The sequence below is a fragment of the Scyliorhinus torazame genome, chromosome 6 (genome assembly GCF_047496885.1).
Source record: "Scyliorhinus torazame isolate Kashiwa2021f chromosome 6, sScyTor2.1, whole genome shotgun sequence".
NCBI lineage: Eukaryota > Metazoa > Chordata > Chondrichthyes > Carcharhiniformes > Scyliorhinidae > Scyliorhinus > Scyliorhinus torazame.
Window position 1 is genome coordinate 77,355,807 of NC_092712.1, and position 576,716 is coordinate 77,932,522.

Genomic DNA, 576,716 nt, shown 5'->3' on the forward strand with positions numbered 1-576,716 from the left:
TCAACAACTCCAACGACGACAGCTGCTTTACCCTGGCAAAAGCTTCTTCTTGCAGTGCTCTCCACCCTCATTCTTGCTGCTTCTTCAGTAGCACGTGCAGTGATGCGAGGATGGTTGTCAGGTTAGGGATGAACTTCACAAAATAATTCATGAGTCCTAACAATGAGCGCAACTCGGTTGTGTTCTCTGGCGTGGGGCTTGTTTAATCAGATGGCTCGCACCTACTCTACTGGGCGCAGGCCATCTCGATCGACACGATACCCTACGTACATGACCTCTTTGATGTAGAAAATGCATTTTCTTCTCTTGAGGTGGCACTTGCTTCGGAAGACTGGTGGAGGGCTTCCTCCAGATTGCTCAGGTGCTCCTTTTCGGTAGCTCTAGTTACCAGACTGCCACTCATGGTAATGATTCTCTGGAAAATAGTGCAAGCCAATGCACTCTGAATGGCAACCTTGTTTATTCATAGAGGCCTCTATGGGTATAAGGGTCGCTGGATTCTTCGTCTAGCTCCAATTGAAGGTATGTATGATTCATACTGAGTTGAGAAAACGATTGTCCTCCAGCCAACTTTGCGTAGAGGTCCTCTATTTGCATGAGCGGTCTCTGTCCAAATGAGATGCCTCGTTTACAATTATCTTATTTTTTAAAAAAAACATTTAGAGTACCCAATTCATTTTTTCCAATTAAGGGGCAATTTAGTGTGGTCAATCCACCTACCCTGCATATCTTTTTGGGTTGTGGGGGCGAAACCCACGCAAACACAGGGAGAATGTGCAAACTCCACACGTACAGCGACCCAGAGCCGGGATTGAACCTGGGACCTCGGCGCCGTGAGACAGCAGGGCTAACCCACTGCGCCACCGTGCTGCCCTGCAATTATCTTATTATCTCCGCACAAGTGGACAGTTTTGTCTGGTTTCAGTCCGAGACTACAGGCGATGCCCAATCCGCAAATAATAATAATAATCGCTTATTGTCACATGTAGGCTTCAATGAAGTTACTGTAAAAAAATTGTCTGACCGGATGATTCCTAGACTTTCCACGCAGTTGGGTTGATCCACTAGCTTTGTCAGCAATGCATTGGGAACTGGGCAGGCCCTGAAATACTTTAGTTAGGCCTCAGGGTCTACGTGTATCCTTGCTATGGCACCGTTGATTTTACCCAGGACCTCCTGGAAAACCTCCGGGTACTTCCCCATGACTTTGTACAGTCCCCCAGTGCCCATCCCGAACGTTTGTTCCAAGTCCAAATGGAGCCTGTGCAGCCAATCCCAGCCCAGCAAACACAGGCCGGGGCCCTGCATTATTATCAAGGGCAGCCTGATGGACTGTTGTCCGTAGGCAACTGGGATCATTGTTGTACCCGCGATGGTTAAGGGTTCCCCCATGTAGGTTTCCAGCCTCGCCTCAGTGTCCTGCAAGTTCAACTGCTGTATTCCTATCCTGATCTTTTCGAACATCTGGCTTCCTATCACTGAGACTGCATCCCCGATGTCAGGCATTGTCGAACTCAGGGGCACGACCCGCGGGTGGGTCATGGGCGGGTGTCGGGAGGGTCGCGGAGCCATCTGTCGCAGCGCTTCCGCTCTCGCAAATCCATGCGCAACAGCCGCAGCAGCCGGCTTTTAATAATGCCGGCTGCAAGCGGCCTTCAACATGGCCACGAACATATAAAAAGAATTTGGCCGCACTGAGCATGCATGCCCGATCATCGGTGTGCATGCGCAGTGCGGCCGCATTTTTTTTTAATAGGATGGCAGCCTTTTTTTTTACAAGTTTGGGGGACCAAAGGGACAATTGGGGTCAAAGGACCCAAAACCATTTCCTCCATTTTTCTCAGCAACAAACAAGGTAAGAGAAAATGGTGAGTTGCACAGGTCAGCCGGCGTGGGCCGTGAAGGTCGGCCTGTGTGGGTCAGGAAGGTCGGCTGTCATGGGTCGCGAAGGTCGGCCGGGGCGGGTCACGAAGGTTGGCCGTTTGGTAAAAATGGGTCGGCGGAAAAAAAGTTTGACAAACACTGCCCTATGTCCAGCTCCATTTCTACCTGGTGGTCATTCACCTGGACAGGGATTTGATGGGGGCAGCCTGGGGTGCGTGATGCAATTTAATTGCGTGCACCATCCTCATTGGGCTACTTACTCTATGTAGAAGGTCCTGGCTCTAGGCAGGGGCCTCACTCGGCCAGGGCGACATGGTTGCTTGTTGACCTGGCATTGCCTGTCTCTGCGGTATCTCTGGTGCCGCACTTTCATGGATCTTCCTCCATTGATTCTGGGGAGGTATCTCACCTGGTTACAGTGGCCCTTGGCCAATTGGCCTGGTCCCGAAGGTATTTGGGCAAGGGCAGTGTCCCAGAGGTCCCCTCCTAGGGGGTGCTGCTCGTCTGAATGGAGAATGTCTTATGCTAATCATCTCCATCCCTGACATCTCTTGGAGTTCCTGGATTCCTTCCTCCATGCTTTCCAGTGAGAGGAAAGCATTTCCAAGGTCCAGTAATGGCTTGGCCGGCAATTTCCGCTTGGTCACGTTGTTGTTTACACCACATACAAGGCGGTCTCGTAGAATCTCGGGTAGGGATGGCCCGTAGTCGCAGTGTTCCGCCAGTTTGCGTAACCATGCTAAAAACTCTGTAACAGACTCCCCTGGGGTTCTCTCGGCCATGTTAAATCCGTATCATTGGAGAGTGACTGATGGCTTGGGATCATAGTGATTTGTCATGAGTGCCACAAATTCCTTGAACATCTTGGAGTCTGGGGCGGCAGAGTACGTTAGGCTCTTTATGATGCTGAAAGTGGGAGCCCCGCGGGGATCAAAAGAATCACCTTCTGGCGATCTTCCCCAGTAATTGTTTTGCCTTGAAGAAACAGGATATACGCTCTATGTTCTGAGCCCAGTCTTCCACACTCACCTCAAACGCGTCGGGTTTACCAAAGAACGGCAGTTTTGAAACAGTGCACATCTTACTCCTTTGCATTGAAAAGCAGCAACCGTCGTCTGAGTGATCAGCAGCGCAGTCTGTAGTTCCGTTTTTGTCCTCGTCACCATTTTGACCAAGAAAGCACAACAGTACCTATACTTCTTCAGGAAACTAAGGAAATTCGGCATGTCCACATTGACTCTTACCAACTTTACAGGTGCACCATAGAAAACATCCTATCTGGCTGCATCGAAGCCCGATGTGGCAACTGTTCGGCCCAAGACCGCAAGAAACTTCAGAGAGTCGTGAACACCGCCCAGTCCATCACACAAATTTGCTTGCCATCCATTGACTCTATCTACACCTCCCGCTGCCTTGGGAAAGCAGGCAGCGTAATCAAAGGCCCCTCCCACCCGGCTTACTCACCTTTCCAAACTTCTTCCATCGGGCAGGAGATACAAAAGTCTGAGAACATGCACTAACTGATTCAAAAACAGCTTCTTCCCCCGTTACCAGCCTCCTAAACGGCCCTCTTATGGACTGATCTGATGAATACTACACTCCTGTATGCTTAACCCAATGCCTGTGTCTACGTATTTACATTTTGTATCTTGTGTTGCCTGATTACGTATTTTCTTTTCATGTACTAAATGACATCTTTGAGCTGCACGCAGAAAAATATTTTTCACTGTACCTTGGTACATGTGACAATAAGAAAATCCAATCCGGTCCAATGAGGAGTCCCAAAAATGAGAGTTAAAAATAATTTATTTCCTACTCACACTAGGAGATACAATAACAAAGTAACAGTTCAAGTCCCAACCGGGGCCACCTAGAAATGGCGGCTTCTTCCTGGGCCGGATTTTATCTTGGGGAATTAATGAGTCCGCTGTTAGGTATCTGCCCCTCAGTGGGGAGTTCGTACTCCACGAGCACCACAAGGAGATCAATCAGGTTGTAGCCGTGGGTCTCGTGGGTGTTATAACATTTCTAAATGGTGAAACGTGGAGGTCAAAGCACATAGATTATTAGAATGTCATGAATAGGTACAGAAAATAATTTAAAATTACATTGTTATGCTGGCCTTTATTTACATTAAAAAAATAAATTTAGGGTACCCAATTCATTTTTTCCAATTAAGCGGTAATTTAGCATGGCCAATCCACCTAGCATGCACATCTATGGGCTGTGGGGGCGAAACCCACGCAAACATGGGGAGAATGTGCAAACTCCACATGGACAGTGACCCAGAGCCGGGATCGAACCTGGGACCTCGGCGCCGTGAGGCAGCAGCATCGTGCTGCCCTATGCTGGCCTTTATATCTAGAAAACCAGAATGCAATGGAGCAAAAGTCATGCTTCAAATATACAAAATGTTCTACATGCAGTTTTAGACCCACACTGTTGGAAGGATATACTGGCCTTGGAGGGAATTATCATCATAGAATTTACAGTGCAGAAGGAGGCCATTCGGCCCATCAAGCCTGCACCAGCTCTTGGAAAGAGCACCCTACCCAAGGTCAACACCTCCACCCTATCCCCATAACCCAGTAACCCCATCCAACACTAAGGGCAATTTTGGACACTAAGGGCAATTTATCATGGCCAATCCACCTAACCTGCACATCTTTTGACTGTGGGAGGAAACCGGAGCACCCGGAGGAAACCCACGCACACACGGGGAGGATGTGCAGACTCCGCACAGACAGTGACCCAAGCCGGAATCGAACCTGGGACCCTGGAGCTGTGAAGCAATTGTGCTATCCACAATGCTACCGTGCTGCCCTGTGGGGGCATAGGGTGACCAGAATAATACCTGGACTCCAAAATATAAAGTGTAAGGAGAAATTGCACGAACATGAGTTGTATTCCCTGGAATTTTGAAGGTTAAGAGGTGATTTGATCAAAATTTTCACAATATTAACAGGGATTAGATAAAGTTGATAGTAAGAAATTATTTATAGGGCAGCACGGTGGCGCAGTGGATTAGCCCTGCTGCATCACGGCGCCGAGGTCCCAGGTTCAATCCTGGCTCTGGGTCACTGTCCGTGTGGAGTTTGCACATTCTCCCCATGTTTGCGTGGGTCTCGCCCCTACAACCCAAAGATGTGCAGGATAGGCAGATTGGCCACGCTAAATTGCCCGTTAATTGGAAAAAATGAATTGGGTACTCTAAATTTATTTTTTAAAAATAAATTATTTATTTATTTATTTAAAAAAAAATATTTTTTATTAAGGTTTTTTAACAACACAATTTTCCCCCTTACAAACAGTAACCCCCCCCCCTCCCGTAACAAAATAACGCAAAATCTCCCTGAGCTAGATATATACATGGCAAGATGGTATATTTACATAGCTTTATACACTGGCTCTTGGTCGCACGTACCGTTTCCCCCCACCCTCCATGCCATCGCCTGCTCGTCCATCCCCTCAAACAATCTCTCATTCCCCCCCCCCCCCCCCAGGGTTGCTGCTGCTGCTGACCGAACTTCAAAATAAATTATTTATGATCGTTGGGGAGTCTAGGACTAGTCTGAAAATTTGAGGAGTGAAATTAGGAAACAGTTCTTGATGCAAAGGATGATAGCGATTTTCATTTTAGAATTGAAATTGATAGATTTTTGTTAACCAAAAGGAGTTTAAAAAAGAAAAAATTTAGAGTGCCCAATTCTTTTTTTTCCAATTAAGGGGCATTTTAGCATAGCCAATTCACCTATCCTGCACAATGGGCAAACTCCACACGGACAGTGACACGGGGCCGGGAATCAAACTTGGGTCTGTTGCTCTTGTTAGCCTTAGTTTTATTAGCTCTAATTCTGTCACCTTTGCTCACGAGTCGCCAGGTATCTTTCTGATCCCGCCACGTGGTTCAAGCTCAAGTTATGATTAATAAGGCAGCACACCGCTTAGTAAGAGTTAAATCAACGATCATTTATTATATACAGCAATAAATACTTATACAATAATCCTACTTCTAGACTACTACCTACCACTACAGGCCAATACTTAACTTTGGAAATGGCCCACCAGATCAGGGAAACGAATGGTCTTTCGAATTGGGTCTGAGCCTGCGGGATTCAAAGGCTGATACAGGTCGATGGCTAGGAGTCTCTATCTGGTAGCGATCGCTGGAGTCAAACTTACGGTTTTCCTTGTCGATGGTTCTTGCGAAGGTTGCGAGCAGGAAGAGCCGATCTGAACTTGGCCCCTATTTTTATAGTTCCCATGGGCTTCCCGCCTCTCGGGGCGGACCTTGACCCTGGTTCCAAGTGATTGGACTTGGTCCCAATCACTGGGTTCGATATGCTCCAATAATGGGGCGATTCCGTGATCGGGGGGTGGTCGTCCACCTTTCTTTGTCTCAGCCACTGCTGGCGCCCAAAAGTATGGATCGGCTTTATGTTGCTAATGTGTAGCAATTGTTCCCGGGGATGGCTGCTTAATATGCAGATGGCTGGGTTGTTGTGCTGTTAATGGCTGCAGGTATCGGTCTGGGCCTATTTCCCCAGAGGCAAATACATTGTTTTACCTGCAGCTGTCCGTTTGAGTCCTTTTGGCTGATTTTCCCATCAGCCTCTTTTGTTCGCCATTTTAGATCGGGGTTTGACCATTCTAATCGGGAATCAGCCATTTTAGACGGCTACATTCCCTCCTAGTGATCCTAACGCGAAGCGTGAAGGATCACATAAATTTTGTTCTTTCCATTCCCTGACCTGGGGGGGGGGGGGGGGGACACCTCATAGATTATCATAGAATTTACAGTGCAGAAGGAGGCCATTCGGCCCATCGAGTCTGCACCGGCTCTTGGAAAGAGCATCCTACCCAAGGTCAACACCTCCACCCTATCCCCATAACCCAGTAACCCCACCCAACACTGAGGGCAATTTTGGACACTAAGGGCAATTTATCATAGCCAATCCACCTAACCTGCACATCTTTGGACTGTGGGAGGAAACCGGAGCACCCGGAGGAAACCCACGCACACACGGGGAGGATGTGCAGACTCCGCACAGACAGTGACCCAAGCCGGAATCGAACCTGGGACCCTGGAGCTGTGAAGCAATTGTGCTATCCACAATGCTACCGTGCTGCCCCTACCTCCTACATGGCCTCTTCTCTGACCCTAGCTATGCACAAATTTTTTTTTTTACCTAAACAATTTTAAGGGCGCTATGTCAGGCAGGGACATGCATTTACAAAATAACAAACTTGGAACCTCTAATTTTACCTAAATACACTATACTCACTAAACATTGCATTATCCTATCTTCCTAAAACATACAACAACAATCACAACATTTAATATACTTTTTCCTGGCTTGGCAGTCAAGCTCAGGATCATACATTTTTTTTTTTGTTCATGAAAAGTTTTGTTCATCTTTTTATTTACAGTAATAACGCAAGTGAATGCTCTTTATTATTTTGTTATAGATCGCGGGGGTCGGGGGTCTGGTCATAACCGAATATAGGGGATCGGATCCGATATACCGGGGTTCGAGCGCGGTACGCCCGCCTTCTCCACAGCAGAGTATCGCCAACGCTAATAGTGCTTCAATCACGTAGGACAGGGAGTACCAGGTTATGAATCTGGCACACCAGGAAGATGCAGTGTCGCTGGTGACTGGGCTCTGGGTACTGCGGGGCAGTGAAACATTAACGGCAGGGAGGTTTGAAGTAATGGGGTCCTCCTTCCCGCGCAACCAAATGTTCACAAAAAACATGTTGAGCACGATGAAGGGAGTTCTCATGGCTGTCCTCTTTCCTTTTCCTTCTTGTGTTCTTTGTTTTCTCCGGTCCTGGAGCCTCTGGAGCTCTGTAAAAACAAGCATAGTATCTGTAACTACCTTGGTTTAATACCCAGTATGTTAGTGTGTCTGTCCTTTGGGGCCAATTATACCCTTATAATTGGTCACTATGTGTGACTAACTCATTTTTTTCATTTCAAAACAAATTTTAGGAAACGGCACACTTCCCAATGACGGACCAGTGCTGATTCACCATCGAAATGTTCCAGGATGTAAATAGCAGATGGCAGCAACCTAAAGGTCGCCTAAACAAATAAAAACTTTTTGAAATGAAAAATGCCAAATGAGGTGCGTATGGGCCCCGACGGGTAAGATTTGGATGGAGTCCCTGGGTAGGACGGCTACCAATACCGTATCTCCCCTACCCGAGCGTGTTTGACCAACGGGGGTGGGTCCCCAGGCAGGGCGGGTCTCACGCCGTTTCTCCACTGCCTGAGCAACCGACAAGAACGGGCAAAAATGTAGTCATCGTGGTGTGGTTGCTACAGTGATTCTATCCTTGAATCACAAGAGCAGCTATGATCGGGCGTCTGGTACCCGAACCGGTATCAGGCAAAGTGTCTGCAGACAAGCTAGTTCCGCTGAACAAGCGTCTGGTCTGCTGACCAGGTATCTGCAGATAAGTTGGTACCGCTGAGCAAGCGGCTGGAAAAAAATTCTCCTGTCGGACGAACAACACAAAACAAACGTACGAACAACATAAAACATCCTGCAGGTTCCATCAGGAAGGACAACACTTCTCCCAAGCGTTTCCTTTAAATATCATGTGGACACCTCAGTTCTCTGTTGCGAACAGGGTCGCAAAGGGATTGCCGGTTTGGGAGTCGGACTCGAGGTCGTCCCCTTCTCCCGGGTGCCAAACTCTGGAGTGGATTAGGGCTGAAAGGGCTGCTTGGTGTGAGTTGGGGTTGCTTTCGGCGTTGCGGACGAGTCTGTAGGAGTTGTCGCGGTGCCAATGAGTTGTGTCGAGTTGTGTGAGGACAAAGTCGGGGTCGTCCGTGTGGTTCGGTGGTCGGTGGTGGGATTTGTTTAGAAAAGTGATCATGAAGGGATCACTGGAGTCGAAATCGGAGTCGCTGGGTGTGGGTCCGGTTGCATGGGGATAGTAGGGAGGCGTGCTGTGGCTATCGTCCGAGTCACAGTCACTGTCTCTGCTGCTGCAGTCTGTGGGCGTTCCGGGGCGGAGTGTAGATTTTGGGGGTGGAGTCGAGGGCGAGTCTGTGGCTGGGCTGGACGTGGTGGGGGTTGGTCGGGTTACGTTGGCTGTGGGCGGGTGTGGTCTGCTGCGTCAAGCATGACGTGGTGGCCGTGGTTTGACTGTGTTCCATAAGCCTTTAACTGGTTAATATGAAACCACGCAGTCTTACTATTTGGGTACTTTATTTTGTATACTGATGGGCTTACCTTATCCGAAATGGAGTACGGACCCGAGTATTTTGGAGACAGGAATGTGCTGGGGTTATATACAGACAACATCACTTGCTGTCCTATATCATACTCCGTTGCATGCACTGCCTTATCAAAACAGGCCTTGCTCTGTTTCTTTTTGGTGCCCAATTTAACTGCGGCTGCTAACTGAGCCGTTTTTACATTAGCAACTAATTGCTCCACGGCTTTCTCGTGGGTGAGTGCCGTTACTTCAGGGCTGGTCAGGTCTAAACCTAACAAGTATTCTGTCCCTTTCATGGGGCGTCCGGTCATGAGAGTGTGTGGGGTGTAACCTGTGGAGGTGGAAACAGTGTGACGCAAAAACATCAGCCAAAAGGGAGGACTGAGTCCCAAGTGGTGTTGTTCTGCTGGACCATTTTTCTGAGGGTGGTTTTTAGGGTCCGATTCATGGGCTCCACTATACCACTCGACTGTGGGTGGTACGTATTGTGGAATTTTTGAGTGATGCCAAATATCGTGAGGATGTTCTGCATGACCCGTCCCGTAAAGTGAGAACCTTGGTCCGATTCAATACTGCGGGGGAGTCCCCATCTTGTAAAGATATGGTGGGTTAGGATCTTGGCTGTGGTTTTTGCGGTGTTGGTGCGGGCTGGAAATGCTTCCACCCACTTTGTAAAAGTGTCTATGACCACCAGAACATATTTATAGCCATTCCTGCAAGGGGGCAATGGACCTATAAAATCAATCTGGAGGTTAGTCCAGGGGCCGTTAACGGGTCGGGTGTGGCTGAGTTGGGCCTTTTTGGCATATCTATCGGGGTTGTTCTGCGCGAAGATAAGGCAATTCTCAATGTAATGGCTTACATCTTCCTTGAGATTTGGCCACCAACAAAGCTGGTTCAGGTGGGCTGTGGTGGGATTGATTCCCTGGTGTCCATGACCATCATGGAATAAACAAATTAATTGGTTCCTATCCTGCTCAGGAACCACATAAAGGGTGTCCTTTAACACCACATCGTCGTGTGTGGTTAGTGTATTTCTGAACCTCTCGTAGGAGGCTGGAAACTTCCCTTTCACAATCTCAGTGAGAGCGCTATCCTGCTTCTGGGCCTCTACTAGATCCTCGATCCTAGTCTGCGTGACCTGAACTGCACTCACTGGCGCACTCACTGGCGCGCTTTCCAGAAATACCCATGCCTGGATCCTGCCTTAGCCAGTGCGTCGGCTTTTACATTTCCAGGGGGGGAGGAACGATGGTGGCTGCGGACCTTTATGATGCCAAATGTCCTGTTCTGAGCTTTTTGTAAAATATGGCGGAGTAATGGGGCTGAGGGGAGTGGTTTCCCATCCGCGGAAACAAATCCTCTTGTTTCCCACAGGGGCAGAAACTCTGTAAGGCTGTTGCAGACATAGAGGCTGTCTGAGTATATGTCTGCTGGGCTGGGGAAGGAATCTGGGTGGTCTACTATGTACGCGATGGCCGCAAGCTCTGCTGCCTGCGTGCCTAAGTGTTCAGGGAGTTTTAATGCTATCTCCTCGAGGGCGCATCCCTGTGCGTCCTCAACATAAATCCCGCAACCTGTTATGCGCTGCCCATCTAAGACTGTGGAAGATCCATCCACATAAATCTTAATGGGGTCACACGTGTCCGGGTGAGGGGGGCTCTGAGATGGATTTGCTAATTTTCTGGGGGGGTGTTTTAGCTATAAAGGGGCCTGCATGTGGAGTGGAGAGATGATTTCACACTCATGGGGGGTTCCGGGGTACTGCAAATTGTCCGCTAAGTATGTGTGAGTTTTTGTCCGTTTTACTGTGATGTCCCGTCCCTGCAAGAGAAGGATCCACCTAGCTGCGCGTATTTGGCTGATGGTACCGTCCTTAAGTCGCCCGTCCAGTAAAAGTTGGGTGGGGGTGTGCTCGGTCAGAATGGTGATGGGGTTCAGTCCGGTAATATATGAAAACTACAGGACTGCCCAGAAAACTGCGAGCAGGTGCCTCTCACAGGCTGAAAATCCCTGCTCCACAGCATCTAAAAGTCGGGAAGCATAGGCTACGGGTCTTAACTAGTCGTGCCGTTCCTGCAGAAGCACGGCTGAAAGGGTGCGGTCTGTGGTCGCTACCTCTATTGCGTAAGGGCAATGCGGGTCTGGAACCTGTAGTGCGGGGGCGGCTATGAGCGCCTGTTTTAATGATTCCACAGCGTCCGTATGCTGCGGAAGCCACTCCCAGGGAGCTCCCTTCTTTAGGAGGTCTGAGAGGGGCGCTGCCATGCTGGCGAAACCGTCTATGTGGTTTCGGCAGTAGCCAACCAGTCCTAAAAACGACCGGAGGGCTGAAACGTTCTGGGGAAGGGGCAATTTAGCGATCGAGTCAATTCTTTTATGCTCGATCTCGCGTTTGCCGTGTGTGATAATTGTACCCAAATATACCACTTTTTCTTCCAATATCTGGGCCTTTTTGGGGTTGACTTTACATCCAATTGACTGTAACAATTCCAGGAGTTCGGACAGAAGCTCAATGTGCTCTTCCTTAGTGTCTGTCTGAAGTAGTAGATCGTCTACATACTGTACCAGACATTCGGGGCGAGAACATTTCGCTAGTCCATTTGCCAGCTGTCAGTGGAAAATGGAGGGGGAGTTGTGGAAGCCTTGTGGCAGGCATGTCCACGTGTACTGCTGCGCTCTGAAAGTGAAGGCAAATTTATACTGGCACGCCTTTGCCAATGGAATGGACCAGAATCCATTACTGACGTCCAAAACCGTGAAATATCGGGAATTGAGTCCCTGTTTGAGCATGGTCTCGGGACTTGTTGCTACGGTGGGGGCTGCTGCGGGGGTGACTTTATTGAGTTCCCGATAATCAATGGTCAAGCGCCATGATCCGTCGGGCTTTCTTACTGGCCAAATCGGGGCATTATTAGTAGAGGCTACCGATCTTAGTACGCCCTGCTCTAATAAGCTTTCTATAACTTTTAGGATTTCTCCCTCTGCTTCTAGGGGTAATCCGTACTGTTTTGGGGGTCTCGGGTCCGGTCCTGTTACTTGTATGGAGCCAGTCATCCGTCCACAGTCGTGCTTGTGGGTCGCGAATGCTGCCCTGTTCTTTTGCAGGACTGCCCTAACCTGCCTGTCCGTGCTGAGTGTGGTGGGGTTGAACCAAAACTCGCCTACTGCGCTAATTTTGTTCATATAGTCCCCTATGTTGATCGTTGCGGGGGCTCTAGTGGACTTCGCCATCTTCCAGACACACTGGTTGACTGGATCGAAGGATAGGTGGTGGGAATTCAGAAAGTCGATTCCCAGAATGTGTTCTGCTGTGTGGGGCAGGTCTACTAAAACGACGGGGTGTTTTGTGGTTATGTTACCAATTTGAATGGGTACAGGGGCTGTGATGTGTCCCTGTTAGGGGCTGTGATGTGTCCCTGTTGTGAGTGGCCTGAAAAGCCGCTGAGGGTGATAGTGGCTGTAGTGGGCCACGTGTCCTGAAAAAGGGTGGAGGAATTTATGGTGGTGCGGGACCCTCCTGTGTCCCAAAGAAACTCGATAGGCTGTCTCCGAATTTTCGCTGCGACTACGGGTCGTCCTGACCTATCCCAAAGGGTATCGCAGACCCAACTGGGGGAGCCCGTACACCGTCAGTCCGTTTTGGTCAAGTCCGTCTGATCCGAACGGGCGGTAACGCTACGGATGGGCTCTGCCTTTTTCTTAGTCAGAGTGCCTGTCTGTTGGGCTCTCTGTGGCTTTTTGGGGCCATTGCCCTCTTTTGCAAAATCTCCCAACTGTCTGCAGGTGTAGCATTCTTGCGATTTGGGTGGGGGGCTGTTCTTTCCCTCATTTACCCAGGCGGGGTTGTGAGGTGTGAATTTTACTGCCTGCATGTCTGCTTTTCCTCTGCGATTTTAGCGGTGGGCCTATTGTGAACAGACTGCTCCCAAACGCGGGACAATCTTTTAACCACCCACTTCTCATTATGAGCCTCCTCCGAGGGATCATAACTATTACAGGCATTCTGTCCTGCCTCCGTGGCATGGGAGATAAGGGTGCGGGTCCATTTGGCCATATTGTCTGGGGACCGTGCCGGTCTACGTCTCCAAAAACGGCTTCGAAGTGAATCCACAGGCGTCCTGCGAACGCTGTGGGGTGCTCAGACTTCTTCTGCCTACACTTATTTAGGCCATCTACGGGGTCACCCCGGTTATACCCGATCACATCCAGGATCGAGGTATGCATTTCTGCAAGGGTGCCTCCTCCTACATTCTGTGGGTTGGGAAGGGCTGCTGCTACCGATGGATCCAAACTTAGAACCATGAGCTTTACATGCTCTCTCTCATCCAGGCCGTTGGGAAGGGCTGCTGCTACCGATGGATCCAAACTTAGAACCATGAGCTTTACATGCTCTCTCTCATCCAGGCCGTACATGGTCGCCTGATGTTTGATGGTGGCAAAGAAATGGTGTGGGTCTGAAGTGGGGAGGAACGGTGTGTTTTTTGCACACGCGTCCTGTAATTGGGTCACTGTGAGGGGGGTGGAATATAGGAATTCCGCCTCGTCTGATGTGGCTGTGCGGTGGGTTGTTACATGGTTCATGGGAGCCTGAACTACCTGCTGTGTGGGGGGGTGGGGGTGCTTTTCTCCTTTGGGGCTTTCCCTGCTCACATGTTCCCTGAACATATCTCTGCGCTGTTTCCTGTAATTCTTCCCAATCAGGGCCGTCTTCGTGGTCTAATTTTTCCCCAAAGGTTTCTTGAAATCCCTTCTGGACAGAAAGCAGTGATTGCAGGTCTGCAATTTGCTTCCGGCACTTTGCATGGTCTATGGTGCTCTGCCTTTGTTCTGTGGTTGCAGCGTGGAGCGCTCTCAAGGCTGCCTTGAGATCACTACATTGTTTCTGTAGCATCTCCACCTGCTTCTTTCTTTACCAGGACTGCACGCTGCGTGTCCTGATAAGCCTTTTCATACTGGGACTGGAAACTACTCAAATGCGCCAGACAAGACTGGTGACCCCGTTTGGCGTCAGCCACCTCTACGTCCTTTGCTGCTAATTCCCGCCTTAATTCCAGATTCTCTTTCTCCAACTCGCATACATCGACTTTACTCATACGATGTATGCCCTCTACTTCTTTGCGGAGCGTCCTGACGACCTCCTCTGTGCCTCGCAATTGTGCCAGACAGGACACAATTGCCATCGGCTTGCGAGCTTTTGCTAAGTTCTTTTTATGGATCTCACTCATGTTCTCCCACCAAGTATGCCCTATACTTCTGGGACTTGAGTCGTCATTATTACAGAAATCATTCCACATGGGCCATCCTTTGCCCTTGAGGTATTTCCGAATTTCCTCTTCCCAAGTGGGGCACTGTCCCACTCTACTGCTGCTGGTCGCTGCGACCGCAAATTCCTCGGGGTTCATGAGGCGTTGCATTGCCTGCATGGCCATCTCTCCTATCCGCTTGCTTCGGTTAAATTTGGAACAGGGGGCTAAGGTGCTGTCGTAGATGCGGGTACGGCTTGCGCTAATTTACGAAAATACAGACTTCCGACAGTTTTGACGCAACAAAATCTATCAGTTTTACCTTATAGCCCTGTTAGTTTTGCATGCAAACACACACTTCCGAATTATGAATTATTAATCAGAGCCGCTTGAACACTTGTGGTTTTTTGTTTCCAATTGGATTCTAATTCAAAATTTCTTGGGTTCTCCCAGAGTGGTTTTCCACTTCTAGATCGGGTCCCACCAGAGTCGCCAAAATGTTGCTCTTGTTAGCCTTAGTTTTATTAGCTCTAATTCTGTCACCTTTGCTCACGAGTCGCCAGGTATCTTTCTGATCCCGCCACGTGGTTCAAGCTCAAGTTATGATTAATAAGGCAGCACCCTGTTTAGTAAGAGCTAAACCAACGATCATTTATTATATACAGCAATAAATGCTTATACAATAATCCTACTTCTAGACTACTACCTACCACTACAGGCCAATACTTAACTTTGGAAATGGCCCACCAGGTCAGGGAAACGAATGGTCTTTCGAATTGGGTCTGAGCCTGCGGGATTCAAAGGCTGATACAGGTCGATGGCTAGGAATCTCTATCTGGTAGCGATCGCTGGAGTCAAACTTACTGTTTTCCTTGTCGATGGTTCTTGCGAAGGTTGCGAGCAGGAAGAGAAGGGTCGATCTGAACTTGGCCCCTATTTTTATAGTTCCCATGGGCTTCCCGCCTCTCGGGGCGGACCTTGACCCTGGTTCCAAGTGATTGGACTTGGTCCCAATCACTGGGTTCGATATGCTCCAATAATGGGGCGATTCCGTGATCGGGGGTCGTCGTCCACCTTTCTTTGTCTCAGCCACTGCTGGCGCCCAAAAGTATGGATCGGTTTTATGTTGCTAATGTGTAGCAATTGTTCCCGGGGATGGCTGCTTAATATGCAGATGGCTGGGTTGTTGTGCTGTTAATGGCTGCAGGTATCGGTCTGGGCCTATTTCCCCAGAGGCAAATACATTGTTTTACCTGCAGCTGTCCGTTTGAGTTCTGTTGGCTGATTTTCCCATCAGCCTCTTTCGTTCGCCATTTTAGATCGGGGTTTGACCTTTCTAATCGGGAATCAGCCATTTTAAACGGCTACAGGTCCTCGCCGCCATGAGACAGCAGTGCTAACCACTGCGCCACCGTGCCACCTCAACCAACAGGATTAAAGCAAAATATTGAAGGCAAAGGTGGGTATATGGAGGTAGGTTGCAGATCAGTCATGATCTTAGATTTGGTAAATTGGCCATGATAAATTGTCCCCTAAGTATCCAAAGGTTAGGTGGGTTTATGGGGATGCGGCTGGGGATTGGGCCTAGGTAGTGTGTTCTTTTGGAAGGTTGGTGCAGACTTGATGGGCCGAATGGCCTCTTTCTGCACTGTAGGGATTCTATGATCATTGAATTCTGCTCCTATTCCTATGTTGCCGGGTGTTTGTTAATGCAAAATCAAATGTGGAGGAAACAATTATCTAATGAAGCTACTTTTAAAAAAGATTGCCTTTATTGGATCTGTAATATTTGAAGTACATTCCTGAGTTACTGCTGATATAACACAAGTACTGTCCCCACTGCTGGATTTAATTTTAGGAGAGGATGGTGGAAATGTTTTGGGTGTCCCTGATTACTTAATTGGTAAAGTGTACTTTATTCAACTTGTTGCTGTGTACCGAGGGAGTCAGAATAGTTTCCTTTGCTAACTGGGTGTTGCTCCGGTGTCGTTAAAAAACAATATTTTGAGATTTCTTTTAGACATTGCAATGAATTTGCCAGAGGTGCTTTTTTTCCCCAAAATCCACAGGGTAATTTTCTTCAATCGGAGCTGCATAAACAAAACCATCACTGTCCCATGCAGTCGTAGCTCCATTTCTGTGGACGGTTGTATGTGATTATATTCAGGTTGACCTCCTGTAAAGCTGTTTCAATATCTTGATAGGCAATTAAAATGTATTAAACTTGAATGACCCTGTTCCTTAGACAAGTTGGGATATGGGCTGTTGTGTTGGGGGCTCTGGATCCGTGGAACAGATACAGGCCAATGCTTAAAATAGTGCAACACTATTTTACTAAGTCAGAAATTGTTTAACATACTTTCACTGTGGGTTAACACGATATTAGATTGAACTAAAGACCTATGCCTTGTCCTAACCAGTCTATGCACTCAGCACATGATGAAGATCTGTGCTGCAGGCTGTGAGCTCTGTCCTACTAGGAAGCTGCAGCTCGAATGAGCGGGAACTCTGATGCCCCCGACTTTATAGTGCATGTGCTCTAACTGGTGATTGGCTGCGGTGTTGTGTGTGTTGATTGGTCCCACTGCGTGTCCATCAGTGTGCGTGTCTGCACCATGATATACTGGTGCATATTATGACATCCCTCCTTTTATATGTGCGGCAATAAATAGTGTATGGTGAGAATGTTCCTAACTACGTGTGGGGTGCGAGAGACATATTTACAGGACTATGCACATGAGAACTAAGCTATTTACATGGGAAGATGCCTGGTCCAGAGAAGCAGTATGCAACAAGAATAACGAGATGAACACTATATACAAACCAGGTAAACGATCAAACAAAGCAACAAAGCAATTCAGAAAGTCTATAAGTCCGCAAAGTTCATAAATTAAGTCTCTGAGGTGGGCGACAAATTCTGGTTGACCGCCTCAAGGATGGGTCGGGAGTCGCCGGTTCAGGAGCGGGCTGGGCTGCGTCAGAGTCAGGGGGATGCAGAGTGACATGGATCTCTGCATAGTCCATGGCAGGGTCAGCAGGAGGGCGAGGCGACAGTGGAGGATCACGTAGCGAGCGTGGAACAAGACGAAGGGCACGTCGATTGCGGCGCAGAATGGAGCCATCCGGTAGACGAACCAGGAACGAGCGGGGGGCCACCTGCCGAAGGACAACAGTGTTTGCAGACCAGCTACCATCCGGAAGATGGATGCGGACGTTGTCATCTGGAGCCAGAGCAGGGAGATCAGCTGCATGGGACTCATGAGCCGCCTTGTGCTGTGCACGAGACAACTGCATCCGGCGAAGGACCAGAACGTGGTCGAGGTCTGGGATATGAATGGACGTCGTCCTCAGGGTATGACCCATGAGTAACTGGGCACCGACAGGCCAGTGGATAGTGGGGCGGAGTGATAGGCCAGCAAGGCGAGGTAGAAATCGGACCCAGCATCGGCAGCTTTGCAGAGGAGCTGTTTGACGATCTGTACTCCCTTCTCCGCTTTGCCGTTGGATTGGGGGTACAGAGGACTGGATGTCACGTGGGCAAAATTGTACCGCCTGGCAAAGTTGGACCATTCCTGGCTGGCGAAGCAGGGGCCATTGTCCGACATAACCGTGAGCGGGATGCCGTGTCGAGCAAAGGTTTCCTTACAGGCACGAATGACTGCAGACGAGGTGATATCGTGCAACCGTATTACCTCCGGGTAATTTGAAAAGTAGTCCACGATCAGGACATAGTCTCTACCCAACGCGTGGAACAGGTCGATGCCCACCTTGGTCCATGGTGACGTGACCAACTCATGGGGCTGCAGGGTCTCAGGTGGTTGGGCCGGCTGGAAGCGCTGACAAGTGGGGCAGTTGAGCACTGTGTTGGCTATGTCTTAATTAATGCCGGGCCAGTACACTGCCTCTCGGGCCCGTCGGCGGCACTTTTCCATACCAAGGTGGCCCTCGTGTTGCTGTTCCAGGACAAGCTGGCGCATGCGATGCGGGATGACAATGCGGTCCAGTTTTAGAAGAACCCCATCTACTACCGCCAGATCATCTCTGACATGATAGAACTGAGGGCATTGGCCCTTGAGCCACCCGTCCGTTAGGTGGTGCATGACACGCTGTAGCAAGGGGTCAGCCGCCGTCTCGCGGCGAATTTGGACGAGGTGTTCATCCGTGGCAGGTAGATTGGAGACCGTGAATGCCACATGGGCGTCAACCTGGCAGACAAATCCCGCTGGGTCACATGGAGTGTTGACTGCCCTGGAGAGAGCGTCAGCAATGATGAGGTCTTTGCCTGGTGTGTATACCAGCTGGAAGTCATATCGCCGGAGCTTGAGAAGAATACGCTGGAGGCGAGACGTCATGTCGTTCAAGTCTTTCTGTATTAAATTGACCAGCGGTCTCGATGGTGAATTGAGGAAGTCCGTATACATAATCGTGAAACCTCACCACACCGGTCAGAAGGCCCAGGCACTCCTTTTCTATCTGCGCGTAGCGCTGCTCCATATGGCATGTGACGCATATGCAACGGGGGCCCATGATGAGGCTTCATCACGTTGAAGGAACACTGCCCCAATGCCGGATTGGCTGGCATCGGTCAAAATTTTGGTCTCCTTTGCTGGATCAAAGAAAGCCAAGACCGGGGCCGTGGTGAGTTTTGTTTTGAGTTCTCTCCATGCCCAGAAATCGGAGGACCGCCTTCTTGTCCTCTGGCATAAGGCACCAACACTATTTTATGAAGTCAGGAATTGTTAAACATACTTTCACTGTGGGTTAACACGATGTTCTATTAAACTAAAGACCTATGCCTTGTCCTAACCAGTCTATGCACTCAGCACATAGTGAATGTTTGTGCTGCAGGCTGTGAGCTGTGTCGTACTAGGAAGCTGCAGCTGGAATGAGCAGGAACTCTGATGCCCCCTGTCTTTATAGTGCGTGTGCTCTCACTGGTGATTGGCATCAGTGTGTGTCTGCACCATGATATACTGGTGTATATTCTGACATGGGCTGGTGTCAGAGGGAATTCTCGCTGCAAAGAGGGTTTGATCCCTTTACCCGTGTATCCATTTACGATATTAATGGCTTACCTCTTCACGGGCAAAAGCAAAGCAACCCTCAGGTCCAACATCAGCGAGTGCGATTTTGTTGTGGGCCGTGTGGGGAGACGACCGTCACGGACCACTGCCCCGCTCCCCCCCCGGGTCTTTTTGTTGTCCGTCTTGCAGGTTCCCCGTCGACGCGCCCTCGCCTCTTGCGGCCGCGAGGCGTCGCTGCCAGGCAACCGCACGCCCCCCCCCCCCCCCCCCCCACGCGAGCTGGAGGACGGGTTGAGCGTCTCGCGGGGGGGCGCACGCGCGCGGCCCGCGAGGCTGAGCGGCGGGAGCGCGCACGCGCGACCAGTGGAAACGAGGCGAGATGTTGTTTGTTCGACGGCAGCAGGGATCGGGATAATGATTCAAAGGGACGGAATCAAATCTGAGAGGGAGCCGTCAGTTTACAGACATTAAACCGGATTTCTAGCAAATTAAAACTCCCCCCACCCACCCCTCCTTCCACGGCTGCTGTCGCCCGGAGCAGGTGCGTGATGGATTTAAAAAAAAAAAAATTATGTTGCTTAAAAGTTTGATTGCTGAAGTGAATTTGCAACAGAAAAGTTAATCTGGTCTCCTTTGTTGTTTTCCTCTCTCCCTGTTAATCATGCGTCGTAAATGCGAGTGATCGCTTTTCCCCGGCTTCCCGTCCGGTTGGGTGTGTGTGTGGGTGGGTGTGAGTGAGGATCGAGGCCGGGACTGAGGCCTCGGTTAAAGCGAAGGAGGAAGCGGCAACCACAAGATAAACCTGAGATTTACTCCGCTTCCTCCTCCCCACAGGTCAGATATATAAATCATGGAGAGATAGCAACAACCGCACCGAGTCGGGCTCCATGCACTGATCGGTTTATTCCACCCTCAACACAACCGTGCCTTCCCTCTCTCCCTCTCTACGTAGCCCTGTCCCCGACAACCCGCAGCACATTCACCCAGCCCCACTCCACCCACCTCTCAGCTCCACCACCAAACATACACGCTTGTTGTAAATCGGCAGATATTATGTTGAGAGGCCGGGGAGAGGAATTCCTAAACCTTCATACACTGGAGTTCCATGCGCATTTCCCTCGCTGTCTTATTATTTCTTCGCCAGGGCTGCAGGGTTTCTCTTTGCTCGTTGTCTTACCCTGAAGCTATATGTGTGTTTATTAGACACATTATTGTACTCCTGAAAAATTGTTAATATTGTGCAGTGTTAATCAGCCACAAGATGTGTGTTGCCGATCATTTTTACACTGGTTTTAAAGACATTGCCCTGCTAAAATACCTGGAAATATTTTTCTGATCAGGAATGAAGTGGGGACAAGTTACGACATGACCCAGGGACACAACAAGAATTTGGTTTCGTTACCTACCCCCCCCCCCCCCCCCTTTCCTGGGAAGTCAGCTGGACAGGGAGCTCCTTATTGTGAACCTCAGTCCCTGGCCAAACGCTGGCATACTTGAAGTGAAATGAAATGAAAATCGCTTATTGTCACAAGTAGGCTTCAAATGAAGTTACTGTGAAAAGCCCCGAGTCGCCACATTCCGGCGCCTGTTTGGGGAGGCTGTTATGGGAATTGAACCCGCGCTGCTGGCCTGCATTGGTCTGCTTTAAAAGCCAGCTATTTAGCCCTGTGCTAAACCAGCCCCTGGACCAACCAACCAACCATACTTGGCCTTTTCTCCCCAAATATTCCATGTTCCTCTGGCTCAAAGAATGTTTTTTTTATGCATTAGTTTCAACTGTCACCGCCCAACCGTGACCATATAGGCTCACCAAACTCCTCTGAGCTCTGAGGTTTTTGCCTCGAAGCTTGGCTTCAATCTCTTGAATCCTCTGGACATCAAGACTATGCTTCTGCACTAGATAACAGGATTGCATTGCAAGACACAGTTATTGTGTGCTCTGATTTTCTGGCTGTTAATTTTGATCAGCTTCAGCCATTTCCCCTGCTCCTACTGTGAAGCAGGGTCTGAGGGTCTCCATACCAGGTGAGCCAGTGTTTGGACTGGTTCTTCTGGTTTGTCTGCTTCAGCTACAGTCTGGTATATCATCCTGGACTGAAGCACATTGCTCTGTTGCTTTTGGATCGTATATTGACTTCTATCTTTGTTGTCATTTTCTGTCCTGAAACGGATTCTGCACACTTCCTGGATCTTCATTCCAGCAGGAATTCCTCCCTCAGTACATCCTGTGATACTCAGCTTCATTCAATACCTGCCACACTTATCACCAAACTTGGACAATGGTTCATCAATGCTCCACACTGATTCCACATCTCATGTCAACTTTAACCTATTATTATGACTTAACTTTGGGCACTTTTCCCCCCATTGTCTCCTCTCTATTCTTTACTCTCTACTTGGGTGTATACGAGCTGGTTAAAACTATGACACCAGCCTATTTAACTTAAGCTCTCCCTGTGTTTATTTGCATTCACACTTTTCTGATGCTGTGGACCTGAGCCCATTGCTTCTATTTCTACTTTATTTCCCACTTCATGTTTTTCTGTCCCTTCAAGACCCAATGCTCCTGTCATTACACCTCCTTACATTTCTCCTCTTTCAGGTACTCAGCTTTCCAAATCCTTAACTCCAACCCCTTGATTTTCCTGCCCTTCCTGTGCTGTCCCAGGCTTGACTTCCTCTTGGGTTAGACTACACCTTTATGTGCCTGTCTTGGCATCCTCCAAAGGCTGCATTGATGCATATACTGCCTCCTCAAAAATAGAAACCCCAACTCGCTCATCCTACACATATTGCTGACCTTCCCCTTCCTGCCCAGTGTGCCAGCTGGGGATTGAACTCCTGTGTCTAGCTGAGTGTTGTGGGCTGCAGAGGCGTGGCTGCAAGGGGATCCGGGTTGGGATCTAAATATCCAAGGATATATGTCCTATCGAAAGGACAGGCAGATGGGTAAAGGGGGCTGAGTTGCATTGTTCGTAAGAAATTAAGTTAAATCGATAGCAAGGAGCGATATAGGATCAAAAGGCATAGAATCTCTCTGGTAGAGTTGACTAATTGCAAAGGTAAAAACCCTGGAGGGAGTTACGTACAGGCCCCCTAGCAGTAATCAGGATGTGAAGCAGAAAATAAATCAGGAGATAGAAAAGGCATGTAAAAAAGGCAATATTACAATAATCATAGGTGACTTCAATATGCAGGTGGACTGGGAAAATCAGGTTGGTAGTGGATCCCAAGAAAAATAATTTGTGGAATGTCTAAGAGATGGTTTTTCGGAGCAGCTTGTGACAGAGCCCACTAGGGAACAGGCAATTCTGGATTTGGTGATGTGTAATGAGGCAGACTTGATTAGGGAACTTAAGGTGAAGGAACCCTTCGGGAGCAGTGACCACAATATGATAGAATTTACCCTGCAGTTTGAGAGGGAGAAGCTGCAATCCGATGTAACGGTATTACAATTAAATAAGGGTAACTACAAAGACATGAAGGAGGTGCTGGCCAGAGTTGATTGGAAAAGGAGTCTAGCAGGGAAGACAGTGGAACAGCAATGGCAGGAGATTTGGGGGGTTATTAGGGAGGCTCAACAGAAATTCATCCCAAGTGGGAGGAAACATGCTAAGGGGAGGACAAGGCATCCATGGCTGACGAGGGATGTCAAGGACAGCATAAAAGCTAAAGAAAAAGCATACAAAGTGGCAAGGAAAAGTGGGAGGCCAGAGGATTGTGAAGCCTTTAAAAGCGAGCAGAGGACAACTAAAAAAGCAATAAGGGGGGAGAAGATGAAGTATGAGTGCAAGCTAGCTAGTAATATAAAGGAAGATAGGAAGAGTTTTTTCAATATAAAGGTAAGAGAGGCAAAAATAGACATTGGACCACTGGAAAATGTGGCTGGAGAAGTAATAATAGGAAACAAAGAAATGGCAGACGAACTGAATAGTTACTTTGCATCAGTCTTCACGGTGGAAGACACCAGTGGGATGCCAGAGCTCCAGAAGAACCAGGGGGCAGAGGTGAGTGCAGTGACCATTACTAAGGAGAAGGTTCTGGGGAAACTGAAAGGTCTGAAGGTGGATAATTCACCTAGACCGGATGGACTACACCCCCAAGGGTCCTAAAAGAGATAGCGAAGGAAATTGTGGAGGCATTGGTGATGATCTTTCAGGAAGCACTGAATGCAGGAAGGGAACCAGAGGACTGGAAAGTGGCTAATGTAACACCACTGTTTAAGAAGGGAGGGATGCAGAAGACGGGAAATTATAGGCCGCTTAGCCTGACTTTGGTCATTGGTAAGATTTTAGAGTCTGTTATTAAAGATGAAATCGCGAAGTACTTGTAAGTGCATGGTAAAATAGGACTGAGTCAGCACGGCTTTGTCAAAGGGAGGTCGTGTCTGACAAGTCTGTCAGAGTTCTTTGAGGAGGTAACAATGAAGTTAGACAAAGGAGAACCAGTGGACGTGATTTATTTAGATTTCCAGAAAGCCTTTGACAAGGTGCCGCATAGGAGACTGTTAAATAAGTTAAAAGCCCATGGTGTTAAGGTAAGATCCTGGCATGGATAGAGGATTGGCTGACTGGCAGAAGGCAGAGAGTGGGGATAAAGGGGTCTTTTTCAGGATGGCAGCCGGTGACTTGTGGTGTGCCTCGGGTCTGTGCTTGGACCACAACTTTTCACGATATACATTAATGATCTGGAAGAAGGAACTGAAGGCACTAAGTTGCTAAGTTTGCAGATGATACAAAGATCTGTAGAGGGATAGGTAGTATTGAGGAAGCAAGGGGGCTGCAGAAGGATTTGGACAAGCTAGGAGAGTGGGCAATGAAGTGGCAAATGAAATACAATGTGCGAAAGTGTGAGGTTATGCACTTTGGAAGGAGGAATTTAGGCATAGACTATTTTATAAATAGGGAAATGTTTAGGAAATCAGAAGTACAAAGGGACTTGGGAGTCCTTGTTCACAATTCTCTTAAGGTTAATGTGCAGGTTCAGTCGGCAGTTAATAAGGCAAATGCAATGTTAGCATTCATGTCAAGAGGGCTCGAATACAAGACCAGAGAGGTACTTCTCAGGCTGTATAAGGTTCTGGTCAGACCCCAGTTGGAGTATTGTGAGCAGGTTTGGGCCCTGTATCTAAGGAAGGATGTGCTGGCCTTGGAATGGGTCCAGAGGAGGTTCACAAGAATGATCCCTGGAATGAAGAACTTGTCATTTGAGGAACGGTTGAGGACTCTGGGTCTGTACTCGTTGGAGTTTAGAATGATGAGCAGGGATCTTATTGAAAGTTGCAGGATACTGTGAGGCCTGGATAGAGTGGACGTGGAGAGGATGTTTCAACTTGTAGGAAAACTAGAACCAGAGGACACCATTTCAGACTAAAGGGACGATCCTTTAAAACAGAGATGAGGAGGAATTTCTTCAGCCAGAGAGTGGTGAATCTGTGGAACTCTTTGCCGCAGAATGCTGTAGGGGCCAAATCACTGAGTGTCTTTAAGACAGAGATAGATAGCTTTTTGATTAATAAGGGGATCAGGGGTTATGGGGAGAAGGCAGGAGAATAGGGATGAGAAAATATCAGCCATGTTTGAATGGCGGAGCAGACTCGATGGGCCGAGTGGCCTAATTCTGCTTCTATGTCTTATGGTGGGTGGGACTGCACAAGCCTGGTTCCATGTTTATCTTTCTAATCGTAGTTAGAGAGTTGCCATTAATAGCTTATCTTCCTATTCCTGCACTGTTGGCTCTGTTACCCCCAAGGATTTATTCTTATCCCCATACAATTTCTCATCTAGCCATTAATAGCTTATCTTCCTATTCCTGCTCTGTTACCCCCAAGGATTTATTCTTATCCCCTTACAATTTCTCATCTACATGCTGTCCCTTGGTGACATCATACGAAAACCACATCTGTTTCCACACCTGACGCCATTTCAGTTCTATCTCACCAATACTATTAATTTTAAAAAATGTTTTAGAGTACCCAATTCATTTTTTCCAATTAAGCGGCAATTTAGCGTGGCCCATTGACCTACCCTGCACATCTTTGGTTTGTGGGGGCGAAACCCACGCAAACACGGGGAGAATGTGCAAACTCCACACGGACAGTGACCCAGAGCCGGGATCGAACCTGGGACCTCGGCGCCATGAGGCAGCAATGCTAACCACTGTGCCACCGTGCTGCCCCACCAATACCATTCATGACTCCCTTCACTGACTCTAAATTGTCACACTGCTTATCCTCCATCCAGTACTGGCTGAGCATATATTTCCCCTATTTAAATATTGGGAAGACCTTCAGTCCCTGCCACGAATTCCATTTTGTCACCGATTCCAGCACTTTCCCCGGCAACTGTCAGAAGCTGAACCACTGTTCACAATGTTGCTTTTATATTTGACCCCAGGATAAGCTTTCAATCACATCTGTGCCTATCACGAAGACCATCTATTTCCACATGTGTAACATCACGCATCTTTGCCCTGCCTCAGCCCTTATGTTGAAACTGTCGTCATGCTTCTCAGGTGAGACTCATCTGATGAAAGAGCTGCGCTCCGAAAGCTAGTGATTCCAAACAAACCAGTTGGACTTTAACCTGGTGTTGTAAGACTTCTTACCGTGCCCACCCCAGTCCAACGTCGGCATCTCCACATCATGGCTACTGGTTGTAGATGCATCTCTCCATGACTGTATTGGTAGGAGTGAACACTGTGGAGACAAAGTTCCGCCACTTTCTTGCTTCACCAGATGGGATAGATTCAGAATAAATAAAAGAAAAGTGGGTATTCATGAAGCGTGGTGGGCCATAAGCAACAGCAGAATTATATTTCACAATCTATTTCAACATGTGAGTACAATAGACAAGGCTGAACCATTTGCAATCATCTTTGGTCAGAAGTATCGGGTGAATGGTCCTCCTTCGCAAGCAGGCTTGTCCACAAGCAGGATAAATTAATTCCTGCCAATTAGGGCTTATCAGTCTGCCCTCAGCCAGCAAAGTGATGGAAGGTGTAGTTGACAGTGCTACCAGGTGGCACTTTGTCACCAATAACCTGCTCAGTGATGCCCAGTTTGGACTCCGCCAGGATCATTTGGCCCCAGAGCTCCTTACAACCTTAAATCAAACATACGCATACATCTGAATTCCGGAAGTGGTGTGAAATTGGTGGTTTTTGATGTCAAGGCAGCATTAGATTGAATGTGGTATCAAGGAGCCCCCATAAAACTGAAATCAATGGAAATTAGGGGGAAAACTCTCCACTTGTTGGAGTCATACCAATATGGGCATGGTTATTGGAGGGCAAACATTTCACCCCCAGGCCTATGCTGCAGGACTTCTGCTGAACAATGTCCTTAGGCCTAACCATAATAAAACAGGACTAGGCCATATGGTTCCTTGAGCCTGCTCCATTATTGAAAAGAAAATGGCTGATATGACCTTGACCACAACTTCACTTTTCTACGATTCCAGACCAGACCCCAACAGTGACTCGGATACTGGACTGAAACCGCAATATTTGTATTTGTATTTGAAAGGCTTTGTGGAAAGAATGATTCGCTCCAGGAATGATTGCATGAAGAAATAGGTGTGGTTATTTTTAAAACAAAACTTTATTATAACTACAATATTAAACTTTTTGACTTCACACCCAAAAAGAATAGCTTACAATTGACACCTTAAACACGACTACTCAATTTCCCAATAAACAACAAGAAAACAAGCATACCGATCTCAATCTACTTTGCTGTGGGAGAATTGTGGTCTCAGCATCAGGCAGATCAAAATTCAACTCTTTCTAAAGTTTCTCAACCATTTGTCTCTCTAATACTTTCAAAATCTCTTTGTCTTTTTGGGCTCCACTCAGCAATGACCTCATCTCCCAAGCTGAAAAACAAATGATCTCTGGAGGCTGCAGGCACTTTAACTCCCCAAGGACTTTCCCAGTCAAACCACAGTCCATTAGTCTAGACTGAAAACAACATTCCTTTGTCAATTTCACCTTATGGCGGCTAAAAATTCTAGAATCATTATCAACGATTTTAGAGCAGAGCACTTAGAAAATAGTGGCAGAATCGGACAGAGTCAGCATGGATTTATGAAGTGGGAATCATGTCTGACAAATCTACTGGAATTCTTGGGGCAGCACGGTAGCATTGTGGATAGCACAATTGCTTCACAGTTCTAGGGTCCCAGGTTCGATTCCGGCTTGGGTCACTGTCTGTGCGGAGTCTGCACATCCTCCCCGTGTGTGTGTGGGTTTCCTCCGGGTGCTCCGGTTTCCTCCCACAGTCCAAAGATGTGCAGGTTAGGTGGATTGGCCATGATAAATTGCCCTTAGTGTCCAAAATTGCCCTTAGTGTTACTGGGTTATGGGGATAGGGTAGAGGTGTTGACCTTGGGTAGGGTGCAGACTCGATGGGCCGAATGGCCTCCTGCCCTGTAAGAGAGTAGTGTGTAAAATTAAAGCGCATGGATTAGGGGTAGTGTATTGAGATGGATATAAAACTGGTTGGCAGACAGAAAACAACAAATTAACGGACCTTTTTCAAATTGGCAGGCAGTCACTCGAGGGGTACTGCAGGGATCGGTGCTAGGACCCCAGCTATTCACAATATGTATTAATGATTTAGATGAGGGAACAAAATATAATATCTCTAAATTTGCAGATGACACCAAGTTGGGTGGGAGGGCGAACTCCTTCAGTGTGATTTGGATGAGTTGAGTAAGTGGACAAATGAATAGCAGATGCAGTATAATTTGGAGAAATGCGAGGTTATCCACTTTGGTAGCAAAAATGAGAAGGCAGACTATTATCTGAATGGCCATAAATTAGGGGAGGGGAATGTACAATGAGACCTGTGTGTCCTCATACACCAGTCACTGAAGGTAAGCATGCAGGTACAGCAGGCAGGAAAGAAGGCAAATGGCATATTGGCTTTCACAGCGTGAGGATTCGAATATAGGAGCAGGGATGTCTTGGAATTATACAGGGCCTTGGTGAGGCCATACCTGGAATATTGTGTGCAGTTTTGGTATCCTTATCTGTGGACCTTGCTCTAGAGGGAGTGCAGCAAAGGTTTACCAGACTGATTCCTGGGATGGCGGGACTGATGTATGAGGAGATATTGTATCGGTTAGGATTGTATTCGCTGGAGTTCAGAAGAATGAGAGGGGATCGCATAGAAATCTATAATGTTCTAATGGGATTAGACAGGGTAGATGCAGGAAGCATGTTCCCGATGGTGGGTGTGTCCAGAACTCGGAGTCACAGTCTGAGGATATGCAGTAGACCATTGAGGACAGAGATATGAGGAGAAATTTCTTCACCTGAGTGTGGTCGGCCTGTGGAATTTGTTACCTCGGGAAGTAGTTGAGGCCAAAACATTGCATGTTTTCAAGAAGCAGTTAGATATAGCACTTAGGGCAATGGGGATCAAAAGATATAGGGGGTGGGGGGGGGGGGGAGTGGTCTTGGGCTATTGAGTTGGATGATCAGCCATGATCATAATGAATGGTGGAGCAGGCTTGAAGGGCCGAATGGCCTCCTATTCTCTATGTTTCGAAAAACACTAAAGTCCTGCAAAACAGAGTTATTTTCAAATAAACACAACCATTGCAGTCAAACGCACTCTACCCTCAGGGTTTTAACCCTTAAATTGCCCAACATTCTTCAAGTTTTCCAGTCATCACATTTGTCCCCCATAACCCTTGACTACCCTATAGTTCAAGAATTTGTCTATCTTCACCTTGACTAGCGCTGCCTATCTTAGCCTTGGTTACTGTTGCCTCTCAGCGCCAGGGACCCGGGTCAATGCCTCTTCGTGTCCAAAAGGTTAGGTTGGGTTACCAGGATAGGGCGGGGGCTCTGTCGGAGGGTCAGCGCAGACTCGATGGGCTGAAGGCCTCCTTCTGCACCATGGCTGTAGGTGCAGGCCAACAGCTGGGTGTTCTGTGGCAAGTGACTCACTGGTTCCCTGAAGCCTTTCCACCATTTACAAGGACAAGTCAGATGGACCTGATGGATTACTGTCTACCTGACTGGATGAGTGCAACTCCAATTTACTCAAGAACTTCAACAGTCAATCCACTTTATTGACACACTTGCCATGACATTAAACAGTCATTCCCTGCACCTCAGATTAACCATGGCTGCAATGTTGGCCATCTACATGAAGCAGTGCAGCAACTCCCAAGTGTTCCCAAACCTGTGATGTCTACCTCCTAGAAGAACAAGGGGAATAGGATATTAGCTCCAAATCACATATCACCTGACATGGATATATAGTACTGTTTCTTCATTATGGGACCAGATTTCTAATAGCACTGCAGACTTACCTTCACCACACAGACTGCAGCAGTACAACATGAAGGCTCACCATCATCTTTTCATGGGCAATCAGAGACGGGCAGCAAATAATGGTCTCGCCAGTAATGCACCCAAACCATGCTTTATTTTATCAAAGAAAGGAAATAGTTTTTTATAAATTTAGAGTACTGTTATGGCCAGGGTTTAGAGAACCCTAAAGTGTATCATGGAGTTCACCTGACCCACAACTTTTAATAGATTGTGGTATGGGGAGCACATGGCCCACTCTACAGGTGTGGTACAGCAGAAATGGAAAAGTATTTTTTTAAAGCAAAACAATGTTTATTCTATGAACTCCAAGTTAACCTTTTTAAAACATACAGTGAACATCTTAGCAACCATTAATTCAAATACAACCCCCAAAGAATACAACACTAAGAAATCCTTTAAGCTTTCCTTTTAACATCCATAAGACTTAAAACACCTTTTACCAGAAGCACATCAGGTAAAGTCACCAGGATCGATTTACAGTCTTTAGATTACAGAGAGAGATTCATACACCTTCTGGCTGTGCCTGTAGCTATCCAGCTCTGAAAACAAAACTAAAACACACCCTGCAGCAAACAGCCTAAAACAAAAGTAAAAACCTGACAGATAACCCAGTTCCACCCACACTCTGACATCACTGCAGTAGTAAACACCCATTTCTTAAAGGTACACTCACTACAGATATTTATATACACACCCATTTATAAGCACCCATTTCTTAAAGGTACTCTCACATGACATCTCCCCCCCCCCCCACGAAAAAAACCCAAACCATCAACTTTGAGATGGTTTCATTTTTCACCTTTTCACCATCCTTTAAGAAATGAACACAGTAAATATACTTTTTTGTTTCAAAAAACAACACACGCAAACAGATATAATAATATAGTCCATTTTTGTTCTTCCTCCAACTGAAATCCTTCTCGATTGACAGTCTCTTTTAACAAGAAGGTCCTTGCATGATCCGTCCATTTCTCAACGCCTCGGCATTTCTCTTTAAAGTTCAATCTGATCAGAGTCCCTTGTAATTCTCCAACACAGGAGCATTGGTTATCACAGCTTTCAGGCCGTCAAATGCCTGTTGAAAGTCCGTTGTCCACTGAAATTTTCGACGTTTCTTCAGCTAGTCCATCTGTGGAGCAATCATGCTACAAAACTTTTGCACAAATGTTCGATCAAATCTACTCATGCCAAGAAATCGCATTATTTCCCTTCGTCTTGAGGGTATCGGAAACTCCTCAATAACTGTTGGTTTCACATTCCGTGTGACCATTTGACCCTGTCCGATTGTATGGCCAAGGAAAGTGACTTGGGCTTTTCCAAATTAACCTTTGGCTAGGTTTATCACCAAACCCGCCTCCTGAAGACGATCGAATAACTCCATCAGATGTTTTAAATGTTCTTTCCATGTCTGGCTGAAAAATTACCAGATCGTCGATGTATGCACAATTGGGTAATCCTGAAACGACTTTGTTAGTTAACCATTGAAATGTGGCTGGAGTGTTTTTCATTCAAATGGCATAACTTTGAATTGGTATATACCATCTAGAGTTATAAAAGCTGAAATCTCCTTCGCCCTTTCGGATAAAGGTACCTGCCAGTAACCTTTAAGTAAATCCAGTTTGGAAATAAAAGCTGATTGTCCCACTTTCTCAATTCAATCCTCCAAACATGGGATAGGATAAGAGTCCGTTCTTGTAACTGCATTAACCTTTCTATAGTCCACACACAACCGTTGGGTACCGTCTGGTTTAGGTATCATCACTATGGGTGAACTCCATTGGCTGCAACCCACTTCAATTATGCCATTTTTAAGCATACTCTCAATCTCTTTGTTAACCTGTGCCAATTTTAAAGGGTTAAGTCTATATGGATGTTGTTTGATTGGAACAGCATTTCCCACATCTACATAATGTATAGCCATTTTAGTACTTCCCAATTTATCTCTACAAACTTGCCCACGTGATATCAATAACTCTTTCAGGTCAGTCCGTTTTTCCTCTGGAAGGTAACTCAACAATTTATCCCAATTTTTAAGAACATCCTAGTTTTCCAATTTAATTTGAGGTATGCCAAATTCACAGTCATCTGGATTTGGTTCGTCACTTTGAGTTAGAATCATTAAAACCTCCTCCTTTTTCTTTCCCTTTCAAAGTACCTTTTAAGCATATTCACATGACACACTCGGTGAGTTTTCCTTCTATCCGGCGTTTTTACCACATAATTTATCTCACTTAATTTCCTTTCAATCTGATAAGGTCCACAAAACCTAGCTTTTAAAGGTTCACCTACCACTGGTAACAATACTAAAACTTTATCTCCACTGGCAAAACTACGAACTTTGGATTTCTTGTCCGCTACCCATTTCATCACATTTTGTGCAACTTTTAAATGCTGTCTAGCCAATTCACTTGCTCTATTTAATCGTTCCCTAAAATTTGACAGGTAATCCAATAAAATGTAATTTCCGATTTCTCACTCACCAATTTTTCTTTAATCAATTTAAGTGGTCCTCTTACCTCATGACCAAAAATTAGTTCAAAAGGACTGATTTTGGTTGACTCATTAGGGGCATCCCTAATTGCAAACAGTACGAATGGAATTCCTTTATTTCAATCCTCTGGATAATCTTGACAATAAGCCCTCAACATTGTCTTTAATGTCTGATGCCACCTTTCTAACGCTCCCTGCGATTCTGGATGGTGCGCAGTTGATTTAAATTGTTTTATTCCTAAGCTATCCATAACTTCTTTGAATAACTTTGAACTAAAATTTGATCCTTGATCCGATTGTATTTCTGTGGGTAGTCCATATCTAGCAAAGAATTTAAGTAACTCCTCCACAATCTTTTTAGCTGTAATATTACGTACTGGAATGGCCTCTGGAAACCTAGTAGACATATCCAATATAGTCAAAAGATATTGATTCCCACTTTTTGTTTTAGGAAGTGGTCCTACGCAATCAATTAGGACCCTTGTTAAAGGTTTCTCAAATGCTGGAATGGGTATTAAGGGCGCTGGTTTTATCACTGCTTGAGGTTTCCCCATCACTTGACATGTGTGACATGATTGACAAAATTTAACTACATCTTTATGGAGTCCAGGCCAATAAAATTTTTTTTGGATTTTAGCTTGCGTTTTCCTTATTCCCAAATGACTTCCCACTGGTACCTCATGTGCAACTCGCAACACATCCTTTCTGTACCCTACCGATAATACTACTTGATGAACTTCTGCCCACTTTTCATCCGCCTGAATATGTGAAGGTCTCCATTTTCTGAGAAAAGACATCACTTTTACGGTAATAACACTCTGGTATCCACTCAGATTCCTCTTCCGTGTATGCTTTCTGATGCATGCGTTTTATTTCTACATCTTTCTGTTGTAACTCCGCCAATTTTCCTGAACTAAAAATATCCGCCTCATCCTCCACTTGTTCTTGTTCTTTTTCAACCACCTGATCAAAAATCGTTTCTGATAATTGCACTTCAGCTTCATCTTCACTCTTTGATTTCTCCTCTTGGCTTAACCTGTGACTTTGCGACCTTGTTACTACACAATCTGGAAAAATCCCAGGATATTCGTTCTTCAACACTTCAGTTGTCTGATTTTCCACTGGCTTATCCACCACAGTAGGCATCACTCCCACCTGCGATCCAGCTATATCATTACCCAAGATAAACTATTCCTGGACAAGATAGTTTCTCTATTACTCCGACTACCACTTCACCACTCTTCACTGGACTTTCCAACCGTACCTTGTATAATGGAAGACTACTCCTCTCACCCTGAATTCCACATATTACCACCTTTCCTGGCAACATTCTTCCCAAACTACATAACTCCTCATCTCTTACCATTAAAGATTGACTAGCTCCCGTATCTCTTAAAATTGTGACTTCTTTACCTGCTCCTCCTGATACACATGAGTAAACTTTACCCACACAAGTACATTTTTAAAGACATCTGGCACCTTCTTATCAATCACCTCTTGATCAGGCTGTACAATCTTTTGCACCTCCTTCGCTTCACTTGGGCTTTCCTTTACCACTTTAACAAATCCCACTGTCTTATCCTGTTTTACCACATCAGCCTTCCCAGTGCTTTTCTTCAACCACCAACACTGTGACTTTACATGGCCTAGTTTATTACAGTGAAAACATTTGAAATTTATTTTCCACCCTTATTATCTCCCATCAGGTACACTCTCCCCTATTATCTCCCATCAGATCACCTTTACCTTTACCACTTGAGTATTTCTCATGTCCCCAGTTTCTATCCCTCACAGGCTGAAACTGATGTCGGACACCAAGCTTTGATTTATGAACTAACTCATAATCATCTGCCATTTCTGCTGCTAACCTCGCAGTTTTAACCCTCTGCTCTTCCACATGAGACCTCACTACATCAGGAATTGAATTTTTAAACTCCTCCAAAAGTATAGTTTCTCTGAGAGCTTCATATGTTTGGTCTATTTTCAAAACCCTTATCCACCTATCAAAATTACTCTGAGCCTTTCAAACTCCATGTATGTTTTACCAAATTCTTTCCTTAAATTTCTAAACCTTTATCTGTAGGCTTCAGGCACTAGTTCATATGCACCTAAGATGGATTTTTTCACCTCTTCATACGTCCCAGATACCTCCTTCGGTAGTGATGCAAACACTTCACTAGCCCTACCTACCAGCTTTGTTTGAATCAGTAATACCCACATGTCCTGTGGCCATTTCATTTGTTTAGCCACCTTCTCAAATGAAATGAAAAAGGCTTCTACCTCCTTCTCATCAAACCTTGGCAATGCTTGGACATATTTAAATAGATTCCCACCAAGCCTTCGACTATGACACTCTTTCTCACTATCCTCATCACTATCATCCAACTGTACGTTTCCCTTTACGTCTGCGAATTTTAACTGACTGTCATGTTTCATGGCCATTTTCTGAAGTTCAAACTTTCTCTCTTTATCTTTTTCCCTGATCTGTATCTCCCTTTCTCTTTCTTTTTCTTCTGCTAGGGCTATTCTTTCTTTTCTTCTTTCTTCTCTCTCTCTTTCTTTTTCCTCTCTATCTCTTTCTTTTTCTTCTCTATCTCTTTCGTATTCATGCCGCTTTAATTCTTTCTCATGTTCCATTTGTTTAATTTGTAACTGAATTTTTGCAATTTCCAGTGATTCAAACTGTATCTCAGGCAACTTTAAATGCTTAGCCACTGCCGTAATGACCTCATCTTTTCGCATTTTGTCAGGTAATGTTAACTGCAATATTTTTGCCAAATCTAACAGTCTGTTTTTAGTCTCTGTCCGTAAGGTACTGTGTGTGACCGTCTCCACCCCCATAAACTTCTGATCCTCTGAAAGAGCCATTGTCCACAACACACTCCCCACTTAAACTAAAATGCCACACCTGGAAAGCAACCATAATATGCTCACCCCTCACTGTCTTTCTAAGTTCACTAAGCCAATCCAATAGATAGACTTTTATCCACATGACAGTACCCAATTTTTTTTCCCAATTAAGGGGCAATTTCGTGTGGTCAATCACCCATGCAGGCACTGGGAAAAAGTGCAAACTCCACACAGACAGAGAAAGGAAATAGCTAAGTTGAATAAATCTTTTGTAAATAACAGGTTACTTCCAAGACAAAAATGTGTATGAGGTAGAGAACGTTTTATTATTTTCAGGGCTGTTATCGTCGCTGGCTTAGGCAGCATTTATTGTCCATTCATAGCTGCCCTTGAAAGAATGGTGGTGAGCCATATTCTTGAACTTCTGTAGTCAATGTGGTGTAGGTACAATGTTATTCGAAGGTTGTTCCAGGATTTTGACACAGCGACAGTGAAGGAATGGTAATAATGTTCCAAGTCAGGATGTGTGTGCCGTGGAGGGGGACTTGCTTGGTGGTATTCCCATGCATCTGCTACCCTTGCTGGTGGGGGGGTGGTAAAGGTTTGGGAGGTACTGTCATAAGAGCCTTGATGAGTTGCTGCAGTGCATCTTGTAGGCTGTACACACTGCTGCAACTATGCATCAGTGGTGGAAGATGTGAATGTTGAATGTGGATGGGTTGACCAAAAAGCGGACTGATTGTTCTGGATCATAATGAGCTTCTTGAGTGTTAGTGGAGCTGCACTCATCCAGGCAAGTGGAGAGTATTCCACCACACTCCTGACTTGTGCCTTCTCAATGGTGGGCAGGGTTTGGAGAGTCAGGAGATGCTTTACTCGCTGCAGCCTCTGACCTGTTCTTGTAGCTACAGTATTTATATGGCTGGTGCAGTTCAATTTCTGGTCAAGAGTAACCCCCAGGATGTTAATGGGGGATTCGGCAATGGTAATGCCATTTGAATGTCAAGGTGATATGGAAATTCTCTCTTGTGAGTTGGTCATTGCCGACCCTTGTATGGCACAAATGTTTCTTGTCGCTTATCAGCCCAAGCTTGCATTTGCAACATGCCTTTCAGAACCTCCTAAAGTGCTTTTGTAAAAATGAAGTACTTTTGAGTTGTAGTCTTTATTGGGGGCAAGGTACTGCCATGGATAGAGGATTGGCTGACTGGCAGAGGGCAGAGAGTGGGGATAAAGGGGTCCTTTTCAGGATGGCAGCCAGTGACAAGTGGTGTTCCACAGGGGTCAGTGTTAGGACCACAGCTATTCACGATATACATTAATGATCTGGAAGAAGGAACTGAGGGTATTATTGCTAAGTTTGTTGATGATACAAAGGTATGTAGAGGGACAGGTTGTGTTGAGGAAGCAGAGAGGCTGCAGGCTCGGAGAGTGGGCAAAGAGGTGGCAGATGGAATACAATGTGGGAAAGTGTGAGGTTATGCACTTTGGCAGGAAGAATAGAGGTATTGACTGTTTTCTAAATGGGGAAAAGGCTTTGGAAATCAAAAGCACAAAAGGACTTAGGAGCCCCAGTTCAGCATTCTCTACAGGTTAACATGCAGGTTCGGTTGGCAGTTAGGAAGGCAAATGCAATGTTAGCATTCAGGTTGAGTGGGCTAGAATACAAGAACAGTGATACTGTTGATGCTGTTTAAAACTCCGCTCAGACCCAATTTGGAATATTGTGCAGTTTTGGGCCCTGGATCTAAGGAAAGATGTGCTGGCTTGGAAGGGGTCCAGAGGAGGTTCACAGGAATGATCCCTGGAATGAAAGACTTGTCATATGAGGAGCAGTTGAGGACTCTGTGTCTGCACTCATTGGAGTGTAAAACGATGAGGGGGGATCTCATTGAAACTTGCAGAATACTGAGGGGCCTAGATAGAATGAACGTGGAGAGGATGTTTCCACTAATAGGAGAAACTAGAACCCAAGGGCACAGCCTCAGTCTGAAGGGCAGATCCTTCAAAGCAGAGATGAAGAGGAATTCCTTCAGCCAGAGGGTGGTGAATCTGTGGAACTCATTGCCGCAGAAGGCTGTGGAGGCCAAATCACTGAGTGCCTTTAAAAGAGAGATCGGTAAGTTCTTGATTAATAAGGGGATCAGGAGTTATGGGAAGAAGGCAGGAGAATGGGGATGAGAAACATATCAGCTATGATTGAATGGCGGAGCAGACTTGATGGGCCGATCGGCCCAATTTTCTTCTTATGTCTTATGGTCTTATGGTAATGTAGGAAAACATGCTGCCGAAGTACACTCAGCAAGTCACCACAAACTGCAATGAGATAATGGCCAGATAATTAATTAGTTTTCGTAATGTAGGTGAGAGATAAATATTGGCCTTAGACACACACCACTAAAAGTAATGACTTCGATTAATAAGGCCATTTAAAATAAATGGAATATAGCATTGAGGTTCCTTTCTAGAGGAATATAATTAAAAACTTGTATTGAACTGTGATTAGACCACATTCGGAGAAATGTGAACAGTCTATTCTCCATATTATAGATAAAGAGCGATTTGGCAATGGAGAAAGTGCAAAATAGATTTACTAGAAAGATGTCAGATTGATCAGGAAAAATCAAACCGGTTATTGGTTCTTTTCTTGCAAAAAGAGATGTCTGAGGAAGTACCTGATATAGCTGTTAAAATTCTGAAAGCGTCTGATGGGGTAGAAACAGAGAAGATATTTCCATTTGCCTGAATGAGTGCAGCTCCAGCAACACTCAAGAAGCTCGACACCATCCAGGACAAAGCAGCCTGCTTGATTTGCACCCCATCCAGATCCTTGAATATTGACTCCCTCTACCTCCGATGCACAATGGCAGCAGTGTGAACAACCCTTTACAAGGTGCACCACAGCAACTCACCAAGGCTCCTTGAACTCCACTTTCTAAACCTGCGACCTTTGCCATCTAGAAAGACAAGGGCAGCAGATGCATACGACCACCAAGTTCCCCTCCAAGCCACACACCATCCTGACTTGGAACTATATCACTGACCCTTCACTGTCACTTACATGGACTGCATCAGTTCAAGAAATAGCTCACCACCATATTCTCGAGGGCAATTAGGGATGAACAACAAATGCTAGCCCATTAAAAAAAATACTTGCAACAGAGACCAGAACTAGGGGTTGTAAATATACAATAATCATTAATAAATCCAGTAGGAAAATCAGGAGAAACCTCTATCCAGAGAGTGGTTAGAATGTGGACCTCACTACTACAAAGAGTAGCTGAACCAACTAACATAGATGTATTTAAGGGGATTCTGGATATTGGACAAATCCATGAGCGAGAAAGTAATAGAGGAATATCGTTGGGTTTGGCTTTATTATCAAGTGCACCAAGGTGCAGTGAAAAGTACTGTTTTAAGACCAAAAGACATAGGAGCAGAAGTAAGGCCATTCGGCCCATCGAGTCCACTCCGCCATTCAATCATGGCTGATTTCAACTCCATTTACCCGCGCTCTCTCCATAGCCCTTAATTCCTCGAGAAATCAAGAATTTATCAACTTCTGTCTTAAAGACACTCAACATCCCGGCCTCCACCGCCCTCTGTGGCAATGAATTCCACAGACCCACCACTCTCTGGCTGAAGAAATTTCTCCTCATCTCTGTTCTAAAGTGACTCCCTTTTATTCTAAGGCTGTGCCCCCGGGTCCTAGTCTCCCCTGCTAATGGAAACAACTTCCCTACATCCACCCTATCTAAGCCATTCATTATCTTGTAAGTTTCTATTAGATCTCCCCTCAACCTCCTAAACTCCAATGAATATAATCCCAGGATCCTCAGACGTTCATCGTATGTTAGGCCTACCATTCCTGGTATCATCCGTGTGAATCTCCGCTGGACCCGCTCCAGTGCCAGTATGTCCTTCCTGAGGTGTGGGGCCCAAAATTGCTCACAGTATTCTAAATGGGGCCTAACTAATACTTTATAAAGCTTCAGAAGTACATCCCTGCTTTTATATTCCAAGCCTCTTGAGATGAATGACAACATTGCATTTGCTTTCTTAATTACGGACTCAACCTGCAAGTTTACCTTTAGAGAATCCTGGACTAGGACTCCCAAGTCCCTTTGCACTTCAGCATTATGAATTTTGTCACCGTTTAGAAAATAGTCCATGCCTCTATTCTTTTTTCCAAAGTGCAAGACCTCGCACTTGCCCACGTTGAATTTCATCAGCCATTTCTTGGACCACTCTCCTAAACTGTCTAAATATTTCTGCAGCCTCCCCACCTCCTCCATACTACCTGCCCCTCCACCTATCTTTGTATCATCGGCAAACTTAGCCAGAATGCCCCCAGTCCCGTCATCTAGATCGTTAATATATAAAGAGAACAGCTGTGGCCCCAACACTGAACCCTGCGGGACACCACTCGTCACCGGTTGCCATTCCGAAAAAGAACCTTTTATCCCAACTCTCTGCCTTCTACCTGACAGCCAGTCGTCAATCCATGTTAGTACCTTGCCTCGAATACCATGGGCCCTTATTTTACTCAGCAGTCTCCCGTGAGGCACCTTATCAAAGGCCTTTTGGAAGTCAAGATAGATAACATCCATTGGCTCTCCTTGGTCTAACCTATTTGTTCTCTCTTCAAAGAACTCTAACAGGTTTGTCAGGCAAGACCTCCCCTTACTAAATCCATGCTGACTTGTCCTAATCCGACCCTGCACTTCCAAGAATTTAGAAATCTCATCCTTAACAATGGATTCTAGAATCTTGCCAACAACCGAGGTTAGGCTAATTGGCCTATAATTTTCCATCTTTTTCCTTGTTCCCTTCTTGAACAGAGGGGTTACAACAGCGATTTTCCAATCCTCTGGGACTTTCCCGGACTCCAGTGACTTTTGAAAGATCATAACTAACGCCTCCACTATTTCTTCAGCTATCTCCTTTAGAACTCTAGGATGTAGTCCATCTGGGCCCGGAGATTTATCAATTTTTAGACCTCTTAGTTTCTCTAGCACTTTCTCCTTTGTGATGGCTACCATATTCAACTCTGCCCCCTGACTCTCCGGAATTGGTGGGATATTACTCATGTCTTCTACTGTGAAGACTGACGCAAAGTACTTATTTAGTTCCTCAGCTATTTCCTTGTCTCCCATCACAAAATTACCAGTGTCATTTTGGAGCGACCCAATGTCAACTTTTGCCTCCCGTTTGTTTTTAATGTATTTAAAGAAACTTTTACTATCATTCCTAATGTTACTGGCTAGCCTACCTTCATATTTGATCCTCTCTTTCCTTATTTCTCTCTTTGTTATCCTCTGTTTGTTTTTGTAGCCTTCCCAATCTTCTGACTTCCCACTACTCTTTGCCACATTATAGGCTTTCTCTTTTGCTTTGATGCATTCCCTAACTTCCTTTGTCAGCCATGGCTGCCTAATCCCCCCTCTGATAACCTTTCTTTTCTTTGGGATGAACCTCTGCACTGTGTCCTCAATTACTCCCAGAAACTCCTGCCATTGCTGTTCTACTGTCTTTCCCACTAGGCTCTGCTCCCAGTCGATTTTCGTCAGTTCCTCCCTCATGCCCCTGTAGTTACCTCAGTTTTGCGCACAGTCCAGACAGATCGACCCATACATGAAAATATGACAGATATGCAATTTAAATACATAGACGCAGATATCAGGTGAAGCATACTGAGTGTAGTATAAGTAGCGAAGATGTGTGGAGAGATCAGTTTAGCCCATAAGAGGGTCATTCAGGAGTCTGGTATCAGCGGGGAAGAAGCTGTTTTTGAAACTGTTGGTGCGTGGTCTCAGACTTTCATATCTCCTGCCCGATGGAAGAGGTTGGAAGAATAGGTGGGAGGGGTCTTTGGTTATGCTGCCCGCTTTCCCAAGGCAGCGGGTGGTGTAGACAGTCAATGGATGGTCGGCGGGTTCGCGTGATGGACTGGGCTATGTTCACGACTCTCTGTAGTTTCTTACGGTCTTGGGCTGAGCAGTTGCCATACCAGACTGTGATGCAGCCAGATAGGATGCATAGAATATGTTGATGGTTCGGTGAAAAAAGCTGGGAGGATCATGTGTCGCAGAAACATTGGAGTGGACCTGAATAGCCTGTCCCTATGTTGTAAGTCCTATGTAAGATTATATGAGAACACTATTGAGAACTCCCAATTCCTTGAATAATATCATCATCATTTATATCCACCGGAGAGAGCAGATCTCAATTTAACGCCTCATCCAAAATACATGGTGATGCATTTTGGTAGGAAGAACACGCAGAGACAATATAAACAGAGGGACCTGGGTGTAAATGTGGATATATCATTCAGGTGGCAGGACGGTGGAAAGAGCAGTTAAAAAAGTATATACTATTCTGGGCTTTTATTAATCGGGGCATAGAGTAGAAGATCAAGGAGGTTATGTTGAACTTGTGTTGAACAGGGGCTGCACGGTAGCACAGTGGTTAGCACAGTTGTTTCACAGCTCCAGGGTCCCAGGTTCGATTCCCGGCTTGAGTCACTATCTGTGCGGAGTCTGCACGATCTCCCCGTGTCTGTTTGGGTTTCCTCCGACAGTCCAAAGATATGCAGGTTAGGTGGATTGGTCATGCTAAATTGCCCTTAGTGTCCAAATAGGTTAGGTGGGGTTACGGGGATAGGGTGGAGGTGTGGGCTTAGGTAGGGTGCTCTTTCCAAGGGCTGGTGCAGACTCGATGGGCCGAATGGTCTCCTTCTGCACTGTAAATTCTATGATTGCACAAGACACTAGTTAGACCTCAGCTGGAATATTGTGTACAGATCTGGGCACCGTATTATAGGAAGAATACGAGCCCATTGGAGAGTGCAGAGGAGGTTTACAAGGATGGTTCCAAGGATGAAACATTTTAGTTGTGAAGATAGATTGGAGAGGGTGGTTTACTGGTTAATAATAATAATCTTTATTGTCACAAGTAGGCTTACATTAACACTGCAATGAAGTTACTGTGAAAAGCCTCTAGTCGCCACATTCCGGCGCCTGTTCGGGTACACGGAGGGAGAGTTCAGAATGTCCAAATTACCTAAAAGCAACTTGTGGGAGGAAACCTAATCACCCAGAGGAAACCCATGTAGACACAGGGAGAACATGTAGACTCTGCACCGACAGTGACCCAAGCCAGGAATTGAACCTGGGACCCTGGCGCTGTGAAGCAACAGTACTAACCACTGTGCTACCGTGCCGCCCAAGTGGCACAGTGGTTAGCACTGCTGCCTCACCACCAGATACCCGGGTTTAATTCCAGCCTTGGGTGACTGTGTGGAGTTTGCACTTTCTCCCTGTGTCTGTGGGTTTCCTTCGGGTGCTCTGATGTCCTCCCACGGTCCAAATAAGTGCAGGTTAGATAGATTGGTCATGCTAAAATTGCCCCTTGTGCCCAGAAATGTGCAGGTTAGGTGGGGTTGTGGGGCTAGGGCAGTGGAGTGGGCCTATGTGGGGTGCTTTTTCAGGGGGTTGGTACAGACTTGATGGGCTGTATGGCCACCTTCTGCACTGCAAGAATTCTATGGTTTTCCTTGGAAAAAGATGTTGATAGAAATGTTCAAAATTATGCGGTGACTGCACAGAGTAGATGGGGAGAAACTGTTCCTGCTCGTAAAAGGATCAAGAGTGAGAGGGCACAGATTTAAAGTGATTTTCAAAAGAAGCAAATGTGATTTAAGAATTTTTTTTTCACATGATGAGTGGTTCAATTCTTGAATGCCTGCCTAGGAGTGTGGTGGGGAGACAGTTCTGTAGAAGAATCATATGAAGTTGAAAATGTAATTGTTTCTCTCTCCGCAGATGCGGCTGCCAGACTTGCTGAGTTTATGCAGCATTTTCTGTTTGCATCTATTGTTGTTTAGTATGTAAGCCTGACCTCTAATGCTGGTTCTCTATTTCTTTCTGACTAGGAAGAATAGTTATGCACACAATTGTATTCACCTAACTTTTTAAACTTAATTTGTTACTATATAAGTGCGCCAGTGTTTGTGTGCAAAATAGAGGCCAAATACAGTTTTGCGTTGATTCTCTAAATTTACGTTACTCCACAAGGCTTGTGTCAAACAAGCAGAAAATCTTTGAGTTATAATTGTAACCTGTAAATATTACAATGTTAAATAGACCATAAGTATAACAGAACAATTGAAAAGCTTAGATGACAAAAACCATAAGTGGATTCCTGAGATGATGTGCCACCTTATATAAACACGATAAAGGCATTTTAAAAAAACAGTACAAAGTATCTGTTTTGTATATTAAAACTTGAAAATAAAATTGCCAGTTACTTTAAGAATAACTACATTTTATAGTGTAAGCAATGTGCGTTGAGAATTTCACAGGACTGACACTTGACCAGGCTTATAAAAATGCCACCTACTTGAAAAATGTGTTTACTGAAATCCAGTACTGTTTAATAATGAGTTACAATATTCTTGCATGTATGTAATGTCATTTTTATTTAAATATCGTCTGAACCTCCTGTTCCTCAATTTTGGACCAAATTTTAATCATGCTGTATTTATCTTTTGTGTACATTGAGTCACAGTGACTCTCTGAGGTAGCTGCTCCTGTTCTTGGCAACCATAAGACCGCTTATTTAAAAAAAAAATCTTCTGCCTCTTGCCACTCCTACCACTGACCCGAGGTGGCCTTTTCTAGTTGATGTGACTAGTTTTTATACCTGCTCATTTCCCTCTGCACCAACACCAAGGAATTGTGATAGTTATGCTCTTGAAATTGACTGGAAACCAGCTATATATTTTTTTTCACTTGAACAACTTAAAGCTAGTTCCTAGCTATGGTGGTGAATACTTCATTGCTTTTCTTTACTGCAGAATGTGAGTCCTGAACTTGCAGCATCTGAGTTGGAAAGAATCTTTAAACCTATAAACTGCATATTCACTTTGTGTTGAATAGTAGTAGATGCTTTCCAGCTCATTCCTAAGTAGCCCCATGCCAAAACTTCTCGGGGTTGTGGAGTATTGATGATTGCTTAGAACCTTTGTTCTCTTTCACCCACCTTCCCTCTATTCCTACCTACAGCCACTGTAATCTCCTGTGCCTTTTAGCGTCCTATTGCTGTATAAACCTGTTCTTCCAAAATTGGGTAGAATCGAATGTAGGCAACAGCGGTCCCACCAGCCTTCTCGAGAGCCTTGCATTGCCAAAGTAAGGGAAAGTGTGATGAATTAAGAGCCAAACTGGGTAGTGGTGGGCCTTCTCCAGTATGAAAGACCCTGGGGGCAGAAATCCCTCCCTCTCAAGTGCTGCTAGTCAATAGGAGACCGACAGCTGTGCATTGCTCGGCAGTATACAAAGGAAGTGGTGGCTGCTATGGGTATTGCACCCACCTGAGGTCCAGGATTGTCAAGGGACTTGGGCCACAGATAAGTGATGGCAGAAGGGTTTACGGCATCAAGGCCAGTGGGATGTCTCACAGTGGGTACCCCTTCTTGTTGTCAGATCCTTCGATCAGGCCTTTGAATGAGGCCCACCCACTGGTAGCCTGCAAGAAACCCCCCAAAAGTTTGTTTTTCAGTCTTCCTGCATGCTGATTTTCCAACCCTCTGTTGAGCGAATATCCATGGCAGATGGCAGTAGGATTAGGCATTTTTCGATTGGCAGCTTGGTAGGAAGATTTTCTCTCCTTAAATTGTCTGTTCTCATCTTTTCTAAGGCTGCCTCAATAAAATATTTGAGTTGCAGCATATGTAGTACACAAGTTGATTATTATGGAGTGAAAATCTGTTCTAAAAATTAATTCATTAAAATATCTTCCTGTAATTCAAATTTTATTTAATCCTGACTAAGCAGTAATTTTAAGATTGTATAAGAAAACCATAATATGTAGCTGCATTGATTTTTAAGTCATCTAACAAGTGCAAAAATGTACGGTGATAAAGGCTTGCAATAAGTATTGACAATGATGTTCAGTATATTGAGGATAAACAGTTGTACTTAATAATATGTCTTCCCCCCCCCCCCCCCCCCCCCCCCCCCCAACTTTAGCGCAACATTGGAAACAAATCATGCGGATTACTGCCAGCTTCGAAAGGTGAATGATAATTTATTTGAGATGGCTGAGAAAGACGGAAAACTAGATGTATCTGTTGTTCCAGGACAGATCAATATTGAGGTGGAGTATGATTATGAGTATGAGGCAAAAGATAGAAAAATTACAATAAGGCAAGGTGAAAGGTATATTTTGCTGAAGAAGACAAATAATGATTGGTGGCAAGTTAAGAAAGAAGATGGCTCAAAGCCGTTTTATCTTCCAGCACAGTATGTTAAAGAACTACCTCGAAAGGCATTAATGCCACCAATGAAACTTGTACCCACTTCAGTTAAAATCAAATCTGCTAGTTTAAATGCAGATGCCAAGCTAATGCAAATGTCCACTGAAAATCTTTCCAAACCACTAGATCACTCCAGCTCTTTCAAGTCCTTTATGGGACAATCTCAGACTTCTGCACAGAACCAGACAAAAAACCAAAGCACAAGCCAAACACAGAACCAGGACCAGGCTTGTGTTCAAGGGATAGGCCACTTGCATTCTGGAGTCCAAAATAGTGCCAAAGCTAGCAACCATAGTCAAGGATTTGGAGAGAGTACATCACAGTATTTAAAAGTTACAAATCCAAATCGAATTTTGGAACAACCACAAGATTTTGAAACCCTGGATGCAGAGAAAATTAAAAATTTGGTTCATGAGCCTTCATATGAATGGGCACAAGAGAATTCGGAAAAGCATCATCAAGACTCTGAATCTGGAGATGAACATAGCAGCAGTTCTACAGAACAATTGCAGGTATGAATTTTATACCATATTAAAGATTATGATAATTTTGCTTTTTTTTTAAAGAAAGGAAGTAGAATTGCAGGGCCTCAGATATTCTTATTGAGGCTTGCTCCTTGTACAAACCTATTCTGGAATTTTTGAGATACTTATTGTCTGTTAGGTTGATCTTTACCCCTGTGCTTCATAAAAAAATATTTTTATTGGAAAATCAAGTTTTTATTGTGATGGAAAATCAAATCACAGTGGTGTATTGTCTGCTATAACCCCTATCGCAGTAACCCTATATTACAACTTGCTCATTCACTAAATGTCAACTCAATTGTTGTTTGAATTATAGTTCTTGAAATTAGAAGTGAAGTTGTATTTGCTTGATAGAATAGCAACATTTAAAGTACAAACAGGTTTTCAAAAATATTGTCAATAAATGTTTTCAGTGATCAAACCTATTCCACCACCAACCAGTAAATATATTCTGATATTGGTTCATGGTTATTGGATTGCAAGAATATATCCAGAAATATACTTTGGGATTTATTTTACAATTCACATCTGACAGCTACCAATTAGGATGCTGAAGTGGTGTAAATTCTGTCATGTTAATGATCTAATCATTTTGATTGTAACCTGCCTTCGTGAATTTTTTCAAATACTGTTCCTGTGAAAAGGTAAATGTATTAGTTCATTGTGTAGATTCATTTAAGATACTAATTTTGAGAAAACCATTCAGAACAGATATGTATTTGAAAGCTCTTGCTTTAAATTAATTATTAGGCTTCATAGATTATCATAGAATTCACAGTGCAGAAGGAGGCCATTCGGCCCATCGAGTCTGCACCGGCTCTTGGAAAGAGCACCCTACCCAAGGTCAACACCGCCACCCTATCCCCATATCCCAGAAACCCCACCCAACACTAAGGGCAATTTTGGACACTAAGGGCAATTTATCATGGCTAATCCACCTAACCTGCACATCTTTGGACTGTGGGAGGAGACCGGAGCACCCGGAGGAAACCCACGCACACACGGGGAGGATGTGCAGACTCCGCACAGACAGTGACCCAAGCCGGATTCGAACCTGGGACCCTGGAGCTGTGAAGCAATTGTGCTATCCACAAGGCTACCGTGCTGCCCTTGCTTGCTAGGCTTGCTTGGCAATGATAAACTTTTGAGGACCAGAGAGTTCACTGAGTGTGGAATGAACACATACTTGATCTCTATGTCCATCAGATTTTAATTTGAGCTGCACTGGCTGAAAGGGAATGGGACCCAGAAGAGGTGGTCGGGACGGGGGTCCCCCCTCTGGGGGACTGGAGGGTGAGGGAGGCGTGGACACGGGACTGGCCCAGAAAAGGAGAGGGCTAGTCGGGGGGGGGGGGGGGGGGGGGGGGGGTGAGAGCCCCTCCAATCCGGCTGATAACGTGGAATGTGAGGGGCCTGAATGGGCCGGTGAAGAGGGCTCGAGTGTTCGCGCACTTAAAGGGACTGAAGGCGGACGTGGCCATGCTCCAAGAGACACATCTGAAGGTGGCGGACCAGGTCAGGTTAAGAAAGGGATGGGTAGGACAGGTATTCCACTCGGGACTGGACGCGAAGAATAGAGGGGTGGCAATATTGGTGGGAAAGCGGGTGTCATTTGAGGCCAAGACTATTGTAGCGGACAATGGAGGGCGATATGTAATGGTGAGCGGTAGGCTGCAAGGGACGTGGGTGGTGTTGGTAAACGTATACGCCCCAAACTGGGATGATGCAGGATTCATGAAGCGCATGTTGGGGCGCATTCCGGACCTGGAGATAGGAGGCCTGATAATGGGAGGGGACTTCAATACAGTGTTGGATCCAGCACTGGACCGTTCCAAATCAAGGACTGGAAAGAGGCCGGCGGCGGCCAAGGTACTTAGGGGGTTTATGGATCAGATGGGGGGAGTGGACCCATGGCGGTTTGCAAGGCCGCAGGCCAGGGAATTTTCTTTCTCCTCCCATGTACACAAAGCCTACTCCCGGATAGATTTCTTTGTTATGGGTAGGGCGCTCATCCCGAGGGTGGAGGGGACGGAGTATTCGGCTATAGCCGTTTCGGACCATGCCCCCCACTGGGTGGAACTGGAGCTGGGAGAGGAGAGGGACCAACGCCCGTTGTGGCGGCTGGATGTGGGACTGCTGGCGGACGAGGTGGTGTGTGGAAAGGTGAGGGGGTGTATCGAAAGGTACTTGGAGGCCAACGACAACGGGGAGGTGCGGGTGGGGGTGGTATGGGAGGCGTTGAAGGCGGTGATCAGGGGAGAGCTAATTTCCATCAGGGCTCATAGGGAGAAGACAGAAGGTATGGAAAGGGAGAGATTAGTGGGGGAGATTTTGAGAGTGGACAGGAGATACGCAGAGGCCCCGGAGGAAAGATTACTTGGGGAAAGACGACGGCTCCAGACGGAGTTTGACCTGTTGACCACAGGGAAGGCGGAGGCACAGTGGAGGAAAGCGCAGGGGGCGACCTACGAGTATGGGGAAAAGGCTAGTCGGATGCTGGCACACCAGCTCCGTAAGAGGATGGCAGCGAGGGAAATAGGGGGAGTCAAAGATGGAAGGGGAGCCACGATTCGGAGTGCGACGAAAATAAACGAGGTATTCAAGGCCTTTTATGAAGAGCTGTACAGATCCCAGCCCCCAGCGGGGGAAGAGGGGATGAGACGATTCCTAGATCAGCTGAGATTCCCGAGGGTGGAGGAGCAAGAGGTGGCTGGTTTGGGGGCACCAATTGGGTTGGAGGAGCTGAGCAAGGGTTTGGGGAGCATGCAGGCGGGGAAGGCCCCGGGACCGGACGGATTCCCGGTGGAGTTCTACAGGAAGTACGCAGACCTGTTGGCCCCGCTACTGGTGAGGACCTTTAATGAGGCAAGAGAGGAGGGGACCCTGCCCCTGACAATGTCGGAAGCGACAATTTCTTCGATCCTAAAGCGGGACAAGGACCCACTGCAATGTGGATCGTACAGGCCGATCTCGCTCCTCAATGTGGATGCAAAGTTGCTGGCAAAAGTGCTGGCTACGAGGATCGAGGACTGTGTCCCGGGGGTAATCCACGAGGACCAGACGGGATTTGTAAAGGGCAGGCAACTAAACACCAATGTGCGGCGGCTCTTAAACGTGATAATGATGCCATCTGAGGAGGGAGAGGCGGAGATAGTGGCAGCTATGGACGCGGAGAAGGCCTTTGACCGAGTAGAGTGGGAGTACCTCTGGGAGGTGCTGTGTAGGTTTGGGTTCGGAGTAGGGTTTATCAATTGGGTTAAGGTCCTTTACAGAGCCCCGATGGCGAGAGTAGTGACGAACCGGCGGAGGTCGGAGTACTTTGGACTGTACCGAGGGACGAAGCAGGGGTGCCCCCTGTCCCCCCTGTTGTTCGCATTGGCGATCGAACCATTGGCCATGTAATTGAGGGAGTCTAATAAATGGAGGGGGGTGGTCCGAGGGGGAGAAGAGCATCGGGTGTCGCTATATGCGGATGACCTGTTGCTGTACGTGGCGGATCCAATGGAGGGGATGGTGGAGGTCATGCAGACTCTAAGGGAGTTTGGGGAGTTTTCGGGCTATAAGCTCAATGTAGGGAAGAGTGAGCTCTTTGTATTACAGGCGGGGGACCAAGAAAGAGGGATAGGGGACCTACCGCTGAGGAGGGCGGAGGGGAGCTTTCGGTATCTGGGGATCCAGATAGCCAGGAGTTGGGGGACCCTACATAAACTGAATCTGACGAGGTTGGTGGAGCAAATGGAGGAGGATTTCAAAAGATGGGACATGTTACCGCTCTCGCTGGCGGGTAGAGTGCAGTCGGTCAAAATGGTGGTCCTTCCGAGGTTTCTGTTTGTGATTCAGTGCCTTCCCATCGTGATCACTAAGGCCTTTTTTAAGAGAGTAGGCAGGAGTATTATGGGGTTTGTGTGGGCGAATAAGACCCCGAGAGTAAGGAGAGGGTTCCTGAAACGCAGTAGGGACCGAGGAGGGTTGGTGCTGCCAAACCTGGGGAGCTACTACTGGGCAGCAAATGTGGCGATGATCCGCAAGTGCGTTATGGAGGGAGAGGGGGCGGCATGGAAGAGGATGGAGATGGCGTCCTGTAAAGGAACGAGCCTGGGGGCGTTGGTGACGGCACCGCTGCCGCTCTCGCCGACAAAGTATACCACGAGCCCGGTGGTGGCGGCAACGCTAAGGATCTGGGGCCAGTGGAGACGGCACCGGGGTGCAATGGGAGCATCGGTGTGGTCCCCGATCAGGGGTAACCACTGGTTTGTCCCGGGAAAGATGGACGGGGGGGTTCCAGAGCTGGCATCGGGCGGGGATTGGAAGAATGGGGGACCTGTTCATCGACGGGACGTTTGCGAGCCTAGGGGCACTGGAGGAGAAGTTAGAGTTACCCCGGGGAAATGCCTTTTGATATATGCAGATGAGGGCTTTTGTGAGGCGACAGGTGAGGCAATTCCCGTTGCTCCCGGCACAAGAAGTTCAAGATAGGGTGATCTCGGGTGTATGGGTCGGGGAGGGCAAGGTGTCGGAAATACACCAGGAGTTGAAAGAAGAGGGGGAAGCGCTGGTAAAAGAGTTGAAGGGTAAATGGGAGGAGGAGCTCGGGGAGGAGATCGAGGAAGCTTTGTGGGCTGATGCCCTAGGTAGGGTTAATTCCTCCTCCTCGTGTGCCAGGCTCAGCCTGATACAATTTAAGGTGGTCCACAGAGCGCACTTGACGGGGGCGAGGTTGAGTAGGTTCTTTGGGGTAGAGGACAGATGTGGAAGGTGCTCAGGGAGCCCGGCGAACCATGTCCATATGTTTTTGTCATGCCCGGCACTGGAGGGGTTCTGGAGAGGAGTGGCGGGAGCAATATCTCAGGTGGTGAAAGTCCGGGTCAAGCCAAGCTGGGGGCTAGCTATATTTGGAGTAGTGGACGAACCGGGAGTGCAGGAGGCGAAAGAGTTCTTGGCCTTTGCGTCCCTAGTAGCCCGGCGAAGGATCTTGCTAATGTGGAAGGAGGCGAAGCCCCCCAGCCTGGAGGCCTGGATAAATGATATGGCTGGGTTCATAAAGTTGGAGAGGATTAAGTTCGCCTTGAGAGGGTCTGCGCAGGGGTTCTACAGGCGGTGGCAACCGTTCCTAAACTATCTCGCGGAGCGTTAGAGGAAGGTCGGTCAGCAGCAGCAGCAACCTTTGGGGGGGGGTGGGGGTGGGGGGGGGGGTGGAGGGGACGTCCTGGGAGAGGGGGGTGGGGGGGGGGAGGGGGGACTGCCTGGGAGGGTGGATGAGCAAGAGATAACATGAAGGGTTGGGGAAACTGGCACGTACGGGTGAGGGCCAGTGTACAAAGCTGTGTAAATATATCATTTTGCCATGTATATATCTTGCTCTGCGCGATTTCTCGGTTTTTTTTTTTGTTACGGGGTGGGGGGTATTGTTTATAAGGGAGAAAAATTGTGTTAAAAAACTTTAATAAATATATTTTAAAAAAAAAAGATTTTAATTTGAGAATTTTTTTAGCAGAGGCTGCAGCAACTCCTCGAGTAGTGAATAAACATTAGAGAAGTAGAGCTATGTGCACATCTGTTGTTTTGCCGTCACGGAATAAGTCGAGTTCCATTTTTATTGTGATATTCAAGAGCTTCTACTGATGCATATGCATCTTAGTCTGCATTTTCTGCTGGTTTGCAGTGAATAGGCAAATTCCATTTTGAGATATTGGGGCTTCTACGTTTGGCTGTTGTATTCTGTGATTGGTACATTGTTTTTTGAATGGCACACACTTGTGTTCTTGGTGATGCATAGTGATTGATCGTTAATGCTTCATGGACCCAAAACTATTAAACAACCATTTAATGCATCAATATCAAATTCCTGACTACGATTTGAGTGTTTAAATCATTTAAAATTCTGATTTGGATGCACAAATGGTTAACTCGTCCAGTTATCTTTCCTCAAATAGACCACTGCAGTGATTGCATAGTGCAGTTAATACAAGAACAATGAATGCAACTTAAGTTAATGTTCTAATTTTTCTTCGAAATAACTTGTCTTTCCTGACATAAAAATATAATGATCTAAGTTTTGTGGTCACCAGCAAACAAGCAGCACTAGCCATTCGTTACATTAGACTTGCTCACAGCATTTGCACTGTTATTAGAAAACAAAAACGATAGTGTTCTCTAAAGGTCTTCTGGAACTTCATGAACAGGGCATGCAAACACTATGTCCAATTTGATTTTTAAAAAAAATTTTAGAGTACCCAATTCATTTTTTTAAATTAAGGGGAAATTTATTGTGGCCAATCCACCTAACCTGCACATCTTTGGGTTGTGGTGGTGAAACCCACGCAGATACGGGGAGAATGTGCAAACTCCACACGGACAGTGACCCAGGGCCGGGATCGAACCTGGGACCTCGGCGCCGTGAGGCAGCAGTGGTAACCACTGCGCCACTGTGCTGCCCCACCAATTTGATTTGTTAAGGAGACAATGTTAAGCAGTGCAGAAACTAAATTAGGAACTGTGAATTTGAACAGTTAATTCAGCGCCAAATATGAGATCAAACTAGAGGGGAAGAAAGATGGGATTAAGAGAGGCTGATCGAAGTCAAGTTTAAAAAAAAATCTATTTTTAAAAAGTCTACAATAATTCAGAGGGAATGAGTCTGTATGCTTTTAAAAAGTTACTTTTCAGGGATCATGAAGTTATTTGGCAATAGTTAAGACTTATCGGACCCATAAAAATTCACTTAGACTTGATGACAAGTACTAATTATTTCGGCCGTGGTTATTGGATATCTATCTTGCAGGTATTCCAACTTTATACCATTGCATATATTTGATTGCAGAGATTCTTGGTGAGGTAGCAATATAGCAAACCTCTGAGGGAGCATGACAACATTTACAGCAGCTTCATAATATTTGCATTTAATTGTTAATCTGAAGTGCTGGAAATTGCTGTCCAATTTATTCCTTATTTATGGTAATGACCTCACTTTAATTTCTACCTTTAACCCTGGTCAAAATGCAAATTAAGTGAAATTCTAGTGAGGTGTCTCTTGGTACACTTCAAAAAAAAATTTAGAGTACCCAATTAATTTTTTCCAATTAAGCGGCAATTTAGCGTGGCCAATCCACCTAGCCTGCACATCTTTTTGGGATGTGGGGGCGAAACCCACGCAAACACTGGGAGAATGTGCAAACTCCACACAGACAGTGACCAAGAGCCGGGATCAAACCTGGGACCTCGGCGCCGTGAGGCAGCAGGGCTAACCCACTGCGCCACCGTGCTGCCCCTCTTGGTACACTTTTAAAAAATTAATAAATTTAGAGTACCCAATTCTTTTTTTCACAATTAGGGGACAATTTAGCGTGGCCAATCCACCTGTCCTGTGCATCTTTGGGTTGTGGGAGTGAGTCCCACATAGACTTGGGGAGAATGTGCAAACTCCACAAGGACAGTGACCTGGGGCCGGAATCGAACCCGGGCCCTCGGTGCCACGAGGCAGCAGTGCTAACCACTGCACCATCGTGCTGTCCATATCTTGGTACACACAAGGTGTAACTGAGCCATATTGACAGGAGTATTGTGGTTCTCCACTGAATTAGCTAATTGCAAGAAGCAAGTTACATGTGGCTTCAATGCTTCTGGCAAAAGGGAGGGGAAAATTAGTTAGGTTCCTGTTTTGCTGGTTCATGTTGGAAACTATGGATGTGGTTGATGGCAAAATAAGAAGCGCTCGTAATTGAATGTGTGCGCGGATGTTTTTTTAAAGAATAAAAATAAATTTAGAGGGACTTCCGGTGGTGGCGATGAGTGAGTGAGCCGCACATTCGGTGGCTCTCACTCCGGTGGGATTTGAGGCCTGGTTCCTGGTTTTGTGGGACTGTGGAGCGCTGGAAAGATGGCCACAGAGGTGCTGAGGAACGGGCAGAGCTGCATGGAACCGCGGGAGAGCAGAAAGCAGCGAAAATGGGAGAGGAAGGGACAAAGGCAAGGTGCAGGGGATGCTGACCCGGGAGCAAAGATGACGGACCTACGGACCTCGGACCCGGCGATCCAGCAAACGCTGGAAAACATGCTGCAGGTGTTAAAAAGCAGTTTTGAGTCGTTGAAGCGGGATAACTTGGACCCACTTCAGAAGGCAGTGGATCAGTTGAACCAGAGATTGGATGCCCAGGACGAAAAAGTTAAGGAGCTGGGAGAGGCGGTAGAGGAGCAGGCGGACGCGCAGCCGATTGCTGTGCTAGAAGTCGATGGGCTGAAGGAGAGACAGAGAAAACTGCTGGACAGCGTGGCGGAGCTGGACAATAGAGTCGGCAGACAAAATCTGAGGATCATCGGCCTCCCGAAGGGGGCTGAGGGAACCGATGCCACAGCGTTTGTGGCTGACCTGTTGATGCAGCTGATGGGGGCTGAAGCCTTTCCGCAACCGCCGGAGCTGGAGGGGGCACACAGAGTACAGGCGAGGCAGATGCGTCTGAGGGGGTCTCCCCCGTCCGATGGTGATCAAGTTCCACAGGTTTGTGGAGAAGGAGCGGGTGTTGCAGTGGGCAAAGAGCGCTAAGAGCAGTACGTGGAATAACAGTGTTCTTCGCATTTATCAGGACCTATTCCTGGAGGTGGCCAGGCGTCGAGCAGCCTTTAAACAAGTTAAGGAGGTGCTATTTAAAAAGCACGTGACGTTTGCTCTGCTCTTCCCAGCTCGTCTTTGGGTCACGCATCAGGGTCAACACCACTACTTCTCCGAGCCCGAAGAAGCGATGGGCTTCGCGAGGGATAGGGGCTGGTCCCGAAAAAAGGACCCACGGACGCAAGCTAGGTTCCGAGAGTTACCGTTTGGGGGGATGCCTACTGTGCCTGGACTGTCGGTCGACTGTTTACTGCTTTAAAGGTGCATGTGTTGTATCCTTTGGGCAGCTTTTGCTTGGGGGGGGGGGGGGGGGGGGAAGAAACAGTTTTTCTGCTGTCGTCGTGCCACCGTGTATGAGCATGCGGAGAAGGCCAGCGGATTGCTAGCGCAGCAACTCAGGAAGAGGGAGGCGGCCAGGGAAATAAGTAGGGTGGTGGACGGGGAGGGGAGCAGAGTGGAGGACCCGTCAGGACTGAATAAGGTGTTTTGGGACTTTTATTGTAAGCTCTACACTGCAGAACCCTCGGAGGAGATGAAACCGTTCCTGGACGGACTAACCTTCCCAAAAGTAGGCGGGGGACTAGTGGGCGGGTTGGGGGCCCCGATTAGAGCGGAGGAGGTACTGGGGGGGCCTAAAGGCCATGCAGTCGGGGAAAGCCCCGGGGCCGGATGGATACCCAGTAGAGTTTTACAAGAAGTCCTCTGAAATAGTGGGACCGGTCGTGACTACGGTTTTTAATGAGGCGAGGGACAGAGGTACCTTGCCGCCGCTGATGTCGCAGACCACCATCTCGCTGATTTTGAAGCGGGACAAGGACCCGGAATCCTGCGGGTCATATAGGCCGATTTCCCTGACCAATGTCGATGCCAAGCTCCTGGCGATTAGAATGGAGGACTGCGTACCGGAGGTGATTGGGGACGATCAGACAGGGTTTGTGAAAGGCAGGCAGCTGACAGCTAACTTGAGAAGATTGCTTAATGTGACCATGATGCCCCCGACGGGCAAGGCGGTGGAGGTGGTGGTGGCAATGGATGCTGAGAAGACTTTCGACCGGGTGGAGTGGGGCTATTTGTGGGAGGTACTCGGACGGTTTGGGTTCGGGACTGGTTAATAGGATCAGACTATTGTACCAGGCCCCAAAAGCTAGCGTAAGGACGAACAGGATAATGTCAGATTATTTCAGGCTACATCGCGGAACCAGACAGGGATGCCCACTCTCCCCGTTGCTGTTCACGCTGGCCATAGAACCGTTAGCGATTGCGCTGAGAGCTGCAAAGGGGTGGAAGAGAATGACTAAAGGGGGAGCGGGGGGGGGGGGGGGGGGGGGGGGGGTGGAGCACAGGGTCTCTCTCTATGCGGATGACCTGCTCCTGTACGTGTCGGACCCACTGGCTGGGATGGAAAATATACTGGAAACATTGAGGAAGTTCGGCCGGTTCTCAGGGTACAAATTAAATATGGCCAAGAGTGAGATGTTTGTAGTGGAGGCAAGGGGCCAGGAGAATAGGCTGAAGTAGCTGCCATTTAGGCTAGTTGGGGAAAGGTTTCGATGGTTGGGGAAAGGTTTCGATACTTGGGACGAGACTGGGGCAGGTTACATAAGTTAAATTTGACTAGAGTGGTGGAACAAATGAAGAGGGAGTTTGGGAGATGTGATGCACTCCCGCTGTCACTTGCAGGGAAGGTGCAGATGGTAAAGATGACAATCCTCTCTAGATTCCTGTTCATCTTCCAGTGCCTCCCGATCTTTATCCCACGGTCCTTCTTCAAAAGGACTGGCAAAATCATCATGAGCTTTGTCTGGGCGGGAAAATCCCCGCGGGTGAGGAAGGCGATGCTTGAAAGGAGCCGCAGCGAGGGGGGACTGGCATTGCCGAACCTGATCAACTACTACTGGGCGGCTAACATAGCCATGATAAGGAAGTGGATGGTGGGTACGGGGGCTATCTGGGAGTGGGTGGAGGCGGCTTCGTGCAGGGGCATCAGTTTGGCAGCCCTGGTCACGGCTCCCCTACCGCTTGCGCCGACCAGGTACTCCACCAGCCCGGTAGTGGGGGCGGCCCTGTGGATTTGAGGCCAGTGGAGAAAGCATGCAGGGGAGGTGGGGGCGTCGGTCTGGGCTCCAATTTATGATAACCATCGATTTGCCCCCGGGAACATGAATGGAGGGTTTCGAGAATGGCAGCGGGCGGGGGTGAGGAGGGTGGGCGATATGTTCCTGAAGGGGAACTTTGCGAGTTTGAGGAATTTGGAGGAGAAAGCTGGGCTGGAAAGAGGAAATGACTTTAGGTACTTACAGGTGCGGGACTTTGTACGCAGACAGGTCCCATCCTTCCCACGTCCCCCGCCAATAGGGATACAGGACAGAACAGTCTCTGGAGGAGAAGGAGGAGAGGGTAGAGTCTCGGATATTTACAAGATGCTCATGAAGGGGGAAGAGTCCCAGACGGAGGAGCTGAAACTCAAATGGGAGGAGGAACTCGGCGGGGAGATGGAGGATGGGGTATGGGCGGGAGCCCTGAGTAGGGTAAACTTAACCGCAACGTGTGCCAGGCTCGGCCTGATTCAGTTTAAGGTTGATCACCGGGCTCACATGACGGTGGCTCAGATGAGCAAATTCTTTGGGGTAGAGGACAAGTGCGCTAGATGCGCGGGAGGACCAGCGAACCACGTCCACATGTTTTGGGCATGCCCTACGTTTAGGGGGTACTGGGAGGGTTTTGCAGGGGTCATGTCCCGGGTGCTGAGAACAAGGGTGGTGATGAGCCCAGAGGTGGCAATTTTCGGGGTTTCGGAGGACCCGGGAGTCCAGGGGGAGAAAGAGGCCGATGTTCTGTCCTTTGCTTCCCTGATAGCCCGGCGGTGAATACTGCTGGCATGGAGGGACTCAAAACCCCCAAAGACCGTACTATGGCTTTCGGACATGTCAAGTTTTCTGGGTATGGAAAAAAAATCAAGTTCGCCTTGAGGGGATCTGTATTGGGGTTCGTCCGAAGCTGGCAACCATTCATCGACTTCTTTGCGGGAGAGTGAGCGTCAGCAGGGGTGGGGGGAGATTAGGGTAGAGTAGGAGGGATAAACAGGCGGGGAGTGTAGGTGGGAGAGGAGCGGGTATGTGCATTATGGTTTGTTGAAATGTTGGTTTTCTGTTGATGTTTGCATATTTCTGCAATCTGTAACTGTTTACAATGCCAAAAAAATACCTCAATAAAATTGTTTGTTAAAAAAAATAAAAATAAAAAATTTAGAGTACCCAATTCATTTTTTTCCCAATTAAGGGGTAATTTAGCGTGGTCAATCCACCTACCCTGCACATCTTTGAGTTGTGGGGGTGAGACCCACACAGATATGGGGAGAATGTGCAAACTCCACACGGACAGTGACCCAGGGCTAGGATCGAATCCCGGTCCTCAGCGCTGTAGGCAGCAGTGCTAACCACTGCACCACCATGCCGCCCATATGTGCGCAGATGTGTATGCACAGGCTGTATATTGATGTTTGTGTGCATGTGTTTGTCTATCTTAGAAATTTTATCTTTTTTTTAATACTGTCAGCCCTTCAGCACTACTGGTTGGGCCATGATTAATGTTGAATAGAGGTCCACTCAATGAGTCAAAAAGGTTAATGCATATCTGACTTTTGTTCTGTGAAACATAAAATATTTGATTTGGTAATTACCTTGACATTAGCTTTGAGGCATTCATAAAGCAGTGGGAAGTAAAATGACATACATTAAAGCCACAAAAATGAAAACTCCATGTACAGATATGTGTATTAAAGCTCAAGACTATCTTGTTGCTTTCACTAAAACGATATCCGGCTGATCATATAGTGGGCTTCATATTAATTGTGCTTAATTGTGTGCAAGAGATGCTGAACTTAAAGAATAAAATCCAAATCATTAGTGCAGTGAATGGTATTATGGTGTGATGCAATATTTAATGTCCACTACATAAATATATCCTTTTGACATTTTACAATGTATTTTCTCATTAGCTGAAGTTTACCTTTTTCCTCATTTTCTCTATATAATTTGCGGCTGCTAAAAGCGGTCTCTGGCCATGTTGGTCTTGAGTCAGTCATTAGAAATCACTTTCCAAGGTAACTTATCCCAAATTGTAGAGGGTTGTCTATGCTTCACTTGTCTATCCTTACAGCTGAGGGTAAGAATTTTGGCATATAGCTGTGATTGAGGATTTGGCAAATGGGTGATGCTCAGTGGAAAGCTACATTCCACCACTTGATTTAGTTTGTTGGATGATGAACTGCCTGAAGTTCTCTGAATCTTAAATATTACATTTAAATTTTGCTATTTGTAACCTTTTCTCTTTTCAAGTATATTTAATTTCAAACAGTAGTCACTAACATAAGTAATTTATTTGGATTTTCCTGTACTTTGAGAAGTGCTTTGGGCACAATGTTTGGTATCTTCTTTGACTGATGTCTGTAAACCATTTAAAAAAAGCATTACTATTACCTTTTCTCACCAATAAAAGCCAAGACTATGTAAATTAAATATGAAATACCGTGGTAAGATGCTTCATCTGACTAAGAATTGACAAAATAGTAAACATAGTATTAACAAAATAAAGGATTTGGATTTGTTTATTGAGTGAAAAGTTTTTTTGCGAGCGGCTTAAACAGATCATTTAGTACATGAAAATAAAAGAAAAAGAAAATACATAAAAGGGCAACACAAGGTCCACAATGCAAATACATGGACACCGGCATCGGGTGAAGGATACAGGAGTGTAATATTAATCAGGTCAGTTCATAAGAAGGTCATTTAGGAGTCTGGTAACAGCGTGGTAGAAGCTGTTTTTGAATCTATTCGTGCGTGTTCTCAGACTTTTGCATCTCCTGCTCGATGGAAGAAGTTGGAAGAGTGATTAAGCCGGGTGGGAGGGTCTTTGATTATGCTGCCCGCTTTCCCCAGGCAGCGGGAGGTGTAGATAGAGTTAATGGATGGGAGGCAGGTTTGTGTGATGGACTGGGCTGTGTTCACAACTCTCTGAAGGTTCTTGCGGTCTTGGGCCGAGCAGTTGCCATACCAGGCTGTGATGCAGCCAGATAGGATGCTTTCTATGGTGCATCTGTAAAAGTTAGTAAGAGTCAGTGTGGACATGCCGAATTTCCTTAGCTTCCTGAGGAAGTATAGGCGCTGTTGTGCATTCTTGGTGGTAGGGCTGACATGGGTGAACCAGGACAGATTTTTGGTGATGTGCACTCCTAGGAATTTTAAGCTGTTAACCATCTCCACCTCGGCTCCGTTGATGCAGACAGGGGTGCATACAGTACTTTGCTTTTTGAAGTCAATGACCAGCTCTTTAGTTTTGCTGGCATTGAGGGATAGATTGTTGTTGTTGCACCACTCCACTCCTGTATTCTGACTCGTCGTTATTCGAGATCCAACCCACTATGGTCGTGTCGTCAGCAAACTTGTAGATGGAGTTGGAATCAAATTTTGCCACACAGTCATGAGTGTACAGTGAGTATAGTAGGGGGCTAAGTACGCAACCTTGTGGGGCTCTGGTATTGAGGACTATTGTGGAGGAGGTGTTTATTCTTACTGATTGTGGTCTGTGGGTCAGAAAGTCGAGGATCCATTTGCAGAGTGAGCAGCCAAGTCCTAGGTTTTTGAGCTTTGCTATGAGCTTGGCTGAGATTATGGTGTTGAAGGCGGAGCTGTAGTCAATAAATAGGAGTCTGATGTGGGAGTCCTTGTTGTCGAGATGCTCTAGGGATGAGTGTAGGGCCAGGGAGATGGCATCTGCTGTGGACCGGTTGCGGCGGTATGCGAATTTCAGTGGATCAAGGCGTTCTTGGAGTATGGAGTTAATGCGCTTCATGACCAATCACTCGAAGCACTTCATTACGTCAAAGTAATTTTAATTCTCTCCAGTGAAATGTGAAATCATAATTTATCTTTGTACCTCTTCTATATCTTTGAAAGTTTGAAGAGTCAAGAGTATAAAACGAGAAAGTAGTTGTCCCCTTCATATTGTAGATTAGCTTTCCAATATGAATTTAAAAGTTGGATGATCTGATAGCTCATAAAATTTATCTACTGTCAGCCAAGCTGCACATATTTTTGTTTCTAGTTTGAGTGAAATTTATTGATCACATTGATGCTATAGTTGGTGTCAGTGTCCCAGGTTAGTGAGGGAACATCGGGTAGTGAATTTGCTCTCTGATCAGCAATAACTTTTGGCGCATGTGTGTATTAGTGTTAGTAAGGACAGGGACATACTCACGACAGAAATTGCTTCTATAAACAATGATGCCTGCTGCAGTTCAGTAGATTGCCAAAATTCAGTACAGAGGCTAATCAATAATGGATGAGTTCCTGGAGGAGTGTCAAGTTGTATTCCAGCAATGTTCTCAAAATATTTAGTCGATACTCATGAGTTAGGGTAACACAATTCAAAATTGAACTTGCTATTAACAAAGTTTAAAATCTGTTTAAATATTTTGATTTGCCAATCATGCATGGGTTCCGGGTTCCTTTTTGATGTCTTTTAAACCAAGGTTTGTGTGATAGAAAATCATCTAATTATTATTGCACATTAGAAGAAAATGGTTGTCTCATGAAAAATACCATGACACCATACTTTATGTATATCTATCAGAGCTGCACCAGGCAAGTATATGCTTGTTATTCAAAGGAATTTCTTTTGAAAGCCGCAACCTAAAGCCAATTCTACAGACTTAGAAAATATTTTCACTTCTGTTCTCTTGCCACTACATGATTTAAGCTACTTATTTTCTGGACTGGAGTCATATTATCGTTTTGTGGGTATTTTCATTTATGTCTATACCTCCACAAGTAAATGTTCTTGGGTATGCCATATTTGAGGAATTACAAACTATTTCAAAGGGATATAAGAGCAGGAGTAGGCTATTTGATCCATCATGCCTGTTCCGCATTCAAACAGATCATGTACAGTGTCTTGCGTAAGACACTAGTGGGGTCTTATCTAGAATACTGCTTCCAATTCTGAGCACCATACTTGAAGGATGTGAAGGCATTGAAGAGAGTAGAGAAGATTCATTGGATTGATTCCAGGGATAGAAAACTAGCATTGTGGAGAGGTTGGGACTGTTTTCCTTGGAGAAAAAACTAAGAGATTTTATTGAGGTATTCAAGATCATGAGGGGTATGGATAAGGTACATGTGAGAAATTGTTCCCACTCGAGAGTATCAAGAGCCACAGGGCACAGATTCAAAATAATTGTCAAAAGGAGGAAAAGTGATGTGGGGAATTTTTTTTTACTCGGGAGTGGTTGGAGTCTGGAATAAACGTGAGATGGAGGTTAAGTTCGATCGAGATATTCAAAAGGGAATTGGCTTGCTATCTAAAAAGAATGTGTAAAATTATGTGTGTGAGCGTTGCGGGGGAGGTGCTAATCACATTCATATGTTTTGGTCCTGTCCAAAGCTAGGGGAGTACTGGAAGGAGGTGTTCAGGGTAATTTCCAAGGTGGTGCGTGTGAAATTGGACCCGGGTCCCTGGGAGGCCATATTCGGGGTGTCGGACCAGCCAGGGTTGGAAACGGGTGCGGAGGCAGATATCATAGCCTTCGCCTCGTTGATTGCCCGTAGGCGGATCCTGCTGGGATGGAGAGCAGCCTCTCCACCCAGTACCCTGGCGTGGCGGGGGGACCTGTTGGAATACTTGCCCCGTGAGAAGGTTAAGTTCGAACTGAGGGGAAGCTCGGAGGGGTTCTACAAGTCATGGGCACTATTTATTATGCACTTTCAAGAACTGGATAACATCGAACATTAGTTTGGTTCGGCGGGGGGGGGGGGGGTGGGGGGGGCTGTCCCTGATTCCTTTTTGTCATTTGTTTATGTAAACATGCGGGCTGATATTTGCGGGTTGGTGGGAGGATGGGAGCGTTGTTACTGTTATGGGGATTGACATATCTGTTGCTGATTATTGTTTATTGTTGATGGGTGTAAATGCGGGAGAAAATGTGAAAAAGGAGGAGAATAAAAATATTTTTAAAAAAAAAGAATGTGTAAGGTTTCAGGGATGAGGCAGGGGAGTAGAACTGGGTAGAATGCTCTTTCAGAGAGCCCGTGGAGACCTGATGGGCTGAATGACCTGCTGCACTGTAATGATTCTGTGTTCTGAGATCATGGCTGATCATTTACATTTTACTTTATTTTCCCAACTAGCAGGATTGTTTGATTTGCTACATTTTATTGAATTCAACTCTGAATCCTTTAAAGGGTACAGAAATAATTATTTGCTTAAAACTGCATTTTTAAATTCTCGTTCGCCCTTAATTTGTCCCCAATATATTTGGATCTCTCTCTTCCTTTCTCTTGCTCTTTCATTCACCTACCTACTTGCTCTCATCTCGCTCCTCACCCCAAGCCTACACTGCTCATTCTGCCCAGTATGACTCCCATCTTCGCTCCCTTAAGGGGTGTAGACTTAAATGTAGTCTGGTGTACAGTTGGTTTAACTTTATACTCGGACGCAGCATGACCACATCAAGCACTCTGTGGCTCAACTCTGCTCTGTTGAAACGACTTTGTATTCCAGGTGTAAGAGATTATTTGTTTTCTTTTTAGTTCTTTTGTTTCCATTTCTTTTAGCTTATTTTATTTTGTTATCTTTTGTCCCTGGACCCATAATCAGAATGTGCCTTTAAGCAGAAGAGTGCTTGCCAGTTCAGTGCGTTTCTAGGTTTTGTGTTTTGGAGAGGAGAATCATAGAATTGACAGTGCAGAAGGAGGCCATTCGGCCCATCTAGTCTGCACCAGTCCTTGGAAAGAGCACCCTACTTTTTTTTATTAAATATTTTATTGAAAATTTTTGGTCAATCAACACAGTACATTGTGCATCCTTTACACAATATTATAACAACACAAATAACAATGACCTATTTTATAAACAAAAAAAAAAAAATGAATAAATAATAAATAACAAAAATGAAAACTAGCCCTAATTGGCAACTGCCTTGTCACAAGTAACACTCTCCAAAAATATAATTTAACAGTCCAATATATAATTATCTGTAGCAACGACCTATACATACTATACAGTATATATTAACAACCCTGAGAGTCCTTCTGATTTCCCCCCCCCCCCACCTGATCCTGGGCTGCTGCTGCTGCCTTCTTTTTCCCATTCCGTCTATCTTTCTGCGAGGTATTCGACGAACGGTTGCCACCGCCTGGTGAACCTTTGAGCCGACCCCCTTAGGACGAACTTAATCCGCTCTAGCTTTATAAACCCCGCCATGTCATTTATCCAGGTCTCCACCCCCGGGGGCTTGGCTTCTTTCCACATTAGCAATATCCTGCGCCGGGCTACTAGGGACGCAAAGGCCAAAACATCGGCCTCTCTCGCCTCCTGCACTCCCGGCTCTTGTGCAACCCCAAATATAGCCAACCCCCAGCTTGGTTCGACCCGGACTCCTACTACTTTTGAAAGCACCTTTGTCACCCCCATCCAAAACCCCTGTAGTGCCGGGCATGACCAAAACATATGGGTATGATTCGCTGGGCTTCTCGAGCACCTCGCACACCTATCCGCCACCCCAAAAAATTTACTGAGCCGTGCTCCAGTCATATGTGCCCTGTGTAATACCTTAAACTGAATCAGGCTTAGCCTGGCACACGAGGACGACGAGTTTACCCTGCTTAGGGCATCTGCCCACAGCCCCTCCTCGATCTCCTCCCCCAGCTCTTCTTCCCATTTCCCTTTTAGTTCATCTACCATAGTCTCCCCTTTGTCCCTCATTTCCCTATATATATCTGACACCTTACCATCCCCCACCCATGTCTTTGAGATCACTCTGTCCTGCACCTCTTGTGTCGGGAGCTGCGGGAATTCCCTCACCTGTTGCCTCGCAAAAGCCCTCAGTTGCATATACCTGAATGCATTCCCTTGGGGCAACCCATATTTCTCGGTCAGCGCTCCCAGACTCGCGAACTTCCCATCCACAAACAGATCTTTCAGTTGCGTTATTCCTGCTCTTTGCCACATTCCATATCCCCCATCCATTCCACCCGGGGCAAACCTATGGTTGTTTCTTATCGGGGACCCCCCAAGGCTCCAGTCTTTCCCCTATGCCGTCTCCACTGCCCCAAATCTTCAGTGTAGCCACCACCACCGGGCTTGTGGTGTAGTTCCTCGGTGAGAACGGCAATGGGGCTGTCACCATAGCCTGTAGGCTAGTCCCCCTACAGGACGCCCTCTCTAATCTCTTCCACGCCGCTCCCTCCTCCTCTCCCATCCACTTACTCACCATTGAAATATTAGAGGCCCAATAATACTCACTTAGGCTCGGTAGTGCCAGCCCCCCCCTATCCCTGCTACGCTGTAAGAATCCCTTCCTCACTCTCGGGGTCTTCCCGGCCCACACACAACCCATGATGCTCTTTTCAATCCTTTTAAAAAAAGCCTTTGTGATCACCACCGGGAGGCAATGAAACACAAAGAGGAATCTCGGGAGGACCACCATCTTAACCGCCTGCACCCTCCCTGCCATTGACAGGGATACCATATCCCATCTCTTGAAATCCTCCTCCATCTGTTCCACCAACCGCGTTAAATTTAACCTATGCAATGTGCCCCAATTCTTAGCTATCTGGATCCCCAGGTAACGAAAGTCCCTTGTTACCTTCCTCAACGGTAGGTCCTCTATTTCTCTACTCTGCTCCCCTGGATGCACCACAAACAACTCACTTTTCCCCATGTTCAATTTATACCCTGAAAAATCCCCAAACTCCCCAAGTATCCGCATTATTTCTGGCATCCCCTCCGCCGGGTCCGCCACGTATAGTAGCAAATCGTCCGCATACAAAGATACCCGGTGCTCTTCTCCTCCCCTAAGTACTCCCCTCCACTTCTTGGAACCCCTCAATGCTATCGCCAGGGGCTCAATCGCCAGTGCAAACAATAATGGGGACAGAGGGCATCCCTGCCTTGTCCCTCTATGGAGCCGAAAATATGCAGATCCCCGTCCATTCGTGACCACGCTCGCCACTGGGGCCCTATACAACAGCTGCACCCATCTAACATACCCCTCTCCAAAACCAAATCTCCTCAACACCTCCCACAAATAATCCCACTCCACTCTATCAAATGCTTTCTCGGCATCCATCGCCACTACTATCTCCGTTTCTCCCTCTGGTGGGGCCATCATCATTACCCCTAACAACCTCCGTATATTCGTGTTCAGCTGTCTCCCCTTCACAAACCCAGTTTGGTCCTCGTGGACCACCCCCGAGACACATTCCTCTATTCTCATTGCCATTACCTTGGCCAGGACCTTGGCATCTACATTTAGGAGGGAAATAGGTCTATAGGACCCGCATTGTAGCGGGTCCTTTTCCTTCTTTAAGAGAAGCGATATCGTTGCTTCAGACATAGTCGGGGGCAGTTGTCCCCTTTCCTTTGCCTCATTAAAGGTCCTCGTCAGTACCGGGGCGAGCAAGTCCACATATTTTCTACAGAATTCGACTGGGAATCCATCCGGTCCCGGGGCCTTTCCCACCTGCATGCTCCTAATTCCTTTCACCACTTCTTCTACCTCGATCTGTGCTCCCAGTCCCACCCTTTCCTGCTCTTCCACCTTGGGAAATTCCAGCCGATCCAAGAAGCCCATCATTCTCTCCCTCCCATCCGGGGGTTGAGCTTCATATAATTTTTTATAAAATGTCTTGAACACTCCATTCACTCTCTCCGCTCCCCGCTCCATCTCTCCTTTCTCATCCCTCACTCCCCCTATTTCCCTCGCTGCTCCCCTTTTCCTCAATTGGTGTGCCAGCAACCTGCTCGCCTTCTCCCCATATTCGTACTGTACACCCTGTGCCTTCCTCCATTGTGCCTCTGCAGTGCCTGTAGTCAGCAAGTCAAATTCTACACGTAGCCTTTGCCTTTCCCTGTACAGTCCCTCCTCCGGTGCTTCCGCATATTGTCTGTCCACCCTCAAAAGTTCTTGCAGCAACCGCTCCCGTTCCTTACTCTCCTGCTTCCCTTTATGTGCCCTTATTGATATCAGCTCCCCTCCAACCACCGCCTTCAACGCCTCCCAGACCACTCCCACCTGGACCTCCCCATTATCATTGAGTTCCAAGTACTTTTCAATGCACCCCCTCACCCTTAGACACACCCCCTCATCTGCCATTAGTCCCATGTCCATTCTCCAGGGTGGGCGCCCTCCTGTTTCCTCCCCTATCTCCAAGTCCACCCAGTGTGGAGCGTGATCCGAAATGGCTACAGCCGTATACTCCGTTCCCCTCACCTTCGGGATCAATGCCCTACCCAGCACAAAAAAGTCTATTCGCGAGTAGACTTTATGGGCATAGGAGAAAAACGAGAACTCCTTACTCCTAGGTCTGCTAAATCTCCACGGGTCTACACCTCCCATCTGCTCCATAAAATCTTTAAGTACCTTGGCTGCTGCCGGCCTCCTTCCAGTCCTGGACTTCGACCTATCCAGCCCTGGTTCCAACACCGTATTAAAATCTCCCCCCATTATCAGCTTTCCCATCTCTAGGTCCGGAATGCGTCCTAGCATCCGCCTCATAAAATTGGCATCATCCCAGTTCGGGGCATATACGTTTACCAAAACCACCGTCTCCCCCTGCAGTTTGCCACTCACCATCACGTATCTGCCCCCGTTATCCGCCACTATAGTCTTTGCCTCGAACATTACCCGCTTCCCCACTAATATAGCCACCCCCCTGTTTTTCGCATCTAGCCCCGAATGGAACACCTGCCCCACCCATCCTTTGCGTTAGCCTAACCTGGTCTATCAGTTTCAGGTGCGTTTCCTGTAACATAACCACATCTGCCTTAAGTTTCTTAAGGTGTGCGAGTACCCGTGCCCTCTTTATCGGCCCGTTCAGCCCTCTCACGTTTCACGTGATCAGCCGAGTTGGGGGGCTTCCTACCCCCCCCCCACCCCCCTTGTCGATTAGCCATCACCTTTTTCCAGCTCCTCACCCGGTTCCCACGCAGCTGTATCTCCCCCAGGCGGTGCCCCCCCGCCCATCCTCTCCCATACCAGCTCCCCCTCTCCCCAGCAGCAGCAACCCAGTAATTCCCCCCCCCCCTGCTAGATCCCCCGCTAGCGTAATTACTCCCCCCATGTTGCTCCCAGAAGTCAGCAAACTCTGGCTGACCTCGGCTTCCCCCCGTGACCTCGGCTCGCACGTGCAACGCCCCCTCCTTCCTGCTTCTCTATTCCCGCCATGATTATCATAGCGCGGGAACCAAGCCCGCGCTTCTCCCTTGGCCCCGCCCCAATGGCCAACGCCCCATCTCCTCCACCTCCCCTCCTCCCCCATCACCACCTGTGGGAGAGAGAAAAGTTACCACATCGCAGGATTAGTACATAAAACCCCTCTTTGCCCCTCACATTCGCCCCACCACTTTGTTCGAACGTTCTTTTTAATAACCCGCTCATTCCAGTTTTTCTTCCACAATAAAAGTCCACGCTTCATCCGCCGTCTCAAAGTAGTGGTGCCTCCCTCGATATGTGACCCACAGTCTTGCCGGTTGCAGCATTCCAAATTTTATCTTTTATGAAGCACCGCCTTGGCCCGATTAAAGCTCGCCCTCCTTCTCGCCACCTCCGCACTCCAGTCTTGATAAACGCGGATCACCGCGTTCTCCCATTTACTGCTCCGAGTTTTCTTTGCCCATCTAAGGACCATTTCTCTATCCTTAAAACGGAGGAATCTCACCACTATGGCTCTGGGAATTTCTCCTGCTCTCGGTCCTCGCGCCATCACTCGGTATGCTCCCTCCACCTCCAACGGACCCGCCGGGGCCTCCGCTCCCATTAACGAGTGCAGCATCGTGCTCACATATGCCCCGACGTCCGCTCCCTCCACACCTTCAGGAAGACCAAGAATCCTCAGGTTGTTCCTCCTTGCGTTGTTTTCCAGTGCCTCCAACCTTTCACACATCGTTTCTGATGTGCCTCCTGCGTCTCCGTCTTCACCACCAGGCCCTGTATATCGTACTCATTCTCGGCTGCCTTTGCCTTCACGACCCGAAGCTCCCGCTCCTGGGTCTTTTGTTCCTCCTTTAGCCCTTCGATCGCCTGTAGTATCGGGGCCAACAGCTCTTTCTTCATTTTCTTTTTGATCTCTTCCACACAGCATTTCAAGAACTCTTGTTGTTCAGGGCCCCATGTTAAACTGCCACCTTCCGACGCCATCTTGGTGTTTTTGCTTGCCTTCCTTGCCGCTGTTCTAAAGGATCCACTGCAATCTGGCCACTCTCTCCTTTTTCCATCCGTATCCAGGTGGGATTCCCTTCTGGTTTACCGCACAGTGTTTTTAGCCGTCAAAATTGCCGTTGGGGCTCCTATCAAGAGCCCAAAAGTCCGTTTCACAGGGAGCTGCCGAAACGTGCGACTCAGCTGGTCATCGCCGCACCGGAAGTCCGAAAGAGCACCCTACTTAAGCCCACGCTCTACCCTATCCCTGTACCCCAGTACCTCCACCTAATCTTTTTTGGACATTAAGGGGCAATTCATCATGGGCAATCCACCTAACCTGCACATCTTTGGACGGTGGAAGAAAACCCACACAGGCACGGGGAGGAAGTGCAAATGCCACTCAGACAGTGACCCGAAGCCAGAATTGAACTCCGGTTCCTGGAGCTGTGAGGCAGCAGTGCTAACCACTATGCTACTGTGCCGCCCCAGAAACTAGACTCCATAGCGGCGAGTAATCGATGCAACTGTTTTTGGAGGAAGTTGATTCGATGGCTAACAGGCAACTGGTGGGTTGACCAGGGACAGTGTCCAGCCTGACAACAGTCAGCGACTAGTTCCTGCCAGATATTATTTTTTCAGAGACAACTTGCCAGAAGCCTCTAGATCCTCTAAGGAAGAGGAGTTCCCTCTCTCTGCTGCCTTTGCCTGCTGTCTCTGTGAGTCTGCAGTGAAGATCATTACAAGCTGAAGGACAAGAAAGTACCCAACTAAAGGCCTAACCTTGAGAAAGAAACTAACTAGAAGACATCCTTCTGAACCTTCTAACATTAGAGGGGAGGGGATGTTAAACAAAGAACAAAGAAAAGTACAGCACAAGAACAGGCCCTTCGGCCCTCCAAGCCTGTGCCGACCATGCTGCCTGTCTAAACTAAAATCTTCTACACTTTCGGGGTCCATGTCCCTCTATTCCCATCCTATTCATGTATTTGTCAAGATGCCCCTTAAACATCACTATCGTCCCTGCTTCCACCACCCCCAACAGATAGGCGGGTGGGTTGGGGGGAGGGGGGCTGTATGTGTTAATGGTTCCTTTTTGTTATTTGTTTATGTTAACATGTGGGCTGCAGTTTGGGGGTTTGGTGGGAGGATGGGATTATTGTTGTTGATATGGGAATTTTGACATTGCATTCATTACTGATTATTTTTTATTGTTGGTGGGTGTAAATTTGGGAGAAAATGTGAAAAAGGAGGAGAATAAAAATATTTTAAAGTATAATTACGTTAATAATAAAAGGTTACTTATCCTTAAGTTTTACAAATCTAGTGACTGGTCAATTTAACTCAACCAAAGTCTGGGGTATTAATATAGAATCTAACTTGGCCTGTGTTGCGACTCCGGGTCAAGTGGAGAATTGACCACGCATTAGCCCATGGTGTCATAACACAGTCATCTTTTATTTTGTTTACCAAACCTCTCTTTCCCTCCCCATCTCCTTTCATCATCACTTGAAACAAGTGTGAGGAGCTCATGGACTTCATTGTCGGCAAGGTGGAGACGATCAATTCAGTTGGCTCTCCTTGCCTAGCAAACTTGATCCTTCTATTCTTGCAATTATCCATCACCAATGCTGCCTACTTCCACTTCATAATATTGCTTGTTTCTGCCTCTACTTCAGCCTCTCTGTTGCAGAAACCTTCAACTATGCTTTTGTTACCTCAAATTTAGCTATTACAATGCTCTCCTTGACGGCCTCCCACCTTCCGTACTTCAAAATCTTAAATTAATCTTCATACATCGTGCCAAGTCCTGTTCGCCATCAATCCTGTGATTACTGGCTTAAACCCACTCCTAATTCAGCAACATATCAGTTTTAAAATTCTCACCCCTCATACAAATCTCTCCAAAACCTTGTGCTTCCCTATCTTTGTAGCCTCTTACAACCCTCCAAGAACTCCATATTCTTTCAATTCTGGTCTCATTGTGCATTCCTGATTTACTTTGCTGCATCATTCTCTCTCTCTCTCACTCTCTCTCCCCACCCCCCCAACCGTGGCCAGTTGTGCCTTCAACCATCCAGGTTGTAAACTTATTGCCTCCTTAAATCTCTTTCCATCTATCCATCTCTGCCTCTTTAAAAAAAAATATTTCTTTATTCTCCTTTTTCGCATTTTCTCCCAAATTTACACCCACCAACAATAAACAATAATCAGTAACAAATATGTCAATCCCCATATCAATAACAACGATCCCATCCTCCCACCAAATCCAAAACATTTGCCCACATGTTCACATAAACAAATGACAAAAAGGAATCAGGAATCACCCATAGCCACCATTAACACCCATCGCCCCCCCCTCCCCCTCCAACCCTCCCACCCACCCCTCCCAACTAATGTTCGATGTTATCCAGTTCTTGAAAGTGCATAATGAATAATGCCCATGAATTGTAGAACCCTTCTGTCCTTCCCCTCAGTTCAAACTTAACCTTCTCAAGAGTCAAGAACTCCCAACAGGCCCCCCCGCCACGCCAGGGCACAGGGTGGAGAGGCTGTCTCCAACCCATCAGGATCCGCCTTCGGGCGATCAATGAGGCGAAGGCTACAACATCTGCCTCCGCACCCGTTCCCAACTCTGGCTGGTCCACCACCCTGAATATGGCCTCCCGGAGTCCGGGTCCAGTTTCCTGTGCACCACTTTAGAAATTACCCTAAAAACCTCCTTCCAGTAATCCTCTAGCTTTGGACAGGACCAAAACATATGAACGTGATTAGCGGGGCCCATCCCACAACGTTCACACACATCTTCTACTCCTCAAAGAATCGGCTCATCCTCAGCCTCCGGGACGTTCTGTATCTCCTTTCTGGCAAAATGTCGAACCTGCATGTATCTAAAACATTCCCCCTGCTCCAGCCCATACTTCGCTTCCAGCTCCTTCGATCCTGCAAACCGACCCCTAAGAAACAAATCTTTCAGTGTCTTAATCCCCTTCTCCTTCCATTTCTGAAAATTTCCATCCCACCTCCCTGGCTCAAATCTGTGGTTCCCCCGAATCGGCATTTCCCTTGACCCTGCCCAAACCCAAAGTGTTGGCGAAACTGCCTCCAAATTCTCAATGAAGCTATTATTACTGGACTCCCTGAGTACTTCCCCGGGGCTATCGGGAGCGGCGCTGTTGCTAGTGCTTTCAATCCCGACCCCCTGCACAAACTCTCCTCCATTCTGACCCACTGGGAATCAACCCCTCTTACCCAGCTCTGCACCTTCTCCACATTCGCCGCCCAGTAGTAATACATCAGGTTCGGAAGACCAAACTCCCTGCCTGCCTTCCCCTCTGTAGTAGCACCTTTCTAACTGGCCACCTTCCCTCCCCATATGAACGATGTAATCCTTCCTTAATCTCTCTGAAAAAAGCCGTTGGCAGGAAAATTGGCAGGAATTGAAAAATAAACAGAAACCTTGGCAACACGTTCATTTTAACCGCCTGTACCCGACCCGCCAGTGACAGAGGGAGACCATCCCACCTTGCCAAATCAGCTTTCACTCTCCCCACCAAACTAGAAATGTTATACCTGCGGAGCCCCCCCCACGCCCGGGCAACCTGCACCCCCAGGTACCTAAAGTGAGTCCCTGCCCCCACACCCGGCCGAGATCATCTCTGCCTCTTACAGATGCTTCACAAAACTCACATCTCTGAAGGTTTTGGTCACCTGGATGAATAGCTTCATATTTGGCTTGATGCTTAATTTGTCTGATTACACTTTTGGGAAATGCTTTTGTACTTTGTTGAACGGGCTATATATTGTGAGTTGTTTTATTGTCAGAACAGAAGGTTGAACTAGGATAATACATTTAAGCATATTTTTCCTTTAGAACTGAATCCCATTCCTTTTGTTAGCTATGAAATGTTAAATGCATTGCTGCTTTGCCGTAGTGCATATTTTGCTGGCCTGGACATGACAGGCCAAATGGCCACCTCCTGTGTTGTAACCATTCGAATTCAGGCATGGTGCTAAGAATCCTAGTGCGACTTCTGGTTGCGGCTATGCCTAGGTAGGTCGCACGTTCGGCAGCTCCCGCCGGGAACGGACTTTTGGGCTCTCTAGAGGGCCCCAACGGCAATTGTTCGACGGCTTCCAGTGTGGGAAGGTGACAGCAAGGTTCCCCCGACATTATATGGATTGGACCAGGAGTGGAGCGGTGAAAAAAGTGACCTTGGAGCAGCGAAAAGTGAGCGGGAGAAAAAACAAGATGGCGGCGGGTGGAGACCAAGCAGCATGGGCGCAGTGGTCGCAGGAGCAGCAGGGGTTTCTTAAATGCTGCTTTGAGGAGCTGAAAACCGAAATGCTGGCGCCAATGAAGGCGGCGATTGAGAAGCTAGTGGAGACCCAGAAGGCCCAAGGGGCGGCGATCCGGGAGGTGCGGCAAAAAGCCTCGGAGAACGAGGACGAGATCTTGGGCCTGCCGGTGAAGGTGGAGGGGCATGAGGCGCTGCACAAGAGGTGGGCGGAAAGATTTGCGGACCTGGAGAATATGTTGAGGAGGAAGAATCTTTGGATTCTGGGTCTCCCTGAAGGAGTGGAGGGGCCCGATGCCGGGGCATATGTGAGCACGATGCTCAATTCGCTGATGGGCGCGGGAGCCTTCCCGAGGCCCCTGGAGCTAGATGGGGCTCACCGGGTCCTAGCAAGGAGACCCAAGGCCAACGAGCCGCCAAGGGCTGTAGTGGTGAGGTTTCACCGCTTTATGGACAGAGAGTGTGTCCTGAGATGGGCCAAGAAAGAGCGGAGCAGCAGGTGGGAGAACACGAAGATCCAAATCTACCAGGACTGGAGTGAAGAGGTGGCTAAGAAGAGAGCTGGTTTCAATCGGGCTAAGGCGGTGCTCCATCGGAAGGGGGTGAAGTTCAGTATGCTGCAGCCAGCGCGATTGTGGGTCACGTTTCAGGATCGGCACCACTATTTCGAAACACCTGATGAGGCATGGAGCTTTATACGGACTGAAAAGTTGGACTCAAATTGAGGGTTTGTTGTGGGGGGATGTTTATTGTGTATATGCCGTTTATTACGTTTAGGGAATATTCCTTTGGTTGGGTGCTGGATGGGGATGGGTGAAGGGATTTGATGGGGAGACTGTGGGAGAGTGTGGGCGCGGTGTTGGAGGGGAAGACCCCCACGAAGGAAGAGGGGGAGTGGAGGCCCGGGGATGGGGAATTGGGGTAAGGCCGCAAAAGGAGCCGCGCCAGAGGGGGGCGGGGCCGGCTCAGGAAAGCGCGGGCTTTTTCCTGCGCGAGGGAAGGACGAGGGGTGGGGGGGGGGGGGGTGCTGGTGATGAACGTACACTGACTGCTAGGGAGGGGGATGGGGGATTCTCACATGGGGGGGAGTCGGTGGAATGGCGGGAGAGGCCGGTGTCAGCAGGAGTCAGCTGACTTACGGGAGTGTTATGGGGGGAGCAAAAGGGCTAGATGTGGATCTAGCCGGGGGGGGGGGGGGGGGGGGGGGTGGTACAGGGTTGCTGCTGCATTGGCCAAAGGGGAGCTGGAAGTAGGAGAGGTAGTCGGGGCGGGGGTCCGCCGTCTGGGGGACTGGAGGGTGCGGGAGGCGCGGGCACGTGGCTGGCCTAGAAAAGGAAATGGCTAGTCGGCCGGGGGGGGGGGGGGGGGGGGGCGATAACTTGGAATGTGAGAGGCCTGAACGGGCCGGTCAAGAGGGCCCGGGTGTTCATGCACTTAAAGGGACTGAAGGCAGACGTGGTTATGCTTCAGGAGACACATTTGAAGGTGGCAGATCAGGTTAGGCTGAGAAAGGGATGGGTAGGGCAAGTATTCCATTCAGGGCTGGATGCGAAGAACAGAGGGGTCGCAATACTGGTAGGGAAGCGGGTGTCGTTTGAGGCAATGAATATTGTAGTGGATAATGGAGGTCGATATGTGATGTTGAGCGGGAGGTTGTAGGGGGTGCGGGTGGTACTGGTAAACGTATATGCCCCGAACTGGGATGATGCCGGATTATGAAACGCATGCTGGATCGGATTCCGGACCTGGAGGTAGGAAGCTTGAAAATGGTGGTTGGGGGGGGGGGGGAGAGGATTTCAACACTGTGCTAGACCCAGCACTGGATCGCTCTAGGTCCAAGTCGGGTAAGAGGCCGGCTGCGGCCAAGGTGCTTAGGGGGTTTATGGACCAGATGGGGGGAGTGGATCCATGGAGGTTTGTCAGGCCCCCTGGCCAGGGACTTTTCATTCTTTTCCCACGTCCATAGAGCCTACTCCCGGATAGATTTTTTTATTTTGAGTAGGGCGCTAATCTCGAAAGTGGAGGGAACGGAGTATTCGGCCATAGCCATCTCAGACAACGCCCCGCACTGGGTGGAGCTGGAGTTAGGAGAGGAGAGGGACCAGCGCCCGCTGTGGCGACTTGATGTGGGATTATTGGCGGATGAGGAGGTGTGCGGGCGGGTGCAGGGTGCATTGAAAGATGTTGGAGGCCAATGACAACGGGGAGGTGCAGGTGGGGGTAGTCTGGGAGGCGCTGAAGGCGGTGGTCAGGGGAGAGTTAATCTCCATTAGGGCCCACAGGGAGAAGAGAGAAGGCAGGGAGAGGTTGGTGGGGGAGATCTTAAGGGTGGACAGGAGATATGCAGAGGCCCCCGAGGAGGGACTACTCAGGGAGCGGCGGAACCTCCAGACGTAGTGCGACCTGTTGACCACAGGGAAAGCAGAGGCACAGAGGAGGAAAGCGCAGGGGGCGACGTATGAGTATGGGGAGAAGGCGAGTCGGATGCTGGCACACCAGCTTCGTAAGAGGGAGGCAGCGAGGGAGATAGGTGGAGTTAAGGATAGCGGGGGGAATACGGTGTGGAGTGCGGTGAGAATAAACAAGGTATTTCGGGACTTCTATGGGGATCTGTACAGATCTGAGCCCCCAGCGGGGGAAGAGGGGATGCGACGATTTTTGGATCAGCTGAGGTTCCCGAGGGTGGAGGAGCAGGAGGTAGCTGGTTTAGGGGCGCCAATTGGGCTGGAGGAGCTGGTTTAAAGGATTGGGGAGCATGCAAGCGGGGAAGGCCCCGGGGCCAGATGGGTTCCCGGTCGAGTTTTACAGGAAATACGTGGACCTGCTAGGCCCGTTGCTAGTGAGGACTTTCAATAAGGCAAGGGAGGGGGGGACTTGCCCCCGACAATGTCCGGGGCGCTGATCTCTCTGATCCTGAAGCGGGACAAGGACCCACTGCAATGTGGGTCGTATAGACCGATCTCGCTCCTCAATGATGATGCTAAGTTGCTGGCAAAGGTGCTGGGTACGAGAATTGAGAACTGTGTCCCGGGGGTGATTCATGAGGACCAGACGGGATTTGTAAAGGGCAGGCAGCTAAACACCAATGTGCGGAGGCTCCTCAATGTGATTATGATGCCCTCGGTGGAGGGAGAAGCGGAGGTAGTGGCAGCTATGGACGCGGAGAAGGCCTTCGACCGGGTGGAGTGGAAGTATCTTTGGGAAGTGCTGCGGAGGTTTGGGTTCGGGGAGGGGTTCATCAGCTGGGTCAGGTTGCTATCTATAACCCCGGTGGCGAGTGTGGCTACGAATCGGTGGAGGTCGGAGTATTTTTGGCTGTACCGAGGGACGAGGCAGGGGTGCCCCCTGTCTCCCTTGTTGTTTGCATTGGCAATTGAGCCTCTGGCCATGGCACTAAGGGAATCCAGGAAATGGAGGGGACTGGTCCGAGGGGGAGAGGAACATCGGGTGTCGCTATATGCGGACGACCTGTTGCTGTATGTGGCAGATCCAGTGGAGGGGATGGCGGAGGTCATGCGGATCCTAAGGGAGTTCGAGGACTTCTCGGGCATAAGCTCAATGTAGGGAAAAGTGAGCTCTTTGTGGTGCGACCAGGGAAAGGGGACAGACGACCTACCGTTGAACGAGGGCGGAAAGGAGCTTTCGGTACTTAGGGGATCCAGGTGGCTGGGAGTTGGGGGGCCCTGCACAAGCTCAATTTGACGCGGTTGGTGGAGCAGATGGAGGAGGATTTCAAAAGATGGATGTGCTGCCACTCTCGCTAGCGGGCAGGGCGCAGTCGGTTAAAATGTTGGTCCTCCGAGGTTTCCCTTTGTGTTCCAGTGTCTTCCCATTATGTTTCCCAATGCCTTTTTCAAACGGGTAGGTAGGAGCATCATGGGTTTCGTGTGGGCAAATAAGACCCCGAGAGTAAAGAGGGTGTTTCTGGAGCGTAGTAGGGACAGGGGGATGCTGGCGCTGCCGAATCTGTGCGGCTATTATTGGGCTGCCAATGTGGCGATGATCCCTAAGTGAGTAATGGAGGAAGAGGGGGCGGCGTGGAAGAGGTTAGAGATGGCGTCCTGTGTGGGCACGAGCCTGAGGGCGCTGGCGACGGCACCGCTGTCGCTCTCGCCGACAAGGTACACCACGAGTCCGGTGGTGGAGGCGACGTTGAAGATCTGGGGGGCAGTGGAGACGACACAGGGGCAAGGTGGGAGCCTCGGTTTGGTCCCCGATTTGGGAGAACCATTGGTTCGTCCCGGGAAGGATGGATGGGGGGTTTCGGAGCTGGCATCGGGCAGGGATTAGGAGAATGGGGGACCTGTTTATAGATGGGACGTTTGCGAGCCTAGGGGCGCTGGAGGAGAAGTTTGGGTTACCCCCGGGAAATGCTTTCAGGTATATGCAAGTGAGGGCGTTTGTGAGGCTGCAGGTGAGGGAATTCCCACTGCTCCCGGCACAGGAGACTCAGGACAAGGTGTTTTCGGGTGTATGGGTTGGAGAAGGCAGGGTTTCGGCGATCTACCAGGAGCTGAAAGAAGAGGAGGAGGCCTCGGTAGAGGAGTTAAAGGGCAAGTGGGAGGAGGAGCTTGGGGAGGAGATAGATGAGGGTCTGTGGGCTGATGCCCTGAGTCTGGTTAATTCTTCCTCCTCTTGCGCCAGGCTCAGCCTAATACAATTCAAGGTTACTCACAGAGCGCATATGACAGGGACGAGGTTGAGTACGTTCTTTGGGGTGGAGGACAGATGTGGGAGGTGCTCGGGAAGCCCGGCGAATCACGTCCACATGTTCTGGTCGTGCTCGGCACTGGATGGGTTTTGGAGGGGTTTCGCGAGGACTATGTCCAAGGAGGTGAAAGTCCAGGTCAAGCCGAGTTGGGGGTTGGCACTATTTGGGGTAACGGACGAGCTGGGAGTGCAGGAGGTGAAAGAGGCCGGTATCCTGGCCTTTGCGTCCCTGGTAGGAGGATCTTGCTATTATGGAAGGACGCGAAGCCCCCCAGTGTGGAAGCCTGGATAAATGACATGGCAGGGTTCATTAAGCTGGAGAGGATAAAGTTTGCCTTACGAGGGTCTGTGCAGGGGTTCTTCAGGCGGTGGCAACCGTTCCTAGAGTATCTCGCGGAGCGTTAGGAGGAGGTCAGCAGCAGCAGCAACCCAAGGGTGAGGGGAGGAGGGGGGGGGGTGTCTCTTTCGGGGGGGGGGGGGGATTCGAGTGGGTGGGGGGGGGCTTCCCTAGGCGTACCTTTGAATGTCATATGGGGGGATTACTGTATATGGGGGGAAACCCAATGTATAAGTTTTGTATAATTTTTGACTGTTGTGTTTGTGTTTCTTTTTGTTATTGGGGGGTGGGGTGTTAAAACTGTTGTTGGAAAATTTGAATAAACATATTAAAAAAAAAAGAATCTTAGTGCAAACCATTTTTTCTGTTTTAAGACTTCCACTATGGTAATTGCAACTTTATTTTTCTTTGTTCTTTTATCATCCTTTTATCATTTTGGGAACCAGATGACAATGCAGGCTGTTCCCTTGTGATCCCACCAAGAACATGAAAGAAAACAAAACAAAACAAAAAAAACAAACATGTGTCACATGTGTCAAACTGTTATATCAAATTCTCTGGCTTAAACAGCTAGAATTTTGACTTGCTGTTGTGGCTGCTATAGAAACATAGAAAATAACAGCATTCGGCCCTCCGATCCTGCTCCGCCATTCATTATGATTATGGCCAAAAAAATAAATTTAGTGTACCCAATTCTTTTTTCCAATTAAGGGGCAATTTACTGTGGCCAATCTACCTATCCTGCTCCCCTTTGCGTTGTGGGGGTGAGACCCACGCATACACGGGGAGAATGTGCAAACTCCACACAGACAGTGACCCGGGGCCGGGATCGCACCCGGGTCCTCAGCGCTGTGAGGCAGCAATGCTAACCACTGCGAGTTAGTCCGAGTCTATTTAGCCTCTCCGCAGAGCTAAAACCCTCCAGATCAGGCAACATCCTGGTAAACCTCCTCTGCGCCCTCTCCAAAGCCTCACATCCTTCTGGTGGCGACCTGAATTATGTACGATATTACAAGTGCGGCCGTACCAAGGTTCTATACAACTGTAGCATGACTTACCAATTTTTATACTCGATGTCCTATCCAATGAAGGCAAGCATTACGTATGCCTTCTTGACTACCTTCTACACTTGTGTTGCCACCTTCAAAGATCTGTGGACCTGCACGCCCAGATCTCTCTGACTTTCTATTTCCTAAGAGTTTTGCCATTTACGGTATATTTCCTCTCTATGTTAGACCTACCAAAATGTATTACCTCACATTTGTCCGGATTAAACTCATTTGCCATTTCTCTGCCCAAGTCTCCAACCTATCTCTGTCCTGCTGTATCCTCTGACAATCCTCAACACTATCTGCCTTTCCAGCAACCTTGGTGTCATCCGCGAACCTTCTAATCAGACCAGCTCCATTTTCCTCCCAAATTGTTTATGTATACTACAAACAACAGAGGCCCAAGTGCAGATCTCTGTGGAAAACCACTAGTCATAACCTTCCATTCAGGAAAAACACCCATCTACTGCTACCCTCTGCCTTCTGTGACCTGAGCCAGTTCTGTATCCATCATGCCACCTCATCTCTGAGGCATCTTGTCAAAGGCTTTACTGAAGTATATGTAAATAACAGCCACCACCCTCCCGTCATCAATCATCTTTGTCACCTTCTCAAAAAACTTGATCAAGTTAGTGAGACACGACCTCCCTTCACAAAACCATGCTGTCTATTGCTAATGTGTCCATTTGTTTCCAAATTGGTATAAATCCTGTCCCTGAGAATTCTTTCCAATAATTCACCTACTACTGAGTTTAAGGAAGATGTGCGGGGTACGTTTTTCACGCAGAGATTGGTGGGTGCCTCGAACACACTGCCAGAGGATGTGGTGGAAGCAGGCAGATTAGCAACATTAAAGAGGCATCTGGAGGATACATGAATAGGGATGAAATAGAGGGATATGGACTGAGTAAGGGCAGAAGGTTTTTTTTTAGTTAGGGCATCATGATTGGCATAGGCTTGAGGACCGAAGGGCCTGTTCCTGTGCTGTACGTTTCTTTGTTCTTTGTTCTATTTCAGTCCTAAATGGGCTAAATTTACACAGTATCCTTAATCCCTGGTTGTGGACTTCCCTGCCCTGGGGACCATCCTTCCTGCATCTACCTTGCCTATTCTTGTTAGAATCTTGTAGGTTTCTATGAGATCCCCCCCCCCCCCCCCCCCCCCACCAATTCTTCTAAACTCTAGCGGATATAATCTGAACCGACTCAATCTCTCCTCACACGTCAGTCCTGCCATCTCAGGAATTGGTCTGGTAAACCTCTACACTCCCTCTGTAGCACGAGCATCCTTCCTATCTTAAATTCCAAGATAGTCTATACGCATATCAATGGGAAGAGGATAACTAGGGAAAAAGTAGTGTCCTGAGGGACCAAGGGGGGAATATGTGGGTGGAGCTAGAGGACATTGGTAGGGCGTTAAATGAATATTTCACATCTGTCTTTACCCAAGGGAATGAGGAGATAGATATGGAACTCGGAGAGAGAGACTGTGAGGTTATTGAGCAAGTTGTCATAGGGAGGGACAAAATATTGGAGTTGTTGGCAGGCTTAAAAGTGGAGAAATCTCCAGGTCCAGACAAATTGTATCCCAGGTTGCTGTGGGAGGCGAGGGAGGAGATTGCAGGCACCCTAATCCAAATTTTTAATTCTTCTCTGGCACGGGAGAGGTGCCAGAGGACTGGGGAACCGCGAACGTGGTCCCGCAATTTAAGAAAGGCAGTAGGATTCCTGTCTTGTGTCACTGTCTTTGCAGAGTCTGCACCTTCTCCCCGTTTCTGCGTGGGTTTCCTCTGGGTGCTCCGGTTTCCTCCCACAAGTCCCGAAAGACATGCTTGTTAGATGAATTGGACATTCTGAATTCTCCCTCAGTGTACCCAAACAGGTGCCGGAGTGTGGGGACTAGGGGATATTCACAGTAACTTCATTGCAGTGTTAATGTAAGCCTACTTGTGACATTAATAAAGATTATTATTATTAGGGATGAGCCAGGGTACTGCAGGCCAGTGAGTCTCACATCAGTGACAGAGATATTTCTGAAGGAGAAAATCTATCTGCACTTGGAGAGGCAAGGTTTGATCAGGAATGGTCAGCATGGCTTTGTCAAAGAGAGGTCATGTCTAACAAACTTGATTGGAATTTTTTGAGCATGTGACTTAAGTGTGTAGATGAGGGTAGTGCAGTAGTTTATATGGATTTCAGCAAAGCATTTGACAAGGTCCCACATGGGAGACTTAGAAAGAAGGCAAATGCACATGGGATGCAGGGGGAACCTGATGAGGTGAATTCAAAGCTGGCTGAGCTGGAGGAAACGGAGGGTGATGACAGACGGCTGCTTCAGTGACTGGAAGCCAGTGTCCAGTGACGTACCACAGGGATCAGTGCTGGGTCCCCTATTATTCGTCTTTTATATAAATGACTCCGATGACTACATGGGTGTAGGATCAGTAAGTTTGCGGATGACACAAAGATAGGTTGGGTGGTGAACAGTGAGACTGAGGGGCTTGAGTTACAGGAAGATATGGACGGGTTGGTCAAATGGGCAGAAAAGTGGCAGATGGAATTTAAGTCTGAAAAGTGAGAGGTGTTACACCTTGAAAGGAGCAATTTGACAAGGAAATATTCAATGAATGGCACCACACTGGGAGGTCCTGAGGAACAAAGAGATATTGGCGTGTTTGTAAATAGATCTCTGAAGGCAGAAGGGCAGGTTAATATGGTGGTGAAAAAGGCACATGGTACACTTGTCTTTATCAATCGTGGCATAGATTACAAAAGCAAGGAAGTCATGCTGGAGTTATATAGAACATTGGTGCGGCCACTGCTGGAGTACTGTGTGCAGTTCTGGCCGCCACATTATAGGAAGGATGTGATTACACTGGAGAGGGTGCAGAGGCGTTTCACCAGGATGTTGCCTGGGATGGAACATTTAAGTTCTGAAAAGAGTTTGGATAGGCTTGGTTTTCGCTGGAGCAGAGAAGACTGTGGGCCAACCTGATTGAGATGTACAAGATTTTGAAGGGCGTGGATAGGGAACAGCTTGAAGAGTCGGTTACGAGGGGATATAAGTTCAAGGGGAGGAGTGGGAGGTTCAGGGAGGATTTGAGGAAAAACGTTTTTACCCAGAGCGTGGTGACGGTCTGGAATGCACTGCCCGGAAGGGTGGTAGAGGCGGGTTGCCTCACAACCTTTAAGAATTACCTCGATGAGCACTTGGTACATCTTAACATTCGAGGCTTTGGGCTAAGTGCTGGCAAATGGGATTAGAATTGGCAGATCAGGTGCCTTTCATGCAGCGGTGCTGACTCGATGGGCTGAATGACCTTTGCTGCATGGTATTTTTCCGTGATTCTTCAGATAAGGAGACCAAAACTGCACAATATTCTAGTCATCCCAGCTCCTGTACCCCCATCCTCTCACTATGAAGGCAGACCATTTGCTTTCTTTACTGCCTGCTGCACCTGCATGCTTCCTTTCAGCGACTGGTGTACAAGGGCACCCAGGCCTTGTTGCACATTCCCCTCTTTCAATCTGTAACCGTGCAGATAACCTGCCTTCCTGTTTTCGCTACCAATGTGGGTAACCTCACATTTATCCACATTATACTGCATCTGCCATGCACTTACTCCCTCACTCAACTTGTCCAAATCACACTGAAACATCTCTGCCTCTATCTGCTCTGTGTATTCAAGAGGATCCATGAAATGATTTAGTAAGGTATTATTCTGTAAAATACTGAGAGTTATAGACTTCTACTTGGATGTTTTATTTTATGTAGATAAATATTGGCCAACAGTAAATCAGTGCTGCTTTGTTACAAGGTCAGTGGTGAAATTGATACATTGCAAACATTGTTACTCTATTTGTCATTACAAACAAGCTTATCCTAAACAAAATAGTTCTGCTGGTGATCCGCAGATGTCAGCTGTACAGATTTGTTTTCTTTACCAATTGAACCTGTTGCAATGCGCCAACCCTCTACTTTATAAGGTACCGAATGTAAAGAGCATTGGACCAGGTAAGCTTTCCCTTGAGCATGTTCCAGAATTCAGCTAGACCATGGTTGCTCTGTATCTCAACTGCCCTTAAGATTAAGTGAAAATGGCAGGAACTTTATTAGGGAGAACTTTGCTGTGTAGAGGATGGCTACAAAGGTGATCGTTTTTTCCATAAATCATTTTCTAGAACTAGTATTTGCCCTTTAAAGGAAAATTGCATTCCCAAAGTGTTTTCCCAGTTGACCAACCTTGCTTCATTGTTCCCATTACCTTAAGTGCAGCTATCCTTTTTGTAAGAAGGCTCCCATTTCTCCCCCAAGAGCAAGTCCCAATCTATAAACATAAAACAAAAAAATCTGAAAGAAACAGAAAAATGGTCGAAAAATGCAATGGATCAGGTCACATCTGTAAGGAAAGAAAAATAATGAAGAATGCAGGACACTTGAAATGTTACTCCTTTGTTTTTTAACAGATGTGCCTGTGTGTTCTGTTGAGTATTTTCTGTTTTGTCTCATTGTACTTCACTCATTTGCAGGTAGGGAAGTTAAATTTAGCACATCAGGATCTCCAACCTTTAATCCTGAAAACAGTTAATTAGCAATAACAAATAATTGTGCATGACGTGCTGAGTGCAAAGTATAGCCCACATGTCTGCCATGACTCCGCTTTCAAGTTGCACTCCAGCGAGTTCTGCACAAAAGCCAGGTCAACACTCCTAGTATCAATACTGAGGAAATGCTGCACTGTTGGAGGTGTTGGCTTTTGGATGATTTTATTTTTCTCCCATTGGGTAAGGTAGCATAATAGTTATGTAACAAAATAATCCAAAGGCCTGGACTAATAACTAATTTGAATTTATTACTGCAGCTGGAGATTTTAAATTCAGTTAATTAAATAGATTTTGAATAAAAATGTTCGTATCAGTAATGGCGACCATGAAGCTACCTGATTGTTATAAAATCCAATTTTGGTCACTAATTTATAGGAACATAGGAGTTAGGAGCAGAAGTATGTAATTCACCCCTTTGCGCCTACTCCACCATTCAATCAGATCATAGATGATCTCTTCCTCACCTCAGATCCACCTCCCTACCTGTCCCGATATCTCTTTAACCCATTTTAAAAATCAGAAATGTATCTATCTCCTTCTTGAAACCATTTAATGACTCCGATTCTACTGCACTATGGGGCAGCAAGTTCCACACATTCACCACCCTCTGCGAGAAGTAGTTCCTCCTCATCTCAGTTCTAAATCTACCGCCTCTCAACCTATATCTGTGACCTCTCGTTCTAGATTTCCCCACAAGGGGGAACATTTGGTCCACGTTTACTTTACAAATCCCTTTTAGTATTTTATATACCTTGATCAGATCCCCTCTCGCCCTTCTAAATTCCAGCGAATATAAACCCAAACTGTTTAATCTCTCATACCCTTTCATCCCCAGAATCAATCTGGTGAATCTCCTGAACTGCCTCCAATGCCATCACATCCTTCCTCAAATAAGGAGATCAAAACTGGACACAATACTCCAGATGTGGTCTCACCAACACCCGTCTATAATTGCAACAACACTTCTCTACTTTTATTCCAGTCATTTTACAATAAACGCTGGTTTAAACCAGGGCTGGTTTAGCTCAGTGCAGCTGGTTTGTGATGCAGAACAAGGCCAGCAGCGCGGGTTCAATTCCCGTACCAGCTGAGAATTCTGAATTCTCTCTGTGCACCCGAACAGGCGCTGGAATGTGGCGATTAGGGGATTTTCACAGTAACTTCATTGCAGTGTTAATGTAAGCCTACTTGTGACAATAAAGATTATTTACATTTACATTTACAATCCATTTGCCTTTTTAATTACATGCTCTACCTGCATACTGACTTTCTGCAATTCATGAACAAAGACACCCAAATCCCTGCCCAGAAGCATCTTGAATCCGCTTTCCATTTCGATAATTTGCCTTTCTATTTTTTCAGCCAAAATGGATAACCTCACACTTATCTACATTAAACTCTATCTGCCAAATTTTGGCCTATCGATATCGGTGTATAAAATCTTTATCTCCTCTTCACTGCCTGCTTTCCTGCCTATTTTAGTATCATCTGCAAATTTTGCTATGTTACACTCTGTCCCTGCTTACAGATTATAGATTATGAACAGTTGCGGTCTGAGGACTGACCCCTGCCAGCCAGAGATGGACCCATTTATCCCGACCCTCTGCTTTCTATCAGTCAGCCTATCCTCAATCCAATCTAGTACTCTACCCCCAGTCCCCTGAGATTTCATCTTCTGGATCAGTCTTTTACGCAGCACCTTGCCAAATGTCTTTCCTTATAGGGAAGGAAATCTGCTGTCTTTAACTGCTCTGCTTCCCTTGTGACTTCAAACCACAACAACGTAGTTGCCTCTCAATTGTCCAGAAAACCACTCCGTTGTATTTTTAAAATGTCGACCAACAATTAGAAAGAGAATAAAACTGGTCAGCGCACTCAGCATTGACCTCGGCACTAGATTCAGATGACTCAGTTGGTAGCACACTTGGCACTGAGACCTGAGCACAAAAATCTAGAATGATACCCCAAGGGATTGTTGACTTGTTGTCTTTTAAACTGAGTCCCTATCTGCTGTCTGAGGTGCAGGGAAGAAATACTATGACGCTATTTCAAAGAAGAGCAGGGGAGTTATCCCCAGTATCCTGACCAATATTTATCACTTAAGGCAATTAAACTGAATATTTGGTCATTACCACATTGCTGTTGCAGGAGCTTGAAGTGCACAACTTTCTGCCACCCTTCCTACATGACAACAGTGACTACACATCAGAAGTACTTAAATGGTTGTAAAACGTTTTGTAAAGAGCACTACATAATTGATATTTTTTTCTACTTTTTAAGGCAAAGTACACCCAGCCTAGTCAATCGGATTATGATTTTCCAAAGTTCCCTACATTCGAGAACAAGCTCAGTGGATTAGAAGTTAGCAAATGTGACGACGCTATTCAAGAAAAGAGAGTGGGAGAAAACACAGACCTACAGGCCCGTTAGCCTGACATCAGTCATCGTGAAAATGCTGAAATCTATTATTAAGAATGTAACTACTAGACAAAAGGAAGCCAGTAGCTGTGGTGTACTCAAAAAGCATGGTGTTGGGGGTAATAGCATTGAAGGATTGATTAATAGACAGGAATCAAAGATTAGTGACATGGCATTTCAAGTTGGTAGGCTGCAACTAAATCGTACTGTTGAACACCACTTAGGGGAAGCACTGAGAGTGGTGCAGAATATGCTCTGGGTGTCCATCAATGGCCATCTCCAAGAATAGCGCCACCACAGACCAAGCTGGCTGGGTCCTAAAGGACATAGCTGCTAGACTGGGATTGGAGCAGGTGGCGAGGGAACCAACAAGAGGGAAAACATAATTGACCTCACCCTCACCAATCTGCCTGCTGCTGATACGTCTGTCATAGAATTTACAATGCAGAAGTAGGCCATTCAGCCCATCGAGTCTGCATGGGCTCTTGGAAAGAGCACCCTACTTAAGCCCATGCCTCCACCCTATCCCTGTAACCCAGTAACCCCAGCTAGCCTTTTTTGGACACTAAGGGCAATTTATGATGGCCAATCCACCTAACCTGCACATTTTTGGACTATGGGAGGAAACCAGAGCACCCGGAGGAAACCCATGCAGACACTGGGAGTACGTGCAGACTCCGTACAGACAGTGACCCAAGCTGGGAATCGAACCTGGGACCCTGGAGCTGTGAAGAAACTGTGCTACCGCGTTGCCCCATGACAGTATACTGTCCACGACAGTATCGGTAGAAGTGACCACCGCACAGTCCTTGTGGAGAAAATGTCTTCACATTGAGGATATCCTGCATCATTTTGTGTGGTACTACCACCATGCTAAATGGGATAGACTTCAAACAGATCTGGCAACTCAAGACTGGGCATCCATGAGGCGCTGTGGGCCATCAGCAGCAGCAGAATTGTGGTCAATCACAATCTGCAACTTAATGGCCTGGCATATCCCCATTCTACCAATACCACCAAGCCAGGGGATCAACCCTGGTTCAATGAAGAGTGTAGGAGAGCATGTCAAGAACAACATCAGGCACACTGAAAAACTGAGGTATCAACATGGTGAAGCTACAACACAGGACTATTTGTGTGCCAAACAGCATAAGCAACAAGTAATAGACAGAGCTAAGCAATTCACAATGAACGCAACAGATCGAAGCTCTGCAATCCTGCCACATCCAGCTGTGAATGGTGGTAGACAGTTGGAACAACTCATTGGAGGAGGAGGCTCCATAAATATCCCCATCCTCAATGATGGAGGAGCCCAGCACATCTGTGCAAAAGACAAGGCCGAGACATTCGCAACAATCTTCAGCCAGAAGTGCCGAGTGGATGATCCATCTCCGTCTCTTCCGGAGGTCCCCAACATCACAGACGTAAGTCTTCAGCCAATATGATTCATTCCACGTGATATCAAGAAACGGCTGAAGGCGCTGGATACTGCAAAAGCTATGGGTCCTGACAATATTTTGGCAATAGTACTGAAGACTGTGTTCCAGAACTTGCTGCACCCCTAGCCAAGCTGTTCCAGTACAACAACACACTGGCATCTACCCGGCAATGTGGAAAATTACCCGGGTATGTCCTGTACACAAGAAACAGGACAAATACAACCCAGCCAATTATCGCCCTATCAATCTACTCTCCATCATCAGCAAAGTGATGGAAGGAGACATCAACAGTGCTATCAAGCGGCACTTATTCAGCAATAACCTGCTCACCGACACTCCGTTTGGGTTCTGCCAGGGTCAATCAGCTCCTGACCTCATTACAGACTTGGTTTAAACATGGGCAAAAGAGCTGAATGCTAGAGGTGTGGCGAGAGTGACAGCCCTTGACATCAAGGCAACATCAAGGATCCCAAGATAAACTGGAGTCAATGGGAATTGGGGGGAAACTGTCTGCTGGTTGGAGTCATACCTGGCACAAAGGAAGATGGTTGTGGTGGTTAGAGATCAATCATCTCAGCTCCAGGGCATCACTGCAAGAGTCCCTTAGGGTAGTGTCCTAGGCCCAACCATCTTCAGTTGCTTCATCGATGACTCCCCTTCCTTCATAAGGTCAGAAGTGGGGATTTTTGCAGATGACTACACAATGTTCAGCAACATCCACAACTCTGATAACGAAGCAGATCATGTTCAAATGTAGCAAGACCTGGACAATATCCAGGCTTGGGCTGACAAGTGGGAAGTTACATTTGCGCCACACAAGTGCCAGGCAATGACCATCTCCTACAAGAGAGGATCTAACCACCTCCCCATGACATTCAATGGCATTACCATCGCTGAATCCCCACAATCATCTACAATTGGGGTTACCATTGGTCAGAAACTGAACTGGGCAAGCAATATTAAAACTGTGGCTACCAGGGCAGGTCAAAGGCTAGAAATCCTACGGCACGTAATACACCCTCTGAGCCCCAAAGCCTGTCCATCATCTACAGGGCACAATCAGGAGTGTAATGGAATACTCTCCACTTGTCTGGATGAGTGCAGCTCCAACAACACTCAAGAAGCTCGACACCATCCAGGATAAAACAGCCTGCTTGATTGCTCCTCCTTCCACAAACATTCAAACCCTCCACCACCGCCAAACAGTGGCAGCCGTACGTGCCATCTACAAGATGCACGGCAGTATCTCACCAAGGTTCCTTTGACAGCACCTACCAAATCCATGACCACTACAATCCAGAAGGACGAGCAGCTGATACCTGGGAACCCCACCACCTGAAGGTTCCCCTCCAAGTCACTCACTACCCTGACATGGAAATATATCGCTGTTCCTTCAACGTCGCTGGGGCAAAATGCTGGAATTCCCTCCCTAACAGCAAAGTGGGTGTACCTACACCTCAAGGACTGCAGCGGTTCAAGAAGGCAGCTCACCACCACCTTCTGAAGGGCAACTAAGTATGGGGAATAAATGCTGGCTTAACCAGCGACGTCCACATCCCGTAAATGAATAAAAAAGAATACTCTACGTGAACCTGAGAGTTGTATGAACTTAGTAAGGAACAGTTCAGCACTTCAGCCAATCAAATTGAAGGATTTTGAATGAGACATGCAGAATCTAAATGAGGAAATATGAATTAGAATGTTCAATTAATTGTAAATTAATATGCCGAAAGTAAATAAGCAAGGGAAAGAAAGATGGAATTGAGAGAGCTAAGACATGGAATGAAAAAGTGAAACATGATTTTAATTTTTAAAATCTCCAATAATTAAAAGCTGAGGTTCGCATTTGTAAAAGTAAATTTTCAGTGCCGTTGAAGTTGTTTTCAGAGTAGTTAAGAGTTCCCACGCCAGTAAACCTTTCAGTCTGCTTAAATGCACAAGTCCTACATTTTTATGTCGTATTTAGTGGGCAACACATAGGTAAGTGTCACAAGTTGATATCCTTCATATGTTTCAAAGAGGAATTTCTCAGTGACCATTGTTGTGAAGCTTGTTGTAGAGTCAATTGGACAACAACCTTCTGATTTCTGTGGTTAATTATGCATTTGCCAGCACCAGATGTTTCTGTCTGATTTACTTCACAATACTTCATTTGTTATTACGAATGCAAAATTTGGCAAGTGTCTTGCTGCAATAATGGCTGAGCTTTAATAGGACTAGCCAACTTCCTGTTCTTCTTCCCCCAGTTAATTTTCCAGGGTTTGAATGATTGATTGATTTATTGTCACATGTACCGAAATACTGTGAAAAGTATTTTTTGTGGCCAAGGGAACGTACACAGTAGATAATCGACAAAGTACATTGGCAAAGTACATCGACAAATTGAACAATTTTAACAGTATCTGTCGCTGCAAGGTCACCTTCCTTGTGTGGTGAGTGGGAGAGAATTGGCTGGAGCACTGGCTCTTAATTTGAGTTTTGTGTTGATATTTTCTCTCTTCCCACCTTGCTTCGTAAAGTTATGCTATTTAAAAAAAAAAAAAAATTTTTGAGTACCTCATAATTTTTTTTCCCAATTAAGGGTTTTACTTTTACTGTGATGCAAATGTTGGGACAGTGTAGTGAATATTGTCCGTCTGTGTGCATTCAGGACCCTGACCTTCCTGTTGCTTGCCATTTTAACAAAAGACCCTGCTCCCAATCCCAGATGTCTGTTCTTGGCCTGCTGCAATGTTCCAGTGAAGCGCAACTCAAACTGGAGGAACAGCTTCTCATCTTCCGGTTAGGCACTCTACAGCCCTCCGGTCTCAACATCGAATTTAACAACTTCAGATGATCAGCCCTACCCCACCTCGACCCATTTGTTTTCATCCCATTTCATTTTAACTGTCTTTTACCATTTCTTTCTTTCTTAATATATATTTAACCCCCCCGCCCATCTTATCCATCTTTCCTTAACCTTTCTCTTCTTTGCTTCCCCTTCCCCCCACATCTACAGTTTGACCGTTCACATCTTTTGTTCTCTCTGGAGACTGCCATTAGCACTCTTTCCCCTTGGTTTCTGTGGCTATTAGCACCCAGTTTCCCTGGGTTTCTATGGCTTTGACTCATTTTTCAATCACACTCCACAGTATAAATATTTCCCACTTTCTCTGTCTGTTAGCTTTGACAAAGAGTCATTGGACTCTAAACGTTAGCTCTTCTCTCTCCCTACAGATGCTGCCAGACCTGCTGAGATTTTCCAGCATTTTCTCTTTCGTTTCAGATTCCAGCATCCGCAGTAATTTGCTTTTATCCAGTAGTAAATATTGTCGTCATTTGCATTTCATCATGATATGCTTTCTTATTTTGGACGTCAGTTTAGATGGGATGTCACTGAACTATGGCCAGATGGTGGAAGGCCAGCAGAATACTCGAAGCTTATTTTTCTTCTACTAACTTGGTTACTCCAGTTTACGAATATAATTAAAGAGTAAATTTTGCCCCATTTTATACTGTTTTTCCTTGCTACTAGTTCGACCCACTTAAGCCCTCACTTCCACCCTAGCCCCGTAACCCAATAACTCCTCCTAACCTTTTTGGACACTAAGGGCAATTTAGCATGGCCAGTCCACCTAACCTGAACGTCTTTGGACTGTGGGAGGAAACCGGAGCACCCGGAGGAAACACACGCAGACACGGGGAGAACGTGCAGACTCCGCACAGACAGTGACCCAGCGGGGAATCGAACCTGGGACCCTGGCGCTGAGAAGCCACAGTGCTAGTCATTTGTGCTACCGTGCTGCCCAGTGCTCTCTAGATTTAAGCAGCCTCGGAGATTAAAACTTGTGACATGAATCTTTTGCCAGTAACTAGTTTATTTTTGGAAATAAAATAATTATTTCTTGTACTGTATTGAATCATGCAAATACTGTAAAGATGCTTAAGTTTAATTGAATTTTGAACTTGATCACTGTAGGCAGAATGAAATAAACACTTTTAATCTGCTCAGCAAGAATGAATAACCTTATTTTGTTTTGAGACTGCTTGGAAAATGAGGCCAGAATTCAGAACAAGTGAAGGAACAATCTTTACACAGAAAATATTAGTGAAAATCCTAATGTAGTAGTATCAATATCAAAAATGTAGATTGACTTCTGTAACACAGAAAATATTCTCTGATCTCAAAGTTGATGATCTGTTTGTTGTGGGGCATTATGCGTTCCAGCATTCCTATGATATTTTTGTTTCATCTCCGACTCCTGCAAGCACTTGTTAATGCTTTTTAGGTTGTGTGAGTGGTGCATCATAGCTCACCCTTTCCTTTTGAGGGGAATGGCCTCTCAGGGGAAATTAGCAACAGCCAAACTCGTGGCACCACAGTTGGTTCTGCTGCAGAGGGTGATAAGTGTGACAGTGCAATAGTTATAGGGGATTCAATTGTAAGGGGAATAGACAGGCGTTTCTATGGCCACAAACGAGACTCCAGGTTGGTATGTTGCCACCAGGGAGTGGTGTTAGGGTTAAGGATGTCTCGGAGTGGGTACAGTACATTCTGGAGGAGGAGGGTGAACAGCCAGTGGTCGTGTTACACGTCGGTACAAAGAACATAGGTAAAAAAAGGGATGAGGTCCTAAAAGCAGAATACAGGGAGCTAGGAAGGAAGTTAAGAAATCGGACCTCGAAGGTAGTGATCTCAGGATTACTACCGGTGCCACGTGCTAGTCAGAGTAGGAATGTCAGGATAGAGAGGATGAATGCGTGGCTGAAGGGATGGTGTCAGGGGGAGGGTTTCAGATTCCTGGGACATTGGGACCGGTTCTGGGGGAGGTGGGACCTGTACAAACTGGACGGGTTACACCTGGGCAGGACTGGAACTGATGTCCTAGGTGGGTTATTTGCCAGAGCGGTTGGGGAGTGTTTAAACTAATGTGGCAGGGGGATGGGAACCGATGCGGGAAGTCGGAAGGTAGTAAAACAGGAACAGAAACAAAAGGCAGTAAGGGGGAAAGTGTAAGGCAGAGAAGCCATAGTCAAAAATCAAAAAGGGCGACAGTACAAGGTACGGTGACTGAGGGGAGCTCAGTGATAGGCCCAGTAATACTAAAAGGAATGAAACGTGAAGTAAAAACATAAATGGAAAGCGACGCGGCAGGTTGTTACTTGAAGATATGGGTTCAACGACAAGGAAAATTAGGAGAAAAGTTAAGAGGAAAAATAACTTAGCAGAGGTTACTGATCAAAGTGTTAAGATTTAAAACAGAGGTATAAAAGCCAACATAAGTGTACTTTACCTGAATGCTCGTAGTATTCGGAATAAGGTAAATGAGTTGATGGCGCAAATCATCGTGAATGATTATGATTTAGTGGCCATTACTGAAACATGGTTAAAGGATGGTCACGACTGGGAGTTAAATATCCAAGGGTATCAAACTTTTCAGAAGGACAGAGTGGATGGTAAGGGTGGTGGTGTAGCTCTGTTATTTAAGGATGACATCCGGGCAAAAGTAAGGGATGACATCAGTGCTATGGAGGATAAGGTTGAATCCATTTGGGTGGAAATGAGGAATAGTAAGGCGAACAAAATCACTGATAGGAGTAGTCTATAGGCCACCAAATAGTAACATTATGGTGGGGCAGGCAATAAACAAAGAAATAACTGATGCATCTAGAAATGGTACAGCAGTTATGGGGGATTTTAATCTACATGTCGATTGGTTTAACCAGGTCGGTCAACGCAGCCTTGAGGATGGGTTTATAGAATGTATCCGCGATAGTTTCCTAGAACAGTATGTAACGGAACCTACGAGGGAACAAGCCGTCCTAGATCTGGTCCTGTGTAATGAAACAGGATTGATTTAATGATCTCATAGTTGGGGATCCTATCGGAAGGAGCGATCACAATATAGTGGAATTTAAAATACAGATGGAAGGTGAGAAAGTAAAATCAAACCCTAGTGTTTTGTGCTTAAACAAAGGAGATTACAATGGGATGAGAGAAGAATTAGCTAAGGTAGACTGGGAGCAAAGACTTTATAGTGAAACAGTTTTTAAAAAAAATTTTTTTTATTAAGGTTTTTTAACAACACAATTTTTCCCCTTACAAACAGTAACCCCCCCCCCCGGTAACAAGATAACGCAAAATCTCCCTGAGCAAGATATATACATGGCAAGATGGTATATTTACATAGCTTTATACACTGGCTCTTGGTCGCACGTACCGTTTCCCCCCCACCCTCCATGCCATCTCCCGCTCGTCCATCCCCTCAAGCAATCTCTCGTTTCTCCCCACCCCCCCCAGGGTTGCTGCTGCTGCTGACCGACCTTCTTCTAACGCTCCGCGAGATATTCTAGGAACGGTTGCCACCGCCTGTAAAACCCCTGTGCAGACCCTCTCAAAGCAAACTTAATTCTCTCCAATTTTATGAACCCCGCCATGTCGTTAATCCAGGCCTCCAGGCTAGGGGGCTTTGCCTCCTTCCACAATAGCAAGACCCTTCGCCGGGCTACTAGGGACGCAAAAGCCAGAATTCCGGCCCCTTTCGCATCCTGCACTCCCGGCTCATCCACTGCTCCAAATATTGCTAGTCCCCAGCTTGGCTTGACCCGGACTTTCACCACCTGGGATATTACTCCCGCCACACCTCTCCAGAACCCCTCCAATGCTGGGCATGACCAAAACATATGGACATGGTTCGCCGGGCTCCCTGAACATCTTTCACATCTATCCTCTACCCCAAAGAACCTACTCAGCCTCGCCCTCGTCAAATGCGCTCTGTGAACCACCTTAAATTGTATCAGACTGAGCCTAGCGCTTCCCCCTCTTTCATCACTTGGTATATTTCCGACACCTTGCCCTCCCCGACCCATACCCCCGAGATCACCCTATCTCAAACTTCTTGTGCCGGGAGCAACGGAAATTCCCTCACCTGTCGCCTCACAAAAGCCCTCACCTGCATATATCTAAATGCATTTCCCGGGGGTAACTCAAATTTCTCCTCCAGTGCCCCTAGGCTCGCAAATGTCCCGTCAACGAACAGCTCCCCCATTCTTCTTATTCCCGCCCGATGCCAGCCTTGGAACCCCCCCGTCCATCTTCCCCGGGACAAACCGGTGGTTACCCCTGATCGGGAACCACACCGATGCTCCCATTGCACCCCTGTGCCTTCTCCACTGGCCCCAGATCCTTAGTGTTGCTGCTTGTGGTGTATTTTGTCGGCGAGAGCGGCAGCGGTGCCATCTCCCGCTCGCCCCCAGGCTTGTTCCTTTACAGGACGCCATCTCCATCCTCTTCCATGCCGCCCCCTCTCCCTCCATGTCCCACTTGCAGATCATCGCCACGTTTGCTGCCCAGTAGTAACTCCCTAGGTTTGGCAAAGCCAACCCTCCTCGGTCCCTGGTGCGTTCCAAGAACCCTCTCCTAACCCTCGGGGCCTTATTTGCCCACACATACCCCATAATATTCCTACCTACTCTCTTGAAAAAGCCCTTGGTGATCACGATGGGGAGGCACTGAAACACGAACAAAACCTCGGAAGGACCACCATTTTGACCGACTGCACCCTACCCGCCAACGAGAGCGGGAGCATGTCCCATCTTTTAAAATCCTCCTCCATTTGCTCCACCACCCTCGTCAAATTCAGTTTATGTACGGCCCCCCAACTTCTGGCTATCTGGATCCCCAGATACCGAAAACTCCTCTCCGCCCTCCTCAGCGGCAGGTCCCCTATCCCTCTTTCTTGGTCCCCTGCCTGCAATACAAAAAGTTCACTCTTCTCTACATTAAGCTTGTAGCCCGAGAACTCTCCAAACTCTTTCTGAGTCTGCATGACCTCCACCAACCCCTCCATTGGGTCCGCTACGTATAGCAGCAGGTCATCCGCATATAGCGATACCCGATGCTCCTCTCCCCCGCGGACTATCCCCCTCCATTTCTGAGACTCCCTAAGTGATATGGCCAAGGGTTCGATCGCCAATGCAAACCACAGGGGGGACAGGGGGCACCCCTGTCTCGTCCCTCGGTACAGCCGAAAGTACTCCGACCTCCGCCGGTTCGTCACTACACTCGCCACCAGGGCGCTGTAAAGGAGCTTAACCCATCTAATAAACCCTCCCCCGAACCCAAACCTGCGCAATACCTCCCAGAGGTACTCACACTCTACTCGGTCAAAGGCTTTTTCCGCGTCCATAGCTGCCACTATCTCCGCCTCTCCCTCCTCCGATGTCATCATTATCACGTTTAAGAGCCGCCGAACATTGGTATTTAACTGCCTGCCCTTTAAGAATCCCGTTTGGTCCTCGTGAATCATCCCCAGGACACAGTCCTCAATCCTAGTGGCCAGTACTTTCGCCAATAGCTTAGCATCCACATTGAGGAGCGAAATCGGCCTGTATGATCCACATTGCAGTGGATCCTTGTCTCGCTTTAGAATCAAGGAGATTGTCGCCTCCGACATTGTCTGGGGCAGGGTTCCCTCCTCTCTCGCCTCGTTGAAGGTCCTCACTAGTAGCGGGGCCAGCAGGTCCACATATTTTCTATTGAACTCCACCGGGAACCCGTCCGGCCCCGGGGCCTTCCCCGCCTGCATGCTCCCCAAACCCTTACTCAACTCCTACAACCCAATTGGTGCTCCCAAACCAACCGCCTCCTGCTCCTCCACCCTCGGGACCCCCAGCTGGTCCAGGAATCGCCTCACCCCCCCCCTTCCCCCCCTGGGGGCTGGGATCTGTACAGCTCTTCATAGAAGTCCTTGAATACCTTATTTATTTTCGTTGCACTTCGAACCGCGGCTCCCCTTCCATCTTTGATTCCCTCTATTTCCCTCGCTGCCGCCCTCTTACGGAGCTGGTGCGCCAGCATCCGACTAACCTTTTCCCCGTACTCGTAAGTCGCCCCTTGCGCCTCCCTCCACTGTGCCTCCGCCTTGCCCGTGGTCAGCAGGTCAAACTCCGTCTGGAGCCGTCGCCTTTCCCCAAGTAATCTTTCCTCCGGGGCCTCTGCGTATCTCCTGTCCACTCGCAAGATCTCCCCCACTAACCTCTCCCTTTCCATTCCCTCTGTCTTCTCCCTATGAGCCCTGATGGAGATCAGCTCTCCCCTGATCACCGCCTTCAACGCCTCCCATACCACCCCCACTCGCACCTCCCCGTTGTCGTTGGCCTCCAAGTACCTTCAATACACCCCCTCACCTTCCCACACACCACCTCATCGGCCAGCAGTCCCACATCCAGCCGCCACAGCGGGCGTTGGTCCCTCTCCTCTCCCAGCTCCAGTTCCACCCAGTGCGGGGCATGGTCCGAAACGGCTATGGCCGAATACTCCGTCCCCTCCACTCTCGGGATGAGCGCCCTGCCCAGAACAAAGAAATCTATCCGGGAGTAAGCCTTATGCACGTGGGAGAAAAAAGAAAATTCCCTGGCCTGCGGTCTTGCAAACCTCCATGGGTCCACTCCCCCCATTTGATCCATAAACCCCCTAAGTACCTTGGCCGCCGCCGGCCTCCTTCCCGTCCTTGATCTGGAGCGGTCCAGTGCTGGGTCCAGCACCGTATTGAAGTCCCCTCCCATTATCAGTCCTCCTCCCTCCAGGTCCGGAATGCGCCCCAACATGCGCTTCATAACTCCCGCATCATCCCAGTTCGGGGCGTATACATTTACCAACACCACCCACGTCCCTTGCAACCTACCACTCACCATCACATATCTCCCTCCATTATCCGCTACAATAGTCTTGGCCTCAAATGACACATGCTTTCCCACCAGAATTGCCACCCCTCTATTTTTTGCGTCCAATCCCGAGTGAAATACCTGTCCTACCCATCCCTTTCTTAACCTGACCTGGTCCACCACCTTCAGGTGTGTCTCTTGGAGCATTGCCACGTCTGCCTTCAGTCCCTTCAAGTGCGCGAACACTCGAGCCCGCTTCACCGGCCCATTCAGGCCCCTCACGTTCCCAGCCGGATTGGAGGGACTCTCAACCCCCCCCCAACCCCACTCCGCCGCGCCGACTAGCAATCTCCTTTTCTGGGCCAGTCCCTTGTCCGCGTCTCCCTCACTCTCCAGTCCCCCAGCCGGGGGACCCCCGTCCCAGCCACCTCTTCTGTGTCCCGTTCTCTTTCGGCCAGTGCAGCAGCAACCCTTTTCCCCCCCCCTTCCCCCCTCCCCCCGCTAGATCCCCGTCTAGCTTTTGTGCTCCTCCCGTAAGTTTGCTGACACCTGCTGACACCGGCTTCCCCCGCCATCCCTTTGACCCCCCCCCCCCCGTGTGGGAATCTCCCAATCAATGTACATTCCTTTGTTCCCCATCCCGCCTTTCTTGCCGCGCGGGGGAAAGACAACCCCACGCTTTCCAAAGCCTGCCCCGCCCCCCATGGCGCAGCTCCTGTCGTGGCCTTGTCCCTCTCCCCCAGCCCATATAGCATTTCCTGCGCGTGGTTGACCCCTTATGTACAACAACCATCATACCTCAACCCTCAAACACCCCCCTCCCACACAAAACCACAATTAGAGTCCAATTTTTCAGCTAGTATAAAGGTCCACGCCTCTTCGGGCGTTTCGAAGTAATGGTGTTGGCTATTATGTGTAACCCACAGTCGCGCTGGCTGCAACATTCCAAATTTCACTCCATTCCGATGCAGCACCGCTTTGGCCCGGTTGAAACCCGCTCTCCGCTTAGCGACCTCCGCGCTCCAGTCCGGGTATATTCTGATCTCCGCATTGTCCCACTTGCTGCTCCGTTCCTTCTTGGCCCATTTCAGGACCCTCTCTCTGTCCGTAAACCGGTGAAATCTCACCACCATCGCCCTTGGCGGCTCTTTTGCCTTGGGCTTCCTCGCTAGCACTTGGTGCGCCCCATCCAGCTCCAGCAATCCTGGGGGGGCCTCCGCACCCATCAGTGTCCCGATCATTGTACCCGCATATGCCGCGGCATCGGCCCCCTCCACTCCTTCTGGGAGACCCAGGATCCTCAAGTTGTTTCTCCTTGATCTGTTCTCCAGGTCTTCGAGTCTTCCCGCCCACGTCTTGTGCAGCGCCTCGTGCCGCTCCACTCTCCGCCAGGCCCACGAGGTCGTCGTCGTTCTCACTCACTTTTTCCTGGATCTCCTGGATCTTCACCTCTTCGGCTTTCTGGGATGCTCCAAGTCTTTCAATCATTGCCAGTATAGGCGCCACCATCTCCTTACGCAGCTCCTCGAAGCAGCACTTGATGAACTCTTTCATCTCCTCGCTGTCCGTGTGCACCGCCATTTTGTTTTTGTCTTCTTTCTTCTCCCGCTGCTCCAGGGCCGCTTTTTTCACCGTTTCGCTGCAGGTCCGATCCATGCAGGTTTGTAGGGGACCTTTCTCCTTCCTTCCCCACGGGTTGGTTTTTTAAAAAAGTACCGTTGGGGCTCCATTAGCCGGCTCAAAAGTCCGTTTTAGCGGGAGCTGCCGAATCGCGCGGCTTAGCTCCGCATCGCCGCAACCTGGAAACTTATAGTGAAACAGTTGAGGAACAGTGGAGAACCTTCCAAGTGATTTTTCACAGTGCTCAGCAAAGGTTTATACCAACAAAAAGGAAGGACAGTAAAAAGAGGGAAAATCGACCATGGATATCTAAGGAAATAAGGGAGAGTATCAAATTGAAGGAAAAAACATACAAAGTAGCAAAGATCAGTGGGAGACTGGAGGACTGGGAAATCTTTAGGGGGCAACAGAAAGCTACTAAAAAAGCTATAAAGAAGAGTAAGATAGATTATGAGAGTAAACTTGCTCAGAATATAAAAACAGATAGTAAAAGTTTCTACAAATACATAAAACAAAAAAGAGTGGCTAAGGTAAATATTGGTCCTTTAGAGGATGAGAAGGGAGATTTAATAATGGGAGATGAGGAAATGGCTGAGGAACTGAACAGGTTTTTTGGGTCGGTCTTCACAGTGGAAGACACAAATAACATGCCAGTGACTGATGGAAGTGAGGCTATGACAGGTGAGGACCTTGAGAGGATTGTTATCACCAAGGCGGTAGTGATGGGCAAGCTAATGGGGCTAAAGGTAGACAAGTCTCCTGGACCTGATGGAATGCATCCCAGAGTGCTAAAAGAGATGGCTAGGGAAATTGCAAAGGCACTAGTGATAATTTACCAAAATTCACTAGACTCTGGGGTGGTCCCGGCGGATTGGAAATTAGCAAACGTGACACCACTGTTTAAAAAGGAGGTAGGCAGAAAGCGGGTAATTATAGGCCAGTGAGCTTAACTTCGGTAGTAGGGAAGATGCTGGAATCTATCATCAAAGAAGAAATAGCGAGGCATCTGGATGGAAATTGTCCCATTGGGCAGACGCAGCATGGGTTCATAAAGGTCAGGTCGTGCCTAACTAATTTCGTGGAATATTTTGAGGACATTAACAGTGCGGTAGATAACGGGGAGCCAATGGATGTGGTATACCTGGATTTCCAGAAAGCCTTTGACAAGGTGCCACACAAAAGGTTGTTGCATAAGATAACGATGCATGGCATTAAGGGGAAAGTAGTAGCATGGATAGAGGATTGGTTAATTAATAGAAAGCAAAGAGTGGGGATTAATGGTTGTTTCTCTGGTTGGCAACCAGTAGCTAGTGGTGTCCCTCAGGGATCAGTGTTGGGCCCACAACTGTTCACAATTAAATAGATGATTTGGAGTTGGGGACCAAGGGCAGTGTGTCCAAGTTTGCAGACGACACTAAGATAAGTGGTAAAGCAAAAAGTGCAGAGGATACTGGAAGTCTGCAGAGGGATTTGGATAGGCTAAGTGAATGGGCTAGGGTCTGGCAGATGGAAGACAATGTTGACAAATGTGAGGTTATCCATTTTGGTAGGAATAACAGCAAAAGGGATTATTATTTAAATGATAAAATATTAAAACATGCTGCTGTGCAGAGAGACCTGGGTGTGCTAGTGCATGAGTCGCAAAAAGTTGGTGTGCAGGTGCAACAGGTGATTAAGAAGGCAAATGGACCCGCCTTTGCGTCCCTGGTAGCCCGGCGAAGGATTCTCCTTCAGTGGAAAGATGCAAGGCCCCCAAGTGTGGAATCCTGGATCAGCGATATGGCAGGGTTCATTAAATTGGTGAGGGTGAAATGCGCCTTGAGAGAGTCGGTACAAGTGTTCTTTAGGCGGTGGCAACCGTTCTTAGACTTTCTGGCAGAACGATAGACATTGGTCAATGGCAGCAGCGGTGGGGGGGGGGTTTACTTTATTTTTGTTTATGTTATTTACACTGGAAGGGTCTGAGGGGGTGTATACTCCTGTTGTCATAAGTCGGGGTGTTAATGTTAACTTATTATTTAGGTACAGGGGGGGGAGGGGTTTGGGGGGTTGCTTTTTTAGATTGTGTTTTGTACTTAACCCTGTTGGGTTCTTTTTTCTTTCTCATTTTGTTATTGATATTTTATGAAAACCTTTAATAAAAATTATTTAATTAAAAAAAAGAAGGCAAATGGAATTTTGTCCTTCAATGCTAGAGGGATGGAGTTTAAGACTAGGGAGGTTCTGCTGCAATTGTATAAGGTGTTAATGAGGCCACACCTGGAGTATTGTGTTCAGTTTTGGTCTCCTTACTTGAGAAAGGACGTACTGGCACTGGAGGGTGTGCAGAGGAGATTCACTAGGTTAATCCCAGAGCTGAAGGGGTTGGATTACGAGGAGAGGTTGAGTAGACTGGGACTGTACTCGTTGGAATTTAGAAGGATGAGGGGGGATCTTATAGAAACATATAAGATTATGAAGGGAATAGATAGGATAGATGCGGGCAGGTTGTTTCCACTGGCGGGTGAAAGCAGAACTAGGGGGCATAGCCTCAAAATAAGGGGAAGTAGATTTAGGACTGAGTTTAGGAGGAACTTCTTCACCCAAAGGGTTGTGAATCTATGGAATTCCTTGCCCAGTGAAGCAGTAGAGGCTCCTTCATTAAATGTTTTTAAGATAAAGATAGATCGTTTTTTGAAGAATAAAGGGATTAAGGGTTATGGTGTTCGGGCCGGAAAGTGGAGCTGAGTCCACAAAAAATCAGCCATGATCTCATTGAATGGTGGAGCAGGCTCGAGGGGCCAGATGGCCTACTCCTGCTCCTAGTTCTTATGTTCTTATTCATGTATTTGTCAAGATGCCCCTTAAATGTCACTATCGCCCTGCTTCCATGACCTCCTCCGGTAGCGAGTTCCAGGCACCCACTACCCTCTGTGTAAAAAAACTTGCCTCGTACATCTACTCTAAACCTTGCCCCTCTCACCTTAAACCTATGCCCCCTAGTAATTGACCCCTCTACCCTGGGGAAAAGCCTCTGACTATCCACTCTGTCTATGCCCCTCATAATTTTGTAGACCTCTATCAGGTCGCCCCTCAACCTCCGTCGTTCCAGTGAGAACAAACCGAGTTTATTCAACCGCTCCTCATAGCTAATGCCCTCCATACCAGGCAACATTCTGGTAAATCTCTTCTGCACCGTCTCTAAAGCCTCCACATCCTTCTGGTAGTGTGGGGACCAGAATTGAACACTATACTCCAAGTGTGGCCTAACTAAGGTTCTATACAGCTACAACATGACTTGCCAATTCTTATACTCAATGCCCCGGCCAATGAAGGCAAGCATGCCGTATGCCTTCTTGACTACCTTCTCCACCTGTGTTGCCCCTTTCAGTCACCTGTGGACCTGTACACCTAGATCTCTCTGACTTTCAATACTCCTACAAGTGGAAACATCCTCTCCATGGCCACCCAATCCAGGCCTCGCAGTATCCTGTAAGTTTCAATAAGATCCTCCCTCATCCTTCTAAACTCCAACGAGTACAGACCCAGAGTCCTCAACGATTCCTCATACAACAAGCTCTTCATTCCAGAGATCATTCTTGTGAACCTCCTCTGGACCTTGTCCAAGGCCAGTACATCCTTCCTAGATACGGGGCCCAAAACTGCTCACAGTACTCCAAATGGGGTCTGACCAGAGCCTTATACCGCCTCAGAAGTACATCCCTGCTCTTGTATTCTAGCCCTCTCAACATGAATGCTAACATTGCATTTGCCTTCCTAATTGCTGACTGAACCTGCACGTTGACGTTAAGAGAATCGTGAACAAGGACTCCCAAGTCCCTTTGTGCTCTGATTTCGTAAGCATCTCCCCATTTAGAAAATAGTCTATGCCTCCATTTCTCTTTCCAAAGTGCATAACCTCACACTTATCCACATTGTATTCCATCTGCCACTTCATTGCCCACTCTCCTAGCCTGCCCAAGTCCTTCTGAAGCCCGTCTGCTTACTCAATGCTACCTGTCCCTCTACAGATCTTTGTGTCATCTGCAAACTTAGCAAAAGAGCCTTCAGTTCCTCCTTCCAGATCATTAATGTATATTTTGAAAAGATGTGGTCCCAGCACCGACCCCTAAGGCACAACACTAGTCACTGGCTACCATCCTGAAAAAGACCCCTTTATCCCCACTCTCCGCCTTCTGGCAGTCAGCCAATCCTCTGTTGATGCCAGGATCTTACCTTTAACACCATGGGATCTTAACTTATTTAAGTCTCCTATGCGACACCTTCTGGAAATCTAAATAAATCACATCCACTGGTTCTCCTTTGTCTTAACTTCCTTATTACATCTTCAAAGAACTCCAACAGATTTGTCAGACATGACCTCCCCTTGACGAAGCTGTGCTTACTCAGTACTATTTTATCGTGCACTTCCAAGTGCTCCGCGATCTCATCTTTAATTATGGACTCTAAAATCTTACCAATGACCGAAGTCAGGCTAACCAGCCTAGAATTTCCCGTTTTCTGCCTCCCTCCCATCTTAAACAGCGGTGTTACATTAGCCACTTTCCAGTGATTCCTGAAAGATCACCACCAATCCCTCCACAATCTCCTCAGTTATGTCTTTCAGAACCCTGGGGTGTAGTTCATCCGGTCCAGGTGATTTATCCACCTTCAGACTTTTCAGTTTCCCCAGAACCTTCTCCTTAGTGACGGTCACTGCACTCGTCTTAGCCCCCTGATTCTCCTGGAGCTCTGGCATCTGACTGGTGTCTTCCACCGTGAAGACTGATGTAAAGTAACTATTCAGTTCCTGTGCCATTTCTTTGTTTCCTATTATTACTTCTCCAGCCAGATTTTCCAGTGGTCCAATGTTTATTTTTGACTAGTACCGGGCTTCTGGAGTACCTGGCCGGCAGGAACGGCAGAGGTGCCGTTAACAGTGCCCCTAAATGGCTTCCGGGTGCGGCGATGACCAGCTGAGTCGCATGTTTCGGCAGCTCCCTGTGAAACGGACTTTTGGGCTCTTGATAGGAGCCCCAACGGCAATTTTAACGGCTGAAAACACCGTGCGGTAAACCAGAAGGGTGTTTCACCCTTGGACACGGATGGAAAAAGGAGAGGAAAGTGGCCGGATTGCAGCGGATCCTTTGGAACAACGGCAAGGAAGGCAAGCAGAAACCAAGATGGCGTCGGAAGGTGGCAGTTTCATATGGGGCCCTGAACAACAAGAGTTTTTGAAACGCTGCGTGGAGGAGATAAAAAAGGAAATGAAGAAAGAGTTGTTGGCCCCGATATTACAGGCGATTGAAGGGCTGAAAGAGGAACCAAAGACCCAGGAGCAGGAGCTTCGGGTCGTGAAGGCGAAAGCAGCAGAGAATGAAAACGACATACAGGGCCTGGTGGTGAAGTCGGAGATACAGGAGGCACACCAGAAACGATCTGTGGAGAGGTTGGAGGCACTGGAAAATAACGCAAGGAGGAACAACTTGAGGATTCTTGGCCTTCCTGAAGGTGTGGAGGGGGCGGACGTCGGGGCATATGTGAGCACGATGCTGCACTCGTTAATGGGAGTGGAGGCCCCGACGGGTCCGTTGGAGGTGGAGGGAGCATACCGAGTTATGGTGCGAGGATCGAGAGCAGGAGAAGCTCCCAGAGCCATAGTGGTGAGATTTCTCCGTTTTAAGGATAGAGAAATGGTCCTTAGATGGGCGAAGAAAACTCGGTGTAGTAAATGGAAGAACGCGGTGATCCGCGTCTATCAAGATTGGAGTGCGGAGGTGGCGAGAAGGAGGGCGAGCTTTAATCGGGCCAAAGCGGTACTTCACAAAAAAAAGATAAAGTTTGGAATGCTGCAACCGGCAAGACTGTGGGTCACATATCAAGGGAGGCACCACTACTTTGAGACGGCGGATGAAGCGTGGACTTTTATTGTAGAAGAAAAATTGGAATGATTGGACTACGAAAATGAACGTTTGGACAAAGTGGCGGGACGAGTGGGGGGGGGGGGGGCGAAGAGGGATTGTATGATTAATCCTGCGGTATGGTAACTTTTCTTTCTCCCACAGGTGGTGATGGGGGGAGGTGGGGAGGGAGAGGAGATGGGGCGTTGGCCATGGGAGGCGGGGCCGAGGGAGAGGCGCGGGCTTGGTTCCCGCGCTATGATAATTATGGCGGGAATAGAGAAGCAGGAAGGAGGGGGCGCCGCACGGGGCGAGCCGTGATCACGGGGGGAAGCCGAGGTCAGCCAGAGTTTGCTGACTTCTGGGAGCAACATGGGGGGAGTAATTACGCTAGCGGGGGGGGGGGGGGGGAGGGGGGAATTACTGGGTTGCTGCTGCTGGGGAAAGGGGGGAGTGGGTGCGGGAAAGGATGGGCGGGGGGGCACCGTCTGGGAGAAATACAGCCGCGTGGGAACTGGGCGAGAAGCTGGAAAAAGATGATGGCTAACCAGCAAGGGGGGGGGGGGGGTGGGAAGCCCCCCAACTCGGCTGATCACGTGGAACGCGAGGGGGCTTAACGGGCCGATAAAGAGGGCACGAGTACTCGCACACCTTAAGAAACTTAAAGCAGATGTGGTCATGTTACAGGAAACGCACCTGAAACTGATAGATCAGGTTAGGTTGCGCAAAGGATGGGTAGGGCAGGTGTTCCATTCGGGGCTGGATGCGAAAAACAGGGGGGTGGCTATATTAGTGGGGAAGCGGGTAATATTCGAGGCAAAGACTATAGTGGCGGATAACGGGGGCAGATACGTGATGGTGAGTGGCAAATTACAGGGAGAGATGGTGGTGTTGGTAAACGTGTATGCCCCGAATTGGGACGATGCCAATTTTATGAGGCGAATGCTAGGACGCATCCCAGACCTAGAGACCGGAAAGCTGATAATGGGGGGAGACTTTAACACGGTGTTGGAACCAAGGCTGGATAGGTCGAAGTCCAGGACTGGTAGGAGGCCGGCAGCAGCCAAGGTGCTTAAGGATTTTATGGAGCAGATGGGAGGGGTGGACCCGTGGAGATTCAGTAGACCTAGGAGTAAGGAGTTCTCGTTTTTCTCCTATGTCCATAAAGTCTATTCACGCATAGACTTTTTTGTGTTGGGTAGGGCATTGATCCCGAGGGTGAGGGGAACGGAATATACGGCTATAGCCATTTCGGATCATGCCCCACACTGGGTAGACTTGGAGATAGGGGAGGAAACAAGAGGGCGTCCACCCTGGAGAATGGACATGGGACTATTGGCGGATGAGGGGGTGTGCTTAAGGGTGAGGGGATGCATTGAAAAGTACTTGGAACTCAATGACAATGGGGAGGTTCAGGTGGGAGTGGTCTGGGAGGCGTTGAAGGCGGTGGTTAGGGGGGAGCTGATATCAATAAGGACACATAAAGGGAAGCAGGAGAGTAAGGAACAGGAGCGGTTGTTGCAAGAACTTTTGAGGGTGGACAGACAGTATGCGGAAGCACCGGAGGAGGGACTGTATAGGGAAAGGCAAAGGCTGCATGTGGAATTTGACTTGCTGACCACAGGCACTGCAGAGGCACAATGGAGGAAGGCGCAGGGTGTACAGTATGAATATGGAGAGAAGGCGAGCAGATTGCTGGCACACCAATTGAGGAAAAGGGGAGCAGCGAGGGAAATAGGGGGGGTGAGAGACGAAGATGGAGAGACGGAGCGGGGAGCGGAGAGAGTGAATGAAGTGTTTAAGACATTTTATAAAAAATTGTATGAAGCTCAACCCCCGGATGGGAGGGAGAGAATGATGGAGTTTTTGGATCGGCTGGAAATTCCCAAGGTGGAAGAGCAGGAAAGGATGGGATTGGGAGCACAGATCACGGTAGAAGAAGTGGTGAAAGGAATTAGGAACATGCAGACGGGAAAGGCCCCGGGACCGGACGGATTCCCAGTTGAATTTTACAGAAAATATTTGGACTTGCTCGCCCCGCTACTGACGAGGACCTTCAACGAGGCAAAGGAAAGGGGACAACTGCCCCCGACTATGTCAGAAGCAACGATATCGCTTCTTTTAAAGAAGGAAAAGGATCCGCTACAATGCGGGTCCTACAGACCAATCTCCCTCCTCAATGTAGATGCCAAGGTCTTGGCCAAGGTAATGGCAATGAGAATAGAGGAATGTGTCCCGGGGGTGGTTCATGAGGACCAAACTGGGTTTGTGAAGGGGAGACAGCTGAACACGAACATACGGAGGTTGTTAGGGGTAATGATGATGGCCCCACCAGAGGGTGAAACGGAGATAGTAGTGGCGATGGATGCCGAGAAAGCATTTGATAGAGTGGAGTGGGATTATCTGTGGGAGGTGTTGAGGAGATTTGGGTTCGGAGAGGGGTATGTTAGATGGGTGCGAGTGTGGTCACGAATGGACGGGGATCGGCGAGTGTGGTCACGAATGGACGGGGATCGGCATATTTTCGGCTCCATAGAGGGACAAGGCAGGGATGTCCTCTGTCCCCATTACTGTTTGCACTGGCGATTGAGCCCCTGGCGATAGCGCTGAGAGGTTCCAAGGGATGGAGGGGAATACTTAGGGGAGGAGAAGAACACCGGGTATCTTTATATGCGGATGATCTGCTACTATATGTGGCGGATCCAGCGGAGGGGATGCCAGAAATAATGCGGATACTTGGGGAGTTTGGGGATTTTTCAGGGTATAAATTGAACATGGGAAAGAGTGAGCTGTTTGTGGTGCATCCAGGGGAGTAGAGTAGAGAAATAGAAGACCTACCGTTGAGGAAGGTAACAAGAGACTTTCGTTACCTGGGGATCCAGATAGCTAAGAATTGGGGCACATTGCACAGGCTAAATTTGACGCGGTTGGTGGAACAGATGGAGGAAGATTTCAAGAGATGGGATATGGTAGCATTGTCAATGGCAGGGAGGGTGCAGGCGGTTAAGATGGTGGTCCTCCCGAGATTCCTTTTTGTGTTTCAGTGTCTCCCGGTGGTGATCACGAAGGCTTTTTTCAAAAGGATAGAAAAGAGTATCATGGGTTTTGTTTGGGCTGGGAAGACTCCGAGAGTGAGGAGGGGATTCTTACAGCGTAGTAGGGATAGAGGGGGGCTGGCACTACCGAGCCTAAGTGAGTATTATTGGGCCGCTAATATTTCAATGGTGAGTAAGTGGATGGGAGAGGAGGAAGGAGCGGCATGGAAGAGATTAGAGAGGGCGTCCTGTAGGGGGACCAGCCTGCAGGCTATGGTGACAGCCCCATTGCCGTTCTCACCAAGGAACTATACCACGAGTCCGGTGGTGGTAGCTACACTGAAGATTTGGGGACAGTGGAGACGACATAGGGGAAAGACCGGAGCACTGGGGGGGTCCCCGATAAGAAACAACCATAGGTTTGCCCCGGGGGGAATGGATGGGGGATATGGAATGTGGCAAAGAGCAGGTATAACGCAACTGAAAGATCTATTTGTGGATGGGAAGTTTGCGAGTCTGGGAGCGCTGACCGAGAAATATGGGTTGCCCCAAGGGAATGCATTCAGGTACATGCAATTGAGGGCTTTTGCGAGGCAACAGGTGAGGGAATTCCCGCAGCTCCCGACACAAGAGGTGCAGGACAGAGTCATCTCAAAGAAATGGGTGGGGGACGGTAAGGTGTCGGATATATATAGGGAAATGAGAGACGAAGGGGAGACTATGATGGACGAACTAAAAGGGAAATGGGAAGAAGAGCTAGGGGAGGAGATTGAGGAGGGGATGTGGGCAGATGCCCTAAACAGGGTAAACTCGTCGTCCTCGTGCGCCAGGCTAAGCCTGATTCAGTTTAAGGTATTACACAGGGCACATATGACTGGAACACGGCTCAGTAAATTTTTTGGGGTGGAGGATAGGTGTGCGAGGTGCTCGAGAAGCCCAGCGAATCATACCCATATGTTTTGGTCATGCCCGGCACTACAGGGGTTTTGGATGGGGGTGACAAAGGTGCTTTCGAAAGTAGTAGGAGTCCGGGTCGAACCAAGCTGGGGGTTGGCTATATTTGGGGTTGCACAAGAGCCGGGAGTGCAGGAGGCGAAAGAGGCCGATGTTTTGGCCTTTGCGTCCCTAGTAGCCCGGCGCAGAATATTGCTAATGTGGAAAGAAGCCAAGCCCCCGGGGGTGGAGACCTGGATAAATGATATGGCGGGGTTCATAAAGTTAGAGCGGATTAAGTTCGTCCTAAGGGGGTCGGCTCAAGGGTTTACTAGGCGGTGGCAACCGTTCGTCGAATATCTTGCGGAAAGATAGATAGGGGAGAACAAAGAAGGCAGCAGCAGCGGCCCAGGACTTGGGGGGGGGGGGGGGGGGGGGGGGGGGAGGGATGGGGGGGGGATGGGGGGGGAGTGTGGCCTGAGACAAGGCAGTTGCCAATTAGGGCTAGTTTTTTTTAATTTTTTATTTAATATTTATTTATTTGTTGTTGTTTTTGTTTAAATTTAAAAAAGGTCATTATTATCTGTATTGTTACAATGTTGTGTAAAGGATGCACAATGTACTGTGTTGGTTGACCAAAAATTTTCAATAAAATATTATTAAAAACAAAAAAAACAGTGCCCCTAAATCCGTGCCCCTAAATCCGTGTCCCTACATGAGTCCACCTGTTCCCACACAGAATCCTCCCCCACTTCCTGACTGTCGCAATATTTGCCGCCCAGTAGTAATTGATAAAATTCGGAAGAGCCAGCACCCCTCCAAAGCCCCCGCTGCAGCAGCACCTTCTTAACCCGCGTGGTTTTACCTGTCCAAACAAATCCTGAGATCACTGCATTCACCTTTTTAAAGAATGCCTTGGGGATAAAAATTGGAAGGCTCTGAAAAACAAACATAAACCTCGGGAGGACCGTCATTTTAACTGTCTGGCCCCGCCCGCCAAGGACAACGGGAGCGGGTCCCACCTCCGAATGTTCCCCCTCAACTATTTTACCAATGGACCCAAATTCCGCATATGCAGCTGCTCCCACTCCCGTCCCACCTTGAAAGCCAAATACCGAAAGCTCATTCCCACCACCTTGAACGGCATCTTGCCCAATATCTTCTCCTGTCCCCTTGACTGAATTGCAAAGACCTCACTCTTACCCATATTCAATTTATACCCTGAAAACCGGCCGAATTCCTCTAATATTTAAATGATCCCTCCAACCATGCCCCCCCCCCCCCCCCCCCCCCGCCCCCGCCCCCCAAGCGGGTCCGATATGTACAAAAGTAGATCATCCGTGTAAAGCGAGACCCTGTACACGGACCCCCCCCCCCCCCCCCCCCAACCCTGCGCGCGTACTGTTCCCTGCCAGACCCTCGACATTCTCCGTGCCATTGCCAGCGGCTCTATAGCCAAGGGAAACAACAGTGGGGAAAGTGGCACCCCTGCATCGTCCCCCTATGTAACCTAATATAGTCTGATCTCACCCAGTTTGTCCGCACACTCGCCACCGGTGCCTGGTACAGCAACCGGACCCAGTCGACAAAGACCTGCCCAAACTCAAACTGCCCCAGGACCTCCCATAAATATTCCCATTCCACCCGATCAAAGACCTTCTCCGTGTCAATGGGCCACCACCATCTCAACCTCGCGCCCGTCTGGAGGCATCATAATCACATTGAGTAATCTCCTAATGTTCGTCGCCAAATGCCTCCCCTTAATGAACCCCTCCTAGTCCTCCCCTATTCCCCCTGGGACGCAGTCTTCGATCCTTGTGGCCAGGATCTTCACCTGTAGTTTAGCATCTACATTTAACAGGCAGATCGGCCTGTATGACCCACAATTTCCCGTGTCCTTATCTCACTTTAAAATGAGAGAGATCGACGCCTGTGACAACATCGGGGGGAGCACTCCCAACTCCTTTGTCCCATTGAGGGCCCTTACCAACCGCGGTCCCAACACCCCTGAGAACATCTTGTAAAATTCCACTGCGTACCCGTCCGGTCCTGGGGTCTTACCTGGTTGCATCGCCTCCACCCCCTCCACTACTTCTGTCAGCCCAATTGGGGCCCCCAGGCCCTCCACCAGCTCCTCATCAACCTTCGTGAACTCCAACCCTTCCAGAAACCGCTTCATCCCCTCTTCCCCGGCTGGGGGTTCCGACTCATACAATTTACTATAAAAGTCCCTATACACCCCGGCCGGGACCGGGACCGTATTCCTACCTGTGTCCTTCACTTTCCCAATCTCTCTCACCGCCACTTGCTTCCTCAACCGGTGCTCTAACATCCTGCTAGTCTTCTCTCCATACTTATACATCGCCCCTCTCACCCGTCTCAACTGCCCTACCACCTTACCCGTAGATAACAGCCCAAATTCCATTTGCAACCTCTGCCATTTCTTTAGCAACCCTTCCTCCGGGGCCTCTGCATATTTCCTGTCCACCTGCAGGATTTCTTCCATTAGCCTTTCCATTTCCGCCCGCTCCGCCTTCTCCCTATGTGCCCGAATCAAAATAAATTCCCCCCTGACCACTGCCTTCAGTGCCTCCCAAACTGTACCTGCCGAAACCTGCCCCTTGTCATTAATCTCTACATAGTCCCGGATGGCCTTCCTCACCCACTCGCACACCTCTTCCTCCGCCAACAGACCCACATCCAGCCTCCATTGCGGGCGCTGCCCCCCCCCCCCCCCCCCCGCCCCGCGCACCTCCCCAGGTCCGCCCTTGGGCGTCAACTGTCATCGATCCTCCTCCACTTTCACTTTAAGGGCCCTACCCATGTCAGCAGTACATCCCTCGCCCCATTTCCCCCACTAACCTTCCACTTAGCCCCCACTGCACTTCTGTGAACTAGCCCGCCCAGCTAGCCTGGCAGCCCCCGCCCATGGTGCCTAACATCCTACCCCCACTGATTTCCCCCCCCCCGGCCAAACATTAGTGCAAACAAACAAAAACAACCCCTCCCCAAGCCCAAACAAAGAGATCAACCCCCCATAGTCCAACAGAGAACAAAAAGCAACCCTGAAGCCGAAAAAGAAATGGCCCCAAATGCAAATTAACAGCAGCACCAAAGCATCTTCACCAAAGTTCAAAGTCCACCTTCTCCGGCCAGTCCATTGTCTCTGACAAATTCTATCGCCTCCTCTGCTGCCCCAAAGTACAGCTCCCGGCATTCGTAGGTCACCCACAGATGTGCTGGATACAGTAGCCCAAACTTCTTCCCTTTCTTGTAGAGGGCCGCCTTGTTAAAACTTGCTCCCCTCTTGGCTAGTTCTGCACCCAGGTCCTGGTACACTCGGACTTCACTGCTGTCCCAGGTGCAGCGCCTTGTCTGCCTGGCCCGCCTCATAATTTGCGCCTTGTCTAGGAAACGGTGCAACCACACCACCATCGCCCTTGATGGCTAGTTCCCCTGGGACTTCCTTATTAGCGCCCGATGTGCTCGATCTCCTCCAAAGGCCGTGCGAATGCACCCTCTCCTAGCAGCTTCTCCAGCATCCTCCCCACAGACATGCCAGTATTGGCTCCTTCACCCTCCCCACAGACACGCCAGTATTGGCTCCTTCACTCCCCTCCGGAAGGCCAATGATCCTTATGTTCTGCCTGCGTGACTGGTTCTCCAGGTCTTCAACCTTCTCCTGGAGCTGCCTTTGCTCATCTCGCATCAGCCCCACCTCCGCTGCCATTGAGGCAAGCTGCTCCTAATGTTCCCCCACCACCACCTCCATCTTCTGGATCGCCTGACCCTGGGCCGCCAGCTTCGTCTCCACGCAGTCGACCACTGCCTTGATCGAATCCACCGCCTGGGCCAGGTCCTCCAGAATCTCCTTGCGTTGCTGGGTGAACTTCTCGTTCATGAAGCTCACCAGCTAGTCCGTCGACCACTGAGCTGGCAGGGCCGCCCACTGCCCCTCCGCCATCTCCATCACTCTAACCGATTGATTCCCTCTTTTTCGACCGCTTCTGGCCCTCCGCTCCATACACCAGTGCATCAATCTCTTCCATTCACTCGCCTGCACCTTTTTGCCTCCTCATATCCACTTATTAACCGGGGAAAAGGTCCGAAAAAACCACCGCAAGAGGGAAAAAAAATAATTGGGTACTCTAAATTAAAAAAATAATTGGGTACTCTAAATTTAAAAAAAAAAGAATCCCAGACATGGTGTTAAACAAGGAGACCCAAAAACCGACAAGTTTTGAACAGGACCAGAACACAATGGGTATGATTTGCTGGACCCCGAGAACACCGAATGCACCTGTCCTCAGAGGATGAAGGTGCTAACGGAAACAACGAGGTCTCCATGTGTAAGAAATCGTGCCTCTGTAGATTCCTAAAAACAAAATCAGACCTCGGGCGTTGGAATTTATTCACCAGCTCTTCAAAGCCAACAAATCTCCACAAACACATCCCTAAACCTCTCGAGCCCCTCCCTCCCCCAGAACCCAAAACGCAAGTCTAAATCCGCTGGCACAAAGCGGTGATTCCCACAGATAGGGGCTGACAACGACATGGAGCTGAGCCTAAATTGCTGCCTGAACTGTCTCCAAACCCTCAGCATTGCCACCACAATCAGGCTCGAGGTCCATTTCGCAGGAGAAAAACAAGCGAGGTAGTTACCAAGGCCCACACACTAGAATCATGACGAGAGCCCGCCTCCATCTGCCCATATGAAATTCGGATCCTCAAACCACCCCAGCACCTTTTCAATATTGGATGCCCCATAATAGAACAAAGATTATGTGAGGCTAAGCCCCCCGCGTGTCTGTCTCTCTCTGTAGAAACGCTCTGCAAGTCCTCGGGGGCCTTACCCGCCCAAATGAAAGCAATAATGAACTTATCGATTCAAACAAAGATTGATTTGTGAAGAAAGATAGGGAGACATTGGAAAAGAACAAAAGCCTTGGAAAGACGTTCATTTTATCCGTTTAAATCCTGCCTGCAAAGGACAGGGGGAGGTTATCCCACATCTGCAAATCAGCTCTAACCCCACTCACCAACCTAGCGTAATTACGTTTATGAAGTGAGGCCTAGTCGTGGGCCACCTGGATTCCCAGATAATGAAAGCTAGATCTGGCAGGACGAAAACCCCAGATCGGCTCTACTTCATGGGTAGCTCACCGGAAAATATTCACTCTTGTCCAGATTCAACTTGTACCCTGAGAAGGAGCTGAAACTCATCAGTAGCTTCATTATCTCATCCATCTTGGAGACTGAGCCCATGATATAAAGAAGCAGATAATCAGCATACAGGGACACCCTATGCTCCCTCCCTTCTCTACTCCATTCCACTCTCCGGAAGACCTCAACACAATAGCCAGTGGTTTGATTGCCAAGGCAAACTGAAGTGGAGACCATGGGCAATCCTGCCTTGCACCCCAACCCACCCAAAAGTAGCCTGTGCTCAAGCCATTTGTACAGACACTAGCGGTGGGAGCCCTAGACAATCCAAGATATGAACTTTGGTCCGAAACCAAACCTCCCCAAAATTTCAAATAGGTACTCCCACTCGACCCTATCAAACACTTTCTCGGCGTCCAGTGAAGCAATCACCTCCTGATCGGTAGCTGGAACGGGGGAAAAGACAATATTTCATAGACTACGTATATTGGCCGAAAGTTGCCAACCCTTAACAAAACCCTGCTGTTCCTCCGCTATCACCCTAGAAGGCATGGCTCCAACCTCTTGCCAAAACCTTACCCAACAACTTAGCATCCACATTTAGCAACAAAATTGGCTGATACAACCCACTCTGTAGGGTACTTATTCTTCTTCAGAATCAAGGAGATGGATACCTGTGCCAATGCAGCTGGCAAAGCCCCACTGGGCCAAGGAATAGTCAAACATGTCCAATATCAGTGGGTCAACTGTCCCGCAAATTTCTTATAAAATTCAAGAGTAAACCCATCTGGGCCTGGGTCTTACCCGACTGCATTGAACCAATACACTTCATCAGCTCCTCAAGACCCAATAGGGATGCCAACTTCTCTCTGCTCTCCCTTCCACCTCCGGGAAGGACAACTCTGCCAAAAATTGCATCATGGGCAACTTCTCAGGGCTCTAATCTGTACAGCCTTTGACAAAACTCTTCAAACACTGCATTAATCTGCATTAGGGCAGAAACCAACCTGCCACCCAAATCCCACACCTGAACAATCTCCCGGGAGGCCATCTTCCACCTTAGCTGATGCGCTAAAAGACGACTGGCCTTCTCCCATGTTCATAAAAAGTCCTCCTCTAGTGTCGCAACTGGCCCACCACCGAACCCGTTGAGAGCAGCTCAAATTACTTCTGCAATCAAATACTGGGAGTCCACTTCTACCAGCTTCTCCTGCTCCACCCTCCCAGATCTATCTCTGTGACTTAAAAGTAATGATCTCTCCCCAAATGACCACCTTAAGGGCCTCCCATAATGTAGAAGAGGAGATAGTCGCTCTTATTGAACCTAATGTACTCCCCAGTGACGGAGGATATGCGCTCACGGAAACTTTTATCTGCAACAGTCCCGTGTCCAGTCTCCACGGCAGGCGTTGGAAGGGACCTGGCTAAATACCAAAACCACAAAATGTGGAGCAAAATGTTCTGAGATGACAATTGCCGAGTGCTCCACAGAAAGAAGTGATATACCCAACACAAAAAAGTCTTATTTGAGAAAAGACCTAGGGGTGGATTCTCCGATTCTGAGGCTATGTCCCCACACCGGCGTGGAAACGGTTGCATTTTAAGCCAGAACCAATGGCGTAAAAGACCACCGATCCTCCATTTGGCTGGGGGCTAGCATGCTGGCAGCGTAGAGCACCCAGCTCTTGCTGCCAATATGGCCTGGAGAATAGCAGGATCCGTGGCCGCACATGTGCACAGCGGCGGCCGCACCGTGCTACATGGTGGAGGCCGCTCGCAGACCCGGCCTGCAAAATAGTGCCCCCCCCCCCCACCTGGCCGGCTCGAAGATCGACCCTTCCCCGAATGTGGCGGCGCTGGATTGAGTCCGCAGCCAACACACCGAGTTCCCGACGGGTGAGACCACGAGAGACCCACACCATCGGGGACTCGGCCGGTCGGGGGCTGAACATCAGGAAGCAGGCCTCGGAGAATGTCCTCAGGCCGTCGGTACATCGTGCGGCGTACTTCGAGAGTACGCTGCTTTGGAGGACTTTGATTCTCCGGCCAATTGCCGAACGCGATTTTGGCGTTGCCGACCGGAGAATCCAGCCCCTGAGGTACATGGGAGAAAAATCCTGATCGCTCTGATGTAAAAACCGCCACAATTAACTCTTCGCCCAGTCCATGCTTCCTCACAAAAGCATTGGCCGCCTCAGGCACGACAAAACTTTCGAGTCACTCTGAGGTGTGCAGGGTAAACCATCTCAAACCGAACTCCACTTTTGAATAACCCTACCTTGTTGAATGCTGCTCACCTTTTGGCAAGCTCTGCTCCTGCATCCTGATAAAAGTTAATGACGTGGTCCTCCCATTTGTAGTCACGGTGATCTTTCGCCCAACTCCAGACTTGTTCCTTCTCAAAAGAACAAAGAACAAAGAAATGTACAGCACAGGAACAGGCCCTTCGGCCCTCCACGCCCGCGCCGACCATGCTGCCCGACTAAACTACAATCTTCTACACTTCCTGGGTCCGTATCCTTCTATTCCCATCCTATTCATGTATTTGTCAAGATGCCCCTTAAATGTCACTATCGTCCCTGCTTCCACCATCTCCTCCGGTAGCGAGTTCCAGGCACCCACTACCCTCTGCGTAAAAAACTTGCCTCGTACATCTACTCTAAACCTTGCCCCTCTCACCTTAAACCTATGCCCCCTAGTAATTGACCCCTCGACCCTGGGGAAAAGCCTCTGACTATCCACTCTGTCTATGCCCCTCATAATTTTGTAGACCTCTATCAGGTCTCCCCTCAACCTCCTTCGTTCCAGTGAGAACAAACCGAGTTTATTCAACTGCTCCTCATAGCTAATGCCCTCCATACCAGGCAACATTCTGGTAAATCTCTTCTGCACCCTCTCTAAAGCCTCCACAGCCTTCTGGTAGTGTGGCGACCAGAATTGAACACTATACTCCAAGTGTGGCCTAACTAAGGTTCTATACAGCTGCAACATGACTTGCCAATTCTTATACTCAATGCCCCGGCCAATGAAGGCAAGCATGCCGTATGCCTTCTTGACTACCTTCTCCACCTGTGTTGCCCCTTTCAATGACCTGTGGACCTGTATTCCTAGATCTCTTTGACTTTTAATACTCTTGAGGGTTCTACCATTCACTGTATATTCCCTACCTGCGTTAGTCCTTCCAAAATGCATTACCTCACATTTGTCCGGATTAAACTCCATCTGCCATCTCTCCGCCCAAGTCTCCAGACAATCTAAATCCTGCTGTATCCTCCGACAGTCCTCATCGCTATCCGCAATTCCACCAACCTTTGTGTCGTCTGCAAACTTACTAATCAGACCAGTTACATTTTCCTCCAAATCATTTATATATACTACAAAGAGCAAAGGTCCCAGCACTGATCCCTGTGGAACACCACTGGTCACAGCCCTCCAATGAGAAAAGCATCCTTCCATTGCTACTCTCTGCCTTCTATGGCCTAGCCAGTTCTGTATCCACCTTGCCAGCTCACCCCTGATCCCGTGCGACTTCACCTTTTGTACTAGTCTACCATGAGGGACCTTGTCAAAGGCCTTACTGAAGTCCATATAGACAACATCCACTGCCCTGCCTGCATCAATCATCTTAGTGACCTCCTCGAAAAACTATCAAGTTAGTGAGACACGACCTCCCCTTCACAAAACCGTGCTGCTTCTCACTAATACGTCCATTTGCTTCCAAATGGGAGTAGATCCTGTCTCGAAGAATTCTCTCCAGTAATTTCCCTACCACTGAAGTAAGGCTCACCGGCCTGTAGTTCCCGGGATTATCCTTGCTACCCTTCTTAAACAGAGGAACAACATTGGCTATTCTCCAGTCCTCCGGGACATCCCCTGAAGACAGCGAGGATCCAAAGATTTCTGTCAAGGCCTCGACAATTTCCTCTCCAGCCTCCTTCAGTATTCTGGGGTAGATCCCATCAGGCCCTGGGGACTTACCTCCCTTAATATTTTTTAAGACACCCAACACCTCGTCTTTTTGGAGCACTGTGGAACCTTACAATAATTCTCCTGGTAACTGTGGAACCTTACAATAATTGCCTGTGGTGGCTCTCCTGGGCGAGGCGTCTGCCGGAGCGAACGTTGGGCCCGATCCAGCTTGGGGCGGGGGGATGGGACGGGGGGCACGGACAAGTGTCCACCCTCCCCCGCCATCTTACTAAACAACTTAGACATATATTCAGTCAGGTTCGAGCCCTTCACTCCCTCCAGCAACCCCACGGCTCTGAAGTTCTACCTCCTGGAGAGATTCTCCAAGTCGTCCACGTGGCACGTAGAGATTTCTTATTCTCAGCCAACATTGCCATCTCAGCCTCCCAAGGGACAACCCGATCCCTGCATCGAAAGAACTGCTACCACCTAGATGGGGATCTAGCGGGGGGGGGATAACTGGGTTGCTGCTGCAGAAATCAAAGAGGAACTGGTAAAAGAAAGGGTGGTCGGGGCTGGAATGCGCCGCCGGGGGAATGGGTGGGTGCGCGGATCCGGGACGTGGGACTGGCCTAGAGAGGGTGATGGCTAGTCGACACGGGAAGGGGGCAGGTAGCCCCCCAGTTCGGCTGATCACGTGGAACGTGAGAGGCCTAAATGGGCCGATTAAAAGGGCCCGAGTGTTCGCGCACTTGAAAGGACTGAGGGCAGACGTGGCTATGCTTCAGGAGACGCACCTGAAGGTGGCGGACCAAGTTAGGTTAAGGAAAGGATGGGTGGGACAGGTGTTCCACTCAGGGCTGGATGCAAAGAACAGAGGGGTGGGGAAACGGGTGTCATTCGAAGCTAGGAACATTGTAGCAGACAGCGGAGGCAGATATGTGATGGTGAGTGGCAGACTGGAGGGAATGGAGGTCGTGTTGGTTAACGTATATGCCCCGAATTGGGATGATGCAGGATTTATGAAGCGGATGCTGGGACGTATCCCGGACCTGGAGGTAGGAAACCTGATAATGGGGGGGGACTTCAACACCGTGTTGGACCCAGGGTTAGATAGATCTAGATCTAGGACCGGAAGAAGGCCGGCAGCGGCCAAGGTGCTTAGGGGGTTTATGGACCAAATGGGGGGAGTGGATCCGTGGCGATTTGTTAGGCCGAAGGCCAAAGAGTTCTCCTCCTTCTCCCATGTTCACAAGGTGTATTCCCGGATAGATTTCTTTGTTTTGGGAAGGTCACTGATCTCGAGGGTGGAAGGAACTGAGTTTCAGATCATGCCCCACACTGGGTGGACCTGGAACTAGGAGAGGAGAGGGAGCAGCGTTCACTCTGGCGACTGGATGTGGGATTACTGGCGGATGAGGGAGTCTGCGGAAGGGTGCGGGGATGTATCGAGAGATACCTGGAGGCCAATGACGACGGGGAGGTCCGAGTGGGAGTAGTATGGGAAGCACTAAAGGTGGTGGTCAGAGGAGAGCTGATCTCCATCAGGGCCAACAAGGGGAAAATAGAGGCCAAGGAAAGGGAAAGACTACGGAGGGAGATTTTGAGGGTAGATAAAGAATACGCGGAGGCCCCGGAGGAAGGACTATACAGGGAGAGGCGACGACTCCAGACGGAGTTCGACCTGTTGACCACAAGGAGGGCGGAGGCACAGTGGAGGAAGGCACAGGGGATGAGATATGAATATGGGGAAAAGGCGAGTCGCCTGTTGGCCCATCAGCTGCGAAAGAGGGCAGCGGCGAGGGAGATAGGGGGAATTAGGGATGAAAAGGGAGCTACGGTGCGGAGAGCAGGGAAGATAAACGAGGTGTTTAAGACCTTTTACGAGAGACTCTCTAGGTCCCAACCCCCAGAGGGAAAAGAGGAGATGCGGCAGTTTTTGGACCAATTAAGGTTCCCGAGGGTGGAGGAGCAGGAGGTGGAAGGCCTGGGGGCGCCGATTGGGGTGGACGAGGTTACCAAGGGGCTGGGGAACATGCAGGCAGGGAAGGCCCCGGGACCAGATGGGTTCCCGGTGGAATTTTATAGAAAATATGTGGACTTGTTGGCCCCGCTGCTGGTAAGGACCTATAACGAGGCTAGAGAAGGGGGGGACCCTACCCCCGACAATGTCGGAGGCGACGATATCGCTAATCTTGAAGCGGGATAAAGATCCGCTGCAGTGCGGGTCCTATAGGCCTATCTCACTGCTAAATGTGGATGCCAAGTTGCTAGCAAAGGTGCTGGCAACGAGGATAGAGGATTGTGTCCCGGGGGTGGTGCACGAAGACCAGACAGGGTTTGTAAAGGGGAGACAACTAAATGTCAACGTGCGACGGCTCTAATGATGCCCCCAGTAGAGGGGGAGGCAGAGATAGTGGCGGCAATGGATGCAGAGAAGGCATTTGATAGGGTGGAGTGGGAGTATCTATGGGAGGTGCTGAGGAGGTTCGGGTTCGGGGACGGGTTTGTCAGCTGGGTTAAACTCCTCTATGGGGCCCCAACGGCAAGTGTGGTCACAGGTCGGCAAAGGTCGGAGTATTTTCGACTATACAGGGGAACAAGACAGGGATGCCCGTTGTCCCCATTACTGTTCGCGTTGGCAATTGAACCACTGGCCATAGCGCTGAGAGACTCCAGAAAATGGAGAGGGGTGATTAGAGGGGGAGAGGAACACCGAGTGTCACTCTACGCGGATGACCTACTGCTGTATGTGACGGACTCAGTGGGGGATGACAGAGGTCATGCAGATATTGAGGGAGTTTGGAGATTTCTCGGGATATAGGCTTAACATGGGAAAGAGTGAGCTTTTTGTGATACGCCCTGGGGACCAGAGTAGAGGGATAGATGGCCTACCGCTAAGGAGAGTGGAAAGAAACTTCCGATACCTGGGGATTCAGATAGCCAGGAGCTGGGGAACCTTACACAGACTTAATCTGACACGACTGGTGGAACAAATGGAAGAGGATTTCAAAAGGTGGGACGTGCAGCCGCTGTCACTGGCGGGCAGAGTGCAGGCAATTAAGATGATGGTCCTCCCGAGGTTCCTATTTGTGTTCCAATATCTCCCTATACTGATCACTAAGGCCTTTTAAAAAAAAAATAGATAGGAGCATCACGAGCTTCGTGTGGGCAGGGAAGGTCCCGAGGGTAAGGAGGGGGTTCCTACAACGTAGTAGAGACAGAGGGGGACTGGCGTTGCCGAACTTGGGCGACTACTACTGGGCCGCCAATGTGGCGATGATTCGTAAATGGATGATAGAGGGAGAGGGAGTGGCGTGGAAAAGATTGGCGATGAAGTCCTGTAAAGGGACGAGTTTAAAAGCGCTGGTGACGGCGCCACTACCGCTCTCACCAAAAATATTTACCACAAACCCAGTGGTGGCGGCAACATTAAGTATCTGGGGGCAATGGAGGCGACAGAGGGGTGTGCTGGGAGCCTCGGTGTGGTCCCCGATCAGGAACAACCATAGGTTTGCCCCAGGGAGGCTGGATGGCGGATTCCAGAGCTGGCATCGGGTAGGAATCAGGAGAGTGGGAGATTTATTTATAGACGGGACGTTTGCGAGCTTGGGCGTGCTTGAGGAAAAGTATAAGCTGCCCCGGGGAAATTTCTTTAGATATATGCAGGTGAGAGCGTTCACGAAACAACTGGCGAGGGAATTTCCGCTGCTCCCGACACAAGGGATCCAGGACAGGGTGCTTTCGGGGTTGTGGGTCGGGGAGGGCAAAGTGTCAGAGATATACCGGGAGATGAGAGAAGAGGAGGAGGAGTTGGTGGGCGAACTGAAGGGAAAATGGGAAGAAGAGCTCGGGGAATAGATTGAGGAGGGTTTGTGGGCTGATGCCCTAAGTAGGGTAAATTCCTCTTCCTCGTGTGCCAGGCTTAGCCTGATCCAATTTAAGGTGCTGCATAGAGCACACATAACGGGAGCAAGGTTGAGCAGGTTCTTCGGAGCGGAGGACAAGTGTGGGAGGTGCAGGGGAAGCCCGGCGAACCACACACATATGTTTTGGTTGTGTCCGGCACTGGAGGGGTATTGGAGGGGAGTGACGGGAGTGATCTCGAAGGTGGTGAAGGTCCGGGTCAAACCAGGCTGGGGGTTAGCTTTATTTGGAGTTGCAGTCGGGAGTGCAGGAGGCGAAAGAGGCCGATGTCGTGGCCTTTGCGTCCCTAGTAGCCCGGCGTAGGATTTTACTCATGTGGAAGAAAGCGAAACCCCCCGGACTGGAGGCCTGGATAAACGATATGGCGGGGTTCATAAAACTGGAGCAGATGAAGTTTGCGCTGAGAGGATCGGCTCAAGGGTTCACCAGGCGGTGGCAACCGTTCCTCGACTACCTAGCGGAACGTTAGAGGGAAGATAGATGACCAGCAGCAGCAACCCAGGGGGAGGGGGGGGGTAAACTTTTGGGGTTTTTGGAGGGGGAGAGGTGGCGGGGGGGAGTATTACTTCGTGTTATCTGGTTAGTTTACCATGTTAGTTACACAATGTTATATTGCAGTTATCATGTTACTTGTATTTTTATTTCTTTGATTTGTAAGGGAAAAAATTGTGTTTGAAAACTTTAATAAAATATATTTTAAAAAAAAGAACTGCCTCCACACCTTGCAACACTGCACCATGCACCTTTACTGTTTTGTCCGTCTTTGCCAGAGCTGATCAAATAGGAGCTAAGGCCTCCTCAGTTGAATTATGGAGGTCCTTGGAGACAGCCTGCCGTTTTTTTGAATTCCTCAGCAAAGATGCCTGTAAGCATGTTGATCGTCAATGAGGTAACCTTTGCTTTGGCAGCGGCTCCGCCATTTTATCAACCGACATGCCTCAAGAGGTTTCTGAATCGGACCACGATTCTTTGCTTGCTGGCCTCTTTGACCTTGATTTCCATGCCGTTTCCACGATATGGGAGCCGTAACCCATTAAATTATTTAAATTATCACCCCAACACCCTTCCAAGAATCGGGCGGGAAAGGTAAAAAACAAGTGCCTGGGCAGGAATGCGTCATGTTCGGCTGCTTTCTACATGCCGCTACCGGAAGTCTGTCTTTGAATATTTTTAAGGTCGAGGTGGTACATAGATCCTTGATAAGTAAGGGAATAAAAGATTATCAAGGTTAGGCGGGAACGTGAAGTTGAGGCTACAATCAGATCAGCAATAATCTCATTGAACAGCGAAGCAGGCTCAAAGGGCTGGGTGGCCTGCTTCTGTTGCTATTTCATCTCTTCGTATGTACCAGATGCTTGGGTTGTTTTTCTGTTGAGAAAAGGTGGCTGACAGGAGCTTTAATAGTGTTTGTAAGATTATGGCAGGTTTAGATAAGGTAGACAAAAGCTGTTCCTGGTAATTCGTTGTACAACAGGCAATGGACACAGCTCTAAGGTTTTGGGTAAGAAATTTAGGCAGAGAAATGAAAAAGAGCTGTTTATGAAGCAAGAGGTAATGGCCCCGCCTCTCTCTACCCCACCATCTCGCCTCACCCCATCCATCGCTCTGCCCCCCAGCCTCACCGCGCCCTGCCGACTTGCTGCCTTGCCCCACCCTGCCGTGCTGTCTTGCCTCACCCTGCTCCGCCGCTTCTTCTTGCCCTACCCTGCCACAAGCTGGAGAAGTAGTGACCGGGTAGCTTGACAGTGCCAGGGAGGGCCTGAGAGCGCCAGTGGTCGCTCCAAAATAGCACTGATCAGGTCATAAGACTCCTAGTCAGACCATTCCCAACACTAAACACGTGCAGGCCCTATTAACTATTAAAGCAGAGTAACAGGGACTTAGTGTGTACATTTACCTCTGGTATCTATTTTTATTGAAAAATTCAATGGAAGTTTAAATGTTCCTCCTCCCCGCTTTATACCTATCATTTTTTAAAATAAATATTTTATTGAAAATTTTTGGTCAACCAACAGAGTACATTGTGCATCCTTTACACAATATTATAACAACACAAATAACAATGACCTATTTTATAAACAAAAAAAAAAAGAAAAAATAATAAATAACAAAATTGAAAACTAACCCTAATTGGCAACTGCCTTATCACAAGTAACACTCTCCAAAAATATAATTTTATATAATTATCTGTCGCAACGACCTATACATATTATACAGTATATATTAACAACCCTGAGAGTCCTTCTGGTTCCTCCTCTCCCCCCCCCCCCCCCCCCACCCCCCCGATCCTGGGCTGCTGCTGCTGCCTTCTTTTTTCCATTCCATCTATCTTTCTGCGAGGTATTCGACGAACGGTTGCCACCGCCTGGTGAACCCTTGAGCCGACCCCCTTAGAACGAACTTAATCCGCTCTAGCTTTATAAACCCTGCCATGTCATTTATCCAGGTCTCCACCCCCGGGGGCTTGGCTTCTTTCCACATTAACAATATCCTGCGCCGGGCTACTAGGGACGCAAAGGCCAAAACATCGGCCTCTCTCGCCTCCTGCACTCCCGGCTCTTGTGCAACCCCAAATATAGCCAACCCCCAGCTTGGTTCGACCCGGACCCCCACTACTTTTGAAAGCACCTTTGTCACCCCCATCCAAAACCCCTGTAGTGCCGGGCATGACCAAAACATATGGGTATGATTCGCTGGGCTTCTCGAGCACCTCGCACACCTATCCTCCACCCCAAAAAATTTAGTGAGCCGTGCTCCAGTCATATGCGCCCTGTGTAATACCTTAAACTGAATCAGGCTTAGCCTGGCACACGAGGACGACGAGTTTACCCTGCTTAGGGCATCTGCCCACAGCCCCTCCTCGATCTCCTCCCCCAGCTCTTCTTCCCATTTCCCTTTTAGTTCATCTACCATAGTCTCCCCTTCGTCCCTCATTTCCCGATATATATCTGACACCTTACCATCCCCCACCCATGTCTTTGAGATCACTCTGTCCTGCACCTCTTGTGTCGGGAGCTGCGGGAATTCCCTCACCTGTTGCCTCGCACAAGCCCTCAGTTGCATATACCTGAATGCATTCCCTTGGGGCAACCCATATTTCTCGGTCAGCGCTCCCAGACTCGCGAACTTCCCATCCACAAACAGATCTTTCAGTTGCGTTATTCCTGCTCTTTGCCACATTCCATATCCCCCATCCATTCCCCCCGGGGCAAACCTATGGTTGTTTCTTATCGGGGACCCCCCCAAGGCTCCAGTCTTTCCCCTATGCCGTCTCCACTGTCCCCAAATCTTCAGTGTAGCCACCACCACCGGGCTTGTGGTGTAGTTCCTCGGTGAGAACGGCAATGGGGCTGTCACCATAGCCTGTAGGCTAGTCCCCCTACAGGACGCCCTCTCTAATCTCTTCCACACCACTCCCTCCTCCTCTCCCATCCACTTACTCACCATTGAAATATTAGCGGCCCTATAATACTCACTTAGGCTCGGTAGTGCCAGCCCCCCCCTATCCCTGCTACGCTGTAAGAATCCCTTCCTCACTCTCGGGGTCTTCCCGGCCCACACAAAACCCATGATGCTCTTTTCAATCCTTTTAAAAAAAGCCTTCGTGATCACCACCGGGAGGCACTGAAACACAAAGAGGAATCTCGGGAGGACCACCATCTTAACCGCCTGCACCCTCCCTGCCAGTGACAAGGATACCATATCCCATCTCTTGAAATCCTCCTCCATTTGTTCCATCAACCGCGTTAAATTTAACCTATGCAATGTGCCCCAATTCTTGGCTATCTGGATCCCCAGGTAACGAAAGTCCCTTGTTACCTTCCTCAACGGTAGGTCCTCTATTTCTCTACTCTGCTCCCCTGGATGCACCACAAACAACTCACTTTTCCCCATGTTCAATTTATACCCTGAAAAATCCCCAAACTCCCCAAGTATCCGCATTATTTCTGGCATCCCCTCCGCCGGGTCTGCCACGTATAGTAGCAAATCGTCCGCATACTAAGATACCCGGTGTTCTTCTCCTCCTCTAAGTACTCCCCTCCACTTCTTGGAACCCCTCAACGCTATCGCCAGGGGCTCAATCGCCAGTGCAAACAATAATGGGGACAGAGGGCATCCCTGCCTTGTCCCTCTATGGAGCCGGAAATATGCAGATCCCCGTCCATTCGTGACCACGCTCGCCATCGGGGCCCTATACAACAGCTGCACCCATCTAACATACCCCTCTCCAAAACCAAATCTCTTCAACACCTCCCACAAATAATCCCACTCCACTCTATCAAATGCTTTCTTGGCATCCATCGCCACTACTATCTCCGTTTCACCCTCTGGTGGGGCCATCATCATTACCCCTAACAGCCTCCGTATATTCGCGTTCAGCTGTCTCCCATTCACAAACCCAGTTTGGTCCTCGTGGACCACCCCCGGGACACATTCCTCTATTCTCATTGCCATTACCTTGGCCAGGATCTTGGCATCTACATTTAGGAGGGAAATAGGTCTATAGGACCCGCATTGTAGCGGGTCCTTTTCCTTCTTTAAGAGAAGCGATATCGTTGCTTCAGACATAGTCGGGGGCAGTTGTCCCCTTTCCTTTGCCTCATTAAAGGTCCTCGTCAATACCGGGGCGAGCAAGTCCACATATTTTCTATAGAATTCGACTGGGAATCCATCTGGTCCCGGGGCCTTTCCCGCCTGCATGCTCCTAATTCCTTTCACCACTTCTTCTACCTCGATCTGTGCTCCCAGTCCCACCCTTTCCTGCTCTTCCACCTTGGGAAATTCCAGCCGATCCAAGAAGCCCATCATTCTCTCCCTCCCACCCGGGGGTTGAGCTTCATATAATTTTTTATAAAATGTCTTGAACACTCCATTCACTCTCTCCGCTCCCCGCTCCATCTCTCCTTCCTCATCCCTCACTCCCCCTATTTCCCTCGCTGCTCCCCTTTTCCTCAATTTGTGTGCCAGCAACCTGCTCGCCTTCTCCCCATATTCGTACTGTACACCCTGTGCCTTCCTCCATTGTGCCTCTGCAGTGCCCATAGTCAGCAAGTCAAATTCTACATGTAGCCTTTGCCTTTCCCTGTACAGTCCCTCCTCCGGTGCTTCCGCATATTGTCTGTCCACCCTCAAAAGTTCTTGCAGCAACCGCTCCCGTTCCTTACTCTCCTGCTTCCCTTTATGTGCCCTTATTGATATCAGCTCCCCTCTAACCACCGCCTTCAACGCCTCCCAGACCACTCCCACCTGGACCTCCCCATTATCATTGAGTTCCAAGTACTTTTCAATGCACCCCTCACCCTTAGACACACCCCCTCATCTGCCATTAGTCCCATGTCCATTCTCCAGGGTGGGCGCCCTCCTGTTTCCTCCCCTATCTCCAAGTCTACCCAGTGTGGAGCGTGATCCGAAATGGCTATAGCCGTATACTCCGTTCCCCTCACCTTCGGGATCAACGCCCTTCCCAGCACAAAAAAGTCTATTCGCGAGTAGACTTTATGGACATAGGAGAAAAACGAGAACTCCTTACTCCTCGGTCTGCTAAATCTCCACGGGTCTACACCTCCCATCTGCTCCATAAAATCTTTAAGTACCTTGGCTGCTGCCGGCCTCCTTCCAGTCCTGGACTTCGACCTATCCAGCCCTGGTTCCAACACCGTATTAAAATCTCCCCCCATTATCAGCTTTCCCATCTCTAGGTCCGGAATGCGTCCTAGCATCCGCCTCATAAAATTGGCATCATCCCAGTTCGGGGCATATACGTTTACCAAAACCACCGTCTCCCCCTGCAGTTTGCCACTCACCATCACGTATCTGCCCCCGTTATCCGCCACTATAGTCTTTGCCTCGAACATTACCCGCTTCCCCACTAATATAACCACCCCCCTGTTTTTCGCATCTAGCCCCGAATGGAACACCTGCCCCACCCATCCTTTGCGTAGCCTAACCTGGTCTGTCAGTTTCAGGTGCGTTTCCTGTAACATAACCACATCTGCCTTAAGTTTCTTAAGGTGTGCGAGTACCCGTGCCCTCTTTATCGGCCCGTTCAGCCCTCTCACGTTCCACGTGATCAGCCGGGTTGGGGGGCTTCCTACCCCCCACCCCCTTGTCGATTAGCCATCCCCTTTTTCCAGCTCCTCACCCGGTTCCCACGCAGCTGTATCTCCCCCAGGCAGTGCCCCCCCGCCCATCCCCTCCCATACCAGCTCCCCCCTCTCCCCAGCAGCAGCAACCCAGTAATTCCCCCCTCCCACCCCCCCCGCTAGATCCCCTGCTAGCGTAATTACTCTCCCCATGTTGCTCCCAGAAGTCAGCAAACTCTGGCCGACCTCGGCTTCCCCCCGTGACCTCGGCTCGCACCGTGCGACACCCCCTCCTTCCTGCTTCTCTATTCCCGCCATGATTATCATAGCGCGGGAACCAAGCCCGCGCTTCTCCCTTGGCCCCGCCCCCAATGGCCAACGCCCCATCTCCTCGACCTCCCCTCCTCCCCCCATCACCACCTGTGGAAGAGAGAAAAGTTACCACATCGCAGGATTAGTACATAAAACTCCTCTTTCCCCCCTTTTTAACCCCCCTCTTCGCCCCCCACATTCGCCCCACCACTTTGTTCAAACGTTCTTTTTAATAACCCGCTCATTCCAGTTTTTCTTCCACAATAAAAGTCCACGCTTCATCCGCCGTCTCAAAGTAGTGGTGCCTCCCTCGATATGTGACCCACAGTCTTGCCGGTTGCAGCATTCCAAATTTTATCTTTTTATGAAGCACCGCCTTGGCCCGATTAAAGCTCGCCCTCCTTCTCGCCACCTCCGCACTCCAGTCTTGATAAACGCGGATCACCGCGTTCTCCCATTTACTGCTCCGAGTTTTCTTTGCTCATCTAAGGACCATTTCTCTATCCTTAAAACGGAGGAATCTCACCACTATGGCTCTGGGAATTTCTCCTGCTCTCGGTCCTCGCGCCATCACTCGGTATGCTCCCTCCACCTCCAACGGACCCGCCGGGGCCTCCACTCCCATTAACGAGTGCAGCATCGTGCTCACATATGCCCCGACGTCCGCTCCCTCCGCACCTTCAGGAAGACCAAGAATCCTCAGGTTGTTCCTCCTTGCGTTGTTCTCCAGTGCCTCCAACCTTTCCACACATCGTTTCTGATGTGCCTCATGCGTCTCCGTCTTCACCACCAGGCCCTGTATGTCGTCCTCATTCTCGGCTGCCTTTGCCTTCACGACCCGAAGCTCCCGCTCCTGGGTCTTTTGTTCCTCCTTTAGCCCTTCGATCGCCTGTAGTATCGGGGCCAACAGCTCTTTCTTCATTTCCTTTTTGAGCTCTTCCACACAGCATTTCAAGAACTCTTGTTGTTCAGGGCCCCATGTTAAACTGCCACCTTCCGACGCCATCTTGGTTTTTGCTTGCCTTCCTTGCCGCTGTTCTAAAGGATCCACTGCAATCCGGCCACTTTCTCCTCCTTTTTTCATCCGTGTCCAGGGGGGATTCCCTTCTGGTTTACAGCACAGTGTTTTTAGCCGTCAGAATTGCCGTTGGGGCTCCTATCAAGAGCCCAAAAGTCCGTTTCACCGGGAACTGCCGAAACGTGCGACTCAGCTGGTCATCGCCGCACCCAGAAGTCCGCTTTATACCTATCATATTTGCTAACGATAACAAGTACTAGAAATTTTAGTTTTAACTTCTACTCTTGAGTAAACATCTTTGATAGTAATTAATTTAATTTGTCTACTAATGCATGCCAGCTGGGTTGATGTGGGAATATCTTTTGTTAATGGTGTTGTTAGTAGCAATTATGATTTGTTCATTCATATGGCCATTAAAACAATGATAGGTGATTGTGGTTTTACTAAAATTATTTCTTTAATGGTATGTTTGATTTACAGATTGGTACTTCACAATCTCCAATCTACCAGTACTAATTAGTTAATTGTACTGCAATTGAGACATGGAATTCCACTCCATTTGTTCTAGATCAGTCATAAAAGCATAACGCAGCATGTAATATGTGGGATACTTGTGTCTACATTGTAATTAATATGTATTAAAATCATTGTATGCTTTAAAGATTTTGGAATTTTTTACTCCCTCCTTATACTGATTCTTTGCAGAATAACATTTGGTGTAGGAGAGCAAGCATGTAAGGAATTAGACTTCAAATCACTCAATTGTTTTCCTCGTGTCCTAGCTTGATTAAATGTTTGCAGTGCACAGCTGCAAGAGCTCAGTGGTATAAGCTGCTTACAAACTGCTAGCGCACTGTCTGAAGAAACTGGAAAATCCGAATTTATGTAGACTAAATGTATCCAGAACAAAAGGTAGACCTAAAAAAAAATTAATGGATTTGGACTTAACAGCAAGTATACTTTTTAAAAAATCACTTGCGGGATGTGGGCGTCACTGGCTAGGCCAGCATTTATTGCCTATATGAAAGCAAATTACTGCGGATGCTGGAATTTGAAACGAAAGAGAAAATGCTCGAAAATCTCAGCAGGTCTGGCAGCATCTGTAGGGAGAGAAAAGAGCTAATGTTTCGAGTCCGATGACACTTTGTCAAAGTGCTGTTAGGAAGGGCATTCCAGGATTTTGACTCTGGACATTTAAGGAACGGAGATATATTGCCTATACCTAGTTGCCCTTGAAAAGATGGTGGTAAACTGCCTTTGTCATAGAATCATAGTCATAGAACAGAGGAAGGCCCTTTGGCCCATCATGTCTGCGCTGGCTATCAAGTATCCATCTTTTTGAATCCCATTTTACAGCATTTAGTCCGTAGCCGCGGTCCTTCTTAACCTGCTGTAGTCCATGAGGTGTAGGTACACCCACAGTGCTGTAAGGAAGGGCATTCCAGGATTTGACTGGACAGTTAAGGAACGGAGATATTTCCAGGTCAGGATGATGAGTGAGTTGGGGGGGGGGGGGGGGAGTCTCCAGGTGGTGGTGTTCCCAGGTATCTGCTGTCCTTGTCCTTCTAGATTGCGGTGGTTCTGGGTTTGGAAGGTGCTGCCTAAGAAACCTCAGTGAGTTCCTGCAATGGATCTTGTGAATAGTACACACTCCGGAGGGAGTGAATGTTTGTGGAAGGAGCAGCAAACAAGTGGGCAAAGGCGGCACAGTGGCGCAGTGACTAGCACTGCTGCCTCACAGCACCGAGGACTCGGGTTCGATCCCGGCCCCAGGTCACTGTCCGTGTGAAGTTTGCACATTCTCCCTGTGTCTGCGTGGATTTCACCCCCACAATCCAAAGGTGTGAAGGGTAAGTGGATTGGCCACGCTAAATTTATTTTTAAAAAGCAATCAATTGGACTGCTTTGTCCTGGATTGTCCATACTCATCGTGTGGATGAGTGCAGCTGTTGTTGGAACTGCATTCATCCACACGAGTGGGGAGAATTCCATCACCAAATTGAATGCCAGTAAGCAGGTTATTCTTGAGTAACTGCAGCTTGATAGCACTATTGACGACCTTTCCATCACTTTGCTGGTGATCGAGAGAAAACTGAAGGAGCGGCAATTAGCCAAGTTGGATTTGTCCTGTTTCTTGTGTACAGGACGTACCTGGGCAATGTTCCACATTGCTGGGTAGATGGCAGTGTTGTAGCTTATGTTGAGAACCATTTTAACCTTAAACATAATCAAGTTTTTGGCACTTCAGTGAATTCTACTGATATTGGCAAGTATAACTAATCATTGATATGGCTTTGTCTTTCTCAAATTGCTTAAAATTATATTTTGGTGGAAATATAAATTATATTTTGGTGGAAATTAAGTTAATATGCAGTTTTAAAACATTTGAACTCTAGTATCTTGAACAACAAAATATTTAACATTTATATAGCACCTTTAAGTAATAAAATGTTCCAAATGCTCTTCACAGAGAGATTATGAAACAAAATACGACACCAAACCACATAATGTGATATTGGGGCCGATTACCAAAAGCTTGGTCAAAGGAAGTAAAGTTTTTAAAAGTATCTTAAAGAAGGAAAGTGCGGTAGAGAGACGGAGAACTTTAGAAAGGGGATTCCAGAGCTTGGGGCCGAAGTGGCTGAAGGCATGACTACCAAGGATGAAATGATTAAAATCAGAGATACTCAACCAGAATTAGAAGAGCGCAGATATCACTGAGTTGTGGGCTGGAAGAGATTAGAGATGGCGAGGGGCCAGGCTATGGAGGGGTTTAAAATCAAGACTGGGAATTTTAAAATCGATGTTGTTTAACCAAAGTCAGTGTAGCTCCGTGAACATGGGTGATAGATGAATGAATTTGGTGCAAGATAGAATAGGGTCAGCAGAGTTTTGAAATTGCAGATCTTTGGCACATGGAATGGCAGACCTGGGATTTCGCACCCATTACTTTCCATGTGGTTAATTTATTAATTTTAGATGTGCAGTGGAAGTATAGTAGAATCTAGGTAATATTGCAAGCAGAGCAACAATGGGGTGAGCACCCTGCACGTATCTCTCCCAAAATTTCATGTTGAATATCTCCAGTCTGGCTTCTGCCCTGCTCACAGGAATGGAATGGTTCAAGCTAAAATTGTGAATGTCCGCCTTTATGGTTTGGTACATTATCTTTCTTCAATCTTTCACTTCTCCACCATATTGAACCATGCCATCATACTGCAAAGTCATCTCCGTTGTCCAGATACTTTGACTATCCTTGCATGATAGTCCTGAACATCCAGAAATAGTTTGCCATTCGGAGATTAATCAACATATGAGCATGTGGCCGAGGAGTGTAGTGGGTTCAAAAGCACCAGAATTATTTAATAAACAATTTGCAATCTCTCTGGCCGGTGGAACTAAGACCAGCTGAATAGTCTCCCTTATCTGCAACTATCTGGTGATTTTGTATAGCATGTGTTGTGTGGCACTACCACCGTGCTCAATGGGATAGACTTCAAACAGATCTAGCAACTCCAGACTGGGCATCCATGAGGCGCTGTGGGCCCTCCACAGCAGCAGAATTGTTTTCAACCACAATCTGCAACCTCATGGCCTGGCATATCCCCCACTCACCCTGGTTCAATGAAGAGTGCAGGAGGGCATGCCAGGAGCAACGTCAGGCATACCGAAAAATGAGATGTCGACCTGGTGAAGCTACAACACAGGACTACATGTGTGCCAAACAGCATAAACAGCAAGTAATAGACAGAGATAAGCGATTCTACAATGAACGCATCAGATCTAAGCTCTGTAGTCCTGCCATGTCCAGCCATGAATGGTGGTGGATAATTAGACAACTCACCGGAGGAGGAGGCTCCACAAATATCCCCATCCTCAATGATGGAGGAGCCCAGCACATCTGTGCACAAGACAAGGCTGAGGCATTCGCAATAAACTTCAGCCAGCAGTGTCGAGTGGTTGATCCATCTCTGTCTTCTCCAGAGGTCCCCAGCATCACAAATGTCAGTCTTAAGCCCATCTGATTCACTCCACGTGATATCAAGAAACGGCTGAAGGCACTGGATACTGCAAAGGCTATGGGCCCTGACAATATCCCGGCAATAGTACTGAACACTTGTGCTCCAGAACTTGCCGCACCCCTAGCCAAGCTGTTCCAGTACAGCTACAACCCTGGCATCTACCCGGCAATGTGGAAAATTGCCCAGGTATGTCCTGTACACCAGAAACAGGACAAATCCAACCCAAGCCAATTACCGCCCTATCAGTCTACTCTCTATCATCAGCAAAATGATAGAAGGAGTCAGCAACAGTGTTATCAAGTGGCATTTACTCAGAAATAACCTGCTCATGGATGCTCAGTTTGGGTTCCGCCAGGGTCACTTAGCTCCTGACCTCATTACAGTCTTGGTTCAAACATGGACCAAAGAGTTAAATGCCAGAGGTGAGATGAGAGTGACAGCCCTTGACATCAAGGCAGCAGTTGACCGAGTACAGCATCAAGGAGCCCGAACTAAGGATCCCAGGTTTGATTCCTGGCTTGGGTCACTGTCTGTGAGGAGTCTGCATGTTCCCCCCGTGTCTTGTGGGTTTCCTCCGGGTGCCTCCCACAATCTAAAGATGTGCAGGTTAGGTGGATTGACCATGCTAAATTGCCCTTAGTCCAAAAAACGTTAGGTGGGGTCACTGGGTTACGGGGATAGTTTGGAAGTGTGGACTTAAATAGGGTGCTCTTTCCAAGAGCCGGTGCTGACTCGATGGGCCGAATGGCCTCCTTCTGCACTGTAATTTCTATGATCTATGATCTAAACCCAAACTGCTTGAGCACTTCCCATTGTTACTTTCTTCTTTCTTACAGCAGCAGTCAATATGTCCAGTGGCTTTTCCCAACAATTCTCTCTCTCAGTGCTACATTGGACCCATAATATCCTTGTGCAAACATTATTCAAATTATGAATGCTATGCCACGGAAGCAAATCTATTGTCTGTCATGTCTGATTCATATGAGTCTGCTTTATACTTCATCCTATTCCTGCTCCATGTTCTTCATTTTCAAGCAACAATCTCTGCTTTTGGCAGAGAAGTCCAAATAGTATTCCGGAAAAAAAAATGTTCTTCTAATCTCCCCTTTAATTATTTTTGCAACAATCTTAGATTAATGTTGAGAGCTGCAGAGAGATCTAGAAGGAATAATGAACTACAATTACAGTCATACATAATGATACCGATTTTGATGAGAGCATTATTATTGCTGTTGACCATATGAAAACCAAACTGGGTTTGAAATATGTATTTTTGGGAGTGATAGGCAGAGATGTATTCCAGAAACATGGGATGAAAGACCACACTAGGTACAGGCAATAATTGGAGAGGACTGAGGGCATGCAGGCAATACTTTAGGGAAAAAAGGAAGCAGTTGAACTGTTGGTAAGTATTGGAACAATGAGGGGTAGGAAAGTGGTCAGGAGTAGAGCTTAGAGGATTATTTGTGAGGGAAATAATTCTCATAGAAGTGAGCCTGATGAGGGCTGTGTTGGAGATGTGAGAAACTTTTATGTTGTTACCACTATTGCCCAGATGTGAGCAATTATGGGACAAACAGTGTTCCGGATGATAGCTTAAGACAGCCACCTCAAATACGGGGAAGTTAGTTACCTCGGTTGAGAGTTGGGAAATACTGAGGCAACTGAGAAGATATCCAAACTCAAGGTTTTGCTGAAATTATGAGCTTTTTACAACTGAATCGGAATGGAGGAGAAAGAAATAGGATAAAGCCTCAAGAAGGTGAATGTAGAGAAGAGTTGAGATTTTCCTTATTCTTCAGGATAGTACTGAAGTAGCGAGACTGGAGTAATGTGATAACTTAGGTTATGGAGAGGAAGATGTTTTTTTTTAACCAGTTAACCCAGACCTGACCGTGTGCTAACTAGTTGATCTGTAGCACATGTACTCTTTGACTGCAATGTTCCTATGTATATACAGAAATGCTTGTCTTTTCATGAGACGTGAGGAAAGATTGTAATCTTCAGGAAATTAAAAGCGAGAAACACTAGTTAAGTACTGGAACAAGTGAGAGATTGTGCGTGCCTGCGTTATTTTTATGGTGATATAATCAAACATCTTTGAACTAATTTTATATGCCTCAGACACTTGTGGAATAGGAATTTGTGAAGCAATGAAACATGCAAGTTTCAACCTGATAAAACTATTACGGGAATGAAAGCATTATGATTATGTTACTAGAATTAATAATCCAGAGATCTGTACTGATGCTTCAGAGACAGGAGTTCAAATCCCACCATGGCAGCTGGGAAATTTAAATGTAATTAATTAAATCTGGAATACAGTCTAGTCCTAGAAATGGTGACAGTGAACCTACAAATGTTTTAAAAATTCACTTGTTCCCAATGACAGAAAACCCGCTGTCCTCACCCTGTTTTTTAAAATAAATTTAGAGTACCCAATTATTTTTTCCAAGTAAGGGGCAATTTAGTGTGGCCAATCCACCTATCCTGCACACCTTTTGGGTTGTGGGGGTGAAACCCACGCAGACATGGGGAGAATGTGCAAATTCCTCATGGACAATGACCCAGGGCCGGGATTCGAACAATGCTAACCACTGTGCCACCGTGCTGCCTGTTCTCACCCTGTTTTGACCTACGAACCGACAGCAATGTATGGTTAACTCCTAACTGCCCTCTAAAATGGCTTAGCACGCCACAATTGGCAAGAAAAGTGATATTTGTATAAAATCGAACGGGCACCACTTGGAAGAAAGACAGAATATAGGAACAGGAGTACGTCATTCAACTTATCGAGCCTCCTCCATCTTTTAGCATGATTTTTATTTTCCAAATTAAGGGGCAATTTAGCATGGCCAATTTACCTACCCTGCCATCTTTTTGGGTTGTGGGGGTGAGATCCACGCAGACATGGGGGAAAATATGCAAACTCCACACGGGCCGGGATCGAACCCGGGTCCTCGGCGCCATGAGGCAGCAGTGCTAACCACTGCGCCACCAAGCCGATCCCTACCTCAATGTTTTTTCATACACTATTCTCATATCCCTTTATGTCATTGGTATTTAGAAATCTGTCAATCTCTATTTTAAACGTACTCGATTACTGTGGTTTGACACGGATGGTCAGCATGGTGACACAGTGGCTAGCACTGCTGCCTCACAGCGCTTGGGTTCTGGGTTCGATTCTGACCTTGGATGACTTGCCTGTGTGGAGTTTGCATATTCTCCCTGTGTCTACATGGGCTTCCTCCCACAGTCCAAAGATGTACAGGTTGGGTGGATTGGCCATGATAAAATTGTCCCTTAGTGTCCAAAGGCTAGGTGGGGTTACAGGTATAGGGTGGAGTGTGGGCCTAGGTAGGGTGCTTGGAAATCTGAATAAAAAGAAGAAATAAACTGTGCACCTGTGAGCTGCTGTGGGCTGTCAGCAGCAGTAGAACTGTATCCAGGCCCAATCTATAACCTTATGCTCCAGCAAATGCCTTATTGTATCATTGTCACAAGCCAGGGGACCAACCTTGTTCAATGAAGAGTGCAGGAGGAAAGGCTAGGAGCAGGGTGGCACAGTGATTAGCCCTGCTGCCTCAGCGCCAGGGACCCGGGTTCAATTCCGGCCTTAGGTGACTGCCTGTGTGGCGTTTGCACTTTCTCCCCATGTCTGTGTGGTTTTCCTCCAGGTGCCTCGGTTTCCTCTCACAGTCCAAAGATAATAATAATAATAATAACCTTTTATTGTCACAAGTGTGGAGTTACTGTCAAAAGCCCCTAGTCCCTCCGGCATCTATTCGGGTAAGCTGGTACGGGAATTGAACCCGTGCTGCTGGCCTTGTTCTGCATATGCAGGTTAGGTAGATTGGTCCTTAGTGTACAGAGATGTTCAGTTTAGGTGGGGTTGTGAAGTTATGGGGATAGGCTGGGGGAGTGGGCATAGGTAGGCTGATCTTTCAGAGGGATGGTGCAGACTCGATAGGCCGAATGGCCTCTTTCTGCACTGTAGGAATTCTATGGTTCTATCCTGATGTGTCAGCCTGGTGAAGCTACTACACAGGACTACTTATTGGCATAACAGCAGAAGCAGCATGTGATAGAGCCAAGAGATTTCACAACTGATTGATAAGATCAAAGTTCTGCAGTCCTGCCATTTCCAGACGTGAATGGTGGTAGACAATTAAACAACTAACTGGAGGCTCCACAAGTATCCTGATCCTCAATGAAGGGGGAATCCAGCGCATTGGCGCAAAAAGCCAGCTTCAGCCAGCAGTCCCAAATGGATGATCTATCTCGGCCCCAATGTCTAACATCACAATTTCTAGTACATTTGTTTTACATCAGCTTATCTTTTTTTTAAAGCAAATTTAGAGTACCCAATTCATTTTTTCCAATTAAGGGGCAATTTAACATGGTCAGTTCACCTACCCAGCACATCTTTGGATTGTGGGGGTGAGGCCCACTCAGACCCGGGAGAATATGCAAACTCCATATGGGCAGTGAGGCAGCAGTGCAAGTTTTTATCATTCTATACCCTACAGAAGTACACAAATTACAAACAACCCCCCACCACCCCCACGCTCTCCACCACCACCCCACACACACACACACAACCACCCCCTACCAAACAAGTAAACCAGGCTCACTGAATCTTATCCAGGCAGCTCCAATAAACCTCAGCCCCTCCCCCAACCTCACTCCTGTTCGCTAGCTGAAACTTTACAGCTAGCTAAGATATCGCCCCACCCAGGATGTATGCTCCAAGAACAAAGAAAATGGCACTCCCCAGCTCCAGAAGAGTAACCAAAGCCCAACAACTCTTAAACTCTCCCCCGGGGCCATATATTCCCCATAGTGTTACCTTGACCACTACCCCCTGACAACTGTAGCCCCCTTAATCCCAAACAAATTACAGCACATCTCATACCAACCCTTCCTAACCATCCCTATTAAAGTCCCAATCAAATCCATTCAGTTAAGTCCAAGTCCCATGTTCCTTGACAAAAGCCTCCGCCTCCTCCAGCGTACTGAAAACATTATCTTTCGACCAAACGGTAACACTCCATCTCGCTGGGTACACCACTCTACTCCTGAATAGCGCTGACTACGCCTTATTGAAAGCTGCTGCTGCTTCTCCAACTCCGCTCCGCCCCATCCCAAAAGCTTGGCGAGAATCTGAGAAAAGTACTCCGTCGTCTTCGGGCCCTCCACATTCTCCGGCAACCCCACGATTCTGAGTTCTGTCTCATCGCCCTCTTTTCCAAGTCATCCACCTTTGCCATCAGAGTCTTACTCCTCTCCTCCACCAGCAACATCCCCGCTTCCAACGAGGTGATTCAATCACCATTCTGCGACAAGGCCTCCTCCACACCCATCCTCTCTGTTCCTTCACCATCTCCGAGGTCTTATTTAGCGCCTCCCAAATCAGGCTAGGTGCCTTCTCAATTGGCCACTAAAGGGTTTCCATCATCACCCTGTGCTCCTCAAAATGCTTTGCAAACTGTTTTTCAAATTGCTGTGCCATCACCACAATCAGCGTTTCCACCTTGATTAGAGCAGCCACACCCAATACTGAATCCACCACCTTCCCTTCTTCTGTGCTTTGCGGGCTTTCTGGCTCTGTCGAAGGATTACCCCCTGTAATATTCTTAACCACTGACCTTCTTCATAGATTTGGACATATTTTCGTTGACAAATGCTTTATCCCAGACGTTGGCCAGTTTTGATAACCAAACTCCCCAGGAACCAGGTTTTAAAAAATGCAAAAATAAAGACCATGGCGGGAGCTACCTTATGTGTGACCATCTCTTACCTGTCGCTACCGGAAGTCCCCCACAAACCTTTATTATTATTGTTAAACTCTTTAACGTCACACTCGAAAATAGCTTACAATTACCCCTAAATACGACTAAATACAGTAAATACAATATCCGTAATTATTATCTCTTCCCAGAGAGACAACAAGAAAGCAAAAACGTAAAACTCTCAATCCCTCCTACATCCCAATGGCACAGGATAATACTTGCTTTCCAGAACAGATTTGGCTTCTGTTAGAACCTCTACAGACTCTGGCTGGGATGTCTTCAAAAAGCTGTTTCAATTGGCTTGTTTCAGCTTCCCCCTTGTCCCCTGACAAGTCTGCACTGTACTAAACATGATTACTTTTTAAAAAACTATTATACTGTGAGAACAAAAGACCTTGTGGTCTAAAGAGTTAGCCAGATCAGAACGCCACTCGAAGCTTTCTCAAAATGTCTGAATGCCTTAGCTCCACCCAGCAATGACATAATCTCCGCAAGCTGAAAACAATTAACTTTCTCGGCTGAAAACACATGAACTCCCCATAGTCAAACAATAGTGCATCAGCCCAGGCTTTACCGATGGTCAATTTTACCGTTGGCTCCTAAAAGCTTTCAGGTCGAACATGACTACTGCAGTCAGACACATTCTAACCCAAGCTTTTAACCCTTAAATTGCCAAATGTTTATAATCCAATATATCTAAAATCCGGCATTCTTCACATAACCCTCACTCTACCATTGCCATCGTGCCAGAGAACCAATCTGGTTTAATGTGGAGTGTAGGACAGCATGCCAGGAGTATCATTAGGCTTCCTTAAAAATGCGGAGCCAACCCTGGTGATGCTAATTTGATGAAGCTACAACATAGGACTACATGAATGCCAAACAGTGAAGTTAGCAGGCTATAAACAGAACTAAGTGACCCACAACAAATGAATCAGATAAAAGCTCTGCACTTCTGCCACATTCAGGCATTAATGGAATTGGACAATTAAACAACAAATGGGAGGATGCTGCTCCATGAAGATACCTGTGCTTAACGATGGCAGAGCTCAGCACAGCATGCGAGTACAAAAGACAAGTCTGGTGTGTTTGCAAGCAATCAACTTCAGGCAGAAGTGCCAAGTGGATGATTCATCTCAAACTCCGATGCATCACAGATGCCAATCATTTGATTCACTCCAAGATAAGTGCATTGGATACAGCAAATGCCTACAGAGTCCAACAATATCCTTGCTGCAGTATTGGAGACTTGTGTTCCAAAACTAGCTCTACTCCTACCCAAGCTGTTCCAGTACAACCACAACACTGGCATCTACATGATAAAGTGGCAAAATGTCGAAGTAGGTTGTGTCCACAACAATCAGGGGAAATCTAATCTGGCTAATTAGCATCCCATCAGTCTACTCAGTTAAGATCCTGAAGACCCCAATGTTTGTTAGGACACCGACAAGAACCCTAAACAATTTTTTTAAATTTGTAAAACTGAGGAAAGGATCCTTCACTCCAGGAGTGATGACTCTTACCAATAGGTATCTTTTATGTTAAAATGAACTTTAATTTAAACACAGAATTAACCACATTACTATCAAAGAAAATAGCTTTACAATTATTAGTTGAACAGTTGTTAATCACAAGGAAAAACTTAAACGTAACATCTAAACCTGCTACAAACTCCAATTAAACAACGCAATACAGTTCGAATGCCACTTATAAATAAAATTAACAACCAGATTACTTGATTAGTTGTGTGGAGACTTTTGGAGAGAAGAGATCCTTTCAGGAGCAGAACCAGTACACTTCTGCTCAACCTGGCAGCATTTGGCTAAACTGCTGTACAACCTAACACCTCCTGTCTTGTCGGACTCAAATCCTATTGCAATATTACAGGCCGCCCTGGCTCTTCCCATTAATTACATCATCTGTATCCCACTAAGATGTCACATGCCTCCTTAGCTACGACTAAATACAGCCCCTCAAATTATCTACTTGCCAGGGAATTTCTAACAATCACAACAATATTCCATTAGCCCAAGTAAATGGTTAGAATCAATCATGATACCTTTTATGACTTCTTAATTACAACTTTAGCAGACACACAGTCTGGATACCGTAACCTGGATTCTTTAATAATATGACTGCAAATGTATACTGTAACCCAGGCTTTTAATAACATTACTGTCATAAATAAAATATACAACAATTTCTATATTCATCACAACTCGCCAGCAAAATGATGAAAGTGTTGTGTTGTTGACAGCGCAATCAAGCGACACTTATCCAACAATGTCCTGCACACTGATGCTTTGTATCCGCTCTAATAACTCAGTTTGTGTCCGCTCTAATAACTCAGCTCCAGAGTGCATTGCTGCCTTGGTCTAAGCATAGATTGAAGAACTGAATGCCAGAGGTGAGTTACTTCCCTTGACATCAAGGCAGCATTGGACTAATGGTACTAAGGAATCGTAGAAAAACTGAAATCACTGTGAATTGGGGGGGGGGGGATCTCCTTGAGGTAATGGGGGGGGGGGGGAGGATCTCCTTGAGGCAATGGGGGGGGGGATCTCCTTGAGGCAATGGGGGTGGGGGGTGGATCTCCTTGAGGCAATTGGGGATGGGAAATGAATTCTAACTTTTCCAGTGCTACTGAAATTCCAAGAACTAATAAAAAAACACTTCAATTTCATTGTGTCCTGGGGCCAGTAAATGTACTGCCCCTATTACAAATCTGCATTGCAAAGTAATTAAAGTTTAGATAAAAGAGCAGAGATTTCCATTTTTTGTTTACTGAACCTCCCCTCCAGAGAGCCTCATATTCTGGAAACATCATATTTGCATTGTTTCTCTTGAGTGTACTTGTTTGCGTATGTAAATATGCAACAAATATATGAAGGCAATCCAGATAGAACCAGCAAAAAAAAAAAAAAACCCTTTTTTTTGATTTAAACATTTTGTCATATTTTATGGGAAACCTTTGTTATGTACCCCAGAATTCTTTTCAATGCAATATTTGGTTTCTGCCACTAGAGGCCCTTGGTGTGTTTTGCAACAAATGTTTGCATACTTGGTATATTCTATAAATGATGTGTTTCTGTTGGTTTGTCTAATTTTGTAGTTTTTTTGTGCACATGCAAAGCATTGGACTTTCAACTACCTTAGCGTATGGACCGGAATTCATTGCACAAAACGACCCAGAATTTAAGATTAATTCGGCATTTCAAACACAAGGCCTGGTTGAGTGGCCTTGCTGAAGTTAAAGGTTGAATTTGAAAGGGCCTTAAATTTAACGCAAGAGAGAATGCCTGTTTTCTCTAATCAATTACCTTTTTTTAGTAGTCTACCAGGCAGTTCTGTTTATTCTCTATTGGGGCCAGTAAATCTACTGTCGCCGTACAGATTTACAGTCCACGGAATTGAACAAAATAACAGATTGCCAAACTCTTTTTTACTGAACTGGTGATGGAGAGTCGTATCTTCTTAGAAACTAGTTTAGCATGATTCATGTTAGTGTAGATAATCACTAGTGTGGTAACCCAATACTTCACAACAGTTTTGTCACATTGGCTAATAATATTGTGCTCCCTTATGCTTAAGCTTAACATGAAGTCCAATCATAATATTCACAGAGTCAGTGAGCTTTGCACACTCCCAGTGCGATAGAGAGGACACATCCAGAGTGAGGTACATCGAAGAGTGAGTTTGGGAGCTCGGAATTTGAAGCTAGATGGGAATTCGAGGCTGGGTGGGAGGGGGTGCTTTTTATCCCTTGAGTTGGTAAACTCAAATTTCCAGTGAGTGGCAATGTCCTGCTGCAGGTGACTACAAGGGAGGGAGCAGATTGGTGATAGGTAAGTAACTTCTATCGCTTATAATACTTTCTTGGTTTCTAATCAGTAGGGGTAGTACAAGGACCAGGAAAGAAGGGCCATAGAGAACTGGATTTAATCTAATATGAAATCCTCTAAAATAGGTACGTGAAGAAAAAGAGATTGGTGAAGGCGAATGTAGGTCCCCTACAGACAGAAACGGGGAATGTATAATAGGGGACAAAGAAATAGTTGAGCAACTTCACAAAAGAGGACACATATCAGATACCAGAAATGTTGGGGAATGCAAGATTTACTGAGAGGGAAGAATTGAGGGAGATCGAAATCCCAGAATACTTAAGGAAGTGGCTCTAGAAATAGTGGATGCATTGGTGGCCATCTTCCACGATTCTATAGACTCTGGAGCAGTACCTACAAATTGGAGGGTAGCTAATGTCACTCCAATATTCAAAAAGGGCGGTAGCGAGAAAACAGGGAATTATAGACCAGTAAACTGTACGTCGGTAGTGGGGAAAATTCTCGAATGCATTATCAAGGATTTTATAGCAGAGCATTTAGAAACCAGTGGTAGGATCAGACAGAGTCAGCATGGATTTATGAAGGTGAAATCGTGCTTGACAAATCTATTGGAATTCTTTGAATATGTAACTAATAGAGTTGACAGGGGGAGCCAGGCAATATGGTATATTTGGACATACAGAAAGCGTTTGACAAAGTCCAGCATAGGAGATTATCATGCAAGATTAAAAGGATTGGGGGAAATGTACTGAGATGGATAGAAAACTGGTTGGCAGAAAGGAAACAAAGAGTGGGAATTAATGAGTCCTTTTTCAAATTGGCAGGTAGTAAGTAGTGGGGTGCCACAGGGATCGGTGCTGGGATCCCAGCTTTTCACAATTTATATTAATGATTTGGCCGAGGGAACAAAATGTAACATTTTAAAGTTTGCAGATGATAGCAAATTGGGTGGGAGCGTGAACTGTGACGAGGATGCAGAGATCCTTCAGCATGATCTGGACGGGTTGGGTGAGTGGACAAATCAATGGCAGATGCAGTATAATTTGGATAAATATGAGGTTATTCACTTTGGAAGCAAAAACAAGAAGTCCGATTACTACCTGAATGCCTGTAAATTGGGAAAGGGAAGTGTGCAGCAGGACCTGGGTGTCCTTGAGCACCAGTCACTGAAAGTAAGCAAGCATGCAGGTGCAGCAGGCAGTAAAGAAGGCAAATGGTTTGTTGACTTTCATTGTGAGAGGTTTCAAGTACAGGAACAGGGATGCGTTTTGCAATTATACAGGGCCTTGGGGCGGCCACACCTAGAATATTGTGTGCAGTTTTGGTTTCCTTTTCTGAGGAAGGATGTTCTTGCTCTCGAGGGAGTGCAGTGAAGTTTTACCAGGCTGTTTCCGGGGATGGTGGGACTGACGTATGAGGAGAGATTGACTAGGTTAGGATTGTTTTCGCTGGAGTTCAGGCGAATGAGGGGGGAATCTCATAGAGACTTATAAAAGTCTATCAGGACTAGATAGGGTGGATGCAGGGAGGATGTTCCCGATGGTGGGTGTGTCCAGAACCAGGGGTCACAGTCTGAGGATTCGGGGTAGACCATTTAAGACCGAGATGAGACATTTCTTCACCCAAAGAGTGGTGAGCCTGTGGAATTCATTACCACAGGAAATAGTTAAAGCTGAGACATTGAATACATTCAAGAGGCTACTAGATATGGCACTTGAGGTGAATGGGATCAAGGGTTATGGGGAGAAAGCAGGATTAGGCTATTGAGTTGGACGATCAGCGATGATCGTGATGAATGGCGGAGCAGGCTCGAAGGGCCAAATAGCCTCCTCCTGCTCCTATCTTCTATGTTTCTATTCATCCCTTCGTGTCCGCCCTGGCTTTCTGAACATTTCAACTAGTGCCATTTTCCTACCACCATTCCGTGGCAGGCAATAGTCGTGATAATAATCTTTATTAGTGTCACAAGTAGGCTTACATTAACACTGCAATGAAGTTACTGTGAAAATCCCCCAGTCGCCACACTCCGGGGCCAGTTCGGATACGGTGAGGAGGAATTCAGAATGTCCAATGCACCTAACAAGCACTTCTTTCGGGAGATGTGGGAGGAAACCGGAGCACCTGGAGGAAACCCACGCAGACACTGGGAGAACGTGCAAACTCTGCACAAACAGTGTCCCAAGCCGGGAATTGAACCCGGGTGTCTGGTGCTGTGAAGTAACAGTGCTAACCATTATGCTACCGTGTTGAAAGTAGGTAAGTACTCAAATTGGCAGGATGTGACTAGTGGTGCCCCATCGAGATCTGTGTTAGGGCCTCAATTGTTCACATTATTCATTGGCAACTTGGATAATGTCATAGAAAGCCATGGGCGGGATTCTCCGACCCCCCGCCGGGGCTGGCGTGACTCCTGTCCCCGCCGTGTCCCGAATTCTCCGCCACCAGAGATTCGGCGGGGGCGGGATTAATGCCGCGCCGGTCGGCCGGCCCACCGCCGGCGATTCTCCGCCCCGCGATGGGCCGAAGTCCCGCCGCTGTCAACCCTCTCCCGCCGGCGTGGATTAAACCACCTACCTTACCGGCGGGAGCAGGCGGCATGGGTGGGCTCCGGGGTCCTGGGGGGGACGCGGGGGCGATCTGGCCCCGGAGGGTGCCCCCACTGTGGCCTGGCCCGCGATCGGGCCTGCGCCGTGGGGGCACTCTTTTTCTTCTTCCTTCGCCATGGTCTTCACCATGGCGGAGGCGGAAGAGACCCCCTCCCCTGCGCATGCGCAGGGATGACGTCAGCAGCCGCTGACGCTCCCGCGCATGCGCGGATTTCCGCCGACCGGCGAAGACCTTTCGGCCCCGGCTGGCGTGGCGCCAAAGGCAATCCACGCCAGCCAGCGGAGCACCAACCACAAGGTGAGGGCTTGGCCCCTAAAGGTGCGGAGACTTCCGCACCTTTGGGGCGGCCCGACGCCGGAGTGGTTCCCGCCACTCCATCACGCCGGGACCCCCCGCCCCGCCAGGTAGGGGAGACTCCCGCCCCATAAATCCAAATTTGCTGATGACACAAAGTTGGATGGCATTGTAGACAGTGTATGACAGCATAAAATTACAAAGGGATATTGATAGACTCGGTGAAAGGCCAAACTGTGGCCGATTGATTTCAATGTAAGCAAGTGTAAGGCTTTCCGTTTTGGACAAAAAAAAGGATAGATCAGAGTACTTTCTAGATGGTATAAAGCTTATTTCAGTGGATTCAGTGCATAGATCTTTAAAATGCCACGAACAAGTGCAGAAAGTAATAAAGAAGACTAATGGAATGCTGCCCCATTATATCTAGAGGACTGGTGTATTCGGATGCAGAAGTTATGCTGCAGCTTTCCAAAACTCTGGTTAAACCCCCCCTTGGAGTACTGCAAGCACCTTAGGAAGGATGTTTTGGCCTTAGAACGAGTGACATGTAGGTTTACAAAAATGATACTTCGGGGGTTAAGTTAAGAGGAGAGATTATATAAATTAGACCTGTTTTCTCTCGAGTTCAGAAGGTTCAGACGTGATCAGATCGAATTTTGCGGGACATTGAAAAGACAGGGTAGATAAAGATAAACTTTCCACTAGAACGGGGGCATAGTCAAGAATCAGGGCTGGACTATACAGGAGAGATGTAAGGAAGCACCTTTTCACGCAAAGGGTGGTAGAGGTTTGGAACTCTCTCCCACAAACAACAATTGAAGCTAGATCAGTTGTTAATTTTAAATCTGAGACAGATACATTTTTGTTAAGCAAAGGTATTAAGGAATTTGGGCCAAATGCAGGTATATGAAAATGAAAATCGCTTATTGTCACAAGTAGGCTTCAATGAAGTTACTGTGAAAAACCCCTAGTCTCCACATTCCGGCGCCGGTTACGGGGCTGTTATATGGAGTTAGGCCATCGATCAACCATGATCTCATTGAATGGTGGAGCAGGCTCAAGGGGCCGAATGGTCTACTCCTGTTCCTATGCAACTCTGCTTATTGTTTCTTCTCAAATAATCATCTAATTCTCCCTTTAATGCCTCGTTTGAACCTCACTCCGTCACACACTCTCAGCTAGTACATTCCAGACCCTAACCATTCGCTGTGTGAAAAAGTTTTTCCTCACAGTACTTTTGCCTCTTTTACTAATTACCTTAAAACTGTTCCCCCAGTTCTCAATCTTTTGGTAAATGGGTACAGTTTCTCCCTATCTACCCTATCCAGGTCCCTCATGAGTTTGAATACTTGTATCAAAATTCCTCTTCCCTTCTTTCTCCCAAAGCAGAGTCCCAATTTCTCCAAACTATCTTCATAACTGACGTTTCTCATCCCTGAAATCATACTCCTAAACCTATTCTGCAATCTCTCCAATGCCTTTACATCTTTTTTCCCCCCACGGGATGTTGACATCACTGGCTGGCCAGCATTTATTGCCCATCTCTGATTGCCCTTGAGAAGGTGATGGTGGGTTGCCTTCTTGAACCACTGCAGTCCATGTGGTGTAGGTAATCTACACAGTGCTGTTAGAGAGAGAATTCCAGGATTTTTGACCCAGTGATATTGAAGGAACGGCAATATATTTTCAAATCAAGATGGTGGGTGCTTGGCAGCTGCTGGTGTTCTCATGTGTCTGCTGCTCTTGTCCTTGTTGGTAGTGGTTGTGCATTTGGAAAGTGCTGCCTATGGAGCTTTGGTGAGTTCCTGCAGTGCATCTCGTAGATGGTACACTCTGTTGCCATTCTTCGTTGATGGTGGAGAGAGTGAATGTTTGTAGAAGGGGTACCAATCAAGGGGGCTGCTTTGTCTCTGATGGTGTTGTTGGAGCGGCACACATCCAGGAAATGGACACTGTTCGATCACACTCTTGACTTTGCCTTCTAGATGGTAGACAGGCTTTGAGGAGTCAGGAGGTGAGTTACTCGCTGCCGGATTCCCAGCCTCTGACCTGTTCATGTAGTCATAGTATTTATACGGCTGGTCCAGATTAGTTTCTGGTTAATGATAACCCCCTCCAGAATGTTGGTGGGGGATTCAGCGATGTTAATGCCATTAAATGTCAAGGGCTGATGGTTTGATTCTCCCTTGTTGGAGATGGCCATTGCTTGGTACTTGTGTGGCACTAATGTTACTTGCCACTTGTCAGCCCAAGCTTGGGTATTGCCCAGGTCTTGCTGCATTTGGACACAGATTGCTTCAGTATGAGGATTCACAAATGGCGCTGAACATTATGCAATCATCAGTGAACATTCCCACTTCTGACCTTATGATGGAAGGAAGGAAATTGATGAAGCAGCTGTTGGTTGGGCCCAGGACCTAAAATGCAGTGTCCAGACTATACGCAGTACTCCAGCTGAGGTCTAACTAGGTCTTATTCAAGTTCAACATAACCTCTTTGCTCTTGTATTCTGTGCTACTACTAATATGGGTGGCACAATAGTACAGTAGTTAGCACTGTTGCTTCACAGCACCGGGGACCCGGGTTCGATTCCTGGCTTGGGTCACTGTTTATGCGGAGTCTGCACGTTCTCACCATGTCTGCGTAGGTTTCCTCCGCGTGCTTCGGTTTCCTCCCACAAGTCTCGAAAGACATGCTTATTAGATGAATTGGACATTCTCAATTCTCCCTCTGTACTCGAACAGGCGCCTGAGTGTGGCGACTAGAGGATTTTCACAGTAACTTAATTGCAGTGTTAACGTAAGCCTACTTTTGACATTAACAAAGGTTATTATTATTTTTTAAAATAATAAATTTAGAGTACCAATTTTTTTTCCAATTAAGGGGCAATTTAGCATGGCCAATCCACCTACCCTGCACATCTTTTGGGTTGTGGGGGTGAGACCCATGCAGACACTGGGAGAATGTGCAAACTCCATATGGACAGTGATCCAGGGCCGGGACCGAACCTGGGACCTTGGCGCTGTGAGGCAGCAGTGCTAACCACTGTGCCACCGTGCCGGCCACATTATTATTATTTTTAGAATTATTATTTTTATTATTATATTAACTGCTCTCTCAACCTGTCCTGCCACCTTTAATGACTTGTGCACATGCACATGTACACCAAGGGCCTTCTGCTTCTCCTGCCTCTTTAGAGTTGTATCTTTTTTACATCCTGTATCTCCATGCTCTTCCTACCAAAATGTATCACCTCACATTTCTCCACATTGAACTTCATCTGCTACCTATCTGCCGCCCATCCCACCAATGAATCCCTTGTCCTTTTGAAGTTTGACACTGCTCTACACAGTTCACTGTGGGCTTCCAGGTTTTGTACTTTAATTTAAAATGTTTCCATTAAGGGGCAATTTAGCATGGCCAATCCACCTACTCTGCACATCTTTGGGTTGTGGGGATGAGACCCACGCAGACACTGGGAGAATATGCAAACTCCACACGGAGAATGACCCAGATCCTCGGGGGCGTGAGCACCATGCCATTGCAAGTTTTGTATCATAAGCAACTTTTGAAATTGTTCCCTGTATACCAAGGTATATCTCATACCATAGAACATAGAAAAATACAGCACAGAACAGGCCCTTCGGCCCACGATGTTGTGCCGAACCTTTGTCCTAGATTAATCATAGATTATCATTGAATTTACAGTGCAGAAGGAGGCCATTCGGCCCACCGAGTTTGCACCGGCCCTTGGAAAGTGCACCCTACCCAAAGTCAACACCTCCACCCAACACTAAGGCCAATTTTGGACACTAAGGGCAATTTATCGTGGCCAATCCACCTAACCTGCACATCTTTGGACTGTGGGAGGAAACCGGAGCACCCGGAGGAAACCCACGCAGACACGGGGAGGATGTGCAGACTCCGCACAGGCAGTGACCCAAGCCGGAATCGAACCTGGGACCCTGGAGCTGTGAAGCAATTGTGCTATCCACAATGCTACCATGCTGCCCTTAAGAGCAAATTAATCTACACTATATCATTTTACCGTAATCCATGTACCTACCCAATAGCTGCTTGAAGGTCCCTAATGTTTCCGACTCAACTACTTCCACAGGCAGTGCATTCCATGCCCCCACTACTCTCTGGGTAAAGAACCTACCTCTGACATCCCCCTATATCTTCCACCATTCACTTTAAATTTATGTCCCCTTGTAATGGTTTGTTCCACCCGGGGAAAAAGTCTCTGACTGTCTACTATATCTATTCCCCTGATCATCTTATAAACCTCTATCAAGTCACCCCTCATCCTTCTCCGTTCTAATGAGAAAAGGTCTAGCACCCTCAACCTTTCCTCGTAAGACCTACTCTCCATTCCAGGCAACATCCTGGTATATCTCCTTTGCACTTTTTCCAAAGCATCTACATCCTTCCTAAAATGAGGCGACCAGAACTGTACACAGTACTCCAAATGTGGCCTTACCAAAGGTTTGTACAGCTGCATCATCACCTCACGGCTCTTAAATTTAATCCCTCTGTTAATGAACGCTAGCACACCATAGGCCTTCTTCACAGCTCTATCCACTTGATTGGCAACTTTCAAAGATGTATGAACATAGACTCCAAGATCTCTCTGTTCCTCCACATTGCCAAGAACTCTACCGTTAATCCTGTATTCCGCATTCATATTTGTCGTTCCAAAATGGACAACCTCACACTTTTCAGGGTTAAACTCCATCTGCCACTTCTCAGCCCAGCTCTGCATCCTATCTATGTCTCTTTGCAGCCGACAACAGCCCTCCTCACTATCCACAACTCCACCAATCTTTGTATCGTCTGCAAATTTACTGACCCACCCTTCAACTCCCTCATCCAAGTCATTAATGAAAATCACAAACAGCAGAGGACCCAGAACTGATCCCTGCGGTACGCCACTGGTAACTGGGATCCAGGCTGAATATTTGCCATCCACCACCACTCTCTGACTTCTATTGGTTAGCCAGTTCGTTATCCAACTGGCCAAATTTCCCACTATCCCATGCCTCCTTACTTTCTGCAGAAGCCTACCATGGGGAACCTTATCAAATGCCTTACTAAAATCCATGTACACTACATCCACTGCTTTACCTTCATCCATATGCTTGGTCACCTCAAAGAATTGAATAAGACTTGTAAGGCAAGACCTACCCCTCACAAATTTGTGCTGACTATCCCTAATCAAGCAGTGTCTTTTCAGATGCTCCGAAATCCTATCCTTCAGTACCCTTTCCATGACTTTGCCTACCACCGAAGTAAGACTAACTGGCCTGTAATTCCCAGGGTTATCCCTAGTCCCTTTTTTGAACAGGGGCACGACATTCGCCACTCCAATCCCCTGGTACCACCCCTGTTGACAGTGAGGACGAAAAGATCATTGCTAACGGCTCTGCAATTTCATCTCTTGCTTCCCATAGAATCCTTGGATATATCCCGTCAGGCCCGGGGGACTTGTCTATCCTCAAGTTTTTCAAAATGCCCAACACATCCTCCTTCCTAACAAGTATTTCCTCGAGCTTACCAGTCTGTTTCACACTGTCCTCTCCAACAATATGGCCCCTCTCATCTGTCAATACAGAAGAAACGTACTCGTTCAAGACCTCTCCTATCTCTTCAGACTCAATACACAATCTCCCGCTACTGTCCTTGATCGGACCTACCCTCGCTCTAGTCATTCTCATATTTCTCACACATGTGTCAAAAGCCTTGGGGTTTTCCTTGATCCTACCCACCAAAGATTGTTCATGCCCTCTCTTAGCTCTCCTAAATCCCTTTCTTCAGTTCCCTCCTGGCTATCTTGTGTCCCTCCAATGCCCTGTCTGAACCTTGTTTCCTCAGCCTTACATAAATCTCCTTTTTCCTCTTAACAAGACATTCAACCTCTCTTGTCAACCATGGTTCCCTCTCTCGACCATCTCTTCCCTGCCTGACAGGGTCATACATATCAAGGACACGTAGTACCTATTCCTTGAACAAGTTCCACATTTCACTTGTGTCCTTCCCTGACAGCCTATGTACCATCTTGAGGAGCTCCACTACAAATCTTCCTCCAGCCTGAAAAACATATCATAGATTATCATAGAATTTACAGTGCAGAAATGAACCATTACTTTCTGCTCCCTATCACCTAGTCATTTTTATATCTATATGACTGCTGCCCATTTTATTCCCTGTGCTAGAACGTTTCTCACAAAGAACTCCTGGGATCTGCTCACCCTTCATTATTTTGCTGTAAGTGTGTAGTCTCGTGAAGCAGGAGCAGAGTTGAGGAATTTGCTGGACACTGTCTGATATCCTCCTTATGACTACACTTGCCTGCAATACCCAACTTGGAAACCTTTGCTTTAGAGTGATCCAAAACTAATTCTATTTCACTTTTCCCATTAGTATATTTCAAATCTTAATCTATATTTCCCATAAAATTTGGATACAGGGCCAGATTTTGCTGTCAAAATAACAATAAACCTAATGGTGCTCACAACTATTTGTGTATATGGTACAGTAACTTCAGCTGAGGTACAGACGTGCAGTGAAATATCAATATCCAAAAGTTGTCATTCTGCTGTTAGCGTCACAAAATTGGAGTTGACATGCACAATGTCATGAAATTACGTTAATTCTATTACTAGATAGGAACTAAATTTACCGCAAAGAATTAAGTTGTGTCATTATTAGAGTAAGTACCTTCATGATAATGTGATAATTGTTAACAAATGCCAATCAATCGCGCTACTGAAAATTAACTATTACAAGTCTGGAGCTTCATTCCTTCAGGGATTTATTGTTGAAAATTTTCAAATGTCAAATTTAAAATGCTTACTTCCACTTGTTTTTTTTCCAATTAAGGGCAGTTTAGCGTGGCCAATCCATCAACCTGCACATCTTGGGTTGTGGGGGTGAGACCCATGCAAACACGGAGAATGTGCAAACTCCACATGGATAGTGCGCCTGGGCAGGGATCGAACCCGGATCCTCAGTGCCGTGAGGTAGCAGTGCTAACCACTGTGCCACCATGCCGCCCCGACTTATTCTTTCTGACACTTCTGTGTGTCTCTCAATCCCAATAGTTTATTTAATCTCTCGCTTATTTCTCTTTCTGTATTTAATATTATACAGGTGGCACGGTAGCACTGTTGCTTCACAGCGTGAAGATCCCAGGTTCGATTGCTGGCTTGGGTCACTGTCTGTGCGGAGTCTGCACTTTCTCCCCATGTCTGGGTGGGTTTCCTCCCGAAAGACGTGTTTGTTAGGTAATTTGGACATTCCGAATTCTCCCTCGGTGTACCCGAACACTGCAGTGTTAATGTAAGCCTACTGAAAATGAAAATCGCTTATTGTCACAAGTAGGCTTCAAATGAAGTTACTGTGAAAAGCCCCTAGTCGCCACATTCCGGCGCCAGACAATGATAAAGATTATTATAATTTGATAATGAATTCACGGACTTTAATTTACACGTCCTTCTGTTTATTTCTGAACCCTTTTAAACTGATTAATTAAAGAGATGCACTATTGGCTACCTGTTTCACTCCGGTCTCAGTTCCCTCAGTGCACTCGCGCTTGCAACAATCTGCGATTATTTTTTAAAATCCTAATTGTGCCTGAACTAGCACAATTAACGGAATTCACCATTCGATGCTCTGCCACAGCAAAATAAGGGTCATTAAGTTGAAGAGGGAGAAGCTGTATTTGCCGATTAGCAATTTATTTTTGTTTTCCTTTTATTAATTTCTGGTGTAGTGTGCAAAACTAATTATCTTGCTTGTCCGTCTTTACAAATATTGTTTCACTTAATGCTGTGCTTAACTTGCGAGTTCAGTTGATTAAGGAATTAAAACAAATGCAGTAACCGCTCTCTTTCTTATCAAGTATATAGTCTAAATAATTAACATTCAGAATAGAAATGTATTATTTCTATACCTCTAGCTACAGTTAGTGGTACGCTCGTTTCTGAGTGTATTGGTTTCGGACGCTATACCTGAGGTCATAATTTAGCTTGGGCACTTCTGTGCAATATGAAGGAACTGCTGAATTTACAATGATGCTTCTTTTGGCCTGTCCTGGCAGTTCCAATGATTCAGATAAATGTGAGGCACAATGTCCTGGACAATGAGCCCTGTTTAATCTGTTTTATGCATTGGTTGGTTATTTGTGGGACATGTTAGCTCAGAATGGCTACTGTGTTTGTCTTTGTAACAAACACCGCACTTGTAATTTAGGGTGCAGTAATATAGGATTCAAGTTACTGGACCAATTGTAATCTAGTCCAGATTCCACCATGACCGTTTGAGAATTTAAATTCAGTTTGAAAAGAAAATCTGAAAATAAAGAAACTTGTATTAGCAAAATTAATTCCATGAAGCTGTTGGATTGTCGTAGAAAGGCTGACAGGCTCACTAATGTACTTTAGGCAAGGGAAATTGCCAGCCATATTTGATCTGGCCTATATATGACGCTGCCCTTTGGTTTAACAAACCACTGTATTGCGTAACTAGAGATAGGTAATGCTGTCACCACCAGCAATGTCCACATCTTCATGGATTATCATAGCATTTTCAGTGCAGAAGGAGGCCATTCGGCCCTTCGAGTCTGCACCGGCTCTTGGAAAGAGCACCCCACACAAGGTCAACACCTCCATCCTATCCCCATAACCCAGTAACCCCACCTAACACTAAGGGCAATTTTGGACACTAAGAGCAATTTAGCATGGCCAATTCACCTAACCTGCACATCTTTGGACTGTGGGAGGAAACCGGAGCACCCGGAGGAAACCCACGCACACACGGGGAGGATGTGCTGACTCCGCACAGACAGTGACCCAAGCCGGAATCGAACTTGGGACTCTGGAGCTGTGAAGCAATTGGGCTATCCACAATGCTACCGTGCTGCCCGTACTCTTGAGAGTACGTTCTTTACCAGTAACAGTAAATTATGGTTGGAGTGCTTAGGAGCACTTGGAGAATTGCTTAGTATTAGGGGAACTTGGATTTGCATAGTGTCTTTCACGACCTCAGGATCTGTCAGCACTCTACAGCCATTTCATAGAATCATAAAGTTTACTGCAAGGAGACAGGCTCTTCAGCCCAAACTGGTCCATACCAACCAAAAAGCCCATCTAAGCTAACCCCATTTGCATGGATTTGGCCCATATCCCTCTAACCTTTCCTATCCATGTGTATGTCCAAATGTCTTTTAAAATGTTGTCAATATCTTTGCCTCAACCACTTCCTCCGGCAGCTCATTCCACATACGTACCACCCCTTGTGTAAAAGAAGTTGCTCCTCTGGTTCCCATTAATTCTTTCCCCTCTTAACTTAAACCTATGCCCTCTGGTTCTCCATTCCCAAACCCTAGGAAAAAGACAGTGCATTCACCCTATCCATTCCTCTCATGATCTTATACACCTCTATAAGATCACCCTTCAGTCTCCTATGCTCCAAAGAAAAAAGTCCTAGCCTGTCCAATCTCTCCCTACAACTCAGTCTCTTGAGTCTTGGCAACATCTTTGTAAATCTCTTCTGCACTCTCTCCAGTTTAATAACATCTTTCCTATAACAAGGTGATCAAAACTGAAGACAATACTCCAGGTGTGACCTCACTAACGTCCTATACAATTCCAACATAACTTCCCAACTTCTAGACTCAATGCCCTGACTGATGAAGGTCAGCATGCCAAAAGCCTTCTTCACTGCCCTATCTACCTGTGACTTCACCTTTAGAGAACCGTGCACCTGAACTCCAAGGTCCTTCTGTTCCATGATACTCCCTAGGGTCCTACCATTCACCGTGAAAGTCCTACCTTGATTTGACTTTCAAGAATGCAACACCTCACACTTATCTGTATTGAACTCCATTTGCCATTTCTCGGCCCACTTTCCCAGTTGATCAAAATACTGCTGCAATTTTTGATAACCTTCCTCACTGTCTACAGTACCACCTATTTTAGTGTCACCTGCATATTTGCTGATCATGCCATGTATATTTTCATCCAAATCATTGATATTGATAACAAACAGCAATGGGCCCAGCACTGACCCCTGGGTCACACCACTAGTCACAGGCCTCCAATCCGACAAGCATCCTTCCACCATTACCCTCTGCTTCCGACCATCAAGCCAATTGTATATCCAGTTTGCCATCTTTCCCTGGATTCCATGTGATCTAACCTTCCAGAACAGCCTACAATGTGGAACTTTGTCAAAGACCTTACTGAAGTCCATATAGACTATCTAATGCCCTGCCCCCCTCAACCTTCCTGGTCACTTCATGAAAGAACTCTAACAAATTTATAAGGCATGATCTCCCATGCACAAAGCTGTGCTGACTACTCCTAATCAAACCCTGTCTTTCCAAATGCCTGTATATCTTATCCCTCAGAATCCTCTCTAGTAACTTGCCCACCACAGATGTTCGGCTTACCAGTCTATAATTCCCAGGCTTTTCTTTGCAGTCCTTTTTAAATAAGGGCACAACATTTGGTACCCTCCAGTTTTCTGGTACCTTCCCCGTGGCTAATGCTGATGCAAATATCTCAGCAAGGGCTCTCGTAATTTCTTCTCTAGCCTCACGCAGTGTTCTTCTATATATCTGGTCAGGGCCAGAAGATTTATCCACCGTCATACATATTAATACGTTCATCACCACCTCTACTGTAATACGAACTGTCCCTAATATATCGCCACCAACCTTCCCAGTTTCCCATGTCTTCATGTCTTTCTCCACGGTAAACACAGAGGAGAAATAATCATTGAGAATCTCACCCATCTCCTGCGGTTCCATGCATTTATGTCGATTTTGGTCCTTAAGGGGTCCTATTCTCTCTCTAGTTATTCTTTTTCCTTTAATATACTTTTTCCCCCCTTTTAAAAAAATAAATTTAGAGTACCCACTTATGTTTTTTCCAATTAAGGGGCAATTTAGCGTGGCCAATCCACCTAACCTGCACATCTTTGTGTTGTGGGGGTGAAACCCACGCAGACACGGGTTTCAGTTATGGCTATAGTATTCCAGTCCCACGTACCTATCCATGCCCTGAGTATTGAATAGTTCCGATTTAACCCGACAGGTTTTCCCCCACTCCCTGCCAGGCTCCTGCCTGTCATACCTATTCAGCTTGCCGTTGCTGAGTAATGCATCTCCTTTCAGCCCTTCATTTGCTTCCCTGCTGCTGAGGATCCCATCCCTCTGCCAATATAGTTTAAATACTTTTGAACCATAAACTTTGTTGTAATGTATGGAAATACAGTACACTGTTAACTCCTTAAACACGGTAGCATAGTGGTTAGCACTATGGCTTCACGGTGCCAGGGTCCCAGGTTAAATTCCCGGCTTGGGTCACTGTCTGTGCAGAGTCTGCACGTTCTCCCCGTGTCTGCATGGGCTTCCTCCGGGTGCTCCGGTTTCCTCCCGCAAGTCCCGAAAGATGTGCTGTCAGGTAATTTTGACATTCTGAATTCTCCCTCTGTGTACCCGAACAGGCGCCGGATGTGGCAGCTAGGGACTTTTCACAGTAACTTCATTGCAGTGTTGATGTAAGCCTACTTGTGACAATAAAGATTATTATTATTATGAATTTGTTTTTGTGATATTGATTTAGGGATAAATATCGGCCAGGATACCAGGGGTAACGCCATTACTCCTCTCCACAACAGCGTGCAACAAGGTTTTATAAAAGGCCATCAGATAATAACCAGATAATCTTTTTGGTTAGTTCATAGGATGCAAGCCTCTGGCTAGGCCAGCATTTATGGTCCACTCCTAATTACCTTTGCAATAGTAGTAGTGAAGGTCTTTTGAACAGCAGCAGTCTATGTGGTGAATGTACATCTACTATGCCGTTAGGCAGGGAGTTGCAAGATTTTGACCTAGCAACAGTGAAAAAAACAACAATATATTTTTTAACAGAATGGCATATGACTTGGAGAGGAATTTTGGAGGTGGTGATGTTCCCATGCGTCTGCTGTTTTTCATCTTCTAGGTAGAGGGCAGGAGTTTGTCCGTTTTCTGTCGATGAAGCTTTGGCAAACTGCTGCTGTGCATCTTGTAGATGGTACACACTGCTGCCACAGTGCACGGGTGGTGGAGGGATTGAATGTTTTGTGTGGTGGATGGGGTACCAGTGAAATTCACTGTCCAATTTTTGATCAGGTGGCAAACCCCAGGAAATTGATGGTGGAGGATTCAGCGATGCTAGTCCAATGAATGCCAGGGGCTGATGGTTAGATTATGTCTTGTTGGAGATGGTCATTGTCTGCACAAAGCATAAATGTTTCTTGCCACAACTCAAGCCGAAATGTTTCTTGCCACAACCCAAGCCTGAACTTTGCCCAGGTCTTGTTACACATGGACAAACATCTTCACTTTTGACCTTATGTTGGAGAGAATGTTATGTTATATTGATGAAGCAGCTAGAACACTACTACCCTGAGGAAATCTTGCAGCACTGACCTCCAATAATGTGGAATAGTCATGCTAAATTTCCCCTTAGTGTCCAAACTTTAGGTGGGGTTATGGGGATAGAGTGGGGGAGTGGGCCTCTTTCAGAGGGTTGGTGCAGACTTGACGGGCCATATGGCCTCCTTCTGCATTGTAGAGATTCTAATCTATGATTCTAAGCATAACTTGTAAGGAGAGTTTTCCTGCTGATTCCCAATGACTTCAGTTTTGCCAGGGCTCCTTGTTGCCAGACTCGGTCAAATGCTACCTTGATGTCAAAGGCAGTCATTGATCCCACCTCCGGAATTCAGCTCTTTCATCCATCATAGAATTCCTACATTGTAGAAGGAGACCATTCAGCCCATCGAGTCTGCACCTTAGAGTTATAGAGTCATAGTTGTTAACAGCATGGAAACAGGCCCTTCGGCCCAGCTGGTCCATGCCGCCCAGTTTCTATCACTAAGCTAGTCCCAATTGCCAACATTTGGCTCATATCCCTTTGTACCCACTCTGCCAACTGTTGTTTAAACAAAAAAATTGTACCCGCCTCTACCACTGCCTCTGGCAGCTCGTTCCAGATACTCACCACCCTCTGTGGAAAAAATGTCCCCTCTGATCTCTTTTGTATCTCTCCCCTCTCACCTTAAACCTATGCCCTCTAATTCTAGACTCCTCTATCTTTAGGAAAATATGTTGACTATCTACCTTATCTATGCTCCTCATTATTTTATAGACCTCCATACGATCATCCCTAAGCCTCCCACTCTCCAGGGAAAAAAGTCCCAGCCTATCCAGCCTCTCCTTATAACTCAGACCATCAAATCTTGGTGTCATCCTCGTAAATCTCTTCTGCACTCTTTCTAGTTTAACAATATCCTTCCCATAATAGGGTGACCAGAACTGAGCACAGTATTCCATGTGTGGTCTTACCAATGTCTTGTACAACTTCAACTAGACGTCCCAACTCCTGTATTCAATATGCTGACCAATAAAACCTAGCATGCTGAATGCCTTCTTCACCACACGGTCCACCTGCGACTCCACCTTCAAGGGGCTATGAACCAGTACCCCTCGATCTCTTTGTTCTGTAACTCTCTCCAACTCCCTACTATTAACTGAGTAGGTCCTGTCCTGATTTGATCTACCAAAATGCATCACCTCACATTTATCCAAATTATACTCCATCTGCCATTCATCGGCCCAATTGGCCAAGATCCTGTTGCAATCTTTTATTACCGCCTTCACTATCCACTATGCCACTAATCTTGGTGTCATCTGCAAACTTACTAACCGTGCCTCCTACATTCTCATCCAAATCATTAATATATATATAAAACAAATAACAGTGGACCCAGCATCGATCCCTTAGGCACACTGCTGGTCACAGGCCTCCAGTTTGAAAAACAACCCTCCACAACCACCCTTTGGCTTCAGTCGCCAAGCCAATTTTGTATCCAATTGGCTACCTCACCCTGGATTCGGTGAGATTTAACCTTTTGCAACAACCTACCATGCAGTTACTGGGTTATGGGGATAGGGTACCTTGTCAAAGGCCTTGCTAAAGTCCATGTAGACAACATCGACTGCACTGCCCTCATCTACCTTCTTGGTTACCCCTTCAAAAAACACTATCAAATTTGTGAGACATGACTTTCCTTACAAAGCCATGCTGACTTTCCCTAATTAGCACTTGTCTGTCTAAATGCCTGTAGATCCTGTCCCTCAGAATACCTTCTAACAATTTACCGACTACAGAAGTAAGGCTAACCGGTCTGTAGTCCCCACGCTTATTCCTACAGCCCTTATTAAACAAGGCACAACAACCTCCACCTGCCCAATCCCAATAATCCCTTAACCTAACCTACACATATTGTTTGGACACTGAGGGGCAATTTAGCATAGCCAATCCACCATGTTTGGACCAGAGCTGTAAAAATATCTGTAACCTAAATGGCCGTGGTGGAATCCAAATTGGGCATCAATGAGTGGGTTATTGCTGAGTATATGCTCCTTTATAGCACTGTTAACAATACCTTCCATCATATTGCTGATGCTTGAGAATAGACTGATGCAGTGGAAAATGTCAAGATTGGATTTATCCTCTTTTTGTGGACTAGGCAAAAGTCTGCAGTGTGACGTAGATGTCAGTGTTGTAGCTACATTAGAACAGCTAGTCCTGTCCAGAGGTGGCGATCTTTGGAATGTTGGAAGAGCCGGAAATCCAGGGGGTGAGAGAGGCTGACGTTTTGGCCTTTTTTGGGAAAATTAAATGTCAGCAGAGGCAGAAATCTTTGTTTTTTAGGCGGGGGGGGGGGGGGGGGGGGTCGCGGCGTTTAGGCCAATTTTTCTTTGTTGGGGGTGTGAGGACAATGTCACGGATGGAAATGTTTTATATGCTATGTTTATGTTGTTATTGTTATTATTATAAAAACTATAAATACCATAATAAAATGTTTTAAAAAAAAAAAACAGCTAGTTCTGCAGGAGACGTCTTTGGTACTGCAGCCAGGGTGTATTCAGGGCTTGTGGCCTTTGTTAAGGAGGTCGTGTGACGTGGTGGTAGCGCCCCTACCTCTGGACCAGAAGGTCTGGGTTCAGGTCCTACATCAGGACTTGTTGGCCACCGAAGGAGTGTTCATAATGCGGTTCAAATGAGCTGATAAACCCAGAATCACAGTGCAGAAAAGGCCCATTGAGTCTGCACCGACACGTGAAAAACACCAAACCTACCTACCTGACCCCATTTACCAACACTTGGCCCATAACCTTGAATGTTATGGCATGCCAAGTGCTCATCCAGGTGCTTATAAAGGATGTGAGGCAACCCGCCTCTACCACCCTCCCAGGCAGCGCATTCCAGATTGCCACCACCCTCTGGGTTTCCCCTCGCATCCCTCTAAAGGTCCTGCCCCATCACCTTGAACTTGTGTCCCTCGTAACTGACCTTTCATCTAGGGGAACAGCTGCTCCCTATCCATCCTGCCCATGCCCCTCATTATCTTGTACATCTTAATCAGGTCACCCCTCAGTCTTCTTTGCTCCAACGAAAATAATCCAAGCCTGCCCAACCTCTCTTCATAACTTAAATGTTCCATCCCAGGCAACCTCCTATTTTGAATCCACAATATCAAGTTGCCCTGTATCCCATTTGCCTTCTTCATAAGTCTTCATGGCCTCCTTCTGCACTGTAAATTCTATGATTCTATGATTCTATGATAAGTCTCCCATGTGGAACCTTCTCAAAGATCATAGAATTTACAGTGCAGAAGGAGGCCATTCGGCCCATCGAGTCTGCACCGGCCGGCTCTTGAAAAGAGCACCCTACCCAAGGTCCACACCTCCACCCTATCCCCATAACCCAGTAACCCCAACCAACACTAAGGGCAATTTTGGACACTAAGGGCAATTTAGCATGGCCAATCCACCTAACCTGCACATCTTTGGACTGTGGGAGGAAACCGTTGCACCCGGAGGAAACACATGCACACACAGGGAGAACATGCAGTCTCCGCACAGACAGTGACCCAAGCCGGGAATCGAACCTGGGACCCTGGAGCTGTGAAGCACAATGCTATCCACAATGCTACCGTGCTGCCCAGGCAGCCCAGGCTTTTCTGAAATCCATATAGACTACATCAATTGCACTACCCTCATCTACACACTTGGTTAAAAATTCAATCAAATTTGTTAGGTATGACCTCCCTCTGACAAAGCCAAGGCTGACTGACCCTGATCAAACCTCTCTAAGTGGAGATATATTCTCTCTTCAGATCTCTCTCCAATAGTTTATTTACCACTGACGTGAGATTCACTGCTCTGTAGTTCCCTTGCTTATCTCTACAACCCTCCTTAAATAGTGGAATCACATTAGCTGTTGTCCAATCCTCTGGCACCTCCCCCGTGGCTAGAGAGGAATTAAAAATTTGGATCAGAGCCTCTGCAATCTCTTGCTTCGCCTCCCACTGCAGCCTGGGACACAATTCATCCAGAGCTGGAGATTTGTCCACTTATAAGCCCGCCAACACTTCCAATACCTTGTCACTCCCTATGTCAATTTGCTCAACAACTTTGCAGACTCTCTCCCCGAGCTCCATTCCTACATCTTCATTTTCTTGGATGAAAACGGATGTGAAGTATTCGTTCAACACCCTACCAGTGTCCTCTGGCTCCACCCACATATTGCCCCCGTAGTCCCTAATGGGCCCTTCTCTTTCCATAAGACCATAAGACATTGTAGCAGAATTGAGCCACTCGGCCCATCGAGTCTGCTCCGCCATTCAAACATGGCTGATGTTTTCTCATCCCCATTCTCCTGCCTTCTCCCCATAACCCCTGATCCCCTTATTAATCAAAAAGCTATCTATCTCTGTCTTAAAGACACTCAGTGATTTGGCCTCCACAACCTTCTGCGGCAAAGAGTTCCACAGATTCACCACCCTCTGGCTGAAGAAATTCCTCCTCATCTCTGTTTTAAAGGATCGTCCCTTTAGCCTGAGATGGTGTCCTCTGGTTCTAGTTTTTCCTACAAGTGGAAACATCCACTCCACTGATGAAATGAGTTCTTTCTGCCCTGCCTGATCTCAATCAAAAGGCTGAGTTTGGATTTAGAAATTCCTTTCGTTTATTTCAAATAGCTTGCAAGCATACACTCCCTCTGATGAAGGCAGGAGACCCATGTTTCTTGAAACTTCCAGAGCGAGTGAGGCAAAGGAAGGCAACACATGTGGTCTTTAGTTTACATTCATGCAGTATCAAGTTCCACATACACGAATACAAGATTCCGATAGGCCCTTTCCTTGACCTGGTTATATAATCTAACTGCCACTGATTCTGATAGGCTCATTACACATTCCTTTCCTTCCTCTGGGCCTCTGCCTCCCAGCATCCTTTGTGGCACCCTTTGTGCAAAGAGCCAGTTCTGATAGCCACCCCTCCCCCTCTCGCCATGCTTTGCCCATCTCTTTGTTCACTCCCTGCAACCCAAATTAATGTCCATAATGCACTATTCTAATTGGTCATCCCAGTCTAATGCTCTTTTCTTTAGTTGAATTCCTCACCACTTCCACTCTATCCAGGCCTCGCAGTATCTTGTAAGTTTCAATAAGAACCCTCTCATCCTTCTAAACTCCAACGAGTACAGACCCAGAGTCCTCAAACGTTCCTCATGCGACAAGTTTTTCATTCCAGGGATCATTCTTATGAACCTCCTCTGGACCCTTTCCAAGGCCAGCACATCCTTCCTTAGATACAGGGCCCAAAACTGCTCACAATACTCCAAATGGGGTCTGACCAGAGTCTTATAGAGCCTCAGAAGTACATCACTGGTCTTGTATTCGAGCCCTCTCGACATGAATGCTAAACATTGCATTTGCCTTCTTAACTGCTGACTGAACCTGCACATTAACCGTAAGAGAATCGTGAACAAGAACTCCCAAGTCCCTTTGTGCTTCTGATTTCCAAAGCATTTCCCCCTTTAGAAAATAGTCTATGCCTAAATTCTTCCTTCCAAAGTCCATAACGTCACACTTTTCCGCATTGTATTTCATTTGTCACTTCATTGCCCACTCTCCTAGCTTGTCCAAGTCCTTCTGCAGCCCCCTTGCTTTCTCAATACTACCTGTCCCTCTACAGATCTTTGTATCATCTGCAAACTTAGTAACAGTGCCTTCAGTACCTTCTTCCAGATCTTTCCCTGGTTATCCTCTTCCCATTGACATACTTATAGAATATCTTGGAATTTTTCATACTTTTACCAGCCAGAGCTTTCTCATATCCCCTCTTTGCTCTCCTAATTGCTTTCTTGAGCTCTAACCTGCACTTTCTGTACTCCACAAATGCTGCCGCTGATTTGCTCCCCTTATACCTGCTAAAATACTCTCTTTTCCTTCTCAGCATATCCTGAATATCTCTGGTCATCCATGGTTCTCTGGTCTTCACTCCTTCCTGTACCTAGGCCCAACCATCTTCAGCTGCTTCATCAATGACTTCCCTTCCATCATAAGGTCAGAAGTGGAGATGTTTGCGGATGACTGCACAATGTTCAGCACCATTCGTGACTCCTCATAATGAAACAGTCAATGTCCAAATGCAGCAAGACCTGGACAATATCCAGGCTTGGGCTGACATGCGGCAAGTTACATTTACGCCAGGCAATGACCATCTCCTATAAGAGAAGATCTAACCGCTGCCCTATGACATTCAATGGCATTACCATCGCTGAATCCCCCACAATCAACATCCTGGGGTTTACTATTGATCAGAAATGTGGCTAGCAGGGCAGGTCCCGGGTCTCTCTTCTCCTGTCAATTTTCCCTCGAGGAGCTGTTCTCAGTCTACCGTGGCCAGATCCCACCTTACTTTATTAAACTCTGCTCTCCTCCCATTCCAAAACCTCTTTTTGCAGCTTGTCTATTTCTTTGCCCATTACAAGCATAAATTGTACCATGTTGTGTTCGCTATCACTAAAATGTCCCACCCCAATCACCTCAACGACCTGACCGGCTTCATCCCAGAATTGGGTCCAGCACTGTTGGACCCTCTCTACATATTTACCTAAAAGGTGCTCCTGTATACATTTTAAGAATACATTTTAAGAAACACTATGACCATCCTAATTAATGTTGGGAAAGTTGAAATCACCTAATAATATATCACCTAATTTTTACACACCTGATTGGAAATATTTCAACCACTTCCTCCACTGTTCCCTAAAGGGAAGAACAGTGTGGGTGTGAAGAAATGCTTAACAAAAATGGTTTTTGTTGTACCCAGTCTCTTCAGCCGTTCACTGTATCACGATGACTTGAAATGGTTGAAAACCGGCATCTGTGTTGCTGGAGAACTCTGGAAGAGGATCTTCTTGGCACTTCTTGTTGAAGATGAATGCATTCACATGCTGAGCTCTTGCCATTATTAAGAACAAAGAAAATTACAGCAGTGGAACAGGCCGTTCGGCCCTCCAAGCCTAAACCGACCATGCTGCCTGTCTGAATTAAAAATCCCTACTCTTCTGGGGATCATATCCCTCTATTGCCATTCTATTCATATATTTCTCAAGATGCCCCTTATGCATGATGGGAGTGTTTGTGGAGCCTTCTCTGGTTAATTGTTTAATTGCCTACCACCATTCAACTGGATGTGGCAGGACTTATGGACCTGTGATTTGATCCATGATCTGATCCGCTGTGCAATATGTTGATTCTGTCTATAGATTGAGGGAACAATATTGTCCAAGAGACTTCCTGTTCTTCAAATAATGTTCTGGGATATTTTATGTCCACCTGAGAGTGCACACACAAGGCCTCAGTTTAATATCTGAAATATGGTGATGCTGATCATGTGACACTCGTTTAGTACTGCGCTACAGGGTCCACCTGGATTATGTGCTCCAATCTCTGCATCGGGGCCTGTACTGTAGCTAGTACGAACCATTTATTTGTGTAAGGGAAATAAATAATAATTCCTTTCGACGAGCAACAACATAAAAGCAGATACTAAACTACAGTACTAGTTTTGTCATCTTTAAAATAATGAGCTGTACTCTCGTAGGTTGGAGATTTTGGTACTGGTATGATCTAACTATACTCGGAGCGTTGTCCTGATTAAATCTTTTTCTAAAGGCCTATAGTTTAGATTGATCCCTCAAAATGCTGATTAGGGTGGTATTATACAATCCTTTGAGTAGCATTTATTTGCTGCAGTGGCATGATGGTGGATTATTGACCATTGCTTCATCAGCACAAATTGTAGAGCAAATTCTTGCCAACTCAGCTGTAATATTGTGCTTACTGAGTTCATTTATATCTGCATTAGTCTCTCGGCACAGTATTTGGAATGGCTTTATTAATTTTATGACAAAGGAGGCCAAAACTAATTTCCTTTTTAAATTGCCAGTGCTCCTTAACCTCTTGCCAAAAAACAAACAAATCGTAGATTTGCTTGATGTGTGGTGGCTGCCCTTTCACTGTTTAAATTTTTTTTTGCATTAAGTATTTCTATTTTACCAAATAGTACAAAAAAATAAAATGTTTACAAATTCACATATACTGAACAAAGAACAGCACAGGTCAGGCCCTTCGGCCTGCCAAACCTGCGCCAATCACGTTTCCTATCTAGACCAACCGCCTGTATCCTTCTATACCCTGTCTGTTCATGTGTCTATCCATGTTAGTCTTGAAGGTCGCTAACGTATCTGCCTCAACCACCTCACTTGGCATGCATTCTAGGCCATCACCACCCTCTGTGTAAAAAAAAAACTTCCCCCGCACATCTCCACTGATCCTATCCCACTCACGTTGAACTTGTGCCCCTTGTAATTGTCATTTCCGCCCTGGGAAAAAGCCTCCCCCGCACCCTCTGTTCACCCTATCTTTTCCCCCTCATAATTTGATAAACTTCTATCAGGTCGCCCCTCAATCTCCGTCTCTCTAGTGAGAACAATCCCAGTTTATTCAATCTCTCCTCATAGCCAATACCCTCCACACCAGGCAACATCCTGGTAAACCGTCTCTGTACTCTCTCCAAAGCCTCCACGTCCTTCTGGTAGTGTGGTGACCAGAATTGGACACAGAATTCCAAATGTGGCCTAACCAATGTTTTATACAATTGTAATATAATTTGCGAGCTTTTATACTCGATACCCCGTCCGATGAAGCCAAGTATGCCAAATGCTTTCTTTACCACCATTTAAACATGTGCTACCACTTTTAAGGATCTGTGGACCTGCTGAGGAAATGGACAGAAAGGCATGGTACTAAAGCATGATGGGTACTTAGGCCAAGTTAGGAGTAAAATTTTATTACAGTAGAATAAGGAGTTAGGTTAGCGGACTTTGTAAAGATCTCTAGCTTATGCTGGGGAAAATGTGCAGCATGCAAGTGGGATTCAAGGCATGATGAGGGGGATGGGTAGTCACTGAGTCGGCCTGTTGGAGAAGATACTGGTAAAAGGGGCCTCAGGGTTAAGGAATGTGGGATGAGCCTATTGGGATCAGTAACTGCAAAGATCACCTTATATGGCCAAGTCAAGGAATGTGGGGAAAACCTATGAAAACTTTACATTTGCCACCATTACCTTATTTGGTTGTGTGTATGTGAAACTTGATGCTACGTGAATGTATATAAAGTAGGGGCTGTTTAGCACAGGGCTAAATCGCTGGCTTTGAAAGCAGACCAAGGCAGGCCAGCAGCACGGTTCGATTCCCGTAACAGCCTCCCCGAACAGGTGCCGGAATGTGGCGACTAGGGGCTTTTCACAGTAACTTCACTAAAGCCTACTTGTGGCAATAAGCAATTATTATTATTAATAATTCTCCTGAGCATAAATGATAGACTCTCATTCAGAGTGGAAACTCTTTAGATCAAATTGTTTGGATGGGGTGGTGTTTGTGCAGTGTGTCCAGGAAGCTTTTCTAACACAATATGTAGATTGTCCGACCAGAGGAGGGGCAATATTGGATTTAGTACTTGGTAATGAACCAGGGCAAGTGATAGATTTGTTAGTGGGGGAGCATTTTGGAGATAGTGACCACAATTCTGTGACTTTCACTTTAGTAATGGAGAGGGATAGGTGCGTGCAACAGGGCAAGGTTTACAATTGGGGGAAGGGTAAATACGATGTTGTCAGACAAGAATTGAAGTGCATAAGTTGGGAACATAGGCTGTCAGGGAAGGACACAAGTGAAATGTGGAACTTGTTCAAGGAACAGGTACTACGTGTCCTTGATATGTATGTCCCTGTCAGGCAGGGAAGAGATGGTCGAGTGAGGGAACCATGGTTGACAAGAGAGGTTGAATGTCTTGTTAAGAGGAAAAAGGAGACTTATGTAAGGCTGAGGAAACAAGGTTCAGAGAGGGCATTGGAGGGATACAAGATAGCCAGGAGGGAACTGAAGAAAGGGATTAGGAGAGCTAAGAGAGGGCATGAACAATCTTTGGTGGGTAGGATCAAGGAAAACCCCAAGGCCTTTTACACATATGTGAGAAATATGAGAATGACTAGAGCGAGGGTAGGTCCGATCAAGGACAGTAGCGGGAGATTGTGTATTGAGTCTGAAGAGATAGGAGAGGTCTTGAACGAGTACTTTTCTTCTGTATTTACAAATGAGAGGGGCAATATTGTTGGAGAGGACAGTGTGAAACAGATTGGTAAGCTCGAGGAAATACTTGTTAGGAAGGAAGATGTGTTGGGCATTTTGAAAAACATGAGGATAGACAAGTCCCCCGGGCCTGACGGGATATATCCAAGGATTCTATGGGAAGCAAGAGATGAAATTGCAGAGCCGTTGGCAATGATCTTTTCGTCCTCACTGTCAACAGGGGTGGTACCAGGGGATTGGAGAGTGGCGAATGTCGTGCCCCTGTTCAAAAAAGGGACTAGGGATAACCCTGGGAATTACAGGCCAGTTAGTCTTACTTCGGTGGTAGGCAAAGTAATGGAAAGGGTACTGAAGGATAGGATTTCTGAGCATCTGGAAAGACACTGCTTGATTAGGGATAGTCAGCACGGATTTGTGAGGGGTAGGTCTTGCCTTACAAGTCTTATTGAGTTCTTTGAGGAGGTGACCAAGCATGGTAAAGCAGTGGATTTGGTTTACATGGATTTTAGTAAGGCATTCAATAAGTTTCCCCATGGTAGGCTTCTGCAGAAAGTAAGGAAGCATGGGATAGTGGGAAATTTGGCCAGTTTCATTTCAGGCTGTTATTAATGGACCTCAGTTTAAAATGATTCATTGTGAACATAAGGAAACATTGTGCCAAGGATGCGGCACGTTTTGTCACCCAGTAGTTTGGACAGGGAGTAGTCATATGAAACCTAGGAGAATGGCAGATACAGAGTATTCAGGTGAGTTGATATTGCATTTAGAACGACAGAAATGGGGAAATGCTTCGGCTCCCAGGGAAATTTGGGGAATTTAGTTTTGTCATGATTGTTTTATGAAATATCAGGCAACACTGATGATTGAAGTTTGTGACCACAAAATAGATTTTGACCATGGCATGGGGTGATAATGACAAATTGTAATTATTGCAGCGAAAACCTAGCTGACGACGAAGTGATTGTGAATGGATGTGCAGGATTGTGGATAAGTGACAAACTTGTGGTACCAATTAGTGAGGGGGTACGTAGTTTAAGAGATGTTGGGATGACCCGGGGACGTAAAATTAGCCTAACAGTATTTAGAGACTTTATCACTACAATGATGCCGTGCCACAGGATAGATCATATCTCCAAACCGCTCGGACAAGGGAAAAATAATGTTGTACTAAATTAATGATTGACCCGGGATATGAATTTGGAAAATATATGAATCGAAATAGACCTGGAGAAAGGGAAGGGGTTTCTGTGGATACATTAAAAACCCCGGACGATGGACAGGCTTTGGGGGGAAAAAAGGAATGTTTGGTTGTGAGTGTCAGGGGATTACTGCACTTACTAGTATTATGTGATGAAGTGGAGTGGGATGTCAGTGAATTAAAACCTGTTAGCAGCATCGATAGGACAGATGATAAAGTGAAAATGTCATGTTCAGAACTTACCTTTCATAAAAATCCTGTCATAATCAGAATTAAAGACATTGAAGTAAAAGCAGTAGCAATACCCAAAATGTATCAGGGAAAGTTTTGACCTGATTGGACCACTGAGAAAGCAAAGGAGGAGGAGTTTGAGATTCTTCGAGTCTCACTCAGGGATGCAACGATAGAAGGAGGAGGCCTAACAGGCCTTAATCGTATGATGTACGTAAATGATCAGGAAAACAAATCAGCTATAAAAAAAAGGAATGGTGGCAATGGAAGTCCTGGAGAGGGCACTTCTAGAATATCCAAACAAGACTAGAAAGATACAAATTAAGAAATAGGGCCCTCTCCACCTTTGACCTGTTCATTTGGTTTTCAGATGAAGCAAAAATAATAAAGACGAAGAACGAGAACTTTGCTCCAGAGGAAGATATTTTAGACAGTATTGGGGGCAACCTGATGATACAATTGGCTACATATTTGAGAGAATTAAATGATAGAGCCCAGAGGAAAACTACGGGTTAGAAGCATATCACAATATTAAGTTATTACTGCCAGTAAAACCTTCGGTCACACATCGCTGACTGGACACATGTCCTGGACATCAGCTGATGGATGACCTGCGGTCTCCACGGGGTGTGTACGACGCGGTGAAGTTACTAAGGGTCTCGGCAGACAGTAGCGACTGACGAGGAACCCTCACATGCTAAATGACAATAGTTTAAGAATTTTGGTAGCTTGATGCCACGGCGGGAAATTTGTAACCATTGCAGCAAACAATACTGCATTGGAGAGTGTAATAGTTATTACAGACGAAATGTCCTGTAAATTGTTAGGAACTGTTATGTATTGATTCAATTGGGTTGTAACCCCAAAGGTTGACGGTATTAAATGTGCAAGTGGTGTTATTGAAGAGTTTTTAAAAAAATAAAACAAACAAATAATGGCAAGTATACACTTCATGCTGTAAGGGAAATGATAACGGACAAAAGGGATTTGAAGAAAACTGAGTTATTGTCTCATGTAAGCCAGGGCTGGCAGACTACATAGTTCAGTACAATGTTAGACGTTAGTGTGAGGAAGTCAGGAATAGAAACAGGATCGATTGAAGCTTCTGAAATTAATGAAGCAAGATAATCAGTGGATAGTAGATGATATCATAATTTACCATTCCAATGAGGTACGGAAAGCACTTTCTAAACAGCCAGTGATGGACAAATGACCCTTTTGGTCACTGATGGACTGAGTGGTGTGCTGTTTCTAAGGGACATGAGGAAACTTCTACGGTGCTGCTACCGCAAGGCAGTCAGATGCTTTGGAGGTAGTGGAACACACGGATATAGCTATTGGGTTACCTCCCTGATCAGCGACAGCTATGGTTCACGGTGATTGGACTTGAGGAAAGAACAATACAAAGAGTCTATCGACACTGGTCTGCGAGATGGATGAATTTACAATTGATTTCCGTGCACAGTTTACAAATCACAACATGTACCCACAAATGACAAGGATCAGAGATATCTGCCAGTCAGTACAACTAGAAGGGGGATATAAACCCTAAAGCAGGATTCAGCTCCGAGTCAGCTCTCATAGCTCGGTCATGGGGTTTTACCTGATGCATGGATTGATAATACTTGTTATTATAATTGTATACTGTATAATCATTGGATGCCTTAATATGTGTTGTAAGATGGCTATGGCTCAGATGATGCCGATAGACTCGGCCCATCACCAATCACCAAGATGACATTCCGTTACTGGCGACCATCAAACCAGAAGGAACCCGGACGGAGAGACAGTGGCTGTAAAAATGTGATGAGGTGTTTATGTACGGAATGTAATGAATTGTGGGACGGTCTTTCAGACCAGGCATCGATACAGGTTATTAACCTGGGGCTGTTTATAACGGACACTGGAAGTTGTATGCCTAACCAAAATCCAAATTTGGACCGAGACAGCAACAGGACTATTGTTGGTCTGGCGAATTGTTAGCACACTTTTTGACCATCAGGGGGAATACGTACCCAAACATTTCTCTACCAATAGCGACCCCCGTGGCAGAGGTGAAAGAAAATATAACATGTCTGTTCTCCACTTGTACTGACCGACAGTGTAGCGTAACCCAGACGTCAGGCCAATGCACCTGTCACAACGCCACCGGCGTCCCGTTGTCGGCAGGTAGCAAAAGGGAATGTTGGTTAGGAGGCGGAATAGTAGTTATCATAGAATGATAAAAGGAGGGAATGAGGAAATGAACAGAAAGGCATGGTACTTGTTGCTAACTTTTGCCTTGGTTTAATTGCTCTGTTTTATCACCTTTGCTCTTGAGTCGCCAGGTATCTTTATGATACCGCCACGTGGTTCAAGTCCGAGTAATGATCAATAATCCAATACACCGCTTAGTAAGATTTAAATCAAAGCACATTTATTATACACAGTAATCACTACTCATGTACAAATTCTACGTCTAAGCTACCTCTACGACTAACAGGCCAATACTTAACTTGGAACTGGCCCACCAGATCAGGGAAACGAATGGCCTTTCGTTCGGGTTCTGAGCCTGCGGGATTCGAAGTTGGTACAGATTGGTAGCTCGGAGCGCCTATCTCGTAGCGAGCGTTGAAGTAAGACTTACTGGATATCAGCGGCGGCTGGACCGGTCGCTGTCAAGGGTTGGTTTGCGTTGCTGAGTGACCCGGTCAAGAAGAACAATTTGAACTTGGGCTTGATTCTTATAGTCCCCAGGGGCTTCCCGCCTTTCAGGGCAGACCCTGTACCTGGTTCCAAGTGATTGGACTTTGTCCCAATCAGTTGGTTCGATTTTCTCCAATGCTGGAGTGGTTCCCTGATTGATGGGCGGTCCTGAGGTGGTCGTTCACCTCCCATTGTGTAGGCTTCTGCTGGCGCCAAAGAGTCTGGTTTTGCTTTATGTGTCTAAATGTTGCTCATTGTTCCCTGGGTTTGCTCATTAATATGCAGATGGCTGGTGTTTTGTTATGCTGATGGTTGTTGGTATCGATCTTGTCTGGCCTTTCCAGAGGTAAATACCCACTCAACCTGCAGCTGCTCGTTTGTGTCCTGTTGGCTGACTTTCCCATCAGCCTTTGCCGTTCGCCATTTTAAATCGGGAGTTAGCCATTCTAAATCGGGAGTTAGCCATTTTAACTGGCTACATACTAAAGCATGATGGGTAGTTAGGCCAAGTTAGGAGTAAAATCTTACTACAGTAGAATAAGGAGTTAGATTAGCAGACTTTGTAATGATCTCTAGCTTATGCTGGGGAAAATGTGCAGCCTGCAAGTGGGATTCAAGGCATGATGAGGGGGATGGGTAGTCACTGAGTCGGCCTGTTGGAGAAGATACTGGTAAAAGGGGCCTCAGGGTTAAGGAATGTGGGATGAGCCTATTGGGATCAGTAACTGCAAAGATAACCTTATATGGCCAGGTCAAGGAATGTGGGGAAAACCTACGAAAAGTTTACATTTGCCACCGTTACCTTGGTCGTGTGTATGTGAAACTTGATGCTACATGAATGTATATGAAAACAAGATGCTTTGTCCCTTTGAACTCACTTGCTCTGGGAATCTCAGGAAGCCTCTTTGTGTCCTGCTTTTATCAGAGTGAGTCTAGCTTGCAAGCTGCTTGGAATAAAATAGATTTTTACCTACAAATCCAACATGGTAATTTTACTGAGACCAGACTGAGGGCAAAAAGAACTCGATTTCTCACTGCATGCCCAGATCTCTGTGCATATGCTCCTGATGGTTCTGCCATTTATTTTATAGCTCCCACCTGAATTGGATCTACCAAAATGCATCACCTTGCATCCGTCCGGGTTAAATTCCATCAGCCATTTCTCCACCCAATTTTGCAGCCTATCTATATCCTGCTGTATTCTCTGACAATCTTCATCACTATGCGCAACTCCTGCAATCTTCATATCATCAGTAAACTTGCTCATCATACCAGCTACGTTTCCTTCCAAGTCATTTATATACATTACAAACAGCAGAGGTCCCAGTACTGATCCCTGCGGAACACCACTAGTTACAGACCTCCATTTGGAAAAACACCCTTCCACTACTACCCACTTCTATGGCCAAGCCAGTTCTGAATCCGTTTACCTAGTTCACCCCTGACCCCATGTGATTTAATCTTTTGCACAAGCCTGCCATGAGGGACCTTGTCAAATGCTTTGCTAAGGTCCATGTAGACAACATCCATAGCCCTTCCCTCGTCAATCATTTTTGTCACCACCTCAAAAAATTCAATTAAATTAGGGAGACATGACCTCCCTCGTACAAAACCATACTGTCCGTCACTAATAAAACCATTCACTTCCAAATGTGCATAGGTCCTATCTCTGAGAATTTTTTCCAACAATTTCACTATCACTGACGTCAAGCTCACTGGCTTATACCCGGGTTATCCTTGCTACCCTTCTTAGGTCCAGTATAGCCCCCTCTCTAGTCAGACGATCCACATATTGTTCAATATGAGGAAAATGAAAGTCTCCCACTACAACAACCCTATTATTTCTACATATATCCAGAATCTGCTTACATATCTGTTCTTCAACTTCCCGTGGGCTGTTGGGAGGCCTGTAATACACTCCCATCATAGTGACTGCCCCCCACAAACCCTGTCTCACCTAAACACCTATATCCCGGAATATTTAGCTGCCAGTCCTGTCCTTTGTTTAATCAAGTCCCCGTTACCGCAACCACACCCAAGTTCCACGCATGAATCAAGCCTCTAAGTTCATCTGTCATACCTGTTATACTCGGTGCATTGAAGCAGATACATTCCAGACCTCCAGGCCCACTGAGTTCGACCTCCTCCAGCCTGCCCTTCCTCTTAGCCAACCTGGCCCTGGTATCATGCTCATCCCCTGTCTCTACACTTGCTGGCTTACTGTTCTGATTCCCCATTTATAAAACCCTGGTTTGGACCTCACTTGGAATATTGTGTCCTGTTCTGGTAGCTCATTATAGGAAGGATATGGATGCTTTGGTGAGGGTGCAGAGGAGATTTACCAGGATACTACCTGGACTGGAGGGCATGTCTTAAGAAAAGTTGAGGGAGCTAGGGCTTTTCTTACTGGAGCGAAGAAGGAAGAGAGGTGACTGGATAGAGGTGTACAAGATGATGAGAGGCATGGATAGAGTGGATAGCCAAAGACTTTTCCCCATGGCGGAAATGTCTGTCATGAGGGGACAGTGATTGGAGGAAGGTATTGGGGAGATGTCAGAGGTCGGTTCTTTACACAGAGAGTGTTGGGTGCATGGAATGCACTGCCAGCGGAGGTGGTGGAGTCAGAGTCATTAGGGACATTTAAGCGACTCTTGGACAGGCATGTGGACAGCAGTAAATTGAAGGGGTGTAGGTTAGGTTGATCTTGGATTAGGATAAGAGGCCGGCACAACATCGTGGGCCAAAGGGCCTGTACTGTGCTGTACTGTTCTATGTTCTATCCCCTCTGCCACATTAGTTTAAACCCACCCGAACCATACTAGCAAACCTCCCATCCAGGATATTGGTGCCTCTCCAGTTCAAGTGTAATCCGTCCTTCTTGTACAGGCCCCACCTTCCCTGGAAGTCATCCCAATAATCCAAAAAACTGAAGCCCACCCTCCTGCACCAGTTCTTTAGCCACATGCTCAACTGCACTCTATCCCTGTTCCTACTCCCGCTAGCACGTGGCACGGGGGGTAACTCTGAGATTACTAACTTAGAGGTCCTGCTTTTTAATCTTCTACCTAACTCCCTAATTTGACATTGCAGGACCTCTCTACTCTTTGTATCCATGATATTCGTGCCAATGTGGACATTGACCACTGTCTGATTTCCTTCCCGTTTTAGGATGCTTTGTACCCTCTCCGAGATATCCAGAACCCGGACACCAGGAAGGCAAACTACCATCCTGGAGTTCTTTTTGCGGCTACAGAAGTGCTTATCTGTGCCCTCAACTATTGAATACTGCATACAATAAAAAATATTAAAAAGAATACAAAATACAAATTCACACAACCCATACCCCCCCCCCCCCGCCAAGCAATCGACGGTGATTAGTTCTTTAAAATATGTAATGAATGGCTGCCACCCTCCAGTAGAATCCCTCGACAAATCCCCTCAAGGTGTATTTGACCTTCTCCAGGTACAGAAACTCCATTAGGTTTCCTAACCATGTCGAGGTGCAGTGTGAGCTTGCAACCTCCACCCCAGCAGAACTCGCCTCCGGGAAATCAACGCAGCAAAGGCAAGAACATCCGCCTCCGTCCCCGTCTGCAGCCCCGGTGAGTCCAACGCCTCAGCTATGGCAACTAGAAAATAGGGCTCCAATTCGACCTTTAGAAACGCCAACATGGTGCTAAAGAAGGGGACTCAAAAGTTTGGGACACACCAGAACATGTGTGTGTGATTGCCCGGGCCTACAGAACATTGCTAACATCCATCATCCGACACCAGGAAAAAAACCCACTCATCTTTGCCTTGGTCATGTGCGTCCTAAACACATCTTGAGCAGGATTAAACCCAGCCTCACACACGAAGACATGGAGTTCACCCAGCTTCCCTGTGAAGGGCCTCACTCCATACCTCGTCATCTACTATGGGCCCCAGTTTTGTCTCTCTCTCTCTCTCTCTCTCCTGTCACCAGTGTGCCCCTTACATGACCCCGCCTCGACCTGCACCCAAGCAGCCTCTGAGTTGCTGCTTCAACCCAGCACTGGCCACTTAATAATAAAAAAGTAAATTAGGCAATGCCAGGCCGCTGATTGTCTGTCTCTCTGTAAAACTGATCTACGGATTCTCTGAGTTACATCCGCCAATATTAAAGCTGGTATCAACTTATTAACCATCCCAAAAAATGATTTAGGGATCCGGAAAGGAAAACATTGGGGAAAAAAAACTCAAACTGTAGAAGAATATTCATTTTGACAGACTGGACCCTATTCCACCAAGGACAGGGGAAGGTTGTCCCACTTATGCTGATCAGACTTTTTAAAAAATATATATATATTTATTAAAGTTTTTTAACACAATTTTTCTCCCTTACAAACAATAACCCCCCCCCCCTCGCACTGCTGCTGCTGACCGACCTTCCTCTAACGCTCCGCGAGATCATCTAGGAACGGTTGCCACCGCCTGTAGAACCCCTGCGCTGACCCTCTCAAGGCAAACTTAATCCTCTCCAGCTTTATGAACCCAGCCTTATCATTTATCCAGGCCTCCAGGCTGGGAGGCTTCGCCTCCTTCCACATTAGCAAGATCCTTCGCCGGGCTACTAGGGACGCAAAGGCCAGAATGCCGGCCTCTTTCGCCTCCTGCACTCCCGGTTCGTCCACTACTCCAAATATTGCTAGCCCCCAGCTTGGCTTGACCCGGACTTTCACCACCTAAGATATTGCTCCCGCCACTCCTCTCCAGAACCCCTCCAGTGCCGGGCATGACCAAAACATATGGACATGGTTCGCCGGGCTCCCTGAGCACCTTCCACATCTGTCCTCTACCCCAAAGAACCTACTCAACCTCGCTCCCGTCAAGTGAGCTCTGTGGACCACCTTAAATTGTATCAGGCTGAGCCTGGCACACGAGGAGGAGGAATTAACCCTACCTAGGGCATCAGCCCACAGACCTTCCTCTATCTCCTCCCCCAGCTCCTCCTCCCATTTACCCTTCAACTCTTCTACCAGCGCTTCCCCCGCTTCTTTCAACTCCTGGTGTATTTCCGACACCTTGCCCTCCCCGACCCATACACCCGAGATCACCCTATCTTGAACTCCTTGTGCCGGGAGCAACGGGAATTCCCTCTCCTGTCGCCTCACAAAAGCCCTCACCTGCATATATCTAAAGGCATTTCCTGGGGGTAACTCGAACTTCTCCTCCAGTGCCCCTAGGCTCGCAAACGTCCCGTCGATGAACAGGTCCCCCATTCTTCCAATCCCCGCCCGATGCCAGCTCTGGGAACCCCCCCCCCCGTCCATCTTCCCCGGGACAATCCGGTGGTTACCACTGATCGGGGACCACACCGCTGCTCCCATTGCACCCCGGTGCCGTCTCCACTGGCCCCAGATCCTTAGCGTTGCCGCCACCACCGGGCTCGTGGTATACTTTGTCGGCGAGAGCGGCAGCGGTGCCGTCACCAACGCCCCCAGGCTCGTTCCTTTACAGGACGCCATCTCCATCCTCTTCCATGCCGCCCCCTCTCCCTCCATAACCCACTTGCGGATCATCGCCACATTTGCTGCCCAGTAGTAGCTCCCCAGGTTTGGCAGCGCCAACCCTCCTCGGTCCCTACTGCGTTCCAGGAACCCTCTCCTTACTCTCGGGGTCTTATTCGCCCACACAAACCCCATAATACTCCTGCCTACTCTCTTAAAAAAGGCCTTAGTGATCACGATGGGAAGGCACTGAAACACAAACAGAAACCTCGGAAGGACCACCATTTTGACCGACTGCACTCTACCCACCAGCGAGAGCGGTAACATGTCCCATCTTTTGAAATCCTCCTCCATTTGCTCCACCAACCTCGTCAGATTCAGTTTATGTAGGGTCCCCCAACTCCTGGCTATCTGGATCCCCAGATACCGAAAACTCCCCTCCGCCCTCCTCAGCGGTAGGTCCCCTATCCCTCTTTCTTGGTCCCCCGCCTGTAATACAAAGAGCTCACTCTTCCCTACATTGAGCTTATAGCCCGAAAACTCCCCAAACTCCCTTAGAGTCTGCATGACCTCCACCATCCCCTCCATTGGATCCGCCACGTACAGCAACAGGTCATCCGCATATAGCGACACCCGATGCTCTTCTCCCCCTCGGACCACCCCCCTCCATTTATTAGACTCCTTCAATGACATGGCCAATGGTTCGATCGCCAATGCGAACAACAGGGGGGACAGGGGGCACCCCTGCCTCGTCCCTCGGTACAGTCGAAAGTACCCCGACCTCTGCCGGTTCATCACCAGACTCGCCATCGGGGCTCTGTAAAGGAGCTTAACCCAATTGATAAACCCTACCCCGAACCCAAACCTACGCAGCACCTCCCAGAGGTACTCCCACTCTACTCGGTCAAAGGCCTTCTCCGCATCCATAGCTGCCACTATCTCCGCCTCTCCCTCCTCCAATGGCATCATTATCACGTTTAAGAGCCGCCGCACATTGGTGTTTTGTTGCCTGCCCTTTACAAATCCCGTCTGGTCCTCGTGGATTACCCCCGGGACACAGTCCTCGATCCTCGTGGCCAGCACTTTTGCCAGCAACTTTGCATCCACATTGAGGAGCGAGATCGGCCTGTACGATCCACATTGCAGTGGGTCCTTGTCCCGCTTTAGGATCAAAGAAATTGTTGCTTCCGACATTGTCGGGGGCAGGGTGCCCTCCTCTCTTGCCTCATTAAAGGTCCTCACCAGGACCAACAGGTCTGCGTACTTCCTGTAGAACTCCACCGGGAATCCGTCCGGTCCCGGGGCCTTCCCTGCCTGCATGCTCCCCAAACCCTTGCTCAGCTCCTCCAACCCAATTGGTGCCCCCAAACCAGCCACCTCTTGCTCCTCCACCCTAGGGAATCTCAGCTGATCTAGGAATCGTCTCATCCCCTCTTCCCCCGCTGGGGGCTGGGATCTGTACAGCTCTTCATAGAAGGCCTTGAATACCTCGTTTATTTTCGTTGCACTCCGAACCGTGGCTCCCCTTCCATCTTTGACTCCCCCTATTTCCCTCGCTGCCATCCTCTTACGGAGCTGGTGTGCCAGCATCCGACTAGCCTTTTCCCCATACTCTTAGGTCGCCCCCTGCGCTTTCCTCCACTGTGCCTCCGCCTTCCCTGTGGTCAACAGGTCAAACACCGTCTGGAGCCGTCGTCTTTCCCCAAGTAATCTTTCCTCCGGGGCCTCTGCGTATCTCCTGTCCACTCTCAAAATCTCCCCCACTACCCTCTCCCTTTCCATACCCTCTGTCTTCTCCCTATGAGCCCTAATGGAAATTAGCTCTCCCCTGATCACCGCCTTCAACGCCTCCCATACCACCCCCACCCGTACCTCCCCGTTGTCGTTGGCCTCCAAGTACCTTTCGATTCACCCCCTCACCTTCCCACACACCACCTCATCCGCCAGCAGTCCCACATCCAGCCGCCACAACGGGCGTTGGTCCCTCTCCTCTCACAGCTCCAGTTCCACCCAGTGGGGGGCATGGTCCGAAACGGCTATAGCCGAATACTCCGTCCCCTCCACCCTCGAGATGAGCGCTCTACCCAGAACAAAGAAATCTATCCGGGAGTAGGCTTTGTGTACATGGGAGAAGAAAGAAAATTCCCTGGCCTGCGGCCTTGCAAACCGCCATGGGTCCACTCCCCCCATCTGATCCATAAACCCCCTAAGTACCTTGGCCGCCGCCGGCCTCTTTCCAGTCCTTGATTTGGAACGGTCCAGTGCTGGATCCAACACTGTATTGAAGTCCCCTCCCATTATCAGGCCTCCTATCTCCAGGTCCGGAATGCGCCCCAACATGCGCTTCATGAATCCTGCATCATCCCAGTTCGGGGCGTATACGTTTACCAATACCACCCACGTCCCTTGCAGCCTACCGCTCACCATTACATATCGCCCTCCATTGTCCGCTACAATAGTCTTGGCCTCAAATGACACCCGCTTTCCCACCAATATTGCCACCCCTCTATTCTTCGCGTCCAGTCTCGAGTGGAATACCTGTCCTACCCATCCCTTTCTTAACCTGACCTCGTCTGCCACCTTCAGATGTGTCTCTTGGAGCATGGCCACGTCCGCCTTCAGTCCCTTTAAGTGCGCGAACACTCGAGCCCTCTTCACCGGCCCATACAGGCCCCTCACATTCACGTTATCAGCCGGATTGGAGGGGCTCTCACCCCCCCCACGTCCCGCCGACTAGCCATCTCCTTTTCTGGGCCAGTCCCGTGTCCACGCCTCCCTCACCCTCCAGTTCCCCAGAAGGGGGACCCCCGTCGCGACCACCTCTTCTGTGTCCCATTCCCTTTCGGCCAGTGCAGCAGCAACCCTTTTCCCCCTGTCTAGCTTTTTTGCTCCCCCCATGTCACTCCCGTAAGTCAGCTGACGCCTGCTGACCCCGGCTTCCCCCGCCGTCCCATTGACCTCCCCGCGTGGGAGTCTCCCAATCCATATGCATTCCTTCGTTCCCCTTCCCGCCTTTCTTCCCGTGCGCGGGAAAAAAACCTGCGCTTTCCAAAGCCTGCTCCGCCCCCTCTGGCGCAGCTCCTGTCGCGGCCTTGTCTCTCTCCCCCAGCCCATGTAACATTTCCTGCGCGTGATTGACCCCCTATATACAACAACCATCACACATCAAACCCCAAAACATCCCCCCCACCCTCACAAACCCTCAGTTAGAGTCCAACTTTTCGGCTTGTACAAAGGTCCACGCCTCTTCAGGCGTTTCGAAGTAATAGTGTTGGCCCTTGTATGTGACCCACAGTCGCGCTGGCTGCAGCATTCCCAATTTCACTTCTTTCCGGTACAACGCCGCTTTGGCCCGGTTGAAACCCGCTCTCCGCTTTGCAACCTCCGTGCTCCAGTCCGGGTATATTCGGATCTCTGCATTGTCCCACTTACTGCTCCGCTCCTTCTTGGCCCATCTCAGGACCCACTCTCTGTCTGTGAACCGGTGGAACCTCACCACCATCGCCCTTGGCGGCACATTTGCCTGGGGCTTCTTCGCCAGCACCCGATGTGCCCCGTTCAACTCCAGCGGCCTCAAAGGGGCCTTCGTGCCCATCATCGCCTCGAGCATCGTGCTTGCGAATGCCCCGGCATCAGCCCCCTCCACTCCCTCAGGGAGACCCAGGATTCGCAGATTCTTTCTCTTCGACCTGTTCTCCAGGTCTTCGAGTCTTCCCGCCCACCTCTTGTGTAGCGCCTCGTTCTGCTCCACTCTCACCGCCAGGCCCACAAGCTCGTCCTCGTTCTGACTGACTCTTTTCTGTACCTCCTGGATCTTAGCTTCGTGGGCCTTCTGCGTGATCCCGAGTCCTTCAATTGCCGAAAGCATAGGCGCCAACATCTCTTTGCGCATCTCCTCGCGCTGCTCCTCGAAGCAGCGCTTGATGAACTCCTGCAGCTCCCCTTTGTCCCTGGCCGCCGCCATTTTGTTTTCTTTCCCTCGCTTCTCCCATTGCTCCAGTGCCGCTCCTTTGGCCGTTACACTTCTGGTCCGTTTCATAGAAGTTGGCAGTGTTTGCTTCACCAGTCTGCCCCCAAAAGTCTATGGAAACTCCTGAAAAAGGTCTGAGAGTCGGCTCCAGACGGGAGCTGCCGAATGCGCGACCTACTCCTCCATGGCCGCCACCAGAAGCCTCGTCCCTGCTTCTTCAATGGCCCTGGTAGATCTTTTCACAGTTGTTCCCTCTGCTGCTAGAATTCACCTTTGATAGAGTCAGGCCAGATTGCAGCTTTAAGCTTGCCCTTCCCCCGCCTGCATGCTGGAAGAGGCCCTCGTCTACTGCTGCAGCTCAAGCCAAATCTTTCACTGTTTCTGCCGGGTCTGGTAGCTAAAAGACACAACACTCCTGGGGGACACTGTCAGGGGAATGCCGCAGCCTCCTTCCCACACCGGGAAATGTCAAACAAATGCCGTGGGGCCCTGTAAAAGAGCCCAAAAGCCCGTTCCAAGCGGGAGCTGCCGAATATGCGACCTAGCTCTGCATAGCCGCACCCGGAAGTCATGCTGATCAGACTTGACCTTACCAGACTGGGGTAGTTCAATTTTTAAAAATATAAATTTAGAGTACTCAATTCTTTTTTTCCAATTATGAGGCAAGTTAAGGTGACCAATTCACCTACCCTGCACATCTTTTCGGGTTGTGGGGGTGAGACCCCCCCCCCCACACACACACACACACACAGGGAGAATGTGCAAACTCCACACAGACAGTGACCCGGGGCTGGGATTGAACTCGGGGCCGTGAGGCAGCAGTGCTAACCACTGCGCCACCGTGCTGCCCCGGTGTAGTTCAATTTAGCTGTGCCCAGTCCTGGGCCACTCAGACACCCAGATATCTGAAGCTTGATCTGGCAAGGCGAATAGGAAGCACCCCCGGGTTGGCCCCCCTCATTGTGTGATCCACCGGAAAATACTCGCTCTTTTCCAGATACAACTTGTATCCTGAAAATTCCACTTTCTCAAAGCCCTTAAAGCCATAGCCAGGGGATCGATCGCCAATACAAAAAGGTGGGGAGACATTTAGGAAGGATGTGGATGTGGAAGCTTTGGAAAAGGTGCAAAGGAGGTTTACCAGGATGTTGCCTGGAATGGAGAGTAGGTCTTACGAGGAAAGGTTGAGGGTGCTAGGCCATTTCTGATTAGAACGGAGAAGGATGAGGGGCGACTTGATAGAGGTTTATAAGATGATCAGGGGAATAGATAGAGTAGACAGTCAGAGACTTTTTCCCCGGGTGGAACAAAGCATTACAAGGGGACATAAATTTAAGGTGAATGGTGGAAGATATAAGGGGGATGTCAGAGGTAGGTTCTTTACCCAGAGAGTAGTGGGGGCATGGAATGCACTGCCTGTGGAAGTAGTTGAGTCGGAAACATTAGGGACCTTCAAGCAGCTATTGGATAGGTACATGGATTACGGTAGAATGATATAGTGTAGATTTATTTGTTCTTAAGGGCAGCACGGCAGCATTGTGGATAGCACAATTGCTTCACCGCTCCAGGGTCCCAGGTTCGATTTCGGCTTGGGTCACTGTGCGGAGTCTGCACATCCTCCCCGTGTGTGCGTGGGTTTCCTCCTGGTGCTCCGGTTTCCTCCCACAGTCCAAAGATGTGCAGGTTAGGTGGATTGGCCGTGATAAATTGCCCTTAGTGTCCAAAATTGCCCTTAGTGTTGGGTGGGGTTTCTGGGTTGTGGGGATAGGGTGGAGGTGTTGACCTTGGGGTAGGGTGCTCTTTCCAAGAGCCGGTGCAGACTTGATGGGCCGGGTGGCCTCCTTCTGCACTGTAAATTCTATGATAATCTATGATTAATCTAGGACAAGGGTTCGGCACAACATCGTGGGCCGAAGGGCCTGTTCTGTGCTGTATTTTTCTATGTTCTATATTGTACATCAATGGTGGTGGGTGTGAATGTTTAAGGCGGTGGATGGGGTGCTACTGGACTGGTTTATCCTGGATGGTGTTAAGATTCTTCAGTGTTGGAGCTGCACTCATCCAGGCAAGAAGAGTATTCCACCACATGCCTGACATTTATCTTAAAGATGTGCAATAAATGCAAGTTGTATTCTTTGCCTTAGCCATTGAACCCCTAGCCTTGACCAGAATGGCACATCTAGACAGTTACAATATAGATTGGAGTTGTCACTGTACACTAATAATGCAATCTTCCTGTGAGGCCTTCTCTACTTAATTCAACCTGTAGAGGTATAGGCTCCCAGCATAAGCACAATTTCTTCACAACAATGCTTTTTCTTCATCCAGGTAGAGCTTCTCTCCATGTTCCTCTGATCATTCTGGATTTTACAAACTTCAAGCATCACACTGAAACTGACTAACATGCCAGAGTGACACTAAGCCTCAAACTGGTGGGAGGTTTGCAACTCTGTGAACTTCCCAGCAGTGAACTTTCTCTCCCTAAATTTCATGGGCAGCGTGTGCCAAGTCATTGTCACTTGATGCATAAAAATGTTCTTCCTCACATCCCCTGCATCTTGCCCAAAACCTCAAATCTGCGTATGGGAACCATTTTCCCCATCTACCTGATCCAAACCCACCATAATCTTATATAACCACTGTCAAATCTATCCTTCTCTTTTGCTCCAGGAGGAACAAACCACTCCAGTGTCTCCAATCTAACCGTGTAACTAAAATTTCCCATCCCTGGAACCACTCTGGTAAATCTCTGCTCCATTTTAAGGTCCCTAACATCCTTCTGAAACTGAAATCTTCATTCTGGAGAAACACCTATTTTAACAACAGCCACCAAGAAAATTGAGTTTTCAATTACCTTTTTAACATTTCATAATAAAAGCTACACAATACCAACAATAAATTTATATACAATAAGAAGGAGATTATTTGGCTCAACATACCTGCACTGTCTCTTTTGGCTCCATTTCCAGACTTTTGTCTATACTGTTTTTGAAAAGTTACTATTCAACTATATATTTGCTTTAATTTTAAAACCTATTGTACATTTTGTACCTATTTCTCGTATTCGACATCCTAACAACCCTCTGTTTAAATCCTCTTTCACATGTTGCATTCAAATTCTTTTTTGTGGCTAGGACCTTTAAAAGCAATCTAATCACCTATGAAACTTGCCTTTGGGGGCATTAGTAACGGCTCCTCTGCTGTTCTCGCCGGCCCAGTACACCACAAGCCCGGTCGTGGCAGCCCTGAGAGTCTGGGGGCAGTGGCGGAAGCATATGGGAGTGGTGAGAGCGTCCGTGTGGGCTCCAATTTGTGGTAATTACCGGTTTGTCCCGGGGAGGCAGAGAGCAGGGATTGAGAGGCTGGGGAATCTATTTATTGATGGGAGCTTTCATGTTTAGGGGATTTGGAGAAGGAGTTTGAATTGCCGGGAGGGAATGGGTTTCGATATTTGCTGATGGATTTTGTGCGAAGGCAGGTTGCTACCTTTCCGCTTATACCACCACAGAGGATACAGGGCAAAGTAGTTTCTAAAACGGGGGTGGGGGAGGGGAAGGTTTCGGATATCTATAAAGAATTTGTGGAGTGGGAGGAAACTCGGATAGGTGAGCGAAAGTGTAAATGGGGAGATGAGCTGGGAGGGGAGGTAGAGGCGGGTCTGTGGGAGGATGCTCTGAGCAGTGTCAACACATCCTCATCATGTGCCAGGCTCAGCCTGATACAATTCAAGGTGGTTCACGGGGCACACATGATGGTGGCCCGGGTGAGCAAGTTTTTTGGGCTAGAGGACAAGTGTGTGAGGTGTGCGGGAGGGCCGGCAAACCATGTCCATATGTTTTGGGCATGCCCGAAGCTTAGGGGATCCTGGCAAGGATTTGCGGATGTCATGTCCACGGTACTAAAAACAAGGGTGGCGCCGAGTCCAGAGGTGGCGATTTTTGGAGTGTCGGAACATCTGGACTTCCAGGGGGCGAGAGAGGCTGACGTTTTGCCCTTTGCCTCCTTGGTAGCCCGGAGATGGATCTTATTTGCGTGGAGGGACTCGAAGCCCCCAAAATCAGGGGTTTGGGTTAGTGACATGGCTGGGTTTCACAGACTTGAGAAAATTAAGTTTGCCCTGAGAGAATCAACGTTAGGGTTCATCCGGAGGTGGCAGCCGTTTATCGACTTTATCGGAGAAAACTAAACTGTCAGCAGATTCAATGGAGGGGGAGGTGTGGGAGTGGGGGGGGGGTTAGGGGGTAGGGGAGTGTTAGGTTATTTTGTGTTTAGAGTAGGCGGGAACATTGGGAAATGGAGGGATGTGTTACTATGTGTATATTTGTATAGTTTATTGTTATAAAATTATAAATATCTTAATAAAATGTTTTAAAAAAACATTTTAGAGACCATATGATATGATTCTTTGGAACTCTCTCGAATTCCGAAAATGTTAACTCAGTTACTCCACAGATGCTGGCTGACATACCTGCCTTTTTTTTGTTGCATTTTTTGCTTTTGTTTACGATTTCCAGCATCCGCAGTACTTTTTTTAAATATAAATATTTTTGGGGGGGGTTTTGAACAAAGTATATTCACCGTTATGTACACAGAATAAGATATATGAAGAGAAGGGCACACACAAACGTACCAAAAAAAATGTAATAATAAAAAAGAAAATAAAGTAACTGGTAAGATATTATGCACCAGCTGAACAGCAGCAACTCTGTACAATTGGCAAAATTATTTACAACACATAAGTAGGCATCAGTTTGGGGGGCGGTGGAGACTGTGGAAGTAGATAAACATTTGGGTACCGGAGAAATAATTACAGAGGGCGATACTCAAATTGGTCTGGTGTTGGTGTTGTCTGCAGTACTCCTTTTAAAGAGCCTTTGCACTTAGCCAATTGTGCATGCACATGAGCACAGGCTGACTGAAGTGCCTGTCAGTAGCCAATGCAATGTGAAAACCTCTTTCGATTTAGCAAATTGTAAGCGCAGCTTTTTCAAAATTTGAAATGGTCAGTCCTCCTGTTGAACTCTGAGTCCCACAAATGCTGGCAAGGAGAATCGGAAATGCTACTTCTAAGGCAATCGAGCTATTCTGTAAAATCTCCCCTCGGCACCCCAATGATCAAAGATTCCCCCACCATGCGATCTCCACCACAATGCCTCTGCTCCCGATCTGCAGCCAGTGCCCTGTTTTTCCCATGCCACCGAGAGCGCTTGAAAGCCAGCCTGTTCAAATTTAAATAAGCCCTGAAGTTAAAATGCCACACTGTTCTACAAACCCCCCCTCCTCCCACCCCTTTGAACTCCTGTCTCATTATTGAGACCAGAGACCCTTTGTAGCATCATCATAATAACATTAACATAGATATGTACATTAAGTTAAATTCTGAATTGTTGCATTATGATTGCATTTTGCAAATGTCAAAGTGCGCAAAATCATCAATCAATTTGTTTCTAAACATGTATTCCGAACATCTGAAATTAAACTTTCATCTCCCTGTATTACTTATAAAAGCAAATTTGTAGAAGAAATTCACTTGAAGTCTGATATATTGTACTTAAAGTCTAATACACCGACTCTCATAAACCTTCTTTCAAGTTCTTGTTTTGCATTGTTAGGGAGGGTGTTGAGATAAAAATCACTAATTAGTCACATGATGGTACACTAACATAAGCCACAGCTTTGTTTCAGAGAGTACATTCAAGCTAGTGTTTCATTGGCTAGGCTTTACTTAAATCTACTGTTTTGCCACGTCATAATTTCCACAGAGCTATTTGGGATGATTATTCTACTTTACCATGTGAATCTGTCATCCACAAAGACATGAGCATGATGCAGTTTTCGACTTTTAGGAGTACCAGCAGAGAGGAGGAGGGGGAGGATGATGTTTTTATCTGTAGTTCACCATTAAAGGTATAGTAAAGTTTTTCTCCAAATTGAGTTATGGCCCAGCAGGATTACATATTTTTGTTTTCCTGTGCAGACTATGATTAAGCTGTTTGGTGTATACCAAGAGTAATTATACAGCAACATTAAAAAAAATATAATCACTATAAAATGATTGCAACTAGCCGATCTGGTTGGTTTCGATATACTCTTATTGCAAATTGAGTCTTTGTATTTTACATTATGAAAAGGAAATAAATGTAGCCTGATGTAATAGCTTGCGCAGTATTTTTGAATTTCAACATTGAAGGACTGGAATTTTTAAAGCTGGATTTAAGTGAGACTAAGTGGTACTGTTCAAATTTTCTTCAAAATTGAGTGACTAACTCTTCATAAATTAACCTAATTCACTTGGTTTATAGAAAACCCTCATCCGGTATTAATTATTGTGATTGTTTAGCTTTGTGATTGTTTAAGCTGATCATCTGACAAAAGTTTAGTGCAAAACCACAGGTATTTTCATAGAATCATCATCATAGAATTTACAGTGCAGAAGGAGGCCATTCGGCCCATCGAGTCTGCACCGGCTCTTTGATAGAGCACCCTACTTAAGCCCACACCTCCACCCTATCCCCGTATCCAATAACTCCACCGGAGCACCCGGAGGAAACCCACGCAGACACGGGGAAAATGTGCAGACTCTGCACAGACAGTGACCCAAGCCGGGAATCGCACCTGGGATCCTGGAGCTGTGAAGCAACTGTGTTAACCACTGTGCTACTGTTCTTACAGGACAGAAAATGGTACAAACCAATACACCATATGTGGTAAATGCTCTGTTAATAAGTCCTGGTGTTTATGCTTTGCTGGCATATATTCTATAAAATATTAGTCAATGTATTCCTTAATACATATGTGACAGGAGCAGTGGTGAGTAGCTTGAAAATTGGCAAAACCAAAAACTACAATACCTCACCGACAGTTGCGTTCAAATGTCTGAAACTGCGCATTGAGTTGGTTTTGATGATTAGCAGCAGAAAATTAGGAATCAGTTGGAAAATGTGATATCATGTTTTTAGCAGAAGTGAAATGTGACTGAATAAATGCTGAGAAGTTTGTGAAGTAAAATTAAATTTGATTCTAAATTATAATGTATTTCTGACCAAAATAGCTTACAAATTAGTGAATCTATCTGATAAAGGGAATTAGAGTAAGTAAAAATATTTGTGCTGCCCATAGATCAGCAATTCTCTTCTTCACACTCCTGCATACCATGTTGTTTTTATTAAATGCTGCTTTTGTTTTTGCTGCACAGTCAACTGCACAGTCAACCGTATTTGTTTATTTATCCTCTGTAACCTCCATAAAGGAAAATGTAATTAAAAAAATTAAAGAATAAAAGAGCTGCAACAAAGAACTAGTTAATTATCAACATCTCCGCTCAAGAGCTTCCTGTCCAAAAATATGGAAATTATGGTAACTGATTTATCTTTTATTTAAAAAAAAATTGTCTTGTGGCCATCTAACCAAATTGCTAAAGTTAAATGCAAACAGCAAAATGCTTAATTTCCTGTTACTTTGCAACAACAGCTTGCAGTTGGTGCACAATTTAAGTTTATTGCCTCAACAATGGGTTACTGATGGCATAAAATGCTGGCACCAAGTGTCATTAGTTAAATTGTCACAGTACCGCAATTGTTCTTATCAAAGACCCAAATAAAATCCAATCTGATAATGACAAAGGTGAACTATCTCTCCTTGCCATTTGCCACTTGTCAGCAGGCTTTGACACATTTGGCCACACCATCCTCTTCCCACGCCTTCGCACTACCGTTCAATTATGTTGAACTGCTCTCACTTGGTTCCATTCTTACCTACCTAGTTGTAGTTAGAGTGTCACCTGCAATGGCTTCCCTTTCTGCTCCCGCATCATTAGTTCTGCTGTCTCTCCTAAGATTTATTTTTAACACTCTCCTATTTCTCCTCTATTTGCTGTTACTTGATAACATTATCTAAAAGCACAGCATATACACTGACAACACGCAACTCTTCCACAACCACTTGGGGGCTGGTTTAGCACAGTGGGCTAAACAGCTAGCTTGTAATGCAGAACAAGGCCAGCAGCGCGGGTTCAATTCTACCGGCCTCCCCGAACAGGTGCCGGAATGTGGGCTAGGGGCTTTCCACAGTAACTTCATTGAAGCCAACTTGTGACAATAAGCGATTATTATTATTATTACTATTATTATTTTGATTCCTCTGCTGTTGCTAAATTATCAAAATGCTTATCCAACATTCAATACTAGATTAGCAGAAATTTCCTTCAATTAAATATTGGGAAGACTGAAGCTATTGCTTTCAGTCCAAACTCCGGCTCCATTCCTCTCCCTGGCAACAGTCTGAGACTAAACCACCCTGTTCACAACCTGGATGTCATACTTGATTGATGCTTTCTGGCTCTTGTTGGCCCCTGGTCAAGCAATGACTTGATTTTTAAAATTGTCATCCTTGTTTTCAAATCTCTGTGGCATTGCCCCTCTCTGCACCTGTAAACTCCTCCGACGCCATCATTCTTTTGAGATATCTCAATTTAACTCTAGCCTCTTGTACATACCCAATTTTTAAAAAAAATCGCCACCATTAAGAACCAGGATAATCAAGTTGAATGAGTGGGCAGATGCACTATAATTTGGATAAATGTGAAGTTATCCGCTTCGGTAGTAAAAACATGAAAGCAAATTATTATCTGAATGGCCATAAAGTACGAGAGGGGGAATGTGCAACGAGACCTGGATATCCTCATTCACCAGTCACTGAAGGAAAGCATGCAGGTGCAGCAGGCAATAAAGAAGGCAAATGGTGTGTTGCCTTCTTAGCAAGAGGATTTGAGTACAGGAACAGGGATGCCTTGCTGCATTTATACAGAGCCTTTGCGAGGCCACACCTGGAGTATTGTGCGCATTTTTGGTCTCCTTATCTGAGAAAGGATGTTCTTGCTATAGAGGAAGCGCAGAGAAGGTTTGCCAGTCTGTTCCCTGGGAAGAAAAGACTGATATATGAGGAAAGATTGTGTCGGATAGGATTGCATTCGCTGGAATTCAGAAGAATGAGGGGGGTTCTCATAGAAACCTATAAAATTCTAACAGGACCAGACAGGGTAGATGCAAGAAGGAAGTTCCCGAAGGTAGGGGTGTCCAGAAAAGGGGTTCATAGTCTGAGGATATGGGGTAGACCATTTAGGACAGAAATTAGGAGAAATGTTTTAACCCAAAGAGTGGTTGCCTGTGGAATTCGCTACCATAGAACTTAGTTGAGGTCAAAGCACTGTTTTCAAGAAGCAGTTATGTATAGCACTTGGGCGAAGGGGATCAATGGATATGGAGGGAAGGCGGGATCAGACTATTTATTGAGTTGGATGATCGGCCATGATAATGAATGGTGGAGCAGGGCCGAATGGCCATCCTATTTTTCTATGATTTCAGTTACCTCTTACCTAAGCTCTGGAACTACTTCACTACACCTCTCTGCTTCTCTACCTTCCTTTCCAACTTTAACACATCTTTTTAACTTGCCTCGTTGACCAAGCTTTTAGTCATCTGATCCAAAAACTCATGTGGCTGTGTCAGATTTTTGTTTTATTATGCGTTTGTGCAACACCTTGAGACTTATCTGATTAAAGATGCTTATATAAATTATTGTTATAAATTCTAGATGGAGTGAATAATAAGTAATTCAAATGGGCTCAGCAGAATTTGGGATCTGTTGTAGGTATTTGATCAACTGCTGCTCAAAAGCTGATTAATCAAACTCAAGGCAATTACGAATTATGGTAAACCCTGGGAACAGATGTTTTAAAAAAAACTAGATGGAGGATGGGAAAGAATTTGTATATTTGTTACAGGACTGCCCCAGGCTTAATGTTGAGGCCACTACTGTTTCTAGCTTACATAATTGTCCAGAATTCAGGAACAACATGTCATACTAGCAAAGGCAATGAAAATAAAGGCCTGAAATTGCAAAATGAGTTGGATAAAACATGATAATTGGTGAAAAAGGACAACGTTTAATGTAAAAATATAAGTTACTGCACACTGGAAGAAAGAAATGAATGGGACAAACACTCCACAAACAGTATCTAAATAAAGAACAGTAAGAAGTCTTACAACACCAGGTTAAAGTCCAACAGGTTTGTTTCAATGTCACTAGCTTTCGGAGCGCTGCTCCTTCCTCAGGTGAATGAAGAGGTATGTTCCAGAAACACATATATAGACAAATTCAAAGATGCGGAGGAGCAGCGCTCCGAAAGCTAGTGACATCGAAACAAACCTGTTGGACTTTAACCTGGTGTTGTAAGACTTCTTACTGTGCTCGCCCCAGTCCAACGCCGGCATCTCCACATCATAAATAAAGAACAATACAGCAAAGGAACAGGCCCTTCAGCCCTCCAAGCCTGTACCGGTCATGATACCACCCTTGGCCGAAACCCCCAGCACATCGTTGTGCTGTGTCCCTCTATACCCATCCTATCGTGTATTTTCGCTATGCCTTTTGAATGCCGTTAACATAGCTGCTTCCTCAACCTCCCCTGGCAGTGCATTCTAGGCACTCACCACCCTCTGTATAAAACAACCTGCCTCGCACATCTCCTCTAAACTTTGCCCCACAGACTGTAAACCTATGCCCTTTAGAGACTGACCCCTCCTCCCTGGGAAAGAGTGCCTGCCCATCCACTCTTTCCATGCCTCTCATAATCTTGCAGACCTCTATCAGGTAGCCCCTCAACCTCCGTTGTTCTAATGAAAACAGTCCGAGTCTATTCAGCCTCTCCGCATGACTAACACCCTCCAGACCAGGCAACATCCTGGAAAACCTTCTCTCAACCCTCTCCAAAGCCTCCACATCCTTCTGGTAATGTGGCGACTAGTTACGCCACCGCCCAGTCCCACTTCCCATCCTAAGCTGCAATAGCACCCCTGCAAAGGGTGAAGACTATCCCAGCCGAGCCTCTGGGCCAGTCTCCCTGCGTTGTGCTCCTACCTCCAGATCTTGGGCATTGCGCTCTCCCCTTGGCAGGCAGCTCCGGCATCAGAGCATGGCGGTGGCTAATCCAGAGTGCAGTACCCAGGGTCGGGGCGAGATTGCAAACAAAGTAAAATCGAAAATGGCGACAGAAATAAAAAAACAACATGCCCTAAAGAATAAAGTTCAAATTAAACTGCTTTCAACGGGACAATTTAGCGAGCACTTAATGGCCTTCTTAGTTTATTTAGCTGTTGTTCTCTGTATGAAGTATTGTAGAATTTGCTATTCACACCTATCTTTTACTGTTCCTGCAATAAGAGAATGCCGGTTTGTCTGAGAAGCGTTTTGTTATAATCAGCTTCCTAGTGAAAACTAAATAGATGATTGTCGTTTGCTGATTACGTTTCTGTCCTGGTCTTGCCAATAATCTTAGTTGTTTATGTGAAAGCGTCTCAATATTTTATAACCTTGAGAGTTCACGAACTATATTGGCTGAAAGGATGGTGAGGTATCTTCAAGTTAGTTGAATTTGATCACAAAAGTAACTCCAGTTAGGCGAGTATTGTTTGTAGATTTAATGTTGACAGCAGGAATCAAAATTCAATTAATTTTACGTGCAGTTATGCAGTGACATAGTTCAAGAAAAAAATGCACCTATAATGGCAGAAATTAACAGCCACTCCGTCTCTTGAAATACATAAAACAATCATCTGCAGGGGCCCATAGCACAAATATGTTACTGTGAAAATAACCTTATTAAAAGTTTACAGAGATGAGGAAGGGTGAGGGCGTAGAATGGCAGGAATGGAATTTAAAACGGTCAGATTGAGAGGTTGATGTAAATCAGCAGGGGATAGACTCACCCGGCCTTGGTATGGAATATCTTGTAGAATGAACGGAAGTTTATTGAAAATTGGAGTTTGGCCAGGAGTGCATTAGTAATAAACCTGGACGTAACAGGTTATGGATGATGGTCTTTGTTGGAAGTTGATGTTCTCTTCTGGAAAATATAATGGAGTCAGATAGAATGTCATGGTTGTAAACAATATAGTTCATCCTAAAACAGCTATGGAGGGTGAGGGAGCCATGGGGTTGGTACAGAGTTTCTGATGAAAGTTGGATTTTAATTTGATCTTCTGAGTGATTGGTGGAAAGTACATCTCATCCAAGACTAGTGTAATTTAGACGTGCCTAAATTAATTTTGGAGCAGAATGGTGCATATCTCCCTTCACTCCACTTCATTCAGCTGTCAGGTTGAGCCCTGCATTTAGTGTTTGTGCAAATATATCCATGTATTCAGGAAAGCAATGTCAGCTTTGAGGTTAATGAATTTGTTTATGTTAAAGCAACCATCGTAACTGTATATTTATAGAGTATTATTATGAAAGGAACTATATTAGTTGGGTAATTTTTGATATAAAGCTTAAATTCAGTACAAAAACAGCCAATCAAGGCAAAAAGATTGGCTGACTTGACTTGGATGGGGAGTAGCAGCAAACGTTTAGATCCTCTTTTTAGACTGGCCCATAACTTCCTGGTTTCCCCAGCATCGCATTTAGGGGGTACCCCAATGATGCGGTGGGGAATCGATTTAGGTCCTCGAAAGTTTCCGTGCAAGGGTTTAACCGGCAATCGCCCAGATGTGCTAACTTCCTCTGGGTAATTGTGCTGGGCTGGGAACCACCGACAAAAGCAATTTAAATCACTAACTTTGGATTGTTCTACCAGTTTTACCCTGATAGTTATCTCTGAAAGAGTTAGGGGAAAAAAAATCACTTCTAACTCCAGAGTAACTAAACCCAGGCCCAGCCTCGCATGGAATCACCTTCAACCTACACCCGCCCTCCCCACCCGACCTCGTGCCATAAAAAGAGGGCTTTTATTTTACTCCTCTGCTGCCCAGTTACTTCACACCGATGCAGTTAGGGGACCCCTTTGCTGCTCCTGTTTCACCCAGCCTGAGTGAGGAAGGTTGGGTGAGATGGGGGCTTTGGAATCCCAGCGTTGGTAAGTTCGTCAAGAGTGGCATTCGAACAGAGATTGCCACTCTGAGGAAGTTATGGGCCCAGATTTACCTTTTATCTTTGGTAACCTGTTTGTGCTCATTCAGATGACAGAAGTTAGTCAAGCTGACCATTTTGTTCCACTTTTGCTTGCACCACAATTAGGTTAGTCATAGCTGGTCAGAACGAAAACGTACTACAGATTTATTAAGGCAAAAATGATTTACTGCATCCATTCATGTTAAGTATTTATTCTACTCAATGTTGAAACATGGGTCAACACAGTGGTTAGCACTGCTGCCTTACAGCACCATGGACCCGGGTTCAATTCCTGCCTTCAGTAACTGTGTGGAGTTTGCACGTTCTCCCTTTGTCTGCGTGGGTTTCCTCTGGGTGCTCCGGTTACCTCCCGCAGTCCAAAGGTGCGCAGGTTAGGTGGATTGGCTATGCTAAATTTCCCCTTGGTGTCCAGGAATGTGCATGTTAGGTTACAGAGATGGGTGGGGTGGGCTGGGGAGTTGGCCCAGATAGCATGTTCTTTCGGAAGGTCAGTGCAAACTTGATGGGCCGAATGGTGATTCTATGAAAACACTTCACATGGATTCAGGAAAAAATTGATGCTGATCCAAAGAAGGAAGGACCATTAGAAGGGTTGCGGTTTGCAGACTGTGGAGGGTTGGAAGCCAGAAGAATATTGGAGTAACCAAGCCTGGAGGCGACAAAGACATGTATAAGGTTTCAGATTTTTTTCCTGAAGTTTGGGTTAATGTACAGTGTTACATAAAATTTACAGCACAGAAACAGGCCATTTCGCCCAACTGGTCCATATTGGAGTTTAGCCTCCATATGAGTCTCTGTCTCTCACCCAACTTCATCTAACCCTATCAGCTAGCCTTCTATTCAATTTTCCTCATGTATGAATATAGCATGCTTTTATCTGTGGTAATTTTATTCTGATGGAAATTAATTTTAAAGACCTCAAACATTTTCCCTCTATATCCAAAACCCTAGTGTTTAAAGAAGGTTGGACATCTCTCATTTTGCTTAAGCACAGGGAGAAGGTGATGGCGAAGTGGTATTGTCCCTGGACTAGCAATCCAGAGACCCAGGTCCCGGGTTCGAATCCCACCATGGCAGATGGTGATATTTGAATTCAATAAAAAACAAAAAATCTGTATTTAAAAGTCTAATGATGAACATGAAACCATTGTCGATTGTCGTAAAAACCCATATGGTTCACTAATGTCCTTCAGGGACGGAACTCTGCTTTTCATACCTGGTCTGGTCTACATGTGACTCCAGACCCACACAGTGATGCAGCTGACTCTTAACTGCCCCTGAGCAAGCCAAACAAACAAGGACAAGTACGAATTTAAAAAAAAAATAGTGTGAAATTGTAAATCTCCCCTCATTTGCTTTGCTCCTTAAATAATTCCATTATCAGCCTTTGCAGCTAACTAACCTTAGTTTCTTTAAATTGAGAATTAAGCTTGCCTATTTAAATGCATTCTTTCTATAATAATAATAATAATTATTATCATCACAAGTAGGCTTGTGATAGGCTTGCAGTAGGCACTGCAATGAAATTAAAAGCCCTTATACGCCACATTCCGGTGCCGGTTCGGAATGTCCAAATTGCCTAACAGCACGCCCTTCTGGACTTGGGGGAGGAATCCGGAGAACCCGGAACAAACCCACGCATACATAGGGAGAACGGGCAGACTCGGCGCAGACAGTGACCTATGCCGGGAATTGACCCTGGGACCCTGACGCTGTGAAGCAATGCTAACCATTGTGCTACCGTGCCGCCCTTGCAGCTATTCCCCTTAGTAGAAAGGCTGTTTACGAGGGGACGCGAGTTCAAGGTGAGGGGCGGGAGGTCAGGGAGGATTTAAGGAAAAACCTTTTTACCCAGAGGGTGGTGACAGCCTGGAACACACTGCCTGGGAGGGTGGTAGAGACAGGTTGCCTCACATCCTTGAAAAAGTACTGGATGAGCATTTGACACGTCTTAACATTCGAGGCAGTGCTGGCAAATGGGATTAGAATTGGCAGATCAGGTACATTTCATGTGGCGTTGCAAACTCGATGGGCCAAAGGGTCTTTTCTGCACTGTATTTTTCTGTGAGCTGATGTTCTTCATGTTCAAATCTCACCATGGCATCATTCCACCCTATCGTTGAAATCTCCTTCAGCCCAATAGTCCTTCAAGCAGTCTGCTCCTTCAACATTGTTCTCATGTATAGCCTACTTCTTTTGGGAGTCCGTGTAGGTCAATAAGCATAGGAATTGCTAGAATAATATCGAACATTAAAGAAAATGGTTTTGTTTGTTTGAGGGCAATCATTTGAGTGCCAGTATATTGCTCCATGATTTCCTCGGGTTAGTATCCAACGCCAAACACCTTCAGTTTGATTATCAATGACCTCATCACATAATAGGTTAGAAGTGGAGATGTTTGTTGATGACTACACAATATTTAACTTAATTTGTAATTCCTCAGATAATGCAGCATGATCTGAGCAAGATCCAGGCGTACAAATTTTGAACTTGTGCCTTGTACTCCAAAGTCTGGGTCCATTAATATATATCAGGAAAAATAAAGATCCCAACGCTGACCCTGGGGAACTTCACTATAAATTTTCCTCCGGCCTGGAAAACATCTATTAATTGCACTTTCTGTCACCCAGCTAGTTTCTTTTTTTAAAATAAATTTAGAGTACCCAATTCTTTTTTTTCCCATTAAGGGGCAATTTAGATCATAGATCATAGAATTTACAGTGCAGAAGGAGGCCATTTGGCCCATCGAGTCTGCACTTGCTCTTGGAAAGAGCACCCTACCCAAGGTCAACACCTCCACCAATTTTGGACACCAAGGGCAATTTAGCATGGCCAATCCACCTAACCCGCACATCTTTGGACTGTGGGAGGAAACCGGAGCACCCGGAGGAAACCCACAAGACACGGGGAGAACATGCAGACTCCGCACAGACAGTGACCCAAGCCGGGAATCAAACCTGGGATCCTGGAGCTGTGAAGCAACTGTGTAGATGGTGGAAGGGCTCGGGGGGAGGGGGGGTCAGGTGGCGAGTTGCTCGCCATAGGTTTCCTAGTCTCTGATCTGCCCTGATAGCCACACTATTAATGTGGCTAGCCCAGGTCAGTTTCTAATCAATGGTAACCCCCAAGCTGTTGATTGTGGGAGATTCAGCCATGGTAATGCCATTGAATGTTATGGGGCACTGGTTACATCCTCTCTTGTAGGAGATATTCATCGCCTAGCACTTGTGTGGCACGAATGTAACTAGCCATTTGTCAACCCAAGCTTGGATATTGTCCAGTTCTTGCTGCATTTGGACATGGACTGCTTCATTATCTGAAGAGTCACGAATGATGCTGAACATTGTGCAGTGATCCGCAAACATCCCCACTTCCGATCTTATGGCGGATGGGAGGGTCATTGATGAAGCAGCTGAAGATGTTGGGCCTAGGACACTACCCTAAAGAACTCCTGCAGTGATGCCCTGGAGCTGAGATGATCTCCAACCACCACCACCATCTTCCTTTGTGTCAGGTATGAGTACAACCAGCAGAGAGTTTCCCCTGATTCCCATTGACTCCATTTTAGTTTGGGCTCCTTGATGCCGTACTCGGTCAACTGCTGCCTTGATGTCAAGGGCTGTCACTCTCATCTCACCTCTGGCATTCAACTCTTTGGTCCATGTTTGAACCAAGACTGTAATGAGGTCAGGAGCTAAGTGACCCTGGCGGAACCCAAACTGAGCATCCATGAGCAGGTTATTTCTGAGTAAATGCCACTTGATAACACTGTTGCTGACTCCTTCTATCATTTTGCTGATGATAGAGAGTAGACTGATAGGGCGGTAATTGGCTTGGGTTGGATTTGTCCTGTTTCTTGTGTACAGGACATACCTGGGCAATTTTCCACATTGCCGGGTAGATGCCAGTGTTGTAGCTGTACTGGAACAGCTTGGCTAGGGGTGCGGCAAGTTCTGGAGCACAAGTGTTCAGTACTATTGCCGGGATATTGTCAGGGCCCATAGCCTTTGCAGTATCCAGTGCCTTCAGCCGTTTCTTGATATCACGTGGAGTGAATCATATTGTGACATCTGTGATGCTGGGGACCTCTGGAGAAGACAGAGATGGATCAACCACTCGACACTGCTGGCTGAAGTTTATTGCGAATGCCTCAGCCTTGTCTTGTGCACAGATGTGCTGGGCTCCTCCATCGTTGAGGATGGGGATATTTGTGGAGCCTCCTCCCCCGGTGAGTTGTTTAATTATCCACCACCATTCATGGCTGGACATGGCAGGACTACAGAGCTTAGATCTGATGCGTTCATTGTAGAATCGCTTATCTATGTCTATTCCTTCCAGTCCACACTTGCCCGCCTTCTGCTGCCAGTGCTGCATTCACCGAAACGTTGCAGCAGCAGACTGGGGCACACTTTCAAGCTTCCGGCGGTTGGAAACCACTGCAAGAGGACTCAATTGACATTTACAGCAGGATTTTCCCTGCTGGTGTTAATGCTGGTGTTGGGAAAATTGTGTTCGAGGCTAATGTGCACAGAACACCACAACCCTTCTGACACACACCCGCGGGTCTTAACCCACACTTTGAAAAACCCTGCTGTAGATGACAGGAATGTAGCCTGAACAGAATGCAGTCAAGTATTTTTCTCTTCACAAAGTGCTTAGTCATTGTCTTAAATTGTCTTGATATTTGTGAGACATGGTATAAATGCATATTTATTTTCTATTATTGAGTATTCTCTTGGTTTCATTCTAAATTATTGATTCTAAGCCAGATTTCTCTGTGGATATTGTAGCATTGGTAGAATTGCAACATGGTTTTCAGTTTACATTTGTGTGGCAATAAACTGCAGGTTTACTATCTGGCGGTTTATTGAAATGTTAAGCAATTTTTGATGTTTCACTAGTAAAATACTGGTACTGAAATATCAATTTTGTTAAAAAATTGAATCTCTTGGACCTCAATCTCAATGTGCAATTGTTTAAGTTTGACATATATAGCTACACTACAGAATGACAATAAAAAGACTTGGGGTAATTTAACTGTTTTTTCACCACCATGATTCTCCCCCTATAACTTTTCAAACTTAACGTTTTCATTGCAACATTTGGTGTTGTGTCACTGAAGTTGTCAAGATGCTAGTTGATGAAGCAGAAAAGGAAGTTTTAATTGTGTGGTTTTAATGCTGCAATTGAATTCTTCTAAAAATGTAACTTTCCCAATGTCCTTTTGAAAGCTATATACACACTGGTCTGAAGATGTTCTTCATGTGTTCCTATCCCTCCGTTGCCTCACTACTACCTATCACTGGAATCTCCTCCAGCCCCACTTCCCTCCAAGAAGTCTGAGTTTCGCTAACTTTGTTCTCTTGTCTCGCTCTGTCATTGGCGGGTCGGGCAGCACGGTAGCACAAGTGAATAGCACTGGCTTCACAGCGCCAGGGTCCCAGGTTCGATTCCCTGTGTGTGCGTGGGTTTCCTCCGTGTGCTCCGGTTTCCTCCCACGGTCCAAAGACGTGCAGGTTAGGTGGATTGGCCATGCTAAATTGCCCTTAGTGTCCAAAATGGTTAGGAGGGGTTATTGGGTTACGGGGATAGGGTGGAAGTGAGGGCTTAAGTGGGTCGGTGCAGACTCGATGGGTCGAATGGCCGCCTTCTGCACTGTATGCTCTGTGTTCTGTGAATGTGCTGCCGCGATTCCTGTTTATTTTTCAATGCCTGCCGATTTTCCTGCCAAAGGCATTTTTTAGAGAGATTGAAGGAATGATTACTCGTTCATATGGGGAGGGAAGGTGGCCAGAATGAAAAAGGTGCTACTACAGAGAGGAAGACAGGCAGGGGGTTTGGGTTTTCCGAACCTGATGTATTATTACTGGGCAGCGAATGTGGAGAAGGTACGGAGCTGGGTCAGAGGGGTTGACTCCCAATGGGTCAGAATGGAAGAGAGTTTGGTTAGGGGATTAGGATCGAAGGCGCTAGCAACTGCGCAGCTCCCCACGGCCCCGGGGAGATACATGGGGAGTCCGGTAGTAATAGCTTCGTTGAGAATTTGGAGGCAGTTTCGACACACTTCGGGTTGGGGGCAGGGTCAAGGGAATTGCCGATTCGGGGGAACCATAGATTTGGGTCAGGGAAGTGGGATGGAAATTTTCGGAGATGGGTGGAGAAAGGAATTGAAACACTAAAAGATTTATTTCTTGGGGGTCGTTTTGCGGGATTGAAGGAGCTGGGAGCGAAGTATGGGCTGAAGCAGGGGGAAATATTTAGACACGTGCAGGTTCAAGACTTTGCCAGAAAGGAGATACAGAGCTTCCCAGTAGAGCCGGCTTCTACATTGCTGGAGAAGGTGCTGACGACAAGGGGACTGGAGAAGCAGGTAGTATCGGTGGTTTACGGGGCTATTTTGGAGGAGGAGAAAGTGGTGTATAGAGCGCACCGTACAAGGGCGAGAATGAGCCGGCTCTTAAACCACGTTCGTATGTTTTGGTCCTGTCCAAAGCTGGAGGATTACTGGAAGGAGGTGTTTAGGGTAATCTCTAAAGTGGTGCACGTGAAACTGGACCCGGGCCCTCGGGAAGACATGTTCGGGGTGTCAGACCAGCCGTGGTTGGAAACAGGCGTGGAGGCAGATGTTGTAGCCTTCGCCGCGTTAATCGCCTGAAGGCGGATCCTGTTAGGGTGGAGATCAACCTCTCCACCCTGTGCCCTGGCCTGGCAGGGGGACCTGCTGGAATTCTTAATGCTTGAAAAGGTCAAATTTGAACTGAGGGGAAGGATGGAGGGGTTCTACAATTCATGGGTGTTATTCATTCTGCACTTTCGAGAATTGGATCACATCGAACATGAGCGATTGGGGCTGGGAGAGTTGGGGGTAGGGGAACTGTATGTGTTAATGGTGACTATGGGTGATTCCTGATACTTTTTGTCATTTGTTTATGTTAACATGCGGGCCAATGTCTGGGGTTTGGTGGGAGGATGGGATTGTTGTTATTGATATGGGGATTGACATTACATTCATTACTGATTATTGTTTATTGTTGGGTGTAAATTTGGGAGAAAATGTGAAAAAGGAGAATAAATTTAAAAAAAGCTTTGTTCTCTTGTACACATCCGATACTTCATTTGTGCTACCATGCTAGCTGTGCCTTCATCCATCTCTGAAACGTCACCCCTCTGCATCAATACTCTCATCTTTGAAGGTACTCTTTAAAATCTACCTCTTCGATCAAGCTTGTCATCACCCATCCGCCTTATCCCCCCTTTGATTCATCGGTTTTTGCCTGGTTTCACTCTATGAATAATTTAGAATGTTTACATGATGTTAAATGTGCTATATAAATGCTAGTCCTTGTATAAGGAACTTTGAGGTATTAGCCAAGCAGATTTGAAATGTGTGATGTTAAGTAATGGGTTAAGAGTTAAGTAATGGGTTACGAGACATTGCAATTAGTTGTCTCATTTATGTTAAGTATCCAATGATTGACACTGATATGTAAAGGGCTTCAGGTGGCCCTTGTGTCAGGTGATGCGTTGTTAGAGTTTTGTGCAGAGGCTGTGGAAGTGAAATAAATGGTGTTTGGTGAAAAGGAACAGGACTTTTGACTCTTCATACAACGGTAACTAAAACGTCTAACATGTGATGCAATTAATGAAGAAACACAATCCAGAAAATGACATTTATATAATTTTAAAATGCCCCTCCATAAATTTAGAATGAAACCCGTGTCATTATCTGTAGTTAAAGTGGTGTACACCATTGCATTTACAGATTTGGACAAACTGCTTAAATTGGGTGTCACATTGGAGGTCTGTTTTACTCACTGCGGACAATCTACTGAGCTAGTTCCTTTTCCAAGATCATCTGTTTCTGGTAATGGCATTGACTGGTTATAGATTCCAGGCTGATTAAATAAAATCCACTTCCTGCAATTGGTTTTCTGTGTTTTGGAACATTAAAAGCTCCCCGTGACGTGTCAGGAATTATGTAATATTATTACGATACTTAAGAATATAATTTAGACTTTAAAAAAATCATATTTAAAGCGATGACCTATTGTGTCTTATTTGTTAGTGGTTATGGCTTAACACAGGCATTTTCAAAGTTGGGGTCGCGACCCGCGGGTAGGTCGCGAGCGGCTGTCGGGTCGGTGCGGAGCCGTCCGTCGCGGTGCTCCCGATTGCCGGCTGTGAGCGACCTTCAAAATGGCAATCGCGCCCAAAGCACGTGATGTTGACGTTCGGGGGGGCGTGACCTGCTGTCTGCCTCCATTCAGGCAGGAAGATTACATAGATATTTTATGAAATCTTCAGCATCTCCAATTGCGCAAATTCGTGGACAACAGCCGCAGCAGCCGGCTTTTAACAATGCTGTCTGCGAGTGGCCTTCAAAATGGCTGCGACCGGAACTTCCGGGTGCGGCGATGACCAGCTGAGTCGCACGTTTCGGCAGCTCCCTGTGAAACGGACTTTTGGGCTCTTGATAGGAGCCCCAACGGCAATTTTAACGGCTGAAAACACCGTGCGGTAAACCTGAAGGGTGTTCCCCCTGGACACGGATGGAAAAAGGAGAGGAAAGTGGCCGGATTGCAGCGGATCCTTTGGAGCAGCGGCAAGGAAGGCAAGCAGAAACCAAGATGGCGTCGGAAGGTGGCAGTTTCATATGGGGCCCTGAACAACAAGAGTTTTTGAAACGCTGCGTGGAGGAGATAAAAAAGGAAATGAAGAAAGAGTTGTTGGCCCCGATATTACAGGCGATTGAAGGGCTGAAAGAGGAACAAAAGACCCAGGAGCAGGAGCTTCGGGTCGTGAAGGCGAAAGCAGCAGAGAATGAAAACGATATACAGGGCCTGGTGGTGAAGTCGGAGATACAGGAGGCACACCAGAAACGATCTGTGGAGAGGTTGGAGGCACTGGAAAATAACGCAAGGAGGAACAACTTGAGGATTCTTGGCCTTCCTGAAGGTGTGGAGGGGGCGGACGTCGGGGCATATGTGAGCACGATGCTGCACTCGTTAATGGGAGTGGAGGCCCCGACGGGTCCGTTGGAGGTGGAGGGAGCATACCGAGTTATGGTGCGAGGATCGAGAGCAGGAGAAGCTCCCAGAGCCATAGTGGTGAGATTTCTCCGTTTTAAGAATAGAGAAATGGTCCTTAGATGGGCGAAGAAAACTCGGTGTAGTAAATGGGAGAACGCGGTGATCCGCGTCTATCAAGATTGGAGTGCGGAGGTGGCGAGAAGGAGGGCGAGCTTTAATCGGGCCAAAGCGGTACTTCACAAAAAAAAGATAAAGTTTGGAATGCTGCAACCGGCAAGACTGTGGGTCACATATCAAGGGAGGCACCACTACTTTGAGACGGCGGATGAAGCGTGGACTTTTATTGTAGAAGAAAAATTGGAATGATTGGACTACGAAAATGAACGTTTGGACAAAGTGGTGGGACAAGTAGGGGGGGGGCGAAGAGGGATTGTATGATTAATCCTGCGGTATGGTAACTTTTCTTTCTCCCACAGGTGGTGATGGGGGGAGGTGGGGAGGGAGAGGAGATGGGGCGTTGGCCATGGGAGGCGGGGACGAGGGAGAGGCGCGGGCTTGGTTCCCGCGCTATGATAATTATGGCGGGAATAGAGAAGCAGGAAGGAGGGGGCACCGCACGGGGCGAGCCGTGATCACGGGGGGAAGCCGAGTCAGCCAGAGTTTGCTGACTTCTGGGAGCAACATGGGGGGAGTAATTACGCTAGCGGGGGACTAGCGGGGGGGGGGGGGGGAGGGAGGGGGGAATTACTGGGTTGCTGCTGCTGGGGAAAGGGGGGAGTGGGTATGGGAAAGAATGGGCGGGGGGGCACCGTCTGGGAGAAATACAGCTGCGTGGGAACTGGGCGAGAAGCTGGAAAAAGATGATGGCTAACCGGCAAGGGGGGGGGGTGGGGGGTGGGAAGCCCCCCAACTCGGCTGATCACGTGGAACGTGAGGGGGCTTAACGGGCCGATAGAGAGGGCACAAGTACTCGCACACCTTAAGAAACTTAAAGCAGATGTGGTCATGTTACAGGAAACGCACCTGAAACTGATAGATCAGGTTAGGTTGCGCAAAGGATGGGTAGGGCAGGTGTTCCATTCGGGGCTGGATGCGAAAAACAGGGGGGTGGCTATATTAGTGGGGAAGCGGGTAATGTTCGAGGCAAAGACTATAGTGGCGGATAACGGGGGCAGATACGTGATGGTGAGTGGCAAATTACAGGGAGAGATGGTGGTGTTGGTAAATGTGTATGCCCCGAATTGGGACGATGCCAATTTTATGAGGCGAATGCTAGGACGCATCCCAGACCTAGAGACTGGAAAGCTGATAATGGGGGGAGACTTTAACACGGTGTTGGAACCAAGGCTGGATAGGTCGAAGTCCAGGACTGGTAGGAGGCCGGCAGCAGCCAAGGTGCTTAAGGATTTTATGGAGCAGATGGGAGGGGTGGACCCGTGGAGATTCAGTAGACCTCGGAGTAAGGAGTTCTCGTTTTTCTCCTATGTCCATAAAGTCTATTCACGCCTAGACTTTTTTGTGTTGGGTAGGGCATTGATCCCGAGGGTGAGGGGAACGGAATATACGGCTATAGCCATTTCGGATCATGCCCCACACTGGGTAGACTTGGAGATAGGGGAGGAAACAAGAGGGCGTCCACCCTGGAGAATGGACATGGGACTAATGGCGGATGAGGGGGTGTGCTTAAGGGTGAGGGGATGCATTGAAAAGTACTTGGAACTCAATGACAATGGGGAGGTTCAGGTGGGAGTGGTCTGGGAGGCGTTGAAGGCGGTGGTTAGGGGGGAGCTGATATCAATAAGGACACATAAAGGGAAGCAGGAGAGTAAGGAACGGGAGCGGTTGTTGCAAGAACTTTTGAGGGTGGACAGACAGTATGCGGAAGCACCGGAGGAGGGACTGTATAGGGAAAGGCAAAGGCTGCATGTGGAATTTGACTTGCTGACCACAGGCACTGCAGAGGCACAATGGAGGAAGGCGCAGGGTGTACAGTATGAATATGGAGAGAAGGCGAGCAGATTGCTGGCACACCAATTGAGGAAAAGGGGAGCAGCGAGGGAAATAGGGGGGGTGAGAGACGAAGATGGAGAGGGGGAGCGGAGAGAGTGAATGAAGTGTTTAAGACATTTTATAAAAAATTGTATGAAGCTCAACCCCCGGATGGGAGGGAGAGAATGATGGAGTTTTTGGATCGGCTGGAAATTCCCAAGGTGGAAGAGCAGGAAAGGATGGGATTGGGAGCACAGATCACGGTAGAAGAAGTGGTGAAAGGAATTAGGAACATGCAGACGGGAAAGGCCCCGGGACCGGACGGATTCCCAGTTGAATTTTACAGAAAATATTTGGACTTGCTCGCCCCGCTACTGACGAGGACCTTTAACGAGGCAAAGGAAAGGGGACAACTGCCCCCGACTATGTCTGAAGCAACGATATCGCTTCTCTTAAAGAAGGAAAAGGATCCGCTACAATGCGGGTCCTACAGACCAATCTCCCTCCTCAATGTAGATGCCAAGGTCTTGGCCAAGGTAATGGCAATGAGAATAGAGGAATGTGTCCCGGGGGTGGTTCATGAGGACCAAACTGGGTTTGTGAAGGGGAGACAGCTGAACACGAACATACGGAGGTTGTTAGGGGTAATGATGATGGCCCCACCAGAGGGTGAAACGGAGATAGTAGTGGCGATGGATGCCGAGAAAGCATTTGATAGAGTGGAGTGGGATTATCTGTGGGAGGTGTTGAGGAGATTTGGGTTCGGAGAGGGGTATGTTAGATGGGTGCAGCTGTTGTATAGGGCCCCAGTGGCGAGTGTGGTCACGAATGGACGGGGATCGGCATATTTTCGGCTCCATAGAGGGACAAGGCAGGGATGTCCTCTGTCCCCATTACTGTTTGCACTGGCGATTGAGCCCCTGGCGATAGCGCTGAGAGGTTCCAAGGGATGGAGGGGAATACTTAGGGGAGGAGAAGAACACCGGGTATCTTTATATGCGGATGATCTGCTACTATATGTGGCGGATCCAGCGGAGGGGATGCCAGAAATAATGCGGATACTTGGGGAGTTTGGGGATTTTTCAGGGTATAAATTGAACATGGGGAAAAGTGAGTTGTTTGTGGTGCATCCAGGGGAGCAGAGTAGAGAAATAGAGGACCTACCGTTGAGGAAGGTAACAAGAGACTTTCGTTACCTGGGGATCCAGATAGCTAAGAATTGGGGCACATTGCACAGGCTAAATTTGACGCGGTTGGTGGAACAAATGGAGGAGGATTTCAAGAGATGGGATATGGTATCCTTGTCACTGGCAGGGAGGGTGCAGGCGGTTAAGATGGTGGTCCTCCCGAGATTCCTCTTTGTGTTTCAGTGTCTCCCGGTGGTGATCACGAAGGCTTTTTTCAAAAGGATAGAAAAGAGTATCGTGGGTTTTGTTTGGGCCGGGAAGACTCCGAGAGTGAGGAAGGGATTCTTACAGCGTAGTAGGGATAGGGGGGGGGCTGGCACTACCGAGCCTAAGTGAGTATTATTGGGCCGCTAATATTTCAATGGTGAGTAAGTGGATGGGAGAGGAGGAAGGAGCGGCGTGGAAGAGGTTAGAGAGGGCGTCCTGTAGGGGGACCAGCCTGCAGGCTATGGTGACAGCCCCATTGCCGTTCTCACCAAGGAACTATACCACGAGTCCGGTGGTGGTAGCTACACTGAAGATTTGGGGACAGTGGAGACGACATAGGGGAAAGACCGGAGCACTGGGGGGGTCCCCGATAAGAAACAACCATAGGTTTGCCCCGGGGGGAATGGATGGGGGATATGGAATGTGGCAAAGAGCAGGTATAACGCAATTGAAAGATCTATTTGTGGATGGGAAGTTTGCGAGTCTGGGAGCGCTGACCGAGAAATATGGGTTGCCCCAAGGGAATGCATTCAGGTACATGCAATTGAGGGCTTTTGCGAGGCAACAGGTGAGGGAATTCCCACAGCTCCCGACACAAGAGGTGCAGGACAGAGTCATCTCAAAGAAATGGGTGGGGGACGGTAAGGTGTCGGATATATATAGGGAAATGAGAGACGAAGGGGAGACTATGATGGACGAACTAAAAGGGAAATGGGAAGAAGAGCTAGGGGAGGAGATTGAGGAGGGGATGTGGGCAGATGCCCTAAACAGGGTAAACTCGTCGTCCTCGTGCGCCAGGCTAAGCCTGATTCAGTTTAAGGTATTACACAGGGCACATATGACTGGAACACGGCTCAGTAAATTTTTTGGGGTGGAGGATAGGTGTGCGAGGTGCTCGAGAAGCCCAGCGAATCATACCCATATGTTTTGGTCATGCCCGGCACTACAGGGGTTTTGGATGGGGGTGACAAAGGTGCTTTCGAAAGTAGTAGGAGTCCGGGTCGAACCAAGCTGGGGGTTGGCTATATTTGGGGTTGCATAAGAGCCGGGAGTGCAGGAGGCGAAAGAGGCCGATGTTTTGGCCTTTGCGTCCCTAGTAGCCCGGCGCAGAATATTGCTAATGTGGAAAGAAGCCAAGCCCCCGGGGGTGGAGACCTGGATAAATGATATGGCGGGGTTCATAAAGTTAGAGCGGATTAAGTTCGACCTAAGGGGGTCGGCTCAAGGGTTTACTAGGCGGTGGCAACCGTTCGTCGAATATCTTGCGGAAAGATAGATAGGGGAGAACAAAGAAGGCAGCAGCAGCGGCCCAGGACTTGGGGGGGGGGGGGGGGGGGGGGAGATGGGGGGGGGGGGGGGGGTGGCATGAGACAAGGCAGTTGCCAATTAGGGCTAGTTTTTATTTTTTGTTATTTAATATTTGTTTATTTGTTGTTGTTTTTGTTTAAATTTAAAAAGGTCATTATTATCTGTATTGTTACAATGTTGTGTAAAGGATGCACAATGTACTGTGTTGGTTGACCAAAAATTTTCAATAAAATATTATTTAAAAAAAGAAATGGCTGCGACCATATAAAAAAAAATGCGGCCGCATTGCGCATGCGTGCCCGCTCATCGGTGTGCATGCGCAGAGATGTGCCACAGCCCAAAGATGTGCAGGGTAGGTGGATTAGCCACGCTAAATTGCCCCTTAATTGGAAAAAATGAATTGGATCCTCTAAATTTATTTTAAAGATGCGTGATTTAAATTAAAGCGCTGACTTCGATAGTTGAACTGTTGGTTTGGAGATTCTTGATTTTGCAGGTTAGCTGAAAGGTCCGGCTTCAACTGTGGCTTTGCACATTTGACTTGCTTCCAGCAATCCAAGAGAGCGAGACCTTTTACCAGGGCTACCCAGTTGATGTTCTTCAGCTGTTCTTTTAAGTTACATTTTGGAGAGGGCAGCTGAAGCAAGGAGATACAGCACCTTCTGGAAAGAAAAGGCTGACCGTGACCCTCATGTTTTACCACTGGAATCTTGGCTGCACTGCCATAAGTCCCTAACTATATAAATGAAAGGCTCTCACCTTCAGCTCTGCCATAATCAATATGCCACTGTCATCAGTATTTTTGACCCATCCCTTGGCTCCGATGAAAATACTGAGGAAAAGGTTCTATTCTAATCTAGGTGAAATCCTCACTGCCATCCTCTCTGGGGGGCCTTTGATGCCAGGGTTGGCTGTAACTGATGTCTGGAGCAGAACCACTGAGAAAAACTGGACGGGAAAAGCCTTTGGAAAAAGCATCCTCCTGCTAACAAAGTATGCTCAGCATGACTTCATTATAACAAACAACAGAAGGACAAATACAAAAGCACATGGAGGCATCCTAGATAAAAGCACTGTTACCCCCTGGGTTATGTCATTGTCCGAGTCAAAGATCTAAGTGGTGTCTGTATCACTTTATCCACATGGAAAACTGGCACTTGCTGAACAGATCATTGACTAGTTTGATTGGTGATGAACATCCACCTAGCACCAAGAGGAAGGTGATCAGTATCTTAGTCCTAAAACAGCCCAATCACGAGAGGAATTCCAAGTCCAGCTCACAACCAGCCTGGAAAATCGTCACACATCCAACCCAATTTCAGAGGTGCAGGATCAGATAAAATCAGCTGTACTAGACTCCTGCTCAGACCATTGGGTTCGAGCATTGTCGTCACCAGGGTTGGTTCAACAAAGATGTTGCTGAAATATGTGACCTGGAACAAAAATAAGTAACCTTCATTGTCTGGCAGAACAACTCAAGATCACAAGTCGAGCAGGCAGCGAAAGGTCAAGTGGTGCGAAGAGAGAGCCTGGCAGATATAATATGCTGATTGTCATGGAGTGCAAAGCTTTTTTGAAGCCAGCCGAGCCATCCATATATAAAGGTCAAATGGACAAAATACCTTTCGCTCACAGGATGGTGTGTCTTTTTAAGGATGACGGTGCCACCTGTCAACACTGGAAAGAGCATTTTCAACAACTCTTTAACTATGAATCCACAGTGGCAGCTGATATTCTCTCGGCAGGGTTTTTCAAAGTCAGGGTCGCGACCTGCAGGTGCATTCGGGTAGGGATCGGGAGGGTCCCGCCATTCCCTCGGTGGTTCCGATCGTTAGAGGAGCGCCCAACAGCTGCTACTGGCTTTTACATCGAGAATTGCCGCTGCTGTTGCCTTTTAAATGGAGATATATTAGGAGGTGTGGAGCCTTCCGGCCAGAAGCAGCAGCAGAGAGCAGGTCACGCACCCTGCATGTAAAATTGATATGAAGTGCTGTCCAGGTATGCTTTTGGCACCAAAGTAGGGAGCAGGGTTGTTTTCGATTGCAGCTGCTGGCAAGCAAGAACTCTGAAGGTCAATGGTTATTTTAAAACTAAGAAACGGCAGAGTCTCTCATAGGCAGATTGCCTATTGACCAGAATCTCACAACTGAGTCTGCTGGAGAGAGCTGCTCAGGAGAGTACAGGGCAGGACAGAGCAGTGGTGGTGTTTGAGCTCCAGCGCCTCTGGTTAACGCCCTGAAAAAATAAACTTAACTTCGAACAAAGAAGTCTAAAGATGATTTCTTAAGTTATGGTTTGTCAATTGTGACAATGCGAATAAGGAGGCAAAGCCCATATGTGTTAAATGCAGGGAAGTACTGGCAAATGAGAGAAGTTTCAGAATTTGAAATCAACGATCAACTGCCCTCTGGTGTGAGTATCAAATATTGCCAAGATGGAAAACTCTGTCCCAAAACTAAACTAACCACATGTGTGATCTTCAGTTTGCGGACGACTGCAGTGTTGTTGCCGACTCGGCACAAAATTTATAAACCACTCTTAATCTCTTCAATTCTGCATGCAGAAGACCTGCTGAAACAAAGCTCATATATAAACCCCAAACTGGTTAAATATTCCACCTCCCATATATGATGGAATATGTTGACACCTTCCCATACACACTAACAAGATTCAAAAACAGCTTCATTCCCGCTGTTATGACTCTCCTATGGACTGATCTGATCTCTTCACATATCTTCTTACCGAGTAGTATTTCACTCCTGTATGCTTCACCCGATGCCTGTGTCTATGTACTTACATTGTGTATTTTATATTTACCCTATTATGTATTTTCTTTTCATGTACGGAATGATCTATCTGAGCTGCACTTAGAACAATACTTTCCACTGTCCCTCGGTACACATGACAATAAACCAATCCAATCCACCTCTGAAAAGGCCACTATTGACGAGGAGATCCAACACCAGATTCTGCTGCGTCAGCCCATCCATCTACAAACTATGCAGCGAACATTTGGCAACAAAACCTTCCCCAAGTCAACTATAAGACCATAAGACATAGGAGCAGAAGTAGGTTATTCAGCCCATCAGGTCAGCTGCGCCATTCAATGAGATAATGACTGATCTGATATGATGATGGTCAACTCCACTTTCCCCCCATAATCCCATAATCCTCGATTCCTTTACTGATTAAAAATTTGTCTATCTCAGTCTTGAACATACTTAATGACCCAGCCTCTACAGCTCTCTGCGGTAAAAAAATTCCACAGATACACTACCCTCGGAGAGAAGAAATACCTCCTCATCTCTGTCTTCAATAACCCCTTACTTTGAGATTATACCCTTTGGTCCTAGACTCTCCCACAAAGGGAAACTTCCTCTCATCATCTATCCTGTCAAGCCCCCTGAGAATCCTTAGTCTCAATAAGGTTGCCTCTCATTCTTCTAAATTCCAATGAGTACAGGCCCAACCTACTTAGCCTTTCCTCATAAGAAAATCTCTCCAAACCCAGAACCAACCAAGTGAACTTTCTCTAGAGTGCACCTATGCCAGTATATTTTTCTTTCGACGAGGGGCCCAGAATTGTTCACAGTATTCCATTTGTGGTCTAATTAGTACCCTGTATAATGTTAGCAATATTTACCTATTTTTAAGCTCCATTTCTGTTGACTTAAAGACCAACATTCCATTTGCCTTCCTTATTACGTGCTGAATTTTCATGCGCTTTTTGTGATTTATGCACAAGGACTAGTGACCTTCGTGAAGCCAGCTCCATAAGCATTCAGGCAAACTCATGCAAAATCAACTGTGACAGACTGGACACTGTCTGGGTGGCCGAATAGAGTCTACCCACCAGATACCAATAGCCAACATTCTAGGGGAGGATAAAGAAAATACCACATAGACACAAGCGCTCCTTAAAGATCATTAGCACTAACATTAATGACTGGATGAGCTTGTTACCAATCATTCAAAATGGTGACAGCTTTTCCATCAAGATGCATCATGCTTTGAGTCTAAACGGCTGAATGGTGCAGCAGAACGGTGGCAGAGAAGGAAAGAAAAGGAAGCAAATCCTGCACACTGAATCCCACTATCTCGTGGGATTTCCGGCCCCATGTGTCCAAAAATCTGTGACTTGAGAATTGATCTGTTCATTTACAACATGGAGACCCATGGCAGAAACACATGTCTCTGAGTAGATGTGATTCTCTAGTTGAGAGACCAGCGGATCTGCCATTCAGTGAAATTTGGTGATGAGGCAGAAAGTGAAATGCCATTTTTGTGAAACAGCAACTTTTGGCTAGCCTTGTTTAATTATTCACATCTGCCTCTTGCTTGAAGTTGCCATATTTGCATATAAATAAAGTCAGCGATATGACAAAATCTGTAGTTTGTGCCACATGCTTATCAGACTCTAGAAAATCATTGCTCAATATTGTAATATTGTACTGGGGCTGGTTTAGCACAGTGGGCTAAATAGCTGGCTTGTAATGCAGAACAAGGCAGCAGCGCAGGTCCAATTTCCGTACCGGCCTCCCCGAACAGGCGCCGGAATGTGGCGACTAGGGGCTTTCACAGTAACTTCATTGAAGCCTACTTGTGACAAAAAGTGATTATTATTATTAATACATGGCCATCTTCTTTGGAAAAAAAATCAACTGGCCAGGTCAGCAAATCCACAATAAACTTTTTTTTTTTTGTTGTCCAGCACTGGGGGGGTTGTTTTGTAGTTCCTTGCCTGGATTTATAATGTGTAGTGCCACAGAGAGGGAAGGTGTACTATCCTTCACTATATTGAGGTCCTAACCTGAGCCACCAGAAGTGGAACCTGGAACATCACCCAAAAGCTGAAACAGATATTGGACAAGGTTACTTATCTGGTGGTAGTTCAATTTTTAACGTAGTGAGAAGTATGACTTGCCACTATCATTACAATACTGCTGATGGTTAATTGAAGTGATGTTGAGATCAGGAAAATTACTTAACAATCAATTTGAAAAAAAGACTATGGCTGTTTCTCTTCCCCCCCCCCCCCACTCCCAATTCCTTTTTATAGATCCAAATAGGGTCAGTTATCAAGCTAGACAGATAATTCAGAGTGTTTACTAATAGTTATTGCTTTTATTTTTGCAGACAGTTCCACCTGCAAGACCAGAATCTCCAGTGTATGCAAATTTGCAGGAATTGAAAATAACTCTAGCGAACATGCCGCCAATTCCCACTAGCTCTCCCATGCAAATCCACGGTGAATGGGAGGTACATAAAGATGCAACAGGACGCACATACTATTACAACAAGGGAACACAAGAAAGAAGCTGGAAACCCCCTCGATGGACAAGAGACTCTGTAAATAAAGAACCTGATAACCAGGGGGATTCTATAAACCATGGAGTAAGTACTTGCATTTGTAAACAAGATTTAATAATAGATAATACTACGGATTCTACAAAATTCCTATTATTGTTGAGGACAAAATAGCAATTTGTTTGTTGTCTTAACTAGTATCTTAGCTAAGAGAGTGACATATTACTTTTAAGAGTAGTAATACCAGTTCAGAGTTGGGGCAAAATGAAGTACTACCTACTCGGCATGCTCTTATAAGATTGGGGCAAAGTGCACCTGTGTCACATTGTCTTCTTCTTCGGCTCGCTGCCTCGAAAAATCTTAAGTGCGATTCCCAATATTGTACTGATTTGGTAGAATTTTGGAATGGGAGTCCACCTGCACTAGCAACAGGATTTATACAACCTCAAGTCCATTCAAAACCCTTACAGCTGACAGAGCAGACATTATCTATCTGGTGAAAGGGTTGCAGCACCCACTGCAGCAGCTAGGCCCCATTTCTTAAATTTCTCCTGAATAAATTGAATAACAATTACAGAACTTTTTTTGAAAAGAAATACTGTTGAATAATTTTACTAATTAAATAATTCATAAGGTCTTCATTTAAAATGGAAATCTTGAAACCAACAAGCAAGTTTATATGACCTACAAACCTGAGCTGCAGTTGTATACTGAATTAGAAGTTTTATGTAATTAATATCAAGTGCAATGCAAATATTAAGTGATAATTGATGACTGAGTTTGTTAAGTTAAAATAGCAACTGTTAAGAAATTGAACTGTGTATTAAGTAAAACAATCTATAAAATCATCTCCAACTTTGTGGTAATTACAGATTGCTGTTCAATGGATAGGAGACAATGGGTGTGGCTTGGGTGGGTGACCGCTTGGAAACGGTTTTCCTCGGAGATTAGTGCAGGTCCATTTTGTTTTTCAGCCTTTGTTTCTTAGTCTCTGTTTGTCTCATTCTGGATTTTGTGATCAGAACAAAGGAACAGCGCTAGCCGTTCATTAAGCTTACACTTGCCCACAGGTTTTTGCACTAAAAGGTTTTTTAAATAAAGTCAGCATCATAGAATCCATACAATGCCATTCGGCCCATCGAGTCTGCCCAGTCCTTGGAAAGAGCACCCTACTTAAGCCCACACCTCCACCCTATCCCCATATCCCTACCTAACCTTTTGGACACTAAGGGGCAATTTAGCATGACCGATCCACCTAACCTGCACATCTTTGGACTGTGGGAGGAAACCGGAGCATTCAGAGGAAACCCATGCAGACATGGGAAAAAGTGCAAACTCAACACAGACAGTCCTGAGACCAGAATTGAACCAGGATCCCTGGAGCTATGAGGCAGCAGTGCTAACTACTGTGCCACCGTGCCGCCCTAACCTCTAAAGGGGATCTGGACAATTGCTTCTTAACCAATCCTATTGAACAATTCATAAAGATACACAAGAGTCTAAGCTGGAAATGTAAACTAGAATAGTAATGTAATTTCAATGCCAAATTACATATATAAAGCAATATGAAGAGGGGAAAGAAAGCTAAACAAAAAAAACATTTTAAAAAATTTGAATTTTAAACATTTCCAATGACAATTAAAATATGAAGAACTGAATGCTTCAAACTTGTAAAAATTAATTTTCAGTGCTAGAGAAGTTGTTTGGATATAATTAAGACCAGTCATAGAATTAAAAATTCACTGCACTTGAACAAAAAAGCTATAATTTTTTCTTGCATGCTAAGTAGATATCAATCATGTAATTACCCCAATTTCATATCATTGCATATGTTGAATGCCAAGTTTTTGGGTGAGATTTGCAAGGCTAAGGGGAAAAGGAAAGGGTGGGAAGTGATACTAGGTGCATTGCTTTTCCAGAGAGGCAACATGGACATGATGGACCAAATACTAACCCCTCTAGAACCATGAGCACTGATGCCCTTCTCTGTCAAATCTTCTGGGTCTATGTATGTATATGTGATTTGGGCATACACATAGGTGTACACCAATAGGGCACAGTAGTGGTTATTATACTGGACTAGCAACCCAGATATGAAGAGCTTGTTGTATGAGGAATTGTTGAGGACTCGACAAAGTTTGATCCTGTCTATCTATTCTCCATCTCAATCATGACCCCACCCCCCCACCCCCAAGTATCCTCTGCTCCAAGGAAACCAACTCCAGCGCCCCCCCCCCCCCAAGTATCCTCTGCTCCAAGGAAAACAACTCCAGCCTATCCAATCTCTCTTCATAACCAAAACTCTCCAGCCCAGGCACCATCCTAGTAAATCTCCTCTGCTCCCTTTCTTGTGGTATCACATCCCTCCTATAATGTGGATTCCATAACTGCACACAATACTCTAGCTGTGGCCTAACCAACGTTTTGCACAGTTCCAGCTCCCTACTCTAAGCCTCAGCTAATAAAGGCAGGTATATCATATGCCTTCTTTGCCACTGTATCCACCTGCCCTGCTGCCTTAAGGGACCAGTTATTATACTGGACTAGCAACTCCGGTATGAAGAGCTTGTTGTATGAGGAACGGTTGAGGACTCTGGGTCTGTACTCGTTGGAGTTTAGAAGGATGAGGTCATCAAGGTCCCTCCGATCATCGGTGCTACCTAGGGTCCTGCCGTTTATCATGTATTCCCTTGCCTTGTTTGTCCTGCCCAAGTGCATCACCTCACACTCATCCGGATTTAATTCCATTTGCCACAGATCAGCCCATCTGACCAGGCCATCTAAATCCTCCTGTAATCATTATTTACCACCCCACCAATTTTCGTAACATCCGTGAACCTACTGATCAACCTCCTACATCCGTGTCTAAATCATTTATATAAACCACAAACAGCAAGGGCCCCAACACTGATCCCTGCGGAACCCGACTGGATACAGGCTTCCAGTCATAAAAACATTCCTTGACCATCACCCTCTGCTTTCTGCCACTCAGCCAACTTTGGATACAATTTGCCAAATTTCCTTGGATCCCATGGACTCTTATCTTCTTTATCAGTCTCCCATGTGCGACCTTATCGAAAGCCTTACTGAAGCCCAAGTAGACTAGGTCAAATGCATTGCCCTCATCTACACACCTGGTCACCTCTTCGAAAAATTCAATCATATTGGTCAGACATGACCTCCCCTTAACAAAATCATGCTGACTGTTATTGATTAATCCTTGCCTCTTCAAATGCAGATGAATTTGGGGTCTCCGAATTGCTTGCAATAGTTTTCCCACCACTGAGGTTAGACTAACTGGCCTGTAGTTTCCTGATTTATCCTTTCCTCCGTTCTTAAGTAATGGTACCATATTGGCTATCATCCAGTCCTCCGGCACATCTCCTGTGGCCAGAGAGGAATTGAATATTGTCAGCGCCCCTGCTATTTCCTCCCTTCCTTCACTCAACAGCCTGGGATACATTCCATCTGGCCCTGGAGACTTGTCTGTTTTTTAAAATTTAGAAAACGCAATTATTTTTTTCCAATTAAGCGGTAATTAAGCTAACATGGTCAATCTACATACCCTGCACACCTTTGGGTTATGGGGCAGACACAAGGAAAATGAGCAAACTCCATACAGACAGTGACCTGGGGCCGGGATCGAACCCGGGTCCTCAGCACCGTAGGCAGCAGTGCTAACTACTGCGCCACAGTGCTACCCAGATTTGTCTTGTTTTAAGCAAGACCGACCACTCAGGGCCTTCTCTCAGACTGTTAATTTATTTGATGTTAGCATAAGCCTTCTCCCTGATTTGTTTAAAAAAAAATTTTTTTTTAGAGTACCCAATTAATTTTTTCCCAATTTAAGGGACAATTTAGCGTGGTCAATCCAACTCCACTGCACATCTTAGGGTTGTGGGGGTGAAACCCACGCAAACACGGGGAGAATGTGTAAACTCCACACAGTGACCCAGGGCGGGATCGAACCTGGGACCTCGGTGCCATGAGGCAGCAATGCTAACCACTGCGCCATCATTCTCCCTGATTTCTATCCCCAGAGTGGCTCTTTCACTCGTGAACACTGACACAAAATATCCATTTAGAACCCTACCCAGATCCTCCGGCTCCATAATCAAATTACCATTGTGGTCCTTAATGGGCCCTACTCTTTCCTTAGTTATCCTTTTACCCATAGAATCATAGAATTTACAGTGCAGAAGGAGGCCATTCAGCCCATCGAGTCTGCATCGGCCCTTGGAAAGAGCACCCCACCTAAGCCCACACCATCACTCCCATCCCTGTAACCCAGTAACCCCACCCAACCTTTTTGGACACTAAGAGCAATTTAACATGGCCAATCCACCTAACCTGCACATCTTTGGACTGTGGGAGGAAACCGGAGCACCAGGAGGAAACCCACGCAAACAGGTGGTGCAGACTCCACACAGACAGTGACCCAAGCCGGGAATCGAACCTGGGACCCTGGAGCTGTGAAGCAACTGTGCTAACCACTATGCTACCGTGCTGCCCCACTTGTAATATACTTGTAAAACAACTTGGGATGTTCCTTTATTTTACCTGCCAGTATCCTTTCATGTCCCATTTTTCTCTCCTAATTTCCTCTTTAAGTTCCCTATTGCGCATTCTATATGCCTCTCGGGCTTCTGCTGCTTTGAACCCTGGATTTCTGCCAAAAGCCTCCCCTTTTCTTCCTATTCAATGCTGTGTTCAAGGGCTGGTTGAGCACACTGGGCTAAATTGCTGGCTTTGAAAGCAGACCAAGGCAGTCCAGCAGCACGGTAATTCCCGTAACAGCCTCCCCGAACAGGCGCCGGAATGTGGCGACTAGGGGCTTTTCACTGTAACTTCATTGAAGCCTACTTGTGACAATAAGCAATTTTCATTTCATTTCATTTGAAGCCTACTTGTGACAATAAGCGATTTTCATTTCATTTCATTTGAAGCCTACTTGTGACAATAAGCGATTTTCATTATACCCCTCGATATCCTGGGTTCACTTGATTTGTTGGTCCCACCCTTTTTCTTGATTGGAACTGCACACTACCTATTTTCTTCTTGAATGCGTTCCACTGTTTTGTCACAGATTTACCTAAAAGTATTTGCTCCCAGTCCACTCTGGCCAAATCATATCTGATCTTTAAAAAAAAGCAATTTAGAGTACCCAATTATTTTTGTTGTCCAATTAAGGGGCAATTTAGCATGGCCAATCCACCTAAGCTGTACATCTTTGGGTTGTGGGGGTGAAATCCATGCAAACACGGGGAGAATGTGCAAACTCCACACGGACAGTGACCCAGGGCAGGGATCGAACCCGGGTCCTCAGCACTGTAGGCAGCAGTGCTAACCACCGTGCAGCCCATGAATCATATCTGATCTTATGAAATGAAAATCAGCCTTGCCCCAGTTTAGAACTTTGATATCGGGTCCATCCTTGCCCGTATCCATAAAATATCTTGAATCTAACATTGTTATGATTGCTGACTGGAAACTGCTCCCCCACTGATACTTCAACCACTTGCCCAGTTTCATTACTAAGTCCAGGACCCCCCCTCTCTCTTGTAGGACCTTCTTATGTGGGGTGGGGCAAGTGTAGGTGAAAGTGAAATTTAATGTACGGAAGTGAAGTGAGGGCTTCATTTTCTGAGGAAAATCAACGATTAGAGCATGAAAAAATACTGAGATTGAAAATTAGACACATCAAAAAGATGTGTTGCATTATTTGTTTTAATATAGACCCACAAAGTATAAAAGCAGAGGCCGAAGATCATTCTTTCATCGATACTCTGCATTGCAAAATTTCTACTGAAGTTTTGTTTAAAGTCTATAATTATCCTGCTCACTCCAGAAAGGCTGCAATTCAAAGCCTCTTTAAAAAAGAAATGCAGAGTTCGGAATAATTGACAGAATAGGATTCTGAGGGGACCTGACAGGGTGGATATGGAAGGGATGTCTCCCCTCGTGGGAGAATCTAGAACTAGGGCCCACTGTTTAAAAATAAGTTGTTGCCTATTTAAGACCGAGATGAGAGAATTTTATTTTTCAAGGATTGTGAGAATTTTGCAAGTCTCTTACATCAAAAGGTGGTTAGTCTTTGAATATCTTTAAGGCAGAAGTAGATAGATTCTTGATAAGCAAGGGGGTGAAAGGTTATCGGCGGTAGACAAGAATGTGAAGTTGAGATTAAAATTCGATCAGCCGTGAATGTATTGAATGGCGGATCAGTCCTGAGACGCTGAGTGGCCCACTTTCCCTAATTCTTACGTTCATATTTGTCAAAACGTGCATATTGCACTTCGAGATATATTATTGTTTCCTATTGCTGAAGTAATTTATGTGATCTGCTTCTGTGACTGTGTTTCTATGATTGTAGATTAAAAGAATGAACTGTGTTACATTAAACTGAAGAACTTTGCTCATGAGAGCTTGGTGTTTCAGTGCAAATTACAAAAATTCTAAACAAAAAGGAACAAAACATGCAGCGATAGAATCCTTTTTGTAACAAGGTAGCATATGGTTTATTATTGCTGGAGAGCGCGGGGAAGCCCAGCAAATCATGTCCACATGTTTTGGGCATGCCCGAAGCTTAGAGGGTTTCGGCAGGGTTTTGCTAAGGCAATGTCCACGGTGCTAAAAACATGGGTGGTGCCGAGTCCGGAGGTAGCGACGTTTGGAGTGTTGGAAGATCCGGGAGTTCAGGGAGCGAAAGAGGCCGACGTTCTGGCCTTTGCCTCCCTGGTAGCCCGGAGACGGATCTTATTAATGTGGAGGGACTTGAAGCTCCCGAGTGTAGAGACCTGGGTTAGTGACATGGCTGGGTTTCTCAGTCTCGAGAAAATAAAGTTTGCCTTAAGAGGGTCAATGTTAGGGTTCTTCCGGAGGTGGCAGCCGTTCGTCGACTTTCTCGGGGAAAATTAAAATGTCAGCAGATGCAGCATTCCAAGGAGGGGGGTGGGGTGGGGCGGATTGTTGTTGTTTGGTTGAGGTGTGTGAAGATTGGGCTGTGGGGGGGAAATGTTCATTTTGCCATGTGGATGTTATTGTTGGAGAGGTTTCTTCATAAATAGATTGTATTTTAGTTGTGTGTGGCTCTCAGTCTTGAAAAGTTTAATTTGAATCTAAAAGCTCAGAGTATAGTATTCTGCAGCTTCAGAAATTGAATCCAGGTGGCGGTGAGCATTTTACATCATAAACTCTTTCTGAACATTTGAAGTTATAATTGATTCAAGTTAAAATACTGGTCATGAAAGTATCAGTTACTTACCTATTTTAATGCTTCACATATTCACCTGGAATTCCTTTCTGTATTTTTGAAAGTTTTCTGAAATTGTTGAACCAACTGTTGAGTCGGGAGAGCCTCAAAGTACCCAATCATAAGAATGGGCAGCACGGTAGCATTGTGGATAGCACAATTGCTTCACAGCTCCAGGGTCCCAGGTTCGATTCCGGCTTGGGTCACTGTCTGTGCGGAGTCTGCACATCCTCCCCGTGTGTGCGTGGGTTTCCTCCGGGTGCTCCGGTTTCCTCCCACAGTCCAAAGATGTGCAGGTTAGGTGGATTGGCCATGATAAATTGCCCTTAGTGTCCAAAATTGCCCTTAGTGTTGGGTGGGGTTACTGGGTTATGGGGATAGGGTGGAGGTGTTGACCTTGGGTAGTGTGCTCTTTCCAAGAGCCGGTGCAGACTCGATGGGCCGAATGGCCTCCGTCTGCACTGTAAATTCTATGATAAGAAGAGGTGTATCTCGAACTTTCCCTGAGCTTAATTAGAGCCATGTGGGAGGCCCAGGTCATAGAGGTCAGCGTGCAACAGGGAATTAAAATGAGCAGTGACTGGAAGTTCAGACACACATTTGTGAACTGAATGGAGGTGGTCCACAAAGCGATTACCCAATTGCATTTGAAACCAATAGAGGCGACTGCAACATGCGCAGCGAATGCAGTATAGAAAATTGAAGTAAGTACAAGGAAATGGCTGATTCACCTCTGGGCCTTATATGGTGGGAATGGAGAAGGTAAAATCGGCAGATATTGCATCTCCTGCATTTGTGTGGGAAGAGGAGTGGTTGTTGATTTGTTATGCTCTAGGTGTAGCATAAGCGGCTTCCTTGTGGTGCACTTGACAAAGGAAGGTTCAGACGTGGAGATAACTTCAACACGTTTATTTTTTAAAAATATATATATTTTATTGACATTTTTCAAACAGAGATTTTCCGTTTTTACAACATAATAAAGGAATATGCATTAAATGTTACTTAAATAATATATTAAACTACCAACAAATGAAAAAAGAGATAAGCAAAAAGCAAATATCAACAACTGGCAAAAAACAAAAACACAGGATAATACCCCCCCCCCCCCCAGTTGCTGCTGCTGTCCTTTCTGTTTTTCCATTATTGTTCCGCGAGATAGTCAAGGAACGGTTGCCACCGCCTGGTAAACCCCTGAGCCGATCCTCTTAACGCATATTTTATTCGCTCCAGTCTTATGAACCCTGCCATGTCGTTTATCCAGGCCTCCACGCCCGGGGGCTTCGCTTCTTTCCACATAAGTAAAATCCTTCGCCGGGCTACTAGGGATGCAAAGGTCAGAACGTCGGCCTCTTTCCCCTCCTGCACTCCCGGTTCTTCTGCAACCCCAAATATAGCTAACCCCCAGCTTGGTTTGACCCGGACCCCCACCACCTTTGAGACCACTCTTGCCACACCCTCCCAGAACTCATGCAGTGCCGGACACGACCAGAACATGTGGGTGTGGTTCGCCGAGCTTCCCGAGCACCTCCCACACTTATCCTCCACCCCAAAAAACCTGCTCAGTCTTGCTCCCGTCATATGCGCCCTGTGTAGAACCTTAAATTGAATCAGGCTAAGCCTGGCACATGAGGACGATGAATTTACCCTGCTTAGGGCATCTGCCCACAGCCCCTCCTCAATCTCTTCCCCCAGCTCCTCTTCCCATTTTCCCTTCAGCTCCTCTACCATCGTCTCCCCCTCGTCTCTCATCTCCCTGTATATTTCCGACACTTTACCTTCTCCAACCCATGCCCCCGAAATCACTCTATCCTGGATCCCTTGCGTCGGGAGTTGCGGAAATTCCCTCACCTGTTGCCTCGTAAATGCCCTCACTTGCATGTATCGGAAAGCATTCCCTGGTGGCAACTTATGTTTTTCTTCCAATGCTCCCAAACTCGCAAACGTCCCGTCCACAAACAGGTCCTTCAGCTTCCTAATTCCTGCTCGCTGCCAACATTGAAATCCCCCATCTATCCTCCCCAGGACGAACCTGTGGTTATTCCTTATCGGGGACCACACCGAGGCACCCGTCACTCCCCTGTGTCGTCTCCACTGCCCCCAGATCTTCAAGGTCGCCACCACCACTGGATTTGTGGTGTACCTTTTCAGGGAGAACGGTAGCGGCGCCGTCGCCAGCGCTTTCAGGCTTGTTCCCTTACAGGACGCCATCTCCAGCCTTTTCCACGCCGCACCTTCCTCTTCCCTCATCCACTTACGGACCATCGACACATTGGCGGCCCAATAGTAGTCACTCAGACTCGGCAGTGCCAATCCCCCTCTGTCCCTACTGCGCTGCAGGAACCCCCGCTTTACCCTCGGGGTCTTTCCCGCCCATACAAAGCTCGTAATGCTCCTATCTATTTTTTTAAAAAAGGCCTTAGTAATCAGGATGGGGACGCACTGAAACACGAAGCGAAACCTCGGGAGGACCACCATCTTGACTGCCTGTACTCTGCCCGCCAATGACAGGGGCATCATATCCCACCTCTTAAAGTCCTCCTCCATCTGCTCTACCAGTCGCGTCATGTTAAGTTTGTGTAGGGTTCCCCAGTTCCTGGCCACCTGAATCCCCAGGTATCGAAAATTCCCTGTCACTCTCCTCAGCGGCAAAGCATCTATCCCCCTGCCCTGTTCCCCGGGGTGCATCACAAAAAGTTCGCTCTTTCCCATATTTAATTTATATCCCGAGAACTCTCCAAACTCCCTGAGTATCTGCATTACCCCTGGCATCCCCTCTACTGGGTCCGCCACATATAGCAGTAAATCGTCTGCATACAGTGACACTCGATGTTCCTCGCCCCCTCTAAGCACCCCCCTCCACTTCTTAGAGTCCCTCAGCGCTATGGCCAATGGCTCAATTGCCAACGTGAACAGTAACGGGGACAGGGGGCACCCCTGTCTTGTACCCCTATGTAATCCGAAGTACCCCGATCTTTGCCTATTTGTAAAAACGCTTGCCACCGGGGCCCCATACAGGAGTCTAACCCATCTAATGAACCCCTCCCCGAACCCAAATCTCTTCAGCACCTCCCACAATAGTCCCACTCCACTCTATCGAATGCCTTCTCTGCATCCATCGCCACCACTATCTCTGCCTTCCCCTCCGGTGGGGGCATCATCATCACCCCCAGCGACCTTCGTATATTGGCGTTCAATTGTCTCCCTTTAACAAACCCTGTCTGGTCGTCATGTACCACCCCTGGGACACACTCTATCCTTGTCGCCATCACTTTGGCCAGCAGTTTGGCGTCTACGTTTAGGAGGGAGATGGGCCTGTATGACCCGCACTGCAGCGGGTCTTTGTCTCGTTTCAGAATTAACGATATCGTCACCTCCGACATTGTCGGGGGTAGTGTCCCCCTTTCCTTAGCCTCATTGAAGGTTCTCGCCAGAAGCGGGGCCAGCAGGTCCATATACGTCCTGTAAAATTCCACCAGGAACCCATCCGGTCCCGGGGCCTTCCCTGCTTGCATATTCCCAATTCCTTTGATCACCTCCTCCACCTCAATCTGCGCCCCAAGACCTGCCACCTCCTGCTCCTCCACCCTCGGGAACTCCAGCTGGTCCAAAAAGTGTATCATTCCCTCTTTCCCCTCCGGGGGTTGGGACTTATACAGCCTCTCATAAAATGTCTTGAACACCTCGTTCACTTTCCCTGCTCTCTGCTCCATCTTTCCCGTTTCGTCCCTAACTCCTCCGATCTCTCTCGCCGCCCCCCTCTTTCGAAGTTGTTGGGCCAGCAGCCGGCTCGCCTTTTCCCCATATTCATATTATATTCCCTGTGCCTTCCTCCACTGCGTCTCCGCCTTTCCCGTGGTCAGCAGGTCAAACTCCGTCTGTAGTCTTCGTCTTTCCCTGTATAGCCCTTCATCCGGGGCCTCCGCATACTGCCTATCCACCCTCAGAATTTCCCCAACCAATCTCTCTCTTTCTTTACCCTCTTGTTTCCCCTTGTGGGCTCTAATGGAAATCAGCTCTCCTCTAATCACCGCCTTCAGCGCTTCCCATACTACCCCCACCTGGACCTCCCCACCATCATTGACCTCCAGGTATCTTTCGATGCATCCCCTCACCCTTCCGCATACCCCCTCGTCCGCCAGTAGTCCCATGTCTAATCTCCAAAGTGGGCGCTGCTCCTTTTCCTCTCCTAGATCCAGATCCACCCAATGTGGGGCGTGATCTGAAACGGCTATTGCCGAGTACTCCGTTCCTGCCACTTTCGGGATCAGCGCCCTTCCCAAGACAAAAAAGTCTATCCGGGAGTATACTTTATGGACGTGGGAGAAGAAGGAAAACTCTTTCCCCATCGGACTAGCAAATCTCCACGGATCTACCCCTCCCATCTGCTCCATAAATCCCTTAAACACCTTGGCCGCTGCCGGCCTTCTCCCGGTCCTGGATCTGGACCGGTCCAGCTCTGGGTCCAGCACTGTGTTAAAATCCCCCCCCCCCCATTACGAAGCTTCCCGCCTCCAGGTCCGGGATACGTCCCAGCATTCGCTTCATGAATCCCGCATCATCCCAGTTCGGGGCATATACGTTCACCAGCACCACCGCCTCACCTTGCAATCTGCCACTCACCATCACATACCTGCCCCCACTATCCACCACTATGGTCTTAGCCTCAAACGATACCCGTTTCCCCACCAGTATTGCCACCCCTCTGTTTTTCGCATCTAACCCTGAGTGGAATACCTGTCCCACCCATCCTTTCCTCAGTCTAACCCGATCCGCCAATTTCAGCTGCGTCTCCTGGAGCATAACCACATCCGCCTTCAGTCTTTTAAGTGCGCGCAAACACCCTTGCCCTCTTAATCGGCCCATTTAAACCTCTCTCATTCCACGTAATCAGCCGGGTTGGGGGGCCATTTACCCCCCCCCCCCCCCCCCCCCCCCTCGTCGACTAGCCATCCCCTTTTTTAAGCCAGCTCCTCACCCAGGTCCCACGTACCCGTCTGTCCCCCAGCTGGCGCCCTCCTGTCCCGACCACCTTGTCTCGTATCAGCTCCCCCTTACCCTCAGCAGCAGCAACCCAGTTAATCCCCCCCCCCTCCCCCCGCTAGATTCCCCTCTAGCTTGATTGCTCCCCCCATATTGCTTCCGGGAGTCAGCTAACTCTGGCTGACCTCGGCTTCCTCCGTTTATCCTTTGACCTCCCTGCGTGTGAGGCCCCCTTCCTTCCTGCGCCCTTTTTCCCGCCTCAATTTCCAGAGCGCGGGAAAAAACCCGCGCTTCCCTCTCGGCCCCGCCCCTAATGGCGCAGTTCCATCATTCCCCTTCCCTGTCCCCTTTTCCACCGGCGCCCACATTTCTTCATGTCCCCCCCTCAGGGGGGGGGGGGACGACTCCCCGTCCAACATTCTTACGTATTAGCCCTCACCTCTCCCCACTTTACATTTCTGTACCACCACCTCGCTACCTCTCTCCAGACATCAATTTCTCACGTCTAGTCCAATTTCTCTTCCTGAATGAATGTCCATGCCTCCTCCGCCGTCTCAAAGTAGTGGTGTTTGCCCTGGTGTGTGACCCACAATCCTGCCGGCTGCAGCATCCCAAATTTGACTTTCTTCCTATGGAGCACCGCCGTGGCCCGATTGAAGCTCGCCCTCCTTCTCGCCACCTCCGCACTCCAATCTTGATAATACGCGTATCACTGCGTTCTCCCACTTGCTGCTCCGTGTCCTCTTAGCCCAACTCAGGACCATCTCCCTGTCCCTGTAGCGATGGAACCTCACCACTATTGCTCGTGTTGTTTCCCCTGCCTTTGGTCTTCTCACGAGGACCCGGTACGCTCCCTCCACTTCCAGGGGGCCCGTTGGGGCCTCAGCTCCCATTAGAGTATGGAACATCGTACTCACATACGCCCCAGCATCAGCCCCCTCTGTCCCTTCAGGGAGGCCTAAAATCCTTAGATTCTTCCTCCTCGAGCTGTTCTCCAGGTCTTCCAGCCTTTCTATGCACCTCTTATGTAGTGCCTCGTGCGTCTCCGTTTTTACCACCAGGCCCTGTATCTCATCTTCGTTCTCTGCTGCCTTTGCCTTCACTCCACGGAGTTCCATCGCCTGGACCTTTTGTGTTTCCTTCAATCCCTCGATTGCCAGTAACATCGGCGCCAGCACCTCTTTCTTGAGCTCCTCCACACATCGTCGGAGGCACTCCTGCTGTTCCGGGCCCCATACCATCTGGGCTCCCTTGGCCGCCATCTTGCTTCTCCCTTCTCTTCCCTGCCGCTGCTCCAGAGGATCCTCCGCAATCTGGACACTGCTGTCACTCCTTTCCATCCACACCCGGGAGGACTTCTTCCTTTGTCACCTCACACTGGGTTTGGCCGTAAAAATTTTCCGTTGGGGCTCCCGATAAGAGCCCAAAAGTCCGTTGAAACGGGAGGTGCCGAAACGTGCGGCTTAGCTGGTCATTGCCGCAACCGGAAGTCTCTTCAACACGTTTATTAAACTATTTACACTTCTGTTACTCTGGTTCGACACTGCTGCTAATCCTACTATAGCTACCCAGACTGACTAACCAGTTGCTGCAATCCACGTGGTGGGAGTGATATTGAATCAACCCTGTGTCTGTACTCACTGACTGTCTCCACTGGAAAGAGGCAGATCATGTGTGTGGTGTCCTTTATATATGGGTTGGTAAAATGCCCTCCTGTGGTCGTGTCACCTCTGTGTGTATCGTGAATGTCCATTGGTCGTGTCCTATCTAACTGATCTATTGGTTGAGCGTGTGTGTGTGTGTGTGTGTGAGATGTGTCTGGTGCTCCCTCTAGTGTCTAGCTAGCCTACATGTATTTACATTAACCCCCCGTGTACCCACAGTGATGCACATCACCACAGTTGTTGAGGGTGATTGAGGAGTGTACCAGAGTGTCACAGAAGGAACTGAGCCTCATGATTGCACAAAGGGGAGGAAGAAGATGATGTGCTTGCTGTAGGCATTTGTGAGTTCAGCATATATGTGTAGTACACAATACTGGGAACTTCAAAATGGTGTGATGCTTTCATAGTAGTGAAATTCCTCAGTATTTCTACTCTTTAAGATATTTTATAATTTATAGGCAGTCTGAAGAATTGTCACTTTTTACTGATTGTATAACTAGATTTAATTATAAAGAAATACAAAATATGCACTCAAGCTATATGAATTCTAAATTACATTTTACATAAGCGTTTATATTTTTATAATTGCATTTAATGCAGTAGACACACCAATTGATTGAAGTGCACATATTGGTTACATGGTTGAGTAAGCCTATGTGGCATTATGAGAACTGTTGTATCTTGATGATGTTTTAAGTCATAGATGATTGCGGAGATTCAACAGTATAGGTTGTTTGCAGTGTTCTGTATTTAAGCTTAGCATTGGATAGATATATGAAATATATCTGTTAACTAGAATATCGTTATGTGCTGAAACGTGCACGATTTAAGAATCAGAAACCACTGAGTACGTAAAAATGTAAAAGATTATTGAAAGCTTTATCTTAAGGCTCTCTGTGAGTGCTATGTGGTAATGAGTCGCAACCTCGAACACGGTCCAAGGATTGATCCTAGCTCTCTACTGCGTTAGCTGCTTTGGGGGGGGGGGGGGGGGGGGGGGAAGGGAAATGTAAAGCTATGGACAGTATAATGGTTAATGGAGATCAAGGCAGCAGGTTACGTGACAGGTTATTATGTAGAGATATGGGTTCAAAGACTAGGAAAATTAGGAGAAAGGGTAAGAGGAAAAATAATTTGCGAAAAGTTACTGATCAAGGTGTTAGGATTCATAACACAGACATAAAAAACAGCATAAGTGTACTTTACCTGAATGCTCATAGTATACGAAATAAGGTAAATGAGTTGATGGCGCAAATCATCGTGAATGACTATGATTTAGTGGCCATTACTGAAACATGGTTAAAAGATGGTCACGACTGGGATTTAAATATCCAAGGATATCAGACTATACGAAAGGATAGAATGGACGGTAAGGGCGGTGGTGTAGCTTTGTTGTTTAAGGATGGCATCCAGGGAATAGTAAGGGATGATATTGGTGCTATGGAGGACAAGGTTGAATCAATTTGGGTGGAAATCAGGAATAGTAAGGCGAAAAGGTCACCGATAGGAGTAGTCTATAGGCCACCAAATAGTAACAGGATGGTAGGGCAGGCAATAAGCAAAGAAATAACGGATGCATGTAGAAATGGTACAGCGGTTATCATGGGAGATTTTAATCTGCATATCGATTGGTTTAACCAGGTTGGTAAAGGCAGCCTTGAGGAGGAGTTTATAGAATGTGCCTGGGATAATTTCCTGGAACAGTATGTAATGGAACCTACAAGGGAACAAGCGGTCCTAGATCTGGTCCTGTGTAATGAGGCAGGATTGATTAATGATCTCATAGTTCGGGATCCTCTTGGAAGGAGCGACCACAATATGGTGGAATTTAAAATACAGTTGGAGGATGACAAGGTAAAATCAAACACTAGTGTTTTGTGCTTAAACAAAGGCGATTACAATGGGATGAGAGAAGAACTAGCTAAGGTAGACTGGGAGCAAAGACTTCATGGTGAAGCAGTTGAGGAACAGTGGAGAACCTTCCGAGCGATCTTTCACAGTGTTCAGAAAAGGTTCATACCGACAAAAAAGAAAGACGGTAAAAAGGGGAAAAACCGACGGTGGATATCTAATGGGGTGAGGGAGAGTATCAAATTGAAGGAAAAAACATACAAAGTGGCAAAAATTAGTGGGAGACTAGAGGACTGGGAAGTCTTTAGGGGACAACAGAAAGCTACTAAAAAAGCCATAAAGAAGAGTAAGGTAGACTATGAAAGTAAACTGGCTCAGAACATAAAAGCAGATAGTAAAAGCTTCTACAAATATATAAGACAAAAAAGAGTGGCTAAGGTAAATATTGGTCCTTTGGAAGACGAGAAGGGAGATTTAATAATAGGAGACGGGGAAATGGCTGAGGAGCTGAACAGGTTTTTTGAGTCAGTCTTCACAGTGGAGGACACAAATAACATGCCAGTGACTGATGGAAATAAAGATATGATAGGTGAGGACCTTGAGATGATTGTAATCACTAAGGAGGCAGTATTGGGCAAGCTAATGGGGCTAAAGGTAGACAAGTCTCCTGGCCCTGATGGGATGCATCCCAGAGTGTTAAAAGTGATGGCTAGGGAAATTGTAAACGCACTAGTGATAATTTATCAAAATTCACTAGCACTAGACTCTGGGGTGGTCCCAGAGGATTGGAAAGTAGCAAATGTGACACCACTGTTTAAAAAAGGAGGTCGGCAGAAAGCGGGTAATTATAGGCCGGTAAGCTTAACTTCGGTAGTAGGGAAGATGCTGGAATCTATCATTAAGGAGGAAATAGCGGGGCACCTGGCGGGAAATTGTCCCATTGGGCAGACGCAGCATGGGTTCACAAAGGATAGGTCGTGTCTGACTAATTTGGTAGAATTTTTTGAGGACGTTACCAGTGCAGTAGATAACGGGGAGCCGATGGATGTGGTATATCTGGATTTCCAGAAAGCTTTTGACAAGGTGCCACACAAAAGGTTTCTACATAAACTAAAGATGCATGGCATTGAGGGTAAAGTGGTTGCATGGGTAGAGGATTGGTTAACTAACAGAAAGCAGAGAGTGGGAATAAAAGGGTGTTTCTCTGGTTGGCAACCTGTAACTAGTGGGGTCCCTCAAGGATCAGTGTTGGGCCCGCAGTTGTTCACAATTTACATAGACGATTTGGAGTTGGGGACCAAGTGCAATGTGTCAAAGTTTGCAGACGACACTAAGATGAGTGGTAAAGCAAAAAGTGCAGAGGATACCGGAAGTCTGCAGAAGGATTTGGATAGGTTTGGTGAATGGGCTAGGGTCTGGCAGATGGAATTCAATGTTGCCAAGTGTGGGGCTATCCATTTTGGGAGGAATAACAGCAGAATGGATTATTATTTAAACGGTAAGATGTTAAAATATGCTGCGGTGCAGAGGGACCTGGGTGTGCTGGTGAATGAGTCGCAAAAAGTTTGTGTGCAGGTGCAACAGGTGATTAAGAAGGCTATCGAGTTTTGTCTTTCATTGCTAGAGGGATGGAGTTTAAGACTAGTGAGGTTATGCTGCAATTGTATAGAGTGTTGGTGAGGCCGCATCTGGAGTATTGTGTTCAGTTTTGGTCTCCTTACCTGAGAAAGGACATATTGGCATTGGAGGGAGTGCAGAGGAGATTCACTAGGTTGATCCCAGAGTTGAGGGGATTAGATTATGACGAGAGGTTGAGTAGACTGGGACTGTACTCATTGGAGTTTAGAAGGATGCGGGGGGATCTTATTGAGACATATAAAATTATGAAGGGAATAGATAGGATAGATGTGGGTAGGTTGTTTCCACTGGTCGGGGAAAGCAGAACTAGGGGGCATAGCCTCAAAATAAGGAAAGGTAGATTTAGGACGGAGTGTAGGAGGAACTTCTTCACCCAGAGGGTTGTGAATCTCTGGAATTCCTTGCCCAGTGAAGCAGTTGAGGCTCCTTCTTTAAACGTTTTTAAGAAAAAGATAGATGCCTTTCTAAAGAATAAAGGGTTCGGGGATATGGTGTACGGGCCGGAGAGTGGAGGCTGAGTCCACAAAGATCAGCCATGATCTCATTAAATGGCGGAGCAGGCTCGAGGGGCCAGATGGCCTACTCCTGTTCCTAGTTCTTATGTTCTTATGTTTAGCTGTCCTGGGGACGTAAAGGGAAATAACAACTCGATCCTGCTTGCAGGTGCTATTGAGTGACCTCTTGAAAAATGTATGTGATCATAAAAGTCAGATAAGGACAGGATTATGCTCACAGTTGAGTAGCCTGAAACACTGTCCATAGGAAGAGAGGAGTATGCTTTCAATCCCTCAAACCTGTTTACCATTTTTTGAGATTATGACTGACCAGTACCTTAACTTCATCCATCTGTCTTTCCTCCATATCCTTGTATACTTTTGTTTCAGAAAAACCTATTGATCTCAGATTTAATATTATTAACTGAACCTGCATGTGTTGCATTTTATAGAAGAGTATCCCCTAATTCCACTACCCATTGTGTAAAGAAGTGTTTCCTGAGTAGCCTGGTTCTGATTGTAAGGTTGTGTTCTCTCGTCCTAGATTCCTGCACCACTAAACTCTCTCTACCCTAGCAATCGTTTTGAAAATCCTAAAATCTCAATCAAATCGTCCCTTAAACGTTATTCCTAGATATTGCTAGCCACTGCCTTCCAATTCATGTACATACTCATGATCCCTACTCTGTCTTCTACCATCTAACCAATCTTCTAATTAGGTCAGTAATTTTCTGAAAAGAGAGACATGCTGTTGAAGCTTTTTGTCTTGCAATCATCAGGATGGATGGAAGAATGCCAAATTTCAAAGGGAACAGCGATGTAGACTATATGAGAAAAGGGGTGCTCATTGGTCGGCAATAAGACCAATCCTACATTGGAGCTGTAGGAATTTCTGCATATATTGACCAATGAAGTTATGCTTGCAAGAGATGGTAGCAGAGATTCCATTAACACATTTCTCAACTAGCAAGTCAAAGAAAAGAAGCTTGGTAGGCTACTCCATTTCACAGGTAAATTTGTGTAAGGGCTGGAGTACATTAAGGTGTGTAAGGAGATTCTTACATGCAACTGCAAATTCTGTTATAGCAATCATGTCATCTACGTATTAGTAATAGGCAAAAGTTAGAGGAGCCTTAATGGCAAACCCGTAAATAGCCTCGACCCATTTGCTTCCCGTGCAAGCTTGACAATGAAATGGGGCATGTTAAAGCTATCCTGGGAACAATGGCTACCCAGTCTATCGCACATATGAGTAATGTGGTGCAATGCCAGGTACATATGTCCCAACGGCTGGCAGATCGTATCAAACGGCATTTCCCTTTGGTTGTTCACAATAGGCAGAGTACTAACTGTGCTCCACTAAACCATGCGTTCAAAACTCAGAATATGCTGTCTAATGTTTAATGTGATTGGGCAGCATTCGCTGAACAATGTTGAGTGTGCCATGAATTATGCTACCAACCAATTTAAGATTAACCGTCGGGCTCGCAATGTTAGCCCACTTATCTTTGCTAAAAGTTAATATGCAGGGACGAGTCCTCTGCAGAAATTGCACTTTTATTGAATAAATAAAAGCATTGAAGACAATAGCACCCTGTTGCATTTACCCTGGCGATGCCAAGACCAACAAAGATGAGTTGCCAACCAGCCAGCACCCCTCTTCTCATGCAGTATAAATTATTGTTCCCGTTAAAATTTGGCATTTAAAAAATATTTGTTCATGGGATGTGTGAATATTGTTGGCCAGGCCAGTATTCATTGCTTCCCTAATTGCCCTTGAGAATGTGATGGTGTGCTGTCTTATTGAACCACTGCAGTCCATATGGCGCAGGCACACTCGGGATGCTATTAGGAATGAAGTTCCAGGATTTTCACTTAGTTCCAAGTCAGGGTAGTGTGTGACTCAGAGAGGAACGTGAAGGCGACGAGTTCCCATGCATCTGCTGCCTCTGTCCTTCTAGATGGTGAAGGTTACAAATTTGGAAAGTGCTATCGAAGGAACCTCGGTGAGGCATCCTTTACATCTGCCTTGATAAGTGGAAAATGAAAAGCTTGTCTCTTTTTTTTCAGCATTACCCAAGACTTCCTTCAGTTCCATGAGCTATAATTTTAGCTGTGAGGCCTTTATCGGGAACATCATCAAATGCCTTCTGAGTGCCCATATAAACTATATGTGTAAACATTTGAGTTGATGTTTCAGTTTTTAAAACAATTAAGCATTTGTCATTTTAAATAAAAATACAGACAACAGTAAACCTAAAAAAAACAATCTAGCTGTGCAAGCCTGCCCTCCAGCGGCTAACTGTCACCAATTCCATGAAATGCAATATAAACGTTGCCATTCACCTTGTCTGGCATGGAAACCGCCCACGCTCCGAAACCCTAACCTGAATGATCACCCGAGCAGCCTCCTGCTGCATTAGCATGTGAACCAAGAGATGGCTGGCCATCTCCCCATTCTCGCACCACCCCCCTCAAAAGCCTTAGACAGAAGGTCAAACTGCATTTGCAGCTTTTCCCTGCATGCCAAGTGTTCCGGTGTCAGGACACTTGCAAGATCTCATCAACAAACATCTGGCGCTCCTTCCTAGCCTCCCTGTCCACTTGTGCCTTATATGATATGATCTCTCCACTATCACCGCCTTCAATGCCTCTCACAAAATTGAGGGTGAGACCATCCCATTCTCATTGAACTCCACATATTCCCTTGTGGCTCTTGAAACCCTCCTTCAGAAGCCCATATCCTGCAAAATCCCTACGTTCAACCTCCATCCCATGCGCTGCGTCCAGCCTGCCTCCAACACCAGGTCTACCAAATGTGGAGCATGGTCATGGATAACCAGAGCCAGATATTACAGATACCCAGGAGAAGTATCTACCCATGACAATCTATCCTCGACTACACCTTGTGGACTGGGGAAGAAAACAAGAACTCCTCACCCCCAGGGTGCATAAAGCGCCTTGGGTACATACTCCCTGTCTCCTCCATGAATGCAGACAGCACCTTCGCCATCCGGAAGGGGCCAACAACTTTGGCTGGAGTGATCCTACTACCAAAGCCTGAGTGGTCCCGCACCCGCACCTGCAAGTGGGTCTCTTATAAAAACCACATCGGCCACCAAACGCTTTAAATGAACGAAAACTCTCACCCTTTCACAGGCCCTCCCAGGCCCACATGTTCTAGGTGATTAGCTTTGTTGGGGGTCTTTCATCATTCCACTGCCCCCCCACCTTCGAGTCGACCGTTATCACCATGACGAGTCATCCCTTCATTGCAAATTCCTAGGTCCCAGGTCCACCTAAGATGGCTACCAGCCCCACCTAAAGGAAGGGACAAAGAAAAGCCTCTGGTCACTGTTAGCTCTCTGCCCCACCCCACCCTGAGTTTGCAGACTACCTGCCGCCTCGGCTCACTCCTCCTCCCGACTAAACGAAACAAACTCGACTCAATATGCCTCACAAAAAACTGGTCCAAAAAGTCTCAACCCCTACGCTAACTCCACTAGTGTACTCCTTATCACTCCCCACCCATGGGCCCCGCCCACAAAGACAACAGAAAGCAAAGACACAATCACCCCCCCCCCTCCCCCCCACAACCGACATCCAGAGATTTAACACCCTATCCTATTAACATCTTCAAAAAACCCATCCTGTCTTTTGCAGCTAAGCTAAATTGCCCCTTAGTGTCCAAAGGTTACTGGGTTATGAAGGTAGGGTGGAGGTGTGCGCTTAAGTACAGTCCTCTTTCCAAGGCTGGTGCAGACTCAATGGGCTGAATGGCCTCCTTCTGCACTGTAAATGGTATGATTCTCAAATCCTCATCGGCCTTCCTCAGACCAGTCCCAATCCTTTCTCCTTGTTGAAGGCCCCTGCCTGCTCCAACGTGTCAAAGTAATGGTCTTTCGAGTCCATCGTGACTCTCAATCTCGCTGGATACACCACCGTGAATCACGCTCCTTTGTTGCAGAACACCGCCGTTGCCTTGCTGAAGGCCCCATGCCTCTTTGCTAGCTCGGTCCTGATGTCTTGATAGATCCGCACTGTGTTGTCCGTCCCAGTCAATATTGCAGTTCTTCTTGGCCCACTCCAGGCCCCTTCCTCTGAAAGATATGGAACCGAATAATCGCTGCCGTGGTGGTTCATTTGCCTGCAGCTTCTGCCGGAGTGCCCAGTGACCTCTATGCAACTCTGGGGGGCGAACACTTAATTCTACCCCCCCCTTCCCCCAAACAAGCCTAGAGAACATCTCCGAGAAGTACTTGGTTGGCCTTGGTCCGCCACTCCCTCCGGCAACCCCACCAACCTGAGATTTAATCGCCTCGACCTTTCCAAGTCCCCAACTGTTGCCTTCAGGCCCTTGTTGCTCTCTGCCATGAGCAGCGACTCTGCTTCCAACGAGGCGAGCTGCTCCTCATGCCACGATAAGGCCTCCTCCATGCCGATTCTTGTGCAAGCATAGTGATTTAAAGGAGCTTGTTTGCAATGAAAGAAACGGGAACCATGTTTGCAATAGGAACAGGAATAGACCAATGAGCTCCTTAAGCCTGTTTTGCCAGTTACAGATAATGACTGATCTGCAGCCTAACTCCATGTTCCCAACTTTGTTCTACTGATAGCTCTTTAATACATTTGGCTAACAAAAATCTATCACGGATGGAACAGGGTACTTTCTTGTGCTTCTAGTACTTTCTGGTGAAAAGCTAGAAACTGACAATCCAAGGAAACTTTGGGAGTCAAGGTACACATCATTAAAATTTCACGAATAGGTATAGAAAATAATCAAAACATTAATAGAATAATGGCATTTATATCTAGAGAAATACAAGACAAGGGGTTAGTGTTATTCTTCAGCTATGTATAGCTCTAATTGGAGCACACCTGGAATAGTAAGCACTGTTCTGGGCATTACACCATAGAAAGATGTATTGGCCTTGGAAGGAATGCAATGTAGATTTAATAGAATGGTACCTGGTTAAACCGAGGAGAGATTGCATAAACTAGGATTGTATTCCCTGGAATTTAGATGGCTAAAGGGCGATTTGATTGACTTTTTCAAGATTTTAGGGGGAACAGAGGCATAGTTGGGGAGTCTTAAGGTTAGGAGACATAGGGCGGGATTCTCTGGCTGCGTCTGCCTGGCGACCAGAGAATAGCCCCCCCCTCCCAGGTAAATGGATTTCTCTGTTGTACGCGGCTCGCCCATGCCGTTCTTGCGGCGGGTGGGGCGTGAGAATCCAGTCCATAGTCTAAAAATTCGAGCCAGGTCTTTCAGGAGTGAATTAGGAAACACTTTGAACTTTGGAACTTTCTCTCTTCCCTGTGTTTCTTGGCATGTTTTGGGAGAACTCAAAATGAAGCGTTTGCTGCATTTCTCGTACCTTTAAATTAAGGGGATATTTTCATGTCAACGGGAAATCTGTATCTACTTCTGTACTTTTTCAGTAATAACAATTCTCAAATGCCTGAAGCTTACATAATCAGACACATAAAGCACAACATGTTCCTTCTCTAAATGCTTCCAGCATCACATCACAGAAGAGAACTACCGCAGCATTTACTCCAGCCATTCAGATAATCAGTTTGATTTACCTCCACGTGGTTGGTCAGAAGAAATGGATGAGCGTGGCCAAACTTTGTATGTCAATGAATATACTGACGAAAAGGTACTTTGATTTCTTCTCTTCAGTTGATTTGATCTTTAGTTGTCTACTTTTACTGTATTAATTAGAAGGATTGGGGACAAGCAATAATTTACAGTGTTTGATATAAAGAGCTTTGTATGTCCTTCGTAAGTTTCTGTTCGACTTGTAGGCTTCAAGAAGTTGAGCAGATTTGTTATAGTTTAGTAATGTCATTAGAACAGTAATTTATATTGTTAAAATTAAATATTTTCTTATGAGAATGTAGCCACATTTTTAGAGAAAGTAATATGCCTCCACCATCCAAGGAAATACTAAAATCTTTGACAGTCTCTTATCACTACTGTGAGAAACACCTCATTTCTCATACTACTGCAGTTGATGGCTTAACTGATTTAGCTTGGTATTGATGATTTACGCTATCCCAATTTCACTATTTCTGTTCGGCGTAAAGAATTTGGAGTAAAGCTTTTGTGGAACATAGACACGTGCAAAGTAGCAGCATTTTCAATTTCCTATTTATTGTAATATTAAGACAATGCTGAATCCTTTGAACAGATGCACCAGAGTATAAAACAATGTCTTTGTTTACAGTGGATGAAACATATTGATGATCAAGGCCGACCATATTACTATCGCACAGATGGATCCAAATCTGAATGGGAATTACCACAGGTATGTGTGTCGCCGTCTCAATTGCTGAGCGATGATTGAGGCCTTAATCCTGATTGTGCGCACCTGGCTGAATGAGTTTGGAGTTTCAGGTGACACTAAGCAGTTGTTACAGTCCTTATCTTGTTTGATTGGTCCTTGGTTCAGCCAAGGGATTCATGGGTATATTTATTGGTATATTTTGAATATTTACTGAGTGCTTCGTATGATCTGTCTTAAAGAAAGTAGTGACATTAGCAATCAAAGTGTAGCTGCAGAGCAGGTGTGGATTGGCTTTTTGGCGACCATCTTAGGGGAGGAGGAAAGAATCAGTTATTTATCATTTATATATATCTGAATGTTCTCAGGGAGATGTTAGATTGCGGATACAATTTCCGACTGGGTAAAGATGAATCCTGAAAATGACTAAGTTGAATGTTGACATCAACAGTTTTACATTTTAAAACAATATTTCACATGGAGAATGCACATCCAATTATGGGTAATGGTGTCAGCCTTGGCTCAATTGAAGCACTCAGTTTCTAAGTCAAGAGGACCTGGATTTAAGCTCAAGACTTGAGCACATAAGTGGGCTGACACTTGTGTGGTACAGATGGAATGCTGCACATTTGGAGGTGAAGTCTTTCAAGCAGGACATTAAATTGCTTTCCCCTCCGCTGCCTCAGCTGGACCTAAAGGATCCCACTGCATTATATGAAGAAGAGCAGGGATATTTTCCCAGTGTCCTGGCCAACCGTTATCCATCAACCAACATTACTGAAAATATTTGGTCTTTTATCTCATTGCTGTTTTGTGAAATGTACTTTGTGCAAATTAGAGGCTGCATTATTCAAAAAATTTACACTTCAAATTATTTAATTGATTATGATGTGATGAAAGCCACTTTAAATCAAGTTCTTTATTTCTAATGGCGCTGAAGACTGGGAGATATCATTCATGATCAAAATGTTCTGAAGAAGTCAATGAACTAGATTTAGTGGACTGCTTTATCCTTTCAGGCACTTTAATGTAGCAATAACCGTAGAAACAGTCACCACTATTTTCTTAGCTAGGTTTTTAACTCGATCACTGCATTAGCATGTGTAAATGTCATATTAAAACGGTGTTATCAAATTAACATTTTAACATAGTTGAAAATATTGTATATTTCAATCCTGAAAGCCCATCATTTAAAATTTTTTTTAAAAAATAAATAAATTTAGAGTACCCAATTCATTTTTTCCAATTAAGGGACAATTTTGCAGGGCCAATCCACCTAGCCTGCACATCTTTGGGTTGTGGGGGCGAAACCCACGCAAACACGGGGAGAATGTGCAAACTCCACAAGGACAGTGACCCAGAGCCGGGATCGAACCTGGGACCTCGGCGTCGTGAGGCAGCAGTGCTAACCCACTGTGCCACCGTGCTGCCCTTTGAAAGCCCATCATTAATGTGAAATGAATAGTTTTAATGTTGAAACGTATATTTTTTTTACATTTAAGAAACTAAAGCAGAAGGTTACTTTTTGAACATTGATCATATTTATTCCGAGACTTTCTCCTCATTGAATCTGATTTATTTAGCTAAATGCTTCTTTTTAAACCAAGAATTCTTCTTAGAAGCATATTTAGATCAGAAGTACCTGTATTAAAATTGTGTATTATGTCCACCTTATATTCAGAATGTTAAATTTGAGGAAGTTTTGGAAATTAAATTAAAACCATATTGCCAACTCCTAAAATCCTTTTTCCTCACTCCTCCCATCTTCATTGAACCCCAAAATTCCCAGGAGGGTGTCGTGTTTGCTAGGATATTTCAGAAACGTAGGATATGTGCTTGAGGTTTCCAATGATATACTAACCGCTATAAACAGAGAACAGGGCTATCTCCTACATTATTGTAAGAGCCTTTCCTGTTTGTTTCCTTTGTTCTCCTTTCTTTTCTTTTTATTATTTTGTTTCATGACCCATAATCGGGATGTGCCTTTAAGCAGAGCACTCAAAGTGAAACAGCCTGCTTCCCAAGACACTGCATTCCCAGGTTTTGTATTTTGGAAAGGACAAACCAGACTCTTCGGCATGAGTGGATCTAAGAAACCAGCTTTGGAGGGAGTTGGTTCGATTGGTTAATTGGCAACCGGTGGGTTGGCCAGGGACAGTGTTCTGCCTGTCAACAGTCAATGATTGGTTCCTGCGTGATGCTTTCTGAGAGAACATAGCAGAAGTGTTTAGACCCTGGAAGTGAAAGGAACTAACTACCTCTCTTTCTTTCTCTCTCTCTCTCCTCTCTCTCTTTCTCTCTGTCTCCTCTCTCTGTCTCTCCTCTCTCTCTCGCTCCTCTCTCTCTTTCTCTCTCTCTCTCTCTCCTGCTTGCTGAAGTGAAATACTGCTCTATTGTTCTGAAAGCAGTGCATGTGTGTGCGTGCATGCGTTTTAAAGTTGCAAACCGAGTGACTGCAGTTTATTGGGCTCAATCAAGGACCTTGAGTATTTTAAATAAAATCTAATTTCACCTGTTTTGCGACTCCAGGTCAAGTGACCATGCTTTAGCCCAGGGTGTTGTGATATTATAATAGTATGCACCATACTTCAAAAGTATCTGATTGGATGTAAGGTGCTTTGGGATGTTGTTGCTCTCTTTGGTTATTTCTAAATATGGCAGTCAATATGGTTGCCTTCCTTCATTCTAATTACTTTTACTTTAGAGTCGCCAGGTATCTTTCGATGCCACAAGGTTCAAACCCGAATACTGGTCAAAGAGTCGGTACACCAGTTAGTTAGTTCAAAGTCAATACTATTTATTTACATACACAGCAATATATACTCATGCACGAAACACTACAGACTAAACTATCACTACTGCTAAAGCCTATACTTAGCTTCGGGCGCCCACTCAGTCAGAGGAACAATGGCCGTTGTTCGGTTCTGAGGCTGCTGGGGTCGAAGTGGTAGAGGGGAACAGCTAAGGTCGTCCATCTGGTAGCGAGCGTTGACCTCGGACTTACTTGCTTCTGGTGTAGCTGGTGGAAGGGTCTCTCCACTGTGAGAGCCGATTCCAAGAGAGTGATTCTCTCTTGGGGCCTTCTTATACCCGAAGGGGGCTTCGCACGCTTTTGGGCAGGCCTTGAACTTGGCCCCAATCAATTGGGCCATTTCTTGATCTTTCGCATTGATCCTGACCAATAAAGGGGTGGGTGCCCTGATGGCTGGGCGTGTCCTAGGTGGCCGTTGGCCTGCTTTGTTTTCTGCTTTTGGTTTGGGGAACTGGCACTGCGAGGTCTAGGGCCAGATCGGTTACTTTAGTATCTTCCTTTGTTCCCAGAGATGGGCCATCCATATGCTAATGGGCCTACAGTTTCAGTCTCGTCTGGGAGCTGTTTCTCCAATATGCAGACAGGCTCATATTGTCTATTTTTCCCTGCAATCTTTGCAAATGTCCATTTTGTATTCTGGAAGTGGCCATCCCAGATGGCTACCATGTCCTGAAGTTGTGGAAAGCATTATAGGAATGCAAATTTTACATTTTTTTTCAAGTGCAAGAAGTTCTTGGATTTTTTTAAGATCATCCAAGCAGCTGTTTTACATCTCCACATCTTTCTCCTCCTTTCCACCTCTTCCAGAACCACTGACCACTTTCTCCCATCTGTTAGTCAGCTGTAAGTAGATCATATGCTAAGTATTAATTAGGTAGTGTTAGTAGAGAAACGAATAACCTGTTGAAAGTGATTTGTGCCTGCCCAATATAAAGGAAGATAGTTGTAGGTTGCACAGCTTAAGCCAAAAATGTGTTAGAGTGAACGGGTAATACAGTGAAGTGAGTAAACAACAACAACTTATATAACACCGTTAACATATTAAAATGCTTCACAGAGGGTGGCAAGGTGGCACAGTGGTTAGCACTGCTGCCTTACACGCCCACGACCCGGGTTCGATCCCGGTCCTGGGTCACTGTCCAAATTATCCCCGTGTCTGCATGGTCTCACCTCCCACAACCCAAAAACGTGCTTGGTAGGTGAATTGGCCATGCTAAATTGCCCCTTAATTGGGAAAAAAAAATAATTGGGTACTCTAAATTAAAAAAAACTCTTCACAGAACCTTGATAAACCAGAATTTGACACAAAGCCACATGTGGCATTATTGCAGCAGATGACCAAAAACTTGGTCAAAGAAATAGATTTTAAGGAGTGTCTTAAACATGGAAAGAGCGAAAGACAGGTAGAAAGGTTAAGGGTCAGAATTCCAGAACTCAGTGTCTAGGCAGCTGTCGGCAGAGGCACCAATGATGGATAAATTAAAATTGGGGAAGGCGTAAGAGACCAGAAATCAATGAGCAGAAATCTCAGAGACTTGTGGGGCTGGGGGAGATTACAGTGATAAGAAAGGATGAGGCTTTGGAGGGACTTGCAAACAAGTATGAAAATTTTTAAATCAAGGCGTTGCTTAACCAAGAGCTAATGTAGACCAGTGAGCATAGGGTTGTGCTGGGTGAACAGAGCTTGCTGCAAGTAAGGAAGAAATTTGGAAGATCTCAGGTTTACGTAAAGTACAATATGGACACTGACCAGGATTGAGTTGGAATGATGAGGTCAAGAGTAACAATGGTATAAATGAGAGTTTCAGCTGCAGCTGAGCTGGGATAAAGGCAGAGATGGGAAATGTTATGGACATGTGAATAGGTAGCCTTATTGGTGGTGTGGATATGTGGTCAGCAGGGACAAAGTTGCGAACAGCTTGATTCAGCCTCAGGCAATTGCCAGAAAGAGGGATGGAGCCAGTAGCTAGGAACAAGAGCAATGGCGTCAGTCTTTCCCATGTTCATTTTTTAGGAAATATCTGCTCATCTAATGTTGGATACTGGACAAGCAGACTGATAATTTCAGTTAAAGACTCTTAAAATGTGTAGTTGGTGAGAATGAAAATTACGTGCAAAGGGAGAAAGGAGATGATAACTAAGACGCTCAATAGGTCAGTAGATTATTCGCAAATAATACGTCAAAATCGAACAAACAAAATCTAAAAATGTCAACACAGGAAGGAATATTGTTGTGATGTTCCTACAAGATGTGAGAATTTCAGACACAAGGTGGTGACCCAAGCAAACACATTGGCATGAAGTGTCACCAACATTCATTGCTTAAGCTTGAAATCTCAAGTGGAAATTTTGCTGGAGACAATTTGACAGGTCAGGCAACTTTTAGAACGAGTGCTTGAGAGTTTTAAATAAAGAAAGGAGAAAGCAGTGGAGGAGGGTTGTTGAGTGGGGAAAAGCAGAAAGGAAAAATTAAAACAGATGTGCCCAGGCAATTTATGCCTTCAAATAGATTTGCATCTCTAGCTTTCTGTAGCAAAATGTGGACCACGGACAAGCCAATTAAATAAATGTGAATGGCAACAACAAGCAAGACAGCACAGACTGGTAAATTAGCAGCATGCACTTATGTATTGTTACTTCCTAAGTGCAAGATTAAACAATGTATTCCATAGAATGAAAACATAGAAAATAGGAGCAGGAGGAGGCCATTTGGCCTTTGAGTCTGCTCTGCCAAAGCCGACCAGTCTCTGGGTGGCGACATTTCTCCTCATCACAGTCCAAAATGGTCTACCTCGTGTCCTCAGACTGACCCTTGGTTCTGTACACCCACAATCATTGGGAACAAACTTCTTGCATCTACCCTGTCTGCCTTGTTAGAATCTTGTAAGTTTCTATGAGACCCCACCCCTCGTATGTCAGATCTGCCACCCCAAAATCCAATCTGGTAAACCTTCTCTGCACTCCCGCTAGAGCAAGAACATCCTTCCTCAGATAAGGAGTCAAAAACTGGACACACTATTCCAGGTGTGGCATCACCATGGCCCGGTATAATTGCAGCAAGACATCCTTGCTCCTGCACTCTATTCCTCTCGCAATGAAGGTAAAAGGTACCATTTGCCGCCTTTACCGCCCGCAACATCTGCATGCTTACCTTGTGCAAGGCAAGCAATAGCAACCAGTCATCATGGTCCACATGGGAGTATATGATGTTGGTGAAGAAAGGTCTGTAGTCCTTTAAGATGAATTTAGGAGTCCAATAATCAAGCTTTGAAGAGGATTTCTCACGATTACTTCCCGAGTATAAGAGGAGCACAGGAAATTTAAAGAAAGGGGATTCCACTTTGGCAACACTCTTGGGATTGAGGGATATTCAACAAAGATCATCAACATCGAACACAGAGGATACTAATTTTCTAGCAAAATAGTTAAATAGGGATGAGTATTAGGTAGGCAGCTGGGAAAGTAAAACCAGCCAGAATAAGGTGGAGAAGTAGGCTGCAAGTGTTGGGCACACTGGATAAGTGGGGCTTGTTCAAGGATCAGCTACTAAGTGTTCTTGATAAGTATGTACCGGTCAGGCAGGGAGGAAGGCGTCGAGCGAGAGAACCGTGGTTTACCAAGGAAGTGGAATCTCTTGTTAAGAGGAAGAAGGAGGCCTATGTGAAGATGAGGTGTGAAGTTTCAGTTGGGGCGATGGATAGTTACAAGGTAGTGAGGAAGGATCTAAAGAGAGAGCTAAGACGAGCAAGGAGGGGACATGAGAAGTATTTGGCAGGAAGGATCAAGGAAAACCCAAAAGCTTTCTATGGGTATGTCAGGAATAAGCGAATGACTAGGGAAAGAGTAGGACCAGTCAAGGACAGGGATGGGAAATTGTGTGTGGAGTCTGAAGAGATAGGCGAGATACTAAATGAATATTTTTCGTCAGTGTTCACTCAGGAAAAAGATAATGTTATGGAGGAGAATGCTGAGCCCCAGGCTAATAGAATAGATGGCATTGAGGTACGTAGGGAAGAGGTGTTGGCAATTCTGGACAGGCTGAAAATAGATAAGTCCCCGGGACCTGATGGGATTTATCCTAGGATTCTCTGGGAGGCCAGGGAAGAGATTGCTGGACCTTTGGCTTTGATTTTTATGTCATCATTGGCTACAGGAATAGTGCCAGAGGACAGGAGGACAGCAAATGTGGTCCCTTTGTTCAAAAAGGGGAGCAGAGACAACCCCGGCAACTATAGACCGGTGAGCCTCACGTCTGTAGTGGCTAAAGTCTTGGAGGGGATTATAAGAGACAAGATTTATAATCATCTAGATAGGAATAATATGATCAGGGATAGTCAGCATGGCTTTGTGAAGGGTAGGTCATGCCTCACAAACCTTATTGAGTTCTTTGAGAAGGTGACTGAACAGGTAGATGAGGGTAGAGCAGTTGATGTGGTGTATATGGATTTCAGCAAAGCGTTTGATAAGGTTCCCCACGGTAGGCTATTGCAGAAAATGCGGAGGCTGGGGATTGAGGGTGATTTAGAGATGTGGATCAGAAATTGGCTAGCTGAAATAAGACAGAGGGTGGTGGTTGATGGGGAATGTTCAGAATGGAGTACAGTCACAAGTGGAGTACCACAAGGATCTGTTCTGGGGCCGTTGCTGTTTGTCATTTTTATCAATGACCTAGAGGAAGGCGCAGAAGGGTGGGTGAGTAAATTTGCAGACGATACTAAAGTCGGTGGTGTTGTCGATAGTGTGGAAGGATGTAGCAGGTTACAGAGGGATATAGATAAGCTGCAGAGCTGGGCTGAGAGGTGGCAAATGGAGTTTAATGTAGAGAAGTGAGAGGTGATTCACTTTGGAAGGAATAACAGGAATGCGGAATATTTGGCTAATGGTAAAGTTCTTGAAAGTGTGGATGAGCAGAGGGATCTAGGTGTCCATGTACATAGATCCCTGAAAGTTGCCACCCAGGTTGATAGGGTTGTGAAGAAGGCCTATGGAGTGTTGGCCTTTATTGGTAGAGGGATTGAGTTCCGGAGTCGGGAGGTCATGTTGCAGCTGTACAGAACTCTGGTACTGCCGCATTTGGAGTATTGCGTACAGTTCTGGTCACCGCATTACAGGAAGGACGTGGAGGCTTTGGGGCGGGTGCAGAGGAGATTTACCAGGATGTTGCCTGGTATGGAGGGAAAATCTTATGAGGAAAGGCTGATGGACTTGAGGTTGTTTGCGTTGGAGAGAAGAAGGTTAAGAGGAGACTTAATAGAGGCATACAAAATGATCAGGGGGTTGGATAGGGTGGACAGTGAGAGCCTTCTCCCGCGGATGGAAATGGCTGGCACGAGGGGACATAACTTTAAACTGAGTGGTAATAGATATAGGACAGAGGTCAGAGGTAGGTTCTTTACGCAAAGAGTAGTGAGGCCGTGGAATGCCCTACCTGCTACAGTAGTGAACTCGCCAACATTAAGGGCATTTAAAAGTTTATTGGATAAACATATGGATGATAATGGCATAGTGTAGGTTAGATGGCTTTTGTTTCGGTGCAACATCGTGGGCCGAAGGACCTGTACTGCGCTGTATTGTTCTATGTTCTATGTTCTATGTTCTAGAACTGGCCAACATAAAATCAAGAAGTAAATGTGGGTAATATTTGTGTTGAAAAATACTTAACAATATTTTAGCAAGGTATGGAATAGTATAAAGTATTGTTGACTGATTATAAATGGGGGGGGGGGGAAGAGTTGGAGCTTGGTTATGCCATATTGCTGCCTCTGAAATCAGATCTTTGGCTCGTTGCCTGCTGATGCTTCATCTTAAGCTGTTTATTTGTCAGTGGTGTTTTGCCCTTTGTCTTTCGCTTGGGGGAGGGGGGGAAGGGGCAGGACGAGGTGGCAGGGCCCGAGTGTACCTCAGTTGGAACAGGAATTGAACCCACACCCCTGGCACTACCCTAAACTGCATGCTAGCTATCTAGCCAACTGAGCTAATGGGCAGCACAAAGCACAGTGGATAGCACTGTTGCTTCACAGCTCCAGGGTCCCAGGTTCGATTACCGGCTTGGGTTACTGTCTGTGTGGGATCTGCACGTTCTCCCTGTGTCTGGGTGGGTTTCCTCCGGGTGCTCCGGTTTCCTCCCACAAGTCCCGAAAGACGTGCTGTTAGGTAAATTGGACATTCTGAATTTCCGCTCTGTGTATCCGGACAGGCGCCGGAATGTGGCGACTAGGGGCTTTTCACAGTAACTTCATTGCAGTGTTAATGTAAGCCTACTTATGACAATAAAGAGTATTATATCATTATATTATAATCAGTCCCTGAAAGTTCATGGGCAACATGGACCAAATAAGTCATGGTAAAGTGGGAAAGGGAGTAATGGTCTTTTATGCAGAAAAAAATTATGAGAAACACAAAATTGCAAGCAACAGAAAGATCTGGACTTTTCTTTACAAACATTTTATTGAGGCATTTATAACAATAAAATATATAAATACAAATGTAAACATAGTTCAGTGCGTAACACATCCTTCCATCTCCCACTGTTCCTGCCTAGTCTAAACAGAAAACAGCATAACTCCACCCCCCCACCCCCCCTAACGTTGATCCTCTCGGCAAACTTCATTTTCTCAAGTCTGAGAACCCAGCCATGTCGCTAGCCCATACCCCTGATTTCAGGGGCTTCAAGTCCCTCAACACTAGTAATATCCATCTCCGGGCTACCAAGGAGGCAAAGGCCAAAACGTCAGCCTCTCTTGTTCCCTGGACTCCCAGGTCTTATGACATTCCAAAAATCGGTACCTCTGGATTCGGCGCCACCCTAGTTTTTAGTGCCGTGGACATGACATCCGCAAATCCCTGCCAGAATCCCCTAAGATTTGGGCATGCCCAAAACATGTGGACATGGTTTGCAGGCCCTTCTGCACACCTCACGCACCTGTCCTCCACCACAAAAAAAACCTGTTCATCCGGACCACCGTCGTGTGTGCCCAGTGAACCAACTTGAATTGTATCAGGCTGAGCCTGGCACATGGCTGAGTCTGCTCAGAGCATCCTCCCACAGGCTCACCTCTAACTCCTCACCCAGCTCATCTTCCTATTTACATTTTATCTCACCTATCTGGGTTTCCTCCCACTCCATAATTTCTTTATAGATTTCCAATACCTTCCCCTCCCCCACCCCTCCCCCACCTTGTCCTGTATCCCCTGCGGAGGTAGAAGCGGAAAGGTCGAAACCTGCCTTCCCACAACATCCTTCACCTGCAGATACCGAAACCCATTCCCTCCTTGCAATTCAAACTCCTCCTCCAAATCCTCCAAACAGGGTAAGCTCCCATCAATAAATAGATCTCCCAGCCTTTCAATTCCTGCTCTCTGCCACCTCCGAAACCCCCATCCATCCTCCTCGGGACAAACCGGTGATTACCACAAATTAGAGCTCACATCAACGCTCCCTCCACTCCCATATGCTTCAGCCACTACCACAGGGCTTGTGGAGTACCGGGCCGACGTGAACGCCAGAGGAGCCGTTATCAATGCCCCCAAACTTGTGCCCTTACATGAGGCCACCTCCACCCACTCCCACACCGACCCCTCCCCTACTACCCACTTCCTAATCATGGCTATGTTTGCCTCCCAGTAGTAGTTCCTAAAGTTCAACAGTGCCAGCCCCCCCTCCCCGGCTCTACTCCAACAATACTTTCTTTACTCGCAGAGTTTTACCCACCCACATAAACCCAGATACACCCTGTTCACCCGCTTAAGAAAGGCCTTTGGTATAAAAATAGGGAGGCACTGGAAAACAAACCAAAATCTCGGGAGGACTGCCATTTTTACAGTCTGTACCTTCCCTACCAGTGAAAACAGGAGCATGTCCCACCTCCGAAAGCCCTCCTTCATTTGTTCAACTAAACGGGCCAGATTTAATTCATGTTGCTGCTCCCAACCCCGTGCCACCTGAATACCCAAGTAACGAAAACTCCCTCCCACCACTTTAAACGGCAACTCCCCAGTATCCTCTCCTGCCCCCTTAACTGGATCACAAAAACCTTGCTTTTACCTATATTCAATTTGTTCCCCGAGAACTGGCCAAATTCCCCTAAGATCCGCATAATCTCCCCCCGGAGATTTGTCTGTATGACCCACATTGCTCTGGGTCCTTCTCCTGTTTCAGGATCAATGAAATCGAATGTGACATTGTTGGGGGAAGAACACCCCGCTCCCCTGCTTCATTAAATGCCCTCACCAGCAACTGGCCCAGCATCCCAGAAAACCTCTTGTAAAATTCCACTGGGTAGCCGTCCGGTCCCGGGGTCTTGCCTGACTGCATGGCCTCCAAACCAATGCTACTGCAATCCTGATCGGGGTTCCCAACAACTCCACCAACCCTTTCTCCACCTTCGGAAACTTCAACTCTTCCAAAAACTGCCTCATCCCCTCCATCCCAGCTGGGGGCTCCGACTCATACAGCCGATTGTAAATCTCCCTGACCGCCTCCCCTTTCCTTAGCTGGTGTGCTAGTATCCTACTGGCCTTCTCACCATACTCGTATACCGCCCCCTTCACCTTCCTCAACTTCCCCAACGCCTTCCCTGGCGATATTAGACCAAACTCCATCTGCAGCTTCTGCCACTCCTTCAACAGCCCTGCCTCCAGGGTTTCAGAATATCTTCTGTCCACCTGGAGTATTTCCCTAACCAGCCTATCCATCTCTGCCCGTTCTACCTTCTCCCTATGAGCCTGTATCGAAATTAGCTCCCCCCGAACCACTGCCTTCAGCCTTCCCATACCGTTGCTGCCAAAACTTTCCCCGTATCATTTATCTTCAAATAATTCTGGTTGGCTTCCTTCACCCGTTTGCACACACCCTCATCCGCTAACAGTCCTACATCCAATCTCCATTGCGGGCGCTGACTCCCCCCTTCCTTGCTCAACCGTAAATCCATCCAGTGTGGGGCATGGTCCGACACAACAATCGGCGAGTACTCAGCATCCACCACCACCACCAGCAAAGCCCTGTTCAAAATGAAAAATCAATCCGGGAGTACACTTTGTGAACGTGGGAGAAAAAAGAAAACACCCTCGCTCATGGCCGTCTGAACCTCCACAGATCTACCCCCCAAATCTGTTCCATAAACCCCTTTAGCTCCTTCGCCGCGGCTGGCACCCTCCCTGTCCTTGAACTCGACTGATCCAACCTTGAATCAATGACCGTATTAAAGCGCACCCCATGATTAACCTATGCGAGTCCAGGTCCGGAATCTTCCCCAATACCCGCCTCATAAACTCCACATCGTCCCAATTTGGTGCGCAAATATTCACTAATACCACTGGCATCCTTCCCCTCCAGCTTCCCACTCACCATGACATACCTACCCCTTGAGTCCGCCACTCTAGTCCCTACCTGAAATGACACCCGCTTATTGATCAAGATTGCAACCCCCCTAGTTTTAGAGTCTAACCCCGAATGAAATACCTGCCCAACCCACCCTTCCTCAGCCTAGTCTGATCCACTACCCTCAGGTGTGTCTCCTGTAGCATTGACACGTCCGCCTTCAACCTCTTTAAATGTACAAACACACAAGCCCTCTTGACCGGCCAATTCAGCCCTCTCACGTTCCATGTGGTCAACCTGGTCAGGGGGCACGAAAGAAGAAACACAAAGAAGAAAATTCCACCCACCATCCCCCCACAAGAACAAAGTTTACCCGCATGCAAAACTGAGCAACAGCCCAAACATTTGTACAAAAACACCACATACACAGCACAAAAAGAAATGTAGCAGCATAGGCACAGAATTACTCGCACCCAGGTTCAATTTTTAAAGTGTGTCTTCTTCAATGCCAGGAACATCCGGAATAAGGTGGGTGAATTTGAGGCATGGGTTGGGACATGGGACTTCGATGTTGTGGCCATTTCGGAGACATGAATAGAGCAGGGACAGGAATGGTTGTTGCAGGTGCCGAGGTTTAGATATTTCAGTAAGCTCAGGGAAGGTGGTAAAAGAGGGGGAGGGGTGGCATTGTTAGTCAAGGACAGTATTACGGTGGCAGGAAGGACGTTTGATGAGGACTCGTCTACTGAGGTAGTATGGGCTGAGGTTAGAAACAGGAAAGGAGAGGTCACCCTGTTAGGGGTTTTCTATAGGCCTCCGAAAAGTTCCAGAGATGTAGAGGGAAGGATTGCAAAGATGCTTCTGCATAGGAGCGAAAGCAACAGGGTAGTTGCTATGGGGGACTTTAACTTTCCAAATATTGACTGGAAACACTATAGTTCGAGTACTTTAGATGGGTCCGTTTTTGTGCAATGTGTGCAGGAGGGTTTCCTGACACAGTATGTAGATAGGCCAACGAGAGGCGAGGCCATTTTGGATTTGGTACTGGATAATGAACCAGGACAGGTGTTAGGTTTGGAGGTAGGTGAGCACTTTGGTGATAGTGACCACAATTCGATTACGTTTACTTTAGTGATGGAAAGGGATAGGTATATACCGCAGGGCAAGAGTTATATCTGGTGGAAAGGCAATTATGATGCGATGAGGCAAGACTTAGGATGCATCGGATGGAGAGGAAAACTGCAGGGGATGGGCACAATGGAAATGTGGAGCTTGTTCAAGGAACAGCTACTGTGTGTCCTTGATAAGTATGTACCTGTAAGGCAGGGAGGAAGTGGTCAAGCAGTCAACCGTGGTTTACTAAAGCAGCCGAAACACTTGTCAAGAGGAAGAAGGAGGCTTATGTAAAGATGAGACATGAAGGTTCAGTTATGGCGCTCGAGAGTTACAAGTTAGCTAGGAAGGACCTAAAGAGAGAGCTAAGAAGAGCCAGGAGGGGACATGAGAAGTCTTTGGCAGGTAGGATCAAGGATAACCCTAAAGCTTTCTATAGATATGTCAGGAATAAAAGAATGACTAGGGTAAGAGTAGGGCCAGTCAAGGACAGTAGCGGGAAGTTGTGCCTGGAGTCCGAGGAGATAGGAGAGATGCTAAATGAATATGTTTCGTCAGTATTCACACAGGAAAAAGATAATATTGTCGAAGAGAATACTGAGATTCCGGCTACTAGTCTAGAAGGGCTTGAGGTTCGCAAGGAGGAGGTGTTAGCAATTCTGGAAAGTGTGAAAATAGATAAGTCCCCTGGGCCGCATGGGATTTATCCTAGGATTCTCTGGGAAGCTAGGGATGAGATTGCTGAGCCTTTGGCTTTGATCTTTAAGTCATCTTTGTCTACAGGAATGGTGCCAGAAGACTGGAGGATAGCAAATGTTGTCCCCTTGTGCAAGAAGGGAAGTAGAGACAACCCCGGTAACTATAGACCAGTGAGCCTTACTTCTGTTGTGGGCAAAATCTTGGATAGGTTTATAAGAGATAGGATGTATAATCATCTGGAAAGGAATAATTTGATTCGAGATAGTCAACACGGTTTTGTGAAAGGTAGGTCGTGCCTCACAAACCTTATTGAGTTCTTTGAGAAGGTGACCAAACAGGTGGATGAGGATAAAGCAGTTGATGTGGTGTATATGGATTTCAGTAAAGCATTTGATAAGGTTCCCCACGGTACGCTACTGCAGAAAATACGTAGGCATGGGATTCAGGGTGATTTAGCAGTTTGGATCAGAAATTGGCTAGCTGGAAGAAGACAAAGGGTGGTGGTTGATGGGAAATGTTCAGACTGGAGTCCAGTTACTAGTGGTGTACCACAAGGATCTGTTTTGGGGCCACTGCTGTTTGTAATTTTTAGAAATGACCTGGAGGAGGGCGTAGAAGGGTGGGTGAGTAAATTTGCAGATGACACTAAAGTCAGTGGAGTTGTGGACAGTGCGGAAGGATGTTACAAGTTACAGAGGGACACAGATAAGCTGCAGCGCTGGGCTGAGAGCTGGCAAATGGAGTTTAATGCAGAAAAGTGTGAGGTGATTCATTTTGGAAGGAAATACAGGAAGACAGAGTACTGGGCTAATGGTAAGATTCTTGGCAGTGTGGATGAGTAGAGAGATCTCGGTGTCCATGTACATAGATCCCTGAAAGTTGCCACCCAGGTTGAGAGGGTTGTTAAGAAGGCGTACGGTGTGTTAGCTTTTATTGGTAGAGGGATTGAGTTTCGGAGCCAAGAGGTCATGTTGCAGCTGTACAAAACTCTGGTGCGGCCGCATTTGGAGTATTGCGTGCAATTCTGGTCGCCGCATTATAGGAAGGATGTGGAAGCATTGGAAAGGGTGCAGAGGAGATTTACCAGAATGTTAACTGGTATGGAGGGAAGATCTTCTGAGGAAAGGCTGAGGGACTTGAGGCTGCTTTCGTTAGAGAGAAGAAGGTTAAGAGGTGACTTAATTGAGGCATACAAGATGATCAGAGGATTAGATAGGGTGGACAGTGAGAGCTTTTTTCCTCGGATGGTGATGTCTAGCACGAGGGGACATAGCTTTAAATTGAGGTGAGATAGATATAGGACAGATGTCAGAGGTAGGTTCTTTACTCAGAGAGTAGTAAGGGCGTGGAATGCCCTGCCTGCAACAGTAGCGGACTCGCCAACACTAAGGGCATTCAAGTGGTCATTGGATAGACATATGGATGATAAGGGAATAGTGTAGATGGGCTTTAGAGTGGTTTCACAGGTCGGCGCAACATTGAGGGCCGAAGGGCCTGTACTGCGCTGTAATGTTCTATGTTCAATGTCCTCCACAAACCCTGTCCTTAACAAAGTTCATTGACTCATCTGGCGATCCGAAATGAAGTTCTTGACCCTCGTATGTGACCCACAAACGAGCTGGGTAAGGCATGCCAAACTTCACCCCCTTCTTGAAGAGGGCCGTTTTAATTTTGTTGAAGCTCGCCCTTTTGGCCAGTTCCGCACCCAAGACCTGGTAAATACGCAGCTCGTTATTTTCCAATTTGCAGCTCCTCGTCTGCCTGGCCCACCTCAACATCTGTTCCTTGTCCAGGAACCGGTGCATTCGTACCAGCATCGCCCTCGGCGGCTCATTCATGCGCGGCTTCCTCGCAAGCGCTCTGTGCACCCTGTCCACATCCAAGGGTCCTTCCCCCAGCAGCCTCTCGAACATATGCGCCACATATGCCCCTGCGTCCGATCTCTCGATGCCCTCCGGAAGGCCAACGATCCTCCCATCTTTTCCTGCAGCCTTTTCTGGTGGTCCCTCATCAACTCCATCTCCGCCGCCATCGCGGTTAGCTGGTCCTCGTGCTCAGCCACCGCCTCTTCCACCTTCTGGATCGCCTGGCCCTGGGCTTCCAATCTTTGCTCCATCTAGTCAATCCCTGTCTTAATCGGGTCCAGGCACTTACATCTTTGCTTGGCAAAGCTCTCCTCAAGGCATTCCACCAGCTGCTCCGTTAACCACTGGGCCAGCAATCCCTGTCCCTGGGCCTCCGCCATGCTTTCCTGTCCTGCAGACTCCACTCCCTTCTTTGTGCAACAATCTCTCCTTTGCAGACCACTTCTGGTTCACGACTCCATAAACTGGTGGGGGATTCTTCTCCTCTCCCTCACCATTCTCCAATTTTACCGATCAAATCCCCCATAATTCGAGGGAAAAGGTCCCAAAGGTCCACCTCGAGCGTGAGCTACCAAACAAGCGACCTCTCACTCCATGGCCACCACCGGAAGTCCAGAAAGATCTAGACTTAATAGCATTAACAGAAGCTGGTTGAAAACTAGACTGGAATGGGGAATGAATATTTGGAATGAAGTATGTTTGGGAAGGATTGAAAAGACGAGAAAGGAAGTTAAATAGCACAATTTGTAAAAGAAGCTGATTCTAATTTATTGATGAGGGTTTACGTCTTGCTACCAAGGCCCACTCCCCTGCCCTATCCCTATAATGGCACCTAACTCGCACATCTTTAGACTGTGGGAGGAAACTGGATCATCTGGAGGAAACCCATGCCGTCACTGGAGAATGCACAAACTCCACAGTCACCCAAGACTGGAATCGAATCTGGACCCCTGGCACTGTGAGGCAGCAGTGCTAACCAATGTGCCGTCCTGGGAGAAATGAGCCCCAGAGCTGCAAATAGAATTGCCGCCATCACTTGTTGAATCCGAAACCTCCATCTCTCACCCTATCCTGATCCCTGGAAACTGTGTTTGGGGGTGAGGGGCACTAACTGCCATTTGTCTCTGTGACCGCCCGGCTCCAGCTGTTGCTGCCGCTCGAAAATGCGGTGTTCAAAATCCATTCTCTTCCCAATAAACCCCCCCACCCCCCCCAGCATAGCAACAATCCCTAGGTGTTAGCATTTTAGTTTTAAGCACAAAAGAATATTTGATTGAAAGCCACTGTGGAAAGATGTTTCCTTTCCCTTGCATCTGCGCCGAATTTTGGGGCCGAATATCAAATTCAACGACAGCCAGGTGACCCATTTGATTTGTCATCAATCACTGGTCACGGGTTTGCTTGACAGGGAGCAAATTTTTCCATCATTGACAGTTTTTTAAAACTTTCAACATATTGAAATAAAGTAGCATTTCCACAGCATGTTTTCCTTTTTGGTGCTTTAAATGAGGTGTGTTCTATACAATTGGAAAGTCTGCTGAAAAGCAATTCCGAGTGAGCAGTATGCACTTCTCATGCCGTGAGGGACGGTGCAAACACTGCAAACAAGGAGTTGTTGAACTGCTTTGTGAAAATTGAAGCATTGTAAAACTAGACTGGTATGGGGAAAGGAATTGGGTAGCTTGCCGGAATTTACAGTGCAGAAGGAGGCCATTCGGCCCATCGAGTTCACCCTACCCAAGGTCAACACCTCCACCCTATCCCCATAACCCAGTAACCCCACCCAACACTAAGGGCAATTTTGGACACTAAGGGCAATTTATCATGGCCAATCCACCTAACCTGCACATCTTTGGACTGTGGGAGGAAACCGGAGCACCCGGAGGAAACCCACGCACACACGGGGAGGATGTGCAGACTCCACACAGACAGTGACCCAAGCCGGAATCGAACCTGGGACCCTGGAGCTGTGAAGCAATTGTGCTATCCACAATGCTACCGTGCTGCCCCTGAATCTTTGATTTTGAAAAGATGCAAGATGCTGCAGTTAGTTTATTCCTGGATTGTACAGGAGAAGATACAAGCACTCAGAGCCCAAGACACAGAGCACCCAGTGAACCCCCCCCCCCCCCCCCCCCCCCCCACCCCACCAAAGGATTGATCATTTATTAACGTGGAATACCTCCAGTATCCCTCATGAGTAATTATTTTTCATGTGTGACCCTGCACAGTGAACTTTTATAGATAGGAGGACATGACTGTCATGTTCGATCCTGTCCTCACTCACTGCTGACCAATTCAATGCACCAGGGATTACAGGACAGTGATTAAGAACAAAATTAGATGATTTGCTTTCACTGCCTTGTCTGGGCAAGTAAATTTTAGTGTCCCAAACACTGCCTTGACTCAAACAAACGTGCCGTGAATCCCAAAGGTCGGCCGACGTGGTCCCGAAGGTTGGTCAGTTGGCAAAAGTGTGTCCAAGGAGAAAAAGTTTGAAAAACACTAGGTGAGCGGCTTCCAACCAGTAAGATCTGCAAATGACAACATAGGATTCTGCAAATTTGCATGGGCAGACAGATATCGGCCGCCTTCTTGCATTGGCAGGAGACATTATTTCTGTATTCAAGGTCACTGTTTACAAATATCCCACTCATTTTTGAAAGTACATTATCGACCAGTCCTGCCATCTTCAAAGATTCATAACCTGTCATTTCAAGGATTCATAAATATGTATTCCCACGTTCATCCATCCTTGCTCCTCCTGCAAAATAGTGCTATTTGGTTTATACTGCCTATCTATATGTTTCTCCAAAATCATATCACTTCACACTCCCTGTAGATCACGGTGTATAAGTTGATCAGGCATACAAGACAACCCCATTTTTTAGCACCAAAAATCATGCTTTTGCATTCACTGCATATAAGTCGACCCCACTTTTCAGCTACAAAATGTTTTACTTGCATTAGTCGTCGGCCTGGTACTTGGAATGCATGTTTTACTTCGGCTCATGGACCATGCAGGCGATACGGGCGGTGTAGCAAGATAGAGGTTGGAGCTCAAGATGCCCACACAGAGCAGACCACTCATTGTATAGCAAGTGGCGATGAGGCGGTGGAGTAGTATTGTCACTGGACTAGTAATCCAAAGACCCAGGGTAATTCTCTGGGGTCCTGAGTTTGAATCCTACCACAGCAGATGGTAAAATTTGAATTCATTAAAAATCTGGAATTAAAAAGAGCAGTTTTGAGTCGTTGAAGCGGGATAACATGGACCCACTTCAGAAGGCAGTGGATCAGCTGAACCAGAGACTGGATGCCCAGGACGAAAAGGTTAAGAAGCTGGGGGAGGCGGTGGAGGAGCAGGCGGACGCGCAGACGATTGCTGCGCTAGAAGGCGAAGGGTCGAAGGAGAGACAGAGAAGACTGCTGGACAGAGTAGAGGAGCTGGAAAATAGAGCCCGTAGACAAAATCTGAGGATCATCGGCCTCCCGGAGGGAGCTGATGCCACAGCGTTCGTGGCGGACCTGTTGATGCAGCTGAAGCCTGTCCGCGAGCGCCGGAGCTGGAGGGGGCACACAGAGAACAGGCGAGGCAGGTGCGTCCAGGGGGGGGGGGGCCCTGTCCGATGGTGATTAGGTTTCACAGGTTTGTGGAGAAGGAGCGGGTGCTGCAGTGGGCAAAGAGCGCTAAGAGCAGCACGTGGAATAACCGTGTGCGTGGTCTTTTTCCTTTTTTCTGTTGTTTTCTTTCTCTCCTTTTTTTTTTTCTTTTCTTCTGTTTTGGTGGGTACCTTTTGTTGGGCTCTGAGTGCGCTGGAGCCTGTATTGTAACAAAAGGGTGGCCGGTCAGCAATGGGGATTTAAGATTTTGGTTGGGGGCTTTTATTTCATTTATGTCTATTGTTTTTATGTTTGTTTCCGATGGGGGATTTACAGGTACTGGGTTATTGCGGTGTTATGTATAAATATTTTTTTTGTGCTCAGAAAGGGACGTGGGTTAACACTTTTCTGTGTACACAGCTGGAACTGTATTGCCCCCCAACCAGGCTGATCACATGGAATGTCAGGGGACTAAATGGGCCAGTTAAAAGGACACATGTGTTCGCGCATTTGCGGGCTCTGAAGACGGGCGTAATTATGTTGCAGGAGACACATCTGAAAGTGTCTGACCAGACTAGGCTAAGGAAGGGCTGGATCAGCCAGGTCTTCCACTCGGACTTGGATTCTAATCCAGTGGGGTAGCAATTATGATCAATAAGTGGGTTCAATTTGAGGCGGAGGGCGTAATCGCAGACGGCGGGAGCAGATTCCTTATGGTAAGGGGCAAGCTGGAGGGGAGAAGAGTGGTGCTGGTGAACATATATGCGCCGAACTGGGAAGACGGTGACTTTATCAAAAGAGTGCTGGGGAAGATCCCGGAACTAGACTCACGTAAGTTGATAATGGGGGGAGGGACTTTAATACGGTCCTTGACCGGGGCTGGACTGGTCATGTCCCAGAATGGGCAGACTCCCAGCAATGGCAAGGGAGCTGAAAGGGTTCATGGAGCAAATGGGGGCTGTGGGCCCATGGAGAGCCAGACAGCCGACGGGCAGGGGCTACTCGTTTTATTCGCATGTTCATAAAGTATATTCGAGGATTGATTTTTTTATCGTGAGCAGGGACTGTGTCGGGGAGGTAAAGAATACGGAATACTCGGCAATCACTATATCGGACCATGCCCCGCACTGCGTGGACCTGCAGGTCGGGGGGGGGGGGGCGAATTACCAACGCCCGCAATGGAGGTTAGATGTAAGACTGTTGTCGGAGGAGGGGATATGTGAGAGACTTCGGAAGTGTATGCAAAATTACTTGCAGGTGAACGATACGGGGGAGGTTTCAGCAGCGACCCTGTGGGAGGCGCTGAAGGCAGTAGTGAGGGGGGAGCTGACCACAATTCGGGCTCACAGGGTCAGGGCGACAGAGCAGAAATGGACAGATTGGTTAGGGAAATTCACCGGATAGACGAGGAGCATGCGGGGTCCCCGGGTGAGGACCTACTTAGGGAGAGACAGAGATTGCAGACGGAACTGGGGGTACTATCCACGAGTAGGGCCGTGGAACAACTTAGGAAGGCGAGGGGAGTGATGTATGAGCATGGGGAGAAAGCCAGTAGATTGCTAGCGCAGCAACTCAGGAAGAGGGAGGCGGCCAGGGAAATAAGTAGAGTGGTTGATGGGGAGGGGAGCAGAGTGGAGGACCCGGTAGGACTGAATAAGGTATTTTGGGACTTCTACAGTAAGCTGTACACTTCAGAACTCCCGGAAGAGATGAAAAGGTTCCTGGATGGACTAACCTTCCCAAAAGTAGGCAGGGGACTAGTGGACGGGCTGGGGGCCCCGATTAGAGCGGAGGAGGTATTGGGGGGGCCTAAAGGCCATGCAGTTGGGGAAAGCCCCGGGACCGGATGGATACCCAGTAGAGTTTTACAAGAAGTTCTCAGAGATAGTGGGACCGGTCCTGACAAGGGTTTTTAATGAGGCAAGGGACAGAGGGACCCTGCCACTGACGATGTCGCAAGCCACCATCTCGTTGATACTGAAGCGGGACAAGGACCTGGAATCCTGCGGGTCAATACAGGCCAATCTCCCTGATCAATGTGGATGCCAAGCTCCTGGCAATTAGAATTGAGGACTGCGTACCGGAGGTGATTGGGGACGATCAGACAGGGTTTGTGAAAGGCAGGCAGCTGACAGCTAACTTGAGAAGATTGCTTAATGTGACCATGATGCCCCCGACGGGCAAGGAGGTGGAGGTAGTGGTGGCAATGGACTACTACTGGGTGGCTAATATAGCCATGATGAGGAAGTGGATGGTGGGTACGGGGTCTATCTGGGAGCGAGTGGAGGTGGCTTTGTGCAGGGGCACCAGTTTGGCAGCCCTGGTCATGGCTCCCCTACCGCTGTCGCCGGCCAGGTACTCCACCAGCCCGGTAATGGGGGCGGCCCTGCGGATATGGGGCCAGTGGAGGAGGCATGTGGGGGGGGGTGCGTCTGTCTGGGCTCCAATATGTGATAACCATCGATTCGCCCCCGGGAACATGGATGGAGTGTTTCGAACATGGCGGCGGGTGGGGTGGGGAGGGTGGGCGATATGTTCCTGGAGGGGAGCTTTGCGAGTTTGAGGGGCTTGGAGGAGAAATTTGGGCTGGTATGGGGAAATGACTTTAGGTACTTACGGATGCGGGACTTTCTACGCAGACAGGTCCCATCCTTCCCACGCCTCCCGCCAATAGGGATCCAGGACAGAATAGTCTCTAGAGGAGAAGGAGGAGAGGGTAGAGTCTCGGATGTCTACAGGGTGCTCATGAAGCGGGAAGAGTCCCAGACGGAGGAACTGAAACTCAAATGGGAGGAGAGTTTGGCGGGGAGATGGAGGACGGGCTGTGGGCGGAAGCTCTGAGTAGGGTAAACTCAACCGCAACATGTGCCAGGCTCGGCCTGATTCAATTTAAGGTCGTTCACCGGGCCCACATGACGGTAGCTCGGATGAGCAAATTCTTTGGGGTAGAGGACAAGTGCGCTAGATGCGCGGGAGGACCAGCGAACCATGTTCACATGTTTTGGGCATGTCCTAAGCTTAGAGGGTACTGGGAGGGATTTGCGGGGGTCATGTCCCAGATGCTGAAAATAAGGGTGGCGATGAGTTCAGGGGTGGCAATTTTCGGGGTTTCAGAAGACCCGGGAGTCCAGGGGAGAAAGAGGCAGATGTTCTGGCCTTTGCTTTCCTAATAGCCCGGCGGCGAATACTGCTGGCATGGAGGGACTCAAAACCCCCGAAGACCGAACTATGGCTTTCGGACATGTCAAGTTTTCTGGGTATGGAAAAAATTAAGTTCACCTTTAGGGGATCTGTACTGGGGTTTGCCCGAAGGTGGCAACCATTCATCGACTTCTTCGCGGGAGGTGAACGTCAGCAGGGGGAGGGGGGAGGGCGGAGATTAGAGTAGAGTGGGAGGGATAAATAGGCGGGTAGTGTCTAGGGGAGAGGAGCGGGCATGTCAGTATGGTTTGATTGAAGTATTGATATTATATTGATGTTTGCACATTTCTGTTATCTGTAACTGTTTACAATGCCAAAACATACCTCAATAAAATTGTTTGTTAAAAAAAAAAATTAAAAATCTGGAAATAAGAGCCCAATGATGACCATGAAACCATTCCCGATTGTCAGAAAAACCCATCTGGTTCACTAATGTCCTTCAGGGAAAGGTGTCTGCCGTCCTAATTCGGTCTGGCCTACATGCGATTCCAGATCCACACAGTGATCCACACGGAAATGGCCTAGCGAGCCACTCAGTTTAAGGGCAATTAGTTTCCAGCACTTTATCAGACAGCAGCAAAAACATGAGTACCCATTAAGTCATATTGGCACCATGAATGAAGCGCCATGAATTTCAATATGCACAGTGACCCAACTGTGAAGTACAATGAAAGTGACAGAGAATAAGAAGATCAACTTTCCTGCATGAGTTTTTGTGCCCACGTAACAATGGTTGGATGGATGTGCATTTATAGATCGATAATGTGTGGAGCAGACATCCTGGTGTTCGACGTAAGTAGTTCAACTTATTAGTGTGGGATATATTCAAATCCCAAATAACTGATGAGATCAAGAGGTGCCTATGAAGAATAAACACCCACATTGTAGTTGTACCAGAGGGTCTGATGTCCATAGTTCAACCTTTGAATGCATGCCTCGACAAGCCATTCAAGGAGCATTGTTCAAGCTGAATGGAACAGTGAAGGTTCTTTTCTCCGTCAACCACCCAAAGAGTGGAAATATGCATGCTGTCCTACTTGATGTTTTATGTGGTTTTTGTTATCAAATTGTGGGATCCTATTAGTTCACAAAGTTTCAGATAATTCAAAAAATGCAGAATATCCAATTTGATGGATGGAGAAAATGATTTTGTGAAGGGATGATTCTGAAAGCAAAATCACCAAATCTGACTTGAGTAGTCAAAGTGACTCGGAATGGATTAAATGAACTCTGCCAAAGACCGTGAATTTGGTAGTTTTAAAATGCTTTAATTGTGGATATGGTTGTCTTTGCGCAATTGCTTAATTCAATAAACTGTGCCACATTAACTTAAGATGAATTACCAGGTTTTTTTTCACATTGGCGACCAGTCACACCTGCATCAGCAGTTCCCATAGTGTACTCAGCATGAAAGACACAGGATTCAAAGGTCGACTTATAAGCCGTGATCTACAGTTACATTGTACGTGACAGTCTGTTCACGTCTGCAACGACCTTGCTCACAACTCATTGCATGGTCAAGTCTTGTATAACCTACCAACTTCAAAATTGTACTCCCTATACCCAGATCCAGGTTATTTATATACAACAAGAAATGCAATGGTCTGCACATATTTTTCTGCATTCAGACAAGCATTCATTCATCATTACTCTCTGCTTTCTGTCACTTAGTCAATTACATACCCAAGTTACCACCATTGCTTTAATACCACATATTTATTTGTTCTGAATAAGTCTGTTATGCAGTACGTTATGTCCTTATGGACAATAGCTAATGCACTCCATTCACCATTCCTCTCTTACAGTTACAGGGCAGCACGGTAGCATTGTGGATAGCACAATTGCTTCACAGCTTCAGGGTCCCAGGTTCGATTCCGGCTTGGGTCACTGGCTGTGCGGAGTCTGCACATCCTCCCCGTGTGTGCGTGGGTTTCCTCCGGGTGCTCCGGTTTCCCCCCACAGTCCAAAGATGCGCAGGTTAGGTGGATTGGCCATGATAAATTGCCCTTAAGTGTCCAAAATTGCCCTTAGTGTTAGGTGGGGTTACTGGGTTATGGGGATAGGGTGGAGGTGTTGACCTTGGGTAGGGTGCTCTTTCCAAGAGCCGGTGCAGACTTGACGGGACAAATGGCCTCCTTCTGCACTGTAAATTCTATAAAAAACTTACTCAGGTTATCATAGAATTTCCAGTGCAGAAGGAGGCCATTCGGCCCATCGAGTCTGCACCAGCCCTTACAAAGAGCATCCTAATCAAGCCCATGTCTCTACCCTATCCCTGTAACCCCACTTAACCTTTTTGGATGCTAAGAGCAATTTAGCATGGCCAATCCACCTAACCCGCACATCTTTGGACTGTGGGAGGAAACCGGAGCACCCGGAGGAAACCCACGAAGACATGGGGAGAACATGCAGACTCCGCACAGACAGTGACCCAAGCCGGGAATCGAACCTGGGACCCTGGAGCCACTATGCTACCGCGCTGCCACGACACGATTAGTCAGACACGATTTGCCGTTAACAAATCCATGCTGACTGTCCTGTATTAACATAATCTTTATTAATGTCACAAATAGGCTTACATTAACACTGCAATGAAGTTACTGTGAAAATCCCTTAGTCGCCACACTTCAGCCCCTGTGCGGGTACACTGGGAGAATTCAGAATGTCCAATTCACCTAACAAGAACATCTTTCGGGTCTTGTGGGAGGAAACCAGAGCACCCGGAGGAAACCCACGCAGTGACGGGGAGTGGTGCAGACTCTACACAGACAGCAACCCAAGCTGGGAATCGAACCCAGGTCCCTCGTGCTGTGAAGCAACAGTGCTAGCCACTGTGCTACCGTGCCTCTCCGTGACTTTATTTTGTCCTTAATAGTTGTGTAGTTTAATTGGTCTGTAGTTTTATGTTTATTCCTCTTGCCTTTTTTGAATATGGGTGTTACATTCACAATCCTCCAGTTCTCTGGTACCACTCCAGAATTGAATTATTATGGCCAAACATGCTGCTCCGCAACCTGGACACCTGGACTGGGTGAGTAGTTGACATTGATCTGTTTAATACCTTATTTCCATCTACTTGTGCCCTATCCAGTATGTCTCCTCATTTGCACCCTTGGCCACTGCAACATTACCATCGACCTTTTCTTTTGTGAAGACGATCTGAAGTACTCATTTCAGCATCTGTCCTGTCTTCTGCCTCCACAAGATTTCATTTTTCCTCCTACTCCACTCTATCATTTATCTTTTTACTTTGAACATGTTTATTAGTTTTGGGTTCCTTTTTATGTTATCCACTAATCTTTTCTCATACTCTTTGCCTTTCTTATTTTCTTTTACAGTGTGCCCTTGCACACACTATTCTGCCAGGTTTGTGATCATCCTGCCTTTTCTAGTTTTATTGTCAATGCTGAATTTTCCTATGTTTTTGAGATGCTGGATGAAAATTTGAGTAGGGGGGGGAAGACTTGTGAGCAGATTGCCATGTTCACACCAAATGTTATGGATACTGCAGACAGGTCCTCTTACTAAATGTTATCCCAGTATATTTGTTTCACTGTAATGGAAGCATGTAGGGCTACATGGAGGAGCTCTGTCATTATTTCAAAATATATATTTAAAACTTGTACAAAATAATGTAACCACAATTCTTCAAAACACTTCAGTAACAATGCAAAAGTTACATTGTTATTACTGAAATGCAGCTAATTTTAAATAAAACTCATTAAAATATATGTTTCAAGCTATTCATACAGGAGCTAGAGCACATTTTTCCTTGTGCGTATGTCTGTACACTATTTGTGGTGAAGTCATTGAAAATAATGTAATTTCTGAGTTAATCACATAAAAGGAGATGCACAAGGAAGTGAAAGTAGGAAATTTAAGTTACAATAGATTTACATTGGAAAAGCAATGAGTGAATGCATTCAGTGGCAGAATTCCAGAGCAAACTAGAATGAGACTTCCTGGAAGAGCGGCCCCACTCCACATCACACTCCGAGTCCAGTAGGGAGATTTCGGAATGTTTTATACTTTTTTTCTTTTAACTAACTTGTATTTTTCAAACTTGTATGTTTTGATGGCCAATGTGAGATTACTAAATTTTAGTCTAAAATTGCAGCTACTATAATTTATTGCCGTATATGAACTACTTAGCTTACAAAAATATTAGATAAACAATGTTAGCAAATCTCTGATGCTAGACTAAAGCCATTTGATCCCTAAATGTGATATTTCTTTTAGCCTTTTCGAGGTGCCCTGGTGCTGTTATTTTGAGGACATTCTGGGCTACTGCAGCTGTATAGTACCTAAGTTAGGCCACACTTGGAATATAATGATCAATTCTGGTCGCCACACTACCAGAAGGATGTGGAGGCTTTGGAGAGGGTACAGAAGAGATTTACAATAATGTTGCCTGGTATGAAGGGCATTAGCTATGAGGAGAGGTTGACTAAATTTGGTTTGTTCTCACTGGAACGACAGAGACTGAGGAGCGATCTGACAGAAGTCTTATCAGATTATGAAGGGCATGGATAGTCAGAAGCTTTTTCCCAGGGTGGGCACAAACTGGCAACTGAATTTCATATGTTACAATTACTATACTTTGAAATTTGTTAAAAAGCTTTGGACATCCTGAAAGGAGCGATATAAATGCAAGTTTTTCTCTTGTTTCTTAATTCTTTAATAATTTAGTTTGCATTACTAGGGGACATAGGTTTATGGTGCAAGGGGCAAAGTTTAGAGGAGATGTGCGAGGGAAGTCTTTTTACACAGAGGGTAGTGGATGCCTGGAAGTCTCTGCTGGAGGAAGTGGTGGAAGCAGAAACGATAGTGACGTTTAAGGGACGCCTGACAAATACATTAATAGGATGGGAATAGAGCGATATGAGTCCTGGAAGTGTAAACGGTTTTAGGTTAGACGGGCAGCATGGTCGGCGCAGGCATGGAGGTCCAAAGGGCTTGTTCCAGTGGTGTATGTTTCTTTGTTCTTCTTCCAATCCTGTTCCAGTATGTCTGGACTGCTTGCACAAAGGAGATGTGCATAAAGAAGCCTGGGATTAGCTGCATTTTTGGCTTGCAGAGTTTCCCTAATGGCCATCTTGGTGTCCGTTGGTCAGTTGCGGTTAAGGATTCCATTGTTAAGCTAATAGATGCGTAAACGAACAGGTGTTTCCTGGCTTTCAACACCCTTTTCCTGTGCATCAGCCTCTTATGATTTTTAGAATGTAGTTCAGATTATTGCTGCAGCTCAAAGGCTTGACAGTACACAATACGAATGGAAAAAGCCCCGTTTAGGAAATCCTTTGGAGACTCCAGTTGTTTCTAAGGTGCAAACTAAATTATTAAAGAATTAAGAAACAAGAGAAAAACTTGCATTTATATCGCTCCTTTCAGGATGTCCAAAGCTTTTTAACAAATTTCAAAGTATAGTAATTGTAACATATGAAATTCAGTAGCCAGTTTGTGCCCATCATGCAACCCCTCCCCCTTCTCCCTCTTTCTCTCTCTCTCCCCCCCCCCCCCCCCCCCAAAAAAGAAATTGCTCAGTATCAGGTTGCACAATGAAATCTGTCAGGGAACGTGGTGTTCACCATCCCCTGCCACATGTAAAATAAATGGTGGGGGCAGGATAAGGCACTTAAATGGCCATTAATTGGCTACTTAAGGGTCTTACTTTCCCAAGGTGGACGGGAACCCGATGTCACCTTCAACTGCAGTAAACTGGGAGACAGATCGTGGATGGATCGATAGTGGGGGACAGTAAAATTCTGATCCTGGACAACATTCAGGCTTGCGCTGACAAGTGAAAAGGGAAGCCACGCAACTACCAGGCAATGATCATTTCCAAAAAGAGAGAATCTAACCCTCTCCTCTTGATGTTCAGCAGCCTTACCATGCTGAATCCCCACTATCAGCATTTTGGGAGTTACCATTGACCACAAACAACTGGACCAGCCATATAACTATTGTGGCTACAAGGATGGATCAGAGGCTGGGAGTTCAGCACGAGTAACTGACCTCATTACTCCCAAAAACATGTTCAACATCTACAAAGCACAATTCAGGAGTATGATGAAATATTCTTCAGTTGGCCTGGTTGAGTGTTGCTCACTTTCAAGAAACTTGACAAAATCCAGGAAAAATCAGCTGGCTTGATCAATACTCATTCTCCACCTTCAATATTCACTTCCTCCACCACTAATACACAGTGGCAAGTGTGTGCTAACCACAAGATGCACTGCAGCAACACACCAAGACTTCTTCAACAGCACCTTTTAAACCCGTGACCTCTACCACCAAGGAAAAAGGCAGCAGATGCATGGGAACACCACCACCTGCAAGTCACACACCATCCTAATTTGATACTGTATCATTGTTCTTTCACTGTCGCTGGGTCACAATACCTAAAACTGCCTTCCTAGCAGAACTGGAACTGTGGGTGTACCTACCCATGGACTGCAGCGATTCAAGATTGCAGCCCACCACCACCTTATCCAGGGCAATGAGGGATGAGCGACACCAGGGAAACCTCCATCCCATGAAAGAATTTTTAAAAATTTTGATCACTTGCATTGAGAGATCAGGAACTTGTTTTGTAAGAAAGCAAAGTTTGTGTCCTAACATTCACCTGAAATGACACTATAATGCAGATTTTAAAAACAATTATTTTCTTTGTTTACAGTTTTTTACTCTATTCTTTTTAAGTTAAAATTCTTAGTTTACCTGTAATTTCAACAATGTTTTTGCTGTGTGGAAAAAGTAATGACATTTAGCTCTGTGTACGAGTGCCACCCAGTGGCAGGAAAACGACTCTTCATATAATTTTCTTAGAATGGAAAACAGCTAGTTCAAAGGAATCCTCACCATGATTAACCTGCCTCTAGCAAGTGAAAAATGAAATGAAATGAAAATTGCTTATTGTCACAAGTAGGCTTCAAATGAAGTTACTGTGAAAAGACCCTAGTCGCCACATTCCGGCGCCTGTTCGGGGAGGCTGATACGGGAATTGAACCGTGCTGCTGGTCTGCCTTGGTCTGCTTTCAAAGCCAGTGATTTAGCCCTGTGCTAAACAGCCCTAAAAAACACTTACCCACTTCAGCTCCCGGGGAAAAACAAATCATTCTTCCTTTATGGGCTGGCACGGTCGCACAGTGGTTGGCATTGTTGCTTCAACAGCACCAGGGTCCCAGATTCGATTCCGGCTTGGGCACTGTCTGTGCGGAGTCTGCATGTTCTCCCTGTGTCTGTGTGGATTTCATCCGGGTGTTTGGGTTTCCTCCCACAAGTCCCGAAAGACATCCTGTTAGGTGAATTGGACATTCTGAATTCTCCTGTGTACCCGAACAGGCGCTGGATTGTGACGACTAGGGCCTTTTCACAGTAACTTCATTGCACTGTTAATGTAAGCCTACTTGTGCCAATAAAGATTATTATATATTTGCTCAATATTTAATTGAAACATTAAGATGTATTTTATCTCTTGTGCAAAAATGTGGTTAGCATAGGAACAGAAGGTACTGAAGGTGAAGGTGGTTCCGAGTCCAGAATAGGCAGTGTTTGGAGTTTCGGAAGACCCGGGAGTCCAGGGAGTGAGAGACGTTAATGTTCTGGCCTTTGCCTCTGGTAGCCTGGAGACGGGCCCTGTTGGGGTGGAGGGACTCAGAGCCACGGAGAACCGGGGTGTGGGTGAGCAAGCTCGTGGATTCCCTTAGGCTGGAGAAAATAAAGTTCCCCTTAAGGGGATCGATGGAAAGGTTCGCCCGGAAATGGAAATCATTCCAGGACAGCTAAGTCAGTGGGGTGGGGGGGTTTGGGGTTAACAAGAAAAGGGGGGGGGGGATTATGGTAGGGAGAGCGGGCTGCGGTTGTTGGTTATTTATTTAGATATGATCTGATCTCCTGTTTGTTATCTTTTTTGATCTTGGTTGTGGTTGTGTTTGATGTTCATTTATAAATGCCTCAATAAAAATATTTATTAAAAAAACTTAGGGAACAGAAGAAGGTGATTCTGTCCCTCAAACCCATTGCACCATTGTTAGATGGCTAAATGATCTGAACTGCAACTACACGACCCAGTATGTTTATATGGAACACTACTTGTTTCATCCTGCTAATCAGGGAATGTTCTCGGTCTCCTATCTCTCGACCAGTTACTAACCTATGCTGCAAAGTTATTTCCCCATTATTTGTACTGACTTTATCTCATACCAAATACTTGTTTGAATACTTCCCACTATTTGCCTAGAAGTTTACCCATTAAGCTATTATTTGACGAATGAAAATTATGTTGATTTGTATGCATTGTACAGTTTTGAAGGCAGGATAAGTAAAACCTGTGTATTTCGGGATATGCTAAAAAAAATAAAAATTAATATTTTTTGCCTCTTTAGATCATAGCACTGTAGTGGGCAATGTACAACAAATTGAGTTTTAATTATAAAATACCATATTTTGTATTTTTGATAACTGGAAACATGAACTGTGGGTACCTGAAGTAAACTTTATTTATCTTGTGAATTAATAACACAAATTAATTTGTGTTTACTGCCAAGTCCGTCTTCATGATGGAATGATGCAACTGGGCTCAAAGAAGGAGACATTTACTATACATGCTATGCTACATTACAGGTCCTGAAAACCAAACTGTCAAAGTTTGGCTTTGCCCGAGACTAACAGCTGTATTTAATTGTGATCTTTCTGGTATTCCTTTGATTTAAATTTATACCGCAAAACATAGAACATAGAACAATACAGCGCAGTACAGGCCCTTCGGCCCTCGATGTTGCGCCGACCTGTGAAACCACTCTAAAGCCCATCTACACTATTCCCTTATCGTCTATAGGTCTATTCAATGACCATTTGAATGCCCTTAGTGTTGGCAAGTCCACTACTGTTGCAGGCAGGGCATTCCACGCCCTTACTACTCTCTGAGTAAAGAACCTACCTCTGACATCTGTCTTATATCTATCTCCCCTCAATTTAAAGCTATGTCCCCTCGTGCTCGACATCACCATCTGAGGAAGAAGGCTCTCACTGTCCACCCTATCCAATCTTCTGATCATCTTGTATGCCTCAATTAAGTCACCTCTTAACCTTCTTCTCTCTGACGAAAACAGCCTCAAGTCCCTCAGCCTTCTCTCATAAGATCTTCCCTCCATACCAGGCAACATTCTGGTAAATCTCCTCTGCACCCTTTCCAATGCTTCCACATCCTTCCTATAATGCGGCGACCAGAATTGCACGCTATACTCCAAATGCGGCCGCACCAGAGTTTTGTACAGCTGCAACATGACCTCATGGCTCCGAAACTCAATCCCTCTACCAATAAAAGCTAACGCACCGTATGCCTTCTTAACAACCCTCTCAACCTGGGTGGCAACTTTCAGGGATCTATGTACATGGACACCGAGATCTCTCTGCTCATCCACACTGCCAAGAATCTTACCATTAGCCCAGTACTCAGTCTTCCTGTTATTCCTTCCAAAATGAATCACCTCACACTTTTCTGCATTAAACTCCGTTTGCCATCTCTCTGCCCAGCGCTGCAGCTTATCTATGTCCCTCTGTAACTTGTAACATCCTTCCGCACTGTCCACAACTCCACCGACTTTAGTGTCATCTGCAAATTTAGTCACCCATCCATCTACCCCCTCCTCCAGGTCATTTATAAAAATGACAAACAGCAGTGGCCCCAAAACAGAGCCTTGTGGTACACCACTAGTAACTGGACTCCAGTCTGAACATTTCCCATCAACCACCACCCTTTGTCTTCTTCCAGCTAGCCAATTTCTGATCCAAACTGCTAAATCACCCTCCGTATTTTCTGCAGTAGCCTACCGTGGGGAACCTTATCAAACGCTTTACTGAAATCCATATACACCACATCAACTGCTTTACCCTCATCCACCTGTTTGGTCACCTTTTCAAAGAACTCAATAAGGTTTGTGAGGCACGACCTACCCTTCACATACCCTTTGACTATCTCTAATCAAATTATTCCTTTCCAGATGATTATACATCCTATCTCTTATAAACCTTTCCAAGATTTTGCCCACAAACAATGTGGGTATAGTTTTTTTGGTTTTTGATAGTATATTTCTGCCTCAGTAGATAGTTGACAACTGGGACTGAAAGGAACACTCAGTGAATATCTAATTTCTCTCTGTTTATATTATGAACATTAATCCAACTTGAGCATTAATATGTAGAACACTTGAAGTATTTTTGTTGGTTAAATGCAAGGTAAGGTAAATAAAGTTCTGTAATTTAGTAAGATTTATGGTGTTTATTTTTCCGTTCTGTTTTATTTCTTGAGAAATCTTATCAATAGTTTATAGTCGAAGAAGCGTGGCCTGCCAAGGTGCTACCTGGTCATATATTAAAGTGATCTAGAGAATAAGAATAAGATGACTCCTATATTTGGTGAGAGCAAAGAGGTTTATTCAGCCAAATCATAGTGCAGTACTAATTTTAGTGTAATATCAACTTTTTTTGGTCAGACGCAATGTGCTTGCCTATAGAAGCTGGTTGTTTTTTTGGACATGAGAAAAAGTGTCCGGAGAAGCTTAAATTTAATTCATCTTTGTTTCTTTGGGCCAAAGAGGTATTGCACATTGGACCACTGATGTGTAGCAGAATGGAACAATATATTGGATTCAGTCTGCCACACAGCTGTGTTCTGTGCATCAATGTCTTTGTGCACGAGAGTGACTGCAGAGCCTCGATTGCATACCTTTAAAGTTAATTCAGAGAATTAATAATTCTCTCAACTTGTCAATGACACCACAACTATAGTTTCATAGGATACAAGATGACTAGCAGAGAAAACTGTGGAAAATTACTTCACAAACTAGTATAAACCTTTGAGAATTAAACATGTGCTTGAATGGATAAGTAAATTTGGATCTTATGTGATTATCGTATTTGACATTAAGGCAGGTGTACAGTGAGAATTATGAAGTTCTGTTACCTTTAACGTAGGCACCTGAAATTATAAAACTAAAATGTAATTTGGAAATGTAGATTTGAAAGGCATGTTAATCTTTTGGGATATTTGGGATATAAGATAATTGAAATGCATGTCACTTAATGGAAACTAGTTATTTCAGTCATAGTTTATACCTGTGCAAAATAATTTTAACATTGATAGTGTAGACATCAACATAAGAGATCGCTGCATAGTATAATGACTTCACTGTGAGTAACCTCTTCCTCTCTCTCTCTGTTTTGACATCAGAGTGCAGTACAGTTCTGTTTCTTTCAATACAGTTTGTGGCACTCTGCTGCGTGTCATGACTCTTGTACATTTATATTTACAATGCACATTTCATGTCGAACGTCTGGTGCATACAGCCAAAGGGGTTTTCCACTGTTTCCAGCTCTTTGGAAACTTAGACTGTGGCCTTTTCCCATTGAGCTTGTGTTGCCCCAAGCTTTAGTGCATTCCTGATTTGAAAAATACCAATCATTAGAATTCATTTCTGTTTAACTCACAAAGTGACAGTTCTTCTATATCCTTTTAGAACACAAATTTGTGTGGTCTAACCAACATTCTTTCAATAATGGGGCCCAGAAGTACACACAGCGCTCCCCATTATTTCAAATTGATGATACCTTCCTTGCTTTTGTACATAATTCGAGGGGCTGGTTTAGCACACTGGGCTAAATAGCTGGCTTGTAATGCAGAACAAGGCAGCAGCGCAAGTTCAATTTCCATACCAGCCTCCCCGAACAGGCGGCGGAATGTGCCGACTCGGGGCTTTTCACAGTAATTTGCAGACGATACAAAGATTGGTGGAGTTGTGGATAGTGAGGAGGGCTGTTGTCGGCTGCAAAGAGACATAGATAGGATGCAGAGCTGGGCTGAGAAGTGGCAGATGGAGTTTAACCCTGAAAAGTGTGAGGTTTTCCATTTTGGAAGGACAAATATGAATGCGGAATACAGGGTTAACGGTAGAGTTCTTGGCAATGTGGAGGAGCAGAGAGATCTTGGGGTCTATGTTCATACATCTTTGAAAGTTGCCACTCAAGTGGATAGAGCTGTGAAGAAGGCCTATGGTGTGCTAGCATTCATTAACAGAGGGATTGAATTTAAGAGCCGTGAGGTGATGATGCAGCTGTACAAAACTTTGGTAAGGCCACATTTGGAGTACTGTGTACAGTTCTGGTCGCCTCATTTTAGGAAGGATGTGGAAGCTTTGGAGAGGGTGCAAAGGCGATTTACCAGGATGTTGCCTGGAATGGAGAGTAGGTCTTACGAGGAAAGGTTGAGGATGCTCGGCCTTTCCTCATTAGAACGGAGAAGGATGAGGGGTGACTTGATAGAGATTTATAAGATGATCCGGGGAATAGATAAGAGTAGACAGTCAGAGACTTTTTCCCCGGGTGGACAAACCATTACAAGGGGACATAAATTTAAAGTGAACGGTGGAAGATATAGGGGGGATGTCAGAGGTAGGTTCTTTACCCAGAGAGTAGTGGGGGCATGGAATGCACTGCCTGTGGAAGTAGTTGAGTCAGAAACATTAGGGACCTTCAAGCAGCTATTGGATAGGTACATGGATTATGGTAAAATGATATAGTGTAGATTTATTTGTTCTTAAGGGCAGCACGGTAGCATTTTGGATAGCACAATTGCTTCACAGCTCCAGGGTCCCAGGTTCGATTCCGGCTTGGGTCACTGTCTGTGCGGAGTCTGCACATCCTCCCCGTGTGTGCGTGGGTTTCCTCCGGGTGCTCCGGTTTCCTCCCACAGTCCAAAGATGTGCAGGTTAGGTGGATTGGCCATGATAAATTGCCCTTCGTGTCCAAAGTTGCCCTTAGTGTTGGGTGGAGGTGTTGACTTTGGGTAGGGTGCTCTTTCCAAGAGCCGGTGCAGACTCAATGGGCCGAATGGCCTCCTTCTGCACTGTAAATTCAATGATAATCTATGATTAATCTAGGACAAAGGTTCGGCACAACATCGTGGGCCGAAGGGCCTGTTCTGTGCTGTATTTCTGTAGGTTCTATGTTCACCGTTTGTGACCTTTTCTAACCAAACTGATTTTTGAACCCACTCTTAAAAGTCAAGCTCTTTCATTATTCTTTTCTACTGCCCCTCCCCAAATACCCTGTTATACAACTTAAATTCACCTCGATGAACAGGGATATCCACTGCTTGCTGAAGTCTATGTCTGAGGCGTTCAAGTCAGGCGACCCTGACCTCTACAAGAAAGCCAGATATGATCTAAAGAAATCCATCAAAGATGCCAAAGGACAGTACCCGACCAAGCTCGAGTCCCAGGCTAGCCACATGGATCCCCGCCGTCTATGGCAAGGTCTGCAAGACATAACGAGCTACAAGATGAAGGCATGTAAAATCGTCGGCTCCAACGCACCCCTCCCTGATGAGCTCAGCGCATTCTATGCCCGCTTTGAGCAAGAGGTCAGCGAGAGCGAGCCCTCCACCCCAGAAGCCGTGGATGAACTTGTATCGGAGATCATCACTGCAGACGTCAGAGCAGCCTTCTCGAAGGTCAACCCAAGGAAAGCCACAGGCCCGGATAGGGCATCCGGACGAGCACTCAGGTCTTGCGCGGATCAGGTAGCGGGGGTATTCGCAGACATCTTCAACCTCCCTTTACAACAATCTGAGGTCAAGAAGACAACCATCATCCCTGTACCAAAAAAAAGTCAAGCAGGACAGTTCCGGGTGCGGCGATGACCAGCTAAGTCGCACGTTTCGGCAGCTCCCGGTGGAAAGGACTTTTGGGCTCTTAATAGGAGCCCCAACGGCAATTTTAACGGCTAAAAACACTGTGCGGTAAACCAGAAGGGAATCCCCCCTGGACACGGATGGAAAAAGGAGAGGAAAGTGGCCGGATTGCGGTGGATCCTCTAGAGCAGCGGCCAGGAAGGCAGGCACAAAGCAAGATGGCGTCGGAAGGAGGCAGTTTAATATGGGGCCCTGACCAACAAGAGTTCCTGCGGCGTTGCGTGGAAGAACTTAAAAAGGAGATGAAGAAGGAGCTGTTGGCCCTGATATTACAGGCGATTGAAGGGCTAAAGGAGGAGCAAAAGACCCAGGAGCAGGAGCTTCGGGTCGTGAAGGCAAAGGCTGCTGAGAATGAGGACGACATACAGGGCCTGGTGGTGAAGACAGAGATGCACGAGGCACAACACAAAAGGTGTGTGGAAAGGCTGGAGGTGCTGGAGAATAATGCGAGGAGGAAGAATTAAGGATTCTTGGTCTTCCCGAAGGTGCAGAAGGGGCGGACGTCGGGGCATATGTGAGCACGATGCTGCACTCGTTAATGGGATCGGAGGCCCCGACGGGCCCGTTGGAGGTGGAGGGAGCCTATCGAGTTATGGCGCGAAGACCGAGGGCTGGAGAAATTCCTCGAGCCATAGTGGTGAGATTTCTCCGATATAAGGACAGAGAGATGGTCCTCAGATGGGCAAAGAAAACTCAGAGCAGTAGGTGGAGAACGCGGTGATCCGCGTATATCAAGATTGAGTGCGGAGGTGGCGAGAAGGAGGGCAAGCTTTAATCGGGCCAAGGCGGTGCTGCACAAAAGGAAGGTTAAATTTGGAATGCTGCAGCCGGCAAGACTGTGGGTCACACATCAAGGGAAACACCACTACTTTGAAACGGCAGAAGAGGCGTGGACATTTGTTGTCGAGGAGAAACTGGAATAAGCGGGCTAGAAAAAGAACGTTTGGGACAAAGTGGTGGGGCGAATATGTGGGGTGAAGAGGGGGAAGAGATGATTTCCAAGTTGTTAATCCTGCGACCCTGTAACTTTTCTCTCTCCCCCATGTCGTGGGGGAGGGGGGAGGGAGGATGAGGAGCTGGGGGCGCCGGCCATTGGGGGAGGGGCCAAATGGTAAGCGCGGGCTTTGTTCCCGCGCTATGGTAATCATGGCGGGAACAGGGAAGCAGGAAGGAGGGGGCCTCGCACAGTGGGAGCCGAGGTCACGGGGGGAAGCCGAGGTCGGCCAGATTTTGCTGACTTCTGGGAGCAACATGGGGGGGTGCAATTACGCTAGTGAGGGATCTGGGTGGGGGGTGGTTAACTGGGTTGCTGCTGCTGGGGAGAAGGGGGAGCTGGTATGGGGTGGGGTGGGGTGGTCGGGGCGGGATGGCGCCGTTGGGGGAGATACGGCTACATGGGAACCGGGTGAGGAGCTGGATTGAAAAAGGAGATGGCTAGTCGACAAGGGGGGGGGGGGGGGGGGGGGTAGGGGGTAAAGAGCCCCCCAACCCGGCTGATCACGTGGAATGTGAGAGGGCTGAATGTGCCGATAAAGAGGGCACGGGTACTCGCACACCTAAAGAAACTTAAGGCAGATGTGGTTATGCTGCAGGAGACGCATCTGAAACTGATAGACCAGGTCAGACTACGCAAAGGATGGGTGGGGCAGGTGTTTCATTCGGGGCTAGACGCAAAAACGGGGAGGTGGCTATACTAGTGGGGAAGCGGGTAATGTTTGAGGCAAAGACCATAGTGGCGGATAGTGGGGCAGATACGTGATGGTGAGTGGCAAATTGCAAGGGGAGGCGGTGGTCTTAGTGAACGTATATGCCCCGAACTGGGATGATGCCAACTTTATGAGGCGTATGTTAGGACGTATCCCGGACCTAGAGGTGGGGAAGTTGGTAATGGGTGGAGATTTTAATATGGTGCTGGACCAGGGCTGGACAGATCGAGGTCCAGGAACGGAAGGAGGCCGGCTGCAGCTAGGGTGCTTAAGGACTTTATGGAGCAGATGGGAGGAGTAGACCCCTGGAGTTTAGTAGACCTAGGAGTAAGGAGTTTTCGTTTTTTCTCCTATGTCCACAAAGTTTATTCACGGATAGACTTTTTTGTTTTGGGAAGGGCACTGATCCCGAAGGTGACGGGGACGGAGTACACGGCTATAGCTATTTCGGATCACGCTCCACATTGGGTGGACCTGAGATAGGGGAGGAAAAAGAACAGCGTCCACCCTGGAGAATGGACATGGGATTATTGGCAGATGAGGGTGCTGTGTTTAAGGGTGAGGGGTGTATTGAAAGGTACTTGGAAATCAATGATAATGGGGAGGTTCAGGTGGGAGTGGTCTGGGAGGCGCTGAAGGCAGTGGTTAGAGGGGAGCTGATATCTATTAGGGCACATAAAGGAAAGCAGGAGGGTAGGGAAAGGGAACGGTTGTTGAAAGAACTTCTGAGGGTGGACAGACAATATGCGGAGGCACCGGAGGAGGGACTGTACAGGGAAAGGCAAAGGCTACATGTAGAATTTGACTTGTTGACTACGGTAATGCAGAGCACAATGGAGGAAGGCACAGGGTGTACAGTACGAATATGGGGAGAAGGCGAGCAGGTTGCTGGCCCACCAACTGAGGAAAAGGGGAGCAGCGAGGGAGATAGGGGGGGTGAGAGATGCGGAGGGAGAGATGGAGCGGGGAGAGCAGAGAGAGTGAATGGAGTTTTCAAGGCATTTTATGAAAGATTATATGAAGCTCAGCCCCCGGATGGGAAGGAGAGAATGATGTGCTTTCTGGATCAGCTGGAATTTCCGAAGGTGGAGGAGCAGGAGAGGGCTGGACTGGGAGCACAGATTGAGACGGAGGAAGTAGTGAAAGGATTGGGAGCATGCAGGCGGGGAAGGCCCCGGGACCAGACGCCCAGTTGAATTCTATAGGAAATATATGACTTGCTGGCCCCGCTACTGATGAGAACCTTTAATGAGGCGAGGGAAAGGGGGCAGCTGCCCCCGACTATGTCAGAGGCAACGATATCGCTCCTCCTAAAGAAGGAAAAAGACCCGCTGCAATGCGGGTCCTATAGGCCTATTTCCTCCTGAATGTGGACGCTAAGATTCTGGCCAAGGTAATGGCAACGAGGATAGAGGATTGTGTCCCGGGGGTGGTTCATGAGGACCAGACTGGGTTGTGAAGGGAAGACAGCTGAATACAAATATATGGAGGCTGCTAGGGGTAATGATGATGCCCCCACCAGAGGGGGAAGCGGAGATAGTGGTGGCGATGGATGCCGAGAAAGCATTTGATAGAGTGGAGTGGGATTATTTGTGGGAGGTGCTGAGGAGATTTGCTTGGAGATGGGTATATCAGATGGGTACAGTTGCTGTATAGGGCCCCGATGGCGAGCATGGTCACGAATGGACGGGGGTCTGATTATTTTCGGCTCCATAGAGCGACGAGGCAGGGATGTCCTCTGTCCCCGTTATTGTTTGCACTGGCGATTGAGCCCCTGGCCATAGCATTGAGGGGTTCCAGGAAGTGGAGGGGAGTACTCAGGGAGGAGAAGAACACCGGGTATCTCTGTATGCGGATGATTTGTTGCTATATGTGGCGGACCCGGCGGAGGGGATGCCAGAGATAATGCGGATACTTGGGGAGTTTGGGGATTTTTCAGGGTATAAATTGAACATGGGGAAAAGTGAGTTGTTTGTGGTGCATCCAGGGGAGCAGAGCAGAGAAATAGAGGATTTACCGTTGAGGAAGGTAACAAGGGACTTTCGGTACTTGGGGATCCAGATAGCCAAGAATTGGGGTACATTACAAAGGCTTAATTTAACGCGGTTGGTGCAACAGATGGAGGAGGACTTTAAGAGATTGGGACATGGTGTCCCTGTCACTGGCAGGTAGGGTGCAGGCGGTTAAAATGGTGGTCCTCCCGAGATTCCTTTTTGTGTTTCAGTGCCTCCCGGTGGTGGTCACGAAGGCTTTTTTCAAAAGAATCGAGAAGAGTATTATGAGTTTTGTGTGGGCCGGGAAGACCCGAGAGTGAGGAGGGGATTTTTGCAGCGTAGTAGGGACGGGGGGGCTGGCACTACCGAGCCTAAGTGAGTACTACTGGGCCGCCAATATTTCAATGGTGTGCAAGTGGATAGGAGATGAGGAGGGAGCGGCGTGGAAGAGATTGGAGAGGGCGTCCTGCAGGGGACTAGCCTACAAGCTATGGTGACGGCACCGTTGCCGTTCTCACCGAAGAAATACACCACAAGCCCGGTGGTGGTGGCTACATTGAAAATTTGGGGGCAGTGGAGACGGCATAGGGAAAGACGGGAGCCTCGGTGCGGTCCCCGATAAGAAATAACCATAGGTTTGTTCCGGGGAGAATGGATGGGGATTTGGAGCATGGCAAAAGAGCAGGGGTAGCACAATTGAGAGATCTGTCCGTAGATGGGACGTTTGCGAGTCTGGGAGCGGTGACGGAAAAATATGGGTGCCCCAAGGAATGCATTTCGGTAAATGCAACTGAGGGCTTTTGCGAGGCAACAGGTGAGGGAATTCCCGCAGCTCCGACGCAGGTGGTGCAGGATAGAGTGATCTCAGAGACGTGGGTGGGGGATGGTAAGTTGTCGGACATATATAGGGAAATGAGGGACGAGGGGAGATCATGGTAGATGAGCTGAAAGGGAATGGGAAGAAGAGCTGGGGGAGGAGATTGAGGAGGGGCTGTGGGCTGATGCCCTACGTAGGGTAAACTCATCGTCCTCGTGTGCCAGGCTAAGCCTGATACAATTTAAGGTGTTACACAGGGCGCATATGACTGGAGCACGGCTCAGTAAATTTTGGGGTTAGAGGATAGGTGTGCGAGATGCTCGAGAAGCCCAGCGAATCACACCACATGTTCTGGTCATGCCCGGCACTACAGGGGTTTTGGGTGGGGGTGGCAAAGGTGCTTTCGAAGGTGGTGGGGGTCCAGGTCGAACCAAGCTGGGGGTTGGCTATATTTGGGGTTGCAGAAGAGCCGGGAGTGCAGGAGGCGAGAGAGGCTGATGTTTTGGCCTTTGCGTCCCTAGGAACCCGGCGCAGGATATGTTAATGTGGAAGGAAGCCAAACCCCCGAGTGTGGAGACCTGGATAAACGACATGGCAGGGTTTATAAAGTTAGAACGGATTAAGTTCGTACTAAGGGGTTCGGCTCAAGGGTTCACCAGGCGGTGGCAACCGTTCGTCGACTACCTCACAGAAAGATAGAGGGAATGGAAAAGAAGAAGACAACAGCAGCAACCCAGGGGGGTGGGGGGGGAGGGGGGGGGGGGGGGGGGAGGGGGGGGGGGGGGGGGAGGGGGGGGGGGAGGGGGGGGGGAGGGGGGGGGGGAGGGGGGAGGAATCGGACGGACTCTCAGGGATGTTATTGTATATGTATAAGCACTTGTTTTAGGTAATGTATATTGGACTGTTGATTGTAATCTTTGGAGAGTATTTATTTTTGACGAGGCAGTTGCCATTTAGTTTGTTTTTGTTTCTGTTCATATATTATTTATTTATTTGTTTAAAACTGGCCACTGTTATTTATATTGCTTTATTGTTGTGTAAAAGAAACACTACGTACTGTTATGTTTGGCCAAAAAATCTTGAATAAAATATATACATTTTTTTAAAAGTCAAGCAGCGTGCCTTAATGACTATCGTCCAGTGGCTCTGACATCCATCATCATAGAATCATAGAATTTACAGTACAGAAGGAGGCCATTCGGCCCATCGAGTCTGCACCGGCTCTTGAAAGAGCACCTACCCAGGCCCACATCTCCACCCTATCCCCATAACCCAGTAACCCCACCCAACACTAAGGGCAATTTTGGACACTAAGTGCAATTTAGCATGGCCAATCCACCTAACCACATCATTGGACTGTGGGAGGAAACCGGAGCAACCCGGAGGAAACCCACGCAGACATGGGGAGAACGTGCAGACTCCGCACAGACAGTGACCCAAGCCAGGAATCGAACCTGGGACCCTGGAGCTGTGAAGCAATTGTGCTGACCACTATGCTACCGTGCTGCCGCATGAGGTGCTTCGAAAAGGTTAGTCATGGCTCAAATCAACTCCAGCCTCCCGGATTGCCTTGATCCACTACAGTTCGCCTACCGCAGCAACAGGTCCACAGCAGAAGCCATCTCCATGGCCCTGCACTCTACCCTGGAACACGTAGATAACAAAGACACCTATGTCAGACTCCTATTTATCGACTACAGCGCAGCCTTCAACACCATAATTCCTACGAAACTCATCTCCAAACGCCTTGGCCTCGGCTCCTCCCTCTGCGACTGGAACCTGAACTTTCTAACCCACAGGCCACAATCAGTAAAGATAAACAACAACACCTCCTCCACGAGCATCTTCAACACCGGTGCCCCACAAGGCTGTGTCCTCAGCCCCCTACTATACTCCTTATACACCTATGACTGTGTGGCCAAATTCCCCTCCAACTCGATTTTCAAATTTGCTGATGACACCACCGTAGTGGGTCGGATTTCAAACAATGACGAGACAGAGTACAGGAATGAGATAGAGAATCTGGTGAACTGGTGCGACGACAATAAGCTCTCCCTCAATGTCAACAAAATGAAGGCGATTGTCATCGACTTCAGGAAGCGTAGTGGAGTACATGCCCCTGTCTACATCAATGGGTACGAAGTAGAAAAGGTCGAGAGCTTCAAGTTTTTAGGTGTACAGATCAACAGCATGTCCTGGTCCCCCCATGCCAAAACTATAGTTAAGAAAGCCCACCAATGACTCTACTTTCTCAGAAGACAAAGGAAATTTGGCATGTCAGCTACGACCCTCACCAACTTCTACAGATGCACCATAGAAAGCATTCGTTCTGGTTGTATCACAGCTTGGTATGGAGCCTGCTCTGCCCAAGTCCGCAGGAAACTACAAAAGGTTGTAAATATAGCCCAGTCCATCACGCAAACCAGCCTCCCATCCATTGACTCTATCTATAATTCCCGCTGCCTCAGAAAGGCAACCAGCATAATTAAGGACCCCCACGTACCCCGGACATACTCTCTTCCACCTTCTTCCGTCAGGAAATAGATACCAAAGTTTGAGGTCACGTACCAACCGACTCAAGAACAACTTCTTCCCTACTGTCATCAGACTTTTGAATGGACCTACCTCGTATTAAGTTGATCTTTCCTTGACACCTTGCTATAACTGTAACATATTCTGCAGTCTCCTTCCTTCCCTCGAATTGGTACGCATTGTTTGTACAGCATGCAAGGAACAATACTTTCCACTGTATACTAATACATGTGACAATAATAAATCAAATCAAAATTAGATTTGATTGTCACATGTACTGAGGTACAGTGAAAAGTATTGTTCTGCGTACAGTACAGGAGATCGCTCCATAAATGAATATATAGTGCAATTTATAAATACACAATGTAAATACAGAAAAATAAGACACCGGGTGAAGCATATGGAATATAGTGCTAGAGCTGTAGAGAAGAAGGGTAGGAAGATCAGTTCAGTCCATAAGAGGGCCATTTAGGAGTCTGGTATCAGCGGGGAAGAAGCTGTTTTGAAATCTATTGGTGTGTGTTCTAAAACTTTTGTATCTTCCGCCCGATGGAAGAGAGAATCACCGGGGTGGGAGGGGACTTTGATTATGCTGCCCGCTTTCTAAAAGCAGCAGAGGTGTAGACAGAGTCAGTGGATTGGAGGTGGAGGCGGACTGGGCTGTGTTCACAGTTCTCTGTAGTTTCTTACGGCCTTGGGCTGAACAGTTGCCATACCAAGCTGTGATGCAGCCAGATAGGATGCTTTCTATGGTACATAGAAATTGACGAGAGTTATTGTGGACGTGCCAAATTTCCTTAGTTTCCTGAGGAAGTAAAGGCGCTGTGTTGTGCTTTCTTGGTCGTAATATCAAAGTGGGTGGACCAGGATAGATTGGTGGTGATGTTTACACCTAGGAACTTGAAGCTGGCAACCATCTCCACCTCGGCAATATTGAGACAGGGGCGTGTATGAGACTTCGCTTTCTGAAGTCGATGATCAGCTCCTTTGTTTTGTTGACATTGAGGGAGAGATTGTTGACATTGCACCATGCCACTAAGTTCTCTATCTCACTCCTGTATTCTGACTCATCGTTGTTTGAGATCCGACCCTCTATGGTTGTGTCATCAGCAAATTTGTAGATGGAGTTGGAGCTGAATTTTGCCCCATAGTCATACGTGTATAAGGAGTATAGTAGGGGGCTAAGAACACAGCGTTGGGGACACTGGTATTGAGGATTATCATGGAAGAGGTGTTGTTGCTTATCCTTACTGATTGTGGTCTGTTGGTCAGGAAGTCGAAGATCCAGTTGCAGAGGGAGGAGCCGAGTCCTAGATTTTGGAGTTTGGATATGAGCTTGGTTGGGATTATGGTGTTGAAGGCGGAACTGAGGAGTCTGATGTAGGTGTTCTTGTTTTTGAGATGCTCCAGGGATGTAGTGTAGGGCCAGGGAGATAGCGTCTGCTGTGGACCGGTTGTTGCAGTGGATCGAGGGAATCTAGAAGGTTGGAGTTGATGTGTCGCATGGCTAACCTCCCTAAGCACTTCATAATAATAGATGTCAGGGCCACCAGGTGGTAGTCGCTAAGGCATGTTGCCAGGTTCTTCTTTGGCACTGGTATGGTGGTGGTCTTCTTGAAGCAAGTGGGAACCTCAGAACGGAGTAGGGAGAGGTTAAAGATGTCTGTGAACACACCCACCAGCTGGTCCACGCAGGAACCAAGTGCAAAACTGGGAATTCTGTCAGGACCCATTGCTTTCCGTGGATTCACTTTCGAGAAGGCCAATTTTACAAAACCAAACAACATTGACCTTAAAATGCATGCACTGGCTAGTATTATGCAGCAATTTATCATTGGAGAGCGTAAGACTAACAATCCATTGTATGAATCAAAGAAACAGCTTAGTGAGCAAACTGTCAAAGTAATTTGGCAGAACGCCTCATTGTCAGAACCTTCAAGCAAGCACCAAAGCCAAGCTTGGCTGGTGGTGAATAAGGCCCTTCATGTCATATCATTCCTTCATACTGAAAGTCTCACTGCCTCCGCATGCTGCCCCCGAGGCTGCTATGGTGGGGAGGAGACAGTCATCTACCTCCTTCTGGAATCAGCCTTTGCACAGCAAGTCTGCGAAGTGATTCAGTGGTTTTTGTCTTCATCCCGTGCAGCTCTACTCTATGGGTTGTTTGCAGAAACATGCACTGAGATAAATATCACCTGCTGCTGGAGGACTATTAATTCAGTGAAAGGTGCTCTTTGGACTGCCCTAAACTTGCTTGTCTGCAAGTGTAAAGAGCTATCCATGAAGGAGTCTTGCAGACTGGCATACTCCAGGTCCGCAACTATACTGAAGAACGCATGAAAGCTTGAGTCAGCTGCTAGAAAGGCTCCATAGGAAAGGCCGCTGCCAAGACTCTCCAGGCTGTAAATATAACCTATATTTGTCCAAACCGAGTGCCACATCCTGTACTGAAAGAAACTGATCTATTTGGCACTTCACGTAATGTACCTTTACAAATTTTATGAATAAAGTATATTTTTGGGTGAATAAAGCTCAAATGATATTGTTTTATACATTTTTATGTAAACATTGACTGATTTAACCCAGTGTCCACTTGCCCATATTTGCTGATGAAACTCGGTGGAGGATTCAAAGATTCCCATTTTTTAACACTTTGAGTCACATGCCCACCAATAATTTCCTGCTCACCAATTCAAGTGCTGCACAGCAAAGTTCCTGCTCTTCAGGGAGAGGAGTGCAGGGAAGACGCGCAAAGAACCAGATGTGTGCAAATTATCATCTGCTTCATGTGAATGGAATTCTTTAAGTTGTTTCCAAGGCCTACATTTGAACTGTTAGTTTGAGACTCCTTGAAAAAAGCTAAAGGCTATGTGTGAACTGATATTTCCTTTTAGGAACAAAAGCAAAATGATATGCTGTAAAACTGATGATTTGTACCCTGCTTGAAACAATTTTGTTCACAGGAAGAGAAATGTACTTTGTAAGCAGTATATGTCATATATTTGATTTTTTTAAAAAAGAAACCTAGTTGAAGGACCATGACGTATTAAACAAAACACTAGCCTACATTCCAACTTACACGATCAGTGTCTATTTGTCCACATTTGCCCTTGGATTCAAATATCCCATTCTCTGCAGGGGTTGCCATAAAAAACATAGTAGTCGATTTTGTAATATGAGTACCCCAGCCATTTCCATTTGACTCCCTCGCTCAGCAGGACAGATGGAAGCAAGGACCTTGAGGCCAGACTTATTTTGCATTAAAGCTATAAATAAAGAAGGGTTACAACTTAAAAGTTAAATTGTTGCTTGTGATTAAATGTGCATTAGTGAGATTTTAGTGTTCCAGAGAAGGATCATTGTAACTATTGCAGCAAATGAGGTGAAACATTGGAATCTCTGCTCTCATTATTTGCATCTCAGCTGCTGGAAACGGAAGTCTGTACTGAATTTATCAAAGGCAGAGGAAAAATGCCTAGTGATGGTGAAGTCTCCCTTGGTCCCTTGAGTATTAACACAGCATGATTCAAGACTTCAAGCAGCAGAGGAAGGGATATTAAGACAATGCTGTCAGTGTCCTCTGTTTCAACTGATCTTTGAGCGCATGCACAAAGCATTCTGCAAGTGTCGGATGGAGGACAAAGGGAAGTGGATACAGTGCCCGCAGCCTACACAAGATTGATTCCTGTTCAGGGCTCTTTCTTGCTGTAGGGATGTCTGTCTTCCCACAAGATGTAACTACCTTTTGGACACTGAACACACAAATATGGCAAAAGAGGTTTAAGGTACAACAACAATCTGACATCTTGCTGTACCTTCAGTATAATCATTTGATTCATGGCCCAGTATTGAAGGACATTCTTGAGTTAACAGTTTTCTACCAGTGCCAAATTTACTAAAGATGTTAGTTTTTGCTAGTTTTATTAAATTTCATGTTTTCATTGTTTTTGTGTTAATAGTATAACATCTCAGCAAAGCAACAAGAAGTCGTTGGTAAAAGTAGAAGCTTGGACAGAAAGCCAACTGAGCCTTTAGTATTGACAAATTGGAGACATAGCACATATGGAGTTGGGCAATTGGACCTTGAAAAGGTAGGAAATTGCATCTTAATCTGCACCCTGTTAAATATGTGGGAATTTCTTATGGTCAGTGCCTAAAACTGCTGTTCCTAACATGAATGGTTAATTCATAATGCTGATTCATTTTAAAGTAATTACATTAATGTATGCTTATTTATTGCCAAGTTTGCTGGCATTACAATAGCAACTGCACTTTGTGAAGCACTTTGAGGTGGTGTCAATAAGCCTACATAAATGGATCATCTTCATTTTTTCTGTGATTTGGGCAGAAATATAAAAGCAAGATATTGCAGATGGTAGAAATTTGAGGTAATAACAGAAAACACTAGAAATACCCCCCTCCCTCCCAGTACTGCCCCAACTGAAAACGCAGCTGCCCTAAGCTAGGGGCAGCCTTAATTAATTTCAAGTGCAGCTTCTATCCCTCTATGGGAGAAAGTCCCACACTAGAGAGTAACCTTCCAACCTGATTGTCAGGCAGCTCTGTAGCCCCAACAGCATGAGGATCAAGTTGTGGCCTCTGCTGGGAAAAGAAGTGTCATGGATACTGGACTTCCGGTAAGACTGGGGGTTTTGAATGTTTTTGAGACCATGGGGAGTTGCAATCTTGTGGAGGGGTGCCTCCGATGGGCACAGAAAACCCCCAAAAGGAGATAGAACCCTCTTCCTGCCCACCAGCAGCCCATATAGTGAAAACTGATGGGCTTCCTGCCTTGCCTGCACATTCTTAGAGGCAAAGACGGGATAAGACCCTTAAGTGGCCATTAACAGCCACTTAAGGGCTTCATTAGGTCCAGGGGTAGGTGGGCTGCCTGCTACCACCCCTGCCCACCAACATGGGAGTCAGTAGATATGGGTAGCAGGCAGTGGATAGGCCACCTATTTGATTTACAAACCCACACTCCCCATCCCCCCCTTCAAATATGCCGGCGGGGCACTGTTGCTTCACAGCTCCCGGGTCCCAGGTTCGATTCCCGGCTTGGGTCGTTGTCTGTGTGGATTCACACACATTTCAGGTCAATAACTTTTTGTGAGAGCTTAGAGAGATCATTGATCTGAAACATTAACTTTTGTTACTCTCTTTACAAACACTATCAGACGTGTGTTTCCAGCATTTTCAACTTAGTATTCATTGTTTTCTATTCTACTTTCCTTTGCAACAAAATATTAAATAAGTTAACTTGTTTAAAACTGAGATTAACCTTGATTGTAGGTAGATACAATTTTTACATTCTCCAAAATACAGTGCTGGATATATAAAATGAAAATGGCCTCACGACAGATGAGATAGAGTTTCATTGAACACCAAAGCACACAAACATGGCAGAGCAAAGCCATGGACTGAATGGAATATTATTCCACCTCTGCACAATTGAGTATCCGTAATAAACTAAGTTTGTTTTTTGCCCAACCACAATTTTAACAGGAGTGTTAAGCCTTTGAAATTTGTCATAATGGCAATATGGCATATGTAAAGTGGTACACTGGAAGGTCATATGAAGAAGCAGCATAGAGAGAGGACGTTCAGTTCATTATATCCGTGCCGGCTTTTTGAAAGAGCTATCCAGTTCATCCCATTCTTCTTTCCTTTCCCCAGAGCCCTGCAGATTTTTCCCCGTCAAGTATTCATTTAGTTCTGCTTCAAAGTTATTGAATCTGCTTCCACCATTCTTTCAAGTAGTATATTCCAGGTCATAACTCGCTACTTAAAAAAAAATCTCTTCCCCTTGCCTCTCATTCTTTTGCTAATTTTCTTAAGTCTGACCCGTTTGCCACAAAAACAATTTCTGTTATCGAAATCCTACATTATTTTGAACACCTCTGTTAAATCTCCCTTTAATCTTCTCTGGTATAAGAAGAGCAATTCCAGCTTCCCTGGTGTCTCATCCCTGGTAACAATCTAGTAAATCTCTACTTTCTCTGACAGCTTTTCGAAAGTATGGTAGCCAGAATTAGACACAATCCAGCTGAGGCTTAGTAAGCGATTCATAAAGGTTTTAACATAATTTTTTTTACTTTTGTATTCTTTCTATACCTTTATTTATAAAGCCAAAGATCCCAATTGCTTTCTTCCTAAGGCACCTTGTCAGCTTGTCCTGCACCTTCATAGATTTGTGTACTTACACTCCCCCCCCCCCCCCCCCCCCCCAACCCCATACGTACCTCTGTTCCTGCTCACCTCCGTATCCCCCTCCCACCAAGAAACCAACCATTAAAATTGAATGTGATTTTTCTCATATTGATTTGAGCAATGTATCTGAAATTGAATCTGCTCTTATCTGCTGGGCTCTCAGGGGAGACGGAAAAAGCATTTTAACTGTTCTGTTCACAAACAGTACTTTGTGGTTCAAATGGACCACATTCAATTCAGAAAATGGATTTAGATATTTAAACTCTCAATATTCAGGTGAAATAAATTCATTTGGGAAATCTAACAAAAGTGCATGGACTATTTGAAATCGGTATATAATAACAGAAATTAAGTATTTACTTCAACAAAAAATGTACATTCCTTTATCACTTTTATCATATTTTAGTCTCTAGCCATTATAGTGCTATTCTAATTTTTAATATAATAGTTACTTTGTATAATTTTAATTGTTCAAATAACTTAAATGTAATTTGTGCCTTAGTCAACTCTATTTTCACTTCATGTTTAATTGATTTGAAATGTTATACAAAAATGGAAAGCATTGGTGAGAACTCACATAGGTATGACATTTGTGGACTTTCAGATATATTGCCTCCAGTTATAGTGTAGACAAAATCACACATGCAAAACTGAACATCATTTTCTGGGCTGCCTATTGTTCTAATAAAAATATTAGTGTTTCAGCATCTATGGTGCACACCTGCAGTTTTGTGATTTTAGGCAAAGAAGTGCATATCGACTTAGCGTTTCATTGAAGTCACCCAATATAAGATACATTCTGAATTAGAAAGCTGGTTTATAATGACTGGCTGGGCACCAAGTTGTAGTACTCAAAAGTAGAAGCAAGGTGCACAGAGGACTGGGAGAGGCAGAATTATAAATAATACAGAATAGGTGGGAACATATAAAACACAAAGATGTCTAAATATTAACTTAGAGTGCATATATGTAAATGCATGGAGAATAGTTAATAAAGTTGGTGACTTGCAGATGCAAATAACCATGTACAAATATGATGTTGTGACGATAACTGAGACTTGGTTCAAAAAAGGCAAGAGTTTAGATGCTGAATATTTCTGGCTACTGAGTATTTAGAAATTATGAAGATGACAAAATTGTATTGGGGGGTAGCGGTTTTGTAGAAGGAAATATTGCAGTGCTGGAAAGAGAATATCTTTGAGGCATCAAAGCCAGTATCTATTTGCTTGGAGTTAAAAAAACAATAAAGTAGCTATTGTACTACTTTGGTGTTCTTTATAAAGGATAAAGATAAAGGAATGGATTTGTAAAAAAATTACTGGGAGGTACAAGAACTATGACGTAGTGGGGGTGGCACAGTGGGTAGAACTGCTGCCTCGCAGCGCCAGGGACTCTGGTTCAATTCAGGCCTTGGGTGACTGTGGAGTTTGTTATTCTCCCTGTGTCTGCATGTGTTTCCTCCGGATGCTCGGGTTTCCTCCCGCAGTCCTAAGATATGCAGGTTCGGAGGATTGCCATGATAAATTGCCCCTTAGTGTCCAGGGATGTGCAGGTTAGGTTACAGGGTTAGGGGTATAGGGCAGACTGGATCAGTGCAGACTCGATGGGCATAATCTGCACTGGGGGATTCTACAATAATGATAATGCAAGATCTTAAATGTCTCAGTGTTAAATGGAGCAATGATTGTGTTAAGGAGAAGTTTCTTGATCCGTATGTTTCCTGCCCAATAAGGAAGAAGACATTGCGGGTTTAGTGCTGGGGAAGGAAGTAGGTCAAATGAAGAACATGGCAGTTGGGAATCATCTTGCAAATATTGCACAGAGTACCACAAAGTTCAGGTCAGTTACGGAGAAGGACAAGCAGCAGTCCAAAGTCAAAGTACTTTTTAAAAAAAAATTATTTCACAGGAATGAAAGTCACAAGCAAGTCCAGTATTTGTTGCTATCCCTAAATTGCCCTTCTGAAGGTGTTGATGAGCCACTGCCTTGAAAGTTGCAGCCCACCCAGTGTAGGTACTCCCACAAAAAAAGGGTCTTCCAAGTTTTTGACCCAGCAACAATTAAGTAAACTAGTTTCAGGCCAGGATGGTATGTGGCTTCGAAGGGAACTTGCAGGCAGTTCTGTTCCCATGTATCAGCTGCCTTGTCCTCGGTGATAGAGTTTGGGGGTTCGGAAGGTGCTATCAAAGGAGTCTTTGTGACTTGCTGCCATGTAGCTTGTAGATGGTACACTCTGCTGCCACTGGTGCCAGTGGTAGGCCATAGTGAATGTTTAAAGTGGTGGATGAGGTGCCAGTCAAGTGAACTGTTTTGATCTGGATGGCACTGAGCTTCATGAGTGTTGTTAGAACTTCACTTATCCAGGCAAGTGGAGAGTATCCATCACAGTCCTGACTTCTGTGTGTAGATGGCAGACAGGCTTTGACGAGCCAGGAAGTGAGTTACTTATTGCAGCATTTCCAACCTCTGACCTGCTTTTGTACCCACAGTATGTAAGTGACCAGCCCAGTTAAGTTCCTGGTGAATGATAATCCCTCAGGATGTTAATGGTGAAGGATTCAGTGATAGCAATGCCATTGACTGTCATGGGAAGATGGTTAGATTCCCTCTCTTTTGGAGATGGTCATTGCCTTGCACGTGTGTGGCACGAATGTTACTACCATTTAGCACCCCAAGTCTGAATGTTGTCAAAGCCTTGCTGCATATGGGCACTGTCAAGTGAGAGTACCTTTAAGAAATGGGTGTTTATAAATGGGTGTATATATAAATATCTGTAGTGAGAGTACCTTTAAGAATACTACTGCAGTGTAGTCAGAGAGTGGGTGGAGCTGGGGTGTCTGTCAGCTTTTTACTTTCGTTTTTGAGCCGGCTGCAGGATGTGTTTTAGTTTCGTGTTTAATGTTGGTGCTGAACCCAGACCAAGCAGGGGTACTGCTGTTCTCTCTGCCATCAGAAGACTATCTCTTGATCATTTGGTGAATTCAGAATTATAAATGTTTTCAGTAGTGACTTTAACCTGATGTGCTTCTGATAAAGGTTTTGTTTTTAAGTCGTATGGATGTTAAAGAGGAAAGCTTAAAGGTTTACTTCGTGTTCTAGTCTTTGAGGGTTGTATTTGAATTAATGGTTGCTAACATGTTCACTGTATGTTTTAAAAAGGTTAACTTGAGTTCATAGAATAAACATTGTTTTGCTTTAAAAAATACTTTTCCATTTCTGCTGTACCACACCTGTAGAGTGGGCCGTGTGCTCCCCATACCACAATCTAGTAAAAGTTGTGGGTCAGGTGAACTCCATGATACACTTTGGGGTTCTCTAACCCTGGCCCATAACAAATTGGGGGCTCGAGGGGGATATCTGTTGGATTGGCTTTGTGAACTTAAGGACAGTGAGGGGTGAGCATATTGTGGGTACTTTTCAGGTGTGGTATTTTAGTTTAAGTGGGGAGTGTGTTGTGGACAATGGCTCTTTCAGAGGCTCTGAAATTTTTGGGGATGGAGACGGTCACACGCAGTTCCTTACAGACAGAGACTAAAAGCAGACTGTTGGATTTGGCAAAAACGTTGCAGTTAACATTACCTGACAAAATGCGAAAAGATGAGGTCATTATGGCAGTGGCTAAGCATTTAAAGTTGCCTGAGATACAGTTTGACTCATTGGAAATGGCAAAACTTCAGTTGCAAATTAAACAAATGGAACATGAGAAAGAATTAAAGTAGCTTGAATATGAGAGAGAGGAAAGAGAGAGAGATGAAAAAGAGAGAGAAGAAAGGAAAACAGAAAGAATAGCCCTAGCAGAAAAAAAGAAAGAGAAAGGGAGATACAGATCAGGAAAAAAGATAAAGAGAGAGAGTTTGAACTTCAGAAAATGGCCATGAAACATGACAGTCAGTTAAAATTGGCAGACGTAAAGGGAACCATACAGTTGGTGGATAGTGATGAGGATAGTGAGCAAGAGCGTCATAGTCGAAAGCTTGGTGGGGTTCTATTTAAATATGTCCAAGCATTGCCAAGGTTTGATGAGAAGGAAGTCAAAGCCTTTTTCATTTTATTTGAGAAGGTGGCTAAACAAATGAAATGGCCACAGGACATGTGGGTATTACTGATTCAAGCAAAGCTGGTAGGTAGGGCTAGTGAAGTATATGCATCACTATCAGAGGAGGTATCTGAGTCATATGAGGAGGTGAAAAAATCCATCTTAGGTGCATATGAACTAGTGCCTGACGCCTACAGACAAAGGTTTAGAAATTTAAGGAAAGAATTTGGTCAAACATTCCTGGAGTTTGAAAGGATCAAACAGAGTAATCTTGATAGGTGGATAAGGGCTTTGAAAATAGACCAAACGGATGAAGCTCTCAGAGAAATTATACCTTTGGAGGAGTTTAAAAATTCAATTCCTGATGTAGTGAGAACTCGTGTGGAAGAGCAGAGGGTTAAAACTGCGAGATTAGCAACAGAAATGGCAGGTGATTATGACTTAGTTCATAAATCAAAGCTTGGTTTCCAACATCAGTTTCAGCCTGTGAGGGATAGAAACTGGGGACATGAGAAATACTCAAGTGGTAAAGGTGATCTGATGGGAGATAATAAAGAGAGTGTACCTCAGATTACAAAAGAAATCCAGGACTTCCGGTGGCGACTATGAGGGAGTAAGTTGCATACTTGGTGGCTCCCGCTCTGGCCGGGCTTTTGGACCTTTTTTTTTTGGACCTTTGATTTCTGATTTTGAAAGTGCGGGCATTTAAGCACTGGATCCACAGCAGTGCATGGAACGGAGAACCCCAAGGGATCGTAAGGGAAGAAATAGAAAGATAAGCAAGGGCTGGGTAGAAGTGGCTGCTGAAGCTAAGATGGCTGAGGTTCGGACCACTGCTGCGACGGCCCAGCCATCGATGGAGGAGCTGATGCAGGTCATCCAAGAAGGCTTCGCCAGACAGAAACGAGATTGTCTCGATCCAATAAAGGAGTTGGTCGATCGGATGGAATGTAGGCTGGATGCCCAGGATAGGAAGATCCAGAAGTTGGAGAAAGCGCTGGCGGACCAGGAGGAGCACTAAACGGTGGTCGAGCTGGAGGTGGGGATGCTGAAGGATCAGCAGAAAAGGCTGTTAGAAAAGGTGGAAGAGCTGGAGAACAGTGCGTGCCGGCAGAACTTAAGAATTGTCGGTCTCCCTGAGGGGGCTGATGCTGGTGCTTTTGTGGTACAGTGCTGCAAGTGGGACATTAGCATATTGCGTATCTATCAGCCATCCCACCGGAGTGTGGAGGTGGCCAGAAGGAGGGCAGGCTTCAGGCAAGTGAAGGAGATCCTGTTCAAGAAGAAAGCGAAATTCGGGCTCCTCTACCCAGCGCGCCTCTGGGTCACTCATGAGGGCCAGCACCATTACTTCGAGCCAACCGAAGAGGCGATGGATTTTGCCAAGAAGAAGGGTCTGGCGCGGTATCTTTCTCCTTTTTTTTTTTGAATGATGTATATGAGGCTTGATTGTTGCCTTTTTTTTGTCTTTGAAGTTTGGGTGAAGATGGGGGAGTAAAAGATATTCGTTTTTTGTTGGGTTTTTCGGTGTTTTGATGGGGATGGATGGTGGTTTTTTATTTTTATTTTGTACTTTTAAGTTGTATTATTGAGGGGTTTCCTTGTGGGGGTCTCGGTCTCTCTTGGGCTGTCTCCTATGGTAATTAGGAGATGGTTCGGTTTTGGTTTGATGGAGGAAGCGGTTTCGATGGGCGGGGGTTTCGATGGTGCCCCCCATCCAGGCCAATCACCTGGAACGTTAAAGGGCTGAATGGGCCGGTCAAGAGGGCCCGTGTGTTTGTGCACCTGAGGGCTCTGAAGGCGGACGTGGTGATGTTGCAGGAGACACACCCGAGAGTGGCGGATCAAGTTAGGCTGAGGAAGGGCTGGGTCAGTCAGGTCTTCCATTCGGGGCTGGATACTAAGACGAGAGGGGTGGCGGCGATCGTAATTAATAAGCTGGGGTGCAATTCCAGGCGGGCAGTATAGTTTCGGACGGGGGGGCCATTATGTTCTGGTGAACGGAAAGCTGGAGGGGAGGAAGGTGGTATTGGTTAATGTCTATGCGCTGAACTGGGATGATGTTGAATTCATCAAGTGGGTGCTGGGGAAGATACCTGATCTGGACTTGCACAAGCTGGTGGTGGGAGAGGATTTTAATACAGTTATCGACCCTGGTCTGGACCGGTCGTGCTCGACAATGGGGAGGGTGCCAGCGATGGCAAAAGAGCTGATACGGTTCATGGAGCAGATGGGGGGGATTGACCCATGGAGGTTTAGGCAGCTGACGGTTAGGGAGTTTTCTTTCTACTCGGATGTACATAAAGTGTATTCCCAGATCGATTTTTTTCATTTTGAGTAGGGAGCTGCTGGCGGGGTGGTGGACACGGGGTACTCGGCCATCACTATCTCGGACTATGCCCCATACTGGGTGGAACTGCAGGCCAATGAGGAGAGCTTCCAACGCCCGCAGTGGCAATTGGTCGTGGGCTTGTTGCCGGACGAGGCGGTGTGCGAGAGAGTAGGGAAGTGCATGCAGGACTACCTACAAGTCAACGACACAGGGGAAGTCTCAGTAGCGGTGGTTTGGGAGGCGCTGAAGGCAGTGGTGAGAGGGGAGTTGATTTCAATCCGAGCTCATAGAGACAGGACGGACAGGGCAGAGACGGACCGATTGATCAAGGAGATCCGATGGGTAGACAGGAGGTATGCGGTGACCCGAGGGGCGGAACTGTTAAGGGAGCGTCGGAGGCTACAGGCTGAGTTTGGGGTACTGTCTACGGGCAAGGCAACGGAGCAACTTAGAAAGGCGAGGGGAATGCTGTATGAATATGGAGAGAAGGCCAGCAGAATGCTGGCACAGCAGTTGAGGAAGAGGGAGGCGGCCAGGGGAATTGATAAGGTGGTCGAAGGAGATGGGCACCTGGTAGGGGACTCAGCTGGGCTAAACAGGGCATTTAGGGACTTTTATAGCGGACTCTATCGCTCTGAACCCCCAACGGGGCCCGAGGTGATGAAACGCTTTCTGGACGGGTTGACTTTCCCAAGGATGGGTAGGGAGCTGGTGGGCGGGTTGGGGGCTCCGATTAGGGCCGAAGAAATATCTGAGGGCTTGAAGGCGATGCAGTCGGGTAAAGCTCCAGGGCCAGACGGGTTCCCGGTGGAATTTTACAAGAAATTTTCGGGGATTTTAGGGCCGTTGCTCGTTAAGGTTTTTAACAAGGCGAGGGATAGAGGGTGCTGCCCCCGACGATGTCACAGGCCCCATCTCGTTAATATTGAAGCGGGGCAAGAACCCGGAGCTATGTGGGTCCTAGAAGCCGATCTTGTTGCTTAATGTGGACGCTAAGTTGCTGGCCAAGGTGTTGGCCTCCAGGATTGAAGATTGTGTGCCGGAGGTGATTATGGAGGACCAAACCGGATTTGTCAAGGGTAGGCAGTTGGTAGCCAATATAAGAAGGCTGCTTAATGTGATTATAATGCCCCCGGAGAGAAGGAAAGTTGAGGTAGTTGTGGCCATGGATGCGGAGAAGGCGTTTGACCGGGTAGAGTGGGACTATCTATGGGAGGTGCTGGGACGGTTTGGGTTTGGCAGGGGCTTTATCGACTGGGTCAGGCTGTTGTACCAGACCCCGGAAGCCAGTGTAAGGACGAATAAGACGACCTCGGACTATTTTTGGCTGCACCGGGAGACAAGACAGGGATGTCCCCTGTCTCACTGCTGTTTGCGTTAGCCTTAGAGCCGCTGGCAATTGCTCTGAGAGCTTCTAGGGGCTGGAAAGGGCTGGTTATGGGGGGTGGAGCATAGGGTATCTCTGTATGCGGATGACTTACTCCTATATGTAGCAGATCCAGGGGCAGGGATGAGGGAGATTATGGCGATTCTGGGGGAATTCGGCCAGTTTCCGGGATACAAATTGAATATGACGAAGAGTGAGATGTTTGTAGTCCAGGCAAGAGGTCAGGAGGGCCAGCTGAGGGAGTTACCATTCAGGTTAGTGGGAGACAATTTTAGATATCTTGGGATACAAGTGGCGTGCGACTGGGGCCAGTTACACAGGTTGAACTTGTCCCGGCTGGTTGAGCAGATGAGGGGCGTGTTTCGGAGATGGGATGCGCTCCTGCTGTCACTGGCGGAGAGGGTGCAATCGGTTAAGATGACGATATTGCCGAGATTTTTATTTGTGTTCCAATGCCTCCCAATTTTCATCCCGCGGTCCTTTTTTAAGAGGATCAACAAATTATTTTGGGCTTTGTTTGGGCGGGTAAGTCCCCATGTGTGAAAAAAGTGATGCTCGAGACGAATCGGGGGGAGGGCAGGCTGGCCCTGCCAAATTTTAGTAATTATTACTGGGTGGCCAATATTGCGATGATAAGGAAGTGGGTAGTGGGGACGGGGGCGGCTTGGGAGCGGATGGAGGTCGCCTCATGCAGGGGCACCAGCTTGGGGGCGCTGATAACGGCACCGTTGCCGTTCCAGCCGGTGAGATATTCTACCAGTCCTGTGGTGGTGGCGGCCATGAGGATCTGGGGTCAGTGGAGGAGGTACGATGGGGCAGTGGGTGCATCGGTTTGGTCCCCAATATGTAACAACCATCGGTTCGCTCCTGGGAGCCTAGATGGGTGTTTTCGGGTATGGCAAAGGGCGAGAATTGAGAAGATGGGGGACCTGTTTCTGGAAGGGAGCTTCCCAAGCTTGAGGGTGCTGGAGGAGAAGTTCGGGCTGTCAGCAGGGAATGATTTTAGATATCTTCAGGTGCAGGACTTTCTGCGCAGGCAGGTATCATCCCTCACACTCCTGCCACGAAGAGGGATTCAAGATAGGGTAGTGTCTAGGGGATGGGTGGGGGAGGGGAGTGTCTCGGACATGTACAAAGAATTAATGGGGGCGGAGGAGACGCATATAGAAGAGCTGAAGCGTACGTGGGAGGAGGAACTGGGGGGTGAGATGGAAGACGACCTATGAGCGGTGGTGCTGAGCAGGGTCAACGTGACCGCTACATGCGCAAGGCTCAGCTTGATCCAATTTAAGGTGGTGCACCGGGCGCACATGACAGCGGCCCGGATGAGTAGGTTTTTTGGGGTGGAAGCCAAGTGTGTCAGGTGTGCGGGTGGACCAGCGAACCATGTCCACATGTTCTGGGCATGCCCAAAAATTAGGGGATATTGGCAGGGATTCACGGATGTCATGTCCAGAGTATTGAAGACAAGGGTGGAAATGAGTCCCGGGGTAGCGATCTTTGAGGTGTTGGAAGTCCCGGGTGTCCAGGAGGAGAGAGAGGCGGATGTTCTGGCCTTTTCCTCCTTTGTAGCCCGGCGACGGATATTACTGGCTTGGAGGGAGTCTACGCCTCCGAAGTCAGAGGCTTGGTTAACCGACATGGCGAGCGTTCTCGGCCTGGAAAAGATCAAGTTCACCTTGAGAGGGTCGATGTCAGGGTTCGTCCGGAGGTGGGAACCATTCATTGACTTCTTTGCGGAGAATTAATCGTCAGCTGGGGTGGGGTTAGGGTAATATAGAGTAGGGGGTTAAATAGGCGGTCTTGGAGGGACGGATGTTGGTGGTTGCTTTTTGATTACTGTTCTTTGTACTCGATTGTTTTTGTACTGTGGTTGTTTGTTATGCCAAAAGTACCTCATTAAAATTTGTTTGTTTAAAGTAAAAGAAATCCAGGAGGGTGGAAAAGAAATGAAAAGTTTCAAATGTTTTCACTGTAATAAACTAGACCATGTAAAGTCACAGTGTTGGTGATTGAAGAAAAGCACTGGGAAGGCTGATGTGGATAAGATAGTGGGGTTTGTTAAAGTGGTAAAGGAAAGCCCAAGTGAAGCGAAGGAGGTACAAAAGATTATACAGACTGATCAAGAGGTGATTGATAAGAAGGTGCCAAATCTCTTTAAAGAATTTACTTGTGTGGGTAAAGTTTACTCATGTGTATCAGGGGGAGCAGGTAAAGAAGTCACAATTTTAAGAGATACGGGAGCTAGTCAATCTTTAATGGTAAGAGATGAGGAGTTATGTAGTTTGGGAAGAATGTTGCCAGAAAAGGTGGTAATATGTGGAATTCAGGATGAGAGGAGGAGTGTTCAATTATATAAGGTCAGGTTGGAAAGTCCAGTGAAGAGTGGAGAAGTGGTAGTCGGAGTAATAGAGAAACTATCTTGTCCAGGAATACAATTTATCTTGGGTAATGATAAAGCTGGATCACAGGTGGGAGTGATGCCTACTGTGATTGATAAGCCAGTGGAGAATCAGACAACTGAAGTGTTGAATGACGAATATCCTGGGATTTTTCCGGATTGTGTAGTAACAAGGTCGCAACGTCACAGGTTAAGACAAGAAGAGAAATCAAAGAGTGAAGATGACGTTGAAGTGCAATTGTCAGAAACAATTTTTGATCAGATGGTTGAAAAAGAACAAGAACTGGTGGAGGATGAGGCGGATATTTTTAGTTCAGGAAAATTGGCGGAGTTACAACAAAAAGATATAGAAATAAAACGGATGTATCAGAAAGCATACATGGAAGAGGAATCTGAGTGTATACCAGAGTGTTATTCCCGTAAAAGTGATGTCTTGATGAGAAAATGGAAACCTTCACATATGCAGGCGGATGAAGAGTAGGCAGAAGTTCATCAAGTAGTATTGCCTCTAGGGTATAGAAAGGAGGTGTTGCGAGTTCCACATGAGGTACCAGTGGGAGGTCATTTGAGAATAAGGAAAACTCAAGCTAAAATCCAAAAAACATTTTTGTTGGCCTGGACTACATAAAAATGTAGTTAAATTTTGTCAATCATGTCTCACATGTCAAGTGATGGGGAAACCTCGAGCAGTGATAAAACCAGCGCCCTTAATATCCATTCCAGCATTTGAGGAACCTTTTACAAGGGTCCTAATTGATTGCGTAGGACCGCTTCCAAAAACGAAAAGTGGGAATCAATATCTTTTGACTATAATGGATGCGTTTACTAGGTTTCCAGAGGCCATTCCAGTCGGTAATATTACAGCTAAAAAGATTGTGGGGGAGTTACTTAAATTCTTTACTAGATATGGATTACCCACAGAAATACAATCGGATCAAGGATCCAATTTTACCTCAAGGTTATTCAAAGAAGTTATGGATAGTTTAGGAATAAAACAATTTAAATCAACTGCGTACCATCCAGAATCGCAGGGAGCGTTAGAAAGGTGGCATCGCTTAGGAATAAAACAATTTAAGTCAACTGTGTACCATCCAGAATCGCAGGGAGCGTTAGAAAGGTGGCATCAGACATTAAAGACAATGTTGAGGGCTTATTGTCACGATTATCCAGAGGATTGGGATAAAGGAATTCCATTCGAACTGTTTGCAATTAGGGATGCACCTAATGAGTCAACCAAATTTAGTCCTTTTGAGCTAATCTTTGGTCATGAGATAAGAGGACCACTTAAATTGATTAAGGAAAAATTGGTGAGTGAGAAATCAGAACTTACATTATTGGATTACGTGTCAAATTTTAGGGAACGATTAAATTGGCTAGACAACATTTAAAAGTTGCACAACATGTGATGAAACGGGTAACGGACAAGAATCCAAAGTTCGTAGTTTTGCCAGTGGAGATAACTTTTAGTGTTGTTACCAGTGGTAGGTGAACCTTTAAAAGTAAGGTTTTGTGGACCTTATCAGATTGAAAGAAAATTAAGTGAGGTGAATTATGTGGTAAAAACACCAGATAGAAGGAAGACTCACCGAGTGTGTCATGTGAATATGCTTAAAAGGTACTTTGAAAGGGAAGGAGAGAAAAAGGAGGAGGTTTTAATGATTCTAACTCAAAGTGACGAACCAAATCCGGGTGACTGTGAATTTGACATACCTCAAATTAAATTGGAAAACGAGAATGTTCTTAAAAATTGGGATAAATTGTTATTTCAGAAGAAAAACGAACTGACCTGAAAGAGTTATTGATATCACATGGGAATGTTTGTGGAGATAAATTGGGAAGTACTAAAATGGCTACACATGATGTAGATGTGGGAAATGCTGTTCCAATCAAACAACATTCATACAGACTTAACCCTTTAAAATTGGCACAGGTTAATAAAGAGATTGAGAGTATGCTTAAAAATGGCATAATTGAAGTGGGTTACAGCCAATGGAGCTCACCCATAGTGATGGTACCTAAACCAGACATTACCCAACGGTTGTATGTGGACTATAGAAAGGTTAATGCAGTTACAAGAACGGACTCTTATCCTATCCCACGTTTGGAGGATTGCATTGAGAAAGTGGGACAATCAGCTTTTATTTCCAAACTGGATTTACTTAAAGGTTACTGGCAGGTATCTTTATCCGAAAAGGCGAAGGAGATTTCAGCTTTTGTGACTCCAGATGGTATATACCAATTCAAAGTTATGCCATTTGGCATGAAAAACGCCCCAGCCACATTTCAATGATTAACTAACAAAGTCGTTTCAGGATTACCCAATTGTGTGGTTTACATCGACGATCTGATAACTTTCAGCCAGACATGGACAAAACATTTGAAACATCTGATGGAATTATTCGATCGACTTCAGGAGGTAGGTTTGGTGATAAACCTAGCCAAAAGTGAATTTGGAAAAGCCCAAGTCACTTTCCTTGGCCATACAATCGGACAGGGTCGAATGGTCACACGGGGTGTGAAACCAAGACGAAGGCAAATAATGCGATTTCTTGACATGAGTGGATTTGATCGAACATTTGTGCAAATGTTTTGTCGCGTGATTGCTCCACTGATGGACTTGCTGAAGAAGCGTAACAAATTCCAGTGGACAGCGGCGTGTCAACAGGCATTTGACTGCCTGAAAGCTATAATAACCAATGCTCCTGTGTTGGAGAATTACAAGGGACTCTGTGATCAGATTGAACTAAAGTATCTGACTTTAAAGAGAAATGCCGAGGCGTAGAGAAATGCATGGATCGTGCAGAGACCTTCTTGTTCAAAAACTTGAGAAAGGACGTACTGGCACTGGAGGGTGTGCAGAGGAGATTCACTAGGTTAATCCCAGAGCTGAAGGGGTTGGATTACGAGGAGAGGTTGAGTAGACTGGGACTGTACTCGTTGGAATTTAGAAGGATGAGGGGGGATCTTATAGAAACATATAAGATTATGAAGGGAATAGATAGGATAGATGCGGGCAGGTTGTTTCCACTGGCGGATTAAAGCAGAACTAGGGGGCATAGCCTCAAAATAAGGGGAAGTAGTTTTAGGACTGAGTTTAGGAGGAACTTCTTCACCCAAAGGGTTGTAAATCTATGGAATTCCTTGCCCAGTGAAGCAGTAGAGGCTCCTTCATTAAATGTTTTTAAGATAAAGATAGATAGTTTTTTGAAGAATAAAAGGATTAAGGATTATGGTGTTCGGCCCGGAAAGTGGAGCTGAGTCAACAAACAAAGAACAAAGAAATGTACAGCACAGGAACAGGCCCTTCGGCCCTCCAAGCCCGTGCCGACCATACTGCCCGACTAAACTACAATCTTCTACACTTCCTGGGTCCGTATCCTTCTATTCCCATCCTATTCATATATTTGTCAAGATGCCCCTTAAATGTCCCTATCGTCCCTGCCTCCACTACCTCCTCCGGTAGTGAGTTCCAGGCACCCACTACCCTCTGCGTAAAAAACTTGCCTCGTACATCTACTCTAAACTTTGCCCCTCTCACCTTAAACCTATGCCCCCTAGTAATTGACCCCTCTACCCTGGGGAAAAGCCTCTGACTATCCACTCTGTCTATGCCCCTCATAATTTTGTATACCTCTATCAGGTCGCCCCTCAACCTCCTTCGTTCCAGTGAGAACAAACCGAGTTTATTCAATCGCTCCTCATAGCTTATGCCCTCCATACCAGGCAACATTCTGGTAAATCTCTTCTGCACCCTCTCTAAAGCCTCCACATCCTTCTGGTAGTGTGGCGACCAGAATTGAACACTATACTCCAAGTGTGGCCTAACTAAGGTTCTATACAGCTGCAACATGACTTGCCAATTCTTATACTCAATGCCCCGGCCAATGAAGGCAAGCATGCCGTATGCCTTCTTGACTACCTTCTCCACCTGTGTAGCCCCTTTCAGTGATCTGTGGACCTGTACTCCTAGATCTCTTTGACTTTCAATACTCTTGAGGGTTCTACCATTCACTGTATATTCCCTACCTGCATTAGCCCTTCCAAAATGCATTACCTCACATTTGTCCAGGTTAAACTCCATCTGCCATCTCTCCGCCCAAGTCTCCAGACAATCTAAATCCTGCTGTATCCTCAGACAGTCCTCATCGCTATCCGCAATTCCACCAACCTTTGTGTCGTCTGCAAACTTACTAATCAGACCAGTTACATTTTCCTCCAAATCATTTATATATACTACAAAGAGCAAAGGTCCCAGCACTGATCCCTGTGGAACACCACTGGTCACAGCCCTCCAATTAGAAAAGCATCCCTCCATTGCTACCCTCTGCCTTCTATGGCCTAGCCAGTTCTGTATCCACCTTGCCAGTTCACCCCTGATCCCGTGTGACTTCACCTTTTGTACTAGTCTACCATGAGGGACCTTGTCAAAGGCCTTACTGAAGTCCATATAGACAACATCTACTGCCCTACCTGCATCAATCATCTTAGTGACCTCCTCGAAAAACTCTATCAAGTTAGTGAGACACGACCTCCCCTTCACAAAACCGTGCTGCCTCTCACTAATACGTCCATTTGCTTCCAAATGGGAGTAGATCCTGTCTCGAAGAATTCTCTCCAGTAATTTCCCTACCACTGAAGTAAGGCTCACCGGCCTGTAGTTCCCGGGATTATCCCTGCCACCCTTCTTAAACAGAGGAACAACATTGGCTATTCTCCAGTCCTCCGGGACATCCCCTGAAGACAGCGAGGATCCAAAGATTTCTGTCAAGGCCTCAGCAATTTCCTCTCCAGCCTCCTTCAGTATTCTGGGGTAGATCCCATCCGGCCCTGGGGACTTATCTACCTTAATATTTTTTAAGACACCCAACACCTCGTCTTTTTGGATCACAATGTGACCCAGGCTATCTACACCCCCTTCTCCAGACTCAACATCTACCAATTCCTTCTCTTTGGTGAATACTGATGCAAAGTATTCATTTAGTACCTCGCCCATTTCCTCTGGCTCCACACATAGATTCCCTTGCCTATCCTTCAGTGGGCCAACCCTTTCCCTGGCTACCCTCTTGCTTTTTATGTAAGTGTAAAAAGCCTTGGGATTTTCCTTAACCCTATTTGCCAATGACTTTTCATGACCCCTTCTAGCCCTCCTGACTCCCTGCTTAAGTTCCTTCCTACTTTCCTTATATGCCACACAGGCTTCGTCTGTTCCCAGCCTTTTAGCCCTGACAAATACCTCCTTTTTCTTTTTGACGAGGCCTACAATATCATTCGTCATCCAAGGTTCCCGAAAATTGCCGTATTTATCTTTCTTCCTCACAGGAACATGCCTGTCCTGTATTCCTATCAACTGACACTTGAAAGCCTCCCACATGTCAGATGTTGATTTGCCCTCAAACATCCGCCCCCAATCTATGTTCTTCAGTTCCCGCCTAATATTGTTATAATTAGCCTTCCCCCAATTTAGCACATTCATCCTCGGACCACTCTTATCCTTGTCCACCAGTACTTTAAAACTTACTGAATTGTGGTCACTGTTACCGAAATGCTCCCCTACTGAAACATCTACCACCTGGCCGGGCTCATTCCCCAATACCAGGTCCATTACCGCCTCTTCCCTAGTTGGACTGTTTACATATTGTTTTAAGAAGCCCTCCTGGATGCTCCTTACAAACTCTGCCCCGTCTAAGCCCCTAGCACTAAGTGAGTCCCAGTCAATATTGGGGAAGTTGAAGTCTCCCATCACCACAACCCTGTTGTTTTTACTCTTTTCCAAAATCTGTCTACCTATCTGCTCCTCTATCTCCCGCTGGCTGTTGGGAGGCCTGTAGTATACCCCCAACATTGTGACTGCACCCTTCTTATTCCTGATCTCTACCCATATAGCCTCACTGCCCTCTGAGGTGTCCTCTCGCTGTATAGCTGTGATACTCTCCTGAACAAGTAGCGCAACTCCGCCTCCCCTTTTACATCCCCCTCTATCCCGCCTGAAACATCTAAATCCTGGAACGTTTAGCTGCCAATCCTGCCCTTCCCTCAACCAGGTCTCTGTAATGGCAACAACATCATAGTTCCAAGTAGTAATCCAAGCTCTAAGTTCATCTGCCTTACCCGTAATGCTCCTTGCATTAAAACATATGCACTTCAGGCCACCAGACCCGCTGTGTTCAGCAACTTCTCCCCGTCTGCTCTGCCTCAGAGCCACACTGTCCCTATTCCCTAGTTCTCCCTCAACGCTCTCACATTCTGACCTATTGCTCCCGTGCCCACCCCCCTGCCATACTAGTTTAAACCCTCCCGTGTGACACTAGCAAATCTCGCGGCCAGGATATTTATGCCTCTCCGGTTTAGATGCAACCCGTCCATCTTATACAGGTCACACCTGCCCCGGAAGAGCTCCCAGTGGTCCAGATAACAGAAACCCTCCCTCCTACACCAGCTGTTTAGCCACGTGTTTGTCTGCTCTATCTTTCTATTTCTAGCCTCACTGGCACGTGGCACAGGGAGTAATCCCGAGATTACAACCCTCGAGGTCCTGTCTTTTAACTTTCTGCCTAGCTCCCTGAACTCCTGCTGCAGGACCTCATGCCCCTTCCTGCCTATGTCGTTAGTACCAATATGTACAACGACCTCTACCTGTTTGCCCTCCCCCTTCAGGATTCCCTCTACCCGTTCGGAGACATCCTGGACCCTGGCACCAGGGAGGCAACATACCATCCTGGAGTCTCTTTCACGTCCACAGAAGCGCCTATCTGTTCCCCTGACTATAGAGTCCCCTATAACTATTACTCTTCTGCGCTTTGACCCTCCCTTCTGAACATCAGAGCCAGCCGTGGTGCCACTGCTCTGGCTGCTGCTGTTTTCCCCTGATAGGCTATCCCCCCCGACAGTATCCAAAGGGGTATATCTGTTCGAGAGGGGGACAACCACAGGGGATTCCTGCACTGACTGCCTGCCCTTTCTGGTGGTCACCCGTTTCTCTGCCTGCACCTTGGGTGTGACCACACTTGCATAACTGCGATCTATGACGCTTTCCGCCACCTGCATGCTCCTAAGTGCATCCAATTGCTGCTCCAACCGAACCATGCGGTCTGTGAGGAGCTGCAGTTGGGTGCACTTTCTGCAGATGAAGCCATCCGGGACGCTGGAAGCCTCCCGGACCTGCCACATCTCACAGTCAGAGCACAGCGCCCCTCTAAAGTCCACAAAAGATCAGCCATGATCTCATTGAATGGTGGAGCAGGCTCGAGGGGCCAGATGCTCCGAGAACTCCTGCTCTGAGTTCTTATGTTCTTATGTTCTAAAGAGACTGTCAATCGAGAAGGATTTCAGTTGGAGGAAGAAGAACAAAACAAAATGGACTATATTATTATACCTGTTTGCGTGTGTTGTTTTTTGAAACAAAAAAGTATATTTACTGTGTGCGTTTCTTAAAGGATAGTGAAAAGGTGAAAAATGAAACCATCTTGAAGTTGATGGGGGTTTTTTTCTGGGGGGGGGGGGAGCTGTCATATGAGGGTACCTTTAAGAAATGGGTGTTTATAAATGGGTGTGTATATAAATATCTGTAGTGAGAGTACCTTTAAGAAATGGGTGTTTACTACTGCAGTGATGTCAGACAGTGGGTGGAGCTGGGCTGTCTGTCAGCTTTTTACTTTCGTTTTTGAGCAGGCTGCAGGGTGTGTTTTAGTTTCGTTTTTAGTGTTGGAGCTGAACCCAGACCAAGCAGGTGCACTGTTGATCTCTCTGCCATCAAAAGACTATCTCTTGATCATTTGGTGAATTCAGAATTATAAATGTTTTCAGAAGTGACTTTAACCTGATGTGCTTCTGATAAAGGTTTTGTTTTTAAGTCGTTATGGATGTTAAAAAGGAAAGCTTATAGGTTTACTTAGTGTTCTAGTCTTTGAGGGTTGTATTTGAATTAATGGTTGCTAAGATGTTCACTGTATGTCTTAAAAAGGTTAACGTGAGTTCATAGAATAAACATTGTTTTGCTTTAAAAAATACTTTTCCATTTCTGCTGTACCACACCTGTAGAGTGGGCCGTGTGCTCCCCATACCACAATCTAGTAAAAGTTGTGGGTCAGGTGAACTCCATGATACATTTTGGGGTTCTCTAAACCCTGGCCCATAACAAGCACAGACTGCTTTAGTATCTGAGAAGTTCAAAATGGTACGAAACACTGTACAAACATCAGTAAACATCCTCACTTCTGAACTTATGATGGAGGGAAGGTAATTGATTAAGCAGCCAAAAGTGGTTGCGCCTAGAATGCCCAACTGAGGAACTCCTGCAGTGATGTCCTGAGACTGTGATGATTGGCCTCCAACAACTAGGACTGTTTGCTTTGCGCAAGATATGGTGGCCGCTTTAGCTCTGTTGGCTGGACAGCTGGTTCATTATGCAGAGCGAGGCCAACAGCGCAGGTTCAATTCCTGTACCAGCTGAGGTTATTCATGAAGGTCCACCATCTCAAACTTGTCCCTCGCCTGAGGTGTGGTGATTCGCAGGTTAAATCACCATCAGTCAGCTCTCTCTCTCTCTCAAAGGGGAAAAACAGCTTCTGGTCATCTGGGACTATGGCGACTTTACTAGATATGATTACAACCAGTGGGGAGTTTTTCCCCCCGATTCCCAATGACTTCAGTTTTGCTTGGACACTTTGAAGTCACATTCTGTACAAATGCTGCCTTGATGTTAAGGGCAGCCATTCACACCTTGTATCTTGAATTTGGTTCTTTTGTCCATGTTTGGTCCCATGCTAGGGAATGGGGTCAGGCGGCAAGTGGCCCTGGCGGAACCCAAACTGAGCATCAGTGAGCAGGTTATTACTGCTTGATGATGCAATCAATGACACCTTGCATCATTTTACTGATGATCGACTGATGTGATGGTAATTGGCCAGATTGAACTTGACCTTTTGTGGCCAGTACATACTTGAACATTTTCCACATTGCTGGATAGAGGTCAGTGTCTAGCTGTACTTGAAACAGCTTGGTTAGTTCCAGGTCTTCAGTACTACTTATGAGATGTTGTCAGGGTCCACATCCTTTGCTATATTGAGTGCCTTCAGCTATTTCTTGAAATCACATGGAATGAATTGAATTGGCTGAAGACTGCTATCTGAGATATTTGGGAACCTCGAGAGGAGACCAAGATGGACTATTCACTTAGCACTTCAGGATAAAGATGGTTGCGCAAAGCTTCAGCCTTGTCTTTTGCAGTGAAGTGCTGCCCCCCCCCCCCCCCCCCCCCCAAACAATCATTGAGGATAGGGACATTTGTGGACTCTATTCCTCTGATTAGTTATTTAATTGCCCCCCACCATTCATAACTGGATACGGCAGGCCAGAGTTTTGATCATACCTGTCGGTGTGGGATCACTTAGCTCTGTCCATCGAATGCGGCTTCTACTATTTAAAATGCATGTAACCCCAGAGGCACATAGTGCCTAGGCACAGGGCCCTGACCATTGCGGGGACCTCGTGCCGGCCAGTGTCTCTGGGCACCAATCAGAGCCTGATAACTCTGCATTTACTGATGGGCTCAAGGCCTATCATCAGGCAATGCAGAGCGACATTACATTCTGGTTGAGTCGAGTCACCTTAGAGTGGGAAAACAAACTGATCTGAACGTTGAGGCGCAGGCAGGCAAGGAATGAAAGGTGATTAGGTTAGGAGAGAGAGGGGCAAAGGCAGAAAATCCTGTGTTTTACTTTTGTGGAAAAAGGCGCAGCCAGCAGGTTTGCCTATAATGATGGGGGGAGAGAGATGGTGGTTTTATTAGGCTCTGCTGCTGTTGAGGCTCACAGCACCTCATGGATGCCCAAATTTGAGCATGTAGGTCTGTTTTGAATCTATTCCACTTTGCACAATGGTAATACCAGACAAAACAATGGGCTGGATGCCCAAAGTGAACTCAGGACTTCGCCTCCACAAGGACTATGTTGTGGTCATTTCTACCTATATTATAATGCGCAGATACGACTGTGACAGATAGATCAGTGGTGTACTTTAGGGATCAGTTTTGGTACTGCAATTGTTTACAATTTACATAGATGATCAGGAGTTGGGGACCAACTGTAATGTGTCAAAGTTTGTAGATGGCACTAAGATGAGTGGTAGAGCAAAGTGTGCCGAGGACACAAAGTTTGCCGAGGGATTAGCACAGTGGACTAAACAGCTGGTTTGTAATGCAGAACATTGCCAGCAGTGTGGGTTCAATTCCCGTACCTGGAATGTGGCGACTAGGGGCTTTTCACAGTAACTTCATTGAAGCCTACTTGTGACAATAAGCGATTATTTTTATTATTATTATTAATAGTTTAAGTGAGTGGGCAAGGGTCTGGCAGATGGAGTACAATATTGGTAAATGTGAGGTCACCCATTTTGGTAGAAATAACAGCAAAATAGACTATTATTTAAATGGTTAAAACAAATTGCAGCATGCTGCTATGCAAAGGGACTTATAGAACATAGAACAATACAGCGCAGTACAGGCCCTTCGGCCCACGATGTTGCACCGAAACAAAAGCCATCTAACCTACACTATGCCATTATCATCCATATGTTTATCCAATAAACTTTTAAATGCCCTCAATGTTGGCGAGTTCACTACTGTAGCAGTTAGGGCATTCCACGGCCTCACTACTCTTTGCGTAAAGAACCTACCTCTGACCTCTGTCCTATATCTATTACCCCTCAGTTTAAAGTTATGTCCCCTCGTGCCAGCCATATCCATCCGCGGGAGAAGGCTCTCACTGTCCACCCTATCCAACCCCCTGATCATTTTGTGTGCCTCTATTAAGTCTCCTCTTCACCTTCTTCTCTCCAACGAAAACAACCTCAAGTCCATCAGCCTTTCCTCATAAGATTTTCCCTCCATACCAGGCAACATCCTGGTAAATCTCCTCTGCACCCGCTCCAAAGCCTCCACGTCCTTCCTGTATTGCGGTGACCAGAACTGTACGCAATACTCCAAATGCGGCCGTACCAGAGTTCTGTACAGCTGCAACATGACCTCCCGACTCCGGAACTCAATCCCTCTACCAATAAAGGCCAACACTCCATAGGCCTTCTTCACAACCCTATCAACCTGGGTGGCAACTTTCAGGGATCTATGTACATGGACACCTAGATCCCTCTGCTCATCCACACTTTCAAGAACTTTACCATTAGCCAAATATTCCGCATTCCTGTTATTCCTTCCAAAGTGAATCACCTCACACTTCTCTACATTAAACTCCATTTGCCACCTCTCAGCCCAGCCCTGCAGCTTATCTATATCCCTCTGTAACCTGCTACATCCTTCCACACTATCGACAACACCACCGACTTTAGTATCGTCTGCAAATTTACTCACCCACCCTTCTGCGCCTTCCTCTAGGTCATTGATAAAAATGACAAACAGCAACGGCCCCAGAACAGATCCTTGTGGTACTCCACTTGTGACTGTACTCCATTCTGAACATTTCCCATCAACCACCACCCTCTGTCTTCTTTCAGCTAGCCAATTTCTGATCCACATCTCTAAATCACCCTCAATCCCCAGCCTCCGTATTTTTTGCAATAGCCTACCGTGGGAAACCTTATCAAATGCTTTGCTGAAATCCATATACACCACATCAACTGCTCTACCCTCGTCTACCTGTTCAGTCACCTTCTCAAAGAACTCGATAAGGTTTGTGAGGCATGACCTACCCTTCACAAAGCCATGCTGACTATCCCTGATCATATTATTCCTATCTAGATGATTATAAATCTAGTCTCTTATAATCCCCTCCAAGACTTTACCCACTACAGACGTGAGGCTCACCGGTCTATAGTTGCCGGGGTTGTCTCTGCTCCCCTTTTTGAACAAAGGGACCACATTTGCTGTTCTCCAGTCCTCTGGCACTATTCCTGTAGCCAATGATGACATAAAAATCAAAGCCAAAGGTCCAGCAATCTCTTCCCTGGCCTCCCAGAGAATCCTAGGATAAATCCCATCAGGTCCCGGGGACTTATCTATTTTCAGCCTGTCCAGAATTGCCAACTCTTCTTCCCTACGTACCTCAATGCCATCTATTCTATTAGCCTGGGGCTCAGCATTCTCCTCCACAACATTATCTTTTTCCTGAGTGAATACTGACAAAAAATATTCATTTAGTATCTCGCCTACCTCTTCAGACTCCACACACAATTTCCCATCCCTGTCCTTGACTGGTCCTACTCTTTCCCTAGTCATTCGCTTATTCCTGACATACCTATAGAAAGCTTTTGGGTTTTCCTTGATCCTTCCTGCCAAATACTTCTCATGTCCCCTCCTTGCTCGTCTTAGCTCTCTCTTTAGATCCTTCCTCGCTACCTTGTAACTATCCATCGCCCCAACCGAAACTTCACACTTCATCTTCACATAGGCCTCCTTCTTCCTCTTAACAAGAGATTCCACTTCCTTGGTAAACCACGGTTCCCTCGCTCGACGCCTTCCTCCCTGTCTGACCGGTACATACTTATCAAGAACACGCAGTAGCTGATCCTTGAACAAGCCCCACTTATCCAGTGTGCCCAACACTTGCAGCCTACTTCTCCACCTTATCCCCCCCAAGTCACGTCTAATGGCATCATAATTGCCCTTCCCCCAGCTATAACTCTTGCCCTGCGGTGTATACTTATCCCTTTCCATCATTAACGTAAACGTCACCGAATTGTGGTCACTGTCCCCAAAGTGCTCTCCTACCTCCAAATCCAACACCTGGCCTGGTTCATTACCCAAAACCAAATCCAACGTGGCCTCGCCTCTTGTTGGCCTGTCAACATATTGTTTCAGGAAACCCTCCTGCACACACTGTACAAAAAACGACCCATCTATTGTACTCGAACTATATCTTTTCCAGTCAATATTTGGAAAGTTAAAGTCTCCCATAATAACTACCCTGTTACTTTCGCTCATATCCAGAATCATCTTCGCCATCCTTTCCTCTACATCCCTAGAACTATTAGGAGGCCTATAAAAAACTCCCAACAGGGTGACCTCTCCTTTCCTGTTTCTAACTTCAGCCCATACTACCTCAGAAGAAGAGTCCCCATCTAGCATCCTCTCCGCCACCGTAATACTGCTCTTGACTAGCAGCGCCACACCTCCCCCTCTTTTGCCTCCTTCTCTGAGCTTACTAAAACACCTTAACCCCGGAACCTGCAACATCCATTCCTGTCCCTGCTCTATCCGTGTCTCCGAAATGGCCACAACATCGAAGTCCCAGGTACCAACCCATGCTGCCAGTTCCCCTACCTTGTTTCGTATACTCCTGGCATTGAAGTAGACACACTTCAAACCACCTACCTGAACACTGGCCCCCTCCTGCGACGTCAAATCTGTGCTCCTGACCTCTATACTCTCATTCTCCCTTACCCTAAAACTACAATCCAGGTTCCCATGCCCCTGCTGCATTAGTTTAAACCCCCCCAAAGAGCACTAACAAATCTCCCCCCCAGGATATTTGTGCCCCTCAGGTTCAGATGTAGACCATCCTGTCTGTAGAGGTCCCACCTTCCCCAGAAAGAGCCCCAGTTATCCAGAAATCTGAATCCCTCCCGCCTGCACCATCCCTGTAGCCACGTGTTTAAATGCTCTCTCTCCCTATTCCTCATCTCACTATCACGTGGCACGGGCAACAACCCAGAGATAACAACTCTGTTTGTTCTAGTTCTGAGCTTCCATCCTAGCTCCCTGAAAGCCTGCCTGACATCCTTGTCCCCTTTCCTACCTATGTCGTTAGTGCCAATGTGGACCACGACTTGGGGCTGCTCCCCCTCCCCCCTAAGGACCCGGAAAACACGATCCGAGACATCACGTACCCTTGCACCTGGGAGGCAACATACCAAACGTGAGTCTCTCACGCTCCCACAAAATCTCCTATCTGTGCCCCTGACTGTAGAGTCCCCAATTACTAATGCTCTGCTCCTCTCCCCCCTTCCCTTCTGAGCAACAGGGACAGACTCCGTGCCAGAGGCCCGTACCCCATGGCTTACCCCTGGTAAGTCCCCCCCCCCACAAGTATCCAAAGCGGTATACTTGTTTCTCAGGGGAACGACCGCAGGGGATCCCTGCACTGACTGCTTTTTCCCAGTCCCTCTTACAGTTACCCACCTATCTCCAATCTTTGGTGTAACTAATTCCCTGAAGCTGCTATCTATGACCCCTTCTGCCTCCCGAATGATCCGAAGTTCTTCCAACTCCAGCTCCAGTTCCCTAACTCGGTCTTGGAGGAGCTGGAGATGGCAGCACTTCCTGCAGGTAAAATCAGCAGGGACACTAACTGCATCCCTCACCTCAAACATCCTGCAGGAGGAACATTGCACTCCCTTCCCTGCCATTCCTCTTACTTTCTACCAAGATCTGGCTAACAACTAAATTAAATTTTTATAAAAATAATAATAATATAATAAAATATGGTACCTACCTCAGACCAATGGGTTTCCTCTCCACCAGAATTTATTGGTGAGGGTCTTCCCAGACGTCCGCGGGTCGACTTCCTGTTCCCGCCTAAAAAACTAATTTAAAAAAAAAAGAAAAATTCTCAGCTCCTGCTGAAATTGACTAACCAGCCAGCTCCACTCCCGCCGAAATCGACTGGCCTGCCCCTGCAAAGACAAGTGCTTTTAAAGGTTGACTTACCTCCCAGCAGCCACTTCCGCAATGCTCCCGCTGAAACTGACTCACCAGCTGTTCTCACGCCGAAATCGACTGGCCTGCCCCTGCAAAGACAAGTGCTTTTAAAGGACAGACTTACCTCCCAGCAACCACTCCCGCAATGCTCCCGCTGAAACTGACTCACCAGCTGTTCTCCCACCGAAATCGACTTGAGTGTCCTTGATTAATAAGGGGATCAGAGGTTATGGGGAGAAGACAGGAGAATGGGGATGAGAAAATAACAGCCATGATTGAATGGCAGAGCAGACTCGATGGGCCGAGTGGCCTAATTCTGCTCCTATGTCTTATGGTGCATGGATCACAAAAAGTTGGTTTGCAGGTGCAGCAGATAATTAAGAAGGAATTTTGTCCTTCATTGCAAGTGGGATGGGGTTTAAAAACTGAGAGGTTATGTTGCAGCTGTATAGGGTGCTGGTGAGGCCACAGCTGGAGTACAGTGGACAGTTTTGATCTCCTTAGTTGAGAAAGGATATACTGGCACTGGAGGGGGTGCAGACACTAGGTTGATTCTGGAGTTGAGAGGATTGGCTTATAAGGAGAGACTGAGTAGACTGGGATTATACTTATTGGAATTTAGAGGAATGAGGGGGGATCTTATAGAAACATAGAAAATTATGAAGGGAATAGATAAAATAGAAGCTAGAAGGTTATTTCCACTGGTGGGTGAAACGAGAACTAGGGGGCAGAGCCTCAAAATAAGGGGGAGTGGCTGAGTTGAGGAGGAACCTCTTGTGAATTTGTGGAATTCCCTGCCCAGTGAAGCAGTTGAGGCTACCTCTTTGAATGTCTTTAAGGTAAAGATAGATAGATTTTTGAACAGTAAAGGAATTAAGAGTTATGGTGAGCGGGCGGATAAGTGGAGCTGAGTCCACAAAAAGATCAGCCATGATCTTATTGTATGGCGGAGCAAGCTCGAGGGGCCGATTGTCTGCTCCTGCTCCTAGTCCTATGTTTTTCTGATTGGCATGTGAGAGCCAGTAGGTTTTTGTTTTTGTTGTTTCCTTCAGCACCTGCTGATAATCTGATGGTAGAGTTATCATTACTGCGACTAACTTTTAATTGCAGTCATAGAAATTTATTGAATTAAAATTCCATCATCTACTGTGGTGGGATTTGAATTTGTATCCCCAAAGCATTATCAGGACCTGTGGATTTCTAGTCCACTAACAACAGGAGGAAGGCTAATTTCAGTGGGTTGAGGACTGATTTGTCTTGGATTTATCAAAGATTGGAAAACAGAAATGAAATGGCGCGATGGGTTATTATAGCTTGAGCAGTCCAGATTCATTCCACAAGGAAGAAATGGAGAACAACCAAAGCCAGAGCTCCCTGGATGACAAAGCAGTTAAAAAATAGAATGAAGCAAAAAATGCTAGACAGATATCAATTTGATATACAAGTGTAAAACTAGAATCTATAGAGAAGTAAAAAAAGGGGCAAAGAGGAGCAAAACAACAATACAAGAATGGACTGGCAGTAATTAACAGTAAAAGAGTTGTCGGACGAGCTGTGTGGCCTCTTAAGGTCGTATATATAGGCTATTCAGCTTAACATTGGTAGTAGGGAAAATTATGTCCTACTAAACATCTAGAAACCAAAAATATAATGATATATAGGCAACATTGATCCCAGGAGAGAATTTATTAGGTGAAATATATCTATATTTCAAAAGCCTTTGATAATGTAACAATTGCACAATAAACTAATAAGGCATGCAAAGTAGCAGAATGAATAGCTAGCTGACTGGTTAAAAATCAGAAAGCAAGGAGGCTACAGGGTCGCAATGCTCATTTGCAAAAGGCGGGAATTGAGGTCCCATGATGATTAGTGTTCGGGCAACTGTTCACAATTCATAGTAGCAGTTTAGACTTTGGAATCAAAAACACAATTTAAATTTGCAGGCGACAACAAATTGTGAGGGATAATGAACACTGAGGAGGCTGCAACAGACTGCAAGAAGATATTAATAAACTTATTGGCAAGTGAATTTCACCATAGATACATGTGAGGTATTAAACTTAAGTAAATGAGAATTCAAGTGAGATATAGAAACAAAGGGATCTGGGAAAACAAATGCACAAATCACAAAAAGTTGTGCCACAGGACAATGAGGCTATAACAATCATAAACAAAGCGGCAGAGTTTATTTTTCGAGGGGTATAATTGAAAGTAGAGGTGCTATGCTCAACTTGTATTGAACTTTGGCTGGACACCATATTATAAAAATGATATAGAAGCACTAGAGAAGATGCAAAAAATGGCTTACAAGGATCTCACCAGAACTGTGAGGTTAAACCCATTAGGTGAATGGATGGATGAATAGGCTGCATCTCTCGTGAAAAGAGAAGACTGGGGAGTGACAGCTACAGTAACTGTAAAAAACCTATAGTGTTATAAAGTAAATCAATACTGTAATACCATAATTTGAAGTTATGATGAGAAAAAGTGGCTTTTCTTTTTCACCAATGGTATTTCACCAATAAGTATTTTATACCTGTGACATTGTAATGGAGTATTTTTTTCACAAAATGGTAGACTAAATAATTCATTATTACAAATCATTTAAAAATTTATAAATTGATAAGACCAAGCTGGGAAATGTTGAAAGCAAAATGCTGTTACTTCAGTAATTACTAAGGTAGTTATCAATCCTATATTTGTTTATTTAACAATGATCCAAATTCTTTTTGAATTTTTAAATCAGTATTGCCATAGCAAATTGAGGATATGTCAATAACCAATGCATCTTGATTTTCCCAGTTCACTGCAAAAAAGCACAAACGTAATTCCTCTGAACATCTCTGTGCTCCACCATCATTGCTTTTACAGCATCCCGATCAAGTTAGTATTTCATTGTAATCTAAATTATCCTGAAGCACACTTTAGTGCAAATATATCTATTAAGTTTGTATTAATTATATTTTTTGATGAGTGTTAGTCTTAATGAGTTTGTCAGCTTTTCTGTTTGATCTGGCATTTACATTGTGATTGGATCATTTTCATTATGATTTGGTGTGAATGAATTACAGTATTCTGACTTGCAATTCATTACAATATATATGTTTTGCAAAAGTATTTCAGTTTAAATTTCTTGCTAGGGAAGGTATTGGCCAACTAAGTCATAATTAAGCCAGTGTTTTTATTATCAGTGAAGTAGATGTGTCACTGATATAGCAATTATATACGTTTGGAGCTGAACATACGAGAGATTGGTAAAGGTAATAGACACGATGCATTTAAAAGCATTTTATTTAAAAATTGAATTGATGTATATCCCTCCAAATTCTGACCACATTCTGTTGAAACTTCGAGAATTTCAGCAGGTTCTGAGCTGTGATGTAGTTATGGAACATTTGTGTACTATTCCAATGAATTGTGCTGGAGCGTGTAGAAGTTAATCATTGTCCAGGTTGTACTGCATTATGTGTACAGTACTGAAGTTGCTAACTTATATTTTAGAAGACTTTTTGAAGTTGTGTTGATTCATTCCTGGTTTAATTACTTTAAAAAAAAAAAAAAAAAAATTTAGAGTACCCGATTTTTTCTCTCCAATTAATGGGCAATGTAGCGTAGCCAATTCACCTGGCCTACACATCTTTTTGGGTTGTGGGGGTGAGACCCACGGGGAGAATGTGCAAATTCCACATGGACAGAGACCCTGGGCCGGGATTGAACCTCGATCCTCGGCGCCATGAGGCAGCTGTGCTAACCATTGCGGCGCCGTGCTGTCCTGGTTGATTTACTAAATAATGATTGTGCATTTTTCTTTTTGTCCACAATAAGCATAGTAAAGTAATTTTCAAATTCCAGTGGGGGGGGGAAGAAATCCTATCTAACTCATTATTCCCACACAATTGCATTATAATTTTGTTTACAGTGATTTGTTTAGAAAATAATTGCACTTAGAATGAATTACACAGTGAATTAGCATTTATTCCTGTATTGTAATTTTAAGCAATCATACAAGTAAAAATGCTCTGGAGTAGAATGTCATGTTTTATGATCCAATTTTCTTTTAACTTTGTAACTTGGGGGCAGCACGGTGGCACAGTGGCTAGCACTGCTGGCTCATGGCACCGAGGTCCCAGGTTCGATCCCGGCTCTCGGTCACTGTCCGTGTGAAGTTTGCACATTCTCCCCATGTTTGCTTGGGTTTTGTCCCCAGAACCCAAAGATGTGCAGGGTAGGTGGATTGGCCATGCTAAATTGCCCCTTAATTGGCAAAAATTAATTGAGTACTCTTAAAAAATTTTTTAAAACCTTATAACTTGCAATTATTGCATCAAAGGACTTGATTGAAATTTGTCTCTCAGATGGTGATCCCTCCCCTCTCAATGAGGCCTTCGATCGTAGCTATTTATTTCCTGCATAAGGCATTGCATCAAGAGCATTTCAGTCTTTATCATGTTAGAATTTACTTTCAAAGTAATTGAATTACCATTACTCCAGTTCCCTGTGCCATTTGTTCTGACTGCAACCATGGTACACTACGTTTTTGACCTCTTTGTAGTATTTAGCATGGTCAATTACCCCAACTTCTTCCATCATCCCTCTCTGTGATTCACCTCTGCAGCACTGTCTTCAATTGTTTGCATCTCCACCTGTCCAGTACAGCCATTATATTATTTTTTTTTCCTGCAGTTGCACTGTGTGGGTGCCGTTTATCTTATTCTTTATTCCAACCATAGTTACGTTGACGCCACCCAGGCACTACCTCTGCTGCTAACCAAATTATATTGCCACCACTTCGGTGTGATTGTCTGTCAGCATCAAATAGGGGAAGAGAAGATTTCTCCAATATTATCATCAAGGCTGAAGTCATTCTGTTCAGCTCCAGCTGAAAAGCTTTGAACAAAAATACCTGTTCCATCCCCCTTCTTAGATGTGTGGTAATTCTGAACCCAATAATGTGGACTCTTTGTATCATACTTTGACCCTAAGCTAAGCTTCTAATCCCAACATTATCCACCAATGCTGTAGAAACCTTACCCACAAGTTTGGCACTTCCAAGTTTCCTTGTGCCACATCCAATTTCAGGTTGCATGAACTACAATTCACGCAATATGGAGTGCAAACTTTTCAAAGTTTTGCTTTTTTATCATTCCTGCTGTCAGCAACCTTCAATGTTTTGGTTTAGTCCAATAGCCAAATTTAAAATCCTTTTCACTTGCCTACGTTCCTCCATAGCGTCTTGCTTCCTACTTCCAAAACCACCTTCACCGCGCATGTTAAGACATGCTCTTTGTTTGAACAACGCAAACACTGCCTCCAATTTTCTCTCCAGTCATTCGTCTTATCTGCAATCGTTGGAACTCTTTACAGGCTGCTTTTTACCTGTCTCCATTCTCAAGAAAATCCTTATTTCTTTAGTAAATTCTAACATGATAAGATTAGAAGCTTAGCTTAGGGTCAAAATATGATACAAAGAGTCCACACCATTGGGTTCAGAATTACCACACATCTAAGAAGGGGGATGGAACAGGTATTCACCAATTTAGCAAAACTTCTGATAATCTCCCTGAATTTGTTTCCTATCAGTGTTCTGTGTCCAAATGTTAGGTGTTGTGGGGTTACAGGGATAGGGCGGGGGAATAGGAGTATGTAGGGTGCTCGTTCAGAGGGCCGGAGTAGATTTGATGGGCCGAATGGCCTCCTGCACTGTAGGGGTTCTATGATTCATACCTTGTAGATTATGGACAGGCATTTTATACTCAGGTGGTGAGTCACCCATTGTGGAATACTCATCCTCTGATCTTCTATTGGCAGATAGAGTATTTGTTTGGCTGATCCAGTTACAGTTCTGATCAGTAGTGACACTCCCAGGATGTTGGTGGAAGATTTGATGATACTAAGCCCACTGAATGTTAAAACAATGAATTGTCTCTTGGAGAAATGCCACAAATGTTACTTGCCTCCTAGCAGCCCATATCTAAATGGTGAATTGGTCTTGCTGAACGAGGGCAGAGTTTGTTCCAGTACCAGACTCAGAGCAATGAGGTTTATTCTTAATTGTCCTTTGTAGTCCAGTGGTCCAGGTTAATGTTCTCGGGACAAAGTTCATATCCTACCATGACAGCTGTTGGATTTTAAAATCAATTACTAAATCCGGAATTGAAAGTTCATCTCCGTAATAGAAAGGATGAAACTATCATGGATTGTTGTAAAAATCCAGCTGGTTCAATAATGTCCTTTAGGGAAGAAAGTCCTGCAACCTTACTTGGTCTGGCCTACATGTGACTCCAGCAATATGGTTGACTCTTAACTGCCCTCTGAAATGGCCTAGCAAGCCACTCTGTTCAACAAATGGGCAACAAAAGCTGACCTTGCCAGTGATGCTCATATCCAGTTTTCCCATTCTTTGTGTTTCTCCATCTTCCAAACAGTGTTTAAAGAGCAGACAAAGCAGACGCAATTTTAAAAATCTGAACATAAGGATCTTATCTAGTCCAGGAGAGGCAACATTCTTGCACCTGAGTAGCCCTTGTTGAAAACCTTTGGGTGTGAAGTTTATGGTCTTCAATTGGTCAGCTGTATGTAGAGAGGTAACCGAGACTTGATCCAAATCCTCGATAGTACAAACTGTTGAATAAAAATCACTAAATATCTGAGCACATTGTTGGGGATTATCAGTGACTCTCCCAGTTACTGGATTACATAGTGGACCAATAAGGTTTTTAACTTTCTGTTTGGACTTCACATAGTTCCTAATTACTGTCCCCAATTTCTGCAACTTTAATTAACTGAATTTAAATTCCCCAGCTGTCGTGATGGGATTTGAACTTGTATGTCTCCAGATAATTAGTCTCAGTCTCTGGATTACTACACCATAAACATATCTAGTGCCAGCATACTTGCTTACATTATCTGCCATTGATAAATAATGCCAAACTAATAATTTAAAATCACGCCTAATTGTATTAACAGTTAGGGCTCTTAAGTGTGAATAGACACAAAGTTATAAGCATTGGTGTGAAGATTACTTGGGGCTGGTTTAGCACACTGGGCTAAATCGCTGGCTTTGAAAGCAGACCAAGGCAGGCCAGCAGCACGGTTCAATTCCCGTACCAGCCTCCCCGAACAGGCGCCGGAATGTGGTGACTGGGGGCTTTTCACAGTAACTTCATTTGAAGCCTACTTGTGACAATAAGCGATTTTCATTTCATTACTTGACTTATGCTTGACCCTTAGGAAATAAATCAAAAGCAGGATAATGACAGTTATTTGAACATGGCTGGTTGTTGGATTCACTAGATATGGTTCTGTTCGTAAATCATTGTAAAGGATTGTCAATTTTAGTCCTTTGCTTATAACCTTGGTTTTATCTTTAATGTTAACATACTTCCATAACGATTATGAAAATTTGCTGTGTACTTAGCAGCCCTTACTGTATGACTGGATCTTGTTTTAAATTATTAGTTTGACATCAAGAATAATAATCTCTATTGTCACAAGTAGGCTTCCATTAACACTGCAATGAAGCTATTGTGAAAAGCCCCTAGTCGCCACATTCCGGCGCCTGTTCGGGTACACAGAGGGAGAATTCAGAATGTCCAAATTACCCAACAGCACGTCTTTGGGGACTTGTGGGAGGAAACCAGAGAAAACCCACGCAGACACAGGGTGAACGTGCAGACTCCGCACAGACAGTGACCCAAGCCGGGAATCGAACCTGGGACCAGGTGCTGTGAAGCAACAGTGCTAACCGCCCTGCTACCGTACTGCCATTATGAATTAATACTTTTTTATTCATTCACAGGATGTGGGCGTCGCTGGCTTGGTCAAGATTATTGCCCATCCCTAATTACCCTTGATAAGGTGATGACCTTCTTGAACCACTGCAGTTCATGTAACTGGTAGGCAGTGACGAGTGGCATTGCCACTGGACTAGTAATCCAGAAACCCGGGTTCAAATCCCACCATGGCAGATGGTGAAATTTCAATTCAATAAAAATCTGGAATTAAAAGTCTAATGATGACTATGAAACCATTGTCGATTGTTTTAAAAACCCATCAGTTTCGCTAATGTCCTTTAGGGAAGGAAATCTGTCCTTACCTTGTTTGGCCTTCATGTGACTCCAGACCTACAGCAATGTATTACAATTAAATAAGGGTAGACATGAGGGAGGAGCTGGCCAGTTAATTGAAAAATGAGCCTAGCAAGGAAGGCATTGGAACAGCAATAGCAGGCGTTTTGGGGGTTATTTGGGAGGCACAAAAGAAATACATCCCAAGGAGGAGGAAACATGCTAAGGGGAGGACAAGGCATCCATGGCTGACGAGGGAAGTCAAGGACAGCATAAAAGTAAAAGAAAAAGCATACAAAGTGGCAAGGATAAGTGGGAAGCTAGAGGATTGGGAAGCCTTTAAAAGCGAGCAGAGGACAACTAAAAAAGCAATAAGGTGGGGAGAAGATAAGTATGAGTGCAAGTTAGCTCGTAATATAAAGAAAGATAGGAAGAGTTTTTCAATATCTAAAAGGTAAGAGAGAGGCAAAATAGACATTGGACCACTGGAAAATGTGGCTGGAGAAGTAATAATAGGAAACAAAGATATGGCAGACAAACTGAATAGTTACTTTGCATCAGTCTTCACGGTGGAAGACACCAGTGGGCTGCCAGAGCTCCAGGAGAACCAGAGGGCAGAGGTGAGTGCAGTGACCATTACTAAGGAGAAGGTTCTGGGGAAAATGAAAGGTCTGAAGGTGGATAAATCACCTGGACCGGATGGACAACACACCAGGGTCTAAAAGAGATAGCTGAGGAGATTGTGGAGGCATTGGTGATGATCTTTCCGGTATCACTGGAGGCAGGAAGGGTCCCAGAGGATTGGAAAGTGGCTAATGTAACACCCCTGTTTAAGAAGGGAGGGAGACGAGTCTTCCGGTGGTGCTCGCGAGCAGAGTGGCTGCGTCGAGAAGAGGCTGCCGCCGGTCCGCGATATTTCAGACTTTTTTGGGGGTTTCCCCGTGGTTCTTTCTTCCCGGGTTTCTTCGGCCTTTGGGGCCTGAGGGACGGGCGTCGGGTCGGTCCGGTTTGGAGCCGGTGCGGAGCCCCGCGGGAGTGACCGGCGGCCAGAGCGGGAGGCATCGCTCCAGAGGTCAGGTGCGTGGGCGGAGCTTGACACGAGGCGAGGCAATTGAGGTGGCAGGCCCGAGTCCAGAACGCGATGTGGAGGGGGACTAGAGCACATTGGGTGGCTCCCACTGAAAATGGATCTTTGAGGAGTTTGAAGTCCGGTCCCCGGGGCAAGAGATATTTTGATTTCGGAATTTTTGGAAAAAATGTTAGAAAATAATTATTTATATATTTTCGGATTGAAGAAAGAAAGAAAAAATAATAAGTCATTAGAGGATGCGAAAAGCAGCTAGGAAGAAGGAAGAAAGCCCGGGTTTGCCGTTGAATGAGAAGGCCAGCAAAAGCGCTGACAAGATGGCGGATGCCGGACCGCATGGTGGGACCGCACTACTTACGGTGGAAAAGGTGACCGAGGTGATGGCGGTGGAGCTGGAAAAGCAGTTTCCGAGGCATATGGAGGCTTTGAGGAAGGAGATGGCGGTCGCATTGAAATCATTGGTGGAGGAGGCAATCGCTCCTCCCCTTGGGGGAGAGTGAGGGTAGCTGTGGCAAAGACATCGGCCGAGGTGAGAGAGCAGGGCGAGAAGATGAAGGAAGTGGAAGAGGCCGTGTCGCAGCACAGCGACCAGCTCACCTCGATGGCAGACGAGTTGCAGAGAGTGGTGGAGGTCAACAGAGGACTCCGAGCAAAGCTCGAGGACTTGGAGAACTGCTCGAGACGGCACAATCTGAGAATTGCGAGCTTGCCCGAAAGGACCGAGGGCCCAAGGCCAACAGAGTACTTCGCTAAGAAGTTGGTGGAGCTGATGGGGGAGGGTGAGAACTCCTCCCGGTACGAGCTGGATCAAGCTCATCGGTCATTAAGGCCGAAGCCCAAGGTGAATGAGCCGCCAAGAGCAGTAATTATCTGCTTCTATAAGTACTGCATGAAGGAGAAGGTGTTAAGCTGGGCGAAGCAGAAGCACGAGGTGCAGTGGGATGGTGCTGGAGTTCGGATCTATCAGGACTTGACGGTGGAGTTGGCAAAAAGACGAGCGCCATTCGGGCGAGTGAAGGCGGCACTGTACAAAAAGGGGGGCGATTTGGTATGGTATATCCGGCGAAGCTGAGGGTGACGTATGATGCCAAAGACTTATTTTGAGATAGTGGAGGCGGCTGAGCGATTCGTGAGGGCGGAAGGCTTGGGACAGACGTGAGGAGCAGAGCTGGAAGAGAGACTGTGGACTGTGATTGGGGAGCTGGAAAATGTATAAATGTCATAACTTTCTTTTCACTGACATGTATTGTAATTTACTTCTCTTCACATTGTTACAGAGTTCAAGTTATTGGTTGGGTTGATTGGCATTCTGTGTTGCGACGGTTATATCTTATTTTAGTGAATTGTATGGGTTTGATTGTTTTTGTTTTTTTTCTTTCTCTGGGACTGGGTGGGAGGGGACAGTATATCTTGGGGAGGGGAGCCACCCGCACTAGCTAACTAAAGTCGGCTAGTGAATGGAGGTGAGAGGAAGGCTGCGGACATTGGAGCCTGGTTAGCAGGTTTTGATGGGCCTACAAGGCGAGCGAGGATGGGGGAAGGGATTGATGCTGGAAGATGTTTTTTTTGAGAGGAAATGTGGGGGGGTTTTGGGAGAGGGGGAAGGGGTTTGATGTTAATAATGGATAGGGGTGGATCAGGCTCATGGGGCAGGGCCTGGTGGTATGATGATGGTGGATAAGAAGGGTGTGGGGGGGGGTGAGAGACTCCCAGTTCGGATAGTCACGTGGAATGTGAGGGGGTTAGGAGGTCCGGTCAAGAGGTGCTTGCGCATCTTAAAAGTTTGAAAGATCTAGCAATGCTGCAGGAGACTCACTTGAGGGTGAAAGACCAGGTGAGACTTAAAAAGGGCTGGGTTAGTCAGGTGTTTCACTCTGGACTTGACGGAAGGGCTCGAGGGGTAGCGGTAATGGTCAGCAAAAGAGTACGCTTCCAGATGGAGAAGGTGGTGGCAGATCAGGGGGGTAGATATGTGATTGTGACAGGGGCGCTGGAGGGAGGTTAGTGGCGCTGTTAAGTGTATACGGCCCTAATTGGGATGATGTGGGATTCGCGGGGAAGGTGTTTGGCCGCGCTCGCTGGTCCCATTGGGGGGGGTCGAAGGCGTTAGCTGGGCTGATGGTGGAAATGGGAGGTGTGGACCCGTGGAGGTTTCTGCACCCGAGGGAGCGGGAGTACTCGTTTTTGTCAGCAGTCCATAAAGTAAATTCGCGGATCGACTTTTTCGTGGTGGGGAAGGCTTTGCTGGCTGGGGCTAAGAGGTCGGAATACTCGGCAATTGCAGTGTCAGATCATGCTCCGCATTGGGTGGATATGGTGCTGGAGAAGGGGGTAGCACAGAGGCCGGGGTGGAAATTAGATGTGGGACTTTTGGGGGACCAAGTATTCTGTGACAAAATTGAAACGGTAATTAAGGAATATGTAGGTTTCAACTGTACGGGTGAGGTGTCGAAGGCGGTCGTCTGGGAGGCTCTAAAGACGGTGGTGAGTGGGGGAGGTGATTTTGTTTTAAGGCCAGGGTGGACAAAGAGGAGAGGTTGGAGCGGCAGAGGGTAATAGATGAGATGTTGGAGGTAGATAGGAGTTATGCAGAGGATGGGGAGCCAGCAAAGCTAGAAAAGAGGAAGGAACTACAGGCGAGCTTTGACCGACTGTCCACCAGGAAGGCGGTGCGCCAACTGAGACGAGCAAGGGTGCAGTTTACAAACATGGAGATAAGAACATGTTAGCAGGTCAGCTCCGGAGGGAAGCAGCGGCAAGGGAAATTGTGCAGGTGAGGGATAGGGCAGGGAAGTTGGTGGTGGCTCCGGATCTGATTAACAAGATTTTTGAGGAATTTTATGAGAGGTTGTACAGGTCAGAGCCACCTGGGGGAGGCCGTGAGATGCAGGAATTTCTCGGTGGGTTGGAGTACCCGAGGCTAGGGGAGGGGGACAGGGCTACATTAGAAGGAGCAATAGTGGAGCAGGAGATAAAGGATGCGATTGGGAGGATGCAGTCGGGGGAGGTGACAGGGCCGGATGGGTTTCTGGTGGAATATTATAAAAAATTCAAGGATAAGCTGGCACCCCTGATGGTGGGGATGTTTGAAGAGGCGCGAGGGAAGGGGGTGTTGCCACAAATTTTGGGGCAGGCATTGATTTCCCTGTTGCTAAAAAAAGATAAGGATCCGACGGAGTGTGGGTCGTATAGCACATATCACTTCTGAATGTGGACGCAAAAGTATTGGCGAAGGTAATGGCGGGTAGGCTGGACGAGTGCCTCCCGAAGGTGATAGGTGAAGATCAGACGGGGTTCGTGAAAGGGAGGCAGCTCTTTTCGAACATTAGGAGGGTATTGAACGTCGTTATGGCACCGGCAGAGGGGAAGGAAACAGAGGTGGTTGTGGCATTGGACGCTGAGAATGCGTTCGACTGGGTAGAATGGGGGTACTTGATGGCAGTTCTGGAGCAGTTTGGGATTGGACCAAGATTTGTGAACTGGGTAAAGCTATTATATAAGGAGCCGAGGGCGAGTGTCCGCACAAACAACATCAGCTCGAGATACTTTTCTCTCCACCATGGGACTAGTCAGGGATGTCCTATGTCCCCCCTGCTGTTTGCACTCGCGATTGAGCCGTTGGCCATCGCATTAAGAAGTTCGGGGGTATGGAAAGGAATAGTGCAGGAGCAATAGAGCATAGGGTGTCCTTGTATGCCGATGACTTGCTGTTATACGTGTCGGAACCGAGTGTGTCGATAGGGGGAATATTGGAGCTGCTTCGGGTGTTTGGGTCTTTCTCGGGATACAAACTATATCTCAACAAGAGTGAGTATTTTGTGGCGTCTCGGCCAGGGGTGGGGGCCGGGGTGCCATTCCGTAGGGCAGGGACTCACTTTAGGTACCTGGGGGTGCAGGTTGCCCGGGAGTGGGGCGGGGGGGGGCTCCACAGGTACAACATTTCTAGTTTGGTGGGGAGAGTGAAAGCTGATCTGGACAGTCTCCCTCTGTCACTGGCAGGTCGGGTACAGGTGGTTAAAATGAACGTGTTGCCGCGATTTCTGTTTATTTTTCAATGCCTGACGATTTTCCTGCCAAAGGCTTTTTTCAGAGAGATTGAGGGAAGGATTACGTCGTTCATATGGGGAGGGAAGGTAGCCAGAGTTAGAAAGGTGCTACTGCAGAGGGGAAGGCAGGGGGTTTGGGTCTTCTGAACTTGATGTATTGCTACTGGGCGGCGAATGTGGAGAAGGTGCGGAGCTGGGTCAGAGGGGTTGATTCCCAGTGGGTCAGAATGGAGGAGAGTTTGTGCAGGGGGTCGGGATTGAAAGCACTAGCAACAGCGCCGCTCCTGATAGCCCCGGGGAAATACTCAGGGAGTCTGGTAATAATAGCTTCATTGAGAATTTGGAGGCAGTTTCGCCAACACTTCGGGTTCGGGGCAGGGTCAAGGGAAATGCCGATTTGGGGGAACCACAGATTTGAGCCAGGGAGGTGGGATGGAAATTTTCGGAAATGGGAGGAGAAGGGGATTAAGACACTGAAAGATTTGTTTCTTGGGGGTCGGTTTGCAGGATTGAAGGAGCTGGAAGCGAAGTATGTGCTGGAGCAGGGGGAAATGTTTAGATACATGCAGATTCGAGACTTTACCAGAAAGGAGATGCAGAGCTTCCCGGAGGAGCCGGCCTCCACATTGCTGGAGGAGGTGCTGACGACAGGGGGACTGGAGAAGGGGTTAGTGTCAGCGGCTTACAGAGCTATTTTGGAATAGGAGAAGGCACCACAGGAAGGGATCAAAGCAAAGTGGGAGGAAGAGTTGGGAGAGGATATGGAGGAGGGGTTCTGTTGTGAGGTGTTCCAGAGAGTGAATGCCTCCACCTTGTGCGCGAGGTTGGGGCTGATACAGCTGAAGGTGGTATACAGAGGACACCTCACGAGGGCGAGGATGAGCCGATTCTTTGAAGGAGTAGAAGATGTGTGTGAACGTTACGGTGGGGGGGGGGGGGGGGGGGGGAGGGGGGGGGGGGGGAGGGGGGGGGGGGGGAGGGGGGGGGGGGCGGGGGGGGGGGTGGCGCTAATTACGTTCATAAGTTTTGGTCCTGTCCAAAGCTAGAGGATTACTGGAAGGAGGTTTTTAGGGTAATTTCTAAAGTGGTGCTCGTGAAACTGGACCCGGGCCCCCAGGTGGTCATATTCGGGGTGTCGGACCAGCCAGGGTTGGAAACGGGTGCGGAGGCAGATGTTGTAGCCTTCGCCTCGTTGATCGCCCGAAGGCGGATCCTGATGGGTTGGAGGGCAGCCTCTCCACCCTGGCGTGGCGGGGGGACTTGTTGGAATTCTTGACTCTTGAGAAGGTTAAATTTGAACTGAGGGGCAGGATGGAGAGGTTCTACCATTCATGGGCATTATTCATCATGCACTTTCAAGAACTGGATAACATCGAACATTAGTTGGGGAGCGGGGGGGGCGGTGTGTGTTGATGGTGACTATGGGTGATTCCTGATTCCTTTTTGTTATTTGTTTGCGAGAACATGCGGGCCAATGTCTGGGGTTTGGTGGGAGGATGGGATCGTTGTTATTGATATGGGGATTGACATATTTGTTACTGATTATTGTTTATTGTTGGTGGGTGTAAATTTAGGAGAAAATGTGAAAGAGGATTGTCTGTGCGGAGTCCGCACTGTCTGTGCGGAGTCTGCACATCCTCCACGTGTGTGCGTGGGTTTCCTCCGGGTGCTCCGGTTTCCTCCCACAGTCCAAAGATGTGCAGGTTAGGTGGATTGGCCATGCTAAATTGCTCTTAGTGTCCAAAATTGCCCTTAGTGTTGGGTGGGGTTACTGGGCTATGGGGATAGGGTGGTGGTGTGGATCTTTGGTAGGGTGCTCTTTCCAAGAGCCGGTGCAGACTCGATGGGCCGAATGGCCTCCTTCTGCACTGTAAATTCTATGAAATCAGGAGGAGAATAAAGAATTTTTTTTTTTTTTTTTAAAGAAGGGAGGGAGGCAGAAGATGGGAAATTATAGGCCGGTTGCCTGACTTCGGTCATTGGTAAGATTTTAGAGTCCGTTATTGAAGATGAGATCGCGGAGTACTTGGAAGTGCATGATAAAATAGGACTGAGTCAGCGCGGCTTCGTCAAGGGGAGGTAGGTCATGTCTGACAATTCTGTTAATAGTTCTTTGAGGAAGTAACAAGGAAGTTAGACAAAGGAGAACCAGTGGACGTGATTTATTTAGATTTCCAGAAGGCCTTTGACAATTTGCCGCGTAGGAGACTGTTAAATAAGTTGAGAGCCCATGGTGTTACGGGTAAGATCCTGGCATGGATAGAGGATTGGCTGACTGGCAGAAGGCAGAGAGTGGGGATAAAGGGGTCTTTTTCAGGATGGCAACCGGTGACTAGTGGTGTACCTCGGGTCTGTGCTGGGACCACAACTTTTCACAATATACATTAATGATCTGGAGGAAGGAACTGAAGGCACTGTTGCTAAGTTTGCAGATGGATCTGTACTCATTGGAGTTTAGAAGGATGAGGGGGGGATCTTATTGAAACTTACAGGATACTACGAGGCCTGGATAGAGTGGACATGGAGAGGATGTTTCCACTTGTAGGAGAAACTAGAACCAGAGGACACCATCTCAGACTAAAGGGACGATCCTTTAAAACAGAGACGAGGAGGAATTTCTTCAGCCAGAGGGTGGTGAATCTGTGGAACTCTTTGCCACAGAAGGCTGTGGAGGCCAAATCACTGAGTGTCTTTCAGACAGAGATAGATAGGTTTTTGATCAATAAGGGGATCAGGGATTATGGTGAGAAGGCAGGAGAATGGGGATGAGAAAAATATCAACCATGATTGAATGGCGGAGCAGGCTCGATGGGCCGAGTGACCTAATTATGCTCCTATGTCATATGGTCTTATGTGGTTGTCTCTGAAATGCCCTCTGTCCAGCAAACCCACTGTTAAGGACAGTTAGAGATGGGCAATAAATGCTGGCTCATCCAGCGGCACCCCCATCCCCCAAATGAATAAAAAAATAATCCGCAGCTGTTAGGAAAGGAGTTCCAGGATTTTGAAATTTGAAATAACATTGAAATAATGTTTAGTGCTGTTTATGGTTTGATTCTCACGCTCTTTCTTTAAGCCAGTTACAATGTTACAATATTTTCTGTCTTTTTAGGAGCCTACAACTAGTCCAAAGTTAACCCACAACAACAACAATGAACCACCCTCATCGCCAAAGTATTCACAGTCTTCACCGACTGTAAGTATACGTCCAGTAGCAAAAAAAGACTTTCTATTAAAATGAGTTTAAATGTCAGTTGAAAGAAATTAATTATTAGTTCTCGTGAATGGCAATGAATTGACCTAATTAGAAATTATTTAATCAATTCCATTGCCTATTGTGTCATGCAATGCACAACAAATTTGTATTCTTTCACTAAATTTTCAGGTTTCAGAAAAATATGGATTACTTTATGCAACAAAGATCACTGAAAATGGCAAAAAAGTTAGGTGAGTATATCAGACACAGGGCACTTGTTTGAAATAGTTTAGTATTTTCTACTAAAATGGTAAACATGATATGTTAAATGAAAAACTGATTAAGCACTAGTTATGAATGGAGAATGGTATGTTTCCAATTTGTTACCTGACTCAACCAGCCAATTTTCAATTATAACGTTTTAATTAATGGTCTATTTGCCACTTTCTAGCAAGGTGATATTGAAAATATATACCTCAAGGCAATTTCAACTAAATTGTACAATTTTAATCACGTTGCAAAAACAGAGACACGTGTTTAAAATAAGCATATGGGATCATTGGCCTTGTAAACAATGGCATTGGAAAGAATTTGAACTCCAAAGGATGCTTCAAAAGTTTAAAAGAAAATAATTTATATTGTCAAACTCACCTTCAACCCATCCATTTTCAGATTTATTGGAGGTGAGTCAAAGGTTACTAAACAGCTCTTAACAGAAGCCTTCAGAAGGTTGTGCGCCTCCCTTTTAATAGGATTTTGTTTTAAATCCATAGAGACATTGGCTGGGATTCTCCCCTACCCGGCGGGGCGGGGGGGTTACCGGCGGGATGGAGTGGCGGGAACCACTCCGGCGTCGAGCCGCCCCAAAGGTGCCAAGCCCTCACCGTGAGAGGCTAGGCGCACGCCGGTGTGGTTTCTACTGGCTGGCGTGGAAGGCCTTTGGCACCACGCCAGCGGGGCCGAAAGGACTTCGCCAGTCGGCGGAAGTCTGCGAATACGCGGGAGCGTCAGCAGCTGCTGACGTCATCCCCGCGCATGCATAGGGTGGGGTGTCTCTTGCGTGTCAATCATGGTGAAGGCTGTAGCCGAGGCGGAGGGAAAAGAGTGCCCCCACGGCACAGGCCCGCTCGCGGATCGGTGGGCCCCGATCGCAGGCCGGGCCACCGTGGGGGCCCCGGGGCCAGATCGCCCCGTGCCCCCCCCAGGACCACGGAGCCCGCCCGCGCCACCTAGTCCCGCCGGTAAGAGAGGTGATTTGATTCTCGCCGGCGGGACAGGCATTCCAGCAGCGGGACTTCGGCCCATCGCGGGCCGGAGAATCACCTGGGGGGGACCGGCGCGGCGCGATTCCCGCCCCCACCAAATATACGGTTCCGGAGAATTCGGCAGCCGCCAGGGGCGGGATTCACGCCAGCCCCCGGCGATTTTCCAACACGGCGGGGGGGGTCGGAGAATCCCGCCCCTTGTTTCCCAGAAGGTATACAGCACTGCGTATGGACCAAAGGGAGTGTTTCCTTTAGCTCAGATCACGTGATTTACTTCCACCCACCTGTCAATCAACCTAACTGTAGGTAGCAGAGGGTAGTAAACCTGCTGGAAAAGATTTAAAAGACATCCTGAGGTTAATTTCAACAAACTATCCAGGAAACCCAAACCTATTTTTTTCTCATTCTCATTCTCCCAGGTTTTGATTCAGTCAGACAGACGTGCAAATTCAAGGTTGTTCATGGAGCCCAAAGCAGAAGGGAATAGTGATGTGTATGCAGCTGCAGTGATAACAGAATGTTGGGTACATATAGGGGTGACACGTTCAGACTATAGCCTGTACAGAGTTTGTTATCTTGGTTGCCTGAAGTTGCTGATGCTGGGACTATCACCAAGGAAAGGTGGGATCAAGAATAAGAGAAAGATTGAAATATAATGCCCAAGAGCTTGCGAATTGTCATGGCAGTTGTATGTCACACTATTCTTGATGTGGAGATGCCGGCGTTGGACTGGGGTGGGCACAGTAAGAAGTCTTACAACACCAGGTTAAAGTCCAACAGGTTTGTTTCGAGTCATTAGCTTTCAGAGCTGCGTTCCGAAAGCTAGTGATTCCAAACAAACCTGTTGGACTTTAACCTGGTGTTGTAAGACTTCTTATGTGCACACTTTGACTGATGGAAATAAAGATATGATAGGACCTTGAGATGATTGTAATCACTAAGGAGGCAGTATTGGGCAAGCTAATGGGGCTAAAGGTAGACAAGTCTCCTGGCCCTGATGGGATGCATCCCAGAGTGTTAAAAGAGATGGCTAGGGAAATTGTGAACGCACTAGTGATAATTTATCAAAATTCACTAGATTCTGGGGTGGTCCCAGAGGATTGGAAAGTAGCAAACGTGACACCACTGTTTAAAAAAGGAGGTCGGCAGAATGCGGGTAATTATAGGCCGGTAAGCTTAACTTCGGTTGTAGGAAAAATGCTGGAATCTATCATTAAGAAGGAAATAGCGGGGCACCTGGAGGGAAATTGTCCCATTGGGCAGACGCAGCATGGGTTCACAAAGGGTAGGTCGTGTCTGACTAATTTGGTAGAATTTTTTGAGGACGTTACCAGTGCAGTAGATAACGGGGAGCCAATGGATGTGGTATATCTGGATTTCCAGAAAGCTTTTGACAAGGTGCCACTCAAAAGGTTGCTGCATAAACTAAAGATGCATGGAATTGAGGGTAAAGTGGTAGCATGGGTAAAGGATTGGTTAACTAACAGAAAGCAGAGAGTGGGGATAAATGGGTGTTTCTCTGGTTGGCAACCTGTAACTAGTGGGGTCCCTCAAGGATCAGTGTTGGGCCCGCAGTTGTTCACAATTTACATAGACGATTTGGAGTTGGGGACCAAGTGCAATGTGTCAAAGTTTGCAGACGACACTAAGATGAGTGGTAAAGCAAAAAGTGCAGAGGATACCGGAAGTCTGCAGAAGGATTTGGATAGGTTAGGTGAATGGGCTAGGGTCTGGCAGATGGAATTCAATGTTGCCAAGTGTGAGGCTATCCATTTTGGGAGGAATAACAGCAGAATGGATTATTATTTAAACGGTAAGATGTTAAAACATGCTGCTGTGCAGAGGGACCTGGGTGTGCTGGTGCACAAGTCACAAAAAGTTGGTGTGCAGGTGCAACAGATGATTAAGAAGGCTAATCGAGTTTTGTCTTTCATTGCTAGAGAGATGGAGTTCAAGACTAGTGAGGTTATGCTGCAATTGTATAGGGTGTTGGTAAGGCCGCATCTGGAGTAGTGTGTTCAGTTTTGGTCTCCTTACCTGAGAAAGGACATATTGGCACTGGAGGGAGTGCAGAGGAGATTCACTAGGTTGATCCCAGAATTGAGGGGATTAGATTATGACGAGAGGTTGAGTAGACTGGGACTGTACTCATTGGAGTTTAGAAGGATGCGGGGGGATCTTATTGAGACATATAAAATTATGAAGGGAATAGATAGGATAGATGCGGGCAGGTTGTTTCCACTGGTCGGGGAAAGCAGAACTAGGGGGCATAGCCTCAAAATAAGGGAGGTAGATTTAGGACGGAGTGTAGGAGGAACTTCTTCACTCAGAGGGTTGTGAATCTCTGGAATTCCTTGCCCAGTGAAGCAGTTGAGGCTCCTTCTTTAAACGTTTTTAAGAAAAAGATAGATGCCTTTCTAAAGAATAAAGGGATTCTGAGATATGGTGTACGGGCCGGAGAGTGGAGGCTGAGTCCACAAAGATCAGCCATGATCTCATTAAATGGCGGAGCAGGCTCGAGGGGCCAGATGGCCTACTCCTGTTCCTAGTTCTTATGTTCTTACTTTTCTTGATGGAACCAAGCTGTCATTTTCAGTTAAATAATTAAATCTGCAATGGTGCAGGTGTAGTTTAATCACAAGGATTGTGCTCTCAGTTTCTGAAACATGACTGAAAAGACACTAGCATCACATAATTGTAGGCTCAACATTATAATTATGGAAAGAGTTGGAATAGTTTTATAGAAATTGAAATATTACAACTATTTGAAGTTGAATAAAAATGATTATTCACTATATTTGATGTCGTTAGCGTAGTAATTATTAATTTGATTCTGTGTGAGCTTGCAACTCAAAATTAATGTACGTTAGTATTTCTAATTCAAAGAAAGTTATTAAAGTTGTGCTTTGAATATTTATATTTGAAATTAATGCTATTTAACTATATTTTGTCAGAACAATTCTTCCTTTTATAATGGGTATCTTTTAATCAATTTACCTAATAGGAAAAACTGGACATCATCTTGGACAGTCTTGCAAGGGTCATCTCTGCTATTTGCCAAAAATCAAGGCAGTGGAAGTGGCTGGGTAATAAATGTTTCTATCATGTTTTATAATGTAGTTCATACACTTTGTCCTGCCACGACAGTAATAATGCTTGGAGTAATTTTATTGCGGTGTTTATGAACTGCTCAGATCACAGCCCGATAACCAGAATGAAGGAATGCAACATTAATGCATTATACACATGTGCTCAACATGAAAATCACAATAAACTAGTAAATGCAAATAACTACTTCTAACATTTAAATGTATATTTCTTTTTGACCATTTGTTGCATAAATGTAAGCAGTTACATTGGTATATTATATTGTAATTTTTAAAGAATCTTTTAAAATATGTTACTCCTGATGCAATGACCAATTTGTTAAAAGGTGGATGTTAAGTTTTCATTACTTTGGATTGTGCCCAATGGGCTCTGTAGATAAGTAATAATTCTTTGCAGTTATTGTTTTCTGGAATTTTCATTCACGCTCCTAAAATATGCATTATTATGTGGTATTTTTTACAAGGAAATTAAATTTAGTATTGTTTTATCTTTATGTATGTAATTCGAATTAAGGTTATCAAGATGCCAGTCAGAAATTTAGTTTCAAATTATAAATGGTAATCATCATTTCATTTTAGTTGTAACTGGTACCCACATTGAACTATTGCTGGTCTTTTGTGTTGCCATACCAGTGCGGAGGGTTATTTATTTTGGTAAGTGATGTCTTATTGTGCAGTTAAGGGCTTAATTGCATTCCTTTTGTATGCTTATTATACTTCATTTACTTTGGTGCAGGGAAGAAGTGAAGGTGGAAATAATGCAAAAGAATGCTAACATCTTTCATAAATAAGAAAGTGGTGTATATTTTACTGTCTCAGATCTGTTGACTGCAAATGGCACATCTACAATTTAGCGAATATTCTGTTTACTGAATTATATGTTTGAACATGTAGAGTTACTCTTAATATGTATTTTTAATGATCAGTATTGGACCAACAGTCAATCAATACCATCACAAAAGATATTGACAGGCATTCATATTGTTGCTGCTTGTGGGGGGCACAATGCTTGTGTAATGATAGTCATTGTATTTCAAAGATACCTCATTGTGTGATGGTTTGAAACGTTTTAAAGACAAAATGCACTCTAAAATTGGAATGTTTTCAAAGATGAGTAGTATGGTTATGTCACTAATATACTTGTGTTTTTAAAAATTTTTACCCTGTCTCATCGTGTTACGAAGAAATTCAACTTATTCAGATCAGCTTGTAAAAACCTAGAATATGAAATATTGAAGAAAATTATTCTTAACACGTATAAATAAGCATAAAGATGCAAGATTTATTTTGAAGTGGTCACAGCTAATTTTCCTCCTTTGATGTACCCCAGAGGTTTGGAATTATTTTCTTTGAAATCGCTTTTTAAATTTTAAATGAATCTATTTGCAGACTTAGCATACCAGCACTAGCACCAAAAAACAAAAAATGCAAGAAGGATCCCCTGAGTTTTTATTACCAGAATTGTGCATCATTTTCTTTGCTCTCAGAAAAACAACATCCAGGATTCCACTAAGGAGCCCTGTAATATATCTATACCTTGCAAACCTGGAAATACTCGTCTCCAGAATTACTTTCTCTTTTAACATTTGAGAAAATAATTGAGTAACCACTTTTATGATCCCACTGTCGCTTCTCCTGATTTTAAATCAATAAAGCCACATTGTTTTGTACGATTGCCTGAAAAAATAGTGTTTTATCCATGTGGAGTTTTAAATAGTGTTTGTTTTTTCAGATTGGCAGGAAGTGGATAATTTTGTGCCCCAGGCTTCTCTGCTGGGGCGACTTCTGTTTTCCATTTACATAAAAGATTTGCAGAAAACAAATAATCTTGGTTTAGTCATGATACCAAAATAGGGTGTCGTGACAAACTAAGAAAAAATGCAGAAGTTGGGAGTTGCATTTTAACACAGAAAAATATGAAGCTTAAGTTTCTGGATAATACTCTATATTAAGCAATTATACCCTAAATGGTAAAACCCAACAGATTACAGGATCAGAAATCCAGGGAGGCAGAAATATAGGTGGGAATGCAAGACCATAGCAAGCCTTAAAGATTTTGAGTGTTGCACATAGCAATATTAGATATTACATAGCATGTACAACACAGAAACAGTCAATTATGCCCAACTCGTCTGTGCCATTGTTTTTGCTCTTGACAAGCCTCCCCCTACCCCTACTTAATTTAACCCGATGGGCATATCCTCTGATTTGATTTGATTTGTTTTATTGTCACGTGTACTGAGGTATAGTGAAAAGTATTGTGTTGTGTACAGTCCAGACAGATCGTTCCATACATAAAAAAAACATAGGACATACATAAATACACAATGGAAATACATAGGCACAGGCATCGGGTGAAGCATACGGAGTGTAGTACTACTCAGTAGAGAAGATGTGTGAAGAGGTCAGTTCAGTCCACAAGAGGGTCATTCAGGAGTCTGGTAACAGCAGGGAATAAGCTGTTTTTGAATCTATTGGTGCATGTTCTCAGACCTTTATATCTCCTGCCGGATGGAAGAGGCTGGAAGAGAGAATAACCTGGGTGGGAGGGATCTTTGATTATGCTACCCGCTTTCCCAAGGCAGCGGGAGATGTAGACAGAGTCAATGGATGGGCGGCGCTTTTGTGTGATGGATTGGGCTGTGTTCATGACTCTTGTCTGATTTGTTTCTTCCCTTTACTTATCTTGTTGCCGCTTAAGTGCACCTGTGCTATTCATTTTAACTACTCCATATGATGACAAGTTCCACATTCTAACCATTTTTGATTAGAGATTTCTCATTATTCCTTGTGATAGTGTTAGTGACTATCTGATGATATTCATGTCTTCTCGCCCACAAGAAGCAACATATTTTCTACATTTACTGTATAAAACCCCTTCATTGTTTTAATTTTAAGACCCCTACGAGGTCATCCCTCAGCCTTCTCTTTTCTAGAGAAAAGAGATCCAACCTGTTCAGCCTTTTCCGATAGTTATAACCTCTCAGTTTTGGTATAAACCTTGTAAATCATTTTTATACCTTCTCCAGTGCCATATACGTTTTGTATATGGAGACCAAAGATATGCACGTTTACTCAGAGTAGTTTAAGCAAGGTTCTGTATATTTTTAACATATCCTTTTGGTTTTCAATTAGAGCAAGGAACTGATATTTGTACAAAGCAGTGTTTAGAGCACAGTTGAACTACTTGCAGTTTTGAGTATTAGAATATTAAAGCTATGAAAAGAATACAATGAAAATTCATTAAATGGGTACCAGGACAGTTTCGAGAAATGAGAGAAGACTTGAAATATTGAAATTATAATTTTTTTCATGAAGATCAACAAATTTTTGAGATTTGTTTGAGGTTATCAAAATTGGCTACTGTAGAGTTTAACGATACTTCATTGTTAATCGTGGCCACTTTCACCCAATATGGCCTCTTGCCTGAGATTTGTATTTCATACAAGAAGAAATTGTTTCCAAAATATTACTGAATGATGGTGGCATTGAAATTCAGTTTGTGTCATATTACTTTTATATAGACTTGTTATTGGCATAGGAATATTGTACAGTGTCAGGTGCCTGAAGCGACACACTCTTCACTGAAGAGAATGTTGGTGTGCAATCATGAATTCACGATTATCAACAGGCACAAATGCCAATATTGCCCAATAAATGCACAGAGATCATGCTCCTTACTCAGCCTGAAACAACAAGTGTCAGCAACAATGATGGACCCAGTCCTGGAGCTATTTAAATTCCACCCAAAAGGTCAGCTGATGATCTTTTTACTTGCTTGTGTTCCAGGTTGGTGCAATTATTGTAATGAGTTGTTGGAGAATTGTGAAGGTTTCTGCTGACCAGAGGTTGAGAGAATTGCATAGCCTTTGATATGTATGGTGGCAGAATGAAAGGCCAATTGCTCTGCAACATGAACAAAGTCATCAAAGGAGAAGAGAAAGAGGGGGGCCTCAGCCAGGCAAGAGGGAAAAAAAGATTTTTCTTGGATGGTCATACCCAAAGAGGGATTCCATTGGGATAAGCAAGGAGCAGTTCCTCAAGGCTTCATTTTACAAAGAAGGTAGTTGCGTCACCTCCTTCACAAAGACCTGGCCCTCCCAGAAGCAGTGAAGGCCACCATTGTTTCCTTCTGTACAGCCAATTCCTTTTAGTCAGCAGCTGGCAACATTAGCAAGATCTCCGGTTGACATCCATCAAATTATCCAGGAGTTGACCAAGGCAATCTATAAGAGAAGAGGAGATTTAATATTCTTTCCCCCGAGGAAAGAAGACCATGATGAAGGCAAGTGGATTCATTAGCATTGTAAGCTATTTGATGGTGCAGGTGACACATTCATGGTTGTTGTTCGCATTTGTGAATAACCATTTCCCAGGAAGCAACAAGTGTTTCATCCTTCAATGGTCAGCGCTACTGATGGAGTTTGGGTCTGCAAGTCAAACAACAAGATTGCTACCGGAGACGGGGGAACATCCCCTCAATACATAGCTCCTGACCCCCTTTCACCATCCCAACATGCCAGGCTAGAAGGCCTTCAGTGAGAGCCATGTATCCACACCTAACACTGTAGAACAAACCATCAGTCTGCTGAAGCAGAGACACGGCTGCTAAGATCATTTACGGGGATCTCTGCATTACACATCCAGAGGGCCTCTGTTTGTGGTAGTGTCTTGCATGTTCCCTAATGGTGCTATTATGAGAGCCCAGCCACTAACTCCTGAGATCCTTGGGAGGAAGAGGAAGTAAAGGAGGAGGAGCAGGAATAGTGAAGACTACATGTATCGGCTGCAGCGAGACATAATGAAAGGTACTGCATGGTGAGGTTTTGCTTCAGTTTTTAAAAAAAATCATTTTATTCGCCTCATGTTCATCAATAAACAGCCAAAGACAAAACACACCAAAACAAATACAATAACAATCCCCCACACACAAACCGTACCCCGCTCAATATACAGATCAAAACATCCCCCCCCCCGCACATCGAGCCCTTCTGCCCCCCCTCCCAGAATCCTCCCATCCACTTCCTCCCGAAAACACCACACCCAGTATTGGTCCCCTCCCCCAACTTTTCACACTTCCTAGGCACATCGAAACCTTTTTCTACCAGACCCTGATGGGTGCAACCCCTCCCCCAACCACACACCTGTTCACTGGCCAGCTTGAGCTAGCCAGTGTGGAAATCGTTGCCCAGGCCTCGCACCCCTCCAATCCCCTCCCCTCTGCCCGGTCCCAGAAAAACAAAGAAATCCCCTTCAACACACAACCGCAGTGTAAACACACAAACCCCAAAGAACCATCATTGCAAAAGAAATTCCCAACTCTTACCTTGTCCATACGGGCAACTTCAACTCATTTAGCACATAAAACATGCAGTGGAAAATAGAACTACACTCCTCCACCCCCCCTACTCTCAGTCCGAGTCCAATCCTCAGTCCTATTTCACACTTCTGCCCCAGCCCTTCTGCCTTCAAAAACGCCTCCGCCGCTTCCACCGTCTCGAAAGAAAGGTCTTTGGAGTTGTAGGTCACCCTCAACTTAGCTGGATACACTACGCTGAACCACACCCTGCTGTTATACAGTGCCATCTTCACTCACCCGAAGGTTTCCCGCCTCCTCGCCAACTCCACCATAAAGTCCTGGTATATACATATACCAGCTCCAGCCTACTGCACCTCCCGCTTCTGGTTTGCCCAACTCAGGACCTTCTCCTTCACGCGGTACCTACAGAAACAAATAATCGCTGCTCTTGGCGGCTCATTCGCCTTTGGTTTAGGCCTCCATGCCCTATGACCCCAAACCAGTTTGTACCGAGAGGGATCTTCCCCCTCCGCCAACATCTTGGCAAAATACTCCATCGGCCTCGGGCCTTCCATCCCTTCAGGCAGGCGCACGATCCTCAGATTTTGCCATCTAGATCTGTTTTCCAGGCCCTCTACTTTGGCTTGCAGACCCTTGTTGGCCTCCACCACCCTCTGCAGCTCCTCACCCATCGAGGTGAGTTGATCATTGTGTTGCGACAATGCCTCTTCCACTCCCTTGAGTTTCTCATCCTGCTCCTGCACCTCGGCCGATGTCCTCGACACCGCCACCTTCACCGGGGCAATCGCCTCCTCCACCAGCATCTTCAATGCTGCCATCATATCCTTCCTCGTCACCTCCATGTGCTTTGCGAACTGTTTTTCAAGTTCCACAACCATCACCTCGGTCATCTTTTCTGCCGTGAGCAGTGCGGCCCTGCCCAGCGACCCAGCCTCCGCCATCCTTCCAGTTGCCTAGCCGACCCTTCCGCTCGACAGCGGACCTTCATTCACCCCCTTCTGCACGGCAGCTTTCCTTTGGGTTTTGGACATCTTTCTTATGTCTTCCTGTACTTATTTAACAAAGAATTGCCCCTTGGACCGGGCATTAAATTCTAAAAAATCAAGAAAGCACAACAGCGCCTATACTTTTCTCAGGAAACTAAGGAAATTTGACATGTCCACATTGAGTCTTACCAATTTTTACAGATGTAACATAGAAAGCATCCTATCTGGCTGCATCACAGCCTGGTATGGCAACTGCTCTGCTCAAGACCGCAAGAAACTACAGAGATTCGTGAACAAAACCCAGTCCATCACGCGAACCCGCCTCCCATCCATTGACTCTGTCTACATCAGCTCGGCTAGCTCAGTTGGTGGAGCATGGGACTCGTAATCACCGGGTCGTGAGTTCGAACCCTACATTGGGCGTTTCCATATTATTTAGGGCAGCACGGTAGCACAAATGGATAGCACTGTGGCTTCACAGCACCAGGGTCCCAGGTTCGATTCCCCGCTGGGTCACTGTCTGTGCAGAATCTGCACGTTCTCCCCGTGTCTGCGTGGGTTCCTCCGGGTGCTCCGGTTTCCTCCCACAGTCCAAAGACATGCAGGGTAGGTGGATTGGCCATGATAAATTGCCCTTAGTGACCAAAAAGGTTAGGAGAGGTTATTGGGTTACGCGGATAGGGTGGAAGTGAGGGCTTAAGTGGGTCGGTGCAGACTCGATGGGCCGAATGGCCTCCTTCTGCACTGTATGTTCTATCTCCCACTGCCTTGGGAAAGCGGGCAGCATAATCAAAGACCCCTCCCACCTGGCTTACTCACTCTTCCAACTTCCATCCGGCACAGATACAAAAGTCTGAGAACAAGCACCAACAGATTCAAAAACAGCTTCTTCCCCGCTGTTACCAGACTACAAAATGACCCTCTTATGAACTGATCTGATCTCTTCACACACCTTCTCTACTGAGTAGTACTTGTGTCTATGTATTTACATTGTGTAGTTATATATGGCCTATGTTTTTTTTTCATGTATGGGATGATCTGTCAGGACTGTACACAGAACAATACTTTTCACTGTACCTCGGTACATGTGACAATAAATTAATCCAATCCAAGTCAAAATGCAAATTTTAAAATTGGTACCCTAACTTTAAGTGGTTTCAGATCAGGTAACTTGGGGATTTCCTGGTGCTAATTTTGTCGGGTGCTTTGTGAATGGTGGCTGTGCATGTAGTGAAAACTTCTGATTCACATTGTCAATGTTCAAGTATATTCGTGGCCTTTCCCTTGCCTCATCCTATCTCTGTAATATCCTTCATTCATGAAACTCCACCCAAATCTATGTTACTACTTCTGTGACTCTGCATCTACTCCTTCCATTACCGCATCATTTGGATTATTCCTTTAACCGCTTAAGGTCCATACTCTGGAATCACCTTCTCAAACTGTCTACCTCCTTTAAGGCCACCTTAAAACCCACATCTTTGAGCAGCCTATTGCTCAGCCTTCTCAACTATTCGAAGTGAAGTGCCTTGGGATGTTTTTCTCCATTTATAGGCATCATATAAATGGAAGTTATTATTAGGGGGTTATAGAGTGGCACAGCGGCACGGCGGTTAGTACGGCGGCCTCAAAGCGCCAGGGACCCAGGTTCAATTCCGGACTCGGGTGCTCTGGTTTCCTCCCACAGTCCAAAAATGTGCAGGTTAGGTGGATTGGCCATGCTAAATTGCCCCTTAGTGTCCAAAATGTTAGGTGTGGTTACTGGGTTATGGGGATAGGGTGGGGACTTGGGCTAGATAGGCTCCACTTTCCAAGGGTTGGTGCAGACTTGATGGGCCGAATGGCCTCTTTCTGTACTGCAGGGATTCTATGATTATATGGTTTGGGTTAGTTCGTTCATAATCAAACTAACCAACATGGATGCAGCTCAAGTCTTTCCAGTCACTCCAAATTTCACCCAAAACGTTTGCAGAGAGCAAAGCTGGTACAGCAATCAGCTGTGAATTTTTTAGAAACATAATTATCTTTATTATTGTCACAAATAGGCTTACATTAACACTGCAATGAAGTTACTGTGAAAATGGAAAATAAGCAGTCATGCTGCTTAATTTTCTTTGAGAATTTTTAGATAAGTGCAAAAACTATTATTATTTATTTTTAAAACAGCAGATAACATCAATTGATGTTGTAAGTAAAGACTGTAGTACCAACAAATTCAGTGGGTCAAAGACTTTCTGAGGTACCTTGCACAACTATCTATGTCAAGGTGGCAAACCTAGAATTAATTGTAGAGGAGAAAAACTCTTTATTTTTGTAATGGGCACTGGAACTAGAGACTAATTTTCTTTCCTGCATTGCATAATTGAAGTAACAGCTTCCCCATGATATGACAATAATAAATTAGTTGAGCTTTATTAAAAATTGGTTTTGCCAAAGTAACATTGAAGCTACTAAAGAGGATCTGTTTACCCATATGTAGCTGACAGATTGTATAGTTTAAAGACTTGGCATTACTGAACCTACAATAACTAATGTGTGACAAATTTTAACTATCACTTAAATGTTTGGAAAATCATATATTGTTGCAAAATAATATGGATATTGTAGTTGTCTATTTGCAAAATATATTGTTGCAACTGTATTGTGAATTTCATTTGTGACTTCCATTTGTGACTTCACTTTTCTTCCTTCTTTCCACCAAGTCATTCTACCATTGGAGCTCAGTTCCAGAGCTCCTACGTTCTCTTCTTGCCACGTGGAAAAGTGCTGTCAAGTGTCGGCCTGCAGTCACCTATGTAAACTGTCCAACTGCCACTGTATGTTCTTTCCGCATGCACTGTGACATAGTTTAAAAATGGATAACTACATTTCATCAGCATTTCATTGTCTGCAGTAATTTGGGATGTGTTTAGCTAGAAAATCTCATCTGCTTTGCTGTCTTCTTGCATGCTTCTGGGATGTTTAAGCCTTTTGTGGTACCATTCTAGACATTTTTTATTCATTTCTGGGATGTGGGCGGTGCTGGTTAGACCAGCATTTATTGGCCATTTCTAGTTGCCGTTGAGAAGATGATGGTGGGCTGTCTTGAACTACTACAGTCCCTAAGCTGTAAGTACACCCACAGAGCTGTTAGCTAGGGAGTTCCAGGACATTTACCCAGCAACAGTGCAGGAACGGCAATATGTTTCTCAGTCGGGATGGTGAGTGACTTGAAGGGGAACCTCCAGGAGGTGCTGTTCCCAGTTATCTGCTGCTCTTCTCCTTCTAGATGATAGTTGTCATGATTTGGAAGGTGTTCTAAGGAACCTTGGTGTGTTCATGCAGTGCATCTTGTAGATGGTACACATGGCTGCCACTGTTCGTCGGTGGTGGAGGGATTGAATGTTTGTGGAAGGGGTAGCAATCAAGCGGGCTGCTTTGTCCTTTTTGGTGTCAAGCCTCTTGAGTGTTATTGGAGCTGCACTGATCCAGGCAAGTGGAGAGTATTCCTTTACACTTCTGACTTGTGCCTTGTAGATGATGGACAGATTTTGGGGAGTCAAAAGCTGAATTACTCGCTGCAAGACTCCTAACCTTTGACCTGCTCTGGTAGCCACAGTGTTTATATGGCTAGCCCTGTTCAATTTCTGATCCATGTTGATGGTGAGGAATTCAGCGATGGGATTGCCATTGAATGTCATGGGGTCATGGTTAGATCCTCTCTTGTTGGAGATGCCCTTTACCATATCTAGGGGATCAAAGGAAATGAGAGTAAGGCGGGATCATGATCATAATGAATTGCGGAGCAGGCTCAATGTGCCAAATGGCCATCTCCTGCTCTTATTTTTTATGTTTCTATGTTTGCTGTACTTTTCCAATGTTAAAATTTCTGGACAAATGTTTTAATAAACAGGCCTTTTAACATCACTTACATGTATAGAGTTACTATAATCTCTGCTTCATTACATTGCGATGGAACTTACTTTTTGTCTCCTCCTGCAGCCAGAAAAACAAATGGTCATATTACCATCTTTTATGGGAATGCTTGATGCTTTGTGGCTGTCATTAGTCTTGATCTGTAATCTGTATTAGAATATAGTTCTGATGGTGAGATCTGTGTTAATCCTGATGGTACTGCATTCTTCATCACCATCAAAAATGGAATTCTCATCAAGATCAAGCTAATTTGATTATTAATTGTATTCAACTATGAATAATCACCATGAAAAATTCTACCTGGCTTTTTGAAGTAGGAGTTCGCTTTCCATTTTGGAGTTGTTGTCCAACTTTAAAATACATTTAACTTTATTAAAAAAATTATCAGAAATGTAAACAGTAGAATGAATAATTAAATTCTTGTTTTGCATAAGCAGAGAACAACAGTGTAGGAATATGGATGGTACGTTGTACCTTGTTTATTCTGCTTGGCAATTGTCGTCATGTCATGAAAAGGAGAAAAAAACACCCAATAATTTTTGCCGAAGCCCCCCTCTGCTTTCAAAATCTCCATTCAATGTAATTGGATCTTTTCAGTGACCACTGCATACGACACTTGCCTGCATTGAGTTTTATACCATACAACATTCAGAAAAGGGAAATTGTTCAAATTCAGCACACTGGTTGGACAGCACTTTTACTCCAAAACTATTCTGGTTATCAGATTCCTATCAATGGAAAGAGACCTTGCTATATAGTTTTGAAACGTGCACCTCAAATAAGAAATCATGAGTAAGGGAATATTCTTAAGAGTATTTCGGGAACGATGCACCGAACAAAAATAGTGTTCAATGCCAAACTGTAAGCTTAGAGAGAGTTTATTTCCAGATTTTGGATTGATAGTTGATGCATTCATGCCCAATACTGTATTCTGGAAAGTGCTCAAGAGAATTCAGGGCACCAACTGGAGCTCATTATTTAAAACCTCATCTTAATATCCCATATCATCCAAAGCACCAAATTCAATTAAGGTTAACAATGACTCTTGAGGTCCAACGATGGGGAGCAACTTCAGGCTGCTTTGAAAGCAAAAAATTCTTTGGTCTGGGCATTGCTGGTTGGGGTGACAAACTCCTTTTTTCAGATGCTGGGGTTGTGCGGAGAAGGTGCATCCACAATGATGTTTGGTAGGGATCTTGAACTAGTGAGATGGAGGAAGGAGGGGATTGAGGAGAGAGGGAGGCATGGTGGCACAGCGGTTAGCACTGTTGCCTCACAGTGCCAGGGCCCAGGGTTTGATTCTGACCGTGGACGACTGTCTGTATGGAGTTTGCACATTCTCCCTATGTCTGCATGGGTTTCCTCCCACAGTCCAAAGATGTGCAGGTTAGATGGCTTATCCATACTAAATTAATCCTTAGTGTCCAAAGGCTAGGTGAGGTATGAGGAAAGGGTCTAGGTGGGATGCATTTGGAGGGTCGGTTCAGACCCAAAGGGCTGAATGGCCTCCTGCACTGTAGGGATTCTATGATTGGAACAGTGATATATGTCCAAGCCACTTGGTGGTGATGGTGTTTCCATGCATCTGCTGCACTTGTCTTCCTACCTTACGGGCATCGTGGGATTTGGCACATACTGCCAGAGTTCTTCCACTTGTTCTTTTGAGGGCAGTCAATTTCACCTCACCTCACCTCTTGAACACAGATTTGCATTCATGGTTGGACCAAGGTTGTAACGAAGCCAGGAGTCTTTGATACACAAACTGAGATTTGATAAGCAGGTTTAATGAGTAAATATAACTTAGAAGGACCCTTCCATATCTTCATTGTTTTTGAGAATGGACTGAGAGGACAGTCCACAGGATTTGGGCAGCACGGTAGCACAAGTGGCTAACACTGTGGCTTCACAGCGCCAGGGTCCCAGGTTCGATTCCCCACTGGGCCACTGTCTGTGCGGAGTCTGCACGTTCTCCCCGTGTGTACGTGGGTTTCCTCCGGGTGCTCCGGTTTCCTCCCACAGTCCAAAGACGTGCAGGTTAGGTGGATTGGCCATGATAAATTGCCGTTAGTGACCAAAAGTGTTAGGAGGGGTTATTGGGTTGTGGGGATGGGGTGGAAGTGAGGGCTTAAGTGGGTCGGTGCGGACTCGGTGGGCCGAATGGCCTCCTTCGGCACATCTTTGGGTTGCGGGGGTGAAACCCACGCAGACACGGGGAGAATGTGCAAACTCCACACAGACAGTGACCCGGGGCAGGGATTGAACCCAGTCCTCAGCACCATAGGCAGCAGTGCTAACCACTGTGCCACCTTGCCGCCCAGGATTTGCCAAAGTAATTATTTTGGATTTCTTTCCATTAAAGGCTGCACATCTGCTTTATTTTAAATATTTTTATTTATAACTAACAGGACATCGAAATCAATAACATAACCAATGTTACACAGTATAATATAATGAAACTATCATGTATTGAAAAAATTCATCGAGTGCACTTTTGCCCTTTAGGGAAGGAAATACGTCATTCTTACCTGGTCTGGTCAACATGTAACCCGAGACCCACAGCAATGTGGTTGACACTTATTTAACCTCCTGAAATGGCCTGACAACTTCTACAGAAAAGTTGAAAAGAAATCACGAGATGGTCTTCAGTGATTCAAGAAGGCAATTAGGGAAGGGCAACAAACCCTGGCCTTGCCAGCAACACCCATAATCCATGAAATAAGAAAAATCCTAATATTCAGTGATGCTCACTGATGCTGTTTTTGTTTTACCAGAACCATTCAGCTCCAAATTCCATTAATCTTAATCCAAACATGGATATCAGACTGAGTGCAAAGGGAGAGGTGAGAAAAGCTGTTCTTGACATCACCAAGACAGCATTTGAGTAACAATCACACCAATGAGACTTAACAAAACTAAGGTTAGCGGCAAACCTGTCAGTGGCTAGATTCAAACATGGCACAAATGAGGATGATTGTGGTTGTCAGCAACCAATCATCACAGCCCCAGGACATTGTTGCCGGACTTTTTCAGGGCAGCATCTTTGACACACCCATCCTCTGATTCATCAATGACTCCCTCTGTCATAAAGTCAAGAAATGAGCATCTTCGCTGATTCCAGTATTTCAATGTTTTCAAGTCCTGGGGTGATAAAGAAACTTATGCCAGCCTGCAGCAGAATCTGGACAATACATTTGCTGACAAGTGATGGGTAACATACAAGTGCCAGGCAATAACACTCCTAACAAAAAAGGCAAGTCCAACTATTCTACCCCCAAATTTCATGACTGACTCACACTCTTCAGACAACTTTAGAAGAATGACGGTCATCAGTCACATCAACACCATGGATGGGAGTGGGCCAGAGGTTGAATACTCTGAAAGTCACTCACTTTCTGACCCAACAACTCCTTTACTCCAGATCCACAGCAATGTGGTTGACTCTCAAATGCCCTCTGTGGGCAGTTGGGGATGGGTAATAAATGCCCACATTCCATAAAATTAATTTAAAAAAAAGAAGGCACCAGCACGGGTGTGCAGTAATACCCACCACTTGCTAGATGGCTGCAGTTGGAAAACTCAACTTGGAGCTATCCATTTGGTCAGTGCTTTGAGTGTTGGGTATCGGCCCCCTCTACCACCAATATACTATGGCTGTAATACATATGATCTACAGAAAACAGTTTAGCAACTCGCCATGGATACCTCAACAGCAGCTCCTAGTCCACAAACCCATTCACCCAGAAGAACACGAACAGCAATGTCATGAGAAAACAATCATCTTCAGGTTCCTCCAAGTCACAAATCATCCTAATATGGACATACATCATCTTTCCCTCACTGTTGTTGAGTCAAAGTCCTGGGCCAGGACTCATGAAGTATGTTAACTTCATGATTTCAAAATCTTCCTGATGAAGTTTTGGATTCAGTCATAGCATTACTTGTGGATTCTGGGTCTCCTTATGTAATTGGCTGCCCATCTGGTGACCCTTCATTTTTTTTTTCTTATCCAGCGATCACTGGTGCTTTTCCCAATAAGTGAGCATTTACCCAGTGCATTGTCATCCACTTTTTTCATTTAAAAACTAGGGATCTAACCCCATCATTCACATCAACCTCCCTCATAGTGACTCTGGTGATTCCCTAGTGAAATGACAGCAGTCCCTATTTATACTTGGAGTTTGAAATTATCTTGAAAAATATGATATTCTTAGGATCATAGCGCCCCTACAGTGCCGAAGGAGGCTGTTCGGTCCATTGGGTCTGCACTGACCCACCGAAAGAGGTCCACTCTCCCACCTTATCCCCGTAACCCCATCTAACCACTGGATACTAAGGGGCAATTTAGCATAGCCAGTCCACCTAACCTGCACATCTTTGGACTGTGGAAGGAAACCAGTGGAAACCCACCTAGACACTGGGAGAATGTGCAAACTCCCCACAGACAGTCACCCAGGTCCGGAATCGAACCCGGGTCCCTGGCACTGAGGCAGCAGTGCTAACCATTGTGCCAATTAAAATAGGTAATTAAATAGTAATTTATGAGTTGTAGTCAGGAGCACATATTTGATAGAAATCACATTCTATAGGACTCGATGATGCATTTTGAACTGTATATTAAAAATTCAGTTTTAATTTAGTTAAAAGGTAGATGTACGTAACTAGTGTTTTTTCAGAAAATATTTTTTTGTCGGGCAGACTGATTCTGGAGCTTCCAGAGTCTATGTGGGTGATAATTATAGCATTGCAGCTGCATGAACCTCCGATTATAATAATCATAAACATGATAACAGAACATGTTGATGGAACTTTGGAAGCAGCTTTAACATTTACAATCTCAAGCCCATTGACTTGCGTTGGTAACTACTGCTTCATTGTCTTTTGGCAATTCGAAGCCCCTACTTGAGCCATTTTGACTAGAGATGATACCATTGTCCAGAATTTAATGCTTGAAGTGCACATGCTGAAAAGAACTAGTTCAGTTATAATGTCGTGCAGAACTCAGATTGTGAAATGCATGGTGGAATTTTTGGCAAAGTACTTGAGGGTGATCAACAGCCAGAAAATGCTGCCTTGTGAAGAGGTCAATGACTTCAGAAAGGGAGGAGACAAGATTGGTGAAAATATAAACAGATTCATGTTTTAATGATTATTTGTTACAGTTTCAATTTTTGACATTTTTAGAAATTTGGTGGCAACCAATCCAAACCTGAGTACACCGTGGATCTAAAAGGAGCTACTATAGAATGGGCTTCAAAAGACAAATCCAGTAAGAAGAATGTGATTGAGGTAAATATTTGAGTTTATCAATGCAGTTTTCTGTTCCATGTTCCAAGCACTAACCATCCACTGACATTTTATTTCTACTTTGTTGCTTTGATCGTTGCTACTGTCTAACTTTTTTTAAATGTGGAGATGCTGGCATTGGACTGGGGTGAGCACAGTAAGAAGTTTTATAACACCAGGTTAAAGTCCAACAGGTTTGTTTCACCGCACCGACCTCCTCAGAAGACAAACGTGGGACACAACCGACAGAGTACCCTTCGTCATCCAGTACTTCCCTAGAGCAGAGAAACTACGACATCTTCGTCGCAGCCTCCAACACGTCATCGATGAAGACGAACATCTTGCCCAGGTCATCCCCACACCCCCACTACTTGCCTTCAAACAACCGCGCAACCTCAAACAAACCATTGTTTGCAGCAAACTACCCAGCTATCAGAACAGCGCCCACGACACCACACAGCCCTGCCATGGCAATCTCTGCAAGACGTGCCAGATCATCGACATGGGTACCACCATTACACGTGAGAACACCCACCAGGTACGCGGTACATACTCGTGCGACTTGGCCAACGTTGTCTACCTCATAGGCTGCAGGAAAGGATGTCCCAAAGCGTGGTACATTGGCGAGACCATGCAGGACCTGCGACAACGGATGAACGGACATCGCGCAACAATCGCCAGGCAGGAATGTTCCCTTCCAGTCGGGGAATACTTCAGCAGTCAAGGGCATTCAGCCTCTGATCTTCGGGTAAGCGTTCTCTAAGGCAGCCTTCAGGACACGTGACAACGCAGAATCGCCGAGCAGAAATGTATAGCCAAGTTCCGCACACATGAGTACGACCACAACCGGGACCTTGGATTCATGTCACATTACATTCACCCCCCCAACCATCTGGCCTGGACTTGCAAAATCCTACCAACTGTCCTGGCTTGAGACAATTCACACCTCTTTAACCTGGGATTACCCCTCTCTGTGTATCTGTAAAAACTTAATTACCTGCAAATGCTCGCATTCAAAGTATCGTCTTGCATCTTTGACTTTGTCTATATATATGTTTCTGGAACCTACCTCTTCATTCACCTGAGGAAGGAGCAGTGCTCCGAAAGCTCGTGTTTTGAAACAAACCTGGTGGACTTTAACCTGGTGTTGTAAAACTTCTTACTGTAACTTTTTAATGAATGCACTTGATTATATGATAGCAATCAAGGTAAGTGATGCAAACCCAGATTAATTACTTTTTCTACTATTCTTCGCTATTTTGCAATACATCCCTGATCACTGTTTTAATTCGTTTCTGACACTTGTCAAATAAGTTACGCAGCTCTCAGATGGAGGGCTCGGGGATCTGAGACTTAATCCAGATAAATTGGCAAGTAAACATTTCCTTGTCGTATTAAATTACTTTGAACGGCGTCAGTCTCAGTTCCCAGTGGCTTTGAAACCATGATTTAGAAAATGGCTGTCACGGACAACTCTGACTAATGTACCAAATTAGATGATATATACCAAGGCAATGTAGGGTGCTCTTTTATCTCTGGTGATTGAGATTATGGAGCTTAATGATTGAGACAGAAAGCTTTGCATCAAATTTGTAACGTGAAACTGTGTAAAGTTCAAAGCGGTTGTCATTGTTTGAACTGGTAGTTTCCAGAAATGCTTCAGAGGCAGCATCACATGTTGTGCAAAACAAAATTATGGATGTTGACTCGCCTGCCATTTAACAAAGGTCTATGAAAAAGTGCCTTCACAAAGAAAGGTAGAAACATCAAGGTAAACCAGCTGATTAAGAAGAGAGCAATGGCAGAATATTCCATACTGAGCAATTAACAAGCTTAAACTTCATTATATACAAACCCAGAATAAATTAATGACGTGTTCTCTGTTCAAGTTTTCCCAAAGGCAACACAACATTCAAATGTTGCCTTTAGTGAGTGGCATTGTGATGCGTGTATTTCTTTGAGTACAAAGAAGCAGAATTTTAAGCCTTGGATATGGGTGGGGGAGGCAGTATTGAAATCTGGATTTTTAAAATCTTCAAAAGGGACAACAGTGGGTGAACTCTGCGTTGTGTTATGCTTCTTTGTGTAGCATAAGCTGCTTCCTTGATGTATGCTTTGACAAGGAAGGTCCAGACTTTGTAATGAGTTCAATATGTTTATTGAACTATTAATACAGTTCTTAAATGAGTTTGACTCTCCTGCTAATCTAACTGTAGTAACTCAGTCTAACTAAACCAGTCTGCTCTAAGCCACGTGCTGGGTGTGTTGCTTCTGATCAACCCTGATGTACTCTCTAGTTGTGGTCTGTGGAAAGAGACAGAGCATGTGTGCCCTGTCCTTTTATATGGGTTGTGTAATGCCCCCTTGTGGTAATGCCACCTCTGGGTGTCTTGATTACCCATTGGTTGTGTCCTGTTGTAATGACCCATTGGTTGTATGTCTGCATGTCATGACATCTCTGGTGCTCCCTCTAGTGGTTACTTAGTTGTAGTGTATTTACATTAACCCCTTGTGTATATACAGTGATGCATATCACCACACTCTACACTCAATATGGTAGAGCAGTGTTTTTCAAACTTTTCCCGGGGTGACTTTCGGGACCCATGATGGACAACCTTCACGACCCACCATTTTTGCTTACCTTTAATGCAACAGGTGAGCCTGCTTGGTCCTCACAATCTCACTTGCTTTGTCATTCAGTGTTGCATTCTGCTAAGGATTTAAGCTGGTGATTAAAGTTCTCGCTATGTCCTTTGAAAAAATTAAGAGGTTTCCCATCGAACCTTTAGTTTAGTCTTCAAATGCCTTTGAAGTTTTGAGGGTTTCAAACTTTCATTTACCAGTCCTTCCCTGCATATAACACACCTGGGCTTTGCATTCTGATTTGTATCGGTGCAGTTAACAAAGCTATACCTCAAGAAATCATCTTTACACTACTTTGTTCCCAATTTCAGTTTCTTTTTGGGCTGTCCACCAGAGGCTCTGGACCTCTGTATACAGCTCACACTAACCCTTTTCGATACCAGATGGACTTGAGCTTTTTAAATGTAGTTAACTGCTAAATGCCCCATTGGCAATCTGGGCTCCATTTGCTCTCCAACAGAGGAAAATTAAATATGGGAGAGGGGATGAGATGGCCATAGGTGATTCACATGGCTTTGGAGGAAGTGCTGGAGCCAATGTAACAGAGAACTATGCCTCCTGCAGACCTGGTGTGGAACTGAACTATCATTAATTCCACAACACCCCCTCCCCCGGCCGAGGGTGCAACTACGCCAGCCTCTTCAGGCTATGCAGGGATTTGCTGCAGTTTCTGATCAAGATGCAGAGCTGCGAGCAAGGCGGCCTGGCTTGGCCTCCCAGTAGGCGGAGGCTGTGTCATCCTTGGGACAGGCTGGTCCTAGAGCTCGGGAAAAGGGCGTGCATTCAAACAGTCGTAAGGGTTAAAAATTTTAGGCTTAATCTGTAAAACAAGGCAGCCGAAGACATAACGTTATTTTTGCAAGCGATAGGCTGGTTATGAATAAACAGGAACCAACACATTTCATTTATTTTCAAAATCTTGCTGTTTTCCAGCTCAAAACACGTCAAGGAACAGAACTACTAATTCAGTTGGACAATGACAATCTCATCAATGAATGGTATAAAGCTCTTGAGGAGACTATTGATAGTCAGGTGCGTATTGAGATTGAACATTTTGCTTTCCACCTCTTCATTTTTGACACCGGTAATAATTTTTATTTTACTGATTTACTGACAAGCATTTCACAACATACCTGGGATGCAACATACTTAGTACAAAGGATGATAGTTTGGGTTGTTAGAGGTCAATCATCCCAGTCCCAGGACATCACTGCAGGAGTTCATCCGGGTAATGTCCTTGGCTTCATCAATAAACTTTCCTCCATCATAAGGTCAGAAGTGGGGATGTTCGCTGATAATTGCACAATGTTCGGCACTATTTGCGACTCCTCTGATACTGAAGCAGTTCATGCCTATATGCAGCAAGACCTGGAGATCATTCAGGCTTGGGCTGGTAAGTGACAAGTTGGGCAGGATTCTCCGGTCGCCGACGCTGAAATCGTGTTCGACGATCAGCCGGAGAATCAAAGTTAGTGTTGAAATCGGGGCGGTGCCGTTTTTGCGATGCTCCGCCCCCCCCTCAAAAGACCGTATCAACGGCCTCAGGACATTGCCTGAGGCCCTACCCCCGATGCTCCCCCCCCCCCCCAATCAGCGAAGTTCCCGACAGTGTCGGTCTCTCATAGTATTAGGTGTCGGGAACTCGGCGTGGCGGCTGCGGACTCAGTCCAGCACCGCCACAGTTGGGGGAGGGCTGGCCAAATTGGGGGGGCTGTATTTGGCAGGCTGGGTCCGCGTGCAGCCGGCGCCATGTTGCACAGCGCAGCCACTGCAGGCCACCGCCACGCGCAGCCACGGACCAGGCAATTCTCTGGCCGTATCGGCAGCTTGAGCCAGGTGCTCTACACTGCTTGCATGCTAGCCCCCAGACAAACGGAGGATCGGTGGCCATTTTGCACCGAATTTTCAGTCTTAAAAGGCCACTGTTCCCACGCTGGAGTCAGGACATAGCCTGAGAATCCAGACCATTATATTTGTGTCACACAAATGACAGGCAATGACCACCAAACAAAAGAGAATCCAACCATCTCCCTTTGACATCCAGTGGCATTGCCATCACTGAATCCCCCCACTATCAACATCCTGGGGGTAACATTGACCAGAAACACAACTGGACTAACCAAATTAATACTGTGGATAAAAGAGTTGGTCAGAAGCTACTGCAGAGAATAACTCACTTCTTGACACCCCAAAACCTGTCTATCATCCATAAAATCCACAAGACACAAATCAGGAGTGCGATGGAATGCTGTCCACTTGCCTGGATGAGTGCAACAACCAACAATACTCAACAATAGAGATTCAGCACCATCCAGGACAAAGCAGCCCGCTTGATTAGCACTCCATCCACCACCTTCAACATTTACTCACCACGGCTCTTTCAACAGCACCTCCCAAACCTGTGACCTCTACCAGCTAGAAGGACATGGGCAGCAGATTCATGGGAACACCACCACCTGCAAATACCCCTCTAAGTCACACAACATTAAGACTTGGAACTATATTGACATTCCTTTGCTGTTGTTGGGTCAAAATCTTGGAGCTCCCTCACTAACAGCACTGTGGGTACACCTACACCACATGGGCTGCAATGGTTCAAGAAGGTGGCTCAGCACCACCAGCTCAAACGCACTTAGGGATGAACAATAAAAATGCTGGCCTAGAAAGCTGCCCCCCCCCCCCCCCCACCCCCAACCCCAGAAAGAATGAAAAATAAACAACTGGTTTTAATCTCACAACTATTTTCATTACAGACAGTGGAGTCTGATGAAGCTGCTGAAGATGATACTCCAGAGTCCCCTGGAATTGAAAAGCATGATAAGGATAAAACTAATAAAGACTTAAAGAAATCACGCCGTAAGTCATAAAATCAGAATAATTTCACAAAGTTAGCCTAAATATATGTGTATGTTATTGTTTTGGTCTACGAGATAAAGATGTGATTGATTCTCACTTAACTTCCCTGCAAGCACAACTTTTGCAACAGCTTAAAAAAGATAATTGGTGTTGAACTTGCTCTTTAGAATTTTAAGACCGGTGACTAGCAGACAAAAGTATTTTATATACAAGTGCAAACAGCTTAATACCCATACATCATTGCTCCATTTAAACTGCATTATTCATTTGGGAATGAGTTATGTAGATTAGTGCTTAGCATGTCCTGTATGTAAAGCGCATTATTTCAGGTAAGAGAACTTGCCAATTTTCTGTTGGTAAAGGTGCAATGGCCTGCTGTGATATAAATTCTTCAATGACAATACAGGAAAACCTTATTAAGGATCAACGTTTGCTATCTTTGCTCCTTCTTGACCATACCATGGTGATTTCACTTGTGCCGGTTTTTAGATAGGTGCTCTGTTATATATAACATTCTGAACAGAAGATGGATGTCATGTACTCCTGGCAGATATTTTTCCCCCTATTCATTCATTAGGGTATCAGCAGTCAGAACAATGTTTTTCTGATTGGAAGAAATAAATGTCCAAAATAACAACTACCTATGTGTAAAAACGCATTGTTCTTCTGAGGATAATAGCAAATGTTTCTTGATGCATTGTTGGCACTAATTCAATCTTGAGGTTGATGCAATTGCTATTTTTGGTCAATTTGTATGTTATTCATTATCAAACATCCAGCACTATAGATGAAAGTAAATTAAAAATATTTCCCGGTACATAATTAAAGCCTTATTTTTTTTCCTCCCCGCAAGTAACATTAAATCCATAATTACTCGGGAAAGCAGAGTATGTTTTGTGGACGCTGGCACTGGTGAACATCAGAGCAGAAGAACCCTTTATTAAACCAAGGAGGCTGTCAGCCACAAATCCACCCTCAAAACTGAGGCTTTCAAGGTCACGGGAAACCTTAGGTTCATGCTATGAACTCTTTGACGACATCACCAACATCTAACAGTTCAAAGTATACCAATATATCAGAGAGGTCAAAAACAATATCTACACTTTTTAGTTGGGATTAACAGCATCCTGAGATCGTGAAAGGCAATTTTTCATTCTATTCCCAGAGAAAAGCAGGATGAAAGAGTACTGGGTTTCCCAATCTCATGGCAGGAGCTCCTCTGGTGCAAGCCATTTACTCACACTTTGGCTTGTGCTCCCTATCAGCAACATGATGCCTTCATTAATTAAAAATGAATCGTCAGTGTGCAGTTGATGCATTGTGCAGGCCTATATCAGCAGTGGTTATGACTCATTCATAGAATTTACAGTGCAGACGGAGACCATTCGGCCCATTGAATCTGCACCGGCCCTTGGAAAGAGCACCCTACCGAAGCCCACACCTCCACCTTATCGCCACACTTCCAACCTATCCCAGTAACCCCACCTAACCTTTTTGGACATGAAGGGCAATTTAGCATAGCCAATCCACCTAACGTGCACATCTTTGGACTGTGGGAGAAAACCGGAACACCCAGAGGAAACCCACCCGAACACGAGGAAAACGTGCAGACTCCGCACAGACAGTAACCCAAGCCGGGATCGAACTTGGGACCCTGGAGCTGTGAAGCAACAATGCTAACCACTGTGCTACCGTGCTGCCCCATTCTATGATAGTTCTCTATTCCACAACCAGGCTGCCAAGTTACAGGATAGCTATTGGACATCACAAGAACACGAGATGGGGTGTAGATCATACAGCCCATTGAGCCTGCTCCGCCATTTAGTAGAATCATGATTGATCTTGGCCTCCTGCTCTACTTTCTGACCTGCTCCCCATACTCTTTGATTCTTGCTGGAAAAAATGTTTTTGTCGTCAAAGCTTTTCACCTTGCACTCATGGGTGGCACGATAGCACAGCGGTTAGCACTGTTGCTTCACAGCTCCAGGGTCCAAGGTTCGATTCCCGGCTTGGGTCACTGTCAGTGTGGAGTCTGCACATTCTCCCCATGCCTGCGTGGGTTTCCTCCGGGTGCTCCGGTTTCCTCCCAAAGTCCAAAGATGTGCAGGATATGTGGATTAGCCATGCAAAATTACCCCTTAGTGTCCAAAATGTTAAGTGGGTGATAGAATCAACTATTTCTTGATAGATCTGATAGGTAAAAAGGATATTTTAATGTAAATATTAAGATCCAGTTTTAATACCCATTTTAAAATGAGGATTTCAGCACTCATAACCTCAGGTCATGACAAAACACATAGCTTCAACAGAGATACAAAAAACCTGATACATGCATAAACTAATTGGAGATAAAAACAACATTTTCACTAAGCAAGATGAAAAAGCTATTGTTCTAATAAACATATTTTCAAAGTCAGTTTGACATTAAGAAATGAGCTGTACCAGTAATCTAGATCACGGTCGAAGTCAGCACCATAGCAACATGAAGGCACCATTGTTCATAATGTGGATAAAGCAAAGTCAGCAGAAAACCAGTAGAAACTAGTCTTGATAATAGCACAGAATCGCATTCCATAACATACACAAATATGCAAACACAAAACATTCAGAACTTATGTTGCACATTAAGGATTGACAGCTAACCATCGAATCAAATGTATTTGATTCTCACCCAAACCAATTAGGACGACATAGAGGTGTAGACACATGACTAAAGACTGATAAGATTCTCCTTAAATATGAGGGTCCGTACGGCCATATTTATCCAGGACCATCCTATACTTTGATCTAACTACTCGCTATCTTTATTTTTCATATTTTCACTTTTCCACTCTAACTCTTGAAGTAAATGCAAGCTGTTTTACCGTAAGCAAGAAACCATTTCTGTATTATTTTGAAAGTTAAACTGTGTATAAGTTACTTCTCTTTAAGTCCTTTTGCTAGCCGGACTTTATTGAGAATAGATTTAAGTTTCTCTCAATTGTAATCAAGTAGAGGCAATAAAGATTCTTGTTTGCACCCGAGAAGCTTAACTCAAACTTCTACTGAGTTTAGTGTCGCAAGACTTCACTAGATCCGCATGGTAGATCTCTTCAGTGGGGTTATGGGGATATGGTGGAGGGCGTGGGCTTAAGTAGGGTGCTCTTTCCAAGGACTGGTGCAGACTCGATGGGCCGAATGGCCTTTTTCTGCATTGTAAATTCTATGATTCTATGAAGCAGGACAAATCCAACCCAGCCAATTACTGCCCCATCAGCCTACTCTCAATCATCAGCAAAGTGATGGAATATGTCATTGACAGTGCTGTCAAGTGACACTTACTCAGCAATAACCTGCTGACGACCACTCAGCGTGAGTTCAGCCAGGGCCACTCAGCTCCTGACCTTATTACAGCCTTGGTTAAAATATGAACGAAATAGCTGAATTCCAGAGGTAAGGTGACAGTGACTACCCTTGACATCAAGCATCTGACTGAGTGTAACATCAAGGAGCCCCTGCAAAATTAGAGTCAATGGGAATCGGGCTCATTCGCGCTACACAAGTGCCAGGAAATGACCATCTCCAACATGAGAGAATCTAACCATTTCCCATTGACATTTAATGGCTTGAGTCCCCCACTGTCAACATCCTGGGGGTTACCATGGACCAGAAACTCAACTGGACAAGCCAAATAAATACTGTGGCTCCAAGAACAGGTCGGAGGCTTGGAATCCCGTCGAACGTAACTCACCTCCTGACTCCCCAAAGCCTATCCAACATCTGAAAGGCACAAGTCTGGAATGTGATGGAATACTCTCCACTTGTCCAACAATACTCAAAAGCTCGACAATATCCAGGACAAAGCAGTCTGCTTAATTGGCACCCCTTCCACAAGCATTCACTTCCTCCATCACCAACAAACAGTAGCAGTCGAGTGTACCATCTACAGCACGGTAGCACAGTGGTTAGCACAGTTGCTTCACAGCTCCAGGGTTCCAGGTTCGATTCCCTGCTGGATCACTGTCTGTGCGGAGTCTGCACATTCTCCCCGTGTCTGCGTGGGTTTCCTCCGGGTGCTCCGGTTTCCTCCCACAGTCCAAAGATGTGCAGGTTAGGTGGATTGGCCATGATAAGTTAAAGTCTAAAAAGGTTAGGTTGGGTTACGGGGATGGGGTGGAGGCGTGGGCTTAAGTGGGGTGCTCTTTCCAAGAGCTGGTGCAGACTCGATGGGCGGAATGACCTACTTCCGCACTGTAAATTCTATTATTCTATGATGATTCTAACCTCCCCAAAGCTCCATGGACAGCACCTTCCAAACCCACGCCACCACTATTTAGAAGATCAAGGGCAGCAGACACATGGGAACTCCACCACCTGTAAATTCCCTTGCAAGTCAAGATGGTGAGTGACTGGGAAGGGAACTTACAGGTTCCTTCACTCGCTGGGTCAAAATCCTGGAACTCCCTCCACAACATGGGGCAGCACGATACCACAGTGGTTAGCACAGTTGCTTCACAGCTCCAGGGTCCAAGGTTTGATTCCCGGCTTGGGTCACTGTCTATGCGGAGTCTGCACATTCTCCCCGTGTTTGCGTGGGTTTCCTCCGGGTGCTCCGATTTCCGCCCACAGTCCAAAGATGTGCAGGTTAGGTGGATTGGCTATGCTAAATTGCCCTTTGTGTCCAAAAAGGTTAGGTGGGCTACTGGGTTACGGGGATTGGTTGGAAGTGTGGGGATAAGGTGGATGTGTGAGCATAGGTAGGGTGTTCTTTCCAAGGGACGGTGCAGACTCGATGGGCCAAATGGCCTCCTTCTGCACTGTAAATTCTATGATTCTATGAACAGCACTGTGAATGTTTCTGCATCTCAGGACTGAAACAGTTCAAGAAGGCAGCTTACCATCACCTTTTCGAAAGCAACAAGGGATGGGCAATAAATGCTGGGCGTGGCCAGCGATGCCCACATTGCATCAAAGAATTTTTTTTTGAAAGTAGCTCAGTTGAAAACACTACCACTTGTTGGCTGTTAGTGCCTGATGAATTAGAAGCACTTGGAAAATCTATTACATTATTTCCCTCTGTGTTAAAGACAAAAATATACACTACCATTAACAAAAATATAGACTTGCATTTCTGTGTCACTTTTCATGACTTTAGAACATTCAAAGCACTTTTAATAAACGGCAGCCAACTTGTGCACAGAAAGGTCCCACAAACGGCAATATAATAATTTAAAAATTTTTTTTTAGAGTGCCCAATTAATTTTTTCCAATTAAGGGCCAATTTAGCGTGGCCAATCAATCCATCTACCCAGCACATCTTTGGATGGTGGGGGTGAAACCCACGCAAACATGAAGAGAATATCCATACGGACAGTGACCCAGAGGTGGGATCGAACCTGGGACCTCGGTGCCATGAGGCAGCAGTGCTAACCACTGCACCACCGTGCTGCCCCTAATGGCAATGCAATAATGACCAAATAATGTATTTGATTATGTAAACTTTCTTCTTTCGAATAGTTCCACAGGATCTTTTAAATCCACCTAAGAGAGCAGGTAGAGCCTCAACTTAAGGTCCCATCTGAAAGATGGCACCTCTGATAGTGAGCATTTACTCAGCCTACATTGGTGAGTCAGCCTAACCCTCTGACTCAGGTGAAAATATTACCAACTGAGCCATGACTGACACAATTACCAGTCATCCCATATTTTATCATTCTCTTATGAAAACAAATTCAATTTTACAGTCATTTCTCAATGGGATTTAATCATTTTGTAGTTTTACTGACTTTGTAATTTAATTTTTTTTTGTTTCTGTTCGTTACAGCAATAAAATCTAGTAGTATAGATAATGCAGATCAAAAAAAGACAAAAACAAAATTGAAGAAGTTCTTGACCAGAAGACCAACGCTCCAAGCAGTCCGAGACAAAGGCTATATAAAAGGTAAGAAAAATTATGTACCATAGCTTTCTTGAAAGCATAGTACCAGTACATTGAATTTCTGAGTATGAGTGAAAGAAGCCCAGTTGTTTTGTTGCAAATGTTTGAGTGATAAATTAATTTACGTTTGTTTTAAAAGTTAATATTTGTATTGTTGTCTCTAATGCATACATGCAAATAATCTGTTCTCCCCCTTCTCTCAATAAAGTTCTCGCAAGGTCATAATCTTCCATATATATCTAAGCAGACAGCAACTCTTTTAACAGGTCTCTGCCAAAGCTGCTATTTAACAAACCACAAAGAAGTGCATAATGTTTCCCTGCAATTCTCTTCCTCTGACCCCCTGTATAAGATCAAGGGAATTCACCAGAGTGAACAGAGTAATTCATGTCCTTCCTGTTAGTGGCAGTGTCGTTTTCTACTGAACTAAATATGTTTAAACGTGAAACTTTTGAAACGCAAATTTTTTAAGCAGACATCCACAATTTGAAATTGAAGAAAAAGCATTTTATTCAGTTAATTAGTATTTCTTGTTGAAAAACTGCAGGCTGCATGACGTATTTAATCTTTTAATTTCACTGTATTAAACGCAGTATTGTTGGTCAATCTGAACATTGGATTGTAGAATCAGAGTGGTTACAACACCGAAGGCCTGTCGTGTCTGTTTTGGCTCTGTAAGAACAACTTGCCCAATGCCACTCAGCCACCTTTACCCGGTAGCCCTGCACATTCTTTCTTTTTCAGATAATGATCCAATTCCCTTTCGGGTGTCTCAATTGAACCTGCCTCCACCACACAGTCCAGTTGCACATTCCAAATCGTAATCACTAGTTATATAAAAATGTTTTTCCTCATTGGCTTCTTTTGTCAATTACCTTTAATCTGTGCCCTCTGGTTCGATTTCCTTCCAGCAGTCAGAAGAATTTGTCTCGGATTTTCTGTGGTACCATGTAAGGGGAGGACGCTCACGAGGTGGCTCCCAATGGAAAGCTGATTTTTTTTTTGCCCTCTTCTGGCGCCACAAACCACTTACTTTTCTAAAACCCCATAATTTAGTGAAATATAGTTTCTACCTTCTGGAGATGCCCAGGAGAGACAAAACTAAGAAGGATTCAGACCCTAATCTGTCAACAGATTCTGAAACCTCAAAAATACGATGGCTGGGGTAGGTTTTCCTTTTCCGACCACTCAACTAATGGCCGAGGATCTCTTTAGCATTTTGACAAGCAAACAAGAGAAACGGTGTCACAGTTTTGCGATAGATCTGAAAAAATCGATTGAAGAGGACTTGGGGCCCCATTTTGTTGGCCTTAGAAAGCATGAATTAGACCGTTCAGGCTCATGGAGGTGGCATTAACAGACCACAGTGATCGGATCACCAGTCTAGAAGCCGATCTTACTTCGGTGGTCGAATATAATAAGTCATTGAAGGCCATACTGAGTGACCTGGAAAATAGATCCAGGATGCAGAACAATATTTGTATTGTGGGATTGTCGAAGAGGATGGAGGGCAGCACCCCATCTGAATATTTTTCAGGCATATTTTGCAAGATGGTAGGTGAGGTTGCTTCAATCTGGAGATTTGCCTCGTGGGGGTATCATACGATTTCATAGCTTCAAGGAAAAGGAACAGGGAATTTCGGGTGCGGCGATGGCCAGCTAAGTCGCACGTTTCGGCACCTCCCGTTTTAACGGACTTTTGGGCTCTTGTCGGGAGCCCCAACGGCAATTTTCGAAGGCTAAACCCACTGTGAGGCGACATAGAAGGGAGTCCCCCCCGGATGTGAATGGACAGAAGAGATAATAGTGGCCAGATTGCGGAGGATCCTCTGGAGCAGCGGCAAAGAAGGGAAGTGAGAAGCAAGATGGCGGTGGAGGGAGGCCAGTTGGTATGGGGCCTGGAACAGCAGGAGTTCCTCCGGCGATGTGTGGAGGAGCTCAAGAAAGAGGTGCTGGCGCCGATGCTGCAGGCGATTGAGGGGTTAAAGGAGGCGCAGAAGACCCAAGAGATGGAGCTCCGTGGAGTGAAGGCAAAAGCTGCTGAAAACGAGGACGAGATACAGGGCTTGGTGGTGAAGACGGAGACGCACGAGGCACTGCATAAGAGGTGTATGGAGAGACTGGAAAATAGCTCGAGGAGGAAGAACTTAAGAATCTTGGGTCTTACCGAAGGGGCAGAGGGAGCCAACGTAGGGGCGTATGTGAGCACGATGCTTCATACCCTAATGGGAGCTGAGGCCCCGACGGGCCCCCTGGAAGTGGAGGGAGCGTATCGAGTCCTCGTGAGAAGACCAAAGGCAGGAGAAATACCTCGAGCAATAGTGGTGAGGTTCCACCGCTACAAGGACAGGGAGATGGTCCTGAGATGGGCGAAAAAGACACGGAGCAGCAGGTGGGAGAACGCGGTGATCCGCGTGTATCAGGATTGGAGTGCGGAGGTGGCGAGAAGGAGGGCGAGTTTCAATCGGGCCAAGGCGGTGCTCCACAAGAGGAAAGTGAAGTTCGGAATGTTGCAGCCGGCAAGACTGTGGGTTACATACCAGGGTAAACACCACTACTTCGAGACGGCAGAAGAGGCGTGGACATTTATTGAAGAGGAGAAGTTGGACTAGATTGGAGAAAGAGTGTTTGAAATGAAGTAGTGAGGTGGTGGTAAGGGACTGTGAATCAGATGGGGGAAAATGTTCTTTCCCCTCGAAGGGGGGGGGGGACACGAAGAAATGTGGGCGCCGGTGGGGAAGGGGAGGGGGAAGGAGAGAGGGAGCTGCGCCATCAGGGGCGGGGCCGAGAGGCTTTGTTCCCGCGCTATGGAAATTGTGGCGGTAAAAGGGGGCGCAGGAAGGAGGGGGCCTCACATAATGGGAGGCTAAGGATAAACAGGGGAAGCCGAGGTCAGCCAGAGTTTGCTGACTTCCGGAAGCAATATGGGGGGAGCAACTAAGCTAGAGAGGGATCTAGCGGGGGGGGGGGGGGAACAGGGTTGCTGCTGCTAAGGTGAAGGGGGAGCTGTTACGGGATGGGATGGGAGGGCGCCGTCGGGGGGATAAGCGGGTGCGTGGGAACCGGGTGAGGAGCTGGTCTAAAAAAGGGGATGGCTAGTCGACGAGGGGGGGAGGGGCAAAGAGCCCCCCAACCCGGTTGATCACGTGGAACGTGAGAGGGTTGAATGGGCCAATTAAGAGGGCAAGGGTACTTGCGCACCTAAAGAAGCTAAAGGCAGACGTGCTCATGCTTCAGGAGACGCACCTGAAACTGACGGATCAGGTCAGATTAAGAAAAGGATGGGTGGGACAGGTATTCCACTCGGGCTTGGATGTGAAAAATAGAGGGGTGGCAATACTGGTGGGGAAACGGGTATTGTTTGAGGCGAAGACCATAATGGCGGACAGTGGGGGTAGATACGTGATGGTGAGTGGCAGATTGCAAGGTGAGGCGGTGGTGCTGGTGAATGTATGTGCCCCGAACTGGGATGACGTGAACTTTATGTAGCGTATGTTGGGGCGCATCCCGGACCTGGAGATGGGAAAGTTGGTAATGGGGGGGGACTTCAACACGGTGCTGGACCCAGGGCTGGACCGGTCCAGATCTAGGACCGGGAGGAGGCCAGCAGTGGCCAAGGTGCTTAAGGGCTTTATGGAGCAGATGGGAGGAGTGGATCCCTGGAGATTTACTAGGCCAAGGCGTAAAGAGTTTTCCTTCTTCTCCCATGTCCACAAAGTGTACTCCCGGATAGACTTCTTTGTCCTGGGAAGGGCGCTGATCCCGAAGGTGGCAGGAACGGAGTATTTGGCTATAGCCATTTCAGATCATGCCCCACATTGGGTAGATCTGGAAGTAGGAGAGGAAAAGGAACAGCGCCCACTCTGGAGATTAGATATGGGACTGTTGGCGGACGAGGGGGTATGTGTAAGGGTGAGGGGATGTATTGAAAGGTACCTAGAGATTAATGATGACGGAGAGGTCCAGGTGGGAGTGGTCTGGGAGGTGCTGAAGGCGGTGGTTAGAGGGGAGCTGATCTCCATAAGGGCCCATAAGGGGAAACAAGAGGGTAAAGAAAGGGAGAGATTGTTGAGGGAGATTTTGAGGGTGGATAGGCAATATGCGGAGGCTCCAGATGAAGGGCTATACAGGGAAAGACTGAGATTGCACACGGACTTTGACTTGTTGACCACGGGTAAGGCGGAGGCACAATGGAGGAAGGCACAGAGAGTGCAGTATGAATATGGAGAGAAGGCGAGCCGGCTGCTGGCCCAACAACGTAGGAAGAGGGGGGCGGCGAGAGAGATCGGAGGGGCTAGAGACGAGGAGGGAAAGATGGAACTGGGAGCGGAGAGGGTGAACGGGGTGTTTAAGGTATTTTACGAGAGGCTATATAAGGCTCAACCCCCGGAAGGGAAAGAGGGAATGATGCGTTTCCTAGACCAGCTGGAGTTCCCGAAGGTTGAGGAACAGGAGATGACAGGACTGGGAGCGCAGATTTAGGTGGAAATGGTGGTAAAAGGAATTGGGAACATGCAGGCAGGGAAGGCCCCGGGACCGGATGGGTTCCCGGTGGAGTTCTATAGGAAATACGTGGACCTGCTGGCCCCACTTCTGACGAGAACCTTTAATGAGGCTAGGGAAAGGGGGATACTACCCCCGACGATGTCGGAGGCGACGATATCGCTGATCCTGAAAAGAGACAAAGACCCGCTGCAGTGCGGGTCATACAGGCCTATTTCCCTCTTGAACGTCGATGCCACGTTTTTGGCCAAGGTGATGGCGACGAGGATAGAGGACTGTGTCCCTGGGGTGGTGCATGATGATCAAACGGGGTTTGATAAAGGGAGGCAATTGAATGCTAATATACGGAGGCTGCTGGGGGTGATGATGATGCCCCCACCGGAGGGGGAGGCGGTGATCGTGGTGGCGATGGATGCAGAGAAAGCATTTGATAGAGTGGAGTGGGACTACCTGTGGGAAGTACTGAGGAGATTTGGATTTGGAGAGGGGTTCATTAGATGGGTTCAGCTCCTGTACAGGGCCACGGTGGCAAGTGTGATTCCAAATAGGCAACGATCTGACCACCTCCGACTATATAGGGGTACAAGACAGGGATGTCCCCTGTCCCCGTTACTGTTTGCGTTGGCAATTGAGCCACTGGCCATAGCGCTGAGGGGCTCTAGGAAGTGGAGGGGGGTACTTAGAGGAGGAGAAGAGCATCGGGTGTCATTATACGCGGATGATTTGTTGTTGTATGTCGCGGACCCAGTGGAGGGAATCCCTGAGATAATGCAGACACTCAGGGGTTTGGAGAATTTTCAGGATATAAATTGAATATGGGGAAGAGTGAACTGTTTGTGATGCACCCCGGGGAACAGGGCAGGGGAATAGACGATTTACCGTTGAGGAGGGTAACAAGGGAGTTCCGGTATTTAGGGATCCAGGTGGCCAGGAACTGGGGAACCTTGCATAAGCTTAACTTGGCACGACTGGTAGAGCAGATGGAAGAGGACTTTAGGAGGTGGGACATGGCGCCCCTGTCATTGGCGGGCAGGGTGCAGGCGGTTAAAATGGTGGTCCTTCCGAGGTTTCTTTTTGTGTTCCAGTGCCTCCCTGTACTGATTACAAAGGCCTTTTTTAAGAAGGTGGACAAGAGTATTATGAGCTTTGTGTGGGCTGGAAAGACCCCAAGAGTAAAGAGGGGGTTCCTGCAGCGCAGTAGGGACAGAGGGGGACTGGCACTGCTGAGTCTAAGTGATTATTATTGGGCCGCCAACGTGTCAATGATATGTAAGTGGATGAGGGAAGGGGAAGGAGCGGCGTGGAAAAGACTGGAGATGGCGTCCTGTAGGGGAACTAGTCTAAAAGCGCTGGCGATGGCGCCGTTACCGTTCTCCCCGAAAAAATACACCACAAACCCAGTGGTGGTGGCAACTCTGAAAATTTGGGGGCAGTGGAGACGACATTAGGGAGTGACGGGTGCCTCAGTGTGGTCCCCGATAAGGAACAACCATAGGTTCGTCCCGGGAAGGATAGATGGGGGATTTAAATCTTGGCAGCGAGCAGGAATTGCGAAATTGAAGGACATGTTCTTAGACAGGACGTTCGCGAGTCTGGGAGCACTGACAGAAAAATATGGGTTGCCACCTGGGAATGCATTTCGCTACATGCAAGTGAGGGCATTTGTGAGGCAACAGGTGAGGGAATTTCTGCAGCTCCCAGCGCAAGAGATCCAAGACAGAGTGATTTCGGGGGCATGGGTGGGTGATGGTAGGGTGTCAGATATATATATCGGGAAATGAGAGACGAGGGGGAGACGATGGTAGAGGAGCTGAAGGGAAAATGGGAGGAGGAGCTGGGGGAAGAGATTGAGGAGGGGCTGTGGGCAGATGCCCTAAGTAGGGTAAACTCTTCGTCCTCGTGTGCCAGGCTCAGCCTGATACAATTCAAGGTTCTACACAGGGCGCATATGACTGGAGCAAGGCTGAGTAGATTTTTTGGAGTGGAGGATATGTGCGGGAGATGCGCGGGAAGCCCGGCGAACCACACCCACATGTTTTGGTCATGTCCGGTATTGCATGGGTTCTGGGTGGGTGTGGCAAAAGTGATTTCAAAGGTGGTGGGGGTCCGGGTCGAACCAGGCTGGGGGTTGGCTATATTTGGCGTTGCAGACGAGCCGGGAGTGCAGGAGGCGAGAGAGGCCGATGTTTTGGCCTTTGCGTCCCTAGTAGCCCGGCGAAGTATTCTACTTATGTGGAAAGAAACTAAGCCCCCGGGTGTGGAGGCCTGGATCAATGACATGGCAGGGTTCATAAAATTGGAGCGGATAAAGTACGCACTAAGAGGTTTGGCTCAAGGGTTCACCAGGCGGTGGCAACCGTTCCTCGACTATCGCAGAGCGATAAGCGATAAGGGAAAATAGGAAAGGTAGCAGCAGCAACCCAGGGGGAGGGGGGGTGGGGGGCGGGCAGAGGGCTCATTTGGGTCCTCAGGGGTTTTATGTGTGTGTTTATATATTAGTTATTTATATTAGATGTTACGAAGTTACTATTTTAGTTACTATTTCTGTTGTTTCTTATTTTGTTGTTGGCAGTTGCCGTTAGTATATTATTTATTTTTTAAAAACGATCAATGTATATATTATTACAAAGTTGTAAAATGGGAAATTTTTGTTTGATTGAAAAACTTTAATAAAATATATTTATTAAAAAAAAAGGAAAAGGAACAGGTCCTTCACTGGGCCAGAGAGCATCAAGATATCAAATGGGAGTGCTATTCCATCAGGCTGTACCAAGGTCTGAGTGTGTGCGGACCTAGTAAAACAAAGAGCTGCCTTCAACAAAATGAAAGCCACCTTGTATAGAAATGAAGTAAGATTTGGAATGGCCTGACTGGGTTACTGTTCGGGAAAGGACCACTTTCATGTCGGAAGATGCAGACTCCTTTGTTCAAAAGCTCAAATTGGGCACTGGTTAATCTATTTTATGGCCCTGTGGACGGGCACTTCATATTTTATGTGTTTTCATTTTCGGGGTTTGGGTGTGCTCACAACAGGTTTGGTTTTGAGGGTTTTCTGCTATTCAGTCTTTTTGTGATCAGTTTATTGTTCTCTTCCTCTTTTAATCATTGTTGTTGGGTGTGATAATTGAACATTAATGTGGCGTTGTAAACTAGATGCGGTTTTACTTTCCAGTTAACAAAGGGGTTAGTTAATGGAAGTGGAGATAGATGGCTTTCTGCAGCTCTTCACAATAGTCTGTCAGAATGAGCATAGAGTATATAGTTAGTTATGTTTTGTCAACTGTAGGTTTTGGGGTAGGGTATTTTTACTGTTTCAAGATGCCATCGTTGAGGTGCGTGCCAGAGCTTGGGGGGGGTTACTGTTAGTTTGCAGACGGTGTCTGTGGGTTCCCCTTGGTCGAGTCATAATAATAATCGCTTATTGTCACAAGTAGGCTTCAATGAAGTTACTGTGAAAAGCCTCTAGTCACCACATTCCAGCGCCTGTTTGGGGAGGCCGGTACAGGAATTGAAACCGCACTACTGGCCTTGTTCTGCATTACAAGCCAGCTATTTAGCCCACTGTGCTAAACCAGCCCCTAATAATTGCTTATTGTCATAAGTAGGCGTCAATGAAGTTACTGTGAAAAGCACCTAGTCGCCACATTCGATGGCGACTAGGTGACCTACCACCTAGGCGTCTGTTCGGGGAGGCCAGTACGGGAATTGAACCCGTGCTGCTGCCTTGTTCTGCATTACAAGCCAGCTATTTAACCCACTGTGCGAAACCACCTTACTTGGTTTGGCCATCTTGGGTGGATTTATTTACTTTACCTTTCAGTGTTTGGTATTTCTCTTGTTTGGTATTTCTCTTTGTCTGACAAATCCGACTGTCTCTGGACTAAGGAATGATGTGAGACCTGCAATTCATTTGGTTACTTGGAATGTTTGGGGTCTCAATGGTCCAGTAAAACGGTCGAATGCATTTGCCCATCTTATGAGCCTAAACTCCGATGTTGTCTTCTTGCAGGAAATCCACTTACGTGGCAAGGACCATACCAGGTTACAAAAGGGTTGGGTCAGGCAGGCTGTTCACTGCAGCTTTAATAGCAGGACAGGGCGGCACACTGGTTGTCACTGCTGCCGAGGACCCAGGTTCGACCCCGGCCCCGGGTCACAGTCTGTGTGGAGTTTGCACATTCTACCTGTGTCTGCGTGGGTCTCACCCCCACAACCCAAAGATGTGCAAGGTAGATGGATTGGCCACGCTAAATTGGCCCTTCATTATAAAAATTAAATAAAATAAAATAATGGCAGGGGCAGGGCAATTTTAATTAATAAGAGAGTTCAATTCTGCTCTTCTCAGATTATAGCCGACCCCAATGGTCGTTATATTATTGTTTGTGGTTCCCTGGTGAACACTGCAATAGTCATGGTTAACATTTATGCCCCTAACTGGCATGATAATTTTATCAATTCTCTTTTAAACTCTCCCCAACCTTGGCTCACACCAGCTGATTTTAGGAGGTGACTTGAACTGCATTTTGGACCGTTAAATCAAGATTATTCCAAATCTGAACCTCTTTTCCCATCTGGGATGGCCAGGGCTTTGTCCTCTTTTATGGCACAGAAGGGCGGATGGATCCCTGATGCTTTTTGCACCTGAACGATAAGGATTTTTCTATTTTTTTCACATGTCCATCATGCGTATTTCCGCACTGCCTTTTTTATTTTTGATAGGGCTCTCCTCCGTTCGGCGGTTGCGGCTGAATCCTCAGCGATTGTTATCTCCAGCCACGCCTCAAATTTGTTGATCTATGGTTAAGAGCCTGGCCCTGCCCAACTAGACTAGACACTACTCTGCTGTCAGACAATAAATTTTATGAGCGTTTGTCTACCTCCTTTGCAGATTATATTAAGCTAATCAAGTCAGACTCAATCTCTCCCTCCATGCTTTGGGAGGCTCTTAAGGTCGTCATTAGGGGTGAAATTATTTCCTATAGGGCGTATATGCTGAAGACGGCAAAGTTGGAGCAGCAGGGGACTTCCGGTGGCGCCCTCGAGGAAGCAGGTCGCAGGTCGGATCGCTCCCGCCCGCGATGGGCAAACGGACCTGTTTTGCAGGATTTCTTCGGGACCTGGCGGCCTGAATCGGTGGAGGAGGCGAAAAGAAGAGGTTTTCCTCAAGGGGTATGGACAGTCGGACCAGAAGTGGTCAAGTGGAGCGGCGAAGTTCGAAGCAGGAGCAGCGAGGACCTCTGACCGGGCGGCGAAGCATGGCGGCCAGCAGGGAACAGGGAGCGGAGGCTCACTGGCCAAGGGAGCAGCAGATGGAGTTTTTCCGGAGCTACTTCACCAACTTGAAGAGGGACACGTTGGACCCGATGAGGGCAGTGATGGATCGAATGGTCGAGGCACAGGCGGTCCAAGAGAAGGCGCTCAGGGAGGCCGAGGTGAAGCTCTCCACCCAGGCAGACACAGTAACGGAGCTGGAGCACGAGGTAGAGGAGCTGAACGCCCGCCAGAGGAGGATACAGGAGCAGCTTGAAGAGCTGGGGAACAGAGCCAGGAGGCAGAACCTGAGGATCGTGGGCCACCCCGAGGACTGTGAGGGATCGGATGCGGGCGTATACATGATGGGTATGCTCAAGGCGCTGATGGGACCGGAAGCCTTCCCTCGACCCCTGGAGTTGGATAGAGCCCCCGCAAGGAAGCCCAGGAAGGAGGGACCGACCGAGGCCCTTGGTGGTTTGCTTTCACCGGCTTGCCGACAGGGATCGGGTGCAGCGATGGGCCAAGGCGGTGAGGAGCAGCAGATGGGAGAACTGCGAGGTGCGCACCTACCAGGACTTGGGAGTGGAACTGGCCAAGAGGCGTGCAGGATTCATCAAGGTAAAGGCAGCCCTCTTCAAAAAGCAGGTGAGATTTGGAATGCTGTATCCTGCGAAGCTTTGGGTGACGTTTGAGGAACTTCGTTACTACTTCGAGACACCAGAACAGGTTTGGACCTTTATTAAAGAGAGGAAGCTGGACTTGAACTAACGGACATTTGGTTTGTTTTTCAGTGCTCTACAGTGGCGGCGGTATGTTAACCCAACTTGTTTTGACTAGGAATGGACTTTTATTAAAAGAAGAAGCTGGACTTGAACTAAAGGACTCTGGGCTCACAGAGCTGTTGTGTGGCGGCAGTCCGTTAAATTATCCTGGACTGTAATGTTTTATTTAAGATTGTATTCAGCCTGGACAGAGAACGGGGACTGGAGGGCGCACTGCTTAGGGTCTGTTTGGGAGCTTGCAACGGGGTGGGGGGGCCTGCAAAGGGGGTCCCGCGCTTGGTATCTTTTGGCGGGAGACCGGGGCCTCTGATAGGGGGATGGGCTAGGGGCTGGGTAAGGGACTTGAAAGGGCACGGGGAGATACAATCAGGTTAATGGGTCTTTGGTGTGTGGGGGGAGGGCACGAACATCCGGGCGGGAGACAGCCCGGCTCTAAGGGCAGGGGTCAGCGTAGTTAGCGTAGATCGGGGGGCACCAGCGAGAGTAGGAGAAGGGGCGGGCTAGGGCCAAGCGCGGGGCGGACCTGGCAGGTCAGGCCTCGGGGAAGGGGGGGGGGGGGGGTGGGGGGTTGGGGGGGGGCAGCCAGGAGGGAGAGCAGAGAAGACTTAAGAGGGGGGGTGGGGGGATCAGAAATCCCGGGGGAGATAGTCGCTTGCAGGGAATAGCATAGGAAACCGACAGCAGCAGCACCCCGGGGGGGAGGGGAAGTGGGGGGGGGGTTAGAGCCACATTAGGTTAGTTGAACACGTGGGGCATGGGTAAATAGAGCTGGTTGGGGAAGTGCTTTATTAATATGTTTATTCTCCCCCACTGTTCGTTTTCAATATGTTAAGGCTTTTGTATATGGCCTTTTTTCTCTGTAAATGTTACAAATCTGTTTTAAATAAAAAATTTCAAAAAATAAATAAATAAATAAGTTGGAGCTGCAGAGTATGGTGGACTCCACCCTAGAGCTGGACCACCAATACTCACGTGATCAAATTCCGGAGCTACTGGCAAACAGGAAAATATTACAGGCCCAATTCGAGCTTGTATCCGCTGGCAAGGCCGTGCATCAGTTACATTTTGTGAGCATGGGGAGAAGGCTAATCATCTTCTGGCTCATCAATTCAAACCGCAAGCAGCCTCACGTGAGATGCCTAGGATATGCAATAAGAGCAGCAATCTTGTTTCCGCCCCTCTCCAAGTCAACGCAGCGTTTAGATCTTATTACTGCAACCTGTAGAAGTCTGAGACCCCTGCAAATAAATCGATCATGGCTGACTTTTTGAGTGGTCTGCACATCCCAACTGTTGAAGTGGCCAAGAGCTGTGATTTAGACTCCCCATTACGCCCGGATGAGATTTTAAAATGTATTGGGCCCCCGACCCTGATGACTTCCCAATCAAGTTACAAAACATTATCGGAATAGCACCTACCCTTATTATTGGATATGTTTAATGACACTCAGGGTTTAATGTCTGTTTTTATGTTTAATGCTTAGGGGTTCATTGCCTCCCACCCACACTCGAGCCTCTATTTCTTTGCTCCTTAAGTGGAGCTGGGACCCAGCCAAGTGTGGTTCATGCTGACCCATCTCACTTTTAAACACAGACGTTAAGCTGCTGGCTAAGGTCCTGGTGCTCCGGCTAGACAAAGAACAGTACAGCACAGGAACAGGCCCTTCAGCCCTCCAAGCCTGCGCCGATTACGTGTCCTATCTAGACCAACCGTCTGTATCCTTCTATACCCCATCTGTTCATGTGTCTATATAGATAAGTCTTAAAGTACATCCTCAACCACCTCACTTGGCAGTGTATTCCAGGCCACCACCACCATCTGTGTAAAAACACTTCCCCAGCACATCTCCAATGAACCTATCCCCCCTCACCTTGAACTTGTGCCCACTTGTAATTGTAATTTCCACCTTGGGAAAAAGCCTCCAACTGTTCACCCTATCTATACCCCTCATAATTTTATAAACTTCTATCAGGTCGCCCCTCAGCGTCTATCTCTCTAGGGAGAACAATCCCAGTTTATTCAATCTCTCCTCATAGCTAATACCCTCCATACCAGCCAACATCCTGGTAAACCTTTTCTGTACTCTCTCGAAAACCTCCACATCCTTCTGGTAGAGTGGTGACCAGAATTGGACACAGTATTCCAAATGCGGCCTAACCAATGTTTTATATCACTAACATAATTTGCGAACTTTTATACTCGATGCTCCGTCCGATGAAGGCAAGCATGCCATATGTTTTCTTTACCACCATTTCTACCTGAGCTGCCACTTTTAAGGATCTGTGGACCTGCATGCCCAGATCTCTGTGTCAATGTCTTGATGGTTCTGCCATTTATTTTATAGCTCTCGCCTGAATTGGATCTACCAAAATACATCACCTCGCATTTGTCCGGGTTAAATTCCATCTGCCATTTCTCCGTCCAATTTTGCAGTCTATCTTTATCCTGCTCTGACAATCTTCATCATTATTCGCAACTCCTGCAATCTTAGTATCATCCGCAAACTTGCTAATCAGACCAGCTATGTTTTCTTCCAAGCCATTCATATATATTACAAACAGCAGAGCCAATACTGATCCCTGCGGATCACCACAGGTTGCAGACCTATATTTGGAAAATCACCCTTCCACTGCTACCCTCTGTCTCCTATGGCCAAGCCAGTTCTGAATCCATCTAACCAGTTCACCCCTGACCCCATGTGATCTAATCTTTTGCACCAGCCTGCCATGAGGGACCTTGTCAAATGCTTTACCAAAGTCCATGTAGACAACATCCACAGCCCTTCCCTCGCCAATCATTTTTGTCACCTCTTCAAAAAAATCAATTAAATTAGTGTGACATGACCTCCGTCATACAAAATCATGCTGTCTGTCACTAATAAGACCATTAACTTCCTATCTCTGAGAATCTTATCCAACAATTTCACTATCACTGACGTCAAGCTCACTGGCCGACAATTACCCATGTTATCCTTGCTACCCTTAACCAACGGGAAAATATTGGCCATCCTCCAATCCTCTGGGACCTCACCTGTGACCAACGAGGAAACAATTTCTGTTCAGAGGCCCAGCGATTTCATCTCTTGTCTTCCTCAGTAATGCCATCTTGCCCTGGAGTTCTGTCTGCCTTCGAGGTATAATTATCGGCCGCTATGCGTCACCTATTAAACATTATTGCTTCTCCCTCGCCAGCACTCGAGCCCGAGGTTATAGTATTTCTGGACGCTGAGAAAGCATTTGATAGGGTGGAATTGGAATGTTGATTTGAGATTCTCGGGAAATTTGGTTTCAGCCATAAATTTGCCTCCTGGATTCGCCTGTTGCCAGCGTTCGCACGAACATTCTACACTCATATTACTTCCCCTTGGGAAGGAGTACCAGAAAGGGCTGTCCTCTCCCCACTTTTGTTTGCCTTGGCAATAGAGCCTCTCTATAGCGTTGAGGGCTCTGATAAACGGAGGAGTATTTGTTGGGATGAGGTGAAGCATCGGGTATGACTTTATGCAGATTACCTACTTGTACAGATCCAATTCCCTCCATAGATAGCATACTGAAGACACTTAATACATTTGGCCCCTTTTCTGGTTATAAATTAAATTTAGGCAAGAATGAGTCTCTTCTGGTGAACCCCCCTCCCCACCTCCCCGGTTGAAGAGCTCAGTTTAGTTCATTCCCTTTCTGCCTTTTCAATATCAATTTCCATTATTTGGGGGTCCAGGTGGCTATGATCACTTCATACTTTAAATTACTCAAACCTGATCAATAATGTCAGAGCGGGTCTATAAAGGTGTAACAACCTCCCTCTGTCTATGGCGGGTAGGATCCAAACGATAAAAATGAATGTATTTCTAGGTTTTTATTTTTCTTTCAAAATATCCCCATCTTTTTGCCCAAATAATTTGGGTAATAAATTGATTTCTGTTTTCATTTGAGCGGGTAAGAGTCCCAGAGTCCACAGTGTTCTGTTCCAGAGAGACAGGCGGACGGGAGGCTTGGCTTTCCTAAATTTTTTGTTCTACTATTAAGCTGCTCACATTCAAAAAATCTTGGAGTGGATTAGTGACCCCGACTCAATTTGGGGCAGAATGTAGGCTCGCTCTACTCTTCGTGCCATAATTACTGCACCACCGCTCATCTCTCCTGCTACATTTTACTCAAATCCAGTTGTGGTCTCCTCCCTCAGGATTTCATTCTTTTCAGATTTGTAACTTTTCCTGTATGGTTTTTCCTTCCTTTCCTTTGGCCCCGCCTCGTGCTGAAGAAGATTTTACTCATGGCTCAACCCGGTGAAGGGTCTATTTCGGCCTTAATGGCGAGATTCTCTCGTCTGATCCCTCCCCATTAGACCATAAGACATAGGAGCGGACGTAAGGCCATTCGTCCCATCGAGTCCACTCCACCATTCAATTATGGCTGATTTCAACTCCATTTACCCGCTCTCTCTCCATAACCCTTAATTCCTCGAGAAATCAAGAATTTGTCAACTTCTGTCTTAAAGACACTCAACGTCCCGGCCTCCACCGCCCTCTGTGGCAACAAATTCCACAGACCCACCACTCTCTGGCTGAAGAAATTTCTCCTCATCTCTGTTCTAAAGTGACTCCCTTTTATTCTAAGGCTGTGCCCCCGGGTCCTAGTCTCCCCCGCTAATGGAAACAACTTCCCTACGTCCACCCTATCTAAGCCATTCATTATCTTGTAAGTTTCTATTAGATCTCCCCTCAACCTCCTAAACTAATGAATATAATCCCAGGATCCTCAGACGTTCATCGTATGTTAGGCCGACCATTCCTGGGATCATCCGTGTGAATCTCTGCTGGACCCGCTCCAGTGCCAGTATGTCCTTCCTGAGGTGTGGGGCCCAAAATTGCTCACAGTATTCTAAATGGGGCCTAACTAATGCTTCATAAAGCTTCAGAAGTACATCCCTGCTTTTATATTCCAAGCCTCTTGAGATAAATGACAACATTGCATTTGCTTTCTTAATTACGGACTCAACCTGCAAGTTTACCTTTAGAGAATCCTGGACTAGGACTCCCAAGTCCCTTTGCACTTCAGCATTATGAATTTTGTCACCGTTTAGAAAATAGTCCACGCTTCTATTCTTTTTTCCAAAGTGCAAGACCTCGCACTTGCCCACGTTGAATTTCATAAGCCATTTCTTGGACCACTCTCCTAAACTGTCTAAATATTTCTGCAGCCTCCCCACCTCCTCCATACTACCTGCCCCTCCACCTATCTTTGTATCATCGGCAAATTTAGCCAGAATGCCTCCAGTCCCGTCATCTAGATCGTTAATGTATAAAGAGAACAGCTGTGGCCCCAACACTGAACCCTGCGGGACACCACTCGTCACCGGTTGCCTTCTGAAATAGAACCTTTTATCCCAACTCTCTGTCTTCTGCCTGACAGCCAATCGTCAATCCATGTTAGTACCTTGCCTCGAATACCATGGGCCCTTATTTTACTCAGCAGTCTCCCGTGAGGCACCTTATCAAAGGCCTTTTGGAAGTCAAGATAGATAACATCCATTGGCTCTCCTTGGTCTAACCTATTTGTTATCCCTTCAAAGAACTCTAACAGGTTTGTCAGGCACGTCCTCCCCTCACTAAATCCATGCTGACTTGTCCTAATCCGACCCTGCACTTCCAAGAATTTAGAAATCTCATCCTGAACAATGGATTCTAGAATCTTGCCAACAACCAAGGTTAGGCTAATTGGCCTATAATTTTCCGTCTTTTTCCTTGTTCCCTTCTTGAACAGGGGGGTTACAACAGCGATTTTCCAATCCTCTGGGACTTTCCCTGACTCCAGTGACTTTTGAAAGATCATAACTAACGCATCCACTATTTCTTCAGCTATCTCCTTTAGAACTCTAGGATGTAGCCCATCTGGGCCCGGAGATTTATCAATTTTTAGACCTCTTAGTTTCTCTAGCACTTTCTCCTTTGTGATGGCTACCATATTCAACTCTGCCGCCTGACTCTCCTGAATTGTTGGGATATTACTCGTCTTCTACTGTGAAGACCGACGCAAAGTACTTATTTAGTTCCTCAGCTATATCCTTGTCTCCCATCACTAGATTACCAGCGTCATTTTGGAGCGGCCCAATGTCTACTTTTGCCTCCCGTTTGTTTTTAATATATTTAAAGAAACTTTTACTATCATTCCTAATGTTACTGGCTTGCCTACCTTCATATTTGATCCTCTCTTTCCTTATTTCTCTCTTTGTTATCCTCTGTTTGTTTTTGTAGCCTTCCCAATCTTCTGACTTCCCACTATTTGCCACATTATAGGCTTTCTCTTTTGCTTTGATGCATTCCCTAACTTCCTTTGTCAGCCATGGCTGCCTAATCCCCCCTCTGATAACCTTTCTTTTCTTTGGGATGAACCTCTGTACCGTGTCCTCAATTACTCCCAGAAACTCCTGCCATTGCTGTTTTACTGTCTTTCCCACAAGGCTCTGCTCCCAGTCGATTTTCGTCAGTTCCTCCCTCATGCCCCTGTAGTTACCTTTATTTAACTGTAACACCTTTACATCTGATTCTACTTTCTTTCAAATTGGAGATTGAATTCTACCATATTATGATCACTGCCTCCTAAGTGTTCCCTGACTTTAAGATCTTTAATCAAGTCTGGCTCATTACATAACACTAAGTCCAGAATGGCTTGTTCCCTCGTGGGCTCCATCACAAGCTGTTCCAAAAAGCCCTCCTGTAAACATTCAATGAATTCCCTTTCCTTGGGTCCACTGGCAGCATTATTTGCCCAGCGCACCTGCATATTGAAGTCCCCCATGATCACTGTGACCTTGCCTTTCTGACATGCACTTTCTATTTTGTGGTGCATTTTGTGCCCCTGGTCCTGACCACTGTTAGGAGGCCTGTACATAACTCCCATTATGGTTTTTTTGCCTTTGTGGTTCCTTAATTCTATCCACACAGACTCCACATCATCTGACCCTATGTCGTTTAGTGCTATTGATTTAATTTCATTCCTAATTAAGAAGGCAACCCCGCCCCCTCTGCCTACCTCTCTGTCTTTTCGATAGGTTGTGAATCCCTGGATGTTTAAATGCCAGTCCTGAACCACCTGCAACCACGTCTCTGTGATGCCTACCACATCATACCTGCCAGTCACAATCTGGGCCACAAGCTCATCTACCTTGTTCCGTACATTGCGCGCATTTAAATATAGCACCTTTAATTCTCTATTGGCTGTCCCTTTTTGTTTTCTTAGTGTGGTGGACCTTGGTTTACTGAGCCTTTCCATACACTGTGTCATATTTTGTGGGATGGGGACTATCGTAACCTCTCCTGAGTTCTGTCTTTTCATGCGTTTTTGTATTCCTAAGCAGCTACGCTTCCCACTGATTACTTCACCTCTTGGTTCCCTGACTCCACCCCCCCCCCCCCCCCCCCCAATCTCTAGTTTAAAGTCCTATTGACCACCCTATTTACTATTTTCGCCAGAACACTGGTCCCAGCTCGGTTCAGGTGGAGACCATCCCAAAGGTATAGGTCCCCCCTGTCCCAAAACTGATGCCAGTGTCCCATGAAAAGAAACCCCTCTTTCCCACACCACTCTTTCAGCCACGTGTTAACTTCCCTTATTCTTGCCTCCCTATGCCAATTTGCACGTGGCTCGGGCAGTAATCCGGAGATTATGACCCTTGAGAACCTGTTTTTTAAATTTGAATCCTAGCTCTTTATAATCTCTAAACAGGTCCTCTTTCCTAGACTTGCCTATGGTGTTGGTACCGACATGGACCACAACAACTGGATCCTCCCCCTCCCTCTCCAGTATCCTTTCAAGCCCGTCAGAGATGTCCCGCACCCTAGCACCGGGTAGGCAACATACCATGCAGGACTCTTTATCCTGCTCACAAAGGATACTATCTATCCCCCTGATAATAGAATCCCCTACAACTACAACTTGCCTATTTACTCCCTCCCCTTGAATGGCCTGCTGAACCATGGTGCCTTGGTCAGCTGACTCATCCTTCCTGCAGCCCTGTTCGCCATCCACACAGGGAGCAAGTGCCTCATACCTGTTGGACAGGATCAAGGGCTGAGGCTCCTGAGTTCCTGACTGCTGGTTCCCTTTATCTGCCTGACTTGCAGTCACACCCTGCTGTCCCTGGCCACTGGCAGGATTTAAACTACTTATTCTGACAGGTGTGACTGCCACCTGAAACACAGTGTCCAGGTAAGTCTCCCCCTCCCGGATGTGCCTCAGTGTTTGAAGCTCAGACTCCAGCTCATCAACTCTGAGCCAGAGCTCTTCGAGCAGCCAACACTTACTGCAGATGTGGTCGCTGCAGCTCGCAATGGGATCTGCCAGCTCCCACATCAAGCAGCTCAAGCACATCACCTGACCAGCCATCTCTAATTAATTAATTAGTTTAATTTAAGTTTACGAGTTTAGCTGTGTTTTTTTAAAATTTGGGGCAGATTTGCTATCAACCAATCAGATCACAGCTTCCCTCTGATGTCATTTTTGGGGGAAAAACTGGAAAACAGGAAGTTACCATTAGGTTTATATACTCACAGAGACTGCTCCTCCTCCTCCGAACGGCTCCCGAAATTAGGCCAGAAGAAAGAGAACAAAACAGTAGGGAAAAAGCACCTTCTCCCACTCTTCACCGAAACAGCTTACCTGTTATTCACTCCCCTTCTCAGCAAGCACTCACTCAGCAACCTCTGCGCCCTGCACGATAACACCTGAGGGAAAGAAAAACTACTTACCAGTCACCAGCCAATCCCTTACCTGCAGGCTGTGGCGTCACGGTTCAACTTCTTTCTACTTCTACCTGACCTCGAGCCTTCCTCTTGACCTTTACAGCGGTTGGGTTTTTTTTGGTTGGAGGAGGGGGTAGGGAGGGAAACACTGAAGAACTGTTTCGGATTTAAGTTTCACTTGACAACAGCTCCTCCACAAACTACCTTCAAGTTAGGGTGACCACGACGGAGGTATGCAAATTTCCCTTGCAACACCAATCAGCAGCTCCGCTCTACTGCCCTCTGCTGGATGCTTGTCTTCACTCGAACAGCTAGGGTCTCTAGCTTAGGTACACCTTCAAGTTAGGGTGACCACGACGGAGGTATGCAAATTTCCCTTGCAACACCAATCAGTAGCTCCACTCTCCTGCCCTCTGCTGGATGCTTGTCTTCACTCGAACAGCTAGGGTCTCTAGCTTAGGTACACCTTCAGGTTAGGGTGACCACGACGGAGGTATGCAAATTTCCCTTGCAACACCAATCAACAGCTCCGCTCTACTGCCCTCTGCTGGATCAAATTGGATCTTTGGATGGGGTAAGATGGGAGAGGGAGGTGTGTCCTCTGCTTACTGATGAGGCTTGGAGGGAGGTCCTCTACAGGGTCAACTCCATGTCCTCTTGCATCTGATTGAATTTAATCCAGTTCAAAGTACTACACAAGACGCACTTGATCGTGGCAAGGATAAGTGGGTTTTCCCAAATGTGGAGGACTAGTGTGATCGTTGTTCACTTTCCACACACACATTTTAGTTCTGTCCCAAACTTGTCAGTTTCTGGGTTTCCTTTTTCAACACTATATTGGAGATTCTTCAGATAGTTCTAGAGCCATGTCCATTGGCAACCACATTTGGGGTCTCAGACTCACCTGCATTTCACTCTGGGGTAGGGGCGGATGTTGTCACCTTTGCCTTCCTGGTGAATATTGCTTAGCTGGAAGTCTTCTGCGATGAGAGGGTTGCCTGTGAATTTTCATTGTACCGCCCCCAATGCGGTATCCTTCCTTCAATATGGAAAGCAAAATGGCACATGGAATTCCAGTTGTGTCCTCACTGAAGCCCTGTAGAATTCTAGCATGACTTCCTTATTCTTGCACTCCAATCCCCTTGCAATCAATGCTTCCCTATCACTGAAATTAAACTTATTAGATTGAAGTACTGGGCTTATTTTTTTTTTTGAACAAAATTGTAACATTGCAATTCTCCGGTCATCTGGCGTCGCCTCTGAATCTAAGAAAGACTGGAAAGTCATGGCCAGTGCCGCCTCAAATTCCACACTCACTCCCCTTCATCTGAATCACTAAATAAAGAATTCTTTTTTTTTCAAGAGAAATCTTGACGTAAAAGCATTTTGGCAAAGAATCGCAGTTGCAAAGGGACTCATTAAGAAAATAATTAAATTCCTGGTTTGCATAAAATCTGAATACACAACATGGTATTTAAAGAAGTATTGGCCCAGATTTTGCAACCAATGGCAAATGAACAGCACTTGCATTCATTGCACTTAGTGGTCCACAGACTTTGGCATTTTATGCTGTGATTTGTGGTTATCAGACAGCAGCACATTCTACAGAGGATCTGGGGCCATAGAATCCCTACAGTGCAGAAGGAGGCCATTCAGTCCATCGGGTCTGCATGGGTCCTCCGAAAAGAGATCATAAGGCACAGAAAGAAAACGTGAAAAAGAAAACATTTTTTAAAAAATGTTCAATAATTGTTAAAACCTGAAAGGATGGGTTGCCATATTTATAAAAGTACATTTTCAGTTCTAGATACGTTTCTCAATTAAGTATTCCATGTATTAAAAATAATTTACACTTGAATAGACAAGACCTAACTTTTTCTGCTGTATTTAGTTGGTGAGTACCCAAATATCACCATTCAGATATTATGTTGCATTTCTTGGAAAGGTGCATGTACAGTGAAGCTTGACAAGAAACAGGGCAACGTGAACAGCAACTTCCTGAATTCTACAGTTAACTATGCATCTGCGATTGTCTTAAGTTTCCTGATTTACCCCTTAATTACAATGATCACTGTTGGTCTGACTATTATCCTTAACAGAAAATCTGGAACATTATGCAAAAGCATAATTAGTTTACCTGTAACTTTTTTTATGCAGATCAAGTGTTTGGATGCAATCTCAGTAGTCTTTGTCAGAGAGAGAACACAACTGTACCACAATTTGTGATGACATGTATTGATCACGTGGAGAAAGAAGGTATGAAATTCTAAGACTTGATTTGGTAAAAGACTACTGTGACATATATTTGTGAAATCTTTTCTATATAACCGGAATTGTTTGCTTATTCAAAATAATGGTACAAAATGGCAACACGATACTGGCCAGGCTTCTCCTTTTCAGAGAAACTAAATGCTGATGCCTGAACTGATTTGCGTGAGCTCTACGACCCTGAAAGCGGCGCCAGTCCTGGAGTGATTCAGCTCATCCTAATGGGCTAGCACATGTGCCACGTGGAACTAGTGCAAGAAGATGGCACTTGTTCCGCTAGAGCACGCCCACCCCTTTGATGGGTCAGCTTGGGCAGAGGATGCCTAGGGGGGTGGCCTGGGGAGACATCCTTACAGCCCATGGCGCTAACAGTGGGCAATCAGGCATGCGCAACCGCATAGCTGCCTTGCAGGCTATGGTAATGGTGGGACGTGCCTGTCCACCCCCACCCCAAGGCACTCCTGGCCACCCACCCGCTACTTCCCCTAGCCCTGGCAGAAGCCCCTGGCCAGCGGCACAACTGTCGGCACACGATAGCGTTATTGGGCACTTCATACCTCCTCTCTCTCCCTCAGCAGCCACGGCACATGTTCATAGAATCATAGAACTTACAGTGCAGAAGGAGGCCATTCGGCCCATCGAGTCTGCACTGGCCCTTGGAAAGAGCACCCTACTTAAAGCCAGGCTTCCACCCTATCCCCGTATCCCCACTTAACCTTTTGGATACTAAGGGGCAATTTAGCATGAGCAATCCACCTAACTTGCGGGCGGCACAGTAGCACAGTGGTTAGTACTATTTCTTCTGTGGAGTCTGCACGTTGCCCCTGTGTCACTGTCTGTGTGGAGTCTGCACGTTCTCCCTGTGTCTGCGTGGGTTTCCTCCGGGTACTCCGGTTTCTTCCCACAGTCCAAAGATGTGCAGGGTAGGTGGATTGGCCATGCTAAATTGCCCTTTGTGTCCAAAGCGGTTAGGTGGAGTTACTGGGTTATGGAGATAGGGTGGAAGTGTGGCTTAAGTATGGTGCTCTTTCCAAGAGCTGGTGCAGACTTGATGGTCTCCTTCTGCACTGTAAATTCTATGATCTTTGTGACTGTGGGAGGAAACCGGAGCACCCGGAGGAAACCAGAGCAGACACGGCGAGAAAGTGCAAACTCCACATAGGCAAGTAACCTGAGGAAGTCCGGGACCCTGGAGCTGTGAGGCAGCAATGAACCCTGCCATTGGTAATTCCTCCTGGCACAGCATCGCTGGGGGCCTGGAAATTGCCAGGTCAGGCCCATTAATGATATGCCAGTGATGTTCACTGTACAATTTGCATTCATGCCGCCGTTGAGGTAACAGAGCAAGGCATTCTGTTGGGCGCCCGGTGCCGCCCTCAATTCAACTGACGTGCGATTCTCCGTCCAAGCGCGCGCTTCAACGGTTCTGGCGTCGGTGGACGGAGAATCCCGCCTACTGTTTCTAGCTATCAATAACTCAGTGCTTCTTTTAATTTTGGTATAAATGTCAATTAATCACATTTTGCTGCAATAAATCGTTTTTGAATGAAAATATAAGTTCTGGCAACATTGGACGATAACATTTTGCAATTCAGATCCATTAGTCTAGGAGTTTCTGGTTGTTGATACTTTTTCCTGTTCTTACACTGTTCCATATTATGTCATCAGGCTTAAACATTGATGGTCTGTATAGGGTGAGTGGCAACCTGGCTGTTATACAAAAACTTCGCTTTGCAGTCAACCATGGTAAGTCATGTTATTAACCATGTGCATATATTTTTAAATGATTATGTATAAAGTTTGCAGTAGAGCATATAGTAATAGTACATTTGGTTAAGCACACCTTCAAGTTCAGATCTTGAATTCAAATATAAATCTTGAATGTGCGTGAAATGCAAAGGGCATGGTTAGTAGCCTGCTTCTAGGTCTCTGCTAATGATTCTCTTGATCCAGCCATTGAGGTGTGAAACAACTCCTCACACTTATGTGCCTTCTGATTTTTATTTTCTTCTTTATATGGAGCACCTAGTTTTAAACTTGAGAACCTTGTTAAGATCAAAAATATAGCACATAGAATCATGGATATAAACCTGTATAACAAGGCACCATGATGTTGGTCGTATTTTTACTTTTTAAACTTATTTCCACTTCGTATTCCAGAGCTGCAGGCTAAGAAAATTTACTCATGAGCAGAATTGGATGTAACTAACTGTACCACTTAAGTGAGGAAGAAATTGGGAGTTGATAGCAATTTCTTTATATCAAGAAAAAAATACCCAATTTATATATGTGAACCGTAGGATACTGGATTGGCATATTAACAAAAAAATAATTCCGATCACCTAATTGATCCAGATTTTTCTTCAGGGTACCCACATTTTTTTTTAAATGAAAATATAAGTTCTGGCAACATTGGACTTCAGTTCTCAAAATGTGGATATGCTGACACACTGAACTTCTCCTTCATGAACTTTTGCTGTGCTAATAATGATGGTTCCAGAGTGGTGTTTGGGAAGGGGCTTTGAAAATGTTGACATGTGTCCAGGTCATGGTTATATCCAACTTGAAAGTGAACATGTTACATCTAGGTGCAGTTTTGTACTTTCTGGTTGTAGTGGACATAGGGAGGGAGGTTCTGCTCAAAACCACTTGATCAATTGTTGCATTGCATCCTGGAGATTGCGGATACTGCAGTTTCCCTCCGTCATAGCATTAGAACTGGGGATGTTCACTGATGAACGCATGATGTTCAATTCCAGTCGCAACTCCTCCTTAAATGAGTCAATCCATGCCTGCATGCAGCAAGCCTGGAAAACATCTTGGTCTGAAAAGTGGGAGCTGCTCAAGTGCCAGGCAATGATCATCCACCCTTCGCATACAGTAGAATTATAATCACTGAATCTTCCCTGTCAACATCCTGGAGGTGACCATTGACCAGAAACTTAAATAGGAACATAGAAATTTGGAGCAGAAGTATGCAATTCAGCCCTTCGAGCTGGTTCTGACATTCAACCAAGAGTTGTTCAGGGTCTAGGCATTCTATGGTGATTGAGTGGCCTCCTGACTCCTCAAATCCAAATCTTTAATGCACTACTCGTGAGAAGGTTCGATAATATGCAGATTGCTTTGAGTCACTAAGTTCATGGAAGATAAATGCTTTTCTCTTGGTGAAGATAGTCATTAACTGGCATCTAAGTAGCACGAATGTCTGGATCTTATCCAGTTTCTGCCGTATGTTAACCTGCGCTACTTCATTATTGAAGGACTTTTGAACGAACTTAGAATTGTAGAATACTTAGTGAACAATCTGACATGGATAGAGTGGATGGACAGGCACTGTTTCCCAGGGTCCCAGGGGTCAGTCACCAGGGGGCATAGATTTAAGGTCTGTGGGGCAAAGTTTAGAGAGGATGTGCGAGGCAGACTTTTTACGCAGAGGGTGGTGAGTGCCTGAAACGTATTGCCATGGGAGGTTGTGGAAGCAGATACATTAATGGTGTTCAAAAGGCATCTTGACAAACACATGGACAGGATGGGTATAGAGGGATACGGCACAAGGAGGTGCTGAGGATTTTGGCAAAGGTTGGTGTCATGACCGGTACAGGCTTGGATCGCCGAAGGGCCTGTTCCTGTGCTGTATTGTTCTTCGTTCTTTTAACTTTATGATGGAGAGAATGTTAGTGATGAATCACAGAAAATGTATGGGCTAACAAAGCTTCCCTAAAATTGTCCTGTGGCTGCAATGATTGACCTCCAATAACCACTATTATTGATCTAATCTTCCCACATTTGTTCTGTTGAATGGATAATTCTAGCCTCCAAATGAGGAGAGCCTGACTGAGTGAAAAGGGATGGTGATCAAAGGAAAACCCACCAGTTCAGATTCATAAATTGAAATCTACAAAATATGATCAACTTTTAAACAAAATATATGGTACCATGCCACATTGCAACATTTAATAGATTTTTTCTGCTCAAATTTTCAAAACCAATAAATTACTGAATAAGTGGCGAATATTTTTCTAACCATTGGATAGCGATAATAGCGACGGAGAGATTCCTAAACAAAACCATTTCTAACATGGCTTAATCAATGTAATTTTATTTTTTGGAGAGTTATGTGCTGAGTTCATGGTTATTTTCTATTAAACTTTATTGATAGGAAGGAAATGTGTTTTTAAACATCTTGACGAAAGAAAGCTATTTAACACAAAATCAGCAATTCATGCATCAGCGTGCATTTGTATTTGTACAAATTGTGATTTGTGCTGAATCTCAAAGATATAAGACTTTCAATTCCTATTAAGGCCCGAGTAGAACTGAGGTGGATTGTCTGACTAGGAACCAGAAAATGGTGCGGGGGAAGAAACCTGTTCCACTGGTAATCTTCGCTTATTTTCTATGTGGTGTGGCTATTTTCCAGTTTTGGAGATGGGGGAGATGGTTGAGAGGTGTTGTGTGTTTCTAAGACCCCAAAGTTTTTTTGGGGGGGGAAGTTGATCCTTGAAGATATTGGTTATCTACAATTGTGACCGATGGCTCCCTGAGAAACTGAATAATGGAAAGAAACATAACCTCTCTTCTGCTTCTACTGGGCCCTTATATGGCCAGAGTAGCGTTCTGCCAATCCGATTCCAGGCTTGTGTTGGAGTGGGGACTCTTGCTGTCATAATATGCCTGTTCTGAGGATGAAAATGATCCTGTCCCCATAATTTAAGATTATCTCTGTGTTAGTAACTGCAGGTGGTTAAAAGTCCCACACTTGTAGTGTAAGAGCAAGGACAACCACATTTCTAGCCTGCAGTGTTTACCATTGCCTGCCATTGTATGTGCTGTGCTTATGATTTTCCCTATCCGAGTCTTCCAGTGGCAGCCATTTGGTGGCTCCGTCTCGAGGTGGAATTGTTTGGTCCTTTTCGCCCGATATAGGATGTGTTTGCTAGTGCAAAGTGCATGAACAGTGAAAAATAGGAATTCTCCTCCTGTAGGGTCTGTTTATGGCTTATGGAGCAGGAGTGTAACGATCAAGGGGCAGCAGTTGGGCCAGGAGGACTTTTGAAGTGCGACAGAGGGAAAGATGTCTCTGGGGCGTCGATGCCTGCCCAGTCTACAGAGCAATTGAATGCCAAGTTCCAACAGCAGAGGCAAGAGGCCTCGGAGGACCTGGCTACGGTGGTGGAGCCTATCTGGGTGACTATTGAGAGAATGGAGCAAAGGCTGGAGGCACAGAGTTGAGCCTTCCAGAAGCTGAGGAGTTGGTGGTGGATCATGAGGAACTGTTGACCTTGTTGGAAGCAGAGATGGTGCTCCTGGTGGAGGGCCAGAAGCGGCTAAGGGAGGAGGTGGAGGATCTGGAGAATTGCTCCAGGAGGCAGAATCTCCAGATTGTGAGGCTGCCTGAAGGGATTGCGGGAACGCTGGCCGCAAAGTATGTCGCAGATATGTTCGAGACGTTGGTGGGGAGGGGGGGGTCTTTGATTGTCCTCCCCAGGTGGATCGAGCACACAGGGTGTTGAAGAGGAGACCGAATGCAGAGGAGCAGCCAAGGGTGATGGTGGTGCGGTTGCAACGTTTTCTGGATAAAGAGAAGATTCTGCAGCGGGCGAAGGAGACGTGGTGCATATCTATCAGGAATTGAGTGCAGAGTTGGCCAAGTGGTGGGCTGGGTTCAATAAGGTTAAGTCGGCACTCTACAAGAAAGGAGTGAAGTTCGGGGTGTTGTACCCTGCTCGTCTGTGGGTCATGCACCAGACTCAGGAATTTTATTTTGATACGCCAGAGGAGGCGAGTAACTTTGAGAGACCATGGACTGGGAGACTTGTACAGGGAATGCGGGTGTGAATGCCGTGTGGTTTGTTGTATTTACTGCATTTGGGTGTGGATTGTGTTCAACTGTACTTGGGAAATTGTGGGTGAGGATTGATGGGGGTAAGGGGGGGCTAGGCGGTTGCCTCGGGTGGGGGCCACCATGCTAGCAGGTCGGGTAGTTAACAGGAGTGAAGTGGGGGGGGGGGGGGGGGGAGACGATCTGTGGAGGGAATGGGGAAGGGATGTGGAATGGGTTGGTTTTCTTTTTCTTTGCCTATGGGGAAAGAATGCTGACTTGGGTGGAGTTGGTGTGGCACAGTTGGTTAAAGGGAGATGACAGCGGACATCTTGGGGAGGCCCAGAGGGTGAGTGAGGTGTGGAGCTGGTTAAAGAGGGGCTATGGCTGATGGGGAGAGGAGGGTCGCCGCCCCCTGATAACAGTTGATTAACAGAACGTTCTGGGATCAAATGGTCAGATTAAGAAGTCGTGTTTTCACGCATTTAAGGAGCTTGATGGCAGACCTTGGGTTTCTTCAGGATACACATTTGACCGGGGGTGGGGTAGCGCACTGGTGTTGATGTTGATAATAAGAGGTTGGCTTTTGAGGTGGGGGTTTATAGTGACAGACCCGGAGGGTAGATTTGTGATGGTGAGTGGGAGGTTGCAGCCCATGGTGTTGGTGAATGTGTATCCAAATTGGGATGATGTAGAGTTTTTGAGGCGGGTTTTGGCAAAGATTCCAGACCTGGACACACACTGGCTGATTATGGGGGTGGTATTTAATACGGTGCTGGACCCGAAGTTGGACTGATCGTTTCCCATGTCCCTGAACATGTCGACCATGGCCAAGGAGGTGTTATGGTTCATGGAACGCATGGGAAGGGCAGGCCGGTGGCAGTTTGACAGAGCGAGGGCAAAGGAACTTTCGTACTTCTCGCACATCTGCCCGTGTACTCCCAGATTGATTTCTTTGTCTTGGACAAGACGCTGTTGGCGAGGGTGGTTGGATCGGAGTATTCGGTGATCGTGGTGTCTGACCACGTGCCGCGTTGGGTGGATTTGCAGGTTGCAAGGGGGAGTCCCCAACAGCCGCATTGGAGGTTGGATGTGGGGTTAATGGCGGAAAAGGAGATTTGCGAATAGGTAAGGGTGGCTATCTGGAACTATGTGGAGCAGAATAAGATGGTTGAGGTTTCCGCCTTCACGTTCTGGGAGGCGTGAAGAGAGGGTTTATCTCAATCCGGGCACACGAGAGGATGGAGCGGGCTGAGAGATTGACATTTGTGGAGGCCATTCTGAGGATTAACTGGAGGCACTCGGCAGTGCCTGAGAAGGTGCTGGTGAAGGAGAGACAGAAGCTCCAGGTGGAGTTTGGGCCAGGGGGGTAGTATATGAATATCAGGAGAAAGCCAGCAAGATGCTTGCGCATCAACTGAGGAGGCAGACGGCGGCTAAGGAAATTGGGGGGGATGAGAGATGGCAGCAGTACAGTGGTATCAGAACCGGCAGCGGTAAATGGGGTGTTTGAAGCTTTTTACCAGAAATTGTTCAGTTCAGAGCCTCTGGTGGGGGATTACGGTATGAGGCGGTTTTTGGATGAACTGGAGTTCCCGAGCGTGGCGGAGGACAAGGTGCAGTGACTGGGGTCCACGATCGGGCTGAAGAAGGTAATGAATTGTGTTGGGTCAGTGCAGACTGGGAAAGCCCTGGGTCCAGATGGGTTCCCAGCCGAGTTCTACAAGAAGTTTGGGTCAGAGCTGGGGCCTTGTTAGTCGATATGTATAATGAGTCAATAGTGACGGGAGAGCATTGTATGCGAACGATGATCTGTATATTTCGGTCCCGGTCGGGAGTTGTGATGGGATCGTGGGGATTTTGGGGGAATTTGGCCTCTTTTCGGTGTATATCATATTGCATGGGGAAAAGTGAGATATTCCCAATTAATGTCCGGGGACAGGGGAGGAGTTTGGGGAGGCTGATGCTTCGGCTGGTAGGAGTGCGTTTTTGCTACCTTGGGATACAAGCGGCGCAGTGTTGGGCGCAGCTGCATAAGTTGAATTTGGCGTGGTTGGCAGGAGGGAATGAAGGCGGACTTTAAGAAGTGAGATGTGCTGCCATTTTCGTTGGCTGCTCGGGTCCAGACGGTAAAGATGATGGTGTCTTCAAAGTTTTTGTTTGTGTTTCAGAACCACCCGATTCTTGTGCTCGCGTCGTTTTTTACAAAGGTTAATGGGATGATTTTGAGGGACACGAGGGCGGATAAGGGGCCACGGGCCAGGAGTGTGTTCTTGGAGAGGTACTTACCGGGGCTGGGGATGAGGGGTGGTGCGGTTAGCGTGGCTGAACTTGCAAAACTATTATTGGGCAGCAAACATTTCAATGGATAAAAGCAAATTACTGCGGATACTGGAATCTGAAACCAAAGAGAAAATGCTGGAAAATCTCAGCAGGTCTGGCAGCATCTGTAGGGAGAGAAAAGAGCTAACCTTTTGAGTCCGATGACTCTTTGTCAAAGCTAAAAGACAGAGAAAGTGGGAAATATTTATACTGTGGAGTGAGAATGAAAGATGAATCATAGCCACAGAAACCCAGGGAAACGGTGCTAATAGCCACAGAAACCAAGGGGAAAGAGTGCTAAAGGCAGTCCCCAGAGAGAACAAAAGGTGTGAAAGCCAAACAGCAGAGAAACTAACATCAGAGGGTAAACTGTGGCAGATGTAGATGTGGGGGATGGGGAAGGGGGAATCAAAGGCGAGAAAGGATAAGGATAAGGAAAAGTGGATAAGATGTGGGGGTGGTGGTAAATATATATAAAGAAAGACAAGAAAGAAAGAAATGGTAAAAGACAGTTAAAATGAAATGGGATGAAAACAAATGGGTCGTGGTGGGTAAGAGCTAATCATCTGAAGTTGTTGAATTCGATGTTGAGATCGGAAGGCTGTAGCGTGCCTAACCGGAAGATGAGATGTTGTTCAAAGAACAAAGAACAAAGAAATGTACAGCACAGGAACAGGCCCTTCGGCCCTCCAAGCCCGTGCCGACCATGCTGCCCGACTAAACTACAATCTTCTACACTTCCTGGGTCCGTATCCCTCTATTCCCATCCTATTCATGTATTTGTCAAGGTGCCTCTTAAATGTCACTATCGTCCCTGCTTCCACCACCTCCTCCGGTAGCGAGTTCCAGGCACCCACTACCCTCTGCGTAAAAAACTTGCCTCGTACATCTACTCTAAACCTTGCCCCTCTCACCTTAAACCTATGCCCCCTAGTAATTGACCCCTCTACCCTGGGGAAAAGCCTCTGACTATCCACTCTGTCTATGCCCCTCATAATTTTGTAGACCTCTATCAGGTCTCCCCTCAACCTCCTTCGTTCCAGTGAGAACAAACCGAGTTTATTCAACCGCTCCTCATAGCTAATGCCCTCCATACCAGGCAACATTCTGGTTAATCTCTTCTGCACCCTCTCTAAAGCCTCCACATCCTTCTGGTAGTGTGGTGACCAGAATTGAACACTATGCTCCAAGTGTGGCCTAACTAAGGTTCTATACAGCTGCAACATGACTTGCCAATTCTTACACTCAATGCCCCGGCCAATGAAGGCAAGCATGCCGTATGCCTTCTTGACTACCTTCTCCACCTGTGTTGCCCCTTTCAATGTTCCTCCAGTTTGCGTTGAACTTCACTGGAACATTGCAGCAGGCCAAGAACAAACGTGTCAGCATGGGAGCAGGGTCTTGTGTTAAAATGGCAAGCAACGGGAAGGTCAGGGTCCTGAATGTGCACAATCCGAAGGTGCTCAGCAAAGCGAGCACCCAGTATTCGTTTGGTCTCTCCGATATAGAGGCGACCACATTGGGAGCAGCGAATGCAATAGACCAGATTGAAAGAGGTGCAAGTGCAACGCTACTTAACCTGGAATGCGTGTTTTGCGCCTGGGATGTTAAGCATTTCAATGGTTAAGAAATGGGCCGTGGAAGAGCGGTCGGTGTGGGGTGGATTGAAGCAGCGTCGTGTAAAGGGATCAGTTTGAGGGAACTGTTGCTAGCACCACTTCCGTCCTTGCCGGCAAGGTGCTCCATGAGCCGAGTGGTGGTATCAGCGTTGAACCAGTGCCGGCAACATTTTGCACAAATCATAGGTTTTTCCTGGTGGGAGATGTGAGATTCCGGGGGTGGCGGTAGGTGAGGATAGAATACTTTAGGGATTTATTTGTTGGAAGGATGTTTGCTGGAGGGGACATATCAGTTGCCGAAGGGGAATGGGTTCAGGTATCTGTAGGTTAGGGACTTCATGAGGAAGGAGGTGCCTTTGTTTCCAGTGCTACCACCCCTGGAGCTGCCATAGGTCCATGGTTTTGGGCGTGTCCAAGGTTGAGGGGGTTTTGGATGGGATTTGCAGATATAATGTTGAAGATTCTGGGATAACGGTAGCTCCGAGTCCGGTGGTGGCAATATTTGGAGTATCGGAGGATCTGGGAGTGCAGGTGGGTAGCGAGTCCATTATATTGCCCTTTGCGTCCCTGGTAGCCCGGAGACAGGTTTTGTTGTGCTGGCGGGTCTCGGAGCTGCTGAGTGCAGGGGTATGGGTGAGCGATTTGGCAGAGTTCCTGCCAGTAGAGAAAATCAAGTTTGCCATCAGAGGTGGAGAGGAGGGGTTCATAGAACATAGAACATACAGTGCAGAAGGAGGCCATTCGGCCCATCGAGTCTGTACCGACCCACTTCAGCCCTCTCTTCAACCCTATCCCAATAACCCCTCCTAACCTTTTTGGACACTAAGGGCAATTTAGCATGGCCAATCCACCTAACCTGCATGTCTTTGGATTGTGGGAAGAAACCGGAGCACCCGGAGGAAACCTACGCAGACACGGGGAGAACGTGCAGACTCCGCACAGACAATGACCCAGCAGAATCGAACCTGGGACCCTGGCGCTGTGAAGCCAAAGTGCTAACCGCTATGCTACCATGCTGCCCTCGAGGTGGAAGCTGTTCACCGGCGTCTTTAAGGAGTATTGAGTAGGGGGGGCTTATTTTTCTGTTTGGACTGGGGGTTCTGGGTTAGAAGTTAAAAAAGTGGGGGCAGGCGCTGAGGTGCAGCAGGTTAGTCGGGGGGGGCGTTGTTAAGGATGTTTTGGCTGCTTGCTGTTGCCGTGGTTGGTTTTTGGTGTTTTTCTTCTTTCTATTTTTATATATTTGAAAATGCCTCCAATGAAATGTTTTTTCAAAAAAATGATTTTCTCGATCCAATTTCCTGTTTCTCTCTTTCCTCCACCCACAATCATGCTATCTTTCATACCTTTACTGGTACTTTTAATGGGCGGCACGGTAGTGCAGTGGTTACTACTGTTGATTCACAGTGCTTGGGATCCGGGCTCGATTCCCGGCTTGGGTCACTGTGCGAGTCTGCACGTTCTCCCCGTGTTTGCGTGGCTTTCCTCCAAGTGCACCAGTTTCCTCCCACAAGCCCCGAAAGACACGCTTGTTAAGTGAATTGGACATTCTGAATTCTCCCTCAGTGTACTCGAACAGGTGCCGGAGTGTTGCGACTAGGGGATTTTCACAGTAACTTCATTGCAGTGTTAATGTAAGCCTACTTGTGACACTAATAAAGATTATTATTATTATTGTTAATCCACCAGAGGCATTTATGTAATTGAACTATTAGATCTTTGTCCTAGCAAATGGCTAAAACCCAATCCACTCGTGTGAATTTCCCCATTCTTCATTATCATCTTTATGATCAAGTCAGATTGTTATTTCTCTCCTGGTTCTAGGAGGACTTTATGCTTAATTCAGTTTGCCCAAATGTAGTTCCCCATTGAACCTTAACAAATAGCATTCTGACTCAAATTTGATCACATGGTTCATAGATGAAAAGATGAAGTGCGTAAAAAGTATTACTTCGTTCTCATCAATGCACTTTTGAAACACAGTAGTTATGAAATACAGATTTGTTGCTTAAATCTTTAACAGACTAATCAATTATGCCTTCCTTACAGATGAGAAGCTGGACTTGAATGACAGTAAATGGGAGGATATCAATGTTATTACTGGGGCTCTCAAAATGTTTTTCAGAGAATTGCCAGAACCTCTCTTCACATATCATCTCTTTAATGACTTTATCAATGCAATCAGTAAGTAAAAATCACATGAATATTGTTTTAATCTCATTTTTAAAACTTGCTAGTTTACAGAAATTTATGGTAATTTGATGTAGTGTGTCAGCTCACTCTATTGTCACCTCTGAGACTCACTCCAGGACTTGAGCACAACAATCTGGGCAAACCTTCCACTAATATAATGAGGGAATGCTGCACAAACAGGGTGCAGTAGGTGGAGATGTTAAACCGAGACAACGGCGGAATTAATGATGACTAATGCTGTTAGGTGGATACAAAAGATCTCGTAGTATCATTTAGAATAAGAGACATTGCAATGACAGACCAATATTTATCCCATAATCAGCATCACAAAAACAGGTTATCTGGTCATCGTCATGTTGTTTGCGAGAGTTTGTTGTACACAGATTGGTTGCTGTGTTTGCTAAATTTTCACTTTGGAAAAAGTACTTCAATAGCTGTAAAGCTGTTTCGGTATCCAGCGGTGGTGAAAAGTGATATATAAATGCAATTCTTTTTTAAATGTATTCTTCCTGAAGCATTCACTATTAATCAATATTTAAGTAATCCATTTACAGTGACCGAATGGAAAAAGGAAATCCACATTTTGTGTTTTTTTTTACTTTGTACTTCTGATAAGGAGCCTGGCTCACCAAGAAAACAAAGGACATTTTTACATGGTTTTCCAACTAAGTCCAAAGATGTGTAGGTAGTAGTATTGGCCAGTCTAAATTGTCCCTTAGTGTCCAATGGTTAGGTGGCGTTATGGGGTTACAGGGATAGGATGGGGGAGTGGGCCTAGGTATGGTGCTCTTTAAAGGGTTGGTGCAAACCCAATGGGCTGAATGGCCTCTTGCACTGTAGGGATTCTATGATAAGTTGTGTGTGGTTTGTACCTGAATCTCTTTTTTGTTTGTTTTTATTAAGGCATTTGTATATACATCAAACACAACCACAACCAAAAAGAGAGCAAACAGGAATTCACATAGCAAATAAATATCCATCACTCCACTGTCCACCTTGCCTGCCGCTCCCTCCATCTCCCCTCGTCCTGTTTTAACCCCAACACCCACCCACTGCTGACTTCTTAACTATTCTTGAAGTAATTGATGAACGGTTTCCATCTCCGGGCAAACCCCTCCACAGTCCCCCTCAAGGCGAACGTGCTCTTTTCCAACCTGAGGAATTCTGCGAGGTCGCTCACCCACACCCCCGGTTTTGGCGGCCCTGAGTCTCTCTATTCCAGCAAGGCGGCCCTGACTCTCTCTATTCCAGCAAGATCCGTCTCCGGGCTACCAGGAAGGTGAAGGCCAAAATGCCGGCCTCTCTTGCCCCCTGGTCTCCCGGGTCTTCCGACACTCCAAAGATTTCCACTTCTGGACTGGGGACCACCTTCACACTCAATACGTCAGACATAATGTCAGCAAACCCCCGCCATAATTCCTGCAGTTTTGGAAAGCCCCAAAACATGTGGACATGGTTCACCGCCCACCTGCGCAGTGCGCCCATACCTATCCTCCACCATCTCAAAAACCTACTCATCCTGGCCAAGATCATATGTGCCCTGTAGACTACCTTGAATTGAATAATTGTGTTCACTCTCCTCAAAGCTTTCCCCCACAGCCCAGCCTCCAACTCCCTCCCAAGCGTTTACTCCCATTTGCGCTTGACTGCTATCGGGGCGACCTCCCAGTCCATTAGTTATTTGTAGATCTTCGACACTCTGCCCTCACCCACCCCTGTTTTCGACACCACCTTGTCCTGCAACCCTGGGGGCAGCAGGTTGTGAAAGAGTGGCACCTGCATCCTCACATAGTCCTTCACCTGCAAGTACGGAACCCATTCCCGCTGGGCAGTGCATATTCCTCTACCAGCCCCTCCAAGCTCGAAAAGCTGCCCGCAAAGAATAGGTACCGAAATCGCTCAATCCCCGCCCACCGCCACCCCTGGAACCTTGCATCCAGCCCACCTGGAGTGAACCTATGATTCCCACAGATCTGTGCCCAAAGCGAGGCCGCCTTCAGCCTCAGGTGCTGCCGCCACTGTCCCCACACCCTCAGGGCCGCTCCCACCACCGGACTTATGGAGTACCAGGTTGGCAAGAATGGAAAAGGCCCCTAACAATGTGCCTAAGCTGGAGTCCTTGCAAGAGGCTGTCTCCATCCGCTCCCATACCGACCCCACTCCCACTTCCTCACCATGGCTATATTTGCTGCCCAATAATAGTTGATCAAATTTGGCAGGGGCAGCCCCCCCCCCCCCCCCCCCCCCCCCCCCCACGATCCGCTCTAGAAACACCTTCTTCACCTGTGAGGCTTTACCCGCCCACACAAACCCAGAGATCAGCGCATTAAACTTCCCAAAAAAAGCATTTGGAATAAAAAGCGAGAGGTTCTGGAACACAAATTAAAAACCTTGGGTATACTGCCATCTTCACGGACTGCACCCGCCCCGTCAACGACAGTGGGAGCACATCCCACCTCTTAAAATCCCCCTTCATTTGCTCCAGCAGTCGTGCCAAATTCAATTTATGTAGCTGCTCCACCTGCATGCCGAGATACCTGAAACTCGCCCCCACTACCTTGAACTACTGGTAGAACCATTGCTAATGGTTCTATCGCCAAGGCAAAAAGTAGCGTGGAGAGTGGGCATCCCTGCCTCGTCCCACAATACAGGTTGAAATATCCCAAACTCACCCAGTTCGTGCATACATTCGCAGCCGATGTACCTGAATTACTAAACATGCCCCTAACAGGCAACACTTCAAATCAGGAAATTGCCCCTAATGTCGAAGGACATCACACTGACCTGATAAAGCATTTGTCACCACTATGAAGGGGCAAATTTATCTCATTGCACAAAACCATTTATCACCATATCTACTATCCAAATAAAGGAAGAACCATTATTATTCCAACTCATTGCTCTGAGAATTTTAATGCAAAATTGAAGTGATGGGGAAGTAAGTTGAACGAGAAATTGGTAAGTGAGTGAAAAATCACTCACACTAGTTATAATGCATTATGATCTCTGCAGTTTGATTGTTGTAGATATTAGTTTGAAAACAATCATAGAATCATCGAATTTACAATGCAGAAGGAGGCCATTCAGCCCATCGAGTCTGCCCTGGCCCTTGGAAAGAGCACCCTACTTTTTATTTTACAAATTTAGAGTACCCAATTATTTTCTTTCCAATTAAGGGGCAATTTAGCGTTGCCAGTCCACCTAACCTGCACATCTTTCAGTTATGGGGGTGAAACCCACGCAGACCCGGGGAGAATATGCAAACTCCACACGGACAGTGACATGGGGCCGAGATTCGAACCCGGGTCCTCAACTCCGTAGTCCCAGTGCTAACCACTGCACCACATGCTGCCCCAAGAGCACCCTACTTAAACCCACGCCTCCACCCTATCCCCTAGTAACCCCACCTAACCTTTTTGGATACTAAAGGGCAATTTAGTATGGCCAATCCACCTAAGCAGCACATCTTTGGACTGTGGGAGGAAACTGGAGCCACCCAGAGGAAACCCATGCATACACAGAGAGAAAGTGCAAACTCCACACAGGCACCCAAGGCCAGAATTGAACCCGAGTCTCTGGAGCTTTGAGGCAGCAGTGTTAACCACTGTGCCACCGTGGAAATGGATGTTTAATGGAAAGTTCATGTCAATGAAAGTTAAAGGGAAAACATTCTTGGCAGAAATTATACCTGGTCCACATTCAGATGTTCATAGTTGCTGAAAATCAGCCATTCTAGCACCAGGTCGTTGCTGCAGGAATCAGTTATCCTTTATGCTGCTTCAATGGCCTTTCCTGGCGTACAGACAACTAACTCTGCATTGGTGACTGGCAGTTCCACAGTGTTCCTTTCACAGGTGCTCCAATAATGTGACATCACACACCAATCCATAGCAGGACCTGGACAACATCCAGGCTTATAGAGTCCTACAGCACAGAATATGCCCTTCGGCCCATCGCGTCTGCGCCAGTCAAAAACAACCACCGTAATCCCATTTTCCAGCATGTGGTCATAGCCTTGTGTACCTTGGGATCGAAAGTGCACATCTAAATACTACTTAATTATTATGAGGATCTCTACCACTGTCCCTTCAGGCAACGAGGTCCAAACTCTCGCCAACCTCGGGGGGGGGGGGGGGGGGGGAGGAGGGGAGGAGGTTCTTCCCCACATCCCCTCTAAATCTCCTGCCATTTGCTTTAAATCAATGCCCCCTGGTCATTGATCCCTCCACCAAGGGGAAAAGTTTCTTCCTGTCTATCTATGCCTGTCATAATTTAAACATTTCCATCATGTCACCCCCTCAGTCTCCTCTGTTCCAAGGAAAACAACCCAAGTCTGTCCAATCTCTCTCCATAACTAAAACTCTCCAGCCCAGGCAATATCCTGGTAAATCTCCTCTGCATCCTTTCTGGTGCCATCACATCCTCCTATAATGTGGATTCCAGAACTGCGCACAATACTCTAGCTGTGGCCTAACCAACGTGCTGACAAATGACAGCTAACATTCATGCTACAAGATTGTGAGATAATGACCATCGCAATGAGTCCCAACCCACCCTTCAACCACACCGCAGTCTTCCACCATCAACATCCTGAGCTCATTGTTAACCAGAAACTTAACAGATTCAGTTTAGAAGTCTAACAGAAGACTTACTGGGCTGTTGCTACCAAAGAAATATTTACGAAGCTCACATCATGCAGGATAAAGTAGCTTGCTTCATCTGTTCCCTCTCCACTGAACTCTATGTCAGCCCTCCTTCACTGAATGAAAAAATGAAATGAAAATCGCTTATTGTCACAAGTAGGCTTCAAATGAAGTGACTGTGAAAAGCCCCTAGTCGCCACATTCCGGCGCCTGTTCGGGAGGCTGTTACGGGAATTGAACCGTGCTGCTGGCCTGTCTTGGTCTGCTTTCAAAGCCTGCGATTTAGCCCTGTGCTAAACCAGCCCCGGCTCACCGCATCCTATAGATAGCACATTTTATAACAAATTATCAACAATACTTCGGTCTCTACTAACAAGGAAGTGATTATCATATTTATCATAAAATTTTCCTTCAAGTTGCACATCATCCTAATTAGATGGTTATTGACATTGCTTCTTTATCACTGGGTCAAAATGGTAGACTTCCCTTCCTATAACCATTATCAACAGAACCAAATTAATGGTGACTTTCTTAAACCAATGTGGTATTGCCATGTTGTGCACACCCCAAGGACAGAGTTTTTAAAAACTTGCGTTATTATAATTACTTTCTTGGACTTCCGGGTGCGGCGATGACCAGCTGAGTCGCACGTTTCGGCAGCTCCCTGTGAAACGGACTTTTGGGCTCTTGATAGGAGCCCCAACGGCAATTTTAACGGCTGAAAACACCGTGCGGTAAACCAGAAGGGTGTTCCCCCTGGACACGGATGGAAAAAGGAGAGGAAAGTGGCCGGATTGCAGCGGATCCTTTGGAACAACGGCAAGGAAGGCAAGCAGAAACCAAGATGGCGTCGGAAGGTGGCAGTTTCATATGGGGCCCTGAACAACAAGAGTTTTTGAAACGCTGCGTGGAGGAGATAAAAAAGGAAATGAAGAAAGAGTTGTTGGCCCCGATATTACAGGCGATTGAAGGGCTGAAAGAGGAACAAAAGACCCAGGAGCAGGAGCTTCGGGTCGTGAAGGCGAAAGCAGCAGAGAATGAAAACGATATACAGGGCCTGGTGGTGAAGTCGGAGATACAGGAGGCACACCAGAAACGATCTGTGGAGAGGTTGGAGGCACTGGAAAATAACGCAAGGAGGAACAACTTGAGGATTCTTGGCCTTCCTGAAGGTGTGGAGGGGGCGGACGTCGGGGCATATGTGAGCACGATGCTGCACTCGTTAATGGGAGTGGAGGCCCCGACGGGTCCGTTGGAGGTGGAGGGAGCATACCGAGTTATGGTGCGAGGATCGAGAGCAGGAGAAGCTCCCAGAGCCATAGTGGTGAGATTTCTCCGTTTTAAGGATAGAGAAATGGTCCTTAGATGGGCGAAGAAAACTCGGTGTAGTAAATGGGAGAACGCGGTGATCCGCGTCTATCAAGATTGGAGTGTGGAGGTGGCGAGAAGGAGGGCGAGCTTTAATCGGGCCAAAGCGGTACTTCACAAAAAAAGATAAAGTTTGGAATGCTGCAACCGGCAAGACTGTGGGTCACATATCAAGGGAGGCACCACTACTTTGAGACGGCGGATGAAGCGTGGACTTTTATTGTAGAAGAAAAATTGGAATGATTGGACTACGAAAATGAACGTTTGGACAAAGTGGTGGGACGAGTGGGGGGGGGGGCGAAGAGGGATTGTATCATTAATCCTGCGGTATGGTAACTTTTCTTTCTCCCACAGGTGGTGATGGGGGGAGGTGGGGAGGGAGAGGAGATGGGGCGTTGGCCATGGGAGGCGGGGCCGAGGGAGAGGCACGGGCTTGGTTCCCGCGCTATGATAATTATGGCGGGAATAGAGAAGCAGGAAGGAGGGGGCGCCGCACGGGGCGAGCCGTGATCACGGGGGGAAGCCGAGGTCAGCCAGAGTTTGCTGACTTCTGGGAGCAACATGGGGGAAGTAATTACGCTAGCGGGGGGTCTAGCGGGGGGGGGGGAGGGGGGAATTACTGGGTTGCTGCTGCTGGGGAAAGGGGGGAGTGGGTACGGGAAAGGATGGGCGGGGGGGGCACCGTCTGGGAGAAATACAGCTGCGTGGGAACTGGGCGAGAAGCTGGAAAAAGATGATGGCTAACCGGCAAGGGGGGGGGGGGTGGGAAGCCCCCCAACTCGGCTGATCACGTGGAACGTGAGGGGGCTTAACGGGCCGATAAAGAGGGCACGAGTACTCGCACACCTTAAGAAACTTAAAGCAGATGTGGTCATGTTACAGGAAACGCACCTGAAACTGATAGATCAGGTTAGGTTGCGCAAAGGATGGGTAGGGCAGGTGTTCCATTCGGGGCTGGATGCGAAAAACAGGGGGGTGGCTATATTAGTGGGGAAGCGGGCAATGTTCGAGGCAAAGACTATAGTGGCGGATAACTGGGGCAGATACGTGATGGTGAGTGGCAAATTACAGGGAGAGATGGTGGTGTTGGTAAACGTGTATGCCCTGAATTGGGACGATGCCAATTTTATGAGGCGAATGCTCGGACGCATCCCAGACCTAGAGACCGGAAAGCTGATAATGGGGGGAGACTTTAACACGGTGTTGGAACCAAGGCTGGATAGGTCGAAGTCCAGGACTGGTAGGAGGCCGGCAGCAGCCAAGGTGCTTAAGGATTTTATGGAGCAGATGGGAGGGGTGGACCCGTGGAGATTCGGTAGACCTAGGAGTAAGGAGTTCTCGTTTTTCTCCTATGTCCATAAAGTCTATTCACGCATAGACTTTTTTGTGTTGGGTAGGGCATTGATCCCGAGGGTGAGGGGAACGGAATATACGGCTATAGCCATTTCGGATCATGCCCCACACTGGGTAGACTTGGAGATAGGGGAGGAAACAAGAGGGCGTCCACCCTGGAGAATGGACATGGGACTAATGGCGGATGAGGGGGTGTGCTTAAGGGTGAGGGGATGCATTGAAAAGTACTTGGAACTCAATGACAATGGGGAGGTTCAGGTGGGAGTGGTCTGGGAGGCGTTGAAGGCGGTGGTTAGGGGGGAGCTGATATCAATAAGGACACATAAAGGGAAGCAGGAGAGTAAGCAACGGGAGCGATTGTTGCAAGAACTTTTGAGGGTGGACAGACAGTATGCGGAAGCACCGGAGGAGGGACTGTATAGGGAAAGGCAAAGGCTGCATGTGGAATTTGACTTGCTGACCACAGGCACTGCAGAGGCACAATGGAGGAAGGCACAGGGTGTACAGTATGAATATGGAGAGAAGGCGAGCAGATTGCTGGCACACCAATTGAGGAAAAGGGGAGCAGCGAGGGAAATAGGGGGGGTGAGAGACGAAGATGGAGAGACGGAGCGGGGAGCGGAGAGAGTGAATGAAGTGTTTAAGACATTTTATAAAAAATTGTATGAAGCTCAACCCCCGGATGGGAGGGAGAGAATGATGGAGTTTTTGGATCGGCTGGAAATTCCCAAGGTGGAAGAGCAGGAAAGGATGGGATTGGGAGCACAGATCACGGTAGAAGAAGTGGTGAAAGGAATTAGGAACATGCAGACGGGAAAGGCCCCGGGACCGGACGGATTCCCAGTTGAATTTTACAGAAAATATTTGGACTTGCTCGCCCCGCTACTGACGAGGACCTTTAACGAGGCAAAGGAAAGGGGACAACTGCCCCCGACTATGTCAGAAGCAACGATATCGCTTCTTTTAAAGAAGGAAAAGGATCCGCTACAATGCGGGTCCTACAGACCAATCTCCCTCCTCAATGTAGATGCCAAGGTCTTGGCCAAGGTAATGGCAATGAGAATAGAGGAATGTGTCCCGGGGGTGGTTCATGAGGACCAAACTGGGTTTGTGAAGGGGAGACAGCTGAACACGAACATACGGAGGTTGTTAGGGGTAATGATGATGGCCCCACCAGAGGGTGAAACGGAGATAGTAGTGGCGATGGATGCCGAGAAAGCATTTGATAGAGTGGAGTGGGATTATCTGTGGGAGGTGTTGAGGAGATTTGGGTTCGGAGAGGGGTATGTTAGATGGGTGCAGCTGTTGTATAGGGCCCCAGTGGCGAGTGTGGTCACGAATGGACGGGGATCGGCATATTTTCGGCTCCATAGAGGGACAAGGCAGGGATGTCCTCTGTCCCCATTACTGTTTGCACTGGCGATTGAGCCCCTGGCGATAGCGCTGAGAGGTTCCAAGGGATGGAGGGGAATACTTAGGGGAGGAGAAGAACACCGGGTATCTTTATATGCGGATGATCTGCTACTATATGTGGCGGATCCAGCGGAGGGGATGCCAGAAATAATGCGGATACTTGGGGAGTTTGGGGATTTTTCAGGGTATAAATTGAACATGGGAAAGAGTGAGCTGTTTGTGGTGCATCCAGGGGAGCAGAGTAGAGAAATAGAAGACCTACCGTTGAGGAAGGTAACAAGAGACTTTCGTTACCTGGGGATCCAGATAGCTAAGAATTGGGGCACATTGCACAGGCTAAATTTGACGCGGTTGGTGGAACAGATGGAGGAAGATTTCAAGAGATGGGATATGGTAGCATTGTCAATGGCAGGGAGGGTGCAGGCGGTTAAGATGGTGGTCCTCCCGAGATTCCTCTTTGTGTTTCAGTGTCTCCCGGTGGTGATCACGAAGGCTTTTTTCAAAAGGATAGAAAAGAGTATCATGGGTTTTGTTTGGGCCGGGAAGACTCCGAGAGTGAGGAAGGGATTCTTACAGCGTAGTAGGGATAGGGGGGGGCTGGCACTACCGAGCCTAAGTGAGTATTATTGGGCCGCTAATATTTCAATGGTGAGTAAGTGGATGGGAGAGGAGGAAGGAGCGGCGTGGAAGAGATTAGAGAGGGCGTCCTGTAGGGGGACCAGCCTGCAGGCTATGGTGACAGCCCCATTGCCGTTCTCACCAAGGAACTATACCACGAGTCCGGTGGTGGTAGCTACACTGAAGATTTGGGGACAGTGGAGACGACATAGGGGAAAGACCGGAGCACTGGGGGGGTCCCCGATAAGAAACAACCATAGGTTTGCCCCGGGGGGAATGGATGGGGGATATGGAATGTGGCAAAGAGCAGGTATAACGCAATTGAAAGATCTATTTGTGGATGGGAAGTTTGCGAGTCTGGGAGCGCTGACCGAGAAATATGGGTTGCCCCAAGGGAATGCATTCAGGTACATGCAATTGAGGGCTTTTGCGAGGCAACAGGTGAGGGAATTCCCGCAGCTCCCGACACAAGAGGTGCAGGACAGAGTCATCTCAAAGAAATGGGTGGGGGACGGTAAGGTGTCGGATATATATAGGGAAATGAGAGACGAAAGGGAGACTATGATGGACGAACTAAAAGGGAAATGGGAAGAAGAGCTAGGGGAGGAGATTGAGGAGGGGATGTGGGCAGATGCCCTAAACAGGGTAAACTCGTCGTCCTCGTGCGCCAGGCTAAGCCTGATTCAGTTTAAGGTATTACACAGGGCACATATGACTGGAACACGGCTCAGTAAATTTTTTGGGGTGGAGGATAGGTGTGCGAGGTGCTCGAGAAGCCCAGCGAATCATACCCATATGTTTTGGTCATGCCCGGCACTACAGGGGTTTTGGATGGGGGTGACAAAGGTGCTTTCGAAAGTAGTAGGAGTCCGGGTCGAACCAAGCTGGGGGTTGGCTATATTTGGGGTTGCACAAGAGCCGGGAGTGCAGGAGGCGAAAGAGGCCGATGTTTTGGCCTTTGCGTCCCTAGTAGCCCGGCGCAGAATATTGCTAATGTGGAAAGAAGCCAAGCCCCCGGGGGTGGAGACCTGGATAAATGATATGGCGGGGTTCATAAAGTTAGAGCGGATTAAGTTCGTCCTAAGGGGGTCGGCTCAAGGGTTTACTAGGCGGTGGCAACCGTTCGTCGAATATCTTGCGGAAAGATAGATAGGGGAGAACATAGAAGGCAGCAGCAGCGGCCCAGGACTTGGGGGGGGGGGGGGGAATGGGGGGGATGGGGGGGGGTGTGGCCTGAGACAAGGCAGTTGCCAATTAGGGCTAGTTTTTATTTTTTGTTATTTAATATTTATTTATTTGTTGTTGTTTTTGTTTAAATTTAAAAAGCTCATTATTATCCGTATTGTTACAATGTTGTGTAAAGGATGCACAATGTACTGTGTTGGTTGACCAAAAATTTTCAATAAAATATTATTTTTTTAAAAAATAATTACTTTCTTGTCTTTAAGATGACAAAAGATGCTTCACAGGCAATTAATTACTTTGGAAGTATAATCATTTGTTATGTAAGTAAAAACCTGATTGCCACATAGCAAGGGCTCACAACTGGCAATTATCAGTTTAAGATTTGGTTAACGGAGAATTCTTCGAATGCTGAGGAAATTCTTTTTTTTTAAAGAATAAAGAAATAAAGGGTTATGGTGTTTGGGCTGGAAAGTGGAGCTGAGTCCACAAAAGATCAGCCATGATCTCATTGAATGGCGGAGCAGGCTCGAAGGGCCTACTCCTGCTCCTCGTGTTTATGTTCTTATGTTCTGAACTTGTATATCCCCTGAACATAAAAGGGGCCTAGGTTTAACACCTCAAAAGCACCTCTAACAATGTAATACCATGGTCTCAACATGGTACTAAGTGTCAGTCTAAATTATATACTTAATTATATGTTAAATTCTTGGAATGGGACTTGGCCGAAAACCTTATGACTTGGAGGTTAGTGTATATCAAATAACTCCGTTGACAGTGCCAAAAAAGCATTTTCTGTTTTTTTTAATCAATATTGGCTCTACATTTGAATGAAAATTCACTCCCTTGAATTGTTCTTGCCTGTTTTGTATTTAGATGGTATGAGCTCTCAGTACAATGGTCTGCATCGCTGCCCATTTATATATTAGTGGTTTGCGTACTTGTGCTATAATAGGATTTAATTGACTCACTAATATATACATTCTTAAGCTTTCCATATTCTATAGTAACAGAGCGAACATGTAATTGATGGCATAGTAGAAGCTGTCCACTCGTGTATAGGGAGTACTAATAAATGTATTCCATACACTGCCTCCAGAAGATGTGAAAAATCCTCGCACCTGAGCTCCCCCATAACTCAAAGATCCATCACTACATTAGGACGTTGTGCGTAGTGTCATGGGAGTGTCCGTTTAAGAAATGTTTTTGTCTTATCCCATGGCTTCAGTGATGTCATTGTGTGGGTGGAGCTGGGCTGTGGTTCTGTGGGTTTTACTTTTGCTTTGAGTTTGGACTGGTTTTGAACTGCACAGGTTGAAAGAAGTGTCTCTATCTTCATTTTAAAAGCTGTTTTCCAGACTACTTGGTAACTTAAAAGAAATAATTACTTTCTGGAAGGAATTCAAACCTGCTGTTTGAAAAGATGAACAGAGTATCAATAGCAAGTCTTGTACCAGTAAGAATGCCATTTGCTGGGCCACGCCTGTGAAAAATGGTTTCTGGTTTTACTTGGATTTTGTTATTGAATTGGAACAGTTATGGGGGAATTCATTCAGGGTTATACATAAATTACTGTAGCTGTGTGGGGTCTTTATGGTTGTAGTTGATAAAAATTCTTACTGTTATACTAACTAAATTCATAGAATGAAGCTTGTTTTTTGATTAAAAGTGCCAAAGAACTCTTTTTTTTTAAAAATAATTTTTTATTAAGGTTTTCATAAACTATCAGTAACAAAATCTGGAGAAGCAACCCTCCATACCCCCCTCCCCCCTGTACATAGATAATAAATTAACATTAACACCCCGACTTAACACAACAGGTATATACACCCCCTTAGACCCTTCAGTGTAAATAACAAAATCAAAAATAAAGTACCCCCCCCCCCCCGAGTTGCTGCTGCCATTGACCAATGTCTGCCGTTCTGCCAGGAAGTCTAAGAACGGTTGTCACCGCCTAAAGAACCCTTGTACCGACCCCCTCAAGGCGGATTTCACCCTCTCCAATTTAATGAACCCCGCCAAATCGCTGATCCAGGATTCCACGCTTGGGGGCCTCGCATCCTTCCACTGAAGAATCGCTGGCTTTGAAAGCAGACCAAGATAGGCCAGCAGCACGGTTCAATTCCCGTAACAGCCTCCCCGAACAGGTGCCGGAATGTGGCGACTAGGGGCTTTTCACAGTAACTTCATTTGAAGCCTACTTGTGACAACAAGCGATTTTCATTTCATTTCATTTCCTTCGCCGGGCTACCAGGGACGCAAAGGCCAGAATACCGGCCTCTTTCGCCTCCTGCACTCCCGGCTCCTCTGCCACCCCAAATATTGCGAGCATATGGGTGTGATTTGCTGGGCTCCCTGAGCACCTAACATACCTGTCCTCACCCCCAAAAAACCAGCTCATCTTTGTCCCAGTCATGAGTGCCCTGTGCAGCACCTTAACTGTATGAGGCTGAGCCTCATGCATGATGAGGAAGAGTTCAGCCTCCCTAGGGCATCTGCCCACATCCCTTCCTCAATCTCCTCTCCCAACTCCTCCTCCCACTTACCTTTCACCTCCACCACCGAGGCCTCCTCCTCCTCCTGCATCACCTGGTAAGTTTCCGAGATCTTCCCCACTCCCACCCACTCCCCCGAGAGCACCCTGTCCTGTACTGTGTGTGGCAGTAGTCGCGGGAATTCCACCACCTTACCTGTAAGTACCTGAAGGTGTTACCCGGGGGGAGCCCGTACTTCTCCTCCAACTCACCCAGGCTCGCGAACTTCCCGTCCACAAACAGGTCCCCCAACATTAGTATCCCTGCCCTGTGCCACCCCGAAGACCCTCCACCTGTTCTCCCTGGGGCGAACTGGTGGTTCCCTTGTATTGGGGTCCACGCCGAGGCCCCAACTTCTCCCCCTATGCCACCTCCACTGCCCCCAAATTTTGAGGGCAGCCGCCACCACCGGGCTCGTGGTATACCTCCTTGGAGGGAGCGGCAGCGGCGCCGTTGCCAGCGCCCCCAGACTCGTACCCACACAAGACGCCGTCTCCAGCCTCTTCCATGCAACCCCCTCCATCACTCACTTGCGCACCATCGTCGCATTGGCGGCCCAGTAGTACCCACAGAGGTTGGGCAGCGCCAGTCCCCCCCTATCTCTACTCCGCTCCAGGAACACCCTTCTCACACTCTGAGTCCCTCGCGCCCACACAACCCCATTTTATTCCTGTTAACCCGCCTAAAAAAAGCCTTCGGGATAAACACGGGGAGGCACTGGAACAGGAGCAAAAACCTTGGGAGCACCGTCATTTTGATTGACTGCACCCTACCCGCCAAGGACAGCGGCAACGCGTCCCACCTCTTGAACTCCTCCTCCATTTGCTCCACCAGCCTTGTAAAATTAAGCCTATGCAGGGCCCCCCAGCTCCTGGCCACCTGGACCCCCAAATACCTGAATCTCCTCTCTGCCCTTTTTAGTGGGAGCTCGCCAATCCCCTTCTCCTGGTCCCCTGGTTGAACCACGAACAACTCGCTCTTCCCCATATTGCGCTTGTACCCCGAAAAGTCCCCGAATTCCCTAAGGATCCTCATTACCTCCGGCATTCCTCCCACCGGGTCCGCCACATACAGCAGCAGGTCGTCCGCATAGAGCGACACCCTATGCTCCTCCCCACCCCGCACCAACCCCGTCCAGTTCCTTGACTCCCTCAGTGCTATAGCCAGGGGTTCAATCGCCAGTGCGAAGAGCAGGGGGGACAGGAGACACCCCTGTCTCGTCCCTCGGTGCAACCGAAAGTACTCGGACCTCCTCCTGTTTGTGGCCACACTCGCCATCGGGACCCCATACAACAGCCTAACCCACCTTACAAACCCCTCCCCAAACCTGAACCTCTTCAGCACCTCCCACAGGTACCCCCACTCTACCCTATCGAAGACTTTCTCAGCGTCCATCGCCACCACTATCTCCGCCTCCCCCTCCCTCTCCGGCATCATGATAACGTTCAAAAGCCTCCGCACATTCGCGTTCAACTGCCTCCCCTTCACAAACCCCACCTGGTCTTCGTGGATGATCTGCGGAACACATTCCTCAATCCTCGTGGCTAAGACATTCGCCAGCACCTTGGCATCTACATTTAGCAAGACTCACATTGCAGGGGATCTTTGTCCCGCTTCAGGATCAAGGAGATCAGTGCCCGGGACATCGTCGGGGGCAAAGCCCCCCCCCTCCCTAGCCTCATTTAAAAAAAAATATATATATATTTATTAAAGTTTTTTAACACAGTTTTTCACCCTTACAAACAATAACCCCCCCCCTCGTAACAAAATAAGAAGAAATCGCGCAGAGCAAGATATATACATGGTGAAAACGATATGTTACATAGCTTTGTACACTGGCTCTCTCCCGCACGTGCCAATTTCCCCGATCCTTCATGTTTTCTCTTGCTCATCCACCCTCCCAGGCAAGCCCCCATTTCCCCCCCCCCCCCCCTCACAGAACGTGTCCCCCCCCCCCAGGTTGCTGCTGCTGCTGACCGACCTTCCTCTAACGCTCCGCGAGATAGTCCATGAACGGTTGCCACCGCCTGTAGAACCCCTGTGCAGACCCTCTCAAGGCAAACTTAATCCTCTCCAGCTTTATGAACCCAGCCATGTCGTTTATCCAGGCCTCCACGCTGGGGAGCTTCGCCTCCTTCCACATTAGCAAGACCCTTCGCCTCCCTTGCCTCATTGAAGGTCCTGACTAGCAACAAGCCCAACAGGTCCATATATTTTTTATAGAATTCGACCGGGAAACCGTCTGGTCCCGGTGCCTTCCCCGCCTGCATGCTTCCTATTCCTTTGGTCAGCTCCTCCAGCACAATCGGGGCCCCCAATCCCGCCACCAGTCCCTCTTCCACCTTTGGAAACCTCAATTGGTCCAGGAAGCGGCCCACCCCTCCCTCCTCCCGTGGGGGCTCGGATCGGTACAATTCCTCGTAAAAGTCCCTGAAGACCCCATTGATGCCAACCCCACTCCGCACCACACTCCCTCTCCTGTCCGTAACTCCCCCGATCTCCCTAGCTGCGTCCCGCTTCCGAAGCTGATGATACAGCATCCTGCTTGCCTTTTCCCCATACTCGTAGACCGCCCCCTGGGCCTTATCCACTGCGCCTCCGCCTTCCTGGTGATCACCAGGTCGAATTCGGCCTGGAGGCTATGCCTCTTCCTCAACAATCCTTTCCCGGGCACCTCCGCATACCTCCTGTCTACCCTCGCCATCTCCCCCACCAGCCTCTCCCTCTCCTACCCCCCCCCCCCCCCCGCTCCTTGTGGGCGCTAATGGAGATCAGCTCTCCCCTCACCACCGCCTTCAGCGCCTCCCATACCATCCCCACTCAGACGTTGGTCTCCAAGTACCTCTCTATACTTCCTCGGACCCGCTCGCTCACCTCGTCCGCCAACAGCCCCACCTCCAAGCGTCACAGTGGGCGCTGGTCCCTCTCCTCCCCCATCTCCAAGTCCACCCAATGCGGGGCATGGTCCGAAATGGCTATTGCTGAATACTCAGTATCCTCTACTCTCGCTATCAGCGCCCTACTCAAAATGAAAAAGTCGATTCGGGAATAAGCCTTATGGACATGTGAGAAGAATGAAAATTCCCTAGCCCCTGCCCGGCCTTGCAAATCTCCAAGGGTCCACCCCTCCCATCTGGTCCATAAACCCCCTCAGCACTCTAGCCGCCGCCGGCTTCCTACCCGTCCTAGACCTGGAGCGATCCAGTGCCGGATCCAGCACCATGTTAAAGTCTCCCCCCATTATCAGGCCCCCACTTCCAAGTCTGGGATCCGACCCAACATACGCCGCATAAAACCCGCATCGTCCCAATTCGGGGCATACACATTGACCAGTACCACCCTCTCTCCCTGCAACTTACCACTGACCATTACGTACCTACCGCTAATATCTGCCACAATGCTCCCTCCAAGATCGCCACCCCTCGGTTTTTGGCAGCCAGCCCCGAGTAAAAAACACCTGACCTACCCACCTTTTCCTCAATCTTACCTGGTCTGCCACCTTCAGGTGAGTCTCCTGGAGCATAACCACATCCGCCTTGAGCCCCTTCAGGTGCGCGAACACGCGGGCCCGCTTAACCGGCCCATTCAGTCCCCTTACATTCCAGGTTATCAGCCGGATCAGGGGGCTACCCTCCCCCGCCGACTAGCCATGACCCCCTCCTCGGCCAGCCACGCGCCCACACCCGGCCCGTTCCCCACAGCGGCATACCCTCGTCTCAACCCCCCCCACTCGCTCCAGCTCCCCCTTGACCATAGCAGCAGCCACTCGACCCCCCCCCCCACCCGCGGCTAGGACCCATCCTAGCTGATTTACTCCCCCCATTGCCCTTCCGCAAGTCTGCTGACCCTGGCCACTCCCGCCTTTCCTTCGACTCCTCCCATTGTGTGACACACCCTCCTCTCCCATTCCCCATCCATAGGCTCGCCCCCTCCCCCTTCCATTCTAAGCACGGGAAACAATCCTCGCTTCCCCGCCCTGGCCCCGCCCCCTCCAGTCTTCAGCGCGGGAAAAAGCCCGCGCTTTCCATCTACCGGGCCCCGCCACCTCTGACGCAGCTCCTTTTACAGGCCCGGTCCCCTCACCCCCGACTCGGGCCTCCCCCTCCCCCACGGGGCCCCATCTCACCGCCGTCCACCACCCCTGTTCCGTTTACCTACCCCCCTCCAAGAGCCCCCCCCCCCGACCAACCCAACCAAAACAGTGCCCAACCTGCCCCAACCACCCTCACCGACCCGAAAGAGAAAAACACAGAGAAAAAAAAACCAGGAGCAAAGCAAAGCCCCCCCCCCCCCCCCCCCCCCCCCCCCAAAAAAATAAAAATAACATATCAACCACAGTCCCCAATCGCCCATCCCGACCCTCAATCTGTGTCCAACTTTTCGGCCTGAACAAAGGCCCACGCCTCCTCCGGAGACTCAAAAAAATGGTGCCGGTCCTTGTAGGTAACCCACAGTCGCGCCGGCTGCAACATGCCAAACTTCACATCCTTCCTGTGCAGCACCACCTTCGCTCGATTGTACCCGGCCCTCCTCTTCGCCACCTCCGCACTCCAGTCCTGGTATATTCGAACCTCCGCGTTCTCCCACCTGCTGCTCCTCTCCTTCTTGGCCCACCTGAGCACACACTCCCGATCGACGAACCGATGGAACCGCACCAGCACCGCCCGCGGAGGCTCGTTAGCCTTGGGCCTCCTTGCCAGCACTGTATGGGCTCCTTCCAGCTCCAGGGGCCCCTGGAAGGACCCCGCTCCCATCAGCGAGTTCGACATGGTGACCACATAGGCCCCCACATCCAGCCCCTCCGGGAGGCCCAAAATCCGCAGATTCTTCCGCCTCGACCGATTCTCCATCTCCGAACCGCTCCTGCCATTTCTTGTGGAGCGCCTCGTCCGCCTCCACCTTTACCGCCAGGCCTAAGATCTCGTCCTCGTTGTCGGAGATCTTTTGTCGAGCCTCACGGATCGCCACTCCCTGGGCCGTCTGTGTCTCCAGCAGCTTATCAATAGAAGCCTTCATCTGCTCTAGCAGGCCCGCTTTAATCTCTCTGAAGCAGCGCTGAATACCCTCCTGCTACTCCTCCGCCCACTGCATGCACGCTGCCTGGTCTCCGCCCACCGCCATTTTGTTCTTCTTCCCTCACACCTTCTTCGGATCCACCACCACCTTTTTAGTCGCCCCGCTCCTAGTAGAAGCCATATACTATCGGGGAGCTGTTATAAACTCCTTCCCACACCAGGAAATGTCGAAAAAGATCCATTGGGGGCCCTGAAAAGAGCCCAAAAGTCCGTTTTTGCGGGAGCCGCCGAATGTGCGACTTAGCTCTGCATAGCCGCAACCGGAAGTCCGCCTAAGAACTCTGTTGAATAACACCTGAAGGGCAGGCGCTTGTGCTCATCGTAACCAAAATCAATAAACAGTTATAGGTCAGGTGAACTCCTTAATATACTTAGGAGTTTCCTAAACCCTGGCCCATAACTATAGGAAGATGGTTTCAAAGTACAGATTCAGTCATTTACATAGAACATAGAACATAGAACAATACAGCGCAGTACAGGCCCTTCGGCCCACGATGTTGCACCGAAACAAAAGCCATCTAACCTACACTATGCCATTATCATCCATATGTTTATCCAATAAACTTTTAAATGCCCTCAATGTTGGCGAGTTCACTACTGAAGCAGGTAGGGCATTCCACGGCCTCACTACTCTTTGCGTAAAGAACCTACCTCTGACCTCTGTCCTATATCTATTACCCCTCAGTTTAAAGTTATGTCCCCTCGTGCCAGCCATTTCCATCCGCGGGAGAAGGCTCTCACTGTCCACCCTATCCAACCCCCTGATCATTTTGTATGCCTCTATTAAGTCTCCTCTTAGCCTTCTTCTCTCCAACGAAAACAACCTCAAGTCCGTCAGCCTTTCCTCATAAGATTTTCCCTCCATACCAGGCAACATCCTGGTAAATCTCCTCTGCACCCGCTCCAAAGCCTCCACGTCCTTCCTATAATGCGGTGACCAGAACTGTACGCAATACTCCAAATGCGGCCGGACCAGAGTTCTGTACAGCTGCAACATGACCTCTCGACTCCGGAACTCAATCCCTCTACCAATAAAGGCCAACACTCCATAGGCCTTCTTCACAACCCTATCAACCTGGGTGGCAACTTTCAGGGATCTATGTACATGGACACCTAGATCCCTCTGCTCAGCCACACTTTCAAGAACTTTACCATTAGCCAAATATTCCGCATTCCTGTTATTCCTTCCAAAGTGAATCACCTCACACTTCTCTACATTAAACTCCATTTGCCACCTCTCAGCCCAGCTCTGCAGCTTATCTATATCCCTCTGTAACCTGCTACATCCTTCCACACTATCGACAACACCACCGACTTTAGTATCATCTGCAAATTTACTCACCCACCCTTCTGTGCCTTCCTCTAGGTCATTGATAAAAATGACAAACAGCAACGGCCCCAGAACAGATCCTTGTGGTACTCCACTTGTGACTGTACTCCATTCTGAACATTTCCCATCAACCACCACCCTCTGTCTTCTTTCAGCTAGCCAATTTCTGATCCACATCTCTAAATCACCCTCAATCCCCAGCCTCCGTATTTTTTGCAATAGCCTACCGTGGGGAACCTTATCAAACGCTTTGCTGAAATCCATATACACCACATCAACTGCTCTACCCTCGTCTACCTGTTCAGTCACCTTCTCAAAGAACTCAATAAGGTTTGTGAGGCATGACCTACCCTTCACAAAGCCATGCTGACTATCCCTGATCATATCATTCCTATCTAGATGATTATAAATCTTGTCCCTTATAATCCCCTCCAAGACTTTACCCACTACAGACGTGAGGCTCACCGGTCTATAGTTGCCGGGGTTGTCTCTGCTCCCCTTTTTGAACAAAGGGACCACATTTGCTGTCCTCCAGTCCTCTGGCACTATTCCTGTAGCCAATGATGACATAAAAATCAAAGCCAAAGGTCCAGCAATCTCTTCCCTGGCCTCCCATAGAATCCTAGGATAAATCCCATCAGGTCCCGGGGACTTATCTATTTTCAGCCTGTCCAGAATTGCCAACACCTCTTCCCTACGTACCTCAATGCCATCTATTCTATTAGCCTGGGGCTCAGCATTCTCCTCCACAACATTATCTTTTTCCTGAGTGAATACTGACGAAAAATATTCATTTAGTATCTCGCCTATCTCTTCAGACTCCACACACAATTTCCCATCCCTGTCCTTGACTGGTCCTACTCTTTCCCTAGTCATCCGCTTATTCCTGACATACCTATAGAAAGCTTTTGGGTTTTCCTTGATCCTTCCTGCCAAATACTTCTCATGTCCCCTCCTTGCTCGTCTTAGCTCTCTCTTTAGATCCTTCCTCGCTACCTTGTAACTATCCATCGCCCCAACCGAAACTTCACACTTCATCTTCACATAGGCCTCCTTCTTCCTCTTAACAAGAGATTCCACTTCCCTGGTAAACCACGGTTCCCTCGCTCGACGCCTTCCTCCCTGTCTGACCGGTACATACTTATCAAGAACACGCAGTAGCTGATCCTTGAACAAGCCCCACTTATCCAGTGTGCCCAACACTTGCAGCCTACTTCTCCACCTTATCCCCCCCAAGTCACGTCTAATGGCATCATAATTGCCCTTCCCCCAGCTATAACTCTTGCCCTGCGGTGTATACTTATCCCTTTCCATCATTAACGTAAACGTCACCGAATTGTGGTCACTGTCCCCAAAGTGCTCTCCTACCTCCAAATCCAACACCTGGCCTGGTTCATTACCCAAAACCAAATCCAACGTGGCCTCGCCTCTTGTTGGCCTGTCAACATATTGTTTCAGGAAACCCTCCTGCACACACTGTACAAAAAACGACCCATCTATTGTACTCGAACTATATCTTTTCCAGTCAATATTTGGAAAGTTAAAGTCTCCCATAATAACTACCCTGTTACTTTCGCTCATATCCAGAATCATCTTCGCCATCCTTTCCTCTACAGTGCTGTCAGTGTAGATAGAAACTCCACATTGTTTCATAGATGTCCTCAAAATTTAGCCAGTCTCTTTCAAATCAATGATCTGCTTCTTTAAATATGATTAGATGCAAGGTTTTTTCCTCAATGGCAACAGTGGGCACAATTCAACTAAATGGGAATGAAGTCCCATAGCGAGCGTGTTTACCTGCCTGTTTTCTGGAGCTCGCAGCACCGAGAAACACATGGCTATACAACACTACTCGCGTTACATAAGGGGCTTCAGCGGGTAATGAGCTGCCGAGGCCGTTCATAGCCCCGTATTTTACACCGAGAAGCTTCGCTCGTTTGAACCCCTCAGTATAGCGAGTGATCGGGACGTCATTTCTAAATGGTGTCCTGATCTCCGAGGCCCCTGACACCCCCCCCCCAAGCCCCAACGTACTATTGGAGGGTCCCCCGCATTCCTCCAACACCCGTGCAGGGCACCCCTGGCCCAATCACCAGCGTGCACAATGGCAGATTGGCGCCTTGGTGGTGCCAACCTGGCACCCTGGTAGTACCCCTGCCAGCTGGCAGTGCCACCTGGGCACCTTGGCAGTGTCAGGCTGGTACCCGGGTAGCACTGCCAATGGCGTTCCGACTGGTCCCGTTTGTGGGGACCAGTATCAAACGGCGCTCGCCCGATATCTCTGAGGCGAAGGGGATAGATCCGAACACCATGTGTGCCTCGGGAAACTACAGATTACAGTGAGACTAGCTATCTTGCTCTCATATGCAAATTGCATAACATCTCGCAAAATCGCGTTAGGTCTCGCAAGGCGCTGCAGCGGTAAGCTGCTTTTCAGGCCCAGCGTGGCTGTTGGATCACGCCCAATGTAAGTTTTGTGGTATCTATTGTGGGAAAAATGATCTGGAATTCCTGGCCTCTTGACCATTTTAATCGCTCCACCATTGTTGGACATATTTTTCAGGTGCCCAGGCCCTAATCTCTAGAATTCCCTCCAAACACCTCTTATCCTTATATCGTATATCCTTACATCTCATATTTCTCCTCTAAGGATCCCCTTAAAACCAGCCTCTTTGACCAATCTTTTGGTCATCTGATCGAATATCTGGGGCTGGTTTAGCTCAGTGGGCTAAACAGCTGGTTTGTGATGCAGAACAGGGCCAGCAGCACGGGTTCAATTCCCGTACCAGCTGAGAATTCTGAATTCTCCCTCTATATATAAATGATTTGGAGGAAAATGTAACTGGTCTGATTAGTAAGTTTGCAGACGACACAAAGGTTGGTGGAATTGCGGATAGCGATGAGGACTGTCAGAGGATACAGCAGGATTTAGATTGTTTGGAGACTTGGGCGGAGAGATGGCAGATGGAGTTTAATCCGGACAAATGGGAGGTAATGCATTTTGGAAGGTCTAATGCAGGTAGGGAATATACAGTGAATGGTAGAACCCTCAAGAGTATTGAAAGTCAAAGAGATCTAGATGTACAGGTCCACAGGTCACTGAAAGGGGCAACACAGGTTGAGAAGGTAGTCAAGAAGGCATACGGCATGCTTGCCTTCATTGGCCGGGGCATTGAGTATAAGAATTGGCAAGTCATGTTGCAGCTGTATGGAACCTTAGTTAGGCCACACTTGGAGTATAGTGTTCAATTCTGGTCGCCACACTACCAGAAGGATGTGGAGGCTTTAGAGAGGGTGCAGAAGAGATTTACCAGAATGTTGCCTGGTATGGAGGGCATTAGCTATGAGGAGCGGTTGAATAAACTCGGTTTGTTCTCACTGGAACGAAGGAGGTTGAGGGGCGACCTGATAGAGGTCTACAAAATTATGAGGGGCATAGACAGAGTGGATAGTCAGAGGCTTTTCCCTGGGGTAGAGGGGTCAATTACTAGGGGGCATAGGTTTAAGGTGAGAGGGGCAAGGTTTAGAGTAGATGTACGAGGCACGTTTTTTACGCAGAGGGTAGTGGGTGCCTGGAACTCGCTACCGGAGGATGTGGTGGAAGCAGGGACGACAGTGACATTTACGGGGCATCTTGACAAATACATGAATAGGATGGGAATAGAGGGATACGGACCCAGGAAGTGTAGAAGATTGTAGTTTAGTCGTGCAGCATGGTCGGCACGGGCTTGGAGGGCCGAAGGGCCTGTTCCTGTGCTGTACATTTCTTTGTTCTTTGTTTGTTCTTTGTTCTGTGTACCCGAATAGGCACCGGAATGTGGTGACTAGGTGCTTTTCACAGTAACTTCATTGCAGCGTTAACGTAAGCCTACTTGTGACAATAAAGGTTATTTTATTTAATATCTCCTTATGTGGTCTAGTATCCGATATTCTTAGACTGGTTACGTTTTCTTTCATAATGCTCCTGTGAAGCACCTTGGTACATTTTATTGTGTTAAAGATGCTTTGTAAGGCAAGTTGTTGTTGAGGGGTGAATATTACAGGAAAAGATAGTAATATCAACAGGCTAAGATCAGCAAAGGATCCATATATTGCACAAGTTATTGAAATATTGAAAATGATTAGACAATTGATATGAAATGTGAGGTAGAATTTCCTGGGGTTCTCTCAATTTCATGCCACAAATTCAGCAGAATGCCTACAGAAAAAATTGAAGTGGCCCCTTTCAGCTCTTTTCACTCTAGGTTGACCACTATGCTGATATGAGACATCAAGAGAACCTCTCTCTCTGTCTCTCCCTCCTCCCCGCCCCCCCCCCCTTTAGAAAAGCTGCATATTTAAACCTGGAATATCCTATCTGTTTTGAGGTAACAATAAACATTGGATTTCTTCCCAATTTGTTTCCTTTCTATTGCCACCTTGATTGAGAGAAGCAATGTTAGTACAGAATGGGAGTTGTATGAGACTTTTCTGGTCTGCATGGTTTAACTACTTAGATTGTCTATGCCAGTCCTTTTCAAACTCAGGGTTATGGCCCGTGGTCGGGAGGGTCACAGAGCGTTCGATTGGGATATTCCCGATCGCGGGAAGAAGTGCCCAACAACCGCGACCAGCTTTCAAGAACGCTGGCTGTCCAGTGCATGCATGCTCCCTCGGCTAAATATAGTAGTGCGCAGGCCCTAAGCCCAGCGGGGCAGACTACCTGCGACATCAGCGCGCTGTTCCAGGTCAGTTGTCTTCCCGCCAGAATCGGCGGCAGAGAGCAGGTCATGCGCCAGGTGCACTGATGTGACGTACTCTGGACGCGAAATTACTGAGGAGAGCATCATCGATTTTGTAGCTACCAGCAAGCAAGCAACAGGACTGCATGAAGAACGGAAGATGGATCTTTTTGGACTAAGGAAGAGAGGGCCAGAGACATAAACAGGCCAGGATCTCATAACTGAATCTGCTGGAGAGAACTTCGCAGGACAGTCCACGCCAGGACAAAGCAGTGCTGGTGTGAGCTCCAGGAACTCTGATGACCAACCCATACAGAAATGTAATATTGCATGATAAAGCAAATGCGCTGAGCACCCAGATTCGATCCCAGTCCCGGGCCACGTGTGTGTGGAGTTTGCACATTCTCCCCGTGCCTGCATGGGTTTCACCCCACAATCCAAAAGTGGGCAGGTTAGGTGGATTGGCCACACTAAATTGCCCCTTAATTGAATCGGTGGGGTCAGGTGATCAGGGGGTGGAGATCAGTAAAGGTGGCGGAGGAGGTGGTGGGGTGATTCAAGGGGGTGTGATCAGTAAGCTAGTTACCCAGGAATTCGAAGTAATTTCAAGTGTTCTAACATTTCCTGGGTAACTATAACCGTAAGACAGTTGGAATCATCCAAAGTTTGTATTTTAAATCATACTTTCAGATAGTTCCGATTGCAGGCCAATTTCCCAACAGAAATTTGAACTTCCCTGCCAATTGCCAGACAAACATTACTTGGGAACTTCTGAAAAAAGTGCATCTTTGGTGTATCTGCCAGTTAAGACGCCCTGAAACCAGGAAGTGTAACTTATTGGTGAACTTAAAAAAGACAATTCTACATTTTCATTCAACAACAGTTCTCATTTATATAGTCCTTTTAGAGGTATGTTCAGAGGTATTTCACAGGAATCATTATTAAGTAAAATTTAACACCGCATCCAAAATAGGCAGCTCGAACACTGCAGCACTCCCTCAATATTGCACCTGGGCCTCTGCCTAGACTTTGGTGCTCAAATCCTGGAGTGAGAATTAAACCCACCGCCTTTTAATCAAGGGGAGGGCGGGAGGGGCAAAATTGCAACCAACTCATAGAATTTACAGTGCAGAAGGAGGTCCCTCGGCCCATCGAGTTTGCACCGGCTCCTGGAAAGAGCACCCCACCTAAGCCCATGCCTCCACCCCATCCTCACAACCCAGCAACCCCACCTAACTTTTTAGACACTAAGGACAATTTATGTTGGCCAATCCACCTAACCTGCACATCTTTGGACTGTGGAAGGAAACCGGAGCACCCAGAGGAAACCCACGCAGACACAGGGAGAACGTGCAGACTCCGCACAGACAGTGCTAGCCGGGAACCGAACCTGGGACCCTGGAGCTGTGAAGCAGCTGTGCTAACCACTGTGCTACGCCTTATATGAATTGTATGAATTGAACCATGGCGATCAAATATAACCCCTCTCCCACTAATTCTACCCCAAAAATCCTTGAATTTGTTTTATGATGTTAAAATTACAAACCACTGTCCACCAAAATTACCACCTTTACTTCCATCCATTTCAGCCAGCATATTTAGAACCATAGAATTTCGACAGTGCAGAAGGAGGCCATTCAGCCCATCGAGTCTGCACCAACACTCTGAAAGAGCACCCTTTCTAGGCCCACTCGCCCGTCCTATCCCATAACTGTACGTGCCCAATCCACTTAAACCTGCACATCTTTGTACTGTGGGATGAAACTGGAGCACTCAGAGTAAACCCACGCAGACAAAGGGGGAGAGTGCAAATTCCACACAATCAACCATGGCGGAAATTGAACCTGGGTTCCTGGCTCTGATGCAGCAGTGCTAACCACCTTAAAACCCTCACCGAGCCAGAGTTTCAGCTCAGGCTCCCAAGATGTTAACTATCAATCTTATCTATGCCCCTCATTATTTTATAGACCTCTATAAGATCACCCCTAAACATCCTACGCAGCAGGGGGAAAAGTCCCAGTCTTTCCAGCCTCTCCTTATAACTCAAACCATCAAGCCCTGTTAGCATCCTAATAAATCCTTTCTGCATTCTTTCTCGTTTAATAATATCCTTTCTATAACAGGGTGACCAGACCTGTACACAGTATTCCAAGTGTGGCCTTGCTAATGTCCTTATACAATTTCTTTTTTTAAACAAACAATTTTATTGAGGTATTTTTGGCATTGTAAGCATTATACATTAGTGTGCAAATATCAATTACAAAAACATAGTGCAAATAAAAGTTCCTCTCTAGCAAATAGACCCACCTATTCTTCCCTCCTACTCTACACTATTCTACCCCCCCCCCCCCCCCCCCCCCCAGCTGACGATTAGTTCCCCGTGAAGAAGTCGATGAACGGCTGCCACCTCCGGGCGAACCCTGATAGTGATCCTCGTAAGGCAAACTTGATTTTTTCCAAGCCGAGAAAACTTGCCATGTCCGACAGCCATACTTCGGTCTTTGGGGGATTTGAGTCCCTCCAGGCCAACAGTATTCGTCCCCAGGCTACCAGGGAAGCAAAGGCCACAACGCCGGCCTCTATCCCTTCCTGGATTCCCGGGTCCTCCGACACCCCAAAAATCGCCACCTCTGGACTCATCGCCACCCTTGTTTTCAATACCTGGGACATGACATCCGCAAATCCCTGCCAGTACCCCCTGAGTTTTGGGCATGCCCAGAACATGTGGACATGGTTCGCTGGTCCTCCCGCACATCTAGCACACTTGTCCTCCAGTCCAAAGAATTTACTCATCCGAGCCATCGTCATGTGGGCCCGGTGAACTACCTTGAACTGAATCAGGCCGAGCCTGGCACATGTTGCGGTTGCATTTACCCTCCTCCGATCGTCTGCCCATACGCCTCCCTCCAACTCCCCACCAAGCTCCTCCTCCCACTTGAATTTCAGTTCCTCAGTCCCTGTGTCCTCCGCTCCCATAAACTCCTTATAAATATCCGAGACTGTCCCCTCTCCTACGTCTCCCCTGGAAACTACCCTGTCCTGGATCCAGTTTGGTGGAAGGCGTGGAAAGGACAGGACCTGTCTACGTACGAAATCCCGCGCCTGCAAGTACCGAAAGTCATTTACCCTTGCCAGCCCGAACTTCTCCTCCAGTGCCCTCGTGCTCGCGAAGCACCCTTCCAGGAACAAGTCACCCATCCTTCCCATCCCCGCTCTCTGCCACGCTCAAAACACGCCGTCCATCTTGCCCGGGACAAATCGGTGGTTGTCGCATATTGGGGACCAGACCGCGCTCCCACTTCCCCCACATGCTTCCTCCGTTGGCCCCAAATCCGCAGAGCCGCCACCACTATAGACTGGTGGAGTACCTGGCCGGCGGGAGCGGCAGAGGAGCCGTGACCAGGGCTGCCAAGCTGGAGCCCCTGCACAAAGCAGCCTCCCGCTCCCAAACCGACCCCGTACCCACCATCCATTTCCTTATCATGGCTATGTTAGCCGCTCAGTAGTAGTTGCTGAGGTTCGGCAATGCCAATCCTCCCTCGCTACGATTCCGTTCCAGCATCCCCATCTTTACCCGCGGGGATTTCCCCGCCCAAACAAATCCCAGGATGATTTTATTGATCCTTTTAAAGAAGGACCGCGGAATGAAAATAGAGAGACACTGAAAAATAAACAGGAATCTCGGGAGGATCGTCATCTTCACCGTCTGTACTCTCCACGCTAGTGACAGCGGGAGCGCATCCCATCTCCGAAACTCGCTCCTCATTTGCTCCACCAGCCTAGACAAGTTCAACTTATGCATCCTGCCCCAGTCCCACGCCACTTGTATCCCTAAATACCTGAAACTTTCCCCAACCAGCCTAAACAGTAGCTCCCTCAGCCTATTCTCCTGACCCCTCGCCTGCACCACAAACATCTCGCTCTTTGCCATGTTCAACTTGTACCCGAAAACCGGCCAAATTCCCCGAGGTTTTCCATAACCCCATCCATCCCTGCCACTGGATCCGGCACGTACAAAAGCAGGTAATCCGCGTAGAGCGAGACCTTGTGTTCTACCCCCCCCCCCCCTGACCATTCCCTTTCATCCCCTTGCCGCTCTCAGAGCAATTGCCAGCGGTTCTATGGCCAACGCAAACAGAGGGGGCATCCCTGTCTTGTCCCACGGTATAGTCGAAAATACTCAGATGTCGTCCTGTTCGTCCTTACACTAGCCTCCGGGGCCTGATATAGCAGTCTAACCCAGTCCACAAAGTCTTCCCCAAACCCAAACCGTCCCAGCACCTCCCCGTAATAGTCCCACTCCACCCGGTCAAAAGCCTTTTCGGCATCCATTGCCACCACTACCTCCACATCTCTGCCCTCCGGGGGCATCATAATCACATTGAGTAGCCTTCTTAGGTTGGCTCCAGCTGCCTGCCCTTTACAAACCCCATTTGGTCCTCCACAATCACGTCCGGTACACAGTCTTCGATTCTGGACGCCAGGATCTTGGCCAGTAGTTTAGCGTCAACATTAATCAAGGAGATTGGCCTATAGGACCCACAGGCTTCCGGATCTTTATCCCGTTTTAATATCAGCGAGATGGGGCTTGCGACATCGTCGGGGGTAACACCCCATTGTCCCTCGCCTCATTAAACACCCTAACCAGCACAGGCCCCACTATCCCCGAGAACTGTTTGTAGAACTCCACTGGATACCCGTCCAGCCCCGGGGTTTTACCCGACTGCATGGCCTTCAGGCCCCCCATTACTTCTAATCGGGGCCCCCAGCCCCTCTACCATCCCCCTGCCCACCTTTGGGAAGGTCAGCCCATCTAAGGAGCGCCTCATCCCCTCCGGCCCTGTGGGGGGTTCCGAGCTTGCTGTAAAAGTCCCTGAATACCCTGTTCAATCCTGCCGGGCCTCCAACCCGGTTCCCTGCCCTGTCCACTACCGTCCCTATTCCCTGGCCGCCTCCCTCTTCCTAAGTTGCTGTGCAAGCATTCTGCTGGCTTTCTCCCCATACACATACACCGCTCCCCTTGCCATTCTGAGCTGCTCTAGGGCCTTCCCAATGGATAGCGCCCCCAGCAGTCTCCGTCGTTCCCTAAGTAGCTCTGCCCTCGGGGACTCCTCATATTCCCTGTCCGTCCATTTCATCTCCTGAACCAGTCTGTCCATCTCCTCCCTGTCCGTTCTGTCCCTATGGGCTCGGATTGAGATCAGTTCCCCTCTCACCACCGCCTTCAGCGCCTCCCAAAGCACCGCTGCTGAGACTTCCCCTGTATCGTTGACCTGCAGGTAGTTCTGCATGCATTTCCCCACTCTCTCACACACACCCTCATCGGCCAACAATCCCACCTCTAACCTCCATTGTGGGCGCTGGTAACTTTCTTTGCAGACCTGCAGGTCGATCCAATGTGGAGCATGGTCCGAAATAGTGATCGCCGAGTATTCTGTATCCCTCACCCCCTCCAAAAAGTCCCTACTCATAATAAAGAAGTCAATACGAGAATAAACCTTGTAAACATGTGAATAGAAGGAGAATTCCTTCCCCGTCGGCCGACTGATTCTCCAGGGGTCCCCCCCCCCCCACCCATCCTCCCCATTTGTTCCATGAACCCCCTCAGTTCCTTTGCCATTGCCGGGACCCTGCCCGTTCTGGAGCACGACCGATCCAGGTCAGGATCAAGGACTGTATTAAAGTCCCCACCCATAATCAGCTTGTGCGAATCCAAGTCGTGGATTTTCCCCAGCAGCCTTTTGATGAAATCTACATCATCCCAGTTTGGAGGGTAAACATTCACTAGGACCACCCTCACCCCCTCAAGCTTACCCCGGACCATGAGAAATCTACCACCCCCATCCTCAACTGTGCTGTCCGCCTCAAATTGAACCCATTTGTTAATCATGATCGCGGCCCCACTGGTCTTAGCGTCGTGCCCCGAATGGAAGGCCTGGCTAACCCAGCCCTTCTGTAATCTAATCTGGTCAGCCACTTTCAAATGTGTCTCATGCAGCAACATTACATCCGCCTTCAGAGCCCGTAAGTGCGCGAACACACGTGCCCTCTTGACCGGCCCGTTTAACCCTCGAACATTCCAGGTGATCAGCCTGGTTGGAGGGCACCATGCCCCACCCCCACCCCCCCTCCCCCTACGGCGATCAGCCATTCCCCTTCTTGGGCCCACCCCCTGCCCATGAGCCGTGCCTCCCCTGGTCCGCCTCTTGGCAGCTACCATCCCCGACCTCTTCCCTGTTACCTGGTTCAGTTCCCTCCCTCGTCAGCAGATCATCATTCTCTCTCTCCCCCCCCCCCCCCCCCCCCCCCCCCCCCAGCAACAACCCCCTGTAACCTAACCCCTGCCATATACTGGCTGTATACACCCCCCCCCCCCCACCTCGCTCCCGTTGCCTAGCTCAAAGCAGCTAGCCTGGTGACTCAACTCCGGCGCCACCATGTCTCCCACCTATTGTCCCCCGCCCATCAACACCACTTCCCCAGAGCAGCCCTGTTCGAGCAATCGCTCTGGGACCGAAACAGGGAGAAAACAAACAAGAACAAAGCTCGCCCCCACAATAGTGCAATTCAAACTGTGTAATGAGGTGGGCGTTACCACCCACCCCCCCTCCCAACATTACCAGAAAAATAGCAAAAATAACCCGTACAGCCCCCCAGCACCCAATAACTTAACCTTTAACTATGACTTTGGCTTTAACTTTAAAACTTGCAAACAGGCAGAAACAAACACAAGAACACCCCAAATTCTAAGTAAAAGAACATGCCGAACGACATCGCTAACACGAAGGGCAATCCACAAACAAATGCAAACATCCCTTGAACACTAACTTGAGTCAATGGGACCAGTCCATGCCCCTTAGCGAAGTCCATTGCTTCCTCCGGGTCATCAAAATAATGCTGCTGTTCCCGGTATGTGACCCAAAGCCGCGCCGGAAAAAGTAGCCCGAACTTGACCTTTTTAAACAGGATCTCTTTAATTTGCCTGTAGGCTGCCCTCCTTCTGGCCACCTCCTGGCTCAGATCCTGATAGATCCGCAGGACACTGTTGTTCCATAAGCAGCTCTTCGTGTTCTTGGCCCACTGTAGGACCCGCTCCTTGTCCACGAGCCTATGGAATCTGACCACCATCGCCTGGGGGCCCCCCTCCCCTCGTGGCTGCCTCGCCTGCACTCTGTGTGCCCTGTCCAGCTCCAACGGACGCGGGAAGAAACCATCCCCACCAGCTTCTGCGGCATGCCTGTCACATATGCCGTGGCATCCACTCCCTCGGCCCCCTCTGGGAGCCCAATGATTCTCAGACTCTACCGGCGAGACCTATTTCCCAGGTCCTCCAGCCTGTCCATCAGCCTTAATTGTTGCTCCTTCAACATTCTAATTTCCACGTCCGCTATCGTTTGGAAATCCGCCTGCTCCGTCTTCTCCAATGCCTGAACCATCTTATCCTGGGTGTCCAGCCTTTGGTCCAGTCGCTCACTGAAGCGGTTCCAAATTATCCCGCTTCAGTACTGCAAAGCTCTCCTTCATGACCCTCAGCATGTTGTCCAGTGCTGTCTGGACCGTCCATTCCGAGGTCCGGTGGTCGGCCATCTTTCCTCCCACTTGAACTTCCACACCACCTTTGTTCAGCCCCTTCTTCGCCTGTTTTCGCTCCCTTCTACTCCTTAAGTCCATACAACTCTGTATGGATCCAGATCTACAGTGCTCAAAAGTTCAAAAAAGTTAGGGGGCAAGGTCTGAAAGTCTGACCGGAGCGAGAGCCCCCAAATGCGCGACTTACTCCCTCATAGCCGCCACCGGAAGTCGCCGTCCTTGTACAATTTCAACAAGACGTCCCAACTCCTGTATTCAGTGTCCTGACCTGTGAAACCAAGCATGCCGAATGCCGCCTTCACCACCCTGTCCGCCTTTGACTCTACTTTCAAGGTGCTATGAACCTGTACTCCTTTGTCATTGATATAAACTGCCCTTTTTTCTTTTTAAAAAAAAATACTTTTATTAAGTTATTTGAAAATGTTTATAAAAATGGCATAGACAGTGGCATCAACATGGTATAATAAACATTTCCCCCCATTCTTCACACACCCCAACCATACAACAGCAATCTGCCGCCCCCACCTCCCCCCTGGAATCCTGCATCTGCTGCCATTTTAATTTTCCCTGAGAAAGTCGACGAACGGCTGCCACCTCCGGGTGAACCCTAGCATTGACCCTCTTCAGGCGAACTTTATTTTCTCGAGACTGAGAAACCCAGCCATGTCACTAACCCAGGTCTCTACACTCGGGGGGGCTTCGAATCCCTCCAGATTAACAAGATCAGTCTCCGGGCTACCAGGGAGGCAAAGACCAAGACGTCAGCCTCTTTCGCCCCCTGAACTCCCGGCTCTTCCGACACTCCAAAGATCGCTACCTCCGGACTCGGCACCACCTGTGTTTTTAGCACCATGGACATTGCCTTAGCAAAACCCTGCCAAAACCCTCTAAGCTTCGGGCATGCCCAAAACATGTGGACATGATTTGCTGGGCTTCCCACGCATCTCGCACACCTATCATCTACCCCGAAAAACCTGCTCAACCTAGCCGTTGTCATGTGTGCCCGGTGGGCTACCTTAAATTGTATCAGGCTGAGTCTGGCACATGAAGAGGAGGTATTAACCCTGCTTAGGGCATCTGCCATAGACCCGCCTCTATCTCGCCTCCTAGCTCGTCTTCCCACTCGCCTTTAACCTCCTCCACTGGAGTGTCCACCGCCTCCGAAAGCTCCTGGTAAATATCTGAAACCTTCCCCTCCCCCACCCAGGTACTGGAGACTACTCTATCCTGTATCCCCCGTGGCGGCAGCAGCGGAAAGGCCGGCACCTGTTATCTCAGGAAGTCTCGCACCTGCAAATACCTAAACCCGTTCCCTGCTGGCAATTCAAATTTATCCTCCAAAGCTTTCAAGCTGGGGAAGCTCCCATCTATAAATAGATCCCCCATCCTTCTAATTCCTGCCCTTTGCCAACTCTGGAACCCACCATCTAGCCTACCCGGTACAAAACTCTGATTATTATAAATCGGGATCCAAACTGATGCTCCCTCCACTCTCTTATATCTCCTCCACTGCCCCCAGATTCTCAGAGCCGCCACCACCACCGGACTTGTGGAGTATCGGGCCGGCGAGAACGGAAGAGGTGCCATTATGAGTCCTCCCAAACTGGTGTCTTTGCATGACGCCGCCTCCATCCGCTCCGATGCTGACCCCTCCCCCCACTACCCACTTCCTAATCATGGCTATATTAGCCGCCCAGTAGTAATTGCAGAAGATCGGCAGCGCCAGCCCACCCTCCCCCCGACTGCGCTCCAGTAACACTTTCTTCACTTGTGGGGTTTTACCCGCCCACACAAAGCCCGAAATAACCTTATTCACCAGCTTGAAAAATGCCTTAGGGATGAAGATGGGGCCACTGAAAGACAAACAGAAATCTATAGAGGACCGTCATTTTCACGGTCTGTACCCTCCCCGCCAGTGAAAGCGGGAGCTTGTCCCATCTCTTAAAGTCTCCTTCCATTTGTTCTACCAACCGGGATAGGTTTAACTTGTGCAGTGCCTCCCATTCCCGGGCCACCTAGATTCCCAGATATCGAAAGCTCTTCCCTACCATTCTAAGCCGCAGCTCTCCCAGTCTCTTCTCCTGTCCTCTTGCCTGAATCGCGAACATCTCGCTTTTCCTCATGTTCAATTTATACCCTGAAAAATTGTCAAATTCCCCCAGGATTCGCATTACTTCCCCATCCCCTCCAATGGGTGTGAAATATACAAGAGCAGGTCATCTGCGTAAAGCAAGACCCCCCCCCCCCCCCCAGCTCAACGCAGCCCTTTCCAGTTTCTAGAAGCTCTTAACGCCATGGCCAATGGCTCTATGGCCAGAGCAAACAGTAACGGGGAGAGGGGGCACCCTTGCCTCGACCCTCAATGTAGTTTGAAGCACCCCGACCTCAGCCGGTTCGTACACACACTCGCTACTGGTGCCTGATAGAGCAACCGCACCTGGTCAATAAAGCCCTCACCAAACCCAAACCTTCCAGCGCCTCCCACAAGTAATTTCACTCCACCCGATCAAAAGCCTTCTCCGCATCCATTGCTACCAACACCTCCACCTCCTCTCCTTCTGAAGGCATCATAATAACATTTAAAATCCTTTGAACATGGCCTTGAGTTGCTTGAACAAAGAACAAAGAAAATTACAGCACAGGAACAGGCCCTTCGGCCCTTCCAGCCTGCGCCGATCTTTATCGAAACCTGTCTTCTATTTTCCAAGGATCTACATCCCTCTGTTCCCCGCCCGTTCATATATCTGTCTAGATGGATCATAAATGATGCTATCGTGCCCGCCTCTACCACCTCCGCTAGCAAAGCGTTCCAGGCACCCACCACCCTCTGCATAAAAAACTTTCCACGCACATCTCCCTTAAACTTTCCCCCTCTCACCTTGAAATCATGACCCCTTGTAATTGACACACCCACTCTTGGAAAAAGCTTGTTGCTATCCACCCTGTCCATACCTCATAATTTTGTAGACCTCAATCAGGTCCCCCCTCAACCTCCGTCTTTCCAACGAAAACAATCCTAATCTACTTAACCATTCTTCATAGCTAGCACCCTCCATACCAGGCAACATCCTGGTGAACCTCCTCTGCACCCTCTCTAAAGCATCCACGTCCTTCTGGTAATGTGGCGACCAGAACTGCACACAGTATTCCAAATGTGGCCTAACCAAAGTCCTATACAACTGTAACATGACCTGCCGACTCTTGTACTCAATACCCCATCCGATGAAGGCATGCATTCTGTATGCCATCTTGACCACTCTATCGACCTGCGTTGCCACCTTTAGGGTACAATGGACCTGAACTCCCAGATCTCTCTGTACATCAATTTTCCCCAGGACTCTTCCATTGACCGCATAGTCCGCTCTTGAATTAGATCTTCCAAAATGCATCACCTCGCATTTGCCTGGATTGAACTCCATCTGCCATTTCTCTGCCCAACTCTCAAATCTATCTATATTTTGCTGTATTCTCTGACAGTCCTCCTCGCTATCTGCAACTCCACCAATCTTAGTATCATCTGCAACCTTGCTAATCAGACCACCTATACCTTCGTCCAGATCATTTATGTATATCACAAACAACAGTGGTCCGAGCACGGATCCCTGTGGAACACCACTAATCACCTTTCTCCATTTTGAGACACTCCCTTCCACCACTATTCTCTATCTCCTGTTGCCCAGCCAGTTCTTTATCCATCTAGCTAGTACACCCTGAACCCCATACGACTTCACTTTTCCATCAACCTGCCATGGGAAACTTTATTAAACGCCTTACTGTATATGACATCTACAGCCCTTCCCTCATCAATTAACTTTGTCACTTTCTCAAAGAATTCTATTAGGTTTGTAAGACATGACCTTCCCTGCACAAAACCATGCTGCCTATCACTGATAAGTCTATTTTCTTCCAAATGTGAATAGATCCTATCCCCCAGTATCTTCTCCAACAATTTGCCTACCACTGACGTCAAGCTCACAAAGAACAAAGAAATGTACAGCACAGGAACAGGCCCTTCGGCCCTCCAAGCCCGTGCCGACCATGCTGCCCGACTAAACTACAATCTTCTACACTTCCTGGGTCCGTATCCTTCTATTCCCATCCTATTCATATATTTGTCAAGATGCCCCTTAAATGTCCCTATCGTCCCTGCTTCCACTACCTCCTCCGGTAGCGGGTTCCAGGCACCCACTACCCTCTGCGTAAAAAACTTGCCTCGTACATCTACTCTAAACCTTGCCCCTCTCACCTTAAACCTATGCCCCCTAGTAATTGACCCCTCTACCCTGGGGAAAAGCCTCTGACTATCCACTCTGTCTATGCCCCTCATAATTTTGTATACCTCTATCAGGTCTCCCCTCAACCTCCTTCGTTCCAGTGAGAACAAACCGAGTTTATTCAACCGCTCCTCATAGCTAATGCCCTCCATACCAGGCAACATTCTGGTAAATCTCTTCTGCACCCTCTCTAAAGCCTCCACATCCTTCTGGTAGTGTGGCGACCAGAATTGAACACTATACTCCAAGTGTGGCCTAACTAAGGTTCTATACAGCTGCAACATGACTTGCCAATTCTTATACTCAATGCCCCGGCCAATGAAGGCAAGCATGCCGTATGCCTTCTTGACTACCTTCTCCACCTGTGTTGCCCCTTTCAATGACCTGTGGACCTGTACTCCTAGATCTCTTTGACTTTCAATACTCTTGAGGGTTCTACCATTCACTGTATATTCCCTACCTGCATTAGACCTTCCAAAATGCATTACCTCACATTTGTCCGGATTAAACTCCATCTGCCATCTCTCCGCCCAAGTCTCCAGACAATCGAAATCCTGCTGTATCCTCCGACAGTCCTCATCGCTATCTGCAATTCCACCAACCTTTGTGTCGTCTGCAAACTTACTAATCAGACCAGTTACATTTTCCTCCAAATCATTTATATATACTACAAAGAGCAAAGGTCCCAGCACTGATCCCTGTGGAACACCACTGGTCACAGCCCTCCAATTAGAAAAGCATCCCTCCATTGCTACTCTCTGCCTTCTATGGCCTAGCCAGTTCTGTATCCACCTTGCCAGCTCACCCCTGATCCCGTGTGACTTCACCTTTTGTACTAGTCTACCATGAGGGACCTTGTCAAAGGCCTTACTGAAGTCCATATAGACAACATCTACTGCCCTACCTGCATCAATCATCTTAGTGACCTCCTCGAAAAACTCTATCAAGTTAGTGAGACACGACCTCCCCTTCACAAAACCGTGCTGCCTCTCACTAATACGTCCATTTGCTTCCAAATGGGAGTAGATCCTGTCTCGAAGAATTCTCTCCAGTAATTTCCCTACCACTGAAGTAAGGCTCACCGGCCTGTAGTTCCCGGGATTATCCTTGCTACCCTTCTAAAACAAAGGGACAACATTAGCAATTCTCCAGTCCTCCGGGACCTCACCCGTGCTCAAGGATGCTGCAAAGATATCTGTTAAGGCCCCAGCTATTTCGTCCGTCGCTTCCTTCAGTAACCTGGGATATATCCCATCCGGACCTGGGGACTTGTCCACCTTAACGCCTTTTAGAATACCCAAAACTTCCCCCTTATGCCGACTTGACCTAGAGTATTTAAACATCCATCCCTAGCCTCAACATCCATCATGTCCCTCTCCTTGGTGAATACCGATGCAAAGTACTCATTAAGAATCTCATCCATTTCCTCTGACTCCACGCATAAATTCCCTCTTTTGTCTTTGAGTGGGCCAATCCTTTCTCTAGTTACCCTCTTGCTCCTTGTATACGAATAAAAGGCTTTGGGATTTTCCTTAACCCTGTTAGCCAAAGATATTTCATGACCCCTTTTAGCCCTCTTTATTGCGCGTTTGAGATTTGTCCAACTTTCCCGATATTCCTCCAAAGCTTTTTCGGTTTTAAGTCGCCTAGATCTTATGTATGCTTCCTTTTTCATCTTAGCTAGTCTCACAATTCCACCCGTCATCCATGGTTCCCTAATCTTGCCATTTCTATCCCTCATTTTCACAGGGACATGTCTGTCCTGCACTCTAATCAACCTTTCCTTAAAAGATTCCCACATTTCAAATGTGGATTTACCCTTAAACAGCTCCCAATCCACATTCCCTAGCTCCTGCCAAATTTTGTTATACTTGGCCTTTCCCCAATTTAGCACTCTTCCTTTAGGACCACTCTCGTCTTTGTCCATGAGTATTCTAAAACTTACGGAATTGTGATCGCTATTCCCAAAGTAATCACCGACTGAAACTTCAACCACCTGGCCGGTATCATTCCCCAATACCAGGTGCAGTATGGCCCCTTCCCGAGTTGGACTATTTACATACTGCTCTAAAAAACTCTCCTGGATGCTCCTTACAAATTCTGCTCCATCTACGCCTCCAACACTACCTGAGTCCCATTCAATGTTGGGGAAGTTAAAATCTCCCATCACGACCACCCTATTGCTCCTACATTTTTCTATAATCTGTCTACATATTTGTACCTCTACTTCACGCTCACTTTTGGGAGGCCTGTAGTAAAGTCCCAACAATGTTACTGCACCCTTCCTATTTCTTAGCTCTACCCATATTGCCTCAGTGCTCGAATCCTCCATCGTGCCCTCCTTAATCACAGCTGTGATATCATCTCTGACCAGCAATCCAACTTCTCCACCCCTTTTACCTTCCTCTCTATCCCTCCTGAAGCACCTATACCCTGGGATATTTAGTTGCCAGTCTTGCCCTTCCCTCAACCAAGTCTCAGTAATACCAATAACATCATATTCCCAGGTACTAATCCATGCCCTACGTTTATCTGCCTTACCTGCTACACTTCTCGCATTGAAACAAATGCACCTCAGACCACCTGTCCCTTTGTGTTCATAATCTCTTCCGTGTCGACTCTTCCCCTTAGTCACATTGAGTTTATTATCTAGTACCTTACTGGCTTTAGTTGCTGCCTCTTTACTGACCTCTAACTTCCTAATCTGGTTCCCATCCCCCTGCCACATTAGTTTAAAACCTCCCCAACAGTGTTAGCAAAAGCACCCCCTAGGACATTGGTTCCAGTCCTGCCCAGATGTAGACCATCCAATTTGTAATGGTCCCACCGCCCCCAGAACCGGTTCCAATGTCCCAAAAATCTGAACCCCTCCCTATTGCACCAGCTTTCAAGCCACATATTCATCCTGACTTTACAAATCCCGTCTGGTCTTCCCCTATCACCCCCGGGACACAGTCCTCTATCCTTGTGGCCAGTATCCTAGCCAGCAGTTTGGCGTCCACATTCAGTAGAGAAAACTGCCTGTATAACTTGCATTGCTCCGGATCCTTCTCCCGTTTCAGGATCAATGAAATCGAGGTCTGCGACATTGTTGGGGGGATGACTCCCTTCTCTCTTGCTTCATTAAATGTCCTCACCAGCAGTGGGCTCAATGTCTCTGAAAACTTCTTATGGAATTCCACCGGGGCCTTGCCCGCCTGCATGCCCTCCAGCCCTTTGATTATTTCCTCAATCTCAATTGGGGCTCCCAGCCCTTCCACCAGATCCTCATCTACCCTCGGGAACCTCAACTGATCAAAAAACTGCCTCGTCACCTCCACCCCAGCCGGGGGTTCCGACTCATATAATTTACTATAGAAGTCCTTAAACACCTCGTTCACCTTCGCTGGGTCCAGGACAGTATTCCTGCCTCTACTCTTTACTTTACCTATCTCCCTGGCCACCTCCCTTTTCCTGAGCTGATGCGCCAACATTCTGCTTGCCTTTTCCCCGTACTCATAAATCACCCCCCTTGCCTTCCTCAACTGTTCCACCGCTTTCCCTGTGGTCAACAGCCCAAACTCTGCCTGTAACCTCCGCCGCTCCCTCAGTAGCCCCACGTCCGGGGTCTCCGAGTACCTCCTGTCCACCTGGAGTATCTCCTCCATTAATCTATCCCTCTCAACCCGTTCCGCCTTTTCTCTGTGGGCCCGTATCGAGATTAATTCCCCTCTGAAGCCTTCAGAGCTTCCCAAACCGTCGCTGTGGAGTCCTTCCCCGTATCATTTGTTTCCAGGTAGTTCTGGATGGACTTGTTAACCCGCCCACAGATCGCTTCGAGCGCTAGCAACCCCACATCCAGTCTCCACACCGGGCGTTGCCCTCTCTCCATAGTAACCCGTAGATCCACCCAATGCGGGGCATGATCCGACTCTGCGATTGTCGAGTACTCAGTATCCACCACCTCCGGAATGAGCACCCTGCTCAGAACAAAAAAGTTGATGCGAGAGTATACCTTGTGGACATGTGAGATAAAGGAAACGATTTCGCCCTTTGCCGTGCAAACCTCCGTGGGTCTACTCCCCCCATTTGTTCCATAAACCCCTTCAATTCCTTTGCCGCAGTCGGCCTCCTTCCAGTCCTGCATTCCTGTCCAATTCCGGATCAATGACTGTTAAAGTCTCCTCCCATGATCAGGTTACGTGACTCTAAGTCTGGGAACTTACCTCAAACCCGCCTCATAAATTCCACATCGTCCCAATTCAGAGCATATATGTTCACGAGTACCACCCGCTGGAGTACCCCTCCAGCTTCCCACTTACTATTATGTACCTACCCCCCTTGTCTGACACAGTTCTCCCTGCCTCGAATGCCACTCGTTTGCTGATCAAGATCGCTACCCCCCTGGTCTTTGAGTCCAGCCCTGAGTGGAACACTTGGCTAACCCACCACTTTCTCAATCTCGTCAGGTCTGTAACCTTTAGGTGTGTCTCTTGTAGCATTGCCACACTCGCCTTCGGTCCCCTCAAATGCGCAAACACGAGAGCCCTCTTGACCGGCCCACTCAGCCTTTTGACGTTCCATGTTATCAGCCTGCTCGGGGAGCTTCCAGCCCCTCCCCCCCGCCCCTGCTGACTAGCCATCACCCTTTTTTGGCCAGCCTCTACCTCATGCCCTCCGCCTCCTCGAGCCCCCCCTCGGGCAGTTGCCGTTCCCGACCTCACATTTGTTGCCTATTAACAGTTCCTCCCCTGTCAGCAACGCACATCCCCCTTCCCCCCCCCCCCCCCCCCCCCCCCAGCAACAACACTAGAAACCCAACCCCCCCAAGTCGAGCTCCAGCTTCACACCTGCTCAGCCCCCCCACTGCGCTTCCGAGAGTCAGCTGACCCGTGCTGACTTGATAGCGCCCACCCCTGGCACCAAGCAGTCTGTCTCCCCATTGTTTCTCTCCCCTCTCCCCCCACATGGGCAAACATTTTAAAAGCATCACATTCCCCAGTAAATAAACATCAGAAAAAACAGTGAAGAAACAGCCACTTTAGAAAAGTAATCACCCAAAAAGCAGAATCAACCCCAAAGCCCATCCCCCCTCTAACCAGCTCCCTGCAAGACAAAATTATACAACCCAACACAACAAATCGCCGCCACTCCAAAGCTTCAGTGTCTTTGTATTCGCCTCCAGCCTCTTTTCTTTAATAAAAGTCCATACTTCGTCTGGTGTTTCAAAGTAGAAGTCCCGTTCCTCATGTGTGACCCACAGACGGGCTGGGTACAACATCCCAAACTTCACCCCCTTCTTAAAGAGGGCTGTTTTTGCCCGATTAAACCCAGCTCGCCTCTTGGTCAGCTCTGCGCCCAGGTCCTGATAAATGCACAGCTCACAGTTCTCCCATTTGCTGCTCCGTTCCTTCTTGGCCCACCGCAGAACGTGTTCCTTGTCCAGGAAATGGTGAAAGCATGCCACCATGGCTCTCAGAGGCTTGTTCGCTTGGGGCTTCTTCGCGAGGGCTCTGTGCGCTCTATCCACTTCCAGGGGCCAAGGGAACGCCTCAGCCCCCATCAACCTCTCCAGCATGTCCGTCACATAAATCCTCGCATCCGATCACTCACTGCCTTCAGGGAGGCTGACAATTCTAAGATTCTGCCTCCTGGACCTGTTCCCCAGGTCCTCCAGCTTCTCCTGCATTCTTTTCTGGCGGTCGTTCATCATCTCCACCTTGGTCTCCAGCACGGTCATATACTCCTCGTGCTCGGACACCTTTTTCTCCACCTCCTGGATCGCTCTCCCGTGGGTCTCTTGATTCTGCACAACTTGATCAATCGAAGCCTTAATCGGATCCAGTGTGTCCTTCTTCAGCTTGGCGAAGCAATCTTCGAAAAACTTCAGCTGCTCCGTCGACCACTGTGCCATCTCCCCGCGGCCCTGCTTCTCCGCCATGCTTTTTCGTGTTACCAGCTCTGCTCGCGTCTTCCTTATAGGACTTTGTCTTCTCACACGGCCACTTCTGGTCCAATTCTCCATACAGTCTCACTCTTCACCAGTTTATCCCATAAAATCCAGAAGAAAACGGAGGAAAACGGTCCAAACATCTGTCACAGGTGGGAGCTATCAAATGTGCGACCTACTCCATGGCAGCCGCGGAGAGTCTCCAAACTGCCCTTTTTTCAACAGCTTGTAGTGCACAGTTCAGCCACAGAGTGGCATTTGCAACATTCCAATATTTTTGACCATCTCTCGGGTGTTCCACCAGGCAATCTGTTTTAGACAGCAGCAAAGTTATAATTTCTTACACTGTTCACCTTTGAATCTGATCGATGGAGAAAATTATAAAAATCTAAGTCAATATTAAAAGAACCTCAGGGAAATGATAACAAAATTAAGCCAGAAAAGATTCATTGCTTGTTTTATGCAGTTTAATTCACCATTCAGATTTTCCACTGCTTTCTTTTCACTTACCGTAGAACATAATTTAACCAAGAGGAGAGGATGATTTCAAACTCCAAATCCTGTGCCACCCATTTTCTTTTCAAGGATGAACTGATTCTGTCAATTGGCCAGTAGATGTATTTGGAGAAATATATATTGTATCAAAAATGTAATTCAGTTAATTTCTGCCTTCCAAGAAAGGAAATTACTTGCATATATAATATATAATGTTTTTCATGTGCTCAGATGGTTTTACTGCCAGTTATGTATCCAAAATCCTCGAGGCTAATTGCGTTTTGGATTTCAGATAATTTTGCTTTTCAAATAGTGCATATAGAGCTAGGCCTACTTACATTGTGGGCGGCATGACACGGTCCCACTGCTGCCTCATAACCCTAGGGTCCCGGGTTCAATTCTGGCCTCGTGATGACTGTCTGTGTGGAGTTTGCTCTTTCTCCCCGTGTCTGCGTGGGTTTCCTCTGGGTGCTCCGGTTTCTTCCCACAGTCCAAAGATGTGCAAGTTAGGTGGATTGGCCATGCTACATTACCCCTTATTTTGCAAAAGGATAGGTGGGGTTACTGGTTTACGGGGATAGGGTGGAGGCACAGGGTGCTCTTTCCAAGGGCCGGTGCAGACCCGATAGGCCGAATGGCCTCCTTCTACACCATAAATTCTATGATTACAACAGCCTAAGTCCAGGTTAGCAATAGTGTAAAGTAAATAAAATGGCTAGAAAAGTAAAATGTATTATGGAATAATAAATACACAGGGTACCTGTAATAAATTGCACCCGTGGCGCCATCTGTGATTCTGCTTGTAGGAGTGGGTTCAAAGTGCCAATGTGCAGACCAGACATCCTGCGCTAAAGGTTAGGTGCAGTCAGTGAAGTTTGTGTTTGCTTGGATCATGTCAGCTTGGGTCAAGGACTTGCTAAAGGTTGATGAGGTTCAAAAAAGTGCAATTTTTGGACCTGTTTGGTTTTTAGAGGTGTTCGATTTTTGGATTTACGAATCAAAGATACTCAACCTGTACTTTCAAAGTTCAGTGTCATAGTGATGTAGGCAAATACAGCCAATCCAATTGGAAACGAGATAACAGACCAAACGGCTTGTTACTGGTGTTGTTGTTTGAGAGATCAGTATTAGCTAGGACACTGAAAAGAATTTCATTGCTGCCTTTGGGATCTTATAAATACATCTGAGCAAGGAATTTAAAGCTAGTGGAAGGTGGCACCTCTGGCAGGGCCCAGTTATTTCCACCTCGATCATGTCATAAGGAATTGCTGTTGGCTGATGGTTGCATTGATCAACTCTATTTACAATTATTTACATTATTTAAGTTTTCTGTGCAGACATGCTGCAAAAGCTGAACAACTTCCAGGCTTGTACTGATGTGAAACAGGTAGCATTCGCACCACACCATATCAAGCAATGATTATCTTGAACAAGGGCATAACCACCTCCCTTGGGATTCAGTGGTGTTACCTTCAGCAAATTTTCGACTATCAACGTCCTAGAGGGCACCATTGACCAAATATCAGCTACATAAATGCTGTGGCTACTGGAATAGGTTGGAGACCATGCATTTTCTGGTCAGTGGCTCACGTGACTATCACCTGGAAGGCCGAAATTCAGTGTGCGATAGAACACTCTCTACTTGCCAGGATAGGTGCAGCTCCAGCAACACTAGATAAACTCAAAACTATCCAGGACAAAAAAAAGCATTTGACCTGTACTCCATCCACTGGTTAAAACATCGCCTTCCTCTACCATTGGCGAGCCGCAACTGCAGTCTAATGTGTCTATAGGATGTACCTGATGCAATTTTCCAAGATTCCTTTGACAGCATCTCTTAAACCCATGATTTCTATCACCCAAGAAGGAAAAGTGCATCATCTGTATGGGAGCATCATCACTTCCAAGTTCCACTGCAAGTCACACATCAGTATTTCTTCATTCTTATTGGTTCAAAATCCTTTGATGTCCTCCTTAAAAATAGAATTGTGCAAGTGCCTTCACCACTGCAAACAGCAGCGAATCAAGAAGAAGGCCCGTTACCACTTTCCAAGGTCAACTGGTGATGAACCAGAATGCCAATCTTATCAGTGGCATCCACATCCTGAGAATGCATTTTGGGGGGGAAACTGCTAACTATAATCTTTGTTTTTTTAATCTTGGCTGTTCCTGCCAGCAGCCAAATACTGTATAAAATCTAACAGATGACACAGTTAGTTTGTTGAACAAAGTGCTAGAAATACAAAGCAAGTAAGTAAACATCTGTGAAGAGAAAAATCAAGGTAATCTTTTAAGAGTTGCTGTTTATTTAGTTAAGTTTATCTCTGTTGATACTATAATAACCATTGATAACAACTAGTGATTAAAAAAGAATGACATAATTCCTAGATCTACAAAACCACTTTTACTTAAGAGCTAGATAACATTCTGGCCCAGTCAGATCACTGATTAATGTATTAAGTGAGTTTTGTTGCCGAAGATAATTTGTGTTTTGTATATTCATGCACACATATAAAGCAGCAAACATAAAACCAATTTTATTTGATTTGGTTTTCAGAAATTCCAGACTACAAGAACCGTATTCAGGGTATTACTGAGCTAATCAGGCTATTACCTAAACCGAACCATGACACTATGCAAGTGCTATTCAAGCACCTTGTCAAGTAAGTGTGAATTACTTTGTACCTGTGATGAGTTTTCTCAAGGCAGAGCATAACTGTGATCAAAAATAAATATTGTGCATAACATGTTGACCATGTTTGATGACAGTGGCATAGTGGTATTGTCACTGGACTAGTAATCCAGGCAATGCTCTGGGACCCATACTCACCATAGTTAGAATTGACTTTGATAAATACATGCAACTCCAGATCCACAGCAATCTAAAATGCTCTGTGAAATGGTCTAGCAAGCCACTCGGTTAAGGGCAATTAAGGATGGGGAATAAATGCTGGACCAGCCAGTGACACCTACATCCCGTGAATTAATAGAACAAAAATCCATAAATGTAAAACTCCTTTTGCACGCTGAGTTTTGTCATGTTATTTTCTCAATCAGATTTCCTTAGGGGTTGGGGGGGGGGGGGTGCATCTTGTGGTATGCCCATTGGTTAGAATTGTTTCTGCAAGTTTAGGTTTATAAATGTTTTGTCCACTAAGTTGCTGGCAGTGTGAGCTGGTTGGGGGGAACCGAGTTTAATATTTGACATTTTGAAAATCTCTAAAAACAATTCACAAGTAAATGCAAAAGATGTCACATTTATAATTTATTGGTTGATTGACAGTTAACAAATATCCCAAAACGGTACTTTAGTAGTTATTAGACTTTTTTCTCTGACAGGTTTAATGGGCAAATAATGTACAAATGCAGCAACTTCATGAAAATTAGATGGCTGTTAAAAGCAAGATGATGTGTTCACAAAGCAAACGACAGCAGCAAAATCATCTCCCAACTCTGATCATAATTCATGGGGTACTTTTTTAATATATGTTCACGGGACATGGGTGTTGCTGGCTGTGCCAGCATTTATTGTCCATCTGTAATTGCCTTTGAGGGAGCAGTTAAGAGTCAACCACATTGCTGTGGACCCGGAGTCACATGTAGGCCAGACCAGGTAAGGATGGCAGATTTCCTTCCCAAAAGGACATTAGTGAACCAGATGTGTTTTAACGACAATCAAAATGGTATCATGGTCATCTTTAGACTTTTAATTCCAGATTTTTATTGAATTCAAATTTCACCATCTGCCCAGAGTATTACCCTGGGTTTCTGGTTTACTAGTCCAGTGACAATACCACTACATCACTGTCTCCCTGCAAGTTGCTGGCCAATTTGTGCATTAATAATGCACATCCTTTCTTGTTCCCAGCAAAATCTGACCCAATATTATTCATAATATAAGCCACATTCTTACTCAATAACTTGATACTGATGTAGAACCCAAGTTATGCTCAGTATTGATGATACACTGCTTCAGTTATTAGAATTTATTTTCAAGACATTTGGTACTCATTGAGATAATAGTGATGGAATAGGAGACATTTTGTCGATTCAGGCACCCATTTTCGACATAAGACACTCTCAGGTCAGCCATAGAATCATAGAATTTACAGTGCAGAAGGAGACCATTCAGCCCATAGAGTCTGCACCGGCCCTTGGAAAGAGCACCCTACTTAAGCCCCACACCTCCACCCTATCCCCGTATGTTATTTTAGCAAAACGGAATGAGCAGTTTTCCTACAGAACAGATCTAGCGAACTAAAATATAACATTTACATCACAAATTTTAAAATGGACAGCGTGTCTATTCTCAATTGATCAGTTTGGTCTTATAAAGTAGCAGCCTTCCCTTCTGAATAAAACTGTTACAGGCCCATCCTTTGCTATCTTATATAGTACATGTATAATACAGAGTAAAGTTCCTTTTATACTATGCCCAACAATGTGCCTTACATTCTACCTCAAAAGAGGAGCATGCACTGATGTAACACTTTGACACCGATTTATAATAATATAATAATAGTCATTATTGTCACAAGTAGGCTTAAATTATTCTTTAGTATTGGAGCTGTGGCAGTGCTTACAGCCCATCAAAACAAAAAGTGAAATTAATTTATCTGATATGGTAACCTAGTATTGGTCTGTGTGGCAGCCACTTCCATTGTTATAAATAAGAAAAACGGCAAGGCATGAATTACTGAAAATGCACAACAGATCAAAGGCATTTGAAAAAGCAACGGTTAACAATTGGGGTGCTTTTATTCCCTCAGTAAATGGAACATGTTATTGGACAAGTTATTAGTAATTGCATATTGTTTGATTTTGTAGGTGTCTGTTTCTTGAACTTTTTAAAACTTTTCTCTCCAGAGTTATTGCCCGTTCTGAAGTAAACCGAATGACCAGTCAAAGTGTTGCCATAGTATTTGGCCCCACCCTCCTGAGGCCAGAAAAGGAGACGGGAAATATTGCAGTCCACATGGTATACCAGAATCAGATTGTGGAGTTGATCTTATCAGAGTATGATACCATATTTGGAAGAAGTTGAAAAAAAAATGAGCAAGTGAAATGCAAACCTACCAAAACCCACCATGAGGAAAAAAAAGATTATATTTTAAGTGTTTTTGTTTTGTACCTTGAGTCAACCAGAAAATGGTAAACTTTGCACTTGTCTTCCTCTGGTTTTTAAAAGGATCTGTTTTTTTCAGTGGTTATCAATCTTGAAAGCAGATGGCACTGCTGCAGATGTTTTGCATAAAATGTAATACAGATAGATGCAGGGAAGCATATCAATTGGTTATAACGAAGAGTAGAGACTTAAATATACTGTAGTATATACACTGGGTTCTTTTGAAACAATATTTGCCTGAGGAACTTGGCAGTACTCTTCTGTACATGTGTAGATATCTTTAGGAAATTTCTATTTCCTGCACATAGTTAGCAAACTTCTCTTGCAGCCTTTTCTGCTGTTTGGTATAGCTGAAGTCCTAATACTGTATATTGTTGCTGAGTCCACACAAAAGCGTGGCCAGGTTTTGTGTAATTTATTTTTTACAGGTTTACTCGAAAGGCAAGAGCTAAAGTATTAATGTTGATTCTTCCTGGTTGATAAATATGGACTATAAGCAATCCTGCACTTGCTGTTCCCTCAAACCTACTGTTAATACAGGGGTCATATGATCACACACTGTGTTTCAGAACACTAGTGATGTACAGATAAATAGAGTATAATACGTTAAAATAACACGCTCTCAAACAATGTATATATAATCGTGTATAGTTCCTTAACAAAGTATGTTTTTCATACAGTAACATTTTCTAATCATATTTTGCCAACTTGTAATATTCAATTGCTGGTCAGTGGACCAGCTAAGATCAATACTAAGAGCTTTTTCGGGGTATTTTATGACAGGCAACACGGGGGGCTATTCTTGGGTATACTAAGAAGCTGCGGCACTTTTTAGCTATTGGTAATTTTGATGCAGGGCAAATCTTAACCATTTGTATTTCAAATGGTACTGGAAAGTATTGTGTAGGCTTGTGCTTTCTAGGTGCACTACAACAAAAGCTGTTTATTTAAAATGTACAGACAAAATTTGAAAAGAAAATCTGCATAGCAATTTATTGTACAATAAGTGCTAACATTTGATAAAATGTCATGTGTGCACTGATTGGTATTAAAGCAGATTTACTTGATGCTCAATTGAATTTTTCCATTTTACTGATGTGGACTGGTTGTATAAACAGGTTTCTTTCGGATACTACCTGTTTCTGGGAACATGATCTGAAGATTTCTTTTGAATGTATTTTTTTAAACTAACTGCTGTATGGCGATATGCTATGTCTAATCAAAAATTAAAACAAAATTATGAAAAATCTCTCTGTTTATTTTTGAATTCTGAATAAACTTGCAAGTATTTTGATGCAGTGGTGTAATGGTTCTGGTAAGATCATAAGAAATAAGAGAAGGACCAGCCATTCAGCCCATCGGGCATGTTCCAACATTCAGTAACATCTTGGCTAATCTGATTGTGGCCATAACTACACTCACCTGCCTGCCCCCCGCCCCACTTGACATCCCTTGTCAATCAGAAATCTGTCTAACCTGGCCTTGAATATATTTAATGATCTAGCCTGAACTGCTCTCAGGGATGAGAATGTCAAAGATTAAAGACCTCTTGAGAGGGGGAAAAAACTCATCTCTGACTTAAATTGACAACCCTGCATTTTTAAATTGTGCCCCTAGCTCTAGATTCCCTCACAAGGGAAAACATCATCTCAGTATCTATCCTGTCAAGCCCCCTATGAATCATATATGTTTCACTTCTCGTTCTTAAAGACTCGAATAATTATAGGCCAAAACTGTTCAACCTTTTGTCAGAAGACAACCCCTTCTTCCCAAGAATGAACTTAGTGAGCCTCCTCAGAACTGCTTCCATTGCAAATTTATTGCTCTCTAAGTAAGGAGACCAAAACTGTATATAGTACTTCAGGTGTACTCTCACACATGTGCTGTACAGCTGCAGCAAGATATCCCTACTTTTATATTCCGCCCCTCGCAATAAAGGCCAACATTCCATTTACTATCCTAATTGCTTGCTCTACCTGCATGCTAACGTTTTGTGATTCATGTAGCAGGACATTCGCATCCATCCCTTAGGCTTCTGCAATTTCCTTATTTAAATAATATTTGACGTTTTTGTCCTTCTGTCAAAGTGGATAACCTGACATTTTCCCACATTATACTCCATATGCAAAATTATTGTCCACTCACTTAAAAGATACCACTTTACAAATTCTTTGTATCCTCCTCACAACTTCCTTTCTTACCTATCTTCGATTCGCAAATTTGGCTACAATACAATCAATCCCTTCATAGATTATCGTAGATTATCATAGAATTTACAGTGCAGTTACTTCATCCAAGTCATTAATATAAATTGTAAATTATTGAGACCCCAGCACTGATCTCTGTGGTACCCCACTCATTACAGTTTGCCAACCTGAAAATGAATCATTTATCCCAACTCTGTTTTTTGTGACTTAACCAATCCTCTATCCATGTTAATTTGGAGAGCAGATGCAAACACGATGGGCTTGAATTACCTCCTGCGCCGTAACAATACTGCGATTGTAATATGTCACCCCCTACATCACAAGCTCTTATTTTGTGCAGTAACCTTTACAGTTTGTCAAACTGAAAAGTAGCCATTTATCCTGACAATTAAGAAAACACACTAAATGCTGAACCCTCTAGTGATGCCCACATCGATGAACAAATGAAAAAAGCAGCTTGAAGTAAGAAACTGTTTTTGTTAAAATGTCCAAAGATAAATCAGCCTAGACTATCCTATAACAAGTATTTTAAACAAAAGGTGCTCTGCTTCGATTTCCTTTTTTCAAAGAATATTTAAAGTAGAAAATGGTTTTGGAAAGCATTAATAATTTGTCATTCACCACTTAAATATACTTGTAAACAAATAAACCAAGGGAAACAATGAATACAAGAAAGCTGATATCATTTGGAACTGACAATTGTATATGCAATAAACAAAGTGTGAAATAATATTAGTCCACCTGCCTGCTGGAATTTGAAGTCTGGGTAGGAAAATAGTTAATTTTAAATGGATATTTTGTATTTATTCAGGAAGTTGCATAATTCAGATGTTAGATTTACAAGTACAAAAATAGGATCAAGGCTGTATGCAATGACAAACAGTATATATAATCCATAAGTCTTAAAGGAGGTGAGAATTAAAATTGGGGAAGTTTTAACTGATATTTTTCTATGTTGCTGAAACTGAGGAATTTCTCAGGATTGTAAAGATTAACTTTTTAAAAAGAAATTCAAAATCCTGAAAGAATAAAGTCCTATAGTTCAAAACAAATACATTTTACTGTACAGGTAACAAGTAAAGTAAACACTAAATCCTCAACTAAACTTCCTCAACCAAACCTTTTCTTTTCCACTATAATCCCTGCAGAAAGTCTTTGGTTACTTATAAGGGTTTTGAAGGTTCTCTGCTTTCTGGGGACCAACTCCAAACTTTTCCACAGCTGCCTTGTAAGGTCTGGGACTTTTCAGCTCAAGCCTGAGCTTCACTCGCAATCCGACACTGTGACATAAACAAAAAATTAGAAACGCCCTGATTTCTAATAATAGCTCCATTCTCCTGTTGCACTGCTCTTGGCAAATTCTGAACTCTGCCTCTGAACTCGGGATAACACATACAGCTAAACCCAGACAAAGGACCTCCTCCTTGTACAACCTATCTCCAGAGCAATGTGGCGTAGTTGGGATGGTCCCAACAGTAATGTAAATTATCTTTTACCTTCAAAACAACCTGATGACGCGATGACCCAAATGATTAATTTATATCCCGAATAGAGTTAATGGCCTTTTTTCCAGACTTGCTGATTCCACTTAAAACCCATTGTTTACAAGCTGCATTTAGCTTCTTTGATCTGGGAACTGCATGAATAATTTAAATCGCTTACTAAGAAAGCTGTAACCATTCTATCCTTACCTAAAGCTCAGGGACGGGGTAATCATTTGTTTTGTTTTCTCATTTCTAACTGACTATAAATAAACACAGGTTACCCTTAAAACTGTAATTATCCCAGGTTTGTTTGAATTGCACTTGCTTCTGGGTTGTTTACCAGTTTCTCAATCAGATGTTTCCATTTATCTAACATTTTAATTCCTATTTTAAAGTTATACTTCTAAAACAATTGAATTGTGAAATTAGATATTTAAAAGTAATGGTTTTGTAGAAATGTAACTAGTGGACTTGTGCTGCATTCAATGCCACAAAGGTCAGCACTTGAGACACCATAAATGCTTCAGTACCCATGAACAATTGAAACAAGCGCATGGCACATCTTGGATCTTTTGACTCCACAAAAAACAGGTCAGCACCAGTGATGCATTTACTTGCCGCATTCTGTAAAATTTATCTCTGTCTTTGTTGCTGACCTCTTCTAAAGAAAACTTATTTTTACATCATACAGGCATTGGATAACTGTTCATATCTTGAAAATGTATTTCTATTATATAGTTTGTTTCATTTTGCTTCTGCACTTCACAAACATCTAGTTTTTTAAAAACTTCAAAGTTTGGGGACCTTATTCAGGTTTTTGACCTGAAGCAGTCTCCAGGTTTCAGTTGGATTTGGATTTGTTTATTGTTACATGTACTGAGGGACAGTGAAAAGTATTTTTCTACGTGCAGCTCAAACAGATCATTTAGTACATGAAAAGAAAATACGTAATAGGGCAACACAAGGTACACAATGTAAATACATAGACACCGGCATCAGGTGAAGCATACATGATTGTAGCATTAATCAGATCAGTCCATACGAGGGTCATTTAGGAATCTGGTAACAGCGGGGAAGAAGCTGTTTTTGAATCTGTGTGTTCTCAGACTTTTGTATCTTCTGCCCGATGGAAGAAGTTGTAAGAATGAGTAAGCTGTAGTTTCTTCTGGTCTTGGGCTGAGCAATTGCCATAGCAGGCTGTGATGCAGCCAGATAGGATGCTTTCTATGCTATATCTGTAAAAGTTGGTAAGAGTCAATGTGGACGTGCCGAATTTCCTTAGTCTCCCGAGGAAGTATAGATGCTGTGCTTTCTTGGTCATAGTGTTGACATGGGTGGACCAGGACCAGGACAGATTTTTGGTGATGCGCACACCTAGGAATTTGAAGCTGTCAACCATCTCCACCTCGGCTCTGTTGATGCAGGGGTGTGTACAGTACTTTGCTTTCTGAAGTCAATGACCAGCTCTTTAGTTTTACTGGCATTGAGGGATAGATTGTTGTTGTTACACCACTCCACTAGGTTCTCTTATCTCCCGCCTGTATTCTGACTCGTCGTTGTTCAAGATCCAACTCACTATAGTCGTGGCATCAGCAAACTTGTAGACGGAATTTTGCCACGCAGTCGTGTGTGTATAGGGAGTATAGTAGGGGGCTAAGTACACAGCCTTGCGAGGCCCCAGTATTGAGGACTATCGTGGAGGAAGTGTTTATTCTTACTGATTGTGGTCTATGGGTCAGAAAGTCGAGGATCCAGTTGCGGAGTGACGAGCCAAGTCGTAGGTTTTGGAGCTTTGATATGAGTTTGGCTGGGATTATAGTGTTGGAGGCGGAGCTGTAGTCAATAAATAGGAGTCTGATGTCAGAGTCGTTGTTGTCGAGGTGCTCCAGGATTCAGTTTAGGGCCAGGGAGATGGCATCTGCTGTGGACTGGTTGTGCCTGTATGCGAATTGCAGTGGATCTAGGCATTCTGGGAGTATGGAGTTGATTTGCCTCATGACCAACCTCTCGATCCACTTCATTGCAATCGATGTCAGGGCCATCGGACGGTAGTCATTGAGGCACGTTGCCTGGTTCTTCTTTGGCACTGTTACGATAGTGGTCTTCTTGAAGCAGATGGAGACCTCGGAACAGAGTAGGGAGAGGTTGAAGATGTCCGCGAACACATCTGCCAGTGGGTCCAAGGAGGATCTGAGTGCACGACCGGGGACCCCGTCCGGATCCGTTGTCTTCTGAGGGTTCACTTTCAGGAAGACCGATCTGACTTCAGCAGCTGTGATGGTGGGTATGGGCGTGACCGGGGCTGCTGGGGCAGTCGACAGCGGTTTGATGGTTTCCTGCTCGAACCGAGCATAGAATGCATTAGGTTCACCGGGAAGGGGTGCGCTGCTGCCGGAGATGCTGCTCGGCTTAAGCTTTGTAGCCCATTATTTTGTTTAGATCTTGCCACAACCGACAAGAGTCTAATGCTAGTCTGCGACTCTAGCTTGGTCTGATATTGTCTCTTGGCATCCAATTGCAAGATTGCTTGTTTATCTCAACACTCGCCAACTAACCATGCTGCTCATGTCATTCCAGGTTTATAATATTGGTCCTGATTTAAAATCCTAGGACAGAATTGTAGTTCCCATACAGACACCTAACATACTTTCACCAGACTCCGCTCTATTATTTTAATGCAGGCGTTTACCCATTTAAAATGAATAAGTTAATGTCTATGTTTATACCACAGAGAAATTTGTTACCAGAGCATTTGTACAAGAACAACGCTAATTGTAAACTCTGCTCCTTCATTCCAGACTTGTTTCTAAAGTGATGGTTTTACTTCCCTCTATGTTGACCCAGCTTCTTTGAAAATGCTACCTTCACAAATTAGAATTCCAAGTGAAGCACGCATCGCTGCTGCAGCCAATCAATCAGAGAGTCACACGACAATCAATCAGGTTCAAAGGTCAAAGCTTCACTCTTCAATAACAGAAGAGCTAGACGCTTGCAAATCACATGTCATGGCAATTCTCAAAGTTTAACAGGTTGTGGGGAAGTCTTGAAGAACAATCAGAATGTACTAAAGCAAAGGTAATAATATTTAACAATTGCTAGCTTTTTGGAAGCATTATTGACATGAGGATTGTCACCCTATGAAGTGCATTTGGACATTTTCTACTATGATGCTATATAGATAACAGTAGAGGTGAAGAAAGAAAATGTTGTTGACATGTTGATGCTTACATCATAAAGTTTGTGACAAGGCGCCATGCTCAAATTCGAAGTCATGAAATAGGAGGTGATGTGTGTCATGATATGAAACATGCAACCAATGAACACTCAGAATAGGACACAACCAGTGGACAGTCAGGACACTCAGAGGTGGCATCACCACAAGGGGACGTGACAAACACTATAAAAGGGATGAGGCACTCACACCCTGCCTCTTTCCACAGACAGACATCTAGAGAGTTAGACAGGGTTAATCAGCAGCATCACACCCCAGCACGTGGCTTAGAGCAAGCTGGTACAGTTAGACTGAGTTACTACAGTTAGACTAACAGAGAGTCAAACTCATTTGAGAACTGTGTTAATAGTTCAATCAGCACGTTGAACTCATTTCAGAGTCTGGAGCATCCTTTAGTTAAGACTGCATCAAGTAGCAGCCTGTGTTATCCGAAGCAGCATAACACAACATGATACCAGGAGTGACTGTTCAATCTATTTAGTTCAACTCAGCAAGATCCGTGACAACCAGCTACTGCATACAGGCACAATGGACAAGATTCAGGCTCCTCATCAGTTCAGGACGACTGGCAATCTTAGTGCCAACTGGCGATCATTCAAGCAGAAATTTCAACTATATGTGGAAGCATCCGACCTCAATGGCGTGACCGATGCGTGGAAGATAGTTCTTCTACTCACCACTGCGGGTGACCATGCGATAGAGATATTCAACTCCTTTCACTTTTCCGAAGAGCAGGACAAAACGAAGTACCAAACCATCCTGAACAAATTCGACAGCCACTGCGAGGTGGACACCAACAAAACCTTTGAGCGCTACATCTTCAAGCAGGGGAAGCAAGGTAAAGACGAATCCTTCACCTCCTATCTAACTAACCTTAGACTTCTAGCGCAATCCTGCAACTTCGGTGATATCTTTGATCAGGGACCAAATTGTTTTTGGAGTTCACTCTGATCCTCTGTGAGAGCAATTGTTGAAAATCAAGCACATGACCCTGCCAGTCGCGATTGAAACGTGTACTCTGCATGAGCACTCTAAAAATCGTTATTTACAAAACAAAACGGTAGAAAGTGAAAAACAAGCCTCCCACGAGGTGGAGTGTGTCAGGCCATCTCCTAGATGCAGCACCTCCACATTGATGAAAGCGGCCATTTTGCGCCCTCTTCCCGGGGCCCGACACATGTGAAATGCGATCAGGAACACGAAACGGCCGAAAATCGCACTGCGCAGGGGCAGACGTCCGAGAACTGCAACAACGCACTGAGCGTCGTGACATGTGCGAACTGCAGCACCTCCCATTTTTTTAAAAACTGCCCTGCAAGAGGCAAAGTCTGTTTAAACTGTGGGAAACCAAACCACTATGCAGCCCTATGCAGATCTGCACCACCAGTCAGGAGCCAGCGCTCCCAATTCCGGCAGCGGCGCATCAGAAATGTGCAACATCGAATGCATGACTCTGATCCAGGCACTGCGGCGGACCCAGATGATGAATACCTGGACAACACTTACCGAGTGGGCCTTATTATGAAGTGCGAATACGCCACACCGGATACATCGCAAGTCCAATCAATCCTAGCCATGGATTCCAAGGACGAATGGCATGCAGTGATGTAGGTCAACCACTGCCCCATCCAGTTCAAGCTGAACACAGGTGCATCCGCCAACCTGATTTCGCAGGTGGACTTCAAGAGAATCAAGAAGCCCCCCACAATCCTTCCAGCTGCCTGCAAACTCCTGGACTACAATGGAAACGCAATCAAGGCACTGGGGTCCTGCCATCTGCAGGTGTCCAGCCGACACACACAAGCAAGCTTACGCTTCAAGATTGTTAAACCAGACAGGGCGTCCCTGCTAGGTGCACACGCCTGCACGCAACTGAACCTCATTCAAAGGGTCTACACCACAATGCCGTCCCATTCGGATCTTCAGGCCAGCATCGACGACATCCTAACCCAGTTCCCAGATGTATTTAGCGGGATGGGCACGCTGCCGTACGAGTACAAGATTCTACTGCGGCCTGATGCCAAGCCCGTGGTCCACGCACCACAACAAGTCCCTGCTCCACTGAGAGAGCGCCTGAAGGCAGAGTTCACAAGTCTACAACATAAAGGCATCATCTCCAAGATCATTGAACCAACCGACTGGGTCAGCTCGATGGTGTGCGTAAAGTAACCTTCGGGGTACCTACACATCTGCATTGACCCCAAGGATCTAAACAAAAACATTATGCGGGAGCATTACCCCATTCCGAAGAGGGAAGAAATCAGGAGTGAGATGGCACATGCGCGCTTCTTCACAAAATTGGATGCATCCCAAGGAATTTGGCAAATCCAACTTGAAGAATCCAGCAGAAGGCTCTGCACCTTCAGCATGCCTTTTGGCAGGTTCTGCTACAGCCGAATGCCATTTGGCATCATCTCGGCATCAGAGATTTTCCATCGCATCATGGAACAGATGATGGAGGGAATAGAAGGGGTTTGTGTCTACGTTGGCGATATCATAATCTGGTCCACAACCCCAGAGGAACATGTGTCATGACTCAAGAAAGTATTCCGACGCATACATGAACATGGCCACCAGCTAAACAGGTCCAAGAGTTGTTTTGGGACATCCACGCTGAAGTTCCTGGGCGATCAGATTTTGCAACACGGTGTGCGCCTGGACACAGACAAAATTAAAGCCATCGAGGCAATGAAAGTCCTCGAGGACAAGAAGACAGTACTGCGCTTCCTGGGAATGGTCAATTTCCTTCGTAAGTTCATCCCGAATTTGGCCACACACACCATGGCCCTACGCAACCTGGTGAAAAAAATCAACCGCCTTTGAGTGGAAGGTGGAGCACCGAACAGAGTGGCTGAAACTGAAAGCCAAGCTCATCACTGCACCCGTCCTTGCATTCTTTGACCCAGACCGAGAGACCAAGATATCCACAGATGCAAGTCAGGATGGCATTGGGGTGGTGTTGCTTCAAAGAGACGACACGTCATCCTGGGTACCAGTAGCATACGCCTCATGGGCAATGACACCCACTGAGACCAGATATGCGCAGATTGAGAAGGAGTGTTTAGGTCTTCTCACTGGCATCCTCAAATTTCATGATTATGTCTATGGCTTGCCAACATTTACTGTTGAGACGGATCATAGGCCTCTGGTCCACATCATCCAAAATGACCTGAACGACATGACGCCTCGTTTGCAGAGAATTCTGCTCAAACTCCGGAGTATGATTTCAATTTGGTGTACACACCTGGCAAGGAGCTCACCATCACCGATGCACTGTCCCACTCCGTCACCTCGCCCAGTGAACCACTGGAGATCATCCAGCACATTGAATTGCAGGTACAACTGTGTGCAAGCACTCTCCCGGCAACAGATGAGATGATCGTTCTCATCCGAGAAGAGACGGCCAAAGAGTTGCAGCGAGTCATCCACAACCTCAGCAATGGCTGGCAGAAAGGGCAATGCCCTCAATTCTACAACATCAAGGACGACCTGACGCTGATCGGCATCCTGCTCAAGCTGGACAGGATAGTCATTCCTCTACGTCTCCAGAGCATGGTGCTGCGGCAGATTCATGAGGGACACCTGGGCGTAGAAAAGTGCAGGCGCAGGGCCCGGCAAGCTGTCTACTGTCCCGGCATCAACCAGGACATCACGGAGATGGTCCTCAACTGCGAAACCTCTGAGGTTCCAACCAGCGCAAAGAAAGGAGACGCTCCAACCACATGACCTAGAGACCTCCCCGTGGTCCAAAGTTGGCATTGACCTATTCCACGCGAATGGTCGCGACTATATCTTAATCATCGATTACTTTTCGAACTATCCTAAGGTGCTGAAGCTGCCAGACCTCGCCTCACGGACCGTCATCAAAGCGTGTAAAGAGACATTCTCACGGCATGGCATCCCGAACACCGTCATGAGCGACATTGGCTCATGGTTCCACAGAATGGTCCACGTTTGCCAAGAGCTACAATTTCAGGCATGTCACCTCCAGTCCTCACTATCCGCAGTCCAATGGCAAAGTCGAAAAAGGGGTGCACATCGTTAAGCAGCTCATCCTCAAGGCCTCTGACTCCGCTTCCGACATACACCTTGCACTACTTGTGTACCGGGCGACTCCCTTGTCCACTGGCATGTCGCCAGCTCAACTGCTGATGAACAGGGACCTGCGGACGACGCTTCCAGCCATACACCTGCCCAACCTTGATCACCTCCCGGTGCTGCAGAAGATGCAGCAGCTTCGCGACAGCCAGAAGCAGGGCTATGATGCACATGCCACCGATCTGGACGTGCTATCCCCGGCAGACACGGTCAGGATCAAGATACCGGATGGTGGGTGGTCTGCTCCGGCTGTCGTTGTTCGACAGGCCGCACCCAGATCCTATGTCATACGTATGGCTGATGGCTCCATTGTGCGAAGGAATCGAAGGGCACTGCGAAAAGATGCTTGCCCACAACCACTTTCCCCTCCATTTCCACATGTCGAATTGCCACCTCCAGACACCTCGAACCACGAGGCCACCAGTCGTGCCTCCCACTCGCCTGTCAAGACATCATCATCCCCTCCACCACCTCTCAGGCAGTCGACGAGGATCAGACACCAGCCTCATAGACTGGACTTATGAGCATTTGTTTTGTTTGTTCTGTTCTGTATTCCTCAGTCAGTAACATTAGACAGACACATTCACGTGTACAATATACATCTACAAAAAAAGAGGGAGATGTCATGATATGCAACATGATATGCAAACATGCAACCAATGAACATTCAGAATAGAACACAGCCAATGGGCAGTCAGGACACTCAGAGGTGGCATTACCACAAGGGGGCATGACATAAACACTATAAAAGGGATGAGGCACTCACACCCTGCCTCTTTCCACAGACAGACATCTACAGCAGGCATTGTCAAACCCGGGGGCGTGACCCACGGGTGGGTCACGGGTGGGTGTCGGGAGGGTCGCGGAGCCGTACATCGCGGCACTCCCGATCGCGCAAATCTGCGCGCAACAGCCGCAGCAGCTGGCTGTTAATAACGCTGGCTGCAAGCGGCCTTCAAAATGGCCACAATCATGTAAAACAAATACGGCCGCACTGCGCATGCGTGCCCGATCATCGGTGTGCATGCGCAGTGCGGCAGCTTTTTTTTTTAAACGGTCGCAATTTTTTGTTTTGCAAGTTCAGGGGGGTTTTAGTCATTTATTTTCTTCATTTCATTTTTATTTATTTTATTCATTTCATTTTCTTTTTCTTTACAAGTTTGGGGGGGATTTATTTGACAAAATTTTACAGGATAAAAATGCAGAACTTTGGACAGATGGAGACTCAATACTTTCCAACACCGGAAGGCTTCACCTTCATCTAACAGGTTCCATTGGAGGAGTGTGTACGAGAGCCAAAGGGACCCAAAACCATTTCCTCCATTTTTGTCAGCAGCAAACAAGGTAAGAGAAAATGGTGGGTCGCGCAGGGCGGCCGGCGTGGGTCGCGAAGATCGGCCGGGTTGTGTCCCGAAGGTTGACCGGTTGGTAAAAATGGGTCCCCGTTAAAAAAAATTTGAAGATCACTGATCTAGAGAGTTAGACAGGGTTGATCAGCATCATCACACCCCAGCATGTGGCTTAGAGCAAGCTAGTACAATTAGACTGAGTTACTACAGTTAGATTAGCAGAGAGTCGATCTTATTTGAGAACTGTGTTAATAGTTCAATAAACATGTTGAACTCATTTCAGAGTCTGGAGCATCCTTTAGTTAAGACTGCATCAAGTAGCAGCCTGTGTTATCCGAGGCAGCACAACACAACAATGTGTTACACAAGCTGGATCATTGACCTTAAAATAAAATGGTGTAAATGGTTCAGTTTGCTGCACTTTTGAAGAGAAAAATGATTGAGAGATGTGCTGAACAGACTGATGAGTGGGTTTGATCCTGGATAAAGAATAGATTTTTGTTACAAAATGCCCTTTAAAATGTAAAAAATGCTTAAAGCCCATTTCCATAGGAATCTAAAAAATGTACAACACTGAAGGATGTCATTAAGCCCATCATCTCTGTGTCAGGTTATCCTGCCTAATTCCATTTTCCAGCTCTTGATCCCATAGCCTTACAGGTTACAGCACTTAAAGTGTATATCCTGCTGTATTTTAAATATGATGAAAGGTTTTGCCTGTACTACAGGCAGATAGTGCCAGGCCACACCCAACCTCTGGATGAAGAATGTTTCTCAACTCCCTCTAATCTTTCTCCTATGTTCTTTAAATCTATGCCCCCTAGTTATTGACCTTTCTGCAAAAGAAAATGAATCTTCCCTAGTCAATCTATCTAGGCCACATAATTTTACACACTGCAATTAAATCTCCCTCCAACATTCTTGCAAATCTCTCTACCCTCTCGTGCAGGGTTTTCCCAAACGTTTCCAGCCACACAACCATTTTGATCTCCCAAGAGTACCAGCATTGTATGACTGTCTGTGTGGAGTTTGCACTTTTCCCCCATGTCAATGTGGGTTGCCTCAGGGTTGCTCCAGTTTCCTCCTCCCACAGTCCAAAGATGTATAGGTTAGGTGAAGTGGTCATGCTAAATTGCCCCTTAGTGTGACAAAGATGTATAGGCTAGGTGGAATGGTCATGCTAAATTGCCCCTTAGTGTGACAAAGATGTATAGGCTAGGTGGAATGGTCATGCTAAATTGCCCCTTAGTGTGACAAAGATGTATAGGCTAGGTGGAATGGTCATGCTAAATTACCCCTTAGTGTGACAAAGATGTATAGGCTAGGTGGAATGGTCATGCTAAATTGCCCCATAGTGTGACAAAGATGTGCAGGTTAGGTGAGGTTACGGGGATAGGGCTGGGGTGTGGGACTAGGTAGAGTGCTCTTTCAGAGGGTCGGTGCAGAATTGATGGGCTGAATGGCACTGTAGCAATTCTATGATTCTATGTGTGCTTGTAACTTAACTGCCATGATGTGGTGATGCCAGCGTTGGACTGGGGTGAGCACAGAAAGAAGTCTTACAACACCAGGTTAAAGTCCCAACAGGTTTGTTTCAAACACTAGTTTTCGGAGCACTACTCCTTCCTCAGGTGAATGAAGAGGTATGTTCCAGAAACATATATATAGACAAATTCAAAGATGCAAGACAATGCTTAGAATGTGAGCATTTGCAGGTAATTAAGTCTTTCAGATTCAGAGATAGGGGTAACCCCAGGTTAAAGAGGTGTGAATTGTCTCAAGGCAGGACAGTTGGTAGGATTCCACAAGCCCAGGCCAGATGGTGGAGGATGAATGTAATGCGACATGAATCCCAGTTCCCGGTTGAGGCCGTACTCGTGTGCGGAACTTGGCGATAAATTTCTGCTCGGTGATTCTGCGTTGTCGCGCGTCCTGAAGGCCGCCTTGGAGAACGCTTACCCGAAGATCAGAGGCTGAATGCCCTTGACTGCTGAAGTGTTCCCCGACTGGAAGGGAACATTCCTGCCTGGTGATTATCGCGCGATGTCCGTTCATTCATTGTCGCAGCGTCTGCATGGTCTCGCCAATGTACCACTCTTCCGGACATCTTTTCCTGCAGCGTATGAGGTAGACAACGTTGGCCGAGTCGCACGAGTATGTACCACGTACTTGGTGGGTGGTGTTCTCACGTGTAATGGTGGTATCCATGTCGATGATCTGGCACGTCTTGCAGAGATTGCCGTGGCAGGGTTGTGTGGTGTCGTGGTCGCTGTTCTGAAGGCTGGATAGTTTGCTGCAAACAATGGTTTGTTTGAGGTTGCGCGGTTGTTTGAAGGCAAGTAGTGGGGGTGTGGGGATGACCTTGGCAAGATGTTCATCTTCATCAATGACGTGTTGAAGGCTGCGAAGAAGATGTCGTAGTTTCTCCGCTCCGGGAAAGTACTGGACGGCGAAGGGTACTCTGTCGGTTGTGTCCCGTGTTTGTCTCACGCCACAGCAAAAAACCGCACCGACCTCCTCAGAAGACAAACACGGGACACAACCGGCAGAGTACCCTTCGTCGTCCAATACTTTCTCGGAGCGGAGAAACTACGACATCTTCTTTGCAGCCTTCAACACGTCATCGATGAAGATGAATATCTTTCCAAGGTCATCCCCACACCCCCACTACTTGCCTTCAAACAACCACGTCCTCAAACAAACCATTGTTTGCAGCAAACTACCCAGCCTTCAGAACAGCGACCACGACACCACACAATCCTGCCATGGCAATCTCTGCAAGACGTGCCAGATCATCGACATGGATACCACCATTACACGTGAGAACACCGCCCACCAGGTACGCGGGACATACTAGTGTGACTCGGCCAACGTTGTCTACCTCATACGCTGCAGGAAAGGGTGTCCCGAAGTGTGGTACATTGGCGAGACCATGCAGACACTGCGACAACGAATGAACGGACATCGCGTGACAATCACCAGGCAGGAATGTTCCCTTCCAGTCGGGGAACACTTCAGCAATCAAGGGCATTCAGCCTCTGATCTTTGGGTAAGCGTTCTCCAAGGCGGTCTTCAGGACGCGCAACAACGCAGAATCACCGAGCAGAAACTTATAGCCAAGTTCCGCACACATGAGTGCGGCCTCAACCGGGACCTTGGATTCATGTTGCATTACATTCATCCCCCACCATCTGGCCTGGGCTTGCGAAATCCTACCAACTGTCCTGGCTTGAGACAATTCACACCTCTTTAACCTGGGGTTACCCCTATCTCTGAATCTGAAAGACTTAATTACCTGCAAATACTCGCATACTAAGCATTGTCTTGCATCTTTGAATTTGTCTATATATATGTTTCTGGAACATACCTCTTCATTCACCTGAGGAAGGCGCAGTGCTCCGAAAGCTAGTGTTTGAAACAAACCTGTGGACTTTAACCTGGTGTTGTAAGACTTCTTACTGTGACGAAACCAGTACAGTTCTACCATAACCACCCTGTCCTCATAACTACCCTATTCTTACATTCTATGTGTTGGCTTATATAGGAAAGTATTCCTAATCGTCTACCTGTTCCATTTTCCAAGGACCTGTGGACATGTACTCTGCCCTCTACATTTCCCCCATTTTATTATGCTTTACCAAATTCAATACTTCACAATTAGATGGATTAAATTCCATTGGTACTTTATAACCCATCTGAACAATCCGTTTTTAACTTCCTGCTGTTTATTGTTTTCTTGCACAGTTCATTTTATAACATCTGCAAACTGTTTAATCATGCCCCAATATAAATATAATGAAAAACAAGGATCTGGTGTGGATCCCCACTGGAAACAGCATTCCAGTCACAAAAATATCAGTTGACCATTACCCTTTGCTCCCTGATACTGAACTTTTACTTTGGACCCGACTTGAGAATTTCCCTCCAATTTCATGCACTTTTACTTTTCTGACCAGTCCACCATGGTGGGACCTTATCCTAAGCCTCACTGAATTCCGTGTACACTACATCAAATGTGCTACCTGTCATCGACCCTCCTTGTTACCTCCTCAAAAATTAAATTAAGTTACTCAGACCTTCCCTTAACAAATCCATGCTAAGAAGACTTACAACACCAGGTTAAAGTCCAACAGGTTTGTTTCGAATCATTAGCTTTCAGAGCGCAGCTCCTTCATAAGGTGACTGCCCATCGATACCTTTCTAAATGATGACTTACAATGTCTCTTTTTTTTCTATAATTTGTCCACTATCCAAGGTTAGGCTGAATTTTTCAAATTCATTCTTTGGATGTGGGAGTTGCTGGATAGGCCAGTATTTATTGCCCATTCTTTTTCTTTAAATATATTTTATTCCAAATATTATTGAATTCTTACATACAAAGGCTTAACTATATCATACAGTTTGTCATTTTTATTTTAACAAAATAACAGCAACAACCCTAAATTCCCTATCGCCCTGGAGAGTTGAAATTCCTCTAGACTCGCCAACCTACCTTCCACAAACAAATCCCTGAACCTCGCAACCCCTTTTCTCCTTCATATCCTATACATTGCGCCCAGCCCTGACGGTGCAAACCTACGATTATCACAGATTGGTGACTGTAAAGACAAAACCTTCAGTCCAAAATGTTGTCTAAACTGGTTCCAAATTCTGAAAGATGCCATTACCACCGGGCTCATCAAGTCTGGCCGTGGAGAACAAAAGAGGGGCCATAACCAAAGCCCTTAGACATGACCCTATGCAAGAGGATTCGACCGCACCCGGCTCCTCAAACCATCTTCACACTTTCCCAATGTTCGCTAATAGAGCATCAGGTTTGGTAGTGCCAACCCACCTGATTGTTGCCCTCTCTGCAGAAAAGCTCTTCTAATCCTGGGAGTCTTTCCCGCCCAAACAAAGGCAGAGATTAGTCTGTCAACCTTAGCGAAAGAAGATTTTAAGGGGAAGATCAGAGTACTCTGGAACACGAATTGAAACCCCGGTAAAGCTTTCATTTTGACCGTATACTCCACCAGCCAAGGTTAATGGGAGGGAATCCCACCTCTTCAGGTCCCCCTTCACCTCTTCCACCAGACTGGTCAAGTTCAACTTATGCAACAGTCCAATCGTGTGCCACCTGAATCCCCAAACACCTAAACTGCATCTTGGCCAGTTTAAAAGGCAGCCTCCCAGATCTGTCCTCTTCCCCAGGGAATTTACTGGGAACATCTCACTCGTGCTCATATTCAATCTACACCCTGAAAAGGATCCACATTTTTCCAACAGTTTCATAATTCCTCCCATACCTGTGAGAGGATCAGAAACATACAACAACAAATCGTCCGTGTGAAGGGACACTCCTATGTTGCTCATCAGCCCCCCCCCCCCCACCCCCCATACCTTTCCATTCCCCTGACGATATAAGAACAATGACCAATGGTTCAATCGCTTGCTCGAACAATAGTGGACACAGCGGGCATCCCTGTCTCGTGCCCCTGTGGAGTCGGAAATGTCCTGAGTTCTCAGCATTGGTCCGGACACTCGCCATGGGGGAATTGTATAGCAGTTTCACCCAGAAAATAAAAGTAGGACAAAACCCAAATTGTCCCAATACCTTGAAGAGGTAGCTCCACTCCACGCGGTCAAAGGCCTTCTCCGATCCATGGCGATGATTACCTCCGGCACCTGCTCCACGAGGGCAACATGACCATATTCAAAATCCTCCTGATGTTGGACAACAAGTCTAATAAATCCTGTCTCGTCCTCAGAGATCACTTCTGGTAAGCACCCCTCCAAACGTTTCGGCAAAACGTTAGCTGGTATTTTTGCGTCCGTGTTTCATAGTGAAATAGGCCAATAAGACCCACACTGAAGGGGATCTTTGTCCTTTTTCGGGATTAGAGAAATCGAGACCTACATCAGCTTTGCAGGCAGCATCCCTCTCAGCAGAGAGTCGTTGAACATTCCCAGTAAATGCAGCGCCAACAAGACCGTGAACTGTTTGTAACATTTGGCCGGTAAACCATCCGGCCCTGGTGTTTTCCCCAATTGTTTGGAACAAATACTGTCCATAACTTCCTCCAACCTCAACGGTGCCTCCAGCCCCTCCCTCTTCACCATTTCTACCACTGGGAAGTCCAATCGGCCCAAAAATTGCTCCATCTCCGAGCCATCCTCCGGCAGATCAGATCTACATAGCCCTCGATAAAAAACCTCAAAAGCTTCATTAATCTTATCTGGGGAAGTAACCAGCTTTCCACCTTCATCTTTAACCTGAACTATTTTCTGTGTTGCTTCCTGCTGTCTCAATTGGTGAGCAAATAATTGGCTGGCTTTATACCCGTACTCATAAATTATCCCTCACAAACGGCGAAGTTGGCTCACCGCATTCCCCGTTGATTCAAGCTCAAAATTCATTTGTAGCCTCTTTTTCTCTGCCAACAACTCAGTCGTAGAGGCAGTGGAGTACTGCCGATCCAACTCTAAGATTAAATCTGCCAACCTCTGCCTTTCAGCCCTGCCAGCCTTAACTTGGGCCTTGTACGATATTATTTCTCCTCTGATCACCGCCTTCAATGTTTCCCAGAACGTGGAAGGCGAGACCTCTCCATTCTGGTTGGAATCTATGTAATTCCCTATGGTCAAAGCCACCCCTTCACAAAACCCCTTATCTGCTAGGAGTGATGTGTCCAACCTCCATGGTGGGCGCTGGGCTCATCCCGTCTCTAATCGCATATTCACATAGTGTGGAGCATGGTCCGATATTACTATCACTAAGTACCCCCAGGAGTAACGCCTTTCCCACGATGAAAAAAATCTATTCTAGAGTAGAGCCAATGCACGCAAGAAGTGGAAAACTCCCTCTCCCTTGGGTGACTAAATCTCCATGGATTCACCCACACACCTACCCCACACCCACCCCACCCCCATCTGTTCAACACCCTTTTGATAAAATCTGCATCATCCCAGTTTGGTGCATAAATGTTCACTAATACAACTGGTGCACCCGCCAGCACCTCACTCACCATAACATATGCCCCCCACCCCCCCCCTAGGGTCTTTCAAAATGCTAGTTGCTGTAAATGCCATCATCTTATAGTTCAAAATTGCAACTCCTCTCAACCTTGAATCAAAATTTGAGTGAAACACCTGCCCCACCCACCCTTTCCTCAGTCTTTTCTGATCCCTAATTCGAAAATGTGGCTCCTGTAAGAAGAGTACCTCTGCGTTCAAACTCCTCACATGAGTAAACACCAGAGACCTATTAACCAGACTGTTGTGTTCTGTGACCTTGCCGTTGGAATGATGTACGCACAACATCTGTTTGCTTAACTAGAACAATGATTTATTGATGAACACAGGGAAAGATGACAAACAGAATACTATACAGACAAAGTTACCATGTGAGTCCGGTGAACTCTCCTAGAACTATCCTATGTGCGACTGTCCTGTTGTATGCCTTACTACCAACTGACGAGTGACTCACATCACCTGACCGATGTCTGATGCCACCAGCTGGTTGGCGGTCACATTACTAACTATGTAAAGTACTATTCACGGGCATATTACCACATCCCCCTTCCTCTGGAGATGTTAACACATATATATATACATATACAAAAACATGATTTGTATTATTGTTTAACGCGTGGTACATGTAGATACAGATTCAACTGTGCTTCAATCAACATGATACGCCTGATGAATGTGCCCCTGATGCACAGCTCATTCTGCATCTTTGGCAGCATCACCCTGCTGATGATCTGGGCTCTTGTCAGCTTTCCTATGTCGCTTTTGCTTCTGGAAGACTGGTTTCCGTGCAGGACGTTTGTGCCTTAGCCATTTGACGCAATGCCTCCTGAAGGACAGTATCCTTTCTGACCATGCCTGCGCCACCAGCTTCTTTCATGTTTTTACGCGATGTCTTTTGCTGCTCTCTGGCCTATCGGCCACATTGCTGATGTCGCCTTGTTTGGTGTCATAGGTGGGACTCGCAGTATCCCTCACTCTCCTCCTCTTCCTCTTTTCTTTGTGAGAGTGATTTTGTGACTGATTTTGCAACTGCTCTTTTTTTGCTATGGTAGTACCTGTCATGCCAGTGGCCTGCGCCATGGGAACCGTTATTTGCAGGTTGTCTGCTGAGACATCTCATGTTGGCATACTTCTGAGGGACTGTGCAGTCGTAGTCAAGTCTGCATCTTCAGTGGCTACTGCAGATCCTCGCACTCTGGTGTCTGGGTTGGATCCACATCCCCAACATTGTGTGCTGCCTCTACATCCAGTGTTTGAGCCCCAGGGGATGGCTCCTTGTCACTCGAAATGACAATATTTAGGTCATCTTTTCTTGAAGAACCAAGTAATGGCTCGTTCTCGTCTTGCAATATGATATATGTATCATCTGTCCTTGTGGAGCTGCATGCAGATACAGCCATCTGCTTCTCTAACTCATCTTTCGGTAGAATGGCCTCGAGTATTGGGGAGTCCACTATCCGATCATTTCATAGACTTGAGATGATTCACTGGATGCCTCTGGAGCCAGTTTTTCCAGAATGGGTATTTTATCTTCCGTGATGAGTTTGTTCACAGTTGAGTTGTTTTCACCCGAAGGGTCACTTTCAGTCTCTGCAGACGACACCTTCGAGCTTTCACACTTCTTGGTACCCTGTGCAGGCTGGGAGTCCCTTGAGATCACCTCATCATTCCCGCTAAACCACCAGAATAGCGCTTCACAGGCTTCCTGATCTAGTTTACTGTCACTCCCGTGAAGCAGCCTGACTAGCGTTTCATTGTCGTTCTCATCTGGCTCACCCTCCGAGCCTTTACTTTCTTCCTCGCATTCATGGTCTTTGTAAGTATCATCGCAGTATTCATCATCGGAGTCACTATCATCTGCAAAGGCTTCTCCTGTAAAGTACGACATTGAACATGGAATTGTGTGTTCATGCAGAAGGCGACCAATTTCCAAGTCAGCAGCAAGTCTTCCCGCAGAACCTTTATTTAACATTCCATGCTGTGAAGCCTCAGGAGGACTGAAGAAATTGAAGAATGAGTCATTTGGTACAGTTTTCGTACCTGTTTTATGAGTACTCCGACCTTGTGCTTCGTCTTAATGGTTTTCAGTGTGACAAATATTTTTCTTTCTTCCAGTCGATCTGGCACCCTGTGCAATCCGTGACTTCTGGTTCATCAAAGAATGTGAACTCATACTTGTCAGGCCGTGACTCCATCTGGTATACTTTCATAATTACCTCATTTATAAAATACTAATGTGGCTCAAATGTAAACTCCAGAGTGAAGCTCATTAGCTGTTCAAGCTCTGAACATTAAACGTTCACATCTTGTAGATGCTTTAATATCGGCTCATCATGCTCCTGTATCTCGCCACTGAGTAAATACACCTTCTTGAAGACTGTTAACCAGAAGTCTGGAATTCTCTTTGGCTCTTCCATCTCTTCATCTGATTTGTCGTCCTCCGCCTGGACTTTCGCTTGTTTCTCATCGAATAACTGCGCCAGCATATCTCGTTGAGAGTCGCAGTAATCGTCTGGTCACTCGCTGTCTGGAAGGAACATTCAGCCGCTCAACCAAGTTCAGGGCCTCACACGGATCCGCTCCTATGATGGACTCGCTTTTCGTGCCCACAAGGGAAAATGGTAATATGTGAGTTGTGTCATGCACTCATAATTCGAATTCACATACACCCAGCGCCTCAATCTCCTTCCCACCATTGTGTATTGGCAGTCCCGATTGATCGACAACTTTCGGTTTAACGTGCAGCCCGTGCAAATCGGATAGACTGAGGAGGCTGGCCTTCGTTCCGATGTCGAGTCCGCATTTTATAAATGTGTGATTCATCAACACTAGAGTTGTCCATCTGCTTTCGGTGGCATCAGGTTTGTCATCACTATGTCACAATTGTTCAGAAAGACTTCTTCACTTTTAATGGTCAGACCCATCTTGTCCTTGGTTGACATGAGATCAATGAAGAACAGTTCTTCTGTTGAATACTACAACTGCGTTGACTGATCTGATTTGGTCCACTGTAGGATGCAAAAAGTATTGAATCGCAAAATGATTTGTATGGCCACACCTAGAGCACACTTTTCCATATGCTGGACATTGCCGTGCCACATGTCGATTGTCACATTTCTGGCATAAGATGGCGGACGCGGTTGGCCGCTTAAAATGGCTGCCCTCACTGAGACCACATTTTTTTATTGAACTGCGTCACAGTGCTGATGGCGCTGCCACCTTCCATGTTGCCGCCAAAATGTTTCAAACTGAGTATACAGATCTGTTGTGCAGCCAGCACACTAGTATGGCAAATCTTAATAGCATTTTCTAATTTCAGATCTTCCCGTAACAATCTCTCACGGAGCTTATCATTCGATATCCCAAACACTATTTGGTCGCGGATCATCGATGAGTTTAGGTTACTGAGATTGCAGGACTGAGCCTTCAGCTTCAAGTCGGTTACAAAGGTTTCAAAAGATTTGCCTTGGTTTCTGGGTACGCGTACGAGAAATGTATCTTTCAAATGTTTCATTTTTTTTCGGACAGCAATGCCGATCAAAGTACTTTGTCACCTCATCGTAGCTCTTGCTTTCCTCTTCGCTATCAAAAGCGAAGGTTTTGTGGGCTTTGATTGCTTGTGGACCTGCTACCGTGAGCAGGCTGTGCCTGCAGGCCAAGGGCTGAAACATAGAGTTTAAACTGTTGTTTGAAAACGCGCTAGTTGACTTCTGGTGGCTGCCATGGAGGAGTAGGTCGCACGTTCGATAGCTCCCGCCTGAAACGGACTTTCAGACCATTTTTCCTGGATTTTTGTGGACTTTATGAAATAAATCGGTGGAGTGAGCAATGGTAAGGAGGATTTCCCCCCGATGTATGGATAGCTGGACCAGAAGGGGCCGTGTGAAACGAATTAATCCCGATAGAGGGAAGCGAGTGGAGCTGGCAGTGCGGCGAAGCATGGCAGGCGGCAAGGACCAGGGAGCGGCGGCTCACTGGCCGAAGGAGCAGCAGAAGGATGTTTTTCAAGAGTTGCTTTGCCGAGCTACAAAGGGGTACGTTTGACCCGATGAAAGCGTCGATCGACCAAATGGTCGCGACTCAGGCGGCCCTGGGGAAAGCAATTCAGGAGATCGAGTTAAAACCCTCCAACCAAGGGGACAAGATAACTGTACTGGAGCACAAGGTGGAGGTGCTAGATGACTGTCACAAGAATATGCAGGAGGAGCTGGAGAGCAGGACCAGGAGGCAGAATTTAAGAATCGTTGGCCTTCCTGAAGGTATTGAGGGACCAGATGCGGGAGCGTATGTGTCGGGTATGCTGGAGTCGTTGATGGGAGTGGGGGCTTTCCCTCGACCCCTGGAGCTGGACGGAGCGCACAGAGCCCTCGCAAGGAAGTTCAAGGTGAATGACCCGCCGAGGGCCATGGTGGTTCGTTTTCACCGTTTTTCAGATAAGGAGCGCGGCTTGCGCTGGGCGAAGAAGGAACGGAGCAGCAAGTGGGAAAGCAGTGAGGTGCGCATCTATCAGGGCCTGGGAGCAGAGCTGGCCAAGAGACGTGCGGGGTTCAACCGGGCAAAGGCGACCCTCTTTAAGAAGGGGGTGAAGTTTGGGGTGTTATACCCAGCGAGGCTGTGGGTAACGCATGAGGATCGACACGACTATTTCGAGTCGCCAGATGATGTTTGGTTTGGGTTTGGTGAGGACTTTATTCAGTGGGTGCGATTGCTGTACCAGGCGCCTGTGGTGAAAGTGCGTACGAACCGGTTTAGGTCGGAGTATTTTAAATTGCACCGGGGGACGAGGCAAGGTTGTCCACTCTCCCCATTATTATTTGCTCTAGCCATTGAGCCGCGGCCATGGCGTTGAGAGCTTCAAGGAACTGGCAGGGGCTGGTCCGGGGGGGGTGGGGGGGGGGGGAGGTGGAGCACCGTGTCTCACTCTACGCGGATGATCTCCTCCTGTATATTTCGGACCCACTGGAGGGGATGGGGAGGTCATGCGGATCTTGAGGGAATTTGGCAGTTTCTCGGGGTATATAAACTGAACGTGGGGAAGAGCGAGCCGTTTGTGATCCAGGCTAAAGGGCAGGAGAAGAGACTGAGGGAGCTGCCGCTGAGGAGGGTAGAGAAGAGCTTTCGTTACCTGGGTATACAGGTGGCTCGGAAATGGGATTCGTTGCATAAGCTTAATTTGACCCGGCTGGTGGAACAAACGGAAGGGGACTTAAAAGATGGGACATGCTCCCACTGTCACTGGCGGGGAGGGTACAGGCCGTGAAAATGACGGTCCTCCCCAGATTTCTATTTGTATTCCAGTGCCTTCCCATCTTCATCCCGGAGGCCTTTTCAAGCGGATGAATAAGATCATCCTGGGATTTGTGTGGGCGAACAAGACCCCGCGAGTGAAGAGAGTGCTGCTGGAACGCAGTCGGGGGGAGGGTGGGCTGGCGCTGCCGAACGTTTGTAACTACTGGGCGCCCAACATTGCCATGATCAGGAAGTGGGTATTGGGGGAGGGGTCGGCATGGGAGCAGCTGGAGGCGGCATCATGTAAAGGCACCAGTTTGGGAGCGCTGGTAGCGGCGCCTCTGTCGTTCTTGCCGGCCCACTACTCCACAAGTCCAGTGGTGGTGGCGACACTGAAGATCTGGGGGCAGCGGAGGAGACACAAGAGGGTGGAGGGAGCGTCGGTCTGGACCCCGATATGTAATAACCACAGGTTCCTGTCGGGTAGGATGGACGGCGGGTTCCAGAGCCGGCAGAGGGCAGGTATCAAAAGGATGGGTGACCTGTTGATAGATGGGAGCTTCCCCAACCTGCAGGCGCTGGAGGACAAATTTAAACTGCCGCCAGGGTATGGCTTTAGATATTTACAAGTGCGGGCCTTCCTGAGAAAAAAGGTGGTGGCCTTCCCGCTTCTGCCGCCACGGGGGATACAGGACAGAATAGTTTCCGGTACCTGGGTGGGGGAGGGGAAGGTGTCGGACATCTACCAGGAACTGCTGGAAGCGGAGGAAACCCCGGTGGAGGAGCTTAAGGGCAAATGGGAGGAGGAGTTAGGAGGAGAGTTAGAGCCGGGACTATGGGTGGAAGCCCTAAGTAGGGTCAATTCCTCCTCATCATGTGCTAGGCTCAGTTTAGTCCAGTTTATGGTGGCCCACCGGGCACACATGACGGTAGCGAGGATGAGTAAGTTTTTCAGGGTAGAAGGCAGATGTGCGAGGTGTGCGGGAAGCCCAGCAAACCATGTCCATATGTTTTGGGCATGCCCGAAGCTTGAGATCTGGCAGTGGTTTGCCAGGGCAATGTCCACAGTGCTAGGTACGCGGGTGGTGCCGAGTCCAGAGGTGGCGATCTTTGAAGTGTCAGAAGACCCAGGAGTTCAGGGAGTGAAAGAGACCGACGTTCTGGCCTTTGCCTCTCTGGGAGCCCGGAGACGGATCCTGTTATTGTGGAGGGACTCGAAGCCCCCGAGTATAGAGACTTGGGTCAGTGACATGGCTGGGTTTCTCAGCCTTGAGAAATAAAGTTTGCCTGAAGAGGATCAATGCTAGGGTTCTCCCGGAGTTGGCAGTCGTTCGTCGACTTTCTTGGAGAAATTTAAAATGTCGGCAGCAGCAGCTTTCCGAGGGGGGGGGGGGGGGGGGGGTAAGTGTTGTTTTATGTTATTTCATGTGGTCTGTGAAGATAGAGCCGATTGGGGAAATGTCTATTTTTTCACCAAGTTAATGTTTAATGTTTACTGTTCTTTTTCTGTTATTGTTATACGCGCTAGTTTTCGTCTATGTTACCCAAGACTTGAAGCTGGTGGGGTGCTTTTAAACCTTCCATCCCAAACTTCGCCATGTGTTGCATTGAGTTGCCAATAGCCATAGTTCACCAGGTCGGTGGTGAACTTTTTCATTCTTCGGCCTGTTTCGCCTCATCTTTTCTGCTGTTACCTTTAAATGTTCAACACTCCTGGTAACATGTTGCGGTCCGTGTCCTTGCCATTGCAATGATGTACGCAAAACATCTGGTTGCTTAACTAGAACGATGATTTATTGATGAACACGTGGAAAAATAACAAACAGAATACTATCCAGACAAAGTTACTATGCGAGTTTGGTGAACTCTCCTGGAGCTCCCCTATGTGCGACTGTCCTGTTGTATGCCTGACTACCAACTGACGAGTGTCCCACGTCATGTGACCGATGTCTGATGCCACCAGCTGGTTGGAGGTCGCATTACTAACTATGTACAGTATTATTCACAAGGATATCACCACACGGACCATTAAATCCCCTAAAGATCCATGTCATCAACTTAGTGGGAGAGGCTCCGGAGCCTTCCTCTAGTAGAGTCAGCCATTTCCCCTCTGTGAGGACCTCCAACTGGGCCCCGACCTACCTTGAATCCAGGCCCACACAAGATGGACACCACCTCCACCCCAAGTCGGCTCTTACATAAAGAGACCCTTGTCACCAGCATGTTATCTACCCCCCACCTTCCAACTATCCCCCCCTCGGCTCTCTACCCAACAACTCCCTCCCCCTTCCTTCACCCTTCCAAACATCTGCCAACCAGTCCTTCCAGCTCAAATAGGCACCCATTCCCTCCCCTTCCCAACACAGAAAACCCAACCACCTTAAACCCATTACCTCACCCAACAAACAAAACCGAAACCACTCCCACCACAAGCATCTAGCCACCCCCCCCCGCCCCCCTTTGCTTCTGTTAACTAGCAAAACCACTAGTCAGGAGGCCCCTGTCCAGCAAGTCCGAAAGAGAAAAAAAACAAAGGCAAATCCCAACCAGAAAGAGCCAGGCACCCACTTAACCCAGTCCCTCATACAAACCAAAAGTACACATTAGGCAAAACAATAAATAAATAAAGAGTCCACACCCCTAATTGACCAATTAATCTACTCCATACAATCATGTGCGAGAAGAACAACATTGAACCCCAAATAGCTAAAAGACAAACAGTGACAGGAACTATATACATGAACATGCAAAATTTTAAAAACTTAAAACATTCTGTAACCACATACAAATCTCTCCTAGTCCACTCCTCCTCACAAAGTCATTTGCTTCCTCCGGTGTAGTAAAGTAATGGTCCTTGTTTTTAAACATGACCCACAGTCGAGCTGGGGACACCATTCTGAATTACGCCTCTTTTTTGTCAATCGCCGCCTTGGCCTTGTTGAACCCAGCTCGTTGCTTTGCCAGTTCCACCCCAATGACCTGGTAAATTTGAACACCGTGCCCTTCTCAATACCTTTTTTTTGTGGCCTTTGTCCATTTCAAGATCCGCTCTTTATTGAAAAATCTACGAAGGTGGACGATGACTGCCCGTGGTGGATCGTTGGATTTCAGTTTCTATCTTCGTGACCGGTGGGCCCAGTCCACTTCGGGAGGGCTAGCAAAGACCCACTCCTCCACCAATTTCCCAAGCATCTTCGCCACAAATTCTGTAGCATTCGTGCCTTCGATGCCCTCCGATAGCCCAACAATACGCAGATGTTGGAGCCTGGACCTGTTCTCCTGGTCTTTAACCTTGACTTCTAAAACCTTTTGGGTCTCCGCCATCAACTTAACCTCAGCCTCCAAAGAGATAATCCGGTCGCTATGATCCGAGACCACCACCTCCATCTCATGGATCCTCATGCCTTGTGCCTCCATCCACTACTCTACTCTCTCCAAGGTTAACCGAAGGGGGGGCCACCACTTACTCAATTGCTCTAGAAACATCTTTCACCATCAACTTCCTTTGTTTATGGAATCCATAAGGAATTCCATCAATTTCTCCATTGGCTCCAGGGTAGGCATTGATGATCCGGAGGGCTACACCATGTTTTTCTTCCCTCACCCCAAGGTGCTGCCTTTTCAGGTGAGGAGCTTTGAAGGGTCTTCTGCCTGGTTTTACCCCTGCCAGCGTTCCACATCGGAGGAGAGACGGGTAGGTACAAATTTGCTTCCCTTTTTTAAAAAATGTATACACGTAAAACGGGTGATAGGGGCCAAAAACATGTCACTGAATGAGAGCCGCCTTGTGCACGACCACTCACCGCATCGCCGCAACCGGAAGTCTTATTGCCCATTCTTAATTGCCCTTGAGACAGTGGTAGTGAGCTGCCTTCTTGAACAGCTGCAGTCCATGAGATGTAGATAAACCCACAGTGCTGTTAGGGAGGGAGTTCCCTGTATTTATTTGTTCTATCCATTTCGCCTTTTGTAAACAATGGTAGCAGCCCTTCAGTAGCACCAAGATATTGTAACTACCCCAGGTTTTAACGACTAGAATGCAATAAGCACAAGCCACGTGTTCCCATGGAAATGAGATGGTAGAATACATTTTCATGCTTTTTGTTGCCCTGGATGGGTAATTAGTTACCGACATCAAAAGCAGCTAGACATGTGCTGATCCCCCCCCCCCCCCCCCCCCGCCCCCCGAGATTGGAGTGCTTGTAAGTACTCCCTTTCTCTTAAACTCTCCCAATATTCCTTAGGGCAGAGGACTGGCTGCTGTTTTTCAGGACTGCCTCTGATTATCTTCTCATTCCTATTTGCCGATGAGGAAGACTTTCTCCATGGGTGTGACTGGGTCATGTTAGTGGTTTGGCCCACCCGGATTTTGGCACCTTCAGACTTGCGAAGGCAGATGCACTTAGGATCCAGTTGCTGGGAGTGCGGCTGCCAGGAAAAACAGCCCCCTTGTGTTCTTGTACACCTCCTAATAGCAGGATAGCGAACAATATTCAAGGCTACGCTGACAGATGCTTCTCAGCTGCTTATTTTAACTGTACTCCTTAGGCTAGTAATTATGTAGAGTGCCTTTTAGAGGAGAGCTGTTCAATTTGTTTTGTGGAATAGGTGGTCACTACACTTTTGAGGAGATTGACTATGGTTCCATAATAGTCTGGCACTTCTATTATTGTGAATAATGTTTATTTCTCATTATCCTGCTTGTGAAGATAATTAAACTTTCAGCTATTGGCAAGAATAAATATATTGTAACCAGTCTATTTTAGATATTTCTTAGAATATTGAGGCCGGAGTAGTGGCAGTTTCTGAATTCTGCCAAATAATCTGGTGGACTAATATCTTCATATATGTTTCAACTTTTGGGATAAAATCTAGTCAAGGGGTTATGAAAACAAAAGCCGGACTGTCTACACATGAACCGGACTAGGACGCATGACCTTGCAAGGAGATTTACTAGTGTTGTTGGGTGGGTTTAAACTAGATTGGCAGGGGGGATGGGAACCTGAGGGCAGATTCAGACAGGATGAATTCAGAGCAGGGAGCGGAAGACAGAAAATCAGTGAGTGACTGCAAGACAGAAGAAGCAACGGTTAAAAAGTGTAGGGCACGGGAATTTGGCAGTTAAAAGATATATATTTAGACGTACAGCAAACCAAGCAGATGGACTGAGGTCAAAGATAGACAAATAATAATCTTTATTGTCACAAGTTGGCTTACATTAACACTGCAATGAAGTTACTGTGAAAATCCCCAAGTCGCCACATTCCGGCGCCTGTTCGGGGACACAGAGAATTCGGAATGTCCAATTCACCTAACTAGCACGTCTTTCGGGCCAAATGATTATAGACCAGTCAGTCTGCCTTCAGTGATGAACAAATTATTAGAATCAATTCTGAGAATCAGGATAAACTTGTCAATTAGAAATATATAGAAAATATATCAGAGGATATATCAGGGATATCCAGCATGGTTTTGTTGAGGGAAAGTTGTGCATTATTAACTTAATTGAATTTATTGAAAAAGGAACGAGGAGGGATTAATGAGGATAGTGCGGTGGATGTGGTTTACCTAGATTTTAATGAGGCATTTGACAAGGTGCCACATGGCAGACTGGCTAGAAAAATAAATCCCATTGGGGACAGCGGAATGTGGCAGGTTGGATGCAAAATTGGCTCTGTGACAGGAAACAAACGGGAATGATCAACATATGTTTTAGTGCATAGAAAGCGGTTTGCAGTGGTGTTCCACAGGGCTCAGTATTGGGTCCCCTGTTCTTCGTGGTATATGTAAATGATTTGGATTAAATGTGAGAGGCATGGTTGGCAAATGTGCGGGTGACACAGTTGATGGTGAGGAGGGTAGCCATGGACTGCAGAATGATATCAATCGTTTGATTGAGTGGGCGGAAAAGTGGCAAATGGAATTCGATCCGGGGAAGTGTGAGGTCTTACATTTTGGGAGGGCAAACAAAGCGAGGGAATACAGTAAGAGGGAGGATATTGAGAGGAAGTGAGAGACCTTAAGAGTGCATGTCCACCGGTTCCTGAAGGTTATTGGACAGGTAGATATGGTGGTAAAGAAAGCATATGGAATGCTTAATTATTGCATGAGGTATAATACAAAAACAGGGATGTAATGCTGGTTAGGCCACAGCAGGAGTTTTGTATACGGCTCTGGTCACCACATTACAGGAGGGACATCATTGCTCTGGAGAGAGCACAGAAGAGATTTACTAAAGTGTTGCCAGGGCTGGAAAACTGCAACCATAGGCTAGGGTTGTTTTCCTTAGGACAGAGGAGGCTGAGGGGGTGACTTAATTGAAGTGAACAAAATTATGAGGAGCCTCGATAAAGAAGACAGGGAAAACATGTATCCCCTAACGGACACATTGGTTACCAGGGGCACAGATTTAAGGTGATTGGTAGAAGCAATATTAGGAAAAGCTTTTTCATCCAGAGGAGAGTGGATGTCTAGAATTCACTGTCTGGATTGGTGGTTGAGTCAAAAAACCCTCAAGTCCTTTATCTGCACCTGACATGCTGTAACCAGCAAGGCTGCGGACCAGGAGCTGGAAGGTGGGATTAGAATTGGCGGGGAAACTGTCTGAAAACAATGGGCTCAATAGCCTCTCTCTGCTGTAACATTTATATGGTTCTATGTGGCAATTACTCAAATTATCTGGAGAATCATGTGCCACAAATATTATGGTCACAGTAAGCAACACCCATCTCACTAATCCCCAAAATACAATTCAATATGTAAAGTTACAAAACAGCCCCACCAACACCCATTCAACCCTTGATAACAAAAAAGATAGACAGAAAACCCAAACAATCCCCACCCATCTTTGAACAAACATCCCTCAATCCTTACAAAATACATAAATACATTACAGTTATTTCAACCCCAGGCCATTTCTTTGGACAAACACCTCAGCTTTCATGGATAGTGATCCTTATTTTCGTAGGTCACCCGGAGGCGTGCTGTAAAGCACGGCAAACTGAACTTTGCTACGGTACAGTGCTGCCTTGGCCTTATTGAAAGTTGCACGCCACCTGGTCAGCTCCGCTCGAACATCCTGGTAGATTCTCATCTCGTGTCCTTCCCATCTGCTATTCCGATGCTCTTTCGCCCACCACAAAACTCTTTCTTTATCCTGGTAGCTGTAGAAACGCACCATAATCGCACGTGGTGACTCACCAGCACGGGGCTTCATGACCTGCGGGCATGATTTAGCTCAAGATGGTCTGCCCTTTCCCTTTTCCCCACCATCTTCCAGAACAACTGCTCCATAAACAGATCAGGTGTGAGCTGGCAAGGTGGATACAGAACTGGCTAGGTCATAGAAGGCAGAGAGTAGCAATGGAAGGATGCTTTTCTGATTGGAGGGCTGTGACCAGTGATGTTCCGCAGGGATCAGTGCTGGGACCTTTGCTGTTTGTAGTATATATAAATGATTTGGAGGAAAATGTAACTGGTCTGATTAGTAAGTTTGCAGACGACACAAAGGTTGGTGGAATTGCGGATAGCGATGAGGACTGTCAGAGGATACAGCAGGATTTAGATTGTTTAGAGACTTGGGCGGAGAGATGGCAGATGGAGTTTAATCCGGACAAATGTGAGGTAATGCATTTTGGAAGGTCTAATATAAGTAGGGAATATATAGTGAATGGTAGAACCCTCAAGAGTATTGACAGTCAGCGAGATCTAGGTGTACAGGTCCACAAGTCACTGAAAGGGGAAACCCAGGTGGAGAAGGTAGTCAAGAAGGCATACGGCATGCTTGCCTTCATTGGCCGGGGCATTGAGTATAAAAATTGGCAAGTCACGTTGTAACTGTATAGAACCTTAGTTAGGCCACATTTGAGTATAGTGTTCAATTCTGGTTGCCACACTACCAGAAGAATGTGGAGGCTTTAGAGAGGGTGCAGAAGAGATTTATCAGGATGTTGCCTGGTATGGAGGGCATTAGCAATGAGGAGAGGTTGAATAAACTTGGTTTGTTCTCACTGGAATGAAGGAGGTTGAGGGGCGACCTGATAATGGTCTACAAAATTATGAGGGGCATAGACAGAATGGATAGAGACTTTTTCCCAGGGTAGAGGAGTCAAATACTAGGGGGCATAGGTTTAAGGTGCGAGGGGTGTGGTGGTATGCATTAGGGGTAGTACGGTACCTTGTGATGCCGAGAGGCTATTGGTGGATAGACGTCGGGTCCCGATTGGATCAGCCGCCTACTGGCTCCACCCAGTAAAGCGGAGTATAAGAGCCCGGGTTCTCCCAGCAGCCGCATTCTGTAACTGTGCTGCTGGGGAACAAGTCTGCGTAATAAAGCCATCGATTGACTCCTTCTCATCTCATCTCGTGAGTGATTGATTGTGCTACAAGGGGCAAGGTTTAGAGGAGATGCACAAGGCAAGTTTTTTTACACAGAGGGTAGTGGGTGCCTGGAACCCGCTACTGGAGGAGGTGATGGAAGCAGGGACGATAGGGACGTTTAAGGGGCATCTTGACAATTACATGAATAGGATGGGAATAGAGGGATACGGACCCAGGAAGTGTAGAAGATTGTAGTTTGGTCGGGCAGCATGGTCAGCACGGGCTTGGAGGACCGAAGGGCCTGTTCCTGTGCTGTACTTTTCTTCGTTCTTTGTTAAACATTGTCAGATTAGGGCCCTACAGCCCCTCTGGCAACCCAACCACTCAGATTCTGCGTTCCCGACTGATTTTCCAGGGCGTCCATCTTAGCCCTCAAACCCTTGTTGTCGGCCTTGCCCACCTCCAGAGATTCTATCTGGTTGCTCTGTCTCAACAGAACAATCCCCACCTCCTGCAGACCCGCACCCAGTTGCTTCAACACCTCGTCCATCTTAGCCAGAGCCCCTCGAATCGAGGAAACCACTGCCTCGATAGCCTTATCTAGGTCTCCCCAGACCTCTCGGTGCCGTTTCTGCAGTTCCACAGCTAAGATTTGCCAGTTAGTGGAGTGGCCCCTGACACTACAGTCACCTCCGCCATTTTTGTCATTACCACGGCACTCTTACCAAAGCTTCCACCTTTGAAGCTGTTTCTTCTTCTGTTGCCTAGTTCTGTACTGATTACCCATCCCCTTACTGTGAGACACTCAATCTGTCGATCTCAACAAATTTCAGTCCAAATTTCCATTGCTGGTTGGGTTACAAAAACTTAAACAATGATCTCCGGCGAGATCCACATCATGTGCAACCATTCTGATACATGCACCCCCCCACCCTCCCCCGAAAGTTCCCTCACTGTTTTCATTAAGCCAACATAAAATCTTCTAAGATTAGTTACATTATTAGAAGATACTTTAAACTCAATTTAAAACATGTAGTGTTGTAGTTTCTGCTTCTTTGGTGTGCGTAAATTTGATTATCAAATTTATGCTCATCAGTATTGGGATGCACCAGTTTGGAAACTTTCTTGGTTTCAGACTGTCTTGATAACTTACTGCTTGGTGTTTGCTTGTAATCTAATTTATTAATGCATGTGACTGAAATTCTATTGCAAATGAAAGACTTGCACTTTTGCTAACTCGTTCGGTGTGGCAAGATTTACATTTGCTGCTTAGGCTTCGCAAGCACCTTTTCCCAAATCCGAAAGTTGAGTTATTTGGGGCAGCTCTAGAAGTGTGACAGGAGTAGCCAGATGACTATGCCATTGAGTCCCAAAGCAGGACTCAGCCTCTCCGAGGAGAGGGCTGAAGATTAAAATGAGCTCTGTTATTTCCAATCATCTCAGAATTCAAAACTACAATCCTGGACTGCTGTGATGAACGGTTACTGCCTTATCATCATGTAAGGTGATGTCCCCTTTAAGACCGGGCTTGGAACCCTGGGGACTCCGCCTCTGGCTCCGCCCATCTGTGAGCCATATATAAAGGGCTGCCTCATGGGCTGTGTAGCAGTCAGCACTTATCTCAGCTCTAATAGTTCTTAGTCTAATAAAGCCTTCTTTACAGTTTAATCTCTAAGCGTCGTTATTGAGGGTACCTCAACTGCCTTGGAGCAGTTTTATAACTTACTGTGCCAATATTGTCCTCCTTTTCCCATTCAGTCTAACGTAAGATTTCTAAAGTTGTGCTGGAATAGAAGCTTATTATAATACAGCCTCGCTTACTGCAAAAGCAAATAAATAAATTTGCGAGGAAATAATTAGAAATACATTGATGTAAGGTACAGGACTTGTACTGTCCATTTTAGAGTAGGAGAAATTCCTCAAGAATTGCCTTAAATAGATTCAGTGGTCAGATTGAATAGGTCACTAGCATGGTGGATAGGGACTGAATGGACGTGGTGCATATGGACTTCCAGAGGCTATTTGGATTGAGGCTGTTCACAACAACAAGGTGAGTTTATATAGCATCTTTCACATTGCAAAATATCCCAAGGTGCTTCGTAGGAGTATTACCAAACAAAACTTGACATCGAGCCAAGAAGGAACTTTATTAAGCCAGAAGATCAAAACCTTAATCCTTAAGAGTTTTTAAGGAGAGTCTTTAAGAAAGAAAGGTACAAAGGTTAAGAGAGGAAATTCCAGAGCTTGGGGCCTGGGTAACTGAAGAGCACACGGTGGAGCGATTCAAATCAAGAAGGTTCAAAAGGCCACAATTGCAGAATCACAAGTTATCTTGGAGTGTGGAACTGGGGAAAAACAGAGGTAGGGAAGGACAGGGTCACTGAGGGATTTGTAAACAAGGACTTGAATTTTCAGATAAATGTGTTACTTAAACAGGAGTCAATGTAGGTAAGCGAGCACAGAAGCGATGAGTGAATGGAACCTGGGTGGGTTAGGATGCAGGCAACAGTTTTGGACGATCTCAAGTTTGAAAGGGTAGAGAATGGATGGCTGATCAGGATTATGTTGGCATAGTTAAGTTTAAAGGTTATAAAGGTATAAAGAGTTGGTGGTCAGACTGAACAGGTCACAGCTTCTCACTGCCTGAGGAAGTGTTTCTTCATTTTGCCTTTGGTTCTTTGCCCATCACTTTAGACTTTTGTCAAAGAATGCAAGAAATAGGAGCAGGAGTGGACTATATGGCCCATCGAGCCTGCTCCACCGTTAAATGTTCAATTCCCGCTTTAGTTACTCTCTGTGCGAGTCTGCACGTTCTCCCCTTGTCTGCGTGGGTTTCCTCCGGGTGCGCCGGTTTCCTCCCACAAGTCCTGAAAGACGTGCTGTTAGGTAATTTGGCAATTTTGAATTCTCCCTCCATGTACCCGAACAGACGCCGGAATGTGGCGACTAGGGACTTTTCACAGTAACTTCATTGCAGTGTTTTTTAAACTAAATTTAGAATACCCAATTAAGGGGCAATTTAGCGTGGCCAATCCACCTACCCTGCACACCTTTGGGTTGTGGGGGCGAAACCCACACAAACACGGTGACAATGTGCAAAACCCACACTCCAGAGCCGGGATCTAACCTGGGACCTCGGCGCCGTGAGACAGCAGTGCTAACCACTGCGCCACCGTGCTGCCCTTCATTGCAGTGTTAATGTAAGCCTATTTGTGACAATAAAAAAATAATAATAATAAATATGATCATGGGGTGGTAGTCACCACTGTTGTATTCTATTGTATATACTGCACTGCATACGAGGGTATTACAAAGAACAAAGAAATGTACAGCACAGGAACAGGCCCTTCAGCCCTCCAAGCCCGTGCCGACCATGCTGCCCGACTAAACTACAATCTTCTACACTTCCTGGGTCCGTATCCCTCTATTCCCATCCTATTCATGTATTTGTCAAGATGCCCCTTAAATGTCACTATCGTCCCTGCTTCCACCACCACCTCCGGTAGCGAGTTCCAGGCACCCACTACCCTCTGTGTAAAAAAACTTGCCTCGTACATCTACTCTAAACCTTGCCCCTCTCACCTTAAACCTATGCCCCCTAGCAATTGACCCCTCTATCCCGGGGAAAAGCCTCTGACTATCCACTCTGTCTATGCCCCTCATAATTTTGTAGACCTCTATCAGGTCACCCCTCAACCTCCTTCGTTCCAGTGAAAACAAACCGAGTTTATTCAACCGCTCCTCATAGCTAATGCCCTCCATACCAGGCAACATTCTGGTAAATCTCATGAGGATCCAAAGATTTCTGTCAAGGCCTCAGCAATTTCCTCTCCAGCCTCCTTCAGTATTCTGGGGTAGATCCCATCAGGCCCTGGGGACTTATCTACCTTAATATTTTTTAAGACACCCAACACCTCGTCTTTTTGGATCTCAATGTGACCCAGGCTATCTACACACCCTTCTCCAGACTCAACATCTACCAATTTCTTCTCTTTGGTGAATACTGATGCAAAGTATTCATTTAGTACCGCGCCCATTTCCTCTGGCTCCACACATAGATTCCCTTGCCTATCCTTCAGTGGGCCAACCCTTTCCCTGGCTGCCCTCTTGCTTTTTATGTACGTGTAAAAAGCCTTGGAATTTTCCTTAACCCTATTTGCCAATGACTTTTCGTGACCCCTTCTAGCCCTCCTGACTCCTTGCTTAAGTTCCTTCCTACTTTCCTTATATTCCACACAGGCTTTGTCTGTTCCCAGCCTTTTAGCCCTGACAAATGCCTCCTTTTTCTTTTTGACGAGGCCTACAATATCTCTGTTATCCAAGGTTCCCGAAAATTGCCGTATTTATCCTTCTTCCTCACAGGAACATGCCGGTCCTGAATTCCTTTCAACTGACACTTGAAAGCCTCCCACACGTCAGACGTTGATTTGCCCTCAAACATCCGCCCCCAATCTATGTTCTTCAGTTCCCGCCTAATATTGTTATAATTAGCCTTCCCCCAATTTAGCACATTCATCCTAGGACCACTCTTATCCTTGTCCACCAGCACTTTAAAACTTACTAAATTGTGGTCACTGTTCCCGAAATGCTCCCCAACTGAAACTTCTACCACCTGGCCGGGCTCATTCCCCAATACCAGGTCCAGTACCGCCCCTTCCCTAGTTGGACTGTCTACATATTGTTTTAAGAAGCCCTCCTGGATGCTCCTTACAAACTCCGCCCCGTCTAAGCCCCTGGCACTAAGTGAGTCCCAGTCAATATTGGGGAAGTTGAAGTCTCCCATCACCACAACCCTGTTGTTTTTACTCTTTTCCAAAATCTGTCTACCTATCTGCTCCTCTATCTCCCGCTGGCTGTTGGGAGGCCTGTAGTAAACCCCCAACATTGTGACTGCACCCTTCTTATTCCTGATCTCTACCCATATAGCCTCACTGCCCTCTGAGGTGTCCTCCCGCAGTACAGCTGTGATATTCTCCCTAACTAGTAGCGCAACTCCACCACCCCTTTTACATCCCCCTCTATCCCGCCTGAAACATCTAAATCCTGGAACGTTTAGCTGCCAATCCTGCCCTTCCCTCAACCAGGTCTCTGTAATGGCAACAACATCATAGTTCCAAGTACTAATCCAAGCTCTAAGTTCATCTGCCTTACCCGTAATACTTCTTGCATTAAAACATATGCACTTCAGGCCACCAGACCCGCTGTGTTCAGCACCTTCTCCCTGTCTGCTCTGCCTCAGAGCCCCACTGTCCCTATTCCCTAGTTCTCCCTCATTGCTCTCACCTTCTGACCTATTGCTCCCGTGCCCACCCCCCTGCCATACTAGTTTAAACTCTCCCGTGTGACACTAGCAAACCTCGCGGCCAGGATATTTATGCCTCTCCGGTTTAGATGCAACCCGTCCTTCTTATACAGGTCACACCTGCCCCGGAAGAGCTCCCAGTGGTCCAGATAACGAAACCCTCCCTCCTACACCAGCTGTTTAGCCACGTGTTTAGCTGCTCTATCTTCCTATTTCTAGCCTCACTGGCACGTGGCACAGGGAGTAATCCCGAGATTACAACCCTAGAGGTCCTGTCTTTTAACTTTCTGCCTAGCTCCCTGAACTCCTGCTGCAGGACCTCATGCCCCTTCCTGCCTACGTCATTAGTACCAATATGTACAACGACCTCTGCCTGTTTGCCCTCCCCCTTCAGGATGCCCTCTACCTGTTCGGAGACATCCTGGACCCTGGCACCAGGGAGGCAACATACCATCCTGGAGTCTCTTTCACGTCCACAGAAGCGCCTATCTGTGCCCCTGACTATAGAGTCCCCTATTACTATTGCTCTTCTGCGCTTTGACCCTCCCTTCTGAACATCAGAGCTAGCCGTGGTGCCACTGCTCTGGCTGCTGCTGTTTTCCCCTGATGGGCTATCCCCCCCGACAGTATCCAAAGGGGTATACCTGTTCGAGAGGGGGACAACCACAGGGGATTCCTGCACCGAATGCCTGCCCTTTCTGGTGGTCACCCATTTCTCTGCCTGCACCTTGGGTGTGACCACATTTATATAACTGCTATCTATGACGCTTTCCGCCACCTGCATGCTCCTAGGTGCATCCAATTGCTGCTCCAACCGAACCATGCGGTCTGTGAGAAGCTCCAGTTGGGTGCACTTTCTGCAGATGAAGCCATCCGGGACGCTGGAAGCCTCCCGGACCTGCCACATCTCACAGTCAGAGCACTGCACCCCTCTAACTGACATTGCGTCAATTAATTAAAATTAAAAGTTTAACATTTAAAAATTTTTTTTTTTGAAAGTTACTGTTAACTATCTGTTTCCTAGCACTAGATTTCTAACATAAATGTGAAAGCTAAATATAGTACTTTCTGATCTCTGGCTTAGATACCCCTCTAAATTATAATTAAGTAATTATGTTTAATTAGTTACCAATGCTTAAGTTTTTTAATTTAGTGTAGATTCCCAACCAGCCACTCAGGTCACAGCTTTTCTGTGATGTCACTTCAGTTTCTCCCCTCCCCCCACACACACACAATTTGAAAAAGGTCTAAAAGTAAAAATGAGTAAAAATCACTTACCTACCTTCTTACCTTCTGAGTGTCTTAGATGTTCTCAGGTTCTCTCCCTGACAGAGACTGCTCCTCCTCCTCCGAACGGCTCCCGGTAAGGCCCCTGTACTACAGGTACGGGGGTAGATCCCTGCCTGCTGGCTCCGCCCAGTAGGCGGAGTATAAGTATGTGCTCTCTCCAAACTGCAGCCATTTCGGCAGCAGCTCTAGGAGGCCACACATCTCTGTGTAATAAAGCCTCGATTACTCTCTACTCTTGTCTCGTCGTAATTGATAGTGCATCACATGGCTAATCTTGGACTTCAACTCCATTTCCCGCCCACTCCCCAAATCCCTTAATTCCCTCAGAGACCAGACATCTGTCTTTCCGGGCATTAAACATCCTCCTGTCAATCCCAGCATTAAATGTCTTTAAATCCCAGCTTGTGGTGAGGGTTTTGGCCAAGGGTGGTATCATGACTGGTACAGGCTTGGAGGGCCAACGGGCTTGTTGCTGTGTTGTATTGTTCTTTGTTGACAATTACAGCCTCTCCAATCCATGTAACTTGAAGTCCCATATCCCTGGAACCATGTTTGTAAACCCTTTCTTCAGTCTTTACATTCTTCCTAAAATTGGGCGGCATGGTAGCACAGTGGTCCCAGGTTCGATTCCTGACTTAGGTCGCTGTCTGTGCGGAGTCTGCACGTTCTCCCTGTGTCTGCGTGGGTTTCCTCCGGGTGCTCTGGTTTCCTACCACAAGTCCCGAAAGACGTGCTGCTAGGTGAATTGGACATTCTGAATTCTCCCTCAGTGTACCCGAACAGGCGGGGGAATGTGGCGACTAGGGGCTTTTTCACAGTAACTTCATTGCAGTGTTAATGTAAGCCTACTTGTGACAATAAAGATTATTATTATATGGCACCTAAATTGGACAAACGTTCTAGTAGAATCCAAACCAATGTTTTATAAAGTTCTTGCTTTTGTACCCCATGCCACCTTATATAAAGTCTGTCTTTTTAACCACTGTCGCAGTGGTCAATTTAAGAATAAAGTCAGATCTGTTAATTGTATGTCAATTGTAGTTAGCTATGTATAGGTGGAGGGCATTGAAACCAAAGAGAAAATGCTGGAAAATCTCAACACATCTGGCAGCATCTGTAGGGAGAGAAAAGAGCTAATGTTTTGACTCCAGACAAGAGACTCCACAGTATAAATATTTCCCACTTGCTCTGTCTTTTATCTTTGACAAAGTGTCATCTGGACTCGAAACGATCTTCAAAATAAAATCAGGAAGGGCACCTCTAACAAAGCGAAAGTTTACCGAGATACGAGTTTATCACATAGATGTACAAGTTTTCCTGAAACCATGGGAGTTGAAATTTAACACTTAGTTCAAACACACTTACCAAGACCCAGGTGAATTTATCCAGCAGCAGAGGATCTAGGAGGATCAGAAAACACCTCTGGAGGTGAAGACACATCATGCTGGCTGCTCCGAAGGCTAACACCATCTTTTAAGAGGAAGCAAGACAACTTGATAATCCATGCCAGTTCAGAAGGACAAGGTCAGGAAACATCTGCAAACATTGCTCAATACAGGAGTGTAGTTTTCAATCCAATCTATAGAATGGCTATCGAATGCTGTTAATTTATTATTGCCAAATTACTGTGGCATGACTGATTCTATAAACTTAACCTGATTAAATTGTTTGAAGTTTAAATGTTACTTGCTATGATTCTAGAATTAATAAATAATTGGTAACTCATGACTTTGTTCCCTGATTTTTTTGATAATTGGTCGTAAAGGGTTAACTTATGTCTTTGAGGTATTTAATAGATTAGTAATGCGAATGCTAATATAATCCGAACTGGTTATGTAAGACATAACTAACTGCAGGCAGCATTAATTCTTGGCTATAAGCTGGGTGGTAACCCGCACTCCTCCAAGGGTTCTTGTCAATTGAGGAGTCGTTTGGTGCCCTTGACGAACATGCTTGTTAGGATATTGATCTCTGTGTTTTTATAGTATGTCTGAATAGAAAGAGCCTTTTGCTAAAGTATATTTTGATGTCACTCACACAGTAACGGAGAACAAGTGTTTGCTTAGTGCAGTCTGTTCAGTACCTGGGCAATAAACGTTCTCTGCAAAACAAAATCCCGCTGGTGTAATGATTTGGTCTCTAATCAAGCTCTTGTATTTGTCCCATTATTTATGTAAGATTAAGTAGCTTTTCTATCACTCTGATTAGAGCTTATTTGAACCTCAATTAAGCCATCAGTCAGACTTTACAGAGAACTGAGAAAATGACTATCTTTTCATTACGATCACCACCTTTCCTTTCTTTTAAACAAACCAGGAAAACAATTGGTTACAATAGGGCTGCTTGGTGGAACCTAACCAATCAGCACAGTCATAATAGATAAATACTACCAGGCTCCCAGAGGTGTTAAGGCACAAAGTAATTACTGTTCCTGACAGCTGAAAACAGCAGGGATTCCATTTCCTAGTATATCATAGTCCTCCATGATTGCTGGCACAGAGAGCCACTGATTATAAGTAAACATTAATTATCCCCTGCCACTAATATGATAAGTTAGGATGCAATGTTATTCCACTTAAACAATTTACCTGTATTCTTTATACCTACATGGCTGTAGTTCCCAAATGTTTTAACTCGACTGATGTACATACTCGGTTGTCTAACCACCATTTGTTTTGGACTCCTTTGCCTTGGAAGATTCCACCAATATAATATATTTTTAGACCAAAACCAGCTATCTATTTTGTTAATATTTTTCAGAAAATGCAAGGTATTATTCTATGGCGTTTGTGAAAGTTAAATATATCAGAGACCTTCCCCGCCCCCCCCCCCCCTCCCCCAAGCCAATCTTTTGTAGCTTTTTAGATTAGAAAGCTGATGTACAATTCAGCAAATCACAGCAGTACAAAACCAATAGGATTATAACATTTAAAACAGACAAGCTTATTCTCATTGCAAAATCATCATTTAGTTTCCAAAAATATTGTGTATAGATGTTTCTGTTGTCACAATAGCCTAATAATAATAATCTTTATTATTGCCACAAGTAGGCTTGCATTAAAACTGCAATGAAGTTACTGTGAAGATCCCCTAGTCAGCACACTCCGACGCCTGTTTGGGTACACTGAGAGAGAATTCAGAATGTCCAAACTACCCAACAGCACGTCTTTCAGGACTTGTGGGAGGAAACCAGAGCACCCGGAGGAAACCCACGCAGACATGGGGAAAATGTATAAACTGCACACAGACAGTGACCCAATCAGGGAATCGAACCTGGGACTCTGACGCTGTGAAGCAACTGTGCTACCATGCCGCCCCACTGAGTTTGAGTAGTATTATTGTAATTAAAAGAATGCGGATTAGTCCAAGCCACCTTGACATTTGGGAGTTCGTCAAACTATCCCATACCCGTTAATATCCTTAACCTCACTAAAATCTATCAGTCTGAGTTTTATAATTTGAAATCTCCTTTCACTTAATGAGAAATAGTTTCGGGTGGCATGGTGGAGCAGTGGTTAGTACTGCTTCCTCACGTTGCCGAGTACCCGAGTTTGATCCCTGCCCCAGGTCACTGTCCGTGTGAAGTTTGCACATTCTCCTCGTGTTTGCGTGGGTCTCACCCACAAAACCCAAAGATGTGCAGGTTAGGTGGATTGGCCACGCTAAATTTCCCCTTAATTGGGAGAAAAAATAGATTTAAGCTCATTGGCAAAAGAATCAGAAGTGAGATTAAGTGAATATTTTTCATGCAGTTAGTTGTTATGATCTGGAATGCACTGTTTGAAAATGTGGCGGAAACATAATCAATTGCAATAGTCACAAGATAATTGAATAAATACTTGAAATGGAAATACTACAGGGCTCTGGGGAACAGCAAAGGGGTGGGATGAGAAAAATATCAGCCATGATTGAATGGTGGAGCAGACTCGATGGGCCGAGTGGCCTAATTCTGCTCCTATGTCTTATGGTCTTATGGGACTAATTGAATGTTTTTTTCAAAGGGCTGGCATAGGCATGATGGCTTGAATGGCTACCTCCTGTACTATATAATTCCATGACGCATTTGATTCATCATAGGAGGGCTGTGCCAATGACCAGGTATCACTTAGTGGGCAAAGTTTTTAAAAAATATATTTTAATTCTCCTTTTTCACATTTTCTCCCAGATTTACACCCAACAATAAACAATAATGAGTAGCGGATGTAATGGCAATCCCTATATCAAAGTGGGCAAAGTCTTTAACATTGTAATTCACATCTTGCAGTGACAGCTCCAGATTTTTCCTCATTCAAGAATGTTTTGCATTCCAGTACCACATTAGTCACTTGACCACTGCTGCCTTTATTGTCTAAATTCAGATTTAGTGGGCTACTTTTAATTTTCAATTTGCATCACTTTACTTTAAACAGGAACACATAAATATATATTTTCATATCGAACCCAAGGGTAGTAAATTTTAATACTGTCACCAACAGTACAAAAATATAACCTAAAGTAGCCATTAAGTTGTTAAATATATTGTGCTTTGCATTTTTTATGTATTTCGTAGCACTGTGAAAATAAAGATACACATAATTAAATAAATATTTATGAAGTGCTTGTAATGTTGAAATGTCTCTGTTTTCACTTCATATTATTTTTGAAGTGAAATAACTGTCATGTAGACAGCAAATTAATTGAAATTACTGTTGATAACAGAGAGCAGATCTCTCCAGCCACGTTTTATTTTAATACAGATGGTCTGAATGAGCTCTGCTTATCTTTTTTGGCAAACTATTCAACCACCTATCACAACATTAAAGATGGACAGAGTTCTGAACATTATGTTTTAATCACTGCGTAAATAGACACAAAATAAACATTAATGGATGCATGTTTGTAACCTCCGACATAAGTTCCCCATGGATATGTGCACGTCCATATTCACAGAGTAAAGAAAGCCAGCCATATCTGTGACTTTCTGTCAAAATTGTGTCCAGGTTGCTAGACCTTGTAGCTTAGAGAACATTGCAAGCAGATTGGCATGAGCATTTTGAGGTTATTTCTGCTATTTTTTCCCTCCTGTTGTACTTGGGTTGCTAGAAGCTTTTAGATTCTGTAATTTTTCAATGGCTACCACACAGCAACACATCAGGCTTCTCCATGGGAATTCCCTTTTGCTTGTGTGTTATTTGGGGGAAAAATGCAAATGTAGTGGTGTAAGTCGACACCAGAGGCATTCTGTACTCACCTGCTGATACCCAAATACCAGAACCTGCAGGCAGTGTTGCACATACATGTTTCAGAGGGGTAGAATGAGTGATGGTTTGTATGTACAGTGCTGGTATGTTTGGAAGTAAGGAGGCCTGAGTCAGCTTTCTGTAGAATGTACAAGAAACAAGGGATGTAAATGCCAATGTACCATTCCTATATAGCTTTCAGCAGGATGTAATAGGAGATTCTTCACTTTTGCCACTGAATAAATAAGGAAATAGAATGAGAAGCAAGAGTAGCAAAAGATTATCCAAGTCCTCCTAATTCTCCACTTACACATGCTCTGCGGCCTCTTTCCCAAGATTTTAGAGGTCGGCTTGGCTACGGGTTAGAGGATGATCATTAGAGGGTTTCCTTTTTGAGTGTTCCTCACTCTATTAGTGTCAACGTTCCCCAAAAAGAGTTGAAGAAGTTACCAATTGGTAAGCTGACCTGCAGTGAATTCTAAGAAACTGCATGAAATCTATATTAAGCGTGATAAGTAACTGCAGGTTCTAGTGTTTGGGTATTAGCAGATAAGTGCAGACTTACCTCGCTATATTTGTCCTCATCTTCCCAAAAGCAACACACTAGCAAAAGGGAATTCCTGTGGAGAAACACAAACTGTTGCTGTGAGGTGGCAGTTGAAAAATAACTGTTAAAAGCTTACCTCTGCACAATACAGCTTTAAACAAAGAGTTCAGATTGATATAGATGGAAGCATTATTTTGAACTGAATGTTGATTCTTATATATGTGGGTTAATATTGTTGTGTGGTTGCCCGGGGTTGATTTAGCTCAGTTGGCTGGATATCTGGCTTATGCTGACGAGCGAGGCCAACAGCATTGGTTCAAATCATGTACCGGCTGAGGTTATTCATGAAGGCCCACCTTCTGATCCTTGTCCCTCACCTGATGTGTGGTGACCCTCGGGTTAAATCATCGCCAGTCAGCTCGCCCCCTCAGAGGGAAAAGCAGCCGATGATCATCTGGAACTATGGTGGCTTTACTTTTACTTGCTGTTGCATGGCCCCTTTAAGAGTCGAGTCACATGATAGGCCAACACATCATCAGCTACTTCACGAGCTTAGAGTCAAACTAGACCTAGCCTTTGCACCGTTAACAGCCATCTAATAAACCTCTGATTGTTATGTTCAACCCACATGCTTCAGCAATTACTTTCTTTTATCCTGCAAGTATAGTATGCAACAGGATAAATTAAACTGGCGACGAGGAACGGATCAGAAAAAAATATTTTTCGAAATGAAACAGATATTGAAGTTGTAGACGGTCTACATTGAGGCAATCAACAGTAAGTCAGTCATTGCACCTTACATTTAGCAACCCACACCTGGCATCGGAACGGGTATGGGTTGGGGCACGCATTCAAAGGAAAGGTTTGTTTTGAATTTAAACTGACAACCCAAGAAGTTCAGGCTGCAGAAATCGCCATGTGCAATATGGTAAAACACAGAGATAGAGAGAGCAAATAAATTTTTTAAAATTGGGCATCACTAGCTGATACAATTGGCTATTCACCATATTTAAAATAGACTATTAATAGAAGGGAAGTTGTGAGAACATTCTGATATCGCTGAAAAATGGTGGGAAAATTTGGTGCCATGGGTCCATTTGGAAAGACTCAGAAAACTGGAAATCATTCACGAAGAGTTTCCACGATTATATCCAGCCAATTTCAGACGTTATTCAGGTCCCTGTTTAGTACAATTTGAAGCAAAACTTTTAATTTGCTCAATTCTGGTCTAAAACCCAGTGGTAAAACTTATCAAGAATTGGTTAAAATATTAGAAGACCATTATAGAATTTACAGTGCAGAAGGAGGGTTTTCGGCCCATTGAGTCTGCACCAGCCCTTGGAAAGAGCACCCTACTAAAACCCATGCCTCCATCCTATCCCGTAACCCAGTAACCCCACCTAACCCCAATTTAGCACAGCCAATTCTCCTAACCTGCACATCTTTGGATTGTGGGAGTGTGGTAGTATGTATTAGGGGTCATGTGGGACTGGAAGCCCTAATGTCATTGGCTGACAGATCCCGGGTCCTGGTTGGCCGTTGACCTCTAGCTCCGCCCTGAAGGCGGAGTATAAGAAGCCGGAGTCCTCCCCCGCAGGCCATTCTACTATCGAGCTGTGGGGGAACAGACACGCTTAATAAAGCCTCATCGACTTCACTCTATTCGTCTCACGGAGTCTTTGTGCGCTACAATTTATTAAGCGTGCCTAAAAAGGACTATGGAGCTCAGGATCATCCCGGAATGCCTGAGGATTAGCCCCCACGCAGTGAACGCGGCAGCAGCCTTCAAGCACTGGCAGACTTGTTTCGAGGCCTACCTCAGAACGGCCACCGGCCGGGTCATAGAAGACCAAAAACTACAGGTCCTGCACTCGAGGGTGAGCACGGAGATTTTCTCCCTCATCGAAGACGCGGAGGATTTCCAGACGGCGTTCGCAGCACTGAAAAGTCTCTATGTCCGCCCAGTTAACCAAATCTACGCTCGCTACCAGCTCGCGACGAGACGGCAAGGTCCCGGAGAATCGATGGACGAATTCTACGCCGCGCTGCTGATTTTGGGACGAGCCTGCAGCTGCCCTTCGGTGAACGCAAATGAACACACGGACATGTTAATGCGCGATGCTTTTGTGGCAGGTATGAATTCCTCCCAAATCCGCCAAAGACTTCTAGAAAGAGAGTCGCTAGGACTCTCAGAGTCCCGGGCCCTAGCAGCCTCCCTAGACGTGGCCGCGCGTAATACCCGCGCCTACGGCCCTGACCGCGCGGCAGCCCATTGGGCTCCGTACGTACCCGTCGCGACAAACCCACCCCCCCCGGACACCCCACAGGCTTGCGCGGTCCAAACGCCAAGTCGCACCGGGGGCGCCCGCTGCTATTTCTGCGGCCAGGCGAAACACCCCCGGCAGCGCTGCCCGGCCCGCGCAGCAATCTGCAAGAGCTGCGGGGAAAAGGGCCATTTCGCGGTTGTGTGCCGGTCCCGCGAGGTCGCCGCTGTCCCGGGAGAACAGGGAGCCCTGCAAGCCGTTTACGCTCCCCAACCCCCCCAGCGCCCCATGGACGACCCGCAGGCGCAGCCGCTCTGGGTCCCGACCACCGCGGTCCCGGGAGAACAGGGAGCCCTGCACGCCGCTTACGCTCCCCAAACCCCCCCCCCCGCGCCCCATGTATGACCCGCCGGCGCTACCACTTTGGCTCCCGACCACCGCTCTCCCCGGAGAAAAGGGAGTTCTGCGCGTCTCTAACGCCCCCCAAACCCCCCCCCCCCGCGCCCCACGTCTGACCCGCCGGCGCTACCAACTTGGGTCCCGACCACCGCTGTCCCCAGAGATGAGGGAGCCCCGCGCGGTCCTAACGCTCCCCAACCCCCCCAGCGCCCCATGTGCGACCCGCAGACGCCGCCATTTTGGGTCCCGGCCACCACGAGGGGAGGAAGGGCGCCGCCATCTTGGACAACCCCAGACCTGTACGACGCGTGGGGGCGGCCATTTTGTCCACCCCCGCCGCCATCTTGTGACCCCCCCAGCCATGTGCGATGTATGGGGGCAGCCATTTTGTTCATCCCCGACGCCATCTTGGACGGCAACAACGGACCCCACTCCACTACTACAACCACGTCTCGCTTCAATTACGCTCGATCAAGCTCGGCCCCGGACACTCCAGACGACGACGACAACGGTGCTAATAAACGGCCACGAGACACCATGCCTAGTCGACTCCGGGAGCACGGAGAGCTTTATCCACCCCGACACGGTAAGACGCTGTTCCTTGACCACCTATCCCAGCGCACAAAAGATTTCCCTAGCTGCAGGATCCCACTCCGTACAGATCCAAGGTTTCTGCATAGTTACCCTAACGGTGCAGGGGAGGGAGTTCAAAAACTACAAACTACACGTCCTTCCCCAACTCTGCGCCCCCACTTTACTGGGATTAGATTTCCAGTGCAATCTACAGAGCCTTACGTTCAAATTCGGCGGCCCAATACCCCCACTCACTATCTGCGGCCTCGCAACCCTCAAGGTGCAACCCCCGTCCTTGTTTGCGAACCTCACCCCGGATTGCAAACCCGTCGCCACTAGGAGCAGATGGTACAGCGCCCAGGACCGGACCTTCATTCGGTCCGAAGTCCAGCGGCTACTAAAGGAAGGCATAATCCAGGCCAGCAACAGTCCCTGGAGAGCACAGGTGGTAGTAGTGAAGACAGGGGAGAAACAAAGGATGGTCATAGACTATAGCCAGACCATCAACAGGTACACACAACTAGACGCGTACCCTCTCCCCCGCATATCCGACATGGTCAATCGGATTGCCCAATATAAAGTCTTCTCCACCGTGGACCTCAAGTCCGCCTACCATCAGCTCCCCATCCGCCCAAGTGACCGCAAGTACACAGCCTTCGAGGCAGACGGGCGATTATACCATTTCCTAAGGGTCCCATTTGGCGTCACAAACGGGGTCTCGGTCTTCCAACGGGAGATTGACCGAATGGTTGATCAACATGGGTTGCGGGCCACGTTCCCGTATCTCGACAATGTAACCATCTGCGGCCACGACCAGCAGGACCACGACGCCAACCTCCAAAAATTCCTCCAGACCGCCAAAGCCTTGAACTTCACGTACAACGAGGACAAGTGCGTTTTTAGCACCAACCGGCTAGCCATTCTGGACTACGTAGTGCGCAATGGGATAATAGGCCCCGACCCCGAACGTATGCGCGCCCTCATGGAATTTCCCCTCCCGCACTGCTCAAAAGCCCTGAAACGCTGCCTGGAGTTTTTTTCATACTACGCCCAGTGGGTCCCCCAGTACGCAGACAAGGCCCGCCCCCTAATACAGACCACGACCTTCCCTCTGTCGACAGAGGCTTGCCAGGCCTTCAGCCGCATCAAAGCGGATATCGCAAAGGCCACGATGCGCGCCATCGACGAGTCCCTCCCCTTCCAGGTCGAGAGCGACGCCTCCGACGTAGCTCTAGCGGCCACCCTTAACCAAGCGGGCAGACCCGTGGCCTTTTTCTCTCGAACCCTCCACGCTTCAGAAATCCGCCACTCCTCAGTGGAAAAGGAAGCCCAAGCCATAGTGGAAGCTGTGCGACATTGGAGGCATTACCTGGCCGGCAGGAGATTCACTCTCCTCACCGACCAACGGTCGGTAGCCTTCATGTTCGATAATGCACTGCGGGGCAAAATCAAAAACGACAAGATCTTAAGGTGGAGGATCGAGCTCTCCACCTTCAACTACGAGATCTTGTATCGTCCCGGAAAGCTGAACGAGCCGTCCGATGCCCTATCCCGCGGCACATGTGCCAACGCACAAATTAACCGCCTCCAAACCCTCCACGAGGACCTCTGCCACCCAGGGGTCACTCAGTTTTTCCACTTTATCAAGTCCCGCAATCTCCCATACTCTTTAGAGGAGGTCCGTACAGTCACAAGGGACTGCCACATCTGCGCGGAATGCAAACCGCATTTTTTCAGGCCGGATGGTGCGCACCTGATTAAGGCTTCCCGCCCCTTTGAACGCCTTAGTCTCGATTTCAAAGGGCCCCTCCCCTCCACCGACCGCAACACATACTTTCTTAATGTGGTGGACGAATACTCCCGCTTCCCATTCGCCATTCCCTGCTCTGACATGACCGCGGCCACAGTCATTAAAGCCCTGAACACCATCTTCACACTGTTCGGTTGCCCCGCATACGTCCACAGCGACAGGGGGTCCTCTTTCATGAGTGACGAGCTGCGCCAGTTCCTGCTCAGCAAGGGTATAGCCTCAAGCAGGACGACCAGCTACAACCCCCGGGGGAACAGGCAAGTAGAGAGGGAGAACGGCACGGTCTGGAAGACCGTCCTACTGGCCCTACGGTCCAGGGACCTCCCAGTTTCACGGTGGCAGGAGGTCCTCCCGGATGCTCTCCACTCCATCCGGTCGCTATTATGTACGAGCACTAATCAAACGCCTCATGAGCGTCTCCTTGTCTTCCCTAGGAGGTCCTCCTCTGGAACGTCGCTGCCGACCTGGCTGGCGGCCCCAGGACCCATCTTGCTCCGAAGGCATGTGCGGGCACACAAGGCGGACCCGTTGGTCGAAAGGGTACACCTCCTCCACGCGAACCCGCAGTACGCTTACGTGGAGTACCCCGACGGCCGACAGGACACGGTCTCCCTGCGGGATCTGGCACCCGCCGGCAACACACACACCCCCCCGACACCATTCACCCAACCCCCCCCCTTCCTGCCACCGCCGCACCCCGCGACCGCCCCCTTCCCAGGAGGATCAGTCCTCCTCCCAGGCCCGGCCAGGAATAAAGCCCAAGCTGAAACTGTAAGGCTCCCGGAGACGACAACACCGAAACAAGCACCACCACCACCACCGAGGCCGAGGCGATCGACGCGGACGACCAGACCGCCCGACCGACTCGTGACGTCGATCTAAATCAATATATGGACTTTTCACAAGAACATTTTGCTTTTCTCCCGATACCTTCTGTAAATAGTTGAAACAGGACAAAATTGTACATACTGTATTGCCATGTGAATGTTTTCCTCCCAGGACCAGCCCTGTAAACCCTTACCACCATGCGAAGCATCACCCCGCCGGGTTCATTTTTGACAAGGGGTGAATGTGGTAGTATGTATTAGGGGTCATGTGGGACTGGAAGCCCTAATGTCATTGGCTGACAGATCCCGGGTCCTGGTTGGCCGCTGACCTCTAGCTCCGCCCTGAAGGCGGAGAAGAAGAAGCCGGAGTCCTCCCCCACAGGCCATTCTACTATCGAGCTGCGGGGGAACAGACACGCTTAATAAAGCCTCATCGACTTCATTCTATTCGTCTCACGGAGTCTTTGTGCGCTACAGGGAGGAAACCCAAGCAGACACGGGAAGAAAGTGTAAACTCCACACAGTCACCCGAGGCCAGAATTGAACCCGGGACCTTATAGCTGTGAGGCAGCAGTGCTAACCACTGTGTAACGTGTCGCCCTATTATGCACCAAAGCCATTAATTATCGTGGAGAAGTTTTGGTTTCACCGAAGAAATTAGCTAGAGGGGGTAAGCAATGCATTGTTGATTGCAACTCTCATGCACCATGCGGAGTTTTGCAAATTTGGTGACTCAGTTGATGATACCATTAGCGATCGCTTGGTTTGTGGGTTGAGAAATGAGGCCATTCACGGATTATTAAGGAAACTAAATATAAATTTGAAAACTGCATTAGATATTGCCATTTCAATGAAGCTTGCTGCAAAAGAGACTTCTTGGCTCAGAGCAGGCACAGGGATCCATAAACTGGCTGCTGCCCAGAACATGTCTATACAGCAACAGGTGTGTCATTGCTGGGCAAAGACGGGCGTTCACAGGCAGATTGCTGGAGCAAGGATAGCCAGTGCAAACATGGTGGCAGAATTGGCTGCACAGCAAGAGCTGGCTGATGTAAAACAGTCTCTCCAGATAAGGGTGATCAGGAACAAACACAGAACACTTCTAAGAGAAGAAACAAGAGGAGAACTGAAATTGAATGTACTATCTGAACAAGGTGAATCGCATTGGTTCTGGGTCATTCCAAAACTGAATGGATAACCTGTAAAAATGGAGCTCAATATGGGGGCTGCCGCCTCCTTAATTCCTGAGACCATTTATGAACAGAAATGGAATCACCTACCATTGAAGCCAGCAGATGTGGTCATGAGGATCTACACTGAGGAAATAGTGCCTGTAAGAGGATGCATCGCAGTCAAAGTAGAGTTAAGTGGGCAAACCGCGAAGCTGCCACTTCATGTGGTCCGAAGAAGTTTTCCAGCTCTCTGGGTACTCTTGATGGGAAAAGATCAATTTAAACTGGAGTCCATTAAATAACTTACTTGATTCAAAGACGGATTTACAGACCATCCAAGAAAAATACAGCAGTGCATTCAAGGACACAATGGGGTCCTTGTAAAAGATCAAGCAAAATAGCCAGCTATGTCTCTTTAGGCTAGAGCAGTATTCTGTACGTTGAAAGGTAGTATCCGAACTAACGAGACTTGTGGAGCCAGGAGCCTTAAAACCTGTCACTATCAGTGACTGAGCAACCACTATTGCGTCCCTAATGAAGCAAGATGGAACAATTTGCATCTGTGGAGATTTTAAAACAACCATCAATCCGGTACCTTGTGCAAATCAATACCTGTTACCATTGATTGAGGATTTATTTTCTGGTCAAGCGGGAGAACAAAATCTCAGCAAGATCAACCTATCGCAGACTTACCTACAAAGAATGTTGCAGCTGAATTTCAACACCTGCTCACTATTGTCACACATAAAGGCCTTTTCCAATACAAGGTTACCTTCTGGATTAACGTCAGCATCTGCTTTATTTCAATGGTCCATGGACCAGATCCTTAGTGGTTTTCATGGGGTACAGTGTTATCTTGCTGATATACTAATTACTAGCACCAATGAACCAGACAGACCACTTACGTAACTTAGAAACCACATTGAAATGCCTTCAGATGCATGGTCTTTGTGTGAGGAAAAATAAATGTGATTTCTTTCAAACATCACTCCAATATGTAGGCCATGCAATTGATAGTAAAGGTTTACACAAGGCACGCAAGAAGATGGAAGTTATAGTGGTGGTTCCACAACCAATGAATCTAACACAGTTATGATCATCCCTAAGGTTCATTAACTACTATGGGAAATCTGTCCCAAATCTAGAAACCCTGCTCAAACCGTTAGATACTTTATTGTGCCTGAAACAAACTTGGCAATGGACCGAAAGAGAAAATGCTGGAAAATGTCCACAGGTCTGGCAGCATCTACAGGGAGAGAAAAGAGCTAATGTTTCGAGTCCGATGACTCTTTGTCAAAGCTTGGCAATGGACACTAGAATGCAAAAAGCATACCAGTCAGCTAAATGAGCACTGAGGAAATCAGAAGTGTTGGTACATTTCACCCCAATATTACCATTATAACCTGCTTGCGATGCTTCGCTGAACAGCGCTGGAGCAGTGGTGTCACGTGCACTACCTTCAGGGGAAGAAAGACCAATAACTTTTGCGTCATTTACCTTAACATGTGCTGAATCAAACCACGCTCAGTTAGAGAAGGAAGCACGGAGTATTAATTTTGGTGTGAGAAAATTTCACCAATACCCATATGGTCGTCACTTCATGTTGTTGACGGATCACAGGCCCTTAGCAGCTATTTCTGGGCCACATGAAGGTATTCCTTCATTGGCAGCAAGTAAACTCCAACAATGGCCTTTGATTTGATCTGCACAATCATATGAGATCAAATACTGTCAATCAGAAAGCCATGACAATGTTGATGCAATGTCATGTTTGCCTTTGCCAGGGCAGCACGGTGGCGCAGTGCTGAGCACTGCTGCCTCACGGCGCCGAGGTCCCAGGTTCGATCCCGGCTCTGGGTCACTGTCCATGTGGAGTTTGCACATTCTCCCCGTGTCTGCGTGGGTTTCGCTCCCACAACCCAAAGATGTGCAGGGTAGGTGGATTGGCCATGCTAAATTGCCCCTTAATTGGAAAAAATGAATTGGGTACTCTAGATTTATAAAAATAATAAAAAATAAAAAAATGTTTGCCTTTGCCTGCAGGTTAGATAACACCCAGTAATGAAAATATCTTCTATTGTGCACAGATAGAACACATTGCAGTGACTGGAGCTCGGGTCCAATAACGTACTACCATAAATGATCCCGTGATGGGAAAGTACTGGACAGGGTGTTAAAGTGAAGGATAGCGTGAACGCATCCTGAATTAAAGCCATATATTTCCAGGGAACTCGAGTTGACAGTACAAGGTGGATTTCTGTTGTGGGGGATGAGAGTAATAATTCCTCCAAATTTGTGGCAAAGAGTATTGGAACAATTACAGGAAGAATACCCAGGTATAGTTCGAATGAAAGAGCTCACACAAAGCTACCTGTGGTGGTCAGGAATTGATGCCCCAGATAGTGGAAAAAGCTGGACTGTGCCAGTCATGTGTATGGCTAAGGAACGCACGCCATTGTCCCCATTACATCCATGGGAGTGGCCTAAAATGCCTTGGCAACGTCTACACATTGACTTTGCTGATTCATACGAGGTGCACTTGTTCATAGTTGATGCACTTTCCAAGCGACCTGATGTGATCACGATTATCAGAGATTATCATAGATTATCATAGAATTTACAGTGCAGAAGGAGGCCATTCGGCCCATCGAGTCTGCACTGGCTCTTGGAAAGAGCACCCTACCCAAGGTCAACACCGCCACCCTATCCCCATAACCCAGTAACCCCACCCAACACTAAGGGCAATTTTAGACACTAAGGGCAATTTATCATGGCCAATCCACCTAACCTGCACATCTTTGGACTGTGGGAGGAAACCGGAGCACCCGGAGGAAACCCACGCACACACGGGGAGGATGTGCAGACTCCGCACAGACAGTGACCCAAGCTGGAATCGAACCTGGGACCCTGGAGCTGTGAAGCAATTGTGCTATCCACAAGGCTACCGTGCTGCCCCACGATGAAATCAATGATCGCAGATGAAAAGCTTGATGAGATTTTCGCCAGATTTGACAAACTAGAACAAATAGTGAGCGACAATGGTCCACAGTTTGCGGCTCAGGAGTTTGAGGATTACTAAAAGATGAGTGGTATTCAACATATAAAATCAGCACCTTATCACCCATCCACGAGCGGTTTAGCCAAAATGTTTGTTCAGTCTTTGAAGCATGCACTGAAAGCTTCTAAGCAGCAAGGTTCCTTACCTCGCCCGCTTAGCCAGTTTCTTGGCGATGTATTACAACACCACACAGAGGGTAGAGGGTGCCTGGAACTCGCTGCCGGAGGAAGTGGTGGAAGCAGGGACGATAGTGACGTTTAAGGGGCATCTTGACAAATACATGAATAGGATGGGAATAGAGTGATACGGAGCCCGGAAGTGTAGAATATTTTAGTTTAGACGGGCAGCATGGTCGGCGCTGGCTTGGAGGGCCGAAGGGCCTGTTCCTGTGCTGTACATTTCTTTGTTCTTTGTTCACACATGTGACTACACAGAGTTCCCTAGCTTTATTACTAATGAAGAGGAATCTGAGAACGACCTTTGATTTACTCTTACTCAGGAGATGACAGAGATGGTAGAGCACAATCAGCAGGCACAGATGAGAAGAGAAGGTAATTGACGAAGGAGAGCAAGTGTTGGCACGCAGCTATACCACCAGAGAGAGTGGGTTCCTGCAACTGTATTGGCTCAAACTGGTTCAATCTCTTCTATCATACAAACAAGAGATGAGTTAGCGAGGAGACGGCACAGATCAGCTGCTATGTACACGTATCGATGTGCCAGTGCCACGTATAACAGGATTACCTCAAGTGGAAACACCATCCACACAACCATATCATGTGACTGTAACTACTGGTCAATCCACTGAAGCAAAGATTGCTGAAAAGTCCCCTGCTGCATACTAGTCGTCTTCTGCTAGAGACTGTAACACTTTCCAGGGTCATCCACAGAAGAACCTAAGAATACACTAGGGTCAAAAATAATCAAATCCCTGAAATACGCAGGCAACCCGTGTGGAATAGACGCCCACCAGGTCATTTTTACTATTGATTGTATTACCACGTTGTAATAAGTGAATGCCTGCCCTTGTATATAACTGTAATTGAGTATGTAAAAATACTATACTTATTCGTTGAGTTGGACCTCGTGGGAGGGATGTTATATATGTGGGTTGATATTGTTGTGCTGTTCCATGGTCCCTTTAAGAGTTGAGTCTGGTGATAGTCCTTGATGTCATCAGCTACTTCATGGGCTTAGAGTCAGTCTAGACCTAGACTTTGTACAGTTAACGGTCTAATAAACTTCTGTTAATTATTGTGTTCAACCCACGTGCTTCAGCAATTCCTTTCTTTTTCTTTTATCCTGCAAGTACACAATATTGATCAACATCTGCAAAGTGCACCATGCTGCAAATTGGACATTCGGTGTAAGATTTGTAAGTGGTGTTACACATTTCAGAACTTGTAAGTGCCTCAAATGATTAACATACGGTATTAATGGAAGGTAATGGTGGATTCACCTATCTTGGTTTACCAGGCAAGGTAATTAAAACTTTGCTTCCTGGCATGCTGTGTGGTGGAAGTAGCATTGGTGGTGTTCTTTGTGATTCTTGTTATCAGGATGGAGGTCATAGTGTTCACAAAGACCACAGAAGCTAAATTCATTAACAAAGCTAACTTTTATTTACACGGTAGCACAAGTGGATAGCACTGTGGCTTCACAGCGCCAGGGTCCCAGGTTCGATCCCCTGCTGGGTCACTGCCTGGGCGGAGTCTGCAAGTTCTCCCCGTATCTGCGCGGGTTTCCTCCGGGCACTTCCTCCCACAGTCCAAACACGTGCAGGTTAAGTGGATTGGCCATGATAAATTGCCCTTAGTGACCAAAAATGTTAGGAGGGGTTATTGGATTATGGGAATACTGTGGAAGTGAGGGCTTAAGTGGGTCTGTGCAGACTCGATGGGCCGAATGGCCTCCTTCTGCACTGTATGTTGTATGTTCTATGTCTCATGTTATTTCCTGTTAAACTGTGTACTTAAATTAAGCTCGACTGCTTACTCCTATAGTAAACAATAATTATAGTAATCTACACTCTACTAACACTAGTCTCTCCTCTAGCTCTAACTGCACTCTTATCCTCTCTAGATCTCTCCTGTGCACTCTCTAGCCTTCCCTCTCCCAGAAGTCTAAGAGTCAGTGCTTTATGTAGTACTGCATCTAGCTCCATCTGGTGGCTAATTGTAACATGACATTAACTCTTTGTATATTGAAAATTTCTATAATGTCACAGCAATCACAGTCTCATTTTACCTGAATTGCTTTTCTTGGAGTCATGTGGCACTGATTGCCAAAGAAAGTCCCTTTTTCTCAGCCTCAGTTTCTCAGAAGCAGAGTTTTTTTTAAAAAACTCAGATCGACAAATTTTGTATTTCCAAAGAGTTTTTCTGCCTTCCCAATTGGGACTCTATCAGGCTCTTGCAGCTCTCAAATCCTGAAGCAGTTCCTGATTTCCCACCTATCACAAGATGAACACCTTGGGATTTTATATTGGATGCTCATCCTTATTATATTGAGGTTGACCCAAATACAGGCAGGATCAGCAGTGGCGGGAAAAAAAGGTCAGAATCAATATCTCAATGATAGGGTGGGAACTCCGTGTAATTGAAATACTGGTTAAAATGTGCTATTGCAATTTTAAATACATAGATTTTTATTCTTTGGTGGAATATGGGCATTGCTGACAAAGTCAGCATTTGTTGCCCATCCCGAATTGCCTTTGAACTGAATGGCTTGCTAGGCCATTGCAGAGGGCAGCCAAGAGTCAACCACATTACAGTGGATCTGAAGTCACATGTCACAGGCCAGGTAAGGGCAGCAGTTTTCCTTCCGTGAAGGGCATTAATGAACGAGATGGTTTTTTACAACAATTGGTAATAGTTTCTTGGTCACCGTTACTAGTTTTCTCTTCCATATTTTAAGAATTGAAGTTAAATTCCATGTGCGGGATTCTCCCAGCCCCGTGCTGGGCCGGAGAATTCCCGCAACCGCGCCACGCCGCCCCGACGCTGGCACGCGATTCTCCGGCCCGGATGGGCCGAGCGGCCGCTCTGAAAAGGCAGAGTTCCGCCGGCGCCGTCCACACCTGGTGGGAACTCTGCGCGCAGGGTCGGAGGGTGGCCTCCGATGGGGACTGACCCGCGATCGGGGCCCACACATCAGCGGGCCGGCCTCTCGCTCCCCGGGCCTATTTTCTTACGCGCCGGCCCCTGAACTCCCAAGCCATGTTGCGTCGGGGCCGACACGTTGAGGGTTGGCGCCGGCACCACTGCGCATGTCCTCGTAGACGCCGGCGCCACTACACATGCGCGGGTTGGCGCGGCGCACAGTTCGCGCCAGATGGGAGGCTGGAGCGGAGAGAACCGCTCCAGTGCCGTGCTGGTCCCCTGTAGGGGCCAGAATCGGTACTCCCAGCGGTCCGTTCACGCCGTCGTGAAACGCAATGGCGTTTCCGACGGCGTGAACACTCTGCCGCCGAATGGGAGAATCCCGCCCCATAGGTTTCCATGATGGGATTTGAACCTAGATCCCAGAGCGTTAGTCTGGGCCTCTGGATGGATTATTAATGGCATTCCCACAATGCCACTAACTCCCCATAATCTCTATTTGCTACTTTCAAAGTATTTTTAACACATTGTAATAGACAACGTGACGTCTTAGTTTGACACATTAGAAATACAAGCTCCATTTAATACTTTATTTTGCAGGATAATAGTGAATTTACAGCACTTTATGTATTTGACCATATGGTTACTCTTTTCAATTCTTAGTCCTGTGTCAGGATATAGAAATATTAGGGAGTCTGGACTTTTGGTAAATCCATAAATGAAAGCAAGTGTAAATGCCACAGATGGTATTTTTCTCAAAGCATTCCACCCATGAGCAGCACAGTAGTACAGTTGCTTCACAGCTCCAGGGTCCCAGGTTCGATTCCCGGCTTGGGTCACGTTCTCCCCGTGTCTGCGTAGGTTTCCTTCGGAAAGTCCCGAAAGACACGCTGTTAGGTCATTTGGACTTTCTGAATTCTCCCTCCGTGTACCCGAACAGACGGCGGAGTGTGGCGACTAGGGGCTTGTCATAGTAACTTCATTACAGTGTATACTGAGTGCAGTCCACATTTAAAGTTATGAATAGGACATGCCTTCATTGGGTATGACACAACAGTCCCAGTATCAGATGTGGCGAGCTCCACCATAAAACTTCCTCCAACCCGAAAAACATCTATTCAGCCCTGCTCAATGTTTCTGTCACTCAACCAATTTTGTATCCATGTTGCTACTTTCCCTTTTATTGCATGAGCTCCAACTTTTCTCACAGGTCTGTGGTAAGGCACTGTATCAAATGTCTTTTGGAAGTCCATGTACACCACATCAACAGCACTGCCCTCATCAACCCTCTCTTTTTACCTCTCATCTACCTCGCATCTGTCATAAACACACTTTTTCTTTTCTTATCTTGATTTCTATATCGTTTACCCGGGAGTTCTAGCTTTATTTGCCCAACTTTCCCTTTTGGGGGAATAAACCTCGCCTGTGCCCAAACCTGTCACAATCTTGTACACTTCTTTCAAATTTCCCTTCAATCATCTTTTCTCCAAGGAGACCTAAAATCCCTCCTCTCTAGAACCATTATGGCAAATCTCTTCAGCACCCTCTTAAGGAATGTCACACCATTCCTAAAATGCAGTGGCCAGAATTGGATGCAATACTCTAGTTGGGGCTGAAGCAGAGCTTTAGAATGGTTAGCACTGATGCCTCATAGCGCCAGGGACCCGGGTTCAATTCCAGCCTTGGGTCACTGGTGCTTGTACGTTCTCCCCGTGTCTGTGTGGTATTCCTCCGGGTGCTCCACAGTCCAACGATGTGCAGGTTAGGTGGATGGGCGATGACAAATTGCACCTTAGTGTCCAGGGATGTGCAGGTTAGGTTATGAGGTTATGGGGATCGGGCATGGTGGACGGGGGAGTGGACATGGGCAGAGTGCTCATTTGAAGGGTTGGTGCAGACTCGATGGACTGAAATTCCATGATTCCGTTTGGCCCTCTATCCAGCCACCGCTCCACGCCCCTCCCTGCACCCCCCTCCCCCCCCGGATGACAAAGAGTCATCCTGACTCGAAACGTTAGCTCCCTTCTCTCTCCACAGATGCTGTCAGACCTGCTGAGATTGTCCAGTGTTTTCTGCTTTTGATTCAAATCCCAGCATCCACAGTAATTTGCTTCTATTTTTCCATCTTTTGTACTGAATATCTCTATTTATAAAAATCGAAGATCCCACATGCTTTGCTAACCACTCAAAGAACAAAGAAAAGTACAACACAGGAACATGCTCTTCGACCCTCCAATCCTGTGCCAACCATGCTGCCCGTCTAACCCTTAAACGTCACTATCGTACCTGCTTCCACCACCTCCTCCGGCAGTGAGATCCAAGCACCCACTGGATGTAAAACATTTCCCTCGCACATCTCCTCTTTCAATACGTTCTGCCATCTTCAAAGGACTGAGAATGCAGAACTGCAATTGTCCCTCACTTAGAATTGCTACTGGGGTGACAAGCTATTGTGTGTTGTAAGGCTATTATTTCCAGGTTGAATGTGTTATATATTAATAGCAACAATAGGCGCATGGTAGGACGGTGGTTAGCACAGTTTCTTCACAATTCCAGGGTCCCAGGTTCGATTCCCGGCTTGGGTCACTGTCTGTGCGGAGTCTGCACGTTCTCCCCGTGTCTCCGTGGGTTTCCTCCGGACGTCCCGGTTTCCTCCCACAAGTCCCGAAAGACATGCTGTTAGGTGACTTGGACGTTCTGAATACTCCCTCTGTGCACCCGAACAGGCGCCATAGTGTGGCGACTAGGGGCTTTTCACAGAAACTTCATTGCAGTATTAATGTAAGCCTACTTGCGACAATAATGAAGGTTATAGTTATGAGAGGTGTACCATACAGCAGAATGATTCAGACTGTAACAAGTCAAATTCCAAGGTTTGCCAGCCTCAGGCATGTTTGTTAAATCAGCATGTCATCGCATTGAGGTTTTAAAAACCTTTATACCTGAGCTGTGCAGGGGCTCCCTCAGAATATGCAGCTTAATTTCTGTAATGCAAACTGAATGTGAAGTTGAAATTCACCAACAACTAAACTTTGTTTGGGGGGTGCGAACCTGCTGAATCTATAATTGCTAATAAGTGGCTTCACTTTATATAACTCATCCTGTGTTGCCCTGCTGTGCTCTCGCCAATTGCATGTCATGAAAGGTTTGTGTGAATTAAAATTTCGGAGATCAGAATTCCTGAAAAACAATTCAAGTGAACAGCTATCTTTGGTGATCTCTGTCACGTTAAAGAAATTATTGAAAATATAACAATCTTAAAGGCTTATAAATTAAATGGATAAAATGAATTGTCTTTTGACACGAATAACCAATGGTTATCCAATCCCGCTAAGTGTTCATTTATTAAATTAATATCCCTGTTCTTATATTCGGTGGAGCAGTTAATTGTGCAGTTCTGTTAAATAGGGAAGGGCATGAGTTTGCTTCTGGAGGATCATACTCCTGCATACACTCAAGTATTTTAATAATAGAATGTCTGTATTCTATAAAATATTCATTTTGATCCCCCACTGAGATACCTTCCACAATCTGCACCAGCAAAAGAAAGTTCAGCCCATGAGACTGAAAGGAAAAAAAAAAATCAAACTTTCACGCAAATAAATGGACCAAGTTATATTTCAGCATCAATTCGCACCTCTGCATTGCTTTCATTGTCAGTGCTTGCAGGTCAGGTACAATTAGAAGTTTCAATGTGCTTCAGATCTTAATAAATTTGGTTGGAATTCATCAGAACTCACTTGCAGAATCCGAAGTTTTGACTTGGGCTATTGAAAGGGGTGTAACACATTCAGCATTGAGCTGAATGGAATTTTTGACATTCTTGCCAAAGAATGACTTTGATTTTTGATTCAGAGCAGTTGTCATATAGATTAAGTCCTTCGATATTAAAGATCAAATGGCGGTAGAGAAAAAAGAATGGCTAACTGTTGGAAAGTGAATAGATGTTTCTTGGACTAATTTGATGTAACTGAGCAGCTTTCTGCCAGGGGTCCATGTCTCCTCTTTGTCTTGTGTCTGAGCATTGACTTTAGTAACTTCAGATTTTAGTTACATCCTTCATTTTCTTTGCAGCAATTAATGTTGGTGATATGGGTGATTATGTTGGTATCAGGGGGTGGGTGGGGTTGTGGGGGGGGGAGAGCTGAGTTTATGTTTTACGCATAGACCTTTTGTGCGTTCCAGCAGCGTTATCTACCTTGTGGCTATGAATTATTTTTCCTCTTTTTGGAGCTGGCAGACCTGCGATGTTCCATATTTTCTTAATTTTTGTTTACATTTCCAGATGTTTTTCTTCCATCCACTCACCATTTTACTTTCTATGGATCTCTCCTTTATCTTTTTACACATTCTTTCAGTCTTTGAATATCTTTCTGCACTAGCATAATGGGTGCGATTTAATAGAAACCAGAGTCCCATTGTGGATGTGTTTAATGGGGTGCTTCCCAGTGCTAGAAGTGCTGAGAGCGGCCCCAATATTAAACGGGACACTGTTCTTTTTTTGAGGAAGGACCCGCCAAGGTCGCACTTACCTCCATTTCCTGCACTGAGGATTTCAGATTTCAGCTCACCAGTGCAGCAAGAGATCGGGGTGACATTTCTCTTCTCTCCACTCCCCAACACAACCCCCGGACCCCCCAAAGCAACCCCCAGCCCCCCCCCCCCCCACACAATGCCCAAACTTACCGATTAGGGGATCCTCACCACACCTCATAAGGGCAGGGCACCCCCAGGCCTGATCCCTGGCAGGGGCAAGATGCCAGCCTGGGACTGCCATGGGTGCCAGGCTGGCACTGCCAAGGTGCCCAGGTGGTATCAGCGGTAAGCGGGTATCGCCCGGCCAGAGGCCAACCACCCAGGTGCCTCCGATCAACTGGAAGATTCTGCATCCCTGGACTCCATGTGTGACCCATGGCTGACGCCATCTTGGATGGGGCCCCAGGCCCCCAGCACAGCCGACTGCACGCTGCCTGACCAGAACTGTCCTTTACTGCAGCTGGCCTCGGTGACACTGGACCAGAGTCGGCCCCGGACGCTTGCAAAAGCTACAACGACGATCTCCATCAATGGCCACGCGACGTCGTGCTAGGTCGACTCTGGGAGCACGGAAAGCTTTGTTCACCCCGACACGGTAAGGCGCTGTCCTCTTGTCACCCATCCCGTAAACCAAAGGACCTCCCTGGCCTCCGGGTCACACGCAGTGGAGATAAAGGGGTTCTGCCTAGCGAACCTCGCTGTCCAAGGCAGGGAATTCCACAATTTCCACCTGTACGTCCTGCCGCACCTCTGCGCAGCCACCCTCCTTGGGCTGGATTTCCAGTGCCACCTGCAAAGCCTGTCTTTTAAATTTGGCGGCCCTATGCCCCCCGTTACTGTCTGCGGCCTCGCGACCCTTAAGGTCGACCCGCCTTCCCTGTTTGCGAACCTCACCCCGGATTGCAAATCCGTCGCCACCAGGAGCAGACGGTACAGTGCGCAGGACCGGACCTTCATCAGGTCGGAAGTCCAAAGGCTGCTGAGGGAAGGGGTCATCGAAGCGAGGAACAGTCCCTGGAGAGCTCAAGTAGTGGTGGTAAAGACCGGGGAGAAACAAAGGATGGTCATTGACTACAGCCAGACCATCACCAGGTTTACGCAGCTGGATGCGTACCCTCTCCCCCGTATAGCCGACCTGGTGAACCAGGATTGCGCAATACAAGGTTTTCTCCACGGTGGATCTCAAGCCTGCCTACCACCAGCTACCCCTCCGTAATGGTGACCGCCAGTACACTGCCTTCGAAGCAGGTGGGCGCCTCTATCACTTTTTAAGGGTTCCCTTCGGGGTCACGAACAGGGTCTCGGTCTTCCAACGTCAGATGGACCGAATGGTTGACCTGTACGGCTTACGCGCAACATCCCCGTATCTTGATAACGCCACCATCTGCGGCCATGACCAGCAGGACCACGACACCAACCTCCGCAAGTTTCTCCAGACCGCGAAAATCCTTAACCTGACATACAATAAGGATAAATGCGTGTTTAGCACCGACCATCTAGCCATTCTAGGCTACATAGTGCGAAGTGGAGTCATAGGCCCCGACCCTGAACGCATGCGCCCCCTCATGGAATTCCCCCTCCCTCACTGCCCCAAGCCCCTAAAGCGCTGCCTCGGGTTCTTCAGCTATTATGCACAGTGGGTCCCCAATTACGCAGACAAGGCTCGACCCCTGATCCAGTCCACTACCTTCCCCCTGTTGACGGAGGCCCGCCAGGCCTTCAGCCGCATCAAGGTAGACATTGCAAAAGCCACGATGCGCCCCATCGACGAGTCCCTCCCGTTCCAGGTCGAGAGCGATGCGTCCGACGTAGCTCTGGCGGCCACCCTCAATCAAGCGGGCAGGCCTGTGGCTTTCTTCTCCCGTACCCTCCATGCTTCCGAAATCCACCACTCCTCGGTCGAAAAGGAGGCCCAGGCCATAGTAGAAGCTGTGTGACACTGGAGGTATTACCTGGCCGGCAGGAGATTCACTCCCCTCACGGACCAACGGTCGGTTGCCTTCATGTTCGATAATGCAAGATTAAGAACAAGATCTATAGGGGGGCAAGCACGCGCAGGGAATGTTATATGGGCTGGGGACGAGAGACAAGGCCGCAACAGAAGCTGCGTCAGGGGGGCGGGGCAGGCTCTGGAAAGCACGGGGTTTTTCTCCCGCTCGCGGGAAGAAAGGTGGGAGGGGAAGCGCAGGAACGTCTACTGATGGGGAGATTCCCACACGGGGGGGGTCAAAGGGATGGCGGGGGAAGCCCGTGTCAGCAGGCGTCAGCTGACTTACGGGAGTGATATGGGGGGAGCAAAAAAGCTAGACAGGGGTCTAGCGGAGGGGGGGAGGGGGGGGGGGGAAACAGGGTTGTTGCTGCACTGGCCGAAAGGGAATGGGATACAGAAGAGGTGGCCGGGACGGAGGTGAGGGAGACGCGGACATGGGACTGGCCCAGAAAAGGAGATGGCTAGTCGGCGGGGGGGGGGGTGTGGTTAGAGCCCCTCCAATCCGGCTGATAACGTGGAACGTGAGGGTCCTGAATGGACCGGTGAAGAGGGCTCGAGTGTTCGCGCACTTGAAGGGACTGAAGGCAGACGTGGCTATGCTCAGAGAGACACACCTGAAGGTGGCGGACCAGGTCAGGTTAAGAAGGTGATGGGTAGGACAGGTATTTCACTCGGGATTGGACGCGGAAAACAGAGGGGTGGCAATTCTGGTGGGAAAACATGTGTCATTTGAGGCCAAGACTATCATAGCGGACAATGGAGGCAGATACGTGATGGTGAGTGGTAGGTTGCAAGGGATGTGGGTGGTGTTGGTAAATGTATACGCCCCGAACTGGGATGATGCTGGATTTATGAAGCGCATGTTGGGGCGCATTCCGGACCTGGAGGTAGGAGGACTGATAATGGGAGGGGACTTTAACACAGTGCTGGACCCAGCACTGGACCGCTCCAGATCAAGGACGGGAAAGAGGCCGGCGGCGGTCAGGGTGCTCAGGGGGTTTATGGATCAGATGGGGGGAGTGGACCATGGAGGTTTGCAAGACCGCAGGCCAGGGAATTCTCGTTCTTCTCCCACGTGCACAAGGCATACTCCCGGATAGACTTCTTTGTGCTGGGCAGGGCGCTCATCCCGAGGGTGGAGGGGACGGACTATTCGGCCATAGCCGTTTCGGACCATGCCCCGCACTGGGTGGAAGTGGGGCTGGGAGAGGAGAGGGGCCAACGCCCGCTGTGGCGGTTGGATGTGGGACTGTTGGCAGATGAGGTGGTGTGTGGGAAGGTGAGGGGGTGTATCGAAAGGTACTTGGAGGCCAACGACAACGGGGAGGTGCGAGTGGGGGTGGTATGGGAGGCGTTGAAGGCGGTGATCAGGGGAGAGCTAATCTCCATCAGGGCTCATAGGGAGAAGATAGAGGGAATGGAAAGGGAGAGGTTAGTGGGGGAGATTTTGCGAGTGGACAGGAGATACGCAGAGGCCCCGGAGGAAAGATTACTTGGGGAAAGGCGACGGCTCCAGACGGAGTTTGACCTGTTGACCACGTGGAAGGCGGAGGCACAGTGGAGGAAGGCGCAGGGGGCGACCTACGAGTACGGGGCAAAGGCCAGTCGGATGCTGGCACACCAGCTCCGTAAGAGGGCGGCAGCGAGGGAAATAGGAGGAGTCAAAGATGGTGGGGGAGCCATGGCCCAGAGTGCAATGGAAATAAACAAGGTATTCAAGGCCTTCTATGAAGAGCTGTACAGATCCCAGCCCCCAGGGGGAGAAGAGGGGATGGTAAGATTCCTGGACCAACTGCGGTTCCCGAGGGTGGAGGAGCAAGAGGTGGCTAGTTTGGGGGCACCAATTGGGTTGGAGGAGCTGAGTAAGGGTTTGGGGAGCATGCAGGCGGGGAAGGCCCCGGGGCCGGACGGGTTCCCGGTGGAGTTCTATAGAAAGTATGCAGACCTGTTGGCCCCGCTACTAGTGAGGACCTTTAACGAGGCAAGAGAGGAGGGGTCCCTGCCCCCGACAATGTCGGAGGCGACAATTTCCTTGATCCTGAAGCGAGACAAGGACCCACTGCAATGTGGATCGTACAGGCCGATTTCGCTCCTAAATGTGGACACTAAGCTATTGGCAAAAGTGCTGGCCACGAGGATTGAGGACTGTGTCCCGGGGGTGATACATGAGGACCAGACGGGATTTGTAAAGGGCAGGCAATTAAATACGAATGTGCGGCGGCTCTTAAACGTGATAATGATGCCATCGGAGGAGGGTGAGGTGGAGATGGTGGCAGCCACGGACATGGAAAAGGCCTTTGACCGAGTTGAGTGGGAGTACCTCTGGGAGGTGTTGCGTAGGTTTGGCTTTGGGGGAGGGTTTATTAGCTGGGTTAAGCTCCTTTACAGCGCCCCGATGGCGAGTGTGGTGACGAACTGGCGGAGGTCGGAGTACCTTCGGCTGTACTGAGGGACGAGGCAGGGGTGCCCTCTGTCCCCCCTGTTGTTTGCATTGGCGATCGAACCCTTGGCCATATCACTGAGGGAGTCTAATAAATGGAGGGGGGTGGTCCGCGGGGGGAAGAGCATCGGGTGTCGCTATACGCGGATGACCTGCTGCTGTATGTGGCGGACCCAATGGAGGGGATGGTGGAGGTCATGCAGACTCTAAGGGAGTTTGGGGAGTTCTCGGGCTATAAGCTCAATGTAGGGAAGAGCGAGCTTTGTGTATTACAGGCAGGGGACCAAGAAAGAGGGATAGAGGACCTACCGTTGAGGAGGGCGGAGGGGAGTTTTCGGTATCTAGGGATCCAGATAGCCAGGAGCTGGGGGGCCCTACACAAACTGAATCTGACCAAATGGAGGTGGACTTCAAAAGATGGGACATGTTGCCGCTCTCGTTGGCGGGTGGAGTGCAGTCGGTAAAAATGGTGGTCCTTCCGAGGTTTTTGTTCGTGTTTCAGTGCCTCCCCATCATGATCACCAAAGGCTTTTTCAAGAGAGTAGGTAGGAGTATTATGGGGTTTGTGTGGGCGAACAAAACCCCGAGGGTAAGGAGAGGGTTCCTGGAGCGCAGTAGGGACCGAGGAGGGCTGGCGCTGCCAAACCTTGGGAGCTACTACTGGGCAGCAAACGTGGCGATGATCCGTAAGTGGGTTATGGAGGGGGAGGGGGTGGCATGGAAGAGGATGGAGACGGCGTCCTGTAAAGGAACGAGCTTGGGGGCGCTGGTGACGGCACCGTTGCCGCTCTCGCCATCAAAGTACACCACGAGCCCAGTGGTGGCGGCAACGTTAAGGATCTGGGGCCAGTGGAGACGGCACCGGGGTGCAGTGGGAGCCTCGGTGTGGTCCCCGATCAGGGGTAACCACCGGTTTGTCCCAGGGAAGATGGACGGGGGGTTCCAGGGCTGGCACCGGGCGGGGATTAGAAAAATGGGGGACCTGTTCATCGACGGGACATTTGCGAGCCTAGGGGCACTGGAGGAGAAGTTTGAGCTACCCCCGGGAAATGCATTCAGATATATGCAGGTGAGGGCTTTTGTGAGGCGACAGGTCAGGGAATTCCCGCTGCTCCCGACACAGGAAATTCAAGACAGGGTGATCTCGGGGGTATGGGTCGGGGAGGGCAAGGTTTCGGCAATACACCAAGAGATGAAAGAAGAGGGGGAAGCGCTAGCAGAAGAGTTGAAGGGTAAATGGGAGGAGGAGCTGGGGGAGGAGATCGAGGAAGGTCTGTGGGCTGATGCCCTAGGTAGGGTTAATTCCTCCTCGTGTGCCAGGCTCAGCCTGATACAATTTAAGGTGGTTCACAGAGCGCACTTGACGGGGGCGAGGTTGAGTAGGTTCTTTGGGGTAGAGGACAGATGTGGAAGGTGTTCAGGGAGTCCGGCGAACCATGTCCATGTGTTTTGGTCATGCCCGGCACTGGAGGGGTTCTGGAGAGGAGTGCGGGAGCAATATCTCAGGTGGTGAAAGTCCGGGTCAAGCCAAGCTGGGGGCTAGCTATATTTGGAGTAGTGGACGAGCCGGGAGTGCAGGAGGCGAAAGAGGCGAACGAGAGATTGCTTGAGGGGACGGACGAGCGGACGAGAACATGGAGGGTGGGGGAAACTGGCACGAACGGGCGAGAACCAGTGTATAAAGCTCTGTAAATATATCATCTTACCTTGTATATATCTTGCTCAGGGCGATTTTGTGTTATTTTGTTCCGGGGGGAGGGGGGGGGGGTGGTTGGGGGGGGGGGGGGGGGGGGCGGCGGGGGGGGGTTATTGTTTGTAAGGGGAAACATTTGTTTTGTTTTGTTAAAAATCTTTAATAAATATATTTTTAAAAATAGAACAACAAGATCTTGCGGTGGAGGATCGAACACTCCACCTACAATTGCGAGATCTTGTACCGTCCCGGGAAGCTGAATGAGCCTCCTGATGCCCTGTCCCGCGGCACTTGTGCCAATGCACAAGTGGACCGCCTCCGAGCCCTCCACGAGGACCTCTGCCACCCGGGGGTCACTCGTTTCTTTCATTTTATCAAGACCCGCAACCTGCCCTACTCCATCGAGGAGGTCAGGACAGTCACCAGAAACTGCCACATCTGCGCGGAGTGCAAACCGCACTTCTACCGGCCAGAGCGGGCGCACCTGATAAAGGCTTCCCGTCCCTTTGTACGCCTCAGCATGGATTTCAAAGGCCCCCTCCCCTCCACCAACCGCAACACGTACTTCCTGAACGTGATTGACGAGTACTCCCGGTTCCCATTCGCCATCCCCTGCCCAGACATGACCACACCCACCGTCATCAAGGCCCTCCAGGGTATCTTTACACTGTTCGGTTTCCCCGCCTACATTCACAGTGATAGGGGGTCCCCCTTTAAGAGCGACGAACTGCGTCAATTCCTGCTCAGCAAAGGCATCGCCTCGAGCAGGACGACCAGTTACAACCCCCGGGGAAACGGGCCGGTTGAGAGGGAGAACGGAACGGTCTGGAAGAACGGAACGGTCTGGAAGACCGTCCTGCTGGCCCTACGGTCTAGGAATCTCCCAGTCTCCCGCTGGCAGGACGTCCTCCCGGTGGCCCTTCACTCCATCCGGTCGCAGCTCTGTACTACCACAAATCAGACACCTCATGAACGTCTCCTTGTTTTCCCCAGGAAGTCCTCCTCCGGCACCTCGCTCCCAACCTGGCTAGCGACACCCATCCTGCTTCGGAGACATGTGAGGGCGCACAAGTCAGACCCGTTGGTTGAGAGGGTCCACCTGCTGCACGCTAACCCCCAGTACGCCTATGTAGCGTTCCCTGACGGCCGCTAAGACACGGTGTCCCTTCGGCCCCACGTGCACCCGCACCATTGCCCCCACCCCCACCCTCCCCGCAGCACCTGACCGGAGGGTCAGTACTCCCGCCGCCCCTACCTAGGCCCGAACAAGCACTGACCACCCCTACAGGCGCCCCTTCCCCCTGCCCACTTTTTGCCCCAACAGCGCCACCTAGGGGTGGCGAAGCTGCCTGGGAGGACGACATCACGTTCCCGGAGTCGCAACCGCCGGGGCCCCATCAGGATCACCGCCGAAGCCCAGACGCTCCAGAAGGATGACCAGGCCACCCGATCGACTGATTGCTGCACCATGAACACTTTGCTATTACCCTCGACATCACGGCACTTCCATACCTGGTCCGACCATGTGAAATGTGACATTAACACTGGCCGTGCCCGCCGGGTTCTTTTTTAACAGGGGGTGGTAATACCAGGTATTGCGGTACCTGAGAGGTGGATGACCATTGGCTAGACCCAGGAGTCTACCATTGGCTGATGTACATAGCTCCGCCCTGAGAGGCAGAGTACAAGAACCGATGACGTCCCAGCAGCCTTCACTTTCTGTATCGAAGCTGCTGGGGAACAGGTCTAGCAGATTAAAGCCTATTAGTTATGACTCACCTTGTCTCGAGAGTAATTGATTGCGCATCACTACTCACTTGAATATGCAAATCTGGGCCTCGCCCATTATGGGCGGGATCCAAATCGTGTCATCGCCCGAGATTCCGTTAGATCGCATGAGGCGTAACGAGCCAGGTAAATCTTGCGAGACGCCTGTCGCGTGATTTACCAGTCGCATCATGTCCTGAGCCGGGTGCGGCTATGAGATTGCGCCCACTAATTCTGAGCAATAGTCACTGACCTGAAATGCTAACTGTTTCCCTCTCCATCATTGCCGACTGACCGACTGCGTAGTTCCAGTGTTTTCTGTGTTTATTTCCGATTTCCAGCCCCCACATTATTTTGCTTTTTTAATCGCTCATTTCATTTAACTGTCGACGTTAGGCATTTCCCAGCTCGTTGAATCCATTAACTTCCTTTGTAATTGGAGCATCTGTCCCTTCTCTCACACTCCCCTCCCCTTTCTCCGGTTCAATGCTCAAACAGGGGATAATCGGTATCGCACAGAGGGCAACTCCAAGGTGAGTCAGTTGTTCCTGATTTTTACCTCCACAGATTAATGCGGCCCCCGCCCCCATTTATAGATAATTTTACTCTACGTGGTTGCTTAGTTTGGTAATATGGAGTTAGAGGAAAATGGCTGCTTTGGTCCATGCACATCCAACTTGTTGCGTCCCTTCAGAACTTAGACTAACGTGGATCAGTCCTAATACATGTTGGTGTGCTGCACTCGTGCCCAGCTTGAGCATCCAAACAGCCCTGATTTCAAGGCATATGGTCAGTAATTCTTCACATCCCCGAGCGGCTGCAGGTTGTTGTGAGTAACCTTGTTAAATCATTACTTTCTCAGGCAAATTATTTTCATGTATTAATTTGTACGTTGGACCATTTACTTCTTGCAACACTCTGTTTCAGGAATGCACAGGCAATTTGATTTATTAAAACATTTTGAATGGCCATATGGCTGCTATTCAACCATGGATGATTGCAGCAAAGCCTGACCGTGTCCTCACACAAGCACTTACAGCAAACATCAATTCAACCCTGGGCCTCCCTATCTCTGGGGCACAAAGGTCAATTCTACACCAGCTGAGGCCTCCTTGTCCTGTTCAACATTTCCTCCATTTATTTTTGTCACTTTAACTTGCATTGATCTTTTCGCCAATGACAACAAATGGAAGGAAATTAGCAGCTATTTATATGTGTGTATATATATATATATATATATGTGTGTGTGTGTGTGTGTGTAAGGTTCAGCTATTCAGTCTCTTAACCAGCTGTGGTATGATATGTAAACCTCTTTTCTGTATAGATTATTGTGTAAAGGGAAATTATGTTGCTGTGGAGATTAATTCAATCCAAGCAGAATCAATGTAGATTAATTTGAATTTTACACAATAAAAATAGTGCTGACAGAAAGACTTCTTGATGTAGTTTCCTTACAAACGCACCACTCCATGGCAGCTGGGAAATTTGGATTCAGGTAATTAAATAAATCTAAAATAAAAAGTTTGGCTCAGTAGTGGTCAGATTGTCATCAAACCCCATCTGGTTCACTGGTGGCCTTTTAGGTAAGGGAATCTGCCGTATTTTCCAGGTCTGGCCTATTGTGGGCGTAGACCCACAGCGATGTGGTTCATTCCAAACTCCCCTTTGAAATGGCCCAACAAACTATTCAGTGGACAGAAAGGGGGTTCGCCATCACCTCAAGAGTAATTAAGGATGGCCAATAAATGCTGGCCTTGCCAGTAATGTCCGCATCCCATGAATGAATAACATGTTAGATCCCATGGCAACAAGCATGATGTCAGATACTGATCAATACATAGGTGTTTTCCTCTTTTTTAACACATCAACCTGCTCGGAGCCAAAGTTTCATGCAGAACCAAAAAGTGTCAAACCTACATAACAATTACCTCATTACAAAATCCTGCGTCATCTCCATGACAATTTCACAGAGAACGGCATTCATAATGACATCACCTATTCTTCATTGGTGAGATGGACAGATTTAGAAAGACAATTTGGCCAAGCATGGAAAGATAAAGTTCCTTTCTGGGATTCTTATCCAACAGAGCCCCTGCAAACTCAATTTCACTGGATTAGAACAAACAATGAACAAAGAATAATACAGCACAAGAACAGGCCGTTCGGCCCTCCAAGCCTGTACCAGTCATGATACCAACCTTTGCCAAAACCCTCAGCACTTCCTTGTGCCGTATCCCTCTATACCCATCCTATCCATGTTTGTCAAGATGCCTTTTGAACGCCGTTAATGGATCTGCCTCCACAGCCTCCCCTGGCAATGCGTTCCAGGCACTCGCCACCCTCTGCGTAAAAAACCTGCCTCGCACATCTCGTCTAAACTTTGCCCCATGGGCCTTATACCTATGCCCTCTGATAACTGACCCCTCCATTCTGGGAAAGAGTGCCTGCCCACCCATTCTATCCATGCCCCTCATAATCTTGTAGACCTCTATCAGGTCACCCCTCAACCTCCATCTTTCTCATGAAAACAATCCGAGTCTATTCAGCCTTGCCACATAGCTAACACACTCTAGACCAGGCAACATCCTGGTAAACCACCTCTGCACCCTCTCCAAAACTTTCACATCCTTCTGGTAGTGTGGCGACCAGAATTGTGCACAATATTCCAAGTGCGACCTTACCAAGGTTATATACAACTGTAGCATGACTTGCCAGTGGGGCAGCACTGTAGCACAAGTGGATAGCACTGTGGCTTCACAGATCCAGTGTCCCAGGTTCGATACCCCGCTGGGTCACTGTCTGTGCAGAGTCTGCACGTTCACCCTGTGTCTGCGTGGATTTCCTCCGGGAGCTCTGGTTTCCTCCCACAGTCCAAAGATATGCAGGTTAGGTGGATTGGCCATGATAAAATTGCCTTTAGTGACAAAAAAAAAAGGTTAGGAGGGGTTACGGGGATAGGGTGGAAGTGAGGGCTTAAGTGGGCCAGAGCAGACCCGATGGGCCAAATGGCCTCCTTCTGCACTATGTTCAATGCTTTTATACTCTGCTCCGTCCAATGAAGGCAAGCATTCCATATGCTTTCTTGACTACCTTGTCCACTTGTGTTGCCACCTTCAAAGATCTGTGGACCTGCACACACAGATCTCTCTGAACTTCTATATTCCTAAGAGTTTTACCATTTACGGTATATTTCCCCTCTATGTTAGACATACCAAAATGCATCACCTCACATTTGTCCAGATTAAACTCCATTTGCCATTTCTCTGCCCAAGTCTCCAACCGATGGATGTCCTGCTGTATCCTCTGACAATCCTCAACACTATCTGCCACTCCACCAACCTTGGTGTGATCTGTGAACTTACTAATCAGACCAGCTACATTTTCCTCCAAATTGTTTATGTACATCACAAACAACAGAGGCCCCAGCACAGATCCCTGTGGAACACCACTAGTCACAACCTTCCATTCAGAAAAACACCCATCTACTGCTACCCTTTGCCTTCTGTGACCGAGCCAGTTCAGTGTCCATCTTACCACCTCACCTCTGATCCCGTGTGACTTCAGCTTTTTGTACCAGTCTGCCATGAGGCACCTTGTCAAAGGCTTTACTGAAGTCCATGTAAACAACATCCACCGCCCTCCCCTCATCAGTCATCTTTGTTACCTCCTCAAAAAGCTCGATCAAGTTAGTGAGGCACGACCTCCCCTTCACAAAACCATGCTGTCTATCGCTTATGAGTCCATTTGTTTCCAAATGGATATAAATTCTGTCCCTGAGAATTCTCTCCAATAATTTACCTACTACCGACATGAGGCTCACCGGCCTATAGTTCCCAGGATTATCCCTGCGACCTTTCTTAAACAGCGGCACCACTTTAGCTATTCTCCAGTCCTCCGGGATCTTACCTGTAGCCAATGAGGATACAAAGATGTCAGTCAAGGCTCTTGCTTCCCTCAGTATTCTGGGATAAATCCCATCTGGCCCAGGAGACTTATCTACTTTAATATCTTTTACAAGACCCAATACCACCTCCTTTTCGATGTTAACATGATCCAGACTGTCCACACACGCTACCCAGGAATCATCTTCCACAAAGTCCCTTTCTTTAGTGATCATTGATGCAAAGTATTCATTTAGTACCTTGGCCATTTCCTCTGGCTCAACACATAGATTCCCCCCACTGTCCTTAAGTGGTCCAATCCTTTCCCTGGCCACCCTCATGCCTTTTACTTATGAATAAAAAGCTTTGGGATTCACCTTAATCCTAGTTGCCAAGGACTTTTCATGACCCCCCCTCCTAGCCCTCCTAATTTCCCGCTTCAGTACTTTCCTATTTTCTTTATTCGCCTCAAGGATTTCAACGTTCTCACCCTTCTAGACCGTACAAAAGTCTATTTTTTCCTTTTGATGAGGTTCACAATATCCCTCCAAGGCTCCCTAAACATCCTATCCTTATCCTTTATTCTCTTTGGAAGTGACTTTCCTGACTCCTAATCAACTGCCGCTTGCAAGACTCCCACATGTCCGATATTGATTTACTATCCAACAGACGCACCCAATCCAAATTCTTCAATTCCTGTCTAATGTTATCGTAATTTGCCTTTCCCCAGTTTAGCACCTTAACGCGAAGATTACCCTCATCCCTGTCCAAAAGTACCCTAAAACCTACGGAATTGTGGCCACTACTCCCAAATTGTTCCCCTCATGAAACCTCAACCATCTGTCCAGGCTCATTCCCCAATCCCAGATCCAGTACTGCCCCTTCCCTAGTTGCACTATCTACATATTGCTTCCTGGATACACCTTACAAGAAGGCTTCCTGGATACACCTTACAAACTATGCCCAATCCAAACCCCTCGCACTAAGAGAGTCCCAGTCCCCTACCACAACAACCCTGTTACTTTTGCACCTATCCAAAATCTCTCTACCTATCTGCTCCTCTATCTCTTGCTGGCAGTTGCGGGATCGGTAATAAACGCCCAACATTGAGATTGCCCCCTTCCTGTTCCTGAGCTCTACTCAGATTGCCTCATTGTATGAGTCCTCCAAGGTATCCTCCAGCAGTGCGGCTATAATATTCTCCTTAACCAGTAACGTTTCTCCCCCACCCCTTTTACATCCCCCTCTATCTCTCCAGAAGCATCTATATCCTCAAACGTTCAGCTGCCAATCCTGCCCCTCCTTTAACCATGTTTCTGATTAGGAATCATCCAAATTGCACATTTCAAAGCAGCAGAAAATCTCTGGAAAGAGGTCAAGTGAGTTACTAAGGATGCAGAAACATCCCAAAAATTAGATCAGCAGCCCCAATGATGGATTTGTGTAGAAATGGCAGGCAGATGGAGTTATTTGAGGCCAATTGGAAGGCGCGGAGCTCCACCCACCAAAAAATGTCAAGGCCAACTCTTCAGAACTACTATCACCTTTCACGTGAACACCTTGACAATAATTGTTGTGAACAAGAGGGAAATTCTCAGGGCGTTAGCACGTGATGGTGACGGGTGGGGTGTGGCTGTGGAATCAAGCAGTGTTGTCCTGGCAGAGTCAGGAGAGGAATCTCAGTTGGGGCAATGAGCCAGTAATGGACACCAATGCCTGAATTTTCCTTTATATTCTCCAGTGGATTTGCTGAGAAATATATCTTTGGGAAACTTCAGTCTGTCTTATAAAGGATAAAGTCTTGAAACAAGGCCAGCCATGTCAACGAAGGCAGGATGGGGCTGAGGCCTTTCCTGCTTCCCTGGCCCATAATGGATTCTGCATGAGACTGGAGGCTGCTGTGCCCAGTTAAATGAAGTGTATCAGTCTCCAGATAGATGGATACCAGTGGTCCACAATGGCTGAGGGTGGCTTTGGAGCTACATCCCGAGGGGCTGAGATACCTCATCCTATTTCCAGTTCTCTTCAGCTTTGGCAAAGAGTCACCCAGACTCAAAATATTATCTCCATTCTCTCTCCACATTTGTGCAGCATTTTCTGTTTTTGTTAGCTATGGACCCTGGTTGCTCAGATAGTCTTGGAGCACCGGTGTATCACAAAAAGAACCAGAAATTGAGAAGGTTGGAGTATTCATCTCAGAAGCAAAATGCTCTATCTCAGATATCCAAAAAATGTGGCTAGGGAGCAGAAACCCAAACTGTGGCCGCGATTCTTCAGGCCTGGTCAATGTGTGCACAATTCCATTATGCCCGCTAAATTCTGAAAAAGGCCATAATGGGTTTGCGCCAGGGATATCTTCCCTGCCTCTCTACCAGTGACATGGACCTGATTTCCATTATTTTAAATATATTTAAATATAATTAAATGGCTTTCTAACGTACGTCTAGCTCCGTGTAGCAAGGAGCGATATAGGATCAGAAGGCATAGAATCTCTGTGGGTAGAGTTGAGGAATCGCAAAGGGAAAAAGACCCTGATGGAAGTTATGTATAGGCCCCCTAGCAGTAGTCAGGATGTGGGGCAGAAATAAATCAGGAGATAGAGAAAGCATGTAAAAAAGGCAATATCACAATAATCATGGGGGACTTCAATATGCACGTAGTACTAAAAATTGGAAAAATATGACATTTGAAACATGAAAGTAACACTGAGAATGCCTGAGACTTTTAATGAAAGGCAGGAGTCCAACAAGGGGTTAACAGCAGCAGCTTGTTTGAAATGCAGACAGCTTCACAGACGTAAAGGAAAACAGCTAGGAACAATTCATTCGGATTTAAAAGTTAAAAAGTAATTTGATCGACTTAAATTCTTAAGTTATATGAAAGGGGACAGTATTTCACAATTCTTTAAGCAATGAATTATTTTACTGAACAATTAAGAAAAACGGCCAGAATCTAAGGTTTAAAATAAGGGACAACTGTTAAGCGTGAAAACTTGCCGACACCAGTAATAAGATGAGACAACTGATTTACAAATAAAGAAACCCATAAGGTGATAAGGTTACACTATAACACACACCATTTTGACGTTAAAACCTTTTAGAAAATGGCCAAGCCAGATAAGGATAGAGTCAAAGGGGGTAACCTGAACCTGACATTAGCTTAACCCAAAGATGCCCCGGGTTAAGACTGAAAAAATCATTAAAAAAGACATAAATCTGAAAGGTGACTGACAAAGACACAGACAAATTTATTGCATGTCAAGCAAAGTGAGAAAGTTCAAAGAAAGTAATGGCGAGCTGATGGAATGAAGCTGCGCTGTTGCAAGGTGCCACGCTTCTAATCGATAGAAACTAGTTTTCAACTGTCAGGCTCAAGCAGCAGAAGGGAGCCATTTGTGAAGGTCAGGCTGCACAAATTGCTATAAAAACCCTGAAAAGTGAGCAGAAAATCACATTGTCCCTCTGTGATGGGACAAGCAGCATCTGAAGACCGAGCAACCCAGAGAAGCGAACAGAAGACCAAAAGTTAAAGAAAAACGATCGCCAAGATAGACTTGAAAGTCTTACAACTGGTCCGAACAAGAAAAGATCTTTTTCCTTTCTGTAAAAGTAGTTTTTATCTTTTTAACTTGAAAATAAAGTTAAGTTTAAATTGATAACCTGAAAGAGTGGTTATTATTATTATTAGAAAGTTTACTTTACTCTACTTGGCAAGCCGGACCCGTGTGTAAGCTACTGAGTGGTAAGTAGACGAAGATATGGATTATACCGGGGGATAACTTGAAATAATAGTTTGACCTGATTGGCATCCACCCAAGTCTGCCTAAGAGTCAGGGAAAACAAGGGAATTCCTGGATCACCATTTAGAATTTCAGCGTTCTATCGACTATAGTGGGAATTCTAAGAATAGTTGTGAGGTCTTTACTTCAACGTGGACTGGGAAAATCAGGTTGGTAGTGGATCCCAAGAAAAGGAATTTGTGGAATGTTTAAGAGATTTTTTTTTGCTGCAGCTTGTGGTAGAGCCCACTAGGGAACAGGCAATTCTGGATTTGGTGATGTTTAATGAGGTAGACTTGATTAGGGTTCTTAAGGTGAAGGAACCCTAAAGGAGCAGTGACACAATATGATAGAATTTACCCTGCAGTTTGAGAGAACTTACCCTGCAGTTTGAGAGGGAGAAGCTGGAATCAAATGTAACGGTATTACAATTAAATAAGGGTAACTACAAAGACATGAAGGAGGTGCTGGCCAGAGCTGATTGGAAAAGGAGATTAGCAGGGAAGACAGTGGAACAGCAATGGCAGGAGTCTTGGGGTTATTCAGGAGGCACAGCAGAAATTCATCCCAAGGAGGAGGAAACATGTTAAGGGGAGGACAAGGCATCCATGGCTGACGAGGGAATTCAAGAACAGCATAAAAGCAAAAGAAAAAGCATACAAAGTGGCAAGGATTAATGGGAAGCCAGAGGATTGGGAATCATTTAAAAGTGAACAGAGGGCAACTAAAAATGCAATAAGGGGAGAGAAGATGAAATATGAGCGCAAGTTAGCTAGTAATATAAAAGAAGATAGGAAGAGTTTCTTTCAATATATAAAAGGTACGAGAGGGGCAAAAATAGACATGGGACCACTGGAAAACGTGGCTGGAGAAGTAATAACAGGAAACAAAGAAATTGCAGATGGGAGCAGAGAGGGTAGCATTGTGGATAGCACAATTGCTTCACAGCACCAGGGTCCCAGGTTCGATTCCCGGCTTGGGTCACTGTCTGTGCGGAGTCTGCACGTTCTCCCCGTGTGTTCGTGGGTTTCCTCCGGGTGCTCCGATTCCCTCCCACAGTCCAAAGATGTGCAGGTTAGGTGGATTGGCCATGCTAAATTGCCCATAGTGTCCAAAATTGCCCTTAGTGTTGGGTGGGGTTACTGGGTTATGGGGATAGGGTGGAGGTGTGGACCTTGGGTAGGGTGCTCTTTCCAAGAGCCGGTGCAGACTCGATGGGCTGAATGGCCTCCTTCTGCACTGTAAATTCTATGAAAAATTCTATGAACTGAATAGTTACTTTGCATCAGTCTTCACGGTGGAAGATACCAGTGGGATACCAGAGCTCCAGGAGAACCAGAGGGCAGAGGTGAGTGCAGTGATCATTACTAAGGAGAAGGTTCTGGGGAAACTGAAAGGTCTGAAGATGAATAAGTCACCTGGACCGGATGGACTACACCCTGATGCTCGATCAATAACTCCTGAAGCGAGATTGGAGACAATTGAAGGCTATGTGAAATTAAAAGAAAATCGCTTATTGTCACAAGTAGGCTTCAAATGAAGTTACTGTGAAAAGCCCCTAGCCGCCACATTCCGACACCTGTTCGGGGAGGCTGGTACGGGAATTGAACTGTGCTGCTGGCCTGCCTTGGTCTGCTTTCAAAGCCAGCGATTTAGCCCAGTGTGCTAAACGAGCCCCTCCCTAGATGTTTCCCCCAGCAGCGCAGCTACAGAATGCAGCTGCCGGGGAGACACGGGCTCTTATACTCCGCCTTACTGGGCGGAACCAGCAGGCAAGCTTCACCAATGAAATAGCAGTGTCAGGTACCTCCCACACCAATGGTCTTACAGCATTATTCAGGGTACCGTAATACCCCTAATACCGATTACCACATTCACCCCCTGTTAAAAAAAGAGTCCGGCGAGGGTGGTGGTCTCGCGTTACACAGTGGTAGAGGTGTAGGTTATGGTGGTACCCGGTATACATTAGCACAGTGTTTTGCCTCGTTACATGTCTAGTTACAGTAATTATTTACTGTCATAATGAAGCAATTAGTTGATCGGGGGCCCTGGTCCTCCTCTGCGATCGTCGTAGCTTCGGCGGTGATCAGGCACCGGATCGGGCATCCGTGGCTCCGGGTGCGTGGCTTTGGTTTCTTCAGCAGCTTCATCACCCCTAGATGTGAACGGTGGGAGGACCGATCCACCTGGGAAGGGGGCGGCTGTGGGGTGCGCCGGTGGGAAGGAGGGTGGGGTCGGTGATGGAGGTGTGGGTGGGGATCCAGTGGGCGCCAGGTCCCGTAGGGAGACTGTATCCTGTCGGCCGTCGGGGTACGCCACGTAGGCGTACTGAGGGTTAGCGTGGAGGAGGTGGATCCTCTCGACCAATGGGTCCGACTTGTGCGCCTGCACGTGTTTGCGGAGCAGGATGGGTCCAGGAGCTGCCAGCCAGGTTGGGAGTGAGGTCCCGGAGGAGGACTTCCTAGGGAAGACAAGGAGACGTTCGTGAGGGGTTTGGTTGGTCGTGGTACACAGCAGTGATCGGATAGAGTGGAGAGGACCTCCTGCCAGCGGGAGACTGGGAGATTTCTGGACCATAGGGCCAGTAGGACAGTCTTCCAGACCGTTCCGTTCTCCCTCTCCACCTGCCCGTTTCCCCAGGGGTTGTAACTGGTTGTCCTGCTTGAGGCAATGCCCTTGCTGAGCAGGAATTGACCAAGTTCATGAAGGAGGACCCCCTATCGCTGTGTATGTAGGCGGGGAACCCAAACAGCATGAAGATACTGTGGAGGGCTTTTATGACGGTGGCTGCGGTCATGTCGGGGCAGGGGATGGCGAATGGGAACCGGGAGTACTCGTCAACCACGTTCAGGAAGTACGTGTTGCGGTCGGTGGAGGGGAGGGGGCCCTTTGAAGTCCATACTGAGGCGTTCAAAGGGACGGGAAGCCTTTATCAGGTGCGCTTTCTCTGGCCTGTAGAAGTGCGGCTTGCACTCCGTGCAGATTTGGCAATTCCTGGTGGCTGTCCTGACCTCCTCGATGGAGTAGGGCAGGTTGCGGGTCTTAATGAAATGGAAGAATCGGGTGACCCCTGGGTGGCAGAGGTCCTCGTGGAGGGCCCGGAGGTGGTCCACTTGTGCGTTGGCAAATGTGCCGTGGGATAGGGCATCAGGAGGCTCATTTAGCTTCCCGGGACGATACAAGATCTCATAGGTGTAGGTGGAGAGCTCAATCCACCATCGTAAGATCTTATCGTTAGAACATAGAACATAGAACGATACAGCGCAGTACAGGCCCTTCGGCCCACGATGTTGCACCGACATGGGAAGTCAAAAAACAAAAGCCATCTAACCTACACTATGCCATTATCATCCATATGCTTATCCGATAAACTTTTAAATGCCCTCAATGTTGGCGAGTTCACTACTGTTGCAGGTAGGGCATTCCACGGCCTCACCACTCTTTGCGTTCTTTATCTTGCCCCGCTGTGCATTATCGAACATGAAAGCAACCGACCGTTGGTCAGTGAGGAGAGTGAATCTCCTGCCGGCCAGGTAATGCCTCCAGTGCCGCACAGCTTCTACTATGGCTTGGGCCTCCTTTTCAAATGAGGAATGTGGGATTTCTGAAGCATGAAGAGTGTGTGAGAAGAAGGCCACGGGTCTGCCCGCTTGATTGAGGGTGGCCGCCAGAGGTATGTCGGATGCGTCGCTCTCGACTTGAAAGGGGAGGGATTCGTCGATTGCGTGCATCGTGGCCTTTGTGATGTCCACTTTGATGCGGCTGAAAGCCTGGCGAGCCTCTGCCGACAGGGGAAAAACTGTGGATTAAATTAGTGGGTGGGCCTTGTCCACATAGTTGGGGGCCCACTGGGCACAATACGAAAAAAATCCCAGGCAGCGTTTCAGGGCTGCTAAATGAGCCTCCTGATACACTATCCCGTGACACATGTGCCAACGCACAAGTGGACCGCCTCCGGGCCCTCCACGAGGACCTCTGCCACCCAGGGGTCACCCGATTCTTCCATTTCATTAAGACCCGCAACCTGCCCTACTCCATCGAGGAGGTCAGAACCGCCACCAGGAATTGCCAAATCTGCGCGGAGTGCAAGCTGCACTGCTACAGGCCAGAGAAAGCGCACCTGATAAAGGCTTCCCGTCCCTTTGAACGCCTCAGTATGGACTTCAAAGGGCCCCCTCCCCTCCACCGACCGCAACACGTACTTCCTGAACGTGGTTGACGAGTACTCCCGGTTCCCATTCGCCATCCCCAGCCCCGACATGACCGCAGCCACCATCATAAAAGCTCTCCACAGTATCTTCACGCTGTTTGGGTTCCCCGCCTACATACACAGCGATAGGGTGTCCTCCTTCATGAGCGACGAACTGTGCCAATTCCTGCTCAGCAAGGGCATTGCCTCGAGCAGGACGACCAGTTACAACCCCCGGGGACACGGGCAGGTGGCGAGGGAGAACGGAACGGTCTGGAAGACCGTCCAACTGGCCCTACGGTCCAGGAATCTCCCAGTCTCCCTCTGGCAGGAGGTCCTCCCGGATGCTCTCCACTCCATCCGGTCACTGCTGTGTACCACGACCAACCTCACGAACGTCTCCTTATCTTTCCTAGGAAGTCCTTCACCTGGCTGGCAGCTCCTGCACCCATCCTGCTCCGCAAACATGTGCGGGCGCACAAGTCGGACCCATTGGTCGAGAAGGTCCACCTCCTTCATGCTAACCCTCAATATGCCTACATGGCGTACCCCGACGGCCGACAGGATACGGTCTCCCTACGGGACCTGGCGCCCGCCGGATCCCCACCCACACCCCACCACCGACCCCACCCTCCTTCCCACCGGCGCACCCCACAGCCGCCCCCTTCCCAGGTGGATCGGTCCTTCCACCGGTCCCATCTAAGGGTGATGAAGAAGCCAAAGCCACGCTCCCGGAGCCACGGATGCCCGAGCTGGCGCCTGCATCACCGCCGAAGCTACAACGATCGCAGAGGAGGACCAGGGCCCCCGATCGACTAATTACTTCATTATGACTGTAAATAAATACTGTAAATAGTTGCAACTTGTAACGAGGTAAAACACTGTACTAATGTTTACCGGGTGCCACCATAGCCTACACCTCTACCACTGTATAACGCGAGACCACCACCCCAGCCGGACTCTTTTTTTAACAAGGTGTGAATGTGGTATTTGGTATAAGGGGTATTACAGTACCCTGGGTAATGCTGTAAGACCATTGTTGTGGGAGGTACCTGAGACTGCTTTATCATTGGTGGAGTCTGCCTGCTGGGTCCGCCCAGTAAGGCGGAGTATATGTGCCTGTGTCTCCCCAGCGCTGCATTCTGTACCTGTTCTGCTGGGGGAAACATCTAGTACAATAAAGCCTTCAATTGTCTCCAATCTCCATTCTGGAGTTATTGATCGAGCATCAGAAGGCAAATGTAATGTTAGCATTCATGTCAAGAAGGCTAGAATACAAGAGCAGGGATGTACTTGTGAGGCTGTATAATGCTCTGGACAGAACCCATTTGGAGTATTGTGAGCAATTTTGGAAGAGGGCGGAGAATGCCCCTCGATGCTTCTGTGGGGGGGGGGGGGCTCATACCCTAGCTTGTGCGGGGGGCCCTCCGTGGCCGTGGGGCTGTGGGAGGGAGTTCAGTGTTCTCGCTGATCAGGGTTGTAGCCATCTGGGATGGCCACTTCCCGATTACAAAATGGACACTTTGCAAAGATTGCAGGAAAATGGACAATACTGAGAAAACAAGCAGGTTCAGAGCTAGTCTGTATATTGGAGCAGCAGCTCCCAGACAAGACCAAAACTGGAGGCCCATTAGCATACTAATGGCCCATCTCCGGGAACACAAGAGTAACATTTGAGTAACCGATACTAAGGCAGACACCCCGGCACCAGAGGAGACCAGAACGAAGCAGGCCAACGACCATCTAGGACACGCCCAGCCATCAGGGCACCCACCCCTTTATTGGAAGAGATCAATATGAATGATCAAGAAACGACCCAATTGATTGGGGCCAAGTTCATGGCCTGCCCAAAAGAGCGCCAAGCCCCTTTGGGTATAAGAAGGAGCCCCCAAGAGAGAATCGTTCTCTTGGACCCAGCTCTCACCGAGGGGAGACCTGTCCACCAGCTGCACCAGAAACAAGTAAGTCCAACGTCAACACAAGCTACCAGACAGGCGTCAAAAGAACAAACAAAGAACAAAGAAATGTACAGCATAGGAACAGGCCCTTCGGCCCTCCAAGCCCGTGCCGACCATGCTGCCCTTAGCTGTTATCCCGTACCAGTTCCATCCCAGCAGCCTTAGAACAGAACGGCCATTGTTCCTCTGACTGAGTGGGCGCCCGAAGCTAAGTATAGGCTTTAGCAGTAGTGATAGTTTAGTCTATAGTATTTGTGCATGAGTATATTTAACTGTGTTTGTAAATAAATAAGCATTTGGCTTTGAACTAACTAACTGGTGTATCGAGTCTTTGATCAGTATTCGGTTTGAACCTTGTGGCGGTATCGAAAGATACCTGGCGACTCTAAAGCAAACGTAATTAGAATTAAGGAAGGCGACCATATTGACCGCCATATTCAGAGCCAATGAAAGAGAGCAACATTTAGCAACATTTACTGGCGACCTCTGACGGGACTCGACCTAGAAGTGGCCTAGTCACTCCGAGAGAACCCAAATTTGAATTGGAATCCAATTAGAAACAGAAAAACCACAAGTGTAAGAACAATACTGATCAAACCTCCGAGATTCCGAAGTTTGTTAATGCATGCGTACTATCAGGGATATAAGGTAAACCTGAGAGATTTTGTTGCGTAAAACCGTCGGGAGTTTTGTAGGCCGGAAATTAGCGTAAGCCGTACCCGTGTTTACATCACCACTTTATCACCCCCTGTTCCAAATTCAGTTGAGAACCCAGAGACAGAGAGAAAATGGCAATGATGGCAATGGAACGCCTTATGAACCCCCAAGAATTCGAGGTCGCAGCGACCAGTAGAGTAGCGTCCCCTATGGGAAGAAGAGATCAGAAAATATCTCAAAGGGAAAAGGTGACCCCTTTGGAGTGAATTCTGTGTCAATGACGAAACAGGTCCCGGGAGTATAGGACATACTTGCTGGGAGAACCTGTCAGAGATTCATAAGAAGCGCTTGGGGAAAGCTCGCAAGCCGATGGCAATCGTGTCCTGCTTGGCACAATTGCGAGGCACAGAGGAGGTCGTTAGGATGCTCCTTAGAGAGATTGAGGAGAGAGACAGAAATAGTGAGGGAGATGTGAGCGAATTTGAGAAGGAGAATAAGGAGTTAAGAGAACAGTTAGCAGCGAGGGACAGAGAGGTGGATGATGCCAAGAGGGCACACCAGTCTTGTCTCGCCCATTTGAGTAGTTTTCAGACCCAGTACGATAAGGCCTACCAGGACACGCAATGCGCGGTCTTGGTAAGACAAGAAACTGAGCAACAGGCAGAGCAGTTGCAGAAACAGTGCAACGACTTAAAAGCAGCCCTACGAGCGCTCTACACTTCCACGACGGAACAAAGGCAGAGCTCCATAGATCACGCAAATTGCCGGAAACAAATTGCAGAATTGCAATCTCTGCTTTCTGTCCAGAATGGGTTTCAAAGTATGTTTGGACCCCAGTTAGACCAGGAAAATGGCCCCGATTGGCAGGAGTTAAATGAAACTGCCCACAGATACGTACATGGGACATGTACGCAAGAAAAACCCCAGAAAAGGAAAGCACTGCAACCCCCGACTGAACAGGCAGAACACACCCCCATGAACCCTGTAACCACACTCCGCAGGGCTGCAGCAGAAGGAAACGCAGATTTCCAATATACAACCCTGTTAACCGTGACCCAATTACGGGACGCGTGTGGAATAATTACACCGTTCATTACCACATCAGACCCCCACCAGTTTTTCGCTAGAGTTAAACAGCAGGCTACCATGTACGGCCTGGACGAAAAGGAGCAAGTGAAGCTCACAGTTGTAAGCCTCGACCCTTCAGTCGTTCAGCCCTTCCCGACCCACAGAATGTAGGAGGAGGCACACTCCAAGAAATGCACACAGCAATCCTGGATGCGATCAGCTATAACAGCGGAGACTCCGTAGAAGGCCTAAACAAGTGTAGGCAAAAGAAAACAGAGCACCCCACAGCATTTGCTGGACGCTTGTGGATACATTTCACAGCAGTATTCGGAATGCTAGCCAGCGCCCATTTGTCCGCGGATAATATGGCCAAATGGACTTGAATCCTAGTCTCTCATGCGACAGAGGCAGGACAGAGAGCTTGCGCAAATTACGACCCCTCAGGCCAGGGCCACAACGAGAAATGGGTTTTGAAAAGATTGTCCCGCACTTGGGAACAATCCGTCCAAGGCAAAACCGCATTTGCAAAACCAGAGGAAGAGCAGGCAGACATGAATCCGGTCAGGACGCACCAGGACCCCGCATTGGTAAATGAGGGCAGGAACAGCCCACCGCAACCCAAATCCCATGAATGCTACAACTGTGGACAATTAGGACACTATGCACGAGAGTGCAACGTGCCCCAGAAACAGCAGAAACCCCAACAGAAAGGCACCCTGAATAAGAATAGGGCAAAGCCAATCCATAGCGTTACCGCCCGTTCAGAGAACGCAGACATGAACGGCACCGACTGACGGAGTTCGGGCTCCCCAACTTGGGTCTGCAACACCCTTTGGAACAAGTCCGGTGGACCGATCGTAGCAGGCAAAGTCCGGGGACACCCCGTAGAATTTCTTTGGGACACAGGAGGATCCCGCACCACACTCAATTCCTCCATGATGTTTCAGCGAGACACGTGACCCACAACAGACACCATCACACTCATCGGCTTTACAGGTCATTTACAACAAGGACACATCACAGCCCCCGTAGCGATACAAATAGGGAACATTATGACTAAACATCCCGTAGTTTTGGTCGATCTACCCCAGACAGCTGAACACATCCTAGGAATCGATTTTATGAGCTCCCATAACATCTCTTTTGATCTGGTTAATAAATGTGTTTGGAAAATGGCAAAGGCAGCACGAGCCCCCGCCACACTCACAGTTGGAGACTGTGCGAACAGAATTAGCGCAGTACGAGACTTCTGGTTCGACCCTCGAGCCATTAGTCAGGACAAACAAGTTAGGGAAGTCATGCAGCAACACAACGCAGCATTTTCACAGCACAAGCACGACTGTGGCAAGATCACTGGCTTGGTGAACATCACAGGTCCCGACCCCAGACCCCAAAAGCAGTACGGTTTTCCCCAAGAAGCAGAGGGAGAAATCTCAAAAGTAATACAGAGTCTGCTTGATCAAGGCGTACTCCGATCAGTAGCCTCCACAAATAATGCACCAATTTGGCCCGTCAGGAAACCCGATGGATCATGGCGACTGACCATTGATTACCGGGAGCTGAACAAAGTAACCTCAGTAGCAGCCCCCACTGTAGCCACAAGTCCCGAGACCATGCTTAAACAGGGACTCCAGTCAAAAGAAATGTTGGTTTTGGACATTAGCAACGGCTTTTGGTCTATTCCATTGGCTAAAACGTGCCAGTACAATTTCGCCTTTATATTCCAGGGACAATAATATACTAGGACGTGCCTTCCACAAGGCTTCCACAACTCCCCCTCCATTTTCCACCGACAGCTGGCAAATGGACTAGCAAAATTTTCCCGACCCGATTGTCTGGTCCAGTATGTAGATGACTTGCTACTACAGACAGACACAAAGGGAGAGCACATTTCGCTTCTCGCCGAACTCCTAGGACTCCTAAAACAGATTGGATGTAAAGTCAACCCCAAGAAGGCCCAGATTTTGCAGGAAAAAGTGATTTACTTGGGTACAGTAATCACTCATGGTAAACGCGAGATCGAGCAAAAAGAGAATTGACTCAATCGTCAAATTGCCCCTTCCCCATAACGTAACAGCCCTCCGGTCATTTTTAGGACTGGTTGGCTACTGCAGAAACCATATCGACGGTTTCGCCACAAAAGCAGCGCCCCTATCCGACCTTCTCAAGAAACAGGCACCTTGGGAATGGCTTCCACAGCACACGGATGCCGTAGATTACAGGTCCCAGATCCACTTTCCCCGTACGCAATTGAAGTAGCAAGCACTGACCGAACCCTTTCGGCCGTGCTCCTCCAGGAACGCCATGACCAATTACGCCCCGTGGCATACACCTCACGCGTGTTAGATCCTGTCGAGCAAGGATTTTCTGCCTGCGAAAGGCACCTACTCACAGTTTTTTGGGCAGCGCAGTATTTCGTCTACATTACAGGACTCAACCCCATCACCATTCTTACTGAACACACCCCAACACAGCTATTATTAGGCGGTCGATTTAAAGATGGCACAGTCAGCCAAATCCGCGCAGCCCGTTGGACTCTTCTTTTACCGGGACGGGACATTACAGTTAAAAGATCCAAGACCTACACTTTCCTAGCCGATAATTTGCAATATGCAGGTACCCCACATGAGTGTGAGATCATCACCACAAAACACAACACAGGCCCATTTATACCTAAATCAGCTCCCAGGAAAGCAGGTAATACACCCCAGAGACCCCAGCCCACAGACACGTGCGCACCCCTGAAAATATATGTGGATGGCTCCTCCACAGTTTTGAATGGAAAGAGAATCACCGGTTGCGGCATTTATATAGAGGACGCTCAGGGACGCTCCCTTGACGAGATGTCATTAAAGTTGCCAGGCTCGCAGGCAGCAGAACTGGCAGCCATAGTGTACATTGTAGACCACCCTGTCTCGTTTCCGACCCCTGCGGACATCTATTTGGACAGTTTATATGTCTGTAATAGTTTAACAGAATTCCTACCCTTGTGGGAAGCTAGAGGATTTGTTTCCGCAGACGGAAAGCCCCTACCCTCAGCCCCATTACTCCAGCATATCCTAGAGACAGCTAAAGATAGGAGATATGGTACAATTAAGGTTCGCAGTCATGACCGTTCTTCCCCCCCGATAATGTTAAAGCAGACGCCCTAGCGAAGGCAGGTTCCAGACATGGTTACTTTTGGAACTCCCCGAGAGCACCCCAGTACACGCGGTTCAGGTCTCACAGACCAAGATTCAGGATCTAGCGAAAGCCCAAAAGGAAGATGAAAAGCTCAGGGAAGTTTTAAAAGGAACCTTCCCAGCCCCGTACGATAAGTTTAAAAACACAATCACCACACATGACGGTGTGATTTTGAAAGACGGCATTTATGTAGTTCCCAGCCAGGACAGGAACCAGATTATTTGTCAGTTCCATGATAATCATGGACACCAAGGCATCTGCTGGTGGCCTGATTTAAAAGCCGATGTTACTCACTACATTGAAAATTGCTTGATCTGTGCCCAGAACAATCCGGACAGATGTGCAAGACAGGCTCAGCTTAGTCACACCCGCCCCGTTAATGGCCCCTGGACGAATTTGCAGATAAACTACATAGGACCCCTACCCCCCTGCAGAAATGGTTATAAGTATGTGTTGGTGGTCATCGACACCTTCACAAAATGGGTGGAAGCTTTTCCATCCAGAACGAATACGGCCAAAACAACAGCTAAAATCCTAACACAGCACATCTTTACAAGATGGGACCTCCCACGCAGTATAGAGTCTGATCAAGGCTCCCATTTTACAAGACGATTAATGAAGAACGTACTCACAATTTTCGGAATCAGGCAGAAAGTTCACATATCCTAGCACCCCCAGTCAAGCGGCATTGTAGAGAGGATGAACAGAACTCTAAAAGCCACCCTCAGGAAAATGGTACAACAGAACAACAGCACCTGGGATTCATTTCTCCCATTTGCATTGATGTTCTTAAGAAACACGGTATCCACGTCCACAGGACCCCCCCCCCCCCCCCCCCCCCCCACACCCTCATGACCGGACGCCCCATGAAAGGGACAGAGTATTTATTAGGACTGGATTTGGCCAGCCCCGCAGTCACTGCCCTCACGCATGAAAATGCTGTACAACAGCTTATTGAAAATATAAAGGCAGCCCAGCCCGCAGCAGCTGTGAGACTTGGGGCCAGGAGGGAACAAAGCAAGGCTTGTTTCGATAAAACAGTACACACCACTGAGTTTGTAGTAGGGCAGCAAGTGATGCTTTCCCTATACAACTCCAGTTCATTCCTTTCCCACAAATTTTCCGGACTCCATTTCAGCCCCTCGGTATACAAGATCACATATCCCAATGGCAAGTCTGCGTGGTTTCACATAAACCAGCTCAAGGCTTATGGCTCGCAGAACAACCATTCACACCACATCTTGCTCGCGGCAGCAGACGAGCACGCCCCGCCCACAGATGATGTATTCCTACCCTCCCCCAGCCAGTCCAGCCCGTCCTCAGACACATCTTCAACTCCACCCCCAGAGGCACGGCTCCGCCTCTCCCTTCCTTCAACCAGCAGCAACGGCGACAGTGATAGTGATAGCAATGACGACAGCCACAGCACACCACGTTATGATTATACCCCTGTACCAGGCCCCACTCCCAGCGAATCCGAGCATGATTCCAGCGACCCCTTCGAAGTCACATACATCAAAGCCCCTGACCCAGACCCACCGCCCGACGATTACGGATTACAACCTAGCAGCTCCAAATTCGACACACGATTCTGGCACCGCAACAATTCGTTCAGGCTCATCCGGAATGATGAGATGGACCCCAATTCACCCCAAGTAGCTGTAGCCAAACTACTCCAGTCAAGAGTATGGCAGGCAGGAGAAGATGATGACATAGAGTCTGACTCCCACCAAACGAATCCCTTTGCGACCCTGTTCGCTACTGAGCAATGAGGTGTCCACATGATGGTAAAAAGGAACCGATGGAGAGGTACGGTGTCCTTTCTGATGGAACCTGCACCATGTTGTTGTATGTTTGTTCGTTTAATGTACATGTTTGTTGTTTGTGAATTTGAAAGTTTTTCATAGCCCCACGCCACCACTCTTTTGACGCCCAATGGCTGTTAATGGAACAAGTTTGTCAACAGACAACCGTTCAGAGGAACTAGTTTGTCGGCAGACACCGCTACTCTTCTGATTCGATCATGTAGCCACCTGGGTTGGCCACTTCCCGACTTAAAATGGAGAACTGCAAAGGCTGAAGGGAAATTCAGCCAACACAGGCAAAGACTAGCAAATACAGAAATCATGTATATTGTAACCCGCAAAACAACCAGACAGCACTGAAACCAGCAGCCATCTGCATTGTAATGAGCGATTCCAAGGCACAATGGCAACAGTTAAGGTGAATAAAGCCAAGCCAGACTCTTCAGCGCCAGCAGGAGCCAAGACAAAGGAAGGCTAACGGACACTTAGGGACCGCCCAGCGATCAGGGAACCGCTCCAGCATTGGAGAAATCGATCCAAGTGATCGGACCGTAGTCCAATCACTTGGAACCAGGTACGGGGACCGCCCCGAAGGGCAGGAAGCCCCTGGGGACTATAAAGTAAAGCCCCCAAGTTCAAATCGTCCTTCTTTGGCAGGGTCACTCAGCAGCTTGAATCAACCCGTGAGAATGAACTGTCTCAGCTGCCGCCAACCAAGTAAGTCTCAAGTCAACGCTCGCTATGAGATAGGCGCTCCTAGCTACAAGTCCATACCAGCTTTTGAATCCTGCAGACTCAGAACCCGAACGAAAGGCCATTTGTTCCCCTGACCTGGTGGGCCAGTCCGAAGCTAAGTATTGGCCTTTTAGTGATAGGAAAAGCCTAGAAAGTAGAGTTTATGCATGAGTAGCGATTTACTGTGTATAATAAATGTGTTTTAAAAAAATATATATTTTTATTCTCCTCCTTTTTCACATTTTCTCCCACATTTACACCCATCAACAATAAACAATAATCAGCAAGATATGTCAATCCCCATAATAACAACGATCCCATCCGCCCACCAACCCCCAAACATCAGCCTGCATGTTTACATAAACAAATGACAAAAAGGAATCAGGGATTACCCGTAGTCACCCTTAATCTACACAGCCCCCCCCCCCCAACTAATGTTCGATGTTATCCAGTTCTTGAAAGTACTTAATAAATAGTGCCCAGGACTTGTAGAACCCCTCCGAGCTTCCCCTCAGTTCGAACTTAACCTTCTCAAGGGTCAAGTATTCCAACAGGCCCCCCCACCACGCCAGGGCACTGGGTGGAGAGGCTGCTCTCCATCCCAGCAGGACCCGCCTTCGGACGATCAACGAGGCGAAGGCTATGATATCTGCCTCCGCACCCGTTTCCAACCCTGGCTGATCCAACACCCCGAATATGGCCTCCTGGGGACCCGGGTCCAGTTTCACGTGCACCACCTTGGAAATTACACGAAACACCTCCTTCCAGTACTCCCCTAGCTTTGGACAGGACCAAAACATATGAACGTGATTAGTGGGGCCCCCCCCGCAACGCTCACACACATCATCTACTCCTTCAAAAAATCGGCTCATCCTCGCCCTCGTGAGCTGTGCTCTATATACCACCTTCAGCTGTATCAGCCCCAACCTCGCACATGAGGTGGAGGCATTCACTCTCCGGAGCACCTCACACCAGACCCCCTACTCTATAACCTCTCCCAGCTCTTACTCCCACATTGCTTTGATCCCTTCCAGTGGTGCCTTATCCTCTTCCAGAGTAGCTCCGTACACCGCTGACACTGCCCCCTTCTCCAGTCCCCCTTGTCGTCAACACCTCCTCCAGCAATGTGGAGGCCGGTTCCTCTGGAAGCTCTGTATCTCCTTCCTGGCAAAATCCCGAACCTGCATGTACCTAAACACTTCTCCCTGCTCTAGCCATACTTTGCTTCCAGCTCCCTCAATCCTGCAAACCAACCCCGAAGAAACAAATCTTTCAGCGTCTTAATCCCGTTCTCTTCCCATTTCCGAAAACTTCCATCCCACCTCCCTGGCTCAAATCTGTGGTTCCCCCGAATTGGCATTTCCCTTGACCCTAACCCCAACCCGAAGTGTTGGCGAAACTGTCTCCAGATTTTCAATGAAGCTATTATTACCGGACTCCCTGAATATTTCCCCGGAGCTATCGGGAGCGGTGCTGTTGCAAGTGCCTTCAGCCCCGACCCCCTGCACAAACTCTCCTCCATTCTGACCACTGAGAATCAACCCCTCTGACCCAGCTCCGCACTTTCTCCACGTTCGCTGCCCAGTAGTAGTACAACAGGTTCGGGAGACCCAAAACCCCTGCCTGCCTTCCCCTCTGTAGCAGCACCTTTCTCACTCTGGCCACCTTCCCTCCCCATATGAATGAGGTAATCCTTCCCTCAATCTCCTGAAAAATGACTTTGGCAGGAAAATCGGTAGGCATTGAAAAATAAACAGGAATCGCGGCAACACATTCATTTTAACCGCCTGTACCCGACCTGCCAGTGACAGAGGAAGGCCATCCCATCTTGCCAGATCGGCTTTCACTCTCCCCCACCAAACTAGTGATGTTGTACCTGCGAAGCCTCCCCCATTCCCGGACAACCTGCACCCCCAGATACCTAAAATGAGTCCCAGCTCTACGGAATGGCAGCCCCCCCCACCCCTGCCCCCACCCCCCCCCCGGCCGAGACACCACAAAATACTCACTCTTGTCCAGGTTCAACTTGTACCCCCGAGAAAGACCCAAATACCCACAGTAGCTCCAATGTTCCTCCTATCGACGCACTCGGCTCCGACACATACAGCAGCAAGTCGTCGGCATATAAGGACACCCTATGCTCTATCCGCACCCCCCCCCCCCCCCCCCCGCACTATTCACCTTTCCATGCTCCTGAACTTCTCAATGCTCAATCGCAAGTGCAAACAGTAGGGGGACATAGGACATCCCTGTCTCGTCTCACGGTGGAGAGAAATGTATCTCAAACTGATATTATTTGTGCGGACACTCGCACTTATATAATAGCTTTACCCAGTTCACAAACCTTGGTCCAATCCCAAACCGCTCCAGCACCACCATCAGGTATAATAAATGTGTTTTGGATTTGAATCTTACTAATTGGTGTGTCAAGTTATTGATCATTACTTGAACTTGAACCTCGTGGCGGTATCATAAAGATACCTGGCGACTCTAGAGCAAAGGTTAAACAAACAGAGCAAATTACGAATTAAGAGCCAACCAAAAGTTAGCAACAATCACGAAGGGCAGCCCCCCATGACGGCCACATTCTTACCCGTTCTTGCTGGTCACTCAGGCAGTGGAGAAACGGCACTGGTCCCCGCCCTGCCTGAGGACCCCCCTCTGGTCAGCTACACTCGGGTAGAGCACAAACGGCACTGGTCACCGTCCTACCCGGGGAATCCACCCATTTCTTACCTGCCGTGGCCCATACGTACCCCATTTTGGCACTTTCAGTTTGAAATTCTTTTGTTTGTTTCTGGCGACCCTCTAGGTTGCTTCCGTATGCTATTTACATCCTCAAACACTTGGATGGTAGATCGCACAGGCTGCGAGACGGCTCGCACTGTGTCAGTATTTTTCTCAGATGTCTTGTCCAAACATTCGGTTTAAAAAAAAATGAGGGAGTCACAGGTGGTGACCAATTATAATGGGTAATTGGCATCAAAGGACAGACAGACAGACATTCGAGATCTTAAGCAAGATAATAACTGATATTATGCTTGTGTTCACAGAACTTCGGAACCTCAGGAACCCAGAGGAAGAAAAGGAAGAAGACAGAAAAAAAGGAAAAATGAAGACGACCTTCATGTTTTTTACCTGGATCTTAGCGGGATCCCTTCAGTTGTGCACGGATGCTACCCCCCTGACCCCTACCACACAGGCCGTGAATGATTCCCACCCCTGCCATACACTGTACCCCCGAGATAGTTAACCCCGAGATAGTTAACCAGGAGTGTCGATGAGGATTGAGGATAGTGCAGTTGATGTAGTTCATATGGATTCTAGAAAAACCTTTAACAAGGTCCCACATGGGAGACTTATAAAAAAGGCAAATGCACATGGAATACAAGGTAAATTCATAAGGTGGATTCATAATTGGCTTAGTTGTAGGAGACAGAGGGTGATGACAGATGGCTGCTTCAGTGACTGGAAGTCAGTGTCCAGTGGCGTACCACAGGGATCTGTGCTGAGTTATTATTCTTCATTTATATAAATTATAAACAACATTAATGACTATGTGGGGGAAAGGATCAGTAGGTTTATGGATGACGCAAAGGTAGGCAGGCCGAGTGGTTAACAGTGAGGCTGAGTGTCTTGGGTTACAGGACGATATAGACTGGATGGTCAAATGGGCGGAAAAGTGAGGTGATACACTTTGGATGGAGAAATTTTACGAGGAAGTACTCAATGAACAGCATGAGAGTAGGGAGCTCCAAGGAACAAAAGGACCTTGGCATGTTGGCCCATAGAGCTCTGAAGATGGGGGGGGGGGGGGGGGGGGGGCAGGTTAATAGGGTGGTGAAAAAGGCATATGGGACACTTGCCTTTATCAACCGAGGCATAGATGACAAAAGCAGGGAGGTTATGTTGATGTTATATAAAACTTTGGTGAGGCCACAGCTGGAGTACTGTGTGCAATTCTGGTCGCCACATTACAGGAATGCTAGAAAAATACAGCACAGAACAGGCCCTTCGGCCCACGATGTTGTGCCGAACCTTTGTCCGAGATTAATCATAGATTAGCATTGAATTTACAGTGCAGAAGGAGGCCATTCGGCACTTTGAGTCTGCACCGGCTCTTGGAAAGAGCCACCCTACCCAAACTCAACACCTCCACCCAACACCAAGGGCAATTTTGGACACTAAGGGCAATTTATCGTGGCCAATCCACCTAACCTGCACATCTTTGGACTGTTGGAGGAAACCGGAGCACCCGGAGGAAACCCACGCAGACACAGGGAGGACGTGCAGACTCTGCACAGACAGTGACCCAAGCCGGAATCGAACCTGGGACCCTGGAGCTGTGAAGCAATTGTGCTATCCACAATGCTACTGTGCTGCCCATAAGAACAAATAAATCTACATTATATCATTTTACCGTAATCCATGTACCTATCCAATAGCTGCTTGAAGGTCCCTAATGTTCCGACTCAACTACTTCCACAGGCAGTGCATTCCATGCCCCCACTACTCTCTGGGTAAAAAACCTACCTCTGATATCCCTCCTATATCTTCCACCTTTCACCTTAAATTTATGTCCCCTTGTAATGGTTTGTTCCACCCGGGGAAAAAGTCTCTGACTGTCTACTCTATCTATTCCCCTGATCATCTTATAAACCTCTATCAAGTCGCCCCTCATCCTTCTCCGTCTAATGAGTAAAGGCCTAGCACCCTCAACCTTTCCTCGCAAGACCTACTCTCCATTCCAGGCAACATCCTGGTAAATCTACTTTGCACCTTTTCCAAAGCTTCCACATCCTTCCTAAAATGAGGCGACCAGAACTGTACACAGTACTCCAAATGTGGCCTTACCAAAGTTTTGTACAGCTGCATCATCACCTCACGGCTCTTAAATTCAATCCCTCTGTTAATGAACGCTTGCACACCATAGGCCTTCTTCACAGCTTTTGCCACTTGAGTGGCAACTTTCAAAGATGTATGAACATAGACCCCAAGATCTCTCTGCTCCTCCACATTGCCAAGAAATCTACCGTTAACCCTGTATTCCTCATTCATATTTGTCCTTCAAAATGGACAACCTCACACTTTTCAGGGTTAAACTCCATCTGCCACGTCTCAGCCCTTCTCTGCATCCTATCTATGTCTCTTTGCAGCCGACAACAGCCCTCCTTACTATCCACAACTCCACCAATCTTCGTATCATCTGCAAATTGACTGACCCACCCTTCAACTCCCTCTTCCAAGTCATTAATGAAAATCACAAACAGCAGAGGACCCAGAACTGATCCCTACGGTACACCACTGGTAACTGGGATCCAGGCTGAATATTTGCCATCCACCACCACTCTCTGACTTCTATCGGTTAGCCAGTTCGTTATTCAAGTGGCCAAATTTCCCACTATCCATGCCTCCTTACTTTCTGCAGAAGCCTACCATGGGGAACCTTATCAAATGCCTTACTAAAATCCATGTACACTACATCCAGTGCTTTACCTTCATCCACATGCTTGGTCACCTCCTCAAAGAATTCGATAAGACTTGTAAGGCAAGACCTACCCCTCACAAATCCGTGCTGACTATCCCTAATCAAGCAGTGTCCTTTCCAGATGCTCAGAAATCCTATCCTTCAGTACCCTTTCCATTACTTTGCCTACCACCGAAGTAAGACTAACTGGCCTGTAATTCCCAGGGTTATCCCTAGTCCCTTTTTTGAACAGGGGCACAACATTCGCCACTCTCCAATCCCGTGGTATCACCCCTGTTGATAGTGAGGACGAAAAGATCATTGCCAATGGCTCTGCAATTTCATCTCTTGCTTCTCATAGAATCCTTGGATATATCCCGTCAGGCCGGGGGACTTGTCTATCCTCAAGTTTTTCAAAATGCCCAACACATCTTCCTTCCTAACAAGTATTTCCTCGAGCTTACCAGTCTGTTTCACACTGTCCTCTCCAACAATATGGCCCCTCTCATTTGTAAATACAGAAGAAACGTACTCGTTCAAGACCTCTCCTATCTCTTCAGACTCAATACACAATCTCCCGCTACTGTCCTTGATCGGACCTACCCTCGCTCTAGTCATTCTCATATTTCTCACATATGTGTAAAAGGCCTTGGGGTTTTCCTTGATCCTACCCGCCAAAGATTGTTCATGCCCTCTCTTAGCTCTCCTAATCCCTTTCTTCAGTTCCCTCCTGGCTATCTTGTATCCCTCCAATGCCCTGTCTGAACCTTGTTTCCTCAGCCTTACATAAGTCTCCTTTTTCCTCTTAACAAGACATTCAACCTCTCTTGTCAACCATGGTTCCCTCACTCGACCATCTCTTCCCTGCCTGACAGGGACATACATATCAAGGACACGTAGTACCTGTTCCTTGAACAAGTTCCACATTTCACTTGTGTCCTTCCCTGACAGCCTATGTTCCCAACCTATGCACTTCATTTCTTGTCTGACAACATCGTATTTACCCTTCCCCCAATTATAAATCTTGCCCTGTTGCACGCACCTATTCCTCTCCATTACTAAAGCGAAAGTCACAGAATTGTGGTCACTATCTCCAAAATGCCCCACCACTAACAAATCTATCACTTGCCCTGGTTCATTACCAAGTACTAAATCCAATATTGCCCCTCCTCTGGTCGGACAATCTACATACTGTGTTAGAAAAGCTTCCTGGACACACTGCACAAACACCACCCCATCCAAACTATTTGATCTAAAGAGTTTCCACTCAATATTTGGGAAGTTAAAGTCACCCATGACTACTACCCTGTGACTTCTGCACCTTTCCAAAATCTGTTTCCCAATCTGTTCCTCCACATCTCTGCTACTATTGGGGGGCCTATAGAAAACTCCTAACAAGGTGACTGCTCCTTTCCTATTTCTGACTTCAACCCATACTACCTCATTAGGGTGATACTCCTCGAACTGCCTTTCTGCAGCTGTTATACTATCTCTAATTAACAATGCCACCCCCCCCACCTCTTTTACCACCCTCCCTAATCTTATTGAAACATCTATAACCAGGGACCTCCAACAACCATTTCTGCCCCTCTTCTGTCCAAGTTTCCGTGATGGCCACCACATCGTAGTCCCAAGTACCGATCCATGCCTTAAGTTCACCCACCTTATTCCTGATGCTTCTTGCGTTGAAGTATACACACTTCAACCCATCTCCGTGCCTGCAAGTACTCTCCTTTGTCAGTGTTCCCTTCCCCACTGCCTCATTATACGCTTTGGCGTCCTGAATATCGGCTACCTTAGTTGCTGGACTACAAATCCGGTTCCCATTCCCCTGCCAAATTAGTTTAAACTAAACTAAGAGCACTAGAAAACCTCCCTCCCAGGATATTGGTGCCCCTCTGGTTCAGATGTAACCCGTCCTGCTTGTACAGGTCCCACCTTCCCCAGAATGCGCTCCAATTATCCAAATACCTGAAGCCCTCCCTCCTACACCATTCCTGCAGCCACGTGTTCAACTGCACTCTCTCCCTATTCCTTGCCTCGCTATCACGTGGCACCGGCAACAAACCAGAGATGACGACTCTGTCTGTCCTGGCTTTTAACTTCCAGCCTAACTCCCTAAACTTGTTTATTACCTCCACACCCCTTTTCCTACCTATGTCGTTGGTACCAATGTGCACCACGACTTCTGGCTGCTCCCCCTCCCCCTTAAGGATCCTGAAGACACGATCTGAGACATCCCTGGCCCTGGCACCCGGGATGCGATTACACTGGAGCGGGTGCAGAGGAGATTCACCAGGATGTTGCCTGGGATGGAACATTTAAGTTATGGAGAGAGGCTGGATAAGATTGGGTTGTTCTCATTGGAGCAGAGAAGACTGAGGGGTGACCTGATCGAGGTGCACAAGATTATGAGGGGCATGGACAGGGTGGATAGGGAGCAGCTGTTCTCATTAGTTGAAGGGTCAGTCACGAGGGGACACAAGGCAGGAGGTTTGGGGGGGGTGAGGAAAAACCTTTCTACCCAGAGGGTGGTGACGGTCTGGAACGCGCTGCCTGTGAGGGTGGTAGAGATGTGTTGCCTCACATCCTTTAAAAAGTACTTGGATGAGCACTCGAAATGTCATAACATTCAAAGTTATGGGCCAAGTGCTGGAAAATGGGATTAAGTGGGCAGATCAGGTGTTTTTTATATGTCGGCGAAGACTCAGTGGTCCGTAGGGCAACTTGTGCACTGTATTTTCTGTGATTCTGAATTCCGCCCAGTGGCTCCAAGAAACTCCATTAACCCAGAGCCTAGGCAACGTGGGACCATTGCTCCTCTGTGCCTGACAGGTTCCATGAATGACTGGTCCAATATCTGTCTACTAATAAGAGAATCACAAAAGTCTTACCTTTAAATAACTGAAGAAAACATCACAATTACCTTCTGGGAAGTTCATTAAGCTTCTTCCTGGTTTGAATCAATATAATTATGTTTTCTGCGATATAGAAATCTAGATATGACTGATCATGACATTAGCAGCTGAATGCAGACTGTGTACCTAACAATCCTCTGCCATTGTAAGTCATTATTTTCTTTATTTTAAATAGACTAGTGCCTTCACTAAAATAACAGGCCTTTCTATCCTCTTATTTCCCTGATAAGCAGCTGCACTCTTGCAGAAGGCAATCCCTGACACAGGTATTCAAGGTGCCATCGCAGAACCTGAACTGAGATTGTGGAGACGGAGAAGTGCCACTCGCCATGAGAGGGGTTAGGTTTGGCAGAATCTCCTGCACTTTGATGTTATACAACACATTTCTGAGCATTGTGCTATTTTGACCTTTGCTGTTAGTTTGATGTGAATAGGAAAGGTTGTAATGAAAACAATAACTATTTTTACTTGCATTTCTGTGTCCCTGCTGTCATTTATTTCTCATCAGCCACGAATGAAACAGCACAGCTGGTCCATTCCAGGTCACGGTTCCATGCTATGATATAATTGAAGGATTTCCCACAGTGATGCTACATCAGGCTGTCATAATATACACCAGGATATCATGGTGCAGACACACACACACTGATGGACACACAGCGGGACCAATCAATACACACAACACCGCAGCCAATCACCAGTTAGAGCGCACGCACTATAAAGACAGGGGGCATCAGAGTTCCCGCTCAGTCGAGATGCAGCCTCCTAGTAGGACAGAGCTTACAGCTTGCAGCACAGATCTTCACCATGTGCTGAGTGCATAGACTGGTTAAGACAGGCATAGGTCTTCAGTTTAATCTACTATCATGTTAACCCACAGTGAAAGTATGTTCAACAGTTTCTGACTTAATAAAATAGTGTTGCACTATTTGAAGTGTTGGTGGCCTGTATGTGTTCCATGGATCCCGAGCACCCAACACATCATGGTACCAGGAGTTCAGGGATATTAGAACTTCTTAGACCTACCCGCAAGTGATCTGCCTTCCACCAGCATACCGTCATCCTGCAAAATGGACAGCGACTGCCCGCCGCCGCTGCTCCGCATCACCGGTAACCTAGGGGCCAACTGGAAGATATTCAAACAACGCTTCAAGCTCTACCTTGACGCCACAGACCGGAAGGATGCCTCGGACACCAGGAAGGTCGCTCTCTTCCTATCCACGGCAGGGGAACATGCCATCCACATTTTCAATTCTCTCACCATTGCGGATGATGAAGATAAAGCAAAGTTCAAGACGGTCCTCCTCAAGTTTGACAGTCACTGCAGCATAGAGGTGAATGAAAGTTTTGAGCGCCATGTATTCCAACAGCGTTTGCAGGGTAAGGAAGAACCTTTCCAGTCCTTTCTCACCCACCTCCGCATCCTTGCGCAGTCCTGTAGTTACGGGCCCACCTCCGACTCCATGATACGCGACCAGATCGTTTTCCGTGTTCAGTCGGACCCCCTCCTCAAGGTGAAGCAGCTCACCCTAGCGATTGCCATCGAGAACTGCGTGCTACACGAAAACATCACTAGTCGGTATTCCCACATCCAAGTGGCTGAAACGGCACAGCAAGGTCCCCACGAGGCAGAATGGGTCCAAGCAATCGAGCAACTCCAGGGCCTCAGCCTGGATGACGGCGGCCATTTTGCGCACTTTTCGCGGACTCCCGTGCTTGTGCACACCGAACAAGGGGACGGCGACGTTGACGAACGTAATGCGCAGGCGCGCACCATGTACGACCGCACCGTGCATGCGCGGTGGCGCAGCGAACGTACTGACGCTACGACGTGCGGCAACTGTGGCTCTGCCCACTTAAAGCGGCAATGCCCTGCCAAATCCCGACAATGCCTGAGATGTGGCAAACCTGGCCACGATGCTACTTTATGCAGAGCAGCTCAGCCTGCCAACTCATATCGCTTCAGCCAGCCTTGCAGGAATGTCTGGGCCATTCAACCCACGGTCACCGAGTCCGATGCGGACCTACTGCCCGATATTGACACCGAGGACCTGAAGGCGCCTTTTCGAGTCGGTATCGTTACAAAAAACAGGCTGTCCCCGAAGCAAAGAATCCAGCCTCTATCGGTATACAGCATCGATCCACAAGGTGAGTGGCGTGCCACCCTGACGGTCAACCGGTCCCAAATACGATTCCGCCTGGACACTGGTGCCTTCGCCAATCTCTTTGCACGGTCTGACCTCCAAAGCCTTTGTGTCAAACCAGCCATCCTGCCAGCAGCCTGCCAGGTATTAGATTACAATGGCAATGCCATTGCTGCCAGCGGCTCATGCCAACTTGAAGTGACGCACAGGTCACGCAAAGCCATCCTTCCCTTTGAAATCATGGGCTCCTCGAAGGCCTCCCTGCTTGGCGTGCAGGCATGCAAGCTGTTGAACCTAGTTCAGAGAGTTCACTCTCTTTCTCCTGCTGGCGCGTCTGCCTTTCAGGACACCGAATTCAGGGCGCAACTCGATGCCATTATCAACCAGTACCACGATGTCTTCGAGGGCATGGGCATGCTCCCGTACACCTACAAGATTTTATTAAAACCGAATGCAACGCCTGTGGTGCACGCACTTCGCAGGGTCCCAGCACCCCTGAAGGACCGCCTCAAGCAGCAGCTGCAGGACCTCCAGAACCAAGGAGTGATTTCCAAAGTCACGGAACCGACCGACTGGGTCAGTTCCATGGTATGTGTAAAAAAGCCTTCCGGCGAATTGAGAATTTGCATTGATCCCAAGGATCTAAATCGCAATATCATGAGGGAGTATTATCCAATTCCCAAGCGCGAAGAGCTCACATGTGAGATGGCTCGCGCCAAGCTCATCACCAAACTCGACGCCTCAAAAGGATTCTGGCAAATCCAGCTCGATAAATCCAGCAGGAAACTCTGCACATTTAATACCCCCTTTGGCAGATATTGTTACAACAGGATGCCGTTTGGGATCATATCTGCTTCAGAAGTGTTCCATAGGATTATGGAAGAAATGACGGAAGGCATTGAAGGTGTTTGCGTCGATGTCGACGACATAATCATTTGGTCCACCACCCTGCAGGAGCATGTCAGTCGCCTCCAGCGCGTATTCAAACGTATACATGAGCATGGCCTCCGCCTCAACAATGCTCTTTTGGTCAGACGGAACACAAGTTCCTCAGGGACCACATCTCCCAATTGGGTGTGCAGCCGGATGCAGACAAGGTAGCTGCTGTCACAGCTATGAAAACACCAGAGGACACGAAGGCGGTCCTCCGATTTCTGGGCATGGTCAATTTTTTAGGGAAATTTATCCCTCACCTTGCCTCTCATACCACGGCTCTCAGGAACCTGGTCAGGAAGACGACAGACTTCCAATGGCTCCCTGCCCACGAGCGCGAATGGAGGGAACTCAAAACAAAACTCACCACGGCCCCGGTCTTAGCTTTGTTTGATCCAGCAAAGGAGACCAAAATTTCGACCGATGCCAGTCAATCCGGCATTGGGGCAGTGCTCCTTCAACGTGATGAGGCCTCATCATGGGCTCCCGTTGCATATGCGTCATGTGCCATGACCCCCACGGAGCAGCGCTACGTGCAGATAGAAAAGGAATGCCTGGGCCTTCTGACTGGTTGGTTAAGTTTCACGATTATGTCTACGGACTTCCTCAATTCACCGTCGAGACCGACCATCGCCCGCTGGTCAATATAATACAGAAAGACTTGAACGACATGACGTCTCGCCTCCAGTGTATTCTTCTCAAGCTCCGCCGATATGACTTCCAGCTGGTATACACCCCAGGCAAAGACCTCATCATTGCTGACGCTCTCTCCAGGGCAGTCAACACTCCATGTGACCCAGCGGGATTTGTCTGCCAGGTTGACGCCCATGTGGCATTCACGACCTCCAATCTACCTGCCACGGATGAACGCCTCGTCCAAATTCGCCGCAAGACAGCGGCTGACCCTTTGCTACAGCGTGTCATGCACCACCTAACGGACGGGTGGCTCAAGGGCCAATGCTCTCAGTTCTATAATGTCAGAGATGATCTGGCGGTAGTCGATGGGGTTCTTCTAAAACTGGACCGCATTGTCATCCCGCATAGCATGCGCCCGCTCGTCCTGGAACAGCTACACGAGGGCCATCTTGGCATGGAAAAGTGCCGCCGACAGGCCCGAGAGGCAGTGTACTGGCCCGGCATTAATGTGGACATAGCCAACACCGTGCTCAACTGCCCCACTTGTCAGCGCTTCCAGCCGGCCCAACCACGTGAGACCCTGCAGCCCCATGAGTTGGTCACGTCACCTTGGACCAAGGTGGGCATCGACTTGTTCCACGCGCTGGGTAGAGACTATGTCCTGATCGTGGACTACTTTTCGAATTACCCGTAGGTGATCCCGTTGCACGACATCACCTCGTCTGCAGTCATTCGTGCCTGTAAAGAAACCTTTGCTCGACACGGCATCCCGCTCATGGTTATGACGGACAATGGCCCTGCTTCGCCAGCCAGGAATGGTCCAACTTTGGCAGGCGGTATAATTTTGCCCATGTGACGTCCAGTCCCCTGTACCCCCAATCCAACGGCAAAGTGGAGAAGGGAGTACACATAGTCAAACGGCTTCTCTGCAAGGCTGCCGATGCTGGGTCCGATTTCTACCTTGCCTTGCTGGCCTATCGCTCTGCCCCACTGTCCACTGGCCTGTCGCCAGCCCAGTTACTCATGGGTCATACCCTGAGGACGACGTCCATTCATATCCCAGACCTCGACCACGTTCCGGTCCTTCGCTGGATGCAGCTGTCTCGTGCACAGCACAAGGCGGCTCATGACTCCCGTGCAGCTGATCTCCCTGTTCTGTCTCCAGATGACAACGTCCGCGTCCATCTTCCGGATGGTGGCTGGTCTGCAACCGCTGTTGTCCTTCGGCAGGTGGCCCCCCGCTCGTTCCTGGTTCGTCTACCGGATGGCTCTATTCTGCACCGCAATCGACGTGCCCTTCGTCTCATTCCACGCTCGCTACGTGATCCTCCACTGTCGCCTCGCCCTCCTGCTGACCCTGCCACGGACAATGCAGAGCTCCCTGTCACTCTGCATCCCCCTGACTCTGACGCAGTCCAGCCCGCTCCTGAACCGGCGGCTCTCGACCCACCCTTGATGCGGTCAACCAGAATTCGTCGCCCACCTCAGAGACTTAATATATGAACTTTGCGGACTTATAGACTTTCTGAATTGTTTTGTTGCTTTGTTTGATCGTTTCCCTGGTTTGTATATAGTGTTGATCTCGTTACTCTTGTTGCATACTGCTTCTCTGCACCAGGCACCTTCCCATGTAAATATCCTAATTCTCATGTACATAGTCCTGTAAATATTTCTTCGCACCCCACACATAGTTAGGAACATTCTCACCACACATTATTTATTGCCACACACCCACATTCTTTTATAAAAGGGGGATGTCATAATATACACCAGTATATCGTGGTGCAGACACGCACACTGATGGACACACAGCAAGACCAATCAACACACACAACACCGCAGCCAATCACCAGTTAGAGCGCACGCACTATAAAGACAGGGGGCATCAGAGTTCCTGCTCATTCAAGATGCAGCCTCCTAGTAGGACAGAGTTTACAGCTTGCAGCACAGATCTTCACCATGTGCTGAGTGCATAGACTGGTTAGGACAAGGCATAGGTCTTTAGTTTAATCTAACATCGTGTTAACCCCACAGTGAAAGTATGTTCAACAGTTTCTGACTTAATAAAATAGTGTTGTTCTATTTTAAGTGTTGGCAGCCTGTATGTGTTCCACGGATCCAGAGCACCCAACACATCACAGGCATGTGAATCAATGTTCCTTTATTTTGTGATATGCCAGGAGTGACTGGATTTCACACCTTGTGTACAACTTGGCTGAAAACAATCTTGAACTTGAAATATTAAAAAATATTATAGAATTGTGACTTCCCATTAATCTCTGACACCACAGGTTTCTGACTTCCTTGTAATCACATACCTTTTATTTCTTTGACTCCTATATTGTTGGAGGGATCTCCAGGGAGGTTCCATGATAGTTCCAGTAACAGCTGTACTGTATGTTAATGTACATACATTATCTCAACTGTTATTAATCAGGTGCCTTCGCGTAAGCTTTTGTATCTTGCAATTAAATGCAGCCAGGATGTAAAGACACTTGCATGAAAAATATAAACCTTTCTCTGCTTTATATAACTAACCTTCTCGACATTAATTTCAATTTTGCAAGCATGTACGAGGCCTTGGCAAAACACTCTTGTAATCTTTTGAATTGATTGAAGACAGAAATTAATAAATCCTACTACAGCTTGTAGCTTGGGTGATCTTCATTCATCACAAGCAATCCTTTGTTCCAATATGAATTGCATTTGGTATTGAAACTAAATGAGTAAACTTTTATGTTGAGGGTATTTACTTTCTTATGAATTCAGGTTTTCCAGTCAGACGATTCTCACTATGAATCGAAAGAATATTAACACCATTCTTTCATGTGGAACATTATGGTTGCAGCCAACTTGCTTTTTTCCCTAGCCTGAGGCATTTCAGCTGCTGACTCTGTTTCTTTAGTCTTTTGGGGGTCTTTTAATACTCGCTGATGCACTTACCTACAGTACAGTTTTCACTATACCTAGTTCCTATCTAAAATTTGCCACAGGCAACCCAACGTCAATTATGTCGATTCATTTTTAATGAAATTCTTGCTGTGACTTCCACAAGACCTCGGCCATGTTAGCTACTCAAATTAATGGCGGAGTCATTTGCACCGTATTTGCAGTCCAATCTTTCCATAAAATCCTCACCCCAGCACCTGAAGTATTGCATTTTAGTTGAATTAAAAGTGAGTACGTTACTGGCCCTCCTCCACCGCACGGGTTCATGGTTTCCGTTTAATCTGCAAGACACGTGGCATCAGTAAAAAGACAAAGAGCTGTTGAGAAATCCTGACTTATTAAGAAAGTTGACATACAGCTGATTTGCTGTACGTCAGCATATCTCAGTTTTGCAGATGTGGGAGGTGGTGGGGAAAAGGGGGCGGGTGGGGTTGCAGGTGACATTGGTGTCCAGGAGTTCAGAGTGAGAAGAACCAGACAGATATCCTGCTTCAAACAATGGTCTCTTTTGGAATGTGCAGTTTTATGAACATCACGCTAAGTATTCGTCTCGATGTTTAAATTTCAGGATTTAAATTAATTTAACATAACTGATTGGCAGTTAAGTGTCAGTCACTTAAATCTACCTTAATCTATAGGCAGGTGGGGGAGGGGAGTCAATTCAGGACAATTTAAAAAGAGCAACTTGTAAACTCACTCCCAGTGAGTTCTCCCAGTGAGTTAGAGGAGACACAGCCAAAGTGAGACAAAACCAAGAGTGAGTTTGGGAATTTGAATCTAGGTGGGAATTGAATCAAATCAGTAAGGCAGCTCCTTTTAAATTTCAGGAGTTTAAATTAATTTAAATTAAGCTAGAATTGTGCCGTGTAGGTTAACAAGGGCTGTCCCACCCACTCACATAACTGGTTGGCAGTTAAGTGTCAGTCACTTAAATCTACCTTGATCTAAAAGCAGGTGGGGCAGGGGAGTCAATTCAGGACAATTTGAAAAGAGCAACTTGTAACTCACTCCCAGTGAGTTCTCCCAGTGAGTTAGAGAAGACACAACCAGAGTGAGACAGCAAAGAGTGAGTTTGGGCAACACGGTAGCATTGTGGATAGCACAATTGCTTCACAGCTCCAGGGTCCCAGGTTCGATTCCCGGCTTGGGTCACTGTCTGTGTGGAGTCTGCACATTCTCCCCGTGTGTGCGTGGGTTTCCTCCGGGTGCTCCGGTTTCCTCCCACAGTCCAAAGATGTGCGGGTTAGGTGGATTGGCCATGCTAAATTGCCCATAGTGTCCAAAATTGCCTTTAGTGTTGGGTGGGGTTGATGGGTTATGGGGATAGGGTGGAGGTGTGGACCTTGGATGGGGTGCTCTTTCCAAGAGCCGGTGCAGACTCGATGGGCCGAATGGCCTCCTTCTGCACTGTAAATTCTATGGTTCTATGAATCTAGGTGGGAATTCAAAGCTGGATGGGGAGGAAGTCTTTTTATCCCTGGTAAGTGACTGGTAAGTAGTGTTTCTGTTTTCTTTTTCTTTTCATTGGTATATATATATATTATTTTCTTTGTTGTTTGTTTATTTATTTATTTATTTTTTTGCAAATTGTAATTGTTGAAGTTAACCGAAGGTTTAAGACATGGCAGGAGATCTCAGACCCGTGTCATGCTCCTCGTGTGCGATGTGGGAGCTCAGGGACACGTCCACTGTCCCTGGCTCCTTCATGTGCAAGAAGTGTGTCCAGTTGCAGCTCCTGTTAGACCACTTGATGGCTCTGGAGCTGCTGATGGACTCACTTTGGAGCATCCACGATGCTGAGGACGTCGTGGATAGCATGTTTAGCGAGTTGGTCACACTGCAGGTGAAAGGTACTGAGGGAAATAGAAAATGGGTGACCAAAAGACAGAGCAAGAGTAGGAAGGCAGTGCAGGTGTCCTCTGCGGTCATCTCCCTGCAAAACAGATATACCGCTTTGGATACTGTTGAGGGAGATGGCTCACCAGGGGAAGGCAGCAGCAGCCAGGTTCAATGCATCGTGGCTGGCTCTGCTGCGCAGCTGGGCAGGAAGAAGAATGGCAGGGCTATAGTGATAGGGGACGCGATTGTAAGGTGAATAGACAGGTGGTTCTGCGGACGCAATCGAGACTCCAGGATGGTATGTTGCCTCCCTGGTGCAAGGGTCAAGGATGTCTCGGAGCGGCTGCAGGACATTCTGGGGGGGGGGGGGGGTGAACAGCCAGTTGTCGTGGTGCACATAGGCACCAACGATATAGGTAAAAAATGGGATGAGGTCCTACAAGCTGAATCCAGGGAGTTAGGAGTTAAACTAAAAAGATGGACCTCAAAGGTAGTAATCTCAGGATTGCTACCAGTGCCACGAGCTAGCCAGAGTAGGAATGTCAGGACAGATAGGATGAATGCGTGGCTCGAGAGATGGTGCAAGCGGGAGGGATTCAAACCCCTGGGGCATTGGAACCGGTTCTGGGGGAGGTGGGACCAGTACAAACCGGATGGTCTGCACCTGGGCAGGACTGGAACCGATGTCCTATGGGGGGTGTTTGCTAGAGCTGTTGGGGAGAGTTTAAACTAATGTGGCAGGGGGATGGGAACCGATGCAGGAAGTTGGTAGGTAGTAAAACAGGGACAGAAACAAAAGGCAGTAAGGGGGAAAGTGTAAGGCAGAGAAGCCATAGTCAAAAATCAAAAAGGGCGACAGTACAAGGTACAGTGACTGAGGGGAGCTCAGTGAATAGGACCAGGAATATTAAAAGGAATAAAATGGTAAGTGAAAACATTAATGGTAAGCGACGCGGCAGGTTGCTACATGAAGATATGGGTTCAACAACAAGGAAAATTAGGAGAAAGGTTAAGAGGAAATATAACTTAGGAGAGGTTACTGATGGAGGTGTTAAGATTCAGAACAGAGGTAAAAAAGCCAACATAAGTGTACTTTACCTGAATGCTCGTAGTATTCGGAATAAGGTAAATGAGTTGATGGCGCAAATCATCGTGAATGACTACGATTTAGTGGCCATTACTGAAACATGGTTAAAGGATGGTCACAACTGGAAGTTAAATATCCAAGACTATCAAACTATTCGGAAGGACAGAGTGGATGGTAAGGGAGGTGGTGTAGCTCTGTTATTTAAGGATGACATACGGGCAACAGTAGGGGATGACATTGTTGCTATGGAGAATAAGGTTGAATCCATTTGGGTGGAAATCGGGAATAGTAAGGCGAAAAAGTCACTAATAGGAGTAGTCTATAGGCCACCAAATAGTAACATTATGGTGGGGTAGGCAATAAACAAAGAAATAACTGATGCATGTAGAAATGGGACAGCAGTTATCATGGGGGATTTTAATCTACATGTCGATTGGTTTAACCAGGTCGGTCAAGGCAGCCTTGAGGAGGAGTTTATAGAGTGTTTCCGCGATAGATTCCGAGAACAGCATGGAATGGAACCTACGAGGGAACAAGCGGTCCTAGATCTGGTCCTGTGTAATGAGACAGGATTGATTAATGATCTCATAGTTAGGAATCCTCTCGGAAGGAGCGATCACAATATGGTGGAATTTAAAATACAGATGGAGGGCGAGAAGGTAAAATCAAACACTAGTGTTTTGTGCTTAAACAAAGGAGATTACAATGGGATGAGAGATGAACTAGCTAAGGTAGACTGGGAGCAAAGACTTTATGGTGAAACAGTTGAGGAACAGTGGAGAACCTACCAAGCGATTTTTCACAGTGCTCAGCAAAGGTTTATACCAACAAAAAGGAAGGACGGTAGAAAGAGGGAAAATCGACCGTGGATATCTAAGGAAATAAGGGAGAGTATCAAATTGAAGGAAAAAGCATACAAAGTAGCAAATATTAGTGGGAGACTAGAGGACTGGGAAATCTTTAGGGGGCAACAGAAAGCTACTGAAAACGCTATAAAGAAGTGTAAGATAGATTATGAGAGTAAACTTGCTCAGGATATAAAAACAGATAGTAAAAGTTTCTACCAATATATAAAACAAAAAAGAGTGGCTAAGGTAAATATTGGTCCTTTAGAGGATGAGAAGGGAGATTTAATAATGGTAGATGAGGAAATGGCTGAGGAACTGAACAGGTTTTTTGGGTCGGTCTTCACAGTGGAAGACACAAATAACATGCCAGTGACTGATGGAAATGAGGCTATGACAGGTGAGGACCTTGAGAGGATTGATATCACCAAGGAGGTAGTGATGGGCAAGCCAGTGGGGCTAAAGGTAGACAGTTCTCCTGGCCCTGATGGAATGCATCCCAGAGTGCTAAAAGAGATGGCTAGGGAAATTGCAAATGCACTAGTGATAATTTACCAAAATTCACTAGACTCTGGGGTGGTCCCGGCGGATTGGAAATGAGCAAACGTGACAGCACTGTTTAAAAAAGGAGGTAGGCAGAAAGCGGGTAATTATAGGCCAGTGAGCTTAACTTCGGTAGTAGGGAAGATGCTGGAATCTATCATCAAGGAAGAAATAGCGAGGCATCTGGATGGAAATTGTCCCATTGGGCAGACGCAGCATGGGTTCATAAAGGGCAGGTCGTGCCTAACTAATTTAGTGGCATTTTCTGAGGACATTACCATTGCGGTAGATAACGGTGAGCCAATGGATGTGGTATATCTGGATTTCCAGAAAGCCTTTGACAAGGTGCCACACAAAAGGTTGCTGCATAAGATAAAGATGCATGGCATTAAGGGGAACGTAGTAGCATGGATAGAGGATTCATTAATTAATAGAAAGCAAAGAGTGGGGATTAATGGGTGTTTCTCTGGTTGGCAATCAGTAGCTCGTAGTGTCCCTCAGGGATCAGTGTTGGGCCCACAACTGTTCACAATTTACATAGATGATTTGGAGTTGGGGACCAAGGGTAATGTGCCCAAGTTTGCAGACGACACTAAGATAAGTGGTAAAGCAAAAAGTGCAGAGGATACTGGAAGTCTGCAGAGGGATTTGGATAGGCTAAGTGAATGGGCTAGGGTCTGGCAGATGGAATACAATGTTGACAAATGTGACGTTATCCATTTTGGTAGGAATAACAGCAAAAGGGATTATTATTTAAATGATAAAATATTAAAACATGCTGCTGTGCAGAGAGACCTGGGTGTGCTAGTGCATGAGTCGCAAAAAGTTGGCTTACAGGTGCAACAAGTGATTAAGAAGGCAAATGGAATTTTGTCCTTCATTGCTAGAGGGATGGAGTTTAAGACTAGGGAGGTTATGCTGCAATAAAGTGTTGGGTGAGGCCACACCTGGAGTATTGTGTTCAGTTTTGGTCTCACCTGAGAAAGGACATACTGGCACTGGAGGGTGTGCAGAGGAGATTCACTAGGTTAATCCCAGAGCTGAAGGGGTTGGATTACGAGGAGAGGTTGAGTAGACTGGGACTGTACTCGTTGGAATTTAGAAGGATGAGGGGGGATCTTATAGAAACATATAAAATTATGAAGGGAATAGATAGGATAGATGCGGGCAGGTTGTTTCCACTGGTGGGTAAAAGCAGAACTAGGGGGCATAGTCTCAGAGTAAGGGGAAGTAGATTTAGGACTGAGTTTAGGAGGAACTTCTTCACCCAAAGGGTTGTGAATCTATGGAATTCCTTGCCCAGTGAAGCAGTAGAGGCTCCTTCATTAAATGTTTTTAAGATAAAGATAGATAGTTTTTTGAAGAATAAAGGGATTAAGGGTTATGGTGTTCGGGCCGGAAAGTGGAGCTGAGTCCACAAAAGATCAGCCATGATCTCATTGAATGGTGGAGCAGGCTCGAGGGGCCAGATGGCCTACTCCTGCTTCTAGTTCTTATGTTCTAATGTTCATTTGAGTGCAAAATAGACATGAGCAGGACTTCCGGGTGCGGCGATGACCAGCTGAGTCGCACGTTTCGGCAGCTCCCGGTGGAACGGACTTTTGGGCTCTTGATAGGAGCCCCAACGGCAATTTTAACGGCTAAAAACACCGTGCGGTAAACCAGAAGGGTGTTCCCCCTGGACACGGATGGAAAAAGGAGAGGAAAGTGGCCGGATTGCAGCAGATCCTTTGGAACAACGGCAAGGAAGGCAAGCAGAAACCAAGATGGCGTCGGAAGGTGGCAGTTTCATATGGGGCCCTGAACAACAAGAGTTCTTGAAACGCTGCGTGGAGGAGATAAAAAAGGAAATGAAGAAAGAGTTGTTGGCCCCGATATTACAGGCGATTGAAGGGCTGAAAGAGGAACAAAAGACCCAGGAGCAGGAGCTTCGGGTCGTGAAGGCGAAAGCAGCAGAGAATGAGAACGATACACAGGGCCTGGTGGTGAAGTCGGAGATACAGGAGGCACACCAGAAACGATCTGTGGAGAGGTTGGAGGCACTGGAAAACAACGCAAGGAGGAACAACTTGAGGATTCTTGGCCTTCCTGAAGGTGTGGAGGGGGCGGACGTCGGGGCATATGTGAGCACGATGCTGCACTCGTTAATGGGAGCGGAGGCCCCGACGGGTCCGTTGGAGGTGGAGGGAGCATACCGAGTTATGGTGCGAGGATCGAGAGCAGGAGAAACTCCCAGAGCCATAGTGGTGAGATTCCTCCGTTTTAAGGATAGAGAAATGGTCCTTAGATGGGCGAAGAAAACTCGGTGTAGTAAATGGGAGAACGCGGTGATCCGCGTTTATCAAGATTGGAGTGCGGAGGTGGCGAGAAGGAGGGCGAGCTTTAATCGGGCCAAAGCGGTACTTCACAAAAAGAAGATAAAATTTGGAATGCTGCAACCGGCAAGACTGTGGGTCACATATCAAGGGAGGCACCACTACTTTGAAACGGCGGATGAAGCGTGGACTTTTATTGTAGAAGAAAAATTGGAATGATTGGATTATGAAAATGAACGTTTGGACAAAGTGGTGGGGCGAATGGGGGGGGGCGAAGAGGGGTTTTATGTTTTAATCCTGCGGTATGGTAACTTTTCTTTCTCCCACAGGTGGTGATGGGGGGAGGTGGGGAGGGAGAGGAGATGGGGCGTTGGCCATGGGAGGCGGGGCCGAGGGAGAGGCGCGGGCTTGGTTCCCGCGCTATGATAATTATGGCGGGAATAGAGAAGCAGGAAGGAGGGGGCGTCGCACGGTGCGAGCCGTGATCACGGGGGGAAGCCGAGGTCAGCCAGAGTTTGCTGACTTCTGGGAGCAACATGGGGGGAGTAATTACGCTAGCGGGGGGTCTTGCAGGGGGGGGAGGGGGGAATTACTGGGTTGCTGCTGCTGGGGAAAGGGGGGAGTGGGTATGGGAAAGGATGGGCGGGGGGGCACCGTCTGGGAGAGATACAGCTGCGTGGGAACTGGGTGAGAAGCTGGAAAATGATGATGGCTAACCGGCAAGGGGGGGGGTGGGAAGCCCCCCAACTCGGCTGATCACGTGGAACGTGAGGGGGCTTAACGGGCCGATAAAGAGGGCACGAGTACTCGCACACCTTAAGAAACTTAAAGCAGATGTGGTTATGCTACAGGAAACGCACCTGAAACTGATAGACCAGGTTAGGTTGCGCAAAGGATGGGTGGGGCAGGTGTTCCATTCGGGGCTGGATGCGAAAAACAGGGGGGTGGCTATATTAGTGGGGAAGCGGGTAATGTTCGAGGCGAAGACTATAGTGGCGGATAACGGGGGCAGATACGTGATGGTGAGTGGCAAATTACAGGGAGAGATGGTGGTTTTGGTAAACGTGTATGCCCCGAACTGGGACGATGCCAACTTTATGAGGCGAATGCTAGGACGCATCCCAGACCTAGAGACCGGAAAGCTGATAATGGGGGGAGACTTTAACACGGTGTTGGAACCAAGGCTGGATAGGTCGAAGTCCAGGACTGGTAGGAGGCCGGCAGCAGCCAAGGTGCTTAAGGATTTTATGGAGCAGATGGGAGGGGTGGACCCGTGGAGATTCAGTAGACCTAGGAGTAAGGAGTTCTCGTTTTTCTCCTATGTCCATAAAGTCTATTCACGCACAGACTTTTTTGTGTTGGGTAGGGCATTGATCCCGAGGGTGAGGGGAACGGAATATACGGCTATAGCCATTTCGGATCATGCCCCACACTGGGTAGACTTGGAGATAGGGGAGGAAACAAGAGGGCGCCCACCCTGGAGAATGGACATGGGACTAATGGCGGATGAGGGGGTGTGCCTAAGGGTGAGGGGATGCATTGAAAAGTACTTGGAACTCAATGACAATGGGGAGGTTCAGGTGGGAGTGGTCTGGGAGGCGATGAAGGCGGTGGTTAGGGGGGAGCTGATATCAATAAGGACACATAAAGGGAAGCAGGAGAGTAAGGAACGGGAGCGGTTGCTGCAAGAACCTTTGAGGGTGGATAGACAATATGCGGAAGCACCGGAGGAGGGACTGTACAGGGAAAGGCAAAGGCTGCATGTGGAATTTGACTTGCTGACTACAGGCACTGCAGAGGCACAATGGAGGAAGGCGCAGGGTGTACAGTATGAATATGGAGAGAAGGCGAGCAGATTGCTGGCACACCAATTGAGGAAAAGGGGAGCAGCGAGGGAAATAGGGGGGGTGAGGGACGAGGAAGGAGAGACGGAGCGGGGAGCGGAGAGAGTGAACGAAGTGTTCAAGACATTTTATAAAAAATTGTATGAAGCTCAACCCCCGGATGGGAGGGAGAGAATGATGGATTTTTTGGATCGGCTGGAAATTCCCAAGGTGGAAGAGCAGGAAAGGGTGGGACTGGGAGCACAGATCACGGTAGAAGAAGTGGTGAAAGGAATTAGGAACATGCAGACGGGAAAGGCCCCGGGACCGGACGGATTCCCAGTTGAATTTTACAGAAAATATTTGGACTTGCTCGCCCCGCTACTGACGAGGACCTTTAACGAGGCAAAGGAAAGGGGACAACTGCCCCCGACTATGTCAGAAGCAACGATATCGCTTCTCTTAAAGAAGGAAAAGGATCCGCTACAATGCGGGTCCTACAGACCAATTTCCCTCCTCAATGTGGATGCCAAGGTCCTGGCCAAGGTAATGGCAATGAGAATAGAGGAATGTGTCCCGGGGGTGGTTCATGAGGACCAAACTGGGTTTGTGAAGGGGAGACAGCTGAACACGAATATACGGAGGCTGTTCGGGGTAATGATGATGGCCCCACCAGAGGGTGAAACGGAGATAGTAGTGGCGATGGATGCCGAGAAAGCATTTGATAGAGTGGAATGGGATTATCTGTGGGAGGTGTTGAGGAGATTTGGGTTTGGAGAGGGGTATGTTAGATGGGTGCAGCTGTTGTATAGGGCCCCAGTGGCGAGTGTGGTCACGAATGGACGGGGATCGGCATATTTTCGGCTCCATAGAGGGACAAGGCAGGGATGTCCTCTGTCCCCATTACTGTTTGCACTGGCGATTGAGCCCCTGGCGATAGCGCTGAGAGGTTCCAAGAGATGGAGGGGAATACTTAGGGGAGGAGAAGAACACCGGGTATCTTTATATGCGGATGCTCTGCTACTATATGTGGCGGATCCAGCGGAGGGGATGCCAGAAATAATGCGGATACTTGGGGAGTTTGGGGATTTTTCAGGGTATAAATTGAACATGGGGAAGAGTGAGCTGTTTGTGGTGCATCCAGGGGAGCAGAGTAGAGAAATAGAAGACCTACCGTTGAGGAAGGTAACAAGAGACTTTCGTTACCTGGGGATCCAGATAGCTAAGAATTGGGGCACATTGCACAGGCTAAATTTGACGCGGTTGGTGGAACAGATGGAGGAAGATTTCAAGAGATGGGATATGGTAGCATTGTCAATGGCAGGGAGGGTGCAGGCGGTTAAGATGGTGGTCCTCCCGAGATTCCTCTTTGTGTTTCAGTGCCTCCCGGTGGTGATCACGAAGGCTTTTTTCAAAAGGATAGAAAAGAGTATCATGGGTTTTGTTTGGGCCGGGAAGACTCCGAGAGTGAGGAAGGGATTCTTACAGCGTAGTAGGGATAGGGGGGGGCTGGCACTACCGAGCCTAAGTGAGTATTATTGGGCCGCTAATATTTCAATGGTGAGTAAGTGGATGGGAGAGGAGGAAGGAGCGGCGTGGAAGAGATTAGAGAGGGCGTCCTGTAGGGGGACCAGCCTGCAGGCTATGGTGACAGCCCCATTGCCGTTCTCACCAAGGAACTATACCACGAGTCCGGTGGTGGTAGCTACACTGAAGATTTGGGGACAGTGGAGACGACATAGGGGAAAGACCGGAGCATTGGGGGGGTCCCCGATAAGAAACAACCATAGGTTTGCCCCGGGGGGAATGGATGGGGGATATGGAATGTGGCAAAGAGCAGGAATAACGCAATTGAAAGATCTATTTGTGGATGGGAAGTTCGCGAGTCTGGGAGCGCTGACTGAGAAATATGGGTTGCCCCAAGGGAATGCATTCAGGTACATGCAATTGAGGGCTTTTGCGAGGCAACAGGTGAGGGAATTCCCGCAGCTCCCGACACAAGAGGTGCAGGACAGAGTCATCTCGAAGAAATGGGTGGGGGACGGTAAGGTGTCGGATATATATAGGGAAATGAGGGATGAAGGGGAGACTATGGTGGACGAACTAAAAGGGAAATGGGAAGAAGAGCTAGGGGAGGAGATCGAGGAGGGGCTGTGGGCAGATGCCCTAAACAGGGTAAACTCGTCGTCCTCGTGCGCCAGGCTAAGCCTGATTCAGTTTAAGGTATTACACAGGGCACATATGACTGGAACACGGCTCAGTAAATTTTTCGGGGTGGAGGATAGGTGTGCGAGGTGCTCGAGAAGCCCAGCGAATCATACCCATATGTTTTGGTCATGCCCGGCTCTACAGGGGTTTTGGATGGGGGTGACAAAGGTGCTTTCGAAAGTAGTAGGAGTCCGGGTCGAACCAAGCTGGGGGTTGGCTATATTTGGGGTTGCACAAGAGCCGGGAGTGCAGGAGGCGAGAGAGGCCGATGTTTTGGCCTTTGCGTCCCTAGTAGCCCGGCGCAGGATATTGCTAATGTGGAAAGAAGCCAAGCCCCCGGGGGTGGAGACCTGGATAAATGATATGGCGGGGTTCATAAAGTTAGAGCGGATTAAGTTCGTCCTAAGGGGGTCGGCTCAAGGGTTTACCAGGCGGTGGCAACCGTTCGTCGAATATCTTGCGGAAAGATAGATGGGGGAAAAAAGAAGGCAGCAGCAGCAGCCCAGGACTTGGGGGGGGGGGGGGGGGGGGTGGCCTGAGACAAGGCAGTTGCCAATTAGGGCTAGTTTTTATTTTTGTTATTTAATATTTATTTATTTGTTGTTGTTTTCTTTTGTTCTTGTTTAAATAAAAAAGGTCATTATTATCTGTATTGTTATAATGTTGTGTAAAGGATGCACAATGTACTGTGTTGGTTGACCAAAAATTTTCAATAAAATATTATTTAAAAAAAAAAAATAGACATGAGCAAACAGAATCACAGAATTGTTACAGCACAAAGGAAGCAAATTGGCCCAGCGTGTCTGCATAGAATCTCCAAACGAGCAACGTGACCTTGTGCCATTCCCCTGTCTTTTCCCCTTACCCCTGCACATTGTTTCTATTCTTTAAAAAAAAAATCTTTATTGACACTGCAATGAAATTACTGTGAAAAGCCCCTAGTCGCCACATTCCGGCGCCTGTTCGGGTACACAGAGAGAGAATTAAGAATGTCCAATTCACCTAACGGCGCATCGTTCGGGACTTGTGGGAGGAAACTGGAGCACTCAGAGGAAACCCACGCGGACACGGGGAGAAAGTGCAGACTCCACACAGACAGTGACCCAAGCCGGGAATCGAACCTGGGACCCTGGAGCTGTGAAGCAACAGTGCTACCCACTGTGCTACCGTGCTATTCAAACAATCTCGAATGAACCTCCACCTGGTTTCCAGGCAGTATATTCCAGAGCCGAACCACTCATTGTATGAAAATGTTTTTTCTCACATTACATTTGCTCCTGTCCACTTACAGGAAAAATTCTGCAGACTTACTCCTCTAGAAATATGAAGGCAAAGTGAGGGAGAGAGAAGGGTTTTGATTTGTTACGGTCCTGTAAAAAGCCGATGATGAAGAATGTGCGGAGGATTGTGTACCATAGGGATTACAAGAATCTAATAACAAAAAATTATTGGCAAGGTAGAAGCCTCAGGGGATCACATTTTTACTGCCTTATTTCTTACATTCATAGAAATATTCCTTGGTGCAAATGAAGTTTTCCCTGCTTCAAGAATAGGGGGCGGGATTCTCCGAAATGGAGGCAGAGTGTTCGCGCCGTCGTGAATGCCGTCAAGGTTCACGTCGGCGCAAAACGGCCCCTATCCCGACCAATTCAGGGCCCGATAATGGAGGCCTTGGCGCCGCGTAAAGGCGGCGCCCCATACATGACGCGGCCGGCGCCGCATAACTGCCGTCACCTGCGCATGGCAGGGTTGGCCGGCACCAACCCGTGCATGCGTGGTTGCCGTCCTCTCCGAGTCCGCCCCGCAAGAAGATGTCTGACGGATCTTGCGGGGCTGCGGAAGAAAGGAGGTCCTCCTTCAGAGAGGATGGCCCGGCGATCAGTGGGCGCCATTTGAGGCCCCCCTCCCGATGCAGGATCCCCCCTCGCCCCCCCGCAGGCCGCCCCCCCCCAGTGTTCCCACGCTGTTCCCGCCAGCAGTGACCAGGTGTGGACGGCGCCGGGGGGAACCCGCTGTTTTGGGCAGGCCGCTCGGCCCATCCGGGCCGGAGAATCGTGGGGGTACCGGTGAATCGCCATTTTGGCTGTCTCGGGCGATTCACTGTACCGCACCGCACGAAACACGATTGTGCCGATCTGGCCGCTTTCGTGAATCGCGGGAGGGCGTCGGACCGGCGTCGCGGGGAAATTTGGTGACCCAGGCGATTCTCCCAACCGGCACGGGAGCGGAGAATCGCAGCCAGGGACTGGCGTTTGACAATTTAAATGGTGTTTTAAAATTCTGGAAATAAAAAGCAAGTATACGTGAAAGTGACAGTGAAGATGTTGAATTGTTGTGTGCACCCAACTGATATCCTTTTGGAAATAAGCCTCCTCTTCTGATCCAATCCGGCCCATTTGCGACTCCTATCCGTCACCAACATAGTTGACTCTTAGCTAATTTCTGAAGTGGTCGGGGGAGCTATTCAGTTGTCGCAAACCTGAGGAATGGGAAATAACGTCAGCTTCACCAGCAATGCTCACATAGAGGGAATTTATTTTTAAATATTCAGTTTAGGCAAATTGACAATATTAATGTGCTGCGCAACTAGATGATCAAACATTTTATTATTTGTACTGGATTTCAGTTGCTGCCTAATCGACTGTTTTTGTACCTTGGCTGTGTTTCCATGAACTATAAGTGTGCATTTAAAATAAACATTCTCCTGCTAATACATGCGGTTCAGAATTATTTTTAAAAATGCACCTGATCCTCTTTTGAGAAAAAAAATGTTGACTTGATAGCATCTGCTGTAATATCCCTTGGGATTGAAGGGTCTGGAAACACTTGCCTGGACTCAAATATATGGGTATTTTTATCAATCCAGACTGTCAACGAAGAGTGAGTTTCTGAAAAAGCCATTGCTGGAACCTTGGCTCAGGAACAACACAGGCAAAAATTAAAGAGGGACATTTCAGAAAGACTTTGTCATCTCGATGTGGAGTCCACAAGATAATATCCCATAGTTTCTCTCACGATATTCAAAATTCAGTAAATGATCGTCAAGATTATCCTTCCTCAATAAAAAAAGGCGCCTTCCCTTTTTTAACACTTCATTCTGCTGCAAGCACTTAATCCTTGAGAAGGTGCTGAATTTACACACAGTTAACCAACAGTTTTCTGTGGTCCAAGCGAAGCATTATGAGATATTAGCTTCAAAAACACAACTTGCCTTACGTCTTATTACTTTCTTTTCTACTCGTGCAACGCTTCTTTTTACCATTTTGTGCACTTCTCAATTCTCTCAACAGTGTCTTGAAACTTTGTTAATTTTGTTATGTTTATTCTCAGATGGGTGAGGATAACACTGCAGTTTCTGTTTGTATGGCCGAATGGTTTGCTAGACTGCTTTGACCAGCTTTAAAAGTCGACTGCGTAGTGAGGATTGGAGTCATACGTAATGCCAGGGTGGGTAGGAGTGACCTAATGAACAAGTTAGTTTTATTTTAAAAATCTGACAGCTTTCAGCATCAAGCTCATAAAGTGCTATCTTCATTGGATTATATTACACAACTTGCTATGGGTTGGGATTTGAAGTCGCAACTAAAGGATCTTTGTACCTCAACCAATCCATCAACATACCTGTGATTAGGTTCAGCCAGTGACCAACTACTCCTCACCCCTTCCTCGTGTACCTCCAAATTTGGACACTTGCCAGTGGTCATCAGCGAAACTCAGACTACAAGAATGTGAAATAGCCAATAAATGTTCCAGTAACATCAGGATGATGGCAGCGTCAGCAACCTGTAAAATAAATGTGCAAAACTCTTAATCTCCAGTTGGAGTATCAGTATCCAGACTTTTCTAGGCTTAAAGCTGGTGATGTGGAGTGGGGTCCCCATGATGCTCATAAGAACAAGGAACAGGAGTAGGCCATCTGGCCCCTCGAGCCTGCTCCGCCATTCAATGAGATCATGGCTGATCTTTGTGGACTCAGCTCCACTCTCCGGCCCGTACACCAGATCCCTGAATCCCTTTATTCCAACAGATGCTCGGTGAAGAGTTACTAATATTATGATCTCTCGTATGTCAGAGTGTTAAAGCGGGCAATCACTCAGACCCCATTTCTTATCCGAGACTTTACCAGACCCAGTCCAAGGCCATTTTATCTCTGTCACTGAAATAGCTACCCTGTCTCAGAGACTACGCTCTTGGGCTGATATAAATCATGCTCTGTTGCTGCTTCGATCAATTGCTGACTTGTAGGTTTTAGAACTGCGAAACTGTTCACTGTTTGTGTGCTTGACAGCTCAACTTGCTGACTTTATGAATCAGATATCACATCTAGATTTGGATATGCTGATGTAGACGCTGTTCAAAGGAGAGATGAAATAGAAAAGTAATTGTTTTCTACAGAGATCAGTACAACTCCATGGTAAGCACAAGTCAGCGCAATATTTCATCTGGGAAGAGTTCCAAACGGCTAGAAGTTAATATCTATTTATTCTAGTGGCAGCACTCTCACTTCTTAAACAAGAAGTTTTGCAAATCAAACACCACTGCAGTATTCGAGTATATCATTTAGGCTGACCCTCTGGTGCAGCGGTGATGGAGTGCTATACTGTAACAGACATATGGCATCTTTCACCTCTACCCCCCATAGACCCCAAGAGGAAGGTCTGCCTCACTGGGTTTGAAAAGCGCTAACAAGTTATTACAATGGTCTAGAATTTGAGGTGAAAATTTGATACCTTGGAGTTACACCCATTCTAAAATAAATTCCAGTAGAAGTAGCGGGCAGCAGAAGGTGTGCACATCTCCATTGCGATATATGTGTGTAAATGTGAGGGTAACAAGGAACTTTCATTGAGGGTGGCAGCTGCGAATTGAAAACACAAAAAGGAGAGAGAAACAAGAAAGCCAAAGCCTGGGGTTGTTCTCCTTAGCAAGATAGAGGTAAGGAAGATGGGGCCGGTGTTATGATGAACTCCATGTTGAGTCCGGTAGGCTGAGTGCCAGATCGAAAAGTGAGTTGCTGTTCCTCAAGCTTGCGTTGAGCTTCATTGAAACACTGCATGAGGCCAAAGATCAGACTGCTAGCAAGGTGGAGAATTAAAATGACAGGCGACTAGGGGCTCCGGGTCACACTTGCGGATTGAATGAAAGGGTTCCGCAAAGCAAGTTCATGAAATGGGACAGACACGGACGGATATCAGACTTGTCGGATTGGTATTTGCATCGTTACAACAGATGCAACAAAGAAGGAGAAACTGGGAGACTATAATGGAGTTCTTACAGGAGGTGCGCTGTGAGAATCAGTGGGTTTATAGTCGATAGCTCGTCCCTAGATATAGAGACAGTGAAGTCAAGGTAGTGAAGGGAAGAGTCAGGGATAGACTGTGTGAAGATGAGAGAAGAGTGGAAATTGGAAGCAAAATTGATATTTTCCAGTTCAGTGGGGAGAGCACGACACAGACTGATCCAGGCACCAGAACAATGCTCGAGAGAAGAGGCCTGAGTAAGACTGGAACAAAGAATGTTCTCCACATCTCACCAAAAAACCAGCATAGCTAAAGCCAGTGCAGATACCCACAGCAACACCTTTCATTTGAGGTAATGAATGGAATTGAAGGAGAAGTTTACAAGTTCAGGCAGGAGGTATTTAGGGGATTGGTTGGAGGAAGTGGAGATCTCTCAACCCAGCTGCTGAGGGATAGGACTGTAGAAGGATTGGACGTCCATTGTGAAGCCAAAATGGTTAAGGCCAGGAAATTGAAACTGTTGAAGTGATGGATGTTGGTGGGAGGAGACTGGACAAGGGGAGAAAAAATAGAATTTAGATAGAAATCAGTTCAGTGGGCAGGAACAGGCTAAAGTGATTGGCCCTTTAGAGCCTTCTGGACTTAACACTAGACACGATTTAATGGTCTCGCCTGCCCAACTTGGTGATGCGATGAGGCCTCTCGCGAGATTCACAAAGCTCAAAACGCCTCATGGGATTTAATGAGATCTCGTGAGGCGTCATGATCTGGATCTTGCCCCTTGCTGCTCGAGATCCAGATTAACATATTTAAATGACTCATTAGGCTCATTTAAATATGTCTGCGCCATATTCTTCCCGGGATCTAAAGGCCGCACCTGGGAGACCTCTCCAGGAGGTACTGGACCTGGTATTGGGGAATGAGCCTGGCCAGGTGATAGAAGTTTCAGTAGGGGAGCATTTCGGGAACAGTGACCACAATTCAGTAAGTTTTAAAGTGCTGGTGGACAAGGATAAGAGTGGTCCTAGGGTGAATGTGCTAAATTGGGGGAAGGCTAATTCTAACAGTATTAGGCAGGAACTGAAGAACCTAGATTGGGGGCGGATGTCTGAGGGTAAATCAACATCTGACAGGTGGGAGGCTTTCAAATGTCAGTTGAAAGGAATTCAGGACCGGCATGTTCCCGTGAGGAAGAAGGATAAATATAGCAAATTTCGGGAACCTTGGATAACGAGAGATATTGTAGGCCTTGTCAAAAAGAAAAAGGAGGCATTTGTCAGGGCTAGAAGGCTGGGAACAGACGAAGCCTGTGTGGAAGATAAGGAAAGTAGGAAGGAACTTAAGCAAGGAGTCAGGAGGGCTAAAAGGGGTCACGAAAAGTCATTGGCAAATAGTGTTAAGGAAAATCCCAAGGCTTTTTACACGTACATAAAAAGCAAGAGGGTAGCCAGGGAAAGGGTTGGCCCACTGAAGGACAGGGGAGTGTAGCCATCTGGGATGGCCACTTACAATAAGAAACATGGATGGTCGCAAAGCATAACTGGAAAAATGGACATTCAGGCAGGCTCAGAGCCTGAATGTATATTTGTGAGCGACGAATCCAGACAGCATCGAAATCCCCAACCGATTAGCATTTTGATGGCCCACCTCCGTCAGACAAAAGACTGATACTTGAGCAACCGATACAATCCCAGACATTTCGGCACCACTCCCTGTACTCAGGAAGCATCAACAACAGGGTCAATGACCGCTTAGGACATGCCCGGCTATCAAGGCACCCGCCCCTTTATTGGCTCAAATTAAATCCAGTGATCAAGAACTGCCCAATTAATGGGGTCCAAACTGAAGGACTGCCCATAGAGCACGAAACTCCCCAAGGATAAAATGAGAGACCGCCATGCGTGCGATCTCTCTTGGACCTGGCGCTCCGGCAACGTCCACCTCTAATTGCAGCACCACCAGGAGCAAGTTCAAGTTCAACGCCCGCTACCAGACGGATGAGCCCCGCTGAGCAGCAGTTACTTCTCCAGACCCGATAGATCCAGATTCGAACAACGAACACTGTTCCTCTGACCTAAGCCTGAAGTTAAGTACAGGTTGTCTTAGTTGATAGGTGTAGTTAACTAGTAGTGTCTATGTTGCATGATAATTGTTTGTGTAAATAAAGTACCCTTGACCTTGAACTAACTAACTGGTGTTTGGCTCTTTGATCGATACCCGGTTGAACCTTGTGGTGGTATCATTTGATACCTGGCGACTCTGAGCAATATAATATTGATATCCAAAGAAAGAAGGGCAACCTTATTGATTGCCGTATTTATAGCAGGTAAAAAAGGCAACAGTTATTGGCGACATCTGACGGGACTCGACTCAGAAGTGACTGAGTCACTCCGAGAGAACACACAAAACGATTGAATTGGAAATCCAAATTGGAAAAGTAAAAAGAAACCACAAGCGTAAGACCAGTATCGGTCAAACCTCTAAGATTCGGAAGTGTGTAATTTGCATGCGTACTAACAAGGGATATAAGGTAACCTCGATAGATTTTGTTGCGTGAAACTTTTGGGAGTTGCGTAAACCGGAAAATAGCTTGAGCCGTACCCGTGTTTGCACCACCGCTTTATTCCCTCTTGTCCCAAATTCCCGGTAGAGATACAGAGATAATCGTAGAGGTGGCAATGAAGGCAATGGAATGCCTTATTCACCCACAGGAACCCGAGGTCCCAACGACCAAAAGAGCAGAACAGTGTCCCATATGAGAAGAGGAGATTAGAAAGTACCGAAAGGGGAAAGGATGGCCCCTATGGTCTGAGTTTTGTGCGAATGAGGAAACAGGTCCTGGTAGTAGAGGACAAACTTGGTGGGATAACCTGACCGAGATCCACAAGAAGAATCTAAGTAGAGTTCGTAAGCCGATGGCAATCGTGTCCTGCTTGGTACAATTGCGAGGCACAGAGGAGGCGGTGAAGACGCTCCGCAGACGGCTTGAAGAGAAGGAGAGGAGTAGAGAGGGAAATGTTAGCAAGTGTGAGAAAGTAAATGAGCAACTCCGAGAGCAGCTGGCGGCGAAGGACAAAGAGATGGCTGATGTCAAACGGGCACACCAATCTTGTCTCGCTCACCTAAGCAGCTTTCAGATTCAATATGATAAGGCCTATGAGGACACGCAATGTGGGGTTTTGGTAAGAGAGGAAACGGAAAACCAAGCAGAACAGTTGAAAAAGCAATGCGTGGACTTTAAGGCAGCCCTACTAGCACTCCACAGTTCCACCACGGAACAGAGGCAGAGTTTGGTAGACCATGTCAAGTGCAGGCAGCAAATTGCAAAATTGCAATCACTGCTCTCAGTTCAGAATGGGTTCAGAAATACCTTTGGCCCACAGTTAGATCGGGAAGGTGGCCCCGATTGGCAGGAACTTAATGAAATTGCCCATCGATATGTGAATGAGACAGAAAGTCAGAATTGAGCCCCCCAGGCCCCGAAAAGAAAAGCACCCGCACCACCGACTGCACAGACAGCATCCAACCCAATGAATCCCATCACCACGCAGCGTAGAGTAACAACAGAAGACCAACCCGATTTTGTGTACACCACCCCATTAACCATCACCCAGTTAAGAGATGCCCGCGATAAAATTGAAACTTTTCACTCCATGTCAGACCCACACCACTTTTTTCGAACGAGTTAGGCAACAGACCGTCATGTACGGTCTGGACGAGCAGGAAGAAGTAAAACTCATAGTAATGAGCCTTGACCCGTCTATTAGTTCAGCCCTTCCCGATCCACAAAATGTAGGAGGAGGTAGCCTCCAAGATATGAAAACAGCCACCTTAGATGCCATTGGCTACAATAGAGCAGAGCAGATCCAATAGAAGGACTCAACCGGTGTGGACAGAAAAAGGGAGAGCATCCAACAGCATTTGCTGGACACCTCTGGATCCACTTCACCGCATTATTCGGTGATTTAACACGCACCCATCTATCTGCAGACAATATGGCCAAATGGACCCGTATTTTAGTCTCCCACGCCACGGAGGCAGGACAAAAGGCATGTACGAATTACGACCCCTCAGACCCAGCACACAATGAAGTATGGGTACTGAAGCAACTATATAGAGCTTGGGAACAGTCCCTACAGAAAAAGACAGAGCAGGAAAGAGTAGACGCCAACATGAACGCCAACTGTGGGGCAGCACGGCAGCATTGTGGATAGCACAATTGCTTCACAGCTCCAGGGTCCTAGGTTCGATTCCGGCTTGGGTCACTGTCTGTGCGGAGTCTGCACATCCTCCCCGTGTGTGCGTGGGTTTCCTCCGGGTGCTCCGGTTTCCTCCCACAGTCCAAAGATGTGCAGGTTAGGTGGATTGGCCATGATAAATTGCCCTTAATGTCCAAAATTGCCCTTAGTGTTGGGTGGGGTTACTGGGTTATGGGGATAGGGTGGAGGTGTTGACTTTGGGTAGGGTGCTCTTTCCAAGAGCCGGTGCAGACTCGATGGGCCGAATGGCCTCCTTCTGCACTGTAAATTCTATGATAATCTATGAATCCAGTAAGGGCATACCAAGACCCCACATGGGTAAATGAAGGCAGAGGTAACACGCAGCACCCTAAAGCGCAGGAATGCTACAATTGTGGACATGAGAGGCATTACGCCCGAGAATGCAATGCCCTTCTGAAACAACAACGGAATCAGCCCACAAATGCATCCCCTAGGAACAATGCCAGACCTATCCACAGCGTTAGCGCCCGTGCAGACAATTTGGCCATAAATGGCACTGATTGACAGTGTTCGGACTCCCCAACTGGGTCTGTGACACACTTTGGGATAAGTCCGGAAAACCGGTAGTTGTAGGCACAGTCCGGTGACACCCAGTAGAGTTCCTTTGGGACACAGGAGGGTCCCGAACCACATTAAACTCCTCCACGATGTACCAGCAAGATATATGGCCCACTACAGATACCATCACTCTTTGTGGCTTTACAGGGCACCTCCAGCAGGGACACATTACAGCCCCCGTGGATATCCAGATCGGTAACATTAAAACTAAGCGCTCAGTCGTTTTGGTAGATTTACCCCAGACAGCAGAACACATCTTGGGCATAGATTTTATGAGCTCACACAACCTTTCTTTCGACCCCGTAAATAAATGTGTGTGGAAAATGGCCAGAGCAGCACAAGCCCCTGCCACGCTCACAGTAGGAGACTACGCACACAGGATTAGCTCAGTGGGAGAGTACTGGTTTGATCCACAAACTATTACCATGGACAAAACAGTTAGAGAAGTCTTGAAGAGACATAAAGCATCGTTTGCCCAGCACAAGCACGATTGCGGTAAAATTCCAGGAATGGTCAACATTACAGGTCCCGATCCTAAGCCCCAGAAACAATACGGTTTTCCACAGCAAGCCGATGGAGAGATAGCCAAAGTAATCCAGAGTTTATTGGACCAAGGAGTGATTTGGCCCGTAGCATCAACGAACAATGCCCCGATTTGGCCCGTAAGGTAATCAGATGGTTCATGGTGACTGACCATCGATTACAGGGAATTAAACAAAGTAACTCCGTTAGCAGTCCCCACCGTTGCCACGAGTCCCGAGACCATGTTAAAACAGGGACTTCAGTCAAAACCTTTCACGGTTTTGGACATTAGCAATGGCTTTTGGTCCATTCCATTGGACAAAACGTGCCAGTACAAATTTGCATTCACTTTCCAGGGACAGCAGTACACGTGGACATGCCTTCCAGAAGGCTTCCGCAACTTCCCCTCCATTTTTCACAGACAATTGGCGAACGGATTAGCAAACTTTTCCCGGCCTGAATGCCTCATTCAGTATGTGGACGACTTACCCCGACAGACTGACACCAAGGAACTATTAGGACTCCTCAAAGAAATTGGATGCAAAATGTTTAAAGAATGCACTTTGCCATAACTTTTATTTGCTTTCCGGCGACCCTTCGGTTGCTATCCCCCACCTGCTACTTACACGTTAAAACACTTGGTTGAATCGAATTTGCAATGGACGGAGAAATTGTCCGCCCACTCAGCCCGTCAAACACAGGCTGCGGAAGTGCTCGGATGTCTTGTCTCCCAAATGGTTGTTTAAAAAAAAAATGAGGAAGTCACATATGGTGACGATTCTAAATGGGAAATTGACGTTAAGGAGACACAGACAGCCAAACAAGATATTAAACAACAAGATAATAACAGATATTATACTTGTACCCCCAGGAAGATACGGATATACCAGAAGACAGAGGAAGACACAGACAAGATGAAGACAGACCTGATGATCTGCATCAAGCGTTTGATAAGGTTCCCCACGGTAGGCTATTGCAGAAAATACGGAGGCTGGGGATTGAGGGTGATTTAGAGATGTGGATCAGAAATTGGCTAGCTGAAAGAAGACAGAGGGTGGTGGTTGATGGGAAATGTTCAGAATGGAGTACAGTCACAAGTGGAGTACCACAAGGATCTGTTCTGGGGCCGTTGCTGTTTGTCATTTTTATCAATGACCTAGAGGAAGGCGCAGAAGGGTGGGTGAGTAAATTTGCAGACGATACTAAAGTCGGTGGTGTTGTCGACGGTGTGGAAGGATGTAGCAGGTTACAGAGGGATATAGATAAGCTGCAGAGCTGGGCTGAGAGGTGGCAAATGGAGTTTAATGTAGAGAAGTGTGAGGTGATTCACTTTGGAAGGAATAACAGGAATGCAGAATATTTGGCTAATGGTAAAGTTCTTGAAAGTGTGGATGAGCAGAGGGATCTAGGTGTCCATGTACATAGATCCCTGAAAGTTGCCACCCAGGTTGATAGGGTTGTGAAGAAGGCCTATGGAGTGTTGGCCTTTATTGGTAGAGGGATTGAGTTCCGGAGTCAGGAGGTCATGTTGCAGCTGTACAGAACTCTGGTACGGCCGCATTTGGAGTATTGCTTACAGTTCTGGTCACCGCATTATAGGAAGGACGTGGAGGCTTTGGAGCGGGTGCAGAGGAGATTTACCAGGATGTTGCCTGGTATGGAGGGAAAATCTTATGAGGAAAGGCTGATGGACTTGAGGTTGTTTTCGTTGGAGAGAAGAAGGTTAAGAGGAGACTTAATAGAGGCATACAAAATGATCAGGGGGTTGGATAGGGTGGACAGTGAGAGCCTTCTCCCGCAGATGGAAATGGCTAGCACGAGGGGACATAACTTTAAACTGAGGGGTAATAGATATAGGACAGAGGTCAGAGGTAGGTTCTTTACGCAAAGAGTAGTGAGGCCGTGGAATGCCCTACCTGCTACAGTAGTGAACTCGCCAACATTGAGGGCATTTAAAAGTTTATTGGATAAACATATGGATGATAATGGCATAGTGTAGGTTAGATGGCTTTTGTTTCGGTGCAACATCGTGGGCCGAAGGGCCTGTACTGCGTTGTATTGTTCTATGTTCTATGTTCTATGATAGTCGTTGGATCAATACAGTTGCGCGCGTTATCCGCCCCTACACACCTCACCACACAGGCCCTAAACATGACCCAACACGATACCCCGAGCCCGGACACAACACCACACATAGACACAGCCACTGATACCCCCACATGGTGTGATAATATCATAAAATGGTATTCCCTTTCGTACACAGTAGAAGTTCTATTGATTATAGCCATACTTTGCAGTGTCATCCAGACAATCAGACTTCGGAAATGGCAAAGGAGAGCCTCCCGGCCTCCAGTATACACACTCAGAGCCCTTTTCTCGGACTCCAGCAAACCCCACACTCTTTCTGAACGTTTTCTCCCTAATAGATTCCGCGGTTTGTTTTTTAATAAAGTTACTTTCTCTGTAAATTGACATTAGTGTTAAGTAGGAATGTGATGCTGCTATTATTTATTTTGTACTGTAATATAAGTTCTTTGGTTATTAGATAGCAGCATAAGTGCAGTTTAGTTAAGGACAGTTAGAGGTCCCCCTTTTGTGTAAAGAAACTGAAATGTATGTTCAAATGTTACAGTGCCCCCTTAGAATTTTGAGAGATGTGTGTTGTATTAAGGAAAACTAAGGTAAATGTTTCGACCCATGGGACAGAGTAGGGTAGAACCTGTCCTTGATTGAGGGTACCTGGCATACCAGAGAACAGGAGAAGATTCAGTAGCGTGATCCTTCACGCTTCACTTTGAGGATCAAGAGGACGGCCTGTAGCCATCTGGGATGGCCACTTACAATATTAAACATAGACGGTCACAAAGCATAACGGGAAAAATGGACACTGTAAGGTTCAGGCAGGCTCCGAGCCTGAATGTATATTTGTGAGCGACGAATCCAGACAGCATCGAAACCCCCAACCGATTAGCATTTTGATGGCCCATCTCCGTAGGACAAAAGACTGATACTTGAGCAACCGATACAATCTCAGACATTTTGGCGCCACTCCCTGTAGCCAGGAAGCATCAACAACAGGGTCAATGACCGCTTAGGACATGCCCGGCTATCAAGGCACCCGCCCCTTTATTGGCTCAAATCAAATCCAGTGATCAAGAACTGCCCAATTAATGGGGTCCAAACCGAAGGACCACCCAAAGAGCGCGAAACTCCCCAAGGATAAAGAGCGAGACCACCATGTGTTCGGCCTCTCTTGGACCTGGTGCTCCGGCAACGTCCACTTCCAATTGCAGCACCACCAGAAGCAAGTTCAAGTTCTACGCTCGCTACCAGACAGATGAGCCCCGCTGAGCAGCAGTTACTTCTCCAGACCCAGTACATCCAGATTTGAATAACGGCCACTGTTCCTCTGACCTAAGTCAGGTGCCTGAAGTTTAGTACAGGTTGTCATAGTTGATAGGTGTAATTTAACTAAGTAGTGTTATAATTTAACTAAGTATGTTGCATGATAATTGTGTGTGTAAATAAAGTACCCTTGATCTTGAACTAACTAACTGGTGTTTGGCTCTTTGATCGATACCCGGTTGAACCTTGTGGTGGTATCATTTGATACCTGGCGACTCTGAACAATATAATATCGATATCCAAAGAAAGAAGAACAACCTTATTGATTGCCATATTTATAGCAGGTAAAAAAGGCAACAGAAGGGAATCTATGTGTGGAGCCAGAGGAAATGGGCGAGGTACTAAATGAATACTTTGCATCAATATTCACCAAAGAGAAGGAATTGATGGATGTTGAATCTGGAGAAGGGCGTGTAGATAGCCTGGGTCACATTGAGATCCAAAAAGACGAGGTGTGGGGTGTCTTGAAAAATATTAAGGTGGATAAGTCCCCAGGGCCTGATGGGATCTACCCCAGAATACTGAAGGAGGCAAGAGAGGAAATTGCTGAGGCCTTGTCAGAAATCTTTGGATCCTCACTGTCTTCAGGTGAAGTCCCGGAGGACTGGAGAATAGCCAATGTTGTTCCTTTGTTTAAGAAGGGAGCAAGGATAATCCAGGGAACTACAGGCCGGTGAGCCTTACATCAGTGGTAGGGAAATTACTGGAGAGAATTCTTCGAGACAGGATCTACTCCCATTTGGAAGCAAGTGGACATATTAGCGAGAGGCAGCACGGTTTTGTGAAGGGGAGGTCGCGTCTCACTAACTTGATAGAGTTTTTCGAGGAGGTCTCAAAGATAATTGATGCAGGTAGGGTAGTGGATGTTGTCTATATGGACTTCAGTAAGGCCTTTGACAAGGTCCCTCATGGCAGACTGGTACAAAAGGTGAAGTCACACGGGATCAGAGATGAGCTGGCAAGCTGGATACAGAACTGGCTAGGTCATAGAAGGCAGAGAGTAGCAATGGAAGGATGCTTTTCTAATTGGAGGGCTGTGACTAGTGGTGTTCCGCAGGGATCAGTGCTGGGACCTTTGCTGTTCGTAGTATATATAAATGATTTGGAGGAAAATGTAACTGGTCTGATTAGTAAGTTTGCGGACGACACAAATGTTGGTGGAATTGCGGATAGCGATGAGGACTGTCAGGATTTAGATTGTTTGGAGACTTGGGCGGAGAGATGGCAGATGGAGTTTAATCCGGACAAATGTGAGGTAATGCATTTTGGAAGGTCTAATGCAGGTCGGGAATATACAGTGAATGGTAGAACCCTCAGAGTATTGAAAGTCAGAGAGATCTAGGTGTGCAGGTCCACAGGTCACTGAAAGAGGAAACACAGGTGGAGAAGGTAATCAAGAAGGCATACTGCATGCTTGTCTTCATTGGCCGGGGCATTGAGTATAAAAATTGGCAAGTCATGTTGCAGCTGGATAGAACCTTAGTTAGGCCATACTTTACTGTTCAATTCTGGTCGCCACATTACCAGAAGGATGTGGAGGTTTTAGAGAGGGTGCAGAAGAGATTTACCAGGATGTTGCCTGGTACGGAGGGCATTAGCAATGAGGAGAGGTTGAATAAACTTGGTTTGTTCTCACTGGAATGAAGGAGGTTGAGGAGTGACCTGATAGAAGTCTACAAAATTATGAGGGGCATAGACAGAGTGGATAGTCAGACACTTCTTCCCAGGGTAGAGGGGTCAATTACTAGGGGGATTAGGTTTAAGGTGCGAGGGGCATGGTTTAGAGGAGATATACGAGACACGTTTTTTACACAGAGGTTAGTGGGTGCGTGGAACTCGCTGCCAGAGGAGGTAGTGGAAGCTGGGACGATAGTGACGTTTAAGGGGCATCTTGAAAAATACATGAATAGGATGGGAATAGAGGGATACGGACCTCGTTATCCAAGGTTCGGAGAAGATTTTAGTTTAGCCCCCAAGCATGGAATCCTGGATCAACGATATGGCAGGGTTCATTAAATTGGAGAGGGTGAAATTCGCCTTGAGAGGGTCGGTACAAGGGTTCTTTAGGCGGTGGCAACTGTTCTTAGACTTCCTGGCAGAACGGTAGACATTGGTCAATGGCAGCAGCAGCTCGGGGGGGGGGGGGGGGGTTTACTTTATTTTTGTTTTTGTTATTTACACTGGAGGGTCTGAGGGGGTGTATATACCTGTTGTGTTAAGTCGGGGTGTTAATGTTAATTTATTATTTACGTACAGGTGGGAGGGGGGTATGGAGGGATGCTTTTCTAGACTGTGTTTTGTACTTAACCCTGTTGGGTTCCTTTTTCATTTTGTTAGTGATATTTTCTGAAAACCTTAATAAGAATTATTTTTAAAAAAAAAGATTTTAGTTTAGGCGGGCAGCATGGTCGCTGCAGGCTTGGAGGGCCGAAGGGCCTGTTCCTGTGCTGTACTCTTCTTTGTTCTTGATGCCTAGTAGCACTCGTTACCACAAATATGGACCAGACATAACCGGGGGGTGGGGGGGGGGGGGGGGGGGGGGGGGGGGGGGATTTCCTAGGCCATTGGAAACCCCCGGATACCCTGGCACCCGGGCACCTTGGCACTGCCAGGTTGCTGGGTGATGCTGGCAGGAGCACTACCAGGGTGCCAGGCTGGTAGTTGAAAGTGCCCAGGTGCTGAGTGCTCATGCCTGGGATCAGGCCTAGGGATGCCTTGCCCTTAAGAGGTGGGGCATTAAATCAGTCCCACTGACTTCAACAATTTCAGGTTGTAACCTCTGCCCCCATTTTGTTTCCTTTTTCTTTGCCTATTTGTTTTTATGTTCTTGTTTTTCTTCCTTTTATGCTTTCAGACAGCAGTTTTCCTTCATGCCTAAAATAATAATAAATGCAAATTACTGCGGATGCTGGAATTTGAAACGAAAGAGAAAATGCTGGAAAATCTCAGCAGGTCTGGCAGCATCTGTAGGGAGAGAGAAGAGCTAACGTTTAGAGTCCAATGACTCTTTGTCAAAGCTAACAGACAGAGAAAGTGGGAAATATTTATACTGTGGAGTGAGAATGAAAGATGGGTCATAGCCACAGAAACCCAGGGAAACTGGGTGCTAATGGCCACAGAAACCAAGGGGAAAGAGTGCTAATGGCAGTCCCCAGAGAGGACAAAAGATGTGAAAGGTCAAACAGCAGGGAAACTAACATCAGAGGATGGACTGTAGATGTGGGGGGAGGGGATGAGGGAAGCAAAGGGTAAGGAAAGGTGCATAAGATTGGGGGGGAAATTAACTATATATTAAGAAAGAAAGAAATGGTAAAAGACAGTTAAAATGAAATGGGATGAAAACAAATGGGTCGAGGTGGGGTAGAGCTGATGATCTGAAGTTGTTGAAAGCCTGCTCCCATGCCCACATGGCTGTTCTTGGCTTGCTGCAATGTTCCAGTGAAGCTCAACGCAAACTGGAGGAACAACATCTCATATTCCAGTTAGGCACGCTACAGACCTCCGGCCTGAACATCAAATTCAACAACTTCAGATCATCAGCTCTACCCCACCTCGACCCATTTGTTTTCATCCCATTTCATTTTAACTGTCTTTTAGGGGCAGCACGGTAGCATAGTGGTTAGCACAATTGCTTTACA

At 46.9% G+C, this 576,716-nt stretch overlaps 1 protein-coding gene across 4 annotated transcripts; it reads left to right on the forward strand.

Moving 5' to 3' along the window:
* Nucleotides 1-19,734: 19,734 nt before the first annotated feature.
* arhgap12b (Rho GTPase activating protein 12b) lies at nucleotides 19,735-442,442 on the forward strand. Of its 4 annotated transcripts, XM_072508348.1 has the most exons (20): nucleotides 19,735-19,928; nucleotides 45,106-45,904; nucleotides 213,591-213,848; nucleotides 237,163-237,303; nucleotides 237,874-237,954; nucleotides 285,301-285,432; nucleotides 315,160-315,240; nucleotides 328,669-328,752; nucleotides 328,942-329,003; nucleotides 333,022-333,103; nucleotides 342,133-342,246; nucleotides 348,527-348,631; nucleotides 352,205-352,303; nucleotides 354,025-354,127; nucleotides 359,931-360,047; nucleotides 381,480-381,578; nucleotides 383,259-383,336; nucleotides 393,402-393,536; nucleotides 438,628-438,733; nucleotides 440,937-442,442. In XM_072508348.1, exons 2-20 carry the CDS (start codon nucleotides 45,173-45,175, stop codon nucleotides 441,112-441,114), a joined length of 2,787 nt encoding a protein of 928 aa, XP_072364449.1. In that variant the 5' UTR covers nucleotides 19,735-19,928; nucleotides 45,106-45,172; the 3' UTR covers nucleotides 441,115-442,442. The 4 variants fall into 4 exon arrangements, with proteins under 4 accessions (XP_072364449.1, XP_072364450.1, XP_072364453.1 ...); XM_072508349.1 differs by lacking the exon at nucleotides 315,160-315,240; XM_072508352.1 differs by lacking the exon at nucleotides 237,163-237,303.
* Nucleotides 442,443-576,716: the final 134,274 nt, after the last annotated feature.

Excerpts from the sequence above, each read along its gene's own strand:
- arhgap12b (XM_072508348.1), top strand. The coding sequence starts at position 45,173 with ATGGCTGAGAAAGACGGAAAACTAGATGTATCTGTTGTTCCAGGACAG. Across the intron at positions 237,304-237,873 it reads ATGAATATACTGACGAAAAG|TGGATGAAACATATTGATGA; the intron begins GTACTTTGATTT and ends CTTTGTTTACAG. Across the intron at positions 329,004-333,021 it reads GAAAATGGCAAAAAAGTTAG|GAAAAACTGGACATCATCTT; the intron begins GTGAGTATATCA and ends TTTACCTAATAG.